This window comes from Bicyclus anynana, chromosome 6 (assembly GCF_947172395.1).
Source record: "Bicyclus anynana chromosome 6, ilBicAnyn1.1, whole genome shotgun sequence".
NCBI classification, from domain to species: Eukaryota; Metazoa; Arthropoda; class Insecta; order Lepidoptera; family Nymphalidae; genus Bicyclus; species Bicyclus anynana.
The window spans coordinates 13,795,042-14,371,757 of record NC_069088.1 but is presented as its reverse complement, the minus strand read 5'-3'; the positions used below and the strand labels follow the sequence as shown (position 1 = coordinate 14,371,757).

At 37.0% G+C, this 576,716-nt stretch overlaps 15 protein-coding genes and 1 long non-coding RNA gene across 17 annotated transcripts; 9 read left to right on the top strand and 7 right to left on the bottom strand.

Annotated features, from left to right (window-relative positions):
- Positions 1 to 27,625: 27,625 nt before the first annotated feature.
- On the bottom strand, positions 27,626 to 34,918 carry LOC112056982 (trimethyllysine dioxygenase, mitochondrial). Its single transcript, XM_052881993.1, has 8 exons — positions 34,874 to 34,918; positions 34,204 to 34,303; positions 32,989 to 33,101; positions 32,349 to 32,569; positions 30,802 to 30,977; positions 29,136 to 29,360; positions 28,560 to 28,693; positions 27,626 to 27,814 (listed from the first exon to the last, which is right to left on the bottom strand). Exons 1-8 carry the CDS (start codon positions 34,878 to 34,880, stop codon positions 27,678 to 27,680), a joined length of 1,113 nt encoding a protein of 370 aa, XP_052737953.1. The 5' UTR covers positions 34,881 to 34,918; the 3' UTR covers positions 27,626 to 27,677.
- Positions 34,919 to 87,395: 52,477 nt separating this feature from the next.
- Positions 87,396 to 129,957, bottom strand: LOC112050912 (venom dipeptidyl peptidase 4). Its single transcript, XM_024089325.2, has 18 exons — positions 129,688 to 129,957; positions 108,441 to 108,513; positions 106,060 to 106,384; positions 105,042 to 105,133; positions 102,890 to 102,967; positions 100,047 to 100,308; positions 99,030 to 99,199; positions 97,162 to 97,253; positions 94,958 to 95,090; positions 94,214 to 94,306; positions 93,504 to 93,634; positions 92,545 to 92,752; positions 92,068 to 92,249; positions 91,400 to 91,594; positions 90,716 to 90,873; positions 89,987 to 90,072; positions 89,249 to 89,374; positions 87,396 to 88,513 (listed from the first exon to the last, which is right to left on the bottom strand). The coding sequence occupies exons 2-18, from the start codon at positions 108,489 to 108,491 to the stop codon at positions 88,424 to 88,426; spliced, it is 2,472 nt and encodes an 823-aa protein (XP_023945093.2). The 5' UTR covers positions 108,492 to 108,513; positions 129,688 to 129,957; the 3' UTR covers positions 87,396 to 88,423.
- Positions 129,958 to 133,566: 3,609 nt separating this feature from the next.
- On the top strand, positions 133,567 to 134,799 carry LOC112050913 (uncharacterized). The gene is made up of 2 exons (XR_002887192.2): positions 133,567 to 133,807; positions 134,613 to 134,799. It is a non-coding gene; the product is annotated as an uncharacterized LOC112050913 (long non-coding RNA).
- A 4,512-nt stretch (positions 134,800 to 139,311) lies between these two features.
- On the top strand, positions 139,312 to 207,154 carry LOC112050916 (synaptotagmin-5-like). The gene is made up of 9 exons (XM_024089330.2): positions 139,312 to 139,399; positions 141,503 to 141,804; positions 183,325 to 183,468; positions 189,437 to 189,669; positions 196,452 to 196,681; positions 198,457 to 198,664; positions 199,883 to 200,109; positions 200,201 to 200,346; positions 200,921 to 207,154. Exons 1-9 carry the CDS (start codon positions 139,396 to 139,398, stop codon positions 201,065 to 201,067), a joined length of 1,641 nt encoding a protein of 546 aa, XP_023945098.2. The 5' UTR covers positions 139,312 to 139,395; the 3' UTR covers positions 201,068 to 207,154.
- Positions 207,155 to 207,628: 474 nt separating this feature from the next.
- LOC112050908 (thyroid receptor-interacting protein 11) lies at positions 207,629 to 215,826 on the bottom strand. The gene is made up of 8 exons (XM_052881930.1): positions 215,665 to 215,826; positions 215,378 to 215,589; positions 211,782 to 213,148; positions 211,500 to 211,717; positions 211,199 to 211,393; positions 210,674 to 211,126; positions 209,121 to 209,347; positions 207,629 to 207,911 (listed from the first exon to the last, which is right to left on the bottom strand). Exons 2-7 carry the CDS (start codon positions 215,580 to 215,582, stop codon positions 209,242 to 209,244), a joined length of 2,544 nt encoding a protein of 847 aa, XP_052737890.1. The 5' UTR covers positions 215,583 to 215,589; positions 215,665 to 215,826; the 3' UTR covers positions 207,629 to 207,911; positions 209,121 to 209,241.
- A 1,096-nt stretch (positions 215,827 to 216,922) lies between these two features.
- Positions 216,923 to 235,243, top strand: LOC112050911 (TBC domain-containing protein kinase-like protein). Its single transcript, XM_052882237.1, has 13 exons — positions 216,923 to 217,386; positions 218,428 to 218,680; positions 219,305 to 219,521; positions 220,066 to 220,328; positions 221,507 to 221,750; positions 222,150 to 222,311; positions 223,096 to 223,273; positions 223,760 to 223,966; positions 224,821 to 225,008; positions 226,544 to 226,627; positions 230,568 to 230,692; positions 231,469 to 231,640; positions 233,126 to 235,243. Exons 1-13 carry the CDS (start codon positions 217,194 to 217,196, stop codon positions 233,249 to 233,251), a joined length of 2,412 nt encoding a protein of 803 aa, XP_052738197.1. The 5' UTR covers positions 216,923 to 217,193; the 3' UTR covers positions 233,252 to 235,243.
- A 668-nt stretch (positions 235,244 to 235,911) lies between these two features.
- On the top strand, positions 235,912 to 384,870 carry LOC112053617 (cyclic AMP response element-binding protein A). Its single transcript, XM_052882235.1, has 7 exons — positions 235,912 to 236,323; positions 351,278 to 351,476; positions 372,652 to 372,842; positions 374,565 to 374,703; positions 378,681 to 378,865; positions 379,456 to 379,599; positions 379,861 to 384,870. Exons 1-7 carry the CDS (start codon positions 236,261 to 236,263, stop codon positions 380,047 to 380,049), a joined length of 1,110 nt encoding a protein of 369 aa, XP_052738195.1. The 5' UTR covers positions 235,912 to 236,260; the 3' UTR covers positions 380,050 to 384,870.
- A 613-nt stretch (positions 384,871 to 385,483) lies between these two features.
- Positions 385,484 to 416,030, bottom strand: LOC112053619 (heparan-alpha-glucosaminide N-acetyltransferase). The gene is made up of 10 exons (XM_052882234.1): positions 415,662 to 416,030; positions 409,273 to 409,403; positions 405,348 to 405,463; positions 397,386 to 397,542; positions 396,548 to 396,752; positions 391,598 to 391,765; positions 390,662 to 390,783; positions 389,769 to 389,938; positions 388,456 to 388,642; positions 385,484 to 387,665 (listed from the first exon to the last, which is right to left on the bottom strand). The coding sequence occupies exons 1-10, from the start codon at positions 415,863 to 415,865 to the stop codon at positions 387,371 to 387,373; spliced, it is 1,755 nt and encodes a 584-aa protein (XP_052738194.1). The 5' UTR covers positions 415,866 to 416,030; the 3' UTR covers positions 385,484 to 387,370.
- On the top strand, positions 397,552 to 403,104 carry LOC128198200 (juvenile hormone esterase-like). The gene is made up of 3 exons (XM_052882236.1): positions 397,552 to 398,809; positions 399,023 to 400,257; positions 400,617 to 403,104. The coding sequence occupies exons 1-3, from the start codon at positions 398,627 to 398,629 to the stop codon at positions 400,843 to 400,845; spliced, it is 1,647 nt and encodes a 548-aa protein (XP_052738196.1). The 5' UTR covers positions 397,552 to 398,626; the 3' UTR covers positions 400,846 to 403,104.
- Positions 416,031 to 418,718: 2,688 nt separating the features above from the next.
- Positions 418,719 to 422,364, top strand: LOC112056976 (pancreatic lipase-related protein 2-like). The gene is made up of 5 exons (XM_052882062.1): positions 418,719 to 419,202; positions 419,657 to 419,787; positions 420,029 to 420,210; positions 421,017 to 421,169; positions 421,710 to 422,364. Exons 1-5 carry the CDS (start codon positions 419,035 to 419,037, stop codon positions 422,054 to 422,056), a joined length of 981 nt encoding a protein of 326 aa, XP_052738022.1. The 5' UTR covers positions 418,719 to 419,034; the 3' UTR covers positions 422,057 to 422,364.
- A 91-nt stretch (positions 422,365 to 422,455) lies between these two features.
- On the bottom strand, positions 422,456 to 464,333 carry LOC112053616 (phosphatidylinositol 4-phosphate 3-kinase C2 domain-containing subunit alpha). The gene is made up of 32 exons (XM_052882063.1): positions 464,178 to 464,333; positions 463,857 to 463,992; positions 458,991 to 459,111; positions 456,413 to 456,538; positions 455,201 to 455,759; positions 454,014 to 454,161; positions 451,537 to 451,727; positions 451,132 to 451,222; positions 450,318 to 450,461; positions 449,469 to 449,557; positions 448,608 to 448,845; positions 448,188 to 448,360; positions 446,416 to 446,623; positions 445,311 to 445,515; positions 444,617 to 444,817; positions 443,670 to 443,788; positions 442,573 to 442,745; positions 441,690 to 441,856; positions 440,970 to 441,103; positions 440,099 to 440,187; positions 439,420 to 439,593; positions 439,076 to 439,233; positions 438,676 to 438,763; positions 438,179 to 438,464; positions 436,994 to 437,144; positions 436,280 to 436,436; positions 435,713 to 435,846; positions 434,901 to 435,008; positions 434,261 to 434,461; positions 429,994 to 430,187; positions 429,552 to 429,697; positions 422,456 to 428,557 (listed from the first exon to the last, which is right to left on the bottom strand). The coding sequence occupies exons 2-32, from the start codon at positions 463,966 to 463,968 to the stop codon at positions 428,294 to 428,296; spliced, it is 5,349 nt and encodes a 1,782-aa protein (XP_052738023.1). The 5' UTR covers positions 463,969 to 463,992; positions 464,178 to 464,333; the 3' UTR covers positions 422,456 to 428,293.
- LOC112053615 (putative mediator of RNA polymerase II transcription subunit 26) lies at positions 430,215 to 433,282 on the top strand. The gene is made up of 2 exons (XM_024093088.2): positions 430,215 to 431,168; positions 432,286 to 433,282. Exons 1-2 carry the CDS (start codon positions 431,039 to 431,041, stop codon positions 433,080 to 433,082), a joined length of 927 nt encoding a protein of 308 aa, XP_023948856.2. The 5' UTR covers positions 430,215 to 431,038; the 3' UTR covers positions 433,083 to 433,282.
- A 405-nt stretch (positions 464,334 to 464,738) lies between the features above and the next one.
- On the bottom strand, positions 464,739 to 474,487 carry LOC112053621 (uncharacterized). The gene is made up of 3 exons (XM_052882061.1): positions 474,226 to 474,487; positions 466,027 to 466,162; positions 464,739 to 465,460 (listed from the first exon to the last, which is right to left on the bottom strand). The coding sequence occupies exons 1-3, from the start codon at positions 474,348 to 474,350 to the stop codon at positions 465,095 to 465,097; spliced, it is 627 nt and encodes a 208-aa protein (XP_052738021.1). The 5' UTR covers positions 474,351 to 474,487; the 3' UTR covers positions 464,739 to 465,094.
- A 3,062-nt stretch (positions 474,488 to 477,549) lies between these two features.
- LOC112053618 (uncharacterized) lies at positions 477,550 to 499,654 on the top strand. The gene is made up of 17 exons (XM_052882060.1): positions 477,550 to 477,881; positions 480,791 to 480,919; positions 481,636 to 481,741; positions 484,065 to 484,123; positions 487,892 to 488,103; positions 488,288 to 488,386; positions 491,220 to 491,324; positions 491,508 to 491,586; positions 492,031 to 492,248; positions 493,100 to 493,334; positions 493,744 to 493,845; positions 493,983 to 494,120; positions 494,811 to 495,122; positions 495,726 to 495,839; positions 496,704 to 496,853; positions 497,815 to 498,008; positions 498,444 to 499,654. The coding sequence occupies exons 1-17, from the start codon at positions 477,630 to 477,632 to the stop codon at positions 498,577 to 498,579; spliced, it is 2,640 nt and encodes an 879-aa protein (XP_052738020.1). The 5' UTR covers positions 477,550 to 477,629; the 3' UTR covers positions 498,580 to 499,654.
- A 142-nt stretch (positions 499,655 to 499,796) lies between these two features.
- Positions 499,797 to 518,821, bottom strand: LOC112053623 (ubiquitin-protein ligase E3A). 2 transcript variants are annotated; one of them, XM_024093100.2, is made up of 16 exons: positions 518,609 to 518,821; positions 518,148 to 518,364; positions 517,399 to 517,538; positions 515,031 to 515,167; positions 513,961 to 514,143; positions 513,067 to 513,182; positions 512,217 to 512,439; positions 511,525 to 511,694; positions 510,982 to 511,150; positions 509,274 to 509,411; positions 508,731 to 508,933; positions 507,579 to 507,760; positions 505,850 to 506,018; positions 505,125 to 505,292; positions 503,436 to 503,591; positions 499,797 to 501,857 (listed from the first exon to the last, which is right to left on the bottom strand). In XM_024093100.2, the coding sequence occupies exons 1-16, from the start codon at positions 518,641 to 518,643 to the stop codon at positions 501,519 to 501,521; spliced, it is 2,745 nt and encodes a 914-aa protein (XP_023948868.2). In that variant the 5' UTR covers positions 518,644 to 518,821; the 3' UTR covers positions 499,797 to 501,518. The 2 variants fall into 2 exon arrangements, with proteins under 2 accessions (XP_023948868.2, XP_052738018.1); XM_052882058.1 differs by having other exon boundaries at positions 515,031 to 515,104.
- Positions 518,822 to 519,206: 385 nt separating this feature from the next.
- LOC112053622 (retinal rod rhodopsin-sensitive cGMP 3',5'-cyclic phosphodiesterase subunit delta) lies at positions 519,207 to 525,365 on the top strand. Its single transcript, XM_024093098.2, has 5 exons — positions 519,207 to 519,534; positions 520,947 to 520,978; positions 521,186 to 521,337; positions 521,769 to 521,905; positions 522,470 to 525,365. The coding sequence occupies exons 1-5, from the start codon at positions 519,464 to 519,466 to the stop codon at positions 522,549 to 522,551; spliced, it is 474 nt and encodes a 157-aa protein (XP_023948866.1). The 5' UTR covers positions 519,207 to 519,463; the 3' UTR covers positions 522,552 to 525,365.
- The last annotated feature ends 51,351 nt before the right edge of the window (positions 525,366 to 576,716 follow it).

Here is a 576,716-nt window from a genome sequence, read left to right as displayed (position 1 = left end):
ATAGAGGAAGCCTGCCAACTAGCAGCGCAAACCCCGATTCCAGCGGTGCAATACACCGCGCCTCTAAAACGTCAGCGTACCGAAACCGACTTACACCCGGATCCTAAGCTGGCGAAAACCTCAGGTGAAGAAGCGCTACCACAGCGCGATCCACGCCTCCGAAGCCGCTCCAGCCGCATCATCGGAATGGACACCGATGAAAGCGAATTACCATCGCAACCGACTACGACGCCCGCGCCTCGACCATCCACGAGTTTCGCTGACGCAACGCGCCCACGACATGAAGAGCAGAAAAATAGAGACCGAACAAAACCCAGCTCTACAGGCTCTACCGACTCTACCGGCGGACAAGTCCCGCCAGCACAACCACCGCCCAAGAAACCGCGCTACCCACCGCTTGTGGTAGAGCAGCTCCCGAACTGGGCATTCCACCTTCGACAGCTGAAGGATAAACTTGGCAGAGCACCCAACGCTCGCCCCTTCGGGAGGGGAATAAAGTTCATCCCAACCGAAGAAAACGAATATCGCCTACTCCAACGATATCTCACAGAATTGGAGAAAACGGAGAAGATCTCGTGGTTCTCCTACTCGCTGCCTCAAGACAAAAGTCTGAAGGTAGCGATTAGGGGAGTTCCAGTTGACACACCACCTGCCGACATAGAGCAAGAGCTGCGAAACTTGGGCTTCGAGCCGGAGCTGGTTCGAGCCATTCGAGCCCGCAAAGGACGCCCGGGTTGCATCTTCCTGGCAATACTTAAACGGACTCCCGATACTCTACCGAAGATATATGAGGTGGACGAACTCCTGTGCATGCCGGGAGTCCGCATCGAAGCATGGCGTGGGAAGAAGGGACCCGCGCAATGCCATAGATGCCAATTGTTCCGCCATAGCTCCCACATGTGCCACAGACGACAAGCCTGCGTGCGCTGCGGAGAGGAGCACAGCGCGCACATGTGCCCACGTCCTCTGGAAGAACCAGCCACCTGCGCCAACTGCGGTGGCCCGCATCCTGCAAACAACTCCTCCTGCCCTGTATACCGCAAGGAGGCCAGAAATAAAAAAGCGGGTACAGTGGCAAGAACGACCACCACACGCGAAGAGGATCGTCCTGCCCGCTCACAGACTAGGGCGGAGGAAGACGGCGCGCCCATTGCTCCGGGAGGTTCTAACATAAGAACCCCAGCAAATGAGCCCACCGCACGAGGCGCCCCCGTAAAAGGGAAGAAAAAGAAGAAGAAGAACCCTAAGAAGGAAAAACCCCAAGAGGCGACACAGAGCGCCACAACGGCCTCCGCTCCCAAAGAAGCGGCTCCGGGGAGAACGACGACGCGCCCGCAAACGGAACGTAGAGCTGACTCTTCCAACATCAGTACTCAGTCAGCTCTACAAATGCTAACAGACGTTCTCCACGCAATACAAGCAGGCGAAGACGCGACCACCGCAATCCTCAGAGGAATAACCCAACTCCTCCAGTCCAATGCCTAAGCCACTGAGATTGCTTTTCTGGAACGCCAATAGCCTTAAAAGAAAAAAGGCTCTCTTTCGGACGCTACTACGAGAGCAAAATATAGATGTGGCGCTTATCTGCGAAACTCTACTTGCCTCCAAAGACACAATAAAGTTCCCGGGGTACTTCACTTACCGGGAGGACGATCCTCCATCGACGCAAACGAAACGAGGCCTCGCAATCCTAGTACGGAGAAGACTGGTACATCAGCTGCTGCCCTCCGTAGAATTGGAGACCTTCCAAGCAATGGGTGTGGAACTCGAACTGGCTGGACGTCCGCACCGACTATACATTATATATAGACCGCCGACAAACAGAACATTGGACATGCAAGAGCTCCAGAAAATCATAGATCCCCAAATACCGACAGTACTGGCCGGGGACTGGAACGCCAAGCACCCAGCGTGGAATTCGAGTACCACGACTCCAGTGGGTAGAGCACTCCTTGCCGAAGCGGACCGAAGAGGGTACCAAATTACCGGCCCAGAAGTGCCCACCCACTACCCCTTTAATGATGACCACTTACCCGACGTCTTGGACTTCGTAGTGGCGCGTGGACTTCCAAACACCCCCCCACTTGAAGTCCTAAATGATGACATGGGATCAGACCACTTGCCAGTTCTTACCACCCTGGACGCCGGCACCGCGCCTAGCCCGCAACTGCCTCCAAAGAAAAGAATAGACTGGGACAAGTACACGTCTATCATTTCGGACACCATCCCGACTGGATCGGCATCGACTCCAGAACAAGTAGAGTCCCTTGCGTTGGGAATTACAACATCCATCCAAGGGGCTCTAAAAGAAGCCACTACCGAGACCACAGCCCTGTCCACCAAATCTTCGCTTCCCCACAAGATACAGCAGCTTCTGGAGAGGAAACGAAAACTCAGGAGGAAATGGCAATCCAGCAGATGTCCCGTGCAGAAAAGACAACTAAATCAGCTAGCTGAAAAGATCACCAACCAGCTAACAGAAAACGCGGCTGACGAATGGTTAGATCATCTAGAGACTGTCAGGGAGGACCAAACCTCGCTTCACAAACTCTGCCGGACCTTCACAAAGGCCCCCACTCCAAAGACGCCACTGCTGCACGAAGACGGTAATCTCCGCTATCGTGCAGCAGACAGAGCTGAGATACTGGCCAAACATCTCGAGACCCAGTTCTCACCGTTCCCGGACAGAAATCCCGCCCACACGCAGCAGATCACCAGCGATAACCAAAGGTTCTTCGATGACGAACAAGAAACAAGCGATGCCGAGGACAAACTCTTCTTCTCCCCGGGTATGGTCAGCACAATAATCAAAAAGACCAAACTCAAGAAAGCCCCCGGAGCAGACGGGATAACGAACACCGCGCTCCGCCATTTGCCACGAAAGGCGGTGGTCGCTCTGACCCGTCTCTTCAATGGAATCCTGCGTTCGGGCCATTTTCCCGAAATCTGGAAGGTGGGACATATTATTGTGCTGCCAAAACCCGGAAAGAACCCCAGGAAGCCTGAGAGTTATCGACCCATCACTCTCCTCCCCACGACATCGAAGATCTTTGAGAAACTGCTCTTACAACAACTGCTCCCTTATACAATGCCTAGGCCGGAACAGTTTGGGTTCCGTGCGGAGCACAGTACAACACTGCAGCTGATGAGAGTACTTCATGTCTTCACCAACGCTCTCAACAAAAAGGAGAAGATCGTGGCGGTCTTCTTAGACATGGAAAAGGCCTTCGACCGAGTCTGGCACGAGGGCCTAATCCACAAACTAATAAAGACCACCACCCCCAAGAAGCTAATGAAGATCATAAAGTCCTTCCTAACAAACAGGAAATTCCGAGTGAAGGTGGACGGGGAAATCTCCGAGGAATTCCCCATAAAAGCGGGCGTCCCGCAGGGAAGCTGTTTGTCGCCGATGCTGTACTCTACCTTTACTGACGACATCCCAGTCCTCCCCGGGACTACACTAGCGCTGTACGCGGACGATGCGGCGTACATAGCCACGTCGCTGAACCACGCACACGCTACCAAGAAGCTCCAAAACACCCTGGACTCCCTCCCTGAATGGTTGGAAAAATGGCGCCTGTCAGTAAATGTGGGGAAGACTCAAGCAATCGCTATGGGAAGTGGACCCAAAATCTCCCAAAAACTGAAGTTGTGTGACCAAGAAATCACTTGGCACAACACAGTGAAGTACCTAGGTCTAACAATTGACCGGAATCTCACAATGAGGCCGCATATCAAAAATGTCGCAAATAAAGCGAAAGTGGCCACACACGTCCTTCGACCAGTGCTCTCTTCGTGCCTGCCGCTACGGATGAAGCTGGGGGTGTATAAGACATACATACGCCCCATCCTGACCTACGCAGCACCAGCCTGGTACTCGCTCGCGAAGGAGAGCAACAGGCGGACCCTCAGAGCCAGGCAATCCCAGGCCCTGAGACAGATAGCGAACGCCCCTCGGTACGTCAGGAACCGCACTATTGCTAGGGACCTGCGTATCGAGGACCTAGACTTGGAAATAAAATCCCAAGCCATCCGAGTCTTTGCCAAAACAGACGCGTCGCAAATGGCCCACATCAGGGATATTGCGCCATATCATGCTCGCCCGCCTGAGAAAAGAGCATACCCGAGGGATATACTAACCCAATAGCCCAGATGAGGCCCCATGGCGAGGTTGCCGCCTAGGCAACCACACCACGAAAAACCAAGAGGTCAAAACCAAATAAATGCAGAAGAAACCACAAATGCCCCCAACCGGAGGCAAATCCAAGGACCGCTCTATCTTTATAGAGCGCGGTAGAAAACCACGCGCAGAGAGCATATGCTCTGGTCGCGTCTCCCCCCCGGGCCCTGCGGGCCCGGAGAGAAGATATACTGATGAAAAATCACTTCCGCTCCAACCGTGAACCGATCCAGAACCTAAGAGTGTGAAGTACAAGATCCAGAACCAAGAACCACGAACCTCTGAACTACAAGAACCAAGAACCCCTGACCCTGAACCATTGTAAATAGTGATCCGACCATGAATATACAGTCCACTAAATCGACGGAGGGTTTTTAATTTATTATGATTAATCCCTCCCCAACAGGCGTTATAGAAAATGACACTGTGTAGGTGAAACGTAGTGATTGAGACACGCGAAAGAGCGTCAGCCAAATTAGAGAGAACGGCTGACAACTAAGCAACAAGGTATCTTTACACGGACTTTTAATTTGGCTCCCATTCTCACAATTATGTTTTGCCTAGCTTTTGCCCACGTCTTCGCCCGCGCTAAATTCGGGGTAACAAAGAGTCTGTGTATTTTTAGCTTCGTACCTTGAAAACTGCGAAAAGTGCCATATAAAATTTAACCCCGTCTTTTAAGGGGTTAGGGGCGGATTTAAAAAAAATGATGCACGGTTTTTTTAGTCACAATTAATCTCAATTTTTAGCATTCTATCTTGAAAAATGCGGAATGCTCTATACAAACTTCCACCCCCCCCCCCATTTTAGGAAAGTGGGGGGTTAGAAAGAGACAAAAAGTAGCCTATGTCACTCTCCATTCTTTCAACTATCTCCACTTAAAAAATCACGTGAATTCGTAGCTTCGCACACACTTTCACAATTATAATATTAAAAAGCATGGATATGATTTGACAGGACATATTCATACAGAAACTGTAGCAATTTTATTTTAATCACACGGGTACTGCATCAATTACTGTATACTCATATTAGTCCGATGATTAATTTAACCGGACGACTAGCTTCAGCCTAGGTGATAGTAGGTGAAGAAATCACGAAAAATCGATAACACATTTCAGAATAAGTGATAATAAAGTCCGTAAATGGGCCGTTAACCTGAAAAAGGTAGTGATAGGATTGTCCATATCCCTAATTGGATCCCGAGAGAATCCGTTCTGAAATTAACTACCTACGCTGGCAATCTTTTTGTGCGCGTTATTTTTATGGCTACGTCGTCACTTTCTGGTAGGTACCTATACCTATAATATTACTAGCGAACGCCCGCGACTTCGTCCACCTTTAGACCTTTTTAATCCACCCAGATACCTACTAACTATAGACTACCTCCCTGCCAAATTTCATCTGCGTACGTCTAGCGGTTTTCGAAATTTCGTGATGAACGATCTTTCGCATTTATATGAAATGGTACTTACGTATCTCGGATATGTGAAGATGTTTAATATTATAATATTTTCTATATAGATTAAATTTTATATAGGTTAAATGAATGAGTATGAGACGTGATAACCCAGTGGATATGACCTCTGCCTCCGATTCGGAGTGTGTGTCTGCATCCAGTCCGGGCATGCACCCTAACTTTTCAGTTTCTTCAATTAATAATCTCGTGTCTCTAAAGATGAAGGAAAAATATCGTAAGGAAACCTACATACCACATGGCTCCACGGAAGACCAGCGCTGCGCTGGTGCATCCGTCACTAGCGTAGCACATGCTGAGTGGAGACCATTTTGGTACCACACACATCATTTTATTGGATTTAATTTAATCATTAGTTTAATATCTTTAAATTATTAGTTCACTATATTTTTAAAATTTCTTTCTTTTGTTTTAGGTATTTGTTGTCTTTTGTGTATTATGTGTGTGTGTGTCCAAATGAAATAATTTTCTTTCTTTCTTTCAGAGCATTTTGTTAATTCTCTGTGTGTGTGAAATGAAAACTGACTTGAGCTCAGCAGTGAGCCGAATATGTTGATAATGATGAAATGAATGTGTTTTAAGACATTGCTTTTTAGATGTATTCATAGTTATTACCCGCTACTTGGGTTGTGTGCAGGCAGCACCGGACCGAGGTAAATTTTAGAATGGAGCGAGATCCAATTATGGCGCCTTTCGCGCACGTAAATTCATCACATAAATTTCTTTTCAATCTTGTCTTTACCATTTCGGCGCCCCCTAGGATTTGGCGCCTGGAGCGACCGCTCCGTTCGCCGTATGGACGGTCCGGCCCTGTGTGCAGGTTTTTCTTTTTTAATCCCTCGGACAGGAAGATATTTTTTAATGACAGGTACTTCATGTATTCTTAAAACATCAGTACATATGTAAAGTTTCTAGATGATCTACTGAGTATATAGCGCGTGAAAGCTTATCAGCAACGAATTTACGAATTTATTAACTTGGTGAGGATTCTATTCCTTTTCAAGCAAAAAGAACTGGGTATATTAGATTTATCGTAGACCCTTGTACACCTATCACAACATACGTTTGCAAAATTGACCATAACTCTATCATACCCTTTACTTTTTACGCGAAGCAATAAAAAATTCTCTAACGGCAAGGAAAAGCCCCTTCGGCTTTTAGCTCCGTAAAAGGTAAAAAATTAGGGTCTGTCCAAGTTGATACTTCTATTATAAGCAATTTCTCTTCCGGATAAAAAAAGGGTTCGGGAAATTTGAATCTACGATATTTATAAACGAAAGATAATTCTGTTTAGAAAATAAATGTTTCGTATTATTTTGTTATTGCTTGTTACGAAAAGGTTAAAGATACGCCAAGGCCTACAATAGGTTATATGTACCTACTAAAAACACATTAGACTTAATCTGTACTAATGTTATAAAGCTGAAGAGTTTGTTTATTTGTTTGCTTATTGAACGCGCTAATCTCAGGAACTACTGATCTGATTTAAAAAAATCTTGTAGTGTTAGATAGCCCATTTTTTATCGAGGAAGGCTATAGGATATATTTATCCCCGTATTCCTTTAGGAACGGGAACCACGCGAGTAAAACCGCGCGGCGTCATTGGTAATTAATTTTGCTTATGAATACTTTCATTATCTTCTTCTTGTCATTCAAGTTTATAAAATAAACATGATTTATAATACATTTGAATTATTGGTATACAAAGTTCGTGTAGGTGTTTGAAATGTCACTCTGATAAATCCGACGCTACGGTGGTAGGATGTAGTTCGAGTAGACAGGCTTAACGTGTCTCCGATGTCAACTCAATTATTCAGGACGGACGGACATGATATAGCTCCACATAACTACTTTACATCATCCAAGAGTTTCTATCGTATATTTGAGCCATAGAGGAATTAGAAAATGGAGATGCATCGCACTCGAATTCACGAACAAAATTGTCTGTCATTTTTTGAGAGGGACGAGGTAAACTCACATATTTATCACCATTAAAAATTTTCTATGTCCACTACACACAACTATAAATTTGACTCGCAATACACACACGCGTAATTTTTACACAGACTAACAAACATTTGGCCGTTTTTTATGCCATTTAACTACACAAACCGGCATTTTTAGGGAGCTCTTACACGACGAAAACGATTACAACAATGAAACATCGATTCTATAGCAACAGTTTTTATAAACGCGTTAGATCATAGATTTTTTATCTTTGCCAGAGAGGGGTAACGGTTAGCGAGGCAGGTCCTGTTATTTAAATAGTCTAAGATTTGAGCTAATATAATAATAATATCAGCAGTGACTTAAGGATCAAGGGTCGGATACAGAAGATGATTTCTTGAGACGGTGCATATTGTGAGGAGGTTCCTCACTCTGGAGCCCTGACCACCGGTTGCTTTGGCACTCAAATATCCTGCTGCGGTAGTGTTGAGTTATATTTATTTATGTATTAATTTTGTATTTCATAAAAATTGCTATAATAAAAAAATTATAAATAAATAAATGAGAGAACAAAATATAACATCAGCAGTTAACTCAAAAGATAACAAAGAAAGTCAGTTAGAGAAAGACATAAAACGAAATACCCTTGTTATATTCCTAGGCAATTTTGTGCAAAAGGAAAATAGTTGTGAAAACCGTTTACAAAGAAATCAAAGCAAGGAAAATTGTCAACAGGACAGAATTTATGTAAATACATAAATCGTTGGAATTGTGGGCGTATAAAGGTGCCCTTCCACAGATTACTCGTATATAGCCTTTATAACTCTCTTGTCAAGGAGTAAGGCACAAATCCAAGAAGTATGAACAGTCAACTTTGTAATAATGTATCACTAAATGAACTAACTAAATAGGCAGAAAAATATAGCCCGGTATCCGTGGAACTAATTTACAAGTGATTACTATCAAGTTAATTTTCCGTGAGTATCTCCTTGATGAGTCGCTCAACTTTTTTATTTACGAAATTCTTCATTTTGGTAGCTAACTGGGTTACAATGTATTAAAAATTTCTGAGCGTCGGAACGAGACAATGTACCACGCAATTCGTAGGACATTGTGGCTGTTAAGTTGTATAACTATTAATTAAGCAACAGTAAAAAAACAGCTGGTCAGTAACAACATTTTTTATTCTCGTTAATGATACAATTTGGGAGGAGGGTAGAATACCAAAAGTTATAAAAAAATATAATAAATACTTAATATATTTTTTAATTATTTATTAAAATCAAATGTACTTTTTAAGTAAAGTTCGATCATTATTACATAAGTAGCTTCATTCAAAGATACAAGTACTCACGGTAATGACTATCGTTAGAAAGTCACCACGCCCACTCTTTTTTTGCCTTTGTATTTAGATACCTATTGTAGGAGCATAAATGAAAACTATCATCATTCTTTTATCAAGAGGGAAGTCTAACCATCACAGGCTCTCCACTAATTAGCTCGCAGTTCAACTTACTCGTTACAGAAATGTTCAAAGCTGTGTATGTTATAATTAAAAGTAAATCCATGTGAGAGTCTCCAGTAATCCACTGCATGTGGCATCGCATTGCGAACAAATCCTCTTATAACAATTCTTTGTCTACAGCAGTAGCATTAATTAAAGCTTGCACCATGTTATAACATTTACTGTACGGTACACGGGTCTAATGAAAAGATTTTTCTTTACTTCAACGGATAGCGGAAGAATTTAATGAAAATATTTTAGTGCATTGTTGTAAGACTTGGGTTACACGAGGATTGTTATGATATGATATAAAATACATATTATGGAGCTTTTCTAATAATGCGCCAGTCATATTTTTTAATCGTCATCAACCCCAACCCATATTCGGCTCACTGCTGAGCTCGAGTCTCCTATCAGAATGAGAGGGTTTAGGCCAGTAGTCCACCACGCTGGCCAATGCGGATTGGCAGACTTCACACACGCAGAGAATTAAGATAATTCTCTGGTATGCAGGTTTCCCCACGATGTTTTCCTTCCTTCCTTTATTTAATTTCTTAAAAGGCACACAACTGAAAAGTTGGAGGTGCATGCCCCGGACCGGATTCGAACCCACATCCTCCGGAATCGGAGGCAGAGGTCATATCTACTGGGCTATCACGGCTCTATTTTTTAATAGTAAGATTATTTTTATTGCAAAAGAATACAGTAACTAATAACTATACAAATCATGTCCACGTGGAATGGTGCCAAGAATACTGGCTGCATTTCCGCGCTGAACAGCCAGTCTGATCTTTGTGCAAAAAAAAGCCAGCCAGCCCTTTTGTCATCAGTCAAGGTAACTAGACGCAATGAAATGGTTTGGAGAATTTTTTGACAAATAGTTCAAAAATTGTTGCAACCATCTATTCATAGAGAGCATATTATAGAACTGGGTATATCCTCTGTAAGACCTAATTAAAAATACCATAATCAAAGCAGTAGATAGGTATAGTAAAAAAGTTACTTTATAGAAATAACTAATAAATCGGTAGAAATAGAAATAGAACACAAATCTGATTTCCGACCAGAACGAGCAGGATGAAATATGCGAGTAACTTAGGTTTATACCTACCGTACGTAGTTATAATTCTTTACCCATTTCTAGATTGCAGAAAAATATTAAAACGTGAATTTTATCTGATCTTGTATATCCGCACTAGCTGCAGGCTAGTTTATTTGGTGGATGAATACCAAACGAGGGTAAATAGGACGGATAACCCTAATAACCCTATTAAGGTCTTTCTGTATCAGTATTACAACAAAAAATATGATAAACCAGATTTTCTTGTACATATATTACTAGGTTTTGTACCTATAAAATATGATAAAATAAATATGAAAGTAACTTTTTTGACGGCCTCCGTGGCGCAGTGGTATGCGCGGTGGATTTATAAGACGGAGGTCCTGGGTTCGATCCCCGGCTGGGCAGATTGAAATTTTCTTAATTTGTCCAGGTCTGGTTGGTGGGAGGCTTCGGCCGTGGCTAGTTACCACCCTACCGGCAAAGACGTACCGCCAAGCGATTTAGCGTTCCGGTACAATGTCGTGTAGAAACCGAAAGAGGTGTGGATTTTCATCCTCCTCCTAACAAGTTAGCCCGCTTCCATCTTAGACTGCATCATCACTTACCATCAGGTGAGATTGTAGTCAAAGGCTAACTTGTAAAGAATTAAAAAAAACTAGTTTCTTGTGTTTCTAAATTATTATTTACCATTTTTTAAATGTAAAAATGTTTAAATCTATGATAGGAAATGAGTTTTTGTTATTTTTTTTGTAAATCTATAAATTATAAATAACCCTATATCTTTGTCATAATCAAAGTAATGGACACAGTCAAGCTTCGCTTTTACATTTCGTTAGCAATCAATCCCAAAAACAAAAGCTATTGGCGACGTCATCAACAATTACGAGTATCGCTATGTTTGGACACACATCTAAAAAACTAAACCGTGTCCAGCTTTATCCAAACGCCTGGAAACCCTATTAGATTTTCAAGTACTGCAGCAGAAGTTAGGCAAACATAATATATAAGGAACTAGTATTTGTATGCATAAATACGTTATTAAACTTTATTAAACACCGAACGAAATAAATCTAAACATATGATTTACTATCTTCCAATATATAAAATTCTCCCACTAGACCGATTTTTATGAATTTTTGTGTACATAGCAGGTAGGTCTGAGAATCGGTCAATATCTATTTTTTATATATTTGAATTCTTCATAATTGGTCCACCCCAATGTATTTCGTTTTTCATTTTATAAGGCAAAACATCGTTTTCTGGGATAGCTAGTAATATTATAAAAGGAACTACGTCCGTCTTGACTTTTTGTCCTTGGAGACTTTGGAGACCTTGAAGACCTTGGGGATTTTGGATTTTGGAGAACGAAATAATATACCTACTGCACCACGACATGCCTGTCTTTTTTAAAGTATTTCAAAACACCAGCCGATAAGATTCTTCTCAGTAACAAATACAGCAAAAAAGAAATAGCAAAATTGATCCAACCATAGAAATCTTAATTAAAATATCCATAGATTCCAACCGTTCATGCCAGATAGGAAAATAGAGTTTAAATATATATAACTGTATCTTGTATCGAGACCAAACTCATTGTGGACAAACCCGCAGAGCCCAGTACTTGTTTAATATTTGCAAACAAGCAGGAACACAGCTGCAATTAGCCAGACTGCTTGTCGTTGGGCCCGTGCCAATGTTAGCTTATTGCTACAAACGGGAAATGAACTTGCGAATTTCGACTAAAGGAACAGCTGATGAAATGAAGGCCAAAATAGATGTGTACACTCGCACCCAGTTGCCCCGGGCGACCGCCCTTTATAGGCTGACATGTGTACCCCGGACAAATGACCCGGGTCGCTAACATTGTATTGTTCCTAGTTAATATATATATACATTGTAACGGAACAATGAAGCTTTAAATTAGCCTGTGAGTAGGCATATAGCATCAGAGGGACAACGCAAGGAGTTCTCGTATATCCTGCCATACCAGCCATATTATGATCCTCATTTTGCCACACCATGTCACTGACTTCCTATGCCACTGGTCGAGTGTGTGGCAAGTCCATGAGGCATGCAGACAAGCCTTTGACAGGTGAGTTGGTGTGTAAGACTGACGTGCGTCTGCAGTGATCACGCCTCTTCGGGGGGCTTACCATCTGTATTTGAGTGAATGAAATGGTCGAAAACGTCCGAAATCGCTACAGGAAGGAATCCTCCGATAACTACGAGTATAATGGCCCAATATCGAAACATTATAGAATCGCTAGGGACTTAAGAGCTAGAGCTATCTATAAATGTAATCCACAAGTGGGGGGTTCATATTGGTTAAGTATTTATTTTTACGTTTTATATGTCGTCGTGATAGCCCAGTGGATATGACCCACATGGTGTGGGTTCAAATCCAGTGCTCCAACTTTTTAGTTGTGTGCATTTTAAGAATTTAAATATTACGCGTCTCAAACTGTAAAGAGAAACGTCGTTAGGAAACCTGCATACCAGATAATTTTCTGAGAAGAAGTAGAGGAGACTGGAGCTCAGCAGTGAGCCGAATATGGATTGATAGTGATGATGATGATATTGTCGTCCTCCCCCTCCAACGAAATACTTGGAACAGATTGACTATAACTAGATCCCAAAACAATACGCTACGTATAGCCATGAATAGATATTTTGTGTTTGGTCCAAGACCAATAGAGTAATAAACTCTACAGAATATGTACTTCGAGAGTGGACTGTGGTATGTGGGAGTGAAGTTCTTAATTAGTTCCATTATAACCTGACCGTGTGTTCAGACCATCAACTCCGATCGGAAATACGCAAGGGCAATTTCAGCCCCAAGTCAATATGAAACCCGGCAAGTTTCAAGATTGCTCTTGCAAGTTTCACTTTAAATTCAGTTTTAGTAAATGGTTCTTAGTAAAATAACATATTTTTATTTGCAAGATTATAACGGGTAACACAGCTTTCACGTGTCTGTGTGATTGTGAGTATCGTAGCTTATAAACAAATAGATCGATTATGATGCGTTTTTAGTTTTTGTTTAGAAACAGACGTGATTGACAATGTAAAGATACCCACATTTTTGTTTTATTGGAAAGAATTCCTGACATGGAAGTGGATATTCTAACAAAATTCATGACTGTCGAGGATTTTAAAGACTTCTAATTTTAAATTACTATAATGTAGTATTAGTTGATGGTACAACTAGTTACAATTTTAGTTAAAATTGGTATAATCGTTACCTGCAGTAAAGCATAGTAGTTGTAAAAAAATCTCCGATGTATCTCGATTACCTAGATATTAATAAGTAAAGTTAGATAATTGTATTAAGTTTTCACAAACCCCAGGGGAACCACAAATTTCTCTAGGATAAAATGTAGCCCATGGTTTAAGGTATGGTATAATCTATCTCCATTCCGAATTTCAGCTAAATATATTTAGATTTTTTTGCGTAAAACAGTAAACAACATCCGTAAGAACTGTTTATAATATTTAAAATTAGGATGGGTTATGTTTATAATGGATGGACTCAAGTGCACTTACATTAAATCGACGGTAAATTTCTAGTTTTACAATATAAAACCAGAATTCTAAGATATCCTTATTCTCTGAGTCGTATTTTCCTTAAAATATCTGTCTTCGCAAGCGACTGCCGTGCTCTTTTCATTGCCCGTCGACGCAAAGCTATTGTACGGTCGACCCACCTATTCGCTTCTGCACTTGACATGAATGACTTGATGGAGATATTTATTACGTACCAGCACCACTTGAGATAATTAAATGTTTTGCGAAGCTGGTTTATATTAGCCAGCAGTTAGAATGTAAGTGGTTTGGAAAAAGATACTGACATTGTGCAAGGTTTTGAAATATTATAATTGACTTAACATAAACATAATATTTTTTTTTTATGTGTTACTTAGGTTTTTTTAACCCTGTGTTACAATTTTGTCGTGTGTGTGTGAGTGTGTATTTGTCTGTGGCATCATAGTTTCCATAGGATGAACAGATTTTGATTTTGTTTTATTTTGTTTTGTTTTAGAGATGAGGGTGACAGTTGCCTAACGTTCGTAATAATACCATTATCGTGAATCGCAGCAAACTTTCAAGGGTGAAATGAACTGTCACCCGCACCATTCTGCATGCATGCATGCACGAAATGTAGTCGAGAGCGTTCTCTATGTTTGATGAAAATCAGTCAAAGATGGTCCCCGACACAAATTGACTGAATGACAATTAGACGGCTTTGAGATTTTTTTTCATTTTGTATTTATACTCAGCCTCAGATATTTTCAAGTTGTATACGTCTATTTAAAGACGATTTGACCTTGTCATATATTTAATACAATTTAACATTTGCAAACATATACAGCTAACGTTTAATATAAAAGATAACATTAGCAAACTCATGCACATTATACATTTGTAACTGCTAACACAACAGTCTCCACAGGCGCGGCATCCGAGGGAAACTTAAAGTCTGCTCTTGAACTGAAATGGGTCGGACCGAGTGTGTGCTACGTGGCTAAACTAACAAACTAACGACCCTCTTTACACTGCCAAAACCTTAATTTCCATCTATTATGTCGGCAGAAACTGTTTGAACAGAAAGTACTTAAGCATTATCCAAAACCCACGTCATAAACAAGCGTTTGAAGCTTTTCTGTCTTCAATTCGATGAATTGTTTCTTTTTAACACGCCTTATATTAGCTTCACTTGTAACTAACATGTGAGAAAATCTTGGAATCTTAATTTGGCCCACTTCTTGATCTTCGATTAGGATGAAATTTTGCACATGCTCAGAGTTCTGACGACAATACATGACTAGCTAAGTAACATCATTATAAAACCAACATGGTGGCCTCCCCAAGATGGCGGACTGGCTGTTTGAGTCAGGAATACGAAAAAAATAATCACGTGACTTAAATCCAACATGGCGGACGTCCAAAATAGCGGACAGGCTATTTAAAATGCACCCCCATGATATGGATATCAAATGAAAGGCTTTGCTGTCAGGAATACGAAAATAATAGTCACGTAACTTAAATTCAATATGACGGACATCCAAGATGAGAATACGCTCCATTTGTAATTTTTGTACGACTGAAATTATATGACATAACAACATTTGTCGGGCTAGTTAGATGGCAGCCTCAGAAGACCTAAAACTGAAATTGGTTTTTCTATAGACTAAATGAAATATTGCTTTTAAAGACACCTTTTCAAATGAACATGTACGAGAATTTTGTATCGACAAACTAGAAAGGAGTTTGTAATTACAGTGCATTTAATTGAAAATTTTAAGCTCGTAAAATTAATAATTTATGAATTCTAAACCATGGCATATTATGAGCGGCTACGAATACTAGAAGCAATATGTTCATGCTATTTACCTTCCTTAGCTTTATTCCTGGGTCTCTTTTACAAAAGTTTCAGTATAAAAGCTTTTTAATCAAAAAATTTAACCGACTTCAAAAACACAACTAAAAAGCGAAAAATAACATCGTATGTGCTATCGTCTGTCCACGGGAAAGAACCGTCAAAAAATCCTAAAACTTTATGATTTACACGGCTTGAGTTAATACATATCTGTGTTAGCACCGCCATCAAAGTGATCATACGATGGGTAGCACATACGATGTTATTTTTCGCTTTTTAGTTGTGATTTTTATTGAAAATTACTGAACCGATTTTCATGAATTTGTCAAAATTAGTTAAGAAACGTTTGAAACCCTTGAAGTCGGTTAAAAATTCGCTAGCCCGTAAATCATTATGATTCGGTAGATTGTGTCTATATAGTCCCTTTTCATCTGAAAACACTTTAACGCCGGTCACAGTAATTCGCATTAACGTCTGATAATGGTCGATAAGAATTTAACATTACCACCCTAATTCCACCAACCTGCATTTAGCAGCTTGGTGAGTCTAAGCTCCATATATCCTTACCTATAGAGGCTTTGCTCTGTATTGGGCCGCTAAAACAGGTAATGAATATTCACCTTCCGGTATAAAATATTCTGTTATCCAACGCTCTACATTTTCAAGATCAATTTCTTCGGCATCGTATTGGCACGGCCTGTCACCCTGCCTCGCTGTTTGCGTCACCTTCAAGACATATAAATGAAAGTATTTTCTTGTCAGTTCCAGTTGTTTGTTTCGGATATCCCATCTCAGTTCTTGTTATTTTTATTTTGTTACTAGTTTTGTAGAAAGAGTTTGATTAGGTGCTCTTTCTTTCTGTAACCTTGGCGAAAAAGCCGATAGAAATTGAATAAATCAAAAATCTGCTTCGCAATATATTGCATCCGCTATCTGTTTAAGATTTTGAAATGTTCGTAGCCGTAGATAATTTTTATGTAGGTGACGTTCATGCCAATAGCAATAATTATCATCTATAATATAAAAATGAATCCATATATCCTTTGTTTACGTCATAACGCGTGAAGGGCTGGACCGATTTCACTATTTTTTTAACATGTTTGTTGTTGTCAGGAGAAGGTTCTTATGACAGAAAAGAATTAAAAAAGGGCACGGCAGGGTAGGGTAGGGGGTAGGGTAGAGGTAGTTGAAAGTTTACACCGAGTTTCAGCCGAACGAAGTCGCGGGCGTCCGCTAGTCAATATATAAAAATTCCCTTTTACATAATAATTTCCCTTCACGGCGAAAAATTGTACTATCTTTTATTAGTCATCTTTTTACATGTTTTGTGCAAATAAACGATGATTATGATTATGATCATAATTCTTTGGTTTACAAGCGCGTTCTTATCTTGCGTGCTCTGCCTAGCTATGTTCTGTTTAAAGTAGTTTCTGTCAACTACACAAACAATACCAATAATAAAAATTCACGTCAATGCTTCAAAATATTACTAATACTAACCACGTAAAGTATTATGTTAGTAGACTAAATCATATTATCTAAATGTAGGTTAGGTAAACGCAAAGAGTCTTGCATTAACAATTCAAAACAAATCAAGCCCAGACAAACCTTTTAAGGACCGAAAATGGTGTTCGTTCCGTTCAATTAAGGCTGTCAATCTTTCAGTCCCGAGTGCTCTTGTCTACAGATGAAGATGGATGGCCCGACAAAAACACAGTGAACTTCTTCTTTCTCAACATGTTCGCTTTGCCAGTCATTATAATCACCAATTAAATTTAAAACTTTACGTACGCTTGCCGGAATTTCTCACGCAGTTTGGAGTGCCTCGTTTATTTTTATTAATGCTTTTTAATCGACGTCCTAGATTGGTGGATAGGGTTTTGTGTTTTAATAGCGGACGCCCGCGACTTCGTCCGCCATTAGACCTCTTTAATCCAGCCCTTACAGGAGTATCGCAGTAAAAAGGAGTATAACTTCTCCCGTTTTCCCAACATTACCCTTCTTTTTTTATTCTTTATAAGTTAGCGTTGAGTCCTTTCTTAGCAGATGCCAAAGTTAAAATGACTATTTGCTTGTCAAATTTTAGCGAAACACTTACTATTAGTCCGGTCAATTTAGAAATTCGAAGCTACATAAATTCCCACCAAGCTAAAAATCAGTATTACATCTTATTTTTTGGTCTAATTTGCCTGGACTATTTAGTTTGAACTGTGTGTTTCAATAACAAGATAATTACATTTTATAATACCGACATTAGGTCGTACGGAATAGCGAACAAACCATTGTTTTGCAAATTGCGAATTGTTATTCATTTTCTATCAACTAGAATTGAAAATCAAACGAACTTACCAAGTGAAGTTCGATGGATAATTATGTGAGCAGCTTCTTTCGACGCGATTTATGTTTATCAATCTTCTTCAGCGCAGACCAGAAGGTTAAATCTGCGCGTTCTGATGAAGATAGATGATCTGAGAAATAAACATTACGAAGTTTTTTACTCTTAGTTCGCAAGGTAAAGAAAAACCATTTAAGAACTTGAGAAACAAGTAGTTTGTTTCGGTAACTTCGCCTTCCCAGCGAAAGGAAAAAGAATGATTAACAATAACGCAAACATTTTCTTCTTTCGATGAAAAAAGGCATTAGTATTATTGATATTATACGGGTACCAAAAGTATCTTTACTTGCCGTTTTTACTGAATGAGTTTGCTATATTGTATTTAATTTCGGCTTACTTATTTTATTTATATTATTGGTACTTAATATTATAAAAGTTTCCTTTTTTATAAGTTTGGATGTTTCTTATTCATTTATTACTTGTGTGATAAAGCAAAAGTGGTTGATAAGATTTCAGTGTACCTAATTAGGAAGAGGCGAGGAGGGATTTATGCTCTATCTTCTGTCTATCTGTTACGTAACAGATTTTATGGGATTTAACGAGACTTTAGTTAAGACTTGACTTGGACAAAAAACTAACTTCACAGAGTTTTTCATAGTGCTCAAAATTGAGTCAAATCTTAAGCTTTCCGCATTCGAGCAGCGAGGTGGGTCTAAGCTATATAACCCACTCCTACAGAAAAGAGAAGTTCTTAGCACTATAGTCATCTACATAATATGCTAGTGTTACCAGTTAGCCCTTGACTGCAATCTCACCTGATAGTAAGTGATGATGCAATCTAAGATGGAAATGGGCTCCATTGAAAATCCACAGCAATTTCGGTTTCTACACGACATCTTACCGGAACGCCGCTTGGCGGTACGTCTTTGTCGGTAGGGTGGTAACTAGCTAGCCACGGTCGAAGCCTCTCACCAGCTAGACTTGGACCAATTAAAAAAACCTTGTATTCCACCGCGCATATAACCTAATATAAACAAATAGCGATACCTAAATATAGATACTCGTAATTCAAAATATCTACAAAACTCGTTACAAACTTACACGATACTATTGATTGTTTTTGCAAACTTTGAGAGCCTTAAACAGAATGGTGCGAATAGAAAAGGTCAATTCCAAAGTTGTATCGAAGTCTCAAGTGAGATTAAAGTCCGCAAAGGCTGCGATACTCGGCGTACTTTTAGGGAAACTCTCGTGTGTTTCATATTCGAGAAAATTCCATTCCAACTTGCGATCGTAGGATTTATACCCAAGAGTTTACAAATGTATTCATCTTTTGCTCCCTCTATGTACATAAATATACATAACTCCTTGACCTGCTAAACGTTTTGCCTTATAAACTTTTATACAAAAGTATTAAAATCGCGATTAAAAATAGAGGGTGTGGAGTAGGGTAAACATACTTTATACTCGATTCGACTAATATATCCACTAAATATGAAAAAATAAAACCGCTTCGTAGTAGTGCAAAAACCATGCCACCGGAGTTTTATATAATAAATATATTGAATAGTTATTATAACAATGAATAGTTATTACAAAAAACGTTAATTGTCAGACGAATTTTCTTCAAAAGGAGATTTATATCCTCTAAATATATGTATTTTCGTGGCGTGTTGCCAGTGATGACCTATGGTTCCGAGACGTGGTCGCTAACTATGGGCCTCGTAAAAAGGCTCAGAGTCACACAGCGGGCGATGGAACGAGCTATGTTAGGAGTATCTCTGCGTGATCGAATCAGAAATGAGGAGATCCGCAGAAGAACCAAAGTCACCGACATAGCTCAACGAGTTGCGAAGCTGAAGTGGGAATGGGCGGGGCACATAGTTCGAAGAACCGATGGACGTTAGGGTCTAACTACTACTACAACTACGCAGTAGTAAGCGCAGTGTTGGTCGAGCCCCCACCAGGTGGACTGACGACATCAAGCGAGTCGCAGGGATTCGCTGGATGCAGGTGGCTCAGTATCGTGATGTTTGGAAGCCCTACAAAAGACCTACGTCCTGCAGTAGACGTCCATCGACTGATATGATGAAATATATGTATAATACATAAAATAAAAGATCTAATTGTTATTTTGTTAAATGTCATGCATTATTTTTAAACTTATCTTTGATATAAATGTGTACGTTGTTTGTGTGTAGGTTGGACATTGACAAATCGAAATGCAGGTGGCTCGTTGACCTATCACAGTACCTAAACATGATTAGTAGCAGTCTAGTTTAGCTTAATGTGCAGGGAATATTGCACTAAATCATAACACGTACCAGATGTGTTCATATCATTTAGATGACAATTGAGGTAAATGTTGCAACTACCCACAGTAGTATGATAGATATGAATACACATCGCACTTTGGGCGAGTCGTATATCAGCCACCGTTGTGAACAGACGTCCTTTATGCGTGTGGAATTGAGTTGTTTTTTATTCTCGTAGAAAAAAATCATTTTATCAACTATAATTTTAATAGCTGATTGCAGAGCACAGGTTGTAAGGTTGGCAAAATTATTTTTATATCAAAGCTGAAGTGGCATAGGGCGGTCCACACAGTTCGAAGCGCTGTTGGACATTGTGGTCCAAAGTACAAAAATGACAAACCAGCCCCGGAAAGGGCAGTGTTAATAGACATCCCACTAGATTAACAGACGATGAGGAGCAGGTTGAAGAGAGACAGGAGCTGCACTCATGAACGACCTTGGTACAAGCACATATCTAGCAGTGAACATCCATTAGCTGGTAATGATAATGATGATATTTTACGATAAAAAACGTCTATATTTTGTATGTTGCAAATAATTTAATGTTATAAATGTAATCAATCGACGTCTTTTATAAATTTGCTTGCATTAAAAAGAAGATACGAATAGAATAAGTAGGCACTTACTCGTAATACGTATAAATGTACATTACCGAAAAAAGAAAATGTAATAAAATACATCAATCAACTGAAAATATACGTACATATTTACTTTGAACTAAGTTTATGTTTTCCAAGTTGTATAGACTCGCTTGACTACAATAATGCCTGGTGGTAAGCAATGATGAGGTCTAAGATAAAGCGCATTTGCCTAAAAAATGCCTATTCACTTTTTCCTTGAAGGTGCCTAAATTGTACGACGTACGTGTCAAGTAACAAAGAAGCTTGAAGGACATTCCAAATCTTAGCAATTCTTATTAGAAACGTTTTGCCTAAGTGAAGCCTGGATCTGCAATGTGCCATTAGATGGTAATGGTGACCACAAATCTTAATTGACGATCACAACTTGTGCCAAGCGAGCATAAACAAGAAAGCAGACATATCATATCAACCCATATTCGGCTCTCTGCTGAGCTCGAGTGTCCACTCAAAGTGGGGTTAAGCCAATAGTCCACCACGCTAGCCCAATGCGGAATGGCAGACTTCACACACGCTAAGAATTAAGAACATTTTCTGGTATTCCTCACGATGTTTTCCTTCACCGTTTGAGACACGTGATATTTAATTTCTTAAAATGCACGTAACTGAAAAGTTGGAGCTGCATGCCCCGGACCGGATTCAAACCCACACCTTCCGGAATCGGAGGCAGAGGTTATCACGGCTCTTAGGAATTTATGGTTGAACATTATTTGAACAAAAAATATGCGTTAGAATATTCAATTTATATCTGTTAAAATCTCAAATCCCTATTGAATTGATAGAACAAACATCGTAAAACAAGCATTAGAGACTTACGTAACTTGTACCTACAGATAATCAACTCGTACCTGCTGCAAACAACGGATTTCCACTCAGGTACCCTCAACCTCATGTGCTCACATAAATTTCCTCTATTGACACTTCCCATCTACCCTAAAGCTGACCACACATTGGCAAATATCGTTAGAATTATTATACGTCGGAATGATTAACAATATTGTGCAACTTTCCGCAAAATCGAACGAATCCAAGCATCATCTAAACCCGATAAAGTTCATAATAAGTTAAAATAAGTTAGGTAATTACTAAAGTACTTAGGTAACTTTTTATAATAGATGACGGTAGAGTCATAATCCCTTGATGATGAAACATAGCTGAGTATACGACATGGATTCGAGTATACACAATTCAATGCGTCACTGAGCCGAACGCGCGATTTCGAATGGAACAAAAGAAACCCGAAAATCCGGAAGGAAATCCGGGGTCTGGTAACGGCGAATAAAATATTTTTCTTTTTTTTTTCTTTCTAAATCTATTTAAATAAAAGAAAGTCGTGTAGGGTACGAGTAGGGTAAGGTAATAATAGTGGTATGGTAGAGGTAAGGTAAGGGTAGGATAAGTGTAGGGTGGGAGGAGGCTAAGGGCAATTAGAGGTAGGATAGGGGTAGGGTAGAGGTAGGGTAGGGGTAGGGTAAGTGCAGTGGGGGAGTAGGGTAGGGTTAGTTAATTATAATTAAAGGCAGTCTTATGGCTTCGTACTTACCCAGCTATGTATATTTGCTAAGCAATCATTAGTCTTAGGAAAATAGGATACGTCCTAAATATTTATTTAAAAACTTGGATGAACAAAATATACTCGTACTACACAAATAAATGATACAGAACAAGTAATAACCAAAGTGTTTTCGCCTTACAACATAAATCAGTGTAAACAGTATATACATAGGCAACAAGGGAGTAGCCCTTAGCACTCACGCATTCGGCCTCGTATGCTCACATAAATTTCCTATATTGACACACCGCACCATAAGTGTCGCCGCACACGGAGGCTACACCGTGATCACAAATGCCGCCACCTAAATAAAGCTAGAAGCGGCGTTTTGTAGCGTGTGACGGCCACCGGCATCACATCACATCAACTATACCATGTGCAATGAGTCCATATAAAATTCAAACATTGATTTCAATGACAGAACCAGCGCACAAGAGTAGGAAATCGTTCACTGCGCCGCTAGACCTTTATATTACGTTGTGAGCCTAGTATGAAAACATAAATAGTTTAAAAAACTAAAAAACACGCTTGATACCCATATCATGGGGGTGCATTTCAAATAGCCTGCCCGTCGTCATGGACGTCCGCCATATTGGAGTTAAGTCATATGACTATTTTTTCGTATTTCTGACAGCAATCCCTTTCATTTGATATCCATATCATAGGTGTGGATTTCAAACAGTCAGTCCGCCATCTTGGGGAGGCCGCCAAACTGGATTTGTAATGATGTTTCTTAGCTAGTCATGTATTGTCAACAGAATTCAGAGCGTGTGCAAAATTTCATCTTAATCGAAGACCAAAAAGTGGGTCAAATTAAGATTCCAAGATTTTCTTACATACATAGTTACAAGTGAAGCTAATATGCATGTTAACTAGAGTAAAGAGGTGGCAGCGTTTTGTAGTTGCGTGTGCGAGGACACTGAGACCAGTTCTCACTACGAACGATACTCAAGACCAGATATGCGAAGATCTAAACTAAGAAACTAAAAAGAAATGTTTTAAAGTAGACTTTTGAACTCTTTATTTTTATCTGACAACGCCGAATCCAAGAAAAGGGTTAAGATTTATTATTATTCTTTGTTTGGCTCACGATTGACTACGATCTCACCTGGAAATAGGTATGTGTAGATTATTGTAGATAGTACTACCTGAACGTCAGCATGATTTTTGGGATTTTTACCCAAAAATCATCATCATCATTTATGAGCCAATGGACATCACGATCCGGAGCCGCCTTCATCCAGCGAATATCCCTGGAATAATGTAATCCCTGTATGTCGTCAGTCCACCCACAAATAATCTAGGGCAAACGTCCTGAGTACAGACTGAGGCACCATCGAGCTAGCACCGCCATCAAACTGATCATCAGTTAGAACATAATATGATATATGTATAGAACTTAGAATTATATTATTTTTCGCTTTTTTGTTTAGTCAATATGTTTCATGTTGTTAAAGTCGGTTGAATTTTTTTTATTGATTTTTTTTGAACTATCTACTTTGTACCGTTTTGATATTGAAATATTTTCTGGGTGAATAACGATCGTTTTCTTAGCTACCTTATTAATATAAGTTATAAATTACTTATTAATATATTTAAGTTTTTGAGTTTAATTACCACCATTATAATTATAACTTAAACTAAACATGACGTTGCTTGTAAACTAAGCCTAATTGAAATAAATGAAATTTGAATCTATACTAATATTATAAAGCTGTAGAGTTTGTTTGTTTATTTGAACACGCTAATCTCAGGAACTACTGGTCCGATTTGAAAAATTCTTTTAGTGTTAGATAGCCCATTTATCGAGGAAGGCTATAGGCTATATATTATCCCCTTATTCTTACGAGAACGGGAATTACGCGGGTGAAACCGCGCGGCGTCAGCTACTTTATAATATGTGAAAATCGTAACAAGTTACACAAGTGTAAGCAACTGCAGCCACTAATCTCGAGGAAGTTGAATAACAAGTCATTAACCACGTATACAGGTGTTGTACCGGGTAAAGTGGCCAATAAATTGTACCTCTTGCTCGTTATACGGACGGCATAAGTTCCGTTTCCGTTAGGCACCGCTGATATTTTTCCGATATTATTGTACAGAAACTATTTCACGTAATTTCACTATAATATTGTGAATGTAATTGTAACTATAATATTGTGTATGTAATGTAATTGTATTGGGTGATAGCCCAGTGGATTCCTCTGCCTGCGATTCCGGATGGTATCGGTTCGAATCCTGTCCGGGGCTTGCACCTCCAACTTTTCAGTGTGAATTTTAAGAAATTAAATATCACGGGTCTACGACGGTGAAGGAAAGACATAGTGAGGAAACCTACATACCTGAGAATTTTCTTAATTCTCTGCGTATGTGAAATCTGCCAATCCGCACTGGGCCAGCGTGGTGGACTATTGACTCGAGTCTCCTTCTCATTCTGAGAGGAGACTCGAGCTCAGCAGTGAGCTGAATATGGGTTGATAATGAATGATGAATAATATATATACTAATATTTTAAAGAGGTAAAGTTTATGGTGCTGTAGAGAGTAAACTCTGGATCTACCGAACCGATTTTAAAAATTCTCTTACCGCTGAAAGCCACGTTATTTGTGAATGTTATAGGTATATTATCTACTTATTCTCACGGGAACGAGAACCACGTTGGTGCATCCGCGGAGCGTCGACTAGTGTTAAAATATAATATCATTCCAACCTAGACCAGTCCCACTTCTGAATAGCTCAGTTGGCTGAACGGCGAAACTTTTTCAATATTTTTTTAAATAAAAGCTTCGATATTAATTTATTATGCCTTTATAATATTCAGTCGGGCGCTTTGACAGAGGAACTTTTTAAATATTCACGACAAAAGTTTGTTAAAGTACATAATGAAATTTGCTTTAATAATAAAAGTTTTGTTGTCGTTCGCAATATTGGTTTTGTTTTAGTATTTTTGTGGTTACTTTTCCATCTTTCATGTTAGAGGAATGTCCTTTCAAAGACAAAGACTTATTTTAAAAAGAAAAAATTGTTTTTTTTTATATTTTCTATCACCACCATTCATCATCATCAAATCAACCGATGGACGTCCACTGCAGGACATAGGTCTTTTGTAGGGACTTCCAAACATCACGATTCTGTGCCGCCTGCATCCAGCGAATCCCTGTGACTCGCGATGTCTTCAGTCCATAATTTGACGAGGGGTCGACCAACATTGCGCTTTCAAGTGCGGGGTCGCCATTCCAGCACCTTGGAACCCCAATGTCCATCGGCTCTTCAAATTACGTGCCCATTGACACTTCAGCGTCGCGACTCGTTGAGCTATGTCAGTGATTTTGATCTCTTGCAGATTTCCTCATTTCTAAATTAATTTACCTTTAAGAATTTGTTTTTAATTTACTGTGAAAAACCTTTTTCAAAAGTATTTACCTCGTGGTTTCGATTAATTTGAAAAATAAACTCTTACAACAATTGCATTATTTTTGTGTTATTTTGATTACTATATTTTCATTTTTGTTTTTAGACGTTGCCTCTATACATACATACAGTTCGCGCGGCGAGAGTTTGGCTTTGACCTTCGGATGGAGGGGATTACTGCGCATGGGTACTGTCACGCACACAATACTTTTCCTTTTTTATGTACCAGGTTGGATATTTGAGTGGGTCAAAATTCATGTATAGTGATAATAATGCTAGAAAATAATACGAAGTAGATAAACTTCTTCATTTATTAAAACTATTGATAGTTATTTTACATATTTAAAATGTTTATACAGAGACAGCAATGAAAATTCTAAATAATTGTTTTTAATAAAATTATTTATTCCAAGATACATGTAAAATTGGTACATAAGAATCGACAACAATTAACGAAAATAGCAATTCATTTGTGAACGTGATTGTACAACAGGAGTGCGCGGTACGTCGTTTCGGTGCGAGAGGCAGGTAACGACTGGAGCGCCAATCAGAGCACCGCGCACCCGCCCCGCACCCCGCTAATGCCCGTTGATACCCAATTTCTGATTTCTGCGCAATAACGGTCAAAGCCAAACTCTCGCCGCGCGAACAGTAATAGATGACGAAAATGTTTATTAATAATTGTCTATTTTCAAGCATTTAATTTTTTTACTGATAATTTATTGTCAGATATATCTGTGCTAGGGAACTCAGAGCCTACCAAAGATGATAGAGTATAAAAAAAAAAACATACATACAGCCGAACGTAAAACCTCCTCCTTTTTGGAAGTCGGTTAAAAATAGAATGTTATGATTTAGTCTTGGTCAGTGTATTCAAAATATCGGTCGTAGATTCTTACTTTGTTAATTATTTAATTGTTTTGATAAATAGATGGTGATAATAAATGTAATCTCGTGTTATTTATTTAAACCACTCCTGTATAATATTATTCTGTGGTAATATTATTGTATAACATATCTAACAAATTCATAAAAGAAAAACCACCATGATTCGTCACTGTCAAATGTACATAATAGATAATGGAGAGAGGCGAGGAAAGGATAAGCTATGGATTAATGCCACAAGCCCTATCCCATGTTCATTAATAAGATCGTGTGTTAATGCCACACTAATCCGCGAATAACACGACAATGCTTGTTATCAATCCTTGTACAAGCTTGTATGTCTAATATCGAATATCGTTGTTCACATCGATATGATTAGGCTTAGTTATGACAGACATTGGCATTCAAGAAATAATTATAAGAGGACCATTAGGTGCAAGTCTTCATTTAGTATATTTTCTACTAGCGGACGCCCGCGACTTCGTCCAGTTTTTCAGGAATTCAGTTTTTCACAAATCCCACGGGATAAACTCAATTAAGGTTTAATTTGCTTTGAATTTGGGATTTTATTAAATATTGGACTATATTTAAAGGCTTTTAGATATAATTTTCTTTACCAATAATTCTAAAACTGTCAAAGAAAAATTGACCAGTTTCCAAGTGAAATTTTTTACTTGATTGTTCGTCCTTACATTTATTATAAGAGGTAAAAGATGGGAGCTCCTTGAATAATATTTCATTCTGTTTTTTAGTATTTGTTGTTATAGTGGCAACATAAATACATCTGTGAAAAAATAACTTATCTAATTATCGCGGTTCATGAGATACAGCCTGGTGGCAAACGGCAGCGGTTTCTAATTAATAAGTTCTCGTTAAGCCTTTTGGATACGGAATTCTAAAAAGAATTTTATTTATATCTATATAAATTTATTTTACTAATATAACATTTACTAATATAACATGTACTAATATAACATGTACTAATATAACATTTCAATTAATAACACGTAATGCTCGTGCTTTGTTGAGCCACTCAGAGCGCGCGACGTAACTGCCGCCAAGCACACGTTTCCCTGTGAACCCCGTCCTACCATGGAGAAGACGGAAGTTGTCAAACACCAAAGCGGTTCCTGAAAAAAAAGCATTTAGCATCTAAATATTTATTTATAATTAAAAATAAGAGTAAATTGATAATTATTGTAAAACTAGTGGAATTCAGTGTTTCACAAATCCCGCGGGACCAAAGAATTTTTCCGTGATGAAAAGTGTACCTAAAGTAAGCCTATGTGTTAATCCAGAGTAAAATCCATTTTTATTCCAAATTTTAGCCAAATCACTACAGCAGCCGCAGCGCAAAGGATGAACAAATAAACATACTTACACACAAACTTTCGCGTTTATAATATTAGTGTGATCACATTGAAATAGGATCAAAACTATGATTCTATTAACACAGCGTGCTTACCTTATGTACTGTGTAACCGTGTGTAATTAACTTATTATACAAAGGTTTTCAAAATTGAGCTTAATTGAAAAATACAAGTAAAACATTGCATTTGCATTGATGCAGAAAAGGTTTATGTAGTAATGTCCACATCATAATTATTATCTTATTAATGTATAAATGCGAAGGATGTGTATGTGTGTTAGCTTTTTACATACCGAAATGAAAAATATTTCTGTCAGTATCTCGGTTCAATTAAGTCTCAGAAACTACACAACTTTTCCTATGACTTTCACAATAATAAGTGAAGTCTCGAAACACATATATTTTATTTTATCAATATTGGTTGTAAGAAGAAAATTTATCTTGAAAAATATTTGAGAGTTTCCGCTTCTTCTTATAATAAAATATATTTCTTATTAAAACATTACCCGGCACAAGTTTAAACTTCCACTGGCATTCCAGATTTTCATAGTATCTTGATAAATTCCTCAGCGAACGATAGTAAGCCCTGCATTCCTCCTGGCTGGAGAATGCCATCGCTGTGCGATCGTAGACGTTGAATCTGGCAAAATTAATACCGATATTTGAGATATTTAGCCACAGTATAAAGCTAGATAAAGGTTATACTTGCTTCTACCTTATTATAGCAACCAAAACAATTAACATTATTGTAAAATTTGATAAAGATTTTTTTTTTACATTCTTTACAAGTTAGCCCTTCACTACAATCTCACCTGATGGTAAGTGATGATGCAATCTAAGATGGAAGCGGGCTAACTTGTTAGGAGGAGGATGAAAATCCACACCCCTTTCGGTTTCTACACGGCATCGTACCGGAACGCTAAATCGCTTGGCGGTTCGTCTTTGTCGGTAGGGTGGTAACTAGCCACGGCCGAAGCCTCCCACCAAAATAAAGATAAAGATTGATATCAAAAGTTTCCCCTGGGGGTGCCTCTACAACGTGATGAATGCCCCCCTATGAATTCCACTGTAAGTCTACTTACCTTATTTGCTGAATATCCTTAAACTTGTCTAATCGTATGACCGGCGCAGCATATCTGAAGTTATGGCCATCCTCCAAATACTGTGCTTCAAGGTCGAAGTTTGTCAGAAATTCATAATCCTCTGGGAACTCTTTCTTTAGCTGCGAAGCTCCATAGAATCCGTCCACGAGAATTGATTCACCGCCACTACCATTGCTATGTTCTAAACAATGAAAAACTTGAAGCCTGTAATAAAAGAAGCAAGAAGGTTATGATTTATCATGGTTCTTTAATGGTTTCAGAGGATTTTAGAAGTTATAGAATTGTGCTTGTAGGCAAAACATTGAATGTTTTGATTAACCAGGCAGTGTTACTGTGGACTTTGGCTATTATTTTGGGTGAGGTAGGTATACGTGCCAACTAGGAGCAGTTGTATGTACGTTGCCTTGAACGTTCAATTCTGTATTAACTTTTCTTCTTCTGTTAGTAGTGCCATGTCCTATCGGAGGTATTTTTTTTTATTCTCTACAAGTTAGCCCTTGACTACAATCTCACCTGATGGTAAGTGATGATGCAGTCTAAGATGGAAGCGGGCTAACTTGTTAGGAGGAGGATGAAAATCCACACTCCTTTCGGTTTCTACACGACATCGTACCGGAACGCTAAATCGCTTGGCGGTACGTCTTTATCGGTAGGGTGGTAACTAGCCACGGCCGAAGCCTCCCACCAGCCAGACCTGGACCAATTAAGAAAACCTGAATCGGCCCAGCCGGGGATCGAACCCAGGACCTCCGTCTTGCAAATCCAACGCGCATACCACTGCGCCACGGAGGCCGTCAAATACAATCCACCGGTTCTGCGACTTATTAAGCCATGTCACCTATGTTTTTTTTACGCAATTCCTCATTATGGATCACGTTAAAAAATTAGTTACAGTTTTGTCTTTCGCCTTTGTGTGTCTTTTAATTTTCTCCTTTGTTGTGTCTTGTAATTTTCTCCTTAGATAGCAACTTTACTATTGTCACAATATTAATATGTAGGCGAAAATTGGTGTGTGTAAGACCGTGTGTAACGCCTTGTCACGATGTCCTTCACGCTGCCATTACTGAACGGATTTCGCTGAAACTTGCAATGGAGATAGATATACTGAGACGGGCAGCGTGACGTCAGAAATGTGTATTCAGCAATGAAAATCTTCGTATAGTTCCAACAAAGTGTATTATCACCAACAAAGATCGCGCTCGATCGGCTACCAGTCGACAAATAATTACCGACTATGACTCTTACAACTACTTTTTAATTATACAGTTTTACGGCTTAGTCTTACATTATGAAATTAATATCATTATAATATTTAAATTAATTATAAAATGTAAATAGTTTAAACTGAGTTTAAATAGTAAATAATAAAGCTAAAGATAGAATCTTTAGGTTTAGTCAAATCAGTATCTTATAAACGAAAAACTGTAATCATGCATGACGTTGAAGAATTATTATTATCAGCAAATAACAGACAATGTTTATAATAATGTATAGATAGTTTAGTATATATATATATATATATAGTTTGTTAGATGGAAGTCGTAGGCCCCCGTAACAGATGATAATCCTGTTATTTTTTCATCCCTAAAAATTTTTGGGCTTTACGCGATTTCGAGCGTCGCAATTAAAACTACAAGTAGCTTACCCAGCAGCTTCGTTGAAGTAAGTGTTATCATTGTGGACTGCCAGAGGCACGTTGGTGTACGCAGTGTCCGCATGCAGCATAACATTGGTCACCTCCCACATCCCGCCGAACATCGTGTGCTGTACACCGCCCAACGCTTTACATACTTTCTCCGTCGCTTCTAGTGATACTTCCACCTGAATTTTGGTAAATATCCAATTCTAGTGTTAAATAGTGCTCGTATAGTAGTTTTACTATAATATTATAAAGGCCAAAGTTTTTGTGTAAGTGTGTAAGTGTGAAAGTGTATAAGTGTGTAAGTACGTTTGTTCCTCTTTTACGCTGCGGCTACTGAAGCGATTTAGCTGAAACTTGAAATGGAAATAGATTTTACTCTGGATTAACACATAGGCCTTTGGATTAACTTTTCATCCCGGAAAAATCCATGGTTTCTGCGGGATTTGTGAAAAACTGAAATCCACGCGGACGAAGTCGCGGGCGTCCGCTAGTATAGTAGTAAAATTAAAACAAATTGACTACTATACTAGCGGACGCCCTAACCTGTCTTTTGAATAGTGATTGCAGATTACTCATTTCTAGTAATCTGCAATCACTATTCAAAAGTCAGGTTTGTGTGTAGTGACTCTACCATCGGTTCGGAAGGCAGGATCTGCTGAGCCGGCTTTAAACTCAACAGTTGCTCTTTTATATAAAAATAATACACTATCTTAGTTGACAATGGTTACATTAATTAAAATTTCTTTTACTATCTGTGTAAAGTTGGAAGTTGATCCAATGGCCTATACATATTTTACAACGTTTTTGACACATTGGTTCACAACCCTACGAATGAATTTTGCTATTTTTGAAGGTGATAAGTTGCTATCACAATCAATATTGGTATTTTTAGTTGTAGTACAGTTCCTTGTGCCAGAGCTTGGAAGGGGAAGTTCTGTAATGATTATTTTCTTATTATAATTATCTGTAGGGGTTGCCGATGCAATTGCAGACATAGTAGGCTAAACGCCTTACACCTACTGTTGCACTACTTGCACTCTCAAGTTTTGCTCTATTATAGATTTCCGACTCAAAATTAAGTGTGCTATCTGAATGTATGCAAATGTAAGATTTAGAAATGTTGAATGTTTTATGTTGAAATCGATATAATCGACTATACCTAGACTTTCTCTGACTCACCACACTACCTTCTTATAAAGTTGCAATTCCTCAATTAAAATAAAAAAGTGTGTGTCAGCACACACACGAATGGATTTTACTCTTTCAGATCGACTGTCTAAATAGGTGTGTTGCCCCACAGCATACGCTATGTGCGTCTCAATAACTACGCCTGAAAAGAAAAGGTGCGCAACCGAGGAGCAGCAGACCGCGGCGTGCGCGCTCGCCAACAACGTGCACATGCGTGCGATGAAAGGTGCGCAGAATAGGTTGCGCACAAAAACATAACGTTCATTGAATTTTACTGCCCATATTTTTACCGGGGGCTATATATGAAAAATCCATTCTTAAGGAGTAAACTCCAAAAAAAAACACAAAAATATTTAACGTACCCCTTCTATAAGAGCAGCACCATAGTCTATGAGACTTGTGAAAACTATTTCAGCGCCTTCCACAGAGTTAAGAAACTTGTCGACATGGACCTTCGCTACTTTACTTGCTACTTCCTTTCCTCGCCAGAGTAGTGGTCTTCGTCTTCTCTTGTTGGTCCAAACTGAATACTCAAATTCTGATAGAAATTCTGCTTTATAGATGGACTCATGATTGTCACTCCCTGGATAATTAAATGTGAATTAAACTCAAATCGTCCGTATTGAAATAGACAATAAATTCAAATTCAAAATTATTTTTTGTCAATTAGGTTAGTTTACAAGCATTAATTTAATCAAATCATAAAATCTTCGAGCACTTCATTAATATTTTTTTTTTATTCTTTACAAGTTAGCCCTTGACTACAATCTCACCTGATGGTAAGTGATGATGCAGTCTAAGATGGAAGCGGGCTAACTTGTTAGGAGGAGGATGAAAATCCACACCCCTTTCGGTTAAAATTCGGATTTCTTACAATCAGCCTTCTTCCATCTTAGTTTGCATCATCACTTACCATAAGGTGACATTGTAGTCAAAGGCTAACTTAGAAAAATAAAAAATAATAACAAAAGTTTACGTATGTAGTACTTTAGGGATACTTACACACGATGAGAATTTGACTCTTGTCATATTCCACACTGGTAATGGTCACATCTGGTATGTCTAGTAAATGCTGAACTCTCTGGAACGTGGTTGAATTGTAACATGCTGAACACCTACCAAAAGTTTAAAAGATAACTTTACTCCTACTAATGTTGAAGTTGGGTAAATTGTAGCCTATGTTACCCGAGCCATAATAACGAAACTATTGCATGATATATTGTATATCAAAAGCTAGTGAAGAGTTTTGGCGCAAAAGAGGACCGTATGCAAAAACATAGACAGTTACATCATAGAGTGCTAAACCAATCTCTAGCTTTTGACTTTGCTGTAATAAGATAAAAAGTATGATTGAGTATTTTTGCATTGTTTTGTTGTCCAAGTTGATAACAATATCAACTTTGAAAAATAGGTACTAAAGTCCGGTCGCTCATAGATTGCGTTTCTGACACCTGTCAATGTCAATGAGATATTTATATATGTTTTATTAACCTTAATAACGGGTAGTAACTTTATAAATTGAATAATTATCGTCGTTATCAACCCATATTCGGCTCACTGCTGAGGTGGAGTCTCCTCTCAGAATGAGAGGGGTTAGGCCAATAGTCCACCACGCTGGCCAATAGTCCACCCAATGCGGATTGGCATACTTTACACACGTAGAGAATTATCCTCAAATTCTTAAAAATCCTCTGGGCTATCACGGCTATAAATAATTATGCCAACTTACAATACGAGTAAACGTATTAAATTTGGTGACATTGACAGGTGTCAGAAAAGCGATCTCTGAGCGGCCGGACTTTACGTACGACAACGATAATTTTATACTGTAAATATCGTTGACGTACGAGTAGGTAACTCAATACAACGAGTCCAGTTTAAATCAACCAGATAAAAGAGCTTTGAAACTTTTTCATTTCTGATTTATTTGAAACTAGCGGACCCGGTCAAGCTGTCCAGTGACATAAGTGCGTCACTACGTTTTCCCTACCTGCCCTACCCCTACCCATACAAACGCTTCATACAAACTTCCACAACCCATTTTAGGAAAGTGAGGGGGTTAGAAAGTACTTTACTCCTTTCAACTATTTACTAAAAAATCACGTAAATTTGTTGCTCCGTTTTGCCGTAAAAGACGGACAAACAAACAAATAGACAGACACACACACTTACACATTTATAATATTAGTATTTTCAGTTATAATAAAGTTTATCTACCTGCATTGATCTCTTAACCAGACGTCTTCAAACACTATAGAAGTTCCATCGTCGAAAAGGACAGTTAGCGATCCGTCAGTAATGTTGACCGATTGTAGAGCTAAAACATTTGAGTAAAACATAATATAATATTTAATGCCTAATTTAAATCTAATTTTATAATGATGGTATTAAATTAAACTAAAGCAATGCACTGGTCATACTATATTCATAAATTTAAAAATATAGTGTATATACAGGAAGAAAATTTTTTTAGTGCGGATATTTTTATATTTTGTACATAAACAAAATTTAATGATCACGTATTTTTTCTTTTTTTTTTTAATTAAAAAATAACAAAATTATCGTTAGCTAAAGTTATTTACTTTTGAACAGAATTTTAGGGTCACCCTATTGTGCGTTTATTTTATTTTCGTTTGATACCTAAAGGACGTCACCAGATCACTTTTAAGCTGAATATATCTTGTTAAGTAATAATATGTACATTATTTTGTTATTTTAGAGACATAAATTAAAAAAAAAAATTACATAAAATGTATCAAACTGTTTGTAGATTTATATTCTATTAATGATACAGAACCACGAAAAAAAATATCCGCACTAAAGACCGAATCACCCTGTATATATGTATAGTAAACAAGTTACGGATTTTTTTTTTTAATATACATACCAGACATCCTTTCGGTAACGTAATAGTTGTTAAAATGAGAAACATTGAACAGAATGTTTAAATACGAGTAGATTATAAATTCATAACATACCGATAAACTGTTTTTGTAAGCAATGTTATCAGAACTTGGGGTCATTCGCCAATTAGTTCGTACTACATAACTAGATAGTAACACACAAGAAGTACACCAGTAACCAGGGACGTGTCATCTTATTATATATATATTTAAAAAAAAAACAAACAAACTAAATTGAAATTCGCTTCATCCGTTCAGGAGCTATGGTTCCACAGACAGACAGACACCCTCTTTTTGCGTCGCTGGTTAAAAAAACATTATAAATTTATTTTTGTCTGTGGCATCGTACCTTCGAATTAATCGTATTTTTTTTTCAATCGTGGTTTGACAAATTCATCATTCAGGTGGTTTGACAAGATCATTTTCAAAATTCAAAATTCTTAAGCAGGTTTTGTTTGCAAGCACTTATGAAACTTCCAATAAGTCTGTTTGTAGTGACTTCCGACTCGGAAGGCAGAAGACAATCAGAAGATATATGCGTTTTTCTATAGCATCTGCATTTTTTTTATTCTTCAAAAGTAAACCCTTGACTACAATCTCACCTGATGGTAAGTGATGATGCAAGCTAAGATGGAAACGAGCTAACTTGTAAGGAGTAGGATAAAAATCCCACCCCTTTCCCACCAGCTAGACCTGGACCAATTAAGAAAACCTCAATCGGCCCAGCCGGGGAACGAACCTAGGACCTCCGTCTTGTAAAACCACTGCGACACAGAGGCCGTCCTAATTTCATCTACGTCATTGAATCATATTTAGTGACATCACATTTTAGAACACTCCAATCACTTAAAGCCCTTAGAAAAATTATGATGAAGATTCATTCAATTTAAAAATTAAATTTAATGAATCTTCTGCGTACGAAATATCTCATCATGTAATGATGATCATGATGGAAACCTTTTATTGGAAACCTTTTCCTCATTTACTGTCTCCGATGCCACATTATCTATTCATTTGAGACAATCATATTAAATGTCTTGGTTAAAAGAGGCATAAATCCTAAAACTTTCTTTATAAAAAGGGCGTTGAATCTTGTGAATTTTTCACGGAGGCTCATAAATTCAAAAGATACGCGACTGTTATAAATCAACGGACGGACTGGCGGCGTTAAGATAATAAGATTATTATTCGGTATAATTTAGTAAACTTTTAAAAAGATGACCGGTGTGGAAAGAATATGAAAAAAATTGCCAGGTAATTTGGTAACAGGGACGAAATCCTACAAATACTACTCTTATCATATTTTTTTTTAAACTTATATAAATATTATACTGAGATTGTACATTTGGATAAAATTCAAAAGGAATAGTATATGCTCTATAGCTTGGCAAGTTTGTTTGTAACACTCCCAATGGTCCGCGCGGGCGGGGGGGGCGTGAAGCGATGAATGAAAAACCCAACTAATGCACTCCACTTCCCCGCACGCAAGATTTCCCACCCGCGCAGTCTTTCCCCCGTCACCCGCATATCATGGGAATGTCATCAACGAACTTGCCAAGGTAAAGTATAGGTATAATATTATAAAAATCGTTTTTCTAGCATATTAAGTTTTAAACTATTTAGATTGTAATTTACATTTATGTAGGCTAAATTTGTTCTTAATTTATATTATGCATGTAGGTTTATGAGTTCATTAACTTATGAAAACAATTAGATAAATATCGCTAATTACCCTTTTGGCTGTATGCATAATTAAAGTTTTGGCATATAAAAAGGTACCTAAATAAACATAATTGATAACGCAAAGCATGTTTAAGATAAAGAATAAGAACTGGTTTTTAACCCTCGACGCAAAAAGAATGGTCTCTGAGGCAGCATAGCTTCCTAACGGATGAAGCGATTTGAATTTAGTTTTATTTTTTCGTATTAAAGGTAACTTATGTACAAGTGTTCTTGGACATGTGTTTTGATGAAAATCGGTTGAGCCGTTTAAAAGTAATTTAAAAGTAAAAGTTAAAGAGGTGGTGAATGGGGAAGAATAACCGAATGTCTGCAAATGTACTCGAGAGGGGTCTCAAATGAAAGCCCACTGAAAGAGAACATTGATGACTTGATCGAGAGTGTTCTTAGCTTTGTTTGATGAGAAAATTGGTGGAAGGTAAATTGGGACATAGAAATCTGTGGTATGATAAAATAATGGATATTGATGCAGCTCACATATGATGAATGAAAGAATTTTTGGCATAAAATTATTTTCATGTAGGTTTATGTACTACAATTAATTTCTCCAATTCTAGATAATTTCATGATGTGGGTTAACTATAAACTTTGGATGTTGGCGGCTCAAGGCTGACATATTTGGAAGTTCTTAAAAAATATCTATATCCGTCAATTGACTTCCATCATCTTACAATGGTGATGATACAAAAAGATTTTCATTCATTTCATATGTTTAGGCATTTCTTTATTGAGAAAAAATACAATAAGGAATTAAGCTAATTTATCATAATAACTAAACAAATCGTGCCCACGTGGAATGGTGGCAAGAATACTGACTGCATTTCCGCGCTGGACAGCCAGGCTGATCCTTTGCGTAAAAAATGAGCCAGCCTTTCTGTCACCAGTTATTAGTTTTAGGCTATATCAAAAAAGTTAATATTATAGCATAACGTTTTCTGATTTCATAAATGTTATATTTAACTAAACTGTTCATTTAAATTAATATTCTTAGTAATATGCCTTTATAGGCATTTAGGCAAACAGAAGGACAACACAGTGATTCTATATTATAGTGCCGTATTTTCCATTATGAGAAAATAACCTTCATTTTTAGGGTGTCGCAGCACCCTAAAAATAAACATTTTTCACAATAAAGGCTTTGAGCTAATATAAGTCGCTGCTTATAAGAAAACACGTCCTATTTTCTCCGCAAAATACATTTTGTTTTACCCTAAATTGAAATTTTGCGTCATTTTATGCCTACGTAAGAGACGAGCGAACTTTTATGGATTCGTCGATAAGTAAATCTCATATAAAACAAAATTATAATAGGCTTTAGATTTAAGCCAAAATATATTTCTTGAGCATTTATTTATCAATCCTTATAATGTTATCGCCGCGTTACAACGACTTGCAGTACGGACGGCTTCAGTGTGTTCGTGGCGTTCGAGCCGTCCACATCTCTTGTTGTGTAATTATTTATGGGTTACTTAGGATAGGCGGGGAGAGTGACTTGAGTGAAAAAGGGGAGTGTTAGATATCTGTCAAAGGCGCCTTTAACCCTACACACATCGTTCACAAGTACGTGACTTCACTCAAGGCCATTCTCTGCCATTCTAGGGTCTTATGTTGGTTACAGATTGATTTGTTAATTAAGTTGTCCTGACAAGTGTTGTGAATCATAGCCTTTGTTCGCCATTAGTTTTCTTATATTTGTAATCACTTTTGAGTCCTATATAATAAAATAAGGTAGCAGTGTTCAGAACTTCACAATAACAATTTGGACGTAATAATAAACATACTTAAGGTCTGTTTTACCCCATTCTGATTATAATAAGTGTCCGATATTTGTGTCAAGCTAGCTAACGCCTTAAACGTTCATTTTCAGACTTCCCGTTTCCGTAGAAAGATATGAAATATAGTTAACTAGCGGATGCCCGCGACTTCGTCCGCGTGGTGTTCAGTTTTTCACAAATCCCGCTGAAACCATGGGTTTTTCCGGGATGAAAAGCCTATGTGTTAATCCATAGTAAAATCTATTTCCATTCAAAATTTCTGCCAAATCGCTTCAGTAGCGGCAGCGTAAAAGAGGAACAAACATACTTACACACTTACACAGAAACTTTCGCCTTTATAATAAATATAAGTGTGAAGTGTGATAACACACACAAATATTGTAGCTTTCTATCGGTATGAGAATTTTAAAAATCGGTACGGGAAATCCGGAGATTACCCTAAAACGAGTTCGCGAGGTTTTAGGGTAATTATACAGTTTTGGGGTAATTTTTCTATACTTATTATACAGACCTCTGTATAATAAGTATAGAAAAGACAAAATTGGTAATTAGGTTATGCGACACTTATCTTTCAAAAGATAAAGACAAAAAGGGAGATTTAGTACTAGAATATGTTTTCACTTAGATGTATCTCAGTTTCTATTAAGCAGAATTTCTCATAGCGCGTTATAAGTAATAGAATTTGACGTTATATCGGATTTATCGACGCTCGTAAAATACCTTCATTTCCTTTATTGGACACGGGAAATATGATGAGAAATTCTTGCTATCAAGCAAACGTGGTGTAATGGAAAAATAATCTCTTTCCATGCCTGAGTGCGCTTTTCCACCCCTTTCAGTTTAATTTGATCTTCATGACTATTTTTATTGGTTTTTATTTAACTTGACAAATCTCTTTTCCTTTCCAAAATAAGAATGTGAGTTTATTTCATAAACACTTAGTCCTCATTCGCTCAAGAGTTTTTTTAACGGACGTTAAAAAAGCCTTCAAATATAGTATGAAGTTACAACGCCCAAAATTGAAAATGCTACGCTGCTCGAAAAAAAACGGTTGTCTTTAAAGTCGGTTTACCATTTCTTATGACGTGGTCACGTTCAATTATTGTCAATTGAACGTGACAACGTCATAAGAAAATACTGATGGAATGGTTCCATTTCAAAAACACTGAAACGAAAATATTAATTCAAAAAAGTAGTGTAGGTAACCAAAAAACACAAATAGACGATTTATTAAGGATTTAAAAATATTTCTGGTTTCGGTATCAACCTAATTAATTTGACACAGGTATGTACGAATTTGTTACGTATAATATCTATATTTAATCGAGTTTTTGATATTTCTAATTCCCTAAAATATATAATTTTGAGATTAAGCTATACAGTTGAAATATCAAACTGTTTCAATTTATTCTCTAAAAAAGCACAGAGTAAGCAAATAACCCAACTTTGATAATGGAAAAAGGTGCCTTTAAAATTCTTTTATCCGCATGGTTTTCAAAAACCCTACCAAGTACCTTCAATAAAGACATGGTATTGTTAAGCCATAAATGCTTTATGGTGAATGAATAGAAACCCTTCGATCGTCACGTCCAAGCAATGTTAAACAGTCACATTGCCTTTGGGCCATAGAAAAATATAAAAAGACCCTTCCTTTTCCGATATCGTGTAGGTGTAGAGAACGAATTCTTATTATGGAACCGACAATATCCTATATCGGAAGTTCAGTAGACCATGATATTGTTATTCAATAGAATATCAAATGTCCCCTTGCGTGATGGAATTTTTATGAGCTTCCCGTAATACGTTATTGGTATTGGTCATCGAAGTTATTTACGTGAAATTATTAACAAAACATACGAGCGAACGTAGAACCATTTAGAAAGTTAGTTAAAAAAATATATTACTGTAAAGTAAAATCATATGTGATATCCTTATAATCAGGTTATTTGTTGTATTTGCATTACAAGTTTGCAATAAATAATAAAAATAAAAAAGCCTTTTATTTCTTCTTATTTACAATTCATTAGGTGATAAGTATTTTAATTTGTTAATTGACAAATTAAGTAAGTTATAATTTTAAAATGTTTATTTTCTTCCCTTTTATTTAAAAGAAGAACCCTTGACTCTCCAGGTGCTGCCATTTTGATCGGTCTTTTGCCTTCAGTAGCCAGTTTTTGCCGGTGAAATTCATGATGTCGTCGACATTTCGTTATTCTGACAGTCCAGCGGTCATCTGTGAGTCGAGCGACATGTCCGGCCCATTTCCATTTAGCTTTAAGTGCGAAGGTTAGGGCGTCGATTATTTTTGTTTTCTGCCTGATGATGGAGTGACGGATTTTGTGATTTTTTTTATATTAGTTATGCTTCGTTCCATAGCTCTTTGGCAAGCCGCGAATATTTATCAAATATTTCGTACATATTCGCACTGTCGGTTTTCTACGAGGCAACACGAGGTGGCCAGGTAAACTCGTCGTCGTTGGCGAGTAGAGCAACATCGCGGCAGCGCGAGGAACAGCACGAGAGGCACAGTGTGATATAAGTCAAGTCATATATGAAAATCGGAAAATACATTTGAAAACCCGTCGCCACCGCACCCCTAGCACCCTCTCCTCCGTATAATCAAACATTTCCCCAGTGTCTGGGTGCAGGTGTTACGCCTCATGCATAAATGTAACAGCGACGATTTGTTCTGTACAAAACCACTCACTCTATCGACAGTACAAAATTTATGACAAGCGGAGTGTCAACTGTCAACACATATGCATATGCTACGGCATGTGTTTTACATTGTTGTTAAAAATGAGGCGCTCAAAAGAGGAAAATAGCCAACTCAAGGTTAGTTGTGATCAACAACGAAAGTTATTTAAACAAGTAATATCTAAATATCGTCTACAATGTCAAGATGTGTGTTCAGGATATGTAAAAACTTTATATGTATACATAAATAAAAATATAATGGAATTAAAGACAAAATTGTCCATGTGTTCGCTCAGTGTTGTAGCTTATTATTCGGATCACTTTTTGCGGTGATTTTGTAGGGATGTAACCGATCTATAATCTATATCTATAATCTAGTACAAAATTATCATGCCACGTAGGTTGTTTTTGTAATTAAAAAAAAATATTTTTCTTTTTTTAAATATGGCCAATATTCCCATTCAATATTCAGGTATACAAGAACAGGTGATGCAAGCGACAAAGTCCGAAAAAAAACTAGTGTAAGCTTTCATCCCCTTTGAACCTTGTTAAAATTTATATTTTAACGTTAGTCGAAGTACCATTTATCAAAAATATAATTATTTCCCTTTCAACCCCTAAGGGGCTACAAATTTTGAATTACAGATATTTTTTTTTATATTTAAATTTTCTTAAATTGAAATTCTAATATGTTCTAATATTATTTTAAGAGATACAGTTTGTATTATTGTAAGGGGTAATCTCTGGATCTACTAAATCGATTTTGAAAATTCTTTAATAGGTACTAGAAAGACACGTTATTTGTGAGTATAGTATTCTCGTGTTCTCATGGTAACAAGAATTATGCGGGTGAAACTGCGGGGCGTCGGCTACTCATTTATTTATTTATTTTTTAATAATAAAACTATACGTTAATTGTTCTTTGTTATTCCAGAAATTATATAATTATAACATAATAACACATCTATCAATGTCACTTAAAACAAAGAGCAAAACTAGTTGAGGCAGTTCCTAATAAGCCCTTATAAATAATTTCTACTTGGACCCTAACGGAACTTTTGATTAATAAAATAATACTTCTCGTATATAACTTTGGTAGAGACTACTCGTATTTCTGAGTAGTCCAGCCCCAAGAGGGATGAATATCCCAACAAGTTTACAAACTCACTAACAGTAAATGATTTCGCATATAACTAGTTTATTAAAAAGAGATATAATTTGATTATTTGATAGCATTGAATAGGCACTGAAATTCTAGGCCGATTTAAAAAATTCTTTCACCGATGAAAAGCTACTTCATCAGGGAGTAACATAGGGTGATTAAAAGAGCTTAGTGGAATCAGAGGCAGAGGTCGTATCACCTCTGCCTCTGATTCCGGAGAGTGTAGGTTCGAATCCAGTCCGGGGCATGCACCTGCAACTTTTCAGTTGTGTGTATTTTACATGTCACAAACGGTGAAGGAAAAACATCATAAGGAAACCTGCATACCAGAGAATTTTCCTAATTATTTGCGTGTGTGCGCTGTTTAGGAGTTAGGCCAATAGGGAGGGGTTAGGCCAATAGTCCATCACGCTGGCCCAATGCGGTCTGGCCTAACCCCTCTCATTCTAAGAGAATACTCGGGTATTCTCGAGCTCAAGCGCAGCAGTGAGGCGAATATGTGTTGATAATAACGATGAATATAGATTAATTTCTTTTTCCCGAATTTTTACGGGAATGGGAAATAAAATAGTCTAATAATAACAAAACATGGCAACATCATTGAGACTTGAGTGTATAGCTCTAGTACACCATAAAACCGAATTCTCGTGAAAAGGTTGGACTTAAACACTCATTCATTTTATCTTCAGTCGTAATAATTTATATCAGCTACGTGACTTTTCTTGAGAGAACTTTATGAACGCATCGTCGTTGAGCGGAAAGCCAAGAAGCATTTTTCTTGTAAAGGAAATTTTATTTTTCCCGTTCGTCTTTTTTGCGTCGCGTTTTTGTCGTTTCTAAGAGCAAAGGCCATGATATCTCAACTGAGATGTTACGGAACCTGAGCAAAAAAGTAAGTCATGGCTAAAAAGGTGTATCTTGTTTTTGCTGAGTATACTGCGACCTCTTTTAAGGTACTCGCAAAAACACGAATCTCAAGATGACCGCACCTTTCACCTTCACATTCCTCACACACAATATAATATTATCAACCCATATTCGGCTCACTGCTAGGGAGGGATTAGGGCAAAATTCCACCACGCTGCCCAATGCGGATTGGCAGACTTCACACACGCAGAGAATTAAGACAATTCTCTGGTATGCAGGTTTCCTCACGATGTTTTTCCTTGATATTTAATTTCTTAAAATGCACACAACTGAAAAGTTGGAGGCGCATGCCCCGGACCGGATTCGAACCATCACCCTCCGTAATCGGCTAAGAATACGGGAATTTAATTACAGCTTATGACACTCACAAATAACGTGGATTTATGTGGTAAAAAAAATTCGAAATCGATTCAGTAGATCCAGAAATTACCACCTACAATACCAACCTACAAAAGCTTTACCTCTGTATTATTATAGTCATCATCATCATTATCAACCCATATTCGGCTCACTGCTAAGCTCGAGTCTCCTCTCAGAATGAGAGGGGGTTAGGCCAATAGTCCACCACTCTGGCCCAATGCGGATTGGCAGACTTCACACACGCAGAGAATTAAGAAAGTTCTCTGTTATGCAAGTTTCCTCACGATGTTTTTCCTTTTTGAGACACGTGACAACCTACAAAAGCTTCACCTCTATATAATTATAGTATAGATACGTAACTATATACTTAATGTCTACGTAACTATCGTTGAAAACACATAATTCTATAACTGAGGGCAATCCATTTTCAAATTAAATTTAAGGAAACATTGAATATCCCCTACAATTAATATGAAACTAGATAAAACAATTAGAGGTAGGTAGCTAATAGTTGTTTTGAAACTAATAGGATTCAGTGAAAAGTTTTGTCGGATTTACGAATATTTCGCAAATTAATTGCTTTTAAGAGCTTTTGACCGTAATTAATTCAAAATTAAATCACGATTTAATTCGTAACTTTCCTTTTGTGACTAGGGGTGGTGGATAATTAATTAATGGGACTTCGAAACTACAAACTCCAAAATATTCTTTATCCAATTAGGGACTTTTAAATCGTAACGTTCTATTTACTTTCGTATTCGAACATTGTAATTATCGTAAGCCATTTAAAATACACCTAACATACGCAAATTTGGAAACATCAACGGCTTAACGTTATTTTCAAGTCAAGGAAGTAAGACGACCAAGCTCCTAACTTGGACTGTAAATGCCTAGTACATGCGGCGTATGTAATTCTAGTAGGTAATAGGTACATAGTAGGCAGTACTATTACCAAGTAGGAGTTTCTATAGCGGAGCCAATGAAGCTACCCTTGGACTTCGAAAGGTCAGGTATAAAGAACCCTTTTTTCGTAATCGTAGAAAAAAAAACCATCAGAGTTCACCTTCAATGAAACTACAACAAAAATGACAACTTTAACAACATGAACCCATCACCTCATACTCCAAAGCCGCACATGCTAACTACTGGATAAATGGGGCATCGATGATAATAATTACCTACTTATAATTATCTCGTTGAACTACATGGCTTTCTCATCGAGTCAGGATTTCTTATTGTTAGCTTATTCCGTTCTAGTTACGAGTATGTCTATGAAAGGCTGTGTGTTTAACCACTCGTGTATTCTCGGTCAGCCGTGGAGGCTCTACATTCTACAACGAGGGTGAGTCGATGTTCACAACCCATTAGGCGCCACTGACATTCACAGTACGTCGCATGCACCCTGAATGTCAAGGGCGAATAAAATAGAATGGGGTGATACAACCTTGGACAAGGAAATTGTTTATTATGAAATAATATGTCTGGTATACACCAGATTGTCACAAATATGGTCATACTTAGATTTGAATGATCTTTATGATTTAAACAAAAAAAAAATCCAAAAAAAGCAAGTTTATAATTTTTTTTCTTTCATGTTTTTGTGATCTCAAAGAACTACATTATGACTGCTTTGAATTCAAACTAAGCGGGAAGTTGCATTTATGGCTTGTAGATATTTGGGTTAACCAATTTACAATTTTTTTACTCTATCTAGCGATCACTATCAGATGATAACGATAATAACCGAGGCACAGGCAGGGGTGTATCACCACCATTTTTTTAAACTACGGACTTTTGTCGGCCTCCGTGTCGCAGTGGTATGTGTGGTGTCCTGCGTTCGATCCCCGGCTGGGCCAATTGAAGTATTCTTAATATTAGTTCAGGTCTGGCTGGTGGGAAACTTCGGCCGTGGTTAGTTAACATTCTACCGACAAACACGTACCGCAAAGCAATTTAGCGTTCCGGTACGATGTCTTGTAGAAACCGAAAGGGATGTGGATTTTCATCCTCCTCCTAACAAGTTAGCCCGCTTAGATTGCATCATCACTTACCATCAGATAAGAATTTAGTCAAGGGTTACCTTGTAATTTAAAAAAAATTAAAAAAATGCTACTGTTTCTTGAAAAGTTTTTCCAATAGCTCAACCCGAGATTCAAGCAAATCACCTCATGAAGCCAAAAAAAAACTGTTTGAACTATAAACTCTTACTAACACTATCTAATAATCTTCTAGTTCCAAATATATTATGGTATTTTACTGACTGCATGATGTACAAATCCCCCTTTATCCTATACTATTATTAATAATATGGAAATGACCAACGAGGTAATGCAGGCATTTTCTGATTGTACAAAATAGATGTATTGGCACAGAAAGCGTAATATTTACAACTTTATTTCAAATGCATAAAGTCACAAATGCTTTGTCAACACTGTCGTAATATTCTGAAGCGTTAGAAGTGTTATTATAGGATAGCACATGTCGTTGATAAATGGAAGCTGATGTGATCACGTATCCAACTGGTAGGTAATTTGCGGCTTCGGATAGTTATTATATCGAAATAAAAGACAGGATTGTAACATTGAGTTAATATGCACTACGTCTAGAGAAGCTGTCCCAAACACTAATCATGTCATCAATCATTTATGTTGCATAAACATGAAGTATATAATGATGCAGCGCTAAAAAAATTGCCACTCTATTGAAATAGCGCCAGATCGCTAATAGAATACTAGCGGACGCCCGCAACTTCGTCCACGTGGAATTTAGTTTTTCACAAATCCCTCAGGAACCATGGATTTTTCCGGGATGAAAAGTAGCCTATATGTTAATTCAGGCTATTATATATCTAAATACCAAATTTTAGCTAATTCGGTTCAGTAGTCGAGGCGTGAAAGATTAACAAACATTCATAACATCAGAATCATCAGTTTTCGCAAATCTCGGGAAACCATGGATTTCTCTGGGATAAAAAGTAGCCTAATCCAGAGTAAAATATATTTTTATTCCAAATTTCAGCCAAATCCCTTCAGTAGTAGCGGCGTTAATAGAGTAACAAACATCCATAAATACATCCAAACATCCATACAAACTTTCGCGTTTATAATATTAGTAGGATTGTTTTCTTGCGACCAAAACGTCGACATTAATTATGAAGTCTTTACGCGTTTCACACAATATAATCTAGCAAGAAAGTGTGAAGTGCGGCGATATCACCGCAGTTGACCGGAATGCACTAGTGATGAGTGATGTCTTTTCTAATTCTTATTAACTCATGGGATTGTAATCGTACAATGGTCGCTCACTCGCTCGTCTTTAATTAGCTGGCTTTTTCGATATAATAATTATAGCATTTCACGATTTTGATTGATGATAACAGACTTTGCAAGTATACAGGTTTCCGTACTTATGGTAGGAGCATAGGCTGACAAACTTTCGGCCTTCATAAAATGAGATGACTGGCGATCGTAGGATCTGTAGTCCATTTGTTAATTAGTTCTTTTCAGTGTGACCGTCACCTCCTCATTATCTTTTCCGCTACATCCACTGCATACACAACTATAAATAGTGGCGTATTTTGAACCCTCGCAAATTCATTAATTTTTAAATTAACAAGTAATTATCACCATTATCTAATAACATTACATGACGTTACAACGGTGCTTGCAAAAGCCTAATTGAAATAACTTTGAACTTTAATTAAACTTTATCTACCACTGAGATCTGATGGATTGACGCTGGTTCCCTGGGAAATGGGGCGGGCCCTAATGTGGGACGCTACATGCGTCGACACATTAGCACCGTGTCATATCAGGGAGACAGAATCAAGACCGGGAGCCGCAGCAGAAAAAACTGAAACCGGTAAGTGGCTCAAGTATGCCTCTCTGACAGAGAGTTACATATTTGTACCTTTTGCCGTGGAGACCCTTGGGCCATGGAGTCGCAGTGCCAAAAAAATTTTCCGTACCATTTCACCGCGGCTTGTTGCCTCGACTGGTGACAGAAGGGCTGGCTAATTTTTTGCGCAAAGGATCAGCCTGGCTGTCCACCGCGGAAATGCAGCCAGTATTCTTGCCACCATTCCACGTGGGCATGATTTGTATAGTTATTAGGATAAGTTAGCTTAAGTCCCTTATTGTATTCTTTCTCTACCACTTAATTCAATAATTATTATTTAATATGTTTCTGCATTGCAGTTTCACACAACAATAAACCTTTCCAAGGACTGTATACACCTTACCATAAAGTAGAACCATCATCATAAAATAGAGCATCAAAAATTATACTGTCCGAAACTAGATATAAAATATTTAAAACAATAATGATTTCAGACTTGTGTTAAGTTTGAAATAACACTGAAAACTTACGAAGCGATATCGCAGTAACAATTGTTTTCATTCATAACTCAACAGAACAGTTTTCACCGGTTTCCTTTTCTTGAAAAGCTACAATGCCTTTTACCTACTATTACTCATACATTATACATTTACCTATTTGTAACTCTGTATATGCATAGTATTTTTATTCCCAATATATTGTTACGCGTACTTCTTACTTAAATTTAAGGTTTGACTTTAATAATCACCTAATATTAAGGCGGATTTACATTTGTCTGACGTGACGATACCGATTCTGTTCTGATGCGTCACAACACGATACGTCAGACAAATATAAATCCGGCATAATAACATAACCTGACGTTAGAAAAGTGCTATTAAAGTGAAACTAATTGGATTTTAATTATGACTTTAGATTTAGACGTTTTGTAGTTTTATTACTATACATACAAGTAAAACATATTACTAGCAGGTGCCCATAAATTTACCTGCGTATTAGTTTCCGTTCTCATGGGAATGCGGGGATACAAATAAAGCCTAAATGTTACTTGCTTTTAATGTAGCTTATAAAGATTTTTTAATACAGTTTCAGTGTTTAGTTTTTTAGCCATGAAAGCGTGAAAACAAACAAATAGGTAATATATGTATTTTATTTTAATAAGTAGCTTAACATATTTTACACTTTGTATCTAAAGGTAAAAATACTCTTTGCTATTTACTCAATTCAACAATTGCAGATGGAAAATTCACAACAAATTGAATACAATCCGTGAATTGGCACGTGTGTATGTCATGTCAATTGGCATTCATTTAAAAAAAGGTTTCAGTATTTAACACTAAAAACCTTTTCCACTGTTAAAAAGTTTCAGTATTCCATACTAAAACCATTGTCCGCTGTTAACTAAGGCAAGTTATACACGACCATCTCGAGCATGTAGCCAGTGATCGACATGATCAACTTTTGCAGTCAGAGTGAACAGTTTGAAGCTGCCATTGGTTGCTTGCTCGCATTGCTCGAGCAGTTGGCTTAACTGTTCGAGCAGTTAGCAATTTAAACTTTAATTCAAATCAGTAGCATCATGCAGAGGCTTATTCAGCAATTTTGCCGCTGCGGGTAACGATAAATTATGCCGCCCTTTACATACACATAAAATAGTATAGACGCGCTCGGCCAGTATTCGCGGAAAGAATATTTTGTCTGTCCGGTTAATTTTTTTTTTTTTGACGTGACAACGTCTTATAAATTGGTTTGCCGGGTGACACTTCAAGAAACTGCGTTACGCTCCGCTCACAATGAGAGCGAGTGAGAGGCACGCGTCCCTTCCACTCGGGCATGGTTAGCCCGCCTAAGAGCGAGAGAGACAGAGCGAGAGAGAGAGAGTGAGAGAGATAGGCATACACACCGGTTCAAATTATGAATATTCACATTAAAATTTTTTACCACTCAAAGTCGTTGTCACGTAAAACTTTCGCCCGTATACCGACTTTACAGGCAACCAATTTTTTTTTTGTTCTAATTTTGTCTGCAATCAGTTTTGCAACCATAATCAGATGTGATGTGAGGCTGTTGGCAGTTGGAGCGTGATTCCAGCAAACCATCTACTCCTAATTTCTTTTTTATTTTATTTTTTTTATTTATTCATTTTTTTTTATCCGGTCCGGTTAATGTCTGTAGATTCCTTTTCATGAAAGCGGAACTAAAATTGACAGCGCCTTACACAAATGACATTAGGACCGCCATTACCAAATGACAATGAGCGCCGCGTCTGGTTGACTTCTTTCATGAAAAAGACTTTAAGTGTCTCAAGCTACCTGCTGGACAGTGTGAATAGGTGTCTGTGGGTGTCTGCCATGCTTGTCTGTGACGCACTGTGTCTGTAGATATAAACTTACACACACCACTTGCACAGTTGCAACTGCTCGAGCGGATGTCTGTTCGCTAGGCGATCGCAGCATGAAGCAGTCGACCCTGACTGCTTCAAGCTGTTCGTGTATACCCGGTCTAAGAGGGCGCATTGTGATGCGCGTTCGCGCAAGCTAAATGAATTACACGCCACAAACCGACGACGCGCCGTGAATTATTCATCTCACGTTTTGTGCCCCTTTCATTTATTTTGCTGCTGGTGAAACACGCTGAAAGTATCTATACTGAGTATCAGTCTATCTACACTCTCTTGGCTTGCGTCGTTTGCTGAAGACTGACTTGAGATGTATATTTTAATAGTACTTAAAAAGGTACTGCATAAAATTTATTTTTATTATCAATTCAAACAATACTAGTTAGTCCAAGAGTATGTTAGCAGGCATTGTATTAAAAGATATTGTTTTTAAATCCATACATGTTTGTAGGAAAACAAAAAAATTTAAATGCAAATTAATTATTAATATAACGGATATAATAAACTTGCTAATGCTAAACACGCTAGTGATGCCGGCAAAATTAAAAAATCAAAATCAAAAATTCGATTTAAATTGAAAATTAAACGTTAACTTTTTGAATCTTGATAGACCTGGCAAATCTAGTGCTTAATCAAACGCATTCTACAGAGCCGGATTCGGATTTTAATAAAAATATATATGTCAGCGAGTGTATTATTTGATTGGTTAGCAAAGTCTACGTTAATTATTGTGATAATATTAGAATCAGGTTTTCATGTAATTGGGATTTAATTATATACTGCTTAAATAAATGAGAATGTAAAAGGTTTCCACTATGCCGGACGTGGCGGCGCTCGACCAATAGGAAACTATCACGTGACTCTGTCCAATAGCATTATAGCATTATGTAAAATATGGCGGGTGACCGGTACGCTTAACAGAGTAGGGCACCCTGCCTCCAAAATAGCCTGCTAGTAGAGCAGTGCAATTGTCATCGGCTACGACTTCTCCGTTATCATCATGAAACTTAGTCATACCCCCGTTATATACAAAGCCGATATACATATATCTAGAAACATGGATCTTAATTAACTATCCAGCCAGAGAACACAATATTACATTTAGCTTCGTAGGGAACAAGATACAGTACATATACAGTTAATAACAGCAATACTCAGTCGTAAACCAGAACCACTACTAACGATAGTTTATTACACGATCTCATAACAGACACGCAGTAATATAGGAGTCGTAAATAAACCTATTAATAGTTCGCAGTTTCTCCTAATTACATTTATATAAAACACTGCTGAATGCTTTTTTATTCTTTACAAGCTAGCCCATCAGTACAATCTCACCTGATGGTAAGTGATGATGCAATATAGGATGGAAGCGATGAAAATCCACACCCCTATCGGTCTCTACACGACATCGTACCGGAACGCTAAATCGCTTGACGGTACGTCTCTGCCGGTAAGGTGGTAACTAGCCACGGCCGAAGCCTCCTACAAGCCAGACATGGTCCAATTAAGAAAACCTCAATCGGTCCAGCCGGGGATCGGTCCCAGGACCTTCGACTTGTAAATCTACTGCGCATACCACTGCCCCACGGAGGACGTCAATGTCATAATATTAAAATTGAGTGATCTTATTTTTTGGAGCCGTGATAGCCCAGTAATTAAATCCGGTCCGGGACATGCAACTCCAACTTTTCATTTAGTGACAATGATAATGTCTCAAACGGTGAAGTAAAAACATCGTGAGGAAACCTGCATACCAGAGAATTTTCATAAATCTCTATATGTGTGAAGTCTGCCATTCCGCATTGGGCCAGCGTGGTGAAGTATTAGCCTAACCTCTCTTCTATACTAATATTATAAAGCTGAAGAGTTTGTTTGTTTGTTTGTTTGATTGAACGCGCTAATCTCAGGAACTACTGGTCCGATTAGAAAAATTCTTTCAGTGTTAGATAGCCCATTTATCGAGGAAGGCTATAGGCTATATTTTATCTCCGTATTCCTACGGGAACGGGAACCACGCGGGTGAAACCGCGCGGCATCTACTAGTATCCTGATAAGAGGCTCATGCTCATCATTGAGCCAAATATGGGTTGTTGATGATGATCGTATTTTATAGCTACGTTTTTGATTTATAAAAACAGCTTTACTCTCCTGTTGGGTTGTTCTTTTAAAAAAATAAGTCAACCAACTAGTTTTACATTAATTGGTAAAATAGGGTGTTTGTTTAAGGTACAAGTATTTCTAAATAAGGGTTCCGTTTTTGTACTACGTACGTTCGGAACCCTAAAAACTGTATCGACAGTAGTATTGTCAGTTTTTGTAGATGTTGCCGGTTCATCATCAACAGTTAAAACATATTCCTATACAAAAATTGTGACAATGGCCCTCATATTTTGTCGGAAAAAATAGTTTTGAATTATCCAACTAAAATTTGTGAAATAAATAAATTCATAAATGTCTATTAATGAACACAATAAATAAATTCATAAAATGTCTATTATTTTGTCCACAACATGCGATTTTGTCTGGCTGAGTAGCTCAGTGTCAGCTCAGCTCAAATCTTGTGTATCGACTACTTCATAAAGGAGATCATTCACGCTCCATACATTTTTGGGCTCTTTTTGAAAGTGCCGGCCAACAAAAAAAAATAGCACGACTCGTTAGAATTAGCTATTTAGAGCAATAGTTAATATGGCATGAAAGTTGTCAGGTGGCTCTGAACCAAGTTATACAGGTTCGACGATTTGTTATTTCCATACATTTTGGTCAATTTTCAAAAGTGCCCGCTAAGAAAAAAAACTGTTACGTATCGTTAGAACTGCCCATTTGGAACAATAGTTAGTACGGCACAAATGTTGTAAGATTGCTCTGAATCAAGTTATACAGGTTCAATGACTCGTCACTTCTATACATATTTTTTGAGTTTTGTAAGTGCCCACCTATCGTATACGTGCTAAATGCTAGTTACAACGATACGTATATAATACGTATCGTTGTAACTAGCATTTGCAGCAATAGTTACTATGGCATAAACATTTTAGTATAGCTCTGTGTCCAGTTATGCAGTTTCGATGATTCGTCAAATCCATATGTTTTATTGATTTTCAAAGTACCGTTTTACAAAAATATGCACTTATCACTGCACTTATCGTCAGAACTGCCCATTTGGAGTAATATTTAGTATGCCACGAATGCTGTAGGTTTGGTCTGAACCAAGTTATAAAGGTTCGATATCTCGTCACTTATATGCATTTTATTGAACTCAATACAAAACTTTGTAAGTGACCAACGACAATATTAATGATACGTATTGTTTTAACTGGACAGAAAATTTATACAGGTTAAATGGCATGCCATCTCCATACATTTTATTGATTTTAAAAAGGTGCCTGCTAATAAAATTCTTACAGATATCATTTTAACTGATCATTTAGACATACTTTGTCAGTTAGTATGGCAGACACGTTGTATAAATGCTCTGATTTAAGTTATACAGGTCTGACTATTTGTAATATCCATACATTTTCTTAATTTTTAAGTGCCAACCATTAAAATGGTACGTATCATTAGAACTGGCTGTAATAGGAACGGGCAGTAATAGTTAGTATAGTACAACAACCGCTGTAGGCCTGCTCTGAGCCATGTTATACAAGTTCAACGATTCTTAATTTCTACGCATTTTATCGATTTAAGCAATACAGTTAGTTGGTAGGTATGACAGAAACATTGTATGATTGCTCTGATCCAAGTTATTTGCGTTCGATGATTCGTCACTTATGTTTTTGTTGATATCTGAATGTAATGGGGAACAATAAATAGGTAATAATGATGAATACTTAACTAATAATATGAAATAAATGACATCATGGTGTAAGAGCTGTGTCATCATTATTTCTTATGTTCTTCCTTCTGGACCGTTTCTGCGCTTGGCCATGTGATTCGCCGTTGTGCGTGTATTTGTTATGTTATTCAAGCTTGTAAACCGAAATACCATTACTTGAAGAACTTAATAAAATATTTTTATTTCTCTCAATGCACAATAACACAATTTAGGTACATTTGCACCATAATGTTGAATTTGTGCAAATGCTTAGAATCATTATTTCTATATTTTATTATTGCTTTTATGTTTTCCAACTTTTTCGGAAATCAATGAATGAAAGTTATATAACTTGTTTCAGTACTAGAATTTTTCTGAAGCGTGTGCAATGTGTTACTAACTATCGCTCCTAATGACTAGTTTTAACGTTAGGTACCATATTTTAGGTGAACGGTACTTTAAAAAATCAGTAAAATATATGGATTTGACGAATCATCTAAACAGTATAACTTGATTCGGATCTATACTACAACGTTTATGCCATAGTAACTATTACTGAAAATGGCTAGTTATAACGATAAATAGCATTTACTTTGTAACTTACAAAACTCCATCAAATACATTGAAGTGACGAGACATCGAACCTGTATAACTTGGTTCAGAACAATCTTGTAACATTTGTGCCATACTAAGTATTACTCTAAATGGGCTGTTTTAACCATAAGTACCATATTTTTGTTAAACGGTACTTTAAAAAATCAACAAAATAAATGGATTGGACGAATCATCGAAACTGTATAACTCGACACAAAGCTATACTACAATGTTTATGCCATCGTAACTATTGCTGAAAATGGGTAGTTATAACGATACATACGATTTATTTTGTTTGCGGGCACTTACAAAACTCAGTAAAATGTATAGAAGTGATGAGTCATCGAACCTGTATAACTTGGTTCAGTGCAGTCCTACAACATTTGAGCCGTAGTAATTATTGCTTCAAATGGACAGTTCTAACGATACGTGCCAGTTTTTTTTCTTGGCGGGCACTTTTGAAAATTGACAAAATGTATGGAAATAACGAATCGTCGAATCTGTATAACTTGGTTCAGAGCCCTCCTACAACTTTCATGCCATATTAACTATTACTCCAAATGACTAGTTCTAACGAATCGTGCTATTTTTTTTCGTTGGCCGGCACTTTCAAAAAGGGCCCAAAATGAATGATCTCCTTTAAAAAGGAAACACGTATTTCAATTTAAATAGTTTTTCTTTTTTAGAAAATAACCTGACCCTGACCTATATATAAATGCCAACTTTTACAGCAAGATGTAAATAATGTGGCGAATGAAAGAATGAACAAGATCCAGGTAAAAATACCCTAACCCTAAAAGCAATGTATAAACGGGAATGGAAATTTGTTGAAAGATTTACTCTTTCCTACACGTTTGCAGAGATTTATGTATTCGCGTACATTCAGCCGAGTTGACACTTCAGCTGTGAAGCCAATCCGGCTCTTTGATTCCTTTGTTAAGCTTTTCAGATTTTACTGTTACAGAAAAGATTACTTTACTATAGTTTTTTTGTATTTTATGTTTAGTTTTTACACACAATCATTATCAACCTATTTTTTGACGGCCTCCGTGGCGTAGTATACCACTGCGCACTGCGCGGTGGATTTACAAGACGGAGGTCCTGGGTTCGATCCCCGGCAAGGCCGATTAAGGTTCTCTTAATTGGTCCAGGTCCGCACAATGACGACGACAATGACGAATACGAGTAAAAACTTCCCTAACTAACCGAGACGCGAATATTTCTGAAAATTTATTTTATGAAAGAAAAGCTCTGTACTTCATAAACGGGCCCAATCATGAGGATTCGAACTCATCACCTCGTAATCGAAACCAACAGACCAACGAAGCTTACATTGTGATAGTGCGATGTAAATACCGTTACAGTATTTTAAAAAAAAATCGCATATTTACCTTAAAACTTAAATAATTCGCATATAACGCCAGCATAACATCAGCTTCTGCAGATGTTTTTGTATATTATATGTATAACAGTTTTCCAATAAACCAAAACCGACTCTACAAAGTTATTTTCAACGAGCATTTAAATTCTCAATTTTCTCAATCAACATCATTCGGTTTAATTAAAGCTTATCCACGTTACCACTGTACCAATGAATTTCATCCCTTGGTAAATTACGAATCGTAAAATTTACCGATACCTATTTATTGTACCTATCCAATTTCGGTGGAATATCAAAGGCAAGATATACCTTCAAAAGGCTGGTTCGATGTCGTTTTTAGGGTTCTTTAAGGTCTTTGTCGTCACCAATTACTTCCATTCATCTCTGTGACATTACATTCCACTGAACTCTTTGTGTTAAAAACGACACCATTTATAATTATATCACTTGGTAAGGGCTGTTTAATTATTTTGTAGGAATTGGAAAAATCTAATTCAGAAATATAAATGTTTTTAGAAGAAATGACAACTGTTCGGTAGGTTTGGTAACAAAAAATCATAAAATCATTGATTTTGAACTAGATTTTGTCCGTACCTAATTTTGTTCGCGAAGGATTGGATTATTTCACTAAGTTGAAAAAAGAAAAGTTCTGCACACAAATTTTCATCCTTAATGTGCTCGTGTGAATTTTCAGCAAAAGGTTAGGAAACTTCCAGAAATACATTTCTTTACGTGAAAATTGGTTCAGCAATCTACGTGTAAACTTAACAAACCCACTGACTGGTTCAGATAAAATTTAATGACTTTTATTTTTCCAAGATTAATATTTATTTTTATTTTGTTATGAGGTTTCGGGCTCAAATGCGGGTGATGGATTCGACTTTTGAATTATATTTTAATCCTAGCACACTCTACTTTTAATCCTAGTACACTCTACTCTAGAGGTTAAAAGAAGCCTTTGTGCTATTCTAGCCTTTTTCAATTGGCTGAACAGTTTAAAGAATTTATTGAGATCAGCTGTTAACTTACATGTAGATAAGTCTTCATAAATAGAAGGAACTCAGCATAAATTGTGCTAACACACAATATAACCCTGCATTATGATCTTAGAAGCATGTTATTTTGGATGGGTGGCTTAATACATTGAGTAAACCTCATTAAATTTAATAATGTAGACGAGGTCGCTTCGCGGGAAACCTATATTTTCTCCGGAATTTACAGCAAAGAGACGCAAATTGATATAATAGCTTATTAAGTAATTATTCTATCGCCAGGTTTTGATGAATTAATAAGATTGTTTGTTGTTGTTTATTTATTTAATGGGTCATTGTTTTTTTTATTTCTGTACTTATACTCACGTTGTAGGTACAGTTAACATCTCACACACTCTTGTTTCGGAGTGAAACGTCCGTACAGGGTTTTTTTTTATATTATGGCTGCCGCTTGATATTATCGCTTTTCTACGGATACAGTCTAAATAAAAAAAAATCACAAAATTACGACTACTACTATTCAATGTTTTATGTTATATGCATCTTTTAAATATAGCTGACTTTATATTCTATCAATAAATTAATGCATTTATTTTGATAAGCGGAAAGCTATTTAATGGTTGGCGTCCACAGATACCATTCGTACGTATTGGACGCATTGCATCAAACGGATCGTTGTATACTTTGTATAGAAAGTCATAAAAGTGCGTCCACTGATCTGCATATACGGATCGCATTGATCGCACGGATTTTATCCACGGATAAGTGGACGCCTACGTTTAAAAGACAGAACTTTTAGTGAAAGTTTGTTATTTGTTGTTGGATAGGTTCCACGTCAAAGGCGTATGCTACTTAAAACAAAACGTTAGCACAGAATCAATACGCAGAAGTAAGAACACATAACATAAACGACTACATACGTATTGAAACCGAATACGTACTTTAGAAGATACGACTGACCATAAATGAACGAAACGTTTACGTCACTATAAAGTTTGATGACTATCTCAATGATAAAGCTTCATGGAAACATTAATCTTCGCTGTCGACAACTGCACATAATGTTCCAGTTGTTAAATTGTAATCGTTGGAACAGTTGTTGCTTTTGTTGCAATAACCATGTTAGATGTTAAAATACGATGAAAACATACTATCCACGACTTAATTGGTCTATTCGATTCGAAGAAAATTGACTGTGACAGATTGAGAGAAAGTGATCGTAAAGGGTTCCATTTTTGTACGTTCATACATTCGTAATTATTCTAGATAACGATGTACACTGAGAAAAAAATTCTGGTGCACCATACTTAAAATATGTAGCAAACCAGACATTATGTTGTATACAAACACCTTATGTAATATGATATTACTTATACCAACGGCACAGTAAGCAGCATCATTACTAAGTATACGGCATCTGTTGTACGTATGCGGCACCTGTAGTAAATAGTAATGTGCAAGCTCCTTACGCGTATCTCATTTAAGTAGCGTTGTGCGTGCTGTGCGGTGTAAGGTGCGCAGAATAGGTTGCGCACAAAAAACGTAACGCTGTCATTCGTTCATCGAATTTTACTGCCATATTTTCAAAATCAAGGAGTAAACTCCAAAAGAACGTCTGTTACTACTTTTTATCTCAGAAAATTCCATGGTCTTCCCAAATTTGTGAATAATATAATTACACATGGACGAAGCCGCTGGCATCAACTAGAGTTATAATAAATAAAGTCGGTTTTGCGGGATCTGAATAAGCAAACATAATATGACAGACATTAACTTTATTGCCAGAATTTATAAACTTCTACGAAACGATAAGTCTCAAGTCAAGAGTTTTATTTGCTTTTATGTAAATTAGATCGCTCTACCATTTCACGAAGTTGAAGATGTTACCCCGGTTCATATTATGTTATGTAAGTACTAAACCAGCTACCAACTTCTACATCAAAAGCTTTTGTTCCAACTTTTCCATCATAGCAATTTTGTTTATTTGTCAAGGATATATTACTACCATTTACTTTTAGAGATACAGCATATCAGACGTAAGATATTAAATTGACTACAAATGTTAGATTTACCAAAATAGACAGGCTTTGGCTTTGACAAGAGTTATAATGATTTGAAATAGTAGTATAGTTTGATTTAGAATAGTAGACATAAGGTCTACTATTCTACGCTTCGAATCACAAAAAAACTGGGTTCAAATCATTGCTTAGGTAAGCCGCAATTTCTTAAATTGTAGGATTGGTACACCTTTCTACGTAGCATATAGTTTTTAGAATTACCTACTTTAATATTTTTAATTACTGGAATAAAGTTTAGATTTTATATTTTGTTGTGGGACAGATGCCGACGTAATTTATAGTTCAAAATATTCATTATTCTATTTATTTCATACTGCTATCTGCCAAATTAGTTACGTTTACCGCAATTTGTTACTCACGAAAACAGCGTAATATACGATTACATTTTATGACAAATGAAACTCTAGAGAACGTACACTTCACTGTGTTTAGCTTTCACATTTCGTTTGGACATCTATCTAAAAGATAATGAGCTTGTAAAAGTACTATGGCCCGGAGCAAATTTACTTATAATGTGGATCTGAGGCATTTTCTACAACATAAATTTTATTTAAGCCCAACAAAATTAATCCTCTATATAAATTAAGTAAGTAATTACAAACAAACATTAAGCTGCTATTAATCTTGACACCGTTTGTAATGGAAGCCTTTGTTTTGTTATCTCGTAAAAGAGATTAGTTATTAGTTCGGGGCACATTTGTATAAATACTGTTTAGGAGGCCTACGCTTCAGCGAGTTTAATTAAATTGGAATAGCATTAATTTACAGCAACTTAACAATAAAAAAAAAATACTTTAGTTCTTTTTTATTTGGTGATAAGATAAATAGAACCTTGAAGAAGAATAAACACTTTTTAAAGACTACTTGCGAAAATATACATAGGAGATTTCCTACGAGTAGATGGAAAACAATTTTCAACTCCTATTTTACGAATAAATAAAAGGTAAAGAAAGTTATTTATGTTTCCCGTTATTTTTACTAAAATTAGGTCATCTACAGCAACGTCTTTATAAAATAATGTCAAATACAATGTAATTCAAGAATTTTTGAATAGCCTTTTGGGGTACAAAGGATTTAACTTGGGGTAAAATGGCGTAAGTGAAAAATGATAAGCTTTCATAAAAACTTTCAATTCGAATTTCTGAAAGATTACTTAAAAATAAGTCATTAATATTACATATGGCTTACAATATTTAAAATACAAAATACCTCTAGCTTCTCCATATCTGTATAACGATATCTGCGTAAAGAAAATAAGTTTACCTACTTGAAACTTAGTAGGTACAAGTAGGTATTTTTGTATATCTTACTTATAATAAATCTGTAAAGAGGTCAGTTCTGTACATGAAATATATTTCCAAAATAATTATCACGGGGTAATTAGTGATCGATACTGATGCCAAAAATGCAATCAGTAAAATTTTTGTCTGTCTGTCTGTATGTTCATTATAGAAACAAACGCACAAACATACTCGACGGATTTTAACGAAGCTTGGTACAATTATTCTTCATACTCCTAGGCAGGATAAGGTATACTTTTCATCACGCTACGGTCAATAGGAACAGAATGTTGGAAAAACGGGAGAAGTTACTCCATTTTTACAACGATACTACTGTAAGGGCTGGATTAAAGAGGTCTAAGGGCGGACGAAGTTGCGGGCGTTCGCTAGTAACAAAATAAGCCAGTCCGAATCCAATCAGGTCCAAGGAACAACAAAAGCTGTATAACATTTACATTTCCTTAACTAGCTTATTCCATACAATTAACGATCGACGGATAGTTTATGTGCCTGAATTATTTAACGTCACCTTCAAAGGATAACAGTTTGTATTCCGTTGTAATATAAATGAGGTTCGCTTGGCTCGATTAATTAAACGTCGCCTTTGCTCCAATACTTCTCTATAAATCTGTAATTTACTTGATTAGACGTAGCTCAATGGGAGGTTAGTTAGAATTTCAGAGGTACTTTTGAAGGGAATTTAAATTATGATAAATTTAGATATCCTGTAGTAAGTATATACTAATCATAATATTAGTAACTACGTAGATAAACACTATAATATCATTAATTTGCTGTTTTGAATTTTTCAATCAAATATGTTTATGTAGGATCACATTGAATTTTAATTTATCAAGGAATTAAATAAATTTGTTGTTATGCACTTCATAAATAATTTGTGTGCTCAGCTTAGGTTGTATAATAATGGTGATGATCATCTAAATCTATATATATATATATATATATATAATCTATATCTATATCTATATCTATATATATATATATATATATATATATATATATATATATATATATATATATAATCTAGTAATCAATATGTCCTAGGCACCCACTAAGAAAGGATTTACAACTTACTACTACTCTCAAGGGGATAAAATAGGGGATGAAAGTTTGTATGAAACTTTGTCAATTTTGCAGTGATTACTAGATTATAGATTTTAATCTGGCCCTAGTTTTTCTTTTTTATTCTTTACAAGTTAGCCCTTGACTACAATCTCACCTCATGGTAAGTGATGATGTGATCTAAGACGGAGGCGGGCTAACTTGTTAGGAGGAGGATGAAAATCCACACCCCTTTCGGTTTCTACACGACATCGTACCGGAACGCTAAATCGCTTGGCGGTCTTTGTCGGTAGGGTGGTAACTAGCCACGGCCGAAGCCTCCTACCAGCCAAAAAGCCTAGTTGCCGTGGGATTTGTTGAAACAGAATTTTGTCTTTGAAGTCGGTTCCATTTTAAGTTAAAAAGATTATTTGTATCTACATTATTTTACTAGTGATAATATGTAGTTGTTATAAATTATAAACAGTTCATTAATTATGAACGAGGCAGTGATCTAGAATAGGCACGCAATTAGAAACCATGTTGTTCCACGTTCCACTGAGTTTCGGATTGTAGAATCAGCCAATTAACTCCGTATTTCGTTGCTTGAAATTCGGCGCTGACAGTGTTATTTAAACTTAGATACCAAAAAGACAACTTGGCAAAAATGCTACGAAATTGAACACCAAAGATTTTTTTTTTATTCTTTATAAGTTAGCCCTTGACTACAATCTCACCTGATGGTAAGTTATGATGCAATCTAAGATGAAAGCGGGCAAACTTGATAGGAAGAGGGTGAAAATCCACACCCCTTTCGGTTTCTACACGACATCGTACCGGAACGCTAAATCGCTTGGCGGTACGTCTTTGTCGGTAGGGTGGTAACTAGCCACGACCAAAGCCTCCCACCAGCCAAAGTAAGTAAGCAAGTGTGAGAGAAAATGTTATTACGAATCTTTTTACACCTCATTTAATAAAATAGGTTTAGTAGATTAGGCGCTACGGTAGAACAAACAAATAAATACAAACATACTGTAGTATATGTCAACAGCCTAGACTGTCAATAGATGAGTCTATAAATACAAGCCCCGGACAAGAGGGGCCAGTTGCACTTTGGTGCTACAGCAGTACGTAACACGAGGTACTAAGTAGATACAGTGTTCAACCAACTGGATGTGATAACCCGAGTGATCAACCGATCACCCATAGAGTGTGTGCAAAGACTACACATACCTACAAACTTTGATATAATCAAAGCCTACAAACTGCTAAAATCATTAGGTACGCTACGTCGAAGTCAAAGTTGAAGTCGACTTCGACGTAGTCGGGTGAAAAGTAGTTGTTTATAATAAGATTAAATACTAACTTAACACATCAGTAAAAAGTCCTATGAAACTTTAATTATGAAGAAAGATAAAGTTACAAATTTTAAGGGCCGAACATAATATTATCATTTCAACACCCTAACAACGTAACCTTAATTTAGTTCTGTCATTATTTCAATCAGTATTTTAATAATTGAAAACTTCAAGGTTTTTGCGTAGATTATATAACTATTTACAAAGTATCAACTTCGTTTTATAACGACTCTTCATAATTATTTTATGCTAGGTACGCAGTCTGTTATATAAACAATACTGAAAGAAAGAATAGATATCTTCAAAATTTCAGCTAGGAATTCATTCCATCTCAACCTAGGAATGGAACCCAAGACTTCAGCCCGTAGTTGTAAAAGTCTAAGTTTGCCGTACTATCGGTTTTCAATTTTTTTTTTTTATTCTTTACAAGTTCGCCCTTGACTGCAATCTCACCTGATGGTAAGTGACGATGCAATCTAAGATGGAAGCGGGGATGAAAATCCACACCCCTTTCGGTTTTTACACGACATCGTACCGGAACGCTAAATCGCTTGGCGGTACGTCTTTGTCCGTAGGGTGGTAACTAACCACGGCCGAAGCCTCCCACCAGCCAAATCTAATTCTATCGGTTTTCAATTAATCTAACATCTACCCACTTTCAGGTTTTCCTAGTCAATCAATTCCGGGAACTCCCTTTGACTTTGAATCCACAGTCAGTTTTACACATCAACGTACCTGTTAAACACTTCTTAGTACTGTGCACCTTACTATAACTTGCATAGCTAAACGGTCTTCCTAGAAGACTGACTGAAGAATATATGTATTCTATACCTTAATATGTATTATGTGACTATATGAACCATCAACGTCTATTAGAGCAACGCATAATATAACCAATGAAAAATATCGTGAGGAAACCTGCATACCAGATATTTTTCTTAATTCTGCGTGTGTGAAGTCTGCCAATTCGCATGCATTGGGCCAGCGTCATGGACTATTGGTCTAACCCCTCTCATTCTGTAAGGAGAATCGAGCTCAGCAGTGAGCCGAATTTGGGTTGGATAATGATGATGATATAACCAATTACGACTTTGTACTATAACAGGAAATTGAAATGCTTACAATAATTACATAACAAGATGGTAAACAAAAACAAGAAGTTTTAAATATTCGTGTCAGCTACAAGTTCTAGAGGTTGTTAAAAGTTGTGTGCGAGTATAGCAGTGAAGTGACGAAAAGTTTCTGTAAACTCTATGTTTGTACAAGAACTTAAATAAATTAACATAACGAATAACGTCATTTCTTCTAAGTTGCAATTTTTTAAATACAATAAATATAATATAAATTAATCCTTGACTGCGATCTCACCAGCCCAGCATTCTGTAACAGCGGTTTCAGACTAGCGTTTTATACGCCCGTATGAGCTCGCGGCTTTTGAGCGCCTTTTGGCACACGCTCAACTCGTACGAGCGTTGACGCGCTTCTAAGCTCGTATAAGCGCGAGCCGCGAGAGACACCATCCAGAGATACTGACACGACACCACCGGTTCAAGCGAACACGCCGAAAGAATGCCCGTTTACATGTGTCCGGTTTTTTGAAGCGCGTAATGAAGCGCGCGTGTATGCTGAAACGACCGTATACGCGCAAGAAATACGCTAGTGTGAAGTCACCCTAAAGCTACAGCGACATAACATCGTTCATATCCATGGCAACTACGTTGTTACCTACTGACAATTTGTTTTTGGCATCCCATAGAAATAAAGCTCAAATTCTAATGAAACTTGTTATAGGCGAATATTACATCGACGAGTATAAAATATTGGAATCACATCCCAGATGTTATGTGACGATACAGCAGTCTAGATACTCGTAGAAGTGGGCTTACTTGGGAGGGGTGCAAGATTCTACCTATACTTCTGAAGTTCTTAAAGTTTCGCGACATCGTACCGGAACGCTAAATCACCATGGTTCCAATATTATTGGTATTCTTTTTCATAATTAGTATTAAAATTGTAATAAAATATACATGACATAACATGTATATTTTTATATACACACAGTCATATACACACATATATACAAACATACACACAAAGTCATTACCCTCCTTCTGACGCAGTCGGGTAAAAATTACCCGTGTGAAATTCAAAAAGAAACAAAAATGCAGCAAAATGTTAAATGAAACGTTCACCGGACCACAGCAGGCGTGCGGCGGGTGATGTATAGGTCAAACTGGTAAACCTATTTGGCTTCATGCCAAAATGTTCAGAACGATTATTGTACGTGGAAGAATAATTGATTTCGATGTAATTAATCAAGCATCGACAGTAATGTCATTATAAGTATTATTAATCAGTAATTATTATTTCATAATCAGTCTTTTGTCACGCCTGTCTCCTTAAAGGAGAGGAGATATGGTAAAGACCAAAGATTTTATACTGTTAGATATGACACTAGTGGTCCAAACTGAGGCTAACAAAGGTGGCTGATTGTCTAAATTTCATTTAGTCGCATTTATTTTATTCTTTACACGTAAGCCCTTGAATGCAATCTCACCTGATGGTAAGTGATTCTGCAATTGCAATCTAAGATGAAAGCGAGCTAACTCGTTAGGCGTAGGATGAAAATCCACATCCATCTCGGTTTTTACACGAAGTCGTACCGGAATGCTAAATTGCTTGGCGGTACGACTTTGCCGGTAGGGTGGTAACTAGCCACGACCGTATAAAAATTAATTATTTAAAATTCTCCAGGCGCAATTTTGCTAAGCAACCTACATATATTTACAATGTGTCAATGTGAATATTTTCTATCATTTATTTTGTATACCAAATAAATAACAGATGAGGGTATATATTTCTTATGCCGGATCGCATAATACGAATACAACAATTCCATAAGAAGATGAAATAATATTATGCTTTTAAAGTCACTGTGAACTCCGATCAAGTTAATTGTAAATATTCATCCATCAGAGAACAACAAAGGCGGTGAAGATTTTCAAAAATATTATTCATGTAATATTTTCATTTCTCTTTTATTATAAGCGCGCTCTTATTATAATTGGATCTATTTGTAGTTTATCATTGTTTCCATTCGCTCTAAAAGCTAAATTAATTAGATATAAATCTTTGAAGAGCGTATAAATTGAAGAAATCAAGATACGACTTACTTAATATAATAAAATAAATCTGCAGAGAGATCAATTCTGTACATGAAATATATTTCCAAAATAACTATCACGGGGCGATTAGTGATCGATACTGATGCCAAAAACGCAATCAGTAAAATTTTTGTCTGTCTGTATGTTCGTTATAGAAACAAAAACTACTCGACGGATTTTAACGAAACTTGGTAAAAATATTCTTCATACTCCTGGGCAAGTTAAAGTAGTATACTTTTCATCACGCTACGATCAACAGGAGCACAGCATTGAAGGGAAATGTTGGGAAAACGGGAGAAGTTACTACATTTTTCCAGAGACAAAGTCGTGGGCCTCCGCTAGTTCTATGATATGATTTTGATTATTTTACAACTGTCTAAACACGACGCGTTTAAGGAAAACCCTTGGAATTATTTAGTGATCAACCTTTCAACATGAAACACAATGGTTTTCAACGAAACTTCGGAAATAATAACATTTACAATTCAAATGGAGAGGTCTGGTTTGTCAGCCATTTTATTATCCTTGTTCTACGTGGAAAAGGTTCCAAGAGAGTCAAGGTTGTTGCCGAGGTCTTGTAACTTTATCTGTTTTATAAAGTAGGTACAAGCATCTTAAAAAAAAAATCTTAAGGTATCCCTTGCCAATGATGTGACTATGATATCATGATGCAGTCTGAGATTTTTGTTTGTTGGGAGGCTTCGGCCTTAACTAGTTAACATCCTACAGAGAAAAACGTACCGCCAAGCGATTTAGCGTTCCGGCACAATGTCTTGTAGAAACCGAAAAGGGTGTGGATTTTCGTCATCCTCCTTAAGAGTTAGCAGATTCGAACCCACACCCTCCAGAATCGGAGGCATATGTCATACCCACTGGGCTATCATCACGCATCTCATTGACTTGACCTTCGACAAAATTCCAACCTTCGCCACTGGTACTTTAATTGGTCTAGTAAATTTGATGACAGACTCAATATGAATACTCAAGTGATTTTATAAGGTTTTCGTTTTGTACTCGGACGTTCGAAACCTTAGAAATACATTGAGACAACGAACATTTTGTCGAAGTATCATAAAAATATGTGCTGAAAAAACTTTGTGCCCCTGACACCGCTAACTCCCAAACTCGAGTTTCAGCAAATATAATCTGACATTTTCCCGGAAAAAGTAGTGCAATTAATAACTTTTAAATAACAAGCTGCGACACCGGAATAATTTGTTGGAAATTTTAATTTCAATGAAAAATATATCTTCCCGTCTCGCGCCTGGGGACGTGAAATTATTAACTCTCATTATTCTACTGTAGACCCTTTTTTGTAAAGAAAATTATAGGTCTCATAACACCAGGAGGTTTCCGGAACATCTACTGACCTGACCTATGCAGTTTTAAATAAAAGTATTTTATTAAAATGTATTGAATCACATTTATTAATAGAAATGTAGATATTATAATATAATAATAATGATTTATTACTTTTTTAAAGTTATGTTTAATTAAAACTCATGCATATAATTTACTGATTATTGAAATTGAAAAAAAAACTCCCTCGTTAAAAAAGATTACGTCACATAAAACAAATGCACCCAGAAAATATCAAACAGTAAAATATAGTAGTAGCCGATGCCCCTAGGTTTCACCTGCGTAGTTGCCGTTCCCGTAAGAATACGGGATAAATTATAGCCTATCATCATCTCATTAACATCCCATGTATGGCTGCAGAGAGAGTAATAGAGCACGAGTCTCCTCTGAGGATGAAAGGAATTAAGATAATAAACCACCACGCTGGTCCAATGCGTATTGGCAGACTTCACATACGAAAAGAATTGAGAGAATTCTCAGGTATACAGATTTCCTCAAGATGTTTTTTCCAGATGTTTTTTCCTTCTCCGTTTATGATATGTGATATTTAATTTCGTTAAATGCACATTAACTAAAAAGTTGGAAGTGTATGCCCCGAACCGTATTCAAGCCTACGCCATCCGAATCGAAGGCGAGGTCATATCCACTGGGCTATCACGGCTTGTCTATAACACTCAAAAATTACGTGATTTTCAAGTATTAATAATTTTTGGCCTCTCTAATGTATCCCTCTAAAAATGGCTATGTAGTTAGTCTGTACGCCATAGAAGTAGGTGCGAGAGGATTACCAGCAAAATCTCTCTATAACTTGCTTTAAGACCTTGGCCTCTCTAGAAGTGCAGCTAGTTCTATATTGGAACGAGTATCCAAAGCTGCTCTAATATGATTTTACCAAATTTGGTTAGGCAGGGAGAACATCACGAGCAGAGAACGGGGAGTGTTGATCGATCGTCAAGGAATTCCTTAACCCTACATCCTGTAATCACAAGTTCGGGACTCTGCTTGGAGTTTTTCTCTCTACCACGCGATGGACCCGGCATCCGCACAGTGAATTCATGGAATGCTAAGATATTGGATATTATATATGGATATTCGTCTCCTTCAAAATTGGTTCAATAGATCCAAGGATTACTTTACCTGTTTATCATAAATAGTCATGATCAAAGGATAACCCAGGTATACAACGTAAGAGATCATAATCACAAACTGGTATTAGAGATTCGTACCTCACGGGAAATCAGAAATTGTAAACCAGGCAAGTCACGGAAAACCACTAGATAGTAGATACTAAATAGTCCCTAAATACTTGGAATAGAATCGTACATGTACCAGTTAAATATTCAGCTAAAACGTGGATCAACTACAAGGCACACTAATTGACTTACGAAGTTATCCCTGTGAATGACTGAGAGCTGAGATTTAATACATCTCCATTTAGCAGATGGAGGATTCGGTCGAGGCCCCAGGGACTCGCGATAGTCACGTACCAAAGTTTACATAGGTCCCGACAGCGCGTGTTTATTTCTGATGAAGAGAAAGTTATTGACGGTACAATATCACTAATTAAACTATATTAAAGACTAGCCATAGCCTGACATAGGTCAGGGGCATGCACTCAAAATGCACATAAAACTTTTCAGTTATGAGCGTTTTGAGAAATTAAATATCACGTCTCTCCAACGATGAAGGAAAAACATCTGTATACCTGAGAATTTTCACAATTATCTACGTATGTGAAGTCTGAAGGGGAGTGTTTGTTAACAGTCAAAGGATTCTTTAACCCTACACACATCGTTCACAAGTGCGTGACTGCACTCAAGGTCATTCTCTGCCACTCAAGGTTTATTGGTAACAATCTTAGTAGGAATTGTTAGACCTGACAGACTTTCATTCAATAATTGTGTTTTGCAGACAACCGCTTCTGATGTGAACCCCCTTAAAATACGACATTAATTTGAGAAAATAATGACTTTAAACCATAATTCTCCTTTCTTTTTTCATTCCCCTTTTAACTTTCAGCAACACTTGAAACAAAAATGTTTTTAGTTCGCTGTTCAAACAATAAACAGATTAAAAAGTGCAATTATTTGTTGGAGCAAGTCCAAGAAAGTTGCGGTAATTTCTAATATCCGAGTCACGAACACGAGCCGCCTTCGAAATGCCGATAACTCAGTTTTAATTCTGTTCGAAAACATACTCGGTAGCAACAATATAGACACTTTAACTTGAAATAAAAATTGTGGTACAATTCTTGAAAGATATAGGTAGGTATTAAAAAAACTGAAATAACCAGTCAATTGCAATTAGAAAAACTACTTAAATAACTATAATATTTAGTATACTTGAGACGAGACGAATATCTTAACATTCCATGGATTCACCGTGCGTGTGCCGGGTCCATCGCGTGGTAGAGAGAAAAACTCCAAGCAGAGCCCTGAACTTGTGTCTACAGGATGTAGGGTTAAGGAATTCCTTGACGATCGATCAACACTTTCCGTTCTCTGCTCGTGTTGTTCTCCCTGCCTAGCTAAATTTGGTAAGATCCTATTAGAGCAGCTTTGAATACACGTTCTAATATAGAACTAGCTGCACTTCTAGAAAGGCCAAGGTCTTAAAGCAAGGTATAGAGAGATTTATTCACTTTTATACTGTGGTCCTTCGGAATGTTAGTCTCCCGCAGCACAGTAAGCTCTACAATAATATATATAAAACTTGTAAAAAAACGTAAATTATAAAAATGTAAAATACCAGATTTTTACTAAACAGAGAGTTCACGAGCTCACTGTTCAATGAAAATCTTTATATGTTTTATTTAATAAAAATCATTTCTAAATATATCCAGTATGGTGTATACTGGACATATTATGTATATATTTCATTTATGCGGAAAAGGAGAGAAAACTAATATTTCAGTTAAACATTAAAGTTGACTAACCAATCGGGTATGCCAGTTCCAATATAGCCTATTAGAGTCCGCTTAGCATCGCCGGGTATTATTCGAGCTGGCAGCTATGAATGCGAGTTTCCGCGCGATCGCTGGCAGTTTCAATATCCGGAGATGCCTTATCGAACTTTGTTTGAGCAGTTGTTGCTGCGTATTTCCATAGTACAGAATCTAGAATGCATTTATATAACTTTTGTTGAAATCAATAAACAAAATTGAAGTATCTGTTTCTAAAATAACTATGTTTTCTCAAATGCTTATTTACAGAACACTAAAACACAAACAACTTTTTTTATTTTTGTCTGCTTGACTGTCTGCTTTCTCTGGATGATAGGGAAAGTTATTGAGCAACTTAGACTACCTTTTATCCCAGAAAAATCCATGGTTCCCGCGAGTAAAAATAACTAGGTAATGCTACAAACGGTTTCAATAAATTTTGAAGTGTCGGGAGATATTGATCAGTTTAAATCCTAGTTTATATAAAAAATTTGCTAATAGAGATTGATATTTTATTGTACAGAGTATATTACAAAGATAATATGAACCTGCCAATACGTATTTAATTGTGAAAAGAATTTCAATCGCAACGCAAAACGCAAAAGCAACGCATATTTCTAAAGTATACAAAAGTATACTTCGCAAATATGCGTCGCTGCCACATAACAAGAAAGCAAACTTGGTACGATAGTACTTGCTACGTACATGTTAAGGAAATTGCATGTAGCATTCCTGAAACATTCTCAACTCCGTTGTTGTTATTAATCAGAATGTTTTTACCTTTTTCAGACACCAGATTAGGATCATCTGTCTTTCTCATTGAGGAGATTTGTTACATGTTTCTTCAAGAAAGCTATAATTGCACATGGTCACATGATGATATGACATACAAATATCTAAAATAACATTTATCATAATATTTTTCTTTTGTTTTTATCTTTACAAGTTAGCCCTTGACTACAATCTCACCTGATGGTAAGTGATGATGCAATCTAAAATGAAAGCGGGCTCACTTGTTAGGTGTAAAATGAAAATCTACACCCATTTTTGTCTCTACACGACATCGTACCGGAATGCTAAAGAGGGGTGATAATTAGCCATGGCCAAAGCCTCCTACCAGCCAGACCTGGATCAATTAATAAAATCAGAATTGACCCAGCCGGGGATCGAACCCAGGACCTCCATCTTGTAAATCTACCGCACATACTAATAAGGAGACTTCAGAGTCTCTCTGTGTGATCGCATCAGAAATGACAAAATCCGCAGAGGAACCAAATTTACCGACATATCTTAACAAGTCACGAGTCTAAAGTAAAATGCAAAGAATACACAGGCTGATTCCCTTCGGGTTACCTTTTAAAAATCCATACACATATTATATTAATAAACAAATATTTGTTTATCATACATCCATACATATATATGTATGGATGTATGAGAAATCGGAATTTGTATCAAGCGGTTTGATTTTTCTTTTGTTTGGGACAGCTTACCTTCGTCGAAGTTCCATTCTTCGCCACTGGTGCCTATAATTACACTAGCAGTCTCATCCTTTAGACAGAAACACGCTTTGTTCCTGATTGTGTAAGTGCAGTAGGCTACTTAATGGGACCTCCGCGGCCTCCGTGGCGCAGTGGTATGCGCGGTGGATTTACAAAACGGCCTGGGTTCCATCCCCGGCTGGGCCGATTGAGATTTTCTTGATTGGTCCAGGTCTGGTTGGTGGGAGGCTTCGGTCGTGGCTAGTTACCACCCTACCGACATAGACGTACCGCCAAGCGATTTAGCGTTCCGGTATGATGTCGTGTAGAAACCGAAAGGGGTGTGGATTTTTATCCTCCTCCTAACAGGTGAGATTGTAGTCAAGGGCTAACTTGTGAAGAATAAAAAAAATGTGTGACGGTAGAATCAAAAACACACACATCCTGACATACTGAAAATGCTAAGTACTATTATGATTCAATTTAAATTCGAATTGAATCATGTGACTCATTGTCCCGTGGAAATTACAGATTCGTATTAATGTTCATAGTATTTACTTTACGAGTATTAACGCTAATAGGATTTCAACAGGGAACCATAATTTCACAAAGCAAATTTTCCAATAATTAAGTTTCACTAAAATTTCATGACCTTTGTTTTATAGTTACGGTACTATTATATGCTAACGACCGTTTTTTTTTTTCATTTCGGCCATACATTTTGTTATTATAGTACACAAGTGTGTGCGCAAGCACAGGTGTACTCTCTATTCCCTCACTCTCATATTCCGATGGGATGGCAGACCGAAAGTACTTTCTAAGGTATTGTTATACTAACACCACTGATTTTCCAACTCCAGGCTGCTGTTAAGAATTTTCTTGTAAGAAAAATCCCAAAAACGTATTTTTTTTGTTATCCTGACCCGGGATTCAAACCCTGGACCTCGTTGTCCGTAGCTGAACCAGCTAACTATAGGACAAGTGAAGCAGTTTTCGGAAGCAGTCTCCAATCATCATTAGACTATTCGAATGGCCCATTACCGAGCCAGCTTTCTCCTTACGTGTATTGTGTGCTGAGACTTACAAAGCTGCTCAAGATTAATTTAAAGAAAATTTTAAACTTTAGATAGTTGCGGTGTTTACCTTTAATTAGATTTACATTTTATCATTATCCTTGCATTTATTTTTAACTAGCAGACGCCCGCGACTTCGTCCGCGTAGAATTCAGTTTTTTACAAATCAATAAAGGTAACAATGGATTTTTTTGGGATGAAAAGTAGCCTATGTGGTATTCCAGAATAAAACCTATATCCATTCCAAATTTCAAAATCGAAGAATTGTGGGAAAAATTAAAATTTGAAGCATGGTACTCTATAATCATTCTAGCCACATTGTCATCATCATCATCATCATCATCATCATCATCATCGTTATTGACGACCTCCGTGGCGCAATGGTATGCGCGGTGGATTTGCAAAAACGGAGGTCCTGGGTTCGATCCCCGGATGGGCAGATTGAGATTTTCTTAATTAGTCCAGGTCTGGCTGGTGGGAGGCTTCGGCCGTGGCTAGTTACCACCCTACCGGCAAAGACGTACCGCCAAGCAATTTAGCGTTCCGGTACGATGCCGTGTAGAAACCAAAAAGGAGTGTGGATTTTCATCCTCCTCCTAATAAGTTAGCCCGCTTCCATCTTAGACTGCATCATCACTTACCACCAGGTGAGATTGAAGTCAAGGGCTAACTTGTAAAGAATAAAAAAAAAATTCATCATCATTAGCAACCTATTCGACTCAATGTTGAACACGAGTCTCCTCTCAGAATAGTTAGGCCAATAGTCTACTAAGCAGGTCCAATGCGAATTTCAATCATGTAGATAATTAAGAAAAATCTCAGGTATTCAGGTCCTCAAGTTTTTCCTTTAAAGTTTAAGACAGGTGATATTTAATGACTTAAAATTCACATAACTGAAAAGTTGGACGTAAATACATTCCCCGACCAAACTTACGCCCTCTGATTCGTAAGTTCATATCCACTGGGCTATCACGGAAAGCCACATAGGACACATACATCAAAATACGAAATATATCAAACCAAAACACAGTATCTACTTCGTTTATTTTATATTGGAAGAGAAATTTGGTTATTTCCTAAGGGAACCGCGACGCTGGCTTTAAATATTATGAGGAAGCTTTCAACTAAATGGATTTCAAGTCTCGGGATGTTGACGACATCATTTAGTCGAAATAAAATCTTATTTGCGTATTTAAACTTTAAAGTATGAGAAACGGTTTGACGGAGTTTGACGGCCTCCGTGGCGCAATGGTATGCGCAGTGGATTTACAAGACTGAGGTCCTGGGTTCGATACCCGGCTGGACCGATTGAGGTTTTCTTAATTGGTCCAGATCTTGCTGGCGAAAGGCGTCGGCCGTGGCTAGTTACCACCCTACCGGCAAAGACGTACCACCAAGCGATTTTGTGTTCCGGATGATGCCGTGTGGATTCCGAAAGGAGTAAGGATTTTCATCCTCCTCCTAACAAGTTAGCCCACTTCCGTCTTAGACTGCATCATCACTTATCATCAGGTGAGATTGTAGTCAAGGGCTAACTTGTACAGAATAATAAAAAAAAAACACTGTAAAATCCTGACTGAGATGACTATTTCGACATCTTCCACTTTTGCTGAAAATGTAGAGCATACTGTTATAGTGCTTCGTGAAATAAATATTCCCAAAGACCACATATTCAAAGTAAATATGACTAGCCAAAAAACAGCTAGGCTATTCTGCCCCTATAGCCAAGTGGCACGTCGATTCTCTTTGTATTCTTTTTTTTTAAATGGGAATGACAGATCTTGATTACGTGACCTGTCGATAGCAAATGTCTATTCCCATACATTTTTTCCTTTAAAGTCGACCAACATTGCGCTTTCCGGTGTGGCGTCGCCATTCCAGCACCTTGAGACCCCAACGTCCATAGCTCTTGGAACCATGTGGCCAGCTCATTGCCACTTCAGTTTAGCGCGAGTCACGGACAAACTTAAGTCACTGACATCAGTGACTTAGCTCTAAACTAAACTCCGAGCAAAAATCGCTCTGTCGCTAGCTGAGTGACTTTGAGCCTTCTAATAACGCCCATAGTTAGCGACCAAGTCTCGGATCCGTAGGTCATCACAGGCAACGCACTGTTCGAAAAGTCTTCAGGCACTGATACATTTCGTACGTAAAGATGTCGCGGAGTTTCCCGAATGAATTATATTAATTAAACCGACTAATTCCTTACAATAGCGGAAAACTATATTAATGAAGAAGATTAGAAAGCCCTACAAAGTAAACGAAGGACGTCTTTAATAAAATACCCTATAGGTAGACGTACTTGTAAAGGTACACTTGAAGCCTATTAATTTAAGCAGCCCTCCTGATAGAACCGTTTTGTATCCCGATCCTCGTACCAAATTTAATTTGTTCGAATAAGATAAATATTAGGTTTACAGAATCTAATTTATATGACTTAGTGTTTTAGTTCACGACTTCATTTTGAGCACCTCCTACAGTAAACATAAAGTACATAATATATATTGAGTGTTAAATGTTTTATTTGTCTACTAAATTGGAGGAATCATTGTGGAAAACTTCCTTGATTTACAGATACAGGAAAATAGAAAAAGATTTTTACTAAATACAGTACAGTACAGTACAGTACAAAACAAAACAAGAATAAAAACCTTTTGTAACTGTCTCAGTACTTATTTCATTGCTTGAAATTTTAAAAGATTTTCCAGAAACCGATTTCCAAGCCAATAACGCCTTATTTTATGTTTGTTTGTACATGTTTATCGAAGTTAGCTCACCGCGTCTCCAAAATGTGAAATATCGGTATTTTAATATTAATGATTTGTAGCTTCAACCAAAGCCATTAGAAGCTTTCGCTTAACTGCTGAATTAAGGGTTGGATACTGCGCGTATTGTGAGGTTCCTCACTCTGGAACCTTGACCAGCGGTTGGACACTCAAAACGTCACTCAGCGGGACAGTTTTTGACATGGATACGTCTTTTGTAACGTAGTATGTGGCTAGGAAACTATCATATCTTTCCAAAATGTAATTACACCAATAAATAGCTGAAGAATCAAAGAACTTTATACGCTAAGTTAAAATGACGATGAGTCATATACAGTGGAGAGAGAAGCGCTCAAAAAACGTTTCTAATATAAAAAAATAAAATTAATTCACGATCAAATTTGCCAGCCCTTTGCCGTTTATCTAAACTGGAGATTCACCAGCAGTTCCTTTCAACGTTCTAGCTAAAGTTTGGTATAATTTGGAGCACAATACCCAATCTCTAAATAACATCGCTCTTACGTGACTCGCATTGTTACATTTCTATGATATCGTTCAGATTTTCAATGGCGGTTGTTATCGCAAATGCCCGACGGGCTCCCGACTACCCCCATCGGGGATTTGAAAAGGCTTACTTTGTAACTCGTAGCCGTCGCTGAAAAGCCAACGTTTTCCCAAATAGAACGCTATTACTTTTAGGATTTCCTCGATACGTTGCTTTGAAAGTTTGTTTAACAATTTGATTTTGTTTGTGACGCTACACTTTACTTCGTTTAATTTTAAAGTACTTTATTTACAAAACGCAAACGATTCTTATAAATCATCATCATCATGATCAACCCCTATTCGCCTCACTGCTGAGCTCTAGTCTCCTCTCAAAATGAAAGGGGTTAGGCCAATAGTGCACCACGCTGGCCCAATGCGGATTGGCAGACTTCACACACGCAGAGAATCAAGAAAATTCTCTGGTGTGCAGGTTTCCTCACGATGGTTTTCCTTCACCGTTTGAGACACGTGATATTTAATTTCTTAAAATGCACTCAACTGACTGCATGCCCCGGATCGGATTCAAACGCACACCCTCCGGAATCGGAGGCAGGGGTCATATTCACTGGACTATCACGGCTCTCATTCTCTGGGCTATCACTAATAAATAACGATGAAAAATAATTATTAAATACGAGTAATTAGAATTTATCAAAATCGTTAAAAATGTATTAATAACATTGATATTTAGATAGGTTGTTAATAAAAATACAGATATTAAAATGTTACTAAAGGAGGAAGTGGGTACGTACCCATACAAATTGATAAACGTTGCAAATAAACTGCTATGCTAGGTATCAAGGAAGCCAAAGCGTAAGGAATGATTTTTTAATAAACAGGTGAATACGCCATAAACTGAAAGTAAGAACAAAACAAAAATATAAATGCAAATAATTTTAATCACAAAGCAACAGTGTACAAAATATAAAGATTGCAACTAGACTTCGCGCCACGAAAAAAGTCCCGTAGACGCGGCGCTGATGTTTTAATGGCGCTCAGTGTCATTTGGTAATGGCGGTCATATTGTCATTTCTGTGACCATTTTAGGTATGGTTTTACCCTCGGGACTTCTTTCGTGGCGCTGAGTTTAGGCTCAATATTCCAAAGAACATGTACACCTAGCCTTGTACACCTAGCATGTACATGTAGCCTTTCGCATAACCATGAAATACGCGCACCTAAAACACTAGTTGAAAAATTTTCCCATAAAAATAAATATGTGCAATGAAATCCACGATCCTGTATCATAGAAACAAATAAAATGTGAAAGAAAACAATCACAAAACGAACAGCGAACAATAACAACATGGCGACTACTGTAAACCGCATAAAAAACGTAAAACATTTGCCACAGTTCACCGGTTTACCAACCCTTGTTCCGGTGAACTCGCAGCGCTGTTCAAATGTATAGTGACAGATAATAAATTGTGGAGAACAAGGAACAGCCTTTTGTTCTCAGAACAAATTCAATTCTGCCGATAACTTCACGGGCGAGTAATTTTATCATAGCGGGGAAAGCTTGTAAACGTGTAAGTTTATTTTGTTATAAATCCAATGTTGGGAAGAGTTGGTCTGATTTCGTTTTAGAAAATTGATTTATATCAGGCTGGGTTTATTAAAAGCTATTAGACAATGTATGGTGAGGGGGATACAGGTATTGATAAGTGTAATTTGTATGTGTAAACTCTGGCCTCGTTTTTTTCTGTTTTCTTTAAGAGCCAATAGCTCCCTGCGGAACCACGCAGAAGCATCGCCTGAAGAGATCCGAAGGTGACCACGGTGCGCCCGTGATTTGTCGCAGAAACCGGTTTTGTAACATTTGAAGCCGCCTATGGGTCGCTTCGGGACGGTGGGCAAACACTAGATTTAATACCGGACGGATCGTGGTTTTGTAAAGCGTTAGCTTTGAGCGGAGGGACAATTTACTTTTCTTATTTATCAAAGGCGGTGCATTATGTATGGCCTCAGTATTTGACAATTCGGCGGATGTCAACATGGCTACGAATTTGTCACGATGCATCCGACGGCCATGTTTGAATTCTGTTATTGCTTTAGACTCTTAGTTTACTTATTTAGACTAATAAGTTGTTGACTGCCTTTTGTAGTCTGAATACTAAATTATGGTATGACAAAGACGGTTTCGTTGGTTAAGGTGTTTAAAGGCAGCTCCGTTCTGACGATATATCCAGCAGCAAAGCTTGCCAATTTATCCTAAAAACTAAAATAGGGAAGTACAAAAACAATTATAATATTATTGTTCAAACTCAATACTTCTATTTGACTTCTACTCAATATATTCCCGAGCAAATTGGAAACTTGAATCATGTTTACGTTCTATATTAAAAGTCAACACATTTCCGACTGGGATTGTAGATAAACTTGTAGATGGAATTTATTTACACTACAAGTTCAGAGGGTTTGGTTAAGAAAAAAAAGAAACTATTTCTCTCCACAGTACTTGCCTTTACTATATGAGGGTATTTTAACCATTTTAATGTTTTTAAAAGAAATGCGGTCAAGTTTGTATATCCTATACTTATGTACGAATCGAGTAGGTTAACTATATTTGAATAACATATTATGTGCGGTTTTTCGGCAAAACATATGTGTTTGATAATTTCTGCCAAAACCAAGCAAGTAATCTAAGAACCCTGTGCGTTGCTTCATATAGTTCTTTAGACGTGGTAGAGCTTACATTCAGACAACGAGTCTTGACCTCAAAGGAAAACGTTTCATTCACTACACTATAGCTTGGCAAATTCGTTCGTAACACTCCTTATAATACGCGCGGCCCGGGCGGGGGGCAGCGATCCCCCTCGCGCACGACTTCATACTCGCGCAGTCCTTCCCCCTGCCTCGCGTGCACGACCTCACAGGCCTTTCCCACCGTCGCCCGCATATCATGAGAGTGTTATCAACGAACTTGTCAAGCTATAGCGCGTGCACACGGTACGACCTGCAAATAGCGCAAGTGTGCAATTTCTAAAAGTAACTGCTGAAAATGGCAATTGAAATCACTCAGTCTACAGATTACGTTAACAACTTGTATTATTAAAAAATCGATAATTTTGTTTTGCAATCTTATTTACAAACCTCAATTATCTAGTTTTTTTTTTATTCTTCACAAGTTAGCTTCAATCTCACCGGATGGTAAGTGATGATGCAGTCTAAGATGGAAGCGGGCTTACTTGTTGGATGAAAATGAACACCCCTTTCGGTTTCTACACGGCATCGTACCGGAACGCTAAATCGCTTGCGCTAAAATTTCTGCGCAGTCATTTTAATAAGTAGGTATCTACCTAGTGCATTCATAATATTATTGAAAATTTAACAACTTACCAACGCATGTAATATCTAATGTAACTGGTACTGGTTGTACATGCATATTTCCACCACATTTATAATGGAAACTATTAATTAACACAAATGGCAGCAAATGTAATTGAATGGAAATTTCCACGTGAAAATTAGTAAATGCAAACCAGAATAAATTATTCAAGTTGTCTTTTAGAATATGTGGCAGCTAGTGAATATATAGTTTCAATTTAATTTATAAGTGCAGGAAGTATTTCAATAATTTAAGTAATATTATGGAGCAGTGATAGCCCAGTGGATATGACCTCTGCCTCCGATTCCGGAGGGTGTGGGTTCGGATCCGGTCCGGGGCATGCACCTCCAACTTTTCAGTTGTGTGCATTTTAAGAAATTAAATATCACGTGTCTCAATCGGTGAAGGAAAACATCGTGAGGAAACCTGCATACCAGAGAATTATCTTCATTCTCTGCGTGTGTGAAGTCTGCCAATCCGCATTGGGCCAGCGTGGTGGACTATTGGCCTAACCTCTCTCATTCTGAGAGGAGACTCGAGCTCAGCAGTGAGCCGAATATGGGTTGATGACGAAGTAATATTATATAAGTGAAAGTTTGTATGGATGTTTCTTTCTCTTTAAGGCTGCAACTACTAAACCAATTTGGCTGAAATTTGAAACGAAGATAGGTAATACCCTTTATTAACACATAAGCTACTTTTTATCCCGGAAATCCATGGTTCCCACGGGATTAATGAACATAAATTGTTTTAATCATTTCTTCCTACCACCTTAATTTCTGATCCACCAAGTGTAATAGCCCAGTGGACATGACCTCTGCCACCGATTTCGGAGGGTGTGGGTTCTGGGTGGAATCCGGTCCGGGGCATGCACCTCCAACTGTTCAGTTATGTACAATTTAAGAAATATATCACGTGTCTCAAGCGGTGAAGAAAAAACATTGTGAGGAAACCTGCATACAAGAGAGTTTTCTTAATTATCTGCGTGTGTGAAGTCTGCCAATCCGCATCCAGCGGGGTGGACCATTGACCTAACCCCTCATTCGGAGAGGAGACTCGAGCTTAGCAGTGAGCCGAATATGGATTGATGATACGGGTAGATGCAGGCGTTCAGCTTAATTCAACTTACCAACACGATACGTAATGGATAACTGAGTTTAAACATAAATAAAAAAAAGGAAAAGCTTAAGTCGTAACAACGTTTTTCAATTATCCGCCTAAACAGTTTTATACGGTAAATTAAATAAAACGCGAACTGAGTAAAATCTTCTCGAAGTAAATTTTTACAAGTCCCTTTCTTTATTCAAATTAGAGTTCATTTTTCCTAATATATTTCTTTTCTTATTTTAAAGATGCTGGTGTAAATGCCAGACGTGACTTTCCTAATATATTTCTTTTTTTTTTTAAAGATGCTGGTGTAAATGCCAAACGTGACAATGGGAGAAATGGCTCTCAAGTTTAATTCTCAGCGTAAAAAGATACAATTTTACTTTATTTGCATAGTAAAACTATTGCGCTGGCTGCAATTTAGATGCTTACCATAAAGAATTTCTATAAAAAAAGAATTAGTGCATTTGATTTGAGTTTTGGCGGAGTATACAATCTTATTAATATTAAACTTTTACATGAAATGATGATCGATGGATACAAAAATAATGGTCGAATACGGATTTGTAAATGCAAAATTTCTTTTATTTTTCTCACTTTTCTAAGTAAATAAACCCATATAATGTATTTATAATAAATCCATTTTTCATTATAACGTTATTTATTTTTTCGCTAGATTTTTTAGGTAAGCCTGGTCAGGTGCTGCATAGGCAAAAGTCAGCGAGTCCCACATAACGTCTACATGCGGTTATGTGGGTTGACTGGTTAAGAACAAGCCAGAACATCCTTTAAAACCCAGCGGAGCTCAGAACTGTATGAATTGCATCAGCTTCGCGACTCGCTGAGCTATGTTTGGTTTTTGGTTCGTCTGCGGATGTACTCATGCAGATGACTTTGAGCCTTCTAATAAGGCCCATGGTTAGCGATCATGTCAGTCGATGGATGTCCATTGCAGGATAAAGGCTTTCTGTAGACTTCCAAACATCACGATTCTGAGCCGCTTGCATCCAGCGAATACCTGGGAATTGCTTGATGTCGTCAGTCCACCTGGTGAGGGGTCGACCAACAATAAGCTTTCTGGTGCGGGGCTGCAATTCCAGCTCCTTGGGAACGTCCATCGGTTCTTCGATCTATGTGCCCCGTGTGCATTAACTTGACACCTGGCTACCAAACAGTAAAAACACGATCTGAAATCCGCACGAGCTGTATCTACTTAACGTTCGTTGCAACGGTCTGTCAAGAAAAGACACCTTTGCGGTGTTCATGACGCATTCTACCAGTATGTGACGCGGTGATCATGTCTTTGTTGTTTGTATACTGTAGCATTTTATCATAATAGGGTAAGAGACGGTGATCACTTCACTGCAACCGATTAGTCATAATATTGTAAGAGACGGCGGTCACTTTACTAGAAATCTTTATCATCATAGTATAAGAGATGGCGTAATATTTATGACGGATATTTTTGCTGTGGCAATTTATTAAAAACATAGAAGCGAACATTCTTATTAACTACTTTAGTCTTTCTTTCATATTTCTTACGACATGCATGGATAATCTTTTTCTTTCATTCTTCTATGTCATTATTTTGCCATAGATCATTTTGCCATAGATAATTCTTTCAGTATTAGATAGCCCATTTATCGAGGAAGGCTATAGGCTATATATTATCTCCGTATTCCTACGGGAACGGGAACCACGCAGGTAAAACCGCGCGGCATCAGCTAGTTTGTTATAATCGTCAACTTTCTGACTTTTGTTCTTATAATACGATGTTGTTCATATACTTATTGATTTTTTTCCACAATATAATGTTACGTTGGTACGTATTCGTAATAAATTGAAAACTCTATTATAATTGACATTCACATTCGCATGGCTGGAGGGCAAATGATAAATAATAGGAATTTCTTTTTGATGTAAGAATTCTAAATCATAAACGAAAAAGAACTCTGCTTCGAATTTCGACAAAATGCGACCATTAGCGAGTCTAAAGCCTTTTCAACTGAAAATCACTCGCATTGAGTCGTATTTAAAGAGACGTATATATTATTCACACAATTATAAATTTGCTTTTAGTACAACTGTTACCTTTGTTGATTTTTACATTTTCATTGTAAAAATAAAGTATAGTTATTGGATTTTATAATTTTTGTCGTCCATCCGTCGTTAAATTTCAATTCCTTTGCAATACACATACCTTCAATTCCTTAATGTGTTTAGGTAAATCATCTTCCGTCAATTCCATTATAATTATGTATGTTTGACGTTGCTGACAATAGAAATCATTAAAAAAAGAAAATCAAAACAAATCAAAATTAACAGAAAACGTTTTTTTGTACTATTACATTGAAACTTGTTTAAACAAAGAGAGGAATTTAATAATTGTTTTACAATTTTGCTGTCTTAATACAAGGAATTTTATGACTTCTAGGCGTTTGCAAGTTCTCTTGTGATAGAAAGTTTCTTTTTACTTTAAAATATCAAATTCTTTTACATTTCCGATAAAGATGTACAATTTTTAAAATAGTTTTACTAACGAACTAAACACCCTCCCCCCGTTATCGTAACAGACGAAACAAGACATTTTTTTTTATGTTGCACTTTCCCTGCATTGTACTCTGCGGGCCTACTGTTTGGTTTTTCAACAACTATTAAGAAAAAACAATTTTAGAACAACCTTAACATTGAGGATCTTTGTCGGATCTGGAAGGCGTTGCCACCTGAATTCGTCATAAGTGACCTCTTTAATCCAGCCCTTACAGTAGTAAAAATAGAGTAACTTTTCCCGTTTTCCCAACATTTCCCTCCACTGCTCTGCTCCTATTGATCGTAGCGGGATGAAAAGTGTACTTTATCCTGCCTAGGACTATGGAGAAGGACTATGGAGAATAATTGTACCAAGATTTGTTAAAATCCGTCAAGTAGTTTTTGTTTTTATAACGAACATACAGACAGACATACAAAAATTTTACTGATTGCACTTTTGGCATCAGTATCGATCACTAATCACCCCATGATAGTTATTTTAAAAATATATTTCATGTACAGAATTGACCTCTCTACAGATTTATTATAAGTAGATATAGAATTAAATACATAATTATCTACGAAATACAGTGTTCGAACAAAATCCTCTGGATATTAAATCTTGGCATTCTAGTGTCCTCGTCCTTTATATTTGGGCAGCGTACAACAAAAGGAACGTATGTTTACTGCGCAAAGGTGCGGCTCTGTCAATATGGGAATTTCATATAGAGAATATTCTGGAAAAGCGATGCGAAATCTGTGGCAAGCGTATTTTTGTTTACACAGGACGCACTGTTTGACTCTGTCATTTTTAGGTGAAAGACATGATTATTTTGATATTTTTCTTCCACAGGAATAGGATTTTTTTAATAAAATAGGCTTGTATCTTAGATACGTAGATAATAGGTGTCAAAGGCTTGTATATAAAAATTAATCCATATATCCCTTGATAACGCCATCAAGCGTGAACGGCTGGACCGATTTCACTATTATTTTTTTTTGATGAGTTTGTTATTGTCAGGAGCAGGTTCTTATGACAGAAAAAAATTAAAAATTGCGCGGAAAATTAGAAAAAGGGGTAGGGAAAATTTCTTAGAAAAAAGAAAAGCTTAGTCTCTTAGCTCTTTTAGTCTAAACCAGGACTCGAATCCAGGATCTCGTGATCCTGTTATGGCGGGGAGAGTGACTTGAGTGGAAAAGGGGAAAGTTAATTAACTGTCAATGGCAAATGTCAATTTAACCCTACACACAACGTTCACAAGTGCGACTCCACTCAAGGTCATTCTTTGCCATTCTAGGATCTTATTTTGGTTACAGTTTCATTTGTTAATTAAGTCGTCCTGACAAAATTATTGTGAAAACCTTTGTTCGACATTGGTTTTTTTTTTTTATAATCCGTTTCTGAGTCTTCTAAAAACTTTAATGTTATAAATTAATGATTTTAATACCAACAGTGAACTACGAGTCTGAAGTCCGGCCAATTTATTTTTTCCGTTAAAATAGGTAGACTTTCAGAAGCTTATAAAGAAAAGTCGCTTTAATTTTTTCAGTCATTGCAGAAAACTTCACTTTTTCTTCATAAATGAAACGTTCTCCTGGACAAAGCTAATGGGAAAAGTTTAATTAATCTAGACGTTTAATTACCCTGAAAATTGTCAAAACTTGAAACGATTCTTGGAACAACCATTTGTTAAGGAATGTCGGCCACTTTTTTGTCAAAGTTTACCCAAAGACTATTATTTCAGCCGGCCGGTTGTTATGGTGTAATATATTTTTTATGAAAATTATAAAAATTATAGTTTAGGAGCTAGTAGCAAAAAAATAGCACACACTACATATTAACTCTTAAAACTTAAATGACAATTTCCCGAGAATAAATACTCTAAAAACGAGGTAGGTTATGTGGTATTTACCTATAGGTAGTTAGGTAAAGGCTGCCGCAAAGTTAACATATGTACGGAACCCTAAAAATGAGGTAGGTTTGGTAGTATTTAATAGTATAATAAAGTGGAAAATTTTATACGGAGTGAAATGATGATACTTATATTATGAAACACAAACAAATCTTCACCAAGTTTGAAGTTTATTCGCCTGAAAAAATATTTTTACTTTGTAATTTTGCAACCTAGATTACCGTATGAAACCTAGATCCGAGTACCTAATTAAATATAGAAATTGCGTGAGCTCCCTGGCTATTATAACGGAAATTGTGGAAAATGACTCTACAATTTTAACGAACCTCTTAAATTGTCCGATAGCTTGACATTAATGTTGGAAGGAATTCTTTTAACTTCGCAAAAAAGGGTCTTTAATTTGTTCACGCTGGATTTGCCAGGTATCTTTATAGGACGGCGCCATAGATAATAATTTACTTATCGTTTGATAATTGAATGAAAATTTTAATTAAAATGTTTTGGCAGAGAATAAACTTGAGTGAAGTCCCGGACTTGTAACCGTTGTATATAGGGTTAAATACGATAAAACTAGTTAACACTCCATTCCCAGCATACAAACACATCATTCTCCCAGCCTATCCCGAAGTAATCCATGAAAAGGACAAGACAAGAATGAGCTAGTCGCCTATATAGCCAGCACTCGGCCTCCCACTACTCCCCACCTAACTCACGGAAACTATCTCGGCCCGTGATGACAAAAGGCGACCAATCCAATGGCCCACTCGCGCCAACACACGCATGGCACTGAATGCACTACAATATGAATCTGAGGTTCGTCGTAGGTCATCCACGATCGGTAAAAAATCATCTAAATAATATATGAAAGCAAAAGGTCATCACGAAATATCGGAAACCGCCAGAAGTAGAACGATAAAATTAGACAGGGGGTAGTTTATAGTTAGTAGACAATGCTAAGTATTAAAATCTAAGGGTGGATGAAGTCGCGGGTGTCCACCAATGATTAATAATACAGAAGTTATTTTTACCGTTTGTGAAGGATGAAACATTTCAGCACCAAATTGACAGCTGCAACCCTCGTCACGTGGCCTTAATGCTTTGTTTAAAATGCAAATCAACCCAATCAAATATTCCATTTTCCACCAGCTCGTAAATTAAGGTTACGAAATGTCGTTGCAGGTTGGATTTGTCAATAATATTACGCATATAAAGTTTAAAAAACCGGATGACTGAGCTTCGCTCGCTGTTTTGATTATTATTATATTGTAAATGTGTATTTTTTATGATTACATTAAAAGATTTTAAAACGCTATCTTCTAGTTTAACCTACCGCACGTACTTTTTGTTATAGTCACAGAACGTCAAAGAGTAAATTTATATATCAGAACTATCGATCTCCTATTAAAAAGTGGATGCACAATCAGCGACCAAGAAACATCTCCACTCGATAAGTGCCAAACAAAACTTCTTGGCACTCAATTCAAGTAGTCGCATTTGCGAATTCAGCCTTAAACTCAATCTTTAAGGTTGAATTTGCTCTGAATTTGGGATTTTATTGAATATTTGACTATATTTAAAGGCCTTTAGGTATAATTTTCTTTACCATTCATTCTAAGACTGTCAAAGCAAAATTGGCTAGTTTTTAAGTGAAATTTTCTACATAATTGTGCGTCCTTTTATTATAAGAGGTCGATGATCAGAACATATAAAACGCTAAAGCTGATGCTTTAGTTATTATGGGCCTTATAGTCAACGACGTAAGGTACAATATAATGTCGATGCTTATAGCTTTAAAAGTACCTATTAGTAATGTTTCACTAATTCCACGTGCAGGGATTTAACCTAGGACCTCTCACACTTAAGTTTCCCCTTTACTGTCGAGCTGAAAACAATACGTTCATTCACAATAATAAAAAATTTCGACGCATTGAGAACCTCTTCCTTTTTCAATTATTGTAAAATCACTTAATAAGGCGTTGAAGGTTCTGTTGCTTTTTTCATCGACAAGTACAAGTATTCGCTAACACCACACCACATGGATTTTCTACCATTACGTCTTACCATATGTTTTCTGTGGTCTTACAACCATTTGTACTTATAAACCTAATACCTACTAGCTATCTCTTAAGTAGGTTTAAAACCATAAATGAAAAATATCTATCTTTTCTCAGCTAATGGACTAGGGATGCCATCAGTGGAAGGCGTGGAACGCAAACAACTTTATGACTGTGACCTTTAGACCTAGCCCTTACTTCTATTTTTAGACAATAATTACTTAAAGTCAGCCACTGACTATCATGCAAGCTCGGCTTGACATCCGATAAAACTGATCCGAACAACTTTTCTAAAATGACGAAGGTCATAAGTATGGTCTCTTAGCCCTCATTCGCACGAGATCTTTTTAACGGACGTTAAAAAAAGCGTTCGAATATGAAGTTAAATAAAGGTCTATTTCCAACGCCCAAAATTAAAATTGCAAAACTACTTAAAAATAACCGTCGTGTTTTAAAAACGCTATCGTATGAACCTACACTTGGGAATGCATTTCTTGTATTTGAAAGCTTTTTTACACCAACAATGTTCTTAAATGAAAAAATAAAAAACAATTTTAGAAAACACATTTATATTATTTAATTATTATTTGATACTTAAAATTCAAATATTTACATAATTCACGGATATTGTGCTTCATAGGTGATAGTTTCTATATTTTTCCGCTTCCTCATAAAAAATGGTTTAAGATTTAAAATTAAATCAAATTACATCACCATAAAAACACTTAAATTTGGTAAATCAACAAACATTTGAAGCTATTAAAATTACACAAGAGAAAACCCTGTTTTTCATATTTTCATACTGTATCATTATATTATTTGGCAACATTCAAGTAAGACTAAAATAGTATTTAACAATATTATATTTACAATATTCCTATTAATTAACGCTAGGTTTTTCAATGTGAATTTTATTGGTTATCGATTTTTTTGAGCAAACTTTATTACACTATAAAACTTGCACATTTTTTGCAAAGGCTTAGGTGGGTCTATTACTTGACAATTTGTGTATTTTAATTCGAATCCGTAGTCTTCTAATTACTAAAAACACGTACTCGTAATTCATAGTTAAAAGCCAAAATTTGTTTCAATTAGTCAAACTTTATATATCTTAAAGTGAGGTAGGTACACAAATATTTTCAAGTTATTATAACTTATTAAGTACATAATGACGAACTGTTATTAAAACGACTTATTTATGTCAGGCGTCCACAGATCCATATCCGTCTGGATCGTACGTATCGGACGCATCGTTTATAACGAATTTTAGTACAGAATAGAAATTCATAACAGTGTGTTCACTAATCCACTTAGTACGGGTCGCATCGAACAAATTTTTCTACTGTAAAATTAAAAATTCGTTAAATGCGATATGTCCAATACGCATTACGATGTGAATCTGTGGACGCCTGCCAACGTATAATATATTTTTCTCCAAATAGGCGAAATGCCTGTGTTATTAGGGTGTGAAATTCATCCAACAGCCGGAAATCACTTTTACTTTTTACATTTCTTGTGGTTTCACCATTGACATCTTTTAAAAAAACATTACGTACAATTCATTTTCACTGGTAAACTTATCTAACTTTAGAAGGTCTATAATTTTTGTATCTAGTTTCGTTGTTTTCTGGATAAAAATAATCCCTATGGTGTCTTCTATCTTGTCTCATCACATTTAGTCTTCTTACATTAGGTACTCAAATGGCAACATCTATGAGCTATTAATAGTAACAATACTTAATTGGAATGGATTTTAAGAAACATTAATTCTTCCTAAGAAAATACGTCTAATTAAATACTTCCCTCGTAGCCTCTAAAACATGTTTTCTTTTAGGAACTTCTCCAATGCGTGGTAGAGATGCGGCCTCACGCCGCCCAAACCATGATCCTCGTCTGTATAACTCTGAAAAATAAAAAGAGAATTATAGTTCACTTTTGAGCACGAGTCCCCACTCAGAATGAGAGTGGTTAGGTCAACAACAACCAAAATTTAAACTTTACCACATTTTAACATTTAACATTTTTGAGAGAATTCGATAGTTGTTACATATTCGTCTATTTACTGGTCTGTCTAAGATTCAAGACGTAGACAGTGAAAGTAATAGACGTCTTCATAGCCTCCGTTGCATTCTCTCAATAAAAGGAACGAATTCTGTAAAGACACGAGTCAAGGGTCAATCTTTATATACGTCTATATATATGCGAAAGTTATTCATCACAAAATCTCGAAAACCGCATGACGTACATGAAATTTGGCAGGGAAGTAGTCTATCAGTAGGTGTCCATTAAGAACGGAATTTGCGATAGGGCCGAATTAAGGAGGGCGAAAGGGCGGACGAAGTCGCGGGCGTCTGCTAGTATTCAATATTATGATGCGTCGCCGTTTTTGAAAACCGCGTATTAGCCTCAATAAGTCAATAGCTCAACGGTAAAGGAGCCGGGACATATCACCAAGAGTTGGTTGGTTCTCTGTCCACTGTAATATTGTAGTAAACACTCCTATCAAAGCTTTTCCCGACTAAAGCTTTTCGGAAGCATGTGTGAAAAACTGAATTCTACGCGGACGTAGTCGCGGGCGTCCGCTAGTTGGTCATATTTAAAAGACGTAGCAAATATTCTTTACATAGAAATTACTGACCATTTGATGGAAGTAGACGTCCCGCCTCTGTAGCAGTCTGGAGATCAGCATGGCGTGCTGATAATGCACGTTATCATCTTCCGTGCCGTGCACGAGGAAGTAGCGTTTGTTTCTGTATGCCTCCACCTACAATTATCAATATTGTACTCGTATATTGAACAGAAACAGTTGTTACTGTGGATGCTAACTGTGAATGGAGCATAATACTTATAGTTAGGCAAGTCCGTTGATGACACTCCCATGACATGCGGGCGACGGGGGAAAGACTGCGCGGGTGTGAATTCAATCGTGCGTGCGGGGAAGTGAGGTGCATCAGTCGTGGGGTTTTCATTCATCGCTACACATGAATCCATCGGGAGTGTTACGAACGAAGTTGCCAAGCTATAATTCATTTGGCTGCTTGTGTACCCTAATTCCTAAATTCGCATGGCAAGTGTCGAATTCTCAAACACATAGAGTTTAAATTCGACACTCAGTGGGTGAACGATCCTCTGGGAGCGCCCCCACAACGTCTATGAATTTCACTGTAAGATGCCTTGTCCTGCAGTGGGTAACTGCTGAAGGTAACGTTAATAAAATTATTGTTTTCTTACATATTTTTTTATTTTACAATTTATTATTTGTTTTATCTAATAGAAGTAGTTTTCCATTTGGTTCTGTTATTTTTTAAAATGAATCTAAAAAGGTCATATTATTGCAAACGCCATCTAGCGGTAACAGCGCAAACTTCGTACTCACCACGTCGTCGGTCAAGAGCGACGAGTTCGCGTAGCCTTGAGGGTTGTTTTGTGGAGTGTCCATGTATCTCTCCGTGTAGATGGTGTCTGTGAGAACATTAATATTAAATAAAACATGTATGTTTTTTATTATGGCTACGCAGTTTGTGCATTTAGCCAGTCCTCAAGTAATGATTTTTGTAAAATAGTTTGCATAAGCCGAAAATAGCCAAGTATAGACCGTCGTCCGTCGTTGTCCGTCAGTCGCTCCTAGTCAAGTCATGTCATGGTTTAGTTAGGCGAAGGCAACCTTTAATAGAGTCCACCGAGAAAATCGAACTAATCACTTAATACACTCTTCAACTTCACACTCTACTATTTCACAACCTCTTACCTTACCTGTGTGAAGAAAACCTGGAAGCTCGTGTCCCTTCTCAGAATGAAAGGCGTTACCTAACCTAACCTAGCCACTCTCGTTAGGCCAATAGTCCACCACGCTGGCCCAATGCGGATTGGCAGACTTCACACACGCAGAAAAATAAGAAAATTCTCTGCTATGAAGGTTTTCTCACGATATTTTTCCTTCACCGTTTGAGACAGGTGACATTTCATTTCTTGAAATGCACACAACTGACAGTTGGAGGTGCATGTCCCAGTAACTTGAACCCCCACCCTCTGGTATTGGAGACAAGGTTCATATCCACTGGGCTATCACGGCTCTTATTACAAACATAATATTGAAACACATTACCATAGAACTTCCAGTCGACCACCGGAGCAACGGCGATGGCACATCTGAACACGTCACCACCGCGAGCTAATGCCAAAGACGCGGCGTACCCTCCGTAAGACCAGCCCCAGATACAAGTGCGGTTACTGTCCACCCAATCCAGGTTTTTCTGGAGAAAGCTGCAGAAAAACCCAAAAATATATACTTTAATCCCTGAATCTTGTTACCTCGTCAAAGTCAATAATTTGATAATATATTAAAACAGTCCAGCGACATTAACGTTAAGTGACGTTTTTTGGCATATACATGGGCATCTCTAACTAAACAGAAAAGACTGTGTTAAGAGTGGGTATGACAAAAGTCCAGTGAGCGTGGATCCAAACACGACTTCTTGCTGATGACTCCTTCCCCTTTATCGTTGAGCTATATGACTGTTACAGAATATCCAAATATTCATTCGTGCTCATTTCAAACTAAGATCTTCAAATGTAAATGTTATGAGCCCTTTTAACTATTTTAGCTTTACGAGTCGTTGATGTCGATAGTTTCGGTTTTTCTGCGGATTTTCAAAATGATATGATGAAGAAGAGATGCGTTGATTGTCGCTTGGTCTTTATATGAGGCACATAGTTAGTTTTATAGGATATCACTGGCAACAGGTGTGTTCACTTTTGTCGTGAAAAAGTTAATACAATTCCCAAATACCTGGTAACAGTAATCTGGTCCTCGATTTCAACGGTACCAAGTTTTCTGTTCACCGCAAACATATTGTCTACGCCTTGCAGACCGGAGCCTCGTCCATCGATACGGGCTACTGCAATGCCGTAGCGGTTGACTAGAGACGTTCCCCAGTCCAGGGTCCATTGTTTAGTGACTAGAGCAGTGTCTGGACCTCCATAACTAAAAAAATATAGGTCATTTAATCCATCACTGCTTCACAGTCGTTAAATTCTTTTCGTCCAGCTTCTTGGAAACTGACCTAACATACCACCTAATAAATATACTTAAATGAAAATTTGTTGTTAACTATCATGTGTTTATGTTTCTTTAGATACCCGTTATTATAGTTGTTATTTTTACTAAGTCGTCATTACCAGCCTATTCGAAAGGCTTATTACAGGCCAAACTTATTTTTGTTTCGAGGATCCATACTTTACTAGATATTGCAAGTTATACCTTCCTTTTAACTTGTACGGCATATTCCTAGCGTTCCCTGTGTAGTGTTGCCCTATATATAGGTGATAGTTTTCTACCTATCACAAGGTGGCCCATGTGATTATACATCCAATTAACTTTACTGTCGGCGATTAATTTAAAATAACATCGCTTATAGAATCTCGGGTAAATAAACCAAATGGTATTCAAAAACTTACACATAAACCAACAGTGGTATATTAGTGCGAGACTGATAGTCTCTTGGTACTTGAATCAACACGTCAGGTTCTATCTGTCCAATGCCGTAAATTGTTCGACGAATTGTCAATGGCACTGTATGTACTGCCAACAAGGCTGCCACCCTCGAGTTGTCCTCCCATACTGATATTAATTTACCATTCTGAAACAACAATACATCTTAGAGCGATAATCTGTAATGACAAGCTCTTAAGCTCATAGTATATAGAGAGTTTACTAAAGCCACCCTGTACCTACACTACTAACGCCATCTAGTGGCACAATCCAGTGACTACGCAGTTAATATAGTGCACGCCCTTAAAAGTCTATTTAGAGAATACCAATCTCAAAAGGCAAAGAGATGCAAGTTGGATGATATATGACCTTTTTTTTTAATAATGAGCTTTACGGCTCTGGGTTCTAGCCCTTTTGAGCCCATCTATGTCCTTTGCACTCACCTTATCATAGATTAAGACCTGTGGTAACTCAGGTCCGCCGCAGTTGACGATGACATTGGAACCGGTGCTTATTGTTGCATCATTGTACAGACACTGTTTACCGTCGGGACGAACGATAGTGCATGTAAAGCATGCAACTTCCTTCGTGGGGCTCACACTGTAAATGTGTTGCTCTGCCCTGTCTGTCACACCAGTTGCTTTGTACCAACTAAAAAATTAAATATAGTTATATTTGAACAAAGTAATAGAAATTTTGGATTGTTTGAATTCCTTTATGCAGCTCTCAGAGTAAACTGGCAAAATCGTCATTTAACGCAAAAGCCTCAATATGCCAGGTAACAGAGAGTATAGGAGGATGATTTATACACTCGCTAAATTTTTTTTTTAAACATACAATCTTAAAGTAACAGGAATTGTTTCAATGAAAGTTCATTTTCTCGAAAGAAACATCAATGGTATGTAAGAGAAAAACTGTATTATATGTCAAAGAGATTTATGAATATTTTAAACTAGCAGACGTCCGGGACTTCGTCCACGTGAATGTGTTCCCATCGAATTTTGAAAAAGAAACTCATACAAAGTTTAACACAACATTTTTTTCAGCTATAAACCTATTAAAAGTCCGTGATTGCCCAGTGGATATGACCTCTGCCTCCGATCCCTCCAAATCCGGTCCGGGGCATGCATCTCCAACTTTTCAGTTGTGTCCAGCGGTGAAGGAAAAACATCGGCAGCATACCAGGAAATTTTCTTAATTCTCTGCGTGTGTGAAGTCTGCCAATCCGCATTGGGCCAGTGTGTTGGACTATTGGCCTAACCCCTCTCATTCTGAGAGGAGACTCTGCAGTGAGCCGAATATGGGTTGATAACCTAGTATTAGTATAGCTTATTCGGTAGCTAACTGAAGTATAATAAAATTGATTATCGCTTACTTACACCACATATTATTAGGTACTTACACAATGTTATCGTCAGTCCACAGTAAAATTTCGAGAACAGTGTGTGCCGTGTTGATGAGATTCTCAGAAGTCCACAGGACGGTGCCCTCATTCACTCGCACGATTTGCTTGTAGCGAACACCGTTGACTGCCTGGAAATTTAATACGTTTTCATCATTATTGACCTATTGTATAGACAGACTTTTCTTCTTAAATGAGGGAGAATTACAAGTAGTAACAAAGAGACTTGGTCGCTAACTAACTATGGCCCTCATAAGAAGGCTCAGAGTCACACAGCGGGCGATGGAACGAGCTATGTTAGGAGTATCTCTGCGTGATCGAATCAGAAATGAGGAGATCCGCAGAAGAACCAAAGTCACCGACATAGCTCAACGAGTTGCGAAGCTGAAGTGGCAGGAGGATCGTGTGTGGTGGCGCGTTTTTCGAAAGACCTATGTCCAACTGTGGACGGATACAGACTGATGATGAAGGTCTAAAACTTCAGTGTAAATGCAGCCCTCAAAAACCACTTATTCGTTTTAGCATCACAATTTATTAGTGACTCATATTAGAATGTTTATTAGAATCTAATATACTATGTCCAGCGTGGAAATGCAGCCAGTATTCTTGCTACCATTCCACGTGGCCATGATTTGTATTGTTATTAGGATAAGTTAGCTAAAGCTCCTTATTGTGTTCTTCCTCAATAAAAAAAATATATTAATACTTACTGCTGGCAAAATGGTGATAAATGCATTTCCTTGACTATTGAACAGCAAAGGTATGTTGTCTATCCAACCGTCGTTTTCGGTATATCTGTAGATCTGAAATTATTAAAAAAAAATCCTCATCATCGTCATTAACAAACTCATACTCGGCTGTTCAGCACTGTTGAGCACAAGTCTCCTCTCAGAATGAGAGGGGTTAGGCTAATAGTCCACCACGTTAGCCCAATACGGATTGGCAGACTTCACACACGTAGGTAATTAAAGATATTCTTCTAGTTATCACCTAGTGAGTTCTTCTTTTTTCTAATATATATTTAGTTGAAATTCTCAGTCCGAAGTTTGTATGTTGGTTATGTTACACCGCCGTGCCTCGGAGAGCACATTAATGATAGGCGTCCACATATCCGCATCGTAAGAATCAAATGCATCGCATCAAACGAATCGTATTTCGAAGAATAATTGTATAACTTTTCCACTGATCCGCATCGTACGGATCGCAGGAATCTACCGTAAAATTAAAAATCCGTTTGATGTGATGCTTCCAAAGCTTACGCCTATCTTAAGCCGTCGCTCAATTATATCATTAAAATCGTTTAGTGCTCGTTAATAAATTTCGCATTCTCTAATCCCAGCAACCTGCATTGAAGCAACGTGGTGGGTCTAAGCTCTACATCCCCTCTTCTATAAGGAAGGAGTCCTGGCCCTGTAGTGGGTCAATAAAATATGTTATTAAGGATAATAACTTACCGCGTTACAAGCGGCAGGTACTGTTTCAGTTGCCTCTGAACATAAGTCGATTCTGAATGACGTTTGAACTCGATTTGTCCACATAACAGCGATTCTGTCGTTTCCCACAAATGTTACAGTCTTCAAAATTGGCCTGAAAATTATATAAAATATATGTAGATAAATGAAGAAAAATCTCAACGAGGAATTGTACATGTTTTTTTTTTATTTTTCTTATTCTTGACAAGTTAGCCCTTGACTACAATCTCATGTGACAGTAGGTGACGATGCAATCTAAAATGGAAACGGGCTAACTTGTTAGGAGAAGGATGAAATTACACACCTCTTTCTGTTATTATAGTCTTACATTCATCATCTCCTTACCCTTATCCCACTTAAGTGGGGTCGGAAAAAAATGACAATCTTTTCCATTCGTCTCTAAGTACTCGTCAACTCATCATCCACTCCTTTTACACACATGTCCTCTTTCACACAATCCAACCATCTCTTCTTTGGCCTTCCTCTCCTCTTATGTCCTTCCAAATGCACATTCAACATTTTTCTAGTAATATGACTTTACTCCCTACGCATTACATGCTTAAATTCTACTCCTCAATTTTTCTGTCTCTGGCGCCACCTTCAGACTTCCTCTTATATACTCATTCCTTATTTTATCTATTCTTGTCACACCACACATCCATCTCAACATATTATAGTCTTACATTATTAAATGGCAATTGACAGCGAGACTTATTTGATATTGATGGTTATAGTTTAGTACTAATCATATTATAAAGAGGTTAAACTTGAATTAAGAGCTTGTGACTTTGCAGGGGTAATCTCAGGAATCAGGATTTACTAACAGATTTTTAAAATTATTTCAATGCAAATTTGCAAATTAAGCTACGTTATTTGTGAGTGTCATATTAGTCAGGGAGGTCTACAAGTATATGATTATATAATTTTCTTGTGATGAGAAAGAATAAAATATGCGTCCACGTGCAAGAATCATGTCCACGTGGAAGAATACTGGTTGCACCAACCTTTGCGCAAAAAGTATGCCAGCCCTTTTGTCATCAATCGAGGCAACTATCCTAGTTTTATTAATAGTGTATTAGAATTGTCGAGCTACATTACTTAACAGCGGTTTTGCTCGCGTAGTTGTTCCCGTGGGAATGCGGCAATAAAAAACATGAAAGAGTACAAACGCTTTCGGGGGTATACTCGTTATATAACCATAGTTTACCTAATCGATATTATATCGTACAGTATTCTTCACATTCGTCGGCATGATACTTTTATCTAAACTAAAAGATATAATCATACATACCGACATATACAGTAGGTAGAAAACATTACGAGACGCCCTCTGTTATCTATTTACATTATTTTCATATCCAACTATAAACCAACTCATGATATCTACTACGTGGTTTAGTGACCATCATAAATGCTCAAGGTAAGATCTCAATCGCATATCAACATGCTAGTAAGTACTAATTGTATATTTTATGTACGTAACATGTATGGAGGTTAAAATTAAATTTTTAATTTAAATAATCATGGATTAAGATTTAAACCACAATTTTTATTCAAAATATAGTGGACCTAATCAGCACTGTTTAGGGTTCAGTTTACTTTGAAGAAAATTAAGCAAGATAAGAGCGAATAGGCATCTTCTAGATATTCTTTAACCTAGATCCCATCATTGCATTCCACGAGGCAGGACCTCAGTCACGGATATCCATATTTGTACTATTATATAAAGTTGAAGAGTTTGTTTGTTTGATTGATTGATTGAACGCGCTAATCTCAGGAACTACTGGTCCGATTTGAAAAATTCTTTAAGTGTTATATAACCCATTTATCGATGAAGGCTATAAGCTATATATTATCCCCGTTTTCCTACGGGAACGGGAACCACGAGGGTAAAACCGCGCGGCGACAGCTAGTATAAGATACTTAAGAGCTAGTTTAGGTAAGCGCTTTATTTATGTTCTGTGATTGTAGTCAACGACAGCCTTGAAAAGTCGCAAAATTCCTTCTCAGCGGACGTCTTCTAACTATAAACTACGAGTACCTGCCTTCATCTTTGTAGGTAAGTCAAGCGGTTTTCCCCCACTGATCCCACAGCAATCTAACACAGCTTATTATCACAACGATGAAGTTATGAGTGACCTATATACAATTTGGAAAATTTGGAAGATTTGGAAACTTTTACTTACTCTTCAAGATCAGTTGGCGCTTCGAAAACTGTATCACTATTTGCTGCAAAGTCCCGTAGGGTGACCCTCACTGATGGGTTTGTAGTACCAGACTGAAAACAAAACATTTAACATATTTGAGGAGTTTTGAAAAATTACCAAATCTGCAAAGGTAAATAGGCTTGCGCTTTAAGGTACAAATACATCATCATCATTATCAACCCATATTCGGCTCACTGCTGAGCTTGAGCCCTCTCAGAATGAGACGGGTTAGGCCAATAGTCAACCACGGTGGCCCAGTGTTAATTGGAAGGCTTCACACACGCAGAGAATTAAGAAAATTCTCTACTATGCAGGTTTTCTCAAGATGTTTTTTCCTTCACCGATTGAGACACGTGATATTTAATTTCTTGAAATGCACATTACTGAAAAGGTACAAACACGCCTGATCAAGAACAATGATAAGGTAGAAGATGGAACAGGCGTGCCTAGAATTCCTATTCAGCCTTGCCTTGAAGGTGTCCAAATAACACAGACGCCGTAAGGACATTTCACAATTTAGCTGTTCGGAGTTCAGATTCAGAAGCGTTAAAGCGACTTCGTCCAAAAGCATTTAGGATGTTTACAATTTCCAAAGTGAAAAGTAGCGTTTGTATAATAGATTATTATCTATCTATCGTTCTGCCAAATTTCATTAAAATCCGTCCAAAACTTTTTTCGTTAAAGAGTAACATACATCATCGCATACTTTCACATTTATAATATTAGCTTGGACATATGTTTTCTATGATATTAGTAGGAAGGTTGTACCTAAATCCTAAAGGTCTCAGATAATACAGAAGGTCAGTCATAAAAGTACTCACAATAAACAAAAATACGCTCTACGGCACTTGATTGAATCTCTTGAAGCATAAAATTTGGGTACGCGTGTTTTCTTACAAATACAATACAAGATATAAACAAACTGTCTATACTACTAACGATGGCTATACTGCCCCTGTAGCCAAGAGATACGTCGATTCTCTATCTATGATCGCAAACGCTTCGAAAACTAGAAAAATGTATGGGAATGACATTTGCTACCGACAAATCACGTGATCAAGATCTATCCTTCTTATACATTTTTCTAGTTTTCGAAGCGTTTGCGATCGTAGATAAAGAATCGACGTGTCACTTGGCTACAGGGGCTGTACTTATAGATTGAAAGCCTGTGATAGTGAGACCTTTGCGTCGTTATAAAAAGTTCTTCATTGCTTCTATTCTACCATAGATAAATACGGTAGATAACTATGAAGTTGGTTTGGCTTATCCTAAGCCGATACCGGAAGGCAGTAGGTATCAAGTATCCATACCCTAATCCATCTAACTATAGCTCGGCAACTTAGTTCGTAACACTCCCGATGCGAGAGCGGTCCGGAGGGCGTGTAGCGATGAATGAAAAACCCACGACTGACGCACCTCACTTCACGCACGATCTCACACCCACGCAGCCTTTCCCCTCGTCGCCCGCATATCATGAGAGTGTCATCAACTAACTTGCCAGACTATACAAAGCGTATTTTTTAATATTTTCCCGGGCTTTATTTTGCGTCCGTTCCTTCGAAAACACTATTAAAGATCTTAAGGAGTAAAAGTTCTGTCAAACATCAAGTAACGAGATGCATTGAAGTTTACTCCTTAAGAATCGATTTTTCATATAGTAAATAGCCCCCGGTATGAAAAAAATATGGGCAACAAAATTCGATGAATGAATGACAGCGTTACGTTTTTTGTGCGCAACCTATTCTGCGCACCTTTCACCGTGCGCTGCTGCCAATAGCGTGTCGATCTGAAAGAGAACTCCATTCGTGTGTCGGAGCTGACACACTTTTTTTTATATCTTTACCTACCTTGGGATAGCGAATGTCTCGATGAGTGGTGTATTGAGCGTCGACAGATCCAGGAGTACCGAAGTGTGGTATGTTCATCACACGGACTTCGGTGTCATTGAACGTTGCGTACGCCATCTTCGCGCCGTTCTTTGCGAACCAGATCGCGTTGTTGGAACCGTACACCTCCTCTGAAATTGTTCAATTAATTAATTAACACGCGTAAATTAGCTTCACTTGTAACTATGTATGTAAGAAAATCAAATCAAAGAAAAATAAAATGGAATCTTAATTTGACCCACTTCGATTAGGATGAAATTTTGCACACGCTCTGAGTTCTGATGACGATACAAGACTAGCTGAGAAACGTCATTACCAATCCAATATTGGTGGCCTCTCCAAGGCCTCTCCAAAAAGGCGGACTGGCTGTTTGAAATCCACCCCCATGATATGGATATCAAATGAAAGGGTTTGCAGTCAGGAATTCGAAAAAAATAGTCACGTGACTTAAATCTAATATTTGTAGTTGCGTGCTAAAAGCGTGTTTTTTAGTTTTTTGAACAATTTTCAAGTTGATAATAACTACTAACTTTCAACCAATTTTCAAGTTAATAATAACTAACTAGCCCTAATACATATAATATTAAAGAATGTATTTCTTCCAACTTAAGACTCACTTAATACCAGGTTAAATCGCAGTCAAGAGGTAAGTTTTCTTTAACTAACTATGTAAACAGAAGCATCAATATAACGACTATAGCTTGGCAAGTTCGTTGACGACACTCCCATGATATGCGGGCGACGGGAGGGGAAGGACTGCGCGGGTATTCTCATCATCATCATCATCATCATATCAGCCGATGGACATCCACTGCAGGCCTTTTGTAGGGACCTCCAAACATCACGATACTGAGCCACCTGCATTCAGCGAATCCCTGTTATGAACGAATTTACCACGCTATACAGCGATTCCTGAAATTAGAATTGTCCCTCTTTTCTTTCAGTTAGCAAAATTTAGTACAAAAAAAGCGTGCATACCCTCGTACACCCAATCAGGAACTCCATGATAGATGACATTCTCCAGACCAGATGTCGTCAACTGTTGCGGTGGGGACGTCAAATTTTGTTGGTAGTACACGTCGTTGGCGTATACGAAGGATAGGGAGGTCCCTATAGACCCCCACACGAAGTTCTGTAAGGTTGCGTTTTCTGCTGCCACATCTGGGGGGCCGATGTTGATGACTTCACTAGTGACGACGTTAACAGCAGCGTAACGTGCGTTGAAACTGTGTCTGTAAACCTGTAAGAAATTAATGCATTTGTTAAAAAAAAAAAACAAAAAAAAAATACAAATCGCCTTTATTGAGAGCAAAAAATGTGTTTGCGCAATATTTCTAATTTTGCGTTCTGTAAGAAGCCTCTGCAATATCAGAAAACATAAAAGATGAATGAAATCGGTTAAGTCTTTCTTTAGTTATGGCGTGCTCAAAGTATAGGGTATACTTCCTTAAAAACGTTGTCATAATATCGTTCCACAGCGGGACTAAGCGACCATTTTAGCCTCTAGGGGCTAAGTTTTTTTTTTTTTATTTTGGCTAACTATACTAAAAACGAAAAACGTTAAATCCATTATAACTTGGTTTTTTTAATCGCGCTCGCCTTACGGCTCGTAAAAATGCCTCGTATACAAAGTCCTTTTAGTCCCTTGTACAACAATATACTATTGGTTTGCATGGGATAACAAAAGTGTTGCTTTTACTATTGTTCTCTCAACTTTATATACTTTCTCGCATAATATTCTTCCTTGTACCCCCTCGTATCTTAACGAAAATATAAACTGTTAACCGTTTTAGGACTCAAAAGTGATTACAAATATAAGAAAACTAATGTCGAGCAAAGGTTATGATTCACAACCCTTGTCAGGACACTTAATTAACAAATCAAACTGTAACCAAAATAAGACCCTAGTATGGCAGAGAATGACCTTTGTACGACATTAGTTTTCTTATTTTTGTAATCACCTTTGAATCCTATAATAACTGGATTAGAGCCAATCTTGATTTTATTTTCATTTCAGTGACAAATTGACTCATGAAACCATGAAACACTCCAGAATATAGCAACACTGATGTAGAGCACTTATCTTTTGTTAATATTTCGTAAACACTTGCAAAAATAATAAGGTCAATAAGTACATATTATATTGTTAATTAAGTAAGTCAATATACCTGGTAAATTAACAATATGTGTACTGACATCTCTGAAATATTATTTACAATGACACGAAACACTTGTGTCAACGAAGAAAATTTAAAACAATGTACTATAATATTTCTCGATAATAATACGAGAGAATAATTGTATATTTAACAATGTAAGTGCAAATATAAGATCGTTTAGTAAGAGGTAAAATTTAAAATTTTAACTTTGCATTTTATTAAAGGCCGGTAGGAGATGTCTTTTCCTTCAGTCCATCTTTCCGTCATGCCTATGTCCTGCAGAGGACATCCATTGGCTGATCACAGATTAAGAATAACAGGCAGATAGAGCGGAACACGACGATGTCGTAGCCGTTCCAAATACAAAATTCAAAACTAATACATTCTCGAGTCAGTACGACACGAAGTGTCCCATCAGTAACTTTCAATATTATTCAAGAAAATTGGCGTCTTTTGTTTGTTAATATTTTAAAAACTGTTCACAAAAACTAAAAAAATAAGATAGAGTATTTTTTGTATTGGTAATTATTGATTATTATATTGATTTACGTAATTGTTGTTAGTGTTTTTGAAATACAAATTATGAAAAAAGTTTGGATATGCGGATGTCAAGGAGACGCGTGACGTTTGTTTTTTTGTGGGTTTCACCGGCATCACCACGCTGTAAAGACTCACTCTGTATGATCTTTATTCTGTGTGGCTGATGTGTTGATTGATGTTGATGGAACGGTTTAGGGTATTGCTAAGAACATTTCGACACAATTCTAATACTAATTGGAGAGTTCTACTTTGACTCCAGGGACCAGTAAAAAGTCTATATACTTGAATTTATAATAACAGTGACCCGTTTACATTACGGTAAATTAAGTGCGCTAATAGAGTTAACCCTAAAATTTAGATCAACTAAACTAACCTAAAGTCAGTGACACTAATTAAGCGAGGAGCTGTTTCTGCCGAATCTAATTAATGCATTAAGCGTCAAATGATGAGACTTCACCAATCGAGTTAATCGCTCCCAAAGAGATTTAGTAAGTTTCCAAGGAGACAATTTACCTACAACTTTAAGTTAGGACCAATTTCAAGGATTGGCGAATGGGAGTATATTTATTTATAAAGTAGTAAAGTAAATTATAATAAAAGTGGTCGAATTCTATACATTTATTTGCAATTTGAGATTTTACTTATACAATTTGTAACACCAAACGTTACCGTGACATAACAGACGCCAGCGCCATCTAGAATCTATACTTATAATACGAATTCTGTACATTTTGTACATTCTTTATATCGATACTGAAGCAAAAATATATTTTTTGACTGTATGTCCGTGTTTTTTTGTTATTCGGGCATCACGCTGAAACTAATTAATTGTGTGTATGGAAAATCCTTCATTTTTACAGTTACAGTTTTAATTTTTTTTTCATAAATCATGATAAAATACGAAATATAATGTGATTCAATTTTTTTTTAATTAAACCTCTTAAATAATAGGGCTTGAAAGTTTACATTGATTTCCACACGGACGAAGTCACGGTCGTCCGCTAGTTTGTTTATAAAGTAACTCTACATCTTAAAATTAGGGAGAAACTTGCTAAAGAATCCGCTGATATAGATGATTGAATATCATTTTCTTTATGAAGAGAAAAGTAATCAAAATCTTACCGAAACTTCGTCGAATGAAAGCACCACGAAGTTGCGATCGGGTGAAATTGATGACACACGGAAGGACTGCTGCAATATCTAAAATCATAAGCAAACATCATCATTTTCTAATTTTTATGATGAAAGTATTGTCTGTGGTCTACATAACAATGACGTCTATTATTGTTATTGGTAGATTTCTGATTTTTATGGCAATTACGTCACAAGTTTAAGATTACATAACAATGAAGTATGACGTCATAGTTTTGGTTTGAAGCGATTTAGCGTTCCAGTACGATATCGTGTAGAAACCGAAAAGGGTGGATTTTTATACTTCCCCTAACAAGTTAGTCCGCTTCCGTCTTAGATTGCATCATCACTTACCATCAGGTGAGATTGTAATCAAGGGTTAACTTGTAAATAATAAAAAATAAACCTAGTAATATCTACCTAAGACTATAATACATTGTACTCTAAGCATCGTTCAATGGAGATGATATAAATCTTTGGAGCATCATAACTAACCTTGAGTTTACTAACTTCAACAATTTAAGTTAAAATTAAACTAGAACTTGCAAACTGTCTAAGTCGAGTTCAAGGCGGAGTATAAACTATGTTAAGCTATGGTTATAATCTAGTTGTAAGTTATAATCTACGCTATCTACAAAATTACACTTCAAATCTAATATACAGGGTGTTCGGGAGCACTCGGGAGTATTTCCGATAACTTTAGGGTTATATTCTTTAACAATAAGTGTTACTTACCTATGACTTACCCATGGATAGTTGGAATAAAAAGTTTTTATTTTTGACGTGACAACGTCATCTTTTTTCGATGTCTGCACACTCGAAAAAAGATGACGTCATGCGTCGTTCCCTGTTCTAGGGTTGCCAACTTTTTTTTACAAGAAATAAAGTATATTCTGATCTATGAAGATTATTAAACAGTATTTTAGAAAAACATTTTCTTTTGAAAAATGCAACGATTCCATCAGTATTTTCTTATGACGTTGTCTCGTTCAACAATCGTCAGTAAACCGACTTACCAGACAACCGATTTTTCAACTAAAAATATATTAGTTATGAAGTTCGGCCACTATAAGTAGACTCAACAACACTTTGAAGTTATGGGAAATACTACCGAGCATTCTGTATATAAATTACGTGTAATTTTGTTTGTCCTCGATGGACTTCTAAACCACTTTCCCCGCAATCCAGTAAGCAGAGGTTGCCTTATAGCACAATAAGGCCACCTTTGCGTGCTAATATTCAGTTCGTGCTCATCATCATTGTACTCATCGTGTACGTTCTCATCTAGTTTAAAGTCATGTGCACGCTATTGATTTATGACATAATTTACAGAATTTGCCTGTTTGTAATTGAATCTAATCAAACTGGATATCGACCCCGACTTCGCATTGTTTGTGGAACTTAAACGAACACAAGTATACGCCAGCTATTGAGCCCCGAATTCTCACGAAGATTCGTGTACGTACGTGATTTCGTTACTGTGGATGTTAGGACTAATCTAAATTAGACCATAAACCCAATCGACCCAGAGCTGAGCTCTGAGTTACACAAAAAACGTTCTAGAGATAATTCGTACTTCTACTAGGTAAATCTTCGACTTCGTTTTAGGACTTCGGCTCTAGTAGTGATCAAAGAGATCGTCAAAAGCCACGAGCGACCGCCCAGGGGCGCCAGGAACATAAAAAGGGGCGCCGCAGCCGCACCTACGGATCCGAGACTTGATTGAGACTTGAAGGCTTAGTCTTAATAAGTTACTCAGTGGGCGGTTTAGCGAGCCATGGCTGGAGTTTCAGAGCATGACAAGGATATTCGCAGAAGAACCAAAGTCACCGACAGCTCAGCGTTGAAGTGGCAATGGTGGCATAGTTCGAAGAGCCGACGAACGTTGGGGTCCCAAGGTGCTGGAATGACGACCCCCCACTAAATGGGTGATAACAAGGGAGGTGCGGGATTTGTAAAAAAAAATATTTTACGCTGATGATGTCGCGCGGGTCTGCTAGTAATATCGCTGGAAGTACTAAATCCGGCACTGTCAAAAGCGATTGACTACGAGTATACCACAGAATATATATGTACAAATAACTATACCAAGCAATAAACTTAATATTACCACAGAATACAATATGGACAAGTAAATACTTACTTGAGACTCGTTGCTGAGAAGAATCTTTGGGCCACTGTCAACGTCGTATATCATTAGGTTGTTGTTGCTGTCCTTAAATAATATTTCATTTCCTGCAATTATAAAGTCACATAGCGCAATGTGTTGCGAAAATTGAACAGTAACAAAACTATATTTATATACATAAAAGATCTCTTATTTACGTAGATACCTAATATGTACCTATTTGGTAGAATATTTTGTACCGTGAAAGCAGCTTTGGATATTTGGACATGACGAGGGAGGGAGCCTATAAAAGCTTAACTTCAAATTCTTGAAGTAATATAAAATTATACCCACGTCATATCCCAAATTCAACTACTTTGCTTCATTTGCATTTCCAAATGTATATAATTAATAACAGCTATCTTTGACGTTTGTTAGTTGACATATACGAAATTTACCAACTAGACTATTGTTACTAATTCTTGACTCACGTGATTTCGTATTCACTATTTATTGAATGGTAACGGATCAACATTGAGATCGTATGTAAAAAATGCCATCCGATGCGTACTGACAACCGTTCGTGGATATTACAGAGTAGTTAAATGACATTTTCCAGTTGACATTAGGATTTCTGTTAACAATAGGCTTTACGGAATACGACAAATGCGGTAGTCATTCATTTGATGTTAATTCTATTAGTATATTTAATTAATTCTATTAGTTAATAAATAAATAGTTAATAAATATATATTATTATAATGATGTTCATTATTAGATGACATTCCCCAGTTGATTTGATGTTAAAGTTAGTGATATGACCGGCAAGACTACTTCCAAAAAGACTATTTGTCTTTTTCATTTAGATGTTCCGTAAAAGACAAGTAACAATTTATCAATGACGTTTAATTAATGATTTATTGATAAAGTCTGCCGTCTTATTTATTTGTCTGCCGTGAAAATTTCAGATATTTCTTTACCTATAAGTAATTAACCTAGATACACCTATAAACCTGTATTATAAAATACAAATAAAGAAGATAAGTTCACTCACCTGAAATCCAAGTTCCGTTAAAAGTTGATGCAGAGTATTCACCGTTAATAACATCTTCCAGTTCAATTTCTGGGGGCGGAGGTAAAGTTGTCGGCGCTTCTGTTGTCGTTGTTGTTGGAGTCGTTGTCGATGTTGTTGTCGTAGGTATTGTTGGGGTTGTTGTGGGGAAAGTTGGTCCTTCTGTTGTAACTATCGGTGGAGCCGCATCTCCCTCATTACCCGTGAGAACTACGACTAACGTAATGACTACACCGATCGCAACCAACATGGCTACAAACCCAACTGCATATACGGCTTTCTTCGACTTCTTTGTGGCAACCAGGACCTGATAGAGCAATACACCTTGATTTACTGAAGTTGCTAAGAGAACACCTACTGATATACAATCTAATGATTAGGTAATATTGTAACTGTCTACATGTCTGTTTATTTATATCAACGACATACATTGTACCTACTTATATACAAGTTTTATTTATTGTAATATTGACCTACTGTTTATTACTTATTAAAAAAATAATACAGAACATATTAGATGACTTGCATATTGCCTTTAGATGGATTCACCGTGCGGGTGCTGGGTCCATTGCGAGGCAGAGAGAAAACTCCAAACAAAATCCAGGACTTGTGACCAATTGATGTAGGGTTAAGGAATATATATTGTATAAAAATGTAGTAATGTTGTTTGTACTACGAGAAAATATTTTCACTCCATAAAAACAAACACAACACAAGAGAAGTCACTGGCTACAGTTGTTTGAGTAAGTTAAGACGCTGTTGAGATAACACCAATCTGAAGATACGATTTATTTGATAAAAGATCTGATCAGAGATGGTATAACTTTAAATTTTTATCATTTCATGAACTGTATTTAATTCACTTCAAATCTTACCACAGAAAAACAGCTTAGAACATGGAACTGGATATCATTACTACTCTAAATTGTTTATTACTCCACGTAACTTTTAAACTTCTATTCATTAAAAAATATCCAAAAAAATACGCAAATATTATTATTTATTTGTATTTATTATTATTTGGCTCCTTGTTTCTGATAATTTCTTATACACTTGCGTACCTTACGTATGGTTAAATATTTCATACTGTACAATTAGTCTCTTTAACTTTTATATTGTTTTCTTTGATTCAATGTTATCAGCGAGGTTATCCACTTGACTTATAAACATAACAAGTGTATAGTAAATACTACTAATTAATCGGACATCTAGAATCAAAATGTACACATTAAGTATGGTAGGTATCTAATTAAGAACACATAAACACGTGTGCGATTTTCTCATCATCTTGTATTCAACACGTGCGTCACATAAGAAAAATTTTAACCAGCAAACTAATTCACTACGACGACGATATCAACCCATATTCGGTTCACTGCTGAGCTCGAGTCTCCTCTCACAATGAGAGGGTAAGGCCGATAGTCCACCACGCTGGCCCGATGCGGATTGGCAACTTGCTGATTCACACGCAGAGAATTAAGAAAATTCTCTGGAGTGCAGGTTTCCTCACGATGTTTTTCCTTCGCCGTTTGAGACACGTGATATTTAATTTCTTAATTACTAATTAATAAACTAATTCACTAACTTTGACGCAAGTAAGTTTAAACATACAAAATTGAAATGCTATGTAACAAATGTCGTAAAGTTCTCACTGACAATCCTTCGTGGATAACATACTGTGGGTAGATGACATTTCTCAGTTGATTTGATGTTTAAAATTTAATAGGTTGTTAATAAATACCAAATTATTGACAACCTATTAAATTAAAAAAACTGTACGTATATATTATCTATACTTACTTAAAATAATGTGCATAAATAGTAGGTACAGCGCTGCTTTATAAATTAATAAATAAATTAAATTAAAATATCTTAATTCAAAAAATAAGAGCCGTGATAGCCTAGTGGATATGACCTCTGCCTCCGATTCTGAAGGGTGTGGGTTCGAATCCGGACCGGGGTATGCACCTCTGACTTTTCAATTGTGTGCATTTTAAGATATAAAATATCACGTGTCTCAAACGGTGAAGGAAAACATCGTGAGGAAAGCTGCATACCAGAGAATTTTCTCTGCATTTGTGAAGTTTGCCAATCCGCAATCGGCCAGCGTGGTGCACTATTGGCCTAACCCCTCTCATTCTGAGAGGAGACTCGGGCTCAGCAGTAAGCCGAATATGGATTGATAATGATGATATTAATTCAACAATATCTTAATGTCGTAAGCAACGACCGGGAGCAAAATAAATAACGAAGCGGGATATGACCACTCCCTTCCTGAAGTAATGCACATACGGCGGTACCAGAAAGGTTAGGCAGAAACACAAAGGACACAAAATGTTGAGAAAATTTGAGAAGATAAATACCTGGTCACTGGTCCCCATTTCCATTGAGGAGTTGCCGTTATTTTGAGCCATGTTGACGTGGTGTTTGGGTCACCTGTAAGTATAAAATCTAATGTAAGCAGAATATTAAATGTACTAAAATTGTAATTATTAATAATACCAATACATTTAGCACCAAGACGAAATATTTCAATAAAAGTTTATCGAAACTTTTCACTAGTGCTCTTTTCGAAAGATATTTGAAAAAAACCAAATCCTCTATTTTATATATAGCATGAAGTTTTTACAAGATTTGTGAAAAATGTACTTTTTCTTAAAAATCAAATCGAAATCATTAAAATTCTTCGATAATTATACGATTTTTACAAAAAGTTGCGGAAAAGACACTATGGAATTACTTAATATATAAAAGGTACCTGTAGTAAAAGCGGATGAGATCGTTTGACATTTTATCGTTTTCCATAGAAAATAAGCTACGAAATGTTTTTTTGTATCTCTTAATGTAATGGCAATAGATTTAAAATAAATCATAAGGCCTAGCAAGCTTCAACGATAACTCGTGGCACGCATCATATTGTGCCGTCTAAAAGGCTTATTGTTTAAAAGACACCTTGTTAATAAATAACCCACCAGTTCTCAGATAAGATCATCATCATCATCATCATATCAGCCGATGGACGTCCACTGCAGGACATAGGCCTTTTGTAGGGACTTCCAAACATCACGATACTGAGCCACCTGCATCCAGTGAATCCCTGCGACTCGCTTGATGTCGTCAGTCCACCTGGTGGGGGGTCGGCCAACACTGCGCTTACTAGTGCGGGGTCGCCATTCCAGCACTTTGGGACCCCAACGTCTATCGGCTCTTCGAACTATTTGCCCCGCCCAATGCCACTTCAGCTTTGCAACTCGTTGATGTATGTCTGTGACTTTGGTTCTTCTGCGGATCTCCTCATTTCTGATTCGATCACACAGAGATGCTCCTAACATAGCTCGTTCCATCGCCCGCTGTGTGACTCTGAGCCTTCTTATGAGGTCATCACTGGCAACACGCACTGTTCGAAGACTTTTGACTTCAGGCACTAAGGAATTACGGACGAAAAGATGTCGCGAAGCTTCCCGAATGCAGCCCAGCCGAGTTGGATTCGACGGTTCACCTCTTTCTCGAAATTGAACCTACCTAACTGGAACTTAGTATGGACTACAGATAAGATGATAGTTAGAATTTGAATTAAGTATGCACTCAAGGCACTAGAGCAGTGATAGCCCAGTGGATATGACCTCTGCCTCCGATTCCGGAGGGTGTGGGTTCGAATCCGGTCCGGGGCATGCACCTCCAACTTTTCAGTTGTGTGCATTTTAAGAAATTAAATATCACGTGTCTCAATCGGTGAAGGAATACATCGTGAGGAAACCTGCATACCAGAGAATTATCTTCATTCTCTGCGTGTGTGAAGTCTGCCAATCCGCATTGGGCCAGCGTGGTGGACTATTGGCCAAACCCCTCTCATTCTGAGAGGAGACTCGAGCTCAGCAGTGAGCCGAATATGGGTTGATGACGATGCACTCAAGGATGTTGTTCAATAAGTATGCCAAACTTTCAGTTATCATTAAATATCTGTACGTATCTTTATCAATCGAACCAATAAATATTATGTTATCGTGAGACACAATATTAATTTTATCTCCCTATCAGTTACAAAGCCATAAATAATAATAAACATAAATTCAAAGCCAACTTATTAAGTAGGAAATACCTTTCTTTAGATTCTACATTTATTAGAGTTTCTCATCTTGACTTTCACATCTCACATTTTAGATTATACATTTAAGTGATTCAGACGCCTTAATTAGTTGGTTGTTTTTAGAAATACAATATACGAGTAAAATACTCAATACTACTTAATTTAAAGTTATGGAGTATTAGAAATGATAGTACTTTTGTATTTTTAAAATACTTTTGCATTATGTAATTCTAAAATATAATTTTGAACCTAACTTGAATGAGTATATCGTAACTTTTCATGAGCTCCAGAAAAACTACAAAATATTCAAAAGTACCAAATGTAAGTACATAGTTAACACTGAAAATTAACGTCACCAGTCCTGTATCCACTATTATTTATTAATTTTTCGTTTCAGTGCTTTATATCTTAACGAATCTAATCTATGATTATCACGATAATGATTTTACAACTGATATTATAAATACAAAAAATACGCGAATGACTTTATCACGGCCCATATTTTGACCTTAACATGATATATTTCATACACGTGGCACTAAAAATTCTTCTGATTTGATTAAGTTATACAATTAAAATGAGAAAAAGGGAAAATGCCCAGAAATACTAATTGTAAATGAAAAAAAAAACCTTCAGTAAAATAATTAATTGGCACCCGATAACTTTGTTAGAATTAGAAATAAAGGGACAAGCAACATTATAAGAAATACAAAATGCGAATTTGAAAAAAGTAAGTCACTAATTCTTTCCTTTTTTCCTTCATTAAGACATTACGAGACTTAATGAAGGAGATCAGAAAAAATATCGAGTAGATGAAGTTTTTTGATGCTTCGTGTCTGTTTTGAACTTCTAAAACAGACTAGAAGAATCAAAATATGAATGTAGATGAAGGGTTTTAGGTGTAACATTACTCGTGGTCAGTAAGTACAGCTTCATCTTCTTTCTTTCTCATTATTTTTTAAGTGGCTTTCGCTAGACTACGATCAAGCGGTGAACCTGGTGAAAAGCAATCATGAGGTCTGGTATGGGCCACGCATAGGAAATGTATATCCAAAAAAGCTCAATATGTATTTAAAGATATTTTAGCGAAAAAGTACAAGTTTAAAACAATACTTACTACGCTTTGTAATTTTAGATACACTATCTAGACAATAGAATATTAATTAATTTGAGTAATTAACTATCAAAATCAAAGGAAACTTACCACAAAATAAAATCTAAATTCAGAACACCAGCCTGCGGGCGGAATCCCGCAAAACTAAATGTTAATCGTATTTTAATTTTAATAAACTACAATAGATTAAGATATCTTTGTAAAGATAATAAAATTTAATGATCACCAATCAGATAAGTAGAAGGTAAAAGATAAGAGCATTCTAATGAAATGTACAAAATAATTGGTTCAATAGCTTTAAAACACCATAATACAAAGGTAAAATATAAGAACCTATAATAAATTGCATTTCTCTTTAATTATGTAAATAAACTAGAAGTAGAAGAGTCAAAATTTGTCTCCAACTCAAGGTTTAAAATTTTCATATTTATTTTGGTTGGACAAACTGCTTTCAATAGATGACATTCAAACAAAAAACAGTTCAAAAGTTATTTATTTCTAGGCCGTGGGAAGTAAAGAAAGTATAATAGAACAATCAAACACTGCAGAAGGCTACAGAAACAATGTATTTATGTGAACATTGTTAACTATTGTCTTTTATTATGTTCTTGAGCAAAAATTGTATATCTGTAGTGAACTGGTTCGTGATTATACGTAATCTTATCTAATAGTTTAGAATTATACTACTCTTGTTAATAACAGCTACGTTATCCTAGAAATTGCATGGTGCGTTATCCTATTCTTACGCTCAGAAATTGTTATTGTCCCTGCAAAAAAGTGGGCGTCTCATTAAGATGAAGCTACTCAGTACTCACGAAAATTAGTTTACCTATTACTAATTTACTAAATACTCTTTCTGAGGAAAAATAATCAACTTTGAGGGTACCTGTAACATCTTATTTCAGAGTAACGAAAGAAATGTGATTGTGAATCAAAATGTTATTTAGAAACATCAATTCAATTTCTGCAATAAACTCTGTCGCTTTAACTTCCCGCCACCAATTTCCTCCCGCGGCATACTTCTGAAGAAACCACGATTTATTTCCCTTTAACCATGTTTCCAGGGGATTTAATGTGTCCAAATCAGGATTGAGAAAGTTTTCAAATAAACTCCGAAGACAAAAATTACTTTTCCTAACTGACGGGGCAATAGCCTTACTACTACTAGCCTACTACTATGGGTTATGGTTCTTTTAAGCTGCACCAGTCCTATCTACCATCATTATTTATCACAAGAGTCGTCGTCGTCATCAACCAACATTCGGCTCACTGCTGAGCTCGAGTCTCCTCTCAGAATGAGAGGGATTAGGCCAATAGTCCACCACGCTGGCCCAATGCGGATTGGCAGACTTCATACACGCAGAGAATTACTAGAGTACAAATTCTTAATTATAATTGCTAATCTCCAGATGAAATTTGTAATCTAATCAACAGGACAATTATTCAAAGCTAATTTATTTCAGGTCTTTATATAACCATATTGGTAATAGAAAGATTATTTACTTTATTTCATAAGCCTATAATGATCCACGTATCAAACAACTTTTTTTTATTAAATCCTTCAATTTTACTTCAATAAATTCTATCCCATCACGTTTCAGTTCTCGTACGCGCTATTTCGTCGGTCCCTCCGCGCCGTTCAAGAGTGACCTGAATAAGTAATACCAACACGTAATGTAACACAATAACAATCGCAACGACACTTGCGTAAAAAGTTACCAAATTGTTGACTAATTTGATTGAAATAGGTACGTTATGACTACAATACAACAGCCTTGATAGCCTAGTGGGTATGACCTCTGCCTCCGATTCTGGAGGGTGTGGGTTCGAATCCTGTCCGGGGCATGCACCTCCAACTTTTCAGTTGTGTGCATTTTTAAAAATTAATTATCACGTCTCAAACGGTGAAGGAAAACATCGTGAGGAAACCTGCATACCAGAGAACTTTCTTAATTCTCTGCGTGTGTGAAGTCTGCCAATCCGCATTGGGCCAGCGTGGTGGACTATTGGCCTAACCCTTCTCATTCTGAGAGGAGACTCGAGCTCAGCAGTGAGCCGAAATGGGTTGATAACGTATGACTACAATTCTTAACTCTGAGAACCTTCAGTTGCGAGGCACACATTGTCATTGGTCAAGAGATTACGGCGCGAATATTTCATCAGCGAATGAGATGAGAACTTTCACTTTCATTTATATATAACGAGACAGTTCCAACCCTGTCCATAGAACGAAATTAAAAAGCAACACCCAGAAACATCATGGCAATAGTTAAAATACTCTCTTAACATTTTGTATAGTACATTATCACATAGCGGTCTTCTTTCCAAGACCGGAATTTAGTCAGTGTAGGGAATCCCTGGTACCTATTGAACACCGCAGAACAATTAAACAAATAGCTTTATCAGTTGTACAACGCTTGACTCATCGCACATCGTCATCTGTTACGTGACTCTTGTCAAGAGAGCATATGAAACCGTCGGTCCCAATCATTATCATTAACATCTGATAGGAATAGAAGAACTATTATAGCGTGAGCCTGCGATTTTACCTAACTAAGAACTTTCATAAGTATAGCTACTTCGTTGTATAAAAGTTTTTAAAACATCTCACCCTAGCTACGGTCTGGCGACTGTAGACATGATTCCTCATGATAAATAAAATAAACAAAGAAAAACTTTTATTGCTGTTTTGATTATGTTTACATCTACATTACATTGTATTTGCCATATTAAATATCGGCAAACGGTAGTTTTTTGAATCAGCTTGTCTTCCGACAAAAGCCTCCTCTAAAGATTTCCACTCTGTCTTGTCTTTTGCAGAAGTTGTCCATGTTAGACCCACTATATTCCTGATCTCGTCCTCCCAATTTTTAGTCTGTCTATCTCTGTGTCATTTGTCGTCTCTCGGATACCATTCTGTTGTTTTTCTGGTCCAATTTTCCTGTTTCTCTCATACTCCCTGTCTATCTCCACTTTAGCTGTTTGTAGGTTTTTAATGCATTTTTAAAATTAGCTTTACTTTTTGTCTTTTAATTTTACTCGGCTCTTTCTTTAAACACATATTATGCTTCTCCCAATTCCATTTTGGCAGACTTTCATTTTATTTGCCAGCTATTCCATCAATCCCTTATATTTGACACCCGTATATAACGTTTTATACTTGAGAATTTGGACTCTTGAAACCTGCTACTTTATATAGCCACCAAAGTCCATACTCCGTAATTGGCTTTACTTACCTATGCTAGGAAAATAGGCTGTCAGACTGACAGGCTTTATAAACTGAGATATGTCGTCTTTATTGAGAAATAATACAATAAGGAACTTAAGCTAGCTTATCCTAATAACTCTAAAAAAATCATGCCGACGTAGAATGGTGGCAAGAATACTGGCTGCATTTCTGCGTTAGACAGTCAGGCTGACCCCTTTGCGCAAAAAATGAGCCAGCCCTTCTGTCACCAATTGAAGCAACTAGTCGCGGTGAAATGGCTCGAAGAAATTTTTTGGCACTGCGGCTAAGTATATGACCTAACGTGGGCCAAGAATGTATATTGCAGGCTGTCAGTCCAATAACCTAAGGTATAAACGTGCTCTGTTTTAATTTCATCCTACCTAAGATACCCATGTAAGTGAAGATCATTCGTGTTCCCACGTGCTATTCATTTATCAAGTTCAGTGCGAGATGTCGTTGACCTCAGAGTTTATATTACGCTAGTAAGTGTGTAACCTTGACGCTCTTAGATATTGCATTTAAATAATTGTACACTAGTGACTAGAGGCTTCTAGACAAACACTATACTACAGCCCTACTCGATGAGTACTGTTAACCAACGAACGAATTAGAAATTAAGGTAGAAAAGGCATGTCATTTCATTTCAAAGTATTCATTGTTTGAATAAAATATTATTCAATATATAATATCATTCAATCATTGTCAATTTGAAGCATTATAGATGTGAAATGACAGAGAAGTAAATATTATGGCTTTGTCATCTTTGTCATCTACACTGAACCATTTTTTCACCAACACTGGTCATTCGTAATTTATAACAATTTGAGTCAAAAAATATAATAGGTAATTTTGTTGAAACGAAATGATTATTATAGTACTACCAATATATTGGAATGCAGCTATTTTATTATAGATTTTGAATGTTTTAATATAATATGTACAAAGATAATATGAGGGCAGGTAAAGATGACCTTTATGTATTATTCGTTACACAGAACTCTAAATGTACACACGTGGATGTCCAGCTGTAGCCAGACAATGTTCACTTTCCTCATACATTAGTTGCCGCGAAAGTCCCTCGTGTGCGGAACGGAAACTAAGCACTTACACTTACTTTGTTAGGGCTGTCACCTATGGAATTCCTTTGTTGAATTTAGTTACTAAAAATATACATATACCTAGATCTTATCTAAGTGTCATCATCATCATCATCATCATCATGTCAGCCGATGGACGTCCACTGCAGGACATAAGCTTTTTGTGGGGACTTCCAAACATTACGATACTGATCCGCCTGTATCCAGCGGATCCCTGAGATTCGCTTGATGTCGTCAGTCCACCTGGTGAGGGGTCGACCAACACTGTGCATTCTGGTACAGGGCCGTCATTCCAGCACCTTGTAAGTGTATAGTAAGTTAATAAATGAGTTCTTCCTTCCCACCGTAAATAAATATAATAACAATCGAATTTATTTACAGATATACTTATATTCAAATTCAATTAGATATTGTAACACCATTTTTTTTTGTTTTAATAAACAGTTCAGTTCAGTTCATTTATGTACCTACCTAGTAATAAATGTTATTATGTCTATTAATTTCTGGCCACTAGTACCTAATATTAAATTGAATTCATAATATGGTCTTAAATATAGTTTTAAAAGTCAATTATTTTTAAAATAACTTGACATGCGGCTTAGGAAATAGTAGTCTGAGATGGATATGACGTCGCTCAAACTCGTGTTAGCTCGTGCCGACACTAGGCGGAAAGAATAGGGAGTTAGAGAGGCGTAGCGATCGGTTGGTGGGAACGACTTGTGATATAAGGCGCTCGTCGTAAGGTCGGCTTCAGTATTCTTGTGACGTTCGAACCGTCCATATTTCTTGTTGTGGAATCTTTTATGGGTTGTTATGGGGTAGGCGGGGAGAGTGACTTGAGTGGAAAAGGGGAGTATTAATTAGCTGTCAAGGGATCTCTTAGCCCTACCTACAACGGTCACAAGTCCTCGACTCCACTCAAGGTCATTGTCTTCCATTCTAGGGTTTGTTTTGGTTACAGTTTGATTTGTTAATTAAGTTGTCCTGACAAATGTTGTGAATCATAACCTTTGTTCGACATTGGTTTTCTTATTTTGTAATCCACTTCTAAATCTGCTAAAAATACAATTACAAAGACAATGTTATGTTATATATGGTTACTGCATGTGACAACCCTAATCGCACAGTACAAGTGCGGGCCACTTCCAAATGGTGGAAGCAGGATTTACGAACAGAGCTATTTCCTCCCCATAACAGGATTATCGTGATAATATCTTTGTTTCGCTTCTTCTTTGAAAGCTTCACTTAATCCCAAATGAGATAATTATTGTAATGTAAGAAGGAAGTACTTAGGGAATTATCCATTTGTAAAAGGGACATGAAGACGCCCATGTTTTTTCAGTTAACATTTTTATGCGAGAAATCGCTATAAAACTGAATTAATTTGATAAAACATTTAAATGAACAATCGCTGGAAAACTAACTTTAAAACAATAAGCTTGCATCAAAATCGGTTCACCCCTTTAAAAAGCTACAAACACACATGCTATGTGTGTAAAACTTACTTACCTATAAAACCCCTCTTTTTGCATTTTGGGTTAAAAAACCCAAATGATAACCTCTAAATATTGGAGTTCGGTAAAAAATCGTTTGATCTGCGTTGGCAAAATTACATGCAAATCAATGGGATTATTATTATTGGTCTATGTATTTATATGGTACGAAACTGTACCTTATTTAGGTACCTATCTACAATTCGTTGTAGGTAGGTACCTACATAAGGTACAGTTTAAATGGTGGAAGCGAACAACACAGTGGTCAGCTTACACGTGGCTTAATTTACTAAAGTTTGCTTACTAGGGATTTCTACGTGATATTTAATTCGCACTTTATTTCGTTAGGCAAGTATATCTTCGCGGACGAAGCTGCGTCTACTACTGTTATTAATTATTGAAAAATATTTAAAGTTTCCAAAAGAAATCCCAAAATTTTTCAATTTTTCAAAAATATGTTTAAATTTTTTTTCACTTCTCAACTACTTGCAACCGTCATTTTTCGAAGGCAGAGGTCATATCTACTGGGCTATCACGGCTTGGTCTATAGTACTTAAAACTATTATACAATGAGAGTAATAAACCTAATACAGAAGGAGCAGTCGTGTGGAACTGGTGATAAAATAACTGTTTACAATGCCACGTCACAAATCGGCTCATGATATATGTCGTGAATACTAAACAGTGCGGTTACAATAAATGAGTCATGAATTGTTATTATTGTCCAACTAAATATCCTCCTTTGATTTTAAAAAAATTGAATAAAAAAAATTCAACCGACTTCCAACTCTAAAAATAACTTTAACTAAAAAGCAAAAAATAACATCCTATGTGCTACCTTCTGATCAGTTTGAAGGCGGTGCCAAGCCAGTGATGTTTTAATTAAACATGTTTAAACTACAAAATTTATGTGGTTCTTTCAGAAACAGCTTTAATTAAAACACGACACTGGCTTGGCACCGCCTTCAAACTGATCAGAAGGTAGCACATAGGATGTTATTTTTTGCTTTTTAGTTAAAGTTATTTATTTATTTAGAGTTGGAAGTCGGTTGAATTTTTTTTATTAAAATTTTTATTTTTTTATTTTTAGTGTTAGCATACCTACTGCGTGTGTACAGTCACAACCTATCTAAGTGGAAAGTTCTTAATAATACAAAATTATCAAGTCCAAACACAAGGTAGCTACTGTGAGCCGTCGAGGAGTTCTCTTCACTGTGCTTCGTCTTCAGCACCAGACCCTTAATACAGTCACAATCCATCTAGGTGGAAAGTTCTCATCAATACAAATTTATCAAGTCCAAACAGAAGGTAGTTACTGTGAACCGTCGAGGAGTTCTCTTCACTGTCCCTCGTCTTCATCACCAGACCCTTAATACAGTCACAATCCATCTAGGTGGAAAGTTCTCATCAATACAAATTTATCAAGCCCAAACACAAGGTAGCTACTGTGAACCGTCGAGGAGTTCTCTTCACTGTCCCTCGTCTTCATCACCAGACCCTTAATACAGTCACAACACATATAGGTGCAAAATACTCATCAATACAAATTAATCAAGCCCAAACAAAAGGTGACTGCTGTAAATCCTTGACGAGTTCCATCGTCTGTGTTTCGGCTCCATCATCAGACCAACTCCAAATCTTCATAAAGTTGTAGTGGTTTAAAATACCTTATGGAAACACTAACAAACGTACTAGCCGTCTCTACAACTTTCGAAAGTTCCCCTCAATTTCTCCAGGATGCCATCATCAGATCCTGACATGAAAAAAATGGGACCACTCTGGAAGTAAACCCTTCAAAACAAAAAAAGAATTTTCAAAATCGGTCCATAATTGACGGAATTATCGCTAGACATACATAAAAAAAAAAAAAAAAAACTTACATACATACAGCCGAACGTAGAACCTCCTCCTTTTTGGAAGTCGGTTAATAAAAGTTACTAAAGCCTAGCCCATACATTTATTCATCATCATCATCATCATCATATCAGCCGATGGACGTCCACTGCAGGACATAGGCCTTTTGTAGGGACTTCCAAACATCACGATACTGAGCCACCTGCATCCAGCGAATCCCTGCGACTCGCTTGATGTCGTCAGTCCACCTGGTGGGGGGTCGGCCAACACTGCGCTTACTAGTGCGGGGTCGCCATTCTAGCACTTTGGGACCCCAACGTCCATCGGCTCTTCGAACTATGTGCCCCGCCCATTGCCACTTCAGCTTCGCAACTCGTTGAGCTATGTCGGTGACTTTGGTTCTACTGCGGATCTCCTCATTTCTGATTCGATCACGCAGAGATACTCCTAACATAGCTCGTTCCATCGCCCGCTGTGTGACTCTGAGCCTTCTTATGAGGCCCATAGTTAGCGACCAAGTCTCGGAACCATAGGTCATCACTGGCAACACGCACTGTTCGAAGACTTTTGTCTTCAGGCACTGAGGAATTTCGGACGAAAAGATGTCGCGAAGTTTCCCGAATGCAGCCCAGCCGAGTTGGATTCGACGGTTCACCTCTTTCTCGAAATTGGACCTACCTAACTGGATCATATGTCCTAGGTATACGTATTCGTCTACAATTTCGAGTGCAGCGTTCTCAACTATAACTGGGTGGAGCGATACATGAGCATTACACATTATTTTTGTTTTGCCCATGTTCATTTTCAGGCCCACCTGTTGAGAAACGCTGCTGAGGTCATTGAGCATGGTACTAAGGTCATCCAGAGTCTGTGCCATGATGACTACATCGTCCGCGAACCGCAGTTGAGTGATGTACTCGCCATTGATGTTGATGCCAAGTCCGCCCCAGTCCAGAAGCTTAAAGACGTCTTCCAATGCGGCGGTAAATAGCTTCGGAGAGATCACATCTCCCTGACGCACTCCTCGCTGCAACTGGATTGGCCTCGTAGTCTGATCCTGAATACGGACTGACATAGTGGCGTTTTCGTACAAGCACTTCAACGCTTGGATATACCTGTAATCAATTCGGCATCTCTGCAATGACCTTAGCACAGCCCAGGTTTCCACCGAATCGAAGGCTTTCTCATAGTCCACAAACGCTAAGCAAAGTGGCTGGTTATACTCGTGAGTCTTCTGTATAACCTGCCGCAGCGTATGGATGTGGTCTATGGTACTAAAGCCTTTTCGGAAACCGGCTTGTTCGGGAGGCTGGAAGTCGTCAAACCTATTAGCGAGACGATTCGTAATGACTCTCGAGAACAATTTGTAAACATGGCTTAGCAGCGAGATGGGTCTGTAATTCTTCAGCAAGGTGTTGTCACCTTTTTTGAAGAACAGAACCACCACGCTCCTATACCACGCCTCAGGCGTCGTGCCCTCGTGAATGACGGAATTGAACAATCGCTGAAGGACTTTAAGTATCGGTTTTCCACCCGCTTTCAGGAGTTCTGCTGTGATTCCGTCCTCACCTGGCGCCTTATTGTTCTTCAGGTGTTTGAGAGCCACACTAATCTCGTATAGGCTGACGTCCGGGATATCTTCGGTATAGTGTCGGGTCAACTTGGCTCTGGGGTCCTTAGCCAAGTTGTTAACAGGCTGCTGAGTAGTCGTGTATAGCTGTCCATAGAACTTCTCGACCTCACTTAATAACTCGGACTTGGAAGAAATCAGATTACCGTGCTCGGTCTTCAAACGCGTCAGCTGCCTCTGTCCAATAGACAGATCTCTGGCGAAAACTATTAATGCGATTATTTTCAATCGCATTTTTAATACGCTCGGTATTGAAGTTTCGCAAGTCGCTGGTTTGCGACTTAGAGATCTGTCTACTGATTTGTCGGTATTTTGACGCATCTGCTGAAGACTGCAATCTCATTTCTTGCCTCTCTTCCATGAGTTTAAGTGTATGGTCTGAGAACTTTTTGGTTCTTTTCGTACGATGGGTCTTATAGAACTTAGACCCAACGGAATGGACAGTTTCCACGAACCTGTTGTTCAGATCGTCCACAGTTTCGCAATTTGCTAGGCAATCAAAGCGGTTCTGCAGTTCTAGTTGAAAGGACTCGGGGTTTTGGATATGGGCACGAGTAGGTCGGAGCGTAGACTTCACCAGTCGATACCGTTCCAGCTGAACGTTGATATTCAACGTGCCTCTAACCATTCGGTGATCGCTACCGGTTTTCACCCTATGGATCACAGAAACATCGTTGAATATTTGCCGTCTGGTAGACAAGATGAAGTCAATCTCATTTTTCGTGGAACCATCGGGGCTCATCCAGGTCCATTTCCTGTGTGGTGGCTTCTTGAAGAAGGAGTTCATCATAAAGAGGCCCTCCTTCTCCATGAAGTCAGCCAACATTTGGCCCCTATCGTATAGATTTATTAGCCATTATAAAAGTCACTAAAGCCTAGCCCATAGATTTATTAGCCATTATAAAAGTTACTAAAGCCTAGCCCATAGATTTATTAGCCATTATAAAAGTTACTAAATCCTAGCCCATAGATTTATTAGTCATTATAAAAGTTACTAAAGCCTAGCCCATAGATTTATTAGCCATTATAAAAGTTACTAAAGCCTAGCCCATAGATTTATTAGCCATTATAAAAGTTACTAAAGCCTAGCCCATAGATTTATTAGCCATTATAAAAGTTACTAAACCCTAGCCCATAGATTTATTAGCCATTAAGAGGTAGAGAGCATGAAAAAAAAAAACAACATGTGGCCGTGTGGCGCAGTGGGTCACAGTGACCCTGCTTTCTGCATCCACGGTCGTGGGTTCGATTCCCACAACTGGAAAATATTTGTGTGATGAGCATGGGTGTTTTCCAGTGTCTGTGTGTATTTATACATTATATAAGTATTTATATGTAGTATATAAATGTATATCAATATTATAATATCAACTATCTTAGTACCCATAACACAAGTTACTCTGTATGCTTACTTTGGGGCTAGTTAGTGATGTGTATTGTTTAAGTATATTTATTTATTTATTTATTTATTTTAGAACTTATCGCTTCAGCATTGCTATTAACTTAAAAGTAGATTTTATTTTAATAGCGATATAAAAGTAGTCAAAACTGTAATGTTTGTTGAAATTAAGTGGATGATTAATTACGTTTGTTTGTTTTTTTTACACGAAAATACAAAAACATACTTACCTACATAAAATAGTTAATCGCACTTTTACCACGAATTCAGATTTCAGGTTCCATGCGTACCTATACAACTTATCACGTTGCACCATAAAATTAAACCTAAAAAACGTATTGTACAAAAATACCAATATAATACATAACGATTCATCACATTCTTGTAACCATAAGGTAAATTCTTGTCTCGGATTCCTAACATCTCATCTCATCTTGTAATTAACCCCCATAATGTCAAAATTATACTCTATACGGTATTCGCGCCGCAAATGCGGTTTTAAATGTACAAATTGGAGGGGAATTTGTTATTATTCCGGCCATCAGAGTCGCTTAATTACGTCAGATACCTCTTGGAATTAACTTAAGTGAAGCGCTTATCTAATTTAGAAAGCTCTCGTTGCCATCATTTTTTTTAAGTGGGTAAATCCCTGTATAAAACGTACCGCAGGGGAAGTCCATGTTCCAAGACAGTGACAACACGAGGGTTGAAAACATCCCGAGGTTAATTACAGTTTTGGGTCACTAAGAGAAGACCACTATAAACTTTTTTTTTGGAGGTAATAATTGACAGGCAAACAAGATGACTAGTAAATCTAACATACGACCGAACAAATTTCAACCAATTGCGAAAATACCATTATATCTCTCATTGTATTGGAGCTAAAGAGATCGGGACAACTCCACCGCCATTTAGATGACATTTTGTCTATTTCTCTGCACTAGGTCGTATGCTCACTGGTGGTAAGTAAAAAGCATCATAAACAGCAACACTTTACACGGCATGCAATGAACTTTTCCTGTACAAATTACTAGCCAGTGTAATAAGTTGTAAAAGTATATTTTACGACTTTGTTAGCTTGGAATCCGATTAATTTCGAAAACTCGTTTTCTTTTGTCCGACCTCGGAAAGCCTATATTGTTACGGGCTAAGCCTAAATGAAAATTAATATTTAAAACCATACCCTCAAAATTATACCTACCTACAATTTGTATTTTATGTGTCACGGTTAGATTGTAAAATACGTTAGTTTTTAATCTCACTCGTGATATTATAATCTAGCGTCATATTGTGAACTGAAAATACTGATTACTATTTAACGTGTTATTTTTCGGTATATTATAATCTATCGGAAGTGAAGAATTCTTCCTTACGATTAAAAGTAAATAAAAATACCGAGTACGCCGCAATTTGGAAATATTTTATTTAAACAGTATTTGGCATACTCTTAAATATGCCAATTCCCCTCCAACTAGTCGGGAAAGATTGTATTAGGAGTAGGTCAGACAATAGACCAACGAGGCGTGGATCGAACCACCACCCCTCAATAATGAGTCCGATCGTTCTTACCGTTGAGTTATTGAGGCTTCTTTGCCTTTCCCTCGTCTCGAATTATGTCGTGGAGCGCATCTTAAGCCTACTGTTTTATCTCTATCTATAAAGATTCGAGGTTAGCACCAACATTTTGACTTTGTTAGCCACTACCAGTTGTTAATGATAACCGGGGCCTACGGCTTAACATGATTGCTCTCAGCAATGTTGCACGAGGATATCCTAACACTATCCTCGTCATCATCATCATTAACAACCCACATACGGCTCACTATTGAACACGAGTCTCCTCTCAGAATGAGAGGGGTTAGGCCTTCCACCACGCTGGCTCAAAGCGGATTGGCTGACTTCACATATAGAATTGAGAAAATTCTCAGGTATGGTTTCCTCACGATGTTATTTCTTGAAATGCTCATAACTGAAAAGTTAGAGGTACATGGCCCTCTGAATCGAAGGCCGAGGTCGTGTCCACTGGGCTATCACGGCTCTATCATAATTTTTCACAACTCGTCCCGTTAATTGAACCTAGGGCTCCAAGATCAGTAGCCACAAAGGCTTAACACTGGCCAAGTTTGGCATTTACTTAGCTTACTTTAGTTACTCATTTGTATAAAAGCGAAAGAGACCAAGGTAAAGATCTGAATGTAGGGCATACGCCGACTGGTGTTGGTTTACTATTGTTTGTCGAACGCCACAACTTTGTGAAAGACGCAGAATATTTGCCTGCATTTATACCTAATCTATACTAATATTATAAAGCTGAAGAGTTTTTTGTTTAATTGAACGCGCTAATCTCAGGAACTACTAGTCCGATTTGAAAAATTATTTCAGTGTTAGATAGCCCATTTATTGAGGAAGGCTATATATTATCCCAGTATTCCTACGCGAACGGGAACCACGCGGGTGAAACCACGCGGCGTCCGCTAGTTTGACATATTTGCATGCCGTGTAAAGTGTTGCTGTTTATGATGATTTCCCACTTACCATCCATGGTCTAGCATGCGACTTAGTACAGAAATAGACAAAATGCCGTTGAATGGCGGTGGAGTTTTCCAAGTTATCGTTGGTCGCATGTTAGCTTTACTGGTGAGTCATCTTGTTTGTCTGACAATTATTACCTACTAACTACTGGACTATAACTGCTCTCTATCATCTAATCAATAGACTGATTACTGAATAGTTTTTATTTACTTAATTACTGTCTTTACTTTCATCATCATCATCATCATCATCATCATCATCATCATCATCATCATCTTCAAATTAAATGAGACTACCATGCAACTTACTCTATAAGTAAGTATGTAAGTGTTTTGGCATTGTAAGCTCTTTGATTTTCTTCTTTATGTCAGGTTTCTTCTTCTTATTTTGAGATATAAATAATCTTATTAACGCTAAAATAATATATATTACAATGAAATTATTATTTATTATTACACAGACCTATGTAGTTTATTTGAGAAATAGGGAAAATAGGAAACAATACGACAACAAACTTTACGAGAGAGACAGGTTATTAGGATAATGTACTCTGTCCTACTTTATATGGCGCAGTGCCGCTTTTCAAAGTTTTACAAGTTGATTTCAAAAGTTTACAAAATATTATAACCTATCTACCGTGATATGCCCAGTATAAGCCGTGATAGCCCAGTGGATAACCTCTACCTCCGATTCCGGAGGTTGTGGGTTCGAATCCGGTCCGGGGCATGCACCTCCACCTTTGCATTTTAAGAAAATAAATATCACGTGTCTCAAACGGTAAAGGAAAAACATCGTGAGGAAACCTGCATATACCTCTCTTACGCTGCGGCTACTGGAGCGATTTGGCTGAAATTTGGAATGGAAATAGGTTTTACTCTGGATTAACACACAGGCTACTTTTCATCCCGTATAAATCCACGGTTCCCGCGGGATTTATGAAAAACTAAATTCCACGCGGACGAAGTCGCGGGCGTTTGCTAGTAGTTCATATGTTTTCTATTAGGTATTCCGTATTACGATAATTTTCATGACACAGAGGTCTCGAATAGACTCAAAAATAGACTACATAGACAAAACAAAAGCATAATGTTTGACTATGATAAGGTGCCAGTTAAAAACAATATAGAGTAAAGAGTACAGTTAGATAAAGGTTAGTTATTTATGTCATGGCAATTCCACAAATACCAATTAAATTAAAATAAAAATACTAATTGCCTAATAGCGACACTAATTGGACGGATAAATGAAGGTCACTCGTAAATTTTGAAGTTTAATTGAGCAACAAATAAAATGCCAATAAGTGAACATTAATATTAAAAAACATACAACCGACTTCAAATACATTAATTACTTACCTCCCTACGAAGTCGCTATGATTTATGAGGGCATGATAGCTTTTTTAACCGACTTCCAAAAAGGAGGAGGTTCTACGTTCGACTGTATGTATGTTTTTTTTTTTTTTTTTTTTATGTATGTCCAGCGATAATTCCGTCATTTGTAAACCGATTTTGAAAATTCTTTTTTTATTTTGAAGGGTTTGATTCCAGGGTGGTCCCATTTTTTTCATGTCAGGATCTGATGATGGCATCCTGCAGAAATTGAGGGGAACTTTCGAAAATTGTAGGGACGGCTAGTGCGTTTGTTAGTGTTTCCATAGGGTATTTTAAACCACTACAATTTTATGAAGGTCTGGAGTTGGTCTGATGATGGAGCCAAAACACAGACGATGGAACTCGTCAACGATTTACAGCAGGTACCTTTTGTTTGGGCTTGATTAATTTGTATTGATGAGAACTTGCCACCTACATGGGTTGTGACTGTATTAAGGGTCTGGTGATGAAGACGAAGGACAGTGAAGAGAATTCCTCGACAGCTCACAGTAGATACCTTGTGTTTGGACTTGATAAATTTGTATTGATGAGAACTTTCCACCTAGATGGGTTGTGACTGTATTAGGGGTCTGGTGATGAAGATGAAGGATAGTTAAGGGCACTCCTCGACGGTTCACAGTAGCTACCTTGTGTTTTGACTTGATAATTTTGTATTGATGAGAACTTTCCACCTGGATAGGTTGTGACTGTATTAGGGGTCTGGTGACAAAGATGAAGGAGAGTTAAGGGAACTCCTCGACGGTTCACAGTAGCTACCTTGTGTTTGGACTTGATAAATTTTGTATTGATGAGAACTTTCCAACCATATGGATTGTGGACCATGTGTGTGTTTCCAACCATAGGGGGTCTGGTGATGAAGACGGAGGACAGTCACCTTTCACGTTTTTCTGAATATTCATATTACGTGTGGATAAAGGGGGAGTGAAATTTTGTATATGAGTTAAGGTAGTATTTTTATTCAAACTGGGATTGTAGAACTTAGATACTTATCATAAGAAAATAACGTTTCAACTAATTGCTCATTAATTTTTGTTCACAGTTGGTGTGCTAACACTAAAAATTAAAAAATAAAAATTTTAATAAAAAAAATTCAACCGACTTCCTAAACTAAAAAGCAAAAAATAACATCTTACCTATGTGCTACCTTCTGATCAGTTTGAAGGCGGTGCCAATCCAGTGACATGTTTTAATTAAAGCCGTTTCTGAAAGAACCACAGAAATTGTGTAATTTAAACGGCTTGAATTAAACATCACTGGCTTGGCACCGCCTTCAAACTGATCAGAAGGTAGCACATAGGTAAGATGTTATTTTTTGCTTTTTTAGTTTAGGAAGTCGGTTGAATTTTTAATTATTTAGAATTTTCTCTAAGCTTACAAATTTCTATCCTACGTTTGCTTAAGAAGTAATTAGTTTTATTTCTTTTCATTTGTGTTTTTCATGGGCTTTCTTTATAGTCAGGGATCCGTAGAAAATTTTGTAAAATAGATTACTATCAAGTTAATTTTTCGTGAGACTATCAACTTTTTAGTTACGAAAATTCTTGATTCTGGTAGCTAACTGAGTTACCGTTTTTAGTTTTTTACCGAGTTTAGTTGAGTTTTGTTGTTACTAACCAGCCGTTTTTTTGTTACTAACCAGTGTTACTGTTGCTTAATTAATAGTTGTACAACTTAACAGCCACAATGTCCTATAAATTTCGTGGTACATTATCTCGTTCCAACGCTCTGAAATTTTCATTTCCTGGTAAATCAGTTGGCTACGTCCAGAATTTTCGTAAATAAAAAGTTGATCGTCTCATCGAGATGAAGCTGCTCACGAAATTAACTTGATTATTTTGAATTGAATTAAGTAATCAGTTATACAAAATGTTCTACGGATCCCGGACTACTACATTTATTTTAGCAATAACTATCCATATATTAGATTTTAAACTTGAGCAATATTTCTCTTTTCGATAACAGTCTTTGGACTGTTGGTTGGAGATCAAACCCTAGACCGTTTTGATAAAGTCACGCCCCTTTAATCGCACGCCATCGTCGATCAATTATTCTCACGTTTCTGCAGCACCCATAACTATAATTGATCGTGTTTTGGTCGCTGCGTGCATGACGGCTCGACTTATAAAACGTCTTCGCTGCCGTTTGCGCTGCAGAAACGTGAGAATAATTGACCGTCAATAGCTTAACTGTGAAGTTATTTAGGCATCTATTAAATAATAACATGGTTGTCCGGTTGATACATTTAGGTTGAAGGTGCTATAAATTCGTTCTCTTGTAAACAAACCTATCTACATTTCAATTACGGTATCATAATTGCTTTTGGCAAGTGAAACTGTATTGCATAAGAATTAATGGTACAACTTTCTGATTTACCTACAATCGAATTGATTTGAACTGCCAGTAGGTACCTACCTACAATTTTGAATAAAAGTGATACGAAGTCGATATCAACCCATATTCGGCTCACTGTTGAGCTCGTCCAATGCGGATTGGCAGACTACACACGCAGAGAATTGAGCTTTGTAGAGCTACTAAGGTAAATTATACTCGTACTCTTGTGTATGAAACTTTAATTATGAAATTTAAAATTATATCATCAAAACATACTTACCTAGATATTTAAAAGATATGGCAAATATTCTTTAAAAAAAAAGTGTTATTTGCGCACTTGGGGTGCCGTAGCACCACAAGAAAGTTCAAAGATTTACCATATCATTTTAACTTATCATAGAATATCAAATTATAAACAAAATAAATTAAAACGACTTAATTTATTTTGTTCATAAAAAATATCTTTATTTTTATACAGGTTTAATTTATTTAGTATTAACGTACAAGAATAGGTATATCAGACGAGAGAAAGCTTCATAAAATAATGCCACGCGGACAATGTCACCGCAATTTATTTATTAATGTCATCATCATCATCATTATCAACCCATATTCGGCTCACTGCTGAGCTCGAGTCTCCTCTCAGAATGAGAGGGGTTAGGCCAATGGTCCACCACGCTGGCCCAATGCGGATCGGCAGACTTCACAGACAAGAAAATTCTCTGGTATGCAAGTTTCTCATGATGTTTTTCCTTCACCGATTAAGACACGTGATATTTAAATTCTTAAAATGCACACAACTGAAAAGTTGGAGGTGCATGCCCCGGACCAGATTCGAACCCACACCCTCCGGAATCGGAGGCAGAGGTCACATCCACTGGGCTATCACGGCTCTTATTTATGAATGTACCTACTACTAATTTATGATTACGGTATTTTCCTCTTATTAATTTTCCCCATTAGGTACATACCTATAAAGCTGTATGCTTTAAGCTCTTTTAGCCATATTACACGATTTTAAATCAACGGGAAGTACCCTATAGGTTTTGATTCCCTTTGCGAATGATGGGAAATGCAACACAGATAGTCTTATCTTTTGATTGCGTAGACTTTACACTTTAGTTAGGTATAAATTTTAACTTTATATTATAGAGAAACTCTGAAACTACTCAGAAATGTCCATAGATTTATTATTTAATTATAATATTTAACTATTATCTATATTTCTGTATATTTTAAATGGGTGTAAACCTGAAGTAAATAAATTATTTATTCCCCTACGTGTTCCTCGGAAAAGAGTAAGGAACTGATAGACAGCCAGACGGACAATAAAGTAATCTTTTATGGGTTCCTTTTGCATCAGTTCTATTGATCTCTAAAAATTTGATTAAGTATTAGTAGTATTTAACAGTATTGTCCTATTTTGATTATCTACTAACATTGTCCCACTTACCGTCGAAATTAAAGCCTTGGTGTCCAAATTTTCTCTACGCAATACATAGTAAATCACATACACAAAACACACCACAGAAAAATGTATCACAAAATTTTTCCAAAAAATGAAAAATAAATCTTTCTATGTTTCCCTAAAATAACTTGTTTATAATACTTGCTTAAACAGTGAGAAATTGCTAACTACACGCCATATTTGTAAACATTACGATAAACATTGGCACAGACGTTCGGTAATCGGTACTTTACCGAACGGGAGTCAACGAGAGACTGCCGATGCTCTACGGAGTTACAAATTACAACTGACGCTATAGAAATAGAGCCTGCGCTAACTAGACCTCCCTCATTGTATAAAAGTTGCCCTTTTAAATATTGGATAGAAGCAGACTTTACTTTGCAGAAGTTCATCATAAATATAAATAAAAATTTATTTATTTTGTTATAACACGCAAAAAGAAAACGGAGCATCTTCAGGAGATGTTGGCTCTACAAAGTGCAATTGCAAAGTTAAGTAAGTTTTGTTACGTTGTAGAGTCAACATCTCCTGAGGATGCTCCGATTTCGGGGTGAAACGTGCGTAGAGAGTATTTTGTCGGACCTGGGTGACGTTGTCGCATGGGTCCGTCGACTTTTCGCGGATAATAGCAAAATATATAAATTATTATATATAAAAACTTCCCGTTAAGTTTCAATGCTCGAGTGAGACACTCCTCCTTGCGTCGTACTCCTAATTACTGAGGGTAATTACCCCTAACACAAGCTTGCTTCTTGACGATGTCGCGCCTTGTGGCTCGGCTTGTCGCGACTTGCAGAGACTCGTGTACCTTGGTTTCGATAGTGGCGCGGATTTCGGAACGCATCGAGGTCTCTTTCCTCGATCACTAGTTTCTCTAAGTTATCTCCTTCCACCAGCACCACATCTCGAAAGCGTCTCTGCGATGCCAATCAGCTGATTTGATCGTCCAGGTTTCAGCTGCTTGTAAATACGGGGAAGATCAGTGCATGCACTCTTAGAAGAAATTAAATTCATCATAATCATCATCATCATCATATCAGCCGATGGACGTCCACTGCAGGACATAGACCTTTTGTAGGGACTTCCAAACATCACGATACTGAATCACCTGCTCATCAAATCGCAGGGATTCGCTGGATGTTTTTTAACTTTGCTTAAAGCTATGCATTGGCATATCCATCACAGTCTTGAGGATCTTGTTATAGAAGAGTACACCCTTTTAAAAAACACTGTTAAAGATCAAATTTTAAGGGTGGGGAGTGGACCTTAAAAACCAACTACCTAAAGTCACTAATATCTAAATTACATAATTGCCTATTATTCTTGCGGGTATGAGCAAACTTTCACTTTTTATAAATGAAGTAAGTCTGGCCCCCGTTTTATTACAAATTACAAGTGACGCTAGTTCTCGGGCTAAATACATTTGACGTAATTTAATAGCTTATCAGAGTGTCAGACTCACTGGAACCTTGAAACGTAATGGGATCAGGCACCTTTTTAAAGGAGTTTCCCTGAGTTTACGCCTAGGAAAAATACTGAAATCAAGCGAAGGGTTAGATGTACTTCTTATGTAACAAGATTCCCTAGGCAGTTTGAAACTTATCGTTCTAAAAGTTTTAAAAAATGTTGTAAAACAGCCGAGAATACTTAATGGCACGAGGATGTAAGAACTTTCCATCTCCGGATTGAAACATTACAAAAAAATTCTTAGAAGAAAATTTGTCGAACCCGGGACCTCGTAATCGGAAGCAACCCCTTTCGGTTTCTACACGACATCATAGCGGAACGCTAAATCGCTTAGCGGTACGTCTTTGTTGGTAACTAGCCACGGCCGAAACCTCCCACCAGCCAAAAACCCAAACAAGATCTCCAAGACTGTGATGGACCTGCCAATGCCTAGCTTTAGGCAATGCGTTAAAAACATTTACTTACTCGAGTCTACTACACCATTGATAAGAAATTGTAATGTTGTCATCAATTGTAAATTATAATATTGTATGATTTAAAAAAAAAACTGTCGAGTTTCTTACCGGTTTCTTCTCAGCAGAACCAGCCTTCCGAACCGGTGGTAGAATCTTTACAAATAGTCAACTGACATGTCAAAAATGCTCGTAAACTAGTTACTAAATAAATAAATTTTGATTTTTGATTTTGAAACATTCATCCTTCATATATGTAATGATGTATTTCTGGCTATGCAGTTCCAAAACAAGAGACTCTGAATATAAAAAAAACCATCTCTTTTACTGTTAACAGAATAAATTAAAACTCTCCAGGAATAGCTAGGTATTTTCATATAACCGAGCTAAAGCGCGGCGGTACTCGTAAGACGAACAAGGTTAGCTCAACTGTGACTTATACTTTAACAAGCTATGAATATTCAATGAGACCCGCTCCATTCATTTAGTTGACAGGTTTGTTATACTGAGACTACAGAAGATTCCAACTTTGAATAAGCTTATAATGAAAAATACGGGCTCCATCAAAATATTATGAAATGAAATGAAACTCAATTATTATTCTTTAATGTACCTACCTACCTAAGCCTATTATAAGAGCCCACTACAAGGCCAGGACCCCCTACTTACAATAAGGGGTTATGGACCCACCACGCTCCAAAGTGGGTTGGTGGGCTTAGTATTACGTGACGGGTAGCAGCGGCAGGGAATATTCCATCATTTTGAGGTAGAAGAAAGATCTCGAGCAGGTACCAGGACTTGTAACCTTCCGATGTAGGTTTAAGGACTATTTTAGAATGCTGTAGCACTCACCATGACAACATCCCACGCCAGACATGTTCTCCATATAGCACGTTAAACAATTCATGATCGATTACACTACAAAACATTATTGCAAAAAATTACAAACACGGCCAAACAACCTGGCGGTAAGAAAGTTGCTTAACAAAGAACTGAACACATGTCACCAATCACCCTCTTATTCATACAGCATAGGCATAGGTAGGTACTATCACTATCATGACAAATTTGTAGAAACACTTCCTTTTATTAGATACTTTTTTCTTTTTTTTTTATTATTTACAAGTTAGCCCTTGACTACAATCTCACCTGATGGTAAGTGATGATGCAATCGAAGTAGGAAGCGAGCTAACTTGGAGGATGAAAATCCGCACCCCTTTTGGTTTCTACACGACATCGTACCGAAACGCTAAATCGCTTGGCGGTATAGTCTTTGCAGGAATTATTAATTTAATATGAATGTTACTAGCACCCGTACGGGAGTTAGGGGAACATTGGGCTACTCGAGCAACTCGCAATATTAGGGTGATATTGTTACTTAAGGATATTAATGATAATGGCCAGGAGTCAGGACCGACGGCTTAATATACTCTCTGAAGCACGGGGGTGTAACACCACTACCCCGCACCGAGAATTTCACTGAAAGGAAAAAAAAGAGGTCAGGCAAAGCAAGCAAAATTCATTTTTGCTGCAAGTGCGCATAATTATCTTTGGTTATTAATGGTCGAAGGCGCATAAAGAATACCGCGCACACAGATTAAAGAATATTTGACAGATAGAGCGCACGGAACACGACGGTATCGAAACCGCTGCAAATACAAAATTCAAAAACGAATACATTCTCGAGTCAGTAGCAGTACGACACGAAGCGTCGACATCAATAATTTTCAATACCTTTTATTCAAGAAGAAATTTTTGATATTTTAAAACTGTTTTAAAACTCCACTAAATGACCACACTTCATTGTCTACGCCACATGCCTCAGACTACTTTTTTGACCACAAACAAGAATACGTTTTTTGACATTCAACTTTAACTTTGACAGAATGTGTTATGTCATTGTCAATTGTCAATGTCATTGTCAGTCTTTGACTTTGACATATTTTGATACCGGGCGAAGCACAATATTTTGTAACAAATTCAAGGATTTACTTTAATCCTTATAACTATTATTGTAGGAAAGACTCGGAAAATGCCGGCTGTTGTGGAAAACAAACCTCGAGATTGTGCAGCATGCAGATTATTTGGTTCCGTCGGCCTGGTCGGCATTGGCGCTTACCTTGCCAATGCTGCTTGGAAAAACAAGACTTTACCTGGAAAAGTGGTCGTATCGACGCTCTCATTTGGTAATTAAATGTTTAGTACAATTTCAATTATAACACTCACAAACTCATAAAGCTTTGACTTAACCTAACATCATCATCATCATCATTATCATTGTCAGCCATCGGCTGATGATGGACGTCCACTGCTGAACATAGGCCTCTTGCATGGACTTCCAAACAAAACGGTCTCGAGCCGCCAGCATCCAGCGGCTCCCTGCAACCAGCTTGATGTCTTCGGTCCACCTAGTGGGGGGTCGACCAACACTGCGCTTTCCACCTAATATTTACACTTGTGAAAAATATCAGAATATTTTATAATCTTCATCTAATCTAATTGCTATTCCTCTTCATAGTTACAGTCTTTGTCTTATCTTTATCTTGGGTGGTTGTGTACCACCCAAGATAATAAGTTTGCTATACTTTCGGAAAAAAAAAAATACATTGTTATACCTTGAATTGATTGATTGCAAGGATTGAATGAGTAGTTTGATAACAAAAAATGTTAGCCAAAGAATTCTAGTAAATCCAAATATCTCCAAATTTAACTGCATCACTACTGTAATCCAGTCTAATTTGAAGTGAGCTTGCCTATTTACTTGCATGCCTGATGGAAAGCATTCCATCGGGCATGACCATCATTATTGAGCATATTTCTCATAAAAAATAGGCCAAGTGAAGAAGCTCTGGTGAACAGGGTCCTTAACAAAGTCATCTATTATATTTTCATGTATGTTGTTATTTAAAGATTATTTAAACTTCTTTTGGGCTTTCCTGTAATTATTTTTTAAGGCTTTCTTGTAATAATTAAATTTTTATCTTGTTTTAGCATTTGTGACCCTGGGTGTGCAAAGATATAAAAACCAGTACCCCTTCAATAAAAATGTTGAGAAGACATAAAGGAATTGATTAATTAAGTACTAAAATGTAAAGGATGTTTTGTGTATTTATTATACTGTAAGAATAATAGTGATATTATAATAAAAATTGTAAATAATTATATACCTTAAAATAAATGTGATTTTCACTTAACAATGGGACAAGGACTGAACATTGAACAAGGACTCTTCCAAGCTTTTCCAAAGTTGCCAATCTCTCGCAGTTTTTGTCCGGTTACCACCAAAACAAAACAAAGAAGTTTACATTTGCAAAAGTCTACTCTATCACATCTTAACCATAACCAGTTTAAAAAAAATCTTTCATCAATGGAAAGCTATATTATCGGCGAGTAAAATAGGCTATAATTTTGCCCATATTCCCCAGTGAACTATGCGGGTGAAAGTGGGGCACTCGCAAAATGTATTATTATTGATGAAATATTTCTTAACATTGATTTTGTGGTTTATGTGTTAAAGCGTAACAAACGAACTCGCATTTGCATTTATAATATTAAATAAGATGTAAAGAAATTGCTACTTATAATAAAGTACGATTTCTGACTTCTGTACTCTTATAGCGCCATCTATATTCTCTTTCGTGAACTCCGACAACATTCACTGTCAATATAAAATGGGTTCTGCGTTATCATGCTAGTACGTCATGTGTCACATAGATGGCAATGTTACCAAGATTTTCAATTTCCATTCAATGATCAGCTTTAAGGTTGCTAATAATGTGAATAACAATACTTTCCATTTGCCCTAATGGTTAGAAGCAAAGATTTTATACTATGAAATATGTTACGTGCTTACAAAATTACCACAAAAAGTGATCCGAATTTTGCTACTCCACTGAGAGCACACATGTACAATTTTGTGTTCTAATGTAACTTTCATGTTACATACCTACCTAATAGTTAATACACTCCCTGAACACACAACTCACCATTAATATTTAGGTATTAATTGGTTAAATAACTTTTGTTGTTTTCTATGCGCTATCGACATATTATCTAATATTAGGTACCTCTTAGAAGTAAGTTTACATACATACCATAGGACAAAAAAAAATACATAATATTTCTGTTTTGAGGGCATAGTGGCAGTTTGATACGGTTACTATCGCGTTAACGTAAACGCGAATTTCTAAGGAATTGAAACAGCGCCATCTAGTGGCACTACTGCACAACTGTTACAATTCCATATTTTGCGTTTACGTCAACGCGATAGTAACAGTATTGAAAACTCCCACTAGGCACACTATAAAGGTACATAAACAAACTATCTTTATGACAACTAGCCTTCCAATCGATTTTAAATGACGGCCTCCGTGGCGCAGTGGTATGCGCGGTGGATTTACAAAACGGAGGTCCTGGGTTCGATCCCCGGCTGGGCAGATTGAGATTTTCTTAATTTGTCCAGGTCTGGCTGGTGGGAGGCTTCGGCCGTGGCTAGTTACCACCCTACCGGCAAAGACGTACCGCCAAGCGATTTAGCGTTCCGGTACGATGCCGTGTAGAATCCGAAAGGGGTGTGGATTTTCATCCTCCTCCGAACAAGTTAGCCCGCTTCCATCCTAGACTGCATCATCACTTACCACCAGGTGAGATTGTAGTCAAGGGCTAACTTGTAAAGAATAAAAATAAAAAAAAATAACAAGATTCGTTTCAGAAAATTGCCACACAACACATGAAAATATTAATATGATTGATTGCCTAAGAATAAAACAGAAGCCTACATTATCTACAAAGCGGTGGAGCCTCCAAATTGTCTACTGAACCAAACATAATTAATGCGTAAGTTAATGGATACCGACCTACTATTTTTAGCAGGGTGTTATTTTAGGATACCTAGCTAATATTAATTTATTCCGAGCTTATTTTGAAGACTGTTATTTGGAAATCCTTACAAGGTTACTCTACTCGTATATCCTGTAGAGCCGTGATAGCCCAGTGGGTATGACCTCTGCCTCCGATTCCGGAGGGTGTGGGTTCGAATCCGGTCCGGGGCATGCACCTCCAACTTTTCAGTTGTGTGCATTTTAAGAAATTAAATAACACGTGTCTCAATCGGTGAAGGAAAACATCGTGAGGAAACCTGCATACCAGAGAATTATCTTAAGTCTCTGCGTGTGTGAAGTCTGCCAATCCGCATTGGGCCAGGGTGGTGGACTATTAGCCTTACCTCTCTCATTCTGAGAGGGGACTCGAGCTCAGCAGTGAGCCGAATATGGGTTGATGACGACGATATCCTGTAGTGTGCCTATACCTACTCGTACATTCATCAATAATCATCAGACAATGAGCATTTAGTAACCGCCCTTCTAAGGTTTTATTTGTCGAGTTCTCTTTGTTCTGACTAAAAAAACTGTAAGTACTCAAACCATAGATAATCTTAATATTGTCAAAGACTCGAACAGTATGTTACGTACGTATTAGGTAGGTAGGTATATCGTGCGTGCGGAGAAGTGAGGTGCATCAGTCGTGGGGTTTTCATTCATCGCTACAAGCCCCCCGGCCCGCGCGGCTCATCGGAGTGTTAGGTACGAACAAGTTGCCAAGCTTTACTTCGCTGACACTCACACAAGCATACTTATCGTAGCGTAGTGATTCGTCTAGGGCTCCCATTTCGGGGCACATAAATCGGATTACTTATCCTGCGACTACACAAGGCTATTATTTTATGTAATCTATCTGTAGGTAGCGTCTGGCTTGGTCACAAAGTGCTCTAAATATTGTTAAGCGTCATGTTTGTCATACCTAAAATAAATAAAATAAAAGGCTTACTTTTAATGCTGTTTACATATGAAATTAAAAATGGAGGATTAACAACTAGCTAAAATAGTAATTTTCATCTCCCTTTCAAAAAGCTCGTCTTGCACAGACAAAGGCCTTGTTTAATATTTTCCACGTATTTCTGTCTTTTGCTATTCGTAACCATCCTGTTCCTCCTATTTTCTTAAAATCATCTTCCCATCTCTTCATCTGTCTTCCTCTATTTCGTTTACTATCTCTAGGGTACAATTCAGTTATTATTTTTGTCCATTTCTCTTTATTTCTCTCAGTATATGTCCCGTCCACCGCCATACATAGTAAGTATCAAAAAAAAAAATTACATGTGCTAACAAAATTTATTTGTACTCGATTATCGATATCTTCTAGGTAAAGCACATATTTAGAGATTTTTTTGTTTCATAAAAATTCTTCCGAAAGTAGGTAGGTACATAAGGTCAATGCTCGGCAGCTTTTTACGAGACGAATACGTAGGCAGGTAGATATGTTCCTCATAATATTTTTGCCAGACATGTTCCATTTTAGCTGCTGGGAAGAAAACCGTGTTTTGTTTAAAAGCTTTTACTGGGGCGTATGTTATTAAATTAACATAATGGAGAAAGCTTAATTTAAGATAATATTTAATTAAAATATAGCTAAAGAGGTTTACATAGGATCACAAGTACAAACATACTTTGTATTATGCCTACATATTTGTTGCATTAATATCAAAACTGCCTAAATCAACCAAGTAAAAGGGAATAGACCCTTTGAACTAAATTCTTTGACGGCCTCCGTGGCGCAGTGGTATGTGCGGTGGATTTACAAAACGGAGGTCCTGGGTTCGATCCCGGCTGGGCAGATTGAGATTTTCTTAATCGGTCCAGGTCTGGCTGGTGGGAGGCTTCGGCCGTGGCTAGTTACCACCCTACCGGCAAAGACGTACCGCCAAGCGATTTAGCGTTCCGGTGCGATGCCGTGTAGAAACCGAAAGGGGTGTGGATTTTCAACCTCCTCCTAACAAGTTAGCCCGCTTCCATCTTAGACTGCATCATCACTTACCATCAGGTGAGATTGTAGTCAAGGGCTAACTTGTAAAGAATAAAAAAAATATTCTACCAGGAGTTTCTTATTATGTTCTTTCTTTTTTCTTCGTTCGTTTTAATTCATATTACTACCTACCCTAGGGCAGTGATATAATAGGTTGTCTATCACTGCCCTAGGATATTTAGTTTAAGTTGTTATAATCTATTTTATCTACCAGTTGAACCGACTTCAAAGAAGTATGTCAGTTATTTTGATTTTAAAACTAAATTACTAAACCGATTTTCATTAAAATGAAATGGGACCAATCTGGACGTATACTTTTTCAAACAAAAAAAAATAATTGGTTAATAAATAACGAAGTTAAGAAGTAACAAACATTAAAAAAACATTGAATTGAGAAACTCCTTTTTTTAAAGTCGGTTGAAATATGATTGGACAATCTAACTAAATAATTGGAAAAACAAAATAAATATTAATCTTTACTTCAATAATCTTTAACGTTATTTTTGTCTTTTACGTAAATGGCATGTGCCAATTTGATTTAAAATCACAATAACTATGGTTAAAACAAAATTATCGGCATCGCTATAAAAAAAGATTACAGAACACAAGAAGGCTGTGCAATCAAAAGCCAACACAATTTCCTCTGAATAACGGCAATGAAAAACGTTGATTACTAAAATACTCAGTCCATTCAAATGTTGGCTTTTATACTGTTTATAGCCACTTAAATAGTCTCCGTATATATCCAAACGTTATACGATTACGTAGGAAAGTCAACATCGCGATACAGATCACGATTTCAAGTAAACAACTCTAATGATAAGCCGACATCGCAGTCGTGCGCGCCCGCCCGCCCTAGTCGCGTGTCTCCAACGTTAAACATTGTTCTACGTACAACGGGACATAACCACTAATGGGTACGTAGTACAAATACCTCTTCCTTGCCGACTTTATCAACCATATGGTAGCATTTTCATAAACAACTAAAGTATTATTACTGTACTACAGCATTTCTTGTTGAGTACTGTTTATCAACAAAGAAATTAGAAATAAAGGTAGAAAATGCATGTCATTTCTATAAGTTATTTATTTTAAATTATGTATTGTTTGTTTATAAAATGTTATATTAAATATATATACCATATCTAATTGTTTTATGCTTGTTAATCAAATTTATTTTCATTAATTTAAGAATAAGTTAATTATAATTATTATGAGGTGTGAAATGACTAGTGATTTATACCCTCATTTTTAATTTGTTTGTTGGTAAACAGTACTCATCAAGAAAGGCTGTAGTTTATGTGTGTATACTTTGTTAAAATAACTTTAATTACAAGATATATGTGTGTTTTTCGTTCTTTTTGACCATTGTTTGGTATGTTTTTTTAATTCAATAAATTAACACCGTATGTGGAATTGTTTTTATCTACAATAATAATATTATGAAGAGTAAATATTCGTGTTTTGTATGTTACGAATAAGTTACGAATAAGTAATAAAGCTAATAAAGCTATAAACTAAGGGATCAATTTGAAAAACTGTTTCTCCAATGGAAAAAAAAAAATTAAAAATTCTTTCACTGTTACAAAGTTACACTATCCCCAAGTGGTATAGGCTATATTTTATAGGTGTGTCGGCGGTGAAATCGCGAGGTTCTGATAGTCTATACTATAATATATAAAACTGAACAATTTGTTTGTTTGATTGATTGAACGCGCTAATCTCAGGAACTACTGGTCCGATTTCAAAAATTCTTTCAGTGTTAGATAGCCCATTTATCAAGGAGGCTACAGGCACATGTTATCCCCCCTTTCCTGCGGGAACGGGAACCACGCGGGTAAAACCGCGCGGCGTCAGCTAGTGTATTTTTATTAGTGTATAGTGTATATTTTTATAGAGGACGATGATCACCACAACACATAATCTGCATTTAAACTTTTGCGGGGTCATCGTTCTAATTAATTTTATTAAGTTTTAATTAGTTTTAGTCACTAGTAGTTGAAACATAACTACGTTAATACGTATAGTGAATGTGGTTGAACTTTTAAAAGCTTTCGCGTCAGTGAATTTACAACCGTGTTTCAATTATACTACAATCTGCATAATGTGATGGTTGCTTGGAATGGAAAATTTTTCGTAGTTCATTCTCGCTATCTGGTTATTTACTTTTAAATTGTGTTGACATATCTGCACTCGGTTTTTGTTTTTTTTTATAAATCCACGGTTTTCCTTAGATGATGATATTATTGTTGATCAACACAATCACACCCCAGGCACTAGCGGTAGGTAGGTACTTTGTTAATCATCAAAACAGGAGGTTCTCAATTTTTCCTATGGTTTTTTTAATGATTGTTACCTCATAACTTCGTCATTTATTAACCAATTGCGAAAATTCTTTTTTATTTGAAAGAGTATACTTCCAGATCGGTCACATTTTATTTTGATGAAAATCGGTTTAGTAAATTTGTGTTAAAATTAACATAACTGAAATACATATTTGCAGTCGGTTCCATTTTTATGGTATAAAGATTATCATGTCTTATAAAGTGGTTTATGTTAGTTTGAACGAACCTGATGGGTCGACCACGACAGATTTCATCAAATCTGTCATGGTCGACCCATATATTATCTAAACCTAAATCGTCAAAGGAAAAACATCGTGAGGAAATCTGCATACCAGAGAATTTTCTTAATTCTCTGCGTGTGTGAAGTCTGCCAATCCGCATTGGGCCAGCGTAGTGGACCATTGTCCTAAACCCTCTCATTCTTAGAGGATACGCGAGCTCAGCAGTGAGCCGAATATGGGTTGATAATGAAAAATTATGATATGTACATACAGTGCATACCCTAGTCAAAAGCCTTGTGCAGGCCACTTGGTTTATAGGTACCTGTTACATAGACAAGAATTCGTTCAAATATATTGGATCAAAGTGAAAAAGTACGTCTGGATACAACGCAATTTGTCCGCCGAAGCCGGATCGATGTTATTCTGTGCTACTAACTAATTTCGTTATCAACAGATAAGCTGTGGGTAGCGGGGAGGCAGCCGAGTGAACCACTTTGGGACGGCCGCGAACGCACTATGGAGAACTATTGGAGAAACTTGCACTCTACACCAAAGACTGGAGAAACTCACGCCCAGAATGTACCACTTCCCCAAGCGCGAGTGGACGCGTGGGCGGAGAATAACGCCTGGAGTGCAGCTTTAGGTGCGATGGGCGGCGCTGGGACAGTCTTGATTGTTGCGGTTTTGCTCTTCATGTTCAAGAAACCTAAGAAGCAGGAACCGCCGCTTCTTGCACCGATGGACGTTGGACAAAATGTAAGTTCTTTATGTACATATTAAATTTAAAGTTTTATTTTAATTTCTACCGTAAATTTTGCTCACGAAGTCGTCTACGTATTTTAATCTTTGTAAGTTATTCTTTCAGCGACACTGAATTAGTAGGTACATACGTATATTTTAACTTTTGTAATTGAAAAATAATACAAGAAACTTAAGCGAACGTATCGTAATGATTAAACAAATCATCACACTTTTAAATATGTATTTAAAATACATATTAGAAGAATATTGCCTTTACAATTCAATTACTTCTTAAAGATTCTTAAGTTTCGCTTTGAAACCTACTGTTTTTTTTTTGGGAGGGGATTCGTCGGTTTTTTGTAGAGTAGGTTTAGCTAAGTTATTCAATAATTCACTATTCTGTATGTCTATAAAAACAACGACGAACGGTTCTGGCGTGCTTTTTATGGCAAGAATAAAAGTGAAATGTAACCTCTTATCCTCCTATAAATAATAATTGACCAATAAAAATGAGCCATTATACATAAAACTTGTTAATCTTTCACATCGTCTTTCAAAGGGAAACTGGCTTGGTATTTTCGGTGGTAGCTTGGTATCTATCTGGACCTTAACCGATTTTGAAAATTCTTTCACCAATATCTCGTTACTTGTGAGTGTCATAGGCTATATTTTATCCTCTTATACCCACGGGAACGGGAACTACGCGGATGAAACCACAGGGCGTCTGTTAGTCCATGACAATACCCTCACCTAAAGGTTCCTAGTTCCCGCTAGTTGCAGCTTTATGCTATGTTCTTTATTTGGTCATAATGGTTTTATTTTATTGACGTGACAACGTCTTATAATTCGATGAAGAAGAAAAAACTCACACACACACACACACACACACACACACACACACACACACACACTCGAAAAAAGATGACGTCATGCGTCGTTCCCTCTAGGGTCGCTCTAGGGTTGCCAATTTTTTTTACAAGAAATAATGTATATTCTGGTCTATGAAGATTGTTAAACAGTATTTTAGAAAAACGGTCATTTTCTTTCATCAGCATTTTCTTATGACGTTGTCACGTTCTACTATCCTCAGTAAACAGACTTTACAGACAAACATTTTTTTTTGTTTTACTGATTGAATAAGAATAATTTTCTTTCTTTCTTTAGTGAAGTTGGTTATAAAAATAAAAGAAAATTGCCTTATCCACGTTTATAGTACCCGCAAGGCATTTGGACACAAAACCTTGTTACCCAATAGTTACACGGAGCAACGGGTTTCCCAGAGGACTGCGAACGTGTAAGAACTAGCCAAGTCGCTAAATATTCCATTTACAATTGCGTATGTGCGTGAAAAACTTACAACAATGTTAACAAAAAAAACTGCGTAAATAATAATTTATTATCGAACTAGAGGACGACCGCAACATTCGTCAATTCAGTTTTACATAAATCCTGCGGGGATCATGGATTTTTCCGGGATAAAATGTAACCTATATGTTACTTTATAACCGACAGCCTCCGTGGCGCAGTGGTATGTGCGATGGATTTACAAGAAGGAGGTCCTGGGTTCGATTTCCGGCTGGGCCGATGGAGGTTTTCTGTATTGATCCAGGTCTATCTGGTAGGAGGCTTCGGTTGTGGCTAGTTACCCTACCGGCAAAGACGTACCGCCAATTAATTTAGCGTTGCGGTTCGATGCCGTGTAGAAACCGAAAGGAGTGTGGATTTTCATCCTCCTCCTAACAAGTTAGCCCGCTTCCATCTTAGATTGCATCATCACTTACCATCAGGTGAAATTGTAGTCAAGGGCTAATTTGTAAAGAATAAAAAAAACCTCCTCTATCTATAGGTGAAAGTCCTGTTTGAAGCCAATAGGTCCAGCCATTCCGGTGATAGAATCTTTACAAACAGTCAACTGACGTTTCAAAAGTGCTTGTAAATTGAGCCTACTTGAAATAAATGAATTTTGAATTTTCAAAGATTAGCCCGGACAAATAGAGAGACAAAATTTTTAAAAAGCTTGATTGTGTTTAAGTATCGTGTAAATAACTATAAGCACTTTGGAAAACACAGTTGTCTTGTAATTATATAAATAAAGGTAAGCAGTTTGACTTTAGATAACCATGAGCTTTCTAAAAACTATAAACAGGTAGTAGGTATTAACCGCCCACGCGATTGTGCGAAAATTTATATAATCTTACAATGCCGCCGGCTTTTTGTCTAATGACAAGCGTCAAGGGCAGAGGTCAATCATGGCCCAATCTTAATCCAACTGTATTATCTTACTTAAATGAAATTGAGGCAATCTTTTTGGCATTATTTTCAGCTACCGAGTCATAAGTAGTAATGTTAATGCGCTGTAGGTTCTTTGAATTTCTTGATTTTTTGATTTTTATGAATAAATGACACGATACTGTGTAGTGATCGTTTTATTACGACTTGCGAATAGACAGATTACAGATTATACACTGCGACTTTGACGTTGTTTGTTTGACGTTCGTCATCAACCCATATTCGGCTCACTGCTGAGCTCGAGTCTCCTCTCAGAATGAGACGGGTTAGGCCAATAGTCCACCACGCTGGCCCAATGCGGATTGGCAGACTTCACACACGCAAAGAATTAAGGTAATACTCTGGTATGCAGGTTTCCTCACGATGTTTTCCTTCACCGATTGAGACACGTGATATAATTTCTTAAAATGTACACAACTGAAAAGTTGGAGGTGCATGCCCCGGACCGGATTCGAACCCACACCCTCCAGAATCGGAGGCAGAGGTCATATCCACTGGGCTATCACGGCATGTTTGACGTTGACAGTGACATTTTTATTTTTATACCATAGATCAGGTACTGTACTGTACTGTACTGTAGACGGATTTAAACAAGTAAAGTAGTCAAAATGAATTACACTAGAGTCATAAATTTAGCTAAAATAGCGAGTGTTCTTACCTGATAGTTAGTGGTCGTTAAATTCAAATTCAGAATTCATTTATTTCAAATAGGCTTATGTTTACTAGCAGATGCCCCGCGGATCCCCCACGTAGTTTCCGTTCCCGTGGCAAAATGGGGATAAAATATAGCCTATTACTCGCAAATAACGTGGCTTTCTATAAGTAAAAGAATTTTTAAAATCGGTTCAGTAAATCATGAGATTACTACCTCACAAACTTTACCTCTTTATAATATTAGTATAAACAAGCACTTTCGAATCGGCATGTAAATAATTTATCGTTATCACCCTATGCCAAACCAGCATTGGCGTGGCGTGGTGGTTCTAAACTCCATAACCCCTCTTCTACAAAAAGGGAAGCATTGCTCAGTAGTACGCCATTCAAATTGGTTGATAATAATAAAATAATAAAAAAAAACGATTTTTTGTCACAGTTATTTCACATAACATACCGTACCAAATATTTCGTACCTCCTCCTTTTTGGAAGTCAGTTAAAAATATATTTAGTCCCTCACTCTTATACTCGTAGCAACAAATAAAAATCATTTTCAGGTGGAATTAGAAAGCTACGTTGCTACGCGATACGATCTCGCGCCGCTACGAATTATACTCCCACGTTTTTGATTAACCAACGTCCGATGTTAATGAAAATGTCTGGGTGACCGAGCTGCTATGTTTTGTAAGATCGTGGTTTATATCATACTAGCAGATATCGGCGACTTCTTCTGTGTGAAATTCGGGTTTTTCAGAAATCCCGCAGGAACTATGGATTCTTATTAGAACTTATGTTGCCCAATAACCTTTTTTCTTCCAGAGAAAGTCCCGTTATTGATGTATTTCCTTCGACTTACCTTACCTTACCTTACCTTATCAGCCGATAGACGTCTACTGCTGGACATAGGCCTCTTGCATGGACCTCCAAGCACAACGTTCTCGAGCCGTCAGCATCCAGCGGCTCCCTGCAACCCTCCTTTTGATATCCTCGGTCCACCTAGTGGGGGGTCGCCCAACACTGCGCTTTCCGGTGCGGGGTCGCCATTCCAGCCCCTGGGGACCCCAACGTCCATCGGCTCTTCGAACTATGTGGCCCGCCCATTGCCACTTCAGCTTCGCGACTCGCTGAGCTATGTTATATTTGGTTCGTCGGCGGATCTCCTCATTCCTGATTCGATCACGCAGAGAAACTCCAACTTCCTTAGACTGCTGTATTAATAATTTCTTGCCTAAGCGTGCGCCCAAGAGTTGGTAATATATCCTACATAAGATAAATCATGGTCATAATTTTTCTTTCTTTTTTAAGAAATCTTTACCCTTCATTTATTGGGCCCCCCAACTAATTTTGATATGGGGCCCCTCCAAGGCACGCTTCTGGTTCTACAGCTATTAATAGATTACAGTCTAGAATACATAAACTACTTTTATCCCACTGGAACTGTATCTACGCGGGTAAAACTGCGGATTGCAGTTAGTGAAGAAAATACAGTTTTAAATGATTATAGATATGAAGTAAACAACTGGGCAGACATCAAGGTTTCTTGTTACAAAGAATTAAGAAAATGATATGTGACATACGAGTAGCATTGAGAAGCGAGAAGCGAAGGTTGTCATTGCATCGTCTGAATAATAAAACATCAGTGCCATTTCATAATGTACCTTAAGACTTTGACTTAAAGATCATATTCGCCGCTTTAGAATAAATGCACGAACGGAATGTAGCTTCAAAACAAACACGAGAGTCAATTTCATTACGCACTTGTAGTTCTTTACTCCGTATGAATCATCGATATTAGTTTGTATAGGTATCGTCAATTGATGTTTTATTCCTTTCCAGTAAAATTAGTAGAAAGTACTTTGTGTATGGTACCTTGACCTAATAAAAACAGTCATTCATAATGTGATGCATGCTTTGAAAAACTAAAACTTTTGTCCAGCAATAATTTTAATATAGTTTTTAAGTATATGGTATATAGGTAGCACATGCGATGTTATTTTTCGGGTTTTAGATTGTGATTTTGAAGTCGGTTTAAATTTTTTGTTTAAAAGATTTTATTTATTCAAATCCGAACAGTTAATTTTGGTACGTTCTAATTTTGGCATAAAACAACTTATACCATTATTAGTTGCAGAACTTTTGAATGAGTTCGCCAAAGTTTTTCAACTTTATCTCTGAGGAAATAAAACCATTATAAACTTTTTACCTCGTATATTTTACACCACCAACAACCAAAACTGGTAATCGAATCCAGAGGTCTTCTGTTATAAACCAAGATTTTCCGAACTGCGCCAAAGAGGTGGTCTAAAATTCAGACTTAACAATAGCTTAACAACTTACAGCTTAGCTTAAGCGTTATGATTTTTGTTACAGTGACGTATTACCACCTAGTCAATATGCCCATTAAAATATATTACGGAAGATTACTCACTGTTTAGACATTACAACATAGTGTTCCAGTAGACGAAGATGCTTTATGATACTCTCGAATTTGAGTCCGGGCACAATTCTTATAGGTAACAGGACTGCATGTCAACAGCCTGAGACATTAAATCATTTTGAGATTAACCATGTACGCAGGAGATATTATAGTACACAATTGTCTGCGCAAGTACAGATGCACTTTTAATTCCCTCACTCTCATAGTCCGATGGGACGGCAGACCGACACGACCGGTGAAAGATCAGGCGCAGAACCGACGGCTTTACGTGCTCTCCGAGGCACGGGGGTGTACCGACACCACCGACTTCCTAACTCCAGACTGCTAAAGATTTTCCTTGTTAGAAAAATCCCAATGACATATTTTTTTTGTTGGCCTGACCCGGGATTCGAACTCTGGCCCTCATTGTTCGTAGCTGAACCAACTAAACATAGAACCAATGAGGCAGTTAAATCGCGGTAGTTATATTATGACAGCCGGATACAGTCTATGACACGTGAACACGATGTCAGTATTGGAGATTGAATTTTTTAAACTTACTTTTACTCTGGTTAAAATCTTTTATGCGCCACTGCTTATAGAGTAGGTATGTCCTATTAATGGAATTGCGGGTTTTTGCAATAAGATCCATCCTAATATTATAAATGCGAAAGTTCGTTTGCCTGTCTATGTTACATTTTCACGACTAAACCGCTGAACGGATTTGGATTAAAGGATCAGTCAGTACCTTGGCAGAAATAAAAGAAAATATTTTTTTTAACTGTTTTTGATTATATATTATAATTCACTTTCATTCTTTCGAAGTAATATTCATTCTGTCCCAGGAAACGCTAATATGGGTAATAATGGCGGATAGATGACGTTTTCAATGCAGTAGACGATTTGACGTTTGCTGTCAATTGTCATATCATAGTTCCTCTAAGAGATAAATCAAGATAGCGATCTTAATTTATCTCAAACACTTGGGTTTTAATTTTAATGTGTATATAAAGTGTAAGTGTGAGTAAATAAAAGTGATTAAATAGTTAGATTTAATCACTTATTTAGATTTTTATAAAATCCTTGTATTTTTAAAATTTTAATGATACGGGGTACAACCTGAACCTGAGTGGACCTGAAATGGACCATCTCCTTTGATATAGAGATAAGTTAGACCTTGGTATAGAACATAAGCTACTTTTTATCCCGGAAACATCTACGGTTACCGCGGGTTTTTGTGAAAAACAGAATTTAACGCGAACAGTCGCAGGTTTTCGCTAGTAGATCATAAATTAACAACTAAAAGGGGTGACGGGAAGCGAAATAATTTGAATACCGAAAGACAAGACAAAGCTAAGAAAACTGAGCTGATGTATTGCTCGCAATTAATTCTCTTTGCACGACACGAAATGAAAGCGTTGAGTGACTTTGCGACATGACTTCATTATGGCGAGCTGTCTGATTCTTTACGTTAAGGTGGATTTCCATCAGAAATGGCGTGCGCGGAATTTTTGAAGCAATATCAAAGGTGACACGATTGTTGCCATGTCAATATCTGTTTTTAGTGGTTTTTTTTTCAGATATATTTTTTAAAGGTTGTGTTACACCTCCAAGCCTGACAGAGTATGTGATTTTTTCTACGTTAAGGTGGGTTTCCAATCGAATTTTCTAAGCAATATCAAAGCTTACAAAAATGTTGTCATGTCGATATCTGTTTTAGTGGTTACTTCTACCAGACGTATTATTGAAAGGTGGTACACGTGATGGACATATTGTTACACTTCCAAGCCACACAGAGTAGGTATGTGATTTTCTCCACGGTTGGGTGGGTTTCCATCAGAAGTAACATAGAATTTTTGAAGTAATATCAAAGCCTAAAGAATTTTTGTCTTCGGTTTTTTACCAAATATAACACGTTTATTTGTTGACACGTACCTCGGAAAGCATGTTAAGCCGTCGGTCCTATTATTAAAATCTAAAAGTGTTTATTAAAAAAAATAACTTTATCGCACTATGATCACCAGTCTGCATTGGAAAAGCGTGGTGGGTCTAAGTTCCATATCTGCTCTCCTATACGGAGGCAGGCCTAGCCCTGTAGTGGGTCATTTAAATACATATTACGAGTATGTTCATAATGATGTTTTTTGAAAGTTTGCTCCAAAAGTCCACAATCTGATAGATCTTCATTGTCTAATCTTGAAAATCTGGACTCTGAATTTACTTTGAACAGTAAGCTTAGAAACGCAATTCCTTTTTGGATTGAAATTTAAATAATATAAAATTTAAAATTTTGAAAATATTGTCATGAAATTATTAATTACACTCTCGATCAAGTCATCAATATCCTCTTTCAGTGCGCTTTCATTCGAGACCCCACTCGAGTATATTTGCAAATATTCGGTTGTTCTTCCCCACTTTCAACCCCCACAACTTTTAAACGGCTCAACCGATTTTCATTAAATATGTCTAAGAACACTCGCCCATAAGTCACTTTTTATGTAAAAAAAACTAAATTGAAAGCGTCTCATCCGTTCGGTAGCTATGGTGCCACAGACAGACAGACTAGACTAGACTAGACAGACCAGAAGTTATAACACCCCTCTTGTTGCATCGGGGGTTAAAGAAGGTTATTCCATCTCAAAGGTGCTTGTAATTTTAGCTTAGTTGAAATAAACTAATTTAAATATAAAATGCATGCAGGTACTCGTACGAGTATCACAAGACTCTACGTCTATGTAATAATCTTATAGTCTTATACTAATATATAAAAATGAAGAGTTTGTTTGTTTGACTGAACGCGCTAATCTCAGGAACTAAGTACCTTACTACTTTTTAAGTTAGTAGTTAACTACTGGTCTGATTTGAAAAATTCTTTCAGGGTTAGATACGCCATTTATCGAGGAAGGCTATAGGCTATACTATCCGCGTTTTCCTACGGGAACGGGAACCACGCGGGTAAAACCGCGCGCCGTCAGCTAGTAATAAATTTAACAACCCTACTCCAGGGTCACAAGTCCCAAGCTCTACTAGGAGTTTTCTGTCTGCTATACGATGAATCCGTGAATGTTAAAATATTCGTCTCGTTTCTTAAAAAAAAATTGCTATATTAAAAAAATAGGTATTTAAAGAAACTTTACAGTAGTCAAGGTTAAAGCCATCCAACTAAGACAAGTGCTCAGGAAGCAGATGCTTTACCACTATTATACTAGTCTGTAGTCACTAATGAGGGTCGTACGAAAGTGAAGCTGTTTACTAAAGTCCAGTGCAATTAAACGCTATAAATAGACAATTATAGAAGTCAACCTTAGGGAATTGGTTTTTTATTTAATTTTACAATCTCACCTGATGGTATGTGATGATGCAATTTAAGATGGAAGCGGGCTAACTTGTTAGGAGGAGCGTGAAAATCCACACCCCTTTTGGTTTCTACACAACATCGTTCCGGAACGCGTAATTGCTTGGCAGTACGCCTTTGCCGGTAGGGCGGTAACTAGCCACAGCCGAAGCCTCCCACCAGCCAGACCTGGACCAATTAAGAAAACCTCAATCGGCCCAGCCAGGGATCGAACTCAGGACCTCCGTCTTGTAAATCCAACGCGCATACCGCTGTTTTAAATTCTACGTAGTTTATAACTTGCGTTTTATTATGTTTGTATATATAATGTGTTGTCCATAATAAAAACCCTTACCCCATGAATACTTGGAAACGAACCATTCGCAGCGTAAAAAATCAGCTCCATCTTCAGTAAACTTTCCGAACTAAATAGTGAAACGTCCAAGTTCTGAAACTGAAAACTCACGTTGTGAGATAGGACTTGAACCTTCGTTTTTATACTCCCGTTAGATGGCGCTGTACTTTGTAATATTTTGATGCTACGAATATCGTAGCATCTATGCGATGGTAGCTTTCTTTGTCTACGAATTGTCTACGGCCGCAGACAATTTTTGGTAAAGTTCTTACAGCGTTCGTACTTCTATTTAGTGAAAATTTTAGATTTCCCTAACAATGCATGGAATGTAACAGTTTAATTGATTAACTAATTATTGGAATGTTTAGCTAATAATACAATGTACGTTACAAAATTTAGATACCTACAAATTAAAATTGTGATTTACATTACATAATTATTTATATTAAAATCCAAGAAAAAAAATCTCACAAGACTGTTTATTGTTTCTTGTTGGGTACCATTTAATAAATTTATCTGGCAACCTTTAAAAAAAACTCTCCTGAATTTTTCAAGTTTAACTCAAAAAGATTTTTAAAACAAAGTGTCACTATAGTAGAAATAAATATAACTTTTATTATCTTAAGAATAAGATACAGTATTGAATATACTCAAATGAGTGTTAAAGCGATCAGAACTGACACAGAGTCCTTTCTCCTTGACCCATAAACGGATATTTCATTGTAGTGTCGATGTTTCGTTTATGTAGAGAATCCTTCCGTATTTATCGAGGTGTAATAATTTTACCCGAATTTTAAAAGGAATTTCTGAATTACCCTTTCGTTCGGTCGTTCGTTATCAACCATATTCGGCTTACAACGGAGCTCGAGTTTCCTCTCAGAATGTCAGGGGTTAGGCCAATAGTCCACCACGCTGGCCCAATGCGGATTGGCAGACTTCACACACGCAGAGTGGAAAGATAAGAAAATTCTCTGGTTTGCAGGTTTCGTCACGATGTTTTCCTTCACGGTTAGAGACACGTGATATTTAATTTCTTAAAATGCACACAACTGAAAATTTGGAGTTGCATGACGGACCGGATTCGAAACCACACCCTCCGGAATCGGAGGCAGAGGTTATATCCACTGAGCTATCACGGCTCTTTTACCCTTCAATATTTATTATTATAAGTTACCTTTTAATGTTTTCGGCAATTTTAAAAAATTCAAATTCAAAATTCATTTATTTCAAGTAGGCTCAGTTTACAAGCACTTTTGACACGTCAGTTGACTATTTGTAAAGATTCTACCACCGGTTCGGAAGGCAGGTTCTGCTGAGAAGATACCGGCAAGAAACTCAACAGTTGCTCTTTTGAAAAAAGTCATACAGTATTACAATTTACATTTGATAACAATTAAATTACAATTTCTTATAGTTTTATTTCCTGTGTGAAGGTGGAAGCTGATCCAATGGCCTCCAAGCACCTTTGTCGTTAAGGAACTCATCAATAGTGTAGTAACCTCGACTAAGTAAATGTTTTTTAACACATTGCTTAAAGTTGTGCATTGGCAAGTCCATCACAGTCTTGGGGATCTTGTTATAGAAGAGTACACCCAAACCCACAAAAGATTTTTTAACTCTTTGGAGACGATATGCAGAAATAACTAACTTATGCCCGTGTCTAGTAAGACGTGGGTTTAGATCTCCTTTTCGTTTGTACAAATTAATATTTTGTCTTACATAAACTATACTGTTATATATATACTGACAGGCTACTGTTAAAATGCCTATTTCTTTAAACTTTTGACGAAGGGACTCGCGTGATTTTAGTTGATATATTGCTCGAATTGCTCTTTTTTGAAGTACAAATATAGAATGTATATCAGCAGCCTTGCCCCACAACAAAATACCGTAAGACATTACGCTGTGAAAGTACGCAAAATAAACAAGTCTAGCTGTATCAACATCAGTAAACTGTCTTATTTTTCTCACTGCAAAAGCAGCTGAGCTGAGTTTACCTGACAGTTTTTCTATATGAGCACCCCACTGAAGTTTAGAATCCAAGGTCACTCCCAGGAAAACTGTGGAATTCTCTATTTCTAGTGTTTCACCATTGATCATTATAGACTTATCTAATTTTATAACATTTGGTAATGAAAACTCAATACATTTAGTTTTCTTTGCATTTAAAAGTAAGTTGTTAACAGTGAACCAATGCGACACATGCGATATGGCACGGTTTACATCGTCGGAATTATCTTTACTTCTGTCACTCTTAAAAATTAGGGATGTGTCGTCAGCAAACAGTACTATCTCACAGATGCCGCTAACATGGTGTGGTAAATCGTTTATGTACACTAGGAATAGAAAAGGACCCAGAATTGAACCCTGTGGGACGCCCATTGTGTTAGAAAAACCGCGAGACTTTGAATCATTTATGCATACCTTTTGTGTTCTATCACTAAGATAAGAGGCGATGAGATCAAGTGCAACACTTTTTATGCCATAGTGGCTTAACTTAAGTAAAAGAATGTTATGGTCAACACAATCGAATGCTTTGGACAAATCACAAAATACACCAATAGCATTCTTAGCATTTTCCCATGCATCATATATATGTTTTAAAAGTTTAGCACCTGCATCAGTTGTACTGCGACCTTTAGTAAAACCATACTGTTCAGGGTGAAATAAATTATTTAAATTAAAATGACTTAAAAGTTGATTTAAAATGATTTTTTCAAAAACCTTACTAAGTGTTGGCAGTATTGTAATTGGTCTATAATTATTAACATCAGTTTTGTCACCTGATTTAAAAAGTGGTAACAGTTTGCCATGTTTCATTAGGTTCGGAAAGATACCCAAATCCACGCATTCATTAAAAATAATAGCTAAGTGGGGAGCAATTACATCAATTATATTAGATATTACTTTCACTGACATGCCCCACAGATCTCCGGTTCTTTTTAATTTTAACAAATTGAAAGATTTTTTAATGTCTGATACAGTTATGTGGTGAAATTCAAAAAGAACGTTGCACTCTTTAACATTGCCTCTTAATAGTCTCTGGGCTTCCGTAGCAGACGAATCTAGTGAATCAGTTAACAAGATAGGAACATTCTGGAAAAAATCTTCAAAGGCATTAACAACCTCGATATCAGTGTTTACCTTTTTGTCATTGACAATTAATTCAAAACTGATATCCCGCGGTTTGATTTTTCCTGATTCTCTATTAATTATATTCCAGGTGGTTTGTATCTTGTTCTCAGACTCAATTATTTTCTGTTTGATGTGTAACGATTTCGCAAGAATACAAACACGTTTGAAAATTTTTGAGTAACTTTTGACATAATCTAAATAAGTTCGCGTTTGAGTATATTGTTTTTGCTCGTACAACTCGTACAGTTTGTCTCTACTTTTGTAAATGCCTACAGTAGCCCATTCGCCAAACTTTAATTTTTGGCTAGCATTAATGCGTTTAAAGTTAAAAATTTTACTAAACTCTCTGTCTATTGTCTTGAAAAGTGTACCAAAGAGCATGTCTGGATGATTATTTACGTTTAACAATTTAGTTTATACCTCGTTGTTTCAGTGGTGAGCCTACTTAGATCTTGATTTGGCTATTAAATGTTGAGCTTTTCAAATAAAAAATCGAAAAATTTTAAAGTTGATGAGAGCATAAAGCACGGAAACGACGACTTATTGGAGTGAAGTAGCGTGGTGGGTCTAAACTCCGTGTGCTTCTTCCCACGTAACCTTATAAAAACATAACGTCCATTAAGTATGTGTATATAAACATAACATATAAACGTAACGTCCATTACGTATGTGTGTATATAGTACATACTTAAAATGGATTTGGAGAGGTTTTACTGTTTTTTTTTCGGGAGACACCCGTTTGGGTAGTGCTGGCCTCCTAGCGGGTAAAAATCCCTCCTACCTCAAAAACACTGGTGCACTTGCCGTTTAGCCTACCACCAGCGTCACAACCTCTTTCACTTTCCGAGATCCCTTTCATCCTTCTCCTTTGTTTTCATTTAATTTTCTAATAAATTCTTATTTAGTCCTTCTCCATTAGTCCTACCTCTTTTGTCACTTCCTCTCTTTAAACCGGGGTCAAGAAAACATGGTGTGTTCGTCATCATCATTGTAAATGCAGTAAATACATTTGGCGCAGTTCATTCAATGCGTGTTATGTATTCCATAAAACACCGTGCCCCGTGAAACACTGAGTCGTACGAAACGTGATGGTACCATGTTTCCTGTCTATCCACGTTTTTATATTTTTAATTAGTCTATAAGTCCTTTCACAGATTGGTCTCATTCCTGTTGCAATGCCTCCAAAGTCCTCTCTCTGACCGAACTTCTTTCTCCATTTTTGCTCATAAGTGGCAAATGCTAATTTGACGTCAAATAGCAAAAAAGTCACTTCCGTAATCAGGTAAAAATGTAAAGCCTGTTTAAAACATAAAACATTTTGGTACTCGACGGCACTCCGAGTCTCCAAAGGGTTGTTGACTTTGGCCTTGGATTACGGCCGCCCCAGCGTACGTACTCCATTATTTTGTTTCAGAGAGTTAAACTATGTATCCATAGCGAGCTAAGCTATCTATTACTGATGCTAACAGATATTTGGCTGTCCACCAAACGGTCGACTAAATTCAGCATATTTTTTATGGAAATGGGATTTGAAGCATAGGTTGCAACAAAAACGGTTGTGGGTATTGGCATCAACAATTAGATGACCCAATTGTTAAATGGAAAACCACAGCATATAGTAGGTCATGCTCAGACCAATTACCTTAAAACCTGCCTCGCTAAACGTTACCCTTCTGTAAAAGTATATGATCACGATCTAACGGGTTTATAAAAACTATTTATATAAAATCGATGTTACGTTGTTGTAATCGTTTTTGTCGTGTAAAGAACTTCCTAAATATGCCAGTTTGTGTAGTTACATGGCACAAAAAACGGCAACAGCTTCTAGTTTACTAAAAGATGAAGTTACGTTTCATTTGTAAGTAATTTTTATTGGTTAATTTGGGTGCGATACATCTCCATATCCAATTCCTCTATGCTACAATGCGTTGTCTAGTGCGATGGTGCCCGTCAAACAGAAGCGTAGGTGTAGCCTCTGCCTTTAACAGCCCTAGCTTTTTGCTATTACTGCCAGGATTATGTCTACATAATCCTGGCAGTAATATTACTACGGACAAGCTCTGTCACTCAGCACTAGAACTAAACTTGAAAATCATTACTAAAAATATTCTGCCTCGTTGGTCCAATAATTACCTTACGTTGATCATTACGTCTTCGGTTCGACTTCTGGGTCGAGCTATTTAATATGAAGCTTTTTTTCCAAGAAATTCTCGGTAAAAAACCTCAGGAGTGAGGAAGTAGATGCTGTCAGTGGTGGTTAGTACACCGTTGTCCCTAGGATTATTAAGCCGACGGTCTCAGTCATTACCTTTAAAATCTGATAATTTATTTATAACTAGCGGACGCCCGCGACTTCGTCCGCGTGAAACTCGATGTAAGCTTTCAACTACCCCTACCCTGCACCTACCCTACCCTACCCTACCCCTACCCCTTTTAAATTTTTCTAGGTCTAGGAAAACATAAGGACATCATCGTTACCAAGTCAAAACATATAATAAACCCGCCAACCCACATTGGACCAGCGTGGTGGCTCTAAGGTTCATATCGCTTCTCCAAAGATCATAACGGACCGTTAAAAAAGGCAAATAAAGATGTTGGTTTCAGTAAAACTCCAAATAGCTTAGCTCGCAGTGGTTATAACGCTTTGTTATTGTGACTCAAGATTTATTTTTTATGTTGTTTGTATTTCATTTGGAGGTACTACGTTTTTGTTTTATACGTGCTTTAGTAGCAAATTGGCTGTGACTCGCTTACCTTTCTAACACGAGATTTATTGGTATACTAGCCATTACCCTCAACTTCGTCCTCGGGGGATTGGGTTGTTAATTTTAACTGTGATGCCAAAAATAACAATTTTTTCATTTATTTCCTAAATAACTACCATGGCGTAGCATGCGTCAAAAACATAATAATATCTCAAGGAAGATGTGTTCTAAAATTCATTTTTTTTTGAGTAAATATTTCTTTTGTAAAATGTGTGCCTTATGCTTATAGTTATGACGTAGCCAAACTATAAAAAAAAAATTGAACCGATTCAAAATCACAAAAATAAACTAAAAAGCGAAAAATAACATCGTGTGCTACCTTCTGATCACATTGAGGCGTTGCCAAGCCAGTGACGTATCAATTAAAGCCTTTTCTGAAAGAACCAAGCCTCGGTCTTTAAATCCTAAAAGTTCATGATTTAATCGGCCTTATTTTATGCACCGCTGTGTTGGTACCGCCTTCAAAGGATCAGAAGGTAGCACATAACATGTTATTTTTCGCTTTTTAGTTTATTTGTTTTTAGTTTATTTGGAAGCCGGTTAAATTTTTTTTGTTAAAAAGATTTAATTTTTCTGTTTTTAGTGTGTTCACTTAATTTTTAAAAAAATCAGTACAGTAATTTTCTGTTAAAATTAAAATAACGAAATGGCTCGTACTGTGGCGCTTTAAGTGAACGAAACCGTCACAGTACGGGCAATTTCGTCATGTTCATTTTAACACAAAATCACTCAATCGATCAGTCGTGGATGGTTAAAGTAGGCTAAGAATACGAGTTAAATAAAAACTTTTATAGGAATAATACTCGTACGTATTGAAAGAACAAAAACCTCCTCTGTTGAGCAATCGATTAGACACAGGGGTCATAGTCGCGGGTAAACGAAACCAAACTCGAGTATATTATTCAAACATTGCTCGTAAATCGTACAATAAGCTGGGGTAATCCAATCCGAAACAGCTGAATAGATTAGATCACTTCTGCTACGCCCGCAAAACCATCTCGTTTCCCGTTTTACTCCGATATCGTAAAAACTGTAACCATAAAACTTTAGTCATTTTAAGAATGGCACTGAATTTTAAAAGTTTCCTGATGCTGGGAATTTATCGTAATAAGGCACTCACGTCTGGCGCCCGATAGCTAACTTGAACGACATGAGAGTATAAAACGTGTTTATAAGCCTCGATGTTCGCTCATTACGTGATACTTCGGAAGATAATCTGACGAATTGGATCATTGCAAAAATCCTTTGGAAGCGGAAGAAGAACAATTAAGTTTCCTAGTTACCTAAGTTTTTTATTAGTAAATATTAGTAGGATAGTTAAAAATAGATGGTTCGACAGTTACCAAAATCTGCTCTTGTCTCCCAGCTATCGTCTAGAGAGTTTTGCAATAATCCGATTTGTATGATTGATATCTGAGTTATCGAGCATTCGTCGATGATTACTGGTATTTTTGTAAAATCGTTTCAACCTTCAATATTACCTCGTACAGTTATATCAATAATACGATATCGTACAAGTTTTCTTAACCTAGTTTTTCTCTATGTCACAGTATTTTTTTTTTATTCTTTACAAGTTAGCCCTTGACTACAATCTCACCTGATGGTAAGTGATGATGAAGCGAGCTAACTTGTTAGGAGGAGGATGAAAATCCACACCCATTTTCGGTTTCTTCACGACATCGTACCGGAACGCTATATCTCTTGGCGGTACGTCTTTGTCGGTAGGGTCGTAATGGTCGAAGCCTCCCACCAACCAGACCTGGACCAATTAAGAAAATCTCAATCGGCCCAACGGGGGTCGAACCCAGGACCTCCATTTTTTTTTGTTAAAAAGATTTAATTTTTCTGTTTTTAGTGTGTTCACTTAATTTTTAAAAAAATCAGTACAGTAATTTTCTGTTAAAATTAAAATAACGAAATGGCTCGTACTGTGGCGCTTTAAGTGAACGAAACCGTCACAGTACGGGCAATTTCGTCATGTTCATTTTAACACAAAATCACTCAATCGATCAGTCGTGGATGGTTAAAGTAGGCTAAGAATACGAGTTAAATAAAAACTTTTATAGGAATAATACTCGTACGTATTGAAAGAACAAAAACCTCCTCTGTTGAGCAATCGATTAGACACAGGGGTCATAGTCGCGGGTAAACGAAACCAAACTCGAGTATATTATTCAAACATTGCTCGTAAATCGTACAATAAGCTGGGGTAATCCAATCCGAAACAGCTGAATAGATTAGATCACTTCTGCTACGCCCGCAAAACCATCTCGTTTCCCGTTTTACTCCGATATCGTAAAAACTGTAACCATAAAACTTTAGTCATTTTAAGAATGGCACTGAATTTTAAAAGTTTCCTGATGCTGGGAATTTATCGTAATAAGGCACTCACGTCTGGCGCCCGATAGCTAACTTGAACGACATGAGAGTATAAAACGTGTTTATAAGCCTCGATGTTCGCTCATTACGTGATACTTCGGAAGATAATCTGACGAATTGGATCATTGCAAAAATCCTTTGGAAGCGGAAGAAGAACAATTAAGTTTCCTAGTTACCTAAGTTTTTTATTAGTAAATATTAGTAGGATAGTTAAAAATAGATGGTTCGACAGTTACCAAAATCTGCTCTTGTCTCCCAGCTATCGTCTAGAGAGTTTTGCAATAATCCGATTTGTATGATTGATATCTGAGTTATCGAGCATTCGTCGATGATTACTGGTATTTTTGTAAAATCGTTTCAACCTTCAATATTACCTCGTACAGTTATATCAATAATACGATATCGTACAAGTTTTCTTAACCTAGTTTTTCTCTATGTCACAGTATTTTTTTTTTATTCTTTACAAGTTAGCCCTTGACTACAATCTCACCTGATGGTAAGTGATGATGAAGCGAGCTAACTTGTTAGGAGGAGGATGAAAATCCACACCCATTTTCGGTTTCTTCACGACATCGTACCGGAACGCTATATCTCTTGGCGGTACGTCTTTGTCGGTAGGGTCGTAATGGTCGAAGCCTCCCACCAACCAGACCTGGACCAATTAAGAAAATCTCAATCGGCCCAACGGGGGTCGAACCCAGGACCTCCATTTTGTAAATCCACTGCACATACCACTGCGCCAAGGAGGCCGTCATATACCTCAATGGTGTTGAAAATTGTAACGTACCTAAAATAAAAAAAAATAAGAAAACCAGTCTGCTCATTCTGGATTATAATATCTAGCTTTCAGTATCTGTTGTGAGGCAAAATGAGCCTTTTACTTGAAAACCTAACGTTGTTAAAGTTTCCACGACCTACTAGATATACATGTCGCAGCGGAATTGACGTGGAATGATTTACATAAAACCATTTCGCGTCGACTGTACTGGCTGACTGAAATTTATAGTTTTGGATATAGTATCCTGGATATCCAAGCTAAGGTTTCTTCAGAAGGGTTTGATCAACACAAGATTATTGTCACGAACGCAGTAATATATGTCACACGTAACTTTTATTACGTTTCCCCCGAGGGAATGTGTTTAGGAAGCCATATTTGTGGGTGAAAAAATAAATTACTCCATGTGACGTTGCGAGATTGTCCAGAGAATACTCTGCGATGCCGCCATGATTTTATTAGTGACATTTTGTGGATCTCTCTGCCGACATGCGTGCACTGATGCCTTAGAAGTGGAAAGACCCAGGTTTGGTACAAGATTTAAATTATGATTACTATATTTAGATTATACTAGCGGACGCCCGCGACTTCGTCCGCATGGAATTTGGTTTTAGAACCATGGATTTTTTTGGGAAAAAAGTAGCCTATGTGTTAATCCAGACTATAATCTATCTTTACTTCAAATTTCAGGTTATTCGGTTCAGTAGCCGAGGCGTGAACAAGTAACAATCTTAATACCCTTAACACAGGCTATACGCTTATTAAAAGGCTAAGTGTGTGTATCTCGACTTCAAATTTCAGGATATTTGGTTCAGTAGCCGAAGCGTGAAAAAGCAACAATCTTAGTACCCTTAACACAGGCTATACACAGGCTATACGTCTATTAAAAGGCTAAGTGTGTGTATCTCTACTTCAAATTTCAGGTTATTCGGTTCAGTAGCCGAGGCGTGAAAAAGTAACAATATTAGTACTCTTAACACAGGCTATACACAGGCTATACGTTTATTAAAAGGCTAAGTGTGTATATCTCTACTTCAAATTTCAGGTTATTTGGTTCAGTAGCCGAGGCGTGAAAAATCAATGTATCTCTACTTCAAATTTCAGGTTATCCGGTTCAGTAGCCGAGGCGTGAAAAAGCAATGTATCTCTACTTCAAATTTCAGGTTATCCGGTTCAGTAGCCGAGGCGTGAAAAAGTAACAATATTAGTACTCTTAACACAGGCTATACGCTTATTATAAGGCTAAGTGTGTGTACCTCTACTTCAAATTTCAGGTTATTCGGTTCAGTAGCCGAGGCGTGAAAAAGTAATAATCTTAGCTTACCCTTAACACAGGCTGTACGCTTATTATAAGGCTAAGTGTGTGTACCTTTACTTCAAATTTCAGGTTATTCGGTTCAGTAGCCGAGGCGTGAAAAAGTAACAATATTAGTGCCCTTAACACAGGCTATACGCTTATTATAAGGCTAAGTGTGTGTAAATATAATACTTGTAAATAATATGACAATAATATGCGTTAGTTTTGCCTGTAGGAGCTCTAGCATAAAAAGCTCTATATAATATTCTACCCTCTCAATAACGTATTCTAGTTTCTGAATACTTCTTTGTTGTACAGTTATTGATTGGTCAGTCCGCATGAGCTCTGTGTACACTGTTCCTTAATGGACGTTCCACGCGGCTGCCCTTTAATTACACAACTTGTGTGAACTTATTCAATTACTTTATCCCTCGATGACGGATACAGCTATGGGAGTAATACAGCTAAACTTATGAATGGATCAATAAGAATGAAATAATATAATCCGCTATTTCACGTATATCGCAATTTACCTACATTATATCTATACTTATAATATAAAACTAGTATAATTCTCAACATTAATTCGCAATTTGAGATTTTACTTATACCATTTGTAACACCAAACGTTACCGTGGCATAACGGACGCCAGCGCCATCTAGAATCTATACTTATAATACGAATTCTGTACATTTTATACATTGAAAATATTTTGAAAATTTTTGTTGTATTCATTACTCGATACTGAAGCCAAAAATATATATTTTTTATTTTTTGTCTGTCTGTCTGTCCGTGTTTTTTTGTTATTCGGGCATAATGCTGAAACTATTGAATGAATTCTAATGAAACTTGGCACGGTTTAAGACCATAATACGGAGAAGGCTATAGGATACTTTTTATTGCGTTAATAAAATAAGAAGGGGGTGAAATAGGCGTTTAAAGTTTGTATGGAAAGTCCTTCATTTTTAGAGTTACAGTTTTAAAAATATGTTCGTAAATCATAAAAAAATACGAAATATAATGTGATTCAAAATTTATTAACAATACTTTTAATTATTTTTAACAATACTTAATTATTTTTTTAATTATCATTATTGCATTGACATAACAGTACCACTTGCCGCTACTGCTGTATTAATGCAATTTTATATAAAAAAAATAAAAATACATAAATTTTATACTTAGATAAATGCGTGAAAGTAATATCCAGTATCAAACTTATTGATACTGGATATTATTATACTTATAATTAACCAGTACACAATTTACCTTATCTAAGTTAGTTTCTCTAAGTTTTTGTTTGTCATCAAAATCCTACTAATATTATAAATGCGAAAGTTTGTATGGATGTTTGTTTGGATGTATCGTTGGATGTTTGTTACTTTTTAACGGCGCAACTACTGAACCGATTTGGCTAAAATTTACAACGATAATAAATAATATCCTGGATTAATACATAGGCTACTTTTCATCCCGGAAATCTCGGAAAATCCATGGTTGCCGAGGGATGTGTGAAAAACTGATTTCCACGTGGACAAAGTCGCGTGCGTCCACTTGTTCGTGCACATTTTCTAAACCATTATTGGTAAATGTGCTTCCATTTAAATTTTGCCGCGTTACGTTTTTCATCGTCGTTTGGCATAATCATAAACAGTTTTATATACGCTTTCAATTTTTATGGATTTGTTATGGATCGTAAAGATAAAACGCCCGCACAATCTCCTTTGCTTATAATGTAGGTAAGGTACGAGTATGAATTATTTCGATAGTAAAACAACATTTGCCTAATCGTGTTTCTGATTTAACAAAAATAATGGTATGCTAATTCTCTTTTACACACAAATTTGTTTAATTAATCTAATGCAGAAAGCATTTAAAAAGAACAAGATGGAATTCGAAAATTACAATTAATTGGTATGAAGCCTTTTAAACGTAGAATAGGTAACTACGTAGATTGAAGATTAACACGATAAAAATTAATATTATCTAATGCTAGCTACTCACCATCCGATAAGCCCACATGCTTGCAGCGCTAACGACAAGACATACATACGATTATTATGTCCTAAGACATATGATCCAGTTAGGTAGATCCAATTTCGAGAAAGAGGTGAACCGCCGAATCCAACTCGGCTGGGCTGCATTCGAGAAACTTCGCGACATATTTTCGTCCGAAATTCCTCAGTGCCTGAAGACAAAAGTCTTCGAACAGTGCGTGTTGCCAGTGATGGCCTATGGTTCCGAAACTTGGTCGCTAACTATGGGCCTCATAAGAAGGCTCAGAGTCACATAACGGGCGATAAAACGAGCTATGTTAGGAGTATCGAATCAGAAATGACGTGATCCGCAGAAGAATCAAAGCTGACATAGCTCAACGAGTTGCGAAGCTGAATGGGCGGGGCATATGAAAAGCCGATGGACGTTGGTGTCCCAAAGTGCTGGAAAGGCGACCCTGCACTAGAAAGCACAGTGTTGCCCCCCCCCCCCCCCACCAGGTGGACTGACGTGGCTGGTGCAGGTGCAGGTGGCTCAGTACTGTGATGTTTGGAAGTCCCTACAAAAGGCCTATGTCACAGTAGATATAACAAGCCTATGTCCTGCAGTGGAAGTCCACCGGCTGATATAATGATCAATTTTGAAAGCAAGGATATTCTGTTTACTCTATGGGGTCCTATTGTGTATTCACGTTGCTTGTATTTTGCTGAATTGTAGTTACTGTTCTGTTCAAATATTGATAGCCGGTCAGTCGGTATATGACCGAATTAGGTCACTTCGAATTTCAAGTCAAACTATAGCGGTATGTTCGAGTATTTATTAGTACCTAATGGATGTTCCGACAAAGAATATTTCAATTCCAAATAAATAAAATTATTTTTTGTTTTTACTCTTGCTTTGTATTTGGAAAAGCTTTATGTATTTTTTTTATGCCCACTCGAGTGCGAAAAGAATTTTGTACACTTTTTACTAACGACGGATTTTTTAAATATTCCTATTTTAATCTCATTCTCATTTACTCGTAAATGCTTAATCGATACTAAGTACCTATGTCAAATAAAATGTCCATTGAAAGTTCCACATCACATACACACACATTTGTGTGCGATAAACACCAATATTATAGGATTTAAACTATCGTGAGTGTTATTCATATTAATTGATTATGAAACACGGCTAAAACTCACGTGATATTAGGTCGGAGTATGCCCGACTAGTTTCAAACCCATACGGGGCTCTTAGTCATAAGCTGGTTCGCAATGCAAGAACCAGCTCATGACTAAGGTTTTGAAGAGTCAGAACATTTATTGAAAGAACCCAGCCATATTAAATCTTATAAGAAAAACTCCTGCAAATTAGTCGAATTATAATTATATATCTATGGGACTTTTTTCTAAATTCTAAACTGCCGTATCAGTCGCATCAATGATACGGGGCCTCCCGGACTACAAAGGCCACTTACGTGTGAAATCAAAAATTAGTAATAGAATAAATATTATGACCTAACAAATGAACTAACTAAAAATGCCTATGAAGTTAGTCTGTATGCCGTAGAAGTAGGTGCGAGAGGATTACCAGCAAAATCTCTCTATAACTTGCTTAAAGACCTTGGCCTCTCTAGAAGTGCAGCTAGTTATATATTAGAACGAGTATCCAAAGCTGCTCTAATAGGATCTTAACAAATTAGTCTAGGCAGGGAGAACAACATGAGCAGAGAACGGGGAGTGTTGATCGATCGTCAAGGAATTCCTTAACCCTACATCCCGTAGTCACAAGTTCAGAACTCTGCTCGGAGTTCTTCTCTCTACCACGCGATGGACCCGGCAACCGCACGGTGAATCCATGGAATGCTAAGATAGTCGTCTCATGTATTTTTTTTTTTTTCATTTCCAAAATGACAAAAATAATAAAAACAATATTTTTGTCCCGGATTAACCTTGTAAGTAACATCCTACGTAGTTTATGTCACTGTCATATTTTAGAACTAGAAGACGCCCGCGACTTCGTCCGCGTGGAAATCAATGTAAACTTTCAAGCCCTATTTCACCACTTAAGAGTTTGAATTATAAATATTTTTGCATCCCATTATATTTCGTATTTTTTTATTTTTTATGATTTATAAACAAATTCTTAAAACTGTAACTCTGTAAAAATAAAGGACTGTCAACCCCTATTTCACCCCCTTCTTATTTTATTTTCGCAATAAAAAGTATCCTATAACCTTTTCCGTATTATGGTCTTAAACCGTACCAAGTTTCATTTGAATTCATTCAGTAGTTTCAGCGTGATGCCCGAATAACGAAAAAAACACGGACAGACAAAAAATCGAAAAAAAAATATTTTTAGCTTCAGTATCGATTATATAATGCCCCCTAACAAAAATTTTTAAAAAATCTTCAATGTACAGAATGTACAAAATGTACAGAATTCGTATTATAAGTATAAATTCTAGATGGCGCTAGTAGTACTCTATGCCAAGGTAACGTTGGTGTTACAAATGACCAGTTTGACCAGTTTTATTATAAGTATAGATAGATATAGAATATAGATATAGATTTTAAAACGTCGCAGTTTAGATCATGCCGCGTTGCAAGAACTAGCTCATGACTAAGGGTCTCGTATGGGTTCAAAACGTGAGTTTTAGTCGTAAGTTTAATTATTTTATAATCAATTAATATTTACAGTCATATTTTATTTTAAGCGAGCATTTTTGTTTTTTTTTTTGTGAAATCTTTACCCTTTATTTGGGCCCCCATATAATTTTGATATAGGGCCCTTCAAGACACGCTACGCTACTGGTAGTATGTATATACCTAGATCGTTTAAAATTTGCTTAGTAAACATGAAAATGGTTACGTAGTGTGGTTGGTACTTACTTAAGAACAATATGCACTTATAACTCGATCACATAAGGATCCCTACTCTACTTCGGTGTTCGCGTTAGTGCTTGCATTATAAGTCTAGGCTAAGTAGGCCTTGTAGGTTGTATATAATATAATATATAATTTAACTAGCAAGTGTTTTGGTACAATAGGTATCAATACGCTATAACCACAGTAGGTATAACTATTTGTCTATTTAGTTCGATATAAGTTTACTGTTGCTTACAGTGGCGTGCACTTCATAGATGCATTAAAGTACTGCATACCCTTAGAGTTGTCGTCTTAATGCTTATTAAATAATTTTTTTTTTTTTTTTTATTCTTTACAAGTTAGCCCTTGACTACAATCTCACCTGATGGTAAGTGATGATGCAGTCTAAGATGGAAGCGGGCTAACTTGTTAGGAGGAGGATGAAAATCCACACCTCTTTCGGTTTCTACACGGCATCGTACCGGAACGCTAAATCGCTTGGCGGTACGTCTTTGCCGGTAGGGTGGTAACTAGTTTATTAAATAAAGATTTTTCAGTTTGCTTAATTTTCTTACCAGTGCATACCCTGATCGACAACTTTATGCACGCCACTTTTATTGTATACCATACAATTTAGGATATGTGTCTGCTACGCCGTAGGACCTATGTCAATAGTAAGCCATACAAGTACTATACGTTTAATTACTTTCATCATCATCATCATATTCAACCCATAATCGGCTCACTGCCGAGCTCGAGTCTCCTCTCAGAATAAGAGGGGTTAGGTCAATAGTCCACCACACTGGCCCAATGCGGATTGGCAGACTTTTCATACGCACAGAAAATTCTCTGGTATGCAGGTTTTCTCACGATGTTTTTCCTTCACCATTTGAAACACGTGATATTTAATTTCTTAAAATGCACACCTTCCGGAATCGGAAGCAGATATCCACTGGACTACTTAATTACATCAAACAATGGATATTTCTTTAAAACATTGTAAGAGTTTTACTAAACTTTGCGGTCCACATAAATGAATCGGTCAGTTAGAGCGATAATTAATACGGTTTCTGTATAAATTGCGTTCCGGAAATCAGGTCATACTCGGAATATCAACGACGCAATGTATGGAATAGCTGTCGTCATGGTATTGGATGTCGGATGAAAATAGCCGGAATACTGATGGTTTGTCATCTATATCTCTATTATACGTATACTATAATATATACGTATATAGTGAGTGGGAATAATACTAACCATCCGTAAATTGCATTTCATTTGAACAAAGTGCGTTCCCTAAATTTCATGTGAACACACTTTGTTCAGTATTTCATGTATCCCGCGAAATCGATTTTTCGGGATAAAAATGAAGCGTATATTAATTACGAGTATGTTGCTCTACAACATCCTCTTCCTCATCTTCCAGTTAAAATCGGCTCGGCCGTCCGAAAGATTAGCCCGGACAAACAGAAAGACAGACAAAAAAAATTAAAAAAAAAATTAAATGCCTCGTATTACAACGGAACGTAAAAAAATACAATTAAGGCTATGGGCTGTATTTGTAATGAAATAACAAAACAACAAAAGACCACATTCGCCTTTTCATTTCTTTACGAATTATCTTTTTCTGTAGCTTTCCCCACATGACTCCACTCACTAATAAATTGGATTTCTGACTCTACAATAAAGAAACGAACTTCTATACACAAAATATTCGACTAGTGACGTGCCCTGGAATAGCACGTGTACATATACAGGGTGTCGTGTAATCTACACTTAATATTATAAAGCTGAAGAGTTTGTTTGTTTGAACGCGCTAATCTCAGGAACTACTTGTCCGATTTGAAAAATTCTTTCAGTGTTAGATAGTCCATTTATCGAGGAAGGCTATCTATTGTCCCGGTATTCCTACGGGAACTACAACCACCCGGGTGAAACCGCGCGGCGTCAGCTAGTTCTATAAAACAGAAGTGATTAATTTAATAGTCTAATTATCTTAAACTAATTTGATTCGTTGTGAAAAAGAACTGTGGTGGTGGTGTGGTGGTTATTTTTTCTATCTTTAATCAGATTTTTAACCGACTTCCAAAAAGAGGAGGTTCTACGTTCGGCTGTATGTATGTTTTTTTTTTTTTTTAATGACGTACCTGCTGTAATTCGTAATATTTTTAAAACCTGATTGTTGTTAAACAATTAAAATGTATTATGAATAAGGTCAACGAACGAAATGTCAATTGTTGTAAGTGCAACAATTGTTTTTATTTCATCATGATGACTCAATTTAAAATATTAACCTATAAAATAATGTATGAAACTGAAGTGTATTGTAAATTGGTTTAAAACTTGTGTCTCTTCCTTGAAACTACAAAGTTTCTGGTAATAATATCAATTTAAGAAAAAAAATTCGCGAGCGATACATTCCAACTTTTTTCTACAAAATGATTTTTTAATATCTGCTACTTGCCTTAAATACTACTAATACAGCATATTTTTATTAATGTGTATTAGCTCAACAGACGGACGACAAAAAATTCCCTCAGTATATATACAGATCTAGTAATACACCCACTTCTAAAAATTGCTACCTCACCAGCAAACATTACAGTATTACCGCAGACTATGCTATAAAATTGTTACCGCATACTCAGCTTAATACATAAACTGTTAATAGTCATATCTATGAAAAATATATAAAAGTGAAATATATCTACTAGTATCTATACGAATATTATAAAGGTGAAAAGTTTGTTTGTTTGGTTGATTAATTGAACGCGCTAATCTCAGGAACTACTGGTCCGATTTCAAAAATTCTTTCAGTGTTAGATAGCCCATTTATCAAGGAAGACTAAAGGCTATATATTTTCACCGTATTCCTACGGAAACAGGAATCACGCGAGTGAAACCGCGCGGTGTCAGCTAGTATAGGTAGATATATTTGTGTCAAGCCAAAATATACTTTGCCAAATGTATGAAGTTTTCTGGGTATCTACATCAACATCATTGAATTCCCTTGCTGGACTTGGCCTTATGTAAGGATATCAAACACCGCCGCTGCTTAAGCCGCCTGCATCGAGCGGATTTCTGCAATTCGTTTGATGAAGTTGGTCCAACGATGATGGTCCCAATGTCGATTGGTGAGCACAGGGTGATGCGTGAAAATCGCTATATATAAATATGTCAATAACAATACCGAGACCGATGCTTAACATACTTACACATGCTAGGGTATCAAACAGCGTCTTTCTTCCGTCGTCCAATGTCGCATACTCACTTTCTTTAGACATATCACACGACGAGAGGACACGTTTTTAAAGCGACTTGTGGTGCAAAGAAAGGTGGAAGGTACAAGAGCGCGTGGCAGGTCACCAATGCGCTGGACTGACCAAGTGAAAACCGCTCTCCATTACTCGCTTCACTACTGTGCTAGGAGAGCAACACTACGGGAGAAATAGCGACGGATAGTGAGGCTTGCCACCACACCTAAATGACGACCACGACCACACTGTCAAAAATACTGTAGCGATAAAGAAAAAGACATGCAAGGGTATGTACATTGTACATCTCCACTCCACAACTTCCCAGGCTGCTATTAAAAAAATATTGTAAGGAAGAAGCAGTTTTAAATAAATCGCAGAAATCCGCCCGTCCGTGATTTTATTAAAATACTTGCGAGTCGATAATGGTGCCTTCGTCTAAGGTTACTTAAAATCTTTTTTTTTCGAACTCAATTCTGAGGTTCAATCAGGGTACTATATATTGCATCCGCTCCAAGCACAAGCTATCCTCATAGTTTAAAGAAGAGCTGGCTGGCTAATAGGAGGCTTTGGCCGTGGCTACCGGCAAAGACTTACCGCCAAGCGATTTAGCCCCTCTTCCATTTTAGATTGCAATATCACTTACCATCACGTGAGATTGCAGTCAAGGACTAACTCGTAAAGAATAAAAAAAAGAGAAAAGAATATTAATCAAGTTTAAAACACAAAGGGCTAACATGAAAACAAAATCGAATTCGGTTTCAAAGTCCCCTTTATTTGAAGTCGGTTAAATGATTAAACACCCAGTTACCAAAAATCCTTCGAAGGCTATTGAGTGTCACAGCACGAGAGACTCCCAAGACGCCCTACATGACCTTCCGTACCTGTTGCTCGCACAGAGAAAGTGACGCGGCCAAAATGCGCCGCCGCCCTTGGTGATACCAGCCTACACACATTTGCACACTTATAGGCAAAATTATTAACTGGGTACACAGTTCCAAACAATGGTGCGAAATGGTTTTTTGTTTTCTTTACAAGTTAGCCCTTGACTACAATATGACCTGATGGTAACTGATGATGCAATTTAAGATGGCACCAGAATAACTTGCTAAGAGGTGGATAAAAATCCACACCCCTTTCGGTTTCTACACGACATCGTACGGAACGCTAAATCGCTTGGCGGTACGTCTTTGTCAGTAGGGTGTTAACTAACCACGACCGAAGCCTACTGGCACAGTAAAATAACAAGTTAGCCAGCTTCCATCTTAGATTCCATCATCACTTTCCATCAGGTGAGAGTTGTAGTCAAGGGTTAACTTGTAAAGAATAAAAGCAAAAAAAAAATGTTTGTTTTATTGGACTTAACTTCGTGACAAATCTTCGCTAGGGAACCTTATAAAGTTTGATTTTTAACGATGCTTTTCTCGAAGGTTTTATTTTAGAAGGTTATGTGTTTATTTAGTCTTTTATAATTTATATGTTTTCACTCGAATATTGGATATCGTATAAAGGATTAATTTATAATGAATGTTCAGTGTTCACTGATGTACCTATTCAACGTCAGGATGTCACTATTAATAAACACAAAGAGCATTAGTCAATGCACATTTAGTTCGTGTGCAAGCAGCGAGCTGTAAGCGATTACACGGGTGGCTACAGTTCCAATTCACCTGATAACAATTAATGGGGTAACGATGGGTAAAACGCGGCAACACTCGCGGCTCGCCCGGGCGGCGGCAGTTTGCGCGAGACGCGGAGCGGGGCGCGCGCCCCTAGCCTAGCCCGTCACCACCCCATACGTGTACATAGATAGAACCTTAACCCAGTGCGCCCCACAACATAACCAGTGTATGGTAAATCAACCAAACATTTTGAAACCCAAATAATATTCAATATTTATTAATTTATTTCATAACTACCCAATCCTAATCCGTAATAGCTTAAATACGTCGACACACCTCCTATTGTATACAAAAATTTATAGGTATTAATATAACGATGTTTTGGGCGTATTAAAGCTTAGTACAACTTGAACTTTGGTACGATTGCGTTTTGGTTCAACAGCGTTAGGATCGATGTTCACAATTTATGTGTTATTGTCAATTATTGAAGCGCGTAACAAGCGTGATTATACAATTAGAAGACTTTTAACTGTATTTCTTGTGCGTTTATACAGTAATGTACGATTCTGATCTTTAGATAATTCTATTTATCATTAAATAATCAAAATTTCATTAAATGCTTTCTAATTTTTGTATAAACCGATATTATAAATAAATGTTGTAAGATTACTAACAACTGATTAACTTTGTCTTAGCAGAACTCTTAGTTATAATTAGGAAAATGGTATTTTAAACGTAGCTACACGGAAAGAAAATTTGCTCTATAGCATAAGATTGAATAAGTAAAACCAAATATCATCTGAGATAAGCTTAGTGTGGACTTAAAAAGTGCTTCCTCATTTTAATAAATTCACAGTACAAATGGATGTTCTTCCCGGTGCGGTGGAAGCAACAGTTAGCACATTATTTGACCTCGCTTTACTCGGCTCCTCGATTAAAACAGCCTATTTTTCAACAAAGAGAAGTGGTCCATTTTGATTTGTAGACGATTAGTTGGTCTTTATTACCTAACCTAACCTTTCTGTGGAACTGTACTTTTAATGTATAATTAGGGTATTTTTTATATATACTAGCGGACGCCCGCGACTTCGTCCGCGTGGAATTTAGTTTTTCACAAATCCCTCGAAAATCATGCATTTTTACGGGATAAAAAGTACCCTATGTGTTAATCCATGCTGTAATATATCTCAATACCAAATTTCAGCTAATTTGGTTCAGCAGTTGGGGCGTGAAAGAGTAACAAACATACATATCACCAAAATCATCACTTTTCGCAAATCTCGAGAAACCATGGATTTTTACTAGATAAAAAGTAGCATATGTGTTAATCCAGAGTAAAATCTATTTCTATTTAAACCAAATCGCTTCAAACCAAATAGTAGCGGCGTTAAAGCGTAACAAACATCCAATCATCTATACAAACTTTCGCGTTTATAATATTAGTAGAATAGGATAGTATTAGTATGTGTATATTATAATATTAGCAGTGCCTTAGTTGGATTCATATAGTTTATTATATAAGGTCTTAACAGTTTTGTCTAAGAGTGGCACTCTTAGTAATTTCAATGAAAATGGACTGCGTAGATAATATCAATTACTATTACTAGTCATAAATAAAAAAAAACTTTTTTAATAATATAATAATTAAATATAAAAGATTTAGGTATTTATGACCCAGAGTCACTCCCATGATGCACAATTACACTGTGAGCTTTATTTATTCTTAATGAAGCGAAAGACATGTCAGCTCTCTAAAAATTACCCTTATGCTTCCATTTTAGAGATTCACAAAAATACATAAACTCAAAATGAGAGTGTGTTGAGTTGCCAAATCAAAGAATAATTTAAAGATGTAGATATGCAACGTATCCAAGGCGAGAAACGTGGTAGGATCGTCCTACCGAAAACATACCCCTCCTACAATGTTTGCACTCAATTTACATATGCAATCACGTGACACGTTTCAAAGAGCGGCAATTTTCAGGAAATTCGCGGAATATGGCTCTGAAAATCGATACCGTCATATTTTCGGAGAAATTCGGACGAATTCTCAAAGGAACAAGGTCTGAACATCGATATCACGAGTCCTAATTTCGAAGAAATTTATTAATCCTCAATGGAACTTTCGAACCTTTGACTAAAATGTAACTTCTCTTCTAAGGTTTTGAGGACATAGAAAATTGATAGCTATTTCTAAATACGGCATATTGTTGCTTTACTTTTATAATTAAGTAATTTATTGTCACTCCTTTATTACGAGTATTGAGAAATCTCATGTCACCCCTCTTATTTTAATTAGATTTTTTTTATAATTGTGTACTTGCTGTTAGCTCCTTAATAGAAACGCAACAGCGAGCCAGAGGGCCAAAATAACTCAGAGGGACGAGGCCTAATGAATATCTAAATATTCATTGGGACTGATGGGATGTTCTCATCAACATCATTTTCTGCAGCGGTCATATCAAATCTATACTAATATTAAAAACTAAAGAGTTTGTTTGTTTGGTTGAATGCGCTAACCTCAGGAACTACTGGTTTGATTTGATAAATTCTTTCAGTGTTAGATAGCCCATTTATCAAGGAATATTATAGGCTATATATTATCCCCGTATTCCTACAGGAACGGGAACCACGCGGGTGTAACCGCGCGGCGTCAGCTTGTGGGCTAATAAAACAAATCAATATGAAGTCGACGTAGACATCGGGCAGACACTGCGTGGGCGCCGACGTACTACGCGCGTAACCGTACGAGGCAGTGGGCGTTTGTTTACGTTTTCACCTAATACTCAGTAATTATTACGCGGAGTTGGAAAATTCGAGGTATTACACGCCCATACCTCGTATAGCTGCTAAACTGTCGATCTCGGTCATTTACGCGGATTTGGGAAAGATGATGGTCCATTTCAGGTCCACTCTTTTACCCTGTATCATTAAAGTTTAAAAATACAAGGATTTTATTAACATATAAATAAGTGAATAAGTCTAATTAAATAAAAAGAAATAAATAAAATTAAAACCCAAGTTTTTGAGTTGTATCAAGATGGCGCCCTTAGAATAACTATGACATGAAAATTAAAAAAAATATATGTATATTAAAAGTCAAAATTCATTTATTTCAGACTTAGTTTACAAGCACTTTTGAAATACACATAAAAAATATGAGAAATAATATAAGAAATCATATCTCCAGTCGCTATTCGAAGAATTGCCACGAACTTAGCTTCGTGGCAACCCTTCGAAATGGTCTCCAACGAAGGCTGGGGACATAATTTGTCACTATAAACGTAGAAAACATAAAAAATATACATTGTATACCTTTTAAACTTAATAGCTTCCAGGACAAAGTCATCATGGTCTTTTTCATCATCAACATCATCATCATCATCATCATCATCATCATCATCATCATCATCATCATCATCATCATCATCATCATCATCATCATCATCATCATCATCATCATCATCATCATCATCATCATCATCATCATCATCATCATTATCATTAACAGCTGATGGACGTCCACTGCTCGACGTAAGCCTCTTGCCTGACTTCTACAGTCTCGAGCCGCCAGCATGATCAGCAGTTGCGAAATATTTCAATTATAATTATAATTGTGAAAATATTGTAGATTAAATTTAAAATTTAAAAAAAAAGTTTAATACTAACAAATTAACCAGTGTTATTTGTAGATACCTACTTCTGTTATCCCAGTAGAAGTATCCCAAGCGCGTTCGTCTCGTTACATTTGTTCCTCGGATAACGTTACAAGCAATATATTTTACCCCGGAAACTTGAGACCGTCCAAAAGCCTCGGATCTGTAATAATATTTATTGGGTTGAAACTTTTCAAATTTAAAACAGTCGTTTATTATTTTAATCTGGAAAACACAAAAGAATTTAATCGGTGATTGTTTTACCTCTGAATTTTTCATTTTGTCATTGTATTTCTATTGTATTGTATAAAAAATTTTTCGTAGAATCATCAGTTGAAGACTAATCTAACAATCCTCCACGCTCCAATACGGGTTGTTAGTTTTTTTTCAACAGAATCATCAAAATACATGAACTTTTCATAGAATATCATATATCATCACCTATGACTATATTTCATAGAATACCATCTATCATTTGTATCTTCATATGAATGACTAGCTGACGCTGCGCGGTTTGACTCGCGTGGTTCCCGTTCCCTTAGGAATACGGGGATAATATATAACTTATAGAATTCCTCGATAAATGAGCTATCTAACACAGAAAGAATTTTTCAATTCGGACCAGTAGTTCCTGAGATCAAACGTTCAATCAACACTTCAGCTTTTTAATATTAGTATATGGTGGTGATGAATATCCGTGGTGTCACCTGGTTATCAGCTTAAAATCAGTGCTGTATGCTCCAGCATTAGCTTGGATCATGCAGCAAAACTCTAAGCTGGTACCTTTTAAAGATTGTGCCAAACATGACAGTGTGGTGTTTTATGCTTCTTCTACTTGAGCATTGAAAGTAAGAAGAAAGAAACAAAATAAATTTATTCATATCTAAAAGTTACAGACAGTCAATAAATACCCTATCCTTATGACAGCATGTCTGTCTGTCTGTCCCTTAAAAAGAAAGGGTGTACAGCTCCGCATATGCCGAGCACTACGTACAAGCATACACGGCGCTGATTTTCAGCTGAGACCCGTGTGACGTCACAGCTAATATGAATACATTGTAGTGTGTGGCACAACTTTAGAATGAACTTTTTTTTCTTTCTTCAATCTTTCTTTCAAAAAATTGATATTTATCATCACCATCATCACCATCATCATTAACAAGTACTCGTATTGCTACTGTTAGGCATGGGTCTCGCCTAAGAATAAGAAGGGCTTCGGTTGTAGTACAAATATCCAATGGCGAAGTATGATGTTAGCTAGTTCAAATAATTTACATTATAAGCGATAATTTAGTATGCTTAAATGACGACACTCTTGGGAAACACTGAGAGCTTTGCCATTTTAAGTTTAGTCATATGCCAGGACAACGGATTAAGTTGATTAATAACTTAAGGCCTAATGCCAACGAACCTTGAACAATAAATTAGTTTATGTATTGAAAGAAATCTTGGACTAAGAGTTTCTTCATTATTGCGGGTTTTTCACTAATATCTGGTGTAACCTATGTTTATCTCAAAAGTCACTTTTAAAGCGAAATATCAAAACATGATATTACCGCACATACCTATTTAATTGAGATTTTAATTAAAATAATGTACAGAATTATGTATATAACATTTTGTTTATAAATTAGTCAACATTTATTTGAAACTTAAAGAATAATTCTGTAAGTTTCAAATAAATGTTGACGCTAATTATCGCTAATTAATTTTTTATAGATGACTTGACTTAGCGAGTATACCCGCGTTTCGCTATAAAAGGCGTTAGCATAGTATAGTATATTAATGACGTAACATATTTTATCTACTCTCATATCGTAAAACCTAAATCAGGACATAAAAAAGAACATTACAGCGACTTAATATATATACCTACACCTATATACCTTGTCGTTCCAGTGTTTAAATTCCCAATTCTCATTAGCCCAGACAGATAGACATAAATTTTAAAAAAGCTTGTGTTTCAGTCTCATGAAACTATAAGCACTTTAGAAAATAGTTATTTGGAAATCACAGGCAGATACTTCAATATATAAATGAGAAAGGTCATTCATCTCGAAATCTCGAAAATCGCATGATGTACAAAAACGATATTTGTCAGGGACATAGTTTTTAGTTTGTAGGTATCCGCTAATAACGGATTTTATGATAGGGCCTGATTAAAGAGGTCTAAGGGCGAACAAAGTCGCAGACTTCCGCTAGTTTTACTTTTATTTATATGTATTGATGTATTGATGGTGTCTGGGGTAACAGTTAAATATCGTGGTATTTGAAACCCTCTATAAAATACCTATGTTGTCATGATGATGATGCATATTTTAATGTTATAAAATTATATTCTTAAAGAATTAGTACTATGAAAAAACTCTTTAGGATACAAATAGGGAAGGATGGAAAATTTTCGAGAAGTTATTCAAACTGATCGAATCAGAAATGAGGAGATCCGCAGAAGAACCAAAGTCACCGACATAGCTCAACAAATCGCGAAGCTGAAGTGGAAATGGGCGGGGCACATAGTTCGAAGAGCCGATGACCGTCGGTTAGTGTTGCCTAAGGTGCTGGAATGGCAACCCCGCACTAGAAAACGCAATGTTAGCCTGACGACATCACGCGAGTCGTAGAACTTCGCTCGATGCAGGCGGCTCAAGATCGTGATGTTTGGAAGCCCCTACAAAAGACCTGTGTCCTGCAGTGGACGGGCAAATATGATGATGATGATGAAGATTCAAGATAGGTAGGTATTCGTACCTACCTCGTAGAACCGTTGTTATAATTTCCATTACTTGCGTATTTATTCACACCAAGCGGAAAACTGTAATAAAATATGTAGCCTGCGGAAAAGCGGAAAATACACAATAGCGAAAGAATTTTACAGAGCGTTTCGATAGCTCCGGATATTACTACTTATAGTATAAACTTTAACGTTCGCTTTAACTTATGTAAATATATAAATGTTTGCATACGTAATACCTTTGTTCACTACCATTGCACATACTGCAAAATCAGTGAAATCGTGACCAATATTATTCTAGAACTAAATATATTCCATTTTAGTTCTAGAATAATATTATCTTAGAACCATCTAGAATATAAATATGGAATATATTTTAGTTCTAGAATAATATTGAAAACGATTTCACTGATTTTACATTATGTGTACCCTGCCAGTGCTTGGGTTTTCCACCTTCTAGGTAAGGCTGAATAGGAAAGTGCCCTCTAACTTAGACCGCTTTCTATCAGGCCAAATTGTAGTCAATTTTCTTCTTCTTTCATTAGAAAAAAATTAGAATATTATGAATATATATTATGAAGTACAAGCGGACTTTCAGTTGTTCATAAATCCTTTAGGAGCAATGGATTACTAACGATATTCGTAACTCACGTCTCTATTGTAAATCTTACCGTTTAGTTTAAACTATGCTTTGGAAATAGGTAAAGGTTCTAAACAGGTTATTGCAGTATAGTCAAGTTACTAATTTGCTTTTAAGCTATTTAAGATACACTCCAACACTTCAACTAGTAACGCTTTTAAAAACAATCATAATATAAAATATTAAATAATTATATCTATAGACAAAAAATCGCACAACGAATTCTGACCTAAGCAAATAAAAACCTCAATAAACATCATAAGTGGACAACTTGGATAAGTTTATACAGTGAGTTCAAAGTGTAGTGTATTTAGTTCTACAATTCTCTCCGTACTTACTCAAAATAAGTTTTACAATCTCTCCGAACTCTTAAGAAGAATGAGAAGAGAATAAAGATGAGCGGATTAGGCCCAGCCGGAGTGTGGGCTGCGCAGAAGAGGCTCGAGTCGTGGGCTAGAGCTGCACGGGAGAGGACGTCCAGCGCCAGCAGTGGGCAAAGTCACAACTCCACTGACAGCTATGGCGATGACAAGTCACATGGCAGTCCCAGCGTAAGTATACGGGGTCACGCTTTGTTATTTTTTATATCTATTACCAGCTCGGTCGACCAACACTGCGCTATCTAGTGCGGGGTCGCTATTTCAGCACCTTGGGACTCCAACGTCCATCGGCTCTCCGGACTATGACACGCGACACGTTGAGCTATGTCGGTGACTTTGGTTCTTCTGCGGATCTCGTCATTTCTGATACGATTACGCAGAGATACTCGTATAGCTCGTTCCATCGCTCGCTGTGTGACTCTGAACCTTCTTATGAAGCCGATAGTTAGCGACCATGTCTCAAAACCAGAATCACTCGCAACACGCACTATTTGAAGACTTTTGTCTTCAGGCGCTGAGGAATTTCGGACGAAAAGATATCGCGAAGTTTTGTTGGTCGACTCCCCACCAGGTGGACTGACGACATCAAGCGAGTCGCAGGGATTCGCTGGATGCTGGCGGCTCAAGATCGTTATTTTTCTAAGTCCCTACAAAGGCCTATGTCCTGCAGTGGCCGTCCATCGGCTGATATGATGACTTTCAGAAAATGAAAGCCTACATTAAATATGTAAAATCTCGTTTCATTAAATTTCCATAAAATCGCTACTTAGCGATAAGGCCGCCTTTTGTATGCTGATCTCTTCTTAATATGTTTTTATTTCACTTGTATTTGTCTTTGTGGTGTGCAAATAATGTATATCTATCTATTTATAAAAGATATTCAGAGTAATATTTTGGATCACTTATTATATTGAAATAAAGTTAGCAGGTGGAGCGACGACCCCCGGAAGGTGGCAGGCATCGATTGGATGCAAAAAGTCGAAGATAGAGGCGGCTAGCGCTACTTAAAAGAGGCCTATGTCCAGCAGTGGATACATAATGACTGATGATGATGATGATGATGATGATGATGATGATGACGTAATTTTTTTTTTAATTCTTTACAAGTTTTAGCCCTTGACTACAATCTCACCTGATGGTAAGTGATGATGCAATCTAAGATGGAAGCAGGCTAACTTGTCAGGAGGAGGATGAAAATCCACACTCCTTTCGATTTCTACACGTATCGGAACGCTAAATCGCTTGGCGGTACGTCTTTGGTAGGGTGGTAACTAGCCACGGCCGAAATAGTCTAATTAACTAGCCTGATAAATTTCGATATCAACTAAAACATTCTAATTCCTATAAGAATTTCGAACTAGACCTTCCAGATTTGAGTCCGTCCATTACCCGTCAATCCATTAAGGCTTAAGCTATTGATTTACTCTATAACTTAGTTAATTCATTTCTTTAACAATTTATAGTTATTTCACTTGAAAATGGTTCTGCCGGTCGACGTGAATGGTGTAATGTTATTTCAAGTTGAAACACAAAGGTGTTGTAAAAAGAAAAACATAAAACCGCCTTTTTTCCATTCCCATACTTTTATTTCGCTCGGTTTCCTATTTTCCGAGGCTTTCTAATTAATTTCGTGTTTTGTTTTTGATACAAAGAGTAACACTAACACATGCTTTGTAATAGCAACCTTTTATCGTAAAGTTACAGGAATACCTACTCGTTTCCAAATGATTTTGTTGTTTATAGATGTGTTACGTCATCATTACCAGCCCATTTTATTTTTACTTTATTTTTAGCGTAGCATGCCTTGTACCCTGTATGAAAATTAGTTTGGGGAGGGGGGGGGGGCATTATGAAGGGTATACATTTATTTTTAAAATAAAGATGTTTTAAGAACCTATGAATATATACGGAATCAATAAGGTCTTCAAACCAAAGGAGATTGTGAATTACGTTTTACTAATTTTATCTTTCACACGTAAGGGGCCCCTGTAATCCGGGGGCCCCATATCATTGGTACGGCTGATACGCCGGTAGCTACGCCCCTGATGGAGGGACACCTGTAGAATGGATGGAATGTCCACCCTAGGATTCTGGGCTACTGATATGGAATTAATTATTATAAAATTATTATAAACTAGCGGATGCCCGCGACTTCGTCCACGTTAATCCCTACCCCTACCCTACCCTACTCCTACCCTACACCTACCCTTCCATACCCTACTCAACCCTCCCCCAGTCTCCTCGGTCCGACCTGTATGACAAAAACTGTGATAACTCTGCTAATATATATGATACCTATATAAAATATAGCCTATAGCACTTCTCGATAACGTAGCATTCTACTGGTGAAAGAATTTTTGAAATCGGATCAGTAGTTCAAAAGATTATCCCATTTAAAAAATGTTACAAACTTACAAACTTACAAACTTTACCTCTTTATATTATTAGTATAGATTAATTATTATAAAAAAAGCCGTGATAGCCTAGTGGATATTACCTCTGCCTCCGATTCCGAAAGGTGTAGGTTCGAATCCGGTCTGCACCTCCAACTTTGCAGTTGTGTGCATTTTAAGAAATTAAATATCACGTTTTTCAAACTGTGAAGGAAAACCATTTTGGTACGGAGTATAGCGAGCAATCTATGTTGGTTGGTTACTAAGAAGTTTCGAAAAACCCAATAAAACACTTTGTAGTCGCTCATAATTTATTGTCCAAGACAGTGTACTGTGTAGCTATGTCGCCTGGTTGGATTTTTTGCCGAAGTAATAAATAATGCAACAGTACCGCGCGTCGCCTGTCAGATCCGCCTCACGCCAGCGCGAACTCATTATTCATTTAGCTTCGTTTTACCACGCCACGGCATGTCACTAGTTTACCCGATGCACTTTGGTCTGGCGGTCAACTAATGTTAGCCACTGACGATCAAGTAACCTCACATGCGTGCAGCGCTAAGGGAGAAGCGGTGCGGTAGCGGCTGCGGCGTCTTGTATATAAAAATCAATGATATGCCAGCACCGAAGGCCTCGACGACTTCGACGGCCTCCGTGGCGCAGTGGTATGCGCGGTGGATTTACAAAACGGATGTCCTGGGTTCGATCCCCGGATGGGCAGATTGAGATTTTCTTAATTGGTCCAGGTCTGGCTGGTGGGAGACTTCGGCCGTGGCTGGTTACCACACTACCGGCAAAGACGTACCGCCAAGCGTTCCGGTACGATGCCGTGTAGAAACCGAAAAGGGTGTGGATTTTGATCCTCCTCCTAACAAGTTAGCCCGCTACAATCATAGACTGCATCATCACTTACCATCAGGTGAGATTGTAGTCAAGGGCTAACTTGTAAAGAATAATAAAAAAAAAATTTTTGCTACGGCGCCGCAACGGGTCAAGTACATTGGGTTCCGCACCGTGTGACTTCATTGTAACGGCTTGCCGTCCGATAAAACTGATCATGTGTTGGTCGCGATCGGCATAATGTCATACACATCGTGACCAACACGATCAGTTTGATCGACTATCAAGCTGTTTAGAGTTGCAGGAATGTGAGATTACTTGATTGTCAGTGGCTGACATAGCAATTCACAGTAAAATTAAATTAAAATTCTTTTGGTTATATTCTATTAACGCTTTTTTTTTAATTTACCAATAAGGGAAGCTTGTTATTGTTTACTATGTCGTCAGCAATTCTGAGATGGGTGAGGCGATCGTTTTTGTTGGGATGCCTTCAGATATCCAGTTCAATTTAGAAAATATGCCCTGCAAGACAGCTAAAAATAGTTTTTGGGACAGTGGTTCACCCTGCCTGACGCCTCGGGCTATTTTGAACTCTTCATCATTCACTCACTTCACTTAATTGTTAGTGTCATTTTAATTTTGGCGTCCTATAATCAAATGTGGTTCAAATTCGAATAAGTCGTGTTGTTGGCGAAAAGTTCGTCCACGAGTGTGAAATAGTAGAATACGGATCAGGGTCACGTGACAATGACGCGAATTTAACATTTAATACCCATCCCAAAAAAGTACACTAAAGACGTACGTAGTACGTACATCTTTAGTGTACTTTTACGTGTACGTAGTAAGTACGCTAAAGTAGTCTTCACTTAAAAATTAACGTATTTACATTATCACTTGGGATACTACGAGTATCACACTATTTTTTCCAAGACAATATAAAAGTTTCCAAGTAAGTAAGTAGGTAGGTTGGTATAAACGCTAACGAGCGTTTGCGATTTGCATTCAAGTTCCACACCTTGCTAAACAATACACTAATTAACCCTAGATCATAGCAGACATGATGCTTTAGTGTTCTGCTATAAAAGTTCCTAATTACTTAATGGAAACTTCATCAATTATGTTTCTTATAAATCTGTATTAAATAAAAGTACCTACTCGTAAGTGATGATACCATTATGTCAAATAGGAATTATACCTTATTTTATCAGCCGATACGTCCATTGCTGGACATAGGCCTCTTGCATGGACCTCCAAGCACAACCGTCTCGAGCCACTAGCATCCAGCGGCTCCCTGCAACCCGCTTGATATCCTCGGTCCACCTAATGGGGGGTCTTCCAACACTGCGCTTTCCGGTGCGGGGTCGCTATTCCAGCACCTTGGGACCCCAACGTCCATCGGCTCTTCGAACTATGTGGCCTGCCCATTGCCACTTTCCTCATTTCTGATTCGATAACGTAGAGAAACTCCAAGCATAGCTCGCTCCATCACCCGCTGAGTGACTTTGAACCTTCTGATTAGGCCCATAGTCAGTGAAAATCTCTATCTTCGCTAACTATGGACCTTAAATAGGAATAATATTCAGGATTAATAAAAAGCATGCTTTGACTTTGTTGGCATTTTTTTCGTAATCGATGGATTGTTTCGTAATATTTTTGAAGTTTCAAGCAGAGATGTCACGGATGTTTGTGAAAAACTTTATTCCTCGCGTCCGCTAGTTAGATATAAAAGATAGAAATTGCTAAAATGAATCATGAACATTTATTATTGTTACAGGAAATGCTGATATCCAAAGAGCAATGTCGCGTTCAACCGTTAAGCGAAACTCGCACTGCTTCCTCTCTACCGCACGCGAGACTCGCGCGGACACCTTCCATATCCTCCCAGAGCAGTCTAGACAGCGGCACCTCCAGAGCTACAGTAAGTAAATAGGTTAGGTGTAACATAACAACCACTGAGCGAGAATCGCAGCGCCACCTCTCTACCGCACGCGAGACTCGCGCGGACACCTTCCATATCCTCCCAGAGCAGTCTAGACAGCGGCACCTCCAGAGCTACAGTAAGTAAATAGGTTAGGTGTAACATAATAACTACTGAGCGAGACTCGCAGCGCCACCTCTCTACCGCACGCGAGACTCGCGCGGACACCTTCCATATCCTCCCAGAGCAGTCTAGACAGCGGCACCTCCAGAGCTACAGTAAGTAAACTTAGCTAGGAATCAGCCCCACGCAACACAGATAGATTAAAAGCAGGTTTTATCATATTCTGATGCGTAAGTATATATATAACTTACAATTCGCAATTATAATATTAAACTATGACCACACATTTTCGCGTCGTACATTACGCTGCAAAGTGAGTCAGTCACCTCGAGGTTAACAGCTGAAAATCAGCGCCGTATGATCCAGCATTTGTCTTGGTTCATGCAGCACCATGCTGAACCCGGTCCCTTTTACAAGGTTTTTGCCAAACCAGACAGTGGTGTTTGTTGCTTTTACTACTTGAGTTTTGATATTGGATTGTCCAGGTAGTCATCATCAGATACTTTAATAGTGCTTACTGCTTAGGCAGTTAGATATTGTGATGTGTGGCACAATTTTATCTATATCTATATGTATAATATTTCTGTAGTGATTGTTGTGTAGTGTGTAATTTTTTACATAAAATGTATTTCCAAAATAACTATCAGGGGGGTGATTAGTGATCGATACTGATGCCAAAAATGCAATCAGTAAAATTTTTGCCTGTCTGTCTGTTCGTTATAGAAACAAAAACTACTCGACGGACTTTAACGAAACTTGGTACAATTTTTCTTCATACTCCTGGGCAGGTTATAGTATACTTTTCATTTCGCTACGATCAATAGGACCCGAGCAGTGAAGGGAAATGTTGGGAAAACGCGAGAATTACTCCATTTTTACAGCGATACTATTGTAACATAGTGTAAAACCACTAAAAGAGAGAGACACAATCTTTAAACGTTCACTACCATAGCTAACGTTTTAAAAATGGTTACGTTCCACGTGTAACACGTTCTCATTGCATAAATACTACGTGTACTTTACAAACTTCACACAATATGTGTTAACGCTTGCAGTTAGCCAACTTGTGAACTGAACATATTATGATTTCCACGAAAAGCCCTGGTCTTCGGAACATGTTTTCCTTTAAATTGTATATAGTTGTGCATAGGAAGTTCGCCTTTGGATATTGCGTTGAATCTTGAAGTTGTTCTGTGGAACTTTGTTTTGACATGGAATCGGAAACTGTGTTTGTTTATGGTATACGAGGTAGCTTTTTAACTGACTTCAAAAAGGAAGAGATTCTCAATTTGACGCGTATGTTTTTTTATTTATTAATCAATTTTGAGCTGTGAGAGCCGTGATAGCCCAGTGGATATGACCTCTGCCTCCGATTCCAGAGGGGTTCCAATCCGGTCCGGGGCATGCACCTCCAACTTTTCAATTGTGTGCGTTTAAAGAAATTAAAAATTACGTGTCTCAAACGGTGAAGGAAAACATCGTGAGGAAACCTGCATACCAGAGAATTTTCTTAATTCTCTGCGTGTGTGAAGTTTGCCAATCCGCATTGGGCCAGCGTGGTGGACTATTGGCCTAACCCCTCTCATTCTGAGAGGAGACTCGAGCTCAGCAGTGAGCCGAATATGGTTTTGGTCTCCATCGCTGGCCAAATGCGGATTGGCAGACTTGACACACGTAGACATAACTAAGAAAATAATAAGAAGATTTAATTTGACCTAAGTATAAGTCAGGTATAGGTTACTTTTAAAAATCCAGGCACATTCATTGTTGTACTGTATCTAGATAATATTCAAGAAACCGGAGTTTATATCACGCTATATCAATTTCCTTTTCTTTGGGACGGCTTACCTTCATCTAAATTCTATCCTTCGCCATATAGATAGTAAAATTAGATCAAAATTTTCTATAAATCTCTCTTCACGAGATAATCCGAGCTATTTCCTGAAACTGGTTTTCAGCACCTGAGTTCCGTTTGAAAATAACAGAGCCGTTGCATTTTTAATTAAAACCTTTTTAAGAGTATCGTCAACTTGTTTTTGTAAAGCCCTGTAGAAACTGGCGGACAATTCTATGAGACATCCTGAATAGTCGAAAATGTTTTGTGCGATAGGTCGAAGGTCAAATGTGAACAACAAATTGTACAACTTAAGCACCATGCTTATCTATTCTATATCTATACCAAGAGTAGAAATCGTTTGTCTGTACATAGAATTAGATGACTAAACAATACTTCTGTTTAAATAATAAACAATACAATTACACTAATATTATAAAGGCTAAAGTTCGTGTGTAAGTGTGAAAGTGTGTAAGGGTGTAAGTATGTTTGTTCCTCTTTTGCTATTTGGCTAAAGTTTGGAATGGAAATAGATTTTACTCTGGATTAACACAGGCTACTTTTCATCCCGAAAAAAACCATGGTTTCCCGAGATTTGCGAAAACTGATGATTTTGATGATATAGTATACATATAACAAACATTCATATACCAACAAAATCATCAGGTTTTCGCAAAGTTTTCAAAAAAATCCATGGATTTTTTTGGGATAATAAAAAGTAGCCTATGTCAATCCAGAGTAAAATCTATCTCCATTCCAAATTTCCGCCAAATCGCTTCAGTAGTAGCGGCGTTAAAGAGTAACAAACATCCCAACATACATACATCCATACAAATAGTAGGATTGGAGGTAGGATTCTTTATTACCTAATATTTTCCAAACTGCTGAACGGATTTAATGAATGATGATGAATGATGATGAAAAAAATTTTTTTTTTTTTCGAATAGTGCGATATGGGTGTCAAATTCAATTGCTCATCATGAGGATTTCAAAATGGTATATCATGGTAGTATTAAAAAAACCTACAATTAGAAATACGTTATTTATTAATCGCTATACAAACCACGCGAAGCGGATGACTGGTGGTGGTGCGAGCGGTTAGTCAGGCAGGGTTTTATTTTTATTCCCTTGTTAGTTTACCTAGGGTAGGGGGGCTCTCAGGCTGATGGTCAGACAGTTCTATGCAGTGACGTGCATAAGGTTGTCGATCAGGGCATGCACTAGTAATAAAATGAAGCAAACTGGAAAAATCTTTAGTTAATAAGCTTTAATAAGACAACTCTTAGGATATCATCATCATATCAGCCGATGGACGTCCACTGCAGGACATAGGCCTTTTGTAAGGAAACATCACGATACTGAGCCGCCTGCATCCAGCGAATCCCTGCGACTCGCTTGATATCGTCAGTCCACCTGGTAGGGGGTCGACCAACACTGCGCTTACTAGTGCGGGGTCGCCATTCCAGCACTTTGGGACCCCAAAGTCCATTGGCTCTTCTAACTATGTGCCCTGCCCATTGCCACTTCAGCTTCGCGACACGTTGAGCTATGTCGGTGACTTTGGTTATTCTGCGGATCTCCTCATGTTTGATTGGATCACGCAGAGATACTCCGAGCATAGCTCGTTCGCTGTGTGACTCTGAGCCTTCTTATGAGGCCTATAGTTAGCGACTTAGGATATGCAGTACTTTAAGGCATATATGAAGTGCACGCCACTGGTTCTACGAGGACAAAATCGCACACAATCTACCAGTACGAAATAAAAATTAAAACTGGAGAGGTATAATTTGAACCGTCAGGTAAAATTCCAATTATAAACGAACTATGTTCATTTTGTTCCACCAAACTTTGAATAGGAATTTCGAATGTACCTCAATTGTATTGCGTATGCATGATGCTGTCAAATGCAGAGTTCCTGTGCAAATTAAAAGCGTGTAGGTCAAAGTTAGGTCAGCGAGCAATTTGTAGTGAAACTTTTATTGCTATGTGACAATACCATTTGGTCTTCAAAGTTAGTGTTATCTATTCATTGTCTAGATCCACTTGTGATTGTTACAGCTTTTACTTACATAATTATATTTCAAAATACATTAATATTATAAAAATGAGCAGTGATAGCCCAGTGGATATGACCTCTGCCTCCGATGTGATGAGGGTGTGGGTTCGAATCCGGTTCAGGGCATGCACCTCCAACTTTTCAGTTGTGTGCATTTTAAGAAATTTAATATCACGTGTCTCAATCGGTGAAGGAAAACATCGTGAGGAAACCTGCATACCAGAGAATTATATTCATTCTCTGCGTGTGTGAAGTCTGCCAATCCGCATTGGGCCAGCGTGGTGGACTATTGGCCTAACCCCTCTCATTCTGAGAGGAGACTCGAGCTCAGCAGTGAGCCGAATATGGGTTGATGACGAATAAAAATAAGCAACAACAAGAAAAAATAAGTATTAAGGTAAAATCACAATAGGGATGATGACCGTCTTATAAATTGTATATAAATTAAGAGTAGGCTAATAGTCAAGCAATTTTGTAAAAGAAACACGGTATCTGCGATCATCACTTTCGGAGCTACAGGGATTTAAATGCTAAATGTTATAACCACTATTTACATGTGGGTTCGAATCCGGTCCGGGGCACCTCCAACTTTTCAGTTGTGTGCATTTTAAGAAATTAAATATCACGTGTCTCAATCGGTGAAGGAAAACATCGTGAGGAAACCTGCATACCTTAATTCTCTGCGTGTTTGAAGTCTGCCAATCCGCATTGGGCCAGCGTGGTGGACTATCGGCCTAACCCCTCTCATTCTGAGAGGAGACTCGAGCTCAGCAGTGAGCCGAATATGGGTTGATGACGTGACTATTTACATCGGGATATCACGATGCAAGTCACGGTCACTAAGAATTTGTGCTAGAATGCAGGCAGGCATGTAACATGTCTATATTATAAAATTTCGTTGACTGGGGGGGTAACTCCCCCCGTCTTTGAGTCGCCAGCCCTTGCATTGGATATCAAAGCAGCGATTATCCATTACAACGGTTAAAAGGGACGGCTAAATATTAGAAATTCTTCTTCCATGCTTATGAGAACGGCATTATTAATACCATAAAAGCTACAACAAGTGAGTCATGAATTACTTAGGGAGTAAATCTTTAAAATATAGCGCAACCTTGAAAGTCTACCTACCTAAGCTTCGTATTATCTTAGGACACTGAAATTAGCATTCCATTATAAAATACAATATCTAAGTATCTAAGTACAAAGGCTCATTTATTTTTGCTTAATTTACAAAACAAGTAAGAGAAAGTTATCACCTTATTTATTTACATTACATGACTTAAATTTCATTTTACGTACTTTCAAAAACGGTGGATGTTTTGACAGCATAGTCCTGTACTTACCTTTGTCAGTTTACTCGTAAGTCGTATGTTCCTAATATAGGCTGAAAAACTTTGGCCTTTATAAAATTAGTCATAGGTATTCTTTATTTAAGAAGAACTGCTATTTGATAAGTATCTAGTTATCGCAAGATCTTAAGTGTGAGAGATACTACTAGGCCATTCTGTAACGAATTTTTTATAACTCGCTAGTGCTACTTTCGAATTCACTTCTAAATCTCTCTGTTTAACATGATACCAGAGTACAGAGATATCTATACTAACATTATAAAACTGAAGAGTTTCTTTGTTTGTTTGATTGATTGAACGCGCTAATCTCAGGATGTACTGGTCCGATTTGAAAAATTCTTTCTGTGTTAGATAGCTTATTTATCAAGGAAGGTTATAGGCTATTTATTATTCCCGTATTTCTACGGGTACGGGAACCACGCGGGTTAAACCGCGCGGCGTCAGCTAGTGATACTATAAAATGAGAAAGATAGCGGTGAATTCGAAACTCGCACTTGCGAGTTATACAAAACATCGTTAGAGAGTAGCCGTGCTGAAATCGCGTCAGTTCCACAATTTTTGAAACAAGTGAAAAAGAGAGTTATTCTAACAAATATTTGATTACAGAGTCACCGCGGCTCATCCCCTGCGATACGCACCTTCGCTCCCGATGGACGGACGCTAGAGGCGGGCACCGCTGGCATGCCGCGCTCGCCGTCGCCTCTCCGAGCAGCGTCACTGGACGTCAGGGCGGCGCCCATGGCCCACGGGTCACTGGCGTCGTTAGCCGACTCCCCCGCGCCGCCCAGCCCGAGGCACGCGCCGCCCCGGTGTCTCTCTCCTCTGCTGATGCCGCCGAGGTAACTATTTGATACACTCTGAATGTAAGGATAGCGCCCATGACCCACGGATAACTAACATCACTGGACAACTTCCCCACGTTGCCTATTTGGGGACTTATGGCACCCCGGTGTCTCTCTGATGATGCCGCTTATGTGATACACTCTAACTATAAGGATAACGCCCTTGACCCGTTATGATAACTCTCACGTCGCCTGCTCTGGGGCATACGCTGCCCTAATGCATCTCTGCTCTGTTGATATCGCCGTGGTAATTATTTGATACTCTGAATGTAAGGATAGCGCCCATGATCCACGGATAACTAATATCACTGGACAACTTCCCCACGTTGCCTGTTTGGGGACGTATGCCACTCCAATATCTCTCTGATGATGCCGCTTATATAATTATTTGATACACTCTAAAGTAAGGATTATGCCCTTGTACCGTGGGCACTGCCTATCATCGCTTGACAACTCTCTCACGTCACCTGCCCTGGGGCATACGCTGCCCTAATAGAAAGAAAAGAAAAAAAGAAAGCCGTAGTAACTATTTGTCAGTACACTAGTCAAAGTAGTGTCCCGCATCGCCAAAGAAATCTTGTGTTGATACCGCCAAAAAACCGCGGTAGTTTTAAGATGCGGTATTTGACATTATTTTAACTTCAGTCGGAACACTTAGCTTGACATGAGCAGCGCTCATGGGCGGTCGGCACTGATTTAAACCGATGGCTTATTCTTTAAGTAATTGCAAGAAAACTAAAATAGAACAACTCGTAGTAATAATACTGAAAACGCATATTTTGTATCGACCCAAAAGGTATTTGAGTGATCTGATGTAACTACTTGTACTACGTACATACATGTTAGCAGAGACTTCGCTTTTTCAATGGTACCTATCTAAAATTGAATCAGCGCTGAGCTTAAATCTAATAAGTGTAGGTAGAATTTTGTTTTTAGACGCGTCATACCGTGTTAAGCTAAGGACCTTTTACAAAAATGAAATGGCAGTTTTGTCGACGACGTGTCGATTTTTGATGATAAAATTAAGTAGGTGCAGTTCAGAAGATGAATAGAATCTACTTCCGGAAATATTAGATATCTCATATTGATTAATATATCATATTGATAAAAAAAAGTCGTAAATATTCTTGTTAGCAAAAATAAAAATATATCAGTAGGTAAATATATAATTATTGTCAAAGTGGCGTGCACTTTATTGATGCAAAAATACACTGCTTACCTTCAATACTCATTACTTACCTACGAACCAAAATTTTTATAAGGTTAAAGTCTTTTTTATCACTGGTAGACATAGTGCCTTAAGATGCTTGTGTATAGCTCGTGCGCAATAACTTGACACCTGGCTACCAAACACAGTCAAGTTAATCCGCAAGAGTTGTACTCGTACGTCACATTCTGTCGATTGTCAGTACAAAAATATTGACGTGTATTTTGGCTGATGGTAGCGAGCCCAGACAAAAGTTTGTCTATAGGGATGGAACGTCTCTTTAGCCCAGAGAGAGTAGTCCTGTCCCTATTTGATTTATTGGTGCAATTTATTATAGGACTCAAAAGTGATTACAAATATAAGAAAAGTAATGTCGAACAAAGGAAGATTCACAACACTTGTCAGGACAACTTGATTAACAAATCAAACTGTTACAGAGAATGACCTTGAGTCACGTACTTGTGAACGATGTGTGTAGGGTTAAAGGTACCTTCGACTGTATACAAACACTCCCCTTTTCCACTCAAGTCACTCTCCCCGCCTATCCTAAGTAACCCATAAAGAATTACACAACAAGAGATGTGGACGGCTCGACCGCCACGAGCAAAGATTACAGTGTATTATTGGAAATAGATAGGCTACTCGAACTTTTTTCGGAACGAATGTGATAGCGCCATCTAGTGACTAGATACGGTATTTTAGTATAGTAAAAAGTATAAAAATAATAATGCACATTTTTTGTAAAGTAGAGACATTTTTGATTTTGTAATAGTTGAAGAAACCAATTGAGAAAAACAAAAAAAAAGACAAAAAGTTTTCCTTTGTTACCCCCAGGCTCGAACTCAGGATTATTATTTTGTATCTTTGCTATGCACCACTAGGCCAAATGACTATGTAGAAAATCGTTGAAATTAATGTACACTTACTGTTTTTCTTAAATAATCCCTTTGCTTTAGAAATACAAACACATTCTTTCTATTACGCGTCAAAATTAAAAGGATAAATAATTCTTTTTTTTCGGTTTTTTTTCCGTACTTACACGGGTTTAATCTCTAAAAACATTCTAGTACGTACACATCTATGTAATTGTATTTACTATCCTGGAATCTTGAATCTAGGATGTAGATGGCGCTGCTTCATAAAGATTTCACGTTCTTCTAAGTTCCCATGGCATGGCCACGAGCACACTGAAGCCAACACGAGATCGAGCGACGATCATATCTGTCACAGACTACTATTTCTTACACTATTTATTAACAACATGTAAATTTAAAAGCGGCCAACGCGGCAATAACAAATTTCTGATTAAGATACCCGTAAGTTTATTCAGATTTCATTAAAATCAAAAGCATAAATACAAACTAATTCTATGTAAAGTCGCTTTCAACAGTTTTTAGGTACGTGTCAAACTTTAACACGTTAAAGTGAGAATGTTATTTCACTTTTTCCTCAAAGGCTTCTACAGTTTCGAACTGAAACTAGTACTTTTACGGTATGAGTTTATGTGACATTCATTTATGCTACTTTTCAGTTAAATGGGTTTTTATTTCGTACAAAATTTTCGTGAGTGAAAATTCTAAAGGTGCAATCACAGTTTTTTTACCCGACTGGTTAAACTGGCAAGAAGGGTTATGTTTTTCGCGCGTATCTTGTATGTATGTAATATTCTTTAATACCTCATATCTTTCAAACCGCTGAACGGATTTACGTATTCAAGATATCGTTAGATTTGTCTTAATAACCCAAGTGTTCTTAGATAGGTGAAGTTAAAAAAACAACACGACGACTCGGTAAACAAAAAATCGATTATTGCGATATGGGTATCATGGTCAAGGGCTCATCAAAACAGTATATTACCATATTATATATATATGACCATACTAAAAAAACCGTTATTTATTAATCTCTATACAAATATCACGAGGCGGGGTGACTAGGTGCGAGCAGGTTAAGTAGTCGGGTTTTTTTTATTTTTTTAATTATTAAATTTTCGGGAACGTGGTATCGTTATAATCACGTAAATACAAACGTTTATTATTATAGATTTTCTGTAGAACTACTACTAAACGAAATGCCTTTTGCACACACATTCATTATCATTAAACATTATCACCCAAGTCCGCGAACCCGTAGATATTGGAGCAGAGTGGTGAATCTAAGCTCTTTCTCCTCTTTTCTGTAAGGCGGGGGCCCTAGCCCTGTAGTGAGTTAATAATAAATGATAATGAGTTTACTAGTCTTTAGATAGTAATAGTATAAAGTGGTAAAGTTTGTGGTATTGTAAGGGGTAATCACTGAATCTACTAAACCGATTTTGAAAATACTTGTACCACTAGAAGGCCACGTCTGTAAGTGCCATAAGCTATATATTATCCCCATAGTCTTAAGGGAATGGGCATACGAGTGGAACCACGGGGCGTCTGCTAAAATATTATAAAGAGGTAAAGTTTTTGGTATTGTAGGGGTAATCTCTGGATCTACTAAACCGATTTTGAGAATTCTTTTACCACTAGTACCACGTTATTTGTGAGTGTCAGCTGTATTTTATCCCGGTATTCTCACATTAAGAGACGGTATTCACACATTAAGAGCCGTGATAGCCCAGTGGATATGACCTCTGCCTCCGATTCCGGAGGGTGTGGGTTCGAATCCGGTCCGGGACACGCACCTCCAACTTTTTAATTGTGTGCATTTTAAGAAATTAAATATCACGAGTCTCAAACGGTGAAGGAAAAACATCGTGAGGAAACGTGCATATCAGAGAATTTTCTTAATTATCTGCGTGTGCGAAGTCTGCCAATCCGCATTGGTCCAGCGTGGTGGAACTATTGGCCTAACCCCTCTCATTCTGAGAGGAGACTCGAGCTCAGCAGTGAGCCGAAATTGATAATAATGATTCTCACGGGAACGGGAACTTCGCGGATGAAACTTCGGGCCGTCGGCTTGTGAGATAAAGTGGGTAAAATATTAACCTATTCGTTGAATGATTTCGGCTGGTTATACGTATGTTATATTATGCAAAAGATCGCGAAGAGTGCCGAGTACCCGGGAGAATCAATCTGAGGCGGGTATGTCCCCCTCCGCAAATTGATATAAACTCAATTTGAGCACCCGGCCCTTCAACGCCCCAGTCCCCAACTCATTACTTTGTAGTCTTTGTACCGTCGGCGCTTCTTTGCCGAACGATAATTAGCTATATTGTTATATTAATTCAGTATTCAATTGGGAGATAACGAAATAATACTCGTACGTATCACTAACCGATGTTACAACATCATTATCGTTTAGGTGGTGTCCTTCCACGACCAGGTGCGATGGCTTAACATGCTTTCTGATGCACGGCGAAATAAAAGATATGCTCAGTATTATTAGGACCTAGCGGACGCCCGCGACTTCGTCCGCGTGGCATTTAGTTTTTCACAAATCCCTCGGAAACCATGGTTTTTTCCGGGATAAAAAGTAGCCTATGTGTTTATCCATGCTATAATATATCGCAATACCAAATTTCAGCTAATTCGGTTAAGTAGTCGAGGCGTGAAAGAGTAACAAAAATTCATATCATTAAAATCATCATAAAAGTAGATAAAAAGTAGCATATGTGTTAATCCAGAGAAAAATCTATTTCCATTCCAAATTACAGCTTAATCGCTTCAGTAGTAGCGGCGTTATAGAGTAACAAACATCCAAACATCCATACAAACTTTCGCGTTTATAATATTAGTAGGATAGGATAGCCCGAGCCCGATATAATACTCGCTTCCTTATTCGAATTCCATAGTGATATAAAGATGCTCGGAGAAAGAAATAAAGAAAGAAAAAGAGTTTTCTTAAATATTGTTCCACAAACCACAATGCTTCAACCTAAAAGCGTTAGTTTTTAGAGTTTTCTGTTCTGTGGCCTCAACCACCTGAACAAGGCAAGACCAACTCAACTCTCTCAACTCAAATAGTAGAAGCATTAAACACCACAATGTCATGTTTCAACCATCAAAAAGTTACCAGCTCAGCTGAACCAAGCAAATGCTAGAGCATATAGCGCTCCATTGGATTTGATTGGATTGCTTTTAAACTAAGCCTAATTTAAATGAATTTTGATTTGATTTCACCTAGGACCCTGTAATCATTATCAACCCCTATTCGGCTCACTGCTGAGCTCGAATCTCCTCTCAGAATAAGAGGGTTAGGCCAATAGTCCACCACACAGGCCCAATGCGGATTGGCGGACTTCACATATGCAGATAATTATGAAAATTCTCTGGTATTCAGGTTTTCTCACGATGTTTTTCCTTCACCGTTTGAATTATGTAACCGTAATTTCTTAAAATGCACACAACTGAAAAGTTGAAGGTGCATGCCCCGGACCGGATTCAAACCCACACCCTCCGGAATCGGAGGCAGAGGTCATATCCACTGGGCTATCATGGCTCCCTGTAATCTGAAGCATTAATTTAACTTACTGACCACTGGAGTACTGAACCAATGAGGCAATTATGTTATCAGTAATATTCATATAGATAATAAACACGACAGAGCCGTAGATTACTTCATAACCTTTACAATCCAATCAATTTTAGTGAGTACGTCATCACAACGCGTCTGTCAACATGAGGTCACCGGTGTCACGTGCTGCTGAAATATCAAAGGCCCTAACGCGGTGCGGCCTACGGCTTACGGCCTACATTATTAAGTCCGTGAAATGTATATTTCCGTCACATAGCCCGCTCAAATATTAATGATCGCATTACGCCTTGATGACAAACGTGGCGTGATACAACCGTTTAATATTCCATGTATATGAATATTTTGGTTTCGGATCTAAGTATTTATAACTAGAATATCCGAGAAATGTAGGTACAATGTTGGTAATTAATAGTATAGGTATGTACATTTATGGATACGTTCCAATTTTTAGCTAACTTCTAAAAAATAAGGAGGATAAAAAATGTCCCACTCTCTTCTCCTCCGAGACCTTGGCTTATATCGTTTTAACGATGACGCCTTCGAGATCATGAGTTAAAAAACCCACGTCCGGGTCACGTCAGATATCGGGGAGCTCGTCTTCGTCGTCTATTGACAACTTCGTTCGAAACATTTCCGACGCGGGCCGTGGTGCGTGTAGCGATGAATGAAATACCCACGACTGATGCACCTCTCTTCCCGCTCGCACGTTTTCACACCCGCGCAGTCTTTCCCCCCGTCGCCCGCATATCATGGGAATATCATCAACGAACTTTTTGGCTGGTGGGAGGCTTCGGCCGTGGCTAGTTACCACCCTACCGGCAAAGACGTACCGCTAAGCGATTTAACTTTCCGGTACGATGCGGTGTAAAAACCGAAAGGAGTGTTGATTTTTCACCCTCCTCCTAACAAGTTCGCCCGCTTCCATCTTAGATTGCATCATCACTTACCATCAGGTGAGATTGTAGTCAAGGGCTAACTTGTACAGAATAAAAAAAAAGAACTTGCCAGACTAAAGCTTGTGTTTATGTTGCTTGGGAAATGACCATCTGCTGGGTCTGTCGATTGTTTCATTAAAAAAATCTTACCTTATTCTGATTTGTATTCTTTTCAGGAGAATAGACAGAAGCAATTCCTTAGTAGAAAGCAGTAGCGGAGCCCCGCTCAGTCCGGGGGCCGGCGCCGCGATCAGTGCTCTAGGAGCCCTACAGCCGGACCTGTACACCAAGCGGGAGGCCCCCCTCGTCATCGAGCTAGAGGGCGCCGGGCCTTCGCTGGGAAGAATCCATCTACGCCTTAAATACGACTTCGATAGATCGGACCTTGAAGTACATTTGATTGAAGGTTAGTATTAGCTTCATAGAATAATTCTAGTATTTCTAAATTATTTTTATAATCATAACTAGCTGAAAAACGTTGTTTTGCGTTATAAACATTTTGGGGTATGAAATATAGATGTTGGCCGATTCTTATACCTACCGGATGTGCACACAAACTTTCACAAAAATCGGTCCAGGTGTCTCAGAAAGTCGGCATATCTTTGGATCACCCTTTGGATCAATGTTTAATTTGTTTGCGAACCGATTTTCATCAAACAAACATTAAATAATGCGCAAAGTTTGCCACAATACATCAAAACCGCAATCAAATCGGCTCAGCCGGTTCCTCTTTTAGTTAGGTATACTTGTAATTTTTTTTAACCCATTTGATCGTACGGATACATTTCGTTTACGAATTTATTATATGTATGGATTCTAACCACAATAAATTCGAGTATATAGTGAATACATTTGTGGCCTGTCTGTATAGATCTTGAGTTCAAACCACAGAATCAGTTTCAATTAAAATCGGTCCTTGTAATCCCGTCAGATATATCCGTTTCCGGTTAGGATGGGTACAATCGGCAATCAGATTAGCTAGAGCTAGACTATCTGTTTGTATTGTATCTAGTGACGGGATTTGGTGCAATTCTACGAATACGTATACGTACGTATTACGTAATATATAATACCAATAAGAAAATAAAAAATACTCCATCTTATTTCTTTAGTTTTTGTAAACAGATTTTATAATATTAAAAAAAACAAGACGTCATTTTTCTTGAATAATATTGAAACATACATATGCGACGCTTCGTGTCGTACTGACTCGAGAATGTATTCGTTTTTGAATTTTAGAACGGCTACGACACGGTCGTGTTCCGTGTGCTCTATCTGCCGTTTATTCTTTAATCTGTGACTTTGGAAGGTTAAAAAATTCGCCGGTCCACACATGCCTGATAATGCTCGTGTTAAGTCGCTGAATAAACAATGCCTGTACAAACTTTCACGCTTAAATGGATTTGCACCGACGCGGTTATGGTACCTACCTACCATATACAAACTATAGTACAGTATTAACGCTATGTGATATAAATTCGTTGAATATAAATATTTAATTTGTCAAGTAAATACGCCTGGTACATTGCTAGTTGAATAAAGTTCCTATACGACTACGTACCTAATGGCTATATAATGGTAAAACTTAATTTTTACTTTCATCCTAAAAGAAAACGCCCATAGTTAGCGACTAAGTCTCGAATACGTAAAGGTGCTGATAGACTTTTGAGTGTGCACTTGTAACAGAACATCGAGCATTCGCTGAGCCGAGCTAAGCATAGAGCCAAACATTGCTACACACGTATGTCATACTAGCGGACGCCGGCGACTTCGTCCACGTGGAATTTAGTTTTTCATAAATCCCTCGGGAACCATGGATTTTTCCGGGATAAAAAGTAGCCTATGTGTTAATTCATGCTATAATATATCTCAATACCAAATTTCAGCTAATTCGGTTCAGTAGTCGAGGCGTGAAAGAGTAACAAACATTCATATCATTAAAATCATCAGTTTTCGCAAATCTCGGGAAACCATGGATATTTTCGGGATAAAAAGTAGCCTATGTATTAATCCAGAGTAAAATCCATTTCCATTCCAAATTTTATCCAAATCGCTGCAGTAATAGCGGCGTAGAGTAACAAACATCCCAACATCCAAACATCCATACAAACTTTCGCGTTTATAATGTTAGTAGGATTGTAGAGCTTGCTAATAAGTATATTTTTTTTTTTGTGGTTCCAGCCCACGACCTGGCAGGCTACGAAGCGGGCGGGTTCAACGACCCCTACGTGCGCGTGAGCCTGCTGCCCGAGGTGGACAGTCGCGTGCGGCAGACGCCGGTGCACCGGAACGAGGCCAACCCCTTCTTCGACCAACACTTCAAGTTCCCCGTGTCGCATGACGAGCTCAGCGATAAGACGCTGTTGCTGCAAGTTTTTGATTATGACAGGTAGACAAGTAGACAGAGATAGGAGAGATAAGGGCGCCCTTCACCTTAGACAACCTCATCTTAACAATGGCGTAGCTATATACAGGTGGTGTATGTCTTGGGGCTCTCAAGCTCAGGGGCCCTCTAATCCCGATCAGAAAATCGCGATCGAACTGAAGTTACAAAAAATCGAAAACGGACAGAGCTGATGAATATTTTTACTTGATAAAACCTATCAATCAATCAATCAATCAATTTATTTATTTGCAGATACATGCATTATATATATACAGGTGGTCGGTAGATGTAGATGGTAGATGTTACCAGTTTAGATGGTAGTGGGCCCCATTTTTTCATTTGCACCAGGACCCAAGAGCCCTCAAGGGCATGGCGTGACCTAGCTACGCCACTGCACCTGACAGACAACCTCACCTGGCATCTCCTACTCATTAACAAACGTAGATCTGGCTTCCGGGATTTTTTATAAGAATTCAATTCTTGAAAAAGAATTATAAAAAGGTAAATACAGACAGATGTCGGGCAGCAGTAAAACCGATGCGAGATTTACGATCGCCAACCCGTGGTGGCGTGGCCATTATGGCATTAATCTTTATCTTTAAGAAACAAAGCCCATAATTAAGTTGCTTCAGACTTTGCTTGACCTATATCTGTGAAATCCGCATGAAATTCCATTCAGTAGTCTCTGAGGTTAGAGCGAACAGGCAGACAAATGGTTTTCGTTTCAGTTCTTCAACAGTTGCCGAATTGGGTGGTTTTTATCCTCAGACTATTTACATAAGGACTAATATAGACTACCCAAATTCACGAACATAATTTGTCTGTCGTTTTTATAAGGGGGAAGAGGTAACTCACTCATCGAAAATGAATTTTCCGTTTAAAGAATCGATTCTTTTTAGATATTTTGATATAAAGAAGTTAGAAATACTTACAAGTTAAACGTAACTCCATCTTTTAATAAACTAGCAGTTGTTTTAATTTCACTATTCAACTACACAAAAATGCATTTTTGCGGAGCTCTTTACACGACGCAAACGATTACAACTATGACACATAGATTCTTTTGGAGTCAGTTTTTATAAACGCGTTAGATCGTTGATTTTATACTTAGACAGAGGGGTAACGTCCGGCGAGGCAGATCCTTATGTAATTAGTCTAAGTTTATATCATATTTTAGACACTCTTAGACTTCTGCTGTCTTATATGCCTTCTTGCCTTTAGATTCTCTCGCAACGAAGTGATGGGTTCCGCGAAGGTGCCGCTCTCGCGTGTCGAAGTGGCCGGAGGAGCGGAGGTCTGGGCCGAGCTGTCCCGCGAGCGGCGACCTCCAGAGGAGCTGCAGGAGTTGTTGCTGAGTCTCTCCTACCTGCCGTCTGCTGAGCGGCTCACTGTCGTAGTGTTGAAAGCAAGGAATCTACTGCCACCTCAGGAAGGGAAGGAAGCTTTAGGTATATTTTTCCTTTACAATAGGGTAGTTGACTCATATCAAATTTAATATAGGTAAACTAATTTGGCTAATTTTGTCACTTGTAATTGCAGACGTGTATGTAAAAGTGTACCTGCTGGTGAACGGAAAGAGAGTCAAAAAGAAGAAGACTAACAGGAAAGAGATCAACAACTCCGTGTGGAACGAGGCTCTCTCCTTCAGTCTGCCCTCGTCTAATTTACACGAGGCGTCCATTGAGGTGAGAACTATAGCTTGGCTTTGTTTGTAAAACTCCCAATGGTCCGCGGGCCGGGAAGGGGCAGCGATGCCCCGCGCGCACGACTTCATACCCGCGTAATCCTTCCTTCTGCCCAACGCGCACGACTTTACACCCGTGCAGTCCTTTCCCCTGTCGCCCGCATATATGGTATCATTAATGAACTTGCCAAGCTGTATACAGTTCATCTGCCAGTAGGCCAATTTGTACCAGTTTAAAATAGAGTAACCCACATTTCTTGAAAAAGGAGAAATATCTCTTTTTTCGAAATCGGTAAATTTTTGTCCCATATAACCTAATGCAATTTGATAGTTAGTGATCCCTACTATCAACCCTTAAAGGGATCGCTATACGTTTCCAGTGACCCTGTGTACTACAGAACAATATATACCTATTATAGAACTGTCTGACTGCCAACGACGGATGATGGACTATATGTGACCACTTTCGCCCTACTATGACAAATTATTTGATAAAAAAACTATTACTTCATGACTAAAAAAAAATTAGTTTACTTGAAAAAATAAATCTAATAAAAGACGTGTTGGTGTGCCAGGTGTGCGTGGTGACGGGCGGCGGCAGCGCGCTGGTGGTAGGCTGGTGCTGCGTGGGCGCCGCCGAGCCGGCCGCCGAGGGCCGCCACTGGGCGCAGATGGCGCAGGAGACGCGCAAGGCGGTCGCCATGTGGCACACGCTCAGATAGATCGCGCACTGCACTCGCACACTGCCGCAAAAGCCACAACGCAATTAAATATTCAACTACTGACACGCATAAGACTTGAAAATAAACGCCTCGCCGTTTTACCCGCGTAATTCATGTTCCGTTTATTAAACCGGGAATAAAATATAAATATTCAAATACTGACACTCAAAAATAGACTTGAAAATAAACGCCTCGCCGTTTTACCCGCGTAATTGATGTTCCGTTTATGAATACGGGAATAAAATAATGTGGTTTTTCTATTGTCAAAAATATTAAAATCAGTTCAGTAGATCCAGAGATTTCCTCTAACTTTACAAACTTAACCTCTTTATAATCTTAATGTATAGTACAACTATTTATTTATTTATTTATTTATATAAAGCACGCCAACAATACACATATTAAACGTTAAAACATAAGATAACACATATTAAAGAGTTCTGATATGCATATAAACAATAGGCGCACATAACATTTATATAATTATATGTCAACACTTAACTAATTATAATATGTCAAATTTATAGGAAGGATTAAATGTCAAAATTAATTATTACCTAATTTAAAATTAATAAAATAGTATACAATTTTAAAACAATAGCATAAAGAAGAAAACTTAACTTAATTAATTACAATTTTTGAATTAATTTACTAGGTTGGTAGATTATACAAAACAAAAAGAATAAATATTAAGAAAAAACATTAACATTAAACTAAATCTTACTAATAATAGAGACAATTTAATTATTATGGAGTTTAAAATGGTCATGCAACTTGTTTTTAAAGACATAGAAGGAATTGTGGAAGATGTCGATCTCCGGTAAAGTTTTAGAAACTTCGTTATACTTGGCACATATTCGTCTAATGGGGGCCTGCATACCAAGGTTAGTTTTTACAAAAGGAATATGAAACAATTTCATAGTACGGTAGCGTGGATATCTACGCGGGACTGTTAGGGATACCCTTTCAAGTATGTTACCACACTTGATTTTGTTATTTAAAATCTTGTGGAGAAAGCATAAGTCCATCATATCGCGTCTTCTTCGTAGCGGTAACATTTCAAACTCCGCTAGTCGCTGGTGGTAGGGCATCCTATGCGAAATACCGGTCGATATAAAGGCAAGATGCCTAGTAAACGATCGTTGTATATTTTCAACGCGTTGGGAATGTGTACTGTAGATTGGATTCCAAATAACACTAGCAAACTCAAGACAACATCTCACCAAGGCATTATATAAAATAATTTTGGTCTTACAAGAGAACCCCTTTGTGTTGCGTTTTAAAAATCCCAAAAGCTGAGCACCTTTTTGAACAATATTATTTATGTGAGGTTTAAACGTTAATTTACTATCCATAGTGACTCCTAAGTCTTTTATTTCCAATAACTCTTGCAATATCGTGTTCTTAATGGAGTAACTAGAAACAAGTGGTTTTTTTTTTCGAGTAAATTTAATGTGGAAACATTTGTTAGCATTAAGAGTCATGTGGTTGTTATCACACCATCTGATAATTCTGTTTAAGTCATCTTGTAGTAATTTAGCATCGTTGGATGATTTAATCGTTTTATAAATTTTCAAATCATCCGCAAACAACGAGCTAGTACAATGTTGCGTCACTGAAGAAATATCATTAATGAAGGCCAAGAACAATAGGGGCCCCAGGTGGGAACCCTGTGGCACTCCAGATAATGCCACGAACGTTTTAGACTCATAGCCATTGACTGCAACAGTTTGGGATCTCAGTTGGAGGTATGAATTGAACCATTTGACAAGGGGACCACTGATTCCATATTGCATAAGTTTGTTAACGAGTAGTATATGGTTAACCTTATCAAACGCGGTACTAAAGTCAGTGTAAATGACGTCAACCTGTTGCCCCTTATCCACAATATAGCAGAGATCCGAAGTATAGTCAGACAAATTTGATTGCACGGATAGACCAGTCCTGAAGCCGTGTTGAGAGCTCGTGAGAAAATTGTCCAAATGCCGAGATAGAATAGGGTGAACTAGACTTTCAAAAAGTTTTGAAAAGCATGAAAGTATTGAAATCGGACAGTAATTTTTAACATCCACTCTGTCTCCCTTCTTAAATACTGGTACTATTCGTGCTTTCTTCCATTCACTGGGGAAAATACCCTCATCAAGGGAACGATTGAAAATCAGTGTCAGAGGAAAAGCAATCGCCGGACCACAACGTTTAATAAATACAGGTGGGATATTATCTGGACCAGCACCTTTAAGAGGATCTAAAGATTTAATGCATTTTATGACATCAGACTCAAGCAACTTTATTTTAGCTAAATGAGGAGTATTATTGATTGGGGGAAACTCAACAAGAGTAGGTTGGCGACTATGTGGTCGCGAGTAGACAGAGGAGAAATGGTCGGCAAAAAGATTGGCTATTGAAGTGCCTGAGTTTGCCAATTCTTTTTCAAGTTTCATTGATGCAGGCAGGGAAGATTCTCCTTTCTTTTTGTGTCTAAAATATTTCCAGAAATTACAGGGATTCTTAGAAATATTAGATTCTGTTTTGTGCTTATAATCCTTAAGACATATATTATACAGTTTGTGACAACGACTACGAATGATTTGGAATTCAAAATTATCTCTAGGATTATTGTATTTCTTAAATTTTTTGCGAAGTCTATCTTTTTCCGATATAAGTTTAATTAAGTTTCCACTGTACCAGACCGGGAATTTCGCAGGTTTAAGTTTTCGTTTTGGTATTGATGTATTAATAATTTCATGGATACACTTATAGAAAACATCAACCATGGCATCGACATCTTTACAAGTAGAAAAATATTGCAACCAGTTGATATTTTTTATTTCCTTTACAATTGTAACGTAATCTGAATTGAAGTAGTTATAAACAACACGACTTTTGGATCTCAAGTATGAAATATGAGTAAAATCAACACTTACTAACAAGTTAGGATGGTAGGGATCTAATGTTTAAACTACAAATGTTTATGTGACAGGTCATAGTAATCCTCGATGATCAAATCAGTTTTAGTTTCTTTGATTATTTACAGAGAATAAGCCAAGATTTTTGAATCCAATATTAATTTTTTAAAAGATTTTCATTATCAGCCGTTAGTCGGAGAGAAAATGGACAAAGTTCAGTTTGGTACCGTGATGGCACCAGATATTGATTCTGAATTATAATCAACTCAAGACCCACCACCAAATCAGCCTACATTACATACATTGAGCGAACTATTCAAACCAATATTCAACACTTGTATCATCTGTGTCGTGTCATAAGACACAGATGATATAAGTTTAGATCAATGAATTACAAAATATATCCCAAGTAGATTGAATTTCTTAACAAGGCTTGCGGCAGTGTGCGATCACCTTTACACTACCTACTTCCTGATACTGTGATTAAGTAGTACCGATATTGCTCCGGCATATATACTATCAGCAATGCAGAATTAGCATAGCCAAGTCAAATGCATTGCTCTGCAGCACCGTTCGGAGTACGACAGCACCCGAGCACCAAATGCCCAACATTATTTGTATATTCTTCGCATTGCCCATTAGTTGAGCCTTCTTAATAATGCGTACAAAATATTTTGTAAGATTCCTTTCAACTTCGCACACAATACACAAGATATGATTGTACGTTTGTTTTAGCATTTATGTTCGTTACGCAATTTCTAAAATATAGGTACAGTTTGCTTCAATTTTGTCACGCTAAAATTTATCCCAATGGCAGGGCCGAATTAACAATGTTAGGCGTTCACAGATCCGCATCGTATGCATAGCAACATCAAACGGATTTTCGCAAATCCCATCGAATGGATTTCATCTACCTACTTTGAAATTAAAAATCCGTTTAATGCAATGCGTCTGATACTTACGATGCGGATACGTGAGCGTTTAATAGACAACTGCCGAGAGCAAAATTGAAAATAAAATTGAAAAAAAAAATCATATCCAAGTTGATGATCTTGAAATTGATTATTTATAGACCAATTAATTATTATTATTACTATTGCTCAGCAATTCGGCATTACCTATCATTCTGGAGTAATTTCAATTAAATATATGGGCACAAGGATAATCTGGCTCTGAGAACTTAATAATCGAGTCAAATTAGACAGCAATGCATATGCGCGATTGCGAGATTTTTCTGAAAACGGACTTCAGCATCTGTATTCTTTAGCTCGTTTGCATTAAACTTGATTGAGACTTAATGGTTTTAATGTAAAACGTTCTAATGTCAACCAGACGTAATCCTTCGAAAGTCACCGAGTTAGCGAATACCGTAGTATATTGGCGATTTTTCTTGAAGCAAACTGTAGCGTATTTCACAAGATGATAAACCAATTATTGACGTGAAGTTTAATTTTTTGCCAATCCTTTTTTGGGAAATATACAACTTCTTAGAGCAATTTAGCTATGCGGTGCGAGATTTCTTTTAGATATAATGTATAAACATAATAATATAATATTGTGATTCCATATCTAAGTAATCTATATCGTTATTATAATAATAATATAGATAGATAATTTCTTGTAACGTGTCGATAAGATCATATTTGTGGTGTTGGATTTCTATCACACTTCTCTTAAAATGCGACTTTAAAGGTTTCGCTACACGCAGACGGGACGGGACAGAATGTGACTCTAGAGGAAAGCCTGGATTAGCCAATAAACTATTTTAAGCAATTTCTTAGGGCTAGTAGTCTAGGGGGCACTAGAAACGACCCAGAAAAAAAAAGCAATTTCAAAATCCGCGGGTCTTTTGAAATAATTTTTTGTACTTCATTTATAGATAGGGGGCACATAGAGTTTATTGCTTACATAGGTATTACATAGATTTGCTGTTTTTTAAAATTGCAAGAGTAAGAAGGCGCGATTGTGAAAAGGTGTGAGCAGGACGAGACTTAGTATTTTGTCTTCAAATATTCCATTGGGAAATGGCACACAGAGCACTACGCTTGGCGTGACTTGTCTGTTTGACTTGACTACTCATAATACGTATTAGTTACGTACGTACTCGTAATACATTAAGTACCTACGTATTAGGTACAAAGACTCAAGTCGCGTGACCCGTCCGCCGTGTGGTGTGGGGAAACCTTTAAATTGCCATGTTACAATTGGGTAACAAGGTAACACTATTTATTTAGTGTTGCCAAGCGACAAAAAACTGTCAATCAATATGACAGTTTTGAATGAGGTTAAAAAGTCTTTATAGTGTTGCCCACCTTTCGTGAGTCAAACAATAGTCTACCTTCGTATTCCAATTTATCTAATTCTAAAGTCTGTAATGTCCTTAACTGTGGGCCCATTTGTATGTTTTCTAAACATTGTAAATATTTTTTGTCTACTCAATGGCGTAACTGCATAGATTGGACCTATGCACGGATCGCAGAAGATCGCTCATCAGCATTAAATGACCCCTCAGAAAAATTCAAATTAGGGTCTTCATAATAAAGAGCAAATAAAATATTTCATGACAATTAAAGAATCTATTTGATATGATAATAATGTGTTTAATACATTTTATGAACTCTGCGGGGTCGCTACTTACGCCACTACTTATTTTGTAAAGTCGCGTTCGCAGTAACATCAATTTATTTTTGCCTTGAAGCCTTTTCAAAAACGCTTTTTAGACTTTCGTCTAGAAGTCATTAAATCGAGTCGACGTATTTTAAAGGGAACCTTACACTTAAGTCGAATCGGAAAGATAATTGAGCTTTGAGAACACCAAACAATCTTATGAATTTTTAAGAAAAATTTATATTATGAAAATCATATAAATACTTATAATTTTTTAATGTAAAGTTAAAAAATCATTATAAGAAAAAAATATTACCTAATAAGTACCTTCCTACCTATAAAAAGTTCCTTTTCATCTACGCCCACAGTTATTCTATGGTGTGTACCAAATAACCTGTTTGTACCTATCTAGTCATTTCATTGTGATTCTTATTTATATGAGGTTAAGGTTTATAATTATATCGAATTTGATTCCAAAATATACGTATTTTTGTCTATATAAATGTATCATTGTGATGAAAGAAGTATTTAAACTGGTATTTTATTTTACAAATGTCCGAAATAAATTGTCTCTTTTTAATTTAAGTTGTTTAAATTCTTTACAATATAATTTCCTTCCATTTAGATATTAAGTTTAATTTTTTTTGCAAGTAGGTATTACAGGAATGTTTTAATAGCATACTTTATAGTAATACTAGCTGACACCGCGCGGTTTTACCCGCGTGGTTCGCGTAGGAATACCTACGGGGATAATATAAGAATTTTTCAAATCGGACCAGTAGTTCCTGAGATAAGCGCGTGAATTGTCTTAATTCTCTGCGTGTGTGAAGTCTGCCAATACGCATTGGACCAGCGTGGTGGCCTAACTCCTCTCAGTCTGAGAGGACTCGAGCTCAGCAGTGAGCCGAATATGGGTTGATAATGATGATGATACCCATGACTGAAACACAGCAAAACAGTTTAATGGTAGAATTAAGCATGATGCTTCCTAGGTATTTCCCAGACTTAATGGAATAGAGGATTGTGTCACATTTAAATGAAAGACGTGTTTACAATATTTTTAAATAACTTTATTAATAACTTCTTTATTTTTACATTATGTACATTGTACATTTATTTCAATAATAATATTTATAGTATAATGAATTAATAATAAACAACTAAAGTCGATATGAAAAGTCCACAAACACAGTTTACCATTAAAATTGAACACGACACGAAGTTCTGGCAACACTGGACCAAAATGTCAAGTCGATAACCACTACTTTAGATCACTATTAAACGTTCACTTACCACACCCGAAGCTCCGCTGCCCCGACTGTTGACGGCAACTAAAATGGCATACAATCATATCAATAACAAATAAATATTGATTTTATTATTGCAAAATATTGTTAGTATTGGTAGATAATAGGATATTTTACTCTATATGTGAGAAACAATCTAAAAATGTACACATAAGTTTAAAAAACCGAACGATTAAGTTATCCACCAAAGAAAAATATATGTAAGATAAAGCATCCCAATATAATCCCATTATCGTCATACTTCAGATAAGTTACACAAAACCTTGATAAATTATACATCAAAATCTTCCCCATAAATCACTCATCAATCTATTACAGAAAACTGCATGAAAATCCGTTCAGTAGTAAGTTTTTTTGCAAACAGACAGACAGACGAGGATTTCGTTTTGTAATATGTATATAGATAATAGATATTGAGCCAATAACTTTCCTCGATAAATGGACTACCTGGGCCTTTAGCCATGTGGCACGTATGAATCTCTTTCTACAATCGGCAACGCTTCGAAAATTAAATAATTTATGGGAATGACATTTGCTATCAGCAACTCACGTGATCGAGTTATCGAACTGGCCATGTAGCCATGTCATGTAGCATGTCGATTCTCTTTTTACAAACGCTAACGCTTCAATAACTAAAAAATGTATGGGAATGACAGATCTTGATCACGTGACCTGTTGATAGCAAATGTCATTCCCATACATTTTTCTAGTTTTCGAAGCGTTTGCGATCGTAGAAAGAGAATCGACGTGCCACTTGGCTAGAGAGGCTGATCTGTCATTCTCATACATTTTTCTAGTTTTCGAAGCGTTAGCGTTAGCGTTTGTAGAAAGAGAATCGACGTGCCACAATGATAAGGCCCCTGTTTGTGTTAACACGGTTTCCTAATTTTGATCGTCAGTTATATTATAAGCCAATGCCTTAAAAACAGACTGTTAGTATACCAATATAACATCAAAGAACATTTATATCAATAAAATCGAAAAACACTTTACCAAACTTCAGTTAAAAACTTTGAAAAAATAAAAAGCATTATTAGCTGTGTCTTACGCAACTCTTCAACTAATAGGTATTGACATCGCTATACATCGAAACTACTTTAATAGGTACTCAAAATTGAAATATTTGTATAAAATTAATTAAAATAATATATAACAATAATACAAGGACATGCATGTTGTATTCATAAATAAAAATTATAATACGAAATTAAAGAAAATACATAAATACTTTACACGTAATGGCATCCTTAGGCGGTTGAAGATAAAAAGGACAGTGGGAGACAATCGCGTGTGTTATGTGACATGTGTAAGTATTGTATGAATGTCTGTGTTTGTATACGTGTGTAATGTATTGTCATTCAGTTTTATGGGGTTTGGGATGGAGGTATTTGCAGTCCGTGTCTCTGCAGCTGCCGCCGACTTCGAAAGGACACAGGACGCCGTTTGGATCTTCTTCCCAACTGAAAAACATTTAGTTTAGAACATTTACTGGTTATTCGACAACCGTTGGGACATTCTCGATGCATACTTACATCGCAGCGCGGGCCGACGATGTTTGTACACATATTTTTATTCACATTAGTACATGCCGTCGTTAGATTGTATTAGATGTATTTCAAAACCGTTTCGTCTTTCAAAACCTTGTGAGACCAGAAGATCATTTTGCGTAAGTAAGGTGAGTCAGCACAAAAAATATATGCAAATTGTTTAAACTGTAGAGATAAAATTTCAGACAAAAATAACAGTATTTAATATTATTTTCATGATTTTTTTTTTAATTCTTTAACACGTTTATATTAGCTTCACTTGTAACTAACTATGTACTTATGTAAGAAAATTTTGGAATCTTAATTTGACCCACTTCCCGGACATTGATTAGTTCTGATGACAATACATGACTAGCTAACAAACGTCATTACAAATACAAAGGCCAAAAAAGTCGTACAAATACGAATTTAAATCGTACGTTTGACAACACTGAACACTCGGCGTTTGTACGAGACAGTACAACATTGTGCGTCTTAGACAAATTAAAGAAGGACCTGTATCGCACTCATAGTCACAAACAAATTTGTCTGTCATTTTCTGAGCGAAACGATCTTAGGTATATATCTTATACTAAACTAGAAGTTTTTGTCCGTTTTTTACACCATTCAAGTACACATAAAAGTATTTTTACGGAGCTCTTTAACCGACGAACACGATTACAACTATTTAACATCGATTCTATAGAGACAGCTTAATCGCATTAGATCATTGATCATATACTTTGACAGAAAAGTAACATCTAGCGAGGCAGGTCCTATACAATAGTTGGTCTGAGTTGTGCGTCCGCAACGAATTCGCTGCGGATACACGGCGTGTCCGTTGCGCGCCCGTAACGTATGCGAGCCCGCTCCGCTTTGAAATCGCTCGCAATCCGGTCGTGTGATAGCTGTTACCTGCATGGTGCAGATATAGAGATACCATAGGTACATTACACATAATGTGGAACACAACACAGAACTCAGAATGTGGAATTTCTTTCAGTACAGGCTCTACAAAGACCAATAAAAAATATTACACAGTTCATATTCTTTTTTTTGTGAAGCAAATATATTATTTAACTTTTCTAAAACATTGTTTTCTTGATATATTTAATCTTCATTATTATGGTTCACATGGTTTTAATAATGGTAGCTTACTTTTGCCATTATTAAAATCAAAAATATAATTACTGTGGATCTTACAAACAATGTGAATAAATAATAAGTATGATTTGAGTATGTTAGTGAAAAATTACTTACTTTCTGCACTGTAAAGAGCCTAATGGCGATTTATAATCATTTACATTTGCTGGAATCTCATCGCAGGATTCTGTTTCATTTCTACATCTTGTGTCTATTTGCTTGTCTGTCGTATTAACTATTTCTTCATTTTTTACGTCACTGATATGTGATTTTGTAATTGTTTTCTTAATATCAACCACTCTGTCTTTTATAGGACTCGGCATCTTTACTACTTTCTTGTTGTTACTCATATCTACTTGTACTGACAGTCTTGGAGGAACGCCTTTCGATTGAATATTGTCGTTATTAAAATTATTAACGACGCTAACTTTAACAGATTTCAGCATAGCGATATTTTTGTGTTCTTCAGTCGATGGATCATTTTCTTTTTGTAATTTGGTTGTATTTATAATTTTATCCAGTTGTCGACCAATCTGTATGTTTTGGCTGTTGGAATGTCTTACTGGTGAGCTGAAAGCCATTGGTTATAGGTCATTAGAATCTTATAATAGAAAAGATCTAATACTGCATACAAAAAATTACCTTTTTATCAACATTTGATGTTGGTGTCTTATTTTTGATAAACCAATCTGCAAAAGTTTTTGTTGTTTTTTATTCATGGTTATAGCAGTAGCAATATTTCTCAGTTCTGTAGCAACAATTTTATATTTCTGTGATAGCTTTGTGGCCTCTTCCTTCAAACTGAGCATTTTTCCTGATTGTTCGGCTATATTTTTTCTGTAAAATAAATTCTGGTTTACACATTGAAAATAACGTTTAGATATTTTACCTTGACTGGACAATTTTATCTTTACATAATAAAAAAAGCTTATAGGTACTTTACCTTGACTGGGCGATTTTGTCTTCTATTTTTTTTGCATAAGCTATTTTGTATGCTTCAATTGATAAATTCCTAGGTTTAAGAGTTTCTTTTGGCGTGGATACTTTATTAATAGCAATAGTAGCGTTCTGTCTAGCTTGTTTCAATTTTTCCAATTCAGCCATTCTCTTGACTAAGTTTTTGTACTCTATTTGTTCGGATTTTGGTAAATGATTCATGGCCTAAAACAATTTAAAATTTATAATTTGTAATTTAACTTTTAATAAATTATTGTTTAGTTCTTACCTTGATTACAAATTTTTCTGGTACTTTTTGTGTAGGTTTCTGAACAACATCTGGCAATTTACTTTTTTCAACTTCCATTCGTGTCGACTTTAGGAAGAGATCTAACTTGTTTTGGAATTCCTGTTGTTCTGATAACTTCATGTGCATTTTAGTCAAATTTTTCGTAGCTTCATTTTCACCTTCAGAATCAGATTCTCTCAGTTGGATAATAAATTTCTTCTCTTCTGGCTGAGGTTGAGGAGGTACCTTGGCAGTATTTTCAGACTTAACAACTGGTTTAGCTAGAACAGAATCTAAATCATTTAACTGCACTAGATTAGGAAGATTTTTACTCAGAGAAGTTAGTAACTTTGCTCGCAATAAATCTTCATCATCTTCTAACTCATCTTTTATCATATTATTATTAATTTTAGTTTCATTCTTTTGATTGGAATCGTTAATAATCTTTCCTTTGTCTTCAGCATCTGATCCAATATCCATATCAACTGATTCAATGTCAGTGTTATTATCTACATTTATATCATTTTCAGGTTTTTCTATATCAAAGTCATCTGGCACAATAGACGATTGCGAAAGTCTCTTCTGTAATTTCTGTTTTTGCTTTATTTCAATAGCTTTTTTCAATAAAGCTGACTTTAGGCAAATCATTCTTAACTCTGCTGTGTCACTATCCTCATCTTCTGATATTATAGGTGCTTTGCTTTTTGTGGACTTTTGATCTTTGTGCATGGCTATTTTAACAGATTTTGTTTTCAGTGCCATTTGCCGAAGCAATTCTAAGTCTTCGTCAGAATTGCAATCACTATGTGATTCTTCTTTGTTTTCAATAACAACTGTATCAATTACATCCTGCGATATTTCTTCTGGTTTACTTAGATTTTCATCACTGCAAATATGTATCGGTTCAATAGTATTAATATTTTCAGACTTCTCTACACTAACTGCTAAATTAGGTTCTTCTTTGTTATTTTCTACTTCAAGTGTATTGTTTTTTATTGTTTCTGGAGATTTTATTATTTCACAAGGAGCCTCAATATTAGGAGCTTCAGCTTTGGATTCACAAAGCATTTTCGAAAGACGATCTTTTAAAGTTGTTGTGTCATGTTTAATGTTGCTTAAACAAACTGCATTTTCCAATCTTCGTCTTTTATTTCTGTATTCATCGTCTGATATGTCACTATCACTTACAATTGTAATTTTCTTTTTAATGCGGTGATTTTTCCTCTTATGTTCTTTAATTTTAGTACTTTGTTTATTAATAATCTTTGATCTCTTTTGTTTATGTTGAACTTTAACAGGTTTTTGTGTTTTAGTAATTTTTAAAGTCAATTTTGTTACACTTTTATCAGCCTCTGCTCTGCAAACATCTGAAACACCATAATAAAACCTCTACTTTTCGAGGTTCATCTAAAATCCATTTTATGTCAAAGCTGTGAATTGACTAAGACACAAAGTATTTTTAGATACATATTTGTACTAAACTAGCCCACGCCCGCAACTTCGTCCGTGAAAGGCCGAGTTGCGCGACATGGGACGAGTACTTCGCAGAGCTACCTGAGATGTCAATAGTAATTTTGTTCAAAGTTAAATTCTTGTGACGAATATTGCACATATTTGGATTATTCGTCAATATTTTTTTTTATTAAAACACCTTCACTAATAATGCGTTATTTTAGAAAACATTTGATGATCATAAAAACTATAATCTATAGTGAGTTAATAGATACTGTATGTATGTATGCTATCGCAGATAGGACAGTAGTATAGTTGGTGCAGTGTATATGACATGTTTTGGATTTGTAGGGTGGTTTGAATCCACTCCATGGCATGCACCTCCAACTTTTCAGGTATGTGCATTTTATAACCGTGCCATATCGCATGTGTCGCATTGGTTCACTGCAAATAATCTACTTTTGAATGCCAAGAAAACTAAATGTATTGAGTTTTCATTGCCAAATGTTAAAAAATTAGATAAGTCTATAATGATCAATGGTGAAACACTGGAAATGGAGAGTTCCACAGTTTTCCTGGGAGTGACCTTGGATTGTAAACTTCAGTGGGGTGCTCATATAGAAAAACTGTCTGGTAAACTTAGCTCAGCGGCATTTGCCGTGAGAAAAATAAGACAGTTTACTGATGTTGATACAGCTAGGCTTGTTTATTTTGCGTACTTTCACAGCGTAATGTCTTATGGTATTTTATTGTGGGGCAAGGCTGCCGATATACAATCTATCAGCTCAGCTCAGCTTCCACCTTCACACAGAAAGTAAAACTATAAGAAATGTAAACAGTAATTGTTATTAATTGTAAATTATAATACTGTATGACTTTTTCAAAAGAGCAACTGTTGAGTTTCTTGCCGGTATCTTCTCAGCAGAACCTGCCTTCCGAACCGGTGGTAGAATCTTTACAAATAGTCAACTGACGTGTCAAAAGTGCTTGTAAACTGAGCCTACTTAAAATAAATTTTTTTTGATTTTGATACCTGCAATAGCTAAGAATTTTCTTAATTCTCTGAGTGTGAAGTCCATACACATTGGACTAACATGGTGGACTTTTAGACAAATCCCTCTCATTCTTAGAAGAGATTCATGCTCAACAGTGAGCCAAGGGTTACCTAACCCATATTTGGCTGATTGGTTGGTGAGCTGAATTTGAACTGAGGTAAAATTTAATTATCACCAGAAAAGTAGTATTTAAGAAACAAAATAATTGATATTTATCTATTGTGTAAATAATGTCTATTGAAACAGCTGTTATTTTAAAAATTTACCAAAATTTTATAGAAGTAAGGTTTCTTACTTGATAAAACCTTGTGTAATTAAATAAATTTGTGAAATTAAGAGAAGTTAAATTACACCCATAAACTTCCTTAAGGAATTCTAAGAAGGCTTATTATTATAGGCCTATATTTTAATGGCCCACTTCAGGGCTGTTAAAATAGGCTGTATATAAATGTTACTAGACCAAGCAAGACTGTTTCACTCATGTAGTTCTCATTCTCTAAAGAATACAGGTATAAAATATAGCCTATGACACTCACAAATAATGTAGCTTTGGAGTGGTAAAAGAATTTTTAATATTGATTCAGTATATACACCTTACAATACCAAAAACTTTACCTCTTTATAATATTAGTATAGACTATAGGTTGGACTTTAGAAGGGGGTACAGAGCTTTGACCTTTCACACTCCTCCAATTTGGGTTGCTACAACGTTTTACAACATTTTTAATTTGTCTACAACGGGGACAAGTTTATCAAAGTATTGCCGCTTTGATATACCGGTGAACATTTTTACCTAGAGATGTGATAAAAAAATGTATCATTTATTAAACAACACATTTAACCAGATCCTTGCTTATTCATCATATTATCATCTCCATATACTTATATATGGGGGTATAACTGAGTTTTCTGGGCCTATGTTGTATGAGCCGGTAGGCATTCCCTTTAAAACATTTTGGCGAGGCCCCCTACGTGTGACGCTGTCCACCCAAAGCCTCATCTGCTGAACATGTGCAGTGGCTATTCCATGACCTTCTAATGAAAAAAGCTATACATCATTTAAATTTATATAAGTAGACAAAGTTTAACCTGCAGCATTATCTGACCCAACAGAAGTCCGTTTGGCTTCCTTGCGTTCTAAGACATTGTTATAATTTTCTAACACTTGTAACCGCTGCCGTAGCAAAAACTCTTCCTCTGATGATATATCCGAGAGGTCATCAGCTTCGTCCACTATTTCTCCTTCTTCCATTTCGGAATCTCCGTTTGCTATTGGTGTTTCAAGGCAAGCCATCACGAATCTTACAACAAACGAAAAATGGTTATTCCGCGATACTTACGTTTTAGAAAGTAATATCTTTTTTATGCTAACTTACTCAAACTGGCTATATGTAACTACGAATATAACAAAAATACAAGAATTATCACAAAAATATTAATTTACAATCACAGAAATAAAATCCTTGAATATAGATTTCTCTTTTTATCTGTATAAAATTTTTATGTCCGTCAAGAATTATCATTTGATTCATTCAAATTCAATCATTCATACTTCATAGACTCTTGTCAAAGTCAACAGCCAACACAATCATCTTTTGTCTGTGCCTCACCATACCGTAGAGGAATTAGTTAAGGAGATGCATCGCACCCAAATCCACCAACAAAATTGTCTGTCGTTTTTTGAGGGAGAAGACTAGAAGAGGTAAACTGTTAATGTCAAAGGTAAACTCACATATGAAAAATATTTAACACAAATAAATATATGCTGTGTCCTTACACGTCTTCAACACATACTATTTTGATTCGCATGTAATTTCTTTATACAGGATCAAACACATCGCCTAGATTATTCACAAACTGTTCGATTACTTGCTCGATGTTTTGTTGTTCCGTCAGAAAAATCGATTTGGGGTTGGCATCTGTCAAAGTGGCGCTTTTATCGTTGGTACCTAATTAGCTGTTTTTTTGTAAACATTAGACAATAATTTAAAATAATTTTAATGACGCTACTACATATACTATAATATTGAACTATTTTACAATAATCATTTTCAAATAATATAACTATATTATATTATTAGTTAAAACTAATAACTATGTAGTATTAAAGTAGTTACCTAAGTACTTCTTAACAATTTTTAATTTCTATTAGTAGGTATCCATATTTGTTTATTTTGTCGTATTAGATAATGTATTGTTAATAAAATTAGGTAACTGAGTTACGTAATTTATCACTGGTAAATAAATTTCATACGAAAGCAGTATTTTGTGTATTATTTTGTCATTAATTCTCATTACCAATATATATTTAAGGTCAAATGTAAAGCCACACTGTTTCAAACCTTTTGTTTTGTAAGGGGTAATAAATTTCAAAGATTTAATTTGTTTTAAAACATGCTACTAATTCTTTAAATTCTCACGCTATTAAACGCCACTGACAAAAGTAATATAGGCAACAGCGCTGATGGCTCCATCTACCTTTAGCTTTCACCGGCCAGCCCCAATAAAATACAAGAGGCAGTTCCTTTTGTAATTAGCCTGAGGAAATATTCTACAAAAAAAAATATTCTTTGTCTGTATAAAAAGTCACTGTCACCATTGACAATTTCTGTCACATGTATTTGTCAGCGTATTCACAGCTGTCAGCTGACAGCAGTAGTTTGTCAATAGCAAAGAGTAAATTAATATAAAAATCCCTTTTCCTACAAAATTTCTGTAGTTTTCTTTGTAATTTATTACAAAATTATTTTATCTAAATAATATTGAATATTAATACATACTTATTTTCTTTTATCATCATTCATAAAATGATAATTTGAATGAAGATTTAGTTTACAGCATAATAGTTGAGTTAGCAAGCTTTTGACGGTTTCAGGATCCTCCCCTGTCTCATTTATTAGATACAATGAGTGAAGAGGAGACTCACAAGTTTGCGGCATGCACTTTCTTCGCTAAGAATCATCCAGGAGAAACTTGTGGCAGCAACGGTTTACCTTTAACTCCTAGTTCAGTTACCATACTGGGCCGGTCTCAGCGACTATTGACTATTTCGCATTCCAATTTGTGTACATATCTGGATATTATCCGAGGGAAACATGGTAAGTTAACCTGGCAGTACAGACCACCACATCACAAGTGATTCAGTATTTAAAAGATCTAAAATTCTGTGACTGCATATGACATGCAGACGCCCTCCCTCCCTCGTAGATCCCGTTCGCATACGAATATAGGGATAAAATAAAACCCTATGACATTCACAAATAATCTGGCTTTCTGTTGGTAAAAGAATTTTCTAAATTGGTTTAGCAGTTCTAGAGATTAGACCCTACAAACTTAGAAACAGTACCTTTCTATAATGTAAGTATAGATAAATGTATAGAGCTGCTCCTAATAGGAAGTCATTTTCTGATCACTTGTTTACAAAGTCTCACATTCTTTCTACTGTTTTTATGATTTAAAATTACTTATAAAAACATTCATATCAAGTATAACAAGTAGTTTTGAAAGTGTAGTTTCTAAGATAAAATCTCTGTTTTCAGCAAATGGTTTGGAATTTGGTTTAGTACTAAGGTATTCCTATAGTTTACAAAACAAACTTGTTTGTGTGTATATACTAAGGAGCAGTGGAGTGTACTTCATAAATGCAAAAATGCACTGCCTACTAGAGCAGAAAGAAATCTCTGGGGTTTTCAGCATAATAAGTACCTAGCTTAGGTGCTATTCCATATTCATCATATAACTCATCATCATCATCATAAACTCCAGTCCTCTCAGAATGAGAGGGGTTAGGCCAATACTCCACCATGGCTTTTTTTGAGTTTGTTTTGTGGTTGATTTCCTTTTACTAGCGAATGCCCGCAACTTTAACTGTGTGGAATTCAGTTTTTCACAAATCCAGCGGGAACCATGGCCTTTTCTGGGATGAAAAGTAGCCCATGGGTAAAATCTATTACCATTCCAAATTTCAGCCAAATCTCTTCAGTAGCCGCAGTATAAAGAAGTAACAAACATACATAAACACTTACACAAACTTTCGCCTTTATAATATTAGTGTGATTCAACTTAATGATCTGTTACTATTTGGCCCAATCTTTTTAATTTTCTGTTTATTTAACACGTTTAAAAATTAAAAATTACAGAAAGAATCATAGTTGTAGCTGAGGTACTAGGAAAGTCATTAGCAGAGTATACTTCCAAATTCTCAGTAGAGGAAGTAATCAACATAGCCCTGCAACTGACAAATGCAATGCAGTTCCTTCACAAAAACAACATAACCCACAGGACATTGTCAGATGATAACATACTATTGGACAGTGCTGGGAGACTAAAGTTGTTTAACTATGGGCTGTATTATATGACAAATGGAGGGAGTGAAGTGCCTTTTCCTCTTGGGTGAGTATTTGTAACTATATTATGCGGACCTGTGGAGTTTCCACCACCCACTAAGTTATGTAGACTTTCCTTATGATTATAATTTATTATCACTTGCTGAAGACACATCTTCACTTCCTTTTAGTTTTTATTTGTAGCATAGCTTTATACCTTTATACCTAGCTATATATCTAAAGTTATTTGAAGTATTTCTACATTTCTATATTTGAGTATATATAAAGGGAAGTCTAAGGTGGCGCAAGTGACAGAAAAATTGAGGAGTAGAAGGTTAGCTTGGTATAGACATGTAATGCGTAGGGAGAAAAGTCATTACTAGAAAAATGTTGAATGTGCAAGTGGCAGGACATAAGAGGAGAGGAAGACCAAAGAAGAGATAGCTAGAGTGTGTGAGAGAGGATAAAGATTGACATATTTTCTGAGTGGGCGTGAGTCCCACTTAAGTGGGATAAAGGAGAGGAGATGATGATAATTTGAAGTATTTCTACAACTATCTAACCTACAAAAATTATGCTTAAAAAATATTTTACAAGTTTTATCATATTTATGTGTGTCACTTTTAGTGACTATGTATGTATCAATGTATTTCTGTCCTAATAAAATAAACTCTTAACATAATAATTACAGGTTACCACGGTATTTAAGCCCTGAGACAATACTAAATGTAGGTGGGCCAGCAGCTGATGTATGGACGTTTGGTATAATTCTTCTAGAACTTTGTATAGGAAAACTGTGGAATGCTTTGAAACCTGGCCCAATTTTGAGAAGAATTTTAACATTGGTGCATGCTAACAACCCAGCTGAAAGGATAGCAAGGGAACATGACTGCTATGAAGCATATAAGGTAATATAATAAATGTGTAACAGTGAATAACTTAATAAAATTTCAAAATAAAAGTTTTCATAGTCAACATAGAAGCACAATAAATAAAGGTAAGTAAATATAATAATTGTTAAGTTACATAAAGTAAAAAATGCATAAAGTACTTATTATATTTTCATTTATTTATTTAAAAAAGCAATAAGGCCGCCTTTGCATGCTAAATTTAAATTATTCATTTGTGATGTTTTTTAATCATATTTGTATTTTTGTGTGCAGTAAAGTTTTTCTTCTTCTAAAAACAGTTTTTTGCAATGTTGTAGAATAACTTTTTTTTTTATTTAGCATTGTTTTTTAAAATTTTAGCATTTTTAAACATAAAACTTCAAAAATTCATGAGAATTTAAAAAAAAATATAGTAGTATAAAAATAACCATTTCATAGAAGGCCATGTATATGCCATATACATGGCCATATAACAAAATGTATTTTGCTCTTTTCTGGGTTATTTTCTTGACAATAGGGATACCAGTTTTTAAATTCAGCTATGTATAAATTTGTTTTTCAGAAAGTCCCTGAAAACATCAGAAACATAATCGAGAAATGCCTCAAAATATATCCAAGTGAAAGAGCAACATTCACAGAACTACACGAAGAGTTGTTGCAAATGAATACTCAAACACCTTTAGACATAAAGAAGCCGCGCGGTTTGATGGGATGTAAACTACAATATCTGTATTATTGGTGGCAGTTGACCGGAGGCGATATACAGGCTGAGTTGAAGAAAAATGGACTGATTAAGAACAGTCCTCCCATATTGTCTATGCCAATGTACGTTTTATTTGATGCAAACCTCTCATATTTTTTGGCTGGTGGGAGGCTTTAACCGTGGCTAGTTACCACCCTACCGACAAAGGCGTACCACCAAGCGATTAAGCATTCTGGTACGATGTCGAGTAGAAACCGAAAAGGAGTGTGGATTTCATCCTTCTCCTAACAAGTTAGCGCTCTTCCATCTTAGATTACATCATCACTTACCATCAGGTGAGATTGTAGTCAAGGGCCAAAGAATAAAAAAAATATGTACCTATACAATGATAATTTTATACCATAGATCGGTTACGTCCCTACAAAATCACCGCAAGAATGATCCGACTAATAGGCTACCAAACTGAGCGCACACATGCACAATTTTGTTTTTACACTTCCTGAACACATAACTCGACATTGTAGATGATATTTAGGTATTGTTTTGTTTAAATAACGTTCGTCGTTCGTGTGAAACGATGAAGGATAACCATCGTGAAGAAACCTGTATACCCGAGAAATTTCTCTGCGTGTGTGAAGTCTGCCAATCTGCATGGGGCCAGCGAGGTGGACTATTGGCCTAATCCCTCTCTTTCTGAGACGAGACTCGAGCTCAACAGTGAGCAGAATATGGGTTGAGAATGATGATGATGATGACGACTAGCGATTTACACCCCCATTTTTCTTTGTTTATTAGTAAACATTACATATTAAGCAGGCCTGTAGTATGATGTAGATTTTATAAAATAATTTTATACTCTACTTATACGGACGCGACTTCTTACGCCCTTAGCTCTTCTTATCTCTATAATCCGGTCGGTCGCAAAATCCGTTCTTAGCGGTCATAACTATTAAGTATAAACTACCTTCCTGCCTCATTAAATGCAAGATGTCTTCGACATTTTGTGACCTGTATTTTACAATTACCAGATTTTGTTTTAAACGATTAATTAGCAAAGATTTTATAATAAAGATATGTCACTACCACGTCAAAATGGAGGCAAACACAAGCGGCAAAACATAGTAAACAACAAAACAAACATAAACAAACAATACCTAAATATAAATCTATACTAATATTATAAATGCGAAAGTAAGTCTGCCTGTCTGTAAAATAAAAATAGATGGGGGTGAAATAGTATTCCTGCGGGAACGGGAACCACGCGGGTGTAACCGTTTCTAGTCTGTAATATTTGTTACAGAGCTATTCTGTTAGATGGCTGTACGCTAGGTGGTAAAACTGGTGCATTATTCGACCGACGAATAGCTAAATACAGTTTGGATTTACTGAAGAATCGCCTAAGTCATATACCGCCGCAGGATTTCTATCCCCTAATGCATGAGAGGAAAACTAATTATGACACAGTCGCATTACCGAAGATCATAAGGGAGAGAGATACGGAATACCAGTTCTATAGGTTACTGTGGTTTGAAAGGCTGTTACATGTAAGTATTGAATCATCAAACAAGACAGTCATAGAATTAAAAAAAGTAATTATAAATACAGATATTTAACTATTAGCCTATATTTGAACCGATGGGTGGTTAATTTCTTTTAAGTTTGAAAATAAAGAACTTAATTTTCATCATTTCTTTAACCCCCTTATTAGTAAAATTTTCAAACTGTTATAGCGTTCTATTCGTAAAGAAATATTTCTCATGAAACTGTGGTATTTCCAGAGATTATAGCATTTAAATAAACAAATTTTTCCCCTTTTTAATGTAGAATGGTCACTTGGTTGACAGAATTGACCTACATAGAAGATTTATATGCTCAAATCAAGTTAGAAGTATTTCCTTGAAAATTCGAATGTTTTCAAAATTGTTTTTTATTAATTTCCTTAGGGTTACCCATACACAGCACAGTATATAAGAGCAGAAGCAGAGATTGACATTCCACCGTTAGTGAGAGGAGAGGTGTGGGCAGCTCTGTTGGGAGTGGTGGGAGATATAGAGGAGCAGTATGAGAGGATTGACAAGGAGACTCCGACGCCCACTGACCGACAGGTGAATAACTTTATACAGGTGTCCCGTAATTAATGGATAAAACGCAAATAGTAAATACACCACCTAATTATCTAGAACTCAATTGAATAGTTTTCCAAAAATCCCTAGAGTGATGAAGTTAAATTGTTTCTCGCATTTTTCAAAATTTTCTATCTTGAATCAGTTTTTTCAATGCCGTTGCTGTTGCAATTAGGATTTTGAAGATTTTGTTTTGTTAAACATACGGATCGTCGAGTAGTTTTTGTTTCTACAACGAACATACAGACAGACAGACAAAAATTTTACTGATTGCATTTTTGACATCAGTATCGATCACTAATCACCTAGTTATTTTGGAATGTATTTCATGTACAGAATTGACCTCTCTACAGATTTATTATAAGTATGATACATAGGCGTATATGGCGGGCCCACCCTAGAACAGTCCAGTGCCCATCCTAGGATACTGGGCTACCAATTTGAAATTCTACGATGGACGCCGAAATACTAATAATTTTACACAAAATATCATTTAAAATATCAAATAATAACAATTACAACTTAAAATAAAGAAAAACCTATAAGTAATAAACATTTTGAAAAATATAATAAGACCTTTTCTGATACCTACCATAGATACAAAGAAAAAATAATAAATAAGTCGAGCCGTTTCAGAGGTCTGCGTCTACAAATATTGCTAACGAAATTGTTATATTGAGTGTCGACTCTTTTCAGTGATATGTATAGGCCCACCCCAGGAAATCCTAGATACGCCAATAATATGATAATGTAAAAAATTGTGCAGATCGACGTAGATATCCCTCGCTGCCATCAATACTGCTGGCTGCTGTGCGGCGCCGCGGGGCACCGCACGCTCAAGCGGTTGTTAAAGGCTTGGCTGCTCACCAACCCGCAGTACGTGTACTGGCAGGGCTTGGACTCGCTCACTGCACCGTTCTTGTACCTCAATTTTTGTAACGAAGGTATGATTCATCATCATTATCATCATATCAGCCGATGGACGACCACTGCAGGACATAGGCCTTTTGTAGGGACTTCCAAACATCACGATCCTGAGCCGCCTGCATCCAGCGAATCCCTGTGACTCGCTTGGTATCGTCAGTCCACCTGGGGGGTTGACCAGCACTGCGCTTTCTAGTGCGGGGTCGCCATTCCAACACCTCGGGACCAGCGCCGGCCCGAAGTAAATTTTAAAATGGAGCGAGATCCAATTATGGCGCCTCCTGTTTGCTCAGAGAATAAATAAAAAAAAATGTATAGTCCAATATTAAATAAAATCCCGATTTGAGCAAATTCAACCTTAAGAGTTTGAATTTGCAAATGCGACTAATTGAATTGAGTGCCAAGAAGTTGTGTTTAACACTCATTGAGTGTGGGACTTTATTTGGTCGTTGGTTGTGCATCCACTTTTTAATAGGAGATCGATGATTCTATTTTATTATTTGCAGCACGCGCTTTTGCTTGCCTATCAGCGTTCGTACCGAAGTTCCTCCACAAGTTCTTCCTCAAAGACAACAGCGCAGTGATCAAGGAGTACTTGGCCAAGTTCTGGCAAATGACCGCCTTCCACGAGCCGGACCTCGCGACGCATTTGCACGAAATCAACTTCGTGCCCGAACTTTTCGCTATACCGTGGTTCCTCACGATGTTCTCTCGTAAGTATTTTTAAGCATATTTTTTTATAAATATATTAGGCAACACCAGAATTACGACACTTTGTCATACTTCAACAACATTCCAACAATCATTGTCATATTTCAAACCAATTTACACAAAATCTTGGCAAATTATGTGTATATTATATCACTTTAACTGTTGGTGAAAATCGCATGTTCAGTAGTTAAGAGTTTTTCGCGAACAGACAGACAGAATTCGAGGGAATATTTGTTATCGGACACACTGAAGTATAGAAGATGGCTTGGAACGATAACGCCCCGTCACTATGGTTCTCTAGGTTCATAATTTTGTTGAATTCTCTATGAATATCACATACATAATGCACAGAGTTTGCGCAGTATAGTTACAAATAAATATTTTGTTCCTGGGTAAAGGACCATTAATTTTAACTCACCGCAACCTTTTAAAAATCATTACGATATTTATCCATCCTCTTAAATAGGGCGTAAATAAACCTCAGTAAAGTACGTGGTTCGAGTTGAGTGAATGAAATGATCGATGACGTTCAAAATCATTAAGAAACAATCATACCTTAAGATTAATGGCCCTCAGGGTACGAAATGTCGAAATTATAGAATCGCTAATAATTCAAATAATGGTAAGCAAGTAAAGCTTTTAAACCTACCTGTACCTTGATTGTGACAGCTTATTTATACAGGATGTCTCATAATTAATAGAAAATTCCGAAAAGAAATATAACTTGGTCACCCTAAAGATTTTTTCAAATCAAGTTATTCAAGATAATTAGTTGGTGTATCTACCATTTGCCTTTTATCCATTAACTACGGGACATCCTGTATATACTTATCCTGATTCGAGCATTGTCCTACAGATGTATTCCCTCTCCACAAAATTGTCCACCTGTGGGACGCATTGCTCGTTGAAGGGACGTCCTTACCCCTTTTCATGGGGGTGGGGATTCTCCGGCAGCTGAGAGTTACGCTTTTGGAGTCGGGGTTCAATGAGTGTATATTACTCTTTTCCGATCTACCAGAAATCGACATTGGGGAGTGTGTGAAGGTAAGAAACTTTAAATTTATATACAGTGTGCGTTTAGATTGAAACCACTACACTTTTATTATAATTCTGATAAAATGGATGCAAATGATAATGACAATATAATTACTTGGTCACTAACTATGGGCCTTATTAGAAGGCTCAAAGTCACTCAGCGGGTGATGGAACGAGCTATGGTTGGAGTTTCTCTGCGTGATCGAATCAGAAATGCGGAGATCCGCAAATGAACTAAAGTCACTGACATAGCTCAGCGAGTCGCGAAGCTGAAGTGGCAATGGGCAGGCCACATAGTTCGAAGAGCCGATGGACGTTGGGGTCCCGAGATGCTGGAATGGCGCCCCTGCACCGGAAAGCGCAGTGTTGGTCGACCCTCCACTAGGTAGATCGAGGATATCAAGCGGGTTGCAGGGAGCCGCTGGATGCTGGCGAATCAAGACCGTTGTGCTTGGAGGTCCATGCAAGAGGCTTATGTCCAGCAGTGGACGTCCATCGGCTGATAGTGATGATGAATGCGAATGACATTGTTTGACTTTATAGCTAGTAAACATGCGCTGTTTTCTGATGGATTCTATTTACTACTCACAAGTCCATACATTATAAGTTCTTATTTTTGAAATAGATTATCTATTACAAACCAATTATTTAAGACGCAAATACTATAAAATCATTGAGTTGAGTTTAGCACAAACTGTAAAAGTTTCTGTCAAAAGGAAGCTTATACAAAAAGAGTATTTTAGTGTGAAGCATTACTTAAATTGTATTTTTTTCAATTATAAAAGGTATTTTTTTTATTATATTATAGGCATTACAAATGCACTTGGTCTGTCATCAAAGTCCAAAATGACAGACCAAGTGCGTTTGTGTGAACTAATTAATAGCCGTCAATCGCTACTAGATACCTTACCACTACATCCAAAGCGAAACGGACTTCCCTCAATAAATCTACTATACATAATTGCGAGTATCTACTTGCTAGTAAAAACAATTTTCCAAACTTTTATTGCCTACAATTCTTAGTAAAAATTTTCTCGCCGGTCTACCGTTTGGTAACTTGGCAGAAATAAACGGCGTAGATCGTAAATTTTCCTATTTCGCGGCACGTAGTTCCGTAAAATTGTGTTAGCATGCTAATGTTAGATGCGTCTGGCTTGAAATTCATAATTATGGACTCGTGCGCAACGAGCATGAAAACTAAATGCATAGTCATAGCATTGTATGCGCGGGAAACCGTTGGGGGGTTTCTATCTAATACCTAAGATGTTCTATACAGTATAAATACATCTATATATCTAAATGTTATTGTTCGTTAGTTCTGACCCTTGGTTTTATTTACCGTAAAATTAATCATCATTACTCAATACCGAGCCGTGATAGCCCAGTGGATATGACCTCTGCATCCGATTTCTGAGGGTGTAAGTTCGAATCCGGTACATGGCATGCACATGATAAAACATAGTATTTTGAAATCAACAGACTTTCATTTTATTTATACTCGTATATGCATTATACAATTATTACATCAAATATGTTTTATATAGGATTCGATAGAAATGTGCCGAAGTTCACCGAAGAGTATCAGCTACAGAAGATTCACTAATGAACCAGAAATTAAGGACCCAATGGTAAGTGTACCTTTTTATTCAATGACCATTGAGGCATAGAATCAAAGATTTTATACTATTAGATATGTCACTAGCGCGTCGTAACTGAGGTGGACAAGAGTGGCTAATTGTCTTAATTTAATTTAGTCGCTTAACGACGAAAGTTATTTAAACAAATAATACTTCAAAATTGTCTACAATGTGTTAATTGTTCAAGAAGTGTGAGAACTATCTATATATATAAAAATGAATTGCTGTTCGTTAGTCTCGCTAAAACTCGAGAACGGCTTAACGGATTTATCTTATCTTGGTCTTGAAATGTTCGTGGAGGTATAGGGAAGGTTTAAAAGGTGAGAAAAAATCAAATAATTTCCGGGAAATCCCTAAAAACTGCCCTTTTCTATTTCCCATACAAACGTTTAAGAGTCAAGCGGTAGGGGTAGGGTAGGGGTAGGATAGGGGTAGGATAGGGGTAGGGTAGGGGTAGAGGTATAGAAGGGTAGAGTAGGGATAGAGAATAAGTGCACTTATGTCAAAACGAAGCTTGAATGGGTCCGCTAGTATACAAATAATTATATGTCGGGGCTGACCACTCAAGCTGCCTCTGCCACACAAGTCACTGAAGTCAACGAGCGTAGACAGAGAACCTCAGAACATCCACATCGACCGCACATAGATTAATATTTGAGTTAAGATTTGATTAAGCTCATAGTTATTATTTATCAAGAATGTAATTTGGACAGGAATGTAATTAATTAATAATTACTTTATCTGTATCCAACTTTAGTTTAGCCTCTCTAGTTTTTGGTCAACATAACCAAAGACTAAAGATTATTTGTAAAAATCGGTATGTAAATAAACACAAAATTGTGCATGTGTGCGCTCAGAGCAGTAGCTAAATTCGGATCACTTTTGGTGGTGATTTTGTAGGCACTTATCAAATCTTTGTCTAGAATGCTAAAAAGATATACCGTCCGAAAACCGATGGGAATCGAGCTCTTATTATGTACTAGCGGACGCCCGCGACTTCGTCCGCGTGAAAGTCGTTGTAAACTTTCAACTAACTATCCCCCCCCCCTAGGAACTTCTATCCTACCCTACCCTAACGTACCTCTACCCTACCCCTACCCTGCCCTACCCCTACCCTACACTACCCCTACCCTACCCTACCATACCCCTACCCTACTCATTAAGGCTGCACTTCTTTATTTATTCCTCCCACCGCGTGTCGCGTCGAGCGCGGCAACCGTTACACAAAAATAATCCTTAAAGCATGAATTAGTATTCACGCGCGATGGCTTAGCGTATTTCATGTATAACTTTGGTGTTTCTTTACCGATTTTTATGATTCTTTTTTTATTGAATAGGTAATAATATTAACTTTCTTATTTGGGATGAGTGATGGGTGTTATAAACATAAGAGTAGACAAATATAATTAGAAAGCTCCGAACTGCTAAGCTATCGGGAGTTACATGTGTTATTGTGAGTCAACCATAAAAGATAGACATATATATGCTATTGTGTTTTTATAGATAATTATAAGGAGAACATTTTCGTCATACATGATTTCTATGTAGCTTTAACCATTAAGGCAGTACACGCGACGGAAGCTTAAAAAATTGAGTAACTTCTCCCGTTTTCTCTACATTTCTCTTCACTGCTCTGCTCCTATTGATTGTAGCGTAATGAAAAGTATACTATAACCTGCCCAGAAGTATGTTGAATAATTGTACCAAGTTTCGTGTAAATCCGTCCAGTAGTTTTTGTTTCTATAAAGAACATACAGACAGACAGACAGACAGACAGACAGACAAAAATTTTACTGATTGCATTTTTGGCATCAGTATCGACCACTAATCACCCCCTGATAGTTATTTTGGAAATATATTTCATGTACAGAATTGACCTCTCTACAGATTTATTATAAGTATAGATTTGACTTACGCGGCTTCACCACTCGGTGATGGTAATATTACCCACATAACGTTTTTAAACGTTGTTTTCCCTAATCTCTAAGAAATTATTCATCTTAGATAACATTATCACTTAGCAACAGGTTAGATTGTAGTTAAGGGCTAACTTGTAAAAAATAATAAAAAAATCTTTAGAACTTGAATTAACGGAAATTTTTGTCAAGAGCTTATAAAAAGAACTCTCAAACAATTATTACATTTAAATTATAACGATCCACTTCATAAACATAATATGTTTATTACATTGCAATATTTAAACTATAAACGCTAATGGTCCACCAATTAAACCTGTCCATTGTTCAATCAACATTATGGTCATTGGCCACATATCAACCTGGTACCTACCCGGATTGTTACCGTATCACCTCTCGCCTCGCCGTCAACTGGGGATCGATTCTTCATCGTGATATGACGACAGAAAGACAAATGTCGACCATTAGCGGCTGCCCTGTAATATCGCCATTTTGTTTCTTTGGGATGAAAAAGAGAGAGATATTTTAAATTTGCCGCTGTTAGTCGACAGTACTTGTCTTTTTTTCATCACATAATATCTTGTTGAATGTTGACGTATGCTAGACATTACAGCCCAACCTAAATGTAAAGGCAAATCAGCAGCTTTGACTCGACTACGGCTAAATCGGCGATCCCGAGACGAGAAGATTTTGCGATGCTGATGAATGTGCGATGCTGTAAGGAAATTCATACAAAGACTATGAAATGGCTCTATTCGATACGCTGATGATTCCAGTTGATGAGTGTGCTGTTACCTTTAACCTGTCCATTGTCCAATCGCCATTAAACAACAAGTACTTGCTCGTTCGCGGTATTGTTTCCGAGTTGCAAGTTATGACACACACATTAACTTATTACCAGCCGAGAATAGCGTATCAATTTAATAAATAACAATTAGCAAGAGGAAATTACTCGGTCTTTTGATGTGAATATAAATTAGCTCGCTCCATTACCTATAATTAAAATAACCATAGCATGATGCAGAGACGTAACTACATTGATTGGCACAAGTATTATTTCCACTGCTCTAAACAAAAAAGCTTATCCAGGATTCGGGGAATCTATACTAATATTATAAAGCTGAAGAGTTTGTTTGTTTGGTTGAATGCGCTAATTTCAGGCACTACTGGTCCGATTTGAAAAATTCTTTCAGTGTTAGATAGCCCATTTATCGAGGAAGGCTATAGGTATCTATTATCCCCGTATACCTACCACGCGGGTGAAACCGCGCGGCGTCAGCTAGTGTTTTTATTATTGACTAGGTTTACCCCAAAGTAACTTTCTACGAGTAACTTAACTATTTGGATTTACTTTTGAGATTGTGGTAACAGAGAATTAAAATTTTAGAGCGTAGAACCAGGATAATATACCTTACCACAGTCTGTTGATGTTAAGTTATAATTATAACATAACAGCATCATAACTAAAGACAATACCTAAAGAAAACCTTTCGTTTAAAATATATAATTATATTACACTGTTAATAATCGCTTACAACGCTACAGTATTATTTATTCAGTAACAGTTTTTGATGACCCAACTTGAATCAATAAGGAGGTTATCAAAAATACAACTACATAGTACTAATCAGCGAATTTTTTGCAGAAAGAAAGTGCATCAACTCATGCCATTGGGTTCTTATAATTTTATTAAAAGTGATTTCATGTTGTAAAATGAAATTGAGATTATATGTAATCGCTATGATTCTATTTTTAATGGCCCACTTTAGAGACAAGCAACTCTCCTTATAGAAAATTCTTTGTTGCATACCGCGTTGTTCACAGTATCTGTTTGCAGTCTTATATTGATAATGTTTGACTATAATAGGTAACTTGACGTCACTACGTCAAAAACGTCGACCAATAGCGACAATATTTAAGTATTACTCGTATTTGTTTTTTACAATACAATGCTTTCGTTGCTTACAATACAATTAAATGAAATGAATTAAATTAAATGAATGTTGTTTCTCTAGGATATCGTGGAAGTACCAATGGATGTGCTGCTCACCGAGACCTGTCCACACCTCAGTCTTTCTGATTTCTTCTCGCTGGTGTGTCAAGACAAATGCTGTGTCGTGGATATAAGGTCAAATTTATTGTAAGTGCATTTTATTATCTCCAAAGTAGCGTACAATTCTTTATGACCAACTAGCATACGCCAGAAACTCTTCTATAAAATCTTCTAACGCCATGCATTTGTTTTATTATATCTCAAAGGTATTTACTATTAGGCAGCGTTTTTGGTAAAATCTATAAGGTCTTAAGGACTTTTTCCGACTCTCAATACTCTCTTAGTTTTTATAAAACCTTGACAAATTATATAATCTAAACCTTCCTTATGAATCATACTATCTGTTGATGAGAACTGGATGAATATCTTTTTAAGTTTATCACAACAGACAGACAGACACAGTGGAGGACTTTGTTTTATGATGTGTGTAGAATGTAGATATTCATTTTTCCCCTCCAATTAGCCGTAAACTGTGTTAGCAGCAAGGATCGAATCCAGAGACCTCAACGTATAATCCGGCTCCTTAACAGCAAAACGATTAAGTGCTAAAACTTCCCATTAAGTATATCATAATCAAAAGTCTACAAAAGGTCGTCCTTTTAATCATCATCAACGATGGACGTCCACTGCTGGACATAGGCCTATTGTATAGACTTCCAAACACCTCGTTTTCGAGCCGCCACCATCCAGCGGCTCCCTGCAACCCGCTTGATGTCCTCGATCCACCTAGTGGGGGGTCGACCAACACTGCGCTTTCCGGTGCGGGGTCGTCATTCCAGCACCTTGGGACCCCAGAATCCATCGGCTCTTCGAACTAAACTTTTTAATAGTCATTGGTAATTGACGAGTGTTTGTATTCGCAGGTACGAAAAGAGTTGCATAGACGGCAGTATAAACGTGCCCTACAGCGGAGTACATCTCGGGCAGCATGAGTTGAGGGCGCTAGGGTTGCAGCCGTACAAGATATTGACTGAAGCGATTAAGATGAAGAAGATTATAGTCGTCGCCTCAGCAGAAGACGAGACTGCTCACTTAGTAAGTTCTTTACACATCTCGTTTCTTCTTAAATCTCTGGGCTCTTCTTCTTAATTCTTGGAACATTTCATTTACTCTTTCTTGGATCCTACACTTTGGACCAAAACAGAGAAAGTTATGCGAGTGTATTAAGATAGATTGGCCTTCGAAATTGAATAGAAAGGAGACTTACAAAAGGCGAGGGTGAATGGATATTAAAAATATTGTAACGGGAAAGCCTAGACGAACATTCCTGGATCAAATCTAGGACATTCTCAATAAATGCCAGGTCAAGAGCTAGGTACCCTGAACCGATGAATTATGACAGGATAGATAAAAATGGAAGAAGCAAGAAAATGTGCAAGTAGAAGGACCTGGTCTCTGTCTACTCCTGGCATGACGATCTACAGGTAAAATTTGGACAAATCAGCACACGCAATATACCAAATGTTTGCGTTGTTATCAACTTTTTTTTTAAAACCCTTACTACAACTGTCTATACACTTCTCTATTGTATAAGTAAATGTTCAACAAAATTGAATTAAATTACGATTTACTACTACTACCTACGTGGTCTGGTGAACTCTGATTTTACTAAATAATAAAATGAGTCAGCCTTTGGTATGTGCAAATAATGGGACGGAAGCAATGAAATTAAATTATTGGTACGTTTACGAAACTTATTGTGCCATCGACTGTTCAAGTTTTAAGGTCTATTTTTTACACTATAACTTATTGGATCATTATCAGCACTAATATAGGAAATGAGCGAGCAGGTCACATCACAAAATATCGAAATCGTTTGACGTATAGGTACAGAGATGGAATTTAGCAGGGAGGTAGTAGATGTCCGGTAAGAACGGATTTAGCGACAGAGATGGATTATTAATCCGCTATTACGGAAGATGATGATGACAAATTTTGAAATTGTATAAAAAAATTAGAGTATGTTAAAAGTAAAGCAATTTTGTAGACGTAACAGGTTATCTGCGATTATTAATTTCGGAGCTACAGGGATTCAAAGGGTCATATTTGCGGCACTGCTACGGATCGCTCGAAAACTACTAACTATACTACTATCGCCATACTAAATGGCACGAAAGAATGACGTCGTCGATGCGTGAAATCATTAGATTTGTATGGGTTATGTTTCACAACATTTGTCAGGACAACTTAATTAACAAATCAAACTGTAACCAAAACAAGACCCTAGAATGGCAGAGAATGACCTTGAGTGAAGTCACGCACTTGTGAACGTTGTGTTTAGGGTTAAAGGCGCCTTTGGCTGTTATCAAACACTCCCCTTTTCCACTCAGGTCACTCTCCCCGCCTATCCCAAGTAACCACATAAAGAATCACACAACAAGAGATGTGGACGGCTCGAACGCCACGAACACACTGATGCCGTCCGTACCGCAAGTCGTTACAATGCGGCGATAACTTAAAAGATATTTTAAAATAAATGTCAACTACCCTATTGCTTGTATATCATCATCTTGTCCGCAGTTCAGCGAATACCTGGTAAAGTGCGGCGCGCCGCGCGTGTGCGTGCTGCACGGGGGCGTGTCAGCGCTGCACTCGCACGTGCCTTCGTTATTCACCGTACCTGCGAAGAGGAATGGGCCCAAATAACGGCCCACACTATTTAGGGGCTTTTTTGGGCACACAATTTGGACCTAGGGGCCACCTTTAACCTAAGGAGCAAGGAGTGACACGGGCGGCTGAGTTTTAGAAAGTGCATGTAAACATGACGCCATCATATCCTATTGTAATTGTTACGGCATACGGATTCAAAAACATTATGATCCTCGGCTAAAATAATCTAAATCGGTCCAGCGTTTTAGCCGTGAAAAGGTAATGGATAAACAGATTTACTTTCTAATTATGTATGGATTGTTTGTATATAGTAATGGTAGCCGCAAATCGCCGAATAGTGAATTGCGTCTTCTTGCTGCATGGCGGCACGAAAAGGAATGGGCCCAAGTAACGGCCCTATTTCCAGCTATGCAGGGATTTTTTGGGCACACAATATGGGCCAAGGGCCATCTTCTGGAGGCGCAAGAGCAGTTTTTTTCCTAAGGGGGAAAAATAGAGGAGTGGTGTAACTACAGAGTGGTAGAGCTGGTAATGGTCCCACGCTACTGTTATACTACATCAAGACACTGTATAATATACAGTGTCTTGATGTAGTATAAACAGTAGAATAAACAGTATACAGTGTGTATATACAGAGTATATACAGTGTATATACTCGTAAAAAATGACCACTTTGTGAAATTGCACTTCTTTGACTTTGTTTTAAGTTTTCTTACTCTTTACTAGATACAGTTAATTAATGCATTTCTCAGTATTTTCAAGTCTCGAAAGAAATATGTAAGCGTGAGCGAGGACGTTGTTTATGAGCGTTATTACAAAACACTGTAAGTATCTAAAGATACAGTCTAAAGTCATAGGAAGACAACTCGGTCCAGAGGGAACCCGACCCTAGAGGCTCAGAAGAATTTAACGATAAAATATTACCTACAATATAGCTTTCCAGTTAAATATCCACGGGCTTAAATCGCATAGTTAAGCCATTTTGCAAGAAATTGTGAGAACAATATGGCCATAAACATACCTTACTGTCATATAGGATAGAAGTCCTCACAGAGTTCATAAAGAATATACCCTGAACCCACATTAGAGACCCACCTTAAAGAAGCGTGGTGGGATATCCTTTTCTATAAGAAGAAAGACCATGTAGATACGCCATTAAAAAGATACATTGAACATTTTAAGAGAGCCTATAAAATGCGAAAAATTGTTAATTAAAAAAAATTTATTATGATTTTTGGAAATGTACGTATTGTAGAGTAAGTAATAAATGTACCTATCACACTCACACATTAATATTATAAAGGTGAAAGTTTCTGTGTGTAAGTATGTTTTTTTCTTTTTACGCTGCGGCTACTGAAGCGATTTGGCTGAAATTTGGAATGGAAATAGATTTCACTCTGGATTAACACATAGGCTACCTTTCATCCCGGAAAATTCAAGATTCCCGCGGGAATTGTGAAAAACTGAATTCCACGAGGACGAAGTCGCGGGCGTCCACTATTTGAAAAATTATTTCACCAATAGAAAGCTACAATATCAGTGTATATATTACACCCGTATTCCCACGGGAATGGTATCTACGTGGGTGAAACCACGAGGTTTTCCTAGTAATAAATGAATTGGAGTAAGTTATAAGTTTTATTTGTTATTGTTTACAAGTGGAGCTCAGGCTAATGACTTCTGGTGTGCAATATGGTTAAGATGAGGGTAATAGGGAATATGCATTTTTTAATGAGAAGAATGAATTCGGTCAAAAAGAAGTAAACACGGAATACAAGGCGATCACAATCCCATTAGGTATGAATAAGTAAATGTTATTGTGAATATCCAATAATTCGTAATGTAATGATAAGGAAATATTAAATAATTATATTAATTGATATACTTGTATATTTAGCATTTGTTTATTTTATTGTGTGTATAAAATAATGTATGTAAATTGAAAATAGACTAAGAGGCAAATATTTAAGATCTCATGTGAAATTTATGAAATTTCTATCGGAATAAATAAAGTTTTATATAAATGAACTCAGTATTTGTTATTCATATTGTTATTAAATTAACTTATCTATGCTTAAGTTTAGATAATAATTTAAATAAATTTCTGAAATCTACTTTTAAATATTCATTGGCTTATTCGGAATGTCGTTATTTTTAAAATTCTGTTTCTTATTTAGATACCTACATAGAAATAGTAAAATTTTACGAAAATAGCAAAGTATATCTTAATTCATGTGACTGGGGATGACTATTAATTACGTAGGTATTCAGGGGGTTAAGCCGGATGTCACTTATTCTCAAATGGCTGAGGGAGGTCTCGAAATCGGAAATTAATCGAAAGATAATAAAGCAAATAGGTAAACTAAATTTTTAAATAACGCGAGACGCAAGTCGAACCAAATCTTGACATCTTGACTTGACCTTATCAGAGCAGAGAGGGGGAGTAAAAATATTCAAAAACGGCTCACGTAATAAATAAACGCTCCTATATGTATAGACCATGTATGTACCTATTTATCTGCATCATGAACCCACGCAAAGTAACGCCCAGATACTATTCAATATCTTCTTATCTAGACAACTGTTATCACGTTGTTGAAACTGTTTTAATACACCCCCGCACCCTGCTTACGGCAAACTTTTTACCCCCTGTCACGTTATGAATGGACGCTGGTGGGGCGGAGGGGGGAACGGTCAACGCCGCCTGCCATTCGCCGGCCGTACTCTGTCGCGTGCGGTTGTCTCTACGCTCACCAAAACATTATTCGCGTGCAGTGAGATTGCACGAAAAGTAATCAACCTTGTTTGAAAAACAAATGGCATAGTGCAACCGCTACATTATAAACTTTATTGGAAGTGAATGATTTAGTGATTTTAATATTTCAAAGAAGTATACCGTATTGACAAAGTTGTAGTGCAAGTTTGCTTCACAAGTTTACATTCCTTCTGAGTTTCGCACTTGGGGAAAGGCCTAGGAGCGTGACTAGTTCAGTGAAGTTTCTATAAAGTGCAAGTCGGAGGCCGTCGTAGGAACCCGGCCCCGACATGGAGAGCTACTTCGACATCTCCAACGACTTGAAGGATGTCTGGGACGCGGACATCGACCCGGTAAGTTGACCTTGTTATCACCGAATACTTCTAACTCTTCAACCAGCAGTGTAGACCAGAAACTTGCCTCCAGTAATTGTTTGGGAATTGGATTTTTTTATTTTATACCAGCAGTATAAACACTAGACAACCTGTTGCCTCCAGTTATCGTTCGTCCATTGGATTTTGAATCATAGAAGAAGCGTTATTATGAATTCCAGATTATTGGTAGGTTGATTAACAAACTATACCACAACTTTAGCTTTAGTAGACATAAAGTACAATTTACAGTTTACAGAGTTCTGTTGTGGTTCTGTGTTTTTGGCGTAAATTTAAGAAATCTGATCTATTAATACATGTTATCACTTAGTTATCATTTAGTTGTTTGTTGTTACCGCACAAAAATTCGCGAATGTACCATCGAATTAAAATGTCATAAGATCAAATCGAATTTCGATAACGGCATTGTGATAATGATAACAATAGGTAGGTAGGTACCTACATGATTGCAGCGCATACGCATACCTTGTTTTGTAATTACCTTGTTGCCTGCATTGCTACGGAATATCGGTAAACACTTTTTGTGTTCGGATTAATCTGATAATCATAAATTGAGGTAGAATCTTCACATAATTAGATTCTTCACGCCACGATTTGGCTGAAATAGGTTTATAGGTAGGTACCCCTGGTTGATGTGGATACTGGATAGAATGGGAAATAGCCTACTTACCTATACTAAAGCCATACTCGAGGAGTACTGTTTACTAACAAACAAATTAGAAATGAGGGTAGAAAACGCATGTCATTTCATAACTTATTTATTTTAAATTATGTATGGTTTGTTTATAAAATGTTATATAAATATATTAACCATATCTAATTGTTCTAAGCTTATTAATCAAATTTATTTTCATTAATTTAAGAAGTTAATAATTATTATTGGTGTGAAATGACTAGTGATTTATACCCTCATCTTTAATTTGTTTGTTGGTAAACAGTACTCATCAAGAAAGGCTGTAATATAAGTAAGCTATTTCTAAAAAAAAATTGAATTAAAAAATGAGATTTTTTCATTCCAATTTTTTGCAACGGTAGTACCTAGATTGGTTTCCTCTAGTGCCCCTTAAAATGTAGGAGCTAGACTTGATCACTTGATTACGAAATCTTCAAAGACCTTCTTTGGTCTTTCCGTGTGAAACTTCAAGAATGTAGTTACGGACGTAGAACTTTATTGCATTCCAAAGTTATGATTATTATTGTTGCTACTAACGATAACAACGTAAGTTGAAGCCCCAATAGCTGCACAGTAAAGGAGCCGGATACAAACGAGAGGTCATAAATTCGATTCCCGCCCGCTGCACTAATGTCTTATCCGTGAAGGGAGAATGATATACTTTTTCTAGGACTATTTATAATTGGTGGGGGAATGAGTATATTGCTCATATTATTAAAAACAAAATCTGAAGTGCGAATCTGACTCATAGGTAGGTTTAGGTTAGGTAGGTAACATTTTTGAAAATTTTCTTTTTTTTAAGTTATTATGTTTAGCTACCCACTAAATAAAATATACTTGGTCTTAAATTTATAAATGAAAATAAATTTGTTTAATAAGCTTAGAACAATTAGATATACTTAGTTAATATATTTTGAATAACATTTTATAAAAAAACGATGTAAGTAATTTAAAATAAACAAGTTATGAAATGACATACGTTTTCTACCTCCCTTTCTTATTTTTTTTAAACAATGCGCATCGTGTATGGCTTTAGTATACCCACAGCGCTGCTGGCATGACGTCCGGTAAAGTCATTGTGTGTTGATCGCGATGTGCATGACGGCTCGACTTGAAGCAAAGATCGCGACCATTACACCAGCCACTGACGATCTAGTAAGTAAGAAATCGCACACGCCTGCAGCGCTAACGGCTTGACATCCGATAAAACTGATCGTGTGTTGGTCGTCATGCACATCGCAACCAACACACGATCAGTTTTATCGGCTGTTAAGGCGTTAGCGCTGCAGGCATGCGAGATTACTTGATCGTCGGTGTCAGTTAGTTTTATTTTACCGGACGTCATGCCGGCAGCGCTGCATGTGGGTATACCGGACCGTGGGTGGCTAGCATAACTACGCAATGTCGCATGAATTAAAACTTCTATCTTTCCGTCTTTGATCGTGGATCAGCTTGTAACCTAAAGTAGATAGCCATAGTTGATCCTACAGTAAAAACACGATATCAGAGATAAAAAATAATGTTATTTATTGCGTTAATACCTACCTCACTATCAACAGGATATCGACATAGTAATGCTTTTACATTAATTGATTTCTTTTAGTTTATTATAGTTATCGTTTTAAATTTCATTTTAAAAATCATTAAATTAACACAAGGTTAACCTTGTTAATTAAATGATTTATGAAGTACAGGCTACACCCAAAAAGTATAACTGCATCGATTATATCGTACAATGATTATTTTATACTATAGATATGCTATGTGTCTAAAAAAATCAAAAAGTGATCCGCATTTAGCGACTCCACTAAGCGCACACATGCACAATTTTATGATACTTACATTATATATTTAAAGCCTCAATAGTTCAACGGTAAGAACGGTCGGACTCATCACCGGTGGGTGGTGGTTCGATTCCCGCCCTGGTCTATTGTTGTACCAACTCATACAGTCTTTCCCTTTGTTCTAGTTGGAGGGAATGGAAATATTGGTCATATTTAAAAGATATGGCAAATATTATTTAAAAAAAACATTTACTTATGTGTAAAATAGTTTTTGTTTTACACTTCCTAAAAACACAACTCGACATTGTAGACAATATTTAAGTATTAAGTGTTTAAATAACTTTCGTTGTTTATTAAGCGACTAATTGAAATTATCTCTAGTATAAAATATCATTGGTATCGTATTTATTTATTCTCTTTATTGTATCTACTATGTTTTAAAAACATCCGAAAGAACTGATAGAATGAGAAATGCGACTTAGTGAAGATCTCTTAGGATCTTAGGATTAGGACATATGCCAACAATATACTATACTAGACAATATATGAGTACCTCGGTGCCTATCTGTAATAGCCAAATAGTAACGTTAAATTCTAACATAGGAATAATTTATTCAACGAAACTGATACTGATTATCAGGCTAACTTGGACAATAAATAAAATATTATCATAAGTAAGTTATCTGTTACATTTCAAATAATACTTACCTACTGCAGTATACTGTGCCTATACCATACTCGCTGTGTACCTACTGTTTACCAACAAACAAATTAAAAATAGTCATTTCACACCTTATAATAATTATTATTAACTTGTTCTGAAATTAATCAAAATACATTTGATTAATAAGCTTAGAACAATTAGATATAGTTAATATATTTTGAATAACATTTTATAAACAAACAATACATAATTTAAATAAAATAAATAAGTTATAGTATTGCTGTAGTATATAGGCACATAAAACATATATATGTACAAGTAGTTTAAGTACCTGTAAGCTCTTTTTTATATATGTATCTCTATTTATTGTTGTACTAATGCTGTATCGTGGAGCTATCAATCTACTTATGAATAAAATACGCAACGTTTGTACTATCTGGAATCAATATTGATATCAACTGGTACAAATATGAGATAATTCCTAGGTACAAGTACTGTTAAGTAGTTTTACTATACTACCTTATATACTTTTAGATAGTTTTATTAAGAATACCGAGGTAGATACCTACGACCAGGATGCTTAAAAGCATTTCCCAGGGACCTTTTAACAATGTGTTAAATCCTTTTTGATATTTAGTTGTAGAGCTCGGGGAAGTACTACTTTGCTAATTTGCCGCTAAAAAGCATTACTGCGTTCTGGTTTGAAAGCCAGTGAATTACAGGCACACGAGGCTTATCACATACGCTTCAAGTTGATGGTCACGGATCGACATTTAGTAGGAAGTGCTCCTTACTTGGTCCTTGCAACACCTGCGAAGTGTTCTTTTGGTTTCCACTCACCATCATATGGGCTATCTACTTAGTACGTCAATAATAATTTAAAAAAAAACAACACAGAGTGTACCTACACTCTGTGTTGTTTTTTTTTATAGGTATAAATAAAGCAAATTGTGTTCATTATGCACGCTAATCCGGCACCTGTAACTCGTTTTCCCTCAAATGACGTCACATTCCAGTGATAATGGCCAGCAATCCGCCCAAATTGGGAAGTGGCTCCATTCAGAACATTCTGTTCAGAGTTGAGCGATCACCGCATAATATGTATAGCTCGCCCCAGCGCTCATTTCTTATGGTATCGTACGGTACACCGTGGTGCGACGACCTGGTGCGTTGAACCACGAGGCCCGGCGAACGTTTTTAGAGTTCCGTAGGTACCTCGTGCTCGTTAGAAGATTAGATTCTCGTTTTATCAATGTAACATTATCTTTAGGCAATCTCGGAAATGCCTAAGATTTTAGTGCTATTTGTAAAACAATCGCGGTTGATTGAAGATTGATTTCTCGACGAAACCATAGATCTTGCTTAAGACATTTTTTTTTATAAAAAGAATATTTGCCATATCTTTTTAAATATGACCAATATTCCCATTACCCCTCCAATTGTCGGGAAAGATTGTATTAGAAGTGGGTACGACAATAGACAAACGGGGCGGGGATCGAACACTACCTCTCTGTGATGAGTCCGACCGTTCCTATCGTTGAGCTACTGAGGTTTATGAACTTGCTTGCTTGGGACTAGACATCATTATATGGAGACTAATTAAATGTTAATCTTAGATGAACTCATCATCAATATCATCATCATAATTCTGTTTTAAATTACCCACTTGTCTTTGCTTGGTTGCCTCCTTTCTCCTATGAGATATAGGTACTTATGTATCCAATTTTATATCAACTATTGTATTATATCTTTTACCCTCAATTTTTAACCGATTTCAAAAAAAACAGTAGGTTATCAATTCGTCGGAATCTTTTTTTTTATGTATGTTCACCGATTATAAATATGTTTGAATAGTTTTGAATAGATCCTATTAGATTTTGTAGTTTCAATTTCTATTAGTAGACTAGCGGACGCCCGCGACTTCGTCCGCGTGGAACTCGATGTAAACTTTCAACTACTCCTACCCAACTCTACCCCTACCCTACCCTACCCCTACCCTACCCTACCCCTACCCTACCCTACCTCTACCCCTACCCTACCCCTACCTTTTCCTGAATTTTCTTTGCTATAAACCTCACAAAGCCCGAGACCTTTCCAACGAATGCAAAACCGTGGAAATCGGTTCGTGCTTTCTGGAGTTATAGCGTCAGGAAGGAAAACCCGACTTATTTTTATATAGTAAGAATATATTCGAGCATAATAAGAGGTTCATCCGATCACTTAATGGTGAACAAATTCTTAGATTAGTTGAATGTCACGCTCGCCTACACATAATATACATTTTTATTTAAGATACACATTAACCCACTTGTCTCAACGCATTACAATAAAAAGAAAGTATAAGTAGGTAATAAAAGTTAAGATTCGCTTAACATCTTGAGCGTTTTATAGCAGCATGTGCGAATGTAGGCGCAACTATAACTATTAACCACGAGTAAGTGGTAACTACAGGCACTCCGCTACATTGTGATAGTAATCGAATTTCCTTTCCGAGTGTGAACGCCGCCAGTGCCAATTCTCATTAGTTATTTTTTACACGCATCTAATTTGCTGTCATGTATTCCTAATGCTAGCCGCTCACCATCCAATAAGTGATCAGTGATATAACACACGATCAGTTTTATCGGTTGTCCTGCCGTTAGAGCTGCAGGCACATGAACTTATTGGAGAGGGCCTAGCATAATTTAGCATCGGGTTTAGCATTTTCCGTATTACTCTGTGTTTAATTCGTTCTAAGTAATATTCTGTACTGCTTCGGTTGCTTGAGTTTTGGATTTATCCCACTTCTGAAATAAAATATTCTTCTATATTTAAATGTTTTAAATGGGATTTTTCTAGACACTTTATTAATTATGTTCGGGTTTGCGTAGTCGTATGGAACCTTAATTAAGGATTAGTTTTGACAATTTATTTTTAGGTGGTAGGTAAGTTTAGATTTTAATTTTTTTTTTTTTTTGTTTAGGGGGATCTCTTTTTATTTAGGGATTTACCACTAAAACCCAGGGATGGCTACAGTCAGTTCATTTTGGTTGGCTCCGGGACCTCGCTCAAACTCGTCGGTGTCTCCGTTGCACTATGCCTCTAGTGCTCGTGTAAGAGTGAGAATTTACTTCATATTTTACTACCACGTATAGCAGCTAATGCCACTCTAAGCTGCTATCTTCCCGGTGTCGTAGATTATAAGCAGAGCACGTACCTACCCCAGATACGCGAGTTTTCTCATCTTGCTAAGCGCGGCACGGACGCGGCAGCTATGGCGTTGCAAAGGTCAAATATACAGTATCAAGGTCAAGCCCCCAGTACAACTATACAGCTCTAAATGCGATAAAGTTCGTGGAGATTAAACAATGGTACACAATATTGAATATCGAACAATATTAATACACCGATAACCGATAATACACGTGTTTTGGTACCGAGTTGCGTCACTCACGATGTTGCAGACGCGAAAAACATGTTGACACAAGTGCAGCTAGCGGTATTGTTGGGTATAATGGGCCCTCTACTGAAATACATACTGAATGATAATACCTATACTAAAGCCATAATCGAGGAGTACTGTACTAACAAACACAATATTAGAAATGAGGGTAGAAAACGCATGTTTTTTTTTATTGTTTACAAGTTAGCCCTTGACTACAATCTCACCTGATGGTAAGTGATGATGTAGTCTAAGATGGAAGCGGGCTAACTTGTAAGGTGCAGGATGAAAATCCACACCTCTTTCGGTTTCTACACGGCATCGTACCGGAACGCTAAATCGCTTAGCGATACGTCTTTGCCGGCAGGGTGGTAACTAGCCGGGGCCAAAGCCTCCCACCAGCCATACCTGGACCAATTAAGAAAATCTCAATCTGCCCAGCCGGGGATCGGAACCCAGGACCTCTGTTTTGTAAATCCACCGCGCATACCACTGCGCCACGGAGGCCGTCAAATGTCATTTCATTCCTTTTTTATTTTAAATTATGTTGTTTTATAAAATATTATTCAAAATATATTAACTATATCTAATTGTTTTAAGCTTAGTAATCAAATATTTTTCATTACTTTAAGAACGAGTTAATTATAATTATTATTAAGTGTAAAATGACTAGTGATTTATACCCTCATTTTTAATAAGTTTGCTGGTAAACAGTTCCTGGAGAATAGCTTTAGTATACATACTTACTGACTTTTTCTAACCCTCTACACAAACTAGGAACCTGTTGTACTAATTGTCAATTTTATTGATACCGAGTATTTCTAATGAGTCTTTAGATAATGAATGATAATGATAATATGTATTTAGATGTTTAGACGGCTACGTAGAAACCAAATTATTGAACCGATTTGTACGCGATGTATTTATCGAGATACGCGGCAGCGTATCAGCCTAATTCGAGCGAACGCCAGCCAGTATCTTAACATTTTGACTCCTTAATTACCCAAAATCTATTTACCATATTTATAAACATTTACTTTAATATAAAATGAACCTCATTCCTATTATACCTAGCTTGGATACTGAATAAATGGTAAGTAAGGAATTCATTTTGCCGCCACAATACTAAAATAACTGTACTTAACTAAAAGTTGTTTAATAAACTAGCGGACCCGGTCAAGCTTCGCTTTGACATTATGTTAGCCACAAACGGCCAATTACTCTCACGTTTCTGTAGCACCCACGACTATAATTGATCGTGTGTTGGTCACTGCGTACATGACTTGTATAGTATGCCGCGTGGGTACTGCCGTTTGCTTTTCAGAAACGTGAGAATAATTGACCGTCAATGGCGACCTTTAGTGCGCTTCTTCTAAAATTTCAAGAACCATTAATAAAATATGTAATTATAAATATTATAAGGATAAGCTAGTTCCTAACGGTTAGGTGGAAAATAATTATATTATCATTAAATTAAACACATGCACGAGCATAATATAGGTTAAAAATTAATTATGTATTTGGACCAAATTGTCTAAGACACATTCACCAAATTGATTTATTTCAATATCGCCAGGGTTGTCACAACTGGTTTAATTACTGAAGGCCTTGGTGATTACATTTTAAACAATTCTGTGTCAACTGACATGGTGTTGTAACACATCGTTGACCTTAAATTGACTTAATTGTAAAATTAAAGCTCTCTGTATACAAGTTACATACAGTGTTATGTAGCGACAATTACTGCATCAAACATTGTAAATGAGTACCTAAGCTCTTTACTTATGTCTATTTAATTCTATTATAGCTTTTATTTATCGTTGATCTAAATTACTTAATTATAAACTTTAAACAGGGCATAAAACTACATTAGTTATGATTTAATTTCGTATATTATATAAGTTGTAAGGTAGGTATCACAGGCTAGGCTAAACTTTAGGTAAATTTGACGGATCAATGAGTAGACTCAGAGGTCCCTAATATACCTTTAAGTAAAAAAAATCGCTCCATTAAGTTATGTTTACTAAAACAAGCTTGATTGCATTACTATCATAAAATTTAGAATTTCTCGCTGTTTTTTATTTATTGGGGCAACCCTAATCCTGTCTTGACCTCTTAATTCTATCTCCTTTTGGAGATATTATGTCTGCTTGTAATTCTATGCTCAGAAAAAAGACTTCGAAAATATTGCTGTTTCCCTAAAGCATAAGTCATAATTAGGTTTGTTGAAAAACCTCCTTTATCCCCGTTTGTTATCGAAAAGACAATACAATTTTGAACTTTGCGGGCGTATTTCGAATTTCAGTCCACCCTTAATAATCGTTGATTTAAATAAACCCTTAATAATCATAAATAATCCCCGTTATTGAGGTTCAAAAAAAAAACTGCAGGTAGGCTCGTTTTATTATTTTTATAGCATGTTTGCAACAGTCACCTCCTTTTGAGACTATTTTAGTCTCAAAATCTGTGAATGTATTTTGAATTTAAATCCACTCTTACAAATATGTTTATTAGTTAATTATGTAAGCATTAGTTTATATTCAAGTTCTTTAATTAATAGTGACTATCACTGATTTGAAAAACAGATTTTACCGAGAAGACCCTGAAAGAAACTCAGCAGTTTTTCTTTGTAAAATAATTATTTCTTCTTAAAAAACTTTAATCGTCGTGTTAATGGGGTTTTAATACGACTGTAGGTAAAACAGTAGTTTTATTTCTTACTACATACACTCGCAGAATAAAGAATAATAGGCAGATAGAGCTTACGGAACACGGCAGGGATGCAGCCATTCCAAATACAAATTTAAAAACGAATTCATTCTTGAGTCGACACAAAGCGCCACATCAGTGATTTTCAATATTATTCAAGAAAAATGGCGTCTTATGTTTTTAAAAACTGTTTACAAAAACTGAAACATATTTTTGGTAGTGGTAGTAGTAGTTTAGTATTTTTATGGGTAATTTGATTTATTAGTCTATTATGATATCAATTTACGTAATTGTTGTTAGTGTTAAATCTTGAAATACAATTATGAAAGAAAAGTTCGTATATACCGATGTCAAATAGACGCATGGCGTTTGTTTATTTTTTATGGGTTTCACCGCGCTGCTTGTATAGGCTCATTCTGTATCATTCTTTACTCCGTGACCACTACACTTACAATTTGCTCGAGATATCGTTTCGGAGTTCGTTGTAAATTTAAATTTTATAAGTGCATTTAAGTAAGCGTATTAAATCCTTTCTCCTTTCAATGCTCCGTCAAGTGTACGTGAACCGGAATACGGCTGTTCTCATTCCGTCCGTTTGCGGCTCGACAGCTAATCTGAAAAAAAAAGTTTTTTTTTATCGTTGAGTCAACGAACTGCGATCTCACCTGATGTGAAATGAATTTGGAAGGTAGGTACGCAAAGTATCCAATCAGGGTAATCAGCTAATTTATAAATCACCATATTATATTCCTGATTGGTTTTCTAGGTGGCATCGATTGATTTGGGTTCTTTTATGGTAAGGTAATTAACCACTGAACCTGGACCACATTATTCTATCGATTTGTTTATTAATAGTATATAAACTAATATATTATTTTTAGTTTTTTTGTTAAATTATTATATTAATCTAATTGTCTATTTAAAAAATATAAAATAACAAATTGACTCAAACGGGAATCGAATTAGGTTTCTCCAAAACCTTAATGTAGGGTTGTCAAATGTAGAGATCGTTTTCGGGATTCAATTCGGAATCTTCAATAATTTTGAAACCGCCCGTTGATACTAACAGAATCGTAATAACTTAGAACATCTCCCGCGTTTATGATTAGAGTTAAAAATTAGGAAAAATTGCTTTAATTTTTCATGTTGTGGACAAACGGATTTATATAATTTATGTTGTCACTTACAATTTACATGTTATATATCTAGGAGTTTCAGGTCGAGATGGTATAGTATTTTCTGTATTACTTAATAAGCTACATCATTTGCGAGTATGTTTGGACAGTGAATGTGTAAAATAGGGTGTTTGCATCCATGATATAGTTCATCATCATTATCAACTCATATTCGGCTCACTGCTGAGCTCGAGTCTCCTCTCAGAATTAGAGGGGATAGGCCAATAGTCCACCACGCTGGCCTAACGCGGATTGGCAGACTTCACACACGCAGAGAATTAAAAAAAATCTGGTATGCAGGTTTCCTCACAATGTTTTGCCTTCACCGTTTAAGACAGGTACTTAATATTTAATTTCTTAAAAGTTGGAGGTGCATGCCCCGGACCGGTTTCGAACCCACACCCTCCGGAATCGGGGGCAGAGGTCATATCCACTGGGCTATAGACTCTAATTATAGTTATAGTTAGCCAAATCAGAGTACCACATACATTGTAGAATTCGGTCGGCAACAGCGCGTGCAACCCTGCCGGTTTCGTGCCGTGTGAAAGGCGGATCGTTTGCATTCCTCTCACCGTGCCGCAAACTCACCGTGAACTCGCACGACACTGATCCCCTACTCCTTATTACTATCGGCATAAAGGCGAGAGTATAATTAAAATCAGCGGCTGGGATCGCGCGAACATATCACGAGTTTAGAGAGTCGCTCGAACAATTGTCATTCTCCATTAGCACTGTCTAGCGAGCTAGCGGCACATTTTTCTCGGCGCGGTTAATGACACCCAATTTGGGTATTTGGGCGGCGGGGAGCGTGAGTTGTGGCACGTAAGGCTTCGTAAGGCGAAATATAACTTCATAGAATGTGTTGGAAAGTATAAGGATCGTATATCAATGCTCTGTTATTTTACTTTTAGTCCAGGATATGTGGAACATTTTGACGTGACAACGTCTTATAATTCGATGAAGCTAGATGCAAACTCGAAAAAAGATGACGTCATGCGTCGTTCCCTCGCTCTAGGGTTGCCAACTTTTTTACAAGAAATAAACTATATTCTGGTCTATGAAGATTAATTTTAGAAAAACGAACATTTTTTTTTTTGATAAATACAACCATCAGTATTTTCTTATGACGTTGTCACATTCAACTATCGTCAGTAAACCGACTTTACAGACAACCGACTTTTTTTCCAAATGATTACTATTATGTTATTTTCTGGGTACTAACTGGGTTACCAGATGATAAAAATTTCTGAGCGTTGAAACGAGATAATGTAGGTACCACGCAATTTGTAACATTTCACGGAAAATTAACTTCTTCTAGGCTTTGATGTTAGGGTATACCTTAGTATACCCAAACATCAAAGCCAGAAAGACTTCTAAAAGTACTATACAAACTATACTAAACAGACTACCTACTCTGCATCTCCCAAGATATATTATGCCGGCACTTAGTTATTTAACACTGAATGTTAGGTAGGCAATTTAAAAAAGTGTTCGTTTGATCTTTTAGTTCGTAACCGCAAAATGTGGTATTGCGAATTTGCCTGCAAATTGAAATGCTAGTGATAAAATTGCATTTTCTAAAAATAATTTTCATCATCGTTGTTTAACTTGAGATTTAATAGAAATATACATTATCTATGGTGTACAGAAGGAGGATTACAATTTTTTTTATAACACTGAGTAACTTACATATATATCGAGAGGATTCGATGTGTAACTTTTACAAAAACTATTTCAATTTATTTGTTGCTAACTTTATCCCGTACCTACAACTACATGTCATTAATTAACTCAACTAAGAATTTATTTTTAAATAATAATTAGGAAAATGCTTACGTTCGGATCAGGTTACAAAATGAAGCAATTCGTATTAGTTAAGTTAGGTATAATATCTATTTTAAATTGATTCCTAATTACTTTTTATTACCCAATACTTGACTGACTACATTTTTTTTCAAATCAACAGGAAGGTTTGCAAGTTTTTACAGACTATTTGGTTCCAAATTATAGACATCATTAGAGTAAATAATGAGGTTTTCTTGAGCGGGCTATGGATCAAGTTATGACTCCGGGCATAACTTGATCCATCTGTGTGATCAAATTAGAAATGAGAAGATACGCAATAGAATCAGTCACCGACAAAGATTTTATAATGTTAGATATGTTATTAATTGTCTTTATTTCATTTATTGCCTAATTGTCTTAATTTCATTTCTTCTTTATCAACCCATATTCGGCTCACTGCTGAGCTCGAGTCTCCTCTTAGAATTAGAGGGGTTAGGCCAAATAGTTCTAAGTATACCACGCTGGCCCAATGCGGATTGGCAGACTTCACACACTCAGAGAATTAAGAAATTTCTCTGGTATGCAGGTTTCCTCACGATGTTTTTCCTTCACCGTTTGAGACACGTGGTATTTAATTTCTTAAAATGCACACAACTGAAAAGTTGGAGGTGCATGCCCCGAACCGGATTTCATTTAGTTAGTAGCTATGTTGGGTTGAGGTCCCCAAGGTTTTATAAATGGCGACCCCGTACTGGATAGCGCAGTGTTGATCCCCCATTAGTTGGACCGATGACATCAAGCGGGTTAAAGCGAGCCGCTAGATACAAGCTATAATGGTTCCTTGTTGACTAAAGTACCATAAAAATATTACTTACATTCTGAAAGGAGACTCTTTATCTTTTAGGTGCTAACAACAGGTGAAAAAAATTGACAAAAAATCGTCCAATGGCGGCGGAGTCGTCCTAATCCCATCACTTTCTTCCTAATGCAATGCAAGAGATAGCGTTATTTCCGGTTGCACCGCTATTGGTTGAAGTTTGTCTATTTCTTTTCACGATACTATTTCGTTCGTCGCATGTTTACGACAGGCGTCCACAGATCCGCATCTTTTTTTAATATGACCAACATTCCCATTCTCCTCCAATTAGTCGGGAAAGACTGTTAGGAATGGGTACGACAATAGACTAACGGAGCGGGATCGACCCACCACGTGATGAGTCCGACCGCTCTTACCGTTGAGCTATTGAGGCTAATAAATGAGGTTCGATGCGATGCGTCCAATACATACGATGCGGATTAGTGGACGCCTGCCATTAAAAATGTGAAACAACAAAGTATCTTCTTGTATAATGAATTGGTTATCATTTTATCTCACGCTGTTACGTAACTGTCATTGAGTTGATGCATTTTTAATCTTTTGTAACCTCAAACCTGCGATAATGTTAACCTGTATATAAAAAGAACACTTAAATTGTTGCCGACATCTGCCTGAAGGAGGCTGAAGGTCACATTAGCGTACTCGTAAGTAGGTACTCTGTACCCTCACTTTTTGTTTGTATTTAGACAGATGGTTTCGACGTTTTCACCTACTTCGACATTGAATTTATCATCAGAATATATATTAAGTACTTATAACAAATATTACCTACTTACCATAAAATAAACTAAAATGAGCAGCCTGACAAAGATTTTATATTATTAGACATGCCGCTAGCGCGTCGAAACTGATTGTCTTAATTTCATTTCATTTTATTCAGTAGCATACTAAGCAAGTAATTTAATATAATAATACCTAAATATTGTCTACAATGTCGAGTTGTGTGTTCAGGAAGTGTACAAACTATATACATAAATATATTGTAAATAAACACAAAATGTGTGCGCACAGTGTAGTAGTCAAATTCAGAACACTATTTGCGGTGATTTTGAAGGCATATTAGCCAGACATACTTCCTTTTTTGAAGGCAGCAGTTTCGTTAGCCATTACTCTAACCATAGGCAAAGATTCATGGCAACCCTTCACTAGAGAACCAAATACAAATGGTTGCCCTGAAGCTAAGACACTGTCGACTGGGGATTTAATTTTTAATATTATTACATATCCAGGAAAAAAGTAGGGATATAGAACATGAAAAATTATTTTACGTTATTTCTATATTATCTAAGTCAGAAACAGAGAAAGTATGATAGTTCCGCATTCTTAATTCAGCGAAAGAAGTCTAATAAAACAAGAAGTTGTTAACAGTATTTAATATACGGACGTCTCAGCGTTCTGTACAAAGTTACGTCCGACGACAAAAATGCAACTTTCACAGTCTTTCGACTCAAACCGTCGATATCGCTTCCGATTACGAGCGCCACGGTTATAAATTAAATGTATTTAAATACTAGCTGTGCTCCGCGGTTTGGAGTAAATACAGTAGGCCTAAGATTCGCACTACGAGATAAAATATAGAAAAAATATATGTTGATGTTTTCGAAAATCTATTTTTTAAATAACCTATACATAAATAAATACACAAAGTAATCTCTGTTTTTGTAACTTATATCGGTTTTACTTCTAAACTATGACTCTTGAGTCTTCTTGAGTATTTTTTGTTTCTTATGTAATTAACTTTCTTAATAATTTATAATGATTTTATTTCATAATTGAAACTTTCAAAACTATATAAATTATTACTCTCTTTTGTTGCGATGTTTTCGAGTCACTCGCTATTGGTCGACAATATGTCGTTGACACATGGTTGGCCTACGTAACATAATAACTGGCTAATTGCGTGTCGGGATACGCACTATGCTTAGAATGGTGGTTTTTGGTTAGACGACAATTTTAATCTTCCAAATTTTATTTCTACTTTGCTGTGATAGTTTTCCTTTTCCTTACTATGATTTTATTTCATGTATCCTGGATAAAAAGTTTAGCTACCACCAGATACAATTTCCCACTAGAAAAGAAGCCTACAATTAAATATTGTAGGCTTGTTCCTCTATCTGGTATTTTTTTTTACCATCTTTCATTTACATGATTGTAGAGGATTTGTTCGAGTATATTCAATAATTTAAATGTTTTAGTGCATATTTAGTTATTAAAGGTAGGTATTAAACGAGTGTATTTAAGTCCATCAAAGCAGGAAAACCATAAATATCCTCCACAAGCTTCTAGGTATTGTGCGCAGCGATCTTATAAATAAAACTTGCTTATCGTATAATCAATTCATTTAAAAAAAAATATAGGAAAAATAAACATTGCAAGTGGAAGAACGCAAGAGGAAAGGAAAGACCATGGAAGAGATAGTTGGAGTGTGTGAAAGAGGTTATGTATGTATAAGGATTAGATGATGTGTTGATAGAAAAGATAGGTCGGAGTATGCCCTACTATGGAACCCATACGGGGCCCTTAGTCATGAGCTAGTTCTTGCAACGCGGCACGATTGCGAAGATTGCGAGGGGTTGAGTGGTGGAGTGAAGGTTCCGTTACACTCTCCGACGGTTCATTAATGTCATCTTCATTAAATTCGTTGTCTTGTAAGCAAATCAAACTAACACTATCTTGTTCCGAATTTAAGTTAATTTCCAAAGAAATAGCAGTTTCCACGCTGTCGGCAGCAACCATCCATGATCCCGATTAACAATAATCATATTCAATTAATATAAATAAATAAATAATACTCACGATAGTTTAAATTCTAAAATAGAGAGTTTTCTACCACAAAATAAATACCGTCTACCGTAAAATAAATGTTTTTAGTTAGCTAGCTGAGTTTTCAACGAATTAAACCAATAAAATCAGTATATTTTGTTTTACATTTAATTGTACATTCTAATCTTAATTCGTATCTAATTGAAAAGTAAATTCCCAGTTTCGCCAAGGCTTAAGTACCTACTGGCATATCGAAATTAGTTGCACTCTGAGGAGACCACGTGTAGCTTATCAGTATAAGCTACATAGTGTGATTCGATACGTATTCCATAAAAAAAATTACATAACTCTACACTGTGGAAAATAATCGTATGACTGCAAAGGTTTTATACTACAATATATTTCATGTAGGATGGTGCGGGGGACAGTTCGTTTTACTCTTGAAAGTTTGCCGCGTTTCACGATAATAGTACGTATTACGAACGTCATACAAGCGACTGTCACCGTATCCATGCTATCTGAAAAACACTACTATATATGACACAAGCGCATCAAAGCTGAGACGAGAAATATAACGCCAAGCAATTTAGCGTTCCGTTACGATGTGTAGAAAACGAAAGGGATGTGGATTTTCATCATCTTAGATTACAGCATCACTCCATCAAGTGAGATTGTAGTCAAGGGCAAACTTGTAGAGAATAAAAATAAAAAAAAAACTTTGAATTTTTCTCAGGAAACTCAACATTAGACCAGCAATAAATAAATAAATAAAAAAGCCGTTTACATTTACATTTATAAATTACATTTCAAAAGTTGTTAGTAGTTTGTTAGCAAGTTTCCTTAAATTATGTTAGTAATATTAGTTAGTATGTTCCTCTGAAAGGGTAAATGCCTCCTCCATCTTCTTCCACAACTCCCTCCTCGTCTTTGCCAGATTTCATCCATTCATTTCCGGCTATCTGAGTGATATCAACAGCCCACCGTCTGATTGGTCTTCCCACATTTTGTTTTTCCTAATGGACCTTTCAATCATGTTGTTTCAATAGTCTATCTTTTTGTCGACATATCTTGAGATGTGGCCGGCCCATTTCCATTAAGTGTGAGTGAGTGAGACTTTAGTTTTATTCGACCAGTCCAGTATGTAAATTGAAACACTGTTATCATGTTTGGATTATAATAGTAAAAAGACCAGAACTATGTATATCTAGTACAGTCAGGTTATTAATATACCCATCGTTAGTAATAGTCTTAGCCGAGCATGATTGTGCATTAACAATGCAGTGGGCTTCCGAAGCCTGACAACCGTTTCTCTAACATGCACTTGCCTGCGCTTAGATTTACAATCATTACGTTTTCATTGGGAATAACTAATCATTTGAAGATATTATGTCATCTTCATCCTCAGACCAATCACTATAGGACCTGACGTTACCCCTCTGTCAAAAGTATATGATCATGATCTAATGTGTTTATTACAAACTGCCTCTATATAATCGATATAGACACGTGTGTATATTAGGATTTAAAATTATAGTTGTGTGTAGTGTAAGGACAGCGCCTGGCTCATCGATTCTCTTTCTACGATCGCAAACGCTTCGATAATTAAAAGTTGTATGGGAATGACAACGGAAGTAGTGTAACAACATCGTAGTGGCCAAGGGATGCAAAAGAAAAAGAGGCAGACCGATTGCTAGATGGAAAGACGATCTGATTGCCTTGAAGGTACATACTGGACCCGATCAGCTATGGATAGGACACAATGGAAGAGGAAGGGGGAGGCCTTTGCCCAGCTGTGGGATGAACTTTAACTATATAGCAAGTGCTAAATATTATGTAATTTAGATTGTAAAGGGCTTAAATAAATATAATTAAAATGGGAATGACATTTGTCATCGACAAGACCCTCATTCCCATACATTTTTTTAATTTTCGAAGCGTAAGCGTTTGTAGAAAGAGAATTGACGTGCTCCATGCCACATGGTGTTAAATGACAGACAATTTTGTTAGTCAATTTGGGTGCGATACAAGTTCAAAGCTAATTAGTCTGAGTCTTCATCAGTCTATTTTGTTTTTAGCCCACACATGGCTTTTGGCTTAAACTAATCATCATTACAACATATATTCGGCTCACTGTTAAAAGCACGAGTCGTCTATCAGAATGAGAGAGGTTAGGCCAATAGTCCACCACGCTGATCCAATACGGATTCGCAAACTTCACACACATAGAGAATTAACAAAATTGTCAGATATGCAGGTTTCCTCACGATGTTTTTCCTTCACCGATTGAGACACGTGATATTTAATTTCTTAAAATGCACATAACTGAAAAGTTGGAGGTGCATGCTCCAGACTGGATTCGAACCTGGGCCACCACGGGGCTATCACGGAAACTAACCTTAAACTGCTTTAATGCGTGTTGGCGAGCTCTGGTACCTATTTAGTTAAAATTAAATTAAAAAATATTATAGCTAACATTTAAATTGGTATAACATTAATTAAAATGTATTTTAAATATTTTTTTTTAATTTGTGAATGTCAACCACTATCTCTTTTGCGAAGTAAACAATTTTTTTGATAAAAAAAAACAACGACTTATCCATAGTGGTACTCGTAGAATCGTCAACAAGTCTGCAATCACTCCAATTGTCCCCACGGCCAATAGCTACCTCGCACCGGAAACAATGATGACCGGTCACGCAGTATACAATACATGGCATTCGATATTCGAAAACGAGTATCGAATTATGCTACCTTAGGGTTATTCGATTGTTATCGTCGTATTGAAATGTATTTTTTTTTTATTTTCAATTTTTTTTTTTAATAAAGAATATTTGCCATATATTTTATAAAACTGACCAATATTCCTATTCCCGTGTATTGAACGGAATCAGTGCTAAATGCACTCTGGCTTTTATTATATCTTTAAGTAAGTAATATATAATTTATTTATAATGAAAAAATATCTTTATTTTTATTATGTTAAGTGGGAAACACGGGCCAAGGCTTTTGTAAAGCATTGGTATCAGAAACGTGGCGGAATTATTTTTTTTAAAAGTTGTTTTCAAAATAAACAGCTTAAAACAAAGATTACTTAATTTTAATTATAATAATTGAGTAATAAATTTACCCACGCCATAAAGTTTTTACACTCGACAATCTCACTAAAAGAACAAGAAAGAAAGAACGAAAGAAAAGAAAGAAAGAAAGAACAAGAGTATAGTGACAGTCACCTGTATGACGTTCATAATAAGTACTACTATCGTGAATCGCGGCAAACTTTTAAAAGTGAAACCAGAGTAAAGACTTGTGAAACGAACTGCCACTTGCGCCATCCTACATGAAACGAGCTGTAGCGAGGTATTCGTATTCAATCTCGTACTAAGGGCACCGAGCCGTGTTTACACCGGTGGCATCTGGCGAACTAGACTCACGTCCGTGGCTTTGACACTTCAATTTATTAAATTGTTATAGAACGAGAGCCTGTAACGGCTAGACCTTCCTCATTTTTACAAAAGTTGAAAGTTTGTCAGAACGTACTCCTACGGTATTATAAGTACGTTAGGTCAACTACTTGTAAGAGTTTGGACGGTGATGGGAGGTAGCAAATTTCAAGATTATAGACAATCAACCGTCTAAAGTATATATATAAGTAAGTCTAAAGTATAAAGCGTAGTTTTTTTTTTTATATTTTCCTTGGCATAATATCAAATAATGACACCAGATATACTTTGTTTCATGGCAACCCCTAGTTAGATACCCTTAAAGTTCGATTTTGTATAGTGTTTTTCGAAGGGTTGCCACTAAGCTAAGTTACTGGGGACATGGTTTCTTATATTATATCGAGAAAAATACAATAAAACATGCTGTATACTTGTACAGGTGAGGGTCTCTAGAAACTAGCTACCTCCTAAATGCCACCATAGTCCACACTCCATACATACCGTAGTGTACTTATCTATGGTAGTAGCATTCACTGACAAACATTCAGCTTTTATAAAGTTGCGGAGGTCTGGCCAGTACAGGCCTCAGTCCATCAAGATGTCGTGTCAAAGTTAACTCGAGTTATTTTATTTATTAAACGTTTCCATAAAGGAAGGCTCCCAATTGTATTGATTCACCTCAAGTTATCCGGAAAACTGAAGGTCGCTGTGAACAAAATTTCACAACGAGGGTCTTCTCTTTGCATACTTTAATTAAGTAGGCAGTAAGCCAAAGGCTTCTCAACTCGCCCTAATTATCCCACATAACAAAATAATGCTGCCGAATAATTTCAATATTACTTAATAAACAATATTGGCCTTTTTTCATATTTGTGAGCAATATTTTCCTTTCCGCTATAACTTTTTTATCCGTGAGTCCTTGACTGCGATTTCACGTTTCTGTTTCGATTCGGAGGGCGTAGGTTCGAATCTGGCCATGGGCATGCACCTCCAACTTTTTAGTTATGTGCACATTTAATAAATTTAATATTACATGCCCTTTAACACCTATATACACCTCGTGATTCTTTAGGTCCCGGCCATTTCGTTATTCTGACAGTCCAGGGGTCATCTGTGAGTCGAGCGACATGTCCGGCCCATTTACTTCAGGGTTTACTTGTCATTAAATAAAATAAAAGTTAGTAGAATATCACAGCAAAATCCAGTCTGCCTTGTAACCTGATTAAGCAATGAAGTTACTCATTTGCGAGTTGCAGCTACCAGCTAGTTATGCTGAATTTTGATTCAATAAGCAATCGTGTTAACGCATCGCCAGTGGTACGGAACGGAGCGGCAGTTTATCTGACGATTTCTACTGCAAAACGCAACATCGCTTCAATCAATTTACTACTGGATTTCGCCTCAAAACGCAAAAAAAAACAAACTGAAACCTTCTTGAAGCGCTATTTTATTTTGAAGGTCGCATTATTATGTAGTTGAAATCTGAATATTGAAACCAGCCACATCAATATTAAATGTTTTTATTGAAGCACTTTTCATTCTGAAAGTTTTTCACCTTCCCACGCCTCCTTGGAACTGGGCTGGGATAAATCGAACGAGGGTATCCGAATTAGTTTGGGAAATTATTAACTTACATGGTAAAGCTAAAAGTAAAAAATATTATCACGAAAATGGATTAAGCGCTAAGCTTTTAAAAAATGTCTCGAATGCATCTACTATTACTTGTCATTAATAATCCATATTCTGCTCACTGTTGAGCACGAGTCTCCCTTCAGAATGAGAGGGGTTAGACCTTAGTCCACCACGCTGGCCCACACGTAGAGGGTTTCCTCACTATGTTTTTCCTGCGCCGTTTGAGACAAGTTACATTTAAATCTTAAAATGTATATAACTGAAAAGTTGGTTGTGCATGCTCCGGTCCGTATTTGAACCTACGCCCTCCGAATCGAAGGCGCAGATCATATCTACTGGGCTATCATGTCTCTCCTATTACTTGTACTATAAAATCGACATACAGTAAACCATTCGTAACAGTGTGGTCAGTTGCAAGCGATGCATGGGAGAACGAATAAAGGCTTGTTCTCAAACAACGTAAAGTAATATCCCGTATGGACATAGGTGGAGTCGGGGCGCGGCTAACTCGTACAGCTGGCTTCATGTGGAAAGTTATAAGAAAGCAAAGCGAAGGCGTTATAGGGAATAGCAGGCGTAACTTGCGATTATCTATGAAAGTAATTAACAGTGACGATAAGTTGTCATCCGGGATAACATGCGAATTACGTATCTGTGATGTTGAGTATTTCTTTTGGAAGTCTGTGTTGCTTTGAAGGAAAGAAAGTTAAGGAGACAGTAGAGTTGGTTTATCAAGCAGATGACACTAATGTTCTGACAGTTTATAGTCACAAACATGCTTGGTCTGTCTTCTTAACAACTAGGTAGGTACATTTAAATGCAAATGGACTTCCCGGAATAGATTGACTATAGGTACACAATTGTTTCGTTACTAAAAAAAAGAACGCGCTAAGTAGTCGTTATTAATTTAGTTGTTTGAGCATCACTCCTAACATAACCATACGCATAAACACATAATCGCACGCATTATCCTGAGTCTTAAGCATGCTATTAGTTTAAATCCGAAAAAATAGTTAATGCAGTTCCTCGCAGACAAAGTGCACTATAAATTGCCTTCTAATCAGCGTATTTAAGCATTTTACCTAGGAGTTATAGATAAGTTAATAAAATGACTGTAAATAGTTATCATACTTGTATTTTCTGTGGATAAGGAAGTTTTAAATATTGATCTTTGAATGATTATGATTTTTCACTGCCATTTTTCATGAATTTCATTTCATGGTCATGAAAAAATAAACTTCGTGACATTTTTTTTCTTATCACGTCAAATATTCAAGAGAAATATTTATTTCACAAATGACGGTTGTTGTTTTTGCCACAACGCGAAACTGAAGCGCTAAAAATAGAACAATTGAAGTTGCGATAAATTGTCTCTGGTAATTTTATCCCAACATGTCTGGTGGCTCCCACGCGTCCGGCCTACACTGCAATGAAAACAAGGTAAATAGGGCACTCGACGTACTGTGCCTAATGCGTCGCGACACTGTCCCTAGCGCCACACTAAGGGTCCTCGCGCACTAAGCGGCCACGACCATAACGGCTGGATTTGAGACCACAGTCCACGACCAATGAAGCATCCTTAGTTGGCCTGCAGCTTAGTCGTTATTCTGCTCGCGCAGTACTGACTGGCAGGTCACGATGCGTGAACACTCATAGCAACTAGTCATATCCGCTCGGTCTGCGGCCAATGCGTGATGGTCATATTATGCTTTCTTTAGTTAACCTGGTTGTTGCGACCATTGGTCGTGGTCGTGGCCGCGTACTGTGCTTAAACGATGCTGCATAAGGGTTAAGACTTCGATAGGGCGGCGACGGTAAATTGGATTAACGTCGTCTTTCTGCCTGTGCCCCCGTGATGCTTTTTCTATGTATTTTTGTATGAAATTACATTTCCAAAATATATACGTCCCGTCCGAGATAAAATGTACCTATGTAGCGAGCTTGACTCTAATATAATGCTACGGTGTAACGCGTGATTTTGTTTTTGGACAAATATTTTTAAAAAGTTCGTTTTTTTTAGTATCATATAAAAAAAAACACTGTTTCTATAAAATATATAATTTCAAAGAAACAGTGTTTTCTCAAGTTTCTCAAGACCCTTCAATTTTATTTTTATGTATTGATTATTGATAACATATACGCTTGCCACCACCTTTTTAAACAAGTCCATGGATAACCAACGTTTGGACAGGACGTCTGTCAGGTTTGCTAGTTAATCCAATAGTTATGTAGTGTTGCTATAGTTCTAAATTAGTTGGCTTTAATGTTAGTGTTACACACAGATTTACTACAAGGTAAATAGGCTACAGAGCAGTGGAGTGACTAATGCGGGCCGGTATGGTGCTCCTATCACAATGAATTAAGGCTGCCCGAGAACGGTGCGTTTTGTAGGTCAAGGTGGAGGTTGCGTTGTATTAAGACGCTTACAAGTGTTTGAAAGGTGGGATTCTATTGAGTAACGTGCGACAATATTATAAATTCCTTGTAATTAAATTTACTAAGTAGATGTACATACCTACTTTGTTTTATTATGCTACTATTAGTATAAAACGCTTAATTTTACGTACCTAACAATTTAGGCGCCTTTTTCGTATTAGGTAGGTACATCGAGTTATCGGACGTTATTATGCTCAGTTATTTGTTGTTTTTTTTTTTTTGTTAAAATATACTACTTAACTCTCAGTAAAAAATCGAGTTACCGCAAGTAATTTGTTGTTTTTACATACTTTCATTACGGACGTTATTCAACTAATTTATCGACAACAAAACAACGATAACTTTGTTGTAACAACAACATCAAACATCAAGTCTAATAAAACAATAGAAAATGTGTAATTAATTAATTTGTTGTATAATTTTAAAAGTGTTGTAACAATAGCAAATATCGAATCTATACTAATATTATAAAGCTGAAGAGTTTGTTTGATTGAACGCGCTAATCTCAGGAACTACTGGTCCGATTTTAAAAATTCTTTCTTTGTTAGATAGCCCATTTATCGAGGAAGGCTATAGGCTATATATTATCCCTGTATTCCTACGGGAGCGGGGACAACGCGGGTATAACCGCGCGGCGTCAGCTAGTCTGTAATAAAACAATAGAAAATACATAATTAGTTGTATAATTCTGTTGCGTGTAGTGTAACGGATAGCAGTGCGGTATGCGGCGCACGACAAAGTATGCGAAACACTGTCACAGTATAACTGGCACAGTGATTTCACTCACAAACACTTCACGAGATTCCAATTACCGATCGAATCACAACAGAATCTAATAATTGCGTACTCTGTAATGGTACTAACGTGATTAGTTACTTTTTGTTCAATGAGGTTACTCTTACGAGTTTCAGTATGTACCTACATGAAATTATTAACCGACTTCAAAAAAGGAGTAGGTTCTCAATTCGACGCGTATGTTTTTTTTTTTTATTGTATGTTACCTCATAACTTCGTCATTTAGTAACCGATTTTTAAAGTTCTTTTTTTGTTGAAAGAGTTTACTTACTTTCAGATTGGTAATTTAGTGTTAATATTAAAATAACTGTAATACGTCTTTGAAGTCGGTTCCATTTTTATGTTAAAGAGATCATTCATTTTTACAACTTTTTTATGGTGTAGAAAAACGTCAAACTATATCGTTTTTGTAGAATTATTTACTTAAGGACAAGCAAAGAGTAAATTAATTTATAGGGTACGACAATTCAAATAAATAGATCTAGTATTTTATTTATTGTGTCAATAAAATGTATCCAAATTAGTGTGGTTACTTTGTCAAAACCTATTGAGGAAAGGAAAACTGAACTATATGATACAATTATACATACATAAAAATAATGAACTTCAGAAGATAGAAGTGTAATTAATTAGGTATCAGATAAACTAATTAGTTAACTACACTTTTTCTTCTATCAGAAAAAAAATTATAAACATATAATATAAGTAAGTAAGTAACGTCTAAAAGTTGGCTTTGTACATAAAAACAAAGTTACATTCTGCAATGTGCATTAACTGCAATGTATAATATTCGGTATAACAAGCAATCATATATTCAGCCACAGTAGAGCCTATATAATTCAGCTAGTTTTTTTGTAAAGATTCCCTATCAATATGTGGATTGAAAAATGCTCGATTAATATTGATCGAGTGTTTCATAACCGATTGCATATCTAAGCGGCATCGGTGTGACCGGTTGCAGCGGTCGGGTTGCAGCCTCGGAGCTATATGACATCAGAGCAAACGCCAAGCCGACTCGGTGATCGCTCGGCTAAAGATCTGGGGCATAAATGAACTTATAAAGGCACTTATAAAAGGACCATGTCAAGCCAAAACGTACCGACTATCGAGAGACTAGTGTAGGAAATAGTCGTCTGAGGTGGATATGACGTCGCTCTAGTGTTGGTTGTTTACGTAAAGAGCAGGGAGTTAGAGAGAGGTAGCGATCGGTTGGCGGGAACGACTTGCGATATAAGACTAAGCTAATCGTATGGTCGGCTTCAGTATGCTGGTGGCGTTTGAGCCGTCTACATTTTTTGTTATGTAATTCTATATGGTTTACTTGGGATTGACTTGATTGGAAAAGGGGAGTGTTTGTTAACAGCCTTTAACCCTACACACAGCGTTCACAAGTGCGTGATTTCACTCGAGGTCATTCTCTGCCATTCTAGAGTCTTATTTAGGTTACAGTTTGATTGATTAATTAAGTTGTCCTAACAAATATTGTGAATCATAACCCTTGTTCGCCCACGTTCACCATTGATTTTCTTTTTTTAAAATTCACTTTTGAAGACTTCTGCTAAAACTAGAGTATTTTTTAACTATAAAATGCTTACTAACTTCTGTCTAATAAAACACTGCATTCATCATTATCATTAAGAAGCCTATTCCTCAGCTTTAATGTCTATCTGTTCAGATCTACGAAAAACTAATGAAATGATGCTTAATAAATTAATAATAAATTCAAAATTCAAATTCAAATTCAAAATTCATTTATTTCAAGTAGGCTCAGTTTACAAGCACTTTTGACACGTCAGTTGACTATTTGTAAAGATTCTACCACCGGTTCGGAAGGCAGATTCTGCTGAGAAGATACCGGCAAGAAACTCAACAGTTGCTCTTTTGAAAAAGTCATACAGTATTATAATTTACAATTGATAACAATTACAATTTCTTATAGTTTTATTTCCTGTGTGAAGGTGGAAGCTGATCCAATAATATAATACATTGTTATAGACGATAGATCCATTTCATAGATAGGTCAACGTTATAAACATTGTATGACATTTATCCCTTGACTAATAGTAGGAGATGATCAGATGAGTAAAAAAAACCTTTGTCAAACTACGAAGAGTTCTGACGAAAAAAAATCCCAGGATTCGGGACATTACCTTTTAACAAGTTATGTCAAGGCTTAGACAATTTACGCGTGCTTATTATTTTATCTACAACGACATAAATACCCTGCCGATAACGCTGCGTTTCATAAATTTCAACATCTCGAACTATTTAGTTGAATGCCGGCTCCATACATACCGTTGTATGACGTCACGTAAATGCTACAATTTGAGAATGTATAGCACCCATTCGCACGAGCGTTCTTTTAACGTTCGTTAAAAAAGCGTTCAAATATAGTATGGAGTTATACTATTTCCAACGCCCAAAATTGAAAATGCAACACTTTTCGAAAAAAAGCGTCGCGTTTTTAAAACGCTGACGTGTGAACATTACTTGTTAATGCATTTGTTCTATTTGATCGTTTTTTTAACGGACTTTAACAATGTTTACACGACACCGTTTTTAAAACACGAGCAGTGCTGCATTTTCAATTTTCATTTTCAAATGAGAACTAATGGAAGGCTACATTATTAGCGAGTAACAGACTATAATTTATGACCGTAGTAGAACGAAAATACGCTAGTGAAACCGCGTGGCGTTTGCGAGTATAAAATAAATCCCAACTTGGAAGCAGCTTAGTGCGGAGCTTCATTGTTCGAAACTGGAAAGGCTTTTCATAATTTTAGCTTCACTATTAACTTATCTAGGTCAGTCGTTGACCATCACCGATTTCCATGGCAATAATTAACTATAGTTTGACGTAACTGCAGCTAGGTTTCAAGTTACGTCAATGACTGTATCGACAACTATTGTTTTGCTGTTTATGAATGGCTGTACTTTGTCATAATGAGTAATGATTTGTCTAAACAGTTTTAAAAGATGCCTAATCTTGTTTTTGTTTTTATTTATTGCTGTGTCTAAATTGATCATGTTTGTCATTTTGAATATATTGATAGTTTATCTTTTAATATTCACGGACAAAAAGATTATGATCCAGAATTACAATATCACGATTGATCACCAGATTCACCAATGTCTAAGTTAAAGTCATCGTAGTTAGTATTTTTTTGAAAAGTATACTATAACCTGCTCAGGAGTAAGTATGAAGAATAATTGTACCAAGTTTTGTTAAAATCCGTTGAGTAGTTTTTGTTTCTATAACGAACATACAGACAGACAAACAGACAAAAATTTTACTGATTGCTATTTTGGCATCAGTATCGATCACTAATTACTCCCTGATAGTTATTCTGGAAATATATTTCATGTACAGAATTGACCTCTACAGATTTATTATAATTATAAGTATAGAATATATGGTATATTTATAATGCCGTATCTAACACCAATACCTATTTGCGATGTGAATATTTTCTATCAAATATTTCTTATCCCAAATAAATAAAAAATGTGTAGTAATGTTTTAGTCTGTGTTAATTTTGATGTATGCAATATAACGTATGTCAATAAAAAGTCAGTAGGTACACAATTGGGATTGGAGTTTAATTTAAAACAAGATGAGGGTATTTATTTTATACGCCGGTTTCCTTACTATATGGGCCTTTGACCCACCACGCTGTTCCACTGCTGATTGGCTTAAGATGATAATGTTATCTTAATATGCTCTCCAAGGCAAGAAGAACACCACTTACTTCACCAATCCTGGCTGAGACTCTTTACAGGCTGTATTATGCGCTACGTTTTTTGAATCGATTAAAATGCTGTCTTTTGCTATAGAAAAATATTCCCACTAAGTTAAAGACAGATAGTCGAATCGTAGCCATTAAAAGTTAATAGATAAACTTCATTCAAAATATGGGACGCTGTATAAATTAAGTTTATCTTATTCGGTTAAAAGGGTTATAACTATCGTAGTATCGACGTGGGAATGGGCCACTTTCATCTGTTAAAATATGTTTGATATAAATTTATGTGTATTATGTCGTAAGGCTGATATGATATGGTTATGAAATGGTTTTACTTGTCGCAATTATGGTACCATATCCATACTAATATTATAGAGGTAAAGTTTTTGCGTGTTGTAGGGGATAATCTCTGGATATACTGAACCGTATACTAACGGGAACGGGAACTACGCCGGTTAAACCGCGAGGCTTCAAATTAATAGTCTGATTCACAAGTGCCCTTTTCGCCAACATTTTTTTTGTTAAAAAGAGGAAAATATGGAAGAATAAGGTGTCCCAAATTTTTTGATCTTTTAAAAGCCACACTTTTCGAGACTGTTAATAAAATCTGCGTTTAAACTCTTACAAATGAGACTATGTATACCTAATACAGAGCTAACATCAGTTGATGGTTTGACTAAGAAACCATAAAAACAAGAAGTAAAACCGGATTCATAATTGTTTGATTTTGGTTGTGTGTTAGTTGTCTTTTTTTCTTAGTTAACTAATGGATTTGTGGACAAGACCGGCGTCGGAGGCGGTATTACCTACCTATAAAAGGCTCCTATTTGACTCCTCAAGTTACGTTGAGTCGTTTAAATGTTAATAGACTAGCCGACGCCCCGCGGTTTTACCTGCGTAGTTCCCGTTCCCGTGAGAATATGGGGATAAAAGCCTATAGGTTGTAGGGAGTAATCTCTGGATCTACAGAACCGACTTTGAAAATTCTTTTACCTATAGAATGCCACGTTATTTGTGTCATAGGCTATATTATGTTTTTGAAGATTACAACTTGGACGGTTGGACTATGGATCAAAAAATATACTGCGGCGTCTTTCGATTTTTCGAAAATAAAGCTTAAGTAACATGAATACCGTACTTGGACGCAATTACAGTATTGATGTTCCTTGATTTATTTTATAAAAAAAAAATGTTGCCTGTAAACACGTCATGAGAAAATACTGATGAAATGGTTGCATTTTTCAAAAGAAAATGTTCGTTTTTTTCTAAAATACTGTTAAATAATCTTCATAGACCAGAATATACTTTATTTCTTGTAAAAAAAAGTTGGCAACCCTAGCGAGCGAGGGAACGACGCATGACACCATCTTTGAACTGAACTCTTGGTACGCGAGTCCGAATACTCAAAACCCTCGCCCATATTTATTTACGTGCTTACGTCCCCCGTGCCCAAAATCAAAAATCAAAATCATTTATTTCAAGTAGGTCAGTTTTGAAAAAGTCATACAGTATTATAATTTACAATTGATAACAATTACAATTTCTTATAGTTTTATTTCCTGTGTGAAGGTGGAAGCTGATCCAATGGCCTCTAAGCGCTTTTATCTTTAAGGAACTCATCAATGTTGTAGTAACCTCGACTAAGTAAATGTTTTTAACACATTGCTTAAAGCTATGCATTGGCAGGTCCATCATGACACTGTATGTAGGCAGCCCTAAATAGAAGGCGTATCAACCATTTCTTCAAGTTGCAATACCAACGTCACGCTTTTTGACCGCCTGTAACCGGTACTCTGTCCGTTAACTCGAAAGTTGCGTTATAATGTTTATACTTTATAGATAGGGTCGTTCCCGTTCGTTGTAACATTCAAACTCTCAGTTGCTTTTCTTTATTTATTTGTTGTAGTTTTTTGTTTTTCTACTATTCGTGCAAGATGGTAATAATAAAGAAAGATAAATGCAATTTTTATAGTCTGTTTAACATGCTTTGTAATGGACGTTTTACGAATTTGTTATAAGTTTTATTGATGTAAAATATATTGAATAAATTCACAGTGCTCTTCAGAAAACATTACTTATACATATATAAGAAAGAAATTGAGATGCATTGTAAAAGAAAGAAATTAAAATTATCTTATTTGAAAGTCGATTTTATATTGAATCTAGCAGACGCCCTTGTAGTTTTATCCGCGTTGTTTTTGTGGCAAAACAGGGATAAAGTGCCTATGGCCTTTGTACTCGCTGGTAATGTAGTTTTCTGACTTTCCATTGCGAATGATCAATTTTTAAAATCGGTTTACAGGCTTAGATTATGAAAGACGTTAATTTAAAAAACAAACACCAGTTGTTTACGTAAGTATTGGTACTTACCTAATACCGACCGGACCGCAGTGTAATATACAAATACATTTTCAGTAATACAAACAAACAACTATATAAAAAGTTTGTAAAGTGGTGGTAAACAAAAAAAGTTAGCTGAGTTTGTTGTAAACTTTTCTTGGACCAAGGCCTTTGGAACCCTCGTAACTTTAATTTTAAGGTTTCGACTTTACTTACAACCATTAAATCATTACATAACTTTGCTTGTAAAATAATTGAAATAAATTAATTTTGAATTTGAATAGTAAGTATTTATGAAACGTCTACCAAAACTTTAGACGATAGTGGATAGATTGATAAGTTATGATAATTATTATCAGTTTATAATCTATTTTGTGCACCTATCTGCTTCCTTTCGGTGCGATCAAGGGTTGATAAAGATTTGAGATAAATTTTCATACAATATCATGTCTAGGTAAATATTGTTCGGTCACTTTTAAACATCAAATTCAACTTTATCTATTGATGTAGCTATTAATTACTTAACTGTTAAACATGTTAACCTGTTGTTGTTAATTTAAAAAAGAATCGGTTGTCTGTAAAGGTTTACTGACGATAGTTGAACGTCGAAAATACTGATGAAATGCTTACATTTTTTAAAAGAAAAAGTATGTTTTTCTATAATACTGTTTAATAAACTTCATAGACCAGAATATACTTTATTTCTTCTAAAAAAGTTGGCAACCCTAGAACGAGGGAGCGACGCACGACGTCATCTTTTTTCGAGTGTGCAGAATCTCCATCGAATTATAAGACGTTGTCACGTCAAAAACATTATCCAACCAACTCACATTGCAGCCCCTTGTCCCTAGTGGTGGACTTAACTTTCATTTTCCTTCTCTTAATCAGTTGATAATGATGATAGCTTTATTTCGCGTGAGCTGCTAGCGTTATCCTACTAAAAAACGCAAAAGTTTGTATGGATGTTTGGATGTTTGTTACACTATAACGCCGCTACTACTAAAGCTATTTAGCTAAAATTTGGAATGGAAATAGATTTTACTCTGAATTAACACACAGGCTACTTTTTATCCCGAAAAAAACCATGGTTCCCGTGATTTGCGAAAACTGATGATTTTGATGATATGAATGTTTGTTACTATTTCACGCCTCAACTACTGAACCGAATTTGGTATTAAGATATATTATAGCCTGGATTAACACATAGACTACTTTTTATCCCGGAAAAATCCATGGTTCCCGAGGGATTTGTGAAAAACTAAATTCCACGCGGACGAAGTCGCGGGCGTCAGCTAGTTTGTAATAATTCAAAGATCTCTGATAGCTTCAATGGCACACCTGTGAAGAGGGTCATTGACCCACTCTATCAAATTAAAATAGAGATTTCGTTGGGAGTATTGACTTTTTCTTTTTCACGTTGTCCAATTGAAAGGTATTCGATTCAAAAATAGTATGAAATAGTTTTCCTCATGGCTTTTTAACTTCGTAGAAATGTCTTGCAAAAAATATTTTGGCTGGTGTCATTTGATTACATTGACTTAAGAGTTAATAAGAAAATAAAATTTTATTCTAGAAGATAAGATATAAAAAATGTTAGTTACCTTAGTATGTCGATATTATGTGTTTCCATATAATTATTATTTGTCCTTTTTTAATCTCAACAATGTAATAAAATACAAAATATAATACTAAACACTTACCATCAGGTGTGATTGTAGTCAAGGGCTAACTTGTAAAGGATAAAAAGAAAACACTATTTGTAAAAAAAATCATGAATTATATGTTTTATTATACAAAGTATTTAAGTGATTTTTAACAGCTTAATGTAGACAAATAAGATCTAAAATAAAACAAATAGTAACATTAATTGTTAAGGAAAAACCTAAAAAATTATAAAACGGGAATTCCACACTACCCATATGAATTTAAGATTCAAAAAATGTAAGGAAATTCCATACTTTCATATCAACATTTTGAAATCAAAGCACGTATATTGTTTTGAAGAAACAGCACATAGTTTAACGATGGGCTTATTCTGGGATTAACCGCAATATACGAGCTGTGGTCACGAGAATAAGTCTTTCGTTGGAGAGGATCACAGGAACGATGCTATTATAAATACAGCTCGTGCGGATTTACTTGACACCTGGCTCGAATGATGTTTGTACTGTGTTTCTTTGGTTGAATTTGATAGCTAGGTGTCAAGTTAATGTGCACGAGTTATAGAACTTACATACATACTAATATTATAAATCCGTCCGCTGCTTTTTTACGGCAAAACCTCTGATCCAGTTTTGATGAAATTTCGTACAGTACAGTGGCTTAGGTAAAGAACAGTAATTAGTCGCAAATCAAAATCACAAAAATTTCATCGGAAAAAAAATATTTCGAGAACGGATTCGCGGGCGTAAATAGGGCTAGTACATTTACGACAGTAGGTATTATCTAGCTAAAATTGGTTGAAAAACTCAAATGCATAGTTAATTCCTCGTCTACACTTCTAGACTAGCATTCTAAAGAGAAAAGATTTGTATTTTTGTATGTAACCAATAAACTCGAAACTACTAGTCCGATTTGAAAAATTCTTTCACCAATCGAAAGCTACATTATCAGGGAGTAACATAGGTTACATTTTATCCCCTTATTCCCACGCGAACGGGAACTACGTGTGTAAAACTGCGAGGTTCTGCTAGTCTGTTATAATTTTTAAATGTATTTTATAAATGAGATTGCCGAGGGTATAATTAAGATAATATAAAGTACGAGTAAGTAGTATTATTAAATATAGAACTTATTTATATTCAAAACAAACCCGTCATGAATTACGGGATGCCCGAATTAGGGCCAGAACGGACGTCCGTATTCGAGTTATCGATGTCGCGTCGACAATAGCGAGCGAAATGACTACTCAACTACTGACTGTAGTACGCCGGTGTGGTTAGTCACCACTTGTAGGCGGATATCTTCCACGGCAGGGATGACAAACCTTTGTTATTGTACCTCCGTGCTTCGGAGACGACGTTAAGAGCTCCCGCGGACATGCGATAGCAAGTCGGCCGACTAAATCGCAGAGATATATGAGCTCCAGCACGTCTATTCCAACTAATAAATTGAACACCGATCGCATCAAAATCCCGATTCCCTTTTGATTTTGTACAATCAAAAAGTTGTCCAACTAAATTGGCATGTCTGCGGGCACTCTTAACCACCGGTTCCGGTCATTATTATTTATATATATATCTTCTTCTTGCTCGTACTCTTCATTACTGAAGGTCGTGTCCGCATTCCAGTCCCTTCGTTGGATTGTTTACAATCTCTCTCCATACAATTCCTTAGCTTTTCTTATGTAAGACTAGCTGACGCCGCGCGGTTTTACCCGTGTGGTACCCGTTCCCGTAGGAATACAGGGATAATATATAGCCTATAGCCTTCCTCGATAAATAGGCTATCTAACATAGAAATAAATTTACAAATCGGACCAGTAGTTCCTGAGATTTTTGCGTTCAATCAAACAAACAAACAAAATCTTCAGCTTTATAATATTAGTATAGATGGAGACTTGTTAGTGATTTCATCTGGTATGACCAGCGGCTAGATGATCGACTGCGCATCTTTCTTTTCTTTCTAGTAATTTCTCTTCTGAAAAACATCGTGAGGAAACCTGCATTACCACAGAATTTTCTTGACTCTGTGTGTGAATTCTACCAATCCGCATTGGGCCAGTGTGGTATTGGCCTAACCCCTCTCATTGTAAGACGAGTCTCGAGCTTGGCAGTAAGCCGAATATGGTTTGACCATGATTTTTCCTTCTACTTTACTCACAACTATCCAAGAGTCTCGAGCTTGGCAGTAAGCCGAATATGGGTTGATCATGATGATTTTTCCTTCTGCCTTACTCACAACTACCAGTGTATCCAAGATATCGGGGTGGCGCTGGACAACCTATAACATAATGGTCGTTAAAGAATTTCCAACCCGCCAACCTGAGTTTGGAGAACGTGGTGGGTCTGATGATAAGTGGCTAAAAATACAAAATATTTTTCAATTTCTCGTAGTAACATGATGGTACGATTCGAAATGTCACAAAAATGCCAAAGTCGCTTGCGGCGATATCCTGTTATGTAAATCATTATGTTAATATCGTCTATGAGCTTAGATTATATAAATTGATCTTGTCTTGATTATTTTCGCTAACGTAGCGCCTCCTATATTTTTTATAGCTTTTTTTTCTTTTTTTTTTGTAGTGAAATGCCGTTAGATTGATGATGCCCTGGTATTATAGAGTGCTCGAATGTATAATGTTACTTTGTAATGAATGCCCCTCGACTTCGTCTGCGTAGGGTTGGGTTCATTAATGTTAATACCTATCAGTAGGTATTACAACAGTTTTTATAAATAGTTACTGCAGTAAAAATACACTTATAACTGTTATCTACTTATCTACGTACTTACGAGACACAAACAAATTAGTGCAAAAATAAAATTGAACATTACTTTTTTGACTTTTTGGACTTTTTACGAGTGCTATGGACATTATGTTTATGTTATCATATTATTTATGTTTATTGTTATGTAATTGCAAAAGTTCATATCTAATGAAAGCAATAAATATTACTTATTATATCATTTTATCTGTAGTCCTTCATTTTGGAATTAAAGACGGATTATTATCAATTTTATTTAATTCGTATTTTGCGTCATATTGTCATGTTTTGTTGTCGTGATAAAGAAAATTGTCTATAATAACGGGATTCCTTCATAACTGCCTATGTTATACCCAAAAAAATACTTTGCTTCAAATACAGTCACAGAAAACATGTACAAGTTGAACTTTTCAAACCTTAATTTTTGCCCCTTTCATATCTATCACCTTAGGAAGTAAGTTGAAAGGGACAAATACACAAACCCTTCTGCTTTTCGAATTTGTTATAAAATCTCTAAGTTAAGTAAGTACTCAAATTAAATGGTTTTTGTACAAGCACTTTTTTAAATGATAAAACCCACGCAAGTAATTTGAAGATGTTTATTTTATTTCCACCTTTTTTCATTAATCATAAAAAAAATATATTATCCACCCACCATCAGCGAAAACAAACATCAAAGTCAATAAAATAAAAGAAAACTTCTAAATCCGCAATAACCTTCTCTTGTTAGAATTCAATTGTCGGAATTAAATTTCAAACACATTTTCTCGCTTTTAGAATAAGCTCGTCTTAGATTTAGAAATAAATTTTCATTTTTTATATCTTCTAAAATTACATTGTTTGCTATTTTTGATCAAAATCTACTTTCTTTTGGTGAGGTAACGTCTTCTTTCTGATCTATAAATTAAATTGACTTGCTCTGACTTTTATTTGCTCTGAATTTCAAAGCAGATTGATCTACTAACCATCCGTACTTTATTTATAACAAAATAAGTCCCCGGTCTAAAACTTGGTAGGTATTTGAAAAAAAATACAAACATTTGCCTAAGTATATGCTTTTATAGAGGTATTTTTAAAACTTAGGCACTCACTACGTAAGGATTATTTAAGTCATAAACTATTAAAAAAATGGTTACTAGTTTTTATTATACAATTACAAATTAAAGGTTCAGCGGGGTTATAATATTACTCGGTGTACCATTCAAGTAATCAGTCACTACATCGTTTTTCATCGTATTTTCGTTTTTACAATCATCTAACATTGTATTTTTAACGAAATGACACAATAATCATTTTACGTAATGTAACATTAGTCTAGTAGTGGTAGTAGCAGGTAGTAAGTAACGTTATTTTAACGAAAAACTGATATTTACGTTTTTTTTTTTTTTTTTTTATTACTTACAAGTTAGCCCTTGACTACAATCTCACCTGATGGTAAGTGATGATGCAGTCTAAAGTGGAAGCGGACTAACTTGTTAGGAGGAGGATGAAAATCCACACCCCTTTCGGTTTCTACACGACATCGTACCGGAACGCTAAATCGCTTGGCGGTACGTTTTTGCCGGTAGGGTGGTAACTAGCCACGGTCGAAGCCTCCCACCAGCCAGACCTGGATAAATTAAGAAAATCTCAATCTGCCCAGCCGGGGATCGAACCCAGGACCTCCGTCTTGTAAATTCACCGCGCATACCACTGCGCCGCGGAGGCCGTCAAACGTTATTTTGTTAAAATATTAATGTTAGATGATTGTTAAAACAAAACATCATTGCCACTTGATGTATAATGGCGTAGTCAAGGTAATTTCGTAGAAATAACTAAATTAGATGATCACTAAAACGAAAATACGACGAAAATCGATCTAGTAGTAGCACTCATTGTTTGAATGGTACACATAATAAGGCCGTAGAATCTGAAGGCTGAATAAAACTTTTGAGATTTATCACTGCATCGACATTGTTGTAAAACTAAGGCGCTAAATCTCTACTCCCTATTTTCTTACCACCTACCTCTCAGTTGAATCTATATTCTGAGCCTGTAGTAGCTAGTACAGACTGACTTGAGACATAGTATTCGTAATGAAGACTTCCTATGGAAATGAATTCCCATAGACGAAGTGTCATCAAAACGTGACCACGTTAAGTATTCTTACTTAACTCACCTTCGCGTCAGCTCTTGGTTATTTTAAATTTAATCACGTAAAGGGCTAATTCACACGCATTAGCTACATAGCTTGCTTTCTTCCGGGTACATTCTCCAGTTACATACTAATGAGGCCAAGATTTTGATTGAAACATGACTAGAGGCACGACAGCGGTGTGTGAAATGTTAAAAAAGCTAAGGAGTGTGTTTCGGATTTTTGGTTGGACCATATTTGTCGCAGTACAGATGGCCGCTAGGGCAGTCGAGTTCTGGAGTGGAGACCAGGTACCGGCAAGCGCAGTGTAGGCCCTCCAGCTAGATGGTTCGACGATATTAAGAAGGTAGTGAGAAGATGGCGCGCTCTCGGAAAGGTCTACGTCCTGCAGTGGATGGATACAGGCATATGATGATGATAAATTTATAAGCATAAGGATAACGTATTAGATTTTCCCTGTAATGTATCTTTATATCCATTTTGTCTAGGTACTACTAACAGATGCTGTGCGGTTTCTGTGGGAATACGGGGGTAAAATATAGCCTATGTTCATCGAGGATAATGTAGGATTCTAATGGTGAAAATTTTTTCAAATCGATGCAGTTGTTTCAGAGACTATTAAATTCAAACAAACAAATCTTTCTTATTATAGTGTAGTTCCTATAGTATAGATTAGATTAAAAATATTCTTCTATCAATATGCGGTTGGGTTTGTTAAGGTCAGAGATGGGTCCCAAATGACGGGTTCGGATGCGGCACATCAGAAGTCACCACATGTCACAACACATAAATGTAAACGTTGCCATATAAAATGCATGATACCGATTCTGCGTCACGATACGACACGGCAGACAAATATGAATCCAGCTTAATATTTAGAGAACCCGTCATTTGGGACCCATCTCTGACCTTAACAAACTCAACCTATGACCCGCATATTGATAGAAGAATATTTTTAATCTAATCTATACTATAGGAACTATACTATATTAGGAAAGATTTGTTTGTAATTTTTAGTCTCTGGAACAACTGCATCGATTTGAAAATCTTTCACCATTAGAATACTACATACCTAATCCTCGATGAACATCTATATCTATACTATATATAAAAGAAAACTGACACAGCTTTAGTGGTGTAACTAACAATTTAGAATAGTACAGCTGTAGTCAAGGCTGTGAAGCCTAATATTACCGATGAATTTGAGTTCTGGCTTTCCCAATAGTTTTATCGATAATCAGGATCAGATCTCTAAATGCATGCACAATAAAACCAAAGACATGGCTACGAACATTTAGTATTAATATTTCCACACTCTTCGTGACTAGTACATCACGCCGGCCGGCAATCGGTTCCGGTTTCTATCTAAAACCTTTAATCATATGACGCCACTTGGTTACATTAGCATCAGACGCTCGATACCCATGTATGTATTTTATTTTCCGATGATACCTAGTGAATGCTAATGGGCCATCAATATACTTCATAAAAAGTATCTACATGTTACGTAATGCTAGCCACTCACCATCCGATAAGCCCACATGCCAGCAGCGCTAACAGCTTGATATCCAATAAAACTGCTGTATCCAAACCAATAAATTGCATCCGATAAATAAAACTATTTTGATCTTTATTATCAACCTATTCAAATAAACATCAAATCAATTGACAAAATGTCATCTACGTACTATGAGATATCCACCAGTAAGAACCGGATGACATTTTTACATAGAATCTCAATTTCGTATAATGTCAACTAGCATACGTTAAAGATAGTGAATAAGCCTGCAGATCGTATGTTGGTCGCGATGTGCATGACATTATGCGTATTGCGACCAACACTCGTTCTGTTTTATCGGTTGTTAAGCCATTAAGGCTTATTTGAACTACTTTAGCAGTTTAGTCGAGTAGCGTAAAATTTTACTGCGAAACGTGTCTGAACACCAAAAATTTAGTCGAGTAGGTTAGTACTCGACTAAATTTGCTAAAGTAGTCCGAACTAGGCTTGAGAGCTGTAGACTTGTGAGCTTACTTGACTGTTAGTGGCTGACATACTCGTAGGTTTGATGTTATTGATATGACGGGTTTCTAAAATTACCACTTATATTAGTGTTTTTTTTTTATAATTACTTATTCCTAAATTTTCCATTGAGTTAAATACTCGAAGTATTTACCTTAACATTCTTTGTATATTACTACGTCTGGTCTTCAGTTCGATCCGCAAATCTAGCGTTCCTTTGAGAATATCGAGATAGCCTACATGGCCTACTCGTAGTTGTCAAAACTACAATTTCTCTTCATCCATTAATATAGAAATCTAGTCTTGATTTTCTTTGACTTTCTGAATGGTAACACGAAGTTTTCTATGTTCTTTAGGTACTTACACTTCGTCCTATATAAACAACATTTTTAGTATCTAAGTGAAAAACAGAATGGAGTGAAAGAATGCTAATTTAAGTAATGACGCATTTTATTACTTTATCATTTTCATACGAATAACGGACAATAAATGCGTCTTGATAACATTATTATAATAACAAGGTAAAACGAAATTCGATAAGATTACTTCCAATATAAACAATCAGGATGCATTAATTTGAAGTATTCATTTTACAAATAACGATCATTAGTTTTATGATTGCATCAATTTTTTACTTTTTGATATAAATATAATATACTTCTCAACAAAAAAATCGAAGCAATCTGCCTGAACAGTACTTGCGGACTGTTTACATTTTTTTGATGAGAAGTATATATTTAATTCAAAAAGTATTCCGATCTTTTTTGAAAAACTGTAAACATAATTTTCTTCTACTTAAATTTTCTTTTTTCAATCCAGAATGGCAGATCTCCAAAATACGCTGCAAATATATTTCAAATCTATACTAATAATACAAAGCTGAAGAGTTTGTTTGAACGCGTTAGTCTCAGGAACTACTGGTCGGATTTGAAAAATTCTTTCAGTGTTAGATAGCCCATTTATCGAGGAAGGCTATAGGCTATTTATTATACCCGTATTCCTGCGGATACGGGAATCATGCGGGTGAAACCGCGCGTCGTTAGCTAGTGTTGAAATATTTGCATTAAAACGTTAGCAAATAAATTCGTTGTATTATAAGACTTACCACTTCCTCCTACTTTACCTGATCTAAGCCTATTTATTAAACTTGAAATAAGGATATGAGCGAATGAAAAGGAAAAAATTATAATTGATATCAATAAATTTGTAATATCTGCTTGATTTATAATTAAAAACAGTGGAAATGTTTATAGATTCCCCGAGTTCTTGAAACCTGTTATATAAATTATTTGTAATTTGTATTCCAATAATAAATTGCTTTTGTGGTTTCTTCTTTACAAAGAACCCTTTTGTAAGCCCTTATCAATTTTGTTTGAATGAATAAAGATATATTTTTTGCTTTATCTTTTTGTTTTTCATCTTTCTCCTATCTTGTCTAGCCCGTTATTTATTTACTTATGCTACTGGCGTAGGCTTCAACTAAATGAAGTTATGAACCCCTTAGAGAGTACACCATTGTGGACAGTATTACGTTAATTAATACATTGATATTTATATAATATGGGTTTCTTGCGTAAAAGAACTACTAATGTACTAACATATATTTAAGTTTTACTAACCAAATTAACTTAGAATAATAACATAACTCTGTAAATCTCTTATGCAAGAAATAAAAGGCTTTTTATTTTTTTATTTATATAATCATGACTTCATACCTTAGGAGACACATAGGGAAAGGAGTCTTAAAAAGAATTAGAAGGGCATTTATTAGAATACTAGCGGACGCCCGCGACTTCGTCCCGTCGTTATCAACCCATATACGGCTCACTGCTGTGCTCGAGTCTCTTCTCAGAATGAGAGAGTGTTAGGCCAATAGTCCACCACGCTGGCCCAATGCGGATTGGCAGACTTCACACACGCAGAGAATTAAGAAATTTTCTGGTGTGTAGGTTTCCTCACGATGTTCCTTCACCGTTTGAGACACTGGGCTATCACGGTTCTCTAAGAAAAAAAAACACGAGTGAACAGATTATGTCCAAATAAACTTAAATGATATCCTTCCCGTATCAAATTCGACATCGAGTCTGAATGGGATACTCGTACGTAGGTATAGTAACCACCTGTTGCTTACAAACTGTTGAGGACACTGTTATTGGATACTATTGGATCGTGTGTACATTTATGTTGGAAATCATTCTTATTGTTGACATGTTTGTCCACAAATTCTTATTCACTACGAGAGACTAGCTGACGCCGGTTCCCATTCCCGTAGAAATACGGGGATAATATATATAGCCTATAGGCTTCCTCGATAAATGGGCTATCTAACTCTAAAAGAATTTTTCAAATCGGACCAGTAGTTCCTGAGATTAGCGCGTTCAATCAATCAAACAAACAAACATACTCTTCAGCTTTGTAATATTAGAATAGATTAAAAATTGTCACTATTAAAAATGCGAATGTGAGTTTATTTCTTACGAAACAATTTTTTTTATCAAAAGATACATACATTAAGTTTGATTTGTTTATTACGATTTGATTCAAAAACTACTTGAGCGATTTTCAAAATTCTTTCACTGTTAGAAAGCTATTTCTTCACCGAGTAATTCCACGTTTCCTATGGAAGCGAGAACCACGCGGGTGAAGTTATGGGGCGTCTGCTAGTTTAGGTATTTCTATATTAATATTTAATACTAGCGGACGCCCGCGACTTCAAACGCGTGGAATTTAATTTTTAATGTGTTAATCCAAAGTAAAATATATTTCCATTCCCAGTTTCAGCCAAACCGGTTCTATAGTTGCGGCGTTAAAGAGTAACAAACATCCATATAAACTTTCGCGTTTATATATTTATTATGAATAGTATTCTAGAGGTAAAGTTTGTGGTATTGTAAGGGTAATCTCTGGATCTACTGTACCGATTTTGAAAATTCTTTTACCACTAGAAAGCCACGTTATTTGTGAGTGTCATAGGCTATATTTTATTTCTGTATTCCCACGTGAACCGGCCAGTAATTGATAAAAACATACTCGTATATGCAAATAGTAACAACACCGTTACTCCCAACACAAAATCGTCGATCATACTTGATCGTTACCTTTCTTCATCACTTTCTCTAACATTAACGCCAACATGTGAATAAAAGCCATTCATTAGACGTACATCGCTCATATATACGTATATACGCGGACGCAGAAAAACATTTGTTCTAAGAAATTCATCCAACACAACATTAAGTATTGTCTTCGCACAAATGTGTTAACTGTTCATTGTTAGGTACTTGCTTCTCTGTGGGTTTTTACTTTTAGCAAGCGGATTTTTTTATATACTCGTACGATAGAGAATATAAATATCAACATTTGTTTGAATCTCCTTAATGATTTATATACTATTCTTCAGCAACAATAGGTTCGAATCAGATCACCGGGAATGTACTTCCAACTGTATTTTGAAGGAAATACATCGTGAGGAAACCTACATACCTGAGAATTTTCTTAATTTTCCACGTGTGTGAAGTTTGCCAATCGGCATTGGGCTAGCGTGGTGGACTATTAGTCTACCCCTCTCATTCTGAGAAGAAACTCGTGCTCAACAATGAGTCGAATATGAGTTAGTAATCATACTTCAACATCATAATCATTAGCAGCAAATGGACGTCCACTGCTGGACATAGTTCTTCCAAACACCACGGTCTCTAGCCGCAAGCATCTAGCATGTCGTCGGTCCACCTAGTGGGGGTCGATTAAGACGGTAATTTCCAGTTCCTCCACAGAAAGTTAAAAGAAGTAATCGACAAATGCTCCGAATAATAAACGGTACCACTTTTAAACAATAAATTGAAAGTATACAAAACAGCTCGCTATAGTTAGCTAATTTAAAGATAACTGAAAAGTATAACCATCGATAACAGTATAATATTAGAATAATGAGTACGCGCCGCGATAATTATTTAAATTCGTTGATAATTTAACCCAGTTCCATAGATCTTGCCCCCGTGTAGGGTTTAATTATATCGATTAGAACCATGAATGTTTTGCGATTATAAAGTGCAGTTTTTATATATTCGTATTGCAGATTTTGAGTTTAAACCCACCACACTTTATTGAGCGGTTAAGGTGATAATAAATGAACTTTATAACGAGTAATAATTCATAACCGATTGCTTCATTCATTTCATTCATTATCAACCCATATTCGGATCTCTGCTGAGCTCGAGTTTGTCGAGTTTTTAATTTGTACAGGTCTGGCTGGTGGGAGGCTTCGGCCGTGGCTAGTTACCACCCTACCGGCAAAGACGTACCGCCAAGCGATTTAGCGTTCCGGTACGATGCCGTGTAAAAACCGAAAGGGGTGTGGATTTTCATCCTCCTCCTAACAAGTTAGCCCGCTTCCATCTTAGACTGCATCATCACTTACCATCAGGTGAGATTGTAGTCAAGGGCTAACTTGTAAAGAATAAAAAAAAAAGTCTCCTCTTAGAATGAGAGGGGTTAGGCCAATAGTGCACCACACTGTGCACACACGCCCAAATAAGAAAATTCTCTGGTATGGTATAAGGTTTTTTCACGATGTTATTCTTTCTTCTTTAGAGACAACTGAATAGTTGGAGATGCATGCCCCGGACCGGATACGACCCCACAGCCTCCGGATTCGGAGGCAGAGAAAAAAATATTATTTCAAAGACAGAGGACTCTAACTTTGTACTTCATGATCTGAAGCAGCAGACTAACCACTGGATCTACGTAGATATAAGTTATCAACAAAATTAAATAGGTAGGTACTAGGTAGGTTGTTCTTGGAAAAGCTAAATGTTAAGTTGTTATCATTCAATTCTCTGACCTTGTAATGTCAGTTCTTCCCCAAGTCATCTCCGTTATCAAATCTTATTTACTTTTTGCCAAATTAATTCTTATGATGGTCTTTCCCGGAGTCGAATGCTGTATTTTCCTATATATATAGTGACGCTGTGATGTTCTTGTTATCCATACCAAGAGTAAAATTATCAGAATTGTTTCTTATGATGTCATCAGTTTATATGAGGTAGGTACTTTATTTACTGTGCTATTACCGTAAGTCTTTGTATAAACAAAACATAAAGAACTTAACGACTAGAGAGACGGACTCAAACGTAAAGGTATGGCTTAAAGTTAGTTTTAGTACTCACTTCTAACACAAGCTTTTTGCTTCATATTAGTGTAACAGTTCTCGTATGAGATCTGAATACTCTTGAAAACAATTAATAAAAAATATATTGATTGTTTCAAGAGTTTTGTTTAAATTATTATAACACCTCTATTATTGTATTAATAATGTCTAAAAGCCGTTTCTTTTACTAGTAGAATCTCCATATTATAACTTGGGAGTTGGGACCTTAATATCGGCAGTCTTCTAGAACACTACCCTAACTAAAATGATGGTTGTCCTAATTTTGTCTTATGGAAAATATTTACAATAAAGTAGGGTAAAGTTGTCTAAAGTCGTACCGTGGCACTGTGGTAATATTACAATATTATTTCCATACGGTATACCACTCAAGCAATCTTATTTTACCAAAACTTTTCTACATATTGAATCGTATTTCTAATGCGTCTTTCTTATTAATTAAATTATATCCTCTTATATATGAAACATAAAAATTACATTTCGCAATCAAAAGAAATCAATCTCTTCACAGAAATATTCACCCAAAAAAAAGTAAATTTTACGTAAAGTTTGTACTTTACGTTAGCAACAGTTAACTACTAAGTAAGATAGGTCAATAATGTCACCGACTTTCTAAGAAAACGTCATCACCCATCATCTAAGTATAAATTGTGATAAATGAACATGCCGCTGTGCAAGCGCCGCGGGCGATTAGAGCGTAATCCGACGTCAATAACCTAATAATCGACGTGTCAACTCGTGTAGGCTTGTTTACAATGGTAAACTTATTGAAAATCGCCAAACAGGATGTGAACTTTCAATATACTCGTACACCTGTATATGCAAAGTTTCTATAAACATTGCTTTGAACATTTTCGAAGAAAAGACACATTTTGTAGGAATAATTGAAGTATAAGTATAACAAAAAAAAAGATAAGATAAAAACTAAGTTCCTAACGTAATTGTGTACAATAAAGTTTATTATCTATTTAAAACATTGAACGGACACGTGCAAAATTTATACACTTGTTTTCACGGCTTCGACATAAACGTTTATAGGGACGTTTACCCTGGGGTGAAGGACAAGTGATATCTGCTTAATGTGTGCAATTGATAAGAAATACATACATTTATTTACTTAATGCTTTTTTACCTGTAAGACGTTACAATTGGTGTCCCTAATATTACATGGAAAACTATCACCTAAATAACAGATCTACTCTGTATGTTAGAGCAGTAATAGCCCAGTGGATATGTCCTCTGCCTCCGATTCCGGAGGGTGTGGGTTCGAATCCGGTCCGGGGCATGCACCTCCAACTTTTCAGTTGTGTGCATTTTAAGAAATTAAATATCACGTGTCTCAATCGGTGAAGGAAAACATCGTGAGGAAATCTGCATACCAGAGAATTATCTTAATTCTCTGCGTGTGTGAAGACTGCCAATCCGCATTGGGCCAGCGTGGTGGACTATTGGCCTTACCTCTCTCATTTTGAGAACAGACTCGAGCTCAGCAGTGAGCCGAATATGGGTTGATGACGACTCTGTATGTTTGCACTGCTTTACATTCGTCATCCGTCATAGAGCCGTGAGAGCCCAGTGGTGACTTTTGATAAAATATAGCCTATGTATGTATAACACTCACAAACAAAGTGACTTTCTATTGGTAAAAGAATTTTTAAAATTTGTTTTTATCCAGAGATTAATAAAAAAAACTTGAATAAATAAATAAATAACTACTAAAAGGTTTTAATTTTTTTCTAGCGCAAAATATATTTATTTAATACTATATTTTTCGTTTAAAGAGATAACTTAAAACAGATAAACAAACTAAACAGTTTTACGCAATATTGTTAGCAAAGTTGTGTTTATTAGTTATCAAATCTCCAAATCTCCAAGACCGACTTTAATTAATAATTATTATTTTCAAAACAAAACATTAAGACATAAATCATGTTTACAATATTTTTTTTATAGTATACACGTATACTCGTACCTAGATATTTATTTTTTGTATCAAATAATAATTTTATTGAAGAAAAATAATAACTATATAAAATATTATCTACCCACAGAATAGAGAATGGTACAGAATGAGTCTTTACAAGCCGTAAAGTGAAGTGGGTGAAACCCATAAAAAAACAAACGTCACGCGTGCGTCTCATTGACATCCGCATACTGTTGCTATCTACCATATACAAACTTTTTTCATAATTTGGATTTCACTAACAACTATTACGTAAATTGATATATTAATAGGTTAATAATAATCAATAACCTAGCTATAAAAAATACTGGCATCTTATTTTTTTAATTTTTGTGAACAGTTATTAAAATATTTAAAAACATAAGACGCTATTTTTCTTGAATAATATTGAAAATCACTGATGCGACGCTTTGTGTTGTACTGACTCGAGAATGTATTAATTTTTGAATTCATTTATTTTGAATTCATTCAAATATTTGGAATCACTGCCGTATTCCGTGCGTTCTATCTGCCTATTATTCTTTAATCTGTTATTATATTATTCTTCATTTAATTTTCTACCTAATCTTATGTTATATATAACAACCATGTTAATAATTTTGTTTATATTTCAATAAATATACACGTTATATCTAAGATACCTCCAAATGTTTGTTAAAAATTAATTAAAACTTCGTGTTGATGATAAACAAACACCTTATCTATAGGTATATCGATGAAGTCATTTAGTACACGCAGGTACGTGCGAATTGATAATATCTCCATTTGTAACACAAGATTATTGATTATCACAAGTGATAAAAGTTAAACTTTTAGTTTCAATATAAATACGTACAAATCGTAGGCGTAGAGAAGTAGCTTATAATTGTTGGATTTACCAAATCAGCGTTAGATTTAAATTATTATTATGCCTACCATAAAAAATTTTCGCTGTGTTGGAACGAACTACCAACCGAATCGAAAATATCGCTTTCTGTTTCGCTACGATGAGACGAAAAAGGGAGCGATATTATCTAATGCTACTGGCCTATTGGTCGACGATCAAGTAAGCTCACGTGCCTGCAGCACTAGCGGCTTGCCATCCGATAAAACTGATCGACATTGTATGTCTCTCTTGTCGATATATCTTATGTCATGACTCATGTTGCGTCTACAGATGTCATAGATATAAATGTGGAGATAGATAGGAACAGTATTAGATTAGACTAGAGATTGCAGAAAGTTATTCATAAGTTTTTAGGAGATTACGAATTTATAATGTTAGTAGCGGACAATGTTATGCTTTTTTTTGTTATGCTTTTTAACCTTGGCTGAGTTTGTTGTGGGCTCTTCTCGGACCTTTTTTGAAATCCTCGTAACTTTAATTTTAAGTTTTCGACTTCAATTACCATGACATAATTTGACTTTTCAAAAGGGCTTGTAAATTAAGCCTAATTGAAATAAATATTTTTTTTTTTGGTTTGACTTATTGGCATTTGGTTCTTTCCTAGCCCTACTACCCTACCCAACCCTGCTCTATCCTACATCGACCCTATGCTGTCCTGGCTTGATAAGCTATAGGCGACAAACAGAAGCTTTAACCGCTTATAATAAGACTAGCAGATGTCGCGGTTTCACTCGATTAGTTCCCTTTCCCAGGACAATACGGGGATTAAATTTAGCGTAAGACACTCATAAAGAAGAACACAAATAAAGAATTTTCAAAATCGGCTGAGTAGATTTAGAGATTACCCTTTTTTATAATTAGATTCTTTACAAGTTAGCCCTTGACTGGAATATCACCTGATGGTAAGTGATGATGCAATCAAAGATGGAAGCGGGGTAACTTATTAGGAAGAGGATGAAAATCGACACCCCTTTTCGGTTTGTACATGACATTGTACCGGAACGCTATTAGTATAGATAATCTATTCTAATATTATAAAGCTGAAGAGTTTGTTCGTTTGATTGAACGCGCTAATCTCAGGAACTACTGCTCCGATTTGAAAAATTCTTTCGTTGTTAGATAGCCCATTTATCGAGGAAGGCTATAGACTATATATTATCCCGGTATTCCCACGGGAACCCGTTATAATATATTAGGAGTAAGTAAGTAAGGGTATATTATGGTTGTAGGCGGAACGCTAAATATTAGTATAGATAACATATATTAGGAGTAAGTAGGTATATTATGGTTGTAGGCATTTAGGTATGTACCTACCTACTATAGAATTACGCGATGCACCAAAAATTCCGCGTCGTAAACTGTCTCAAAGTGAAGTTACGATTACAACATCCTGGGAGGTCGTCGACCCTGTCTCGTAAAATAAATAGTGTTTGGCGTCTTTGCGGATTACGTCGCAAACGCAATGTCGCTAATTCCGAAATTTAGTGTCTACACTGCTCATCTTGAGTTGTGTGACAAATATTGGTAGATGCAGACTTTACCGGTAAAGGGTGTGTGTTAACTAACGGTACTTAACGGTTGTTAAAAAAATAAATAAAACCTTTTGTTAACGCCAAAGTATGGCTTATTGATAGTGCGGTCGAGACCTATACTATGCTAGTGCGGACTTGACCTTATATTAAATTATTATCTGTAATTATTACTTGTTTTGTATAACTATTCTATATTGTCAATGACAAGCCTGCATATATAGTGAAAATTAAGTTATAACGGACACTCCGTGATCCTGCAAAATATTTAAGAGATCCTGTAGTCAGAAGAGTGATCGTGTAGTTTTTTTTTAAATTTTTTTAAAAAGTTCAAAATATTCGCCAGATTGCTGTTATTCATACGGACTGTTTGCAGTACTTATTAATAAACAAGCGGACGCCCGCGACTTCGTCTGCGTGGAATTCAGTTTTTCACAAACCCCGTGGGAACCCTGGATTTTTTCGGGATGAAAGTATGTGTTATTTCAGAGTAAAATCTATTTATATTCCAAATTTCAACCAAATCGCTTCAGCAACCGCAGCGCAAAGGAGGAACAAACGTACACACACACTTACACACAAACTAACACACAAACTTTCGCCTAATATTCGTGTGATGTATATCTCTTTACCAAAATAAAAGTTCATTACAAGTAATACTCCTAAATCGAAATTAAATATCACGTGTCTCTAACGGTGAAGGAAAAGCATCGTGAGGAAACCTGCATACCAGAGAATTTTCGTAATTCTCTGCGTATGTGAAGTCTGCCAATCCGCATTGGGCCAGCGTGGTGGACTGTTGGCCCAACCCCTCTCATTCTGAGAGGAGACTCGAGCTCAGCAGTGAGCCGATTATGGGTTGATCAAATTAAAAAAAAGGACTTTAGTTTCCATTAATTGTATTAAAATTTGGAAAATGTCTTATTAGAAATTATAAATTTGACAATGTAATGAAAGCTTAGTTTTCCTAAGTTAATTATTTTTTTCATGTTTTATATATTCTAAGGATATTTTCATTATTCACCATATTATGTCAAGTCTTTAAATAGCGTTTAAAAACAAGTCGCGCAAGTTTCTCTATCCATGAATATTTAATTTTATTTGGCAGACGTATATCAACCTTTATCGGTGTACAGCACGGTCATTTACTTACTATAGATCGTGTCCTGCAAACAGAGCACTGACAGTCAAACTTCGAAGTACTTAATCTATATTAGTCAAGAATTTGTTTGTTTGGTTAAACGCGCTAATCTCAGTAACTACTGGTTCGAATTCAAAAATTTTTTTCAATGTCGGATAGCCCAATTGAGAAATAAACTTACTAGGCTAAACATTAGACTAAGAATATTATATTAACGCGATGATTATCATAATAACTATTTTTATACTAATTAATAAATTAAAGCCTCAATAAGTCAACGGTAAGAGCGGTCGGACTCATCATCGAGGGGTGGTGGTTCGATCCCCTCCCCGTTGGTCTATTGTAGTACCCACTCCTAGCACAGACTGTTCCGACTAGTTGGAGGTAAATGGGAATATTGGTCATATTATAAAAAAATATGGCAAAGTTTCTTTAAAAAAAATATATTGTATAGGTACAGGCAAATGCTTATTGCCATTTACAGTGAGTTTCGATCTAAAAATGTTTATAATTATAAATCCTGCGTAACTCTTCTATTTCTTCTCTGTAATTAATTTTATTAAAAGTACTGTATACTAATATTATAATATATTCGATTTCTACTATATTTTTATTATTGTGATAGATAAAATACAAAAATAGCTGTATGTCAGAGCTATATTTAAAAATCCTTAAATAAACAAACAGACGTAGAAACTAGATAGTGACAAAATGTAATGCTTCGAAAGAAATCGTGAATGCGATAATGATGCCAAAATAATTATAGTGAAAAGATAAAATTTATCTTTTATTATTTGTTTGTGTATCAGTGGGTAAACGAGAGTTTTATCAGTTGAAAGAATAATAACCCGACACCGCTGTCGTGAGGTCAATTATACCCCAAACGGATGTACGCTGCAGGACGCTTTAGGGTTCCTTGGTGTTTTTTATAGTTGGAGAAATAAACAAGGACCTGATATTAGGTTAGTGCTGTAAAACCATAACAGAACAGTTTCAAAGGGTAAGCAAGGATCATGTTCTAGAACCTGCAATGTGATGCCCGTCTACTGGAAGCATAGTTGTAAAAAAAAAACGCATGTTCCTTGCATTTCATCAACCACCAGATTCTACATATATCGGAATATAGGAATGCTGCCAGGAAATAAATAAGGCGGTATTAGCTTTGCGAGCTCTGTCAAATATTACCTAATTATTAAATTACCTTTTTAATCCAGCCCTATTGCAAATTCCGTTCTTAGTCAAACGGTTTTCGAAATTTCCTGTAGAATACCTACTTAACCTTTCGCATTTATATAATTATTAAATTAAATTATATTAGTCGACAGCTATTTCAAAAGTAGGGTATTGAAAGTAGTACTCACACATAATATAGATTGTGAGTATAAAATAATAAATGATTAATATCTACGGAACCATAGTACGCAATAAAGCTCTCGCATTCACAACACATCGCATGAATGAGATGACACAGACAGGACATGTGCTCAGTCGAGACAGGGTCATCTTTCAAAAGGTCACACTTGATTTAATTCGGGTAAATGTCACCAGATGTCCTAGCTCTTTACACACCGATTTGATTATGTAATCATATTTTCTACTAAAGTGATTTTCAGATAGCATGGGTACGGTGGCAGTTGCCTTATGACGTTCATAATACGTACTATAATCGTGAATCGCGGCCAACTTCCAAGAGTGAAACGAACTGTCACCGTACTCATGCTATCTGAAAAACACTATATATCACATGGTAGTGTGTCAGTGAAGTTCGTAAAAGAACAAATGCATTTGAACAGTTAGTGTATAGTTATGGGATCTAATACACTATCATTTACCGTGTTTTTCTTAGAAACATATTTTATATTATACAAAATATTTTTAGAATTCTGTTTCACATATTCTATTTTATATAAGTAAGATATGTAGGATCTAGGAGCTGTGATAGCCCAGTGGATATGACCTCTGCCTCGGGTTCGAATCCGGGGCATGCACCTCTAAGTTTGCATTTTAAGAAATTAAATGTCACGTGTCTCAACGGTGAAGCAAAAACATCGTGAGGAAACCTGCATAGGTACCAGAGAATTTTCTTAATTCTCTGCGTGTTGTGCCTAAGCCCTCTCACTCTGAGAGAGACTCCAGCTCAGCAGTGAGTCGAATATGAGTTGATAATGATGATGATTATGAAGATATCTAATTTCAATTTTCCTATACTTAAAAACACAAAATGTTGCAAATTTCACTGTAAAAAGGGAACAACACCCCTATCACGTGTTAAATATACCAAGCATATCAAGTTCGCGACAGTAAAAAAGTACCAAAATTACATGGTAAAAACAATAACAAATCGATTATCTTTTTTAATTTAAACAATATTGGTTCTTATTTCAACGCAGTACAGTTCATTTTGGTGTGCCTCCAATTCATGAGAAACAGCTAATTGCCAGCCATTGTACGTTCCACGTTACAAACAGCTAAGAATTTACGATGGCATGAAAAAGTTCACGCGAATTTATGTCCAATGCCACAGCTATTGTGATAGGATGTCGCTTGCGTGGTTTATTACACTTCGAACAATAAAATGGACGTCTGTACGCCGTAATGTTTTCATTTACTCGATACGAATAAAGTTTACCCTGAATGGCGGAAACTCAGCGATAACAGTTTTCAATTTTCACGTTTGAATATTTGCGATGTACTTACCGTTTTTAAATTTACTTTTCTCTTTTTTTCAGGTAAGTGGTATGAATGATTGCAGATTTTCTCTGGATTAAGTTTACACAGATAATTAAATTGTAAGTAGCCACATATGTCATGAATCAGGTATATTATGAAAATTTAACTTTCGTTTTTATATCTGAAATATTGTACTTAGAGTCTGGCTTGTGAAAGTAGAGACTGTTTCGCCCGATAAATTTAAAAAAATCAATAAAACAAATTAAAAAATCATGCGTTTTCATAATTTGTTTAAATTATTTTATTTTTTGTAAATACATTACTACCTATAAATAAGTATTAAAGTCAGTTATTCCAATTTGCACTATAATTTTCAGAATTTACTTATTTACTATTTTTTTTTATTTACTTTGAATTTACTACAATTTTTGGTTAGTGCTTTCTATCTATGATTGATTGATTTCCTTTATCACAGGTAAATACAGATGATATTAAACCTCTTTGACTTCTCCTATTATCTTTACCGTTGAATAGATCATCATCATCATCATATCAACCGATGGACGTCCACTGCAGGACATAGGCCTTTTGTAGGGACTCCCAAACATCACGATACTGAGCCACCTGCATCCAGCGAATCCCTGCGATTCGCTTGATGTCGTCAGTCCACCTGGTGGGGGTTCGATCAACACTGCGCTTACTAGTGCGGGGTCGCCATTCCAGCACTTTGGGACTCCAACGTCCATCGGCCCTTCGAACTGTGTGCCCCGCCCATCGCCACTTCAGCTTCGCAACTCGTTGCGCTATGTCGGTGATTTTGGTTCTTCTGCGGATCTCCTCATTTCTAATTCGATCATGCAGAGATACTCCTAACATAGCTCCTTCCATCGCTCGCTGTGTGACTTCTTATGAGGCCCATAGTTAGCTAACTATGGTTGAGTGGATACTAAAAGACAAGTTGCAGAGATAAGGTGCTAAGTTATTAAGGCAACTATAGTTATGTCCAATGTCAATGTTACACCGACAATATAGTTGGCGCGTCACGTGTGAGGTGAACGACCTAGAGGAAATTTCGTCGAGCGTGTATCGCATCTTTAATTGCCAAGTAAGTACTGGTTTGCATATCCAATTAGGTATTTTATTTGGAACGATTATTAATTACCTGTCGTAAAAATCTTTTAGAACCTTCACAATCGCTTTTAAGCGTTTTATTGCCGCGTACTTGATCGCGGTCAAAGTAACAGCGTTTCCGGAAAAGTGCAGTTTAAACAACTTATTACTTTTAACTGTTACTTACATTTATATACAGACGACCCCGCGCTAGGTGGACCGAGGATATAGGAGCGGGTTGCAGGGAGTCGCTGGATGCTGGCAGCTCGAGACCGTTGTGCTTGGAGGTCCATGCAAGAGGCTTATGTCCAGCAGTGGACGTCTATCGGCTGATAAGGCTGATAAGGTATATACAGACGTCTTAACTATCAAAATTAGCCATTGGATCATCTAGTCTGTGGGTAACACAAAATTCTTTTAATGGATACCTGTTCGTTAGCAAAATCTTCGATTTTGTTACTAAAAAACAGTTATATAAAAAGTTTCTGTCGGTGGTCCCCAAAAGAGAACCCTATTTAACATTAATAAAAATAATCTTTAATTTAACAAAAAAACATTTAATAAATAGAAGATAATATTATATCTCACAATAAGTAATCTCATCATTAGTTTACAGTGAATTACAAATCCATTAAAGTTATGATAATATCATCATCATATAAGAAATATTATCGCTAACATTTCTCTCTTGGAATTGAAATATGGTGATAAGGAAACATGTTTGTAATCAATTAACACGTGTCTATCAATAAAACACTTTTCCGTGGAATATTATGGTCATATTTAAAAAGAGAGATTGAAAATCAATGATTAGTGTCTTATTGGCGGAATTATATTTGTCTGACGTATCGTGTCGTGTCGCATGAGAACAGAATCGGTATCATACATTTTGTATGGCGATGATTACACTTATGTGTTGTGACATGTCGTGATGGCTCCTGATATGTTACATACAAAATGTATGATACCGATTCTGTTCTGATGCATCACCACACGACAAATCAGTCAAATATAATTCCGCCTTTAGTGTTCAGGGTTGTGCTTAAAACCAAATTATATAGTGTTAGCAATTTTAAATATTGGTCCTACTAAGTCATGATACGTTAATGTACCGGCGTATCATGACGAATCATGACTTAGTAGGACATATTTATTTTTTAAACTATTTTTTTAAACAAATCATGTAAATCAAACTCCTAAAGTAACGTGTCATTTTCCAGACAATAATAATATGTAGGCACATACTGTTATTTTTTTATACGATCATGATAATTCCCCGGAACACAATAATAACTGCAACACGATTCAAAACATATTTATCTACAATGTTAGAGTGTAGGTATAGAAAATCGCTCACAATAATATCGGTCATTATGTATCACACATGCGGGCTGACTCGTGGCATCTCATTATCATTTTTATCGCCCTCGATTCACAATAAGTTGAATATAAGTATAAATTCGTAAAATCACTTCGACACAGATGTACATTGGAAAAAATACCGGTGTCTATAAGATATTACAATGTATAAAAATCTGTTTATAATTTATTAGCAATAGGAATAATAAGTTCTTCCTTTCATTTCCACCGTTAAAGTTTACATTTTCCAAAATTATTTAGTGTAGAAACTTTTTTTATAGAAATATTAAAAATATATCTGAAAATGAAATCTAAATACCATTAGGTAATTAACCTTTATCAACACACACTCATTAGGTTTGGTTGTATATAGATGAATCAGTAAGTTAGAACAGGACAAATCTAATATATGTACATGTTGACTAGGGTGTCAATTAAACGAACTTGGTAATTTTGAACATTAAAAAACTTACGTTTAACGTCACGATATTCATAAGACAATTTTAAAATGAACCCTACTATAATAGTAATTTAACTGTGTGTGTGACGACTCACGAATGTAAACAACTTTCCTCCAACTATAATCAAAACACCTGCCGTGGAAGTTTAAATCCATTAGGTCTCCTCCAATCTTTGTAACGAACTTGGCCTATTTATCACATTGATTTTGTTGAAATTAAATGTACAAACATCCTGATTTTTATTGCATAAATAGCGGACGCCCGCGACTTCGTCCGCGTGAAATTTAGTTTTTCACATTTTTTTTTCCGGAATGAAAAAATTCCATTCCAAAATTCAGCTAAATCGGTTTATTAGTTTCAGCGTTAAAGTGTAACAAACATCCATACAAACGCCTTTATAATTTTAGTAAGATGTATTCTTAGATATATTTAATGATCAGTATAAAAATACATATTTATTTGAAGAATACAATAATTATTAACAGATAAATATACTTAATAATATTATTTTTGTTAAGGAAAACACTATGTATACTATTCCAGTAATTAATTGTAAATTCAGAAATTACGCACGATAACATAATCGTGAGTCTGCTATATAAATACTTATAGTGAAGAATAAACAAGAACTAAAACTTGGAAGAGGAAAAACATTATGATCAACAATATAAGATTTTTTTGCTGGAAAATCCATCTAGGCACCCTAAACGGAGGCTGTGCAGGTCTACCTGCATGATGTGAAAAAACTAACTTATACCAATATAACTATGTACTAGCTGACGCCGCGCGGTTTTACTCGCGTGGTTCCCATTCCCGTAGGAGTAAAGGGATAGTATATAGCTTATAGCATTCCTCGATAAATGGGCTATCTAACACTGAAATAATTTTTCAATTCGGACCAGTAATTCCTGAGATTAGCACGTTCAAGCAAACAAACAAACTCTTCAGCTTTATAATATTAGTATAGATAATACTAACTTATTTAAATTAGTATTCTGCGATACAGAGTTTATATTCATTACTTATCATTTATGCTTTGCCCATGCCTACGCTTCGGAGGGCGTAGTTTCGAATCCGGTCCGGGACATGCACCATCAACTTTTCAGTCATTTGCATTTTTCACTCAAACTGTGAAGAAAAAACATCATGAGGAAACCTGCATACCTGAGAATTTTCTTAAATCTCTTCGTATGTGAAGTCTACCAATCCGCATGATAATGATGACGATGACGATGACGTTGACGACGACGACGACGACGACGACGACGACGACGACGACGACGACGACATACGATGTTATATTTCCTCCTTCTTTTTTGAACTCGGTTAAAAATTCAATGAACACTAATTCATCCCGTATTCTACAGGTCCAATGTTCATGTAATTCTCCATGTTCATGTTCAGTATGTTCTCGTAATCTACAGGTGCAGTTCTTGACGTATACAAGTACCTAGGTGTATTAAACAAACACTTTTTGTTATAATTTAGTGAAAAAACCACACGGTTCAAGCATGGAGAGGTGAACAACCCTTTTTTGAGGAACCTGTTTGGGTATATCGCTGATAATGTCATTACCATATTGTTGTGATGTGTGTATGCTAACCGGCTTTGGTACCTATATACACAAAATAGGCAATTATTTACTATACTCCATAAACTATGGTTTTTATGAGATAATTTGTATGTTTTATGATGTAACACTAACTGACGTTTGTACAGGCACTTGCCTCGTTTATACCTTCTTCGTTCGTCTTGCGTTTTTCTTTCCACATTTCCCATAACCATAATATAACGTCTCATGCTGGCGGCTCGAGAATGTGTTATTTTTTGTTTGGAAGTCCATGCAAAGGCCTATGTCCAGCTGAGGACGTCCATCGGCTTTTAATTATGATGTAAACTATGTTTTTATGGGATAATTTGTATGTTTTATGATGTAATACTAACGAACGCCCGTGACTTTCATCATCATCATCATCATCATCATCATCATCATATCAGCTGATGGATGTCCACTGCAGGACGTAGGCGTTTTGTAGGGACTTCGAAACATCACGATACTGAGCTACCTGCATCCAGCGTGGTGGGGGGTCGACTAACACTGTGCTTACTACTGCTGGGTCGTCATTCCAGCACTTTGGGACCCCAACGTGGGAGGTTTGAATTTTTCTTATAATTTTTTAATAGTGTTTTCTTCAGCAGTCTTTAAGTTTATCGCAAAGAAACAGACAGAAGGACTTAAAAATAACTGTACCAGTTTTTATTAAACATTACGATACTTTAGTAAACAATAAACATACCTATAGGACTTATGGGTAGAACCTAGTAATTATTACGTCAAGTTATGAAAAATGTATTTGCAAAATTCTCCATTATACTGAACGCTTATCTGCCCGTTTATATTCAAGGACGACAGACAAATAACACATTGTTAATGTACATTCAGCTTTCCTCTATTGTGTGTTTGTATTGCTGTTATATGCAGTGGCGTGCGCTTCATAGATGCATAATACTCTGCTTATCCTGGTGACTTTAACTATCACTATTATCTAATAACATTACCTGACGCTTTAAAACTGGTTGTAATAAATCAACATAATCAGTTTGACGGCCTACGTGGCGCAGTGGTAAGCGCGGTGGATTTACAAGACGGAGGTCCTAGGTTCGATACCCGGCTGGGCCTTGGGACTTGATAGAGTTGGATAGGTTTAGGTTGTGAGTAGAGTAAGGTAGGGTTAGTGAAGAAGTGCATATAAGTAAAAGAAAACCTTGACTGGGTCCTTGCATGGAAAGTCCTATCTTCTTCTTAATATATATAAATCTCGTGTCACAATGTTTGTCCTCAATGGACTCCTAAACCACTTAACCGATTATAATAAAATTCGCACACCATGTGCAGTTCGATCCAACTTTAGAGATAGGATAGTTTAAATCTCAAATTATAGTCACAATTTTAATTTATTGCTAATAAATAATGTATAGACAAATAATGTCTCTATATATATAAAAGAAAGTCGTGTTAGTTACTCCACTTATAACTCAAGAACGGCTGAACCGACTTAGCTGAAAATTGGCAGGGAGGTAGTTTAGAGCCAGGAGAAGGACATAGGATAGGATTTTTTTTTGTTGGGGTATGGTAGGGTAGGGGTAGGGTAGGATAGTGGTAGGTTTATGGTATAGGGATAGGGTAGGGGTAAGGTAGCGGTAGGGTAGTTGTAGGGTAGGGTAGGGTAGGGGTAGAGTAGAGGTAGGGAAGGGGTAGGGGTAGGAGTAGGGTAGTGTAAGGTAGGGATAGGGAAGAAGTGCAAATAAATAAATTAATAAGTCAAAGCGAAGCTCGAGCGGGTCCGCTAGTATGTTATAAAACTTGCAAAATATAAATAGAAGAGTGTGAAATAGGGGTTGAAAGTTGAAATCGATTTATACGCGGACGAAGTAGCGGGCGTCCGCTAGTAAGATGTAAATGAATCTCTACAAATTCTATAATTTCTTAATAAGATGACTACAATGAAACCCAGACCCTCTTAATTCAACCTACAAAAACTAAACTAACTACACCAAACCCGCATAATATGTATCTCATATCTGGTCACGTGGCTTAAGTGACACTGGCCGCAATTATAAGTGGGATGCGGGTTCGAATCTAGCCTGTTTTACAAATTAGATGTTTTTTATTTTTTCATTTATTTGGAAACTTACTCAAAGTTGTAAAATATTTTTAACTGAGAATATAGTATTTATTACAATTAGACGGGGATAAAATATCTTATGACACTCACAAATAACGAATGGCGGGCTTAAACCTTGCTTTCACGATGTCTGATCACGAGTCACCTCTTAGAATGAAAGGGGTTAGGCTAATAGTCCACTACGCTGGCCCAATGTGGATTGGCACTTTTTACTGTATACGTTGTTAATTGAGAAAATTCTCAGGTATGCAGGTTTCCTCACAATATTGAGGTGCATACCCCGTTCCGAATTTGAACCTACGCGCTTCGAATCGATGGCAGAGGTCATGTTCACTGGGCTATCACGGCTCTCCTTGCTTTACCTCTATAATATCTAGTCAATCTATTTATTTAAAATATAAAAGATTTTTAATATTGATATGGTCACTGTAAGATGTTGAATAACCTATAGCTAATCTATACTAATATTATAAAGAGGTAAAGTTTGTAAGTTTGTAAGTTTGTCACATTTTTTAAATGGGGTAATCTTCGGAACTACTGGTCCGATTTTAAAAATTCTTTCACCAGTAGAATGCTACATTATCGGGGAGTGCTATAGGCTATATTTTATATCGGTATCATATATATTAGCCGAGTTATCACAGTTTTAGTCATACAGGTCGGACCGAAAATCCTCTTAGGCAGACTTATTCGCATGCGCTACCTTAACCATTGTGTAAAATTTAAATTAATGTATGGAGGCTTTATGTATCTTTAAAAGTTCTACAAAAAAGTCCGCGACACCATATACCTATCTTCTATACATTAGCAGATATAGTACCTTTTGTGTTTTAAAAATTATTAATTTTATATACTTAGGTTTGCGTCATTATTTATGCTACTTAACTTAAATCCTTATCAAAATAAATTATTTAATAATCACAAGGATGTTATGGAGATAAGATTTGCCCTTTATAGTATGTTAATTAGTTAAATAGTTTCGGAGATAATACAAAATTTCTAAAAGACGGAATGCCGCTTATGTTTAAGCGCCAACCGCCAAATTAAGTTGAACCTTCCTCTATAGGTTTCTACGTATTTTATAGGGATCAGCATTTTTGGTTACTTAACTCTATGTAGGCGTTTTATCCATTTACCAATAGATGGCGTTGAGCAAAAACACCATATTTTTGTACGGCGCTAGGGAGATTTATGCCGACTACATGATGATCGAAATTGATTGTTCATACATTGCTGTTGGTGGTGAAAAATTTACTTAGATTTTGGCAAGTCGATGTTAATTGTTAATGATTATGTTCTACTTCTAGGCACGTACCACGTAGGTAGTTAAAGTTAGCTAGGTACTGTTTGTCTGACTCTGTCTATTTACGTATTTCTTTTTAGATTTAGAAATAGAGATTAGAGACATACTTTAAGTTTTAATTTATAGTTTAGATACGTCGTACTTTCTTTGTTTAGGTTCAGGACCAGGTTCAGGTAATCAGGTTTAAACTTTAAATTCAAATAAATAATTTGTAATTTTATTTTATTCGTTTCGTTTCGACTTTCGACTTTCGTCATACGTATTTCGTGTAATTAGTTATTATTTCGTTTTATGGTATTATTTCGATTGTTGTGTATATAAATTAATTAAAACTTAGTAAGTGTAATTATAGTGTTTTGTGTTAACTTAATTTTGTAAAAGATATACATACGTAGTCTATACTAATCTATACTAATATTATAAAGAGGTAAAGTTTGTGAGTTTGTCACATTTTTTAAATGGGGTAATCTTCGGAACTACTGGTCCGATTTTAAAAATTCTTTCACCAGTAGAATGCTACATTATCGGGGAGTGCTATAGGTTATATAGGTTTATATTGGTATCATATATATTAGCAGAGTTATCACAGTTTTTGTCATACAGGTCGGACTGAAAATCCTCTTATACAGACTTATTCGCATGCGCTGCCTTAACTATTGTTTAAAATTGAAATTAATGTATGGAGACTTTATGTATCTTTAAAAGTTCTACAAAAAAGTCCGCGACACCATATATCTATCTTCTATATATTAGCTGATATATAGAAGAAAAAAGGCCTTTTGTGTTTTAAAAATTATTAATTTTATATACTTAGGTTTACGTCATTATTTATACAACTAAACTTTAATCCTTATTAAAATAAATTATTTAATAATCACAAGGGTATTATGGAGATAAGATTTGCCCTTTACAGTATGTTAATTACTTAAATAGTTTCGGAGATAATACAACCACCACCCTACCGGCAAAGACGTACCGCCAAGCGATTTAGCGTTCCGGTACGATGCCGTGTAGAAACCGAAAGGGGTGTGGATTTTCATCCTTCTCCTAACAAGTTAGCCCGCTTCCATCTTAGACTGCATCATCACTTAGCATCAGGTGAGATTGTAGTCAAGGGCTAACTTGTAAAGAATAAAAAAAAAAAAAAAAAAAAAAAAAAAAAAAAAACAAAATTTCTAAAAGACGCAGAAATTCCACTATATGACGCCCGGCGCTTTCATTTACGTAGTTCCCGTTCCCGTGTGAATATGGGGATCAAACATAGCCTTGGACACTCGCAAATAACGTAGCTTTCTATTGGTAAAACAATTTTCCAAATCGGTCCAGTAGATCCAGAGATTACCTCCTACAACCACACGAACTTTACCTCTTTATATTATATTATAGGAAAGGGATAGGGTACGGGGAGGGTACGGGTAGGATTGGGGTAGGGTATAGGTAAGGTAGGGGTAGGGTAGGGGTAGGGTTGAGGCAGTGGTAGGGTTGGGGTAGTGATAGGGTAGGGGTATGGTAGGGGTAGGGTAGGTTAGGTTAGGTTAGGGGGTAGTAGTAAAATTGACATCGAATTTTACGCAGACGAAGTCGCGGGCGTCCGCTAGTTACGTAATAACTTGAAACAGAAGATCCCTTAATTACAGACAGAATAAGGTAATCGACTTGGTATTACATGGATCTCACAACTTTTTGCGTTAGAATAACTGATTGCGAGAATTGCTACATTTTACAAGTGTTGTTTTTTATGGTATTAGGAAATATATGTACTTGTTTGATTTTCAAGGCGATGTTTCCATGTCTTTCAATGTATACAGGAGAAAGTTCAAGTGTAGAGTTCACACGAATCGATGCAATCAACAATTCGGCGCGGTAAAAGTAACAGTTTAATAGAAAAGTTGTACCTACTTTCAGTCACACTTCTGATCTTGATAGGTCGAGACTTTTCTTAAGACGCGTGGGTTGGGTGGGTCAAGAAGTTTGTGGAAATGTTTAGTAGGGTGTATTTTTGTTAATAATTTTCAACTGAATAATAACTATAACTATAAAGTCGGCTGAATATTTTTGTTAAAAAGATTTTATATTATGTCAGAAAGATGATCGTACTGAGTCATGGAACCCATTTAGAAAAATTGTAAATAAAAAGAATAAAATTACACGGTGCCTACATATCGACATTCACGTGAGTTCTGTACCATTAGGACGAGGTTCGAGTATACTAACTCCCATCTATTAGCAATTGTTTTCGACTATCGAAATATTACGTGATGTGAAGAAAAATAATCTAATATTCATCGTATATTTATGTCGAACACTGCATTTTAAACTACTGATGGCAATCTTTTATGATAGACAGAATCATGAGATTATTAACCTCGTACCAAACCTCGTTTAATGTCAGCCACTGACGATCAAGACGGCTTGACAGCCGATAAAACTGATCATTATAGCTTGGCAAGTTCGTTGATGACACTCCCATGATATGCGGGCGACGGGGGGAAAGCGGATGTGAAATCGTTCGTGCGGTTAAGTGAGATGCATCAGTCGTGGGGTTTTCATTCATCGCTACACGCTCCCGGCCCGCGTGGACCATCGGGAGTGTTACTTGACAAGCTATTGTCGCGATCGGCATGAAGTCGTGCACATCGCGACCAATACACGATCCATTTTATCGGTACTTGATCGTTAGTCAGACATGAAACTAGCACCTATTTGTTTGGATTTCGAAGTACAATCGTTTAGTAGTTAGTTAAGTAAAATGAGCTCCATAATTAAGAGTGTGCAATATGTAATTTGGTCGTTACAAATGGTTCTGGATCTAAAATTCTGGAAAAGTTAGGAGCCTATATGGGTAAATGATACTTCAAAGTGTTAGTTCGTTATGACTATACAAAATACACAATTTGTAAAACTTTTCTCGATAGTTTATTTTTTTGAAAAATACTCACATTTTGCTTTCAATCTCAGGAAAAGCAAACTTATTTTCTTAAATTTTTGTTTTGTATAGAAAATTAGGTATATATCTTGAACATGGCCATTTTGTTTTTCGTTGTTGTTTAATTTACTTGCAATTAGGTAAAAATGGTTTTGGCACGCACGTCATATAAATTTGCATCGCGCGTCAATCGCTCCGTGCTTTTCACTCACGTGAAAGTCATAATTCGGTGTCTCGTTTGCGCTTCGAATTTTATCCATATCGTACCGACGCGCTGCGCGCTCTTAAGTAACTTATAATAAGCTTGTACGAAGTGTATCGCGCAAGCATATAACATAGATTCTCCTTACATATTCTGCGTACATGATAGTTTCGTTGACGGAACTTCTCGTATACTATACAGCAAATCTCGTACTAGGGGTATGTCTGTGTACTGGTGTCCGGTCGTTGACCCCCAAACATGCGGGTCGTTTATTCGCCATGCTTGGCCGCGACGTCTATCCAGCACCAAATGAGATTTTATTGTGATTGTATACTTGTTTAGAATTCAATGCCTCTGGAAATTAATATTGTAGTTTGAATGGCACGTTTTTTTATAAATATATATGGGCAAGTTCGTCTATAGAAAGTTTATTTATTATAAATTCGGCGTGAAAGCCGAATCGTTGATTAAAAACGTCTATTATATAATGTAATTTAAAAGGAAACTGGACTATTTTTCTTAATTTTTATTATTTACTTTGCGTGAAGCCTCAAAACCAACAAGATGATCGTGGTAACTGTTAAGTTAAGTACTTAACAGTTTAATGTATATTTTAATGGCACTTTAATGTAGTGATTATGTTCATTTACTCGTAGTTAGACAAATAGCCGTGATAGCCCAGTGGATATGACCTCTACCTCTGATTCCGGAATCCGGTCCGGGGCATGCACCTCCATCTTTTGAGTTGAGTGCATTTTAAGAAATTAAATATCACGTGTCTCAAACGGTAAAGGAAAAACATCCTGAGGAAACCTGCACACCTGAGAATTTTCTCAATTCTCTGCGTGTGTGAAGTCTGCTAATCCGCATTGGGCCAGCGTGGTGGACTATTGGCCTAACCCCTCTCATTCTGTGAGGAGACTCAGCCTGGTGGGTCACTGCTGCTTAGAACATAGGATTAGGATTTTTTTGGCATTGACGAACCTATGTACAGGCACTTGCCTCGTTTATACCTTCTTCATTCATCTTGCGTTTTTCTTTCCACATTTCCCAAAACCATAATATTACGTCTCGTGCTGGCGGCTCGAGAATGTGTTTTTTTTTGTTTGGAAGTCCATGCAAAGGCCTATGTCCAGCAGCGGACGTCCATCGGCTTTTAATTATGATGATGATAATGCTCTAGATTCCATAGAATAGTGTCTGTATACAACATATTTTAAACAACAGTCTACTATCTATACAGTGACTTCACAGCCGCGCAATCCTTTTCCCCCGACGCCCGCATAACATGGGAGTACAGACAAACTTCCCAAGCTATGTACTAAGGTATATAAGTACTTTTTCAATTTCAGTGTTTTGAAAAGTCGTTAGTAAAAAAATTGCAAATACACCGTTTCATACCATGAAAACACAAAAATAATATTGCAACAGTACGGTGAAATTGCAATTACGCGTTTAAATTGTTTTTTTATATATCTGAGCGAGCGATAACTGTTGTTCACGGTGTTTGTATGCTATGATAAAGGAAAATACTTACTACATTTACGCGTTTTAAGGAAATCGCTTTAATATTACCTTGAGAGAAATATTCACAACTGTGTGCTTATTTCTGTACTTGATACGGACCTACATTTTTAAATATAAATATATTATCATATATAATATATATTCAAGTGGACTCTTGAAGCATATACCTAATAAAGTATCCTCTTAAAATGAGAACGTTTAGGCTTATAGCTTCAGCGTGGTAGTAGGCACTGGCCCAATACGAAATTGGCAAACTTCCCACATGTATGATTTAAAAAAAAATCTTTTAACCATCTAAGGAAAAACATTGTAAGGAAATCTTCCTCACGATGTTTTCCTTTACCGTTTGAGACATTTAATTTCTTAAAATGCACAAAACTGAAAAGTTGAAGGTGCATGCCACGGATCGGATTCGAACCAACGAATCAAAAGCAAAGGTTATGTCATGGGCTATTACGGCTGAAAAAAAAGTCGATGCTAGAGTTGCAATGGGTGAGGGCCCAAGAAACCGGTGGATAGTGCTCAAAAGTGAGGAACCTCATACATGCCGTCTCAATGATATTCTGTATCCGACTCTACTCCGAATAAATTGATTGATTGATTGATTGATTGATTGACTCTTATTAACAAATCAAGCGAAATCCTCTAGAAATGTTGGTGGAAGCTTTCAACACTTATTAGTGTGAAAAACAAAAAGTGTTATTGATAAAAAGCAACACACGCTTTTCCACTTTCCACCAGTTGTGCACATTTTCCCACGGCGGGCCGTTTACCGCAATCTTATCAGAAAACTCATCTGATAAACATCTGCTCACTCGACCGTGCCGCTACATCCGTGCATCGTATGTGAATTATATTTTATTGTGAAAAATTTAATGTTGTACTACATTTAATGTTGTAGCAAATAATAACAATAACGGTAGACATTACTTATAGACCACAGAATAAATAATGATCCAGAATGAGTCTTTCTTTCACAAGCAGCGTGGTGAAACCGGTGAAATATTTTTTCATAATTTTTAAATCAAAATTTAACACTAACAAAAATTACGTAAATTAATATAATAATCAATAATTACCGGGAAACCAATAAAAAAATACTCCATCTTATTTCTTTAGTTTTTGTGAACAGTTTTTAAAATATTTAAAAACATGAGACGTCATTTTTCTTGAATAATATTGTAAATTACTGATGCGACGCTTCATGTCGTACTGACTCGAGAATGTACTAGTTTTTGAATTTTGTATCTGGTACGGCTACGACACCGTCGTCTTCCCTGCGCTCTATCTACCTATTATTGTTTAATCTGTGTTCTTGGTGCATTTGTCTTTTCTTGACTGAGAGCTTTGTCGAGCGTCGTCAAGTACATATATAAGACGATCCGTATTAGAAACGGGCCACCCATAATGTTTATTGGATGAAAAGTTTTGTAAGCTACTAATTCTGAATAAAGAACTGATCCTACCTATATTATAAATAAATATATTACAGCTGCTACTATTATAAATAATTTACAATATATATAAAGTACCTATATGAAGCTTACAATAGATAATAAATTACTACTAATACTATTGACTCACAGACTCTTGTTCTTAACACGGTTTAGCTAACTATAGGTTTAATTATAGTAACTCATTACATATATTATGCCATAGTACTCGTAACTGCGGCATATATCGGTACCATGTGAATGGGCTCTGTAATAATCAACATTTACTTTGAAATGTCAAAGTAGTCATCGATTAAGTGCGTGTCTGTCACAGATTAAGAATAATCGGCAGATAGAGCGCACGGAATACAACGGTGTCGTCGGCATTCCAAATACAAAATTCATAAACGAATACATTCTCACGTTAGTACGACACGAAGCCTCGCATCAGTTATTTTAATATTATTAAAAAAAATGGCGTCTTCAGTTTTTTAAATATTATAAAAAGTGTTCACAAAAACTAATAAAGTATAGTATTTTTTTAGTTTTAGTATAAAGTATTTTTTTATTTGTAAAAAATGATTATTTATTTAAGTAATTGTTGTTAGTGTTAAATTATGAAAAAAGTCTGTTTAAGCGGATGTCAAGAGAAGCGTGACGTTTTTTTTTTAACCGGTTTTCACCACGCTTCTTCTAAAGACTCATTCTGTACGTTCTTTATTCTGTGGCGTCTGTCTGACGATCTTGATGATGTATGTCTTTGTGAACGATAGCTGTGTGTATGTGGATCCATTTATTTCGTAAAGCATTGTCCTGGTTGATCACTTTGTCGTGCTAATATTGGCAGACAATGATATTGAGAGGCGTTTGCGCAAGTACCGCTCACGATTGAGAGCGTGTCTTTTGCAATTATGACGGCCTCCGTGGCGCAGTGGTATGCGCAGTGGATTTAAAAGACGGAGATCCGGGGTTCGATCCCCGGCTGGGCCGATTAAGATTTTCTTAATTGGTTCAGGTCTGGCTGGTGGGAGGCTTCGGCCGTGGCTAGTTACCACCCTACCGACAAAGACGTACCGCCAAGCGAGTTAGCGATCCGGTACGATGTCGTGTAGAAACCGAAAAGGGGTGTGCATTTTCCTCATCCTCCTAACAAGTTAGCCCGCTTCCATCTTAGTCTGCATCATCACTTACCATCAGGTGAGATTGTAGTCAAGGTAACTTTACGTCCTATGCCGATTCAGAGGACGTAGGGCATGCATCTCAAATGTCAAAAATCTCAAATCTATGTGTTTGAAGTCGGCCAATCCGCTTTGGGCCAGCGTGGTGGACTGTTAGCCTTGCCCCTCTGATTCTGGGAGGAGACTCGTGCTCAACAGTGAGCTTAATAAGGGTTGTAAATGATGATTATGGTAAATACTACACACATGTTGTATATGTAACTAGCGATTCATTTTTATTTACATTTATTATATACGAGCCCTCGCCCCACGGTTCCGGTTCCCGTGAGAATACGGGGATAAAATTTAGCCTACGACGTTCACAAACAATGTAGCTTTCTATTGGTATAAGTATTTATTGAAATCTACCTTAGTAGCTCCAGAGATTACCCCCTACAACACTACAAACTTTACCTCTATAATATTAGCATACACTAGAGGACGCCCCGCGGTTTACCCTCGTAGTTTCTATTCCCGTTGGAATACGGTGATAAAATTTGGTCAATGTTACTCGCAGATAATGTAGTTTTCTAGTATTAGTGGCACAACTATGCTTTTCAGATCGATAGTTACATGTTTGCCGTGTCATCCTACTCCTAACAAGTTAGCCCGTTACCATCTTAGATTGCATCATCACTTCCCATCAGGTGAGATTGTAGTCAATGGCTAACTTGTACAGGATAAAAAAAGAGCTTGTAGTGAGGACTATTAAAGTTTCCTACATTCCACAATTCAGCTTTTTATGTTAAGTCAAATCAAATCAAAAATCATTTATTTCAAGTAGGCTCAGTTTACAAGCACTTTTGACACGTCAGTTGACTATTTGTAAAGATTCTACCACCGGTTCGGAAGGCAGGTTCTGCTGAGAAGATACCGGCAAGAAACTCAACAGTTGCTCTTTTGAAAAAGTCATACAGTATTATAATTTACAATTGATAACAATTACAATTTCTTATAGTTTTATTTCCTGTGTGAAGGTGGAAGCTGATCCAATGGCCTCCAAGCGCTTTTATCTTTAAGGAACTCATCAATGTTGTAGTAACCTCGACTAAGTAAATGTTTTTTAACACATTGCTTAAAGCTATGCATTGGCAGGTCCATCACAGTCTTGGGGATCTTATTATAGAAGAGTACACCCAAACCTACAAAAGATTTTTTTACTCTTTGGAGACGATATGCAGAAATAACTAACTTATGCCCGTATCTAGTAAGACGTGGGTTTAAATCTCCTAAAAAATCAAAAGTCAAAATCCCATTTAGAAGTTATGCATTTTATGCATGTATCAAGTCTAGTTTTACGTCTATTTTATTAAGACTAATGACATACAAGTTGGTATTTATATATTAAACGTGTCTTAAATGTTAATCACGTTCATTTAATGTTTATATTAACAACTTATAGACACATTATGTCCGGTCGAGCGTAGTGCGAGTAGATTGTAGACCAAGTAATGAATATCTGATTATATCGCTAACATTGTAGGATGGAAATCTGCTGTATTGCTAATTAATAGAGCGAATAAATATTTCTCTCTACCTCATTCGTTTAGTGGTTGGCTTGTTTGATGAATGAGGTTCAGGGTTTGAGTCTTGAGTCTAGTTAAAAACTATGTATGTTTTAAAGTATATAATGTTCTTATTTATAGATGTAATTCACCGGCCGCCATTTTGATAAATTGCAAATTCGATGTCGCAGTCTGTTATTAAATTTTTTGATCATGTTATTAGTATTCCCTACGTAAACTAATATTATAAAGAGGTAAGGTTTGATTTTTGTTTGTCAAGAATACGCTAATCTTTAAAATCGGTCCATTAATAGAAAGCTACGTTATTTGCGAGTAACATACTTTTTAACAAAACCTATTTTTTTATGGCAATGAGAACTACGCGGGCCGCGGGGCAGTCAATTTATAAAGGTATCAATACAGCAATTACAGCAACCATCAAAATAGCCACAGAACCCATTTACTTTTTGTTTTAATAGATACGTAAAAAACACATATATTGTAACAAACTCAATATACCTACTGTTTCCATTTCATGTCTTAATTAATGCAGAACAATGGGTAAAATGCACCAAACTTCAGTAATTTTAAGGAATTTATACTTGACCACGTGGGTTTTGGTTTCGGTTTTGGCCGAAACTAAAGCCACGACCGAATATTCGGTTTCGCTCGGACTCTAATAAAAACACATATAAATCGACTAGCTGACGCCGCGCGGTTTCACCCGCGTGGTTCCCGTTCCTGTAGGACTACGTCGTACGTCGCCTTCCTCGATAAATGGGCTATCTAACACTGAAAGAATTTTTCAAATCGGACCAGTAGTTCCTGAGATTAGCGCGTTCAAACAAACAAACAAACTCTTCAGCTTTATAACATTAGTATAGATATTATTCCGTAGTTACTCAGTAGCGACTAGTTGGCACTAGATACCAGAAATTCGAAATGCTGATAAAATGCTCCTATCTCGTATATCTATTACAACAATCTGCCAACAATGCGATATCAGCTGCATCTTGATGTGTAACTACATTCTTGGCTCCGAGGATACCTCATGATGCCTCATACATAGTAATCGGTGATGTGTTGTATATTTTATCACCCACTTAGTACTTTCTACATGACGCAATCGACCCAGAATCCGAATGTATTAATTGTATGCAGTCTCAGCTAGACAATTGAATGAGACTAAGATCGATTGTATTGTTCTCGTTTTTGTTGGCTGAAGATTGAACGGCCCGATGCGTTGTCGTAACTAGATGTCAACAACGACCTTTGAGGAAAGCCTGAGTTCTGTATTAACACAGATTAATCAATAATAGCCTTGATATATATATATATTGATATAATAGAGCCTTGATAGCCTAGTGGATATGACCTCTGCCTCCGATTCCGGAGGGTGTGGGTCCGAATCCAGTCCGGGGCATGCACCTCCAACTTTTCAGTTGTGTGCATTTTAAGAAATTAAATATCACGTGTCTCAATCGGTGAAGGAAAACATCGTGAGGAAACCTGCATACCAGAGAATTATCTTAATTCTCTGCATGTGTGAAGTCTGCCAATCCGCATTGGGCCAGCGTGGTAGACTATTGGCCTTACCCCTCTCATTCTGAGAGGAGACTCGAGCTCAGCAGTGAGCTGAATATGGGTTGATGACATCGAAACAATAATAGGCAGAGCGTACGGAACACGACGGTGTCGAAGCCGCTTCAAATACAAAATTCAAAAACGAATACATTTTCGAGTCAGTGTCACACTAATGTTGTAGTCGGAAGATAGTCATATGAATTCCTAAAATTAACAAGATCGCATCGAGTTTGGCCTCATTTGGCAGTACTTGTATAATACCTACTTTGTTTTTTTTAATTTTAATTACTATTTTACGGAATGTTGCAACTTGAAATATGAAACTATTATCAATATTTCATTAATAATTGTACGTATAGTATTTGGATAATGGTAATTACACACCAGTTCAAGCATAACTGGAAGCCTTGGTATTTAAAACAGTGATTAAAAATTCTTCGCAAATTACTTAGAACGGACGGCATGCGAAATAGGCTTAGACCGGGTGTGAATATATGAATATTTACAAGTACGTTAGGTAGACGTTGATCCTTATTTAATTGTAAAGGGCCATTTTGTAATTTGCTCACGCAAATGACTTAGTAAGCACAACATATTAAGCAAGACACTCACTATCCAATAAGTCCTGTTATAACAAGTATGTTATCTACCCATATTCGGCTCACTGCTGAGCTGGAGTCTCCTCTCAGAATGACAGGGATTAGGCCAATGACTATTGACTATGACCCACCACGCTAGCTCAATGCGGATTGGCAGACTTCACACACGCAGAGAATTAAGAAAATTCTCTGGTATGCAGGTTTCCTCACGATGTTTTTCTTCACCTTCACATAAGTAATCTTACTAATATTATAAACGCGAAAGTTTGTTTGGATGTTTGTTACTCTTTAACGCCGCTGCTACTGAAGCGATTTGGCTGTAATTTGGAATGGAAATAGATTTTGCTATGGATTAACACCTAAGCTACTTTTCATTCCGGAAAATCCGTGGTTCCAAGAGAGTTACTTTCGCATTCGTTTTATAATACCTATAACTACTAATACTATAAAGAGGTAAAGTGAGGTAGTTTGGGGTAATCTCTGGATCTACTAATCTACATCTTCACCATGTAACACAGGCTATTTATCCCCGTATTCCCACGGGAATGGTGACTAAACGGGTGAAACCACAGTTCTGCTAAATAACTAGTTAAACGAGTGTAATCTATACTAATATTATAAAGCTGAAGAGTTTGTTTGTTTGTTTGATTGAACGCACTAATCTCAGGAACTACTGGTCCGATTAGAAAAATTCTTTCTGTGTTAGATAGCCCATTTATCGAGGAAGGCTATAGGCTATACATTATCCATGTATTCCTACGGGAACGGGTACTACGCGGGTAAAACTGCGCGTCGTCAGCTAGTAGATTGAATGAATGAATGATTTAATGAATTTCACAAATCATTCTCGTATTTTCTGTACAAAAAAAAACTATATTTACAGTGCAGATAATAACATAATGACGGCTGTACACGTAACCGTTAGATCACGTATAGGTACGTGGCGTGACTGCAATATTGGCGGGTTTATACGTGAAAGTGAATTTCTTTTTTTTTATTGAGAAAGAATACAATCAGAAACTTAAGATCTAATAAATAAGTATCTTTATAGTCCAAATACATCATCATCATTATCAACCCATATTCGGCTCACTGCTGAGCTCGAGTGTCCTCTCAGAATGAGTTGGGGTTAGGCCAGTAGTCCACCACGCTGGCCCAATGCGGATTGGCAGGCTTCACACTGGCAGAGAATTAAAATTTTCTCTGGTATGCAGGTTTTTATCCCGATGTTTTTCCTTCACCGTTTCAGACACGTGATATTTAATTTCTTAAAATGTACACAACTGAAAAGTTGGAGGTGCCCCGGATCGGATTCGAACCCTGCGGAATCGGAGGCAGAGGTCGTATCCACTGAGCTATCACGGCTCCCTAATACGAGTAAGTACAATACAATACAACTAATAATACTAATCATACCTACGTGGAATGTGGCAAGAATACTGGCTGCATTTCCGCGTTGGACATCCAGGCTTTTATGCAAAAACGGAGCCAGCTCCTCTGTCACCAGTCGAAGCAATAAGCAGTCAAATGATTTGGATTTTTTGTGCTTACTGCAAAATCCTTGGCTCATTTCACAGAATTACCAACGATTAAGTCCATCTATTTCTCTCGCTGTTTATGGCTATAGGAATGTTTTCGTCAAAAGCCAGCTGGGCAAGAAAGAAGGCACATGGGCAATGAAGCCGTAGAGCACTAAAGCAGTTTCATACATGTTTTTGATCAACAGGTCAAAAATAACTAGTTATACGAGTATAATAAAAATATCGACGGCCTCCGTGGCGCAGTGGTATGCGCGGTGGATTTACAAATCGGAGGTCCTGAGTTCGATCCCCGGCTGGACAGATTGAGATTTTCTTAATTAGTCCAGGTCTGGCTGGTGGGAGGCTTCGGCCGTGGCTAGTTAGGTCTGGCTAGCGGTAGGCAAAAACGTACCGCCAAGCGATTTAGCGTTCCGGTACGATGTCGTGTAGAAACCGAAAGGATTGTGGATTTTCATCCTCCTCCTAACAAGTTAGCCCGCTTCCATCTTAGACTGCATCATCACTTACCATCAGGTGAGATTGTAGTCAAGGGCTAACTTGTAAATATTAAAAAAAAAAATATATTTTTCCACTACAAGCTGTGAGTGAGTTTTTTTTTTCAATACACACGGCACACGGCTCATAGAACTGACAGAAGATTGTATAAAAACTTGTCAAATAGTTGCTTCCCGCTTAGCATTGGGACCAACTTTTGTGAACTATTTTTTTTATGAAAAGTAAATGCAGTTAACATATACGACTATGGAGTCTGGTTATACCTATTCAAAATCACTGACTCACTATATACTCAAAACGCAGATTTCACTATGTTCGGGATGAGTCAACATAATACACATTTTCTGAACGTGACGTTGTAATGATCATCACTTTCCACCAAGCATCGAGGTCAAACGTGCTGAGTTGCAACTACGGACGTACTAAATTCTATAGTTGATGCTTGCTGAAGCAATAAATAAAGATACCTAGTATTGTACCAAAGAATAAGCAAAGATTTTACACTAATAGATATGTCACTAACGCGTCGAAACTGAGTCGAACAAATGTGGCTAATTGTCTTAATTTAATTTAGCCGCATAGTAAACAACGAAAGTTAAATTTATATAAAAAAACTCACGTGATACAGCGTCGGAGTATGCCAGTACTAGTTTCAAAACCCTGCGGGGCTCTTAGTCATGACCTGGTCGTGAGTTTTAGCCGTGTTGCATAATAAAGTGATATGATTTTTCATATTATGCCGAGGAATATGAAAAACAAATATGTTTTTATACTTTGACTGCTGAGGATTTGGATCATTGAAACATGCTACGTTGCTACCTTCCAAAGCCACCACGGCCCAAACTCTAATTGTTTACCGTACTTACGGAAAGGGCAGGCAAAGCATAATTTGAAAAAAAAATAGAAAAAAAAAACCTTACAGCCTTCATAAAATGAGTGACTAGCTATCGCAGACTTTCATTTTACACACTGGACCTAGCAACACAACCTTTTCTTTTAAAGAATATTTATTGGCCATATATTTTTTTTAATATGACCAAAACCGTTCCCCTTCAAAAAGACTACGTTCAGCGGGCGGGGATCGAACCACCACCTCTCAGTGATGAGTCCGGCCCTTTTACCACTGAGTTATTAAGGCTTGTAATATAACTAGCCTGATTTTAATGCTAATATAGATGCTTACTCATTTATCCATAGCAATAATTATGTTACGTAATAAATACTTTGTTTTACCAATATTTTGTTTTTTTAATAGCTGTAAGATTTGCAATTTGTTGATATTTAAACATAATTTTGTTTATTCGGGTAAATCACAGCTTGTTATTGCAGATTTGTTTAACCCACTTTAATGATTTTAATGATTGTGAAATCAATTAATTTGGCTTACACCAGCACCGTGAGAATTACGCTTCTCATGACAATTAATATTAATTATCGTTCTCATTAAAACTTTTAGCTTACCTAGTACTTTTTATTAGGTATTTGGTTTATCTGGTATGTTCTTATATTTTCTTCGTGTATTAAAATCTAACTTACAATCATACTTGATCTATTCCGATATTAATTTTAAATTATATATTTTTCAATGAATGAGCTATATTAGAATAAATTTTCATTTAAATCCGTTCAATAGTTTTGCGTAAATGAGTAAGAAACCACAATCTTTCCGTGGTTACAAATCTTCGTGATTTTTTTAAATATAAGATTTGTTATTTATTAAATTCGAAGTGGGATCATTACTAAATCATAAGATTTCGCAGTTTGATGAGGTTTCATTTTCGAGATCCATTATTAAAATTTGATTTTTTAGCTCATAATTACATCTGTATTATTTAGGGTTTTCATTTTATTAAAAAAAAACACTTTAGTACATTATTGTAAAGTGTTAAAATATAAATTTTTCTTCATATGTAAAGTTCAAGTATTTGCTATGAATGTTACAACCCAATTATCGTCGTTACGTATAATTTATACGAGTTCGTATTTCAGGCCCTGTATGGCATGAAGGTCGCTTAACATAATAATTACTACTTTCACATCAATCTCTATTATTTATTTATTTATTTATTTATTTATTAAGGAAAATCAACCGCTAATACATTAAATTCATGCTTACAATTAATTACATTGATAAATTAGGTTAATGCTTAGCTATTAAAAGATTTTCACAACTAGTCATAGTATATCATAGTATAGTCATTGCTGCTGTTTATTTTGCGGGCAGGTGTTTATGTATAAAATAAAATAAATAAAATAAGCTTTTATATCTACATTTGTATAGTACATCATTCCTAATTGAATGGCGACCCCGCACCGGAAAGCGCAGTGTTAGTCGACCCCCACTAGGTGGACCGAGGACATCAAGCGAGTTGCAGGAAGCTGCTGGATGCTCTCGGCGAGTGATGTTTGAAAGTTTATACAAGTGGCCTGTGTCCAGCAGTGGACGTCCATCGGCTGTTAATGATGATAATGATGATCATTCCTAAATAATTAGCAACTTGTCCTTCGGACACAGACCTCCCCTATAGAGCTCCACTTTTCTCTGTCCCTCGCCATTGTTATATAATCGGGACCATTGACCTTCTTAAAATCATCCTCCCAATATTTCACCTGCCTTCCTTTATTTCTCTTGCCATCCCTACGATATAATTCTAATATCCTTTTTGTCAATTTCTCGTCCTTTTCACGTAACATTTGTCTTGTAAAAAGTATACTTTTTTAACGTTCTTGAATTTAGTGGTGTTTTGGTACATACTCGTGATGTATTTAATATTCGTAATATGAGAGTATTTTAAAATCTCTGTTATTAAGATTTAGGTTTAGACTGTTCTAACTCCTCAGACTGAATTCTGTGATTTGCATGCTCCCATGTCACGCGTATTCAAACGTACTGAGTGGTGCAACAAGGCCATGGTTTCGATTCCCACAGTTGGAAAATATTTGTCTGATGATCATTCGATGTTATTTGAAGACCATGACTGTTAAGTAAGTAGGTTCCCCTCGAATTAGTCTGAAAAGACTGTTAAGAGTGGTTATGACAATCATCGACCGGGCGGGGATCGACCCACCACTTCTTGGTGACGAGTCTGTTCTCTTTACCGTTGAGATATTGAGACTTTGTATAGAATTAGAGTATAATACTTAAGCAGGGGTGAGTGCATGCAATACTTGTGTTATCTATAACATGTTCTTTCAACTATGTTCTTTAGTTTAGGTAAGTGTGACCCAATAATAAAACTTCGATAAAAAGATCGTAGAAAGTACAGAGGCTGGACGAAGTAGAGGCGGACGACCTTCGCACCATGCACCGCGCCTTGACGACATTCCATCGAACTGTCCCCTCGTGTCACGTTATCGGTGCCCGCTACGTATACGTACCTACTCCGTCAACGGGTCACGCTGTTATGAGTGGGTGACTTCAGTTTGTCTGCGTAGAGGTTCATTTTCTTTTAAATCCCCGACGCAAAAAGAGCGGTGTTATGTTTGATGTGTCTGTCTGTCTGTCAGTTTGTCTGTGGCACCATAGTACGGATGAAGCGATTTCAATTTAGTTTTTGTTTGGAATGAAAAGTGACTCGTAGGCAAGTGATCTTAGACATGTTTGATGAATATGTTAGATGATCACAAATACGATGGAAAACTAGTGACTTATTATTTGAATGGTCCACTGAATTACATAATAAGCCTGCATGTCCTTTTCCCTTGTCCCATCCTTTCTTTCTCCTATTCCGTAAGGTAGACCTCTCGGGCTTCTGCAGATGATGTTTTCGTACAGCATCGCACGTTCCCTTACCATTTTGTGTATAGACAAGACCCACAATGACTAGTACTGCTTCAGTGGAAACTGTCCGATATGCCTCGCTTATGCCTACTGCGATACGTCTTTGCACTGTTTCCAGCTTTCTATGAAATTCTTTCTATGATGACTCAGCTAAAGTAGAAGCACGGACTGATAAACTTCCATCATTATCATCAACATATGGACGATGGACTTCTAAACATCACAATCCTGAATCCAGCGAATCGCTGCGACTCTCTTGATGTCGACAAACTCTAAGTCTAAATGAGATGCCTGCCTATGGGGGCTCTTAGTCCAGCAGTATTAAGAGTTAACGATAGACACGTGTTTAGTGTACCAAAGATCAATGTTGCAATGTTCACGGATGTATTCATCATACATTCAATACATTGTGCTGCTTGTAGAACACGACGTGTAAACATTACGCACAAGGCGGAGATCCGGTCGATTGAGTGCAATGCTCAAGTGACCGCTTGCACTTCGCCTGACTATAATGTAAACATTATCTAGAGTAAGACTATCTTAATCATGTCTAGAATAAGGCTCTATTTACACTAAATCCAATACGAGTGCGAATGTGTTTGAAAAAATCCGTACAGAAAACAAGGCAATAATAAGCACTAACCAGGGTGTACAAAGGAAATTTTTGGATTGGAAAGCGTAGTTTTGGTCGACCCCCTCTACAATGACCGAGGACATCAAGCGGGTTGCAGGAAGCCGCTGTATGCTGGCGGTTCGGGAGCGTTTTGTTTGGAAGTCCATGCAAGAGGCTTATGCCAGCTGTGGACGTCCATCGGCTGCTAAATAATGATGATGATGAAAAAGGGTTTATTGATTCTAGGATACTCAGAAATTATACGAGTAGGTACGGTCATTATGTTAATATCTGGCAACGATCATAAAAGGGTTTATTATTATCGTAAGCCCACCAACCACCCCGTATCAGAGTAGCGTGATGGATGTAATATATCCCCTCTCTTAAAAGAAGGGATGCCTGGCTTTGTAGGCCTTTAAAATATACTAATATTATAAAGCTGAAGAGTTTGCTTGAGCGCGCTAATTTCAGGAACTACTGGTCCGATTTGGTAAATTCTTTCAGTTTCAGATAGCCCATTTATTGAGGAAGGCTATATTATCCCCATATTCCTAAGGGAACGGAAACCACACGGGCGAAACCGCGCTGCGTCAGCTAGTAATTGATGAATACGTGAGCAAACTCGTGAGCATCAGCTAGTGTGTGATAAACCGGTGTTTGGAATCAATTGTAAAGCAAGGGCTTAGGCGTAATGCGTGTGAAAGTGAAAAACGATTGTCCTTTTACAATGGGCTCAATGCAACTAGATCAGTGAAAGTTACCATTGAAACATCTTTGTATAAGTAATTGGCTATTTTTCTAGTGTCGCAATGAGTATGTTTAACGGTACATAGTAATAGGAGGTGTGTTTTTTTATTCCTTGACAAATTAACCCTTGACTGCGATCTCGCCTGATGTGATATGATGCAGAACAAGGTAAATTTACTTGGATGGTCCTAAATTGTTGAACATCGATCCCAGGACTACAGCATTACCAATTGCGTCAAAGAAGTTGTAATTTTTAAACGACGACTAAAATGGAAGAGGTCCTAGTTTAGTTTTAAAAAGAAATGGTCCTTCTTAGAGTGCCTCTCCATTACTGAAGGTCGGTGGTCAGCTTTCTAAACTTTTCCTTGTCCATGGCTAGGCGGAAAAGTTCATCGACTGTCTTTATGCCGATCATCTCCCTTATGTTTCGTAGCCAGGACTTCTTCTGGCCTTCTTTCTACTCCTCTTTTGCCTGCAATATTGCCAATGAAAAGAAATGGTCTACCAGATGTTATGCGAAACCATAGCCTATATCGATAGCCCAAAACTTCGTAGGAAACGTCGATATGTTTCCTACGTAGTTTTTGGGCTTTGCACGATTTGTTCCTTGCTTGAGTATTTGCTTCGTACTAGTTTCGAGCTTTGGGTTTTGTACAAAACGCAGGTTTACTCTTGTCAACCTGAGCTTCTATGTACACATAAAATACAAATAAAAAAAATGTACACTAGAATAGCACCTAGAAGCACCCTTCAAATAATCATTATGGTTGCACAACAGTGAAAGAGTTGTGTCAGTAAGAGACCTATTACTATTTATGGATTTGTGTAATTTTTTGTTATTATTGGTTTTATTCCAGATCTCCCTGCAGAGGAAAACTGTAAATTACATCTATACAACTCAATTGCTTTTGTAGTTCACGATGTAATCAAGATTTAAAATAGAACATCGCTTTTAGTGAGTGGGCGTTTGTTTAGTCGCATCCATTTTAACCGACTTCATTGAAGGAGCATTCAAATTAATTTCAACTAGAGTATTGAGTTATCCCAGACCTTGCCTCGACTTGCAACAACAATGACACAAGGGCTGGCACAAAGCGCAGGATCCAGCGCGGAAATGCATGCCAGTATCCTTGCCATCATTCCACGTGGGCATGATTTGTATAGTTATTAGGATAAGTTAGCTTAAGATAAGTTTTCTATTGTATTCTTTCTCTTAGACGTAAACTATGTACATTATTTTACTGAAATAAAATAATTATGATTAGAACGGTTTTGCTAACTATATTTTCGAGGTATCCTAAACGATTATAAGATATTATCTGTGTAAGTATGGTTGTCCTTTTAGCGAAGTATATGCTTAAATTGGTTTTGTTTAATTTTACTTGTCAAAAATATAATAGTTCACCTCTTCTATTTCTTCATCTAACTGCGTTGTTATGTTTTTCGGACGTATGCTCAATTTTTGGCATGCTCTAGGTACCTGCTCTAGGTAGGTAGGTAGGCTCAGGCTCAGCAGTAGATTTGTCTTAATTGTGAAAGTAACGTAGGGTACAATTTATTTCTCAGATTTCCTGTCACATCCGCAACCGATTATTTACATTATTTTATTTTTGACAAAAAACTTTGACCTTCAACATTCGTGAAATTATTGTGTTTTTAATTGTGATTTCAAAGTTGATTTTGTTTTCAAGACTCTTTCTTTATTACTTGTTATCTCTCGTAAATATTTGTAGTAATGATTCACTGTTTTTTTGCAGGTAAGTTCCAAGATATGGTCACAATTGCGTGACTCACAATGCCGACTGTGCTGGGTCATTGGTCGCTCCAAACGCATAATATTGTAAGTTTTAGCTATAATACCTTTACAGAATAACGTAATAATGACTGATATAGTCTTATCCTAAGGCTGGAATTCGACCTTCATTTATTTTTCTTTTTAACCCCCGTCGCAAAAAGAGGTGTTATAAGATTGACGTGCCTGTCTGTCAGTCGGTCTGTGCCACCATAGTAGCGGAACGGATGCGACTTCAATTTAGTTTATTTTTGCATTAAACGTGACTTATGTGCGAGTGTCCTTAGACTTTGATAAAATCGGTTGAGCCGTTTAAAAGTTGTGAGGTGTGAAAGTGGGGAAAAATAACAGAATGTCTGCAAATATACCTACTCGAGTGGGGTCTCAAATGAATGCGCACTGAAAGAGAATTTTGATAACTTGATCGAGAGTGTAATTAATAATTTCATGACCTTCGGGGCTTTTCCATCTGTTATATTTGTAGCAATCCTATTACTAATGATGATAATCCTACTAAAATTACGAGTAGGCATGTTATGGGAAAGATATCTAAAGAGGAATTGCTCTTTGACGTAACTCTCTAGTCTATGCCATAGACTCTAGAGTTAGATAATGCCATAGACTCCATGGCATTTATTCCTAAGTACCGTTACTCTTTCAATAAGCGAATAACTGTTAAACGTTATCGTGATTTGCTTTGAGAGTTTGCTGACCGCTTTTTGTTATAGTTTTTTTCGCTCAATCGCTTAAATCGAGTTAGGTAACAAGTCGATATACGTGTGCCACTTGTCAGTTAGTTTCAATTGAATAAATTAATTGGTTGTTTAAATTAAAATATATATCGTATCCTGACAGGTCATGGAACTTTTATTATTTATTTATTTATTTATTAAGTTTGCTAGCGACTTTTACATATTTTTACACATACAAAAAAATCAACTTATGAACTAACATGCTTAGCGTATGCAAAATCGTATTAAAGCAAACATTGCTTGCAAAACCACTTTCATCTAATATTTTACAAAACAAAATACTTATATTTTACAACTTAAATATAAATCTAAAGTATCCTAATTAAAAGCAAAAAAGAAAAAATTAAATATGTATTTCTGTATCTAAAACTATATAATCAAAAATTAATAAAAAAACTAAACAATAAATAGTAAAAAAAATGCAAGGAAACTAATAAAACAAGCCAGTCATACTTGGCTAACCAGGTTACTAATGATTAACCTGCGAAATGTGTTTGGCGAATTTGAATTGACATCCAGTGAACCATTCTATTATAATAAAAGAGGTGATAGATTCCTTGTGTTGAATTTTAGAAAGTAATTAATGTGGCAGTGACATAATATAGGTACCTACTACACTCCTACATATCCAAAATTGGTTTAACATTTGGTAAAATTGGTACCTCGTGTTATTTGGGTGTTTTTCTATTTGTGTGTAGGCAGGTACGGTTACTAAATAGATAAAGAATACAGGAAAAACTTAGGAATTTTAAATTTACAGCATTGAAGTATGTTATACAGAAAGATAATGTACTAGTAATGTTTATCAATACATGAATATATATTACATAATTATGAAAGAAACATTTATCGTAATTTAATTATGTACAATAAATTACGTATCAAAATACAAATGTTAGCGGTTGTCGAAGCTAAAAGCCGATAATATATTGCCAAGAAATATGTAATTTACGTAATCTAAGTATATAGATTATCTATTTATTTAATAGAATTTACAATAAACATGTAAGATATGATGCTTTATTGACGGAATTGTACACTGGAAATTTTGGTTTTAAGACTTAATCCTTAGCTGATATATTTATAAAAATATCTATTATATTATAATAGATATCCCTATATACGTCATCAACCCATATTCGGCTCACTGCTGAGCTCGAGTCTCCTCTCAGAATGAGAGGGGTAAGACCATTAGTCCACCACGCTGGCCCAATGCGGATTGGCAGACTTCACACACGCAGAGAATTAAGATAATTATCTGGTATGCAGGTTTCCTCACGATGTTTTCCTTCACCGATTGAGACACGTGATATTTAATTTCTTAAAATGCACACAACTGAAAAGTTGGAGGTGCATGCCCCGGACCGGATTCGAACCCACACTCTCCGGAATCGGAGGCAGAGGTCATATCCACTGGGCTATCTATATATTATAAGGTATTTACAAGCATTCATTAATAAATGTACATTAATAAATACCCGTTAGGTACCTACCTACTCTTGCCAGTGTAACACAGGCTATATAACAATGTATGAGACTATTTTCCTAGAAGGCTCTGGGAACCTCGCTTTCTCAGAGTGGGACAAAAAGTGGAATCGCCCGCTATAGTAACAGAAGGCGAAGGCCGCGTCTAAATATAATTACTGTGCCAACAGGTTGCTTCTATGGCTGGCTCGACAGTATGCGACGATTATAAATGTTTTGTTAACAATTACATTGACAAAGTTTTTTTTTTATTCTTACAACTTAGCCCTTGGTTACAACCTCACCTGATGATAAGTGGTGATGCCATCTAAGATTAAAGCGGACTAACTTGTTAGTAAGTAGTTAAAGTTACATTAATTTCTTAGCGTTACTAAATCCCACAGTGCGGGATTTATTTTGAATATTAAATATGAGTCATTTAAACCAAATTGAACTTGTGATCTACATACATTTAAAACATAAAACATGAAAATCAACAAAAAATCGTATTAAAGCATTAAGTTTTATGTTTTGGCCTTTGGGAAAGGAACGGAAAGCTTTTTACGTCTAGTAGATTGTTTACCTTCTACCGTCCTTAAATGTCTTATTTATACAAAATAGGGTTGTCACTGATGTATAAAAATAAAAAAAAACCCAATATCAGCAATCTTACAAAATTCTATTACTGTATTATAGACTTAATTTCTCTTATGAAAGAAGCAATTGGTGTTAAGACATAATAACCATGACATAAGATACCATGTTGCTTTTATGTTATTTTGTGGGCGAGATGGAAGGGTGATGATAATATTTGAATTTATCACAACCACGAGTTATGTAAGTGAATTAGTGTTAATGTTATTTAGAAGCATTTAAACCAAACTTGCTCTAATAAAGATAAGCTGGATAATGTCGAATTCGTATTAGTGGACATCATTATTAACTACTGGCAATAAACATTTATTGCCAGATGTTAATGATGATGTCCAGTGATTACCAAAGTTACAATTCAAGAAATATTTTAGAACAATAATTATAATTAATTATCTTACAAAGACTATCTTAAGAAATATTTTAGTAGTTTACCTTTGGTACGTTTAATCTATCAAATATAATACATAGGCACGCTGTATTTAACTAACGGCTCCCTGCGGTTCTATCAATTAGCATTGACATTTTTAACAAATTGTAGCAAAGTGGCAACCCTGACAAAGGAAAGGTTTGCCTTGAGCGTGGACGTGCACAGAATCTTAAAGAGACGGTCAGTGATGGGCCCTGACATCCCGTTGAACACAAATACCATGCTAGACAGAGACGGCGTGCTACAACCACCTGTTGAACCTCTCGCTAGACTGGGATGGAGATACTAATGCTCGAATCTAACAGGTTTTTCGCCATACCAGTTATGCAGGTGATGCGCTATGAATGATTTCGTCTAAAATAATAGATGCTGTTAATGTACAAACCTGTTTAGATGTTTTATTATGTGTATCAGAAATCTTATTAGCAATGTATTGTCAAGATTAGTGTTAGTTTAAGTACCTATTAAGTTAAGTCTAATGTTAGATTAACGTATTACCGTGGTTAAAAAGGCGTGATAGCCCAGTGGACATAACCTCTGCCTCCGATTCCGGAAGGTGTGTGTTCGAATCCGGTCCGGGGCATGCGCCTCCAACTTTTCAGTTGTGTGCATTTTAAGAAATTAAATATCACATGTCTCAAACGGTGAAGGAAAACATCGTGAGCAAACCTGCATATCAGAGAATTTAATCAATTCTCTGCGTGTGTCGAGTCTGTTCTTAGAAAGTGAGTTAGGCCAATAGTCCACCACGCTGGCCCAATTTGGCAGACGCAGAGAATTAAGAAAATTCTCAGGTGTACAGGTTTCCTCACGATGTTTTTCCTTCACCGTTTGAGACACGTGATATTTAATTTCTTAAAATGCACACAACTGAAAAATTGGAGGTGCGGACCGGATTCGATACTACGCCTTCCGGAATTGGAGGCAGAAGTCATATCTACTGAGCTATCGCGTATACACTGAGCTATCACGGATACACTGAGCTATCACGGATACACTGAGCTATCACGGATACACTGGGCTATTACGGATACACTGGGCTATCACGGGTTTGTGTATAAACACTGTTAAATAAATAAATTATTTATACTATTATTAAGAGATTAATGGTATTTTTATCCTATTACAATTCATTGTAGATGTTTCTTCAGTGAGACTTCATGATGGAATGCGTTATACAATTCTCACGGCCCTACTGTTTTAGGACGAGCGACACGTGGAATGCATGAAATAATCCGATAGACGGACCAGTGTTCGACCCATAACGAGTAAAATTTTAAATAATAGTCTAGGAGCTGGCGTTTCGAACCCACAGTATCTATCAACAAAAACTTGCCTATTTAAAATAGACTAATAGTGTGTGTGTAAAAAAGACTAATGTAATTTTCGGGTATATCCGAAAATTAAAATTTTATGTCCCTAAAATCATTTTTTATTAGACATACACTTAATAAACTTTCCTTGCAGTGTTTGGTTGAAATGCACGAAATGCTAAGAGCATTGCTTAGCAACAGTAATAATTTTTTTTAAAAGCGATACAGTTTTATTTTATTTATTTTTACACTTTAATTTTTTCGAAAATTGCCTTTAATTTTGCGACTCGTTGAGTTATATTATCGCATAAGAATCAAAACCCATAGGTTTTTCTGTGTATCTAATAATTTCTAGTTCGATCACATAAAGATACTCCGAGAAATGCTCGCTTTATCACTCGCTGTATATCTGAGCCTAATGTTAGCGAATATAGCTAATTATTATTATTCTTTTATACACCAATAAATTGTTAAAACTATTAATTCAGCTTTGCTAAGCACAGTATAAATAAGTTGAGCCAATAATTCAGATGTCTATTATAACATCTTCTAAGAATTGAAACCATACCGATTACATAATCCGCGACTTTCACGGCTGAAATATCAAGAGAAACGCCGGCCTTTCCTAGAAATTGAGTAACGATTAAATTTGTCTTTGTGAAAGGGCAGAAGAGAATGTATGAAACTACCAACTAATCGTTACGAAGCGATCGAAGTGACTATGCATGGGTAATTGTCTATACGGTTACTGAATTTAAATTAATAAATTAACGCCTAGTAACTTCAAATGGTTAAAGGATTGGACTTAAGACTGAGATTTTCCAAGTTCAACACAGTTTTTTGACGGCCTCTGTGGCGCAGTGGTATGCGCGGTGGATTTACAAGACGGAAGTACTGGGTTCGATCCCCGGCTGGGCTGATTGAGGTTTTCTTAAATTGGTCCAGGTCTTGCTGGTGGGAGGCTTCGGCCGTGGCTAGCTACCACCCTACAGACAAAGACGTACCGCCAAGCGATTTAGCGTTCCGGTACGATGTCGTGTAGAAACCGAAAGGAGTGTGGATTTTCATCCTCCTCCTAACAAGTTAGTCCGCTTACATCTTAGATTGCATCATCACTTACCATTAGGTGAGATTGTAGTCAAGGGCTAACTTGTAAAGAATAAAAAAAAAATACCGCCTGCTGGTCCATTGTCGTCTCCACTTTTAGTCTAATTCAGGCATATCAATTAGTCTGACAATAAAGAGAAATATCAAGTATGTGAAGTATCACATCACACTAATATTCGTCATCAACCCATATTCGGCTCATTGCTGAGCTCGAGTCTCCTCTCAGAATGAGAGGGGTTAGGCCAATAGTCCACCACGCTGGCCCGATGCGGATTGGCAGACTTCACACACGCAGAGAATTAAGATAATTCTCTGGTATGCAGGTTTCCTCGCGATGTTTTCCTTCACCGATTGAGACACGTGATATTTAATTTTTTAAAATGCACACAACTGAAAAATTGGAGGTGCATTCCGGAATTCCCCAGACCGGATTCGAACCCACACCCTTCCGGAATCGGAGGCAGAGGTCATATCCACTGGGCTATCACGGCTCTTTTTACACTAATATTATAAAGGTGAAAAATCGTGTGTAAGTGTGTATGTTTGTTCCTTCTTTGCGGCTACTGAAGCGCTTTGGCTGAAATTTGGAATGGAAATAGATTTTACTCTGGATTAACATATAGTCTACTTACTTTTCATCCTGAAAAATTCATGGATCATGCGGGATTTGTGAGAAATTTAATTCCACGTGGACTAAGTCCCGGGCATTCACTAGTTGTTTATAAAACATGGTTAATATTGTTTTTAAATGAAATGGAAATAATTACCCACAGTTCGTCATATTAGTGTAGGAAATTCGAGTTTTTAACTTTTTGGGTAATTAATTTGCTTAAATGATATTCAAAACCAGTTGGAAGACCAGTTACGGTTTGAATATATCATCTAAAAAGCATGTTTTAAAAATAATTTTATTCTCCATTAGTGATTTTCTACAAAATTCATATACATAATATACATAATTCTTTATACATAAAAAAGTGTACGTAAGTTTCATAATGATCACATCAAAGCGTTAGAAATTATACTTACTTATGTATATTTATAACATATACATATTATTAGAACATTTACATACAAAACATATATTTTCCATAATTAAGCCTAGCTGGAAATCGAACCCCGGTCCACCAAATTATAAAGCAAACGTAATATCGTCGTTAAAAAAAATGTCTGTTAATAAGAATATGATTCAAACTGTCTTCTGTTACGTTGGAGTACCTCAATCCGATTACGTGTACTGGTAAGCCGACTTATAGTAATTCCCGTGTACCAGTATGTATTCTAGTATTCTCACTATATGTACTATTTACTATTGTATATAATTATGTCCAAGAAACACTCTCTAGTAGTACATGACATAAGGATTATCAGCCACTAGCCACAGAACATTGTGTTACAACAACCTTTAAATAATTAATTAAGCACTGTTATAATTAAAAATTAAAAAATAAATAAGTTGGGTCGGTAATAATTTAGTCGGGTCTATTTACATTTTCATGCTAGGTCAAAGACAAGTTGAAAACTCGCATGCGTCAAATACGAGTACCTAACAAAAACATCGGCCTGCAGGCTAATTCACTATTTTTTACGTACACTATTTGACATATATGAAATTGAGATTCTATGTAACAAATGTCATCCGGTGCCTACCGATGGATATCATACAGTAGGTAGGTAGGTAGGTAGGTAGGATGTTTATTTTAACAGGTCGACATTAAAGATCACAATAGTGAATAGACCAGCAGCTCTATAGTATGCAATTATGTAATGACCTTATGGAAAGCAATGGAAAGTTTTTAAAACTTTCTATCGTCCTTAAATGTCTTATTTATACGAAACAACATAATATTATAAACACAACAAACTAGTTGACGCTCGCGACTTCCATTCTTAGCGCACGTTTACAGCTACTGTGACGTATAGCACCGATAGTGATTGTACCATTATTTTGTGGTAGAGGAAACATCTCGAGCAGGTCCCAGGACTTGTGACCTAGGCAGTAGGTTTAAAGGATCTCTTACATGTTCTTCATGCCCACTAAACAATTTATTAATAATTACAACACAAAGCATTATTGCACAAAATCAATTTGTTGGGCAGCGTGACGGTGTCCACGCTGCCTAACCTAAATACCAACACTGATACCTCCAAAATAACATAAATAATGAGTATTAATACCACCTGTAATCAAGGAACTTTTAACACTACGTCCTACCTATAAACCACCTCCCTGTCAAATTTAATCTTTGTACGACAAGCGGTGTTCGATATTTCGTGATGAGTGCTTTCGCTTTTATATGTTTAGACTGTGTTTACGATCCAGTCTATTAATAAGTGTTCTAAGAATAGTCTGATAAAGCTAAGCACCATAATAGGTCCACTCTCGATCGCTATAAGCACAAGATATACTTACGAAGTTATGTCCGTTATCACAATAGTAAACAGACGAGTGCAACTGGCGCAATGTCACCGACTGTCAATCTGGGCCACTCGGTACATTGCGATACTGAGCACGCATACATTATAGTTTAAGAGCTAGTGGTGTATTTTCTTTACTTGTTTTTATATACTCAATGTTCTCATATGAACTTTTACATTATGATACTGAGCACGTATACAATATATCTTAAGAGCTTGTGTTATTTCCTTTGTTTTGATATATTCAATGAACATTTAATAACGCAGCATTTAAATTTACCACACCTTTTGAACTATTGTGCTATTCTCGAACTAGCATAAAATACATTTTGGAAATAATTTCGACTGGCATGTTTTAAGTAAATAAATACAATGTTAGGCAATAAATTATTGTTTAATACACAAATTACTTCGAATTCTGTCAGTGTTGTAAAATATTAAATTCAGATATTTTGAAAAGATATACATAGATATTATTTTTCTGGAAAGAGTTGATTTAAAATTTAATTAAAAAAATAACTATGCGTCTTGAAACCAACAAAAAATCTGTATTATAGTGTTTGTCTATGGTAACTCTGTAAATGTAAGAAGAAAGTTTCTGTGTATTTTAATTTTCAAAGTTTTAGTGTGATATTTTCCTATAAGCGATACTGAAGTAAATACTTCAAATCTTAGAAACAATTGAAAGGGTATGAGTAAAATTTGGCAGTGGCAATAACGTGGTGAATAAATAAATAGTTTGAGATTGAATGTGTAAAAAAGCCTCTCAAAAAATTCCCACTAGCTCTTAGACTATCAATCCAATAAACTGTACAAGGTGATTTACACCATATTATTTATCACCTGAGTATCAAAATAACACAGCACACACAGAAGAACACTTGTGCACTATATTAATTTTATCTATGCACACTCGAATCGAAAGTGAATCCGGGTCGATATAATTGTGCAATTACCTTTCTTGCGACATTATTTTCACTTTATATATGTTTCGTAATTGCGTATTAATTACTTAATCTGCTTCCTATAGCTTAATAATTATGCTAGAGCTGTCTGTCCATTCAACTACACAAAAAGGACGGAGCTCTTTAACCGACGAACACGATTACAACTATGAAACATTCTATAGAGACAGTTTTTATAATCGCATTAGATCGTTGATCATATACTTTAACAGAAAAGTAACGTCTAGCGAAGAAGGTCCTTATGTGATTAGTCTGAACCTCTAGCCAATCCGTTGAGCGAACCATCGAGAGCGGTTTTGATCTGCGGCCTTATCTCAGTGTACCAATCAAAGAATGAGTCACTACATCATTTTTCATCGTATTTTGTTTTTGTTATCATCTAACATAGTTATTAACCGAAATAACATTGATTGCGCCATTTTACAAAAAGTGGCAGTGATTTTTTGTTTTAGCGATCGTCTAACATGAATATTTCAACGAAATTAAGTAAATACCAGTTTTTCGTTAAAATAAAGTTACTACGAATACTTGCTACTATCACTACTATACTAATGCCATTTACGTAAAATGACGATACTTATGCCATTTCGTTGAAAAAACAATGTTAGATGGTTGCAAAAACGAAAATACGATGAAAAACGATGTAGTGATTGATTACTTGAATGGTACACCGAGTTACATAATAACCCTGCTAGTCAGTCTTACGCTTTGGTGACCTGCCACGTGATTTTGTTACCTCTGTGCTACAAGTAGTTCTAAACCCATGGTTAGTTAAAGCTTTAGACTAAGACGCTGGAAAACTACAGTCTGTGGTACATCCACGTTCAACCTTTTAATTATGACCTGTGGTTGTGTCAAACATCATCCTAAGCTTGCCAAACTGTATTAGAAAAGCATGGTATAGGTGTAAGTTCCAAATATTCCCTTTGATTGTATTTATGGTTGATGGGATGGAAAAATCAAAATAGGTTTAGTCATTTCAGAGATTAACCAAACAGACATTGAAACATATGAGCTGAAATCGACGCAACATTTGTAACTGAGGCAATGATAAGCACGCTTACAGGAAGGAAACTGCGTTATCAACGGACATTTGCTTCTGCATTATATAATGCTAAAACTTTGATCTTTGCTTGATATTAACTAAGTCACTTACATTATAACCGACATAGCTCAACAAATCACAACGCTGAAGTGGAAATGGTTGGGCGCATAGTTAGAAGAGCCGATGGACGTTGGGGTGCCAAGGTGTTGGAATGGCGACCCCGTACTGCGGAGTGTTGGTCGACCCCTTATCAGATGAACTTTTGATAACAAGCGAGTCGCAGGAATTCGCTGGATGCAGGCGGCTCGATCTCGGCACGATCCTATCGTGATATTTAAGAGTCCCTACAAAAGGCCTATGTCCTGCAGTGGACGTCCATCGGCTGATATGATGATGATGACATTATAACTTTTGTAGTACCTACGGCTCTTTGTGAAAGAGCTTGTCTGGGGAAGTAGTATCAAGATGTTAATTTGTGCTGCCAAGATACATTGCTCTGTTTCGTTAAGTATGTGAGCCGGTGAAATTACAAGCAGGCTTAATACTTAAGCTTCAGGTTGACATAATATATTCATTTTAATAATACTCTGTAATGTATAATTATCTCGAAAGATACAGCCAGAATTTGCAAAGTAAGCTCTAAGCATACATACATTGGTAAGTGGCTTTGTTTTTTACTAGAAAAGGTGGTTAATAACAATTTAGTGACTGCGGAAAATAAAATTATACGTTTAGCAGTCCTGCACGAATTCACGATCTTTGACGTATGCTAGTTGTTATATGACATTTTGTCAATTGATTAGATGTTTATTTTAATAGGTTGATAATAAAGACCAAAATAGTGAATAGGCCAGCTGTATACCTACATAAATGTTGTAACAGACTATGTTTTAAATTAATATAACTTACACACTTACACGCCTAATCATACATATCTTACCAATATGTCATATATAGCGGAATTACATCGATAATAATCTGCGTCCCGTATTGCGATTTGAAATACCTGCCGCTAACGGTACCGCGCGCCCGAGTGACGTAACGCGGCCGCACGCTCGCGTGACCGGCATACGCAGGTTTCCGCACACAGCACAGTTCACGGTGTCTTGGACTGCTAATCATTCCTGGAAACTGGGCTTCGGTCGATAATTGTATTCTATGATAAACAAAAACTAAAAAGATTTTTTTTTTTAAATTAAAAAAAGAAAAAAAAATTCTTAATCTGATAAATATTAAAATGAAAAAAAAAATCATGACAGCAGATGGTTCTGACTTTGCTTTCTTCGGGACACAAGACTGACATGAGCTGTTTGTAACGATTATTTAAAAAAAACAATTGTCGAGTTTCTTACAGACTCTTTTCGCTAAATGCTTTCTGTACGTGGGTGGATTTTTCAAAATGCTTGTATAAGAGTCTACTTGTCTAAACAAATCTAAAAACTTCGATTTTACAATAAGATTTAAAGAGAAAACAACCAAAATTAATGTTTTATTATCTACACAAGTTCCCATTATGTAATTACAAACGTAACATGGATTTATCGTAATGTAATTAGGTGTGACACATTACAAGTATTATCTTATTATGATATAAAGCTCGTTAATGTCATACTCATATTTCCTCAATGAGAGTTAAAAAAATATTTTTTTACGTTTGTTCCTTAGTTTTTAACCTACTTCAAAAAAGGAGGAGATTCTCAATTCGACGCGTATGTTTTTTTTTGTAAATATCAAAAGTTTGTCGCTCGAAATCACTGAAACATGACAGTAATCAAAATTTTAATTTTTTTTTAAATTGTGTAAAAAAAAATATCGATGATCTACGAGTATGTCATGTGGGGTAGAAATTATTTGAAAATCATCATCTATTTATAATTGGCTAAAAGTTCTGTTAACGCCGATAGCTTCTTGCATTTATTAATTGCTTGCGTAACTGTACTAATCAATAGGATATACGCTTAATATATATGTGAAGTCAAATAACACAAAAAATATAAAATACTGTACTTATATGTACTTGTTAAATATTCGCCCACTTTAATATACTCTCGTTATATTAAACAGGGCGGATAATTGTGCCTCTGAGTATATTATAAAGTGAAAAAACTAGTAAGTAGGTAATATTATTATGGATATAGTAATAAATAAAACACGATTTACAAGCATTAATGTGCACGACTTAATAATTTTTATGTCAACGAGAGAATTCGATTATAAATACTTTCAAAATATATTTCCTATAAAAGACATCAGAATGTTGAAACAAACTTCTAGTAAGCCTACTTTATACATAGGATCTATAAATGTTTCAACTGTATTAGGATTTGAAACCTACTTGTATTTGTTACTAGATTTATCCCGTGGTTTCAACCGCGTAGATTTCTTGGGGAATATCGAAATGAACAGGAACCTCTATAACTCTATAAGTACATATATCTCCAAAGGCTTATATTCTGCGCAATTGTCTTAATCTTTCGGTCTATGAAAACCTCTAAATTGTCAGAAACCATAAAAAAGATTAATCGGTTAAGTCGTTCTCAAGTTATGGCGTTGCCAAGGGAAATAGAGATCCGTTTTTGGTTTGTATAGCAAAAGAAAAGTATTGTTTTTTATGCTCCTCGCATTTTTTACGCCTTTTCCTTATGAAAAAAGAAACCGAATCGTCGTATCGAGTTCTAGAGTTTATTGTTATGTATTTGCTAAGTAACACAATTTATTTTTATTTATATAGAAGGCTAGCGGAAGCCTGCGATTTAGGGCAGGGCAAACCTTTGACAAACGTCAACCTTAGAACCTTAGGTATAGTTGTCGCAGATTTTTAGAGAACTTTAAAGGGCAAAAATTCAATAGAAATTATGCCACACATCACAATATTTCTAGTACACCAGGTCATCCAGGACAATACCCTGCTAGGTGTGGCATAACTCAGAAAATGCACCCAGCTCAGTACAATCATCATCATCATCATCATAATAAACCCATATACGGCTCACTGCTGACCTCGAGTCTCCTCTTAGAATGTGAAGAGTTAGGCCAATAGTTCACCACGCTGGCCCAATGCGGATTGGCAGACTTCACACACACAGAGAATTAAGAAAATTCTCTGGCATGATGCAGGTTTCCTCACGATGTTTTTCGTTGTTTACTACGTAACTTATCAATCGGGTAACGTAGCAGACGCAACAGGAATATTTTCCCCTTTTTTGCCATATTTTTTTATTTATTTGCTCCTCAAGTTGGTGGAGCCGGCGTGCCGCAGGGTACCATATAATAGTGACCGCAGAAGAGTTTAACATTACTAAGAAATATATCCGCATTACAAGAATGGAACCCTGTAGTGAACCGTTAAAACACTTGGGCTGATAATAATGAATGAATTGCGTGTATGTCGTTCGTAAAGTCTATTATTAGCGCCACACGTATAAGGAGACGCGTTAAATTAGATCAAGCAACAGAATGGAAGCAATCGCTGGCAGTTATCGGCTGTCGCAGGGCGGCGGCACGGGCGCGGAAAATTGAAAACCGAAGCCTGCCGCCCGCCCTGACGACACGGCGCCGCGTGACGTCACCCGCCCTCGCAGGCTTGTACGCTCGGGGTGAAATTATACTTGAAATTTTCCAGTCAAATTTTCATTTCATTTTGGACGTATAGCCCCATGTTAGGTCACGCTTCTGCCATAGGTACCGTAGCCAATTAGGGAGTTCGGACTGCTGTGTATTAAAAACCTTAAATCAATCAATCAATCAAAAATTATTTATTGCGAATTCAGGTTACAGTCAGATCTTATTGAAATAAACACCAAATTCCGCCTTACAGCTTGCAATATCATTGTTAAAACACTTAACATTGTAATTTAAAATAATAATTAATTCACACATATTAATTTTTTGTATAGTTATTAATTAATTAGTAGGTACATTTAATACTTTAGAGCATAAACCATGCAAAACAATAATTCTAATGATGCCTTTACGTCAATATTATGTCAAAGGCTTCAAGCTTCAATCTGTTACTTAATTGGGAGGCTGACAAAATTTCTGCCTTCTGCAGTATTATTACAATCCAAATAAAATTTAAGTAAAAACTCAATTGTATGGCCCTACTTGTACAGGTTTGTGGTTATCCAGAATACGGATTGGATACAGTAAAGACACACATTGTAATTAAAGTGTAGGCTTTATAGATAATTTAAAGAATAGGATTCACGCAGAACACTATTCGCTATGGTAGAGTTGAAGAGAGTAATGGCGTATAGAGTTGGCTTTCCATATCTGCTAAGTTTTTTACAGTACAAGCAATAGGTCTAGCATAACTTTACTTGAAAATGTGTTAGTTGTGATATTACAACTACGTATTGAAGAAAAGGTACTACTTTTGTGTTTCTAAACTAGAAAATAGTTGATACAACTGCTAATAATTCACACCTGACATAAACATGCTACTATTCTCGTAGACACCAACGTTTTTCATTAAATACTGCGTGTTTTACATAGTTGCGAGTAAAACCTGCGCTAACTGTCTTTAAGTGGAAGATTAATTGCCAGCATTCTACATTGACATTAACTTACGATTCAATGTATTAAAGTATGTAAGGTACATAACATTTACTTTATTTATTATGTAGACTGTAGGTATATAGACGTAAGACGTATATAGCTGTGTTTCACGGTTTAGTCTGCGTATTTCTTTCCAGTGAAAATATCATTCAAAACAAGTAATTTTAATCTGTCTCTGTGATTTAGTAATTTTTGCGTAATTGTGTATTTATACACCCATCTTAACTTTACAATTATTAAAATGATTATAATAGTTGCTTCTGGCATAGATTTTATACTTACCATGGCGGGTGATTTTCAGAAAATGTTTTTTTTTATAACAGTAATTTTAATAACTGTTATGTAAAATTTCAGCCCATTAAATTCAGTGGTTTGAATTATGTGGTATACAGTATAGATATAGATACCGCCAAGCGATTTAGCGTTCCGGTACGATGCCGTGTAGAAACCGAAAGGGGTGCATCATCACTTACCATCAGGTGAGATTGTAGTCAAGGGCTAACTTGTAAAAGAATAAAAAAAAAACACTGAATTGTGTACACAACTGTACTAACTGACATTTAAAAATAGTTAAGCGCTACGCAATACGCTACTATCTCATAGGACACTCTGGAAAATGCGTTGGCGTAATGTTGTTTGCATTCAGGAAACTGTACAACTGGAAAATTGTATGGAAACGGTCTGTAATTTATCAATGGCTCGTGTTATACAGCGTGGGAGGAGCCCGAATGATCCACTTTTAATATTTATGAGGTTCTATTACTGTGATACCAAGAGCCGTGATAGTCCGGTGGATATGACCTCTTTGATTCGTAAGGCGTAGGTTCGAATACGGTCCTTGGGCATGCACCAAATTTTCAGTGCATTTTAAGAAATGAAATATTCCGTTTCTCAAACGGTGAAAGAAAACATTGTGAGATTTTGCATACCTGAGAATTTTCTTAATTCTCTAGTGTAAGTAAAGTAAGTCTAAGGGTTCATTTACTAGAGCGGCATCTCTACCGACTGCAGTCGACTCGGTGGCGGTCGCCCACTGCAGTTACTACCGTTGGCTGCCGCCGAGACGTCGCTGACTGCAACGTTTATTCTCTTCGTATTCTGAATATATTTTTAGGCAGAAATTAAAGTATTCCTTCTCGGTCTTTATTTACCATACACACACACACACACACACACACACACACACACACACACACACACACACACACATTAACAGCATACTTCAAACAAGTGTTTCAATACAATATATAACATTTGTTTAGGTGATCGCGACTCTAATAACGAGCTAACAGAAAAATGCGTAATATATTATTATAAAGTGTATAGTGGTTAGTGATAGTGAAGAATTAAAAGCGAAAAACTAACAGAACAATAAAGTTTGACAGCCTCCGTGGCGCAGTGGTATGCGCGGTTGATTTACAAGACGAAGGTCCTAGGTTCGATCCCCGGCTGGCCCGATTGAGGTTTTCTTAATTGGTCCAGGTTTGGCTGGTGGGGAGCTTCGGCCGTGGCTAGATACCACCCTACCGTCAAAGACGTACCGCCAAGCGACTTAGCGTTCCGGTACGATGTCGTGTAGAAACCGAAGAAGGTGTTCATTTTTATTCTCCTTCTAACAAGTTAGCCCGCTTCCATCTTAGATTGCATCGTCATTTACCGTCAGGTGAGTCGTGAGATTGTAGTCAAGGGCTAGTTTGTAAAGAATAAAAAATATAATAAAAACCTACACTTTATTTAATTTCTCTATTACCTTTGGCATTAAATTCCTTTTCTTAAAACGATTTAAATATGTAACACTTTCTTTTTTTTGAAGTACGAAAGTACAAAAAAGTAAAAATTATAATAAGTTGAAACTTATTATAATTCCTGTTTCACAGACGACAAAGTGACGTCATCTAATCGTTGTATTGGAATAACGATGAACTCTTCTATGAATAAATTTCTTTTTGGAATAATTTCCACGCGACGATTTAAAATATCATTTTACACTGCGAAATACTGTAGGAGCGGCTTCTACGGATATAGCCAGTATTCGTAAACAAATAATGGATAATTCGTCTAAAAATAATTTCAATATTTGTTTTGGATAAATACCAACGATATTTATACTAGAGATAGGGCACTAGCGCATCAAAATTTTAATGTCCATAATGGTCTACTTCGCGGGTATAAAGTCGTGCGCGCGGGGCATCGCTATACACCCCCCCCCCCCCCTCCCGGCCCGCGCGGTCTATAGGGAGTGTTACGAACTAATTTGTCAAGCTATAAATTCGCGGTGATTTTGTAAGCACGTAACATATATATATCTATACTAATATATAAAGCTGAAGAGTTTGTTTTTTTGATTGAACGCGCTAATCTCAGGAACTACTGGTCTGATTTGAAAAATTCTTTCAGTGTTAGATAGCTCATTTATCGAGGAAGGCTATAGGCTATATATTATCCCCATTTTAATACCAGAACGGGAACCACGCGGGTAAAACGCGGGTTGATAAATACGCATTATTCATTAATATATATTTATTTATTTATTTTATTTTTATTTATTTAAGCCTTTACAATCTAAATTACATAATATTTATTACATGCTTTACAGTTAAATTTCATCCCACTGCTGGGCAAAGGCCTCCCCCTTCCTCTTCCATTGTGTCCTTTCCATTGCTGATCGGGTCCAGTATGTCCCTTCAAAGGCAATCAGATCGTCTTTCCATCTACTAATTGGTCTGCCTCTTTTTCTTTTTTCCTCCCTTGGGCACCACGATGTTGTTATGCTACTCCAATCGTCATCATATATTTATTTAGATGAGATTAAAAATCCGTATCTTCCAAAATTTGTATAAATTACCAAATATTCGAATTTCATAAGATTTCACTTAATTTATTCAGTTCCCTGTTCCATCTACGTAATATTCACATTACCATTTAAACAGAGGCGGTGCTTCGTGACGTCATAGCGTCTAGACTAATTGTATGCCGTGACGTCACTCCACCGCCCTTATGCCCACATACAAGTGACTTTCGTGTTGGAAAGTTCACTGATTTGATTACCATATAACTGGAGCAACACATTTGGAAATCTGTATGTGGCGTACGTACACGTATGTTATGAATTTTAAAGAAAAACACGTATTTTACTTTTGGAAAAGTTTTTGGCTTTGTTTGTAGTGGTAAATGTAGGAACAGACATGCGCGTTTGTGTGTGAAACTAAAGGAGCGTTAGGAAAACAGAAACACGTTTATAAATTGTCTTCTTCTTCTTTTTCTTCTTCTTTTTCACGGGCCTTTTCCGCACTTAGCCACTAGGGTTGGCCGTTGTACGTAGGTTTGATAAATTGTCTATTTGTGAGTTTTTGCTAATGGATGGTTTTTTTTTTGGAGTCTATCGGATGACCCGGGCTTCCTGTCTCCCCTCTTAAATAGTTTAGGAATGCATAGCTAAATAAACAATGAAAAATGTATTGATTTGTATTATGTACCTACTTAAACTCCTTTTCAGATAGCATAAGTAAGGTGACATTCGCCTGTATGACGTTCATAATACGTACTATTATCGTGAATCGCGATAAACTTTTAAGAAACGAACTGTCACCTGCACCATCCTACATAAAACGAATTTTAGACAAGGTAGTGAGCAAGTGAGATTATCCCTGCATACAAAATCTAAAGGCGCCCGATTACCAGACTCCTAATTCATCGAAATATAAAAAAATATATCCAATGTAGTTATAAAAGCCTTTTCAGATACCATAAAAACAGTGCTCTATAAACCACTAATAACGCCTTCAATATTCAACTAGCCAGAGAAATTCATGTTCATTTCTTATCCAGTTTGTGAATTTTTGCGCGTAAGTGATATTAAGCCGTCAATGGATAACCTACATAAGAAAGTTGTTCGTGAAAACTCCCTAGAGGCGATTGTTGTATATAATGTACCAAGACATTTATGTAGGTTAAAAGCAATTATTCTTGCCGTCTTTAGTCTAGACAGGCTTTTCTATATCGTATCTGAATTAGGTCTGAAGTCGTAATTTAATAAAACGTGTCAGTGAAGGCCAATCTTTATGTAATTTCTTTATTTTAAGGCCATTCATTTTATTCTCTTAACAAATGAGTTAATTATACATGGATCTACCTAATCAGAAAACCTTATAAAGTAATTAGAAAATCTAGAAAATAACAAGCAGGTGAATCATAACACCTCATTGACGTTGTTTGCATGTTGGTATTGCATTATTGAATTCATGGCTTTCGGTGCTTGCTCATGACACACCTCGTCCTTGCATCTTTAAAAAAAGGCTGTCCAAGATGAGCGAAGCTTCTCACTAACTCTAGCCGAAGGCTTTTCTGAAGGTATGCCATGTATACACGCTGCGACTAAGAGATCAGGGATGTAACGGAGGTAATTTTATCTGAACCTAAGGCGGAGTCGGAGTTTTTAAATTTCATTTATCGGAGTCGGAGGCAGGGTAGAGAATTTTTATTTAAGGACCCATGAAACATTATTTAGTCAATTATTTCATTTTATTTTTTTAATTATAAAATATAACCCAAACAACAAAAAAAATGCGCATGTTTCCAAATAAACAAGAAATTACATTAACTGGATTGAATACCAAAGTACCAAATGCTTCGAACTTCGATTTAAAAGTGTTGGAGCCGAAGTCGGATCCGAAGGTGTAACAGTCGGAAGTTTCGACTTAACGGAGCCGGAGTCGAAGCTCCGTAACATCCCTTTATGAGATGATCTTAGCATAGTAGTCATGCAGAGCATACGCGTTGCAAGCGCTGTGTAACCAATCATCGCTTGATATTGTGTAACCAATCAAAAATGCTTGGAGGCCGTTGGATCAGCTTCCACCTTCCCACAGGAAGTAAAACTATAAGAAATTGTAATGTTTTTTAATAGTGTACGATTTTTTAAAAAGAGCAACTGTTGAGTTTCTTGCCGGTTTCTTCTCAACAGAACCTGCCTTCCGAACCGGTGGTAGAATCTTTACAAATAGTCAACTGACGTGTCAAAAGTGCTTGTAAACTGAGCCTACTTGAAATAAATGATTTTTGATTTTGATTCGCTGTTCAACGAACTCCTTCATGAAAAGGCTATAAACATCTAAAGGCTATATTACTGTCTAGGCAACCAATCCCACGTTCTCAAACATTAGCAATAACTAACGGACACTGTTATGCTTTTAAAGAAGCGTGCAAAATACAGTCAAAATTAATAGCTTATGCCTACAAACTGCGAATATACTTCTTAAGTTACTAGTTATAAGGAACAAAATCGCTCGAGGCAATATAAAACACATTTAGTTTGTGTACTGAGAATTTCTCAAGCCATTCTATTATTCGGCGACCTATTTCGTGTGCATGATGGTCCACATATTGCAAGTTGCATCACATGATAGCATATGCATGCGCTGCGACGGTGTTGCTTTAATCAGGCATAATGGTCGTCCGCAATGGAAACTGGGCGAATACGTTCACAGATGAGCATCAACTTATTATGTAACTGTATCTAATGGAATACCGCTTTTTATTGGTACTTTGTTTCTAAAATTCATAAAATTCATTTACTAGCGGACATCCGTGACTCGTCCACGTGAAATTTAATTTTTCACGGACTCCACGTAAACCCTACATTTATTCCCGGATAACCTCTCGGTGATAAGTCCGGCCCCTTCGTTGAGGTATTGTTAAGTATTGCAATAATAGATCCAGCTTTAACATTGCAATTAGCAACTATAATTCATTTTTCGTCATACGATCACATGGCATTCCTAGCGAACTATAGCTTGAGAAATTTATTATGGTGTATGATGTTTGTGCGATGGTTTTCCAATTAAGGTTTGGTTATTCCGTTAAGTATCAGTATCTGGCTGGTGGGAGGCTTTGGCCGTGGCTAGTTACCACCCTACCGACAAAGACGTATCGCCAAGCGATTTAGCGTTCCGGTACGATGTCGTGTAGAAACCGAAAGAGGTGTGGACTTTCATCCTCCTCCTATCAAGTTAGCCCGCTTCCATCTTAGATTGCATCGTCACTTACCATCAGGTGAGATTGTAATCAAGGGCTAACTTGTAAAGAATAATAAAAAAAAAGTATAACAAGTTTACATTTACTACATGAAAATGTAAAACAAGAAAAATTAAAGTAAAACATAACGAATGATAAACGATTCGTGGTGAATCTTAAGATGTACAAATTTCTACCTTCTGTTGACCTTTCGCTGACATTTTTTCGACCTTTAAACACCTTCTACTGTTACGCGAATCCCTGCTGCATGGACATTTGTCATGATTATAACCCAACCACACATATGGGATATATGAAAGCTAATATACCTACTACGAAAGCCCAATATAAAGCGAGGCCTATCGGATTTAGATATCAAAGTCTCTTAGGCATATGAATTATGATAATTAACTAATATAAGAACTGGAAACGAAGTATAACGCTCTAATTAAAACCAGGTAAGTCAACACCTTGGGAAAGGATTGAAACAAACATCTTTGCCAATTACCTATCTGATATTTGTTGTTGTAATTACAGGTGAATCGACAATCTTTTTTCAGGTCGACGGTAAGCATTGATGACCTAGATTCAAGCTTCCATTTAGAAGGTGCTTACATACATAACATATAATTTTATAAATAACATGTTATTTGCTTAGAAACATACATTATTGCTGCATTAATTGAATGGTAATAAAACGTTCTAACATATACACTTTTCCTGTGTTTGGTCCAAATTTTCCGACAATGCAATTGAGTCCACTCCTAGTCCTTTACCAATCAGCATTATTTGGCAGCATGCACCGGCAAGGTTGTCAAAATAATAGCCAATACAAACGGTACTTGAGCCGGATGCGAATCCACTATCGGCCGGTGAAAGTAGATCTCACAAAAAATGCTCCCATTCCTTGCGCCCGCGCCAGTTGATATTTCATGAGACATTCACTTGAGAACGGCAAGAAATAGACGTCTAAAAAGGGCATGGTTTGAATGTCATATGACCCACTTAGAAGCCTTTTTCACGCTATTCCGAGAACATTATTCAGATCGCCAAAAATAATTTACTATTGGTTGAACTTGAATAGAAAACTGATTTCTATTTCACTACGTTCACTTTGATGCTCGGCGTTGAGGGTTCTACTCAAGATTATCAAGAAATAAACGGACAAGTTTTAAACCTACCTAACTACCTACCTACTTAAGATTAAAATAAAACTGCTTTGAAATACATCCTTGGCCAACTGACCGTAACCATACATGCCATAAATACCATTTAACACTTTAAAGAAGCGAAAAAAAAACACATTGTTGATAATACTTTCCTTTTGAATTTGCCTTATTAAGATGGACCTTCTACTACACTAGCAAGAAACATCAATCAATTTTTTGCAAAATATAATATAAAAATTCTTTTAAAACTAATAGTTATGATGATGAAGTTCGTGTATAAATAATGACGAATATAAAGCCTTTAAAAAATCTAGACCACATAAAAAACAATAAAGATGTCACAAATTAGAATGGATTGATTTTTTATAAAACTCATCGATAAATATAAATTAGTTGTGAATTCTCGCCCGAAATCGTGAGAGAAGATTATTTCAATACCTTTACAAGTAGTATTTAATTGGACGGATTTATTAATATTTATGTCTTAAACATTCTGCTGAAGGTCGGTGGATAATTATATGCGGTTTCATAGTGCGCCGGTACGTCATTCGCAAAAAAATGGAAGGTTAACTTGATTGTAATACGCGCTTTAGTCTTGGGATAGGTCTGCACTACACGGCTCACTACTTTATCTGATATCACTATACATACATGGCATGTAAGAGTATACCTAGTTACATATGCGTAGTAGTATCTTTACTTACCTTTGACATGCCTTTGACAGTATCAATTACTGCGCTATCTGGAAAGCACTTTAAATATATTTTCGCTAAAATCGACCAAAAAAAATTTTATATTTAAATGTAATGAAAAAAGTATACGAAAACAGTATCAGCAAAGTAAAGCTCGAGAGAGGAAAACCCTTCCAAATTGAACGAGGTGTAAGACAAGGCGATCCGCTGTCACCCAAGCTTTTTTAAAGCGGTTTTTTAAGACTTTTTAAGCGAAATAAACTTACTAACTATTACTCTCATTTGTTTCTTTATACTTTTTTTTAACTTTTGACAATGTTTATAAACTACAAAATACTATTAACAATTTTTAAAAAATCTAGCCCTTCCGTTGCGGTCATGAATTATAAACCATATACCTGCTGCCGTATGCGTGAGAGAAAAGGAATCCAGACAGAGTGGCGCCGTTACGCGTTACGTTACGTAGCAGCTTACCCTCCCATAAGAAGTTATCACATCAAAATCATGAAATTCTTAGAACATCAAGCTTATTAATTGGGTCGTGAATTTAATCGATGTATTTTTGTTATTGTTAGAATGTTCGCGAATCTTGTCCACTGTTGTATCAAGTATCGATGAAATATTTTGATTAGATCGCTTCGGTTGCTCATAACGGTGCTATAGTTTGTATGGCCATCGTCTCTAGCACAATGACTATCTGTTTTAGACCGAAGTCGAGTTAGACTTACTGATCGCTATCCCCCTGAATGACTTGGATGAAAACTTTACTTAACCAGGTAAAATTATTATCTTTGAGTGTTGCTTTCCGTAGAATCAATATTTCGAATCAATGGTCTGGTAACGATCTTTAGTACTTTGTGTTAAATTCTTGGTAATTTTATTCAAACTATCTACTCTTTTATTATGGTTTATTGGAACGAATTTCCTTATGTATTTTATACTAGCAACTACTACAGCGTCCGCCCGTGACTTAGGTCGCGAAGTTGTTAAAGATTTCATTCTCTTTTTGACCGCGTTACAACTTACATCAGTGAAATATTGCATTTATCACTACAGCCAATGTAATGTATTAAATTCTTTTGATATGTCTATGATTTTTATTTCCCCTATTTTTATGAATCCTAACAAAATACGGGTGAAATTTTCGAAATTCGTAATTTGAAACGTATTTAACTGATAGTTATCATTTTACTACTACAACACGTATTTTTTAAACGATTGATTATGTACCATTTTTCAACTATATACATACAAAATATGTACATATAAATTGAAAAAAATACCAATTTTATATGTTTATATCTTGTACTCCCTTTGGGGAAATTATTTATTTATAAGATACACTTAAATGCATAATAACACTAAAACTATCAAATGAACTATAAATAATTAGATGGATACAATTACATACATTGATGATGATGATGATGATGATGATGAGGACGTAAAGTATTTCAAAATAAAATACTTAGTATTAAAGTTATTATTATTTTATGTAGAGTTTATATGTCACGTATTAACAATCATAAGGTACATGATGATGATGATAGCATTTTTGTTCGTTTACAGTTTACATCATGCAGATTGCTGACTCGATACGCTAAAATTGCATAAATGCAGAATAAGTAATCAAATTATAATAATCAGTGGCGTAGCGTGCCTTGGAAGGACCCTGTATCAAAATTTGGGGGGGACCAATATGAAGGGTAAAAGGTTTTTGAAAAAAGAAAGATATTTTCAAAACTTATACTGCAATTCATAGTTTCTACAAACCAAAGGACATTGTGGATTCGTTATCAACCCATACTCGGCTCACTGCTGAGCTCGAATCTCCTCTCAGGATGAGAGGGGTTAGGCCAACAGTCCACCACGCTGGCCCAATGCGGATTGGCAGACTTGACACCATACCTACCTTGATACCAGAGAATTAAGAAAATTCTCTGGTATGCAGGTTTCCTCACGATGTTTTCCTTCACCGATTGAGACACGTGATATTTTTTTTTTAAAATGCACACAACTGAAAAGTTGGAGGTGCATGCCCCGGACCGGATTCGAACCCACACCCTCCGGAATCGGAGGCAGAGGTCATATCCACTGGGCTATCACGGCTCTTACACGGGTAAAGCTTAAGAAAAATCTAGAACTTTGCGACAAGCAAAAAGTAAATGCTGACTAAATTAACCACAATATAGAAATACAAAATACTTATGCTGTTAAAATAATAGTGTCAGTAAATTATCATCAATTATTATAAATTGCTGATTCTTATGTAGGTGCAATATTTATCGGTAATGTTTTTAAAGTCAGCAATTTTAAAGTTAATTTAAAATATCATCTAAATACGCGAGCAGGCAATATTTATAGGTCGTATTTCACTTATTATTAACTAGATTTATGACGCGTTCATAACCATAAAGTTACTTGAATAGGCGCCTATTCTTGGGAATCAGGAAATCCTATAAAAATTAACTGAGTTCACGAGTTTCTCACTGCGCCTCCATTGATCGCCATCAACAAGGCCACCACAAAGAAAATAAGCATGATATTTTATATCTCGTTTTAGGCTTCGAAGCCAGGAATTTTGCAATCCAAACTCACATAACCTAACCACTACCTAGACTAAAAAGGCAATCTCTTATTTGTCTCATCATCATTATTAGCGACCCATTTTTGGCTCACTGTTGAGCACGAGTCTTCTCTCATAATTGGTTGGTTTAGGCCAATAGTCCACCACGCTGGTGTATTCGGAGTGGCAGACTTCACACTTCTTCCTTCACATTTAATTTCGTAGAATGTACATTGTCATCATCATCATCATCATATCAGCCGATGGACGTCCACTGCAGGACATAGGCCTTTTGTAGGGACTTCCAAACATCACGATACTGAGCCGCCTGCATCCAGCGAATCCCTGCGACTCGCTTGATGTCGTCAGTCCACCTGGTGGGGGGTCGGCCAACACTGCGCTTACTAGTGCGGGGTCGCCATTCCAGCACTTTGGGACCCCAACGTCCATCGGCTCTTCGCACTATGTGCCCCGCCCATTGCCATTTCAACTTCGCAACTCGTTGAGCTATGTCGGTGACTTTGGTTCTTCTGCGGATCTCCTCATTTCTGATTCGATCACGCAGAACATAGCTCGTTCCATCGCCCGCTGTGTGACTCTGAGCCTTCTTATGAGGCCCATAGTTAGCGACGAAGTCTCGGAACCATAGGTCATCACTGGCAACACGCACTGTTCGAAGACTTTTGTCTTCAGGCACTGAGGAATTTCGGACGAAAAGATGTCGCGAAGTTTCCCGAATGCAGCCCAGCCGAGTAGGATTCGACGGTTCACCTCTTTCTCGAAATTGGACCTACCTAACTGGATCATATGTCCTAGGTATATGTATTCGTCTACAATTTCGAGTGCAGCGTTCTCAACTATAACTGGGTGGAGCGATACATGAGCATTACACATTATTTTTGTTTTGCCCATGTTCATTTTCAGGCCCACCTGTTGAGAAACGCTGCTGAGGTCATTGAGCATGGTACTAAGGTCATCCAGAGTCTTTGCCATGATGACTACATCGTCCGCGAACCGCAGTTGAGTCCGCCCCAGTCCAGAAGCTTAAAGACGTCTTCCAATGCGGCGGTAAATAGCTTCGGAGAGATCACATCTCCCTGACGCACTCCTCGCTGCAACTGGATTGGCCTCGTAGTCTGATCCTGAATACGGACTGACATAGTGGCGTTTTCGTACAAGCACTTCAACGCTTGGATATACCTGTAATCAATTCGGCATCTCTGCAATGACCTTAGCACAGCCCAGGTTTCCACCGAATCGAAGGCTTTCTCATAGTCCACAAACGCTAAGCAAAGTGGCTGGTTATACTCGTGAGTCTTCTGTATAACCTGCCGCAGCGTATGGATGTGGTCTATGGTACTAAAGCCTTTTCGGAAACCGGCTTGTTCGGGAGGCTGGAAGTCGTCAAACCTATTAGCGAGACGATTTGTAATGACTCTCGAGAACAATTTGTAAACATGGCTTAGCAGGGAGATGGGTCTGTAATTCTTCAGCAAGGTGTTGTCACTTTTTTTGAAGAACAGAACCACCACGCTCCTATGCCACGCCTCAGGCGTCGTGCCCTCGTGAATGACGGAATTGAACAATCGCTGAAGGACTTTAAGTATCGGTTTTCCACCCGCTTTCAGGAGTTCTGCTGTGATTCCGTCCTCACCTGGCGCCTTATTGTTCTTCAGGTGTTTGAGAGCCACACTAATCTCGTATAGGCTGACGTCCGGGATATCTTCGGTATAGTGTCGGGTCAACTTGGCTCTGGGGTCCTTAGCCAAGTTGTTAACAGGCTGCTGAGTAGTCGTGTATAGCTGACCATAGAACTTCTCGACCTCACTTAATCACTCGGGCTTGGAAGAAATCAGATTACCGTGCTCGGTCTTCAAACGCGTCAGCTGCCTCTGTCCAATAGACATCTCTGGCGAAAACTTTTGAGCCGCGATTGTTTTCAATCGCATTTTTAATACGCTCGGTATTGAAGTTTCGCAAGTCGCTGGTTTGCGACTTAGAGATCTGTCTACTGATTTGTCGGTATTTTGACGCATCTGCTGAATACTGCAATCTCATTTCTTGCCTCTCTTCCATGAGTTTAAGTGTATGGTCTGAGAACTTTTTGGTTCTTTTCGTACGGTGGGTCTTATAGAACTTAAACCCAACGGAATGGACAGTTTCCACGAACCTGTTGTTCAGATCGTCCACAGTTTCGCAATTTGCTAGGCAATCAAAGCGGTTCTGCAGTTCTAGTTGAAAGGACTCGGGGTTTTGGATATGGGCACGAGTAGGTCGGAGCGTAGACTTCACCAGTCGATACCGTTCCAGCTGAACGTTGATATTCAACGTGCCTCTAACCATTCGGTGATCGCTACCGGTTTTCACCCTATGGATCACAGAAACATCGTTGAATATTTGCCGTCTGGTAGACAAGATGAAGTCAATCTCATTTTTCGTGGAACCATCGGGGCTCATCCAGGTCCATTTCCTGTGTGGTGGCTTCTTGAAGAAGGAGTTCATCATAAAGAGGCCCTCCTTCTCCATGAAGTCAGCCAACATTTGGCCCCTATCGTTCCGTTGCCCATACCCAAATCGTCCCACTTTCAACTCTGAACCGCTACGTTCGCCCAGCTTTGCGTTAAAATCCCCCATCACAACATTGTAATAAGAGTTTGAGGCATGTATGGCTTTAGAAATATCCTCATACAATACCTCTACCTCCTCGTCGGGATGTGTCGAGGTCGGTGCGTAAACCTGTATAACCTTCAACGAATACCGTTTGGTAATTCGGAGGACCAGGAACGCTACCCTGCTCGACACACTCTCGACTTTTACAACATTGTTCACGAGGGACTTGTGAACGATAAATCCGACACCACCCTGGGACTGTTGGTCGCCCTCCCGGTAGTAGAGCATGTTGCCGGATTCAAGGATTATCGAGCCCTCCCCCTCTCTTCGGACTTCAGACAATCCTATGACATCCCAGTGCAACTTGCTCATAACTTGCTCGATGACCTTTTCGTCGGACCTCAAAGTGCGTGCGTTGTATGTTGCCAGGTCTAGTCGTCGGGGTTGGCAGCGGAATCTCTGCCGGAGATTCTTAACACCCCTTGCCCCGCCGTTACCGTAACCGCTGCCAGAGCCAGGAAAAGCGGGGCTGCCGGGGACTAGGGGCTGTGTTTTATTTGTTCGGTCCATACAAAGTTTTGCCCGATACTGACCACGCTGGGCATGCGGGTTGGTCAGCGCAGTGCTAGATTATTCGCGCCGATGTCACTGCTGCCCGACACCGGCCTGAGGCATTTCATAATCTAGCCTTTGGGAATGGATATACCGCCATTCGTCGGTCGCCAGAGCCTCGTCGGTCCATCTGCAGGGTGCACCACGAGCTGGTGAGGTTGGCAATTGGGGAGACAGACTGGTACTAGCCTCCCCCTTACACCCCATGTACATTGTACATATCTGAAATGTTGGAGGTGCATGCCCCGGACCGGATTCGAATTTACGCCACCCGAATCGAAGGCAGAGGTCATATCCACTGGGCTATCATGGCTCTCTATTTGTCTATTGACTATGAAGTGTTTATAAGCACTTCATAGTCAAAAGTTGATCAGAAATTGGTTGTAGTGACATTATCCGTGCTATTATTATGCAAGGTCCGTCGAGGCGCGAAACTAGTTTGCCGGCTTTATAAGTTGCGACTTGCGACATACATCGATAAACATATATGCAGGGTAGTGTGATAGATTATGCATTGCTATTTATTAAAGTTGTGGCACCAGGTTGAAACTTTGGTTATTGGCAAGAGAGTGAATCGATTACTAGGAAGGTCGGTATTAACCGATAGATGCTAATGTAGCATGCGACCAACAAGATATCTAGTATAGAAGAAATAGACAAATTTCAACCAACCGATAGAGACTATCGCCATCTTTTTCATTGCGCTGGGACGAAATAGTTGAAACTGGGAAGACTCCGCCACCATTGATAGACATTTTGTCTATGTCTCTTGTAATATTTCGGCCGGTAAGATCGTAGGCCTACTGGCTTAAAATGTTATCTAAAGTTACTTGCTTCGATGGTTCAACACTTAGGATTTCGCTTTATTGAATCCGAAAGTTCAACAAATCTTCGAACTATGTGCTCAATCTTGGACAATTCAGGGTCTGGACCCTTGTAACCTGGTACCCCATAGCTAGCCATCACGGTCCAAATTCTATAGTTGCCTAATAGGAGCATTAACTAAGAAACGTTGAGCTTTTTTATTGCAGTACTAGTAGACGACGGTTTTACTCGCGTGGTTCCCGTTCCCGTTGGATTAAGGGGATAAAATATAGCCTAAAGCGCTCAGGGTTGGAGTAGCTTCCCAACAGTGAAAGAATTCTCCAAATCGGTTCAGTAGTTCCTTAGCATATTCAAAACATATAAACAAGCAATCAAATCTTTCTTTTTTGTATAGATAATATTATGAACTTAAATTTATAATACGCTTCTATTTCGCAATCCGAACAATAAAAACTAATTAAAATTTAAATCTAGAAGTCTATTGGAAACTAACAAAGGATAAAAATAAATAGGTTCCTATTACTTTATCACAAGGTACCTAAATAATAAGTACATTAAATTTCATGATTGCAACGGTTTTAATCCCACTTCATTCGTAACTAATTGCATTCACAATCAAAATACGTAAACCGGTGTATAAAATAACAATCACCTAAAGGTCACTTGCAAGTTGCAATTATAAAAATTGACGACGAAAATTGACTTTTATGTCTATAACCATAAGAGTTATGCACTTACGTGATAAAATCTGACTTGTTAATCATAATCTTTCAGCTGGTTATCGTTTGATTTGCCTCAAACAATGTATTCTATAGGTGAGTCCAAATGCAATCACGGTGTAAACGAGACAGTTACATTGTATTTTAGTTTTTATTACTTAGACATAAGGTATATTATTGTGTGTACACGTGTGTTGATATTTAGTGTGATTTCGTTTCGTAATCGCTAAAAATATTGGCATAATAAAACCATTACGAACTGTATGCAGGCAGATATACTCGCATCTTATATACTATCAATATGTCAATGTATACATGCTAATCTCTGAAACTTTCGAACCAATTTTGATTAAATATAGTTATAATGAGAGCCTTGATAGCCCAGTGGATATAAACTCTGCCTTCGATTCGGAGGGCGTAGGTTCTAATCCGGTTCAGGACATGGACCTCCAGTCGAGAAAAGGCTGTATTAGGAGTGGGTACGATAATAGACCATAGGCGGGGATCGAACCACCACCCCTCGGTGATGAGTCCGACCGCTCTCACTACTTACAGTATTATTGTGACAATGGTTGCCACATAACTACTAGTACATGGGGCTTAAATCCTACGCTTCAGGTTGATGGATAATGGGGAACTTTGTGTGAAGTCTTTTTTTTTATTCTTTACAAGTTAGCCCTTGATTGCTATCTCACCTGTAAGTGATGATGTAATCTAAGAAGGAAGCGGGCTAACTTGATAGGCGATGAAAATCCACACCCATTACGGTTTCTACACGACATCGTGCTGGAACGCTAAATCAACTGGAGGTACATTTTTGCAGGTAACTTAGTCACGGCCGAAGCCTCCCACGACCAATTAACAAAAAAATAACAAAACTCCAATCGAAAAGTCGGGGATCGAACCCAAGACTTCCGTCTTGTAATTCCACCGCGCATACCACTGCGCCACGGAGGCTAAAATGTCTAAAAGTCTTGTTCTATTTAGATAGATTTTACACATTACGATGGGCCATCTGCTTGGTTCGTCATTAATAACTATAAATAAAAATAAGGATTAGTAACCCAAATAAAGGAGCCGTGATAGCTCAGTGGATATGACCTCTGCCTCCGATTCCGGAGGGTATGGGTTTGATTTCGGTCCGGGGCATGCACCACCAACTTTTCAGTTGTGTGCATTTTAAGAAATTAAATATCACGTGTCTTAAACGGTGAAGGAAAACATCGTGAGAAAACCTGCATTCCAGAGAATTTTCTTAATTCTCTGCGTGTGTGAAGTCTGCCAATCCGTATTGGGCCAGCGTGGTGGATTATAGGCCTAACCCCTGTCATTCTGAGAGGAGACTCGAGCTCAGCAGTGAGCCGAATATGGGTTGATGAATGATGAACCCAAATAAAATAACAGGAAAACAAGTGTGAAGAAACAGTGTCTGCTATTACTGAGGGTATTTGTACATTTTCTCCACGCCTCATTCTTGGCTGTCGCTAACAATCCAAGGAACGTGATGCAAATCTGAATAACAATTGGCATCGGTTTTATGTTGCCCTGTTGTTATTATACTGCTGACATCTAGAATAGAAGTCAAAAGGCTTCTGAAACAATGTGAATTAGAATCACAATCATATTATGTTAATATATTGTTACACAGACTAATAAACTATAGCTACTGCTAATACCTATCTATACTAATAAAGCTGAAGAGTTTGTTTGTTTGTTTGTTTGTTTGATTGAACGCGCTAATCTCAGGAACTACTAGGTCCGATTTGAAAAAATCTTTCAGTGTTAGATAGCCCATTTATCGAGGAAGGCTAAAGGCTATATATTATTCCCGTATTCCTACGGGAACGGGAACCACGTGGGTGAAACCGCGCGGCGTCAGCTAGTTAAAAAAGTCCTAAAGGTATTTTCGTATAAATAAGCCTTAACCTTTATAAAGTCTGAAGAGGTTCTATGGTCAGAAATAAGCTAAGCAATGGTGGCAATGGCAAGGTATACCACATGAAGAAGTCAGTAATAATTTACTGATTTTTACCCGACTGCGTCAGAAGGAGGGTAATGTTTTTCGAGCGTATGCATTTGTGTGTATGTATGTCCATTTCTTTGGCACGCTCTACAGACCAAACTGCTGGACGGATTTTGTGGTAATATAGGCTATATACATTTATAAATGGCGCCCGTAAATAAAGAGAGAGGTGATTTTTTTCTTACTCTAACAATGTGGGTATTAAGTGCAAGTTCGTGAGACAAAGTTATATAACATATTACGTTTATATTACTGTTGTAATAATTTAAAGACAGATGGTTTTTCGTGTTATTCAGATAGTTAAAAAAGTTATAGTGATTAAAAAATCAAGTCTTTTGTTAACCTTATAAATTAAGTAAACATGTAGTTTCAATAGATTAGATGCGTAAGTTAGCACTACGAAAATTACGCTATCTGTAAAGAATCCTGCGTAAACTCTTATATGGCTTTAACTAAGGACTCTAAACAGCAATACAAATAAGGCAGTGGTCGTCCACCTTTGGTGTTATCAAGTGGTTTGGCTCATCGTGAAGGCGGCGGGCGTTGTCAGGGGTCGGCGACCGTGTTTGGCGGGCGTGAGCGTCTTATATACTAACTTCTCAATTCGCCTTCATTGCTTAGACTAAAGGAAAAGTATAGACGCTTACCGACTTGAAGCTAATTAATCGCCAACAAAATAAATAGGAGATATTTTATATCTAAATGGCTGTAGCCTCGTTACGACTCATTAGTCCATTGCCCTATACGTCTACGCATCATGAGGTTCGAATGATTACGAACCCTGGGTGGGTGCTACGAAACGTTGAGTTTTTTTCTGCGATGAAGAGTTGGGAAGTTGGTGGATGTGAGTGGTGGTCAAAGAGCGCGTTAAGAGGTCCGGTTAAATATCGATTAGAGAACTGTACAAAATCAACAATTCACTCTTACCCTCTATGCCCGACGAGTCTGGTCTGCTCCCTCTGTTATAAGAGAAATGACATGGCAAACTTACATAGTTTTTACCCGACTGCGTCAGAAGGAAGGTAATGGTTCAAATATTTTGAATTTAATTTTTTTTTAAATGATAGCCTGATGATGACGAAGTACGAACTTATATAGGTACTTTAAAGTTCGTTATTTAACGAATTGAAAGTTGGCTACTGATACTGATGATGATGGCAAAGTTACGTACTTTGAAATAGATATTAATTTTCGAACTTAATAGCTCCGTCTCCGTTTATCTATTCGTCTAGTCTGTGGCATTATCTGAGTTGTATTCACAGTCGGCCAAGGCGCTGTAGTGTGGCCAAGGTGAGGGCCGAACGTTAGAGACGCGCGAATTAATAGCTCGTGCTATTGACCTCGGTATGTTTTGAAGCGTGCTTCGGATTTTTCTAGCGTCATGCTTGTTCGTAAATGACCGTACGTTTTTTGAAGATTTCTCCGTTCCCAAATAAGTGAGCGGTTTCATTATGGGGGCCGATTTGGGAGTTTATATAGTAATTTCTTGATTATGGTTTCATCTATTTGGGCTTTGTGGCTAATCACTTTATGAGGTCTATTTTGAAATTATAATTTTGGTTATAACAATACACCTTTCAAAATATTGTTAATAATAAGCTTCTTCAGCTTATTATTAACAATATTTTGGTTTTTTTTTGCTTGAACGCGCTAATCTCAGGAACTACTGGTCCGAATTGAAAAATTCTTTCAATGTTAGATAGCCCATTTATCGAGGAAGGCTATAGACTATATATTATCCTCATATTCCTACGGGGACGGGAACCACGCGGACGAAACCGCGCGGCGTCAGCTAGTATACCTATACGAACATCGACTTAATATTTCGTTTAAATTGGATAAGTTCCATGAGATACTTCACACAGTATTCAAGTACGATTGCTAATCGCTCGTCTAATTAAAACGTGATGAACAACGTATTAAGATATACGATCTTTTAAAGTTATAAGCACCCGCTAGCTACCTTTTGATTGTTACGTGGGATTCAGTTGTCGGTCCCACATGAAAATTGGAGAGAGATTATAATTTATACGAGTCAAAAATTTTAGTAAATACATATCAACATGTCCAATTAGTAGCTTTTACTGCGAATTCACCTGTTAAGTTCCGATGCAGTTTTAGAAGCAGGCTTACTTATAAGAGTTACAAGTTTATTTATAATCTTTGATGGTTTCTAGTAGCCATTACCGGAACGAGAAATCGCCAATTGGCGGCATTTCTTTGCCTGAAAGGGTAACTAGCCACCGCCGATATCCGCACCACCAGATCAGACGTAAGCTTATTTAGAAGATATAAAACCGTTAATTGACATGCTATGGTAGTCGGAAATCTCTATTGAAAAACTTATACCAGCTAGGCCAGAGAGGTCAAATTTAATGTTCCTACAAATTTAAGAAGACATAAAAAAGTCACCAGAGAAGATATACGCAAATGAAATATGTTATTTATAGTTAGTAATGACGTTATCAAAGCTAAACTACCGCTTTCTTACTCGGTGGCTTCTTATCACGAGGTCCTGCAAGTTCTGGGTCGAGCTGTGACATACTGGGTTTTTCTTGCTTCTATGAACGCTAACCCTGTGTCTAAGAGATCACGCGGAACCCTCCATTCTAAGTTATTATCATTAACTGATAGTAATCTGTTTAAAAAAGTTTGCCATTACCCGCATTGAAGCAGTGTGTTCAATCTAAGCTCTACATCCCCTCTCTTATAAGGAGGTTAGCATTGTATGATTGATGATGATTGTACCTACACCGTGATTCCCTCTCTCCCCCGTGAATGTTAATTAACATCTGATAGTAATCGTAAAAGAGTTTAAGTTAATAATCATCTTGTCAACACGCAATGAAACAGTGTTGTGGATTTAAGGCTTATATCCACTCTCCTATAAAGCTTGTCCCTTTAGTAATAATGACGTATCATGATTTTGTTCGCAGGAGATGCAAGACGTGTTGGACGAGGACACAGAGATGAGCGACTGGCTCATCGAGCGCAACTCCAAGCTGGGCGTGATCCTCCACGACCGGCTGATGACAGACGCGGCGCTGGGTGCTGCACCCATCAAAACAGAGCACTCCTACAGCCTGCACTCCGATGTGGAGTCCGCGCCCGCCTCGCCACACACCAAAGTTGACGGTGAGTTCCAAATCCCCTTAAAATCCTTCTCCTTTTCTGGACAAGTGTTGTCATTTGCAGCACCAGAAGATTTGAATACCCGCAAAAAAGCTATGATATATATGATTTTAGTCTAAGTAAAAGCCTGTCTTATATAATGCATGACTGACATGACATTGCCGGTTTTTAAGAAGTTTACTAATAAGGAAGCTTACCTTTTTCAAATTTATAGATGTTCGTCTTACTAAGGATTAGGTAATCAAGCATAGGTATACCATTATGACAAAATATTGTGGCAATTATTCAGACAGCAATTAATTAATCATTACAATAATAGTACATTATGATATAAGTGCGGTAAGTTGAAAATTACAGCCTAGGTGATATTGCTAGCTCGAGCCGTAGGCGAGTATAGTAAGAAAGCAGAGGCTGTAATTATCAAAGTGCACGTATGTCATACGACGTTTTATAACGCATTTGCGAGGAAACACGCTTTGAACACACTTTCTGAAAATGAATTTGCATGTTTGCCTGTTTTCCTTATGATGACATTTTTATACGCTTTAGTAAGTATATATCGGGCACGAGGCTTAGAGTAGTCTTTTTACGCTACATCTAACGATACCGAATTAATAAATTTATCACTACTTGATATTTTAAAATAAAAACAATATATCGAAAAAAAAAGCGCACAGAATAGTTTTTACTGTTTCACAGATAGCAAAGTGCGCGCAACAGCGATTTTTTTAGGCAAAGACAAAAAAAAATCGAAAACAGCCAGTATTACTCATAAAATAAATTGAAATTTTTGCTTTTCTGTTACAGATAAATTGTTGTCATTTATTGTCTTTTTTGACATAAAGACTCTTTGCTAAGATTGTAAAAAGTATCGTTCGTTTTCGACGGATGGTAGAGATTTTATATTACATTACGGCAAATGTGCATTTTTCTTGACATTACGGCACATGTGCGTAATTAGATACATTACGATATTGAAATTGGTCGAATAAGAGATACTTTACGAGCAAATGTGTTGTAAATATAATTTAAAACTAATTTGACATTACGTGATCCGTCTGTTAGTCACCCGTGGAGACTAATCTAACTATCAATCTCGGTTTTTACAACGCTGATTAATTTAATGACTCATCACTAGTTATAACATAGTGTGAAATGTTAGTAATCAGATAAACTTGTACGTAATTAAAGTGCTATGTAGCATTTAGTGCAATGCTCTAACTTACTGGACGTAAAATTCTAAATAGAGTTGTAGGTAACTAGTCATGGCCGGGGATAAGCGCATTTCAACAAATATACAAACAAACTCAACAAGCTTTTTAGGGTTTTGTAGTCCACAAAGAACCCTTATAGTTTCGCCATGTCCGTCTGTCTGTCTGCGGTTTAGCGCTAGCCAACATTTTTTTTTAAATATAGTATTTTTAGATTTTGCTATAAAAAATATAGTAAGCTTAAAAAATAATAGTATTTTATGGAATATGCAAAAAATCATATGTTGTTTTTTAGATTTCAGTGTTCAAAATATAGTACCTAAGTATTTTTAAATACTATATATTTTTTTAACAGTATATAGTACGCAAACTTAAAATATAGTACAATACGTATTATAGTACGATTACCATTAGGAAGCTGTAATTTAGCATGAGTATGAACATTAAAAATGTCGATCACAAAATATCGCAGATACCCTGTTACTTCTACAAAATTGCTTTACTAATAGTATACTCTTATACAATTAAAAAAAACTGTCATCATCCCTATTGGAGACCTATCCTTGGGAATAACATAAAACATAGACTTTCATTTCATTAGCATTTTCTCCGAATTATATACAGTATACCAATCAAACGCCCAGAGCAGAGTAAAGATATGTTATTTTGAGCTCAACTTAATTTTACGCAAACTCCATATACCTACTTAATCACAATATTCTCCTTCTCCCATGAGACTCAAGGTAATTAGATTGTGCCTTAATAAAGATATTGGACGCCAACATATTAATACCTCAATATATTTCGTATTTTTCCGTGAAACCCATACAAGCAACGACTTACACAAACTTTCTAAATTCCATGGCTTTTGGTTTTTTATCTTAAGTGTCTCCCAATGAATAAAATATTTTTTTCTATTAACTACTACCAAACGCCATAGTGTATAGTAGACACACCATAAACCTGCTTACCACAAAAAAAAAAACATTCGAGAACACAATTTTTTTAAGTGTTTAAATTGAAGACAACAAACCACATCAAACCACATGTTTGATTGTTTGATCTATTGTTATTGAATATTTTGTAATTAGTACTATTTTATACAAGTTGTGTTGGTAAAAATTATTATATTTTATTTCTATGACATTTTGATATGCAATACTTTTATATTTGACAATTTAAAATTTAATTTCTAAACATACCTTCACAATTAAATTTGATTTAAATTTATTGCTATTGACTTTCTTAATTACTCGTGTCTTTCTAAATTGTTGTGTGACAGAAATGGTCGAATGCATAATTAATAAATTAACAAATGAACAAAACAACATTTTACATAGAAGTTCAACACTAAACGATAAACATATCGCTCATTATTATTGTTTATTCCATATGTCAGGGAATTCCGTGTATCAATAAAGTTATCAGTCTGTACTTATTGGATTGAGAAAGTGTATATTTTTAATCATCGATGCAGTGATAGTGTTATCACTTTATCGTGAAGCAAATAAACAATACCGACGAGCCGACGAAGTATTACGTAATGACCTAGAAAGGATTAAACGAAAAGTTAGTACTTGGTTTGCGATATCTTGTGACGGTACGATTACGATGAAATCTAGACTTGTAGGCAAACTTGAGAAAGATTATTCATCCCTTTGGTTTGGGTTTGTATGCGGTATCGTACCTACAGGTATATATCGTATCTAAATCGTTTGGTCGTACGTCTTCGCTTGTAGTATCAATGATTATTTTATACTGTAGACATATCTACAGTATAAAATAATCATTGATACTACAAGCGAAGTGATTTTGTAGGCATGTAACATATTACATGCCTACAAAATCACCGCAAAAAAAGATCCGAATTTAGCGACTCCATTGAGCGCAATTTTGTGTTTACTTACATTATATATTTATATAGTTTTTACACTTCCTAAACACACAACTCGACATTGTAGAGAACATTGAGGTATTATGTGTTTAAATATTAAATTGGCTTTCGTTGTTTAATAAGCGACTAAATGAAATTAAGACAATTATGCACATTTTTGTCCGCCTCAGTTTTGATGCGCTAAGCGATTTAGCGTTCCAGTACGACGACGTGTAGAAACCGAAAGGGGTGTGGATTTCATCCTCCTTCTAACAAGTTAGCCGGATTCCATCTTAGATTGCATCATCACTTACCATCAGGTGAGATTGTAGTCAAGAACTAACTTGTAAAGAAAAAAAAAATATTCATTAATAATGAATCTCAATATGAAATTGAGAAAAAGTATCAACACAGTTTATATATCCACTCGCGCAAAAAACGTATCTAATAGAACCTCCGCCTTTTTTAAAGTCTCTAATAAAAATGTCTTGGCTTCTAAACAATGGATTTCCAAGATTGTCCTTACCACTAAGTACTGCGTGCCCTTCAGTGGAGGAAATGTCGTTAGTTAACTTGCATGACTAGAAAGAATTAACTTCCACGAGACAGTATACCTTAGAGGTTGCAGCTTAATGGATGAAATCCTGCCGGGGCCGGGGTCGTTTGACCTCTCCTCGTGTTTATAGGGATAGGTACGTACCTAGTAGTTAGAACTTACCTGTGATTTTTTTATATAATCTGTTCTTGTATATACATAACAGTATCGTACGTTGTTTGCATATGTTGTTGTAGCGGACCCTGTCAAGCTTCGCTTTGACAGTCACGTAAGCAATCAATGGCAAGAAAGCTATCGGCGACAAACAGAGCTTTTAGCCGCTTATAAGATTGTGAGATTACTTGATGGTCTATGGCTGACTTAAGATTAGCAGACGAACGCGATTTATCTTCGTCTATTCTATTCTTCCAATTTAGTTTTTGTTTATTTTTTTTTAATGGTAAATTAAGAATTGTATTAAAATAAACGCATGTTGAGTTAGCCTATAAGTGGGGTGTACAAGTAGCATATTACTTTTTAATGCATGTTATGTTTAATTAGTCATAAGTTTTTTGTATACAACGTTGGCTTCCGAATAAATAAATAAATATTCCTATTTTTCTGATGACTTAACTTAACTTGTATAATCTAATACAATCTGTATAATCACCAACCTTACGGAAATCCCTTTCTGAGAACAAAATGACAAACCGACACACTTTTTACAAATAATTGACAGCACAATTTCAATTATTCCCACCATGTTTAAGTTGTGTTGTCATTTCAGTTGTAAACGGCCAAATAGTACCCAATCTAGATGCTTCTTAAACCTAACTATACCTACGCTGCTGGGCTGCAGAGATAATAAAGGAGGGCAAGCAACAGCTTTCTCGGGCAAGCACAACGAAGACGCAGAACTTCTGTGGTACTAGAATATAAAGACCGGACCGGAACCGTACTCGCGTGACAAGGGTTCCTAACGATGTTAGTCTATCATGTTTTTGAAAACTTACATGAAATTGTACCTAATTACCTATATAATTTTCAGGGTTATTTGTTTCGTTAAATATGTATCTACACCTAAAATTATTATTGTAATAATCAGAGCCGTGATAGCCCAGTGGATATGACCTCTGCCTCCGATTCCGGAGGGTGTGGGTTCGAATCCGGTCCGGGGCATGCACCTCCAACTTTTCAGTTGTGTGCATTTTAAGAAATTAAATATCACGTGTCGCAATCGGTGAAGGAAAACATCGTGAGGAAACCTGCATACCAGAGAATTACCTTAATTCTCTGCGTGAGTAAAGTCTGCCAATCCGCATTGGGCCAGCGTGGTGGACTATTGGCCTAACCCCTCTCATTCTGAGAAGAGACTCGAGCTCAGCAGTGAGCCGAATATGGGTTGATGACGACGAATAATCATAGGTTATAAATAGTATTTAACAAAACTTAACATTTATATTTATTAAGATTAATAAGTTTTATAGTATACAACTTATTTATTTACCTTAAATCGCAGGTATTTTAAAATTCGATACGAGTTATGAAACAAATCGGTAATTGGACTTCAAAGTGAGAAGCATTCCTTGTGCTAAAAGTACAAACATTTGATGTCTCAATTTGGTTTTCAATTAAAATTCTACCGGAGTCGTGCAGTGCGGTTAGGTTCCAAGCATTTTTGAGCTTAGGGTGCATTTACACGAGCAGCAAGTTACCAACGACAGACGCAACTGCTACCGACGAGTGCTACTGACGACTACCGCCGAAAGCCTTCGACAGCCGCCGAAACAGTCGCAGGCCGTAGATAGTCGTCTGTTGCCGGAGCACAGGGCCGGCCCGCCCATGACGTCAGGTCTTCTCCGACCCGTGTAACACGGGGCGGGGGTACGGGCCTCGAGGCAATACCTCCTTGCCCGGGCGTGTCGCGGGGGAACTTTCTCCCCCGGTGATTTCTTTCAACCCCTCCCGGGGTTGAGGCTTTTCAGCCTAAAGGATTGGACTTCGAGCCCGTTGGCCCCGCGCGGACTGCGATTCCTAGCTATCCTGCGTCGGGGCGGCGCCGGGTTCGATGGAGGCCCCTGCGCGGACTGCGATGTCGTCGCTATCCTGCGCAAGGACGGTGTCAAGTCCGGTGGATGTGTCGTCCTCGTCATCGCCGAAGGTGCCTGCGCCTGTAGGGTCAGTCGTTTGGAGGAGCCCCCGCCCATACGGCGAACGGAGCAGTCGCTCCAGGCGCCAAATCCTAGAGGGCGCCTAAATGGTAAAGAACGTTGGTCACTCCAGAGTATGATCGAGATCTTCACGTCCCATACTTACTTTGCACTCACAATTGGTGTAGGTATATGCCATTAGGAGCAAACAGGAGAGGCGTTATAATTGGATCTCGCTCCATTCTAAAATTTACTTCGGGCCGGCGCTGCCGGAGCAGTTGCCTCTGTCTTTGGCAACGTGCTAATCGTGTAAATCAACCCTTAGTATCCTTAGTGCGTGTTGCCAGTGATATATTTGAAGGTAATGACTCAGCTTGCTTGTGGTTTTGGAGCGATGATGTTCTTTGGGAATTCCAGGGTCGGGAACTAACCAAATCGTAAATAAGTATCAAATTTTATAATAGTACCTATTAAACAATACAATTTGAAAAAGTTTTTCAAGAGCTTTTGCTAAATTTTAATATATAATTCTTGTTTTTTTAAACTATTTATTATGTTTATTTGATACTTGTTGGTATATTTGTATAACATAAGTATAACAATGGGTAGATTCTAGGTCTTTTTTATTTTTTTTTAATGAATAAACTGTGCTTGCCTCCTTTCTATTGTTAGTTAGATTGTTACTGTTAGTTAGATTTATAACTACTGTTAGATATGTTACGTGCCTATCAAATCACCGCAAAAAGTGATCCGAATTTAGCTTCTCCACTGAGTGCACACATGCACAAATTTTGTGTTTACTTATAGTATATTTAATTATAAATTATGATATAAGTGCGGTAAGTTGAAAATTACAGCCGAGGCGATATTGCAGCTCGAGCCAAAGGCGAGAGCTATAGTAAGGGAGCAGAGGCTGTAATTATCAAAGCGCGCGTATGTCATACGACGTTTTATAACACATTTGCGAGGAAACACACTTTGAACACACTTTCTGAAAATTAATTTGCATCTTTGCCTGATTTCATTGATGACATTATGATACGCTTGTCATTTTTGCACAGATAACGAAGTGCGCACACCAGCGTTTGTTTTGTGTTTCTGATACAGATAAATAATTGTAATCTGATAATACATTTAATTCTTTAATTTTAATAATTTATTGACAAAATTATTAAAATTAAAGAATTAAATGTTTTTTATTATATTCTATCTCAAATTTATTCAAAAAATGTTGAGCATTTTTCTGTCATAAAAACTCTTTGCCAAGATTTTAAAAAGTGCCGTTCGTTTTTAGACGGATGATAAAGGTTTTATATTACATTATGGCACATGTGACTTTTACTTTACATTACGGCACAAGTGCGTAATGAGATACATTACGAAATTGAAATTGGTGAAATAAGTGATACTTTACGAGGAAATGTATAATTATATAGTTTTTACACTTATTGAACACACGGCTCGACATTGTAGACGACATTTAGGTATTATTTGTTTAAATAACTTTTGTAGTTTGCTATGCGACTAAATGGAATTAATCGCTCTTGTCCGTCTGTTTCGACGCGCTAGTGACATATCTATAGTATAAAATCTTTGCCTGTAGTAGTAATACGTAGTTTATTTACCTGTTATCATTGCACAAGTCCACAGGTACAAGTTATTCCACGTGACCTAGACCCCGTGGAGTTAACGGTGCTCTACTTTCGACCACGTGGCAGACTCATATAGCTTTACTTTACTATCTGTGATGTTTGTGATGTGACACACAGTTATGAGTACATAGTATTAAACCCCTTATTAAGTGTTTCAAGGGTTCTTCTTGAAAATATCCAGCGTAGGGTTGAGTCTACTATCTTTTTAACCCCAGACGCAAAAGAGGGGTGTTATAAGTTTGACGTGTCTGTCTGTCTGTCTCGGCCTCTTTCGGTAGTATCAAACCGAAAGTAGGCTATCGACGAGCCAGTAACCCCGAGGGTCTGAGGGTCCCATGAGGGTATGTGTGGATGATCTCTCGTCTCTGTCTATCAGTCTGTCTGTGACAACATAACTGCCAAACAAATGAAGCGCTTTTAAGTTAGTTTTTTTTTTGTATTAACGGTTACTTATGTTCTTAGACATGTTTGATGAAAATTGGTTGAGCCTTTTAAAAGTTGTGATGTTCAGTGGGGAAGAATAACCGAATGTCTGCAAATATACTCAAGTGAGGTCTTAAATGAAAGCACACTGAAAGAGAATATTAGTACAGTGAATGGGGGTTTTTACCTCCGTTTTCGTTGAACCTCCATCGATTTTCATGAAAATTGATGAGTAGGTGGAGATACCTTAAGAAACAAAAGTGACATACAAGTCTTGCACTTTTGCCCTGGGGGTGGATGCCACCACTTCTTGGAGGTGAAGATTATAATTTTATAAAAATAACAGCAGGAATAGTTTTTGGAAAAAATCAATACTTTTTGAGTTATTATCAATGTAAAAAGCGCAAGACGAGCACATGTCACTTTTGAAGTAGAGGGCAACAAAACATACTTAGTCCCAAATTTTCATCCAAATCCATGTAGGTTCAACGAAATCGGAGGTTGGGGCTAATCGAGAGCCTAATTAACAATGGCATGACCTTCGGGAAGTTTTTCAAATTTCCATTTTTATGTTGTTTATAACAATATCTAAACATTATTAGACCTGCCTTTGCATAAATTAATCACTAAAGGTCAATTGTGTTAAAAGCCTATATTTTAGTACCTTCACATACATAGTGAATTTGATAACGCCAAAGATACTCGTAGATAATCCAATTGATCGACTTGATAACAATACTGTTACGATCACGGAATTAATAAATACACTAGTTTTATAATTTTTTTATGTTCTGTGGTTACGATTTTATAACGTCTTCTTGTTGTCTATTTTTAATAAAATCTGCTTTCCGAACCGATAGTAGAGTCACAGAATACATAATAGTACACGTACAAGACGTACTTTTTTTTTTTTTTATCTTTACAAGTTAGCCCTTGACTACAATCTCACCTGATGGTAAGTGATGATGCAGTCTAAGATGGAAGCGGGCTAACTTGTTAGGAGGAGGATGAAAATCCACACCCCTTTTGGTTTCTACACGGCATCGTACCGGAACGCTAAATCGCTTGGCGGTACGTCTTTGCCGGTAGGGTGGTAACTAGCCACGGCCGAAGCCTCCCACCAGCCAGACCTGGACAAATTAAGAAAATCTCAATCTGCCCAGCCAGGGATCGAACCCAGGACCTCCGTCTTGTAAATCCACCGCGCATACCACTGCGCCACGGAGGCCGTCAAAACTTGTCGCTTGAGTTTATTTTTGTTGTAGCATTGCAAGCATTACAAAATTTAAATAATATTTGTTTTATGAAAGACCATAAATTAATCTAGTTAGTAGATAAACTAATTCCGAAGAATGATAAATGGTTTATGGTTATAATCTGCTCCAAGAAGTCTAGGTTTTTCCGCTCCGCAAACCACCGTGTCAGTTACAAGGTTGAAAAACATGAACTAAGTAGATTCGTTTTTGTTTAATATTTTCACTAAATATGAAAATATATGAGTCTGGGATAACCAGACTTTTGTGATTTTACATTTACAAAAGCTCGAACGTTGTCAGGCCTATAATTGTAGCAACTATAATATTAGGACTATCTTCAATAGCTGAGCATTTACCGTGGTGGAAAGCCTTCGAAAATCTGTGTAAGGTAGGTAGGCCTCCGTTAATGTAATCAATAATCATAGCTATCTTTATTTGGCTAGGTTTTATTCATATTTTATATTATGCCATCATAAAGTGAGTTTGTTTATTTGTTTGCCTAGACCGATTTAAAGTTATTTCATGAATGAAAAGCTACGTTATCAACTAATACAGGGATGAAATATTGTGTATGTTACACAATATTTCATTCCTGTATTTCCTCGATAGTAGGGGAGCTGAAGAGGGGATTTTTGCAGTTACTCGAGCGCGGCAGAAAAACTCAGAGGAGTATACTAAATACTACATAAACTACTAAATACTACTATTAACTTCAGAAATACTCAACCAGCACGTTTAGTTTTAAGATAAGGTAGGTGAGTTGATAGCTAAAAACTGCACATTTCAAAAATCTGATGATTTGAGCGTAACGGAATGGAATGGGAGGGTTTCAAAGTTACAAAATAAACCCTTTATATTTTAGTTCTCGAGTTATGAGCGCGATTAATTTTTTACTTATTTTGAACGAAATAAATTCCTAATTAATCACTAAAATTTTTGATAATTTAAAATTGCTTTTAAAGGTTGTTTTTATTCCACCGCTAAAAGCGAAAAAAGTAAATATTTATTCATCCTATAATTTAATCTACCAAATGCAATCGGTCCCCGTGACGCTCAAGTAACTGCAAATTTAGCATCCCGGGCTCCCCAAAGTACAAATGAATGAACTTAACAACAATTATTATCTCAATTTATTTTTGGTAGGTACCTATCTAATAGCGCACGCCTTGAAATCGTGAGTGCACGTTTGGTTTGAAAATAAAACATAATTGATTTGTTATCTATTTACATTATCAAAGGTTACGATTGTTAGTCCGAAACAGATAAAATTTTATTAGAACTTAATATTGATGTGTATGGAGTGTCATGACGAACCCAACATGACAGGTACTTCATCATCATCACCATCATCATCATATCAGCCGATGGACGTCTTCTGCAGGACATAGGCCTTTTGTAGGGACTTCCAAACATCACGATACTGAGCCACTTGCATCCAGCAAATCCCTGCGACTCGCTTGATGTCGTCAGTCCACCTAGTGTCATATATTTTTTTTTCAATTTTTAAGTTTTTTAAAAGTTTGTAGCGGTTGTCGAACATCTGTCTATTGTGAATAGTTTCGTTTTAGTAGTAGGTACCTATGTGATAATAACCTAAATATAAAGAATACAAAATGAAACTTTTGCGTATTTAAAATTTGAAACACATTCATTCACATTTAGTGTTAGTGTGCTTTAGGTTAAGCTGCACACGTTAAAATTATAATAATATCAAAAGTCGAAAAGACTGCACAATAAGTGCTTCCAGTATTTAGACTCCTACTCCGTTATTCACTTAAAATCACGATCGCTCTAGCACGAGTTTTTCACTTTTGCAGTAATTGTTTGCGAATATCGAAATTAAAAACATTTTCAAAGTAAAATTAACTAAGACTTCAAAATGGAGGAGGTTCTCAAATTGACCGGTATGTTTTTTTATAAAGCTCAAGATCAGACATTTTAAATTAAAAATAAATATTCAATAATAAGTTAATAAAGGCCATAATTGGTTCAACGCTTCCACTCTCATAGAAAACAATATAAAGAACTTAGGTCTTCTTCTTAGATCAAACTTTTTTTTTCCTTACAAGTTAGCCCTTGACTACAATTTCACCTGATGGTAAGTGATGATGCAGTCTAAGATGGAAGCGGGCTAACTTGTTAGGAGGAGGATGAAAATCCACACCCCTTTCGGTTTCTACACGGCATCTAGGACCTCCATCTTGTAAATCCACCGCGCATACCACTGCGCCACGGAGGCCGTCAAAACTTAAAACTTAAATATTCGACTCAAACGAGTGTCGAAAGTGCCCATACAATATTAATAATATTTGATTTTCCTGGGCATCTTTTAGACTAGATTGAAGAGTATCTTGGCATGCACTTTGTGCTTTATGCCACCGCATCCACATTTGCCATCAACTGGGATTGTGGTCAAGCCCGATTTCATTTCGGATAAAAAAGTTATTGAACTTAGACGCATACGAACTTAATTTTTACAATACGATAGAACCATTCGATAGCCACGTTTTCGAGTAGTCATAAATCTCGTACTAAGGGGCACTGGTTTGGTGAAAGGTATCCAACTACTCTCACATATTGAAAGCTTTTTATTTTACAATGCAAATCACTATTATGGCTAGAAGCAGAACATTAATGTTAAATCAGATAGAGTCTATACTAATAACAATTTACAGACTATACTGTATTGTTTATTGCGAGTATTTCATTTGTACGTTATTGTTTTGTGAATGTATAATAAATAAAATTTATTTTATTTTATGTTGATTCAATTTAATTGCACCAATGCGTACTTGGGTTTTGTAAAATACTTACTTTATTGTCTACCATTTGTTTGCAATGGTTCTGATGTAATTTCAAACTACACGGTAATGGTATAAAGAAACTTTAGGTTTTATCACAAAAATCCACATATTTTTCAGGGTTCTGTACTCCATAAGAAACCCTTATAGTTTCGACTTGTTTGTCCGTCCGTCTGTCCGCGGTTTAGCGCAGAGGCTATTACTAAAATAGAAAGCTGTAATTTAGTTATTAAAAATTTATTTTTTAGATAGATTCTTAAAGCCTCCCTTTCGTTTTGTAAACAGTAAATTGTTTTATTATTGTTTTAGTTAAAATAACTGAATCGTCATCGCTTCTAGACTGAGATAAAATCTACATCAAATTCGGCTACTGTTCTTGACATCTCATTTAGTTATTCACTACTATGTAATGTAAAAATCCCATTAGGTGTTGTAAAATAAACATTCTTGAAACTTGAGAGGTGTCAAGGGACAACCGGATGGAACAAAGTTCGCTATCGTAATCACTATCGCAATCGCTATAGCTGTCATCGCTACCCTGGAGCTCACCAACTGTCTTCAGGTCACGGCTTACAACTATAGCAAAAACATTACCTTCTTTCTTACACAGTCGGGTAAAAAGTGTCGGTTCAACTTTTGGTCTTATTTTTTTCCGTCTAGCTCCCTTTCGCAACGCGCGATAAGGAACTTTCGTTCCAATAAATGAGTACTAAAAAAATGAGGAAAAATTTAGTAGACTGGATAGGTATGTTGAGTTCACTGACCGGCTATGCGCCAATAAATATATTAGAAGCGTGTCACGATCTTAACGAATCTTAATATCTGGGTATTTAGTGACAACCACAACCAAGATGAATGGCTTCTATGCGTCTATTAACGATTATTTTGACACATTGCCTTGTTCGTTGCCCAGTGATTGCCCCCTTCACACCATTCCAGCAGATAAGGCGTTTGACAAACGTAATTATAGAGCTCTGCTCTACGTCGTAGCTCTTAGGAACAAGTAGAGAGACTTTGTGCTGCCATGGGACGGTTGGTTGGGGCTTTTCATATTCACTCGCGGAAATATTTCACTTTTCGAAATTCAGCAACCGGAATTCAGGACGGATTTTTCACACGCAACCCTATAACACCGTGTTCATAATGAAATAATCTTTGTTTTCATTTAAATTTGATTAAATTATCAGACCGGTGGAAAATGCTACTATCAATTTACCTTTTTATACCTGGCAACCCGAGAGTTATGGCTGGGAAAGAATTAGCAATCTTACGTTTGCATATTCTATAGACTTCATACTTTTGATTATTGATTAATCATATCCTGGACTAAATTTTTTTAGGCAACCCATACCTATGTTTATTCGTTTCATTAAAAAAGCATGGTCGTTAATAAGGTCGTTTTATATGGGGATTTTATACTATGAAGTTTCGTCGCCCTCAGTCACTATAATACTTTCTGTTTCTACGAAAAACTATTAAAATTTCCTTCCCCTTGGCACTAATGTAAAATGCTACGTTGTGTTTGATCAAGATGACTTCAAAGTTATCTCTTTCATCATAATAATCTACCTGTTAAAAGGTCTTGTGTCACATATCGCATACAACAGACAGGGTTGCCAACATTTTTTCAAAAAAAATATAATATTTTACAGATTTAGCTACAAATAAAATATAGTACGCCTAAATAATAATATAGTATTTTATAGAATAAGAAAAAAAGTCAACATTAAAAAGAATAATAATATATACTGTTGTTGCATTTTCAAGATTTATTTGTCTGAAATAAGAGTGTCATATGTGCTTATTCGCATTTTAAAAACATTTTTTTTTTCTAATTTGATCGTTTAATATTTAGAACTCAGTAAGATAGACAAACAAGCTCGAATAGGGTAGACGCTAAATGTCAGAAACTAATGTTCATAAAGTTTTAAAACTAAAATTTTGTTTGTTATATATCAGTGTTCAAAATGTAGTATTTTTAGGTACTATATATTTCTTCAACAGTATATAGTACGCTGATCCGAAATATAGTACAATAATATACATATAGTACGGTTGGCAACCCTAAACAGTACATACTAGTATACAACACTTCTACATACGAGTCTCGAGTACTACTGAATATTTGCAGTGGCATTATCAGACGCCATAACAAACTTTACGTCTATAAATAAACGCTCATCACTATGAGTCATATTTAGATGTATAAAAACAACTTCATGCGCACAATGGCCAAAAATCTAGAAATTGGTTTGAATTTATAATTTACTAGCGGACGCTCGCTATTATGTCCATTTGTAAATAAATTATACATTTAAATCTTCCTCTTTCACTATTGATTGACGAAAACCACATTAAAATCTGTTGTGTAGTTTTAAAGATAAATAGCATAGATATCGCAGAAGAAGTTTCTTTTTATAAGGAATTTAATTCTATTTACCCAGATTTAAGTCAGCCACTGATGATCAAGTAATATCACATGCCTGCAGCACTAACGGTTTGACAGCCGATAAATTGGTCGCGATGTGTGGCATTGAGATTACCTGGTGGAGATTCTTTACAAACCACAAAAAATAAAATATACCAAAGTCGTACCTACGTCTATATTCATGTCCAAAAAATATTCATAAGAAGCCCGTTGTTGAAACTAGTTAATATTCAACTCCACACAAAAGCCCCGTTTTCCAGTTACCAATTAGTCTCAAAAGTGTTTTCCCTGACGTCATTCTGTGTTATGACTTGGGTAAATAACCTTATGGCAATACTAGAGCTCCCACAAACGATCGATTTTATTATAAGCGGCTAGTCAACCCAAAATTTATTAGCAGACTGTCAAAAATATTTTTTTTCAGATGGAAAAAACCTCAAAAACATCATCTTCTTTTTATTCTTACTAGAGAGCCATATACCACAATCACACCTGATGGTAAGTGATGATGCAATCTAAGATGGAAGCGGGTCACACTCCTAACGGCTAAAACCCCCTCCTGCCTCCATGGAGCTGGTTTTTCTGGCCTTTTGGCCTACCATCGTTTCTTGTTTCTCTTTCATTTTCATTATATTTTCTTTACATTTACTTAATTTATATCATTCGTTAAAAATTCGGCACTTTAATCTGTATACCAGACACCTGTGTCCCAACAAAATCATTGTTACTCTCTCTCTCTCTTTCAGCAACTTAAATATCAGTATAACTTAATTAGTCATTTTTTTCGTCTTATTTTTGTTTTGTCTCGTGTTGGCTCGTGTCGAATCTAGGTGGCACGACTTGTTTCGTAAAGAGTAGGGATTTAGATAGGGGTAACGATCAATTGGCGGGGACCAAGGTCATTCTAGCCTTATTTTGGTTACAGTTTGATTTGTTAATTAAGTTGTCTTGACAAATGTTTGTTCGACATTGGTTTTCTTATTTTTGTAATCCACTTCTGAGTCTGCTAAAAAATATAATAATATAATTATTTTATAATCTATATATGTAATTACTAATTATTATATTTTGTTTGGTTACGAGTATGTATATTTCTGTTTGTTACAGCTCTTCTCGATCAAAACCTAGTCTAGAGTCCGTAAATGCTCGCAGTTACGTCACTACACTGCATATCTCATTATTAACTTGTATAGTTTTATTACTGTCTGCAACCAGCAGCTGTTAATCGTATAATCATTAAGTCTGTTTCCGAGTAGTGTGACATTGATGACCATTTTATAGACGTTGTTGATTGGACTTACATTGCATTCAAAATCTATTCTTAAATAGATTTTCCAGTCAGTTAGTACACACATATTATATAATATTAGATATATTATTTATGGTATGATTTTTTTTTAATATTTGCCATATCTTTTAAATATGACCAATATTCCCATTCCCCTCCAACTATAGTATGCGCATTATCATCTGAGTCGTCCGGTCATAAAAGTCAAAAAAGATAGGAATGTGCAGCGCGCCTACCTGCGCACCCTAATTATCGATAAACGGCTACCTGCGCACGTGCTAATGATGAGTCAATAATGATTTGGACGATTCTGATTGGTCGGTTTCTAATGTAATTGCATTGCGTATTTTTTTTGCTATAAATGTGTTTACTGCAATTAAATAAATACATTCATGTGTTACTCGTTGCGCACTATGGATACTAATATATAATAAATTTGGCAGAAGACGAAGATTCTGATGATGAAGACTCAGATGAAGATTAATTTTATTTAGTTAATAATTATATAATATGAAATATGTATTATATTAAATCAAATATTGTTAATTTTTTTAATTTTGTGAACAAGATACGATAATAAACTTTACTTATCGATAATATGTCTTTCATTGTTACACCCTTCACTAGACGGCTCCATAAGACCCATAAGTGCAAGCGAGATAGATATAGAGAAATGATTTATGGCCCTAAGACTCAGTTGTTAATGCTATTAGTATAGCATTGTAATAGCTGTCTCGGCTCTGCGGCCTGTTTAATCTTTGACCTTTCGTTATTTAGAACATTTGGTCTGTATTATTTTTTCGTTTGTCTAAATAGATACAGAAAAGTTCATAGTCATTCAGCTCGCAATGGAGAGAGAGATGCATACCCTTGCCTATAGGTTTTAAAAATATAGTATTTTTAGCTAGTGTATAAGGATTCTTTACCAAACTAAAGTGCCAGTTTGTAGTTTAGAAACTGTTTGTTACATGTTTTATGCGCATTACTTATAAGTGGGGCGTATTGTAGCATTTTACCTTATTGTCTAGGAATACCTAGTCGTTGTATATTTTCTTCAATTTTCTTCGTCTTTATCTACGAGTAATCTTCTATTCCATTTTTGGTTCAAAACTAGTCGGGTATACTCCGACCTTATATCACGTGAGTTTTAGTCGTGTTTCATAATCAAGCAATAGCAACTGCTCAAAAAGTTACATCATTATCTTTGGTGGAGCTAAGGGAGTGGAAATGTTTTTAAAGTTATTAACTTTAAAAACATTTAACCGGTTGATTTTTATTTTCAAAATAAATGCAAAGTTCTCTTAATAATTTGCACTTTATTTTTAACGTGCATTACTCTTATCACCATGCTCGTAATCGTCAAATGTCAATAACGTATGTATTAATGTTGCCACGTAAAAAGAGCGCTGACTGTCTCCCAGCGTAGATATTAAATGTTTTTTTTTTTTTTATATCGCTACTACTATAAAGAACTTAATTTTCAGGAACAACATATTAATTAAAATTAATAAAACAAAGAATAACTTAACAGTCTATTAAACTTAAATTTATAATAAATAAAATAATTATAACAAATTCAATCTTTACAATTATCTTAACAATAATTATATATTATGAGAACACTCAAACGACAGTCTGACAGACAGACAGACAGCTCAACCTAAGTAAAAATTTAAGCTACACATATAATTTAAAGCATCATTATTGTTCTTGAAGTTGCAATTATTATATGGGTGGATATTTACAGAATATGTATGCATGAAAATAACAGTTTTAATTAACTATTATGTTGTAATTATCAATGGTAATGTACTAAACATTTACACAGTCTCATAACTGTATATTATTTCTTTATCATTATCATAGTTATTCTATTTCGTGACCCACTGTATAGCACTGTAGGGAATAGCACTGCATTACTGTAAAAGTGGGGAATTCATGTATCTAATTGATTAAAATATTAACTCCTGCAGTTGGTCGTAAGCGCTCTTTTTACATGACATCTACAATAATTATGTTCAATTGACATTTCACGATTGCGAAAGATTGGTGATATCGCCGTAAACCTTGGTATTAACTGCACGGAATTTGAAATCTGTTAATATTCTTGGTCGCACATTACAGAACGAGTCGCAAGTCATAATTATATAATAACTACTAATTAATACGAGTACATATTTAGTAGGTATCTATTAACACTATTTTACTAAGAATTCGTTAGGTACCTACGCTGAGTTTCATCATCTGTGTATATTGGAATATGATTTTCTACTATAATTATATATATATATATATTATAGTCGGGAAAGACTGTATTAGGAGTGGGCACGATAATAGATCAACGAGGTGGGGATCGAACCACCACCTCTCGGTGATGAGTCTGACCGCTCCAAAATTCAATTGATGCTCTATTTGGAATTGGTTAGATGTTTTAACTAAAATTGAATCTAACCAATAATCTCAATCGCTCTTTTGAAGTATCCAGCCTCGACGGCCTCCGTGGCGCAGTGGTATGCGCGGTGGATTTACAAAACGGAGGTCCTGGGTTCGATCCCCAGCTGGACAGATTGAGATTTTCTTAATTGGTCCAGGTCTGGCTGGTGGGAGGCTTCGGCCGTGGCTAGTTACCATCCCACCGGCAAAAACGTACCGCCAAGCGATTTAGCGTTCCGGTACGATGCCGTGTAGAAACCGAAAGGGTTGTGGATTTTCATCCTCCTCCTAACAAGTTAGCCCGCTTCCATCTAAGACTACATCATCACTTACCATCAGGTGAGATTGTAGTTAAGGGCTAACTTGTAAATAATAATAAAAAAAAAATTCAATAGAATGTATGGTGGCAGTTTTGTCACTATCAAGGATATCCAAGTGGTCTCTGCGAAATAAGAAAGCTGTAACAAATTAAAAAAAAATATTGCTTTAAAGATTTTTGTACTTAACATAAAAAAAGTAAACATTAAAAATTATCATAATGGATGTAACATCATCATTAACAACCCATATTCGGCTCACTGATGAGCACGAGTGTTCTCTCAGAATGAGAGGGGTTAAGCCTTTGTCCAACACGCCGGCCCAATGCAGATTGGCACTTCACACACCTAGAGAAATAAGAAAATTCTTAGGTATGCAAGGATCCTCACGATTTATTCCTTCATCGTTTGAAAACACGTGATATTTAATTTCTTAAAATGCACTCAACTGGAAAGTTAGTACATGCCCGGATGATTCGTACCTACGCCCTCCGTATAGAAGGCAGAGATCGTATCCACTGGGCTACCATGGGTGTATGCCACTGCGCATAGCTTGCCTTGAAGGGGCTCTGTATCAAAGTTAGTTGGGGGTCGGTAGGGGGGTTAGTAGACGAGTCGCAAAGCTGGGAAATCTTTGGCTCTTACATGTTTTTGTTTCTCCGGGGAGCAACAAATGAATTGCTTGAAGTTTGTGGGTTGAATTTTACTAATTTTTGCTTTCACACTTAAGGGGCCCCTGGGCTCTGTATGCGTGTTAATAATTAATCTGACTTTTACTTACCAGAAACTCAAATTTGGTCTAGTTTTAATACTTCCGGATCGAAAACATTGGTTCGTTTGGCAAAAACGCTAAGAAGAAATCGACGCCCGACTCCTATTCATGTAACGCGCACAAAAAGTACTATTTAGCATGCAACTCGCCGGCAACGTTTCAACACGAGTTCCACGTGATCGCCCGCGCACAACATAACTCGGAAAATTGAACTGATTCAAGAGGAAGTCACTTAGGCCAGCCACACACGGTCAAGCTTACCGTCAATTTTTTTTTTAATATTCTTTACAAGTTAATCCTTGACTACAATCTCACCTGTTGGTAAGTGATGATGATGCAATCTAAGATGGAGGCGGGCTAACTTGTTAGGAGAAGGATGAAAATACACACCCCTTTCGGTTTCTACACGACAACATACCGGAACGCTAAATCGCTCGGCGGCACGTCTCTGTCGGTAGGGTGGTAACTAGCCACGGCCGAAGCCTCCCACCAGCCTGACCTGGGCCAATTAAGAAAAACTCAATCGGCCCAGCCGGGGATCGAACCCAGGACCTCCGTCTTGTAAATCTACCACGCATACCACTGCGCCACGGAGACCATCAAAAAATCTGCAAGACGCTTGGGGCTTTTTTTTATTGTAAGACAAGTTGGCCCTTGACTGAAATCTTACCTGTGTTAAGTGACGATGCAATTAAGATGGAAGCAGGCTTACACGGAAGAGGTACAAGTTAGTTCTACCCATAGGCCAGGCCAGGTCTGGCTTGTGGAAGGCTTTGGCCGTGGCTAGTTAAGGCCATAGGCATTTTTGTAGCGGCGGCGTGTTGGACAGAGAATGACCCTTAACGGCCAAAATAACCGAGAGGTTGTAAGGTGCCATGGGAGGTGGTGGGTTGCCCCTACCAATAGGCCATAAACTTCTATGCGGCATGGTACCGGAACGAAAAATTGATTGGCGGCACATTTTTGCCGGTAGGGTGGTAAGTAGCCACGCCACGGCTAGTGCCTACCGTCAGACCAGACCCTAGTTAATTTAGATCATATACAATCCTAAATTGACCCGAGCTCGGAATCAAACCCAGGACCTCTCTGTTGAGAACCACAGCACTACCAACTGCGCCGGAGACGTTGTCAAAATGTGCGATGCGAAATTTTCTATGTAAGCCACGGTCACGAAAAGCCCACAAACCTGTAGCGCTAACGGATTGACATCCGATAAAGCTGATCGTGTGTCAGTCGCGACGTGCATTACATCATGTTCAGTCATCATCAGTTTTAGCAGTCAATCCGTTAGCGCTGCTGGCGTGCGGGCTTGTCACATGGTTATGGCATTACACCGGCCTTCATGTAGACTTGACGGTTTGATCGTGTGTGGCTAGTGTTACTCGAGCCAACACCGAAACATCGAACAGTGAGCGGCAGGTTTCATAAGTGATCGAATTTTTCCTACGTAATACTTATGACCTGGTTATGCGGCGGAATTATTCGTTTCAACGTTGTACCGTAATTCCATATTGAACTTTCGAAACACTTGATATGATCTGTGTCAAAATTCTTTTAGAAGCAATCTCCATTTTAGATACTTTTCAAAAACGTTGCAAGGATTCACTAAGCCCTCATTCGTACGAGAGTTTTATTAACGGAAGTTAAAAAAGTGTTTTTTTTTTATTGAAATAGCTCTCGTGCGAATACAAGTAGACCCTTGAATTTGTTTACTTCCAGAGAAAATGTTACCCTACATTTTGTTTACTTCTACACTTAGGTACCTACTTTCTTTTGTTCAGTTCGTGTTTCTTGAAAACAAACGTCACACAAGATTTTGTATACTACCAAAAATAGAGGACGAATGTTACCCTACATTTTGTTTATTTTCGGACATGGAAGACGAATATTACCCTAGATCATGTTCACTTATGGACATGAAAGACGAAGTTACCCTCGATTTGCTTTACTGGCTGACTTGGAATATGAATGTTACCCTAGAATTTATTTATTTTTAGGTATAGAGGACAAGTGTTACCCTTGATTTTGTTTATTTCCAGACATGGAAGACGAATGTTACCCAACAATACCAGCCAGCGCGTGGCGGAGCAGGCGACGGTCGAGTGACTCCCCGCTTCCAGAAGTGAAGGCTGAACCCAAGTCTGAGCCAGAGTCGCCCGCCTCCTCCTGCCCGCCCTCCCCCACTCCCGGCACGCCTGTCACACACGTCGACTACGTCATTGACCACACGGTAGGTATAGCTTGACAAATTCGTTCGTAATACTCCAGATGGTCCGCGGGGGCCCGGAGGTAGGTAGCTATGCCCTGCGCGCACGACATTCATACTCGCGCAGTCCTTACCCTCCCGTCGCCCGCATATCATTTTGTGACAGTCTGTCCGAAGAAGTTTGCCTCCATACATATTTCAATGCCATCAACCTCAGACCAATTATAGAAGGACCTGTATCACACTCATAGTCACAAACAAAATTGTCTGTCATTTTCTAAGGAAAACGATTTTAGATTTGGTATATATTTTATACTAAACTAGAAGTTTTATCCGTTTTTTACACCATTCAACTACACATAAAAGTATTTTTACGGAGCTCTTTAACCGACGAACACGATTATAATAATAATAATTTTTATTTAAACTCAATATAAAATATACAAAAGTAATAATAATAATAATAATATAAAAATTCTAAAATTATATGTAGCGAGGTACATTACCTACATTACTTTTTATTTATTATAACTATTTAACATCGATTCTATAGAGACAGCTCTTATAATCGCATTAGATCATTGATCATATAACAGAAAAGTAACATTTAGCGAGGCAAGTCCTATACAATAGTTGGTCTGAGCCGCCATCTACTAATGAAATTAAAGGCACTTTGGCCTTTTACACTTTTAATGAAACAAATCATCAGTTTATACACACAAACGCTTTTGTTTTGTCATCTTACCACCACATCTAAAACCAGACAGACAATCTATAATAGATATAAAAAAGAATACTACAGTAAAATGTTATGAAGATGATTTCACGTTTAATTGACATGTGAAACGCAATCGTGAGTTCGAGTCCAAATTCCATCAAGGCTCAATGAGTTAACAAAATTCAAAAGGTTACTACAGTTCAAATAGCCGACTATGCGCGACTTTCTCCTTAAATTGATCTTAAAAAGTGCAAGAATTTTTGGAACCTGCAGGTCCGTTGTAATTACACAGCTTGTGTAACGCTTTGCATTTTCTCGAACTTGTACTGAAGGAGAGAGTACGGTTTCAAGGCATTCAAAAATAATTGCAGGTACATATTTAGTGATGATTTTTTAAATTAACTGTTTATTGTAGTACTCTACATTATTGTCTTTAATGATTTAAGATCACTTTCAGATGAAATTCGTCGCGTTTTTGTCAGATTTTCCGCTCGTAGCGTGATAGTCAGTGACGTGCTCAGGGTTTTTAACTAGGGTAGGCTCTACTTTTTCTATTTACGTAAAAATTGTAAGTACAAAGATTCCTCCTCATACGTACGTACATAATGAATAAGCAGAATATGCATTGCGTTTATGCATCTAACAAATGCACGCCATTGGTGCCTTCTTCTGAATTTGAACCAGTAGTTCCAGAGTTTAGCGCATTCAACCAAAAAAATAAACACTGTTGACCACGAGTCTCCTCTCAGAGTGAGAGGGGTTAGGCTAATAGTCCACCACGCTAGCTGAAAAAGAAAGAGAAAAAACTCAGATATGCAAGTTTCTTCCCGATGTGTTTTGCTTCACCGGTTGAGACACGTCTGATATTTAATTTCTTAAAAAGCACACAACTGAAAAGTTAAAGGTGCATGCTCTGGACCGGATTCGAACCTACGCCTTCCGAATCGAAAACAGAGGTCATATCCACTGGGCTATCATCCACCCAGTCTGGTTAGCATGTGAATAATAAAAGCTTGTACGTTTTCCAGACCGGCACAATCCACATGCCACAAGCCGTGCTGCAGAAGGTGGGCGCGGCGCAGCTGCTGCTCTCTGCTGCACCACGCATCGCCACCAAGCTCAGCACCAACAAGCTTTCCATCAAAGTCACCTCCTCCGGCACATCAGGTATACATCATCAGGCTACTTTATACTTTGGATCTGATAGTGTAAGCCGTAATATGATTATTCCTATCATTGATATTATTTCCCCAGTTCTTACACATATCCTCAACTATTCCATTTATTCCAGTGAATTTCCACAGGCTTGGAAGAATGCACAAATTATTCCTCTTCCTAAAAAAATTAGTTCCACAACGTTTTCTGACTTCCGTCCAATTTCTATTTTGCCGTTCCTTTCTAAAGTCCTTGAAAAACTTGTCTTCCAGCAGTTATCCGTATTCTTAAACCGAAATTTACTTTTAAGTCCATTACAATCTGGTTTTCGTCCTGGTCATGGTACGGTTACCGCTTTGACTAAAGTTACTGACGATATTCGTTGGGCGATGGATAATAGACAACTCACTGTACTAGTTCTGCTTGATTTCAGTAATGCTTTTAATTCTGTAGACTATGACATTTTGTTGAGTCTATTACGCTCTATTAACATATCTACATCGGTTATAGACTGGTTTCAGAGCTACCTCAAAGGCCGTAAGCAGCGCATTCGGGTTGATGACTTCTTTTCATCTTGGTGCGATGTTACGGCAGGGGTACCTCAGGGTGGCGTGTTATCTCCATTACTTTTCTCTATCTTCATTAATTCGATCACTCAAAATATAACTTCTCTTTACCATATGTATGCAGATGATATCCAAATATACCGCTCATCATCTCTTGAGAACCTAAATTCAACTGTCTCTGCTATAAACTGTGACCTTAGCGCAATTGATATCTGGAGCAGACAGTATGGGCTCAAGGTAAATCCCCTAAAATCTAAGGCCATTATTATTGGTAGTCCTGCCCTCATCTCAAGAGTTGATTGGGTAGATCTCCGGCCAGTTTTGTATAATGGTACCACTATTCCTTTTTGTGACACAGTTAAAGATCTTGGGGTACATCTTGATAACCAGTTGTCGTGGTGCGTGCATGTCAAAGAGTTGAGTAAAAAGATGTTTGCTACTTTTGGCTCACTGAGACGTTTAAGATCATTTTTACCAATTCCTACTAAAGTTATGTTAGCACATTCTCTTCTTCTTTCGGTTTTAGATTATGCGGACGCGAGCTATCTAAATATAACTGAGGACCAACTCAATAAACTTGAGCGACTTCAAAATCTTGCTATTCGGTTCATATTTAGCCTACGCAAATATGACCATATTTCTGAATTCCGTCAGAAGCTCAAGTGGCTCCCTATTCGTCGTCGCCGGGATCTGCATGTACTTTCACTTTTGTACTGTGTGTTGTTTAATCCAAAATCTCCCGTGTATCTGAAGGAGAAATTTACGTTTCAGGGAGTGCAGTCTGAACTGAGACAGTGTCGATTACTAACTCTATGTTTACCCGTGCATAAGACGAAATTTTATAAACATTCTTTCGTTGTGCAAGCCGTTAAGTTATGGAATGCTCTCCCTTTAAATATACGGCAATCAAAGACGCTGGACATTTTTAAAAATGCCGTAAAGTCTCATTATCTGGTGCAGTAAAGACGATCTGTATATATTATTTCTTTTCAATATAAGGTATTTATTAGTATATTTTGATATGTATTTTATTCAATATTGTAGGTATTTGTGTAATATTGTTTATGTATTAGGATGTAATGTTATTTGTATGTATGTGTATTACTAATACTATGGTTATTTTTGTTTTACGCCACCTGCTGATGTCCTTAAGTTTTCCTAAACCGAAGGTTGCCTGGAAGAAATCGCTACTTAGCGATAAGGCCGCCTTTTGTATGCTGATCTCTTCCTAATTTGTTTTTTATTTCACTTGTTTTTGTCTTTGTGGTGTGCAAATAAAGTATATTTATCTTATCTTATCTACTTTAACAGCCAGACGCTCAGACCTTATAAGAGACCCATGCGCAATGACCTAATGGGCAAATTCGAGGGCTGAAAGTGATAATCCTTTATAACGATTTTGTGATCGGGACCGTTACTGACATAGAGCGAGGTTGCGAAAGCGAGCTGAAATGGCAGGACACAGTTCGAAGAGCTGGTGGACATTGGGTCTCAAGGTGCTGGAATGGCGACCCCGCAGGAAAGTGCCGTGCTGGTCAAGGCCGAGTTTCAGGGCCGCTGGATGCTGGCGGCTCGAGTCCGTGATGCTTGGAATTCCATGCAAGAGGCATATGTCCAGCAATGGACGTTTTAAGCTGTAAAGGATGATGATAACGACCGGGACCGACGGCTCAAAGTGCTATCCGAAGCATGGGGCTGTAACACCATCAACTTCCTAGCAGCGGAAGCTAGGAAGTTGGTGGTTTTACAGCCCCGTAAAATTTTATTGGGAATTTCTTCGAAGAAAGAAAAGCTGATTATTTTTACGTGGTTCGAAAACAAGTAGGTAGATATAGATGCAACTTAAATATGAAAAAATCACTTTATGAAGTAGCAAACACAAATTGTGGCAGTATTTAAATGACTGTTTTTTCTAGTCTCCGCGAAAAACTGACGGCACTCAGCGGACCGACAAAAAGCCTTTCAAGTTATCTTAGTTATAAGTATATGAAGTACAGGAACATCCTCAGTAGATGTTGACTCTAGAATGTTCAATTAGGTATTATAGAGTTAATTATTTAGACTTAATTTTTGCGTCAGACCTGAAGGGCTAACTCGTTATTCCATCAACCATTAGTACTTATAAAAAAAACGTGAAAAGAATGTTAAAATTACTTGTAGTTACTCTGTGAATAACAACAAGTTCTGTATTGAGGTTACGGTGTTCGCCGCTTCAGGTACAAGACTTTTTAATTAGAGCACGCCAATAAAAGTATCGAGAATTCCGAACGACATTGTAGAATGCAATTTATTTTTACTTCGACTTTTATATGACTTTCATAAGTTACTTAGATTGTGCAAGGCGAGTTAGTTTCGGCGTAGTAGTTCTAAATACTACACCTTAGTGTTAACACTAAATGTTATAATAATTAATTGTTGCCTAAGTTCTTTTAGCAAACCAAAAATATTTTTGCAGTACACACTTTGAGACTTTCTTCTCTTCTCTTCTCAGTGAAGATTCACTTGACTGATATCTAATTAATGACACTAGATAGTAGGTAAAGACTGCATGTAAAATAAGTTGGTTCATTGAAAATGGACTAAATAAATGAAGACGTAAAGTTTATGGTGTTGTACAGGGGGTAATTTATGGATCTACGGAACTTGAGAGTGTCATCAGCTATATTTTCTTATATCCTCGTATTCTTACGGGAAAGGCTACCCGGGTCGTCAGACAGTCATTTTACTATACGATTAGTGAGAAAATGTTTTCAGTAATGCGTTCCAGACATAATGTAATCCCTATATTCTTTGAACGCTGGTTGTCATTTGTTTTGATGAGTGATTTACATTGTCAGCACAATGTGATGAATAATGTCAGGCCCTTATCACGGGTAAATAACTCACATGTTTTCAACATGCCACCAGCGTGCCACCTACACGGCATTGTCGGGCAATGAACGTGCAATTTTCATCGGCTTATAAAAAGTCATTCAGTGTTCAACAGTCTTCGGGCTAATGTACGATTCTAAATGTATTTATGCAGTGTCAACAATGTTTTGGCAACGTTTATTTTAAATGTTGTTTACATTCTCCTACGTAAGCGTAGATTCGAAAATTAGCCGGACTCACAAACTTTCTGAAGAAGCCTTTCTGCAACCTATTGAAATTGTTCTGAAATGAGAATTGCGATCTCTTCATGAAGAGCGTAATGGGAAACGTCTTTCCCGTGAAGTAATCCTTGTAATCGTATAATTTCTTAATTCAGAAACGGAAATTCCAGGCAGCGGTCAGAAATTTAAAAATCCCTTTTTGTATTCCCACAACTCATATTGAGGAAAGACACTCTGATTCCACCCTTATTATGATATTTATTAGTTAACACATCTCGCAGATTTTAAGGTATACATAAGCTGGTTGTCTTATAAGCATTCTCTTCATCAGCAGGGTTCAACTTGCCGCCAACGCCGCCATCTTCCCTGTCATCATCAGACAGCGAGGGCGCACTGTCGCCCGCTCACGAGGCAGCAACGCCTGCCGCCCCCGCGCCTCCCTCGCGTCGCAACCACCTGTACGTGTCGCACCACTCGCGGCAACCCATCAACACGCCGCTCATTAGCAGCCAACCGGTAAGGGTTATAACGCTAAGTTTAAGAGTTATGAGCTCCCGTCACCCAAACGAGGATCACAAGTGACAAAACGAATCTCTACCGCTGACCGTGGCTGATCGTTACTACGCAGAAGTCAAAAATCTTATGGGGAATTAGAGGGCTGAAAGGCGATTGTGCGTAGCGCCAATAGACTGTCCAATCGTATTCCGTCTCGCGCACTCAATCTCTTCAAGTATGTGCTTTATTGCGTGTGCGACAGGACTTATGCGCAGAAATTCCCTCCGTGTTTCATTCAGCGCTAGAGATTTGTGTCAGCATCTGTACAGTCACAGAAGATTGATTCAATCAAGACGTACGTCATTACGATTGAATCAATTTTCAGTGGCTATATCACAAGCTCTATCAGTCTAGTTTTTCATAAGCTAAGTCCAAGTCTCACTGACATTGACGTCGTGCTTTATTCTAGCCCAGAAAGCTCAAATCGGCAGAAACTTTCTTATAGTACTCGCTTCTGTACTCGCCCTAATCCCTGATGATCCTGTTGCGGTCCCTATAAATAGCTGGCAGCAAACGATCAAAAATCTGCAATAACATATTTATATTTACAGAAAGGATCAACAGGCACACTCGTTTTAACAGAAGAAGAGAAACGCACATTATTGGCTGAGGGCTACCCCGTGCCGACGCGCCTGCCGCTCACTAAGGCAGAGGAGAAGTCGCTAAAGAAAATCAGGAGGAAAATTAAAAATAAGGTAAATGTTTATGCGAGATCGTATTGTTTTCGAAATATCATTGCGAAACTCTAAAGTGATCATTTTACATCTTTGCCAGTGGCTCTAATGAAGTGGTAGTTACGCACAGATAGATACAAATTATCTAAGATTCCATTGTCATTTTATCACAAAAATTGTTAAAAAATAATGTAAAACTATTTAAAGAAGCGCTTTCTTTATCCATTTATAATTTTGAATTCTGCGTATTGATTGAAATTAACTATACATTCATTGCTACAGATATCTGCACAAGAGAGCAGACGCAAGAAGAAAGAGTACATGGACCAATTGGAGAGGAAGGTAGAAATATTAGTATCAGAGAACTCAGACTACAGGAAAAGGGTCGACTCCCTCGAGCAGACGAATGCGAATCTTCTGAGCCAACTAGCAGCTCTGCAGGCCCTGGTCACTCGGGGCTCCAGGAAGTGAGTGCCCAGCGATGCTGTCGCTTGGCGTACACTAGCACAGGGACTTAAATCTGCAGGATACAACCCAACGGGCACGACGTCACTAGGCCGAGTTCCACCACTGATCACCATCGACAGTAGAATTAACTAACAGTTTCTGAAATCCTGGTCAAATCTACGGTCAACTGAATTTTGCTGTAGATGCCTCTCAAATGTTATTTTACTGTAAGCTACTCTTTCAATTTTCATTTCGATTATAATCTTGGTATTTGTACATTGAGCGATTCAGAAACTGGTAACATGCCTTAGAACCGGCGCACTAATGTGTATCTTCGTTTTTCATTGATATCAAAATTTTCTTTTTTTTTAACGTACCCTCTACAAACCAGTAATTTATTTTCTTAAGACAACAACAGTATTATAGCCGGTTCTAAGGATTCAAAACTGATGAAAAAAGCGGCTGTGAGAACTGATTGAAATGTACTCTCACAGTAATTATTTATAGGATTTATATGTGAATGAAACAGTGACAACGACGGTGTCCCCACAATGGAGTGTATATTTTGTCGATTGTATATTTTGGATGTAATTTTACATAATGATCACGAACCGTTGCGTAGGTATCCAAAGGACTGTTAGTTTGAATGGTTGCTCATTGTATTTGTTAGTAAATCGTTACTTGTGGTGCTGGATATGATATACCTGCATTTTGGTTTTAGGTATACCAACTTTCGAGTGCCACATTAGATATTTATTTTTAAAACATCTCGGCATTTCCGAAAATTTTTGGATCGTGCTGAGTTCTAGATAAATGTCGCTAGGTATTTTACGCGTGTTGTTTGAAATCTCGTAATATATTTTTAATGGTTGCCGAAAGGCATTGTTAGTTTTAAGTTTTAAATTCTGCGTGTTTTTATTAAAATGTGCAATTAGTTTTTAAGGAATTTTAATTGTTACCTCGCCTCGCGTCCTTTATACGACCAATCCGGGATGCTTTCCATTACAAAAATCTTCCTTAGTATTTTATGTTTTTTTTTTTACGATTTTTCAAGTTATAACAACTGATGTAGATTGAAATCTCTATTCAAATCTGATGTAGGTTGAATTCCCAAAATATTTGAAAAACTGAATCCTCTGTCAAAAATGACACATTTGATCCACAAGCGCCATCTTGTATTTTTCAATGAAATAATGTTTTGTGACGTAATAAATTATGCTGAGGAACACAGGTTTTACGTTGAGAGGCTTTCGGACTGCTCCTATTGGACGCCTGGTTTAGCGTAAGCATCGCTGGTATGGCGAAGCTACGCAATCTTCATAATAATTTCTATAGCTGTATTCACGCTACTCTACTGTTATTGGACTTAGAACTTTTTATCGATTGTTGTGATTTTAAAAAGAGCAGTGGATAGTAGGCATGCAGTGAAACTGTTCAGTTTCCTCCATAGCGACTATTTGGAGACCGAAATAACTACGTATATACCGTATCAACGCGATAGGGTGTGGTATTGTCGGCTTTCACAGTAGCATAATAATTATTTAAGGCGTACGCACTGCGCGGGTCTTATCTGTTAATATTGAATTCCATGAATTTGCATTTATAGCGAAATGTGTGTCGTCCTAGAGATTTTAATCATGTATTTAAGGTAACGTTTAGTTATACGCAATCTAATAACGGACCTAATTTAACCGATATATGTATGAAAAAAATGTTTTTCGGTAATGTCTCTAGTCTATCGTAGAATGTCGAGGCCTTTTTGTGGAGGCTCTCGGAATGAAAAGATTAGCTGTATCCACTTCTGGTTAATTGCGCTGTAGATACATACGGCGTGTCTAGCGAGTGTCTTGTATATCTGATCTGACATATCTGACATATTTGCGATTTCTGTGTCAGTAATGTGTAATAATGCTGATTTACACGCAAGATGAACGAGCAAGCACAAGTGGAGACACGCCTTTAGTCGAGTACAAATAATGGCATGCCTTCGATGAAAATAACGTAACTAACTCTGTACAACTAACTACGAATATGACAAATTATTGTTATGATGTTTACTAAGCGCCTAATATTTATGAATAGTTGCTTAAATAATTTCAGCCTTACTTATAAAAATTCCAGAGACCATATCAAGGCTTAATTTAATTATCTCCATTTTGATAATTAGCACTATTATTTGAAATAAATAATTTTATAAGTAAGGCTATTTATGTACAGAATCTCCAGAAACATTTTGTTTAGGGTCTTGCCAGCATATTAAGCAAACTTTATCAGAAATTGTGACAGCGGCCAAATATCTTATACTATTAGATATGTTACTAGTCTTAATTTCATTTAGTCTCATAGTAAACAACGAAAGTTATTTAAACAAATAATATAAATAAATTTTGTCTACAATCTTGAGGAAGTGTAAAAGCTATATACATATAAATATATAATGTATGTAAACACCAAATTGTGCATGTGTGCGCTCAGTACAGTATCTAATACCAGAATTTTCGCGGTGATTTTGTAGGCATGTAACATATCTAATACTATAAAATCTTTGACAGCGGCCATGTTTGTGAACTAACATTCTTTTGTACTAAACATTCCATTTGTTTCTTTAGCGATGAGTGACTTAAAGTGAGCTCGAGTACTTATTATCTAAAATCTCTGTACAAACCATTTACCTGTTTATATTGTGTATAGTATTTGTGTCTGATAATGAAATCGGGGCCCACTTACGTGAATTTGCAGTACGGCAAAATAAAAAAAATATTTTGAGTTCATAGGAATGCTATGAAATGGATTAGATAGCATTCAAAAGCTAAATCTTTTGATAAATGAAATCTACTGTTTGACAAATTTTAATAGAAAATTGTAACAATTTCTAGAATTTCTATTATTTTTCATACATTAATAAATATTTTGCCATACTGTACACTTGACAGTGAGTTCCGTATGTAAAGCATAATCATTGTAGCAATCGAGATAATTGTCGCTGAAATTTTTCCGAATTCCTTATTTATTTTATTTGTAAAACTTCGTTTTCTGTATATTTTTTTTATTTTTTACTTTATCAAAGCGTTTTTGAGTCTACTTAAGTTTGGTTAAGGGCCTATTTATTTGCTCTGTTTGTGTCATTCTAACTTTACTTTGGCAAAATTTCTGCGACACATAAATTTTATATTTCAAATGTTTATTATGTTTCATCGGTATATTATTCGTGTTAGTATTTATATACTATGTGTGCAATTACTATGTTCTCTTTTACATTTTTAGAAGTTCTTCCTATTTAGCTGTAAGAGAATAAAAAATATATTTATATCGCTATAAATATAATATATCGCTCCCGACACTGTGGGATTTTTAAAAGAATTTATTGAGATATATTTTAAGAGATTTTTTCTAATGAAATTTTAGAAATATATATTAAATATTTAAACACTGTTTTATGTGTCTGTACGTGTACTTGTAAGGTATGTATGTTACGAGTAGATTAGCGTTATAAGTTAGCGTAACTATAAGGCCATGCGTCCACTGTCGCTGTCGAATCGAATCACATTCGATAATCGTTAAGTATTTGTCATTATGTAAAAGTACGCGCATAGACCATAAATGCAACGTTCGATTGCTGCGTTTACGAGTTTTATAACCGCAGGGAGTTTTAATGAATTTTATTTCATTTAATTATATCTCTTTGATTTGTTGTTATTGCTATGAATGTTCAGGTATACTTTTAACTTTATTTACAGTCAAGCGATTTCAAATTTCGGTACGATAAAGTACGCCGTGCTTAAAACACATTGTAAAAAAGATTAGGGTTGTAAACCAAGTAGATAGCATATCTAATTACTTACCTTATTCATATACATTCCTTGAAATTGTAGTCAAGATTCAAAATTTAAGATTAGTAACTTGTTTGAACAAGTAAAAAAACTGGAGAGAGTTTGCTTATAAATATATAAGCGATTAGTTTAGGAATGGCGGTTTTCTGCAAAATGTCGAGAACCATAGTGAACGGGATTCGATTCGACCTAATGGACGTTTGGCTTAAAATTGAATCATGGAAACAGCAAAGCGTGCCTGCCTATCAGTTATTGATTTACCATAATATAAGTATCGATTTATCGAACGTATAGTTAAATGTATTGTCGTTTTAGAGAATGCTATACTGTGTAAAACTATACATTATTAAAAGAAAGTATTTAACTTTTATATTAATGTACCTATAATATATTAATTCCTATTATGGCATTTACCGTCTACAAAAGAGTGATTGAACTGGAAACGATTTATATAAAATTACTAAAGTTAGATGATAATATATTCAAATTCGATTGTTTGTTTTGTATTTGCGTCCATGTGAATCGATAGAATCTAGTAATCAATATAAAAGAAATGCCAAACAAATATATACACACTTCGCACACTAGGGAACATTAGAAATCCATTCGAGATTTATTATTAACTTTTACATCCTAAAGATTAAATAAATAGATGTTAATAAATAAAATTAAATAGATTTCCTCACCTGGTAAAAAAAGCCTTATAACTATTTGATTAAGGTTACTTAACCAACGGCTCAAACTTTTAGTTTTTTTGAAAGCCCATTTTCGTTTAGTTTATTCCATAAAGTCTCGAATGGATCATACAAACATGTTATATTTTCCATAGACACTGTTAGGCCGTGTCGATTTGTTAATATTGAGGTGTAATTTTATTGATAGTTTTATATTTATTATAAAACTTATCGCTGTTAACTTGAGTCATCATTTGTTGAATCGTTTGTTTTATTATTATTTTCCAATGACATTGCGGGTTTACTGTCGCCCTTGAGCTAATAAAGCGTCGGATATTGTACATCGATTGTTTTATTTTTATTTTATTTATCACCCTTACAGCGGTTTAAGACTAGCGTTTTATACGCGCGTATGAGCTCGTTTTTGTACGCGCGTCTGGCGCGGCCTTTGACACACCACTGACCATACCTTATCGCCGATAGCTGCTGATATTACAGAAAAGTAAAACAAAATCAATTATATTTGCTTCCCTAACAACAATATAATTATTACTGTTTATCTTAATTGGTATCAAACGTAGATATTTTTTTATTTTATCATTATAAGTTTTCTTACTAAACTTTACAGAGGATATTTCAAACTACCTTTACCTTTACAGAGGATTTTTTTTTAATTTTTTACAAGTTAGCCCTTGACTACAATCTCACCTGATGGTAAGTGATGATGAGTCTAAGATGGAAGCGGGCTAACTTGTTAGGAAGAGGATGAAAATCCACACCCCTTTTGGTTTCTACACGGCATCGTACCGGAACGCTAAATCACTTGGCGGTACGTCTTTGCCGGTAGGGTGGTAACTAGCCACGGCCAAAGCCTCCCACCAGCCAGACCTGGACTAATTAAGAAAATCTCAATCAAAATTATTTACAGAGGATATTTCAAAATAAAAACTCAAATAAAGAATATTAAAATAATATCATTTTTTATTATTCATAGCAAACATACCGTTTTTCATTTACTTACAATCATATTTTTTTTATAGTTGAAACATAATTTAGACTAGATCTTTATCAATATACTATAACTGTAATCTTAATATATCATTTCATTTTTATTGAAGAAAAAACTTGCTTATTAGCACAAATTGTTGCTCTACAAAAAGTGGTATAGAAGTTCCAAAATAGGTTACAGCTTTTAAATAACAATCAGTCTTGTAAGTTGTGTGATATATATATATTTACTTAGCAAAAAAATCATAAGTAATTTGGCTAAAGCTGCGATGGTAAGAAAGTCGTATTTTATTGGCCAATACAGACACGATACTACAACACGAGCGGAGAAAGGGAGTGTTAACTATCAAGGACGTCCTTAACCCTACACCATCGGCCACAAGTCCGGGAATCTGCTCAAGGTTTTCTCTCTACCACAAGATAGACCCGGCACCCGCACGTGGAATAAATGGAATACTAAGATATTTCGTCTCATTATAGACAAACTCCGCAGATGAATCAAAGTCACTGACATAGCTCAGCGAGTCGCGAAGCTGAAGTGGCAATGGGCAGGCCACATATTTCGAAGAGTCGACGTTGGGGTCCCAAGGTGCTGGAATGGCGACATGCACCGGAAAGCGCAGTGTTGGTCGACCACTAAATGGACCGAGGATATCAATCGGGTTGCAGGGAGCCGCTGGATGCTGGCGGCTCGATTCTGTTGTGCTTGGAGGTCCATGCAAGAGGAGTGTGTCCATCAGTGGACGTCTATTGGCTGATAAAGTAAGGTATAACAAACAGCTTAGCTCAGTCGTTTACCGCGCAGTCCAGAGGAGCGGGGTATGACTAAAGAGGCGGACGGCAATTTGCGTGTTAATGAATGTTTGGAGAATGCGCTTGCCGTCCTCTTCTATTTCGTACTACCCCCGTAGTAATGTATCACAAAGAGAGATATGATGATCATGCATGATCATGATTTGCCAAAGTGATCAAAACTTAAAATTAAGTGAAATAAACATAAACCTTTAGAAGATACGAGCAACACAACTGTGAGACCAGCTTACTACCTTTGCTAATACCATAGGGAATTTTTTACCATCGATATTTTTTTATCCACTTACAGCCAGTTTCTTCATGTAAAGCTAAAGAAACAGTAAAAGTAGTAAGCAGTAAAGAAGACTATTTTGCAATGTATAAGACCGTCACTTTTGATTTCTGACGTTACTTTGACTGTTACTTGCGATGAAGAAGCTGGCCGTAAGTAGATAGATAGATAGGCTAGGTAGCTGATGATTATTAAATTCTTTATTATTATCTTACATTTTTGTATAAGAGGTGATAATCGAAAATGAAAAATCAGCTCAGCATTTCATTTAATACCTGACGACATAGCTTCATCATTATGCCTAAAACTTAAATTCTCGTATATTTCGTCGACACTGAAGTCCACTCGACTCCAGTATTAAAAGCTGCGTTTCCACCAGGGACGCGAATTGGTTGGAACCCACCATGGAATGGATTCTTAACTTCAACTTAGCTAAACTATGAAAGTAAAAGTACATATCCTATTAAAAAAAGAATCCATAGTTTAGTGTCTCGGGAAACAAAACTGTAATTTTCTTACTACTGAATCTACGTGTAAATACGTAAATCGTATACACTAAGGCAAACAACATTACAATAGTTATTAAATTTTCCAATCACTCAGTTATTTTACTGTAGTGATTAAAAAAAAGGAAATAACTTTGTATGTCATTACCTTTTAAGGCACCGAAATAAGAGCACCAATTCAATGCAGTTACGTACTAATTACAAACACATTATCCTGGCCGTGTAACTAAAGAAATACTGCATTCAGAGCGTGATGAAGACTTTCTTCCTAGCCATTATGTGAGCAATAATAACCCATAAGGCTGTTCCCCAGACAGCTTCGACGAGGCGTATTCCATGCGTCCTCATGCCAGGCACTCTCCAGTGGAACGGGAACAGATGTGCGCACACCGAATGACCTATGTAGAGGGCGATGGCGTTCAAGCCAGGAGCTCTGAAAGGTCCGCCACCCCACAAGCGCCATGCGTCGGTGAATGTGTAGCAGATGCTGAGCAAAGCCAGACAAACCGCCGTAGTTACGAGGACGAAAGACATGGACCTGGAATAAAAGAGAACTTTTGATGAAGCTGAATGAAACACTAGATTAAAATACAGTAAAACGAGTGACTATTTAAAGATCATTGTTCAGAATCGAAAAAACTCATGAGTCAGGATTTGTAAGATATAAAATCAAAGATATAACGTTTTATCTAGTTTTATTCACAAAAATCACATAAGTAGGTACCTATGTGCCTACCTCATGTTACAGTGACTTGGCATTAAACGATTAAAATCACGATTCACCTCGGATTTCGGAGTGACAATATCTGCACGGGTTACCTCGAGGTGCGCGCGTGTAACACCGCCAACATTCACGCTCCGAATTGCTACTTACTCTTACGAGTAATTTCTTGAAAGACAGAAAAAATCAATATTTCATAGCGCAATGGTGCATGACAGAAATATCATCATCATTATCAGCTGATGAACGTTCACTGCTAGACCGAATACTTACTCACGTCTGCATCCAATAGCTCCCTCTGACCCGTTTGACAACTTACATATTTGTGCTCGATGTTATTATTTTAAGGATTCTGAGAAAGGCTGCTTCCAGAGGCTTCCTGCAAAAGAAGCCACTGGAAGCCGGATTGTGAGTGACATGTCCATAGCTAATTGTAATATTTAACTAGAGATTCTTGTTAATGGGTACGACGCAATGCTCGCGCGAGAAGTCAGCCAGCAAAGCCCCCGCCATCGCGACACCCGCGCCTTGTGCGAGCGCTGCAGCAGCACCGTCGCGACCGCCTGCACGCCGAGCAGCGCTTGCACTGCTGACGTCAGATACTCACCAGAGGTTCTTGTTGATGGGCACGACACCATGCTCGCGCGAGAAGCCGGCCAGCAAGGCTCCCGCCAGCGCGAACACCAGCGCCCAGGCGAGCCAGCGCGAAACCCGCGCCTTGTGCGAGCGCTGCAGCAGAACCGTCGCACCTGCCTGCACGCCAAGCAGCGCTTGCACCGATGATGTCAGACATCCTGCAAAAGGCACAACGTCTCTTTGACTAGGTGTATTTGAACTAGTATTATAAGGTAGTCGGAGAAAATGCGTCCGTCTATGTAGCATGGCTACGTGAGCGTGATCATTGTTTTTCAGGATCTCATGAAGAGATTTTGATTTTGACATGAATAAATTTTGTTTAGTTATGTTTGTTTTATATTAGCACCAAGGTTGTTCTGGGGGTATCTTGTAATGTATGTCTGGGCAGAGAGTACAATACGGGATACGAGTGGAGAACGGGAGTGTTAACCGGTTTTAACCCTACACACGTTGGTCACAAGTCCTAGGCTCTGCTCGAGGATTTCCTCAACCAATTTGCAATAGGAAGGTACAGAGAAACTTAGGCTACTTTTAGTTGCAGGTAACATCTAGTGTAGGTACTTATATATGTTTTAATGTTATGTTATATGAGTACTTTTTGTTCATGCCGCATACCTACACTTATGCGTGATATCGACGTCATTGAAGCACTCGTAGATAGGTATCCGTATGTCCTATTATGAAATAGGTATGCGCCAATTTTTATCTTTAGGAATTTGTCATTTTGGAATCTTGACAATTATTGTCTTATCATAATATCACAATAAATGATATAACTTCGTAGATAAGAATAAGATGACTGCTTAAAATGAAAACCTCTAACCACAAGTTACTTTGTTGCCTTTAAATTGTCTTTCCTTTTTCTATTTACCCTTTATTATAAGTTGATTTGTTTACATTTTTTTAACCGACTTCCAAAAAGGAGGAGGTTCTATGTTCGGCTGTATGTATGTTTTTTTTTTAAATATAGTAGAAGGTGGCTGTCTCATCAAGCTTAGCCACTGGGAACACTATAAGTAAACACACCTAACAATCCATCTGGATCCGTTACTGGGCCGCCGTAGACATTCCTCGGGTCACTGTGCTGGTACAGGTGGCTGTCTCATCATGCTTATGACCAGGTTTAGCCACTGGGAACACTACAAATAAACCCACCTAACAATCCCTCTGGATCCGTCGCTGGGCCGCCGTAGACATTCGTCGGGTCGCAATGCTGGTACAAGTGGCTGTCTCATCATGCTTATCACCAGGTTTAGCCACTGGGAACACTACAAGTAAACCCACCTAACAATCCCTCTGGATCCGTCGCTGGTCCGCCGTAGACATTCCTCGCGTCACTGTGCTGGTACAGATGGCTGTCTCCGAGCAGCAGGCGGTCGATGTAGCCCGCCGCACCGCCGCTGCACTCCGGCGCCACCCACTCGTCATGCTTGCCACCAGGCCCTAGATAGCCACTGGGAACATAACAAATTGTAATTAGGCATGCATACTAAAGAATCATCTCATTTTAGTAGTCATCTCGTGGAGCTCTTTATGACAGAGCTCGTCCGGGAAAGTACTGCTGCCTTGCGCTATTTTTGATTAAGTGGTTTAAAGTTTAAAACACCTCATGCTATTAGGGCTCAAGTTGATGAATACACGGGGCAAATTTACATATAACGTATTCCTTGCGTATCCAACGAATATTCTCGTATGTATAAAGTATGCTCGACGGTTTTCTAATTACCATCAGGTGGACCAGATGGTCAGATTACTGATCTACCAGTTAAATACTACAAAACTATCTTAAATAACCACTGCCTTTCAAACTATAGCAAAGTAGGCATTTTATAATACTTATAATGTTTTTTTTAATATCTTTCAATTTATCAAATTATGAGAAGAAAAATCTCAACATGGGATAACAAATCAATGAACGTACACCATGTCTTTCCCTTTTCCCTCCAGAGTATATTTAGTAGTTTTTGTGTACCTAATTATTCTGAATAGCATTTTTAATGATTCTGTCTGTGAGCTTGATCTGGGTCAGACAGGTCAGACAGATAAGATGAAAGACATTTGAAGTGATAAGCGATAGGGCTCATGATAGCTTCGGTGTCGGTTACTGTTAGTTACAGGGGAACTGTTAGATACTCGGTGACCTCAAACTCAACTCACAGAGAACACTAGGTACTTACACTGGACAATCCGGATCATGTATGATGAAGGTGATGGCGCTGTGTACCGCTATCAGCACACCAGCCAGCACCCAGCACCATGCGCACGATAACACGTCTTTCAGTGCTTGACCGCATGCTCCCTGGAAGCACATAACCTTCGTAAAATAATAAATATAGTAGAGAGGCGGGGGAGAGAGGAGAAACTTTATTATTTTTCCTATTAACGTGTAACAAAGAAGAATTTGGGGACTCACACGTTATTGGAACGGGAATTTTAAAAAAATTGTACATCGCTTTTTCAATCGAAACTTCTAAGCATAATTTAGTTGGTGGTGGTTAGTGAACAATTTAAACAAACAATGCATTTCACGATTTCCGATGGAAGAATGTTAATTTAATTAATGTGTGATTTAACATTACACATTCTCCTCCTGCAATCCTCAAGTCAAATCGAGAATCTCAAGTTTGATCTTGAGGATTACAGAACTTACTCAACTGCTAAATACTTTGTGTCTGTGTTATAGATATGACTTTTACACTTTATTAAAGGGATGGGAAAAGAATGGGATCTAATCTCCGGGATCCTGAAGTTTGGTATCTGAATACCTGACAGCCTTAGAGTTCCCCGATTTCTTACGTTACCCTGACGTAGATTTTTTTTGTTTATATAGAGTGCAAATGTTCTATTTAATGGAGTAGTAATTAGTGCTTGGGTTGGGTTTGCTCAGCTCTACACCTGCTATTTGATACAGGTAACCCTGACGTAGATTCCAACAACAGTCACGAGGGTGTCAGGACTGCTCTCACTCTATCTTCCACACAAACTCACAAACTCCATCGTGTAGACTGGAACAGTCTAAGGAGTTCCATAGGAGACTTCCATAATCCGTTCTTTCGACTCTTGCTCGTCCAAACACATCATTAATGAGCCAAGTGTCATTAAGGAGTCCTTACCCTGGGTGGCGTGTAATACTTGGGAGCAGTGAGAGCGTAGAAGCCCGCAGCGACGAGGTACGACACCGCCAGTCGTTGCAGTACGCCGAATATACGCAACTCGCCCAGCATGTTCGATCCGTAGATGGTGTTCATTGATATGCCCAGCAAAAACATCATGACCGAACGCTGGAAAAAAGAATATTTAGCTGATTGACGGTGGAGATTCGATTAACCGGAATTATTGCCACAAGAAATTCGGATACGTTAGTACTGACAAAAGAATACCATATATATATATATACTAGCGGACGCCCGCGACTTCGTCCGCGTAAATTTCGATGTCAACTTTACTACTACCCCTACCCTACCCTACCCCTACCGTACCCTACAACTACCCTATCACTACCCCAACACTACCCTACCCAACCCCTACATCTACCCTACCCCTACCCTACCCTAACCCTACCCCTACCCTACCCCTACCTTACCTACACCCTACCCCCATCCTACCCCTACCCTCCCCGTACCCTATCCCTTTCCTACCCCTATCCCACCCGTACCCCTATCTCACGCCTATCCTACCCCTACCCTACCACTTCCCTATCCTACCCGTACCTCTACCCTACCACTACCCTACTTCTACCCCTACCCTACCACTACCCTAAACCCGGCCCTAAACCTACCCTACCCGTACACTATGACCAAGAGAAATAGAGACTTCTATGCTAATAATATAAAGAGGTAAAGTTCGTGTGGTTGTAGGAGGTAATCTCTGGATCTACTGGACCGATTTGAAAGATTGTTTTACCAATAGAAAGCTACGTTATTTGCGAGTGTCATAGGCTATGTTTGATTCCCATATTCACACAGGAACGGGAACCACGTAATTGAAAGCGCGGGGCGTCATGTAGCGGGATTTCTGCGTCTTTTAGAAATTTTGTATTATCTCCGAAACTATTTAACTAATTAACATACTATAAAGGGCAAATCTTATCTCCATAATATCCTTGTGATTATTAAATAATTTATTTTGATAAGGATTTAAGTTAAGTAGCATAAATAATGACGCAAACCTAAGTATATAAAATTAATAATTTTTAAAAAACAAAAGGTACTATATCTGCTAATATATAGAAGATAGATATATGGTGTCGCGAACTTTTTTGTAGAACTTTTAAAGATACATAAAGCCTCCAAACATTAATTTCAATTTTACACAATAGTTAAGGCAGCGCATGCGAATAAGTCTGTTTAAGAAGATTTTCAGTCCGACCTGTATGACAAAAACTGTGATAACTCGGCTAATATATATGATACCAATATAAAATATAGCCTATAGCACTCCCCGATAATGTAGCATTCTACTGGTGAAAGAATTTTTAAAATCGGACCAGTAGTTCCGAAGATTACCCCATTTAAAAAATGTGACAAACTTACAAACTTACAAACTTTACCTCTTTATAATATTAGTATAGAGTATAGATATATCAATATATATATGGTATTCTATACAAATCAAGTCCACATAGAATAGTGGCAAGTTTTGCGTTGAGCAACCAGGCTAATCCTTTGAGTCAGAGCCAGCCCTTCTTTCACCTGTCGAAGAAGTTTGTTGCGGTGAAACATTTTGGGTGTTAGGAACTCAATGGCATAAAGAGTCCACGGCAAAGGGAAAAATATATCCCTCTCTTCGATCAGAGAGGTATACTTGTGCCACTTACTGTCTTTATTTTCTCTTTTTTTACTGATTGTGTAATATTTGAATCAGTACTTAAGTTCACACTGCTCAAATTCACTTTTTGTTTAATTGTTTGTGTGAAATGATTTTAGAAAACCTATTTGAAGTTAGTCAAACTGGAACGCTTCTCATCTTTACTGCTAGTTCACTTTCTCTATAAGACATCAAATTGATGATCGTAATTTAAATGATTCATCGGCTTCTAGGATACCTGATCAAAAATACACCGAAGAAAGTTTTAAAATATCAAATTTAGCACACGAACAAATAATGTAATGGATGAAAAGTGATGTGAAACATTCGCTTCGTGATTTGCCGAGGGTAGTCGAGAGAGCGCACGAAATGCACGCGACCGCTGAGTTTGTTGCAAAGATAAAATCGCTGTTTATATGAAACACATGTATCTAGACTACCTACGTGAGATATTTGATTGTAAATAAGGGAATTATGTAATGCTTGCGACTGTTCGTGAATATATTATGTAAGTACTTTAACTTAATGGCTGTAGAAGGGGATATTCGGGTCATAATTGAACAATAATTAGATTTCAACATTTAGCTTCCAAAAATTTCAAGGTACGCTTTTTGGAAAAAACCTCGTCCTGGTTTTCTATATTTTTCAAATGAGTCATTATTTATTACTTAGGTTTGTAATATCCTTTTATGCATACTCTTTCAGTCTAACAGCGTCCCTGTTTGCTATGTTTCGATCTGCCCCCCTAGCCAAGTAGCACGTCGATTCTCTTTCTACGATCGCTAACGCTTCGAAAACTGTATATGAATGACTGATCTTGATCACGTGACCTGTCGATAGCAAATGTCATTCCCATACATCTTTCTAGTTTTCGAAGCGATAGCGATCGTAGAAAGAGAATCGACGTGCCACTTGGCTACGGGGGCTGAATAGATACGTAGAATCCTTTTAAACTGTGCTAAATAAGTAGGACGATAGTAGGTAGTAGGTAATACCAATAGTTGTCGGTAAAAATACTGTCACATGAGACTTATCAGGGATTGGATCCGCTATTTTATACTCGTCGATGTAATATCCCCTTTTGTTATAGTTTTATTAGAATATGAATTATGTTTCTATGGGATGCCAAAAATTAAATGTCACTAACAACGTAGTTGCTATGGAAATTAGCGATGTCACATCACTGTAACTTAACAGAATGCAGGGGATGTTATCACCGATGTCTCGGGTTGTTAATCTCAAAACAGCAGTGCAATTTAGCTTATTATTTGTTCCCGGTGTGCAAGTAACCTGGTAAGTAAAGTTTACCTGGTTTTGTTATGGTACGAGTAAGCCTTGTAAGTCTCGAATTTTGTCAGAAGATTTCACTCTAATAAATCAGACCGCATGGAATAAGTATATGATCGGTATTCTACCCTGTGAGAGGTGATGCCCAGTAGATATGACCTCTGCCCTCGATCCCGGAGGGCGTAGGCTCGAATCTAATACGGGACATGCACCTCCAACTTTTCAGTTGTGTGCATTTTAAGAAATTAAATATGACGTGTCTCAAACGGTGAAGGAAAACATCGTGAGGAAACCTGCACATCAGAAAATTTTCTTAATTCTCTGCGTGTCTGCTAATCCGCATTGGGCCACCGTGGTGGGTATTGGTCTAACCCCTCTCATTCTGAGAGGAGATTCGAGCTTAGCAGTGAGCTGAATATGGGTTTGATAATGAAGATGATGATTCCACCCTACTGTAATGTACGTCATGGTACGATAAATGGATTTTTTCAACACAAGAATCAAAATGGTATACATTATGAGATAAATCATGTATAAAAACCGCTACAATTACATAAGCGCGAAATGATCGAGGCTCGCCGACTGGTCTAACTGCTTATTTTGTTTACAATAAGGGCGAACGGGTCGGTTCACCTTCGAGAACCTGTATTATTACATAAGCAGGCCCGGGAACATCGCCAGACCACGTCAGTGCTCCGCGTAATATTCAAAACAGATATTGAGGTACTATAACATCTACTTTATTCTATATATATTAATATATAGCATAGTCTGAAAATTAGTCTAGATACCAAAGGTAACTACGATAGTTCAGACTTTGATGGGTTTGGCTTTGAAAGCAGGTTTGAAGGGTCTAGATTCCCAATAATTGTCCAAGTATGAACAATTGAAAATCTGGACTAAAGTATCTGGTATGATGTATGACTTTTAAACATTTTTCTACAAGATGCCCGCTGAGGTTTTCTTAATTGGTCCAGGTCTGGCTGGTGAGAGGCTTATGCCGTGGCTAGTTACCACCTTAACGACAAAGACATACCGCCAAGCAATTTAGAGTTCCGGTACGAACCGAAAGGGGTGTGAATTTTCATCCTCCTCCTAACAATTTAGTCCGCTTCCATCTTAGATTGCATCAGCATCAGGTGAGATTGTAGTCAAGGTCTAACTTGTAAAGAATTTAAAAAAAAAGAATAAAAAAATCACGAAGAATTATATCTTCAGTGGCCTTGGCTTCGTGGTGACCCTTCGTTAGAGAGTTCCCATAAAGTTTGATACTTAACGGTGTTTTTAAAAGGGTTGCCGCGAAACTAAGTGTATGGCGTCTGGGGATATGATTTCTTAGAAAGAATATATTTAGTTTCATAACGTAGAATGTAGATTAATAGTACTGTGTCAATGTTTACTGGTCAATGGTTACTGTAGGCCTAGGCCACATAAACTGAGGTCAAAATGAAGTATGCCTGGTCTAGGCAGGCTCTCTTTCTTTTAGGGAACTATTAATAATGTGCCCATAATGAGATTATCATAAATACCAGCTACATAAAAAAGTTAATTAATTTTCAATTGTTAAACTTGTTGCATTTGAGAAATAGCAACGTTTGGTAAATAACGAGTATGTCGGCGTTTTATTGATGTGTCCGGTTTGCGCAGTAGGAAATATAATTTCAATTTGAGAAATCAATTCGTGTTTTAGAAATGAGTAACGTAGCTACTTTAAATAAATACCTCATTAATTATACGATTTAATTACTTAATTGTTTAGTTTTAAGTACCTACTTGGGTAGTTAATATGGTTTTAATTTTAACTCAATATCTCTACGCGTTTCTTAGATAATGGTTTTTGACGGTCAGACAGACAACAAAGTGATTCGGTTATTATAAGGGTTAAGTTTTTTCCTATTGAAGAATGGAACCCTAAAAACTGTTAAGTATAGTGTACCCTAATATAAAATTAAAATATAAATAACCCTTACCCGAACAATATGCAAGACGATCTTCCACCGCGGCACGCCCTTGGCGAAGGCGCTTTTGACTGAGAGCGGCACACACACGCCCATAACCCACAGGAAGGCGGGGAACACCAGATCACCCGCCGCCAGCCCATTCCACGTGGAGTGTTCCATCCACCAGTAGCCACCAGCGCCGTCGTTCACGAAGATCATGAACACTATGGCCATCCTGAGACAATTACGAATCCATAAATATTTTTGCGCTAATCGAGCCGTCAGAAATTATTCGGGATGAGTGCAAGAGACCTGATTGTATTTGAGTTAATTAAATAAATGAATGGGGTGTAGCGGGGAGGCTAGTACAAGTCAGTCTCCCCAACTGCCAACATCACCTGCTCGTGGTGCACCCTGCAGATGGACCGACGAGGCTCTGGCGACCGACGAATGGCGATATATCCATTCCCACAGGCTAGATTATGGAATGCCTCAGGCCGGTGTCGGGCAGCAGCGACACCGGCGCGAGCAATCTAGCACTGCGCTGAGCAACCCACATACAGCGTGGTCAGTACTGGGCAAAACTTTGTATGGACGGCAAAAACAAAACACAGCCCCTAGTCCCCGGCAGTCCCACTATTCCTGGCTCTGGCAGCGGTTACGGTAACGCCGTTGCAAGGGGTGTAAAGAATCTCCGGCAGAGATTCCGCTGCCAACCCCGACGACTAGACCTGTCGCAGGGATTCGCTGGATGCAGGTGGCTCAGTATCGTGATGTTTGGAAGTCCCTACAAAAGGCCTATGTCCTGCAGTGGACGTCCATCGGCTGATATGATGAGATGATGATGATGATGAAATAAATGAATAACCCTCTGAATGTGTCCAATGCTCGTAGTCTCTGCTGTATGGCGAGCTCTTTGTCTCCATAGCGTAGTTTTGCGGAGCGCCGCACTCGCGACATGATGAGCCTCAGCACTCCATACAGTACCCACACCGCGACCAGCACCGCTAGCAGGAGAAGCAGAGCTGGAAACAAACACATTTTAACCTACACCTAGGGTCAAAAGTAAGATCTAATCAAATCAAAATCAAAGTATGGTCTAATAATGATGATGACCACATTATCATTATTAGTCTATTTGAACAGCATTAGGCCTTGACTGTCGACGTGTTAGCCAAGTGAATATGACCTCTGCCTTCGATTCGGAGGGCGTAAGTCCGAATCCAGTCTGGGGCATGCACCTCCAACTGTTCAGTTATATGCATTTTAAGAAATTAAACATCACGTGTTTCAAACGGTAAAGGAAAAACATCGTACACCTGCATACCAGAGAATTTTCTTATTTATCTTCGTAGGTGAAGTCTGCCAATGCCAGAGTGGCAGACTAGTAGCCTAACTCCTAACTCGTCTCATTCTGAGAGGAGATTCATGCTCAACTGTGAGCCAAATATATGGGTTGTTAAGGATGAGGCCTAGACTGAAAGGGTTGACGTTAATTTTGCATCAAGTGACTTTAGTATAGTAGAGTTAGTTGCAAGTAGGTACTAACGTTATTTTAACGAAATAGCTGTAAATAAACATCATTTCATTGAAGAACCATCGTAGATGTTCGTAAAAACATTGATTTTGTAGTGGCTCATGTTTTCAGATGCATTGAGATACACAATCAAGTGCAAGTGGGATAAAGCTTGTTTCTTCAATTATAAATGTTTGTATAGAAAGAATAAAAATTATTGACGATCAATAAAATTAGTTTATTGGAAATGTGTCACACACAATACATTTGGATCACACACCTGATGGTTCTAAATATTTTGGATGCATTAAGTACGTAGTTCAGTTCAAACCGTAGTCATGTAATTTATGATATACATCAGCATGTTATCACGACGTGTGCTTATCAATGACGATACCACTGTAATCATCACAAGAGTACCTACTTACAACAATCATCAGCTCTTTTCGATAACGGAGATGAATATCGATCTTGTGTTAGATAAGTTCATCTTGCTATTTATGATAAAACCTTTTATCGACAGCGCATTTTTGAAGCTGCTTACGAAAGCGGCACTTGCACAGTATTTCCCGTAATCTCATGGCTTTTTAAAAATGAAACTAACTTTAATTTATGTTTTGTGTCTAGTGATAAGTGTTTATTGTATAGATTCTAAAGTAGATCCGTTGGTAATAATAGGTCAAGGACTTGTTAGAGGCACGAAATCAAGTGATGGAAGTTATTCGTCATTTCTAGGAATACCATACGCTCTAGTGAACACCAGTAACCCTTTCGGTGTAAGAAACTTATTTTCGTTGACTTTGTTTGAGAGAAAAGAATTATGAATTAGGTTGTTAACAAAATGTGACGCTATTAAACGGGTTTTAAAATTATATAATAGTCTTATAAGCACAAAATGTCGAGTGTTATCTTTAAATCTGTTTTATTCGGTTGCTTTACAATTTATGCAATAATAATTTTAATATAACGTTTTCGTTTTCTCCTTTTAGCCAGCAATACCTCACACAGGATTTGGAATAAACGTGTTTAACGCTTACTACGGACAAGTTAAGTGTCCCCAATTAACTATACACGATCCCAATGTTTTGTCACTGGGAACTGAAGTATTGGATTGTCTACGCCTGAACATTTATTCACCAATTGCTGCAAGCTCGCAAAATCCTCTTCCAGTATTAGTATGGATTCACGGTGGTAATTTTGGTGTAGGCTTCGGTGGAGAATTTGGACCAGAGAAATTTGTGAAACAAAACATCGTAGTAGTAACTGTAAATTATCGTTTGGGACCTTATGGATTTATGTGTCTCGATATTCCCGCGGTACCAGGAAATCAAGGATTGAAAGATCAGTTTGAAGCATTACAATGGATTAGAAAGAATATTGGATCGTTTGGTGGTAATCCTTACAATGTAACGATAGCTGGCCAAGGAGCAGGTGCATGTTCTGCCTTACTACATTTATATTCAGACAAACAAAAAATTTACCATAAAGTTATAGCACAAAGTGGGACTCCTCAAAATGTTGGAGTGTTTGTCGAAGCTGATGTGGATGCAGCAACCAAACTTGCGGCACATTTAGGTTTTAATACAACTAGTAACGAAGAAGCATTGACCTTCCTAACAGGAGCATCTCACGAGTTGGTCACAGCGGCTGCGGTAGAACTAAATTTGAATTTGAAGCCTTGTAGGGAAAAATCTTTTAGTGGAATCGATAATTTCGTGGAGAATTACCCACTTTCGTTGTCCAATGAAAAGAAAGTTCGGAATACACCAATATTGATTGGCCATACGAGTAATGAAAACCTGAAGTTGTTGAGCACTTACGATGATGATTATTTTAAGGGTGATCCATTCGATAACAAAATAAGAAGTAATTTTAATTTAGATGACGATCAATTGGACGATGCTGTTAAAATTGTAAAACGGTTTTATATTGGTGATGAGTCTGTTTCAAAACTCCTGGAGCCCCAATTGGAAAAGTTTGAATCCGATGTTGTTCATAATCATCCCGTTCAAAGGACAATTACAAAATTGCTAAGTGAAAATGCTAATCCGATTTACGAGTACGAATTTAGATTTTCTGACAATGACGAATTAGTCGGTGCAGCACATTATGATGAGTTACCATTTATGTTCCAAATGCTGAATGCTGGAGTTGAAACGGACAATAACAAGTTAATAATAAGTGATCGAATGACAACTATGTGGGCAAATTTCATTAAATTTGGGTAAGAATTTATTGAATTTTCAAAGTTTATAGGATGTTTCTTACTAGACTATTATTTTTAACTTAACATTTATTACTTTCAATAAAACTTCAATTCGTAGCGTTTATTTGAAGCTTTGAAAACGTTACTCTTAAAGTATTATTTACATTCCTTTAGTTATTTATCTTTATAGATAAATAATGATAAGTATGTAAAAAATATATAACAAAATCATACATAACTAACAAAAAACTATAACTATGAGTACCTTTGTATACACCAGTAAATGATTTGCCTGATTACAAGCAGTTCTTAGGAAACTATTTACTTCAATTCTCAATTTTTTCTTATGATAAATTATTTAATGCTTTTATTTTCAGAAATCCCACACCGCAAACCAACGATTTGCTGCCAATTACGTGGAGCCCTGTATCAGCTGATGTCCGACCCTACATCGTCATTGACTCCGACATTCAGCTCAAACGTAGGATAAACCACGAGAGAATGGCGTTCTGGGATCTTTTCTACTCATCTTTTGGAAAACACAATAAATTTATGCGGAAGTGTAACTTAGTAAATTCACCAATATTTAGTTGTTCCTCAAAATAATTTACGAGTATTTATAATAAACTGACTGATTATTGTTGGACGTTTTATTGACCTACTGACTGAGTCTGCTTGGATTTAGACTAAAACAGGCACGAGACATCATGAGAGATATAATATTCTGTGCTCAAAATAATGAACACATCCTCAACTGATACAGGTTTACACAATAAATGTAATCCACTTTAGCTTCTCCTTAGTATTCTAGGTCGCTCTAACGGATGATGTTCATCAAATAATTCCAAGTCGACGGAACAAAAGATTTAGGACAACGAGACCTGTACCTCCCTCTAACTGTAATCCAATTTAACTTTAATATAGTGACAAAGCGATATCAGTTTCAAAATACAATTGACAATGAGTCGTGTAGATCCAATCGATGTGGTGTTGTGTAAATGTTATTCGACGCTTTCGGGGGATGTACAATTGAATTGCATTGCTTGGTTCTTATCATATTACATACAAGCAATATGATAAGAACCAAGCAATGGTGCCTCAAATCAAATTATTGATTCGTCAGCGTTTTTTTTCACATTTGAAATGTAGCGAAATACTTGGAATACGGTGTACAATGACATCTCCTATCATAATTCTGATTTACTGCTTGCAGATCCTACAAATGATCGCATTGTCATTTTAATTAGTTAATTAAAATTAAGTATTGAATTCAATTCTACATTACTACTTTGACAAACAAAAAATGCATACAGCCTATCAAACCTTTCTATTTGTTAATCTCTCCCTTCGCCTTTATCTTACTTGATATTGGTAGTCCAACAAGGAAGAATCAGTATAAACAACAGATCGTTATTAGGACTAAGAACATCAAAGAATTCTAGATACTCTATCGTTACAAAAGGTAACAAGATTCCTCGTTAATTCTACTGTTAATTATTGAAAATTAGCTTATTGTATATCCATTTTGTCGTCCAATCGCTTATTATTACTTATAAATAAATTAGTACTTTCACTTGCGATAATGTTAGACATTAGTTCCGCCAGATTTTCACAATTTTCTCCGACCCTTAGCGCGTGACTCGAGCCCGTTAGCATTCAGATCACTTTTTACAAAAGACTGTTATTGTTTCAAGTGCGTACCTTTTTTGCTAGATGACGAATTGAATATCATGAAGGTGATGTCACCTTGTTGTAATTCAATTCGAAGTAAATGATGGATTATAGGCTTCATCGCACTTCACAGAGTGTGATGTTTGACGGATTACGTTTTATGTAGGTACGTTGCTTGTCATGCGAAAAAAGTGAAAATTTCAGTTTTCTTATTTTCGTAATTATCTACGTTGTGATGAAACGAAACGCGTGTGTGAGTAACGAATCTAATAATTCATACTTAATTAGAATTGCTGCAGAAATCGTGTCAATGCAGCTAACTGAATATTCTACATAGTTAATATTTTAAAATGTAAAAAACAATATCAAACATTCATGAAATTGATTACCTTAATGAAGAACCGAAAGACTTTGACTTCAAACACAACTCGCTTAAAATAATAACTCATGGTGGCATAATCAGGTAAATCATAGCAGATACTTAAGTTAAAAGTGAAACAACAAAATGTTCCAACAAATCTTCAGCAAAAGTGATTTATTTATGAACCGCTGAGTAAGTTCTTAGTTCATACAAGCGAAGGTCAACATAATATGGCAGAGCTATATTTAAGATGCCTTAACCGGATAAATTTGCATATAGGAATAACGGTGAGTACGGCTAATCAGCCGGACGACACTGATCTGGCGAACTTGAACGAACTTAAAACGGCACTTAATTTACGTAATGTATTGTCGAAATGGCATTGATATGTAAATTTTTGCAAAATGCGTTTTCCTTTTTCATATAAAAGGTTAGCAGGTATCTTGTGTGAATCGTGCACATAACGATATCCAGTTAATCAATTAGACTGTGGAAGAATACTGAAATTGGAAATAAATTGACCAATTTAGTACCTAAGGCTAAAACCAGAGGCGGTACCTAAGATGACCTAGATCTAGATCCAGGTTATAATGAAGTGACATACATATACACAAATAATTAATAAATATAAAAGAATAATTGATTCCTGACTGTAATTGACTGTTAGTCAAAGAAGGATCTTAACTCAGATGTTTATTAATGGTATCATATTTATGGTAGTACAGGATTATTTATAGTAAGTAACTTAAAATTCTTAATAGAATACATATTAAAACACATCAAAAATAAATAGCTGTTAGTTATTTAAATGTTATAGAGTTCATTATTGTTAATTCAATCTTCAAATACAATATATTTGCACAGATAATAATTATTATAGCGTTTTTTAATTTGTGAAATTATTGTTTTCAAAAGTAGATAGAAGTAAAAATAATATTTACGGGACAAATGAATATAAATTATATACCTACTGTTTATTTAAAACATTATACCTAGTATAATTTTCGTTAAAGGTAGGTCTTACCCTAATTAATTTATATATAAACCTAATTTATATATACCTAATTAATTTATAACTTCGATATAAGAAATGATTTTTTATCGGTTTAATAATAATTTTACTACGTAGGTATAATACGGTATACGTGAGTAAAATATTTGTATAATTTTGTTTATAAAGAATACAGCGGGGCTTAATTAAAGAATAGTCTTCAAATATCAAATAATCAGCGAACAACACAAATCAATGTCAAGTATAATGTGGTTTTGGATTTACGTCTAACGCTGTCCGTTTTCTAATGATAAAAAACTTAATCGCCAAGCTCTAGATGAGTGAAATCGATCGGAATCTAGACGAAGAACCAAGATATTAAAACGCAGTTATGTTAGTTACAGAGAGGAGAAACTACCTGTATAGACACAGTATAGTATAGTATAAATAAAAAAACCGGCCAAGTGCGTGTCGGGCCACGCGCAGGGTTCCATAACTAGGTACTTTAATCCCCTAAATAATGCACAAAATACCGATAACGATACCCCACACTTTGGGATAGACGTTAAATTCATCCTGACTTTGCATGTAGGGAAGGAACCCCAAATTTATTTTTATCAAATTTTCTTTGTACCACTTTATAGACTTAGGTAATTAATATACATACCCATAGCAAATGTCATCTTTCTATAGTTTTAAAGGACGGACGGACGAACAGACAGACGGACATGCCGAAACTGTAAGGGTTCTTTGTGGACTACGGAACCCTAAAAAGGCAGGAATAAAAAGTATTGTTATCCTTTAGTTTACACAAACGATATTCTTTATAGTCTGTATAATCTAATCTAAAAATGATATAATATACTTACTATAAGATTAAGCACGAAGCAAAACCTCAAAAAGGTGAAGTGGAGTAGGTATGCATTGTTTCATTAAAATCAGACGAATTCTCTAAAATCTGGTACTTAATCATTGTTTATTATTCATTATTAGTAGTATTACATTAATTATTAGTTAATATTACTAGTAGTAGTTACTAAAGTTACTGCAAGTTGAAGCTTCTAACACGTCTGATCAATTTTAGCTTACCATTGGCCGCTCTGTGTTGTAGCGAAACTCTTTGAAGAAGAGCCATAGCTGTATAAGATAATACCAGGTGCTTATATCGATGTTAAAAACAAGGACACCGATTATTGTTAGTGTGTCATGGCTGTCCGATCAAATGGAGCAGGAAAATACATTTTATTGTCAGACATATCTCTTTCATTTTTATCGGGGTCGGTTATTTTGAGTTCACGATGATAAAGTTACATGATTGACTCGTGCAGTGTTTCTTAGAATTTCTGATGCAGTAGGAATGCAAACCCAAAAAATCGTCCAGTTTTTTGGTCAAAATATTACTGGAATTAGTCTCATAAATGATGCATTTTTTCTATAAATACATAAAAGAGCACCACAAGCAACGGTTGACGAAGGTGTGAAAGGGTATTTAAGAAATAGGTCTTATGCAAGGCCTTTACAATAGAAAAAGAATCGTTTGACTTACGAAAGAGTCGAATTGTTGCATACATCAAATCAAAATTTGTCGAGTATGCTTGGTTTACAAGCACTTTTAAAACGTCAAGTTTGTTGAGACGTACGGAGAGCGTCAGCCAAATTCGAGATGACGGCTGACAAGAAAGCGACAAGGTATAGAGACTACCCAGTAGGTACCTACCAGCGGTTTGGACGGCATGTTTCATATTAAGGACTCTTATGTTACTCGAATAATAAATGTATAACATAAAATTGAACATTTTAAAAAACCTCCGAAGGTCATGAAATTATTAAATCTCGATCAAGTAATCAATATTCTCTTTCAGTACACTTTAATTAGGGACCCCACTCGAGTATATTTGAAGACATTCGGTTGTTCTTCCCACTTTCAACCCCCAGAACTTTTTAAATATCAACAAACTTATAACACCCCTTTTTCTGCGTCGGGGGTTAATGAATAAGTATCTCAGATTTCTATAATTAAAATCCTATTTGATCCAGCGAAAAACAGAATTTGCTTGAAGTGTAATATTTATTGTGTGCACTTACGCATATATATATCGACAGGTTCCTTAGATGTCCGTATATCGCAGCCTCCATCGGTCGCATTCAGCGTGTACACGCCGAATTGTCCCAGGTTCGGTCTCAGCTGGCATAGCAGACCACTGAAAAAAATATGGGTTTAGGAAAATTCCAACAATAACAACTATTTTTGACTTCATTGTTTAGATAAACGACCGAAAATTGTTAATTGTTCAACTTGGTAAAAATAATTAGCTGTTAATTATTTAAATAGAAGAGATAATTAGTATTCATTAAGTCTTCAAATATATATATTTGTAACTACTCGTATACAAATAATAAATAAAATAGTGGTTTTTAGTTTAAGAAATTATTGTTTTTAAAAAGCTTTTTAACAAAAAAATTGAATTGTAACGCTAAAAAGCGAAAAATAACATCGTAAGTGCTACGTTCTGATCACTTTTTTTTTGCGGCGCCAAGCCAGTGACGTATTAATTAAAGCCGTTTCTGAAAGAACCTCAGGAAAGAACTGTCTTTGAATCCTAAAAATTTATGATTTAATCGGCATAAGTTAATGCATTACTGTGTTGGCACCGTTCAAAATGATCAGAAGGTAACACGTTCGATGTTATTTTTCGCTTTTTAGTTTATTTTTGTATTTTTTACTAGATTTTTTTTTGTCATAAAGGTTTTATTATTCTGATTTAAAGCGTCCTAGCATAGTGAACGATAGCGCCACAGTACGGGAAATTTCGTTATTTTAATATTAACACAAAATTACTAAGCCGATTTTCATGAAAATTAAATGGGATCAATCTAAAAGTATACTTTTTGAAACAAAAGAAAAATTTTCAAAATCGTTTAAGAAATGATGAAGTAACAAACATTAAAAAAATATATACGCATCGAATTGAGAAACTCCTCCTTTTTTTGAAGTCGGTTAAAAAGTAGATAAGAATTTAAAAAGAGTATTTACGGGACAACCTGTATATAAATTAGATACCTACTGTTTTTTTACAAAATATAGTAAATTTTTATTTTTATTGTAAAGTTACCAATATCTCGTGTAATGCATTATGGCGTACGTATGGGAACCTGTCAACCCACACCTCCCACGGGTCAAAGCCCTGCAATACATATATCTACATGCAGACTTCACACGAGTTCTCAATACTAAGATGTAATCTTGAATGTCGTTATTTTTCGAAAATCGTTATCTGAAGCGTTTTTGATTATATTATATCAAAAAAAAATGTAAAAGATTACATAGATACATGAACCTACATTGAAATTTTTACTCGTGCTTATTTAGATACTTGTCACTATGGGTGCTGTCCTCGAAAATGAATTTTGGCATCACTATGTATCTAAAAACTCAAAATCTATAGTTATACAAAAAATAAAACTGTAACAGGTCCAACTCATTTAATGATATTTTGAAAAATTTTGAAGAAAAAAATATTTCTTTTTTAAATTCATCTTTTGACATAGAGTGACGCTGAAACTACTGAATGAATTCAAATTAAACTTGACACTATTTAAGACTATACTACGAACCATAGTAGGCACTTTAGTTTGAGATACTTTACCTCCAAAATAAAATCAGAAGAGGATAAAATAGGGGTTGAAATATTTGTACTCGGGCGAACGCGGACTCGGTCAAAGTCTCGTTAGTTAACAAATATTGAAACAAGTGGCAAAAAAAAACTTGCAGGAACTAAAAAAAATAAAAGGAACTAGTTAATGTCATATATAATTAACCGATAGAATGTAACGACTAACAAGGAAGACATTGCTTGACCAAAGACCTTAGAGAGCTGGGAAAAAACAATCCACCCACGTAGAGTAGTCATTGTTGTTCAAGACAATGACTCTTTAATTCATTAGCATAGAGCTTACTCATTAAAGATGAGTAATGGTTGTAATAAATATAGTAATTAAGTTCTTACTCTATAAACAAAATAGTGACTCTATTTTTATCTAAGACTAGTAGACGCCGCGCGGTTATACCCGCGTGGTTCCTGTTCCCGTAGGAATACGGGGATAAAATATAGCCTATAGGACTCGGTGATAGTGTAGCTTCCTAATAATGAAAGATTTTTTCAAATCGGTTCAGTAGTTTTAGAGCCTATTCGAAATATACATACAAACAATCAAATTATTCCTCTTCATAATATTAGTATAAACTAACGAACCTCCGCGGTATCGCCTGCGTAGTTCCCGTTCCTGTGACAATACGGGGACATGGATTTCTACTTTCTAGTGGTATAAGAATTCAAAATCGGTTAAGTAGTACCATAGATGTCCTCTGCAACCATTACCACCACAAACTTTCACACAAACAAATAGTATAGAAGTATATTAATTACAGGGATGGGTAATCTATAGTCTATAACATTCACAAATAACGTGGCTTTCCCAACTCCGAGCTGAGAATTTCTTAGGAGAAAAATAAACTCAATATTTTATAGCCATAGGGACCAGCTAGGATTATTATAGATCATTATCTAAGTATTATAGGTACGAGTATACTGAATAATATATAGAGGTAACGTTTTTTAGGTTATAGGGGGTAATCTCTTGATCTACTAAACCGATTCAAAAAAATCGAATGGAAAGCTATGTTATTTGTGTCATAGGCTATATTTTATTCGTACGGGAAAGCTAACAGCTCGGGTGAAACCGCGGGGCATCAGCTTATATGAATATTATGATGCAGGTGACTCAAGCCTGGCTTTTGGAAGACAGGGCCTCCTTTTTGTAAATGTCGGTTAATAATAGAGCTTATTATGTGATTAATAAGTCTTAAGGACTATTGAATGGTGTAATTTGATTCGTTGTAACACTTTAATAAGGTTTTATCGAAGGAATCCCTATAAGCGTAATAAAAATCCACCCATGCAAGTATTTTATAGGATACGATAAGCCCCTTCACTTAAACTATATTCCCAGCTTAAGCGTTTGTCAAACAGTTAAGTACATTAAAAATTGTTGATTCTGACTAACTTCCGGAATTGCTCTTATTTTGTAGCTATATAATTAAGAGCCTACTTTTAAAATTAAAATAAATATTGTATTGTAAACTTAAAAGTAAGTATACCTAAATATTTGAGCACCCAAGAAATTACCGCCACGTGAAGTGGAGTCAATGGATAAACAAGTGGAGTCAGTGTCAGTCAGCGTAGACCAATATATTCGCTTTGGTTGTTTAGTTGATATAGAAGGAATAAGGGTATTCAAGATTACTAGGTAGGTACCTACTCATCATACCTACTAGAAGACCGTGTACAGTGCTCGCCACGGATCTTTATGTTTGTGAAGTTAGCTGCGGAATGAGTATGCGCACAGACGCTATAGCTTGGCAACTTCGTTCGTAACACTCCCGATGGTCCGCGCGGGCCGGGGGGCGTGTAGCGATTACAGAAAAACCCACGACTGATGCAACTCACTTCTCTTGTCTTTCCCCTCGTCGCCCGCATATCATAGAAGTGTCATCAATGAACTTGCCAGACTTAAAACTCCTCGCCCGCGCCGTTTGTACCGTTATTGATTAATTGCGCAGTCATATGTTGCTAACTTCACAAACACAATATTCCATGGCGAGCACTGTACTATTAGAGTAGACAGTGGCGTGCACAAAGATTTTTACTAGTGTATGCACTATACATACAAAATAGCAAATTCCTTCTTCAGTCCAGGTTCGTAATCAGAGTGAGGAGTCAGTGCATTTTTGAATCTATGAAGTGCACGCTACTGGGAGTAGGTACTGAGTATGTTACGATACTGGCTGTGGTTCAGGATGTCTTGGATTCGAGTCCTGATGTTTTGTGAAACATTAAATTTTAGTTGAGAAGTTGGTTATGTTCTACCACCGTGCTTCATAGTCAGTTATTAGGCCCTGCACTGTAGTAGGCCGTTTAATGTAGATTGATAAAGATGATGATGAACGTACGAAGTGTTCCTCGCGGTGACGTAGTCGTCGGCGACCCCCTCGTACACCCGCAGTGTGGAGCGTCGCGCCGTGCTCGCCACCCACCAGCCTTTACTGCCTGACGATATGTTCCTCTGTAGCTCGAATGGACACTGCAATCAAAGTGAACTTATTTACTAAACGATTTCATATGTGATTGAATATACAGTACAATATAAATACTATATTCAAGGTACTAGCGGACTCGGTCAAGCTTCGCTTTAACTTATGTGCAATTTTTCCCTATACCTACTCTATATTACTCTACCCCTACTTACCCCTACACTACTCCTACCCCTTGACTCTTAAGCGTTTGTACTGAAAATAGAAAAGGGTTGATTTTATGGCTTTCCCGGCAATTACCAATCACCAATTAGTCGTAAAGAGAAGTAGGTACAACAATAGTCCAAAGATGGGGATCAAACCTAAAACGGCCTTCGTGGCGCAGTGGTATACGCGGTGGATTTACAAAACGGAGGTCCTGGGTTCGATCCCCGGCTGGGCAGATTGAGATTTTCTTAATTGGTGGGAGGCTTCGGCCGTGGCTAGTTACCACCCTACCGGCAAAGACGTACCGCCAAGCGATTTAGCGTTCCGGTACGATGCCGCGTAGAAACCAAAAGGGGTGTGGATGTTCATCCTTCTCCCAACAAGTTAGCCCGCTTCCATCTTAGACTGCATCATCACTTACCATCAGGTGAGATTGTAGTCAAGGGCTAACTTGTAAAGAATAATAAAAAAAAAAAACTTCTCGTTGTAGAGTCCGGCTATTGAAGCTATTGAAGCTTTTCTTCAATATTATGTCTATAGACAAGTGATCGGTCAACAACAACAACAAACAACCCGGCCGAGGTTGTATCGGCTGTGGGCATTCCCCTGTATGGGCTGATCGTCGTTACCTATATTCGGCTCACTGATACGCTCGAGTATCCTGTCAGAATGAGAGGGGTTAGGGCAATAGTCCACCACGCTGGCCCAATGCAGATTGGCAGACTTCACACACGCAGAGAATAAAGAAAATTTTATGCTGTGCAGCTTTCCTTACGATGTTTTCCTTCGCCGTTTGAGAGACGTGATTTTTAATTTCTTAAAATGCACATAACCGAAAAGTTGGAGGTGCATGCCCCGAATAGGATTCGAACCCACACCCTCCGGAATCGGAGGCAGAGGTCATATCCACTGGGCTATCACGGCTGACATGTTGATGATGGTGATAAGACAGCCATGTGATCTCAGCGGATGTTAAAAGTGAGACTGGCAATACAAGTGATAATGATGATGTTGAATCCAGCTCGTCGTAATGTTCAATCTGATTTTAGCGCTCCATAGTGAGTTTTCTATCCACACACGCGCGTGTATATAATTGAGTTTATTGTAACAGTTAGGTAGTCGATCGTTTCATCACTTGCACATATCTCGATAACGCGCTGTAATTTCTCCCAGACGAGAACAATCGCGTGTGCGCAATGCATGACACAAACAAAAAAAAATATTTTTTTATGTTTTGTTTTGTATTGGTAGAAGTATCAAATACTTGCACCAATACTGTTACCTAATCTATCCCAGCCATATAGATAGAGACCATAAGATTTACAGAATTCTATTGATTAGGTAATGCAAAAAAGGATCGAATTCGATTTCGATTCTAGAAATTATAAACTAAATTATGTGGGAAACCTTTATTGCTAGAACAAACAAACATACAACAAAGAGACAAAATATTCTTCAACTTATACTTACGTGTTTTTTTTTATATTTTAAAAATCTTGCGATTTTGTACTCGTACTTCTAAAAGGGAGACTCGAGCTCATCAGTGAGCCAAATATGGGTTGATAACGTACTCGTATAATTTCTCAGTGTAGGTAGATTCTGTTACCTTACTCATGTATTTTACTAGCTATAGGTTACTATAGTAGGTAGACATAAAATGCAAGTGCAATCTATGGGGGTGCAAAGTAAATTATTGTATTTCCCCTGGATTTCCCATGACACGTCAATCGGCCGACTATAAGCAATTAGAGGCCGTTGACTTCGACCCTATTTCGAAATTTCAGCAATACTTGATACATACCTACCTACCTACGAGTATTTTTAAATTTTTAAACATAATATAAAAAGCAGTGCCGGATTAAGGTAACTTCATGCCCCAAGCAATCAACCCCTGTGGGCCTCCTATCCTTGTGTAAACTACAAAGAATTATTAAAAAAAATAATAATACGTATCGTAGGTAGTTTAGTGTACCTATCAATCAACGTCAATATAAAACAATTATGAAATTGTTTTAACTTTTGTGTGCCCGTCTTTTTTCTCGATCGTCTCAGTTGTCCCCTAGAACGGGATGTCCTAAGCAATTGCTTAAATAACTTATAGGCTGATTTTTATAACCCAAACGCTTAGGCTCTACCCCCTCCCCGTTCACACGGGTCGGAGAAGACCCACACATCATCATTATAGGCTATTCCAGGACTGTAGGTAAGTTTAGTAATATTCAGACAAAATGGCGTTTTTGGTAGGTTAGTAGAAAAAGAAACAGTAAAGAAAAGTATAGGTACAATTCGTAAATTCAAAATTTGCAAGCATTTTCGGACTATTTGTGTAATGAATGTCACCACTGCACCACTATATCAATTGAATGACCAAATATTTATCAATTTTCATTGAAGACATTCAATGAAATTTTCATTCGAAGGGAGAATACTTAGCGTAATTAATTAAAATTAATTGTTTAATATAAAATATCTAGCGAAGTACTTTATTGTTGTTATAATTCGTGCGTGGTTGCATCATGAAAGTTTCAGAACTACGAGCGTGGCGAAGGACTAAGAAATCGTTATTCGCGAACTAATATGTACCCACTCGTACCTACTTACCTACATAATTGCAAACGATACATATATCGTTTACAGGATAATAATATATAAGATAATTCATTTAACTTTAAGTTATAAAGTTAAATGAATTATCTTAATTAAGGTAGGATTACCTAATAGGTTACGTTTTATAATAATTGCCCACCAATAACGATAATTTTAACACTACCAATAATAATATTATAGGACTCAAAGGTGATTATAAATATAAGAAAACTAATTCGAACAAAGGTTATGATTCACAACACTTGTCAGGACAACTTAATTAACAAATCAAACTGTAACCAAAATAAGACCCTAGAATGGCAGAGAATGACCTTGAGTGAAGTCACGTACTTGCGAACGATGTGTGTAGGGTTAAAGGTACCTTTGACTGATATCAAACACTCCCCTTTTCCACTCAAATCACTCTCCCCGCCTATCCCAAGTAACCCATAAAGAATTACACAACAATAGATGTGGACGGTTCGAACGCCACGAGCACACTGAAACCAACACCCAACACGAGATCGTGCGACGTCATATCCGTCACAGACTACTATTTCCAACACTATACGGCGATAACAATAATTACACTATAATATAGCTATCGTCTCTGATAAATTTTCCTAGGTAAATATTTTTTTTCATAAATACGTGATTAAAACTGCGGACTGGAGTTACGAAAAAATTATAAAAATGCCAATTTTTTTTAATTAAAATAATGGGACAATGGCCCCTTATTTGTAAAGGTAAAAAAATAGTAAAATGTAATACACAATCTCACTTAATTCCTTGCATAAGGGTGCATCCAATAGTTAGAAATATTCTACACAGGTTAAGTCACAGTCATATTTATTTTAAGCGAGCACTTTTGCTTGTTTTGTAAGAAAAAATTTAACCTTTATCAATTGGGCCCCCAACTAATTTTGATACAGGGCCCCTCTAAGGCACGCTACGCCACTGTATTCCAAGATGCTGTACGTATAAACGGCAATATAAAATATTATTGTACAATTGATTGTACCCACATGGTACCCACCAACTCTATAAATTACAATCTGCAAGAAATTTGAAGTTAATTAAACAGTTTGATCACACAATGATACAGGCACGAACCAAACTGTCTCATTATTCATTACGTCGCGATCTATGAGGTCATAGCTTTTGTCCTTAAGTAGCATATCGATGCTAAATAGACAATAAACAAGACCTCTTTCACTGGCACGAACCAAACTGTCTCATTATTCATTACGTCGCGATCTATGAGGTCATAGCTTTTGTCCTTAAGTAGCATATCGATGCTAAATAGACAATAAACAAGACCTCTTTCACTGGCTTGTATTCTGATTGTTACTAATTGGCAAAGGATCTATCGATTACATTGTCTTGGCGAAAGTTGGAGGTATCATTATATTCTATTTTGTAACAAAGTCATTATGTAATTTTGATTACAATAGGTAAATAATAAGTTATCAAATAGGAGAACAATTAGTAGAACGAACTTTTCTAAAGACGATCTCCATTAAAACTTGTAAACAACTTAATTTAAGTACGTATTTACAAGTTCATTTATTTGGTGGGTATTTAATTACATATTAACATTTTCTTACATTATTTTTCAATTTACCTGAATATGAAAATTCTATAGATACTTGATAGCCCAGTGAATATGACCTCTGCCTTCAATTCGGAGGGCGTAGGTTCGAATCCGGTCCGGGGCATGCAACTCTAACTTTTCTGTTATATGCGTTTTAGGATCTTAAATATCACGTATTTCAAACGGTGAAGGAAAACATCCTAAGGAAACCTGCATACCTGAGATTTTTCTTAATTCTCTAAGTACGTGTGTAAAGTCTGCCAATCTGCATTGGGCCAGCGTGATAGACCATTAGCCTAACCCCTCTCATTATAAGAGTAGACTCGTGCTCACCAGTAAGTCTAATATCTATCTATCACGGTCTTATTATGACCATTAAGCAATGGCGTAGCTACCCAAGGGCTAGACGGTGCAATGCCAAGGAGCTCTCAAACTTAGGAGGCCCTCGAAATAATTACCAGAAAATTGCGATTGAACTGAACTTTTTTGAATTCCACGAAAACGAAAAAAAGTTGATTAATATTTTGTTGATGATAATGAATATTTTTACTTGAAAAACCTAACCAGTTTAGATGGTAATATGGCCCAATTTTTTTATTTTCACTAGGGCCCTTGGTTATCTTGCTACGCCACTGCTATTTAGACGAAATTATCACATACTATCTAGGTTTTCGACCCCATAACCTTCGATTAAGTGACTATCAATAACACTCGAGAGTTTATTACATGACTCGTTTGCCGCACGTTCCAAATACTCGGTGACATGCTCGAGTGCCTTTGTCTAAAGATACTTATGAAGAAAATGTTATTTATTGGTGAAACTCAATGAAAAATCTATTTTTATGATGACACGTATTATTTACGATGATGAGCGTAGGGTCGAATCCGGTCCGGAGTTGTGTGCATTTTTAAATATCACGTCTCTCAAACGGTGAAGGAAAACATCGTGAGGAAACCTGCATACCAGTGAATTTTCTCAATTCTCTACATGTGTGAAGTCTGCCAATCCGCATTGGGCCGGCGTGGAGGACTAAGGTCTAAACAAAATCATCCTGATGACGTATTATTTTCCTTTCGAATTGCGATAAAAGCAAAACACCACCAAGAACACTTAAGGAAAATGATATTATGTTTCAATATCAAGATATTTTTAAATTCTGTTAATTAACCTTGATCAATTTACTTACTTTAATGAGTGGTAAATTTTGTAATTCTTAATTAAGAGAATCATAATAATTATGAATTGGAATGAGGTATATCAATTTAATTTTAATTGCTTATACAAGCTGTTTAGTTTGTTTGTTTGCCCTTGCCCTATTAGGATATTAGTATGTGTGGCTGAAATCTTGGAAGCTGCATTAGAACTAACAGTTCTGATCATATTTGAATCAATGAAGACAATGCAATATTATGTACCATGGATCTTACGATAAACATAGAAGGTGGCCATAGGAAATCTCCATAATTAACTTGTCAAAAACGAAGATATACAGTTTGAAGTTGAGCACAATGTTAAGAATCGAGAAACAAAATATAAAGGTCGTTTAGCTTTACTTATATTTTTTTAATAATGAAATCGCGGTTAAAATACGGGGTTGAGAAATATCTACCTAATCAAACGTTCCAAATATAACAATAAAACATTGAAATCGATGGAGCCGTTAGGGAGCAATGCTACCACAAACAGCGTGACACGAGATTTTTTTAATAATTGTTATCGTATTATGAATGTGCGTAAAACAGTGCCTGGAAAGACATCGTAGCATTTTACGCGACCTTGCACTTGCATCCAAATAGTTTCCGCATCATTTGCAAACTTTCGACTTTGAGCTTTAACAGTAGAACTTTACGCAAATTCTAAGTAATGTACTTACTTAATACATTTAAAAAAATCATCAAGGGATTGTAAATCTCTACTTACTCTGAAACAATCGTCGGAAACGGAATAGATGCCGACGTCTCTATCCGCAACTCCGACAATATAGGCTTGATCCATTTGCAGGGCGCTCATGTTCAGACCCTGGTACCCCTCCGCACCAGGGTCTTCGAGCCACGACCCCATTACATCGCGCAACCACAACCAAGTGTCTTTCACTGTACTTGAATCATTCGACGTTTCGTTCATTGTAAAAAGTTTTTTTTATATTTGTTTTATCACAGATTAAACGGTCACTTATACTTCAGCAGTTCGGAGTACACATAACTAAAGCTTGCGGATCGCAAGGTACATGTCGTGCTAGTGAGTGGAGGCTCAGCCTTGTACTGGCGGCCGGTGTAACCGGTGCCCGCGTCTCGCGCCTTAACGTTAGTAAGTAATTGGCTTTCTACCACTCGTTGGAAAAAATCACCGCACATTGTGATGAGGCTCAGCGGTCAGGGTTATCAGAAGATGTTTACTATTTGTTATCACATTCAGGTATTAAAAAAGAACATTTCCCACAATTTTTAAACTTACGTACAATAATCCCCTACAAGTGGGCGAAGGTACGACGAGTTGCATTGGATCCATTGGATTTATTTTTGGTTGCTAAAATCAAACCACGCCGGTATAATTTTTATAAGTATAGGGTGAAGGAAAAACATCGTGAGGGAACCTACATACCAGAGAATTCAGGTACCTATTAAAAAAAGAACATTTCCCACAATTTTTAAACTTACGTACAATATTCCCCTATAAGTCAGCGAAGGAACGAGGAGTTGCATTGGATCCATTGGATTTATTTTTGGTTGCTAAAATCAACCCAAGCCGTTATAATTTTTATAAGTATAGGGTGAAGGAAATCATCGTGAGGAAACCTGCATATCAGAGAATTTTCTTAATTATCTGCGTGTGTGAAGTCTGCCAATCGGCATTGGGCCAGCGTGGTGGACTATTGGCCCAACCCTTCTCATTCTGAAGAATTGACTCGAGCTTAGCACTGAGCCAAATATGTGTTGATAATGATGATGATGATGTATAGGTACTATACCGTATACATAGATAAAAGATTTTTTCTGAAATCATTAATACCTTAATCAAGGCTTACCTATTTATAAGTTGTATGATGAGCATGGGTGTTTTCCAGTGTCTGTGTGTATTTATACATTATATAAGTATTTATATGTAGTATATAATTGTATATTAAAATTATAATATCAACTATCTTAGCACCCATAACACAAGATACTCTGTATGCTTACTTTGGGGCTAGATAGTGATGTGTATTGTTTAAGTATACTTATTTATATTTATATTTATGGATGTGACGATCTTTAAAATAATAATTTTAAGCTGACCGATGACGTAACAAAATTCAGAGATACAAAAAAAATGTTTGCCTCTGCACATCCTTGTCTACATACAAATTACACATCTACATCCTCAAATTCAATTGCGGAACACTTAATAACTCATATGCGGACGAGTCTGCGGGGTATTTAGACCGTATATGAAAACCAACTAACTTTTGCAGTACAAATTTTTCTCATAGGTAACTTAACTGGAAATCACCTACCGTTTGACAACCCTACGCAAGTTTCCCGAGCGGTGGAAATCAATCTAGTTACACTGCTAGTCATTAACGAATACTTGATCTTAATACAAAAACGTGCAAAGCCAGATTCAGTTTACCAATATGGGTAATGACAATTTAATCAAGTTTATTTTCTACATTATAATGACTAAATAATATAGTCTTACGTTTTCTCTACTGTACCTACACCATAACACCTATTTATAAGGTAAGTAAGAGAGAAAAAAAATCTCGAGCAAGTGCTCAGGTACCTCCAAGAAATTTGATTCTCCAAGATTCCATACAGCAAAATCATGGAATCCTTCACATCTCAGGCTTATCTCTCAGCTTATACTTCACAGCTGTCCGATGTACGGGCTGATAAGATGCCGAGGTACTATACCGATGGAGTAAGTAAAGCAGGAACTTTTCAAATTTTACTCTAAGGAACCGGACCGGACGAACCTCACGGCACCACAGGGGGTAGGTATTGTTAAATTCACGAAGGCTAGATAACAGGATAGATAATTTGTGTCCTGTACCACGGGAATTTGGTTGGTAGCTATCAGTGGCGAAGGATGGAATTTTGACGAAGGTAAGCCGTCCCACAGAAAAGGAAATTCATACCACTTGATACAAACTCCGATTTCTTAAAGATTCATATTCATTACAATAATGATTTTTTCTTTTCATTCTGTACAAGTTAGTTCTTGACTAAAATCTCACCGGATGGTAAGTGATGATGCAATCTGCGATGGAAGCGGGCTAACTTGTTATGAGGAGGATGAAAAATCACACGCCTTTTGGTTGGCGGTACGTCTTTGCCGGTAAGGTGGTAACTAGCCACGGCCGAATCCTCTCAGACCTGGACCAATTAAGAAAATCTCAATCGAACGAATCGAACCCTGGTTCTCCGTCTTGTAAATCCACCGCGCATACCATTGCGCTACGGAGGCCGTCAAATATGTAATTAAACATGGATTTTTAAAAGGTAACCCGACAGGAATCAGTAAGTAAGGACTCTTCGTCGCTGGTAGGTATAGAGTATAGACCCATCAATGATCACCCGTTTGATCGGATAAACTTAGAATTTAAAGTAGTACTTTTTTATTTTAATTTATCACTTAAGTGACGTTAAAGTTAAAATTGACTTTACTTTGCATTGCAATTAAGTTTCAAATCTCTTACTAAGTACACTTGCGTGCGAATACGTCTAATTAGATGAATGCTAGATGTTGGCCTTACGAAAACGTTATTCATGACCTTCTCATAAGAAACTTCATCAGTTTTGCGTACAGTGTGTAAAGGGAAGCGCGGTTTTGATATTTTTTATTTAACTATCCGAAAAATGAAAAGTTTTGTTGTTATTTTGTGGCTATGCTATGTTGTTTTCGCTTACACGGACATCGGTAATCCCACTGGACTGCTCGCTGAATGTATGTACAGATTGACAATTAAATTTTCTGATATTTTACCCACCTACCCCCATCGGAGCTTGCGTCATGCTTTTAAGCTCCAAATATTAGTATATAAATATCAAAATAGGGGCTTGGAGATTAGTGGGCTTTTAAAACTAGACCGATGATTAATAGTATGTTCAGTTTCCGAATGTTGATAATTTTTCCATGTCACTCACTCGGAAATCTCAAAACAAAATTATAAAAAATCGCTTTCAAAATTATCGAGTATATATGAAGCATTTTCTGATAAGTCTAAGTACGAGGTATAATTTTTTTTAAAGACACTTGTTGAGTCTACCATCTTCCTTTGATTTTGTCCATTTCATGATTTTTAGGCCCAGGAATGACGAAAAACACAACGTTGTCGGAGAAAACGAGAAAAACCTTAAAGGTCATAGCGCTACGACCGAGCAGCGGGTTAATGGGCAGCGAGGAGGTCTCGTGTCCACTGAGCCGCCGGGGAGCGCGCTGTGTGGCTAAACACCTCGATTTCAAGAAAAGGAAAACCTTGGTGAGTGGTATACCTAGTGCCTACCGACCTACCTCTCCTATAGAATAAGGCCAAGCTACGACCCTCAAAAAAAGAGTCAGAGCGATGCGATGCGAGCGAGCGATGGAGCGAGCTCGAGCTAGGCTCGGAGTATCTCTGCGTGATCGAAACAGATAAGAGGAGATCCGCAGTATCAAAGTTACCTGCATAGCTCAACGTTTCGCATAGCTGAAGTGGCAATAATAAATGAGCCGTGATAGCAAAGTGGATAGGACCTCTGCCTTCGATTAGGAGGGCGTAGGATCGAATCCGGCCCGGGCATACACTCCGACTTCTTTAGTTAAGTGCATTTTAATAAATACAAAAAAAAAACAGAACAGTTCGTTACTTTTCAAAATCGAATCATTTTCTATTTATAGAGATAGGCATAAAGACCAACCATTCCTTTGTTATGATGATTTTTGTACGATTTCAGGTTTTTGTAAGCGGTTATTTAGATGCGTCATTCTCTCCCATCTGTAGGGCGGTAGCGAGCCCGTATCTAGAGCGAGGGACCAACGTCATTATTGTGGAAATCTATCCGATTCTTCATCGCACCTATCCAGTGTACGTAATTGAATTTAATATATAATATTACTTAATAGGTAACTAGGTATTTATTAAGACGAAAAATTGAAACAAATTAAGTAATATTAATCAATTTTATCCCTAGATTACCTACCTACCTATTATATCAGTATCGATCAATAATTTCTGTTCTACTGTTCTGGTACGTCACGACCCGACACGTTAGACAGGACCCGACACGTTAGACAAAAATAAATCGCCTTGATTTTGTTGCTGACAGTGCAGCTCGCCTCACGAAGCCACTAGGACACATCCTGGGGGAGTTCTTGGTAGAGCTGACTCGTATGGGACTGACTCCCCATAAGCTGGAGCTACTCGGAGGCAGTCTCGGCGCGCACATCGCTTCGTACGCCGCCATTCGGTATCATGAGCTTACGCATCTGAAACCGGCTAGATTAACTGGTTCGTATTCTTTATCTTGTTTATAATTATCTACTGCATGAATGCCGTGGGAAGTAAGCAGAGACGAGTTGTGGCTACGTCTCGTCCGCCCATCGCTCAAAATTTAGCTCATCTGAACCAGAGGCTTTATGGTTTCGATTTCCACTTTTTATCTCTGTACTACTTACCTGGAAATAGTTTTTATATTTTGTTGCCCGTTCGTTATAATTTGTGTTGTCTAGGTACTAATATTATAAAAAGGTAACGTTTGTGAAGTGATAGCACAGTGGATATGACCTCTGCCTTCGATTCGGAGGGCGTAGGTTCGGAATCCAGTCCAGGGCTTGCACCCCCATTCAGTTATGTGCATTTTAAGAAATTAAACATTACGTGTCACTTACGGTGAAGGAAAAACGTCGTGAGGAAACCTGCATGTCTGAGAATTCTCTACGTGTGTAGTCTGCCAATCCACATTTGGCCAGCGTGGTAGACTAAGGCCCCTCTCTTTCTCAGAGGAGACTCCTCTGCAGTAAGGCCGAATATGGGTTGCCAATGTCAATGATGATGAATGATGAAGTCCCATTTTCGTACAAGTTTTCTATTTTGTATTTCCATGGAAATAGTGGGATACACCCAAAATTTGTGAGGTTGTAGGGTAATCTCTGAATCTACTGGACCGATTTTAAAAATTCTTTTACAATAGAAAGCCGCATTATTTGTCAGTGTCGTAGGCTAGGTATATTTATCCCCGTATTTCCACGCAAACGGAAACTACGTGAGTGAAACCACGGTGCGTCGGCTAGTATCTAATAAACATGTTACTCTAGGGCTTGACCCTGCGGGTCCATGTTTCCGTCGGCTGCCGCGCTCGGAGCGGATCAACCCTGAGGTCGCCCACCAAGTAGACGCGGTGCACACCAACATCGATGGCTTCGGCTTACCTGACCCCGTTGGACACGTGGACTTTTATATCAACGGAGGTAAGTACAAAAGTACATCATTCTTCGTCTATATCTTAACCAGTGCCTAGACCGCCTAGAGAGTGGAATGTTGTGGGAACTCGAGGAAACCCTTCAACAAAACATGCAAGATATGCCTATTGGCATAAAGCAAATCAGTCAAAATAATAAAATGAAACGTGTACATCTCGTGACGCTTGGCAGAAGTGATATCTGAAACCAGCTGTTATATGCGTGAAAAAGGGAAGCCAGAATGATATTGTAACGCGTTACGTTACGAAGTGGTTTACCCTCCCATAAGAAGAATTATCACTTCAAAAGCTTGGTGGATCTTCATCATCATTATCAACCCATTTTCGGTTCACTGCTGAGATCAAGCCTGCTCTCAGAATGAGAGGGGTTCCTTCCATATCCACTGGGCTATCACTGCTCTTCTAACCTTCATATTCACCTTATTTTAAGGAGGGTGAATACAATATCCCTGAAAATTAGAAAGGATGTCAGTAAGTCCGCAGAATCGGTTTCAATTGTTCTGGAAAAGTAAACAGAGTTATTTTACAGGTGAATTCCAACCAGCGATGGAGTTGAACTATTTACTGCCTTGTCTCCAACTATGCAGCCATGTGCGAGCGGCAATTTACTGGATCATAGCCAATTACGAGCCTGACAAATTTCTAGCAGTCCACTGCTCATCCCTAGACAACGTGCGACGAGGGAATTGCTACCAGGAACCCATATATGCTAACGTTTTAGGGCCAAAAACCAACTTTAGCATGGCAGGACTTTATTACCTACCTACCACAGAGTCCTATCCATTTTATCTGGGTGAAAAGGGTCTAAAGCAGAGGAAGTTTGCCGCGAACAATTATTTATTAAACCTGACGCCTGATGAAGATATTGTTGTATGAGTAAAGCTTATAGTTAAACAAGTTTCTTTAATTTTCATCAATAGATATTACACAATACACATAACTTAGCCCTAAAGTAAGTGTTATGGCTTATACTAAGATAGCATAGATACTCGTATATCTGCGAATACTGCAGGGCGATTCCGCTAATTGCCACACATCAACGAATTTGAACTTTGTTTATAGGATGGCAAAGTTAAAATGTCAATATAACAACGAAGTAGCCATGGAAATGAGCGATGTCACATCGCTGTAACTTTACAGAATGCAGAGGCTGTGTGATGTGAACAATATGGCCGATATTATGTATATTAATATCAAAGTATATAAAGCTGCCTCAGCAAAGGGTCTATGAGGATTTAAACGTTTAAATGTTTCTTAAAAAATTAAACTAAAGTGTACATCGAAGATATTTATTAAACATACAAATACAAATAGGTAATATACAACAAATCGATTGTTTTGTTTCCGTTAGGATAGAATTGATGCTAGGTATTTCATACAAAAACTATCTAAAAGTTATTAATTAATATATACAAGATTTAAAAAAAGAAACATTCAGTCTACCGTTAACTAATTCTGCTCAGTGAATAAATTTGAGCAAATACTGGAAGCCTTTGAGGTTATCGATATGATAAAAGCGGTAGGTATAAATACTTTTTCGTTTCACATCGTAATACATAAAACGTAATCATAAATATTCTACTATTACAACTAAAAGCGTGCCGAAGCCAATGCGTCTAAGTCTGCGTTTATATTTGCGTTTTGCGTTTAGTTCTAAAGTCTTCTTAATTGTACGCAAACTTAAACGCAACCGTGAACGCATTGGGTTTTTCAAGTAAAGCACGAAACAAACATTCAGCAAGATTAATGAAGTGCGAGCATTTGTGTTGACGATTATTTCAATAATGCATTGCGGATACAACTAATAAGAATAAAAGAATAAGAATAAGAAGAATATGTGGTATAATGGCCTGTAGCCATGCTACATAATATAGATTCTCATTCTACAAATGCTACCAAGTGATCAACCTATCATTTTTTTACTATTTCGAAGCGTTAGAGTTTTCTAGAAAGTGAATCTCGTAACATGGCTAGAGACCACTGTCACTCGGAACGTTCACTCGAAGATAATTTCAACGAGTCGTACAACGAACGCGTTAACGCAACGGAAAATTTGCCACAAGCCATACGCAATGTAACTATTATCCCATTATAATGTAAATAAAGTTGGCAAGTTTGCTGATTTCGTTTATTTTTACAGCACAGCTTTCACTTGTCTATGATTTTCCAATACTTTTTTGTGCATTGAAAAATCACGGCGTATGGCTCGTTTGTGTTGTTTACGTAGTGTTTTCAAATTATCTCGTTATCTGCAGAGATTTTGTAGACCTCACTTTCACCGAATTTTAATCATAATAATGACCTTGAGAATTTTTGGTGTTGCATCTATAGATGGCAGGTGGTATATTATTCGACTATTAGATCTGGTATAATTAATCCATTGGAATAATATGATAACGCTACGTTTTGTGCTACCTTTTCACCAAGGATGTATAAACATGTCTTCCAAAAAATCAATTAGCAAGAGTATTTACTCAAAAATCAAGTCCAACACAAACAGATATTATGTATGATAAAGAAATCTACTTTTTCTGGTTATTATCGGGCGAAAGTCAAGATATAAAATATATAATATAAAAAAAATAATTTGAATCAACGTCTCGTTGCCCATCTTAGTAAATCCCTAGTGAAAAAGCCCAAGTTCATAAGAATGCAAAAGCAAACTATATTACAAAATATAATAGTAAAATACACAATTATTAATATTATTATCTAAATTCCAATAAATAGTGTTTCTAAAAATATATTTCATTTCTTAAAATAATAATTAATGATATAAAACAGAAAGACAAACAGTGTACACGATCTAGCGTGGCTAAACACAGCTGCGTATAGAAATTCATTGTTTATTATCAAAACATCTGTCCATTTCATTCAGATCTTTACCATTTATAAAACTAATCCTGTGTTTGTACGCGCAAAACTCAATAACTATATTTGCAAAAAACAATCATTTGTCAACCGATTTAAAAAAAAAAAAAATGGAGGTTCTCAATTATTTTTTCACTTCGTCACTTATTAACCAATTTTGAAAATTCTTTTTTGTTTAAAAGAGTATACTTCCACATTGGTCCCATTTCATTTTCATGAAAATCGCTGTATCAATTTTGTGTTAAAATCAAAATAAGTGAAATACATCTCTGAAGTCGGTTCCATCTTTATGTTAATTATTTAAATTCAGATCCTTTTTAGTTTATTTAGATAAGTTTACTCATAACTCATTTAATTTATGCAACTCTTAGTTGGGTTGATTTTCTTCGACCCGTTCCGAAAACAGTCATATTTCTGCTAATTTACAAAAACATATATGTATACAATTCACATCCACTACGAAGTACTATAAAAAGTAGATTAAAATAATGAGTTTTGCGCGTAAAAATGTGCGATCACCCTAAATCATACATAATGTCACAATATTTTACAAGAAATCTACAAAAGACAACAAGCCTACAAGCACCAGCGCTTAGAACTACAATATAAATGTTCTAACCTTCAGTAAGTAACTTTTAGAGGATTTGCACGCGTTAAGATTCCATCCGTTTTCGAGTATCAAACTAATATCAAAGCAAAATAGACCTACTGTCAGTCATATTTTAGGTCGTAAATTCTGTACTTACGTTTTATTTTACTACCTTTTCGCTGAGAACACTAGCTGTAAAATCATGGAGGAATTTTAACTATCACAAATTGAGAAGCGAGTATTGATATGCCATAGTGGAACTTTTTAACCCGAGCCTTGCTCAGAGTTATTCTTTTTGACACACTATTGACCTGGCACCCATGAATCCATGGAATGCTAGAAGAAGATCCGATTTAGAAACAATCTTCACCCATCTGTTTATTGGACCAAAAGTGATTTATATCAAATTTAGTACGTTAAAAAGTATATTGCGAGTAGGTTGCCTAAAAATTTCTGGCCATTATTATTAACCTGATAAAAATAATAATATAGCCACAATATATTTTTTTTTACTACTCAATCAAAAGTAGTCAAATAAACAGATGGGTGAAGGTCGTTTCTAATACAGATTTAAGACTATAAGATATGCATCTCTTCATTTGGTTTGGTATTGTATGACCTTAGTAGTTGGATACTCAGTAAGAAATGTTAGAATGCGTGCGCACAAATCTCTTACTACAGGAACAAACGATACCCCAAAAATAAAAAAAAAAATGAGAATCGCCACAAATAACATCAACGCATTTCTAAATATTCGTATAACTTTAAACGTTTATTTACTAATTTGGAATGTGAGTCTAAAATTATGACCAATATAGCAACCATTAGTCGAATAGATCGCTTGCGCTATACAATAGTGCGAATATGACGATAGAAAGCGAGAGACAAGCGATCGTCAGGCGATTATTATTCCTTCATTTATTGAATGAACAAATTAATGAATGTAATTAAGCCTCTCTCGGTCCCCTGTCATCTCTTCCCGCACTCTTATATGAGCATACAAGGAATCATTTACAGTCCGGCCGCTTCGAGATTGCGTTTCTGACAAGTCGTGATCGAATGGTACAAACATATTTAATTACAATAGGGTAGTTGACTCATATCAAATTTAATACAAACAATATTAATTAATAAAAGTTAAGAATGTTTTATAAAACTTAATTTAAAAATCATGTATTTTTTCAAATTTTCTAAACGTCAAAACAGTCATCCATTTTGTGACGTCACAATGTTACTTGATATACTGAACGTCAAACTAATCGTTAACTAGTTTTATTGTCAAACGCTCCGTTTGTAAGGGATTTGTTAAAGTGACGTCATAAAACAGTTGTAATAAAGACGTAAATGGCGGACAGGCGTTAAGCCTCGTATTGTCAAAAACATATTTAAAAACTAAAATTTTCACGTAATCACGTCTCTAAAATACATAAAAAAACAATCTAGTATAACGATAATAAACTATTTAAGACCATTTAAAAAAGCGTGAACTGGCCTATTGCCTCGTTGTTTTGTCTTATCACTACAAAGACAAACAGTTGGCATAACCTTGTACGCCAGTTCGAAGTTATATCGCCCATTCGATCACGACCTGTCAAAAACGCAATATCTGAGCGGCCGGTTTTTATATGATTTGCCTACACAAAAAGCAATAATTTATACATTTATAATAATATGTTGGTTTGCTTTTTGCTATAGTATACACCTTTTGCGCCGAATTTTAAATGTCTCAATTAAATGTTTAAATTTAGCGTAGTAAGCCATTATAGTGTAAACTTAGGTACGTATATACACAATTTAAGTTGTGATATGCCTCAGTAAAATTTGATACAGGGCTGTGTAAATACCTACACTGGACCTACAGTAAGTTACAAGTAAAAAGAGTATATAGATTCTCAAAATACAAGATATATGATATACATAATACATATGCTTCATTATCAACCCATATTCGGCTCACTGTTGAGCTCGAGTCTCCTCTCAGAATGAGAGGTGTTAGGCCAATAGTCCACCACGCTAGCCCAATGCGGATTGGCAGACTTCACACAAGCAGAGAATTAAGAAAATTACAAGCCCTTGAACAAAAATTACCTGGGAAATAAACTAACGTGAATAATGCTTAGAAAGCTCTTACTATATCAGAAAATAACTCTAAACATTATGCCGTCAGTTATTTTTAGTCATCTTTAACACTATAACAAAGCCGTACATTAATAATAATTAGTCGTAATTCATCATTTGTACCTAAGAAATTCCATTAACTCTCGTACTCACCACTTTACCGCTCAGAAATGACGGCATAGTGCTCAGTATTATTTTCTGATATAGTAACAGCCTTCTAAGCGTTATTCATGTTGGTTCATTTCACATGTAATTTTTGTTTAAGGGCTTGTAAGTCTTATCTATACAATTTTTAACATTATCCTCAGATTTCAAAAAAATCTCTTTACGCCAAGTCCTTACTAACGGGATAGCTGTCTGTGCAATTAAAAGTAGAAATAAATGCCCGTTTGTTAAGATTGTTTGGTGCAATACAATTAAACTAGATATTAAAAACTAAACCACCCTGTTAGTATGGATTGGACATGACATTCTGATATCGAACTGAAAATATACGCACTTATATAATTGGTATTTATTTTGGTTGAAGAATTTGTTACACAATTTTTATCATACCCACATTTTAAGTAAATATACAAATCACTCAAAGAAAAAGAAGTTTTCCGTCAAGTATAACTTGTGTTTCGATATGTGAATCAGAATGATTGCTCGGACATTTGCATAATGCTGAGTTGCCTTTTGGTTTCAAGGTGATCTGCAGTGGCGTGCACAAGGTTTTTAACTGAGGTAGGTACTACGCAAAGGTATTTCTATACATAATAGAAAATTCCTTTCCAATATACGTTCATAATGAGCCCTCAGGCAGTGCAGTTTTCATCTATGCAGTGCACGCAACTGGGAATCTGGTTTACATGTTACGTGCCTACAAAATCATCGCAAATGCACAATTTCGTGTTTATTTACATAACATATTTATTATTTATGTATATATACTTCCTGAACACACAACTCGTCATTATAGACAATATTTACGTTGTTTAATATGCGATTCAATGAAATTAAGACAATTAGCCACTTATATTCGCCTCAGTTTTGACACGCTAGTGACATATCTATAGTATCAAATCTTTGACCAAAGCAACATATAGTCTGGCGGTACGTTTTTGTTGGTAGGGTAGTCACTAAGTCACACCTGCAATTCTACCACAAAACCTGATATGAGCCAAGAGCATAGAGATTTAAAAAAATTAAGCAAACGAAACCACGAGCAATACGTATTTTGAGATTTTCTTTTTCACGCAGAATTTTTGATAATTATATTATTTGCGATTTAGCGTTCCGGTACGATGTCGTGTAGAAACCGAAATGGATGTGGATTTTCATCCTACTCCTAACAAGTTAACCCACTTCAACCTTATACTCCATCATCACTTACCATCAGGTGAGATTGTAGTCAAGGGCTAACTTGTAACGAATAAAAAAAAATTATAACACATTGTCCATCAGCGATAGCATGCGCTCCATTTAGTATCGCAAGGATCATATCACCGCACCTTTAAGTCGGTAGTCCATATAGCGGAGCGCGCGAGTATTAGCTACCGCGGTATGTACTCCAGGGGGTACCACGCCACCGTCTCCTCCTTGAGGTTCAACGTGTTCAGGGGTATCACAACACCCCCCAGGAATTGGTTCTCTTGCAGGGAGTCGTAGTTCCACACGGTGGCTTGGAGACTCCGGTTCTTCACCACTTCGAGTGGCAGCCGATACTCGAGCATCTCCATGAAAGACGGGTGCGAGTTGCGTTTCAGTACGCGCGTTTTGCGTTTCGTCTCCTTGTTGGGGTCTGGGACTAGGTACACCTGAAATGGAACCGTTGAACTGAATAAATGAATGATTTAAATGAAATGATAGAATGAACGAATGAGTAAATGAATGATTGAATGAAACGACTTTGACACAACTGAAGTCACAGGTATAAAATAACATTTGAAAGAGAAACTTCAAAGTTAGTAGCGCCATCTCTCGTGTGAAACTTGCTTTTACTTCACAAGCTCCTATTAAACAATATTGCCGAAAACTAAACGGAGTCGGCGCTGTGCTTAATAGTGTCGTATCATAATTTAGCAGTGTTACTAGAGATGGCGCTAATACAACTTAACGGTATGTCATGTCATTTCAATTACATTTTTCGTAACGGATTGACCAGCTTATTCTTCAAGTCAAGCGTCCGTGAAGAAACTTTACTTCAATAAATAAATAAACACAGTCTTTCAAAAATAAAATAACACCTGATAGAGAAACTTAAAAATTGGTAACGGTTAAAAGCGCCATCTCTCGTGTCGGACTATACTTCACACCTACTAGTTAGTTCACTATTTTGCCGTTAAAAAACTAAACGGAGTCAGCGCTGTGCTTACTTGTGTTGTGTCGTAGTTTAGCAGTGTTAATACAGATGTCGCTTTTAAAACTTAACGTATGTCATGTAAGTTTTACTTTATACAAAGACGTTTTACTTTATAAATAAACTAGCGGACGCCCGCGACTTCGTCCGCGTGAAACTCGATGTAAACTTTCAACTACCCCATCCCTACTCTACCCTATCCCTACCCTACCCCTACAATATTGGTTTGTAGTACATGATATGTATCAGAGATGGCGCCGTATGTGAAAAAAGATTTTTCCGCTTTTCTGTTGAAATTTTCTCACGGAGCCCGAGACCTTTCCAACGAATGCAAAACCGTGGAAATCGGTTCGTGCGTTCTGGAGTTATAGCGTCAAGAAGGAAAACCTTAAAAAACTTATTTTTATATAGTAGATAAAAGGATTATGTTAGTTCTAGATGTCAAGTCGTACCTTAACGTAAGGGTTAGGAGGCAGGCCCTGAGGCGTGGCGGCCAGGGACTGCGCGTGCAGTATGAGCACGGAGAGAACGCCGCCCGCGTACTGCACCGACAGCTTCAGCGAGCCAGAGCCACTGCTCGACTCCTCTACCGACTCACCTGCAAACGTAATAGGGTAGTTGACTTGACAATTTTAATTTAGCATAGTACTTGGAATAATGGTTCGAAAGATAGCCATAATAATTAATAAAAGATAATGATTTCTTATAAAACTTAATTTAAAAATCACGTGCTTTTTCAAACGTCAAAATCGCTGTCGTCCATTTTGTGACTAGCGGACGCCCGCGTCCATTGTCGATCAGTGACTTAAGGAACGCTTGAACATCGGCGAACTGTTCTCAGTGACTTGGTGAATACACATCCGACTAACGTTGAGGCTATAGCAACACACTCACCCTTCCTCAGCCTCTGCGGCTCGACGTCCTGCTGGTCCCTGAGCAGCGGGTGGAAGAACGTGTAAACGAGGTCCGAGTGTGCAATCTCGTCTGCGAGACTGAACAGCGACGTGAGGAACGCTTGCACGTCGGCGAACCTCTTCTCGGCGACTTGGCGCACGTTGGACCGGCCCACGTGGAGACCGATGGGCAAACTGAAAGTTTTAAATAAAAATATCTGTTATCTATCTAAACAAATAAATAAAAGCTAAATATAAGCGCACTTCACCACATCTAGTCCAAGATTGATGCAATTTTTCATGCGTTTTCGTCTTGTGAGTCGTCTTCTTCCTAGTGGGATGGTGGGAGTAAGGACTTTGAGGCAATGTTTTCCTTGCCTGGATAAGACGTGGAGGAACTTTCTTTTTACTAAACACTCACAATCAATTCGCTAGGTGGCATTACAACTGTTGGGATTAGTAGTAACACACCCTAGAATTCGCTGTCCTGAGCTTTTGAATCCGAAGCGTAGTAATAAAAAATACTGTTATCTATATTAATTATGCATTTATGTAATCAATCTAATCTGAGAAGAAAAAAGAAAATCCGGTATAAAACATAACATACATAAATATTTTATGCGATAACATTACTCATCAGTTACAATATCGACAGGGCTCATTATCTTATCTATCAGTATAACAAGTATCGATGTTATTATGGTTTACATCGAACATAAACATAGCTAAAGTAACATTGGAGGATAATTAGAAATTTAGGGGACAGAGTACATTCGTGTATGTAAACTTAACGTTATTGTTCAGTTCCTTATCATTTGGCACGCCTGAAAGGAAATTTTAGTACATAGGGTGATGTGTACAAAATTCCTCAACATACAATGAGTCAAGAAACTGTGATAACGCCATTATTGTTATAATTCGCTTCCTGGACTGTCGAGTTTCAAATCGGTCTGAAAAATTCAGTGCTGTGGATATAAAAATACAATTGATGTGGGCTTTTACTGAAGAATAGTGAATTACAACAGGATAGGATTTTGCTGTGCACAATGTTAAAGTTCCTAGGTTTCAAGGCTTCGCTAAACTTTAATAACGGAAAGTCAAGCGGTTTGGAATACTTTGAGACACCTGGTATTTCTCTCAATGGTGCCTACAGGACAAATAAGGATGAACTATTTGGTACGTAATCATTTTCGCTATCTAAATATATAAAACTCAAGGGTACTGACATAGTGATCTATCAATAGACAGCCCAAACCACTGGACGGATCAGGCTGAAATTTGGCATAAAGGTCGATATTATGACGTAGGCATCCGCTAAAGATTCTGATCAATTCTAACCCCAAGGGGATAAAATAGGGGATGAAAGTTTCTATGAAACTTTGTAAATTTTGCGTATTGCGTAATTGAAAAGTTGGGAGGTTGGAGGAAAAGAAAAAAATATTATTTTCGTAGGTGAAGTCTGCCAATCCGCATTGGGTCAGCGCGGTGGACTATAAGCCTAACCCCTCTGATTCTGATATCAGAATATCTGATCTGATTCGTGCTCAACAGTGAGCCGTGAACAGCAGAGAATATGGGTTTTAACGATGATGGTGATGATGATGGATGATGATGATGATGATGATGATGATGATGATGATGATGATGATGATGATGATGATGATGATGATGATGATGATGATGATGATGATGATGATGATGATGATGATGATGATGATATGGTGTATATGCGCGGTACATTGCGCAGATAGTTCATCTCTAATTGAGATTGGCTGCTTTGGCCGAAATTCTGTTGGGAAGACAATATAAGATATATTTAATTAAGGTTAATTTTTATACTGTTGTAATATTGCATTATCTGAAGTATTAGAACGTGTAACAAACACTTCAAGGAATAACAACACAAGAAGTGTCAATACTCAGTAGATACTGCTATGATAAAGAGATTAGTAAAATTAGTAATGCTACAAGGTTTACATAGCGAGATTAAATATACATAAATACCAAAGCATGATGTCATGATAAGTATCTAGAATTTTTAGTTTATAAAATGTGTTTCAGAATTAGTAGGAAATACTATCTTCAAAAAGTATATTTTTGCCAAAGCAAAAAATTATATTACAATACAATTTCAGGGTTAACATTGATATTACAGGCACTCGATAACACTCATGCCTTCTAAATACATGCACAAGGCAGCGTATTGTGGGGTTATCTTCAATATTTATTTTTTACACATATGTATCCAATCTTATTTTTTTGGTATTATAATTTGTTTTGTTTTTAAATATAGGTAGCGACCTTTATACGGAACACAATACTCCCAAGAAATCAACACCGTCTCAAAGAAAAGTGCCCACAAAATCCTTAGCGTCAAATAAACAATCGAAAAGCACCAGCGAATTAACAAAACCTTCCAACGAGGCAATGAATGTAAGAAAAAGTGTGCCCGACATTTCGCAGACGGCTAGTCAACCTCCACAAATCAATATTAAAGAACAAAAGAAATTGGAGAAACAGCGTCTCGCCGAGCAGAAGAAACAAGAGAAATTAGCGGAGAAAGAGAGGCAGCGAGCAGAAAAATTGAGGAAGGCAACGGAGAAACAAAAAGTTGTGCAACCGAGTGCAGCACAAAGTCAACCACAAAACCAGGAACAAAAGAAACCAAAAAAACGAGCCGCACCTCAACCACAGAAACAAAGCACCGCTCCTCAAGTCCAGCAACAACGGACCCAACAATCAACCCAACCAAGCAACCGTCAATCCAAACAACAATTGCCTAGAACTCCATCTGATGCCCGTCATAAACAACAGTATACAACAAACACTCTAGAAAGTTCGATAAGTAAAAGCAGCGGTCCACCTCCCTATTCATCGGTCTCAGAAATATCACCGAACACGCATGATGGCACCGGAAACACTAGCTTTTCGACTCCAGTGGAAGATATGGACAGTTGGGGCTTGATATCCCAGCATAGACAACAGATGAACAGACAAGCCGGAGTCAGCAAAAGCTCCTCTAAACAAAAGCACTTGGATTTAAATTATAATGCTGGCAGTACAAGGACTAAGGAAACAAGTAAAAGTTAAATTGATTAGAAAAATCATATATTTATGTTTTTTAATATTATTTAAGCTTTATTTTAACGATGTCTACTATAATTGCAATTCAGATTCAATAATCACTCTACTCTTTTCGTGGTAACTCTACTACAGATCCGGAAGCCAGAAAATTAGGTACTTAATTTTTACATTAATTTACCAAGATAATGTGTGTACAATTCACAAGTATAACGAAATATTCCTAAAAAAATATGTTGTTTTTTTAACACCCTCGCTATACTGAGAAAGGCTTGGCCTTGTAGTAGGCAATTAAAATAGACATGATGATGATTAGGAAATATTATACGAATTATATAAATCATTTGCATTATCGTCTTGACCTTATCATTTTACTAGGAATTATATGCAACGATTACTATCTTAATTATATCGCGCGATGTCATTGAAACAGTAGCTCGCTTAGATAACATGACTGATTGTGCCATAAGATGGAATGTGATAATCTGATAGAACTAGAGTATAGATAATACGGCCGAGGTAAGAACTCTTACTTCCCCGATAACCATAAGGGCCGGTTAATTTCGCAAGAGGTGTGGCGACTGGCAATGTTAAATTAATTTAGACATTGCTGATGTCGGAATAAAGTCCAAATTTAATTAACAAGACATTCCTTGGCAGGTCATGTATACATGCGCAATGCGTACGCAATACGGAACGCTTCTCAGAATAGTAAGGATTTCTAAGAATCATGCGCTTCTAATAATCACTTGTTTCGTGTGTGTGTTGTAGGAGCGGTAGAGCATGGAGAGCGTAGTCTGGCCGTCAGTATATGGCGGCTCAGCGCGTACACGTAGTGTTTCTTAGAATCTTGTAGCGCTGCTTAGAATCATTCCGCTTCGAAGAATCGCAAAGCTTCTCGCAGCCTAAGTACTACAATATCAACTTATTCCGTCAAGCACTGCTACAATTACTCCCTTGTGAACTTTTGTCAGTGAGAAGTGCAGGCAGGTCTTCTAGTAGAGCTCAATGAAGTGCTCGTAGGAGCGGTAGAGCACGGACAGCGTTGTCTGGCCCTGTCAGTTCACGCTCAGCGCGTAGACGTACTGCTTCTTAGAATCATAGTGCTTCTAAGGATCGCAACGCTTCTCGTAGCTCAAGCACTAGTTAACCTACATGTTCGATCAATTATAGCTACAATTAGTTACCTGTGAACCTTCGCCAGCGGGAAGTGAAGGCAGATCTTCTGGTAGAGCTCGGTGAAGTGCTTGTAGGAGCGGTAGAGCACGGACGGCGTGGTCTGGCCCTGTCGGTACACGCGCAGCGCGTATACGTAATGCTTCTCTGGGTCGTAGCGTTTTTCATAGCTCAGGCACTCCACCCGCACTAGACGGCCCTCTTGCGCCATCCTGTACATCAAACTAACATAATCAGGAAAAAAAATGCATATTATAGAGCTTGAGTCTCAGAATGAGAGGGGTTAGGCCAATATTCCACCACGCTGGCCCAGTGCGCATTGGCAGACTTCACACACGCAGATAATAATGAAAATTCTTTGGTATGTAGGTTTCCTCACGATGTTTTTCGTTCACCGTTTGAGACATGTAATATTTCATTTCTTAAAATCCACACAACTAAAAAGTTGGAGTTGCATGCCCCAGACCGGATTCTAACCCTCACCCTCCGGAATCAGAGGCAGAGGTCATATCCATTGAGCTATCAATATTGGCTCTTAATGCATATTATATTGTTTTTATTATTGTATTGTATGACTCTGACCCTTCTTATGAGGGTCCAAAGTTAGCGACCAAGTCCGGGTTCAAAGTTAGTATACAGTACTGTACTCACGTGTAAGTTCTCGGCATGAAGGACAGGAGTTCGGAGGAGCAACTGCTCTGGTCGCCGCTCGCTCTCAGCTGCGCCAAATTGTGCAGGAAGAAATTAATGGGCGTAAACCTGGGATATACAAATGAACAATTTAATTTTTGTAATAAGTTATATTTAAAAAGTTAAAACATTAAATTGTTTAACTTAAACGTAGTGAAATCATCTGAATAAAGGAGGATGGCGAAAGTGGGAGTCATACTCAGAAGTGTCGTACACTCATACATTTGCAATAATTAAAACTATAATTTTATAAGATGTTTGTAAAAAAAACATTGAGATTTTACAGAACGGGAATCAAGATTACTTCTATACTTAGCATAGTAAAATTATTCTACTTGTTGCCTGAGATGGAAACGCCATGTCGTATTTATAAAGCAATCACGCAGTTGTATGACAGCGGCGGTGTTTTTCAGTATAAAATTCACATTTATTCGTATGCATAGATAGGATACCTTCTAATTTTAAGATATATCTCTTTTTTCCCTGCTTTTCAAGATTGGTTACCATTTGCTTATTTTCTTAGTTTAATCACGTACTATGTACGTTTCTATAATGTACGCTACTTCTATCTGCTAGTCCCAAAATACATGCAACCTCGCCATTCTCCTTTCAAAACAATTCTTAAAAAAACTCATGTGTTGGACATGAGTTTAAAACCTGCATCTGTTTTGGGTGTATGGACTAAATTATTCAAGAAAAACAATTTTATCTTTTAATTATGACCAATATTTCGTTTCCTCTCCAAGTAGTCGGAAAGTACAGCGTGAACTGACTTGCTCTTAAGCGAGGAGTTGATGAGCTGCGCGAAGGCGGCGGCCGCCTCAGCATTGGAAGCGGCCGGCAGCAGCGCGCCGCGCACGTAGCTCACCGCCGCGCTCGACACGCCCGATACGCCGGACATCGCCATCTGTGGTGCGAACATTTTATCACTATTTGAAAAATACCCCATTTAATGAAAGCACCCATTATTATTGTTCAAGAAAATGAAATCTTAGATAAAAAAAAATATACCATGCCTTTGGTTCTTTAACGTTAATATTAATTTAGAAGTAACTCTCCAGCGCGAACAAGTCGAGTATGTGGTCGTGGTGCGCGCGCACGATGTTGAAGGCCATGCAGCAAAGCTCCACGAAGTGCTGGAAGCGCTGCGTGGGCCGCTCGCCGCCGTTGATCACGTGCAGCATGTAGAGATAACTCACCAGCGCGAACAGGTCGAGTATGTGGTCGTGGTGCGCGCGCACGATGTTGAAGGCCATGCAGCAAAGCTCCACGAAGTGCTGGAAGCGCTGCGTGGGCCGCTCGCCGCCGTCGATCACGTGCAGCATGTAGAGATAACTCACCAGCGCGAACAAGTCGAGTATGTGGTCGTGGTGCGCGCGCACGATGTTGAAGGCCATGCAGCACAGCTCCACGAAGTGCTGGAAGCGCTGCGTGGGCCGCTCGCCGCCGTTGATAACGTACACCATGTCATTGGTCAGCACGAACGGCGCGCGATCTCTAGGGACAGACACATATATAAACAAAATATAGCAAATACATTCGTAACACTCCCGATGGTTCGCGCGGACGGGAGGGGGGGTAGCGATGCCCCGTGCGCGCGATTTATGAACACGCGTCCCCGACTTCATACCCGCGCAGTCCTTCCCCCATCGCCCGCATATTATGGGAGTGTCACCAACGAACTTGCCAAGCTATAGCGACCCACAAAAACTTGCTTCAAAGCACAACTTATTCTTTAGAAATTTTTTTGGGTTGTCTAGTTAAAAATGTAGAACAATGTTATGTTTTCATAAAATTGAATGATTTACGTGAAATGTCTATCAGCGCTGGTATTGTTTATTATACATAACACCTCTTCCACTGCACCACTTTCTGATCAATGAAATACACAGTAACATCGAGCTGATTAAATAATGTTCGTACTGACAACCCTTTAATGTTTACAAGACAATTAGATTCTAATTCATTAAGATAAGACGGCATATTTCTTTACATTACAGTCCATTCTTACTTGGCTAATTGAATGGTATATTTAACCATAAAATCCCAGTAACCTTTTGAAGTTGCCAAACATCTGCGCGTCGCCCAGGAACTTGCCGAAGTCGATGTGGAACAGGTGTCCGGACGTCTTCAGCATGATGTTGTCGTTGTGGCGGTCGCAGATGCCGAGCAGGTACGTCGCCACGCTGTAGCCGGCGCACGAAGCTGAATATACCAGTAAACAGTTCCTTATTCGAAGGGGAATCATCATTATAAGCCTACTAGCGGACGCCTAGTGTTAATCCAGGCTATATTATATCTTAATACCAAATTTCTGCTAATTTGGTTCAGTAGTTGAGGCGTGAAAGAGTAACAGACATTCATATCATCAAAATCATCAGTTTTCACAAATCTCGGGAAACCATGGATTTTTCGGGATAAAAAGTAGCCTATGTGTTAATCCAGAGTAAAATCTATTTCTATTCCAAATTTCAACCAAATCGCTTCAGATTAGTAGGATTTTAACGATCCACAAAGCCAGCCCAGCCGCATAGAAGAGGGGTTATACTGTTACAGTTATAATAAGTGTTGGTGCTTAAGAGTATTTCGGGTGACAATAATTGGCTCTTTCTATTTCCGGTTGAGAGGTTTACGTTTAGAGCCCTAATAGCCCAGTGGATATGACCTCTGCCTCCGATACCGGAGGGTGTGGGTCCGAATCTGGTTCGGGCATGCATCTCCAAGTTTTCAGTTGTGTGATTTTCAGAAATTTAATATCACGCGTCTCAAACGGTGAAGGAAAAATATCGTGAGGAAACCTGTACACCAGAGAATTTTCTTAGATCTCTGCGTGTGTGAAGTCTGCTATTCCGCATTGGGCCAGCGTAGTGGACTATTCGCCTAACTCTTCTCATTCTGAGAGGAGACTCGAGCTCAGCAAACAGCCGAATATGGGTTGATATCTCATTGATCGCATATTAGCACCACTGGTTGTCGCTATTATTCGACGTTCGTCTTTCTTTTGAGTCCAGATATTTTGTGTTGCGCATCATAGACCCATAAACATATTCTTAAATTTTTATCCCATCACAACAAAATAAAGAGCAACAAGTCTTTTTTCATCACCAGATATGTCGTTGATGCATGCTAAACATACAAGGATAATTCCAGTAGGAGAAAACTTTCGACCTACCACTAAGTTTTAGGTTCAAAGTCAATCAAGGGCAAGCTTGTAGATAAATTAAAAAAAAAACACTTACCAGTAAAATTATCTCTAGCCCTTTGGTACTCCAATTCAGAAGGGTTGTGTTTAGCGAGCCACTCCGCTATGGGTTTGTCCTTGAAGGAGCCCGTGAGGCCCCACTCGGTCTGTATCGCTCGTAATGTTTCCGCCTCAGACACTATCTCTATCATCCCCCGTTTTCTACTGGTGGGTAGCGCTTGGAATGTCACTATCCGGAGATCTAGTCCAGCTTTCAACCATAAGGTGTCCATTACTTTGATCACTTGGAGTACTAGCGAATCTTGTCTCAAATCGTCACCGACCTGCAATCAATATGTATGAATTGAATTTATATTTTTTGGGGAAACAAAAACAATAGTAATATTGGCTGTGTAAAAATTAATTGTAATTTCAAGAAATAATTCACATGTCCCATAACTTATCTAACTCGTTTGTTGAAATTCTTTAAACAGTTTTAAAAATACTGTTTTTCATTTGAATCTACAGATTGGTTTAAACATTATGATCACTTACCTTAAACATAGCTGGAATGACAGCGCAGTCGATGCCAATAAAATTGATTTTCAAAGGAAGTGTGTTTGAAGAGAAATACGAGCAAGTCCTATAAATAAAAAAAGAAAAATGCATATCAAACGTTTAAATTCTTTTAAAGTGATAGTTTTCAATTATGGTGGGTATTTATTATCACAATTTAGCTCAAAACTCATCTATTGTCGCAAACACGCGACTACTAATGACATGACTCACTTGACGTCGATATCGTGCACGTATCGGTGCAGCGCGACGGGCTCCTGCCGCAGCAAGCCCGACAGCTTCTCGCCGCCCACGTACAGCGCGCGCTGCCGCAACGCCTCCTTCGAGCTCTTCACCGACATCATCTAACAACAGCTAGTCTAGATATAACATGACTCACTTGACGTCGATATCGTGCACGTATCGGTGCAGCGCGAAGGGCAGCGCGGCGGGCTCCTGCCGCAGCAAGCCCGATAGCTTCTCGCCGCCCACGTACAGCGCACGCTGCCGCAACGCCTCCTTCGAGCACTTCACCGACATCGCCACGTCCGCTACCATCTAAGCATTAGAATTACATCATATCAGCCAATGAATGTCCACTGAACATTACTGAGTAAACGTCTCGTTCAAAAACTCTTTTTTAACGAGACGTTTCGTTAAAAAAGGGGTTTCATTCATCACTGCACGCCCCCCGGCCAAGCTATATTTGGTTAATTGAACCCAATGGCGCGACATATAGATTACCTTAACCAGCAGTTGTTGTCTAAGCAATGTTTTAGTCAAGTTCTCTCCGCAGATAGCCAGCAGCGCCCGCAACAGCAGGCGATACCTCCACGTGGCCGTCAGACAGGCGTCCATTTCTTGACAGTCACCAGCGTTCTCTTCCAAACTTATGCCCAAGAACTCCTGATTTGGTGCCTGAAAACAAACAGCTTGATAAAGAATTTTTAGTCCCCTATTATTTGTTAGAAACACAGTACTGCACTATAAATACATTTCTCAGAGAATTCTTAGTCCCATAGTTTGTTATTTGTTAGACACACACTATAAATGCATTTCTCAAAGTTATTTTTGTGTGTTGACAAAATAATTTAAATGCCAGTATATGTAACCCAGACCTGAGACGTGATAGCCCAGTGGATATGACCTCTGCCTCCGATTTCGGTTGGTGTGAGTTCGAATCCGGTCGAAATTTTTTTAATTCTCTAAGTGTGTGAATTCTGCCAGTCCACATAAGGCCTAACCCCTCTCATCCTGAGAGGAGACCCATGCTCAATAGTGCGCCGAATATGGGTTTTTAATGAATAAAATATGTAACCATGTGCGTGGACTGTGAGGCTATACTAATTACTCAATGTTACCTGTCCATCCATATGTTACCTGTCCATACCATCTATGCTATACTAATTACACGATATGTTACCTGTGGTACATTTGGCAGGGAATGAACTAGTAGCCAAAACAATTTGTGTGCCACGGCCGGACTCGTCAGCGCCCGAGATAACAAAACCTCTGAAACAAAATACACAATCTTAAGAGTTGTAAACGTTTTCCATAAAAAAACTAATAGACTAATAGTGACATATTCCCTAAATGAAGACTTAAATATTTTCTGTATTATCGATAAATGTAAACAAGATGTTAATTATCCGACTTTTCGCCGTCATGTTTGTCTGCGCTGCACATTGCTGGTTAATTATATATACTTTTATTTTTATTTTCAATAAAATAATATGGACTGACGTCGTCGTCGGACATGCCGTTCACTATCGACTCACCTGCAAGCGGGCTCGCTTCGTACGTCTCGTAGCGCAGCGCTTGCGCAAGCTGCGGCAGCACTCGGATCAGCTCGTCGTCGGACATGCCGTTCACTACCGACTCACCTGCAAGCGGGCTCGCTTCGTACGTCTCGTAGCGCAGCGCTTGCGCAAGCTGCGGCAGCACTCGGATCAGCTCGTCGTCGGACATACCGTTCACTACCGACTCACCTGCAAGCGGACTCGCTTCGTACGTCTCGTAGCGCAGCGCTTGCGCAAGCTGCGGCAGCACTCGGATCAGCTCGTCGTCGGACATGCCGTTCATTATCGACTCACCTGCAAGCGGGCTCGCTTCGTACGTCTCGTAGCGCAGCGCTTGCGCAAGCACTCGGATCAGCTCGTCGTCGGACATGCCGTTCACTACCGACTCACCTGCAAGCGGACTCGCTTCGTACGTCTCGTAGCGCAGCGCTTGCGCAAGCTGCGGCAGCACTCGGATCAGCTCGTCGTCGGACATGCCGTTCACTACCGACTCACCTGCAAGCGGACTCGCTTCGTACGTCTCGTAGCGCAGCGCTTGCGCAAGCTGCGGCAGCACTCGGATCAGCTCGTCGTCGGACATGCCGTTTACTAATGACGCTGCAAATTTCCGCACTGCCGCATCTGGGAAACTATTGGAAATTATTCTTTTTTTCTTTAATGTTTTAACAAAATAGTTATCTTTGACGAACTTTGTATTTACGAGTACCATAGCTATATTCTCCCCATCTAACCCTATAATAGAGCATTAGGCTCAATTTCAGACCAATTACCTTCTTTCGGAGTTGTATCACACTAAAATTAACCAACAAAATTGTCTGTCAATTTTTCAGGGCGACGAGGTAAACTCACACATCGAAAATATTTAACACCAAAAATATTTCTTGTATCCTTAATACACTACACATAGCTATAAATTCTAAATCGTAATACACACACGTGTAATTTTAACACAATAAAATATCGATTCTATAGATGCAGATTATATGAACACTTTTGATCATGATCATATATTTTTGACAGAGGGGTAACCTCTAGCGAGGCAAGTCCTATAGAAAGTAATTGGTTCAACGTAGCATTAATTTTAATAATTTATAGTTTCTATACAATAGTTGGAGCAGCGTGGTGGGTCCATATCGCCTCTCCTATACGGTGTGAGCCGTCAATAAAAATTGACGAATGATGATATAAATAGTTAACCAGTTTGAACGGAATTACCAGGGCAACAGCAGATGCATGGAGTTGAGCGGCGAGGGCTTCTCCCACAGCTGTATGAGCGACACGAGCTGCGCGCGCTGCTCCCCGCACCAGTTGGTCGCGGCCAGCAGCACGAGCGGCAAGGCGCCTGGTAGCTCCACCAGATACTGGCGTTTCTCCCATAGAATCTGTGCAGTATCATAGATATTGGCTCTATGTTATTGTAAAGATGCTCTATGCTCTACACTGCTTGCAATAGAGTTAACTGTCAGAAATCGCCACGCAAGGAAATAGCGTTAAAACATATTAAAAGTAATTAATATCTTGCATAAAATCTATTGCTTTAAAGATTTAATCTATAGATATATTCATGACCATACAACACAAATTGTTAGTAATATTAAAAATTCACTCATAAAATCTTTCAATCCTATCTGTTCGAAGCTAGGCTAATCAGATCTTCATCGTAAATAGCTAAGAACTGTCTCGATCTCGTTTCATACCAAAAAATCCTATTGTGATCTATATTAAGCTCACACACAAACACAGAAATCCCTTTCTGCCTACATACTCCAAGACAACAGGTGGGTCTCATCCCCATATATTGTTAATGCCCCAAGGACACTTAAAAAACACTTTACGTCTTCACGAACGCACGGGTTCCCATCCTTTCCCAAGTCTGTGTTTCCTGATTCTTATAACTTGGGTATCTCTAAAACAAGACTGAACAGATATCTTCTAGGCAAGCGCATCCTCTTAGACCATAAATACACTTATGGTATAAGATGACGTTCTCGTTTAACCATGATACGTGAGATCATGGTTAAATGAGAACCCATGTTTCTTAAATGGGGTATAACTTAAAGAACCCTAGTCAACCCTTGTCAAGTCCCCAAAGCCTCACCTCTCTACCTTCTGTGGGCATCCTCTGGTAGGCGCCCTGCTCTATGAGATGCAGCAGCTGCGACTGCGTGTGACCGTCCAAAGTGTCAAACGTTGGTAGATCTTCAACGGACAACGACTTCTCTTCCTCGTCGTCCGTCCATTTGACACCTGTGCGCGTGTATAGGGGTATTTCTGCGAACCAAATATTATAATCGTAATAATTTATTATTATTTTTACCAAATTTTAGAAACATGCCAAAGTCTCAGACTTAATACATAAGGACTAGTATCGCACCCAAATTCACGAACTAAATTTTCTGCCATTTTCTAAGGAAAACGAGCTTAGATTTCATACATATATTATACTAAACTAGCAGCTTTTGTTCGTTTTTTACATCATTCAAGTACATAAAAAGGTATTTTTACGAAGGTTTTTAAACGACGGACACGATTGTAAACTATGAAACAACGATTCTATAGAGACAGTGTTTATAATCGCATAAGATCGTTGATCATATACTTTGACAGAAAATTAATGTCTTGCGAGGCAGGTCTTTATCTAATTAGTCTGAGGCCAAAGTACCTAATATGAAGAACATGCATGGAACGATTGATGAGAATAGATAAAGTAAGGGAAGTATGCAAGAATTGCAGAAACTGTCGGCGTTGCAAACAAATAATCAAGAACTTTTGAATTTTCACCCCTGAACGGTTAAAAATTCGTTTTCAAGAAATATTCTTAAAAAATCGTGTAGACAATCGATTAATTAATATAAAATGTCTTTCAAGATTTATTTTTAAAATTCACGCCAATGGGTTATAATAGGGTTGAAATTTTACATGTTAAGGACAATTCCTTGTTAGTGCGTATTGTATGTCACACCTGCGTTGCGATGACGCACAACGTCGTAGCGCAAGAGGACGACACACGCACCCAGACAGTCTCAACAATGCATATAAAACAATTTGAACACTGTTTGTCGTCTTTTGAATCGTCGCCTGTGACGCAACGCTTTAATATGGCATGTCATTTAAAACGACGCAGCGTCGACGATACGTAACACAAAGCACTAATGGGGCGCTCGCTCTAAGTCGTTGTTCTGAACGTATACTCACCAATATTTACAAGAGGGAAGGGCGCGGGCGGGGTGTGCAGCGGGTGCGGGGCGGGGCCGATGCGACGATCGCAGCACGCGGGCCAGAGAGGCAGCACGTAGTGTCCCGACGCTAACATTCTGATGATAACATAAATTTGGTTAATCTATTTTCTGAGACGAATATCTTAGCATTTCCATGGATTCACCACGAAGGTGCTAGGTCCATCATGTGGCAGAGACAAAATCTCCGAGCTGAGCCGAGAGATTACCGGACTTGTGACCGATGGGTGTAGGGTGAAGGATGCCCTTGACAGTTAACTAACAGCAGGGAAAACAACACGAGCGGAGAAGGAGGAGTTCCTTCTGCGCTCCCTGCTTAGCCATATTTGGTATGATCAGCTTGGGATACCCATTCTAATATAGAAACTGCTGCAGTTCTAATGAGGCCAAGGTCTTTAAGTAATATATTATAATGAAAGTGGAGAAATCGTGTCCTTCTTTGAGTATAATTACAAAAATTGGGGTGATCAAAGATAACTAATATAACACAACAAACGGCATTTTTTTAGTGGTTTATAAATAGGTTTTCACTGAAAAGTTAGGCAGAGAGGATCTCTCTATTTTTTTGATTATTTAGCTACATATTTGAATGACATCACTATCCAGCAATATTCTTATCAATCGTGTATTTTTGGCGAATATAGTAATCGGGCGATGCGTGCTGCCATCTACAGGCGTAGTGCAAGTGTTTATTAAAACCAGTACCACTACCAGTAGATGGCGTTCTTACAGAACTTTGAAACAATTCTATGCAAGATGCCCATAGATGGCGCTATTTATTATTTTTGAAAGAAGTTTGACTTCAGTCGTGTGGTCTATAACGCACTTATTTTTCTATACACAAGATATGTCATGCATTACGTCATAGGCTTACAGGAGACTATGGAAGTATACTTTGACTCTTACTTATCATAATCGAATAGTTGCACAGCCGTCCAGCCGAGCTCCACTTGCTCGAACTGCACGTCACCGTTCTCCTCGCCCTCCTTGTTGTTCTGCTGTTCAGCCTGGTGCTGCTCGTCGGTGCGCTGCGTGCGCCCGAACAATGTGAACACTAACCTCGACTCGCGGGGGAGTGTGTTTATTGGAACATCCTCCAGGTTTAACCTAAAAATATATAAATTAAAGGTTTTTTTATAGGGACTATAACTCGAGAACGGCTTGAGGGATTTATTTCTTTTTTTTAATTATCACGCTTGTATATTGTACAGAAAAGGTTTAAAAATATAGAGAACTAGGACGACTACAATGAAATAACCAACAACTATTTTTTTATGGACATAACAGGACAGACAAACGAAGACTGTCAGAGAAACTAATTTTACGTCAATTAAGTTGCGGGCGTTCGCTAGTATAATATAATATAATATATCACTGTGGAATTTTCAGGTACAAACACTGTAATCTCGATTTTTTCCTGATGATAAGGTTGGTCGTCCATTTCCCTGTTTTTCCCTGACCATCTGGAGTTTTCCATAAATACCCCTGAATTTCTTTTGAAAATGTGGAGCTCCGTTTACTAAAACCGCAATAAAATAAATATGCCATGTGATTTAACATTTTAGACATAAAAGTAGATGACATTAAACATCGCACTTACCAAGTATCAAAAATAATCCTAGGGTAAAACCCACCACACTCGATCTTGGATATGTGCGTGACGTGTAACGTTTTCAAAGGTCGGGTTCCGTAGTAAATCTGCGTGTGGAACAGATACTCGTCGTGAGTCCAGCAGTGAGGCAAGCAGTGGACCGCCTCGATGCAGAACAACATGGTCTCTGATATTGTTTGAGATGAGACCGCTTCTGGAAGGAATTTTAGAAATAAATATTATTATTTTTTTATTTGCATTGATGTGCAAGTTGATATAACATAAAGTCAGGTCAGGAACACAAAATCTTGCTCAAAATTAGACATTGAAATTTATTTAGGAAATTTTATATTATCAACAATTATTTTTTGGAAGACAGTATGCATAAGGAGGACTTCCTCCGGAGGAGGCCGCTCTCCAATTAACTATTAAATAACTTACTGCGAACTTACTTAACTGGGATCAGTCGTAACTCGTAACCGTCCATCTGGGGAATCCGACCACCATTTGGAAGGCTAGCAGTCTGGTGTCCGAACGCGCGATCACTGCTGCGCGAGCGATTCGCGGACGACTTCTGCGCGTAGCGACACCGAGCAATGGGACCGCTCTCCAATATTATTAGATAACTTACTCCGGGGATCAGTCGCGACCTCAGACCAATTAGAGAAGGACCAGTATCGCACCCAAATTTACGAAAAAAATTGTCTGTCATTTTCTGAGGAAAACGAGCTTAGATTTGGTATATAACTTTTACTAAACTAGAAGTTTTTGACCGTTTCTTACACCATTCAACTACACGAAAAGGTATTTTTACGGAGCTCTTAAACCGATGAACACGATTAAAACTGAAACATCCATTACTTTATAGACAGTTTTTATAATAGCATAAGATCGTTGATCATATACTTTGACAGAAAGTAGAAAGTAACGTCTAGCGAGGCAGGTCCTATACAATAATTGGTCTGAGGTCGCGACAGTATCCGCCATTTGGAAGTCGAACAGCATAGCGCGCGCGTCGCGAACGCGCGAGCGACTCGCGTGCGTTCACTGCACGCAGCGACACCGAGTAGCACGGGCCGCTCTCTGATTAATTACTATTACTATTACTACTTACTGCTAGGATCAGTCGCAACAGTAGGTCCGTCCGCCATTTGGAAGTCAAGCAGCCTGGCGCGCGTGTACAACGCGATCAGTGCACGCACTGCGTCGCGAACGCGCGAGCACTGTTGCGCGAGCAACTCGCGCGCGTTCGCTGCACGCAGCGACACCGAACAGTATGGGCCGCTTTCTGATTGGATCTCTGGCCGGACCGTGCCCGTAATCTGCGTACATTAAGTATTTCTTTTAATACCATTATTAATTGTTAGCAATTCTAAATATTGGTTTATTAAGTCATGATACGTCGGTACAATGATGTATGAGTATTCATTGATTGTGATCTACTTCAAATACAAAAGCTCACTAGAAAACAAACAAATAATATGGAGGCTTGTGGTATATCAAGTAGTGTATAAATGAGTTGTTCCGCGAAAACTCTTGTTAAATAAATATTTGGGGTACGCTGAAACTATTCATTCAACGAAATAATTATTGCAACTAAAACTGTTGGAATTTTCCTCTATTTTACTTTGTAGACACATATTTTCATCATAAAATGACTCGGAAAAAAAGTAGTTTTAGGCGCCATTTTTTCCAAACTATATAAAACTTAGCGGACGCCCACGACTTCACATGCGTGGGATTCAGTTTATCACAAATCCCGCGGGAACCATGGACTTTTCCGGAATGAAAAGCCTAGCCTATGGGTTAATTCAGAGTAAAATCTATTTCAATTCCAAATTTCAGCCAAATCGCTTCAGTAGCCGCAGCGCAAAGGAGTGACAAACTTACACACAAACTTTCGTAATTATAATACTAGTGTGATAGTGTGATTAACCATCCCAGAAAACTATGAATGATGTCCATTTTTGGGCCTAAATGTTTCTTTCTTCTTTCTTTCTTTTTTAAAAAAAAAGAACATTTGCCATATCTTTTAAATATGACCAATATTCCCATTCCCCTCCAACTAGTCGGTAAAGACTGTATTAGGAGTAGGTACGACAATAGACAAACGGGGCGAGGGTCGTACCACCACCCCTCGGTGATGAGTCCGACCGCTCTTACCGTTTTTTTTTTTTAATTCTTTACAAGTTAGCCCTTGACTGCAATCTCACCTGATGGTAAGTGACGATGCAATCTAAGTTGGAAGCGGGCTAACTTGTTAAGAGGAGGATGAAAATCCACACTCTTTTCGGTTTCTACGTGACATCGTACTGGAACGCTAAATCGCTTGGCGGTGCGTCTTTGTCGGTAGGGTGGTAACTAGCCACGGCCGAAGCTTCCCACCAGCCAAAATCGTCAAAACCCACGTCTTACTAGACACGGGCATAAATTAGTTATTTCTGCGTATCGTCTCCAAAGAGTTAAAAAATCTTTTGTAGGTTTGGGTGTACTCTTCTATAACAAGATCCCCAAGACTGTGATGGACATGCCAATGTATGCATTAAGCAATGTGTTAAAAAACATTTACTTTTTTTTTTTTTTACTTCAGCTTCCACCTTCACACAGGAAGTAAAACTATAAAATATTGTAATTGTTATCAATTGTAAATTATAATACTGTATGACTTTTTCATTTCAAAAGAGCAACTGTTGAGTTTCTTGCCGGTATCTTCTCAGCAGAACCTGCCTTCCGAACCGGTGGTAGAATCTTTACAAATAGTCAACTGACGTGTCAAAAGTGCTTGTAAATTGAGCCTACTTGAAATAAATGTATTTTGATTTTGATTTTTTGATTTCGTTGAGCTATTGAAGCCCAAATGTTTGTAGTAATAGTGCAAGAGCCCACCTGCGCAGTGCACGCCTGTGAGAACGCGTTGAGCGTGTGCGTGACGTGCAGCGTCTCCACGCCGCCCGCCAGAGCGCAGATCGCCTTGACCGCCTGGAACACGGCGCTGGGGGAGCACACTCCCTCCGCGCCGAGCACTCCCACCGCGCGGGACAACTCGCCCTCTAGGGTCTCTAGAAAATTTATTAGTTTTCCTTTTCATTATTTTCTCTTTTTTGATTGGTTGTGGAATTGCGTATTAATACTTATGTTAATTTTGTGTACAATAAAGATTATTTCATTCATTCATTACTAGCCTCTATTAATTCATCATCTTTAGCAACCCATATTCGGCTCACTGTTGAAAACAAGTCCGGGGTTAGTATGATGATGATGATGATGATGATGATGATGATGATGATGAATGCAAACTAGGCTTACCTAACAATATTGAAAGATTGTCAAACGACAACATGGGCATGGTGCCCTGTGTGGATATTAAATCCTCTAAAGTAAGGTGCGCGTCTCTCGCGTCGTCTCTCTCTGTCCTTGCCAGCGCCGTCTCCCTGCCCTCAGTCAGACAGAGACGGACGTCTTTCTCTAAGCGCACACTCTCGCGAATGTAGTCGTATTCGCTGAGCGAACTGCCCGGCGTTAAGTATTCTTTGGCACCCCACACCTATAAGTATAGATACATATGTAAATATTGTTTTATCATAATATATTTAAACATACAAAGACAAAACAGTAGAGGCCAATTGTTTATTAATTTCCATTTGTACAAAACAAAACTGCAAACAAAAAAATAGAAATGAAACTAAACACCCAAGACTTATGTAGGCCATAAAAGTTTAATAGATTTCATTGAAAAAGCTTAAGAGTTGTCAATAAGTAAAGAAAACCCAATACCAATCCCCAAAGCTTATTCTTTTTCAGACACTTCCAACAATCATCTTAATATTTCAACCAATTTACACAAAACCTTCACAGATTTTTTTTGCTGTATATATTTTTAAATATTACCGATAGTTACCCTCCTACTAGTCGGTAAGACTGTTTAAGGAGTGAGTCAATAGATCAACGGGGCGGGGATCGAACCACCACGCCTAGGTCGATTTAATGTTGAAATTTTGAGGCTCTATTTAATGCTCATAAATTATTCTATCTATTTCTGAAAACAACATCAAAGTCTCTTCAGTACTATTGAATTTATCTCAAAAAGACAGACAGACGCGGCAGAGGACTTTGTTATGTTATTAATAACTGAGGATATTTGGTATAGATATTAAAGAAAATAATTACCCTCAACATGTATCCTGACATGTCTTCTCTTATATCTTCGTCGAGTGAGCAAACTACCGTCAATATTACATGTTCCACGGTTGACTCCACTGAAAGCATAATTATTAATTACATTTCATTTCATTGAAAGTTATAAGAAAGAAACACATCATTATGTATGTACCTCATTATGTACCTCCCCTACAAGTAAAGTGGGGATGATTTATTTTTACTCATTTATTTCATAGTGTGAGGTATCGTTGGATAGATATTTGAAAGATATAACGGATCTTCTACCAACACTTTTCGATTTAGGGATCCGTTTGTAAAATATTAAGCTTTTAAGAACTAATTTTTAGAGTCAAATGTCGCCACCCTCTTCCAGCTAAACGGTTGTTTATGGATACAGTGTGAAAAATTCATAACAGTAGGGATATATAATGAAATTACAAGGAAAACTATAACAGCTAAGTAATATAGTAATTACTATTTAAAGAGTAATAGTCGACCAGCTGAAAAAACGTAATTGGAAATGAAAAATTGCCGATAAAACTGTCAGTAAGATAAATCAATGTCTGTTAAAACTTGAAAGCTGAAAGTAAGTATGGGTATGTATGTACCTATATTAGTTACGCCTTAAAAGTGATAAAAAAAATGAAAATTTGGGGTTCCTTCCCTACATTGTTTGCTAAGTGAGGATTATTTTTTTATCATCTATCCCATGGTATCATTACCGGTGTTTTCGTGCAATACATAAGGGATTAAAGTGCTAACTTAATCTACGGAACCTTACAATGCGCGTAGCCTGACACGTGCCTAATCGTTTTTTTTTAATATAAGTTAAAGACAGAACATAGGTTGAGTTCTTACCATCAGAAGTAAATGTGATAGGCTCCTCAGTATGGGAGTTGTAGACTAGAATCTTAATACTAGTGTTCGGTGGGTATTTGCCTCCCGAGCGCGCAGCTATCACGTGACCAGGGTTTGTTTTCTCGTCTGTGTAACTGAACCTTTCTATAAAAAATAAATTATTATTGTAATAGATAATCAATCAAAACAATTACAAGACATGAATATAAATTAAGTGCCTATCACCATTTGGAAAGTAAAACAAACTATGTATGAACTTTATTGCAATAAATTAAAAAAGAACTTTGTATAAAATCAAAATTTTAAATTCATTTATTTCTGTTAAGCTTACTTTACAAGCACTTTTGAAACGTCAAGTTATGTCATGATTTAATGGTGGTAATAAAGTCGAAAACTTAAAATTAAAGTTACGAGGGTTCCAACCGCGCCTCGGTCCGAGAAGAGCCCACAACAAACTCACCCAAGGTTAATTTTTTTGTTTACTACCATTTTACCAACGTACTTATCTAGAACTAAGTACACAATCGTATAGTGCAGTTCAACATCAAGCCGTTTTATCATGTATAAAATTTTTCAAATCGGACCAGTAGTTCTTGTTCTTCAGCTTTATAATATTTTATCATGTATATAATCCAATATGTCAAACAAGTGTTTTAATAAGAAACCAATAACTTTTGTGAGTATTATAGTCCAATCAATGTAGTTTCTCCACTATGTAATATGCTATCAGATGATAGATATTATTTATTTATGTAATGTAACTATTCAATGTAAATTTGCATATTATTTTGGCTTATGTTAAATAGATACTTACTCCGCACATCGATGACCATTTTCAGAAACGCTTTGTGCTCGCTGTCATAATTTTTTGTTCGTGACTTTATAATACAATCGTAAAGTTTATTCTGAAACAAGAATGTTTAAAATTACTGTGTTGTGTTGTGTTGTATGTTTGACTTAACCTCCTCGTAATTTTTTGAGGAGGTTCTCATTTCGACGCGATTGTTTTTTTATCTCATAATTCATTCGACATTTATTAACCTATTTTGAAAACTCTTTTTTTTTTGTTTTAAAGAATATACTTCCAGATTGGTCGCATTTCATATTCATGAAAATCTGTTTAGTAGTTTTGTGTTAAAATCAAAATAACAGAAATACGTCTATGAAATCGGTTCCATTTTTATTTTAATTTTTTTTTTTCACTTGAGACAATACCCACCGTGGTTGGCCTCTTCGGCACGGCGGGTACACTGGGGATCTTCTTAGGCGGCGGCGAAGGCACCGCCACACTCTCCCTCTTGTTGATGGTAGCGTATACGGGCGCGTCGCGTAACTCCGTTTCGCCATACAAGAAGTCCAACGGGTCGTATTCCTCGTATACGCTCGAACATTCGCTTTTCGTCGCATAGTCTGTTACGAAAATACTATGTGACGACTTAATATACACTTTAATTTTACCACTCGTTGGAAAGACTATCGTAATTGTCATTGAAAGTAAATAAATTAATTGAAAGTTGGCGGCAAAAATCTAACTTTTTTCAATGAATAATTTAATAAGGTTAGTATCCAAGAAAAGAACATATTTGATAAACAATGAAAGAAAAAGAAACAAAAATATTTTGACCTTACATCCTTGTCACATTAAGTTAAACGTTACAATAACTAAAAATCATAAAAAGGTATTCATCAAAAACAACATTTTGTTATTTTATTATTATCAAACTTCTAAAAACTATCAAACACATGCCAAAAGCTACATTTAAATTAGTTTTTAAACACTTTTCATTATACTAATGAGTTCAAAAAGTAAAAAACATTTCATTAACGATTGATGATGAACTTAATTTTCAATCAAAATCAGGTATCAGAAGTGGGATTAACAAAAAAAATGTAAACATAAACAAAACATGTAAACATTAATAAAATCACATTATATAACTCTTTTAACCAAGGACAACACAGTGAAAACGATAATGATTGTGAAAGCCTGATAACCCAAAGAAACACCAACCCAACATTTAATGATTTTTTTTTATAATTGCTGAACCATGAAAAGTGTAACATTATGTAAAATATACACAAATGATTTAGAGGTATGATGGCAAATATAATATTTATAACTCTCCTTTATTGGTTGATTTCTGTGTCCCTCCACATAACTTCTAAAATAAAATTAATAATAAAAATATATTAATGCAATATCCAAGATTATGTAAAAGAAAAATACATTTTCAAAAGTGTAAATATTTTTAGACTACTGGTTTCTTTCATTTAATATTAATGTATATATATCATATAATAATATATTCTCTTATCTGCCATCAAGCTCGTAATAGTACGAGATCCGACATAAAAAGAATATACACTCATCATAAGAAATAAATGATAGAGACAAATTGCACATAGGTTGCCTCGTTAAATTGCGGCTGCATAGTATTAAATGGTTATTATTTTTTAATTTATTTAATCTCTGTCTCTAATTAAAAAAATAGAATATACCCGAATTGAAAAAGTAAAGGTTGCCTGCTTTCACGCTTAAACTGTGGGGTTGCCAGATATAAACAGTCAAGTAATGTTATTTATATACCCTCGTCAGTTATATAGCCGTCAAATAAAAGCCTATTTTATGCTTAATTTAAACGTTGCCTTTAATAAAGTTCGTGGTTTCCTAGATTTTCAATGAAAAATGTGTTTGGCCGCAATTCAACTAGGCAACGTATTTTCAATGTGTCACTATGAATATTATCTATCATTTATTTCTTATTAGTAAAGAATAACAGATGAGAGTATACATTTCTAATGCTGGATCTTACACCATAAGTATAATGGACCCAGCCTAGTTTGAAGTCGACACCCATCAATCAGTATGTATAATTATTTAATTTCTAGAAGGTTTAGCTTTGATCTGGTGACAGCACAAACATTTGTGTTTAAACTAAAGGATCAGCACACACGTATTATATTATTTCATTGTTTAGCGATAGAGGGCGTCATTTATCATAATTAACAACCTCAGACCAATTATTGTATAGGATCTGCCTCGCTAGACGTTACTTTTCTGTCAAAGTATATGATCAACCATCTAATGCGATTATAAAAACCCTCTCGTTAAATAGTTGTAATCGTGTTCGTCGGTTAACGAGCTCCGTAAAAATACCTTTTGTGTAAAAAACGGGCAAAAACTTCTTTAGTTTAGTATAAGTTAAATACAAAATCTAAGCTCGTTTTCCTCGGAAAATGACAGTTCGTGACTATGAGTGCGATACAGGTCCTTCTATACTTGGTCTGAGTTAACAACCCTTACCCAGTGGAGACCTTTGGGTCATATCCACTGAGCTATCATGGCTATCACAGATGGCCGTATTACATCGAAAACAGTTTGTCAAAAGTTATTGCTTAGCAACCAATCAGGCAGATAATAATTACTAAGCTATTAGCGGACGTCTGCGACTTCGTCCGCGTGGAATTTAGTTTTTACAAATCCCGCGAGTACCATGTTCATTCAACCATTTCCATTTCAAATTTCAGTCAAATCGCTTCAGTAGCACAGGAGGAACAAACTTACACACAAACTTTCGCTTTTATAATATAAATGTGATTGCTGATGCGTCACCATTTTGACAGCAAAACGACTTTACTACTACAACCTTCAACTAGACCGGGCACAGTATACACAATGAGACACCAACCACTCACCAGAATGATTCTGTTCAGTTAGTAGAAGCGGATCGAACGCCTCTAGCACACTGACTCTTACGCTACCTTGCCCGCCGGGCTTGCGGCCGAAGTCGATCAGGTTCAACGACTGTGGTAAGTTGCCCAACTCGTCGGCCGATCCGTTGGACTGAAATTATACAAAAAAAATACGATTATATTAAGATAAATGACGTCATAATTGTTCTATTATTAATTTTGTTTGTAAATATTAGTTGATAAAACAATGAAACATGCCATATTACGGAACACAAAGCTACTACTAGCTTACTAAACTAATACTAAGCGCAGACAGCTAAAAAGTACTAATTGTGATTCTCTCAATACAGGTTTCTTATATATCTGATCAAGCTATAAATTCACACCTATTCATTGTTGAATTTGCCTTTAATATCGCAGATTATAAGGGCTTCTTGTTATTAGGACTATATAAAAATGAAAGTTAAATATACTATCACAAAAAACCTAGTCAAAAATATAATGTTCAGGTATTTTGAAATCATTTGAGAGAGAGAGAAATACAGATTAAATATCAAAAACATTATTGTTGAGTGTGTTTGTCGCCATAAAATTGTAAATACAGTTAGTTAATAATCTATCTCGCGAGATTGTGAATTATTGATAGATTACGAACTGCAACATATTGCTACAATTTAATGTGTTATTATTCGGTAATTTGCAAGGAATTCTTTTATCCATTCGCTGCCCGCGAGTATTTTATCGAAAAGCCCATCTGCGATGAAGAAGCCGACAGTCAGAGAATGCGGTTTTAATCTACCGTTGTGAGCCATTTAAAAAATTTTTATATTCCTCTATCGCGCGGAGCATGATACTGTGCTCGCCTATTACCCTTAGTTTACTTTATATTTTTTTACATGTCACGTAACGGATATGATTGCGATGCGACCGGTCGTCCATTTAGGAGTCAAGTGGTTATTTGTACGTTCACAAATAAAAAAATACCTAACCTAAACTAACTATTGGTTTCTGAGCCAATCAAGTTCCTGTTCTTAGAAGTATGTAAGGAGTTCACGATCTATCGACAGTTTACAATCTCGCGAGATATACTACAAACAAACGGTATTTACAATTTTACAGATATATACCCTAGAGTTATGGGAAATACTCCCCAGCACTCTGAATATATTTTGATATAATTAGATACATACCCCGTCTGACTTTTTCGAAGTATTACTTTCCACACTGTTTCTCGAAGGCTCTGTCTTCACAACTGGTGCTAATACACTATTATTACTACTGTTATTCTTTGTTTGTGCATTACTTGGCGGCATAACTAGTCTTGGCATTTGATTCACTTGGGGATACACTACAGCTGGCCGTGTGGGTCGAGATATCAAGTTCGTTGTATTGTAGTTGTAAGAACCGGGGGGTTGTGGTGTAGGGGGTGGGTAACCGTAAGGCGGGGCGGCCATTCTAGTTTGTGCGTATGGGATCGTTGGCGCGTACATTGGCGGATTGGTTACTACGTATGTCGGTTGTTGGTGTTGATCTTGGCCCAACATTTGCGGGTAGTAGTAGTTGGGCATTGGTCCCATTGGCGTTGGCATTCCGTACGGTGTTGTTGGATATGGCGCCATTGGCGTGTATGGTGGGTAGCCATAGTTGTATGGTGGGTATGGATAGCCTGGGCGTTGGTTGTACTGGTTGTTCATTGCTTGAGATTGTTCTGGCGTGTTCGACGTTATTTCTTCGGTCTGCTGACCTAATCTGAAATATATTTTTTAATAGATAAGATTGCGTAAATACGATACAATAACATAATGTAGAGAGCTATTATTAAGTGTGTTTGAAAAATCTCTGCAACCATTTCACCGGACTATGTATGGTATATTATTTTATCTTCATCATTAACAACCCATGTTTAGCCCACTGTTGAGCACGAGTCTCCTCTCAGAATGAGAGGGGTTAGAGTAATAATCCACCACGCTGGCACACTGCAGATTGACAGAATTCACACAATGACACAGGTAGTGAATTAAGAAAATTCTCAAGTATGCAGGTTTCCTTACTAAGTTTTTCCTTCACCGTTTGAGACACGTGATATTTGATTTCTTAAAATGCAGATAACTGAAAAGTTGAAGGTACCGGACCGGATTCAAACCTACGCCCTACAAATTAAAGGCAGAGGTCATCTCCACTGGGCTATCCCAGCTAACGCATTTTATCTTAGGGTAGCTCATACATGGAAGGTGTGTGAGAAACTTGACATTTCTTAGTAAAAGTATTTCAATTCTAGAATTACATTTATCTAGGTCAAATTGATGTGCCATCAACTTTTGGTGACAGGTAAAAATTTGTTATTGCAGTGTTAGGTAAAAATAGTTTTTTGACTTCAAAGATTTTGAAAAACCATATCATACTTGCTGATTTGATCTATGTACTCCTTGAGCGAGGCATGGGGATCCTTTGGCGCAGTTTTGCTGGTGGGGCTCGTGAACGATATCAGATCACTGCTGGAGTTTCGAGTCGGACTAGTACCTGTAGACCTAAAATAAAAAAAAATATAGGGTTTTTTAAGCTTTTAGCGCGGCGACCGAATCAAGAAATTCCGTAACGAAAATAAACCCAACACCCAAGCCGTGCATCAAGTTAACACAACATATCGACTCAACTGGACAAGTGGTGTGAAACTAAGAGGCAAAACTTATTAAACCAGAGTTCGATCCCAACTCAACGTAAAGACCTTTTTAATTTTTTTTATTTATTTATTCTTTTGTAAAGAAAAAAAATACTGCATAAATAAAATAAATAAATAATTATTATTTATGCAACAGCTTTACCGCGGCAGTCCCCGAGTGCCAAACGTACTTTTTTTTCAAAATATTTTTATAATTATCTATTTATTATAAAATTATCTACTAAGTACATTCGTTAATTTTTTTTGTTTATAAATTAATAAAACATTAAAACTGAATGATTAAACAACACGAGTATTATTTAAAATTATAATTCTGTAAACATGTACTTAGTTTTTCTTCATTATAATTAAACAATAGCGAATTGAATATCCTTTTTCCTATAAAGGCTAATTAGCAATTATTAAAAAACCTATTTTAAGACCTTGACAGGAAAAAAGGCTCATATAAATGATTACACACATATCAGTTCCAAGAGTTAAATGTAAATTATATTTTGCTATAGAGCACAGACTATCTACAAAGTTATAACACAAAGTAATTATTTATAAATGCGAAAGTAACTCTGTCTGTTACCTATTCATTTATACTATATACTATATATACTATAATATAATGGTAAATGGATTGTTAGAGTTAGACATAGGGTACTTTTTGACCCTCAAATGTGAAATTGGAGTTAAAAAGTTTGTATGGAAAGTCCTTCATTTTACAGTTTTGAAAATTTGTTCATAAATCATAAAAAAAATACAAAATAATATAATGTGATTTAAGAATTTTTAAAATTAAACCTCTAAAGTGGTGAAAATAGGGGTGAAAAGTTTACATTGATTTCCACGCGGACGAAGTCGCGGGCGTCCGCTAGTATCTTAATATAAATCAGTTTTATAGATATGCACTCATAGAAACTCATAGAGCAAATTATTATTTGTCTCACATTGATATCTAATAAACTGACACTGACGAACTTTTTAATATAGTTTTGTGGTTAATCCATTTGGGGGAATCCAAAACTACGACACTTTTTAGCTCGGCGTCGTTTAATCATAGCACTTTACTCTAACTAATTAACAGAAATTGATTGAGTTGACTGTATTTTTTTTTCTATAGACCTGGTAACCACACTAATATTATAAAGGCGAAAATTGTGTGTATGTGTATATGTTTGTTCCTCCTTTGCACTGCGGCAACTGAAGCGATTTGGCTGTAATTTGAAATGGAAATGGATTTTTTTCTGGATTAACACAGGCTACTTTTCATCCCGTAAAAATCCATGGTTCCCGCGAGATTTATGAACTGAATTTCACGCGGACGTAGCCGAGGGCGTCCGCTAGTACACAGTAACTCGCTATAAAACGCATTACAATTATAGTTATAGTTTGGGCAAGTTGTCATTTAGTGATTGGTTGGACATAGACGCAAAATATGTCTCTGTTTACGCAGGCTGTATCGCTTTTATGGCATTGAATATATTGCAATTATATTTAATTATATAACATCCCCAGAAGGCAAATACCAATTTCATCTTTATGTTTCATCGTCATCATTATCAACCCATATTCGGCTCACTGCTGAGCTCGAGTCTACTCTCAGAATGAGAGGGGTTAGGGCTTTATGTTTCATCATCATTATTCATCGTTATCAATCCATATTCGGCTCACTGCTGAGCTCGAGTCTCCTCTCAGAATGAGAGAGGTTAGGCCAATAGTCCACCACGCTGGCACAATGCGGATTGGCAGACTTCACACACGCAGATAATTAAGATTCTCTGGTATGCAGGTTTCGTCACGATGTTTTTCTTTCACCGTTTGAGACGCGTGATATTTCTTAAAATGCACACAATTTAAAAGTTGGAGGTGCTTGCCCCAGACCGGATTCGAACCCACTCAGCAGAGGTCATATTCATTGGGCTATCACAGCTTTATGTTTGCTATGATATATTTGCTTATTTGCTTGTGGTATAAACAATCAATAAATGTCAAATGATTTTACACTGGTAGGCTTTTCTTGTTTCGACTACAAAGAAATAGAAGGTGTTTTCATTTAATTACAAGAGAAACAAAACTGATAACACATATTAATATCCCAACTGCGCAACAGAATACCCTGTCACTCTCTCTACATACTAAATATTATGTAGACAATCCGTCACACAATTGAAAAACAATATAACCCTCCTTCAGCTGTTATGCAAGCTTCAAAACTACAGAAGACCTTTAAGGCGGTCCTCTGCGCTGTTCTCTATTCTATATCTACAAACACCTCCGACCACCATAACAAAATAAATGAGTTGCAAATTCACCTAGAACTCTCCGAGCTAGAAGTCCTTCTGGGCGGTCTCCTGGGCGGGGGCGGTAAAGCCGGCGGCGGTCCGTCGCAATCGTCGCGCCGCCGCACACTGCCGCTGGTATCTTGGCCATTATCTGAAAGATTACGATAATTCGATAAATCTGTCGGCCCAATCGCTATCACAATTTACCAGATATTAAATGCATTGCCAAAATTAAAGTAGTGTAACCCAAACTCAGTAGTTTTGGAGAATAGAAACCAACATAGCGTAGAAAATGTCGAAGTCAGTTTAGTTAATACTTGACTTTACATAATGCTGGGAAGAATAATAAGGAGAGTTGTTGTTCTCATAATAAATCATACATTTTTCACCCAACATCATACTATATAGGTATAATACTAATTGACAACAGGACAACCACAATCTGACGAGAACTCTAACTTCTGGGCTAAAAAATAAACTCGCACACACAATAATTGTAAAGATTATGATCTGAGTAAATGTAAAATGTCACTAAAGCTGGAATTTATTCACTTATCATATTCAAACCTAAATTCCTGGACAACATCTTGACCAGTCTTGAGAAAATATTTGCAAGAAATTCAAGTAATGAAGAAGAAGTTTTACATCAAAAAGCCTTTGTTTATGTAGACTGCAAAGCTATACCTTAACATGGTGGTAACTGGTTTCATATTTTTACAAATTGTATGTTTGTTTTGACCATGTCTATGGAGCAGTTGGTAGTGCTCTCAATGGAGAGGTCCAGGGTTTGATTCCCAGTTTGGTTCAGTTTAGGTTCTCATGCTCTTCCAATTATGCTTCCATCTTATACTGTCAGTTAACATTAGGTGAGATAGCATTCAATTGAATAAAAACATTATATAGCTTAAGATTATCCTTTTTTGATTTAGGTCACTTATCCTCTGAAGGTGTTGATTTTTATTTTGATAAAAATAAAACCAGCTTTTTTATTTAGGTATATAAAGCATTAATATCTATTAAAAAGATTTTATCATAATTTTATTGTTTTTTACAAATGCAGTTATTAGCATGAATTAATCTTCACAGGTAAATTTTGTAAAACAAAAGTTAGTTATTGTCTCAATTTTATTGACACAGTTTGTACAGTAAGTGAGTAATAATTCTCAATTTTATTTCACTGTTTGTAATTTTTCTTTTTCACCATGTATAATATTTGCACACTATTAATTTAGTTGAATGTTGTAAAAAACAATAATTCTTGTAAATAAATGATATTATAATATTCTAATAATAATTTTCATTGTAACACATACTGTAAAAAAATGCTTAGCTAAAACAATTTTTGTTGATTTAGGAGATAAGATAAAATGTCTCACCTCTATAGATAAAACAATGTACTAATTTGTTTATATCACTTATTTGTGTATGTGAAAATATTCATAAACAGAATTGATGACATGATTAGAATATGTTAGGACATATAGGATTTTTCAGATAGCATGGGTATGACAGTTCGTTTCACTTTTGAAAGTTTGCTGAGATTCATTATTATAGTACATATTATGAACGCCATAAGGTAGTGTAGAGCCATGATATAACAGTGGATATGACATCTGCCTCCAATTCCGGAGGGTGTGGGTTTGAATCTGGTCAGGGGCATGGTCGACTATTGGCCTAACCCCTCTCATTCTGAGAGGAGACTCATGCTTAGCAGTGAGCCGAATATAGGTTGAGAACAAAGGCAACTATCACCATACCCATGCAATCTAAAAAACACTGGCTTTTTTATGTTTAGTTATATTTTTTCTGAGTGAAATATAGTTGGATGCAGTCTGTCCAAGAATTATATTTGGAAGGCAATAAAAGAAGTTCAGTGAGGGGATGATGAAGCATTATAATATTAAACATTAATATACAAGTTCGATTTTTCTATTATATTATGCAAACAGCTGCAGTAATATAGAAATTTTAAAAAAAATACAATAATTTAAATCAAATCAATTGAACTGAACAAATCAACCACTATAATCTAAATTCTAGAATCTAGATACTAGATCTACAAAGAAATTGTATAAAAAGCATTTGTTTAAAAAATACTAGTTCTGTAATATGTATGCTTAAAACTGATAATTTGTTTGATATCAATAAGCCCAGTAAGTATTGTCTATGTACAGTATAGTCACATCCTACATCATAATAACTTATCTTGAGTACCATTTTACTCCTTCAAATGTACTTGGATAATAATTCAAATAAACAGTAAAATTTAATCCTCTCAAGGCTAACTAAATTAACAATTATTAATATTAATTATTATGAAAGAAATGTTTAAGCAGTGACCTTAAAGTATAAGAATTAATTTAATGACTGTAATAATTTGTTCTTTTGTGAATAATTGGTTCCATTCTATAAATACACTATTGTATAATTTAAATTCAAGTTTTTAGTGTGTCATATTACATCTCTAGTATTTTAATAGAGATGTTTGAGAAAATTTTAAGATCACAACTATCAAACTTTTATACATTTTTATATTGCTATATAGTGATGTGAACTCTCATTTATTTATTAGTACTTTTTTTTAAATTTTTAACAATTTTTTTTTTAAATAAATATAAAATACAAAACACTATTAAAAATTTATAAAAAAAAAGAATATGCTATATATATTATTGATGAAGCTATTTATGTGTGTTTATAATGGATTCCTACATTACTTTATTACGAGTATTGTGGATGGGATAAGTAGTTAGAAAACTGTGGTCTATATCAAAGCACACATCACAAAGTATCCAAGGCAAATGTTTAACTATTTGATTCCCCACATTTAATAACCTGAGTTGTTGTGCCTGTAATTACACTGGAAACTGTTTATTAGAACACTATAATGAACCTTATCATCTAATATTATAGAGAGGAAAGATTTGATTGTTTATTTGCATTGAATAAGCTCTGAAATTACTGAACCAATTTGAAAAATTCTTTCACTGTTGAGAAGACATACTATCCATGAGGGCTATAATATGTACATAATGTATAGTATATCTCCATATTTCTATGGGACAGAAACCACCAGGTGAAACCAGACGCCGTCTGCTATTCAGAAATAAGCATATCTGTACTATAACTTCCCTAAATAAGATTTGTCACAAAGACTTTTTTTATACTTCACTACTAATACCTATTCTCATGAAGGAATATATCAATGATAGTAAAATAGAATGAATAAATCAATTAAAAAATATATATAAAACATCCAAATCCGAAATAAATATCTTCAGAGTTCTTGTGAATAAAATTCCCACGCAGGGTACTGAACTTAACTTCCTCTCTGTCTGATAACCTTGCTATCAATTGAATGGGCCCAATTGGTCATATTTCAACAACACAATTTCATACACTTTCAATTTAACATGCTGATTTGGACAATTTATGTTTTATGCTTATGTATTGATACAATTTACTCATACACATAATATGTACATATTGTATATCTTACATTATGCTGTTTCCATACATATAAAATACTTCAACTACTTCTGTATGAATAATTTAGACTTCTTTTGTTGTTCACAATTTACATAATAGATAGTATCTGTTTCTTTAAAATTTATTCAGTTGAAATGAGGAGGAGATACTTGAAAAAACAATTACTTTTGTTAAAAAATATGACATGCTTAGTGTGTGTGTGTGTGTGTAGTGTAGTGTGTTGGAACCTATCCACTTTTTTTACTGCTATAACCACTAAACAGGGGATTTTTAAGGAGCAAGGTTTATTGGGATGTATGTTCAAATATGTTTATTTACCTGGTTCCTGTCAAGTGGATAAGAAATATATATACCCTCATCTGTTATTTATTTGGAATAACAAATAAATGATAGAAAAAATTGACATTGACACATTGCATATAGGTTGCCTAGTTAAATTGCAGCCAGACACTCTAACTAGGCAAGCTTCGCACAATCATGCTTAGGACATGTGCGATTACAAATATTGCAGTGGGACTGTAAACTTAGAGTTAAGAGCCCTGTTAGATATCAATCTTTTTTGTTTGTTTCTTTAATATTTAGAACATTTTAAAGGTGTGCTTTAATCTTTAAATTCTTAGAACTTACAATTCGCACATATATTTAAAAGGTACCCAAGTACAGTGTAAACTCCATGAAATGTCACTGGATTTAACAACAAACTCGCTAAAGCGTGATTTTTTATTAGTTTAGCTTGCCTTCCATACTGATACACTCCAAAATTTCTGCTGCTGCATTACATCCACTTTCAATAACCACAATAAAATAATTATTGAGTAATAAAAAGTACCTTTCTTTTGACGCTTTATTATCCTAGCCCATAATAAAGTTGCCTGTCTGCATTATGCAGAAAGATCGTTGTATGAAAATGGTTCTTTTGTTTACAAATTGGGATTGCTGATGTACTGTTATCATACTCTTAATTACTTTCAAACATGGCTAGTAAAAGAAAATCACTGTGTATTGATGAAAACATTCTACTCGTACATTTTTCTTCATTCCATATAACAACTCTCCATAAAGTCATAAAATGTACAGTCCCTTTAGTCTCGTTATATGGAGTTTACACTGTATATGCTATACAATCTACGTAATTTTATTTTATATCCAGGAAAATTGTACTTAATAATTTTCATGTAATTAAGTCTTAAAAAATATTTAATACTGTTGTTGCGAGTAAAAGAGAACCAAGTTTATAGTGAATAAACAAAAGCTATCATAATGAAATGGGATTTTTGTTATGAAGTTAACTCTGTCCAAGAATCCGCTACAGATATAGTACGAAAACCAGAACTTGTCTGAAATGTAGTGAAAAAAGGCCTTGGTGCATCTAAAACGTGCGGGAGTAAACAATATTACGTCAGTTACCTGAACTAGATAGCTGCTTCTGCCTTTTAAACTGCTCCAATGCCAAACTTTCTAAACTCAGAGCCTGAGCCTTTTCCAGGTCCTTTTCGAATTGCAAGTCGTACTCCGACATTATTAATCGGCCGCTTTACAACATCTATAAGATAATTCCACAAATCTCATGAGAATAACAATAACCACTGTTGATTCTTCACATCATCACCACAGCACAAAACTTCGGCATTTGTCAAAGTTCAAACAATTACAAAAGTAATGCAAAGACGTAAACTGTCATTGCGATAAATATTTCTTTATGTATTAAAAGTTTTACGATTATCTTACCAAAGCTAACTTCCTGGCTAAGCTTTAGTTACGTACGTTTTACTACATTACAATAAAAATAATTAATAATTTAGCAATACTTTTTGATACGCATCCGATTCAGCTGTTTGACTTTGATTTAGTACCACAGAGTACAAACATCCACAGAGCACACATCAGCACAGACTCAGACAAAACATTGAATTGATTTGTTTGATTGACACTTGACAAAGACAAGACAAGACAGGACAGAGAGCTTATTATTTTTTTTTTTTTTTCTAATTTATTTTACGGCCTTGGATACAAGTCTTTATAGGCCCACAGAGAGCATAGGTCAGAGAATAACATAGATAATGTAGAAAATATCTATGGTCTGCCTCTTAGTTTGTGGCATGACACTTCGTAATCTCCGACGAATTATAGTTATGTTCTCAAAAGAATTACACATTGAAAAAAATCCAAAATCATATAAATAGGCTTTTAGGGGGATAGAATTTACCTGATGGTAAGAGCAAGGTACATATTTACTCAGGAGGGTAAGAGTGAGCGGACTGTCAGCATTTAGCAAAGACCTTATACTTATAAGTATAAGGTCTTTGGCATTTAGAGACCGACGATGGTCGGAAACAGGAAATGAAGGTACAAAACACCTGTCATTTCATAACTTATTTATTTTAAAATAAGTATTGTTGTTTTATAAAATGTTATTGAAAATATATTAACTATATCTAATCATTCTAAGCTTATTAATTTAATTTATTGCCATTGATATAACAACAAGTTAATTATAATTATTATAAGGTGAGAAATGACTAGCGATGTATACCCTCATTTTTTTTTTTTAATTTGTTTGTTAGTAAACAGCACATAAAATATGGTTTCAAGTTTAATAATTAAGTATGCGTTCACGTGATACTCGTAGTGTTTGTTACCTATACTTAAATCGTATTATTATCATCGTACGCAGATACGTCGTCTTTTGGTCTTTTTAAATAAGTACTTTTCTTGTTTCCTTTCTTTTTAACCCGACGTGTTACACTAGAATTATTGGGCTTGTTTTTTAATAATTTACTAGTCGCAATTGAATTGTTTGTCCGTTTCTCTATTGAAGGAGAGGTGTTTCTTGATTTACTTTTTGGTAACTGCCGTTGTATACGAGTTGTGCCAACTGTATGTGATCCAGCGTCGACAGATGGTGCGAATAAGCTTTTCGTTTTTTTTATTTTCTTTTTCGGTTTTATTATTTTTCTTTCTATCTCTTTGACTGGCGGAGTTGACGAGTTGGTAGCCCCTTTTATCGCCATCTTTAAAGATAAAATTAATTTAAGGTAAAATTAAAGAAATCAGAAGGTACCTACTGGTACTACATTCAGTTATCATGGTAATCAGTAGATGGACGTCCACTAACCACTACTGGACTTAAAGGACCTATTATAAGCAAGGTACATATTTAGTCAGGACTCAGGAGATTATAAGCCATTAAGGCACCTGCTACCTATACCGGCAGCCTTAAAATACATTAAATAAATAAATATACCTACACAATACACATTACTATCTAGCCCCAAAGTAAGCATACAGAGTAGCGTGTGTTATGGGTACTAAAATAGTTGATATTATAATATTCATATACATAGTTGATATTAAAATATAAATACTTAAACAATGTTTATATACACACACTGGAAAAAGCCCATGCTCATTACACAAATATTTTCCAGTTGTGGGAATCGAACTCGCGGACAAACATTACATCGTCTCTTCGAATAATGTCCCATTGTCTCATCGTCCATAGAATACATACTCGTATTAGAATAGTATAAAATTAAAATGTCGGTCTCTTTTCGAAGTATTATCAGCCAGTACTGACCTGCTTGTAGTACAAATCATCTGCTTCCTGTTTATCGCAAAAATCCAACAACTTCGTGCAAACTGTTCGAAGGTTTTTAATTTTCTGTTTTTTCTTCTTAGCTATACACTGATCCACTTCACTTAATCTCAGGGTCCTGAAAATTTTGCTGCTTTGAAGCATGAGTCCGTATCTATAAATGCTAGACTTCATGTATGTAAGTATAAGACTAAACTAGCTGACGCCGGCGACTTTATTCACGGAAGCAGTATAAGTGTATTATCTATGCACGGAAATCTGAGTCCTTAAAGTAGGTACGTCAAATATAGGATAACTGAGTCACGTGGCACTGTACAAGTTCTTCGCTGTGTTATAAAATAAAATAATAATAGAGAGTTTTAACTACCAATAAAACTTACCTATTATTTTTTCATCAATGTCCGGAATCCATCTTGAGAGAAGCACCCGTCTTTCCTTGCCGGAAGTCAGCTAATATCACCTCTCCGATGGTGGCGCCCCCTTGCCGCAACCTAATACCTATGTACAAGTGACCGTAGCGAGCCGAGTGAATGTTCGCCATTATTATACTCATGATGCACCAGGTAGGCCTTACCTGGATTCCGGACATTGATGAAAAAATAATAGGTAAGTTTTATTGGTAGTTAAAACTCTCTATTATTTGTTTCGTATCAATGTCCGGAATCCATCTTGAGTGAAGTGTTTGTTATCACCTGGTGCTCGCAAGGTTGACGCTTTAATGTGAATTATACTGAAAAGTATTTTTGAATAAATGAAAATTCTCAATTTTGAAGAAGAAATATACTCTTAATATGTATATTGACTTTTAAACCAAGGACTTTAAAATTAAGGAATTTGATAGTGGCACTAGGTAAACCAGTTATGTATACCTATATATTTTAGAATTCATAATCAGTGATTTTCTAGAATTCTAGATGTTAGTAATTTTTAAAAGTATGTACTTAAATCTGACTTCCAAATCCGTCCGAATTTCTAGAAATGGATAGAATCTGATGAAATTTGATTTGCTTTACAGATCTTGTAAAAAAAAATTTTATTTAACCTATTATTGTTCAAGATGCATGCGTAACATAGCTCCTAATATTAATAAATTAGTTATGTTTTGCCATTCAGTTACAGCAATACAAAGCAGTTGCCTAAACCATACTTGGATTTTTTACTGATTATACGGAGGATGAAAATCCAACAAAACTCTTCTTCATGATACTCTGCACTTTAAAGTCCAAATATGTTAGCCAACATGACACGCACAGGAACTTGGATATGTACCTATAAATAATCTACTTACCACAACCCATCAGACAGATTGTGCCACATCGAAATGTAATTTAATATCATTAGATTCATCATTCTGGCGATAAATGAATTTTAATTTAAGTGCAATATTTCTTCTCCAATAGTTGATGACTTCGTAGTGAGACCTCACTGTAGCAGCATGGTGGATTCAAGCTCCATATCCCATAAGTAGGCAGGCCCGGCTGATTATGATGACGGTAAATGAGTCCGGTAGAAGCGAATCCTTTGCATGTATGAGGTGCACGTCACTGCTGTTCATTGTACTAGTATCTTGATTGATAAAATTATAACAATCCATGCTCAACAGTGAAAAAGCCCTTGCTAAGCTGGGTGTAGAAATTATTGATTTTGTCAGGATCATGTAAAACTATATAATACGGTGGTAAGTTCAGGATACCAAATTAACTTCTCTTCCGATACTGAAATAGCTTTGGGTATTGATACTAACATGAAGAAGCATTAATATAAGCCCATCTCACCTACTAGTCAAATTAGTATTTTTTTTTTTTTTTATATTAGGTACCGATTTCTGTATTGGCATACTTTTGTCATCCAAGACAGATAGCAAATTATTTGTCCAACATTGTAGAATATAAATTCAATGGTTTGTGGGATACACCATTTCTTTACATCCGTCTCAAATTGACTTTATCATATGATTGTAGCGCCGGCTGGATATTGATAACTGCTGCCCTTGATCAGGTCATCGATCAACATTTCTAGTCACTCAAAATCGGTGAGGCTCAGTAGTTATAATCTTGAATCACTGGGGCATGTGCATCTGTTTGTTTCGTGGTGTGTGTGTGTTCGCCAGATTTAAAATTTTTAAATTTAATAGCTTTTCACTTAAAATGATTGGAATGATTCCGGTGGCCGTGTACGATGAGGTTTGGTGGAAGAGACAACCAGTTGTGCTTCTTTAGTACACATAACGTGTTGTTGTGTATAAGGCTTATTAGTCCTGATCATCTGCTCTCGAAAGGCCATTCAGCATGAGTAGTTCCTACACAAGACGCTTGTTTTGGGCGTGTCTCACACTTGGAATAATATAGCTGTCGCACGTCAAAAAGAAAAATCATTCTGACTAAGTTTGCTGACTCGAGAGGACAACTCTGTATTAAACCCGTCTAGGAAATATTGAGCTATTATATAAATATTTTATTTGTCTAATTTTGTTAGGACCTGATGTGACTGTTAGATAATTCTGTTCTGTTTATATAAGCAATCCACGTATCGGTTATAGATCTGAAGAAGCATCTAAGCACTTTGCAATCGACAATGCTGATAGAATATCGCAGTACAATTTCTTGTGGTGTGCGTACCATGCGAGTCATTCGTCCAAGACATCGTGAATTTCATGTCATTGAATTGCGTTTTCAATCCACATCTAAAAGCCAATATGAGTGTGTGTTGGCATGGCCAATAGGTGTTTTGCCGGATCTATTTTGCCAAGTGTTCTATAGGTATTCTTGACCTATCAATCTATATCTGGGCACAACGGTATAGGAATAGTCGCCCTGCTACACCTATGTTGACTTATCGGCAGCAGTCGGTTGTAGTATTGCATTGTCCAACTGTGTAGCCTGCTTATCCGTCCTAGGCAGTGCAACAGGCGTGTTGTAAACGTAACCTGTTGACTTAGCTGCTCGAAGGACTGTGGCCCAACACACACAGGTCGCAAAGGTCAGCCTCTCTTTAAGAGATTGATATTTGTCAGAGAGACCACCTGCGACTAAGAAGCTGTTGCTGAAGCGCTGTTGCGTAGCGTTAAGCACTTCGACTCCGACAAGGGGACTTTGCGTTGCGTCTTGCGTCCCAGTTTGCCAAGAAACTCGAGGCAAAGTATCGGAGTCAGCACAGACTTCTTGGAGTTGTTTATCCATCCTAATGTTACTAATGTATAAGGACTGTAAAGTCCTTATTGTGAAAGGGTCAGTCCAGTCCATATGAGATTAGCATTGCTTTACCTCTTACGTTTAAGAAGATGTCGCTCAAGTGTTTTGCATAGCGTTAAGCACATACGACTCCTACAAAGACTTTACGTTGCTTGTATCCAAGTTATGCCGACAATCCCGAGGTATTGTGTCAGTACCAGGACCGACTTACAGTCTGAAGGGTGTAATCTAGAAAAGGTACACTTGTTCCTCGATTTCTTGGAATCGTGCAACCCAATTCGTTGTTATTGCAAAGGTTTTTATGTGCTTATAGACCGAATGTCAATTAGGCCAGCTGAAGTAGCTGCTGTTTGTCTAAACTTCAGTGCTAATCGAGTCCTAGAAATATGCGGTGCAAAATTGGTTGCATAGGCGAAAGCGGTTTTTCTCTTTCCATCAGTTGCGTTCAGTTAAGTTAAGTCAAGATTTAGGATTTCTAGAAATGGATAGAATCTGATGAAATTTGATTTGCTTTACAGATCTTGTAAAAAAAAATTTTATTTAACCTATTATTGTTCAAGATGCATGCGTAACATAGCTCCTAATATTAATAAATTAGTTATGTTTTGCCATTCAGTTACAGCAATACAAAGCAGTTGCCTAAACCATACTTGGATTTTTTACTGATTATACGGAGGATGAAAATCCAACAAAACTCTTCTTCATGATACTCTGCACTTTAAAGTCCAAATATGTTAGCCAACATGACACGCACAGGAACTTGGATATGTACCTATAAATAATCTACTTACCACAACCCATCAGACAGATTGTGCCACATCGAAATGTAATTTAATATCATTAGATTCATCATTCTGGCGATAAATGAATTTTAATTTAAGTGCAATATTTCTTCTCCAATAGTTGATGACTTCGTAGTGAGACCTCACTGTAGCAGCATGGTGGATTCAAGCTCCATATCCCATAAGTAGGCAGGCCCGGCTGATTATGATGACGGTAAATGAGTCCGGTAGAAGCGAATCCTTTGCATGTATGAGGTGCACGTCACTGCTGTTCATTGTACTAGTATCTTGATTGATAAAATTATAACAATCCATGCTCAACAGTGAAAAAGCCCTTGCTAAGCTGGGTGTAGAAATTATTGATTTTGTCAGGATCATGTAAAACTATATAATACGGTGGTAAGTTCAGGATACCAAATTAACTTCTCTTCCGATACTGAAATAGCTTTGGGTATTGATACCAACATGAAGAAGCATTAATATAAGCCCATCTCACCTACTAGTCAAATTAGTATTTTTTTTTTTTTTTATATTAGGTACCGATTTCTGTATTGGCATACTTTTGTCATCCAAGACAGATAGCAAATTATTTGTCCAACATTGTAGAATATAAATTCAATGGTTTGTGGGATACACCATTTCTTTACATCCGTCTCAAATTGACTTTATCATATGATTGTAGCGCCGGCTGGATATTGATAACTGCTGCCCTTGATCAGGTCATCGATCAACATTTCTAGTCACTCAAAATCGGTGAGGCTCAGTAGTTATAATCTTGAATCACTGGGGCATGTGCATCTGTTTGTTTCGTGGTGTGTGTGTGTTCGCCAGATTTAAAATTTTTAAATTTAATAGCTTTTCACTTAAAATGATTGGAATGATTCCGGTGGCCGTGTACGATGAGGTTTGGTGGAAGAGACAACCAGTTGTGCTTCTTTAGTACACATAACGTGTTGTTGTGTATAAGGCTTATTAGTCCTGATCATCTGCTCTCGAAAGGCCATTCAGCATGAGTAGTTCCTACACAAGACGCTTGTTTTGGGCGTGTCTCACACTTGGAATAATATAGCTGTCGCACGTCAAAAAGAAAAATCATTCTGACTAAGTTTGCTGACTCGAGAGGACAACTCTGTATTAAACCCGTCTAGGAAATATTGAGCTATTATATAAATATTTTATTTGTCTAATTTTGTTAGGACCTGATGTGACTGTTAGATAATTCTGTTCTGTTTATATAAGCAATCCACGTATCGGTTATAGATCTGAAGAAGCATCTAAGCACTTTGCAATCGACAATGCTGATAGAATATCGCAGTACAATTTCTTGTGGTGTGCGTACCATGCGAGTCATTCGTCCAAGACATCGTGAATTTCATGTCATTGAATTGCGTTTTCAATCCACATCTAAAAGCCAATATGAGTTTGTGTTGGCATGGCCAATAGGTGTTTTGCCGGATCTATTTTGCCAAGTGTTCTATAGGTATTCTTGACCTATCAATCTATATCTGGGCACAACGGTATAGGAATAGTCGCCCTGCTACACCTATGTTGACTTATCGGCAGCAGTCGGTTGTAGTATTGCATTGTCCAACTGTGTAGCCTGCTTATCCGTCCTAGGCAGTGCAACAGGCGTGTTGTAAACGTAACCTGTTGACTTAGCTGCTCGAAGGACTGTGGCCCAACACACACAGGTCGCAAAGGTCAGCCTCTCTTTAAGAGATTGATATTTGTCAGAGAGACCACCTGCGACTAAGAAGCTGTTGCTGAAGCGCTGTTGCGTAGCGTTAAGCACTTCGACTCCGACAAGGGGACTTTGCGTTGCGTCTTGCGTCCCAGTTTGCCAAGAAACTCGAGGCAAAGTATCGGAGTCAGCACAGACTTCTTGGAGTTGTTTATCCATCCTAATGTTACTAATGTATAAGGACTGTAAAGTCCTTATTGTGAAAGGGTCAGTCCAGTCCATATGAGATTAGCATTGCTTTACCTCTTACGTTTAAGAAGATGTCGCTCAAGTGTTTTGCATAGCGTTAAGCACATACGACTCCTACAAAGACTTTACGTTGCTTGTATCCAAGTTATGCCGACAATCCCGAGGTATTGTGTCAGTACCAGGACCGACTTACAGTCTGAAGGGTGTAATCTAGAAAAGGTACACTTGTTCCTCGATTTCTTGGAATCGTGCAACCCAATTCGTTGTTATTGCAAAGGTTTTTATGTGCTTATAGACCGAATGTCAATTAGGCCAGCTGAAGTAGCTGCTGTTTGTCTAAACTTCAGTGCTAATCAAGACCTAGAAATATGCGGTGCAAAATTGGTTGCATAGGCGAAAGCGGTTTTTCTCTTTCCATCATTTGCGTTCAGTTAAGTTAAGTCAAGATTTAGGATTGGTCGGAATGTTTGGTTCAGTCTTGGTACCAAAACCAAAATGGACAAAACTGTATTGCGCCAGTTCTAAAATAAACATTACGTATACCTGTGTAGCAAAAGTTAATAGGTATTGAGTATACATACACAGTGTACGTTTTATTTCTGAAACGCTGCATGAGTAGAAACTAAAACTGAAATAGGTATATGATATGGTCTCAAGATATGAACACCATTTAAAAATGTCTGATGGTCCACATATTTCAATCTCAAATTTTTTTAAACATCCGTCTTAAAATGTAAAAATGTTTTCGTTACGTTAGCTTGAATTATCGGTAAGTATAATAGATGTTGTTCTTAAATGACACGCTGAAGAAACAAGACAGTTTTGCTCTGTTTCTGGAACTAAGTGTATCAAGTGTAAGTTTTTTAGCCCCCTCCCCCTTGTTTTGAAAATCGCTTTGCACTTGGGAGGAATTTTATACAAAACATCATATTTAAAATTTTCATTTCACGTAAAAATAAATTGATAAAATCATTTCATCTACCATTGTTTTGTACTTGTATGTATAGATGACCTTTCGGAGTAATAAGTCTAAAGTCTACTAATATTTGTCACGCTTTCTTGTAAAACAACTATTTGGCAACTTAAGAAGTTTTACAAAGCTGCGAAAGAACATTCCAGTATATTTAAATGCAATTCTTTCATAATTATGTACCTCTAAACGTTTTCTTTCACACTAATTCCGGGTGTGAATGATAAAATGTGGGTACCCACATTTTTCTTTTAAGTGAAGAAAAGTCGTAACAAAGGGCATATAACAATATATATTTTAAGGGCATATCAATACTCGTATTTAAAACGATGTTTGAATAAATTCATGAGGTTTATGACTCGCCTTAGTAAATAGATTCCCATAAAGTTGCAACAATTTCGTACTAATTTGCAGACGTCTTAAGCCAAGATCAATCGTTACTACCGTCGCTTTGTCTGTAATTGTACACGTATTTTTCACTATTTCTATTCATAGGATTTGTTGAAAATGTGACGTGTTGTAATAAAATTTAAACTGTACGTAACTCACGGTTTGCAAAGCCTTTCATGCTCTGCGCTGCGACTTCTCGTAGGATCACTACCGCCGCTGCCGCTGGAACTCGACGATGGAGAACGTGCACGTTTTTATTTCACTTTTAACAAAATCACTTACGTTCTCCATTTTCGGAGAGGTTTATTCACACAGAAAATATAAAATATGCACCTAATATGTAGGTATAAATTGTTTTTTCCGTGATCACAATGGCTGACTTGTGAACGGCGTGAAAAAACGACGCTTAATGGCGAACATTCACTCGGCTCGCTACGGTCACTTGTACATAGGTATTAGGTTGCGGCAAGGGGGCGCCACCATCGGAGAGGTGATATTAGCTGACTTCCGGCAAGGAAAGACGGGTGCTTCTCTCAAGATGGATTCCGGACATTGATACGAAACAAATAATGATAGATTTTTCCAAATCGGTCCGGTAAATTTTGAATTTTTTCGCTACCTACAAACAAAAATACAAATATTTCCTCTTTAGAATATTAGTGTCAAAAAATGTGTGAGCCGTGATAGCCTAGTAGAAGTGAACTGTGTCTTCGATTCCGGAAAGTGTGGGTTCAAATCCGGTCCGGGGCATGCATATTTGTATTTTTGTATGTAGGTAACGAAAAAATTTACTGGACCGATTTGGAAAAATCTATCATTATTAGCACACCCGGAATCGGAGGCAGAGGTTATATCCACTGGGCTATCACGGCTCTCTTTTTAATTAAGTAATTAATGAAAATTCTGACAAATTCATACTTTATAACTTTGGGCTTGGTCATGATATCCTCTGTCTCATCTATATGATTAGAAGTCTCCCAGATATCCTTGAACAGTTGTCTGCGCTCCGCGTAGCTTTCCTTCATCGACATTGGCTGGTCCATTTTATTGTTTAGGACTTTCTTACCCGCATCTTAATTTAGAGAAGTCTAAATTTAAGTAGGAAAACATGGTTGTAGAAGTTGGTTACATTAAACTACTCGTAACATTTTTTACTATTTTATAAAAAAATGGCTGTAAGATTTTTATAAATATTGTGAGTGAATGACAGTTTCGATATTAATTTACTCTTTGAACAGTTTGGTTTTTTTTTTATTGCCAGGTGTCCGGATAATAAAAAGAAAAGAAAAGAGTTTACTACTATACTACTTGTACCGAATCGTAAATCTATAACTACTGAGGTACTTATCACAGGAGGTTACAATCTTAATCTATGGGGAATAAGCTTAGACCAATTAATGGTCTAAGCATAAGTAGATCTTGGTATATATAGTGTTCCATACATAGATAATCCTATACGTCCCATACGTAATTAATGTATAAAACGCAAATGATAAATACACCACTTAATTATCTAAAACAGTTTAAAACGAATTAGAATAGTTTTGAAAAATTCCCTAGGGTGACCAAGTTATATTTTTTTTTCGGATTTTTAAAATTTTTCTATCTTGAATCAGTTTATTGAATGCTGTAGCTGCTGTAGTTAAGATTTTAAAGATCTAATTTTTTTTATACGTTACGGATTAAATTACCAATGAACTAAAATACTATTTTCATCAATAATGTTTTATTTGTTTTGTAGAAGCAGGTTTGAGTGCAATAACTATTTTTCTTTCATTAGGATGACCCGATAAAAAAAATGTCCTGTAAAAAAATGTAGCGTACCTTATCAAGTCTTGTAAATTGGTATAAAACTTGTGTGTAGTTACAAAATTGCTGGTAAAATGAGCTGAATTTTCAATACCAGAAAATTAAAGTGTGCACATTAAAATTTTTTCCTCTATAGTGTTTTACAATATCTGCGAATATCTTGATAATTTTCCACTTATCATCAATTATAGTGTGCCATCTACTTGGTCCGTCAAATCAAATCTATACTAATAATACTCGTATAAAGCTAAAGAGTTTGTTTGTTTACTCGAACGCGCTAGTCTCAGGAATTATTTATCGAGGAAGGCTATAGGTTATACATTATCCTCGTATTCCTACGGGTACTTAAAAAAAATATTTTATTGCCTTAAAGCTGTAAAAAAACCAACGCATAAGTCAACGCTAAAACACAAAACGCGAAAGTACAATCGTTTATTATATTTCTTATCAGATAGCTTGCTTGTATTGCTAGGCGAAGTAATAAAGGATTACTGAAACAATAGATATCTTTGTCTTTTTATGCACGTCCTGCATTTTACATTGTTAATGCAATCAGCGATCAGCAATAAAAATATAACCTTTACCTACACGTTTGTACGGAACCTTCGGTGCGTGAGTCCAACTCGCAATTGGTCGGTTTTTAAATACTTCAAAAGATTTCGAGCTATAAGAATGTTGGAAGCACTCGACGAAATGAACAACGCGGAGTCAACAGGTTGTTCCATAAACCGCGGCTTCGACTGAATCTTCAGTCAGCGGTCGACATTCAGTGGCATAACTGTAGTCGGTACAACATTACATATAAAAAAGTTTCGAAAACAAATAATAAAAAAAAAATTAAAGAAATTGTCGGTAGAAATAAATTCTATAGTTTATCCTAACTCACAACTGATGTTGAGTTGGTGTGAGTGACCCATATCTGATCAGGAGCGTAGTTTAAGTCTGATTCGTAGATTGTTGTGTGATAACTATATTTATTTATCTATACTAATATTATAAAGAGGTAAAGTTTGTAAGTTTGTAAGTTTGTCACATTTTTTAAATGGGGTAATCTTCGGATCTACTGGTCCGATTTTAAAAATTCTTTCACCAGTAGAATGCTACATTATCGGGGAGTGCTATAGGCTATATTTTATATTGGTATCATATATATTAGCCGAGTTATCACAGTTTTTGTCATACAGGTCGGACTAAAAACCTTTTAAACAGACTTATTCGCATGCGCTGCCTTAACCATTGTGTAAAATTGAAATTAATGTATGGAGGCTTTATGTATCTTTAAAAGTTGTACAAAAAAGTCCGCGACGCCATATATCTATCTTCTATTTATTAGCAGATATAGTACCTTTTGTGTTTTAAAAATTATTAATTTTATATACTTAGGTTTACGTCATTATTTATACAACTAACTTTAATCCTTATTAAAATAAATTATTTAATAATTACAAGGATATTAAGGAGATAAGATTTGCCCTTTACAGTATGTTAATTACTTAAATAGTTTCGGAGATAATACAAAATTTCTAAAAGACGCAGAAATTCCGCTATATGACGCCCGGCGCTTTCATTTACGTAGTTCCCGTTCCCGTGTGAATATGGGGATCAAACATAGCTTATGACACTCGCAAATAACGTAGCTTTCTATTGGTAAAACAATTATCCAAATCGGTCCAGTAGATCCAGAGATTACCTCCTACAACCACACGAACTTTTATTATTAGCATAGAAGTCTCTATTTCCCTTGGTCATACCACCACTCTCGAAGGACTGGACCGATTTTGCTAAGGGTAGGAGTAAGATAGAGAAGTTACAGGGTAGAGTAGGGTACTGTTAGAGAAGCGTAGGGGTAGTGTAGGGGTAGGGTAGGTTTAGGGCCGGGTTTAGGGTATTGGTAGGGTAGGGGTAGAGGTAGGGTAGTGGTAGGGTAGAGGTACGGGTAGGATACGGAAGTGGTAGAGTAGGGGTAGGATAGGCGTGAGATAGGGGTACGGGTGGGATAGGGGTAGGAAAGGGATAGGGTACGGATAGGGTAGGGGTTGGATGGGGGTAGGGGTAGGATGGGGGTAGGGTGTAGGTAAGGTAGGGGTAGGGTAGGGGTAGGGTAGGGGTAGGGTAGGGGTAGGGTAGGGGTAGGGTGGGGGTAGAGGTAGGGGTAGGGTAGGGTAGGGGTAGGGTAGATGTAGGGGTTGGGTAGGGTAGGGTTGGGGTAGTGGTAGGGTAGGGTAGGGGTAGTAGTAAAGTTGACATCGAAATTTACGCGGACGAAGTCGCGGGCGTCCGCTAGTAGATAATAAAGACCTTCCTAATAAAAATAAAAGCATTAAACTGCACAAAGTTTAATTTATGTGTTATTTTCATTTCTTATCTATCGAGAGTTGCAATTTCAATCTATTAAATCGAATTGTGAAGATTTTACTTAAGATGTGCGAGTACGATACGAGATAGAGAAAAATCGTACTTTTAAGTTATAAAACTAAACTTATTTAATCAAGTAAACGTTTAACGATGACAAAATGCCGGACAAATACGATTCCAATGCCCTATGGGTCGTTCTCAGTGAGTACAGTGACGGCAATTTGTTCAGCGTCTACCCGAAGTTGCTGGCCGAATTGCTCGTACAAGAGGACGCGGCAAGACAGGAGGGTGACACTAGTGAAGCCGAGAGACTGGTGCTGCCCAGCGACAAGGAGTACCGGCTCACTCAGTACTTCATGCTGGTGGAGATGCAGAAGACATTGGATGATGATAATGATGATGATGGGCAAGTATAAACCAAGGTTTTAGACCCCAATGCAAAGGAGTATTCTATATACATTTGTTATAATTTTTGGCTGTGTGTTATTTTGTTGGTCCATCTACAAAGAACGTTGGACGTTGAGGTCCCAAGGTGCTGGAATGGCGACCCCGCACTGGTAAGCGCAGTGTTGGTCGACCCCCCAACAGATGGACTGACGACATCAAGCGAGTCGCAGGGATTCGCTGGATGCAGGTGGCTCAGTATCGTGATGACTATGCGAGCCGTGGTTTCCATACATAGTACCTTTAAGTATATTTGAAAAATATATCTAACTAGCTGACGCCGCGCGTTTTTACCCGCGTGGTTTCCGTTCCCGTAGGTAAATGGGGATAATATAAAGCCTATAGCCTTCCTCGATAAATGGGCTATCTAACACTAAAATAATTTTTCAAATCGGACCAGTAATTCGTAAACAAACTCTTCAGCTTTATATATAAAGCGAAGCGAAGCGTATAGAGTATAGATATAGATAAGTAAGTACCTATTCAAATATTTTTGCGAAGTAAGGTTTTTAATTTCTTAATTACTTGAATAGGTAATGTAATTCACAACATGTTCACATTATTGTAGTCGATGTTTATGGTCGGTACGAGTGGGTACCAAAATACAATAGGTAGGTTTTTTTTAAAACCATTCCTTATTTGCCACTTTAGTTTTGTTCGTTAATATGAGCAATGTTGTTAAAATACCATGGTAATGCATGAGCATGGTGGCCATGAACTTATGCCAGTAGATTACTATCACATGTAGGTCGACAAACATTGATTACGAAAAAACAGGACAACCGCATAGTGGGTCTTGCGAAAAGTGTCTTTTAAACAGTTAGCGAATTAAGATGTTAATTAATTCTAGTGAATTAATGCTATTTTCTTTCGCTATTACATAGCAAATAGATTGGATTAGTAGTGGAGTGAGAGAAGAAAGAGATCGTATGTGCTTCGAGATAGAGTCAGAAAAGCGCTGTAAACAGATAACAAAATGATAAATTTTTATATAGGTAGGTACATATTTTATTAATGAGAACGTACGTATTTATGTATGCATTTTCATCATATGGTAGCCTTATTTGAATTTGAAAGCAAGTTGTGTTTGGCGGCCTTTTAAGACTGTGATGTTACAAGTCCGTAAATGTTTGTATGTTTGGACGCCCTAGTGCTTCAGTAATAGGTTAAAGCTACAGCAATTTACCCTTCACATGCGTTGTTTGAGTGATATATTATTGCTGCTTTTCATTCTTTACTCTATATTTATAAATTAAACTGCGCCCTCAAATAGCTACAAATAAAGTGAAGTGAATACGTATTAGCTACTTTTCTTTAACCTTAAGGCTTATAATTTCAGTCTTATTATGCGGAATAATGCGAAACTTTGCAATGATGGATGAATTATCTTTTATTCTGTCATGCAAATGCTAACAACTACAAATTTTTAAGAAACTAAGTTTAAATTTATCTTGTACCTAACAGGAGGAATACGTAATATATGTTGATATGAAACTTTCGAAAGAGCAAAAAAAATACCTTTTTTATAGAAAATACAGAGAGTACCTACCTATACAAGTAGGTATAGCATGAAAACTACATTTAATTAAAATTTTTAAAAAGTTGTAGCGTTCCTGTCATTATTTATTGTCAAAACCTTTCATAAAAATATACTCTCGCTGTTTTTATTAAATAATTTACAAGACATTAAAATATAATAATTTCTACACAAATCGTAATTAGTAAAATTGTTTTGAAACGGAAAAATCCACCATTAAAAAAATCGAAAATGGCGACACGCCGCTATACTGGGCTCATCAGTTAAAACTGTCATAATTTTCAGACTTTTTCGGAACCAATTGAGGAAAAAAATGGCCCGATATGTTTGATGGACCTGCTAAAACTGGACAAACGTAAATATTGTACCGTACTTAATTTATTGAAGCGAACTTTGTTGATACTTTATATATTAAATTTTAAAACAAACTACAGAAATGAGACAGGAGCGCGGGAAAATAGCGGCAGAGGGAAGCGAATTCAAAATGAAAATATTTATTTCAGAGAGCGTGCCCAGGAATTTTTCAATTTAGTTTCTCCTTCACCTTTTTATCATAGAACTGCCAGGTAGTAATCTGTATACAATATACATACATGGTTTATGTCACGTCCCGACTCGTACGAAGCGTATTCTTTTTTTATTCTTTACAAGTTAGCCCTTGACTACAAGCTCACCTGACGGTAAGTGATGATGTAGTCTAAGATATAAGCGGGCTAACTTGTTAGAAGAAGGATGAAAATCCACACCTTTTTTCGGTTTCTACACGGCATCGTACCGGAACGCTAAATCGCTTGGCGATGACGTCTTTGTCGATAGGGTGGTAACTAGCCAGGACCTCCGTTTTGTAAATCCATCGCGCATACCACTGCGCCACGGAGGCCGTCAAAATTGGCTCGCAATGCGAAGCTATGGCCTTCCAGCTATCGTTTTCCCTACAACATCTTATCTTCTATATCTAGATCGGATATGTCATGTAGGACAGTCCTCCTATCAAGTTAGCCCGCTTCCATCTTCATCGTCACTTACCATCAGGTGAGATTGTAATCAAGGGCTAACTTGTAAAGAATAAAAAAAACGCTAGATTCAGGCGATTTGTACTATGTCAGTGGGCGCACTTGTATGACTTTCAAAGAATCATCCAACTGTTTGATAAGCCCGATTTTCGGTGCGGATATGTGGACGCCTACCATTAATGAACAGTGCCCTGGCGTTGGTTCTATGACTGCGTTAAGTATAGGCTGTAGGTACATAGATACATACATACATACATAGTTTATATATACATATATAGTACATAGTTTTATATTCCATTGCAGGGATGAAGTCATACATGATGAGAAAAAGCCAATGGAGGAGCCACCGGAGCTGTGGGCGCCATGGAACCATGTGGTGGTCACCAAGAACCCTAACGCGCCGCCTCCCGTCCCCGTCCGCGCTGCGCCGGGGCCAGCTTGGGATATAGAGCAGGTTTCAAATACACAAACACTCATACAATTGTGTTATAATCCCACTTCTGATATTTATAAAAACTTTACTATGCATACTCCATATTAATATTATAAATGCGAAAATAAGTCTGCCGGTCTGTTAGAATTAGAGTTATTGTTTTGCATGGTTATTTCTTTAAAATATTCAATGTAGGTACTAATTAATTAATCACTGTACAAATAATTAATATGTGTGAATTGATTATTGTAAATTACAATGTTATGTGTTTTTATAATGATATTGCAAGCTGTAAGACGGAATTTTGGTGTTTATTTCAATAAGATCTGACTGTAACCTGAATTCGCAATAAACAAATTTCGATTAATTGATTGATTGGTTACTTTTCATAGCTTTACCAAAGGATGAAACTTGTTATAGAAACCTTTTTAAAATCAGAAATTGAAACTTGGAGCAGAACGAAGGCTACCTACCTTTACCCCATAAAAATCCTTGGTTCGCTTGATTTTTAAACAACGGAATTCATTTTTACTATTTAATAAAAGATTTTTGCTAAATCTAGATACGGTTCTTTAAAACTTAAAATATATTTTAGCTGTAAATATCATCTTTAATTATATCTCTATTAAATACCGTGGTAATTAGACGTATTACAATTAATATTTCAACGAGAAATAGGTACCCAAAATTCATTAACCTACAGTCCAGAGATACATACTAATATTTCTTTTGTGAAGGTCCTGAAAGCCGCCCGACTTCTGTGCAAGCCGCCAATGCATGTGAACTTCGCGGACGAACAAGAAATGCGATGCGTCTACTCTCTCATTTACGACGTGTTTAGATGTAAGAATCAATCAATCATTATCAACCCATATTCGGCTCACTGCTGAGCTCGAGTCTCCTCTCAGAATGAGAGGCCAAATAGTCCACCACGCTGGCACAATGCGGATTGGCAGACACACACGCAGAGCATAAAAAAATTCTCTGGTATGCAGGTTTCATCACGAAGTTTTTCCTTCACCGTTTGAGAAACATGATATTTAATTTCTTAAAAGCACAACTGAAAAATTGGAGGTGCATGCCCCGGACCGAATTCGAACCCACACCCTCCCGATTCAGAGGCAGAGGTCATATCCTCTGGGCTATCACGGCTCTTGTAAGATGGATGTAAGAATACTACTGAAAATTATTATTCTATAAGCAGTTTGCATTATATCTGCATTTAATATTCATTTACGTAATGTCATTTTAAAGATTTGCAGATTTAAACGTTTTCATTGATGATTTGATGATGGTGCAGTCTAAGATGGTAGAGCTCTATCTTGTAAAATATCCTATCCATCCTAATTTAGCATGTGACTGTCTGTATCTACGCCGTATTACTTACATGTGTAAACTGCAAAATAAATCCGTAAATCATCACGGTCCTCACTGAAGAGGAGTGTTTTTCAAATAGGCCTATTTGAGAAAAATAACTAAGGATACGAAATTTGATTTAGTTGATTTTATTAAATAAATAAATAACTTTTTATTTCGGTTTACACCATATAATTGAAAATTAATCTAGAAGAGTTAGTGAGAGTAGTAACAATTTTTATCCTGAACCTAAACATATATGTAGAGTTATATTACTCTACTTACAAATATGGCCTACGGCCACCTCTAGCCATCGTGCTACTACTGGGCAGCTCAGCCTCTCCTGTATTGACCCTAGGATGCTGTTGTGGCTATCATCAAGACGCTGCAGGAGTGAAGCTGCCTTCTTGTTAAAACTTAGCTTGGTGTTTATCAGAATGGCTATTCAGCGGCGTGCTTAATGTTTTTTAACCAAGTATGTACTACATACACATGGTACATGTAACTGTACCTACAAAATAAAAAATTCCTTCTCGAACGGAAGAGTTTCACGCAACATCTAATTTTGAATATTTTGCATTTTTATATAACAGTTTTATACATTTACATCTATGCGTATTATTAAATCATGTTTTTTACGGCACAGCAATAAAGAGTGAAAAAAAATCCGTTTTAGTATCGCGCTATTGAAATTGTTCGTGACTTTCATGTCGTAAATCACCCAACACGATGATCGTAAAACCCTCATCCCTATAAAGAACCTTAAAATATGTCTAGCAGCAGGAAATATTCGTAAGTGGGTGTCGTGGTAGTAAAGTTGGCGCGTGAAAGATTTTCACGGCTATGTAGGTGATATTGTCTCACGCGAACTTTGACCTTCGGGACTTGGTAGGTATAACGCTATTTAACTTTTATCACAAAACACCGAAGCGATTGTTGCGATAAACACTAGCGTGTGTTGAACGGTTCTATTTTAGCTGTTAACGGTGGATTAATTTTGTTACATCGCTTTCGTATTCAGGTATTTTTAGAGTTGCAGATTACCGATCGAACCAGCGTAGCTTTATCGCCATACTGAAGGGGCCCCTTACGTGTAAAAGCAAACATTAGTGAAAATCTTCTCGGAAAAAAAAATATATAAAAAAACTGCCTATAGATATTAGTTGATTATGAAATACGGCTAAAACTCACGTGATATAAGGTCGGAGTATGCCTGACTCGTTTCGAACCCATACGGGACCCTTAGTCAAGAGCTGGTTCTTGCAATGCGGCACGATCCAAACTATTCGGAACTATTCGGGCATACTCCGACCTAATATCCCGTGAGTTTTAGCCGTGTTTCATAATCAATTAATATGAATAACACTCACGATAGTTTAAATTCTAAAAGTTGAAAACATCCTACATAGGTCACTGTCATGTTTATTTTAAGAAAGCATTTTTGATTCTTTCGTGAGTACCCTTTATTTAGACCCTCCAACTAATTTTGATACAGGGCCCTAGGACCCTAGGCACGCTACGTCACTGGATCGAACTACAAGATTTTACTCGATTTAGGAGAAAAACACACATGATTTTAGTGATGTGACACAAATGATTTTAGTGATTTTACAAAAAATCTTTGTAAGTGACTCTTGAAATTTCAAGTGCCTTGCCATTAAAAAATATGCGCGTATACCTACCATCTGCTGGATCTGTCAACTAATTACTTGAAAAAAATATAATAATTGTTACCTTAAAAATATTAGGCAGCAGATGCAGAGTGGAAAGTGGATGCTAACTTTACATTGCTCTTTTCTTTACTTTTCAGACAAAACAATACTGGATCAAGGAATAGAAGACATAGATTTTTTTGGCGACTATCCAGAGGTATGATTTAATTTGCTTTGCACACATAACCTCATCTCAGTTCGTGTCCATAGATCAAGCTTTTTTTTATTCTGTACAAGTTAGCCCTTGACTACAATCTCACCTGATGGTAATTGATGATGCCATCTAAGATGGAAGCGAGCTAACTTGTTAGGAGGAGGATGAAAATCCACACCCCTTTTTGGTTTCTACGCGACATCGTACCGGAACGCTAAATCGCTTGGCGGTACGTCTTTGTCGGTAGGATGGTAACTAGCCACGGCCGAAGCCTCCCACCAGCCAGACCTGGACCAATTAAGAAAATCTCAATCGGCCCAGCCGGGGATCGAACCCAGGACCTCCGTCTTGTAAATCCACCGCGCATACCACTGCGCCACGGAGGCCGTCGAATGGTAATGTTAAGCTGAAAATAAGCCTTATTATTTTCCAATAAAAATACCAAGACTGGTAGGTACTTAGATAATAAACAATTCTGAATTCAGCTTTCCGCAAACTCGTAATGTCTCGTTTGCGTTTTGTTCTAAAACTAGGCCAATTTTGTAAAACTGCATAGATTGGCGGGTAGTCAATAGCCGGGTAGATACCTACGTACGTATACCTACCGACCTCACGTGTACGTAGTTATACCAAGTATAGCAGGTACTTGCCAATCGAGAGGTAGATAGGAAGTACCTACGATAGTTTTCTTTTGATGTAAAGTATCGCATACACATTGGTTTGCTAGTAATAAGGGAACCAACAATAACAATCCATAAAACATTAACAATCCATATTCGGCTCACTGTTGAGCACGAATTTCCTCCTTTCCTGTTAGGCCTTAGTCCAGCACGCTGGCCTAATGCGGATTGGCAGACTTCCCACACTTAGAGAATTCTCAGGTATGCAGGTTTCCTCATGATGTTTTTCCTTCACCGTTTGAGATACGTGATAAAAAATGTCTTAAAATGCACATAACTGACAAAGTTGGAGGTATAGCCCAGACCGGATTTGAACCTAAGCCCTCCGAATCAAATGTCATATCCACTGGGCTATCACGTCTCGAGACGAGACCCAACGGCGTGCTTAATGTTTTTTAACGGGTACCAACGTAGAATTAATAAGACGCGTAGAGCCGGCATTTCAGGTCTTTAAAATAATCGAAGGTATACCCTAGACATACCATTAGGATACAGCTTGGCAAATTCTTAGCACTCTCGAAGGTCTGCGCGGGCCGGGGGGTGTGTTATGAATAAAACACCCACGACTGATATACCTCACTTCTCCGCACGCACGATTTCACACCCAAATGTTTCCCCCCGTCGCCCGCATATCAACGAACTTGCCAGACTTTAGCTCACTATTATTCTATACTTGTTCTTATTGTGACAACGGTTGTCAGAGGCGACATGTCTCCATTTCTAGTTTGCTGCTCTTTTATACGTTTTGTATGAAGATGGAAGTTCTGTCGGCAACATTTTTGAAAACTTTCACGATATAGCTAGTGTTCAAATGTACCTACGTCATGCAATGTTTTGCTATCCCACATAACTTCGCATACTTTCGTTTCATACGGACAAAATTGTTTATGCATCTCTTGCGTTCAAACCATGATATTTAATTGAAGCCTTAATAGCTCAACGGTGAAGGGATTCATCACCGCGTAGTCGGGGTTCGATCCCCGCCCGCTGTACCTACTATTGTCGTGCCCACTCCTAACACTGTCTTTCCCGACTAGTTGGAGGGAAATGAGAATATTCGCATTTTTTTTTAATATTTGTCATTTTAATTATGACCAATATTCCCATTCCAACTAATCCGGAAAGATTGTATTAGGAGTGGGTATGACAATAGACCAACGGGCGGCGATCCAACCACCACCCCTCCGTGATGAGTCCGACCGCTCTAACAAATATATTATGGCAAATATTCTTTCAAATATAAAAAAAAATCAATTCCAAATTTCAGCCAAGCCGCAACGTAAAAGTCCTCCTTTACAAACACACACACACAAATTTTCGCCTTTATGTGTGTTATTAATAACGGACGCCCGCGACTTCGTCCGCGTGTAAATCAATGTAAACTTTCAATCCCTATTTCACCACATTAGGGGTTGAATTTTAATAATTTTCGAATCGCATTATATTTCGTATTTTTTATGATATATGAATATTTTTTTTACTCTAAAAATTAACGACTTTCCATACAAACTTTCAACCACTGTTTTACCCCATTCTATTTTTATTTTAGGGTCAAAAGTATCCTATGTTTTGCTCAAAGACCTCATATACCGTTATACTAAAATTCATCTTGATCGGTTCAGCCGTTTAGCCGTGAAAGGTAACAGACAGACAGACAGAGTTACTTTCGCATTTATAATATTAGTATAGATTGTATCTACTCGTATAAGTACATACATACAACTCCGGTCAATAGGTAGGCCTCTACATAAATAAAACTATAACGCTCTTGAAACATTATAGAAGGTTGCATGGCAAAGCTTCCAAGGTTAAAGAAATGTCATTACCGAGCAATAACTTCGATAAAAGCACATTCGACAAGATGTAACAGCAAAAAATATGGCCCCATCTACCTCACATTATGGCGCTCTCGTGACCGAAACCATTTATTTTTCTTTGAGGACGCTCACGGAAACGAGCTTTGTATGTACGAGCGGTTATTTTGGTGAAAATATGTAGCTTTGCGGTTACCAATCTGATAAAGTGGATCCGATTAATAATAACACTGGAAATGGCGTCAAAAGACATTTAGTTTTGAGTGTTATCGCTTAGATAGCACGCTCTAGCTGTGCATATAATTAGTTACTCTTTGGACATTTTAATGGCTCACTTCTGAGAGCCTCCTTAAAGCAGAGGAATTATGGGGCTAGACCCACATCGCTTCTACAATAAGGGTTGCGTAAAACAATAGTTAGAAGGGAGAAAAAATAGGGAAATCAAATGACTTGTACTATGTTTTGTCTGTGACGAGTAGACCCTAAAGGTACTGATAAACTTGGGTATTCACTTGTAACAGAACATCGAGCAGTCTCCGCCCGTATTTAGGTATATTTGGCGAACTGAACAACGAGACGAACCGAGCATAGAGCCAAATATTACTACCTACGAACATCTTGAGAATCCTAGCGAACGCTCGATTCGATAAAGCAAATCAGCTCGCTAGAATGCTCGCTAAAATGTTTCTGTGATGTGACATTCGCACGAATGCTCATTACAAGTGATTGCTCAAGTCTATCAGCACCATAAGACAGTTTCTGTGCGCCCTATGATTTGAGCTGTTGAGTTCAGTCGTTGCATAATAATACATGACATGATATTGCAGCTGAACTAGAATTTTGTAGAGAAATTTTCGATTATGTAAAGAATTTACAACGCTATCAATTCTTGCATTGAAGGCTTCGTTAAAATCTGAGAAAATTTATGCAATTGTTCTACTGAACGATATTTTGTATCTTGATCTTAAATACCTATTTAGCTTCAGGGTTATTTTCAGGCCAATAGGTTCAAGATTGCATCAAATTACAGTATAGGAACTTACTTACGTATATCAACGTAGTTTTCTTAAAAAACATCAATATTAGGTAGTCCATTGATATCAGCCCACTATGGAGCTAGCCTACTTTCTAATAGAAGAGTGGATGTGGAGCTTAGACCCACCAGGCAGTTCCAAAGCGGATAGTTGTTATCCATAGCACAATAAACTTGGAGGGTTTATACTCTAAAGTGCTGTGTACACCTTGAATGTATTACTCTATTGACAATTTTTTGACAGCTTTCAGAATACCGGCACACAACATGGTTGTTCCTAATGGAAGTAGCGCGGCGGCGATGGATGTCCAGACCACGGGCAGAGATAGAGCGAGCGACGCGCCTGTTGGATGAGGCTGGATATCCCTTCAAGGAAGTGGAAGCCGCCATATGGGATGAAAGGGTCCACTTTGCTGCAGCCATCGCCCGAATAAGGATAAAGAATAGGGCTCTCTCGTAATTTTATTACCTTACCTTCTTTTTGTAGTAATAGTTGGTTGACAAATCAGTAGGCCACCAGCACCACCTGTGATGGTAATAGGAAATCCATCATTATGTCTTATATCAATTCTCTCCACACATATGTATATATGGTTCACACATCTTAAGCCCTGAGCTTTTTCTTTATTGCATCGTACAGGTTAGCGGACCTCTTACCGGCACACTTACGAGAAGAACGAATATCCGCTTGCGTTAACAAGGATACTGTCACTGGATGGGTGAACACTTTCAAGGCAAAGTGAGTAGAAAAATTCTCTATCATCAGCATCATCATCATCATTAACAGCCGATGGACGTCCACTGCTGACATAGGCACATACTGCTGATATAGAATCTTGCATGGACTTCCAAACAACACGGTCTCCTGCCGCCTGCATCCAGCAGCTCCCTGCAACTGCATGATGTTCTCGGTTCACCTAGTAGGGGGTCAATAAACGCTGAGATTTCTAATGTGGGGTCACCATTCCAGCACCTAGGGACCCCAACGTCTATCGGCTTATGAGTTATGTGGCAAAATCAAAATCAAAATCAAAAATCATTTATTTCAAGTAGGCTCAGTTTACAAGCACTTTTGACACGTCAGTTGACTATTTGTAAAGATTCTACCACCGGTTCGGAAGGCAGGTCCTGCTGAGAAGATACCGGCAAGAAACTCAACAGTTGCTCTTTTGAAAAAGTCATACAGTATTATAATTTACAATTGATAACAATTACTGTTTACATTTGTTATAGTTTTACTTCCTGTGTGAAGGTGGAAGCTGATCCAACGGCCTCCAAGCATTTTTATCATTAAGGAACTCATCAATGTTGTAGTACCCTCGACTAAGTAAATGTTTTTTAACACATTGCTTAAAGCTATGCATTGGCAGGTCCATCACAGTCTTGGGGATCTTATTATAGAAGAGTACACCCAAACCTACAAAAGATTTTTTTACTCTTTGGAGACGATATGCAGAAATAACTAACTTATGCCCGTGTCTAGTAAGACGTGGGTTTAGATCTCCTTTTCGTTTGTACAAATTAATATTTTGTCTTACATATATTATACAGTTATATATATATATTGACAGGCTACTGTTAGTATACCTATTTCTTTAAACTTTTGACGAAGGGACTCGCGTGATTTTAATTGGTATATTGCTCGAATTTCTCTTTTTTGAAGTACAAATATAGATTGTATATCGGCAGCCTTGCCCCACAATAAAATACCGTAAGACATTACGCTGTGAAAGTACGCAAAATAAACAAGCCTAGCTGTATCGACATCAGTAAACTGTCTTATTTTTCTCACGGCAAATGCCGCTGAGCTAAGTTTACCAGACAGTTTTTCTATATGAGCACCCCACTGAAGTTTACAATCCAAGGTCACTCCCAGGAAAACCTTGGAACTCTCCATTTCTAGTGTTTCACCATCGATCATTATAGACTTATCTAGTTTTATAACATTTGGCAATGAAAACTCAATACATTTTGTTTTCTTAGCATTCAAAAGTAGATTATTTGCAGTGAACCAATGCGACACATGCGATATGGCACGGTTTACGTCGTCAGAGTTATCTTTATTTCTGTCGGACTTAAAAATTAAGGATGTATCATCAGCAAACAGTACAATCTCACATATGCCGCTGACATGGTATGGTAAATCGTTTATGTACACTAAAAATAGAAAAGGACCCAGAATTGAACCCTGTGGGACGCCCATTATGGTAGTGGAACCGTGCGACTTTATATCATTTATGCATACCTTCTGTGTTCTATCACTGAGATAAGAGGCAATGAGATCGAGTGCAACACTTTTGATGCCATAGTGGCTTAACTTGAGTAGAAGCGTGTTATGGTCAACACAATCGAACGCCTTGGACAGATCACAGAGCACACCAATTGCATTCTTAGAACCTTCCCATGCTTCATAAATATGTTTTAAAAGTTTAGCCCCTGCATCAGTTGTATTGCGACCTTTTGTAAAACCATACTGTTCAGGATGAAGCAAGTTATTTAAATTAAAATGACATAAAAGTTGATTTAATATGATTTTTTCAAAGACCTTGCTAAGTGTTGGCAATTTTGTAATCGGTCTATAATTATTAAGATCTGATTTGTCTCCTGATTTGAAAAGTGGTATCAATTTGCCATGCTTCATTAGGTTCGGAAAAATACCTAAGTCCACACATTCATTAAAAATAATAGCTAAGTGGGGAGCAATGATATCAATTATATTAGATATTACTTTCACTGACATGCCCCACAGATCTCCGGTTCTTTTTAATTTTAATAAATTGAAAGATCTTTTAATGTCTGATACAGTTATGTGGTGAAATTCAAAAAGAACGTTGCACTCTTTAACATTGCCTCTTAATAGTCTCTGGGCTTCCGTAGCAGACGAATCTAGTGAATCAGTTAACAAGATAGGAACATTCTGGAAAAAATCTTCAAAGGCATTAACAACCTCGATATCAGTGTTTACCTTTTTGTCATTGACAATTAATTCAAAACTCATATCCCGCGGTTTGATTTTTCCTGATTCTCTATTAATTATGTTCCAGGTGGTTTGTATCTTGTTCTCAGACTCAATTATTTTCTGTTTGATGTGTAACGATTTCGCAAGAATACAAACACGTTTAAAAATTATTGAGTAACTTTTTACGTAATCTAAATAAGTTCGCGTTTGATTATATTGTTTTTCCTCGTACAACTCGTACAATTTATCTCTACTTTTATAGATGCCTACAGTAGCCCATTCGCTAAACTTTAATTTTTGGCTAGCATTAATGCGTTTAAAGTTAAAAATGTATGACTATAGCTGAGCTATGCCTCTGACTTTGGTTCTTCAACGTTCTTTTTAATGGTCTAAGCCTTAATTCTAATTTGATCACGCAGTTAAACTACAAGCATATCTCGCTCCATCGCCCCCTGAGTGACTTTGAGCCTTCTTATTTGATCACGAAGTGAAACACCCAAGCATAACACGCCCCGTCGCTCGCTAAGTGACTTTGAGCCTCATATGAAGGCCCACAGTTAGCGACAAGTCTCGGATCCGTAGTTTATCACTGGCAACATATTTTTTGTTACAGAAAAATAGCTCAGCTCATTAAGAAACTCCACCAATTGGGATACTCATATAGCCATTCTCGTCAGCTTTGCGCGGGAGAATATAGATTTGATCGTGTCTGTCCAAGGTCAGTAGATATTTAGGTATTATACTCGTCGACAATTATCATCAGCGTCACAATCACAAATCAATCATATTCGATCGATCGATCGAATATGATTGATTTGTGATATTATACCATAGACAAATTTTGTAGAGTAAAATTATTATTTAAAAATAAACCGTTAACAATACTTATTCGTACTTTCAGATTTATAACGCTTCGTCCACCAGACAATATCAGCATTGGAAAATTGGATTTGGTTCAGGATGGTGTGATAGTTCTCCAGGTATGTTCCTATGCACTAGATAGACTTACTAGGCTTAAAACTGTAAGTTCTGTATCAAAATGATTTTATATCGATCCTGGAACGAACGGAAAGTGTAAATCTATCCTGGGAAGTCCATCTAGTTTTGGATAAAGTGGTAAGATGACAAACAAGGCGCTTTTGTGTACGAGCTGAAGGTTCGTTTCGTTGAAAGCAGAAGAATGTTCCTTTAGTTTTACACACCAACGCACTGTTTGCCAACTGCTTAATATCACACACGTGTCCACTTGTCTGTAGTACATCTATAGGCAAACAAATTTCAAAAGTAGACAAAACATGCCTATAGATTTTATTATCTAGGGTCACTTAGTTAGATGTGTATGCAGGAACGCGAATTCTGCGAAGGCGCATCAACTTTATGTCGCGCTCTCCGCGCCAACGCACTGATGTTAGATGTGTATGCAGGAACGCGAATTCTGCGAAGGCGCATCAACTTTGTGTCGGGCTCTCCGCGCCAACGCTCTGATGGGTGTGGTTGCTCAAACGCACGCCTCGTCTCCACGCTGCTCCGCATACCTCGCAGCACAGCTCAGGGAGTTGGCTGCAATACTGAAGGCTGAGAAACCAGCCGCCCCTGCTACTCCGGAACTGGGAAAGCTGGTCGTATTTGGTGCTGGAGACAAGTATGAGCTTTCTTTATAGTTTTATATGAGTACTAGTATCTTTAAATGTGTCTAACGTTCGCCTACCTTTCAAATAACGTCCGTGTAGGTGTCACTCACTCTCATCAGTCGATGGACTTCCAAACACCACGATCTTGCCGATGCCGCCTGCATCCAGCGACTCCCTGTGACTCGTCTGATGTCGTCAGTACACATGTTGATGGGGTCGACCAACATTGCGCTTTCCGTTGCATGGTCATCATTCAGCCACCTTGGGACCCCAACGTCCTAAAGCTCCTCGAACTATTCACTCCACCCACAGCCCATTGCCACTGAAGCTTTGCGGCTCACTGAGCTATACTATATCGGTGACTTTGATTGTAATGGGAGTGGTTCGATTATTATCGAACGGTTTTAACGCTAAGGTTCGATCCACGGCCATCCATTGGTATGTTATCCGAAGGCCGTAGATCGATCCCTAGATCTTTCAGAATTAGATCCGTTCCCTTAAACGTAAAGCTATTGAAACTATTGAAATTGAAGTTATTATTGTTGTTGTGTAAAAATATTTGCTGTAAGCTCCGGATCTCCTTAAGGGAATCGTAGCATCATCACTGGAGGTTGGGTCCTTGGGCAAGTGCAGTATCTCTGCTAGAATGGAAGGGCTACATCAGATATGAAGAAGAGGGAATAGATAATTCCCCTGAACTATCTCCTGTTCTGTGAGGCTCGGACTCGTTTTTAATTTTTACATTATACAGAAATATTCTTTTTTTTCCATTTGTATAATTAAGTATTTTTTTGGGTTCGAAAGAAAAGTAGAATATATTGTCTTGTCTGCTAATTATTTTTTAATACAATAATAATTGTAGGGTGGAAAGCTACATAGGTACCTTACAAGAGCTGGGCATAGATGCATCAGACCTGCCACAATCGCAAGCTTCAGTGTGTGTGCTGAGTGACCCCATTCATGGTGACACGCCATTGGTGGCCAGTGCTCTTGACGGAGTCGTGGCCGCGCTGGCCACGCCACCCAACTCGTACTCCGCTGTCACTGATCCTATTGACTTGGTGTGCGGACGAGGCGGCGACTTGGCTATGCTAGAGGTAACTATTAGGTATAGTAAATATGGTGAACTAGATTTATTCGACCTGCTCGGCCGTGTGTGGTCAGTACTCTTGAGGGATTGGAGACCGCGCTAGTCACGGCACCAAACTTTTAATCCGCTGTCACTGATCCTATTGACTTGGAGTGTGGAAGAGGTGGCGACTTAGCAATGCTAAAGGTATTTATCGTGCTCTTTTTTTTTGTTTTTCCCATTAGTGACCAGTGACATTGACAAAGTGGTGGCTGAATAGGGGATATAGGGATACCCGGATATGGGTATTTAAATGGATATAAATCACGGGAATAAGGGGATAAAATTTAGCCTATTTTCATCATGGACTGGTATTTAATAGTGAACAACAAATAGTCAAACCTTTCCTCTTTATAACAAAATTACAATATTTTTAGATACTTACAGAGTCTGAAATTGACTCGAATGGGAGGGCGCGTGTTCAGTCCATCCTGGAAGAACAAAGGAAGACACTGAAAACGCTGATGTCTAAGCCTCAGGTTAGTTAGCCTTAGACATTTTTGTACTATTTATTACAAAAATAAATATTAACGATGTTAAATTGAGCAACGCTGTGGTCACGATATTTTTCCTAAACCGAGCATTATGAGAGCTATAATCCTGAGTTTGTTTTCAGATCCAGTTAATTTTATATGAGACCCATTCAGCCCTGGAAGCAGAGAACGAAGCGCAGGTGACACGAGCGGTTGCCGAAGCGAATCGTCTGGCGCGGGAGAGACACGCGTTACTAAAGAAGAAGAACAGAGACCACTCTGTTAGTATTCAAAACATTTCGGTTTTTTTTTTTAAATTTTCCTTCAGAGTTAACGCTGAACCTCGTGACACTCTTAACTGCCTCTAGATGTTTTTTCTTTTTTCCAGAAAATTTGTCTGATTTGCCACTCATCACACACTACTAGACAACATACGCATGATCAGGTTTTCGGAGTACACGTCACTGTTTGCTCCCTGTGACATTACAGGCACCATTCGAAAATAGCATGTCGCAGAATTCTTTTCTCATTTTCAAAACATTTCGGTTGTTCATCATCAATATCAGCCGATGGACGTCACTGCTGGACATAGATCTCTTGCATAGACTTCCAAACACCACGGTCTCGGCATCAGCATCCAGCGACTCCCTGTAACCTGCTTGATGTCTTCGGTCCACCTTGTGGAGGGTCCATTCCAGTACCTTAAAGCCCCAACGTCTATCGTCTCTTTGAATTATGTGTCCCGCCCTTTGCCATTTCAGCTTCACGACTCGCAGGCTGAGCTATATCAGTGATTTTGATTCTTCTTTCTTTGGTTTAGTTTGGTTCAATTGGAGTTAAATATTTAAAACTATAGATCTTCAAGAATAGTTTTTCAAGAATACAAGGAACCATAGGTTGTCGTTAATTAGGTATCTATTTCTCGAACTTTTTTCTTTTCCATTCTTCTGATAAATAGTTTCCTTTTACAGACACCAAAGCACAGGGAAATAGCGGAAGCAGTCAGAAAAGATTCCTGCTCATCGATAGACGAAACTGATGACAAGGAGGACCAAGTGCATACCAAAGTGCAGGATGACCAATCAAAAAAGCGACCTATGTCCTCACCCCCGATGACTGCTCGACCGAATCCCGAGGAACAGAACGTTCTTAAAAAGAGAGCAGAAAGCGCTAACGTTACTACACGAGCTGGACATTTGACCAGCAAGACGAGACCCATACCAGCGGTCATTGAGAGCGAGCCTGTCCCCAGGGATCCTGATAAAGACAGCCCGGACGTTTATGTGAGTTCTCTATATTTGCTTTTTTTCATTAAGGTGGACTAGAGTATGAGTAACCAACCAACCTCGCTTCGTATTTTCTTCCTCGAACTAAATTTTGTTGTGCATAATCTTTGACCAAATCCCAGACGAGCCCCCAAATTGTTTTGTGGGAACTGGGATGTTGCTCAAAGTAAAACTTTACGTCTTACGTCTTTCTGACTTTCATCTCAAGTTGCGTCACAGTTCATACATACGTCTCGTTTTTAGCCGCTTTCGTACTACGGACATTTATAATTTCTCTCTTTCTATTTCTATCGAAGACCTCCGCCGCGTGTCAATATACCTACTAAAAATCTACTGAACGGATTTTCACCAGTAGAGATTTTCCATGAGAAAGGGTTTGTGTAAATATGACGATAATTGTTTGATGTGACTGAAAAAGTCGTTGGAAGTTTTTATTAGAAACACTGCCTAATTCCCTTTCAAACAGGTATAACAAAACATTGCATATTCAGGTTCCACATTCAGGTTCCACGCACATTCAGCACATTCAGGTTCCACGCGGGTGAAGTCTGTTAGTTAGCTGCTAACATAATAATGTGTAAGAAAATTTCTGATAAACAGGTACCCGAGTGCGATTTGTTTGAAACCCAAATGTTACCAGATCTCGGTAATGGTTTGGATATCAATTACATTTTGGATCGTGACGGCTGCTACTTGGGACTGATTCAAAGAAAGGTAATTTGTTGAAATTTTTACTGATTTAGTAGAAGAGTATAATGCTAGCCATTCACCATCCAATAAGCTCATGTTCTTGCAGCGCAAACGGAAGGACATCCGATAGACTGATTTTGTGTTGGTCACGATCTGCATGATGTCATGCACATCGCTTGCATATGTCTCAACGGATGTTCTGCTGTTAGCGCTGCAGGCACGTGGACTTTTTAGATGGTGAGTGGCTAGCATAATAGGTATAGGATATAATTTACCTCCCTAACTAGCACTACCTCGCCTAAACAAGAATAGAATAGAATCTCTGACGAATTGAGAACCTTTTCCTTTTTTGAACTCCGTTAAAACTAGCGAGAGAAAGGTACCTAACCCGCCTCTGATTGACTCGATTATCCAGTTGATTATCAACCCTTGAGTGATTGTATGATGGAATAGGAAGAGTAGGCGTCCCACAAGAGATCACTAGACTAGACGCCAATACATGATCCGTCTCGAGAGTGGAGTAGTTGAGTGCTCTTAACCCTTGATTAATTGGATGATAGAGTAGGCGTCCTGCAGGACATCACACGGCTGGACGCCAAGTATCTAGGACTCTAGGTACATGATCTGCCCCGTGAGTGGAGTAGTCCAGTGCTCTTAAGTGTCCAGTGCCCTGTGATGGAATGATACTCGTAGAGTAGGCGTCCCGCAGGAGATCAATCGGCTGGACGCCAAGAACTGGATCCGCCCCGTTCTTAACCCTTGAGTGATTGTATGATAGAGTAGACGTTCCGCAGGAGATTACTCGACTGGACGTCACTGCCCCGTAAGTGGCGTAGTCCAGTGCTCTTAACCCTTGAGTGATTGTATGATAGAGTAGGCGTCCCTCAGGAGATCACCAGACTGGACGCCAAGTACATGATCCGCGTGGCGGAGGAGCGCGGGCTGTTCGGCGCGGCGCCGACCGCTCAGCGTCGCAAGGGGCCCGAGAAGCCTGCAGCTGCGCCGCGTCGCCGGAGACGCAAGGCTAACACGTTTGAGGTTGGTTGCCTTTCATCATCATCATCATCGTATCAGCCGATGGACGTCCACTGCAAGACATAGGCCTTTTGTAGGGACTTCACGATACTGAGCCACCTGCATCCAGCGAATCCCTGCGACTCGCTGGATGTCGTCAGTCCACCTGGTGGAGGGTAGACCAACACTGCGCTTACTAGTGCGGGGTTGCCATTCCAGCACTTTGGGACCCCAACGTCCATCGGCTCTTCGAACAATGTGCCTCGCCCATTGCCACTTCAGCTTCGCAACTCGTTGAGCTATGTCGGTGACTTTGGTTCTTCTGCGGATCTCCTCATTTCTGATTTGATCACGCAGAGATACTCCTAACATAACTCGTTCCATTGCTCGCTGTGTGACTCTGAGCCTTCTTATGAGGCCCATAGTTAGCGACCAAGTTGCCTTTATCTATGCCATATCCAAATGAATGTAACTTGATGCCCTAAGCAATCTTCCCCTGTAGGCCCCCCGTACCATCAAATAGATATTAGAGATGTCCTAAACAATTGTATAGATAGCTTTATGCTATTCCAGAACTGGACTTATCTTCTACATATGACCAATTACTCTGTATGTGAATCATAACATAAGACTGTGCTAGAAGTGGTTGTAAGAATGGCTGTAAGGATAAATATATAATCGATATACATTAACGAAGGCGCTACAGTACGTATGTAGGTAATTATAATTGCACATATCCATGATCTATTTTATCGTTCTATTTATTCTATACCTACACAAAATACCTGCCTACCTATAGCTGCTGGAAATAATGAAGAACAAAGTGCTGATTTCGGTATGTCCATATTTTACTTGAGGCGTAAGTATTCGTTGATAAGCCTTTTGTGCCTGTAATTACACCAGCAACAATATGTCGTCAGACTACACAGTAATGCTGTAAACAAACACAAACTACTAACAGATTAATAGCTCCCTTACCACACAGGTGGAGCGCGTAGCGGCGCCCACGTATGCGTCGCTGTGGCGCTCGTGTCGACGCTTCTCTGCGCCCGCACGCTTACCCGTGGAACTCACAGACGAGGGCTCGGATCCGCACCGCGTGTGCTCGCGCCACGAGCGTCGCCAGGCCGCCGCCGTCGCCATCACCACCGCGGCGTGCTGCTGCGACGCTAAGCACAGGTAACACTGTCCCCCTAGTCAGGTATACCTACTACTACTATTACCTGCTATGGCCTTCGTGGCGCAGTGGTATGCGCGGTGGATTTACAATACTGTTCTGGGTTCGATCCACGGCTGGGCCGATTGAGGCTTTCTTAATAGGTCCAGGCCTAGCTGTTGGGAGGCTTCAGCCGTGGCTAGTTACCACACTACCGACAAAGACGTACCGCCAAGCGATTTAGCCGTGTAGAAACCGAAAGGGGTGTGGATTTTCATCCTCCTCATAACAAGATAGTTCTGTTATGAGGAGGACAACTTCCATCTGCATCAACTGCATCATCACTTACCATCAGGTGAGATTGTAGTCAAGGACTAACTTGTACAAAAAAACTATTCCCGAGGGATTCGAATACCTTTTATCTGCATTACGTCTAATCTCAATGAATCTCTTTTCAGACGGACAAACACGGTCCGGCGCGCATCTGCTGACATGACGACGGAGCCGTCGTCGGCGCCGTGTCGCAGGCCTTTTCCAATGGTGGTGCACGAGTTGAGGCTCAAGAGCATCTTGCCGCGCAAAATTATTGTGTGACACATCCTGCAGAGCCTATGTAATATGTCGCAGCCATCGGGTTGAATTAGCCAGCTAATAGGTTGCCTAGGCCGTTCAATAAGCCCCGGCATAGATTTTATCAATTTTATACTATTTTCAGAGTGCCTAGGGGGAGTTTTCAATGTTTTCATACTGTGACGATCGCGTAAACGTAAACGCCAGTTGTGCAGTAGTGCCACTAGATGGCGCTGTTTCATTTCCTTAGAAATTCGCGTTTACGTTTACGCGATCGTCACAGTATCAAACTGTCACTAGGGAAACAGGTGTCATTTGTGAACTCATGGTCATCAATAACCACGGATTATTGATTAAATTAAATTGAATTCTAAATACCTAGAATATACGGCCATCTTGGTTAACGTTGCCATTTATAACTTGGCTAGTTATTTTTAACCATTTGAATGAATGGCGCGGTTAAATCAACGACCCGATTGCTGGGACATAATATATGTAGGTATATCAGCGAATTACTTTTTGTGAAAGTGTTTTTCAGGTAGCATAGGTACGGTGACAGTTGCCTTATGACGTTCATAATACGTACTATTATCGTGAATCGCGGCAAACTTTCAAGAGTGAAACGAACTGTCACCGTACCCATGCTATCTGAAAAACACTATATATTTGATAAAACCCACACGAGTTGATTATTATTATGTACAATTGTACAGGGGTAATTCAATAAAAAAAAATCAGTGAAAATTTATGCCTATGCGTTCAAATAGGATTACTTAACAAATAGATTTTAAAAGTTAGTTAAACGTTAAACCTTAATGATTGTTCTAAAATATTTTTGTTACCTATTTTAATCTTTTATACTTACTTTAATATTTTTAATTTTTGTTTTAAACATATTATGTAACGAGTATTTAACATCTATCTATAATAATAAAAATCAGTCAGTTTCTTCAGACTAGGTGGCTAATATTGGTTTAACGTCGCGACAGTTGCAATTTGGCTAAGTCATTATACAAAAAAAGCGCCTTAACAGCGACACTCACACCGGGCCAGATAAAATTTTCAAAAATGTATTAATTCTGTTGTAAGCAAGCAAGAAATATCACTGTAAATGCCCACAAACGTCAATCAAAAAAAAAAAATTATTACGAGGTGTATCTGTGTTATCTTTTAAATAATTTAAATATTATAATACTGTATTATGTAAACACGTGTTTAATTTTGTAAATAAAACAACAATGTAATGTATAAATAAAACAAACTTTAATTAATTAATTAATCAATTATATCAATGTTACAAATACGCCAAGAACGGCTTTACAACAATAGGCAATATTTAATTTTCATCATTGACATAAAATACAACAAATAGCTGTATGACAAATTATTTGACCAGAAAAATACACAAAATCATAGTACGCTAAAGTTGATTGCACATTACTGGCAAGGTATTGTAAGGTCGGTTGCATAGTCCCGCGACTGTTACGCCTAGTTCGGACTAATTTAGTATTTTAGTCGAGTACGAACGATTTTTGGGCGGTAAATCCAAAAATTGTTCGTACTCGACTAAAATACTAAAGCAGTCCGAGCTATGCTTTAGCGCGGTTGTTAAGCGTCATTGGTTACGAGTTTTTAGCCCTTTTTATCATTTTATCCCCGCGCTGGCGCGATTTATATGCAATACAGGATGTGAATCCTGGCACACAATCGGCGTTTGTCTATAAGACACGTTTAGATAAACAAATTATTATAGCTAATAACGATTTTTTCATCACTTCGACAGTGTGAGCTTCTAACTCGATTTAAACAGAGATAGAGGTGAATTTGAAACTTGCACTTGGTTGTTATATTAAACATCGTTACTGAATAGCTCTCCTGGATTTAAGTGAATTTAGTGTTCATCGCTTGCGGCTTGTTCGGTAGTGTGCAAACATCTTCATGCCATAATGTAGCCACTATATTATGCTATATTGAGCTTAATCTAACTTTCAAGTACGAATATACAAGTGAAATATTGACGGCATTGGACCTGGGCCACTGGGAGTCTGTGACGTCAAACGTAACGTCAATTTTGACATTGCGAATTTGTGTCATTGACAACCAGGACTCGTTGTTTTCTGTATACTTTAATAGTGAAAATGATTATTCCTATCAGTTTTGTGGGTACTTTCCATTTGTTCCAAAGAACATGACGTCATCAGACTAAATTATAAAGCGTTGCAAATTCGTTCGTAACACTTCCGGAGGCCGGCGGGGGCCGGGAGCGGCTTTGACACCCACGCAGTCCTTTTTGCCCCCGTCGCCCGCATATCATGGGAGTGTCATAAGAGTTATCAATACATCCAAGCCAAATGGACTTCTTAGAATAGGTTGACTATACGTTAAATCATTTTTATTGCTTAACACATTCATAGATTGTTTGTAATTGAATAAGAGATAAAATTTACAGTCGCTTTTCAGTGCTTCATAGACAATACACAAACTGTGTTGAAGTGCCAATTAAAAACAATATAAACAATCGATTTCAAACATTATTACAATCTAAATAAGGTACATTTTCTTAATAAAAGCATGACACAGTATCGGACATTTTTTTCAAGTCTATAATCATTGATCTCTTATAATAAATGGACGCACCATCATGTAGAAAATTTCATTTAAAAACTGGCCAATTTTGCTTTGACAGTTTTAGAATTATTGGTTAAGAAAGTTATACCTAAAGGCCTTTAAATATAGTCCAATATTCAGAGCAAATTCAACCTTAAGGATTGAGTTTAAGGTGGAATTTGCAAATGCGATTACCTAAATTGAGTGCCAAGAAGTCTTTAGCACTCATTGAGTGCGGACGTTTTTTGGTCGCTGATTGTGCATCCACTTTTTAATAGGAGATCGATGTATATAATATATTTATTTAGTATATTTTATATCAACGAAAAGTGATCTTTTGTTAGCGAGGATTTTCGTTATATGATACCGAAGCCTTTTGAATAACTTATCGCTTTCATCAGTCTGTCTTCGAGTTTCTCTTTGTTTTCGTATTCAGGGAGGAGTAAAACGTTAAAACACGTGTGGGCGGTGGGTAGACGGGCACAGTCAGGTCCGTTCCTAGCTATAACAAGTTTCAGATGGCTCAACCCCCCCACTGGCACTCGGTCCGACCCTGTCGTAAACTGTAGGAGCTTCCTCTTGTCCTCTAGAGACAAACTGTGGACGATGCTCCAAAAGTCTTTTATTGTTTGCGACTCTGCTGTATAGCCGCCGTCGTATTCCGTTGATTTCTCCAGTTCGTTGAAATCGAAGTTCTGGAATGAGGGAAATTTCGTTTTCAAACACTTTTAATAACAACTAATTGATATTTTTTTATTCTTATTATGTTGTTTGACGGCCTCCGTGTGTATGTGCGGTGGATTTACAAAACGGAGGTCCTGGGTTCGATCCCCGGCTGGGCAGATTGAGATTTTCTTAATTGGTCCTGGTCTGGCTGGTGGGAGGCTTCGGCCGTGGCTAGTTACCACCCTACCGGCAAAGACGTACCGCCAAGCGATTTAAAGTTCCGGGACGATGCCGTGTAGAAACCGAAACGGGTGGGGTTTTTCATCCTCTTCGTAACAAGTTAGCCCGCTTCCATCTTAGACTGCATCATCACTTACCATCAGGTGAGATTGTAGTCAAGGGCTAACTTGTAAAGAATAAAAAAAAAATCGTGCCATTGTCTATCGGTTAGCAATTAGGCTGATTTTACTTTATTCACTGCCCGAAACTGTGATCTGCTACTCATATTGAACCAATGGTGCGAGTCCTTGAGCCAAGATGATTAGTGCCATCTATTGGTTAGCAATCATTAAGGCGAATTTTACTTTATTCACTACCCCCCCGAAACAGTGAACTTATATTGAACCCCTAGCTGACGCCGCGCGGTTTCACCCGCGTGGTTCCCGTTCCCATATGAATACGGGGATAATATATAGCCTATAGCCTTCCTCGATAAATGGGCAATATAACACTGGAAGAATTTTTCAAATCGGACCAGTAGTTCCTAAGATTACCGCGTTGAATCAAACAAACAAGCAAACTCTTCAACTTTATAATATTATTATAGATTGGCGAAAGTTCTTGAGCCATAATGTATGTCTACAACCAGGCCTTCCCTGGATATTATATGGATAGAATTTATCTAGCTGGAGCAAGTCATATTTGGAGTTTCGCATTGTATGACCCAGGTAGCTTCCTTCTTTGATCTTGCTGCATGTATTGTTTGGAAGTCCTTAAACCTATGTCTAGCTGTGGACGTCCTTTGGCTGTTAATAATAATTGTGATGATGATGAATGATCAATAGGCTACTCGCCTGCCGTACAAAACTAAGAAGATTTTTTGCATTTTGAGGCATTTGAGGCAGTTTAGAAGCCTAGAAACTCTAATCACATCTTTCTTTGTGAAAATAATCTCGTAATTGTAATATTTTTATAAAACAAAATTGTATTTTTATCACGTCACCGCAAACGCCAATCATAAACTGTAACGTCATTCGCTACAAGGCATCGGTTTGTGATTGGTGCTTGCGGTGACGTGATATAATCACATCACTGCAAACGCCAATCACGCTGTTATCTCTATGAATGACGTCACTTGCTAATGTGTTGTGTTTCGGCGGCAAAAATTTTACGTACATATTTTTTCATTTATATTAATTTTTTACTGGTTATTATTGACGAGACAAAATATAATATAATTCAGTTTAAACACTGTTTACAAAAGAGGCAAGTAGCCTATTGTATGGAAGGAATTTAACTTACGAAGTATCGGTTACCGTCTTGAAGTACATCTCCACTGGCTTGTTCAATATACTGCTACTAGTACTACTACAACTACTGCTACTAACCTTGCTACCACAGACGAGCGTCTCCACCTCCTCGGGCCGGAACAGCATGCCGAGCTGGCTCTCGTCCGTCACCATCACGAACCCGCGTCTGAACGCCTTGAACTGCGTCTCCACTGACTTGTTCAATAGGAAGTCTGCGTATAGGTCTATGAATTCCTGAAATAAATATAACCGTGATAGCCCAGTGGATATGACCTCTGCCTCCGATTCCGGAGGGTGTATGTTCGAATCCGGTCTGGGGCATGCACCTCCAAGTTGTGCGCATTTTAAGAAATATCACGCGTCTCAAACGGTGAAGGAAAACATCGTGAGGAAACCTGCATACCAGAGAATTATCTTAATTCTCTGCGTGTGTGAAGTCTGCCAATCCGCATTGGGCCAGCTTGGTGGACTATTGGCCTAACCCCTCTAATTTTGAGAGGAGATTCGAGCTCAACAGTGAGCCGAATATGGGTTGATGACGACGAAATATAACAGTAATACTAAGAAAGAAATAATCTGGTTAAAGCCGAAAATTAAAAAGTATCAAAATATGTTACCAATTTCATTTTTGGTAATGCTGCTTGCTTGAGTGTAATGCTGTTTTAAATTTATGTGAAGACTGACAGAAAGAAGTTCTGACGTCATAGTCTTAAAATACAGAAGTGGTGTTATAATAATGAAATAAACAACACAAGAATACAATATTCACACATATTATTAGTCTGGGGTCTGTAGAACATTTTTTACAACTGATTACTATCAAGTTAATTTTTCGTGAGTAGCTTCATCTCGATGTGACAATTAACTTTTTTATTTACGAAAATTCTTGATTCTGGTATACTGAGTTACCAGGAAATGAAAATTTCTGAGCGTCGGAACGAGATAATATACCACGCATTTAGTAGGACATTGTGGCTGTTAAGTTGTATAACTATTAATTAAGCAATAGTAAAAAAACAGCTGGTTAGTATCAACTTTTAATAAGCTTGTTATTGATACAAGTTGGGAGGAGGGAAGTTTATCAAAAGTTGTTACTAACAACTAATAGCTATACAACTCAACAGTCACAATGTTTTTTTTTTATTCTTTACAAGTTGATTACAATCTCACCTGATGGTAAGTGATGATGCAATCTAAGATGGAAGCGGGCTAACTTGTTAGGAGGAGGATGAAAATCCACAGCCCTATCGGTTTCTACACGACTTCGTTCCGGAACGCTAAATCGCTTGGCGGTACGTCTTTGTCGGTAGGGTGGTAACTAGCCACGGCCGAAGCCTCCCACCAGCCAGACCTGTTAAGAAAACCTCAATCGGCCCAGCTGGGGATCGAACCCAGGACCTCCATCTTTTAAATCCACCGCGCTACGGAGGCCGTAATGTCCTAGAAAATGATTACAACATTATTTTTTACTTTGTTAGTAATCAGTTGTAAAAAATGTTCTACAGATCCCTGACTATATCTGTTTAGCAAGACAATCAATTAATTAACAAAATAAAAACATGTCCGACATTTTTACACCACAAACCTAAATTACTTTTTTCTATTGAATCAAAGATGGTTCTCGACTCTTGCAGTATTATTACTGAAAATGGTGAAAACCCCTGTTTTCAGAGTCATTATTTTCAAAATTGCGAGAAATGACGTAGAATATTTTATGTATTTTAACTCAATTTTTAAATTTTTTACAGTTATCAGTTAAAAACTCACTCTTTTGTTTTCTTGCGTGACAAATATGTCGTCGCCATTTTCTTTTAGATCGTGGAATATGTTGTTGCCGAAAACATCTGTGTAACATATCCTGAAGGTTTGGTAGTATACCTCCTCTAAATCACTGCCTGTGTATTCTAACATGTCTTTTAAACCGTTGTATAAGGTCTGAAAAAGAAAAAAGAAAAAAATTAATCCTTCTACTAGTTTCTAGTCCTTGGGATCGAAACAAGATATTTATTCATGAAAAATAGTCCTCAAAGTTTGTGTTGATATTCATGGACAAAACTTTGAACAAGGTAAACTATAGTGTTAAGGCGTCTCTTCCAAGCATTTTCTAGGCCTTGGTGCATCCTAAGACAAATATACTCAAGAGGCACAATTATCCGCCCACTTTAATATGACGTGATGTAAGGACCACTAGATACAATATCTTTAGTTATCCATTTTTTTATTTTATATATTGATTGTCGGTTTTTTTTATAAAATAAAAAAAAATATTACACCGCCACCTTACTATTTTGGTTTGGTTCATAGTTGTCAGAATCGCCATAAATATAAACAAAATTTGAGCAGTATGGTCATGAATAAATATTTTGTGCTTGGACCCAAGAACTAATTTTAAAATATTTAAATATATATTTTTTATCAACCCTAAAATAGCATATTTTTAGTGTCCCTGTGAAATTAGGTTGTACATAATTCTTTATGTGTTTATTACTAACCGCATTCCAGTCCGCCAAATCTTCAAAGGAGCCTTTCTTCCCCATCAGTTTCCTATAGACGACCATGGGGAAGTTAACCGCCAGTATGATATTGTTATAGATGGCGAGTCCCAACACTATGCCGATCAATGTGAACTGTGCTTCAGTCTCAAAGGATGTGGGGTTGAACCTAGAATTGGTATAAAATGTTGTTTAAAAAAATGTTTATACTACATATACATAGATATATTTTTAATGTAACATATACATATATATACATACATATATGTTTATGTGACATTAAAAAAATGTTGTATTTTCAAAGATTGGTTTAAAATTAATATTTTAATGTTTCCAAATAGTAACAGAGCATATTTTTAATATATTGAAACACTGCTTTTTAAGGATCTCCACAATATAAGATTTACCAGACTGCCTTTGATAGGTTATGTATTTCGTGTAGCATGTGTACCAGTGGCGAAGAATTGAATTTAATGAAGTTAAGTTGTCCCAAAGAAAAGGAATCTCATACAGTGTGATACAAACTCCGGTTATCTAGATAGATACAACAATAGGCATGGCATTTTTAAAGGTAACCCGGCGGGAATCGGCTTGCTTGAACTCATCGCCGCTGGTATGTACATATAATTTTCGGTACATTCTCTACAGCCTAATACTGTTTGACAACATAATGTGCATTTGCACAATCATCATAGTTGGGGGAGAGAAATATATGATATTCAGCTAAAGTGCTGGAATGGCGACTTCGCAATAGTAAGCGCAGTGTTGGCCGACCCCCCACCAGGTGGACTGACGACATCAAGCGAGTCGCAGGGATTCGCTGGATGCAGGTGGCTCAGTATCGTGATGTTTGGAAGTCAGGCCTACAAAAGGCCTATGTCCTGCAGTGGACGTCCATCGGCTGATATGATGATGATGATGATGATAGAATTGACGTTTCATAGTTTACAATCGTGACCATCACTTAAAGAGCTCCGTAAAAATACCTTTTTGTGTAGTTGTTAAAAAACGTACAGAAAATCTTAGTTTAGTATAAGATATGTATGAAATCTAAGCTCGTTTTCCTAAAGGTGGGTACAGATTGTTGCAATGCAACATGTAATGTAATATTCTGCCTTACATTGCATGTTCCCTGCTGCCTTGGACGTGTGGCGCGCGCGGTACGCGCATTGACTACGAATCATTCGAGAAAATCTGTTCCCGCATTTCGTAACAAACACTAGCCCTCGTCACACGTGTTATTTTCTTTGCCCGCGTCACTCAAATTTTGTTTAAAAAGTATTCATTTTGAGGGTTCCATAAAACTTCTATTGTTCAGTATTCCTCTATCAATAAAAGTGACTCCTCATCACTCCACGCACCCTCTTTCACCGCCATGATCGTTGCGCATGCGAACGTAACGAACGACCGTCCGCGGCTCAGTACTGCGCACACTGCGCGCCCCTTTGTGTTCGTACCAAAAACCGACAAATCTCGGATCGAACCGCGCACGAGTTGTAACGCTCGGAGCGTGCACGACCCAGGCGCAGTTCGTGCGCGCGAGGCGTCCAAACCACGAGCATTCGTGATACATTGCAGCAATGTGGACGTCAAATTCTTGCATTGCATGTTGCATTACATGTTGCATTGCACCAATCTGTACCCACCTTTAGAACATTTCCCCTCTAATACTGGTTGCCGTTACAGCAGCAGTTAACTAATTAGCTTAGTTTTAATAAAACATACAAACCAGACAGTGAGCTCGTCAGGTCTCTGTGTGAACATGCCGTAGTCAGGGTTGAATATTTGCTCCACCACAAGTTGGAAGAACTCCTTACTGACTCCACCCTCGTCTATGCCCTGCTCGCCCTCAAACTCTACAACGAGTTGTTTCTTCAGATCCAGTGCGCGTTCCATTGCTATCATTTCCAGCTGTGTACAATAGGGATGATGACAGTTTTTTTTTAAATTGTATATAAATTAAGAGTATGCTAATAGTAAGGCAATTTTGTAAATGTAACAGGGTATCTGCGATCATTACTTTCGGAACTAGAGGGATTTAAAGGGTCAGATTTGCGGATCCCTACAAAACGCCCCATACGGTTTTGACGGCCTCCGTGGCGCAGTGATGTGCGCGGTGGATTTAAAAGACGGACGGAAGTAATGGGATCGGTCCCCGCCTGGGCCGATTCAGGTTAACTTAATTGGGTCCAGGTCTGCCTGGTGGGAGGCTTCGGCCGTGCCTAGTTACCACCATACCGAGACGTATGGCCAAGCGATTAAGCGTTCCGGGACAATATCGTGTAGAAACCGAAAGTGGTGTGGATTTTCATCCTCCTCCTAACAAGTTAGCCCGCTTCCATCTCAGATTGCATCATCACTTACATTAGGTGAGATTGTAAGGGCTAACTTGTAAAGAATAAAAAAAAACATGTCTAAATACGTAATTTTGAAAGCTGATGTTTCACTTGAATATTCGAATTATCTATCCAGGGCCTTTAGCCATGGCACATCGGATCTATTTCTATAAGCGCTAACGCTTTGAAAACAAAAATGTATGGGACTAACAGATCCGATCGACAACTTGATCACGTGAAACGATAACTATCGAGTAAGTACTTATTTACAACTACAACAACTACTTAATAAGGGAAAAATATTGCCGAGCAATTGTAGACCTTATGTCCCTAATAATAAGGCCCTCTGTAACAGTATCAAATCTGGATGCGCTCGTTGGGCGTGTCTCAACTCGACCAGCGCGTCGTCGATGATGTGCGAGCGCCGCACCTTGAGCCGCAGGAAGGGCATGGGCGGCGCCGCGCCCACCACCGCGTGCAGCAGCGACACGCGCCGCTCCGAGTACATGCGGATGCGCTCGTTGTACAACATGGGCGTGTCTCACCTCGACCAGCGCGTCGTCGATGATGTGCGAGCGCCGCACCTTGAGCCGCAGGAAGGGCATGGGCGGCGCCGCGCCCACCACCGCGTGCAGCAGCGACACGCGCCGCTCCGAGTACATGCGGATGCGGTTCTCGTAATACAGTCCCAGCGATTTGGTCGCCGCCGTCAGTATGAACGGATATTTTAGGAACGAGAACTTATTACCTGAAAGACAATCGTCATCACTATCACCATGAGAAACAGACACCATGACCTAAACAGGTTAATCAATGAATATTAAATGAATAATGCAAGTTATTCAACGATTTTTTTAGTTAAACGGAGCATACAAGTGTATGGGAAAATTATGTCATTTAATATAGAAAATGAAATGTGATTTAAGAAATTTCACTTGAATAATTTTGAGTGGAATATAATGAAAAGCATGACAGTATGAAACTGATAAAATGTTTATTTTTTCAACATAAACAAGTTTTAGGATACTATACTAAGTAGCCAACATGATTTAAAATTTTAGAGACAATATAAATGAAAATCAACTTACCTATGTCGTCGACATCAGTTTTACAATTAGCTAAATCTATATCCATCTCTATAGTATCACTAAGTGGTTCGTTATAAAACTCTTCAAATGGCAAATAAGGTTTCCTAGCGTCTAATACATTTATACCTAATTCAATGGCTGAAAAAACAAAACAAACACAAGTCACATTTCATAGTTTCTTTTAGTAAAATATGAATTTGAGAGGTATACCATGAATGAATCTAAATTTAATAAAACATATGTGAATTATACAGTGTGCTGTAGGAAATCCCGTCCGGCCCTTAAGGGTGTACTTAGGTATCATGTATACATTACCTTTATGCAGTCCTTATTTTAAAAGAAATACATTTTTTTCCCTGCCCGAAATTAACATATAAAATGCAAAATTATAAAAACTTACATTGCAACACAAAAGCCACAGTAAAGTTACCAAAAGTTGAGATAGGTTAATAATATTAGTAGGCATTACTACAAAATAAAAACGCCGCCATCTATGTTTTGTGCTGCGTTTACACGTTTCTATTCAAAGCGGTATTGAATGGGCAAGTAAACACACAAGTACACACAACAAGGTGATGGGTTTGTCAAGGTGCTTTATCATCTTGTGCTATGTACATGCATGCATGCGTGCTTGCATAACTGGCGTGTTGTGATGTGTGTAAACACGAAAAGTTAATTTACGCAGATGGACGATGGCAGATGAATTAATGGTTAATGGAAAATGATCTCCTTGAACATACATTACACCAGAAACTATCCCTTTTACTCTGGAACACAGTAGTAGCTCTGTCAAACATAGATCTACTACTACTAATTTAAGTCTGCATTTTGGGCGAGTCGCGCAGGCAAACTAAACACAGCATTACAGACATCACACGTGTCGGCGGCGGCGCGGCGTTTCAAAGACAGTGGGCGCCGAAAACGATGGTACCTACTACCTACCCTTTAGGATATGCGGCACTCTTATGCGCGTCGTCGATGATGATCCGCGGCGGCGAATTATAATTCTTACACGCACATTTTGGATCGGACGGTATTTTTAAAACACACTGTATAGTTGTATGCAGAGGTGTGCATAAAACTGTTTTTTGCCAGAGTAGGCACTAATCAAACTATCAACAAAATAGGCACATATTTATTTATTTTATTTATATATACTTTATTGTAAAAGAAAAACAATAACAAAGAAAATACAAGAAAACATAGTAAACAAGTAAGTACAAAGGCGGTCTTATTGCTTATAGCAATATCTGCTAAACAACCTTTGGATACACATATACATCGCTAACGCACGCCAAATGTCCAGCAGTGGCGTGCACAGGAATTTTAACTATGGTATGCATGATACATACAAATCAAATAAAATGGACAATTCCTTCTGATTTTTTTTTATTCTTTAAAAGTTAGCCCTTGACTACAATCTCACCTGATGGTAAATGATGATGCAGTCTAAGAAGGAAGCGGGCTAAATTGTTAGAAGGAGGATAAAAATCCACACCCCTTTTCGGTTTCTACACGACATCGTACCGGAAAGCTAAATCGCTTGGCGGTTCGTCTTTGCCGGTTGGGTGGTAACCTAGCCACAGCCGAAGCCTCCCACTAGACCTGGACCAATTAGGATTTAGATTCGTAGTAAGTGCTCAGGGGTAGGCAGCGCGTGTTTGCATCTATGGAGTGCACGCCACTGGTGTCCATGTTGTACACTCACCGAGGGGGTCCTCATACGGAGCCTGCTTCAAGTTCTTGATGGAGGAAAGCGGGTACAGGTGGTCCAGCGCGTCGCCCAGGGGGTCCAGCTGGCTGGCGATCACCACGGGCTCCTCGCGCAGTGTGCTGGGCTCCATCACTCCCGCCAGCATGTTGGCGTAGTACAGTATCTGGAAGGGACGCAAAGTTTCAAGTCTGTAGCATAAAAATTGAAGGACTTTATTTAAAACTTGTGTGAGCCTTTAGATCTCTTTAATCCGGCCCTGTCGTAAAATTGGTCTGTAACAGACGTCTCATCATCATCATCATTATTATCAACCCATATTCGGCTCACTGCTGTGTGGCTCTTCTTGGACCAAGGCGCGTTTAGAACCCTCGTAACTTTAATTTTAAGTTTTCGAATAATTATTATCACCATTATCTGAAGTTTAATATTATTACCTGACGTTTCAAAAGAGCTTGTAAACTAAGCCTATTTGAAATAAATGAATTTTGACTTTGACTTTTTGGTCTGTGCAAAACTGGTACATGTCTTGAGACTTACCTTCATAATTTTGGTTGCCATGGTGACAGTGTGGTCGTCTTGAAGTTGAAAATTTCTCACATAGTTGGTGGATATAACTCTGAGCGTGATCAGCTGCTGTAGTGTCTCCAGTATGTGGCGCAGACTGTCTTTGCAATATTGAGCCCATATTCTAGCTAGCTTTGCTTGTGCTGAAATGCAAATACATAATAGGGATGATGACTAGATTTGAATATATTGATTTTTATGTTACATTCGGGTAAATAAGGTTAACTAATTTATACATAAAAAGCAAAGATTGACTGCAGGGAGAACAACACGAGCAGAAAACGCGGAGTGTTGATCGATCGTCAAGGAATACCTTAACCCTACATCCTGTAGTCACAAATTCGGGACTCCGCTCGGAGTTTTTCTCTCTACCACGCGATGGACCCGGCATCCGCACGGTGAATCCATGGAATGCTAAGATATTCGTCTCTCTAATAAGAAATTAGTTAATGCAGGGTATTATCTAATTCCATTTTAAATTTCATCCAAATCGGTTAACTAGTTGCTGTGTTAAAGAGTAATAGACATCCATACAAACTTTAGCGTTTATAACATTAGTAGGATATACCTATGATGAATTTGGATGTGGGAACATGATCTAAAAACCTTTGTATTGTTTTGTTGGGGTGTAGTTCGTATCTTATATTCATTATTAACATATTTACCTATAACAGGCAAATTTTCAGCGGCAACACACAGCAGTGGTAGTGCTATGTCCAAGTATCGACTACACCCAAGGTCTGGCACTTCGAAGGCGATGACAAAACAATTGACAGTGTCATCTAAGGTCAACGTCTTGGTTTTTGATAATTTCATCTCAACTATCAGGTTCTCGGCGAGCGTTGAGAGTGCAGTCACCAGGGCCGAACTGTAATATTCTGATGGCACCTGTTATGAATATAAATACATTAATAATACTTTTACTTAATTTCATTTTCATTTTTCATTAATTTCGAATTAGGAAATTATAGAAAGATATGGGGAGACGAAATACCAAATTTACTTCCTACGATCTGGGACTTTCTATTAGTGGCCAAAAAGAAAGTGGCACAATTGCTGAAGCGGTGCCTTTTAAATTTCAATTTTATAGCAAGGCGGCACCCGCACGGTGAATCCATGGAATGCTATGATATTCGTCTCGTCTCATCTTTTTAATTTTCCCTTTTTTTAATTATAAAGCAAGTGTTTTTTTTTCTGTAAATCATGTCTATTTTAATGGCCTATGGCAGGGCCATGTATTTTTTCTTACGAGAACATGAATGATTTTTGCTATATAAGAACTGGGAATTAAACTTGGGAGTTTAAAACTTTTGCGTTCAAAGTTTTCGATGCAATATTGTACAATCTGAATGAATATTATGAAAAAAGATTTTGATTTTCTTTTATTCAATTTTTGTTGTATAAATACTAATAAAAAAAAAATACTTTACCACCAGGATGGATTGGATAGGTTGTTTGTCTAGTTATTTTTAAATCCGTTGGTTTTTTTTCACAAATTTAATTGGAAACACTTACTTTAGCAAGATACTGGAAGGCTCTCCGACACGATGCCACATCAAGCCCAGGTCCTGTTACACTGTCTACATCTTTATCGGGATCACTTGATGAGCACATAGCTTTGGATTCTTTATCTAAAATAGAAAAGCCAAATTATACTATGATTATTTTACTATTAGTTTTATGTCTAGTAGCGATTTCGATTAGGAATCTTTTAAATTCATGTCTGTCTAAGTCTAAAACTCAGGCAATCCTACTTTACCTAATTAACTTTTTTAAGTTAACTTAACTTAACTATTTTAGAATTTAAACTATCGTGAGTTTTATTCATATTAATTGAATATAAAACACGGGTAAAACTCACGTAATGCAACGTTGGAGTTTGCCCGACTAGTTTCGAACACATACGGGGCCCTTAGTCATGAGCTGATTCTTCCAAATTGCGCACCGCGCCGCCTCTCCGCCGTTGCATTACGTGAGTTTTAGCCGTGTTTTATAATAAATTAACTTAACTAGTTAAACTTTTACATTAACATTTTACTTAGGCTATGCCTGTAGTGGTGTGATGATTCGTACCTAGAACATATCATATTGTTAGCAGACGCCTGCAATTTCGCTCGCGTGCGACACTTCTATAAAAGCGTAATACATTGTTTCGTAATAAATAAATAAAAGCAGCGTGTTCAATGAAAACTCTTAAACACTTCTAACAATTATAGTTAAATTAACTTGAAAAAAAATATTTTAAGCTTTGCATAGCTTTTATCGTGGGCTTTGAACGCGGCGAGCGAATCAAGAAATTCCGCGACGAAACTAATCCTAACACTCCGGCCGGCACAGCGGTGCGGCCGGAGTGTTAGGATTAGTTTCGGTCAGGTGAGATTGATCACAAGTAAATATAGGGCTTCATACCTGGTTTATTCTTTCCTTCACTACTATTATCTGTATCACCAAGTTTCCTCTGAAAACATCTGGCCAACACGGCTGGCTGTGTGAACGCCTCGGCCAGGGCTCTGATTAGATACTGTGGTTTTTTTGATTGGAGACATTCATCGCACAGTTGGTATATGCGCTCTTCAGTTAACGGTGCACCATCTGTAAGTAACGACATCATCAATTCGTCTAAAGCTTGAAGGAGCCATTTTGTTTTTATTATTTTATATTCCACTATTTCACTAGAATCATTCATTGTCACTTCAGGATGTTAAAAGGATACTAATTCAAAAGCTTTAAATAGTTTTGTATTTAAATAAGTTGGACATGTTGTATTTAAACAGGTTGGAATATCTCTAATTAATGCATAATTAGATAATTAGTACTGTATGGGAAAAAGTAAAATTTAAAGAGGATAATTAGAATATTATTAAGAGTAAGTTATACCTTATAAAATATAATTAGTCATTAATACTAATGATAATTTTGAATAATTAATGATAATAACAGTTCCTTACTGAATTAGCAGTAAGCAACTTTTATTCATAGTATTTGAAAACATTATTGTCTGGAGAACTTTTTGTTTATAATTTATATTATTGAATATGCAATTTCTGAAATTTAAAATGTTAATGTTTAATTTCATGTTTGAAAATTAAAAAAGTCCAGGAAATAAAAAAAAAACAAATTATTTTCCAAACTAGTGTATAATTTCTAAAAGTCACTATTGTGTTACATTTTCATGTTAAATAGCCTTCGAAAATTACGAAACGTTTTTTTTTAAAGTTATCTAATGTCGTTAGATATTTTATGTTTGTGAGATGTTTATACGGAATATCTGACTTGTACCCTTTTCAAAATTACATATTCAATTATATCCTAGTACTAACTAGGCTCTGTAAAAAGAGCAATCATTTAATACATTGTTTATTTAATAGATAATTTCAAAATATATATGGACTTATATTTTAAAATGTGAAAGGGAGTGTTATTTGCTTATGAAGTCACAGGCAATACAAACTACATTCTAGTAATATGACAAATCTTACTGTTATGTCTAATATTTTTGGAATCCATTTGCTGACTAGAGTCTGGTTTGAACTTGTCCATGAATCGTGATGAACTGCAAGAGGGAAAGTCACTGATGTTATCCTCCATTACTATGTTCATTGCTGTGCCTGTCACACTGAAATTGTATATTTTGTCCTTAGTAATAAGCAGAATTATAAAAATTATAGCCTATGGCCAAACATGCATGAAGGACATGGTCTTATCAAGAGAAAAACCTTAATATATAAATGCAAAAGGTCATTCATCACGAAATCTAGAAAACCGCTTGACAGTAGTACAAAGACGAAATTTGGCAGGGAGATAGTATATAGTCAGTAGATAACCGCTAAGAACGGATTTTGCCATAGGGCCGGATTAAAGAGGTCTAAGGACAGACAAATTCACGGCCATCTGCTAGTATAGTATCTAATAAATAAAATTCTCGTGTCACAGTTTTCGTTGCCATACTCCTCCGAAACGGCTTGACCGATTTTGATGAAATTTTTTGTGCTTATACGGTATCTAAGAGAATAGGCCAATATCTATTTTTTATACCCTCTAAGGGTAGGGTAGGGGTAGGGTAGGGGTAGTTGAAAGTTTACATCGTTTTTCACGCGGACGAAGTCGCGGGCGTCCGCTAGTATTAGTATATTAGTAGTGAAATTATACACACTTTCTTTAACTGTAGTTAAAGAAAGTGTGTATAATAATCAAAATCAAAAAATCAAAAATCATTTATTTCAAGTAGGCTCAGTTTACAAGCACTTTTGACACGTCAGTTGACTATTTGTAAAGATTCTACCACCGGTTCGGAAGGCAGGTTCTGCTGAGAAGATACCGGCAAGAAACTCAACAGTTGCTCTTTTAAAAAAGTCATACAGTATTATAATTTACAATTGATAACAATTACAATTTCTTATAGTTTTATTTCCTGTGTGAAGGTGGAAGCTGATCCAATGGCCTCCAAGCGCTTTTATCTTTAAGGAACTCATCAATGTTGTAGTAACCTCGACTAAGCAAATGTTTTTTAACACATTGCTTAAAGCTATGCATTGGCAGGTCCATCACAGTCAAGTTGTCCTAGCCCAGCAGACAATATTTCACACTCTGCCACTATTAGCGTACATTTGTCTTTACCTCACCTCGAGAAATGTTGCGGTGCCTATTTTAGGTCTACAAGTATAAAAACCTCACAATGTTGTGGAAAAAAGTAACTAATTTTTTCAATTATTGTAACTATAGATATGAAATTTTATAAAATCTCATTTTTGTTATGTACTAGCGGACGCCTGCGACTTCGTCCACATGAAATTTAGTTTTCACAAATACTGCAGGATGAAAGAAGCCTATGTGTTAATCCTGAGTAAAATCTATTTCCATTCCAAAGGACATTGACCAAGTGACTATGAAGATTTGTATCGGTATCAACTTTATTGTGTCACAATGAAATAAAGCTTAATTGAATGTATGATTTGAAAACTCTTAAATATAATTTACCATATAATGATAATTAATCGCATTTCGCGGTAATCAGCAAGTGTCGAGTTACGCATTTTACATACCTACCTACACAAAACGTAATGTTTAACAGAACTAAAACGCTGGTTAAAAAGTAAAAGATATTATGGAATATAATTTCGTCCTGTTTCATTTAAGTTTATTTCCTAATTAATAGGTCATGCAATGTATTAGTGATAAGCCAGTGCGAGATGCACATATGTGTGTATACTTACTTGACCACGTACTTGACATCCTGCATTGTTGGCTATTCTTTTTTGAAATAAGTTGTTTAAAGCCTCTTTCGATAAGTAAAAACATTTTAATATGTGGACGTTTCTTACCGATTTCCATGATGTATTTAAAACTTAAACTATATGAAGTACCCTACACTAATCCATAAATTCTTATGGAGTCTTCTAATATTATTATTGAGTCTTATTTCTGTCACGGTCAAAATAAATGTGGACAATAGCGGTATTAAATCGTTTAAATGATATAAATAATAAAATAAAAATACATAAAGTGACATGTTATATGTCATGTAAGTAAAAATTACCATGACAACCTTTTAGATACATAGATATTCGAATAATGGCGACCTTATTAAAGACAAAATAGTAGTTTATTTTTAATTGACGGTGTTTTCGTGATATCATATAAATTAAAGTAACATTTATAAATTAAAAAATGAATTATATTCATGAAAATCTTGTGACACAACTTTGATTTACTCAGTTCACCGATACAACTTTTGCCCATTGTCCTTTCAGTAGCTTCAGTAGTAGTTGCATTAAAGAGTAACAAACATACATCCATACAAACTTTCGTGTTTATAATATTAGTAGGGTTAGAGAATATCATACTAACCAAGGGGTTGGAGGACAAACAATGTTGATTGATGGATCTGTTCGAGGCATCTTACTAGGCAAAGAGTCACACAGACGTGCTTCTGTGTAGAATAACTTAATTGCCTCCGCAGCTGCTTCATTTGGAGTCAGATTTCGGGCCTAGAGTCAAACAATGTTTTAATACAGTAAGTAAGATGTGGTCTTTAAAAAACATTTGTAAGAGCTTCTGATTTTTCCTTTGAACAAAGGCCTCCTTCAATGTCTTCCACAGTTGACAAAAATCAAAGATAATTAATATTGTAAGGATTTTGAAGGATCCTATTTTCAATTTATGGTTTGAAGTGTTTTCAATTTATTACTTTTTAAAACAATGACAATAACAAAATAAAAGTGATGGTCCTAAACATGGATATCAATAAGCCACTTGATCATGAAGTCCTTTTCAAAAACAGAATCATAAATGTCATCCCAATTACCAAGAATTGCTTGATGACAATGAAGCATGTAATAACTGATATGTTAGATTAAAAGGTAAACTATAAATAAAATATAAATTTGTGTACAAGCTCAGCTGTGTGGTATACATTTTTATTTCAATTATATGATTATATGAAGTAAATAAATTATGCTTTTTACAGCAACCCTACTACAATAGTCACCATTGTTTTTATTGGTATAAATTCATGTTACTGCAAATATTTTTTTTTTTTATTATTATTATTTACCATGTGAGGCTGTTACTGTCAATACTTATTTGTGGGTACTTACCTCTCCACTAGATGCACAATATTGGTTGTCACACTCAGGGTTACCGCAACCATCTAACAGCTGGTAAAAATAGCGTTCAATTAGTTGTTTTGCTGCCGCACGCTTCATGATGTCCTTAGTTTTGTTTGAACTCGTATCTGCGCATAAACCAGCCACAGAGTGGCTCTTGGGGATACTTGGGGTGGACTCGTTATTTGACGATGATGCTTCGTTCCCCCTGAAACAAAGCAATCGAAGGTTCAGTCAACAATTTTCTCAATTGTCACTTTGTCAACAAAGATCGAAAATGGCAAGTAATGCATAACCTCTGTCCAGCATTTCATCTTAATTACGTAGTGGGATAAACTGACCGATTCAGGTTATTTATAACATCAAATTTTATTAACTGCTTTATAAAGTGTAAAGTGAATAAAATTTTTGAAAGAAATATAGAAAATTGGCTGCCCTAAAGACGAATTTACCTTGAAGCTTCGTCGGTTTCACTTTTCGAGTTCATAGAAATAAATGATTCTTCTAATCATCTAATTTGAGTAACCTAAAGGCAACAGAATAAACATTCGCTATTTGCCTAACTTCTTTGTTAATGTTTTCACAAAATTAAACACAAAAATTACTAATTATCATTTCATTAATTTTTACGAATACAATCTGTCAAGTCAAACGCCATTTTGAATTATTTAGGCCGACCACATACACTCGTTTTCCGTACTCATTCCGAATCCGATTTCCGTGTTGGGAAAACCGAATGCTTGATATTAATATATAAATATATTAAATTACGACAGTTTTTTTTTACTAACGGAGCTAATTCCGTACGTAACGAATGCGAGCCCTTGTGTCAATATACATTTCAAATAAAAGAAAAATGTAAAGTCTGCGGAAAAAGGGTGTGTGTGGCCGCCCTTATCCTATGTATCCACAGACATCAAATACGATAGTATCCCAGAGTACAAATCATTGAAGTCCATAAGTTGACACTCTCTCGTGTTAGTTTCATGTCTTTGATCATTGTCATTTGTCAAATATGTTCCTTGTTTGTCACCATGTCACTGTCACTGTCAATAGTTTTTGTTTGTATTTTTAAGTAGCTCAGCAACGTGAATAAAATTTTGTAATATTTCGCTTAATGAAAATTACTGTTGCTATTAAACTCTTTTACATGTATTAAATATATATATTGTGCTGAAACATTCTAGATTCGCTTTCGCTGTATTGTTTCTTTGATAAGCGTTATCCAACTGCTAAGAGTGTGCGAAAGACAAATTATTGTGTGTTTTTCTACCTTTACCTGTAGTTTAATAGTTTAACTTAACACGATGACGGAACTTATGCCAGCCGATGAGCCCGAGCACGAGCGAATCAAATCAGTCCTAAGTGGTTTTCAAATGTATCCTTTTATTAAATGTTTTTATCAACTGTGAGTCATTGTGTTGGTCTTCTAGAAGCCATAGCTACTAATCAATATGGTTTTCATTATTTATATTATCATATGGTGAATATACACCATATGATAACTTATGTGATTATTAATATGATATGCTGACATCAAGTGCAAATTAACAGTAGCTTTTTAGCTTTTAACTAAGCTTTTAGTTATAGAACAAAGTTTTGTGACAGGCGTCCCACGGTTTCACCTGCATAGTTCCAGTTGCTGTGATTTTAATCTGATAAAATATAGCCTATTTTACTTAGTGATGTAGCTTTGAAAGAAGTTTTTAATATGGTTGAGTCGTTTTTGCGTTAAATTATAATAAAGAAACAAACAAAACATTAAATCTTACAACTTCATAATATTAGTATAGACATCACAAGACCAGTCTGCTGCTTAATTTGATGCAATATACCTTAGGTTTGTTGATTGTAATTAATAAATTAATTTACATTTCTTAAAATGTGTTTTAAGTAATTAAATATCACATCTCAAATAGTGAAGAAAAAAACATTGTGTGGAAACCTTAGAATTTTCTTAATTCTCCAAGTGTGTGAAGTCAGCCAATCCTCATAGGGCCAGCGTGGTAAACTAAGGCCCAACCCCTCTCATCCATTCAGAGGAGACTTGCACTCAACAGTGAGCCAGCTATGGGTTGTTATTGATGACATTGTATGTACATAATATGTAAATTATTTCTGTTAGATTCCTCAATATATTCACAAATTGCTTGTTTGTGAAAGTGTGGCATTGCAATGAAAAGTACAATTTTAGTAGGTAATACACAAGCTCAATATGTGATTGAGCTAAGGTGTAATAAATCTATATATAACTATACAGAAACTTATTAGTTTAATTATAAATTTAGTATTCTATGTGTCTTTGATTAATAAACCTTTCTTCACAGCTTGTCACAGCTTAGCACATTAAAGGCTTTATGGTTTCGATTTCCAGTTTTTATCTCTGGATGGCTTGGGAACAGTTTTCATACTTTGTTGTCCCTTTGTTGTAATTTGTATTGTCTAGATACTAATATTGTGGTAAAGTTTGTGACGTGATAGCCCATATGATGGATATGACCTCTGCCTTCGATTCAGAGGGCGTAGGTTCAATCCTGTTGTGACATGTTCCTCTGAACATTTTTAAGAAATTAAATATTACTTACGGTGAAGGAAAACATCATGAGTTATAAATAGAGTCCATATCAACTTAATTACATAAAACCATATGATTTTTTATCATTAAATAATTATGTTAATATTAAGCTAATATTGACCATTTCAAAAACATTTTTTGAATAATTTTAATAGAAATTAATTTTTAATAGTTTACTTTAATACAACAATAAATATCTTTAATAATTTATACAGCAATTACATGAATTTGCGAGATGTAGACACAGGTAATTTGTATTTTATTATCATTAAAAATTAAGATTACAAAGCATAAATCACTGCAGAGATATTGGTTTTTCGCCATAACTTAGAGTGTTTTCTTAGTTAATACCTGCCTATTTAGATTCAAGCTGTGATACCCAATTATTACTAAAATTAAATACCTTTCTTTTTTTAGGAAATAAGTGTTTTTACTAAAAAAAATTATTCAACAGGTAAAGTTCTTTGGCAGCATAATGAAGACATGTCAAATCCGGATGTCGAGCATGAGGCGAGGGTCCCCAAACGAATACTCAAGTGTCGGGTTGTATCCCGTGAGATGAACTTCAGCTCTATAGAGTCCATGGACAAGTTTCGGTTGGAACAAGTAAGATATAACAATTTTTTCAAAGTTTCTACGAGAGACTATTAAAAGTAAATGCTGATGTATCTTGGAATATGCATGAGATTCGAATTAGAGCCAAGACATTTATGACACCATAGTAAACGTTTGCATAGAGTTCATAGAGTTCCACTTAAATGGTGGTGTTTTAAATTAAAATAAATTTTTGTTTTTGCAAAAATTTTTGTTTTATCTTGGAATTTTACATACATACATAGTTTTGTATTAACATGAGGGCTGTGGAACTGGGCCCTGTATCAGTATTAGTTAAGGGGCCCTATTTTATCTTTTACATTGTTCTATTTCCTTTCAAAGATTGTTCATACCCAAATTCAATTAATACCTCTGGCATGTGGTTTTCATTTTTAAGTTTTTAATAAAAATGTTAATATAATATTGTTGTTTTAATTTTTCAGAAAGTATTATTCAAAGGGAGATGTCTGGAAGAATGGTTTTTCGAGTTTGGCTATGTGATACCTAATTCCACCAACACTTGGCAATCCATCATAGAGTCGGCACCAGAATCACAGATGATGCCTGCTAATGTTCTAAAGTGAGTATATGGTTAATGGCATACTTTTATCTATGGTTATTAACGAGTTCTGACGTTTGGTTTGGGTGATCATTAGTTCACAAATTACACATTTAATAAATCTGGTGCATGTTACTGTTTACTAAAATCTTATCACTGCTGTCACTTGTCTGGTTACGGTTATTTTGTCATTACTCTACTCATGGACACTGTAATCAAATATCAAAAAGATTTGGACGGGTACTTAGGTTAAGGTTACCCAGTAATATTTCATATACCTACCTACATCTGCTAAAATTCAATAACTTCACCTTTATTCATTTTTACATTACGTACGGTACAGTGACAGTTCGTTTCACTCTTGAAAGTTTGCCGCGATTCATAGTAATAGTACGTATATTGAAAGTCATAAAGCAACTGTCTATCCCATGCTATCTCAAAAACACTATAATAGAAATATTGGTTTCGCAGTCGTAAATATTTTTTTTGTAGCACTAAAGTTGTATATATTTTTATTACATTGACAAAATTGTTTTATTAATATTTTAAGTACCAATTATAACAAATATCTAATTTATTTTCCAGTGGTAATGTCGTGATCGAAACAAAATTCTTCGACGGAGATTTGCTGATAACAACGTCGCGTGTCAGATTATTTTACGTTTAATGAACCCGTCTGTGTAAAGCACTTCTGAATACAATGACTTGTATGTATACTACTAGAACTTTTGTACGGATTTAAGAAATTACGAAATAATTTTTATTTATATTTCTGTACAGTTAAGTCAGCCAATGACGATCAGTTTTATCAGACGTCAAGCCGTTAGCGCTATAGGCATGTGAGATTACTTGATCGTCAGTGGCTGACATTACAGAAAAAATAACACAAAGATTTACAAATGTAACATGAATATACCTTGATTTTGGTTAATTAACGGTAGGTTAAATTATTATGTGTTTTTTGGGAAACTTGAAAAATTAATTTAATTTTACTTAAAAATAAGTATCTAAGAATGGATATTTATATGAAATAAATCCCCGCGGTTTGACCCGCGTATTTCTCATGAGAATACGGGGATAAAATATAGCTTACGTTCAATGGTGTTAGAAGAAGAAAAAAGAGGCATATAGGTTATACGCGACCGTAAGTAACACGGTAAAACTATGCTAATTAGCAAACCTGAGCTCAGTCTCATGTGGTTTATGTAACCTATGTACCTCTTTTTTCTTCTAATATCATTGTTTACGTTACTTGATGAAGAAGTAGTACATCCACATGATGAAAATATTTCAAAAGTGTTTGAGTAGTTTTTAAGTTGAATCAACAAATAAACGAAATATCAAATCTTACCTCTTTAGTATTATATATCAAATAAAAGTAATTCCAAAAATCAGTTAATATTTCAATTGTTAAAATCTAGAAGTATACATGGAGGTCAATTTATAGCATTTATCCATTGGCCTCTTATAATAAAAAGACGCACAATCATGTAGAAAATTTCATTTAAAAACTGGCTTTGACAGTTTTAGGAAATTATATATTGGTAAAGAAAATTATACCTAAAGGACTTTAAATATAGTCCAATATTCAATAAAGTCCCAAATTCATAGCGAATTAAACCTTAGGTTGAATTTGTAAATGCGACTACTTGAATTGAGTGCCAAGGAGTTGTGTTTGGCACTCATTGAGTGGGGACGTTTCTTGGTTGCTGATTGTGCATCCACTTCTTTATAAGAGATGCATTTACCTAATATTTTGTTTAAATAATAATGTATTAGATTTGTAAACACATTTTAATGTATTTATTACCTGACTCAATAATTGTTGTTTTACCTTATAAGTCACACACAAGGGTATTCGAAATAGTTTGGCAGATTCTCAGACCTATCCGATATGCACACGAAATTTCATTAAAATCGAGCCAGCCAGCTGTTTCAGAGGAATTTGGTAACAAACACCGGGACACGAGAATTTTATATAATTATTAGATTAGATGTAACAAATATAATGTCTTTTAAAGATATTAGCTAGTAAATTGAATCTGAAATTATCCTTATTAACGCTATTTAAGAACTGGTTTAATAAACTGTAAACTACAAGTTGCAAACAACGTAGCATTTATTTTGTTTAGATAAATGAAATTATTTGAGTTTGTAAATGCATTTTTTATTTTAATATTTTTTTAAGTATAAATAAAATGTCCTCTAATTTTTATTATCAGTATTTTTAAATATTAAATGTTCTTAAACATATATTGCTTCTTTAGAATTATAAAAAAAAACATTAACTTGTATGAATACAAAATTTGTTCCAAAGATACACGAAATAAATGTTAAAGAAGTTGTGTTCTAGTCAAAGTATTTATATTACGTTCGCATGCAAAATTAACCCCTTTTTGTGGATACAGAAAAATGAAGTCGATAATTAGCGCCACCTGTTGCGATGTGCACAATAGCATAAAAGCAACCTATATCCATAGACAATATAAATATAATACCAACAAACAGCGCCATCTAGTGCCTTGTTGAATCAACGTAATATACTTTATCCTAGCCAATGGAATACTATAGTCCGAGGTTTATCACTGAAATGTTATTTTACTAGTAAAATAACATTTCAGTGACAATAAAACTTGTCAATTTAATTTTATTAGAGCCATACACGTTGTGCACTGTTAACCAACAAAGTACCAACAAATTAGAAATGAAGGTAAATACGCATGTCATTTTATAACATATTTATTTTAAATTATTGTATTATTATTTTATAAAATATTATCCAAAATACATACATTGACTACAATATTTAATTGTCTTAACCTTATTATTCAAATTAATTTAATAGGTGTGAAATGGCTTGGGATTTATACCCTCATTTTTAATTCGTTTTTTGGTAAATAGTGCACATCGAGTACAGCATAAGTACTTTGCTTGGAGTAGTTGGATTAGCTTTGGGTTTTAAAAGCAACATTGAAATGTTATGAATTACTAAATTTATTAACAATAATAATAAAATCTCAATCCTACAGTACCTATTGCTGACATAAGCTGATAATAGCCGGCGAGTAATGTGTTTGTCTATTCCTTCGCTCACTACCCCCAAACTATAGGATCTCTATTTAGCAATTAAAATGAATTCTGCAAACCAAAAAGTTGCATTTATTTTACCTTTTCAGATAACTTAGGCCTGTTGGCCTAATCACTATTTTGGTCTTTATTATTAACCTATAAAAAAAAAACAAATAAATGGAGAAATGTCATCTATCTTCTTGTATAGTACTAACTGTAGGTCTTCAAATTTATAAATAGAAATATTTATCATTATCAGCCTTTTATAACATCAACAGCTTCTGTGTTATTTTGTAAGAATAATGTTTTTAGGGTTCCGTAGTCCACAAGGAACCCTACTTAAATTATTATGGTGTACAAGTAAAAATTAATGTTATTAAAACTTAAGGGAATAACAAAATAAATGCCTAAATGTTGTTTTTTTTTAAATTAGTAGGTACATATTTTTAGGAAAGTCAAGTATTAATATTTCAGGAAAGAGCGCCATCTTGTGGATTTTTTTAAAAAGACTGGAGGTCATATCGTCAAGTAATATAACTTGCGCTGGCGCAACTTGCGCATTACTGATAATTTGACACGTTTTCAAAAATTGTAATCTAGACCGCTTTCAGGTTAAACGCATCTTTTGCAATAAGTACTGAAAATTAGTTTAATTGTTTCTGCATAATAAGTATATCATAATTTCTTGATAAAATATGTTAGCTAAATTATGTTACATAAAAAAATATAATTATTATGCATGTACCTTACCTAAACTTTCTATGGTAAGTCAAACGCAAACTCTTTCCATTTAAGAGATGTGACACATCTCTTTGGTTATTTTATTTTACTTTGCATATAAGTGTTGTGTCCACATAATTATAAAAACGATTCTGAACGTTAACATAATCAAAATGTGTCCGTCCTTTAATCATAAATCCTATGTATAACTGAGCTTCTTTTGCATAAAATGTATTAGGTATGTGTTAAATAAGTCAAGTAAAGTATCAATAGCTACCTACGTACGTACTACGTACTTTTAGTTGTTTGTTTAATTTATAAGCTACGCTACCCACGTATTTCTAAATATAGTCATAATTAGATGATTTTTATTTGTCCTAGATCCTGATCAAGAATCAAGATGTATCTAGCTTAAATATTATAGGCAAGTAGCGAGATTAAAAAGTTAGAATATTATGAAATTGAAACGGTTACTTAAAATGGAGTTTTTGAAACTAAAGTGCATTTATAATAGACTAGCGGACGGACAAAACACCGGAAAACACGGACAGACAGACAAAATATCGAAAAAAATTTTTAGCTTCAGTATCGATTTTATAATGCCCCCCAACAAAAATTTTCAAAATATCTTCAATGTACAGAATTCATATTATAAGTATAGATTCTAGATGGCGCTAATAGTACTCTATGCCACGGTAACGTAATGATTAGGTTAATCTGTGGTTAAGCTAATATACCTCGTGAGGCAGTGTTTGTTTTGTGAGGCCTCTGATCACGATGTTCTTGATTCGAGTCCTGGGTCGGGCTATAAAATAAAATAATATATTATAATATAAATAAAATAAAATTATATACAATTCTTAGCCGGGGGTGCCTCGAGGAGCACGCTAAGCCGTCGGTCCCGTTTATCATTATCATAAACCTAATAGTGATCGTAACCTGATAGTGATCGTAAAACCTAAGCTAACCGCCAACCTATATACCTACTAGCAATGTGGTGGGTCTAAACTCCATATTATCTAATTTCCTATAAGGAGGATGGACTGACTCTGCATTGCGCTCTGAAATTGACTAATAAATTAATAATGAAGCTACTAAAGTACCTATAATAAAAAATAAAAGAAATCGTTGTGTTTGAAGCACGTTTTAGTCCAAGAGCTGATCGACATTTATTTGTGGCAAGTTGAAAAGTTGTCTTGTACCGTTCTCTCCTTTACTACTCTAACACAATTATACGAGTACATAGTACATCTATCAGGGTAGTAGTGCGACTTTCTTTTTATGTTGCAAAAAACATTCTTGAGGCAATTGAAAATTTTTATACCTCTAAATTAATCAAAAATCAAAAGTTATTTATTTTAAACACAATAATGTTTAATACAATAATCGAGTAGTTCCCTGGCTTCCAAATAAGGTTATTTGAATATTTAAAGAGTACAAAAATATCACCGTAGGGTTTTTGGATTTTTTCGTGTTAGGTTATGGGGAAAAATCTGCTATAACCAAACATACCTCATTAATTTTAGGAATGAATTGGTATTTTCTCCGCGATATCATAATCAATTATTCCTCCAGCCGCCATACACAGTTTTTCGGAAACCCTGTGATAGAAACGCTTAAAGTTTACTTTGGAAAAAAATTAACGGTGTATTTCGAAGGGTTGCCGGTAAGATATCTAAATGACTGACGATTAGAGACATGATTTCTTTTATACAATATAAAAATACGCTTTATTCCTGAAGCATTGGCGTATTTAGGATTAATTCCTTAATTATAAACCTGCAAAAGAGTCATCACAATCCAAACTCTATAGGTAATTAGCTACCTACTTATCGAACTTTTCAGCCTTCTTAAAACTGAGGAACGGCTATCGCATGTTCTCGACCTAGTACAGTAGATCATCATCATTATCAACCCATATTCGGCTCACTGCTGAGCTCGAGTCTCCTCTCAGAATGAGAGGGGTTAGGCCAATAGTCCACCACGTTGGCCCAATGCGGATTGGCAGACTTCACACACGCAGAGAATTAAGAAAATCCTCTGGTATGCAGGTTTCCTCACGATGTTTTTCCTTTGCCGTTTGAGGCCTGATATTTAATTTCTTAAAATGCACACAACCGGAAAGTTGGAGGTGCATGCCCCGGACCGGATTCGAACACACACCCTCCGGAATCGGAGGCAGAGGTCATATCCACAGGGCTATCACGGCTCGCGGTACAGTAGATACAGAACAAGATTTCAGATAGCCTCAAATGCCTACCTAAAATTGTCGACCAGCTCTTCAACTATTTGGAGAACGGCGCATAGAACGTATAGGACGACGTCACCTGCAGGAAAGCGACGGACAGTCGCGACAGGAACTTTTTGTGAATTAAATCATTGCCGACGGGCCGCACATCCTCTGTAGCGGGAACCGGCCGTCGGGATTCTTAGTACAGGAGCCACGGAGGAAGCCGGGCATAGTTTCGATGCGCGGCACACTCAGCCGCGCATATAAATAATAGAAATTATATAATTATGTGCCGGCGAGCGCTTGACGGGAATCGTAATATCAGCACTGACCGACCAATAAATAATAATTATTACGATGACATTCCGATAAAACGGTGGACGCTTTTTTCGATAGGAAGGTCGATGTTATCGGTTACCAACTATTACACATTGTAATAGAACGATAAGCTTCCTAATTGTGTGTAAACTGTTAACGCGTATACGTACCTACCTAACCACTTACGCTGATTTGAACGACCAATTTAATAAGAGTTCGTAAAAATTTGATGGTTTAATTTTTAAAATTTATACATTGGTCTCATACTTCATAGGCAGGGCATTCACCTCCAACTTTTCAGTTGTGTGCATTTTATGAAATTAAATATCACGTGTCTCAAACGGTGAAGGAAAAACATCGTGAGGAAACTTGTATACCTGAGAATTTTCTTAATTCCCTACGTATGTGAAGTTTACCAATCCGCATTTGGCCAGCGTGGTGGACTAAGACCTAATCCTTCCCATTATGAGAGGAGGCTCGAGCTCAACAGTGAGCCGAATATGGGTTGTTAATGATGACTACTGATGTAGGTAGATGCGTATATTGTTACCTAGCAGATTATGTAACGGTCTTATAAAACGAACGGTATAATATCTCTATTTCGTATCTCTCAGGGGTTTTTTAAATCCAAGTTAGGTATATGAACAATTACATACCCTTCATTATGTTAAGTTCTAAGTATGCTGTGTTTACCAGCGCGTTACAACCCTTTTTAAAGTCAGCCACTGACGATCAAATATCAGGGTTTATCGGGTGGTAAGTGGCTGGCATAATGCTGTCAGCCCACATAATCGTCGACCAATACTGCGCATTTCAAAGCGGGGTAATACCAACGTTTAACCCTGACGGGTTTTTTTTTATATATAGGGTATTAGTCAAGTTAAAGAAGTTGTTGTCAAGTTGTGTCATAGGCCCACATATAGGTTACCTGAACATGCGTAATTTAGTACTCGAATAGATACATAAAAGAATTAAAAGAATAATAAATAGGTTAATTAGACTAATTAAATTGAACATAACTTGAACATAATTAAACTAAAATAAAATAAACATAAAAAACTCAGTATAAACTAAAGATAAAAATAACATTTAAGAGGTATCCCTTTTGTACTGGGCTAAAAAATATTTTTCTGCTTTAATTTTGAAAATAGCGTCACCAGATAGATATATCAATACAGCAGAACCCGTTTAATACGATTTCGCAGGGACCGAACTACAAACGCATCTTAGACGGGAAAGCGTATTAAACGGGATATGGAAACGATAGTGAAAAATATAACGACTGATGTACACATAAGTTATAAAAAATAGTTTATTTGGTGTAAAGACAACCTAATTATGGTACTTAAAGTAATCATTATTCTTGTATGATCAATAATCTTTTTGATACTCTATCAAAAAGATTTTGATGCATTAGCAATTACGAAATTTTCAATTAAATTTTACTTTTGCAGTGCGTCATTAAAATTATCAGTTTAGAATCGTGTCAAGGGTCGTTTCCTGTCAGGGTCTTCCAGTTCTTTAAGATATCATGTATTAGTCTTATACCTACTGCAATCATGTTTAAGGACCCTTATGATGTCCTAATCTATCTGTTGTAATTTATTTGTCGCATTTAGAATTACACGCGTGTGACACGTAGGCGTATTAAACGGGATGACGAATCGTATCAAGCGTTAGGAAATGTATGAAAACATGTCTCAAGTTGTAGGAACTGGCGTAAAACGATGTATTATGCGAGAAATCGTTTTAAGCGGGTTCTACTGTATTTACTTCCTTAGAAGTATAGTAGTTCCTTAGTTTTTGGAACGGTATCTGGATAAATATAAGTCAGTGAGGAGTTATTTCGGAACTTGGTTGTAATTTCGCCCTGCTTCGCCGCGGGTGCCGCGTTCGCCGGATGAACACCAAATGTGTGATATATTTAGCCACGTTGATTGCCCTCTTCCTGTTTCCGGCGGCTCTGATCTCCGCCGCGCCAGCCAGCTAATTAGTGATGAATAATTAATTCCGATGTTACGTTGACAAGTGAATGGTTTTGATTGCGTACGGATCCGTGTAGGCAAGATCCCTTACGTCGCACCCTTATCGAGTTTCTTGATAAAAATTTCATTTTCTTCTATCCAATACTCGTAAAGAATAAACGTCATCAAACTTCTTTTTTCTTTTATTTTTATTTATTTTTTACAAGTTAGCCCTTGTAAGTGATGATGCAGTCTAAGATGGAAGCGGGCTAACTTGTTAGGAGGAGGATAATAATCCACACCCCTTTCGGTTTCTACACGGCATCGTACCGGAACGCTAAATCGCTTGGCGGTACGTCTTTTGCCGGCAGGGTGGTAACTAGCCACGGCCGAAGCCTCCCACCAGCCAGACCTGGACAAATTAAGAAAATCTCAATCTGCCCAGCCGGGGATCGAACCCAGGACCTCCGTCTTGTAAATCCACCGCGCATACCACTGCGCCACGGAGGCGGTCAATTACTCTTGTTAGTAGTAGTAGTATTATATTTAGTAGTTTTTTTTATTATTATAATCTATACTTATAATAAATCTGTAGAGAGGTCATCTGTACATGTATCGATACAAGTGATCGATACTGATGCCAAAAATGCAATCAGTAAAATTTTTGTCTGTCTGTCTGTATGTTCGTTATAGAAACGTATGCTTTTTATCACGCTACGATTAATAGGAGCAGAGCAGTGAAGAGAAATGTTGGAAAAACGGAAGAAAATACTCCATTGTTACAGCGATGCTTAAACCATTCATTTATTAATAATGTAAATCAATAAACTTTAGATTTAGACAGTTGCATGCGGTGTTTACATATAAATAGATTTGCATTTTATGTTTCTGCTCCTTGCATTTATGTTTAATGATTGTATTATTTGTTATGTCTGTTAGACCAAATAAAGAGAAAAAAAATAAACTACCAAAACTGCTAGCATGGTGTAGGATAAAATAAGAATGATTAATAGGAAGCCTCAATACTCAAAAACTCACTCAAATTCGATAGGTTCTCAATACTCAAAAACTTAAATTCAAATTCAGAGGTTTACGGTTCCATTGCGGTGCACACGGTACATCGTACCTACGACATCGACTCCTATCACAAGATATTCGCTTAGCAGACAGAAAAGGGTTAATGAAGTTTAAGTTAGTGTTGTCGTACAACAAAACCTTTAGTTGGTCTTTTTAAAAATGTGAGATTATTAGGTAAATAAATTTTTAGTGTGATCGCTTTAATATTTTATTTCCTTTGTCCTTTATCTTAGACAAGATACTCTAAAGAGGAAAAGAGTTCCAAAACCTAGATTTCATTAATTCTTGACTTAAGACGCGCAATGCCATTTGGGTAAAACAGAATTAAGTAACTTATCAGCTGATAGACGTCCACTGCTGGACATAGGCCTCTTGCATGGACCTCCAAGCACAACGATCTCGAGCCGCCAGCATCTTAATTAAGTACCTAGGTATATTCGAAATAACTATCTAGTATCTACCCATTAACTGTCTGTCATTAACAATACTGGTACGTCAACGCTTTCAACTACATTCAGGTTAGGTTAGGTATTCCAATTAAGATATAAAAGTACTAATGAATAGGTGGTACCTACCCAGTAGTAATTAGTAGATACACGTGCCCTCTAGCCGCTAACTGTAGAGTATTGTGTTCCTACCCCTTGGCATGTTCCAATTAGACTTCGAAGAAAGCTTGACGTTACTTATAATAAGGTTCTATCTTCGTCGTAATTTGATCGAAACACTTTGTTGAACAAATGTTGAATATTGGATAGAAGCAGGCGTTACTTTGCGGAAGTTCATCATGAATATATAATAATTTATTTATTTTGCTATATCCGCTGGCTCTACAACGTGTAATTGCACGTTGTAGAGTCAACATCTGAGGATGCTCCGGTTTTTGGGTGAAACGTACGTAGAGAGTATTTTGTCGGACCTGGGTGAGGTTGGCTTTTCGCGGATGTTAGCAAAATAAATAAATTATTACTCATTTAATGAACAAATGTTGATCTATTCGTGACAAATATAGGGGAATATAAGACTTAACTATAAAATGTTGAATGTTTGTCAGCTCATGCTCCTCTCATAGGTAGGCAAGCAGATCTACCTACGTAAGTGAAAGCGACCACGATTCAAACTCAATAGAGCTTGAACCGTACCAGAGCCAATATAGAGCTTTATCAGGCTCCAAGAACACAAAGTGCTGACCCTCAACTGTCTAAATTTCTACCTATGAAACCTAGGTAATTTTTCGTATATTTTTACAGGAGAAATCCTAATACTTACGTATTATTTTTTGTTAAAGTATGAAGCATATTTATCTTAAATTGAAATGATTTTGTACAACGTTTAGATATAACAAGCCGAGTATTCTACCTAGAAAATCTAGATGCAATTTTTTGTCGCGCTGTATTGAGATATTGACAGAACAAGTATGTGCACAGTCCCTTAAAAAAGCGGTATAAACATCTTGCAGGATAGCGGGAGCGCGCGGTACGGGTCAGCGGCCTGTCCCCTCCTCGCCCCCCTCCCGCGCCACGTCACGACTACGTCACACCGCATCAAGCGAGGAGACTAGGCTTTTTGACCGAACTATCGTTATTAGCTTACTAGCTGACACCGCGCGGTTTCACCCGCGTGATTCACATTCCCGCAGGAATACGGGGATAATATAATTGGTTCATTGTTCTTGATTACATTGCAAAGATAGAATGCCCATTTTCCCTATTTTATCTTATTATCAATTTAGTCTATCTTCATTCCAATGATATCTTCAAGTTAAGAGTCGCAAGCGCGTTCCACCATAGGCAGTAGGCTGCATTATAGCTAGGTAGCTAGGCTAGCCACTGATCATCGATTACGCTCATGGGCTTGCAGCGCAAACCAAAGGACATCCGATAAAACTGATCGTGTATTAGTCGCGATGATCATGCAGATTCCGACCAACACATGATCAGTTTGATCGGATGTCCTGCCGTTAGCGCTGCAGGCTGGTCTATTAGATGGTGAGTGGCTAGCATTATCGCTTACCATCACGCGTTATTGCAGCCAAACACATGTAGCATGTAGCGCGGCAAAAACCTGTATTTCACCTTTTAGGGTACCAAACATATTTTTATATAGCTATAATATAATATAGCCTTTAGCTTTCCTCGATAAATGGGCTATCTAACACTGAAAGAATTTTTAAAATCGGACCAGTAGTTCCTGAGATTAGCGCGTTCAATCATACAAACTAACAAACTCTTCAGCTTTATAATAATAGTATAGATTAAAGCACACATGACAAGACCTTCCTCTTTATAGGAGAGGGAATATGTAGCTCAGACTTTTGCTTTTAGCGTTTGACCAAATTAGAAGTGGATGAAACACAGTATGATTGGCGTAATAAATATACTATAGGTACCTACTACATAATGTATTTTCATTACCTAGTAGATAAGTATGGGTATTCGTTTAATTTTCTACCTGTGTTGAAAATAGGTACCTACATTTAGAATGGAAGAAAAATTATGAATGATTATTTCTGTACCTAAGCAAAAAATGCAGTATTTTTTTTTATCCAAAAAACGTTTATATTTTAAAGGCAAAATTTGAAGTACATTGGACCAAAAACTCACGTTGTCCCATACATAATCCTCCTCCCTCACTTTTCACCCTCTTAGGGGTACCCTACCAAAACCCTACTCAATCGCATTTATTAGTTCGGAATTTTCGATCGCAGCTCGGTGACATTATGATCTAGGCAATATAAACAAAAAAGAGTTCAATACGTTCTTTTTACTTACTTAGTAAAAAGTTTAATTTTTATAACCCAATAGTCTTAGACAACCATTATTGATCACCTAAAAGATAAAAGTAGAAATAAATGTCAGTTCATTGGCGCGGAACCCTCGTTTTCCGGTAAAAAGTGCAGCACAAAAAGAGGACGATTACGAACCGTTGTCGAAGGTAGAGGTTGTCGTGACAACGCGAGAGATGCACTCGAGGGAAGGCCGCAGTGCGTCCACGGTTGCGTCCAAGTTTGCGTCCAAGTTTGCGTCTAAGATTGAGTCCAAGCTTGTGTTTTCCGTTGCGATCATGTTTACATTCACGGTGGCGTTAAAATTCGCGTCTTCGGCTGCGTCCAAGTTTGCATCTAACATGCAATGCATGCAATGGGTCCCAGGCCCCATCCTGTGTTCTCTGTTGTCAAAATGTTTGCATTCACGGTTGCGTCCAAGTTTGCATTCACAGTTGTGTCCAAGTTTGCGTCTTTAATTATGTCCAAGCTTGCGCCTATGGATTACTTATCATCTTATCAATCGGCTCTCTGCTGACATCGAGAGGGGTTAGGCCAATAGTCCACCACGCTGGCCCAATGCGGATTGGTAGAGTTCACACATGCAAAGAATTAAGAAAATTCTGTGATATGCAGGTTTCCTCACGATGTTTTTCCTTCACTGTTTGAGACACGTGATATTTAATTTCTTAAAATGCACACAACTGAAAAGTTAGAGCTACTGGTCCGGATTCGAACCCACACCCCTCCGGAATCGGAGGCAGAGGTCGTATTCACTAGACTGTCTCGGCTCACTTGGATATGGATTACTTATAGGGTGACATTTTTTTCCTGTGTAATGATCAATGTCAGATGTTAGTGATAATGACCGGGACTGAAGACTCAGTGCTCTTTGAAGCACGGTTAAGTAACACCACCAACTCCCAAATCTCAAGAATCTGTGTAACAACTGGGCTGACAAATTTTGTTGAGAATTTCTTGTAAGAAAGGAAATCTACGAACCATATCACAGTCACATATGCTAAACCGATGATTATTATCCATATCAAAAGTACACAATATACGTTTGATGCGTCCACTTGACGTCCACTTTGAGATCCGTGAACCTTAGCTTTCCGGAGTTGTCTGTAAATACCTCCTCCTTAATCGGGCAGCAAAAACACGACACGCTTCGGTACCTCCGATTACCGCCGGTGTCTTAGCCTAACAAGAACTAAATATACCCATAAAGAATTATAAAAAACGAAAGAAAATGTACTTACCAAAGAAATAAAATCGAAAAGTCCCCTGGAGGGACAGCAAATGGATATGCACTCAACACAATTCCATCGCGTGACGATCTCTCAGCCATGAGGAATAGACGCGCGTCTAGCAAACAAGGCCCTATGGCTCAATAGGAATATCTAATAGGAGAATAGGTTTACGCTGCGTACACATAATTATATTTTGGACGATAATTTATCCTATTCTATCTCTAATAAGTTTGCGTTTCAATTTACCTCACTATACTACTTAGCTCTAATCTCAGGAACTCTAGTGGTCCGATTAGAAAAAATCTTTCACTGTTAGATAGCCCATTTATCGAGGAAGGCTGTGGGCTATATTATCCCCGTATTTCTAAGGGAACGGGAACCAACCGGGTGAAACCGCGCAGCTTCAGCTAGTGCTTAAATATAATATTAGTGTACTATAGATGTTTGGATGATTTTTCATATCATAATTAGTGTACCTACCCATTGACGGTGATCTATTTTTGGCAACTTTTTCGGATTTAGATAACTGTGTACGTACTCATGCTAATATTCGAAGCTACTCAACCATTCCTTGAACTTATACGTTCCATAACATTGTAAGCACCTAAAATATAATGCGTTACACGAATCCTTCGAAACATCACTGACAGGAACTTTAAAAACATACTTAACGTATTCTTTTAAGCAATAAAAAAATGCAAATGTCCGGCCACAGGTTCCATTCAATCACGATTAAAAACAATAATGATCACCGGCGATTCAGAGAACCGAGACAATCAGACATAAAAAGCTGCCTACACGTGCAGAGGTAGGTACCCAAGTCCCGCCAAAGCGGACAGGACCTTAATAATAATGATGCAAGATCAATTTCGATGTATCCTTTTGGTCAGTCAAGGATAGCTGCCGCGCATTCGGAAGGCAGAAGGCTACGCTCCTCGTATGGGGTGGGTTACATCAGATTTCGTTTATAAGGCTCGATCTCAGACCAATTATTGTATAGGACCTGCCTCGCAAGACGTTACTTTTCTGTCAATGTATATGATCAACGATATAATGCGATTATTGAAACTGTCTCTATATAATCGATTTTAAACAGTTGTAATCGTGTTCGTCGGTTAAAGAGCTCCGTAAAAATACCTTTTTGTGTAATTGAATTGTGTAAAAAACGGGCACAAACTTCTAGTTTAGTATAAGATATATACCAAATCTAAGCTCGTTTTCTTCAGAATATGACAGACAATTTTGTTCGTGACTTTGAGTGCGATACAGGTCCTTCTATAATTGGTCTGAGGGCTCGATGGATTTGAAATATGAAATCGTTCGTTAATTATTGATTCATTGTAAGTTCACCGCCATGTTGGATGTAAGTGTGCGGCCATGTTCCCAGCGGCTTCCGGCGCGCGCGCAGCGTTGCATGCTAATGTATGGTGTGGTTGCGAGTTGATGCTATGTCCTGTACCCTCGCATAGCGCAGAGAGCCTTTCCTGGAGCCCTATCCAGTGGTTACTTACCCTTGAGTTTTATAACTGGAGAGCCGAATTCATCATGTACCTACACATAACGATTGAAGCTTATAATGGAAACATAATATCTGACATCAGAAGTAGCGCATTTACCAGCACGCTGAGTGGATGGAGTTGAGTGTGGTTGATGTAATTAATGAGTAAGTAATAAATAGTGTACAAATTACAATTAAATCAAAATATCTGCACATGTTGATCTTGAATTGAAATTTTTAGATTCTGTTATTGGTTTTTTGATAAGCGATAGTCTAGCATCATAGCAACTATTCGCCTAACCCCCTTAAATATGTCATGATTGTTATTGACCAAGGGTTATACAGGCGTGGAATGGGTGGCAGAACTGGCAAAATGCCACAGACCCCTGGCTCAAGTTGCCATGAGCTCAGAATAGTTATAGTAATCTAACATCAAAAAATCCGGGTGACAGCGGATGATTCTTCTTAACGTATTGGCCTTTGATCCTAAGGTGGTATAGATAATAATGCCGAAAGAAGATACAGAAAATACTTGAGTCTGTTGAATACAATTTGTACTAAATATCCCCAAAATTTTTAAAAGATTTCTGGGGATAATTAGGGATACTTTGCTATATCGCATTAGGTATAATCATTCACTAATAGGTAAATAACCTACCTGTTGGTATTGGGATATAGCAAAGTCACCATGAATGTTCACAACAGTCGACAATTACACCCATGGTTGATTTTCCTTTAAACAATTTTCAATGGGCACCGGAAGTTCCTCGACAAAATTAGATTGAATTCGAAGAAAAGCTGCTTCAGGACTGTTCTTTGAATTAAGATTTCTAACGAATAAAGATATTAATCAATATATAGTTTTTAAGATGAATGGTAATAAGTTATTTGTAGCTATAACTGTTGGAAACAATGTTTTTCTTTTCACAAAAAGCAACTGCTGGTAGGGTAGGGTAGGTAGGGGTAAACAATACGTTTACCATAAACCTTCGTAGCAATCTACAGTCTTTAGCTGTTGATGTCCTTTAGACTCTTCGTTTCGTTCCTCTTCGTTAGCATAACTACGCAGGGTGAATCTTTACTATCCCGTTTTCCATACCATTTAAAAAGTGGTCAAGAGTGAATAGGCAGTCTGCAATGCAAACGATTTCTACCGTATACTTTGCATACCATCGTGATCATATTTCAAGTCAAAATAACATAAAATTTATTTGAAAACCCCAAAAGGTCGTGAAATTATTAAAATACACTCTGGATCAAGTCATCAATATTCTCTTCCTCTGCTTCATTCATTCTTCAACCCATTCAATTTAATTTAAGACCCCACTCGATTATACTTGCAGACATGCAGTTATTCTTCCCCACTTTCACCAACCACAACTTTTATCAGCTCAACCGATATTCATCAAATATGTCTAAGAAGTAAAAACACCTGCGCTTAAGTCGAACAAAAAAAAAAACCAAATTGAAATCGCTTCATTCGTTAGGGGACTATAGTCCCACAGACAGACAGACAGTCATACAAAACTTATAACACCCCTATTTTTGTGTCGGTGGTTTAAAAATCAAGAATAAAATTGATTTAAAACGCAAGCAGGGAACACAGTGGGCAAACGTTGGACTCGTGATAAATTCACCGCACTTCACGCCATCGTATCTGCAATGATAGCAGTTTATTCTTGTCACGCACGTACTCCTTACTAGATAGACAGCCCGGCTTCTACGGTCGCATACGAGTACACATAAAGCCTAGCCTAACGTAGATGAACGTTTCGATTGTCTATACAAAATCTAGCAGCCGTCCGCGACTTCGTCCGCGTGGAATTCAGTTTTTCCCAAATAACGCGGGAACTATGGATTTTTCTGGGATAAATAAAAGTAGCCTATTTGTTAATCCAGGGTATTAATCAGTAGTTGCGGCGTTAAAGAGTAACTAACACACATAAACAAACTTTCGCGTTTATAATATTAGAAGGATTATAACGCATCGGTGAAACCAAATTGCATTGTATATTTTTTTTTGTATGCGATAGCTGTGTGGAGTGACATGGAGTACTTTACTCAAGGGTCGGTGGAAAAACTTTGTATGGAAGTGTTTAAAATTCAAATGGTAAGGGTTTTCCAAGGGTACGGAAGATACCAGTCTCCTCTGCATCGACTTCTAATAATTATTATTATATTTATGTACATATTATAATGAATTTGAAGAAAATTGAGGAGTTGAGGTTAGCATTGTGTGAGCATGTGAACCGGAGGGATGGAGAACTGGACAGAGGTAAGACGTAGTAGAACAAATACTTTAATGCAAAAAACGAACAATTTTAAATAAATAACATTAAAAATGAATAATTTACACTTAGCATGCAAATGGGGCCTTCAATAAATCTCTACCAGGCAACCCCTGACGAAAGGACTTGCCAAGAGAGAGAGAGGGGATGGTTGTGTAAATGAAAGAGGATATTTATGTAATATGAAAAAAAACGAGTCAAGGTGTGTGTGTGCCGACCATATTTTAATTGAATAAAGACAAGTATTTTAGAAGATGATCTTGATGATTCATATCAGGAAACATTTTATTTGATACTAAGATTTCGGTAACGCATGAAAAATAACTACTCCGCCATATTAGATTTAGGATGACGTCATTTAGCTAACCATGCGCATTTGAAACTAAACGTGTTTGAAAATTAGATAGGTACATCATACAGGTAAATACTCCAATTGAATTTCAACACAGTAGTGTTGAAATTCAATTGGAGTATTTAAAATAAAATAAAAGCTTGTAAAAGTACCATTTTCGCTTGCAGTGTGACGCCAGCTTCCTTCATTGTGTGGGGCAGTGGATTTTGTCAGTCATGCGAGCATTCCTTGAACGCCGGTAACATGACTTGGATGATTAGTTAATATATTGTACTTCATATTAATTGTGCATTATATTTTATTCAATCTCTTATAAGGTGTTCAGTAGATAACTAAATATAAGCTAAAAAAAAGTCTCAGCTTTGCTTTTAGTTTGTTGCAAACTTTATCCCTTGTATTAGTTATTCCAGCATTGAATGCCGATATCGTTTGACTTGTAACGAGTATGATTAATTAGAATGCTGTACCTATTCGTAGTTATAACTGTATGTTTATGGCTAGTTTAATAAAAGCTTCGCTTCCAGTGTGCCTCTAGCTTGCTTCATTGTGTCGGGCAGTCGATTATGTCAGTCATGCGAGCATTCCTTGAATGCCGATATCATGCCTTTGACTTGTTATGATTAGTTAATATATTGTAGTTCTAATTGTTTATTGTGTTTCATTGAATCTCTTGTATTGTGTTCAAACAGACTCATGTCGGTACTTTAGCCTAACAACATTTAATACTTACGACATAGCTGGTTTTCTTCAAATGAAATATCTCGGATGATGCGTTAAATGATAAGTCATTGTTTATGTAACTTATGCGACGCTAATGTGTAATGATATTTTTTAAAGATTGCTTCAATTTCAAAACCCTGGGAGTGTGACAATTCTGGCAGGTTCCTTATATGTTTTTTTTTTATTTTTATATTCCCAATATCTCCAGTTTCTGTGCATACGGTGCATTGAGACATCAAGAAACTTCGTTTTTACCGGAACGTGGTTTATCACGGTTCGTTAAGTTCTGTTTATCACGATTATGATATGATAGTTATTGTTACAAAGCCAATCATTATCACCCTAAGCCCTCATTCACACGAGAGTTTTTTTAACGGACGTTAAATAAGCTCACATGCTAATGAAGGCTTAAGTTCTGTTTATCACGATTAAAATATGATAGTTATTGTTACAAATACAAACATTATCACTCTCGTTCGCTCGAGAGTTTTTTTTATCGAGCGTTTTCAATTTTGGGCGTTGGAAATAGACTTTATAATATAAGCTACAACCGCCAACGCTGAGCTTTAACGCGTCGCTTTTTTAACTCTCGTGCGAATGAGGGCTAAGACCTAACGGTAGCCGCGTTGTGACCGTTCGGTCCTAGCTTCAAAAAGCTCTTCTATATGGATGAGGTCTGTTCCCTGTAATAAACCATTAAAAATGGCTGCTGGTAAATAACATATAATCTATATCCATAACAGCGCAGTGATAGCCCAGTGGATATGACCTCTGTCTCCGATTCCGGAGGGTGTGGGTTCGAATCCGGTCCGGGGCATGCACCTCCAATTTTTCAGTTGTGTGCATTTTAAGAAATTAAATATCACGTGTCTCAATCGGTGAAGGAAAACATCGTGAGGAAACCTGCATACCAGAGAATTATCTTAATTCTCTGCGTGTGTGAAGTCTGCCAATCCGCATTGGGCCAGCGTGGTGGACTACTGGCCTAACCCCTCTCATTCTGAGAGGAGACTCGAGCTCAGCAGTGAGCCGAATATGGGTTGATGACGAACAAGCAGGCGTCTGTGAATTGGTCCGCAATTCTGCATAGATCCCTTGGAAATTAAAAAGACTAATGGGGATGGAAGTTCCAGAGATTAGCGCTCTTAAATAAACACACAAACAAACTCTTTCTCATTACAAAATTAGCCCCTGCAATATCGCAGATTTCTATAAAAAGACCTATTTGAGGATGAGATCTACAGAAGGTGTTTGAGGGTATACATTATGTACTTTCAAGATCTTTATATTTATCAATATATAGCTAAAACAACCCGTCACAGACGTCCTGGAGTCCCCCGGAGCGTTGCATTGTGTTTACATGTCCATGGAATAGCACAAAGCAAGGTGCGGGTGTATTTTTTGCGATTCACCCCTTCGTATGGCGCACAGTATAATAAGTATTGGAGTATTGAAATGGCCCAAGACGTCCCTACCCCGCATATGGCTGCAAAGGAAATGACATGTGGTTCCCGAAATCAGTCTCCGGTAGGACATTGTGGATAAGACGATTTCCAGTGACGTTAATTTTTTACTTTTTACTAAAAAAAGTCAAAATGTATTATTTTTATTATGATGTAGGTACCTACTATTCGGAAACGCAAAATAAGGTATTTTTGGAAAAACAATGAAAATATTTGGTGCGCTAAAATCACAGAACATGGAAAACACTAAAGCGAGAATGTTGAAGCAGACATGTTTCAAATAAAACAGCTAATAACTGTGCAGAATATTTAAAATTAACATTATTGTTCTATGTGATATATCTATACTTAAACATATCTTAAAATATAGAATACCTACTAACAGAGTAGAAGTAAAATAAATTGAAAAGTTCTGTTATTGTATCAGAAGTTTTTGATGTATTGTTTGTTAATACATTATCATTGTACCAAAGTTATTAGGTTTAGCCGCAGAGGTAAGTATCGGCCGTGGTTAATTACATATTTACCAGCACGGAGGTTCTGGGTTCGATCCCCGGCTGGGCAGATTGAGATTTTGTTAATTGGTCCAGGTCTGGCTGGTGGGAGGCTTCGGCCGTGGCTAGCTACCACCCTAGCGATTTAGCTTTCCGGTACGATGTCGTGTAGAAACCGAAAGGGGATATGGATTTTCATCCTCCTAACAAGTTAGCCCGCTTCCATCTTAAACTTAAACTTGTAAAGAATAAAAATAAAAAAAAACTGAAGGATAATCCAGTTGTCATTCACAAAAAAAAAAACGTATACGACGTACGTGTATGTAACCTCAAACGCTTTGTATGGTGTGCAATATTTTTGAAAATGGAAGGTCCACAAGAGTTCAGCGCGGAGCGTGTATAACACACCTGCCGAGTGGCGACGCATTCCGTCCTGCGCAGGGCTTCGCTCGCACGCACCGCGCCACCAAATTTTATAGGCTTGAGTCCTGCCTCTGTATTTAGAACTATCTGTGACGCGCACAGATTCCTTTCCTGTGGGAATATCGGGATAAGAAGTAGCCTTTGGTGTATTTTAGACGATAATCTCACTGAGTGCTTTTATCCATTCTGTTTATTTCTGCCTTGATTGTGTAACAAAAATTCATCCTACTAATATTATAAACGCAAAAGTTTGTATGGGTGTTTGCATGTATGCTTAGATGTTTGGATGTTTGTTACTCTTTAACGCCGCTACTACTAAAGTGATTTAGCTAAAATTTCGAATGGAAATGGATTTTACTCTGGATTAATACATAGGCTACTTTTTATCCCGAAAAAATCCATGGTTTCCCGAGATTTGCGAAAACTGATGACATTAATGATATGAGTGTTTGTTAATCTTTCACGACTCGACTACTTAACCGAATTAGCCGAAATTTGGTATTGAGATATATTATAGCATGGATTAACACATAGGCTACTTATCCCGCAAAAATCCATGGTTCCCGAGGGATTTGTGAAAAACTAAATTCCATGCGGACGAAGTCGCGGGCGTCCGCTAGTCAATCCGTAACTTAATAGATTATTTTATTGAAAGTCGATGGGCATCTATTGCTGGACTTCTAAACACCACATGGTCTGGATTAAGTGTTAGCTTTTAGTGATGTCTGTTCTGTAAGTCCACCATATAAGAACAAAGAATAAGAAAAAAGTTCAAGATTCGATTAGTATACAAATACTCATTTTACATAAGATAAATAAGATAAATATACTTTATTTGCACACCACAAAGACATACATAGGTTACATAGTAAGGCGAAAGATCTCTCGTTGTCTAAATACGGTTTATGGTAATCTGATAAAAATTCCACCTGTTACTCGTAATCATGTTCTACTGATAAAGCCGGTGATTAGTATAATTGTTTTTTAAGTTTTAGTTTAATTAAGTACAAAAAAACGGTTTTTTTGTACCTAATTTTACAAGTGCGAGTTGAACTCGCGTGACGAGGGTTCCGAACGACGTTAATCTATCATCTAAGGTTTCCAGAAATCCTCACTTCTGTATTTTTTTTAGACAGAGGGGGGGGGGGGAATGGTTTTATTTTCGTAATTTTTTTAAATAACTTGGAAACTATTTATTTTAAAATTACAAAAAGAATATATTTGAGATCTTCTTTACAAGCTCTTTCATTTAATGTGTTTCTTTTTAAAAAAATACTCTCAAATCTGACTTATAATTGTCTAAAAAAGTTTCTAGTTGAAGAGTGATAAAGTAGTAGGTATAACTTAAGCTACTATCGCCCATAAGACTAAGGTACTTAAAAGTTAAAGAGTATTTCTCACGGTGCTCTAAGTTCCCTGTTTCCGTTCGTGATGCACACATCCCGTGTTGTTTGAAGTACTAACGTACGTGTCTCTTCACTTGAGTTTTAGCTTAAATACTGCTCTGTTTTTTACCCAACTGCCCAAAGGAGGGTTATGTTATTCGACTGGTTAACTTCGGCTACATCGGCTAGTTACATGAAGTCTAAACCGTCCGAGTTCGAATCCCAAATCAGGCTAACTAAACAATAAGCGGTTGGAATTTTCAAGGCAAAAAAGAGTGCGAAAAAAAGAGTGCACCAGTGTTTGCACACACACTTGTGCACTGTATTATTTCCTTCAAAGTAGTATAGGCTAGCCTCAACATGAGATTGGCTGCCGTGGCGAACAATCGTTCTAACTTACAACAAAGGCTTAAATATAAAACTATTGAGTATAAAGTGTAATCTATTTTTTGTGTATTCTTTACATGAATAATATAATAATAATTTCTTTCTTTTCTTTACTCAAAGAAACATGTCCTCAGTCTGGCGATACCAAGCTTCACAGCAAGCATTCGCAACGCAGAGACCGTTAAAGGTATAATAATATGTTGATATCTTGGTTTAGCTAAGAATCTTTGTTATCTTCTACCTCCCAAAGCCTTTATGGTCTTAACTCGCATGAATCATGATGCAGTAAATTTATAAAACAAAAATATATATATACGGTCGAATTGAGAAATCTCCTCTTTTTTTTGAAGTAGGTTAAAAATGCAAAGTTTAACAGCCTTTATCAATTATTAGCTGTAGTATAGTCATTTTTTATCTTCTCGTGTTACTTAAATGGACATCTTGCAAATGAAAAAACACAATAGTTGCATGCAGTTGTAACCGTCTGTAGATTTAAAAATATTCAACTAATAATAAAGTCATAAAACTTTTTTCAAGCCCGCATGTTACAAAGACGCACATCTTGCAAACTCAAAAAAAAAAACGGAAACCGGAAACAGGAGTCGGATATCGGAAACACGGCACATAAGACGCAATATGCAAAAAATGGCTTCCTTCCGTTGCTTTATCGCTGTGTATTGTTGGTTACATTACAACAGACGGTTGTAGCGGATGCAGTGCGCCTAATATCAACAAAAGATGTCCGTGAATGGACTGCTATTTCGCTGTGATACTAGGGTTACAATCAATATATCATTCTACAGGACATACTAATATTGTAAAAATAAAATATTTTATCAATTCTACTATTGTGCGTGAATTAAGATGCCATTATGTTGTTTCTATGATAGTTTCATTAATTGAGCAATGAGTATTCAATTCGTGTAGGTGCGGAGTTTATCAATCAGTTGTATAATGTAGACATTAAACAGAGCGGGAGATATTAATCCGCCCTGTCAAACTCCACACTCTAGTAAAAGCGTCCGAACAGCAAAAGCTAATGGCACAATGCATTTCCACCACAATGCTATTGATATTAGCTCAATACTCGTACTTATTAAAAGGGACCCTAGTCATTGCAGCGCATCCCTTCTGCACTATCGCAGATACAATCGCTCACTACATCATCAGTCACTATAACCTGCGTCACTCGGGCGTCTTAGCTCAAGTTTGGGACAGACTAGAAAACCATATAGAATGGCAACCCCACTCCCACTTGTCTATGATACGTGCCTTCAGTTGAGGTCCGCTGCTAAGTGAGTACGATCAACGATGTTTCGAAGGAAGCGTGCGTGAGCGTCGGAACGGGCCCCGGCTTAGCGCGGGCGGGGCGGGGGGGACGCTTCCGGCCGCGCGGGCGCATCGTGGGAACGAGCCTACACCGCAGATTAAACGAACACTAATTAATTTGAGTTTACGCCACGAAAAACACAACTATAGCACAGTAAAACCATTTACTATAGCACAATAAAACATACTTTAATGTATTTTAATAAAAAGAGTAAAGAGCCGGCTTATATGTATTAATATACCTATCCAGATTTTTTTAGTAAACTAGGGAACCCGGTCAATCTCAATTTTTTTTGTGGTTCCTTCCCTACATGCCAAGTCAGGATCAATTTTTTATCGTTTATTCTATAGTGAGGGGTATCGTTATCGGTATTTTTGTGCATTACATAAGGGATTAAAGTGCTAACATAATCTCCGGAACCCTACACTGCGCGTGGCCCGACACGCACTTGACCGGTTTTTTATTATTTGGTCACATAGTGTAGTGGTAATGCCTAGATGGCATCACCAAAATAAATATATGAAGGGCCTTCAAGATCATTGATTAGTATCAGCCTTATTTAAATCTACCAATCAAAAAACAACACGCATTTTATTGATCACTTCCTATTTTACTACAATTTACAAAGTATTTTATTTGTTTATTTAAAAAAAAGTATATTTACAATCGCAAAACTAAATGGAAACACAAAGTTGGCAAATGTAATTAAAATGCTGGAGGCGGGCAGCCCTATCACATGTTTACGTACCGCGCGGCTGTAGGTATTTATTTCAAAAATACGGCCGAGTTACTATACTGCTTATTATATCTACTGTGACTATAGTCACCATCCCAACTATACTTACCACCTTACCGCACGGTAATTATTTTTATAACAGTTAATAATTATTATATAATGGACATAATATAATATGTATTATATAGTTATTAATTAGCCTGAATAGCTCAACGGTAAGAGCGGTTGGACTCATCCCCGAGGGGTGGTGGTTCGAGCCTCGCCCCGTTGGTCTATTGTCGTACGCACTCCTAGCACAGTCTTTCCCGACTATTTGGAGGGGAATTTTAAATTCAACATTAATAATATAGTCATTAAGTAAATTACAATAATTATAGTTTAAACAATGTAATTTAGTTATAAGATTATTTAAAAAAAAAAATCATGTTCTTTTGTAGCAAATTGTACCTATGCCAACATTTATTGTATCAAGATCTGTATTTAACATTTGCTTGTAAAATATCGCTTATTTCACCAATTTCAATATCGTAATATATCTCATTACCCACGTGTGCTGTAATGTAAAGTAAAATGCTCATGTGCTGTAATGTGTTGTTTTTTCTATTTCAAAAAAACAATGTTTCCACTACGACGATACGCAAGTAGGTAACGTTAATTTACACGAGAAATCATTAATTAACGTAATTTTGTTAAAATAATGACGTTGGACGATCGTAAAAATGAAAATACGTTGAAAAATTATGTACACGATGAAAATTAAATGTTGAAGGGAATTAACCTATACCTATTTACAAAGTTTTCGCCTAAGGCTTGCTCTGCTTGATCTAATAAATGTTATTAGCGTTGGAAAATCCGTCACCCTGCATTAGTTTCATAATTATTCATGACTAGCTGATGCCGCGCGGTGTCACCCGCGTGGTTCTCGTTCCCGTGGAAATACCGGGATAATATATAGCCTATAGCCTTTCTCGATAAATGGGCTATCTACCACTGAAAGAATTTTTCAAATCGGAGCAGTAGTTCCTGAGATTAGCGCGTTCAATCAAACAAACAAACAAACAAACTCTTCAGCTTTATTATATTAGTATAGATATAGGTAGGACATACTCGTAGGTGTAGAGACAAATATATGCCTAAATCAGCGCGTCAGCTTTTCTCTACTTTTGACTTCAACAGCTAGAATAGGCCCAGAATACATTTAGGCCTTTTTTAACTACCTATAGATAACAACTATAGGTACAAAGTACAAAGTACTTATTGGGTTGGTTACTATGTACTAAGTACCTAGTTGGTATATGTTAAATCAACATTTTTTTAACTAGTAGTAGGTAGGTAGGTATTGTACAGAGATTAAGTGGGAAAATTTCCCCATTAGTCCAATAGTTAGTCCATTCGAGTTGGTATCTTGAGGTCCTTGGTTCAAGTCTGACCCCGACTATGAAATATTAAGATTTTTTTTCATCCGAGACATTCTCAGTTCAGTGCTCGACCTTTAGAAATTAGTGCATCTGTCAAAAATTAATATTCATAAACATTTAAAACTAGCGGACCCGGTCAAGCTTCGCTTTGACTTAAGTGCACTTCTTCCATTCCCTTATCTCCTACCCCTTTCCTATCCCTTTCCCGCTTTGCTGTTGAAATTTTTCCCAAATTTTCTTTGCTATAAACCTCACGGAGCCCGAGACCTTTCCAACGAATGCAAAACCGTGGAAACCGGTTCGTGAATTCTAAAGTTATAGCGTCAGGAAGGAAAACCCGACTTATTTTTATATAGTAAATGGTAATTTTGTTTGTTAGATATCAGTGTTGAAAATATAGTATTTTTGTGTAATATATATTTTTACAACAGTATATAGTACGCAGACCCGAAACATAGTACAATACTATATATTATTATAGTACGGTTGGTATTGATTGGTCGAGATACGTGTTAGTCTAGTGGATATGACCTCTGCCTCTAATTCCGGAGTGTGGTGGGTTCGAATCTGGTCCGGAGCATGCACCTCCAATTTTTCACTTGTGTGCATTAATAGAAAATTAAACATCACGTGTCTCAAACGGTGAAGGAAAACATCATGAGGAAACCTGCATACCAGAGAATTTTCTTAGTTCTCTGTGTGTGTGAAGTCTGCCAATCCGCATTGGGCCAGCGTGGTGGACTATTGGCCTAACCCCTCTCATTCTGAGAAGAGACTCAACCTCAGCGGTGAGCCGAATATGGGTTGATAACGACGGTCGACAACCTCTTACAATAACTCTTGGAGAGCATCATGTTAGGTCGTCCGATAAGTTAATTACCTACCTTTTAAATCTGATGGTAATACGGAACGCTAAATCGCTTGGTGGATCGTGGTGTTCCATAAAAAGATTGATGCTGAGGCATGAATAACTCAATTCAGTATCAAGCATGAAAAACATAGTACAATCTACCTACTGATTTTCTGTCTGTTCTGAAGAATTTGTATTGATGCCAAACCAAAACCAGGTTAGCGCACCTCTTGGTTCATTGACTGAATCGTCACTTACGATTGCGTAATTCGATGATCAAAATTGTAAAAAGATCTATGTGTAGTTTATATCTATAGTACGTAGAGTATTCGTTTGCAATTTAGGCGTCGCGCAAACGTAGACACTTTATGTTATTGAAACTGGACACTGTGACACAGGAAACAAGTCAAAGGCAGTTACTCGAGAGGCCGATAACCGATACCAAACGTAACAGAATCTGAAGAGCTGAAGCTCTATTATAAAGCTGAAGAGTTTGTTTGTTTGCTTAAACGCGCTAATCTCAGGAACTACTGGTCCGATTTGAAAAATTCTTTCAGTGTTAGTTAGCCTATTTATCGAGGAAGGCTAGAGGCTATATATTATCCCCGTATTCCTACGGAAACGAGAACCACGCGGGTGTAATCGCGCGGCGTAGCTAGTAAAAAATAAAAATATACCTATTTAAACAAGTACAGTGGGGATAACTATATCCTCTTATATGCCACAGAGTAGGGTGCTGTTGAATGTCTTATTAAAGAATATTTGTCATTTCTTTTTCAAGAAGTCGGAAAAGACTGTGTCAGTAGTAAGTACGACAATAGACCACCGGGCGGTCGAACCACCATTTCTCGGTGATGAGTCCGGCCTCTTTACCACTGAGCTATTGAAGCCCTAGCACATTGTCTTATTCATATCAGACAGGCTTTAGCGACGAATTTTATAGCTAAAAAGAACTTGCCCCCGATAGATTTCATAGAAATACAGAGAAATCTTCCAAATAATGAAATGTCGCGTCGACCTGCTGCTATCTGCAATGGGCTACTTTAAGCCTCTACTGATGGCGTGAGATTGTTGAGTTTCTTCTCAGCAGAATCTGCCTTCCGAATCAGTGGTAGAGTCTCAACAAAATAGTCAACTAGGGTTATTTGAAGGAAACGAATGATGACATTGATTTGTGACGTATCTGAGTGCGTCTTCGTTTGCGGATCGCCTAAATTCCAATTGGGGCAACGCGTCGAGATGTTATCATTCGCCTGGCAGTTTCGCCCGAGCGGTCTTTGTCCGCGCCGCCTGGCACACCTGGCCCGGCAGATGGTTCATTCAAATCCACTATTAAACTTTATCAATTGCGGCCGAGCTCCATTCATCGCGTTTTTATATAATCCTTGTTTATACGGTCGCGCGATTCGAGTCGAGACTCGAGTCTGTGCTTTCTGTTTTAGGTATTATTACTGAGGTTGGTGAGGTCAGATGGCATTGATGACAATAGCCGTTTATTAATCTTTTGATTTGATTTACGTATGAGCTTTTTAAAAGCAGGTAGTTAAACGAGATTATTTTTACGAGGCATTGAAATAATTTTTTTATAGATATGTTTTGTAATTATCATATCAATTGATAGACGTCCACTGCAGGACATAGGCCTTAGGGACTTCCAAACATCACGATACTGAGCCGCCTGCCCAGCAATCCCTACGACTCGCTTGATATCGTAAGTCCACCTGGTGGGGTCGACCAACACTACGTTTTTAGTGCGGGGTCACTATTCCAGCACCTTGAGAGTCTAACGTCCATCGGCTCTTCGAACTATGTGCCCCGCTATGTATTGCCACTTCAGTTTAGATAATTATCATAAAATAAATAATAACCTAAGTTATTAAACATCCGGATTGTAGACACGATTTGCATATTTGTGAAAAGAACGATGTTGAATGTAAAACAACTTTTCAGAACTTAACGAAAATTAATACAATAAGTGCTGCTGCAGCATTGCTTAGCGTTCAGACTGGTTTTAAACAGTTACGGGGTCGAAAGATCCATTACTGCGCCGCAAAGATTAAGTACGAGGTCGAAATAACCCGTACCGCACCAAAGGAAAGTAACAAAATCAGTGCCGCAGCAAATGTGTTAAGCAAACATCATTGTCAGTCGATGGATGTACAGTGCTGGTCATAGACTTCTGGACTTCGAAATACCACAGTCAGAGGCGTAGCTATCGCCGTTTTAGCCGTGTCAATAATACGGGGCCCCCGGACCATAGGGCCCCATAAGTGTGAAAGCAAAAATAGTAACTTAATCTGATGCTTTCTAGAGGAAAAAACATGGAAAAGGAATTGCTACTTATAGATATTTTCGGGATTTGCCGCTCGTCTATAGGGCCCTCCAACTTTTGATACAGGGCCCCTCCTAGGTACGCTACGCCACTGACTACAGTCTTATACAGAATGCATGAGTAAAAAACATGGCTCCGCAAAGACACACATGCAGAGCCGCATCCAGCGGCTCCCTGGAAAACTTAACCTAATATTAATTAGCAGTTCTCCAAAATAATATAGGTGGGTATATAACAGGGTTCGCAATCGCGTCTATATTTGGCATAAAAGAGATAAATCGATGTTACAACAAGCACATTGTACTGACATTTGACTTCCTAATGGGCTTCCTATTTATTACTCGGATTGGTCGGTTCGAGAAACACCAGCGGTCTACAATCTCCTTATCAGACCACTCTGAGCCAGTTTCATTCATAATTTCCCTGATAACGAGACATCATATGACATTTGTGATACTAAATGTAGATTATTATTGTTGGACTCGAAAACTGAGTAGGTACTATTGGATACTGATAGTATCAACTGTTCGTCTCGACGAGTTTTATGTACCTACTTAACAGTATAAAATATTAAATAGGGGTCCGGGGGATTAAATATTGAATAAATTTTCCTTGAGAAAATGGTTGGACGACATTAGAGAGTGGATCAGACTCCAGAGTCCAGACAGATAGCTGGCTTATGTCAGCCACTGACGATCATGCCGATCGCGAACAACATAAGATCAGTTTTATCGGACGTCAAGTCGTTAGCGCTGCAGGCATGTGAGATTACTTAATTGTCAGTGGCTGACGTTAGATATGACATGTCAGATAATAGATGCAGATGGGAAGTATTCCTATGAAAAATAAAAAAAATATTTTTAAAAATTTCATTTTACGACTTTGTTCACATTTTTAATGTACTTATGCTAAACTAGCGGACGCCCGCGACTTCGTGCGCGTAGATCAATATAAATTTTCAACTCCTATTTCACCACTTTTGGGTTGATTTAAAAAAAATCTTGAATTACATTATATTTCGTAATTTTTTTATGGTTAATGAGTAAATTTATAAAACTGTCACTCTAAAATGAAGGACTTTCGATACAAAGTTTCAACCCCTATTTAGTTTTTATTTTGGGGTCAAAAAGTGCCCTATGTTTTGCTCCAAGATCCCATTTACCAAAATTACCATTATACCAAAATTCATCTTAATCGGCTCAGCCGTTTAGCCGTAAAAAGGTAACAGACAGACAGACTTACTTTCGCATTTATAATATTAGTATAGATCACAGCTTTCTAGTAGTAATAGTCTCTGCGTTAAACCACGGACAGACAGATAGACATCGCGAAACTATAAGGGTTCTTTGTGGCAACCCTAAATAACCAACGCTGCTTTCGAATGAAACCGCAGTCAAGCCAAAAAAATATTATTGAAAACATTCTATAAACGAAAATATAAATCAGTCGAATATAAATAAAAAAATATAGATATAATTAGTAGATGTGAATGAGCGATGGTCGGAGCGTTATGTAGTTGGTACCTTGCCAACGCGGCTCTCCGTAGAACATTGATTTAAGAGCATTCTTTATTTTGCTTCCTAAAAAAATTGTAAAGCGCGAACTAATAATAAAAATATATTCCAGCAGCGAAAATACATCTCACAACAATGCTGTTGTAAGCTGAAAGACATGGGGCGTCATCGCGGACTTATATTTACGTAGACACCGCAGACCGTCTAAATTGTAAGTAAGATTTGCTGCAAAACGCCTATTTGCTCCTACTCGTACTGTAGACTGCGTCATATATCTCTTATTTTATTCCTAGACATTCGTGATAGCCCAGTGGATATTCCGGTTCCGGAGAGTGTAGGTTCGAATCCGGTCCGGGGCATGCACCTCTAACTTATCAGTTATGTGCATTTTAAGAAATTAAATGGTGAAGGAAAAAGATCGTAAGGAAACCTGCATATCTGAGAATTTTCTTAATTCTCTACGTGTGTAAAGTCTGCCAACGCGCATTGGGCCAGCGTGGTGGACTGTTGGCCTAACCCCTCTCATACTTAGAGGGGACTCTGTCAAAGCTAGACTAGCCTGACAAACGTACAACATGGTGTGGTCATAAAAGGTTTCAACACTGTATTCGAATATATAAATACACTAGCAGACGCCCGCGACTTCGTCCGCGTGAAAATCAGTGTAAACTTTTGGGCTCTATTTCACCACTTTAAGGGTTGAATTTAAACCTGTAACTCTAAAAATGAAAGACTTTCCATACAAACTTTCTAGCCCTGTTTCACCCCCTTCCCCATTTTTTGAAATGGGGTAATCTTCGTCATTATTTACACAACTAAACTTAAATCCTTATCAAAATAAATTATTTAATAATCACAAGAATATTATAGAGATAAGATTTGCCCTTTACAGTATGTTAATTAGTTATATAGTTTCGGAGATAATACAAAATTTCTGAAAGTCGCAGAAATGCCGCTATATGACGCCCCGCGGTTTCAATTACGTGGTTCCCGTTCCCGTGTGAATATGAGGACCAAACATAGCCTATGACACTCGCAAATAATGTAGCTTTCTATTGGTAAAAGAATTTTCCAAATCGGTCCAGTAGATCCAGATATTACCCCCGACAACCACACAAATTTTACCTCTTTATAGTATTAGCATAGAAGTCGCTTGGGAAATTATAGTCTTTTGGTCATTGCACCACGCACAAAAGGCTGGACCAATTTTGCTGAGGGTAGGGATAGGATAGGGGTAGGGAAGGGGTAGGATAGAGGTAGGGTAGGGGTAATTTAGGGAAAGTGTAGGGTAGGGTAGGGTAGGGTACCGATAAGGTAGGGGCAGTGTAGGGTAGGGGCAAGGTAGAGGTAGGGGAAGGATATGGAACGTATAGGGTAGGGGAGGAGTAGGATAGGGGTAGGGTAGGGTAAGGTAGGGTACGGGTAGGGTAGGGTTAGGGTAGGGTAATGTAGGGGTAGGGTAGGGGTAGGGTAAGGGTAGATTAGGGGTAGGGTAGGATAGGGTATGGATAGGTTACGGGTAGGGTAAGGTGGGGGGAGGGTAGGGTAAGCGTTAGCGGTAGGGTAGGAGTAAGGTAGGGGTAGGGTAGGGTTGGGTAGGTTTACGAGCAGGGTAAGGTAGAGGTAGAGAAGTTTACATCAATTTTTACGCGGACGAAGTCGCGGGCGTCCGCTAGTTATAAGTATGGAAGATTCGTGATTCGGTATAATTTTTATTCTCGTAACGTCACTCATCTCGACCGTTTCCTTTAAAAATCGACCTCCACTAAGGCTATTTAGATAATCCGGCAATATAAATAGTTTTAGTGGAATTAAGCCGCACTGCACCGCGAGTGTAAAAATACACTCCCCCCGTTCATTCATATCCTGAGCGGAACAGAAAGGTGAACCGACCGTTTGGTGGGTGCATTTAAACAGTATAATATATTGAAATGTCGAGGACTTTTAAAATGGTCTCATTATGTTTCATTCATGAATTAGACGTGACGGTTGGTTTAGTTAGAAGCGCTTTTAACTGTTGGGAAGCCTAAAAGTAGGATTGTTTTAGATGTTTTAGCAGTTTAGGTAAGTTTGCAGTATAAATTTCCAGTATAAGAAAACGATTTGAAAGAAGACAGGTGAAGTTAGTTGCATTTTTTTTAAACTTAATACATAGGATATCATCATCATCATCATCATCATCATATCAAACGATGGAGTCTACTGCAGGATATAGGCCTTTTGTAGGGACTTCCAAACATCGCGATACTGAGCCACCAGCGAACCAGATGTATCCAGCGAATCCCTGCGACTCGCTTGATGTCGTCAGTCCACCTGGTGAGGGTCGACCAACACTGCGCTTACTAGTGCGGGGTCGCCATTCTAGCACTGTGCTGGAACATAGGATATGATAACATATATTATGGCAGTTACTACTTAAGTAACAGTAACAACAAAATATTTTTTATTCACCGTGTAAAATTCACAATTTAATCCGAACCGGGAATCGAACAGGATCCAGGATTACTATACTATTACTTCTTCTTCTTCTTACTTCCTTCGGCGCTACAACCCTTTGTGGGTCTTGGCCTCCTCTACCACTTTTCTCCATCCATTTCTATGCCTTGCCTTTCTTTCCCACCCAGATAATTTTTCCATTTTTTGTAGGTCCTCTTTCACACAATCTAGCCATCTTTTTTTAGGTCTTCCTTTTAATCTTTCCTCCTCTCTACGTGTCCTAGACACTGAAGACGTTGGGCTTTACAATGACGCACTATAGTTTCGTTTACTACACTATTAGTTGTTGAAATTCTCCCACGGTTTGGTGAATGGGTAAGCGCGGGTGGAGCGGGGCGAATGGTGCCGGCGCATCGAGAGCACAAGAAAGGGCCACTTCCCTTGCAGAGGCGTATGGCGTTACTTCCGCTCGTCGCCGGAAGCGCTCCCTGCTCGCGTCAATTATTATTTCCTACTTAGTGTTTCCTTTGGGGCTCGCTGTAATTAAACGAGTGTAAGATTGTTTGGCGAATGTAAACAATACATACACGTATAAGTAGCCTATGCTTGACAATGTTTCAATCTGCATAGGTAAGCTACAAAAGTAATTTGTAATAGTTAATTTAAAAAAAATAATGTTCATAACCGAACATCAAAAACAATACGTCCCTTCTGTAGCTACAATGCCACAGCCATACATATCACATACACTATTAATTTTAAACGCCTTATTTACTCGGTTTATTTACCGTTATTTTAGGCGTAGGTTCAAAACAGGCAGGCCGAGGCATTTATAGCATTATATTAGTTCTCTATTGTGATGCTCTACCAGAATGAAAATGTTTCTACCACCACACTCCGACACTAAATATACAAGTAAATACCATGTGTATCTACTAGAAAACATGAATTAATAGAAAGTATTACTTTTTGTAGATTAATAATCGTACTACATAGTCCTTTTTAAAATATATCCTAGCAATATTATATGTTTAATGTTTATGTAGATATGCATAGATATTATAACAAGTAATAGCAATAGCAGTACAATATTTAGTGCGTCAATACTTAAAAAGATCAATTATTGTTGCAACAATAATAACGCATGCAAATCATCTTATTATAAATTTAGACGTAACTCATAAAGCGACAAAATCACAGCATAATCCAAAACTAACAGCTAAGATCAACTTCCTACTACGGATACCAAGTGACCTTTAAAAACTACAAATACAAAGTACAAGCGACATCCAAGCGCTTAAAGAAAACACTTGGATCTAATTCACTACTTTCACAATCAATGGAATTGTATTTATTCGCGACGCACGCATCCAACATATATCTGTCTCATTACGCTGTATTATTTGTGGCGCGTGTGATAAGGACGGATAGCGGAAGTTGGATAAGAATGGCGCGGGGCTTGTTCATTGATGTTTCCGTTGACGCCATTGTGTGTGTAGATATTAAACATTACACTTTTTGCAATGTTTACATAAAGAGTGCTCCTAGTTATTATTGTATAATAAATATTAGCGGTATTTGCTTACCTATATCATTGCGTAGTGTATTCATTCTTATCAAGTGTAGCACACAACATAGGTAGGTATATAGGTAAACCCCATGCCTGCATCACAAGGTTGCAGTGTGCTGTGTGGAAATATATACATGACATATACGACATCATGTATCTTTTGAGAAGATGTTATGGCATTGGACGTTTCTCTGCTTAGTAAGCTCAAAACAAAATCAAAAATACCATGTTCAATACCATGTTCCATCTAATAAACGTCGCATACGTACCTATATTAGCATTCCCTTACATTGTATGCACTTTCGACAAAAACAAGCTCTTTATTTAGCTTTTGGCTTTAAAATTCTTGGCCATTTTCTGGCATTGCATCATCATGACATTTATTATAACGTATATAACGAAAAATAGTAAAAAATATTACTAAAAAACTTAACCTTGACGGAAATCTTTTTCAGAATTATAAAAAAGGATGAGACTCCAATTTTAGAAAAAAATTATGTTATTATTATCAAATAAACACTAATATGACCAATATGACCAATAGCACAAGCACAAATATAGTAACAGGTGGAGTGAAAAATAGCATAACTCAGATACATTGTATGGAAAACATATCATCTACCAACAATAGATGCCATAGTTACGTAAAAACAAAGTTGTCATAAAATATTCCTGGCGCAATCTCTACTTTAACAAATATGGGAATGTTACAAAATCACCCCCCCTCTATTTTCAGTGGTATTTCTCAATAGACGTAGGAACACTGACGCCAAGAAAGTCGCTATGACGCTATCGAGATATGAACTGGTGACATAACAAGTTACATTGAACTCACACCCTGCCAACCCACCCTGCAGTCGCCGCCCACGTAGTGACGTCACACTCGATCCGCATAATTTTGGGGGGGTAACCCCCAAATTATTATAACTCAATTTCTGATATAAGATTATACCTACATATTCCAGAGAAGTCATCAAATTTATTTTTAGCTTCGTCATTAGTATAAATAGATTGGAAAGTTCAATCCTTAAAAAAATAGTATTTTAGTAAACGTAAAAGTCCATTCCTAGATTGTGGTAATGCGAGACCTATTCTACATCATTGTAGAGTGGCATGTACTTTTTTATTGTTATAAAAGAGCAATAGCAAAAATTACCAAAGTTATTAAAAATACATATTTGGCTTTCTTAAAATAAATAAATATGAATTTAATAACTATAAGTAAGCCCACAATCTATTCACATACGAGTATGAGTACCTTTAAATAATTAGTTATCAGGTAGGAACTAAAATTATGTAATAAGTACACAAGATCCAATATTTTTTTAATTACTTTATAAGTCAAAACGAAGATTTATAATTTTCTAATACACTGAACTCTGGAGGTATATCACGAATAGCTGTATGTACATAAATTATTGATGAGTGACGAATGTTACGTTTATGCAGAGAAATCTCTACAATAAAATTGGATGATAATGATGAGTACCTGTATGCTAAATAAAATTTACTAGCAAATAAAGTACATTGTATTCCTTTTTAGTTTTGGTATAAAAGAAGAAATTGAATGAAAAGCGTTACACAACCAAGCAAACGTGTTGAATCGCTAGCTTCATTGAGATGTTCCACCTCACCCCCGGTCACCCCCGCCTACGCCGAGTGGTCACGAGCAAGGTTTCAAGAGAATATTTTTAACCCCTGACGCAAAATGAGGCGTGTTATAAGTTTGAGGTGTCTGTCTGTAGCACCCATAGCTCCCAAACGGATGAAGCTATTTCAATTTAGTTTTTTTTGTATTAAAGGTAACTTATGTGCGAGTGTTCTTAGACATGTTTGATGAAAATCGGTTGAGCCGTTTAAAAGTTGTGGGATGTGAAAGTGGGGAAGAATAACCTGCAAATATACTCAAGTGGGATCTCGAATGAAAGCACACTGAAAGAAAATATTGATGACTTGATCGAGAGTGTAATTAATAATTTCATGACCATCGGAGGTTATTCAAAAATTTCAATTGCATGTTATAGTTGATATTCTGATGTACAAATTACCTTCTTTGAGACGTCTGCCAAGAATATTCTGACAGAAAATCTTATGAAACCCATGTTGTAGGAACCTACCCACTCATAGGAAAGTAATCGTCACCATATTATCACCTTGAACCTTACAGTCTTATTTTTTTGTATGAAACTCCTTACAACAGCCGTAAATTGTAACGTAATCGTTTCGATCGCTTTTCGTGTTGCTATGTTTGCTATAACCTTTAGCTTGCCAACTATAACAGAATTTGAAATTGAATTTGTTGTAGAGTAAATCCACAGAATATGTACATGTATGTAGGTATCTTTAGAGTCTACCGAAATAAATAAAAAATCGTATTTAAAAACCCACATTGGAGATTAGAGGTTTGACCCACCAGGCAGGTCGAACCTCTTAACCCTTCTCCAATAAGTGGGGTCTTGGTCTTACAATGGTATATTAAAATAGCCATTAGACGAAGCGTAGGTATACAACAAAACATCTTAGAGTGGTTATACCATAAACAATGAACTTTACAACGAAGTGTCAAGGTCTATTACAACAGGACATTACCTATTATCCCTTGTTATGTTGGAAAGAATAAACAGTAATTAAAGAGCGCGTTCGCAAAGCAGAGCAAAGCAAAAGAGACACAAACAATCTCGTGTTACGCGAACATCCGGTAGGTGAAGCTCATAGTATCATATTATTACTTCAATGGCACAAAATACGACGAGCTAACTGTTTTACAGGGCTGCCTTTGAAGTGAAATTATGAATAACCAACCGTCGTTCGTTGCTATCACAAATCCCGCGGAAGCCATAGATATTTCTGGAATAAAAAATAGTCTTTGTGTTAATGCAGGATTATTGCATTATACAGTAATTTCAGCGTAATGGAATAACAAACATATCTACACAAAACTTTCGACCAATTTAGTGTCATAACCCGTAGGAGCTCGAAAATAATCGATGTAACCCAAAGGATTAGCTTGAAGTGGCAGTGCGGGCCATATCTGTCGCAGAACAGATGGCCGCTGGGGCAGACGTGTTCTGGAGTGGAGACCACGTACCAGCAAGCGTAGTGTAGGACGCACTCCAGCCAGATGGTCCGATGACATCAAGAAGGTAGTGGGAAGTGGCTGTATGAGGAAGGAGGACCGTGTGTGGTGGCGCGCTCTCAGATAGGCCTATGTCCAGAAGCTGAACGGATACAGGCTGTTGATGAGTGTCAATGAGACAATGTAGAAAACATTCCTTCTGTGTTGGTCCGGTAAATTTTTCTACATGATTGTGCGTCCTTTTATTATAAGAAGTCAATGATTACTACTCACCTTTTCTGTCACTGGCGCCACTTTCAGACTTCCTCTTTCAGATACTCCTTCCTTATTTTATCCATTCTGGTCACACACATCCATCTCAACATACGCATTTCGTTCGCATGTATTTATCATCAGCAGTGGACATCTATAATCTGTTAATGATGATGAAGATATGGTGGTCTCTCGTATGGTGGTCGCCCACATTCCATGTAGCAGCCCTAGCAGCAAATGAAACAGTGCGTCCGGCAGCGAGCGGCGGCGAATGGGAGCGGAAACCCGCGGTTAGTCCACTTCCTGTTTCCTGCGGGGCGTCGCACGCGCAGCCGAGCGCGCCCGAGCGTGCCCGAGCGAGCCCGAGCGCGTGCTCGACTGAGCACGGCGCGCGACGGGCCTGGAGTTAGTAGTCTAGCGCTTGTGCACAATGTTACAAATCTCTCGCATATTTATCTTATCTTAAGTCTTTTTTTTTACACTGGGAAATGCTTTTAGGGATCTCCCTCGGAAAAAGAGCGGCATACTCTGGCACTACTGCGAGTCAGCCAGAATACCCACTAAAACCCAGCAAAGTTCCATCGCCTCGCCTGATGCCTGAGTGCCGGGAACGAAAAATTTATCGTCCGCAAATCTTCTAAGTCTGGGTTAACTCCGTAGTCAATCATACAATCAGTGTTTGTGCTATAATGAGGGACATTGGATAATTTATTTATCATAAATAACTCTTGACGTTTAAAAATGCTTGTAATCTAAGATCAAAAATATCACAAGAGGAAAAAAAATCAGAACATTATTATTATTTTTTAAATCGTTTTGTGAAACTTACGTGTGTACTATGTGTACCAGCATTGCAGCTCTTGGCCTATTCACTATTTTGTTCTTTATTATCAACATTTATTATTAAAATAAACATAAAATAATTTTAGAAATGATTAACTGTATGATATCTACCACTATGTAGGCACTGGACTGCATTTGTTATGTCAGCCACTGACGATCAAGTAACATCACATGCCTGCAGAGCTAACGGCTTGACGTCCCAATAACCTGATCGTGTATTGGTCGCGATTGGCATGATAACGTCATGCACATCGCGACCAACACACGATCACTATAGGCTTTCAAGCCGTTAGCACTGCAGGCATGTAAGATTGCTTGATCGTCAGTGACTGACATTAAGTACATAGGATCTTAATCTATACTAATATTATAAAACTGAAGAGTTTGTTTGTTTGTTTGATTGAACGCGATAATCTCAGCAACTACTGGTCCGATTTGAAAAATTCTTTCAGCTATAGATAGCCCATTTATCGAGGAAGGCTATAGGCTATGTAGTATTCCCGTATTCCTACGGGGACGGGAACCACGCGGGTAAAACCGCGCGGTGTCAGCTAGTTGTGTATATGCCAACTAACATAGGTCAAAGTTAGTGAATTAGACTGCAGTTTGCAGAACACTTGGTAAGTCTACATATTACAAGTACCTATATCTGTATATGCTATACTGTATGAGTATAGTATAGCACGTATATCGCAAGCTATAGCCGAGGATTCGCCTACGCGTCGCCCCCGCACCACCCACGTGGTCCCCTCCCCCTCACTCCCGTACTAGAGTAGGCTTCGATGATGATTAAAAGTGTCACATTTCTCAGAATAAGATTCCACGAATGAAGTTATTTAAAGAGAGATAAAATTCAACATGCTGAAAGTGTATTTGCTATTTCAATATTATTGCAGTTTATTTGCTTCATTTTTTAAAAAGAATATTTACCATATCTTTTTAAATTTGACCTTTCCCGTTCCTGAAAGACTGGCGGGGATCGAACGCCCACCCTTCGGTGATGAGTCCGACCGCTCTTACCGTTGAGCTATTGAGGCTCATTAACGGCCCACTACAGGGCTACGTCTCCCTCCTAATAGGAGAGGGGATAAGGAGTTTAGACCCACCATGCTTCTCCAATGCGAGTTGGTGAGCGGGTTATTTCCAATGTTTTTTATTATAATGATCATTAACATTTTTTAAACATTTTGTCGATGAAATGAATGGGCTATCTAACATTGCCTAATTTGTATATGAGATTATTAGAGCGTTTTAATTCCGATACTCAAATTCACCATATGAGCCGTGATAGCCCAGTGGATATGACCTCTGCCTCTGATTTCGGAGGGTGTAGGTTCGAATCATCAGTTGTGTGCATTTTAAGAAATTAAATATCACGTGTCTCGAACGGTCAAGGAAAACATCGTGAGGAAATCTGCATACCAGAGAATTTTCTTAATTACGTATGTCTGCATGTGTAAAGTCTGCCAGTCCGCATTGGGCCAGCGTGGTGGACTATTGGCCTAACCCCTCTCATTCTGAGAGGAGACTCGATCTCAGCAATGAGCCGAATATGGGTTGATAACGAATTCCGATATTCAAGTCTATTTTTATCTTTCTCAATTGGTAGAAGCTCTTGAATATCATTATGCAAATACTCGTAACAAGTTTCTTTGATTTCATGAATGGAGTGGAGACGGAGGGTTGAGAAGTGGGAGGTCATCCCATCCCTCCCTTGCCCTTGACTCGGGTGTAGATACAATTTAGTAACATCAGTGTCGAATGTTACTTTTTACTTGAAAATTCGTTTATTAGTGTGAATATATGTGAAATTATCTATGTAATGTATGTTTGTAGTAGGTGCTTAAATTGAAATTACTTGAAAATTTCTTCATTAGTGTGAATATATTATATGAAAATATGCAAGCAATGTAAATATGTATTAGGTGCTTAAATTGAATAGCGCCACTGCCAAAGATTATAGAAAATGCCGAAAACAGAATAATCAATAAGTAGGTATGCAAAAAAAATTCTTTTATGGAAGTCTTCATAGGATGTCTATAGATTGAGAGCTAGTGGCCAAACCAAACCAATCGCATGTATTATTTAATAGCTGAAAGTTAGAGTAGGTTAACCTACTAGCAGTGGCGTGCATAAGGTTTTTTACTAGGGTATGCACCAACAAATTGAAAAATTCGTTGTCCAACTATACAGGGTGATTCGGTCTTTAGTGCGGATATTTTTTTTCGTGGTTCTGTATCATTAATAGAATATAAATCTACAAACAGTTCGATACATTTTATGTAATTTTTTTTTTTAATTTATGTCTCTAAAATAACAAAATAATGTTCATATTATTACTAAACAAGATATATTCAGCTTAAAAGTGATCTGGTGACGTCCTTTAGGTATCAAACGAAAATAAAATAAACGCACAATAGGGTGACCCTAAAATTCTGTTCAAAAGTAAATAACTTGAGCTAACGATAATTTTGTTATTTTTGAGTTAAAAAAAAAAAGAAAAAATACGTGATCATTAAATTTTGTTTATGTACAAAATATAAAAATATCCGCACTAAAAAAATTTTCTTCCTGTATATTCTGTGGTCCAACATAGGTTTGTATTGAGCAGGCAGAGGGTAGGCAGTGCATTTTTGCATCTATGGAGTGCACGCCACTGCCTACTAGGTACTTAATATAGACCTTACTATAATATTAGTATCGAAAGTGATATAATTATTACATAATTATATTCTACTAGCTGACGCCGCGCGGTTTCACCCGTGTGGTTATCGTTCCCGTTGGAATACGGGGATAATATATAGCCTATAGCCTTCCTCGATAAATGGGCTATCTAACACTGAAAGAATTTTTCCAATCGGAACAGTAGTTCCTGAGATTAGCGCGTTCAATCAAACAAACAAACTCTTCAGCTTTATAATATTAGTATAGATGTATCACTTAGGTAGGTACTAAAAGTATTTAAACAAATTTACATAAAGCACACATAAACGTAACGTCATTAGTAAAAAAAATATAAATACCTGATATATCATACACATGATACCTACGTACTTCGAGTCATTATAGCGAGTGTGGGCGGACATATTTCCTATAAAATCCCCATAATGTGATACACAATGAGCTTCCATGTCGATACTCGATAGGTGGCGGGGTTAGCGTGAGGTGTGACGCAACCGGAATTCATTATCGGGCGATAGTTTTCCAAAGCCGTGACGTCATTCAACTGGTAGACAAAAAAGTAGACGAGTCGCCACACCGTCGCTACGTCATCGATTTTACACGTATTAAAAAAAATAAAGCTAGCAGTTGCTTGTGGTGGGAAATGTGGAAGGCAAACGGCCACGAGGTAGATCTCCAACCCGATGGTCCGATCTTCTAAAGGAAGCAGGAGCCCGAACCTTTTACAGTGCCGTCCAAATGGCCAGCGACCGCACTCGATGGAGGAGCATTGTAAACCAAACGATGACTCGCCAAGGTGGTCACGATCCTCAGTCATGAAGGACCGACTAGAGAGAGAGAGAGAGCAGTTGCACTCACTGGGATGATCATATTTACGTAAGAGGTATCAGGTAACCCAAAAAAAAAGAATAACATATATTTTGACAAAATCAAATAGCTCTTACAGTGGTATTCTAGCCCTTAAACTATAGGGTAGAGAAAATTATTACTGTTTAATAAATATAATCTGAGGGGGAGACTATCCTACTAATATTAAAAACGCGAAAGTTTGTATGGATGTTTGGATGTTTGTTACCTACTCTTTAACGCCGCTACTACTGAAGCGATTTGGATGAAACTTGGAATGGAAGTAGATTTTACTCTGGATTAACACATACAGGCTTTTTTAACCGACTTCCAAAAAGGAGGAGGTTCTACGTTCGGCTGTATGTATGCTTTTTTAAACCGAAAAAAATCATGGTTTCCCGAGATTTACGAAAACCGATGATTTTCATGATATTAATGTTGGTTACTCTTTCACGCCTCGACTACTGAACCGAGTCCACTAATTTTACATTTGTAAATGTAAAATTAGTGGACTATTTATTATACTTAAAAAAAACTTAAATATGAATAGAAGGGTGTGAAATAGGGGTTGAAAGTTTACATCGATTTTCACGCGGACGAAGTCGTCCGTCGTGCGCTAGTAATATTGTACTTAGTGAAGTAGTTTGCCATCACAATAAGATGTACCTACTTACCTACTTTTTCATTCATATTTAAATGTAGAGATACCATAGATTTGTTCTGAATTTCAGGACTTCCATATCTTATGCCAGAGAGTTATTATTTAACTCTTTTTTGAACGATTGCCATCTAGTGTTTTTGACGTGTTCGGCGACTCAGAACGTGATATCTTATCTTGAAGATATAATGTTTGAAGTTATTAATAGATAAAACTAGAAAACCATCTAAGAACCTCATGTGATGCGTCCGATGAAGCTAAATAATACTCTTTATCCGCGAAGAGTTTTAAAGATTAACTTAAACACACAAAAAAATCACCATTATCGGTTCAGCCAAATAAATGGTTTTTACATTAATTTATTTTTCATTTTACTTTAACATGAAAGTAGTTCATACAATAGCAATTAATTTATATCTATATAAACGTATGTCTGATTAAGTAAGAAGACTTATACCGGAAAAACGAGAAGTTTGGCAATCCTTACATAATCACCAAGTAAAATCCAGCGTAGTTAGGTGGTGAGTGGGCGGGTGGTGTAGGGAGGTGGTTAGGTGAGGTGGAGGGGGGAGGGGGGGGGGGGGGGGTCGCGTGGGCTACCAGTATGAATGAACCGCTGCCAACGCGGCGAGGAACCGCTTGTAAATGTTAATGTCGACCTTAGATATTGTAAACATAAAATAGACATGCTTTTATACTTTTTAACAGCTAATCCAAAAGTGTTATAAATTTGATGTCTGTTTGTGTAACTATTGTAATTTCAATATGTAATTTGAAGAATAATACATAAATAAAATAAATTCTGTCGGTCTATGCAACAGTATGCCTATTTGTGGCAATTCCCAAAGCGATGGACTGATTTGGATAAGTTTTTTTTTATTATAAAGCCTTTTTCCTAAAATAAAATGTCAGCAGTTAGAGATTTCCAAAACTTCCAATTTTAATGTGGATTATATTTTTCTGACGTGACTTGACGTAACGCATCAGAACAGAATCGTTATCATATATTTTGTATGACAACGTTTACACTTATGTGTTGTGACATGTCGTGATGGCCTGGATCTTGAGTGGAGTCACGCACTTGTGAACGTTGTGTGTAGGGTTAAGGGCGCCTTTGTCAGTTTACCAACACTCCCCTTTTCCACTCTACATAATGTTACATAATGCTGCTACATAAGCCTACCCATAAATAATTACACAACAAGAAATGTGGACGGCTCGAACGCCACAAGGATATTGAAGCCGACAGGGCGACGAGCGCCTTATATCGCAATCCGTTCCCGCCAACTGATCGCTACCCCTCTCTAAATCCCTACTCTTTACGAAACAAGTCGCGCCATCTAGCGTCAGCACGAGCCAACACGAGATCAAGTGACGTCATATCCGTCCCAGACTACTATTTCCTACAATAAACATTAAATAAAAAACGTTTTTTTACATAGAAAAAAGTCTTGAAAAATTAACACTGTAAGTTATATTTATACACCAGTTTAACGAACGCAAAAAGAAGGAGACAAATCCCCGTTTTATCTTAAACATTATCCGGTCTCCGTTAATTAAACATCTACGTCTCTAACACGATTTCGATCACAGAAAGTGCAACGTGGGTGAATTGGTTGGCAATTCATTGGTTACAAATACTAATCGACATTTAATTATGTGTTGCGTTTGGTTTAGATATAGAAAATTGTGAAACGTGATACGAGTTCTGTGGAAAACGTAGGTAGTGGTTACCTACCCACGTTTGATCTATAAAGCCTAAAGGATTGAATATATGTACAGGGTGTCCCGTAATTAATTGATAAAACGCAAACGGTAGATGTACCACTTAATTATTATCTAAAACTGATTTGAATAGTTTTCCAAAAATCCCTAAGGTGACCTATCCAAGTTATATTTTAATTTTTGAATTTTTCAATAGTTTCTATCTTGAATCAGTTTTCTCAATGCTGTATGGGCTGTAATTATCATTTTAAAGATCTGAATTTTGTTAAATACTACGAAATAAATTACCAATGTACTATAGTACTATTTTTATAAATAATGCCTCATTTGTTTTGTAGAAGAAGCTCTGAGTGCAATAATTATTTTTCTTTCATCAAGATGATACGATTTAAAAAAAATGTCCTGTAAAAAAAATATATATAGGACTGAAGTGTACAATCAATTTAAAAACTTCTACACTTATCGAGGTTAGTAAATTGATATAAACTTTGTGTCTACTTTTTGTAGTTCCAAAATGGCTGGTAAAAATGTGTGGGAGGGTCTATATTTCGACAGAAAGGCTACAGGATATCGATATTCGATAGATTATCATTATCACTCTATTTTAAGCCTTCGCCTGTACAGGAGCGTGGATGTGGAGCTTAAACCTGCCACGCTGCTTCAATACGGGTAGGCAGGCTTAGGATAAAAAGTTATATTCAACAAAAACTACTATCGTTAATTCGATTCGATCGACGACTTACCGTGCTCTCCGAGGCGAGAACAAGTAACATCAACAATTTTCGAACTCCGGGCTGAGTATTTGTACTAGTTGTTTGTTTTTAAAAAAAAATCTACGGCCAATGATAATTTTATACTATAGATAGGTTACGTGCCTACAAAATTACCGTAAAAAGTGATCCGAATTTAGCGACTCCACTGAGCGCACACATGCACAATTTTGTCTTTAATTCCATTATATATTTATGTATTAGGTATACAGTTTTTAGACTTCCTGAACAAACAACTCGACATTGTGTGACATTGTAGACGATATTTAGGTATTATTTGTTTAAATAACTTTCGTTGTTTAATACGACAAATGAAATTAACTCAATTTTCTACTATGAATTTTATTTAAACGGGTACATACCACGATAAACTGACGAGAATTTTAATTTACAGTTGCATGGATCGTGGTCACGACGGGACTGAAGTTGCGAGATGAGAAGTGAAGTCAGCTGTTAGGGGCAGAATCGATCTACCCTCCTTCTAGTACTTTTTCTTTTTTCAACAACCTCGCGTTTTTGGATGTTTAGGCAAACCACACTCACGACATCGCTTTTGTTATTTTTGTTATTAGGTATGTACCCGTTTAAATAATATTCATAATGAACAACCACGAAATAAGTTTAAATCATCAATTTTCCACATTTGTCCGCCCCAGTTTTGATGCACTAGTGCATCTCTAGGGCAATATAATATGGTTGTTTTTGTTAAGGTTGATTCACAATAATCTTTTTTATGGTAACGCGACTTCGTTTATCATTATGGTTTCCGCGCGGACGAAGTCGCGGGTGTCCGCTAGTAGCTAGCTGGAAATGATAGTGGTATTGTTAGCGCGGATGTTGTTTGTGGTGACGTCAGCGAGCAGGAAGAGCATCCGCACTCACCTAACTTGTTCCACCTGCATTTATATTTATACTCGCTGTGCCCCGCGGTTTTATCCCGCGTAGATACCTTTCCGTCATCGATAGCCGTGATAGCCCAGTGGATATGACCTCTGCCTCAGATTCCGGGTGTGGGTTCGAATCCGAACTTTTCAGTTGTGTGCATTTTAAGAAATTAAATATCACACGTCTCAAACGGTGAAGGAAAACATCGCGAGGAAACCTTCATACCAGATATTATATAAATAATTCTTATTTATAGACTTTTATACGGGGGTACTAGGTGGCCCAGGGAACCCTAAAGGCTCTATGTCACTCAGCGGGCGATGGTTTCTCTGCGTGATCGAATCAGAAATGAGGAGATGCGCAGAAGAACCAAAGTCACTGATATAGCTCAGCGTGTCGTGAGGCTGAAGTGGCAATGGGCAGGCCACATAGTTCGAAGAGCCGATGGACGTTGGGGTCCCAAGGCGCTGAAATGGCGACCCCGCACGGGAAAACGCAGTGTTGGTCGACCAGAGGTGGACTGACGACATCAAGCGAGTCGCAGGGATACGCTGGATGCAGTCGGCTCAGGATCATGATGTTTGGAAGTCCCTACAAAAGGCCTATGTCTTTCAGTGGACGTTCATCGTCACCTTGTCGTCTGTCCACCTGGTGGGGGATCGATCAACCCTACGCTTTCCAGTGCAGGGTGTTTTATTAGATTTTATTTAAATCGTAACAAACAAACAAAAAAATCTTTGATATATTGGTTTACACCAAGATACAGCTAAGCAATAACACGTGTCCCTTAAATCTTAACTCCGTGTATAAGTAAGTAAAGTCGTCTTCAGCTGCATGTATTATTGATGAGCTAGACACTTGTCAATTTTAGTTGCGTAATTTAAACAGTTGCGAACGTCAATCGAATTTTCGGTACTTTATGTTTTCCATTATCATTACACTAGTTATTGCGCACAACATCGTCCTCATGAAAATCGTTGAAAATCGAATTTGAAAAAAGAACATTATTGTCAATTTTTTTTATGAATCATCATTTTCATTATCGGCTTTTTCGAATGATCCATTACAGAACTGAACTACCCTCGATATAGATTTGTAGCTTAGAGACTAAGTTGAATTTAGTCTCAAAGCCACATGTGAATAGCGTTAAAGCCAGTCCCACCAATAGTCAAATGTGCGTTGGCGGAGTATTCGATTTGTGCTTTAAGTTTTGGGCGATTGGACAAGTTTTGAGTCGATCAAAAAACCGCAATTGTTGTTCCTAAAATTTAAATAAACATAACTTACTGAAATTAGAAAATTGTATCTCATAGATCTGAGTGGTAAGACATGCACAAGGAGTTGAGTTGAGCACCTTTAGACACTAAAAATAATGTAAGATATAAAACAAATATGGCACAATTTTAAAATTAACGTTTTTCTTTCTATCTTGAAATACGTAGCTGGATTTATTTCTTTGTAATAATTAAGAATATTGTCTGCTATGCCTCCGAATAACCGCCATATTTCGTTAAACATTATACACCACATGTAGGTACAGCAAAACATAGAATAGTTGTTTATACCCACCGATAAAAGTGTCGGTAGATGCGTCAGGGACGGATGTTGGCATATCTGGCGCGGTGTCCGGCCCGCAGCTCGGCCGGACGTAGGAAGCCGGATGGACGTCCGGCACGGACCAAATCGATGAAGATCTCATACACTGATGCCTGCACGAAACCGACAAAGCTGACTCTAGTTAGTACCTACTTGAAAATAAAAAGATATTTTACTCGCAATTAGAAATTAAATGAAACACACTAACTACCTCGTTAGGTAAGTAAGTAAATCGCAGGAATTTGCTGGATGCAGGCGTCAGGATTGTGATGTTTGGAAGTCCCTACTAAAGGCCTATGTCCTGCAGTGGACGTCAATCGGCTTGTATGGTGGTGATGATGATTTTTGTTTAAATTCTTTACAAGTTAGCCCTTGGCTACATTCTCACCTGATGGTAAGTGATGATGCAGTGTAAAATGGAAGCGATATTCCACACTCCTTTCGGTTTCTACACGACATTGTACCGGAACGCTAAATCGCTTGGCGGTACGTCTTTGCCGGTAGGGTGGTAACTAGCCGCGGCCGAAGCCTCCCATAGACCTGAACCAATTAAGAAAACCTCAATCGGCTCAGCCAGGGATCGAACCCAGGACCTCCGTCTTGTAAATCCACCGCGCATACCACTGCGGCACGGAGGCTGTCAACCAATGATGATGATGAGGAACTCCCTTCGGAACAGGAGATCCCGGTTTCGTGGCCTGGGTTACGAGCTGTGAAATTCTGATCTTTTTTCTTCCTTGAAGTTTTCAGTATAAATTTTCAGTCCGGAGTAGAAAAGTTAGTGTAAAGCACCAAAGTATGTCTCGGATTTAACGGATAAATAATTAAATAGCTTAAAAGAACGCATAGATGACAGACATACAAGCAACAATATTTTTCAGATAGATATATAGATTATTTAAAATTTATGACGCGTTACACCGCGGAACTCTTTGAAAGTCAAATTGTTTAGGTGAGAAAAGTGACAAGTGATAAATTGAAAATTTAAAACATGGCGCGAAAAATTTTCATGTTTTTTATCATCTGTCGAACGTTGCACCTTTGTCATTGAACGGGAATTAATTCCGTATTTCCCATGTCTTATAAACGACTTCAGAGAAATACTTAGGTTTTCAAATCGATAAACCATTTTTTTTTTTGCTTCATGGCGTTACCTTAGATATCTATACTTATAATAAATCTGTAGAGAGTTCAATCCTGTACATGAAATATATTTCTAAAATCAGGGGGTGATTAGTGATCGATACGGATGCCAAAAATACAATCAGTAATTTTTTTGTCGAATGGAGTTTACTCTATCAGATCGACTGTCTAAATAGGTGTATGTTGCCCCGCAGCATACACTATGTACGTCACAATATCTGCGCCTGAAAAGTGAAAGGTGCGCAGAATAGGTTGCGCACAAAAAACGTAACGCTGTCGTTCTTTTATCGAATTATACTGCCCATATTTTTCTCATATTAAAAAAAAAAACAATTCATAAAAGTAAACTCCAAAAACATACGCGTCGAATTAAGAGTGCGCAGCGTGTCGGTACGATATGGATAAAATTCGAAGCGCAAGCGAGACGCCGAATTATGACATTCACGTGAGTGAAAAGCACGGAGCGATTGACGCGCGACGCAAATTTTATGACGTGAGCGCCAAAACCATTTTTACCTAATTGCAAGTGAATTAAACAACATAACGAAAAACAAAATGGCCATGTTTAAGATATATACCTAATTTTCTATATAAAACAAAAATTTAAGAAAATAAGTTTGCTTTTCCTGAGATTGAACGCAAAATGTGAGCAAAACATGTATTTTTCAAACAAAATAAACTATGGAGAAAAGTTTTACAAATTGTGTATTTTGTATAGTCATAACGAAACTAACACTTTGAAATATCATTTACCCAAATATCAGGCTCTTAACTTTTCCAGAATCTGAGATCCAGAACCATTTGTAACCACCAAATTACATATTGCACACTCTTAAGAACTCCTTTTTTGAAGTCGGCTAGTAATGTTGCTCATCAAAAGATTATCAACAAGAGATATAGGAAAACGGCTTCTAGCCAACAGAGCGGAACAGAAACCAATAATAATTTCATCGTAATCCTATTACCCGGTGCAGTGTAAGTTGCATATTAACCACATTTGTGGGATTGTGTGCGCGAGGCTCGGCAGGCTGCGCGGGTGTCGGGTGATCGGGCAGGAAGGGCTCGCATTGCGACACCGATAATGGTAATATGAAACAACTTTTAACGTGTCCCATACATCGGTGGTAACCACCTATACTGTACTATGTGGGAGTAGGAAACAGTTAATAGTAACGTCTTGTCTTGCAAGTCTTACAGGTAACTGTGACCATAGCTTTACCAATTAGATATTCAGGGGGGTGTGATTCTGCTATTTTATTTTATACTCGTCGATGTAATAACAACTTTTGTTACAATATACTAGACTACAAGCCCTTGAACAAAGATTACCTGAGGAATGAACCAACGTGAATAACGCTTAGAAGGTTGTTACTATATCAGAAAATAACTCTTTTGTTCTTTTGTCATTTTATCTCATTTTTTAGTAACTTTATTCAATACAATAAGTAATAGATACTCCTGACTTCCACTGGGCTATCACGATACGGGGCATGCACCTCCAACTTTTCAGTTGTGTGCATTTTAAGAAATTAAATATCACGTGTCTTAATCGGTGAAGGAAAACATCGTAAGGAAACCTGCATACCAGAGAATTATCTTAATTCTCTGCGTGTGTGAAGTCTGCCAATCCGCATCGGGCCAGCGTGGTGGACTATTGGCCTAACCCCTCTCATTCTGAGAGGAGATTCGAGCTCAGCAGTAAGCCGAATATAGGTTGATGACGACGACTCCTGACTTTCTTCGTAACTTTTATTTATCTCGTCATTCGTGTGGAAATAATATTATTCATACAACTTTTTGCTTTACGTTCTATGTCAATGAAACTAGTTTTATCTTCGTGGGAAACGGCATGAAAATCCGTAATATAATCTCCCAGATTATTCACTTTTCATTTGAAAATTTTCTAATGATTCTTTAATTTAATTTTCTAATGATTTTTACACGAGCCATTGGCTGAAATCACACCTGGTGGCTGATGCAATCCAACCCACAGTGTAAATCATTTAAGTATTATTAAACGCAAGCTTTTAGGAAAGTTTTATTGTAGTGTTAATGATTATATAAATGATAAATAAAAAAGCTTGGTGTTTAAACTTTATTATACGACTGTGTGCTTACTTTTAAATAAGTTTGTAAAATGGTGGTAAACAAAAAAAACAAACCTTGGCTGAGTTTGTAGTGGGCTCTTCTCGGACCAAGGCGCGATTAAGTTTTCGACTATTATTACCACCATTAGATTAAATTAAATTATGACATAAACCTGACCTTTCAAAAGTGCTTGTAAACTGAGTCTAATTGAAATAAATGAATTTTGATTTTTTTGATTTTTTTTTAGTAGAAAGTCCCAGTCACTTTAAAAGTGCAATCATTGCTGAGTTTCTTGTAGCATCTTCTCAGCCAAACCTGCATTTCGAACCGGTGGTAGAGTCAGGAGCGTAGCTACCTCCGTATCAGCCGTATCTGTGATACGGGGTCCACGGACTACAGGAGACCCTTACGTGTGAAAGCAAAAATTAGTAAAACGTAATCCACAATCTCACTTAATCTGGTGCTGCCCGGAAAGAAACTATATAAAAACTGTCATGTAGAGTTTCATACTTATATTAGAAATAACAAAAATAAAAAAAAAACAATTTCTACTTACCCGCATGCGCCCAAAAGTTGAAAACATCATACATAGGTTAGGACACCGACATGTTCATGTCATATTTACCTACCTATTTTATGCAAGCATTTTTGTTTCTTTTATGTTGAGAAATCTTGACCCTTCATGGCCCCCCAAGTTTGATACCCCTCTAAGGCACGCTACGCCACTGGTTAGAGATTACAAATATTCAAACTTGATGTTTCAAAAGTGCTTAAAAAGTAATCCCTGATAATATACCCAATACTTGAAACAAACGAATTTGAGACTGGAAAGAGATTCTCGATCTTTGCAGAGCGTAACTTAATCGATGAACGTAACCGCTTCAAGCGACATCGTCTACGTGAATGATTCGCGTTACTGGCTATTCAACTTGTAGCTATTTATATGTCTCATAATTTAAAGCGATCTCCGATTTACTTAGCATTTCGCAATTTGTTATCATCCTTTCGCTTTCCTGTAAGTCTGTTGCACTTTATGCGTCCTTAAGCTTAGTGTATTTTATGTGTGTGTCAAGCAATAAGTTTATGATTAAGCTTCGTGTGGTTTGAGCTTATCGTAACAAAACATCTGATAAATTTATCGCAATAATCGTGAATCTATGTTTGGTATAAATGTTTATTTGGTGCCAGGTGAGCTACATTGCCTGATGTACTAAAATCCTGAGCTAGTCAGACATAACTACAAAGCTTAAAGTTTGTCAGGATACATCTAGTAAGTATACCATAGCTAACTGTAGAGTTTGAACAGTGGTGGCTTTGGAAGGTAGCAGATTTCAGATCGCCGTCTGTGACGAGTAGCAACGAAAGTGATTGTACAATTATTTTGTGGCAGAGGAAACACCTCGAGCAGGTCCCAGGACATGGGACGACGTTGACCTTTTTAAGGTTTAAGGGGTCCCTTTAGAATGTATAAACACTCACCTTCCCTGCCCGACATGTTCTCCATGCCCACACTTAACAATTTATGATAAACAATTATTACAACCAAAGTCAAAATCACTAACGCGACTGGCAGCATGACCACGTTTACGCTGCCTACCAAACAACTGAGCTCAAGTCATCAAATACCCTCTTATTTATACCAATACTGAGACCTCCCTTGTACAATAACATAAATAATGAGTATCAATACCACCTGTAATCGAGGATCTTGTAACACGTCATCGCCTACCGGTACTGAGATATATACTCGAATAGTCGCATAGCAGTCAACCATTGATTCAGCATAAACTCAACATCGCCATTACTCAGCAGTTTGACAATTACAGGCCTATAAATACCAAAATTATTTCGTAACCATGCGTTAAATCATTATTTTAGAGTGTTATAAAACGTTAATATATTAGACACGTCCACGAGGAATTTGGTCTTTTATTCGGAGAAGTCTTTATCAACTTAACAAAATTACTGTTAGATACAATTATCTTAGTCTCTTCAAGCACCAACCTGTCTTTTGTGCTTTTGTGTATGCTTTGTGTTTTGGTATCGTGTAAATAAGCACAGTGATTCTGAAACCACAGACACTTCAATTTTATTTATATGTAGGTACTAGGTATGTATGATAATAATAATATGCTCCCGACTGACTTTTCGGTCATGGCGGCTCATCTCATGGCAACATTAACCATGTACGCAGGAAATATTATAGTGCACAAGCACAGGTGCACTCTCTGTTCACTCACTCTCGAAATTCGATGGGACGGCTAGCCGACACCACCGGTGAGAGATCAGGCGCAGGACCAACGGCTTTACGTGCTTTCCGAGGCACGGGGGTGTTCTAACACCGAACAACTTCCCTACACCAGGCTCCTATTAAGGTTTTTCTTCCATCCAAGAAAAATCCCAATAACCTATTTTTAATACCCTTATTCCTAATTCCCTGGACCTCATTGTCCGTAGCTAAACCAGCAAACAACGGGACTAATTAGGCAATTACATAATGATAATATGTATGTTATACATACATGATAATATGTATGTATACGCAGCTTTACATAGGTATGTGGTACGATAAAGACGCTTTTCTACTCGCAGATTGACACAAATGTGAAATATCCGCATTATCTCCCGCCGTCGCTAATGGTGTCATACGCGCGCTGTAAAACGTCTGGATCAGATTGTGATAACGATTCTAAACTTAAACATTTTTTAACGACATCATAAATAATCTGCTTCTATACCATTCAGTTAAGATTACTCGTATTTCTAACTAGTGAATGCCCGCGACTCCGTCTTATAGTAGTAGTACCTATTAGTAACAGCATAAATAATAACGTTGGTGAAGAGATAGAAATGTTACGAAACAAAAACCACAAAGTACCAGGGTAGCAGATATTGAAGAAGGTTAATTTACACACTCACTTATGAATTGTAGTAACTACAACGAGCCCGGAATACCAGGATGATAGAAACTATTTGGAGTCTTTACTTTACACTGACCTCTTTGAAATTAATTATGTCCTATTGCGCACTTTTTAATACCTAATTTCTTCTGCACCGATTTCAATTTCAATAGGTTTGCGAAGTTCAGAAGACAGAAATATTTTTGTTGAATTAACCGCGCCAGCATCCAGCGGGTCCCTGAAACTCTGTCTGAAAATGTCACCGGTCCTACGTAATGTAGGGGTCGCTGCCATTCCCATTCCAGTAACTTGGGACCCTAATGTCCATTGGTTCTTTGTAAGTACCCCTGCCCATTGCCAATTCAACTTCGCGACTCGATGAGCTATGACAGTAATCAGTATGTCGTTGACGCTTTACATTTTGCTTCAGATTTACACAAACCTCGTATAAATTGAATTCAAGGTCTACCATTCAACCCGGGATACCGAGCTACCTTTATCCGTAATACGCAATAGAGACGAACAAAAACCAACGGTGGATAATATATTCAAGTTGCACTTGTCTGTATGGACAAGAAACTTGTTTCTTATTTATGAGTTCTCTATAATGTAATTTTTCTTGGGAATCTATCCGTCTACAGGTACCTACTGTTACGAGACAGTATTTCTAGTCAGTATGTTTTTTTGGGAATCACACAAATAGATGAATTCATATCTGTTCCATTTTGTACTTTTCGATAAGTTTTTTTTAAGTTTCGATTTCGTTCAACTTTAAAAGTT

Coding starts and splice junctions, on each gene's coding strand:
- LOC112050912 (XM_024089325.2), bottom strand. CDS start 108,491: ATGGCTCAAAATAACGGCAACTCCTCAATGGAAATGGGGACCAGTGAC. Junction 92,753..93,503: donor TGGACTGACGATAACATTGT/GTAAGTACCTAA, acceptor TTAATTTTTTAG/TTGGTACAAAGCAACTGGTG. Junction 90,874..91,399: donor GACCAGATTACTGTTACCAG/GTATTTGGGAAT, acceptor GTTTTTCTGCAG/CTTTCTCCAGAAAAACCTGG.
- LOC112056976 (XM_052882062.1), top strand. CDS start 419,035: ATGACGAAAAACACAACGTTGTCGGAGAAAACGAGAAAAACCTTAAAG. Junction 419,788..420,028: donor CTTCATCGCACCTATCCAGT/GTACGTAATTGA, acceptor TGTTGCTGACAG/TGCAGCTCGCCTCACGAAGC. Junction 420,211..421,016: donor GAAACCGGCTAGATTAACTG/GTTCGTATTCTT, acceptor ATGTTACTCTAG/GGCTTGACCCTGCGGGTCCA.
- LOC112053618 (XM_052882060.1), top strand. CDS start 477,630: ATGCCGGACAAATACGATTCCAATGCCCTATGGGTCGTTCTCAGTGAG. Junction 477,882..480,790: donor ATAATGATGATGATGGGCAA/GTATAAACCAAG, acceptor ATACATGATGAG/AAAAAGCCAATGGAGGAGCC. Junction 491,325..491,507: donor TTTGATCGTGTCTGTCCAAG/GTCAGTAGATAT, acceptor TCGTACTTTCAG/ATTTATAACGCTTCGTCCAC.
- LOC112050916 (XM_024089330.2), top strand. Junction 196,682..198,456: donor TGAAGTACATTTGATTGAAG/GTTAGTATTAGC, acceptor TTGTGGTTCCAG/CCCACGACCTGGCAGGCTAC. Junction 200,347..200,920: donor TACACGAGGCGTCCATTGAG/GTGAGAACTATA, acceptor TTGGTGTGCCAG/GTGTGCGTGGTGACGGGCGG.
- LOC112053617 (XM_052882235.1), top strand. CDS start 236,261: ATGGAGAGCTACTTCGACATCTCCAACGACTTGAAGGATGTCTGGGAC. Junction 351,477..372,651: donor GCCACACACCAAAGTTGACG/GTGAGTTCCAAA, acceptor GTTTATTTCCAG/ACATGGAAGACGAATGTTAC. Junction 374,704..378,680: donor CACCTCCTCCGGCACATCAG/GTATACATCATC, acceptor TCTCTTCATCAG/CAGGGTTCAACTTGCCGCCA.
- LOC112053621 (XM_052882061.1), bottom strand. CDS start 474,350: ATGGACCAGCCAATGTCGATGAAGGAAAGCTACGCGGAGCGCAGACAA. Junction 466,163..474,225: donor ACCAAGCCCAAAGTTATAAA/GTATGAATTTGT, acceptor CAAAATTTTCAG/GACCCTGAGATTAAGTGAAG. Junction 465,461..466,026: donor ATGATTTGTACTACAAGCAG/GTCAGTACTGGC, acceptor TTATCTTTAAAG/ATGGCGATAAAAGGGGCTAC.
- LOC112056982 (XM_052881993.1), bottom strand. Junction 29,361..30,801: donor TACTTCAACGAAGCTGCTGG/GTAAGCTACTTG, acceptor CTTTTATTACAG/GCTTCAAGTTTTTCATTGTT. Junction 27,815..28,559: donor GAAGTTTAAACTTGTGCCGG/GTAATGTTTTAA, acceptor CTTTTTTTTCAG/GAACCGCTTTGGTGTTTGAC.
- LOC112053623 (XM_024093100.2), bottom strand. CDS start 518,643: ATGAACTCGAAAAGTGAAACCGACGAAGCTTCAAG. Junction 513,183..513,960: donor TGAAGGAAAGAATAAACCAG/GTATGAAGCCCT, acceptor TTTCTATTTTAG/ATAAAGAATCCAAAGCTATG. Junction 511,151..511,524: donor TGGCAACCAAAATTATGAAG/GTAAGTCTCAAG, acceptor CGTCCCTTCCAG/ATACTGTACTACGCCAACAT.
- LOC128198200 (XM_052882236.1), top strand. CDS start 398,627: ATGAAACTAACTTTAATTTATGTTTTGTGTCTAGTGATAAGTGTTTAT. Junction 398,810..399,022: donor ACACCAGTAACCCTTTCGGT/GTAAGAAACTTA, acceptor TTCTCCTTTTAG/CCAGCAATACCTCACACAGG. Junction 400,258..400,616: donor GCAAATTTCATTAAATTTGG/GTAAGAATTTAT, acceptor TTTTATTTTCAG/AAATCCCACACCGCAAACCA.
- LOC112053616 (XM_052882063.1), bottom strand. CDS start 463,968: ATGTCGGAGTACGACTTGCAATTCGAAAAGGACCTGGAAAAGGCTCAG. Junction 454,162..455,200: donor CTTCGAAAAAGTCAGACGGG/GTATGTATCTAA, acceptor GTATAATTTCAG/TCCAACGGATCGGCCGACGA. Junction 439,594..440,098: donor CCCTGCCAAATGTACCACAG/GTAACATATCGT, acceptor GTTTGTTTTCAG/GCACCAAATCAGGAGTTCTT.
- LOC112053622 (XM_024093098.2), top strand. CDS start 519,464: ATGACGGAACTTATGCCAGCCGATGAGCCCGAGCACGAGCGAATCAAA. Junction 519,535..520,946: donor GTCCTAAGTGGTTTTCAAAT/GTATCCTTTTAT, acceptor TAATTTATACAG/CAATTACATGAATTTGCGAG. Junction 521,338..521,768: donor ACAAGTTTCGGTTGGAACAA/GTAAGATATAAC, acceptor TTAATTTTTCAG/AAAGTATTATTCAAAGGGAG.
- LOC112050908 (XM_052881930.1), bottom strand. CDS start 215,582: ATGGCTTGCCTTGAAACACCAATAGCAAACGGAGATTCCGAAATGGAA. Junction 213,149..215,377: donor TGGGTCAGATAATGCTGCAG/GTTAAACTTTGT, acceptor ATGGTGTTTCAG/ATGTTTGCAGAGCAGAGGCT. Junction 211,127..211,198: donor CATCAAATGTTGATAAAAAG/GTAATTTTTTGT, acceptor AATGGCTTTCAG/CTCACCAGTAAGACATTCCA.
- LOC112053619 (XM_052882234.1), bottom strand. CDS start 415,865: ATGAACGAAACGTCGAATGATTCAAGTACAGTGAAAGACACTTGGTTG. Junction 405,464..409,272: donor GTCACCGCGAGGAACACTTC/GTACGTTCATCA, acceptor TATTTTTTTCAG/TGGTCTGCTATGCCAGCTGA. Junction 396,753..397,385: donor GCATTGGACACATTCAGAGG/GTTATTCATTTA, acceptor TAATTGTCTCAG/GATGGCCATAGTGTTCATGA.
- LOC112050911 (XM_052882237.1), top strand. CDS start 217,194: ATGAGTGAAGAGGAGACTCACAAGTTTGCGGCATGCACTTTCTTCGCT. Junction 230,693..231,468: donor GATATAAGGTCAAATTTATT/GTAAGTGCATTT, acceptor TTGTATTCGCAG/GTACGAAAAGAGTTGCATAG. Junction 231,641..233,125: donor AAGACGAGACTGCTCACTTA/GTAAGTTCTTTA, acceptor TCTTGTCCGCAG/TTCAGCGAATACCTGGTAAA.
- LOC112053615 (XM_024093088.2), top strand. CDS start 431,039: ATGTTAAAGTTCCTAGGTTTCAAGGCTTCGCTAAACTTTAATAACGGA. Junction 431,169..432,285: donor AAATAAGGATGAACTATTTG/GTACGTAATCAT, acceptor TTTTAAATATAG/GTAGCGACCTTTATACGGAA.